At 39.8% G+C, this 576,716-nt stretch overlaps 5 protein-coding genes and 1 long non-coding RNA gene across 26 annotated transcripts; 4 read left to right on the top strand and 2 right to left on the bottom strand.

The window, feature by feature from the left end:
* Positions 1-152,265: 152,265 nt before the first annotated feature.
* Positions 152,266-212,365, top strand: NWD2 (NACHT and WD repeat domain containing 2). 2 transcript variants are annotated; one of them, XM_057407602.1, is made up of 7 exons: positions 152,266-152,554; positions 175,355-175,443; positions 181,602-181,718; positions 202,145-202,348; positions 204,106-204,250; positions 204,550-205,139; positions 206,712-212,365. In XM_057407602.1, exons 1-7 carry the CDS (start codon positions 152,404-152,406, stop codon positions 210,645-210,647), a joined length of 5,232 nt encoding a protein of 1,743 aa, XP_057263585.1. In that variant the 5' UTR covers positions 152,266-152,403; the 3' UTR covers positions 210,648-212,365. The 2 variants fall into 2 exon arrangements, with proteins under 2 accessions (XP_057263585.1, XP_057263586.1); XM_057407603.1 differs by lacking the exons at positions 152,266-152,554; positions 175,355-175,443 and having other exon boundaries at positions 181,596-181,704.
* A 5,669-nt stretch (positions 212,366-218,034) lies between these two features.
* Positions 218,035-485,475, top strand: CUNH4orf19 (chromosome unknown C4orf19 homolog). 12 transcript variants are annotated; one of them, XM_057407615.1, is made up of 7 exons: positions 218,053-218,309; positions 238,120-238,169; positions 240,031-240,121; positions 242,841-242,895; positions 257,510-257,557; positions 258,753-260,104; positions 485,466-485,475. In XM_057407615.1, exons 5-6 carry the CDS (start codon positions 257,526-257,528, stop codon positions 259,681-259,683), a joined length of 963 nt encoding a protein of 320 aa, XP_057263598.1. In that variant the 5' UTR covers positions 218,053-218,309; positions 238,120-238,169; positions 240,031-240,121; positions 242,841-242,895; positions 257,510-257,525; the 3' UTR covers positions 259,684-260,104; positions 485,466-485,475. The 12 variants fall into 12 exon arrangements, 7 of the variants coding, with proteins under 7 accessions (XP_057263601.1, XP_057263603.1, XP_057263598.1 ...); XM_057407616.1 differs by lacking the exon at positions 218,053-218,309 and adding an exon at positions 234,029-234,092; XM_057407618.1 differs by lacking the exon at positions 242,841-242,895 and having other exon boundaries at positions 218,052-218,309.
* RELL1 (RELT like 1) lies at positions 272,028-295,016 on the bottom strand. Of its 2 annotated transcripts, none has more exons than XM_057407621.1 (7): positions 294,841-295,016; positions 283,636-283,878; positions 281,789-281,860; positions 280,427-280,484; positions 277,632-277,871; positions 276,758-276,945; positions 272,028-273,273 (listed from the first exon to the last, which is right to left on the bottom strand). In XM_057407621.1, exons 1-6 carry the CDS (start codon positions 294,926-294,928, stop codon positions 276,765-276,767), a joined length of 882 nt encoding a protein of 293 aa, XP_057263604.1. In that variant the 5' UTR covers positions 294,929-295,016; the 3' UTR covers positions 272,028-273,273; positions 276,758-276,764. The 2 variants fall into 2 exon arrangements, with proteins under 2 accessions (XP_057263604.1, XP_057263605.1); XM_057407622.1 differs by lacking the exon at positions 272,028-273,273 and adding an exon at positions 276,193-276,271.
* Positions 318,041-337,502, top strand: PGM2 (phosphoglucomutase 2). Its single transcript, XM_057407613.1, has 14 exons — positions 318,041-318,139; positions 323,134-323,301; positions 324,127-324,233; positions 324,599-324,683; positions 325,915-325,998; positions 327,469-327,662; positions 328,587-328,776; positions 329,469-329,566; positions 331,988-332,168; positions 332,290-332,383; positions 333,153-333,282; positions 335,539-335,728; positions 336,364-336,497; positions 337,200-337,502. Exons 1-14 carry the CDS (start codon positions 318,068-318,070, stop codon positions 337,300-337,302), a joined length of 1,830 nt encoding a protein of 609 aa, XP_057263596.1. The 5' UTR covers positions 318,041-318,067; the 3' UTR covers positions 337,303-337,502.
* On the top strand, positions 355,592-447,803 carry TBC1D1 (TBC1 domain family member 1). Of its 8 annotated transcripts, none has more exons than XM_057407605.1 (21): positions 355,593-356,127; positions 395,056-395,589; positions 398,654-398,743; positions 399,464-399,568; positions 400,243-400,375; positions 401,767-401,858; positions 403,401-403,511; positions 405,972-406,100; positions 407,346-407,432; positions 409,128-409,369; positions 411,127-411,255; positions 416,509-416,625; positions 417,661-417,800; positions 426,591-426,776; positions 428,693-428,854; positions 430,793-430,951; positions 436,743-436,987; positions 437,415-437,574; positions 441,664-441,833; positions 444,509-444,679; positions 446,010-447,803. In XM_057407605.1, the coding sequence occupies exons 1-21, from the start codon at positions 355,711-355,713 to the stop codon at positions 446,208-446,210; spliced, it is 3,780 nt and encodes a 1,259-aa protein (XP_057263588.1). In that variant the 5' UTR covers positions 355,593-355,710; the 3' UTR covers positions 446,211-447,803. The 8 variants fall into 8 exon arrangements, with proteins under 8 accessions (XP_057263591.1, XP_057263588.1, XP_057263587.1 ...); XM_057407604.1 differs by having other exon boundaries at positions 409,128-409,408; XM_057407611.1 differs by lacking the exon at positions 355,593-356,127 and adding an exon at positions 375,193-375,409 and having other exon boundaries at positions 409,128-409,408.
* A 58,201-nt stretch (positions 485,476-543,676) lies between the features above and the next one.
* On the bottom strand, positions 543,677-548,062 carry LOC130598314 (uncharacterized). Its single transcript, XR_008971979.1, has 3 exons — positions 547,892-548,062; positions 544,798-545,016; positions 543,677-543,907 (listed from the first exon to the last, which is right to left on the bottom strand). It is a non-coding gene; the product is annotated as an uncharacterized LOC130598314 (long non-coding RNA).
* Between the last annotated feature and the right edge of the window lie 28,654 nt (positions 548,063-576,716).

The following is a 576,716-nucleotide window of genomic DNA, read 5'->3' as shown; positions in this document are numbered from 1 at the left end:
TTGATGCATTAGTTTAATTACCACATACTTTCTAAATTAAACTTGTGCATGAGAAATAAATGAGGTTTCATTCACATTTTAGTTTTACAACAAGTAACTGCCTGGCAGCTTATTGTCAAATGAAATCCAGAGGACTTGTGCTAGCCACTCGGCTCCCCACAGAGATCACAAGTAGATAAACAGAGATGCTCATGAGCTGATCATTACACATCAGAAAGATAAAATACAAAAGACAGACTCTGAGAAAGGACTGGGTCTTAAGCACCTAATCTGGTGCGCCTGTCTGACAAAGCATCTACACACTCAAGCTACACACTGCTCCCTGTTCAAGATCCTTTCCTTGAGTAAAATTTGTTTCTTATTCAGGAATCTTAATTTGGACGTCCAAATTAAGTGGGGACTGAAACCCGGCTTTTCTGAGCTTCTCCTAGGCAACTTAATCAAAGTACCTAGAAGACAGAGACCTCCAACTTTTTCCCAATGGAGGAGCACCTGGTTTAGAGTATTAGAAATGGTTAACTGATACAGGCACCAGAATGCTTCTGAGCAGTGGTCTTCACAATACAGCTTGTTCCCCTCTGAGACAATGATATTCCACATGAGAGATGGAAACTGCTCTTTTCACTGTCTGAATAAGAAATTTATTGCATCTGGTAAGTCACATACCAACATTAGTCTTGTCATACAGTAACAAAATGAAAATAAGCAACACATCTGTGGACCCTATGACAGAAGCTATGCATCCAGAAGCCAGATTTTAGATAAAAATTATTTTTTCTTAACAGTGTTCCAGAATCTACATAAAATTAGTGTCATGGAAAGAAAATGGCAGTCATGAGCATATCTGTTGTGGTTTCTGACTCACCCATGATGGAACAGAAAAACACAAATATCTCTCATAAATTATACCTGTTAAATCTCTGAAAAGTCATTCTAGAATAAAAAAAAAAAAAAATCACTGTACACTTCATATGTAACTATTGTGTGTTTTGAGGGCAAAATTCAGCACTGCTATATAACGATGAGTGGCACTTAATGTACTTTAGAAAATGTTAATTATGTGGTGCTCTATCAGAGAAGTAGATTTATAAAACAGCCAGTTTTGATAGAAAAGCATGTTTGCAGTGTCTATTTAATATGACATTGTTAATCCCAAAAGAGTGTAAGATATAAAGCAAAAATAACCAACTAAATAAAAATAAATACTTCTTGTGAGGGGAAGTTGCATTAAGCTATTGGACAGCTTGTAAACACCAGACCACACTAATCATCCCTTCAACTAAAGATGAGAAGAAATAGAAGCAGTGGAGTTCTGGGAAGAGGTGCTGGACATATATATGAGAGATGTTAATAATATCACTAGATACCAGCTCATACAGAGAAAGTCTAAGCAGTATTTACCTGAGGATCACTTATCTTGTTACTCTGATGACTGTGTCAAATGGAACATAAAGCATGCCTTCATTTACTACTTTACCACAGCTGTGGTATCTATGCAGCTAGTTTTTGATTTACAATTTTATGAGTTATCATCACAAACATACAATTTTCATCATGTACTCTTGGGTGTGTTTTTCACTCAATTGTTTAGCGTAAAAAGCACAGTAGCTTTGCAAGTTGAGACTCTAATTCCAGTCAGATTTGCGTAACACATGGGTATAGAAATGAGTCCTATAAAAGTATTTGCACTTTAGACAATTAATAATTTGCTTAAAGTACTTAGTCTTTAAGGAAATTTAAATGCTTGAAATACAACTTATTTTATGCATTATTCCCCAGATTCTCACCCTTTTTTGGAATGTTTCAATGGACTAAAGGATTCATTTAAAAGATGTCATTACTGGTTTGGAACTTTAATGTAATTTTGGGATTATGAGTCCTGGGATCCTGCATGGCATTATGCCTTAGGGTATCTATTGAAGGCTGTGCTCAAGACTGTCCAAGAGACTGGGGGAATTCACAGGAGTGTTATTTTCATACTGCCAGCATTTGTCAGTGGTCATAAGACTAGTGTAGCAGTCCACTTCCAAAAGTACCTCTCCCCTATGTTTTACAGAAATCAAATATTTTTTCAATATCTTACATTAAAATATTATCAAGGATACTGTAAAACTAGTTTGGATTTTCCATTCAAAATGTTATAAAGTCCCAGAACAGCAAGTTTGCTAATTCTGCAGTATAATACTGTGAAAGAAGCGAGACTTGTGGAGAATAAATTGGATCACATTTTGTTTCTCTGCTCTGTTGGAATTCTCTGGGGATTCATTAGTAGATAGTTACAGAAAACAGGCACCCCAGAGAATGTACTGGAGAACATCATTTTCCTTAATTATTCCCTAACTAGCCTGCACAGGTTGATCTTGAGGTGAAGGCAGAAGACTTCCACAGCCTGTTTACTTGCTTTCAATTGCACTTATAGAATCATAGAATGGCTTGGGTTGGAAAGGACCTTAAGATCATCTAGTCGTAATACCACTGCCATGGGCAGGGACACCTCACAAGAGACCATGTTCTGTCCTACCTGGCTTTGAACACTGCCAGGGATGAAGAATTTACCACTTCTTTGGGCAACCTGTTCCAGTGCCTCATCACCCTCACAGTAAAGAACTTTGTCCTGCTGGCGCTAATAAGTAAGGTGTATTATTCACAAAATGCATTTTCATTTTGTATTAGATGGCAACTTGCCCTTTCAGGCCCTTCTGAAATGGTCTGGAATTTTCAGATATTCCATTTAAGCTCAGTTCATTTGCATTTCTAGGGTGCAGCAAGTAATAACTTCAGAAAAATACAATAGAAATAAGAAAGGACCTCAAACCTGCCTATCTGTTCTACTGAGAAAGATTTAGGTTTAGCCATTATAAAAGAGCGTGAGTGTTCGCATATCAAATCAAGAGCAATAAAAGCTTTCCTAGGGGGAATGCAAGGAACCCAGGAAAGCTCTTCAAAGAAATAAAATATGTAAGTTTAAGTTTGCAGTTCAAGACCTGAAAAAAACTGTAATGAGAAAACAATACAAGACCAAAATAATTTTTTATGACTTTTTTTTTGTTTAATGGTGAAATTTTATTGCATAGGAATTGTTTTGAATATCAAAATCTTCTGAGAAAGGACCTTAGTGATAAACAGGTGGTTCCTATGAAATGGAAAAGTTATTTAAGACTTATAAATTAAATATGGAACTGCTTTCTTTTTTCACTGATGATGCTGTTCTTTTCAGCAATTATGAATGAGGATGAAACAGAGACCATTCTTTTGCTGCAACAACATCTAATTCCATAATGTCTCTTATGCCAAACCAAGGGCAGCAGTATTCACTTGCATGCTCAACATATGTCAGTGAACATGTTACAAACAGTTCTTACAGAGGCAACAGAGGGAATCATGGAATCAACATCATTAATCAAAATATCATTAAATCCAGCCATTACCCCAGGACTGCCAAGAGCACCACTAAACTGTATCAAAGAGGCCTCATCTACACAGTTTTTGAACACCCAGGGACGGTGATTCCACCACTTCCCTGGGCAGCCTGTTCCAATGCCTGGCCACCCACTCAGTGAAGAGTTTTTTCCTAATATCCAACCTAAGCCTCCCCTGGTGCAGCTTGAGGCCATTACATCTTGTCCTATCTCTTGTTACTTGGGAGAACAGACCGACCACCACCTTACTATAACCTCCTTTCCAGTAGTTATAGAGATTGATAAGGTCCCTCCTGAGCCTTCTTTTCTCCAGACTGAACACCCCAGTTCCCCAGCCATTCCTCTTAAGACTTGTGCTCCAGATCCTTCATCAGTTCTGTTGCTCTTCTCTGGACCCACTCCAGCCCCTCAATCTTTTTCTTGCAGTGAGGGGCCCAGAACTGAGCACAGGATTTGAGGTGCAGCCTCAGCAGTGCCCGCTACAGGGGGATGATCACTGCCCTGGCCCTGCTGGCTGCACTATTTCCAACACAGGCCAGGATGCCATTGGCCTTCTTGCCTGCCTGGGCACAAGCTGGCTCATGTTCAGTGGCCTTCAATCAGCACTGCCAGGTTTCCTGCTGAGCAGCTTTCCAGCCACTCTTTGCCAAGCCTATAGCGTTGTGCGGCGTTGTTGTGGCCCAAGTGCAGGACCCAGAACTTTGCCTTGTTGAACCTCATACCACTGGCCACAACCCATTGATAGTTCCTTACAGTTCATCTGCCTCATCTTTTTTGTCCATGAACTTACAGTTTTGAATGTGTTACCTGATAGTATAGCTGTTTGAAATTCACCTACTTGGCACTGATGGTTAAAGTCTGAAAAAATTTTCATTCAGATGCAGTTAAGTATCTATTATAGGAAAATAATTTTACTTATCTTGGTGTTACCATGAAGGTAATTTTCTGAAGTTTAGATCTTATAGGGCAGCATCTTAATAGTGTGACCATAGAATTATATTTTAATAGTAAGTTCCACTAGAAGATGTAGCTCTGTGAGAGACCGTCTCAATAAGACACGGACTATACAAGCCTTCTCCATAAGCTCTGGGTGCTGCATCCAGGTAGGAATTAATTGTGCTTTGCTGCAGACTCACGAGTTGGTTCCACTGAAAGCCATCCTGCATCTCGAAATGAAGTAATGTATATCATGTATAATCCTGTGCTAAATCAAAGTGACTAAGACAAAGTTGACTCTAGAGCCCTTGTGCTACTTTCTTGAACTCCAGGGAACATAGTGACTACCAGCACAGGGCCAATTCAGCATGGCTGGTACCCAGCTTAACATATAAAACCCAGCTAAAACTAATTTCAACTGTAATTAAAACACTCAGTGGCCTTAGGAATGAAAAGAGCTACTAAAGAAGATTATTCTTGAGCATCCTGGATTAAATCCTCCCTTTTTCAAAGCTGCTCTGATAGGTTAAACTCTGTACAAGTTACCTCAATCTTAAATAAGTGCAGTTCCGAAGTACAGTCAATCAAAATCACATAAGGATCAGTTCAGAGAACAGCTGAAAAATTGACTCATCTGGATCCTTACAAAACATTGGCACAAGTGCTTAAAGCAGAGCCTGTAAGACAAGCAAAAGCAGACTTTTGCTGGAAGAGGGAGGGCTGTGAGGTTGCATGTGAAACTGCAATCCAAATTTCACGCACCTGTTTTTTTCATGTCCTGAAGCACAAGAAATAGCGCTAGTGTTTTCCTTTAGCAGACCCTGTGCTAGGGTGGGCTATGCTGAGTATCCCGTTGCAAGAGAAGAAATAAATGTATTGCAGAAAGATTGCTGAGAGTACCCTGGCTGTTATATAGCTGCTGTATCACTAGCATAGGAGCTTGTCCTCATATAGGTCAACAGTGGAAAGTCCAGTATTTAACATCTACTCTGGCAATTTTACGGACAAAAGCTATTGAGCTTATAAGAGTGCCCTGGGGCTGCAAAGCTTCACATTATGATGCAGCAGCTAATCTCCCCTGCTCAGAGCATTCAAAATGAATATCTGAAAAATATAAGAGAGGCACAGAACAAATCAGATTCCAGGTCTCTTCTGCTGATAAAGGAAGACAAGGAAAGGATGCCTTTGGTCTCCTCAGCATTGCCTCCCTGTTCTTCACCAGTCTCAAGCCTCCTATTCAAAACACATAGGTGGAATAGCAGAACAGAAAAAGGCTTACAGAGATGAAATGATAAATGAGAACTAAAATAGTTTTATGCTTTGCACATAGCTATTAAGCAAATTACTGCTCATAATTTTGTTCAAAAGCTCAAAGGAATATGTGACAAAATACCAACACTGTTATATTATGTTTAAACTTCAACATTTTAGCTCTCATACCTTTGTAGGCACAATAGTTGAAGACAAAGATGAAAGACCATACTGTATGCCTGACAATTAAATTGTCTTACTCCTATCAAGTTACAATGATCTATTTAAACTAACAGTTAAGAAGCCCATCTATGACAGAGAGAGAAATCAGTTTCCTGAACATAGATTTGTGAAGCTTCCTCCTCTCTGCAACCTCCCATTCATGATCAGTCAGCCAAGGTACTTGCTTTGCTGGACCTTGGTGGCAGCACCCACTCCTGCAATTATGCACAAGAGAGACACAATTTAGGGCCTATCCATTTTCTTCTACAAAGATCACTTTGTTTTCTGTTCTGTCTCTGTAAACGGTGGCATATCTGGACAGTTATGCAGATACTGGAAATAACAGATTAATTTATTGATCAGTGTTCACTGTAAAAGCAGGCAAAGAATGCCTGAAGCATTAACTGTGAAATCATTTATTGTGAGTTAACAAAACATCTAATTACAAAAAACAATAATTTTGGCATGAAATATGATCTAATGGGCAAAGCAAAACTAATAATAAATAATGAGACTCACTTTCAACAGTTTTATCAATTATCAAACACCCTCAAAAGAAAACCACAAAGAATAAATATGGAAGAAAAAGATAAAATGTGTTTGGTAGCAAGTAAGTATATACCCTTATTAAAAAAAAATAATAAAAAAAAAAAAAACACAAAAACCAACAAACCAAAAAAAAAACCAGCCAAAACAAAAAAAAAAAAAAACAAACAAAACAAAATCCCCCACAAAAAACCCAGACAACAAACAAAAACCAAACAATCAATCAAACAACAAATAATAATAAAAAAAAAATACAAAAAACAAGCTGTTTTTTATGTATTTAAAGAAAAAGTATGTCCACAGAACAGAAACTGGAGAACTGGTATTTAGAAAAGGATCAACAGCATTTCTCAGGAACCAGGCTGTTAGGATGTTACCGTAACTCTTTCCACAATTTACAATGTGACACTCTACTCAGTGCTGTGTCCATCCTAAACATTCCCTTCCCAGATCTCAGCCAAGAATGTAATATACAGTGCTCTCCTTAGAGATGCCATTACTTTTTCATTTCCTCTTTCATTGCCCTGCCATGCCCCTACCCCAGACAGTGATTCCTGCATCACAGGATCATAGAACAGTTAGGGTTGGAAAGGACCTTAAGATCATCTACTTCCAACCCCCCTGCCATGGGCAGGGACACCTCACACTAAACCATATCACCCAAGGCCTCGTCCAACCTGGTCTTGAACACTGCCAGGGATGGAGCATTCACAACCTCCCTGGGCAACCCATTCCAGTGCCTCACCACCCTAACAGGAAAGAATTTCCTTCTTATATCCAATCTAAACTTCCCTGTTTAAGTTTTAACCTGTTACCCTTTGTCCTGTCACTACAGCCCCTAATGAAGAGTCCCTTCCCAGCATCCCTATAGGCCCCCTTCAGATACTGGAAGGCTGCTAGGAGGTCTCCAAGCAGCCTTCTCTTCTCCAGGCTGAACAGCCCAAACTTTCTCAGTTCTGTCTTCATAAGGGAGGTGCTCCAGTCCCCTGATCATCCTCGTGGCCATTCTCTGGACTTGTTCCAACAGTTCCATGTCCTTTTTATGTTGAGGACACCAGAACTGCACACAATACTCCAGGTGAGGTCTCACAAGAGCAGAGTAAAGGGGCAGGATCACCTCGCTCTCTCTGCAAAGGCAGAGCTGTTTTATTACCATCAGCAAGGAAGACACAATACACCCAGAATTAAAATGTACAAAACCAAACTGAACAAACAAATTGAAAACTTCTAGAAAAAAGAATATCCAGAAAACATGAACCTTAGGCCTCCAGCAACCCACTCTTTCTTTATCCCTTTCTTTCCTTTCTTTTATCCTGTCTTTCAGTCTAGCTGTCCTTCCCCATTAACAGGCCTAGTTTGAAAGACCATAATATAAATAAAACAAGATGATGTTCTAATATTGAGAGCCATTTGTCTGTGTGTAGGAAGCCTGAGAAGTTTTCTCCTACTGTTGGCCAAAATGTATTACAATCTGCAGACAGCTCTCATCTCTAACACATGGTCTTCAGGGCAAGAGTGTTCTCTTAATTTTTTTGCCACCTCTACCCTCCTGCATCAGATAGCACCAGGTTTGAAAACCCCACAAGCTGAGCATTTACATGGCAGATAGGGGAAAACAACACAGAACAGCACAGACATAATGCTCTGGTTTTCTTTAATCTCTGAGTAACCCAAATGAAGGACCTGCCCACTTCACAGAGCAATTAATAGGTGAGCTTCAGTCTATTTAGGATAGTCACCAGCTCTATATGCCTTTCTTTTTTTTCCCTTCTAACGATATCAGAGTGTTATTAAGGTGCTTATTACCAGTTTCTACTATTCTAAAGTAGACTCCATTTGAGGCAATATTATATCTTTCTTCAGGACTACTTGTCTTATGAAAAGTATGCTTGAATTTGCTCTTTAGTATTAAAGCTATTACATTCATCAGCTTGAAACAATACCCAAAGTCCCGAAGTTGGTGTTAACAAACCATGATTTTGGGTAGATAAGGATGTAAAAAATGTGCCCCTTGATTAATTCGTAAATGAAGATATATAGCTGAAGAGAAGTTGACATTAAACACAATCTTCAGGGAACATCTGAGCTCTTGTCTGCTCTACTGGGAAATATTCTTCAGGACTCAAGAAAGCTTGTTTATCAAGGTAAATATGTCAAGAAGGAGTTATTCACACAGAGCCTGAAAACAATACAGCTTTTAAAAACAACCCACGTAGGATACTGTGAGGACTCTTCCCCAGAGAAAACCACTCAGGATGACATACTAACAACAAATAGAAGTAGTCAAGTTGTTAAATGATAAAACAAACAACGCAAAAGAAAAAAGTAAACAAAAGAAAAAAGACAAAGATGAATACACAATTGTGTTTAGAAACAAAAGCACCAGTAAAGACTGGGTCCAGCTGACCTACCCTGAGACTTTCCTGCTTACCTTTCTGTGTTGGCAAGTCCATCTCTACCTCTAGCATCATTTTGCAACTCCAGTCTCTCCCTCTCTCCATCCCCACACATGACGGGTCTTTCTTTTCCTTGCATCAGTCTTACATCTTATCTTATACCACAGCTGCTGTCATCTGAGTGAGGAAGGACAGGAGGAGCAACCTGACAACAGAAATAGTCTAGAAAGTCAGGGAGTGATCTAGAAGGCTTTGGAAAGCTATGCTTGCTTCTGCGAGGCTAAAGGCTGGTGGGGATAAAAGACCTGATACTGGCAGCAGTCAGCTTCACCTATATCTCCATGACAGAAGTGTTTGATCTTGCCTACCCTGAGCCTACTGTGTCATAGGTAGTAAGGCCTCTCAGGCACTGTCTGACTCAATGAGCCTAAACCAGAGGTCACACTCAGCAATTTCCAGCAACATCTCTTAGACTCTAAGTAGTGGCCTATTTCACCTATTAGCTAAAGCTACAAGCTTTATCTGGATGTTGTAAATTCTTCGATTTGTAAGATCGACACCCACAGCCTCATACTTGTTACCTTACCATGAAATCACAGCATAGAAGATACTATTTTTGAAAAAAAAAAAAAATTAGAAGATGTAATTTTTAATTTTATGTCAACAACTGTATAAAGTTGGAAACACAACAGTCAAGAGTGAATAGGCACAATGTACAAGCACATGCAGAGATTCTGGCATCTGATTTTATATGCTACAAGTCTATAAAATCAAAACACTAGTATCTGATTCAGTAGCAAGAGTAAAAAAAAAAAAACCAAACCAACTTCCAATTCAATATTAATTTGCCCAGTTTTAACGCAAACTGAAACAAACATTGGTCTTGCCAGAGCCTTAAATTGAAAATAATAGCCTTTTACTCAAACTTATGTTAATTATCATATTACTTTCCTTAGTCAAACCAGCAGCTACAGCTTTCCCAAAGCAGATTTTTACCTAGTCAGAGCTGAGTGGTTTGTTAAATACTTGCTGCATAAGGCTTTCATCTTCTTCACTCTAGATTGCCCAATTAGGACAGCTCATAAGTTTGAGGAAAGTAATGCAGGGTAATCAGACATAGAATCAGAGCATTACAGAATGATTAGGGTCAGAAAGGACCTTAAGATCAGCTAGTTCCAACCCCACCTCCCATGGGCAGGAACACCTCACACTAGACCATGTTGCCCAAGGCTCTGTCCAACCTAGCCTTGAACACTGCCAGGGATGGAGCATTTACCACTTGTCTGGGCAATCTGTTCCAGTGACTTACCACTCTCACAGTAAAGAACATATTCCTCACATCTAACCTGAACTTCCCCTGTTTAAGTTTAAACCCATTACCCCTTGGACTATTGCTGCAGTCCCTGATGAAGAGTCCCTCTCCAGCACCCTTGTTGGCCCCTATGAGGTCTCCACACAGCCTTCCCTTCTGCAGACTGAACAGCTTCTACTTTCTCAGCCTGTCTTCATACGAGAAGTGCTCAAGTCCCCTTATCATCCTCAGGACCCTCCTCTGGACTTGTTCTAACATGTTGATCCCTGTCCTTCTTATGTTGAGGACACTTAAACTGCACACAGTACTCCAAGTGAGGTCTCACAAGAGCAGAGTAGAGGGGCAGGATCACCTCTTTTGACCTCCTGATCGCACTCATTTTGATGCCGCCCAGGATACAGTTGGCTTTCTGCGCTGTGAGCATCTACTGAAGCCAGTTCATGTTCATTTTCTCATCAACCAATACCCCCAAGTCCTTCTCTGCAGGGCTGCTCTGAATCTCTTCTCTGCCCAACCTGTAGCTGTGCCTGGGATTGCTCTGACCTAGGTGAAGGACCTTGCACTTGTCCTTGTTGTACTTCATGAGGCTGGTGCTGACCCATCTTCTCAAGCATGTCAAGGTCCCTCTGGATGGCATTCCTTCCCTCCAGCGTATCAACCAAACCACACAGCTTCAGCAAATTTTCTGAGGACACACTCAATCCCACTGTCCATGTTGTCGACAAAGATGTTGAACAGGACTGGTCTTTACACCAATCCCTGACAGACACTGCTCGTTACTGGTCTCCACTTGGACATTAAAACATCAACTGTGACTCTCTGTGTGGCCATCCAGCCAATTTTTTATCCAGGGAGTTACACATTCATCAAATTCGTGTACCTCAAATTTAGAGACCTGGATGTCATATGGAAAAATGACATACATGACATACATAGAGCAAGCACTTCTATCAGTGATTGCTTTCATCATTCAAATGCTGATAAAAGCTTTGAATACACCCCCTCAGAAATCATTATTTTTAACTCCAGCAATAAGAGAGCATGTCATGCACACCCCTAGATTTAATACGATAGGTTCATCCTCCAGGAAAATCTTTACAAAAAGTTTACTGCTGTAGAAAGCTTTGTAGAAAGCTTTATAGAATGCTTGAGTGCTAATTGACTGTAACCAGGGTAATGCAACATGCCCCACTACTTTCTCAGAGAATGGACAGCAGTCAGGACAACTAAGAGTACAATCTGAATCAGAATGGCTATGAATTACAAAGTTGCCAAAAGGACACACCTGTGCAGTGGTTATTAAACCTTTTTACATTGATACTGAAAAGATTCTGGATTGGCTAGAAAGGAGTGTGGGAGTCTTTTTAACACAAGGCTTCTCCAACTAGTTTTCCCAAATAAAATGATCATTAGGGTTACAAGGGCAATTCTTATTTTTAAACCGCAGAACAATTCTTACTTCTGCTACTTGAGCTATAATATAGGTATAAAAATGGCTTCCTTTCATCACGTAAGTAGTGGTTCTTCTTCTGTTGTTCAGATTTAGGCTTGTAAGAATGATCTTCACGTGTGTTTCTTTGCCTTTGAGTTTTCCCCTTCTTCCTCTCAGACTTTGCATTTTAGAAGCAGTCTCAACGTCTCAAACTTAGTCTTTCCAAATGTGACCTTTTCCAGCTTAACAGTTCCTCTTTTCTGTCTACCTTTCCAAAACACTGACAACTCCATTGCTCTGTCTCTCAAGATTTCCCAGAAAAACAAGCAATCACAACTTATACTACAAATTCTAAAGAAAATTTCTTGGAAACTTTGACAAAACAGATTTAATTTTGGGTTTCCATAATTATCAGAATAATGACAGAAAATGTGTCATACTGTACTGCAGCCCCATATGTCGTTCAGTGATCTAATTTCGAATTTTGAAAGGTTTACACCAAGAAACTAATATTAAGGTGTTATCAATCACAGTTACCCTAAATTTAGCAAGACAAAAAAGATTGGATCATTTAGAAACTTTACTATTCCTCTGACAAAAAAAAAAAGAAGAAAGAAAAGAAAGCAAAACTCATCTAATCTATTCTAATTAAAAAGTATCTAGCTGCCATTGGAAATTTCTAAGAATTGCAGCTACCAGTAGTATCAAATGGATATTATTTTTGCTATTATACATTAGAAAGTAAGATGCTGGCCTAGTCACTAAGGACTTCTTTCAGTTTGTTTCTGTTATTTTTCCTACAATTCCTAGGTTCTAAATGAAATTGCCAGTTTATGAAGATACTGGTTCCTTTCAAGTTACCGTCTCTTCTTAGGCCTCTTCTCTAGGATTTGTTTTATAAGTTTTATTTCCTCTACAAACAAGTTTCATTTTTAAACAGCATGTCTTTCCCTTCCTATTATGGAACTGGGACTTTGGGGGCATCTAATTAAATGTTCTTAAACTGCTCCCAATTAATGTCACCCTGTTTCTGTTTAAATTGTCTTCCATTTGAATGGGCTTATAATTGCTTTCTACTTGCTAAGTTAGTCCATTCAAAATACAGAGTAGATACCCATTAATGATCTGAACTACAGTGTAACTCAAGTTAAAGCATTGCCTTTGTAATTTATTTTGCATGTTTAATAGGTTATATGGAGCTGATTAATGAATTTTCTAGTTTGCCTCAGTGGTTTGCTGCAGAAATCAGTTTTTACACTGCATTCATTGTACTATAGTTTTTATTTACATTAATGTTCATTGTTCAATATTACAAACATAGTGAGTGTTATTTTGCTACTTATTTTAAATTCTTGTGGGTTTAATAGCAATATAGTCTGTGTTAATAAGAAAGGAGAAATTCTAGTCATTACCAGTTTGTCTTCCAACTACTTTAGAAGGAGAAAGGAAATTTAATAGCATATTGTGACACTAGAATAACATAATTTTAAGGCCATTCAACATCTGTTCTCATATTTTAATTTCAGAATAGATGTTGCCTTTTCAAATCCTCACTTTATTAATAAAATCACATTTTTGTGTGACTTTGAAATTGAATGACACACAAAATCACATCATGCATTTTGAAAAATATAACTGGAATACTTACTGCCTGGATTGATTTTGGTTACTTTTTTCATGCAGAAGAGGACTGTATTTGAAACACTCTTTAGAATCAAGAGCAAGAAGTTACCCTGTATCTAATTTTTCTTTGCTTCTATGACCATATTCTAATGGAGAGGTATGAAAAGCTAGCGCAGAAGGATTCTTCCGCCTTCCTCCACTTAAGAAGCTTAGTAAGAGATCAAATTATTTAATACACTCATTAGTAATTATTAAATCTGAAATCATTTGTTATTTGGACTAATATTAGAAATGGCCACTCTTCAAAGGAATAGAAGATTAGTTCAGATAAGCACACAAAATCTGAAAGCTCAAGTAGCCATCTTAGTACTGGGAAACCCTCAAATATGTTGCCTGACACTGAAAGGCAGGTGTTACAGAGATACTGAAGAGCCTCAGAAGGATAAGGTATCACTCTTGTAAGAGAATGCAGGTTGTAACAAAGGACAGTCCTGGTCCACAGACTCTTAAAGCCCAATAGATGGGAAATTTCAAGGAAAAAAAAATAAATGAGTTAAAGGAAGAAAATGCATAGCTGAAATGCAAGTTAGCAACTCGAGCTGAGCTTACTATTGCTCCGTCTAATTTTCTTCCAACACCACAGGTACCTCAGGTACTTAATTCCTCATTGTATGTGTATCCACTGATTTATTTTGTATCATGGTCTTAGCTGCCTAGTAGCAATAAATTTAGTTAATAGCTAGGCTTTTACCTGGTAGCAGTTTGCAAGGAGCACTGTGACCAAACTTGATCATGAAGGAGGGTATCTGTGTATGTACAGTGAAAAACATACAAGTTCAAGATATGAAGCTACTGGAGAAAGTCTAGCAAATGGTCAGCTAAGAAGATGAAGGTATTGGAGCATCTCACACATGAGAGAACATGCAAGGTTCAGCTTTAATATCAATTCTGCAGCTAACTTCAGTGCTGACAGATGCGTTTTCAAAGGCTGAAACCTTCAGAACTCTCAAACGATGCTGCTGTACTTGTCACTGGGGCTGGTGTAGCTGCTGTGCTTGCCGGCTCCCCCACCGCCAGCTTCTCTTTTCCTGAGTCCAGCTCTTCCTCCTCTGCCTTGCTGGGAAATGCTGCGTGGTCTCCTGCATCCTCCTGGGGCTCGGCGGGCGGCTTCCGGGGAATGCTCTCGGCCGTCGCGGGGCTGGGCTCGGCCGCGAGGCTCGGCTCTTCCGCGGGGCTCGGCTCCTCCGCCGCCTTCTCCCGCTGCTCAGCAGCCGCCTCCTTCCTCTCCTCGACCGCCCCGACCTCCTCCACCCGCAGCCGTCCCCTCGCGGCCTCCGGCCCCGCTCCCGCCGCCGTTCGGTCCCCGGGGCCGCTCTCCCGGGCCGCTTCAGCAGCCGCCGCCGCCCGGGGCCGCTCCCCCTCGGCTCCCCGCGAACTCACGAAGATGGAGAGTAGGGCGAGGACCAGGGCGGTGAAGAGCAGCCGGACGGCCAGGTACAAGTCCACGGCCACGTCCGTCCCACCCTGCTGCTGGAGCCCGCCCGTATTACAAGCCATTGCCATAAAGCACAGTGAGACAAGAACCTTAGCCCAGGCCCCACACTTGATAAACACTAACACAGCGAATACCGGCTCTAAGTAATGTACTACATTCAGAAACTGTGAGATCAAGAGGAATAACTCTGAGAGCCAATAAATCAGCATTGTGATGAGTAACTATTAATCCAGTCAGATCTGTCGTTATCTCAACCCTTCGTGCCCCACGTTGGGCGCCAAAAAGAACTGTCGAGGTTTAAACCCAGTCATGCAACTCGTTCACTCACTCCCCCCCTTCCTTCCCTCCCCCTACTCCTGGAGGAACGGAGAGGAGAATCGAAAAGAATGCAACTCCCACAGGTTGAGATAAGAACAGTTTAGTAACTAAGGTATAACACAAATCACTACTGCTACCACCAATAATAATAATGATAAAGGAAATAACAAGGGAAGAGAATACAACATCTCACCACCAGCCGACCAATAACTTGTCCCCCAAATCCTGACCAAGCACTGACCGATACCTCCTCCAACCCCACAGTCCCCCAGCCCTTCCAGCTAACTCCCAGTTACATCCTGGGCATGATGTGCTGTGGTATGGAATACCTCTTTGGTCAGTTTGGGTCAGGTGTCCTGTCTCTGCTTCCTCCTGGCTTCCCCTCCTCCCTGGCAGAGCATGAGTCTCACAAAGTCCTTGGCCAAACCAAAACATCATTGTTATCAGCTCTGTTCCCAAGCCGAAAGTCAAAACACAGCACTGCGCCAGCTACCAAGAAGGAGAAAAATGACTGCTACTGGTGAACCCAGGACAAAGATGACCTCCAAAGGTCTGTCCCTTCCAACCCTCAACCACTCTGTGTTTCTGTAAAAGCATCTAAATCCACAGGTGGGAGAGAGTCAGGTGAAAGGGAAAGTTAGGGATAAGTAAAGGAACACAAGTAGATTTCAAATCCAAAGCATAGCTTCTGCCATCTTAAAACAAGCTGTTTGAAAAACTGTGAGCATTTTTATGACTACGTGGTTACTTCAGATTTTCTAACATGCATCCTGCATACTCCATTCATGTGCACTTCATAATTTGGAAACAGGAATCTATAATCCAAGAGAAAATTAAACTTCTTGTTCCTAATTTAATATACTAATACTGTCAGTGTAGAAGACATGTTTACAAAAAGGGCTAAACTAGACTTTATTTTCTTAAAAAACAAAACAACAACAAAAAGAAAAAATACAACCCAAAACCACAAAAACCAAAACAAACCTAAAAAAAAAAAAATAAAATTCCTCTCAAAATTAAGTTTCTTAGTCCGGACTTCTAATCTAAAGAGGTAGTTTTATTTTCAGCAATAAGACCTGCATTTCTAACACTAAGCATGTGCCTGTGAGCTTTGCAGAACTACATAGTTTCTGCATTATTATTAGGCAAAAGGTTCCAAATTTCAGTCTGTAACTCTTTCCTGATAACCGCACTAATTCCTGAACCACCAAGAAATTCTTGATGCTCTCAGCCTTTGAAAACGCATCTGTCAGCACTGAAGTTAGCTGCAGAATTGATATTAAAGCTGAACCTTGCATGTTGTTGAACAAGGCCACATAAATCTAACCTGGCATTTCACAATTTCTTTAACCTTCTCTCTGACAAGACAGACATAAAAAGAATAACTATTATAGCTAAAGAGATGAAGGCAGAATTGCACTCCCGAAGTTCAGCAGAAATCTAGTTGGTTACTCACCTCCGTGGAAGGTATTATCCCAAGACTCATCTACTGAGAAATGTTTCTTTAATTGCACTCACTTCACACAATATGGCAGCTGATGTTTTTCTCCATTCTCCTTTGTAATGGGTTTCTTTGCTATTATTTTGTATCACTAGGTGTTAGAAGGCAGCAAAGATTTCCGCTGGCCACATGTAGCAGGTTGCAGGATATTCTTGGAAAGGAAGATGCAGGCAGGAATGTCTTGGTGTTCCCAGCTCCATTCCACTGCTGTCTGCTACTACCCTGAAGACAGAGGCTCCTCACCAAGAGTAAGTGGGAGAGATAAGCCCTTGCTCTATTCTATTGACAGTACTCCCAGAAGCAAAATATACCAGTCAGGCTAACTGGATTCATAAGCCTCATTTCTGAGGAGGAAAGAAGGAGATTAGTGCTATACTGCTGACTTGGGATGGCAAGGAATGGCTCTTTCCAATAAAGGAAGATATTTGAGTCAAGAAGACTGCAGTGGTGGATTCAAACGCAACTGTAAGTACAGTATTTCTCCAGCACAATTCCCTTCTTGCTACTCACAGAGCCAAACTGACACTGTCTCCTACATTGCATTCAATTGCAGGGAATATTCAACACATAGACATCAAATGTTAAGAAATTGGCATAAAGAATTGTCCCAGGAAGAAGAAACCAACCCATGCACTGACTGGTGAGTCCATGCCAAGAGCTAAGTTTTCAGATACTGGATATTAACAACAAGTATTTTACATATAATTTGCATCCTGGAATGATTGACAATTCAGGAAACAACTTGGGATAGCAGATCTATTTGTAAACAAAATAAAACAAACAGTGGTCTCATAGACAAATAAAATGACAATATGAAAAAGTGTGAATTTTATGTCCAGACCCTTCAAGGACATACTTCGGCCATCAACTGGTTTACTTTTAAGAAGATTTATTTTATCTTATTACATATTGTCTCGTAATTTCCAATGAAAAATATTCATATGCACTAGATATAAAAACCCTATGAAGTATATTTAATATCACAAATAACTGTGCCTTTAAAGTGGATCCATTAGAAAAGCTTATGAGTATTTCTTTAATTAAATGTACTTTAAAATATTAACTATGACAGTCACAATAATGCAAAATCATGGGAAGGGAAATTAATTGTGCATAGGGCACTTGATAATTAAACATTTAATAACTATTTGCAAAGATTCCGACAGCGGCATGCCAAATTTGTCAACTCCAGCAATTAATTGCAAATTGCTCCTTAACCCACGAGATGCTGAGAGCCATCTGTGTGGGACTGTTTAAGTTATACTTCGAGATCCTAAGCCTGATGGCCTCGGGTTTGAACATCAGTATGAAGCTGGGGCTCAAGGATGGAATGGGTCTGGACTTACTGACTCTGGCCTCCTCTGTTTGATGGTATTATACCTTGAGTTTCAATGAAAATCTGTTCTTTGTGATATACAGAATATTCATTCCCGCTGTTTTAAAATTAACTGAGTTATACATATTTATGTAGGAAGGAAACTTTTTAACATGTTTCATGTCCAATTCAGAAGAGCAATATGTTAACAGACTTTAAACACATCAAATGTCCTCATTCAGGTCTATGAAATAATTTCAAAACCAGATGAAAGACATCCCAAAGATATTTCTAGCAACAACTTTTATCTGTGGATGGTGAATAATGAGAGAAAAAAAAACAGTAAACCAGAACTGCAACAATTTCTGCATATAGAGAATTATGAAGTTTTTCTATTATGAAGTAGACAGTTATGAAGTATACAAAATTTCTGTTATATCAAGGTTTCAACATACTTGGACATTTCTGACAAGTGTATGTGCAATATCATGAATGTTGGTGTTATTTTTTCTTTTGCATTATAAATATGTATACACACAGATGCACAAGACTAAAGAACTCCAAGAATCACAAGGCTAGTTCTAGTGCATTTCTCCCTTATGGCTTTGAAGGATAAATAGAAAATCTCAGTCAAGAAATGCCATAAACTAGGAGGTGAGTAACTGCAATATCTGCAAATGGTGAGATTGCTATTTATTCCTTACTTTTTGTCAACAGCCTAGCCTGACATGCAAATTCCATGGTAAACTCTAGTTCTTGCTGATGACCACCGTAGATAATACCAAAAAATTATTTTGAAATAAGGTGGATCTCTAAGCCTGCCTGCTTGCTTTTGAGGTAACCACTTTGGATAAATGTTGGGGCTTAGAATCCAGAATGTGATAAGAAATTGTATTGCTTGGACACATTTCAAAATTTTCTAGACAGTCAGCAGCAGATGAAAATCTATTTTTAACTGATACATGGAACACAGTATACATGAATACTGCATGATGCATTCTAGTAAGGCACACTTTTGCTTCAATAATCAAAATATATTTGGTATAGATGAATGAAGGCAATAATCTTTGCCTCCTGACAAAGGGCACTGTGTAATAACTTGAACTTCCACCTTCCCTCTAAAACCAGTGATGCTTAGTGGGTGTTTCTGAGGGCCTTCACATGAAGACCCTAGAAAGAGATGATTCCCTCCCTCATTTTTTCTCTCCAACTCACTAAATTATCCATAATTTTCTTCTTTCTTCAAGAAGATGAAGAAATAGGTATTTTCACCACATGGAAATGTTGATCTTTTGCCTGACCATGTAAAGGACAAAAAACTTTTCCTCCAATAACAAAAACACAAGGTCCAGGAGCAAACCTGCCAGAAGAATGAGGTCACAAGTGCCAAGTATCAGTTAAGGCCCACACGTGGAGCACTCTTCCTAAACTCAAACTGGTATACTGCCAGATACAAAGTCTTGAGATCAAATGGAAAGTAAGCCGGAACAAGCCCACTGTACTAGCTAGAGCACACAGGAAACATAACTAATTTCAGAGCTAGCGAGCATGTTTAGACACATTACTGAAAACTCTACTAGTATTGAAAGTCAAAAAAGGTATTGTCTAATTTTTTTCATTGAAAGACATTTGAATTTTACTATCTATGTTAGATGCTGGGTTTCAGAATCTTACTAAACTGCAGAATAGACTTGCTTTTATTCATTTTTCTGAGGAATTGATTTCTCCTGTTTAGTTGTTTTGAGAAACCATTAATAACTTTGGTTATTTGAGAGACTACATAGTTTGGATTTTCTTGACTATATTTCTTCTACTGTTTCTTAAGCTATAGATGCTAAAAGTAGGTGCTACCTACATGTGAGCCCACCTGACATGTACACTCGTGTTAGGTGGCTTTTCACACAAATATGCTTTATATCAGACATCTAAAGATGTAGCGGTCACCACACTCCTGAACTGAAGTTAAACATTTCTATTTAACTGAGTGTTCTTCAATGTTAGATGAATGTGGTTGGTTGGTTGGTTTGTTTTATTCTGCCTCACCACAATCATTTTGCATAATGACATCTGACACTACTAAAAGCTCAAACCCCATCTTATGGACAGCATGAAAGAAATTGTCACTTGTAATCATTATCAGTAAGGGGGGGGTGGCTATGTACTATGTGTAGTGATAGTATTTTATTTGCCTGCTTTTATTCTTCACAGAGCTGGTAAATTAAGGTTGTGACAGTGCAATTTATGATAATGCCTAGAGAGATTTAGAGAATTCTATTCAAGGAAAACTCCATGACTATTTATTTGTCATTAATTCATTCATGTACAGAGGCAAAGAGCATGCTCAAAAAGAAAAAGAATAATTGCCCTTCCCTCCCCTCCCCAGATTGTAATGTCTCTTACATCAAATACTATCCTCATAACTATCTAGAAAGCTTTATATTGCTAACTAAACTATAACTCGAGATCATTAGGATATTGGGGGCATAATAAAAAGAAGAAATGTACAGTATTCAGCTCATCATGAAGTTTCTCAATATCCTGTCTTTGTTTAGGACAATTACTTGAATATGCATTTGGGACTGGCAGAAAATCAACTATTTGTTCCTTAAGCAGAATATGTACTTTGGCAAACTCCACCCCTCGCAACAAATTAGTTTTCAGAAATAACCATTCTCCTTGGAACAGACTAACTGGACCATTGTCAAACTTAACCCTAAAAGAGGCTGAGAGAGGGAAATAAGAAAAATGCAGAGAGGAGAAAACCATCAAGAAAGTTATATCAAGGAAAGCCATCATTAAAAAAAGTCTTCAGAGAAAGTCAGAGAACAATATGCAAGATGAAGGAAGCAGCAAGATTGATGAATAGCATAGCGTAGTACAAAAAATGCTCAGTTTCTATGTTGTCTACCAGGTAGAGTGCTTGTATCACAATGCCTAACTAATCTCACTTTAAGATTGGGTTTGCAGTTTCCTGTACCTCTGGTAACATTTTGCTTTTCAGACTTAAACACTCCAACCTCTTGTTTTTGAGTTTGCATCCACACTTCCACTGGGCCTCTTTCTTCTATCATGTTGAATATCAAAAAAATAGTAGGAAAACAATATGACAGTGTGAGCCTTATTAAAATCAGAAACTGGATAAAATTAGGCTATAAATAAAATGAGCTTCTAACTTCTTTGCTATGAAGATTTTAGCCTTCTACGAAGTGAATAAAAAGACAGACATTTTGCAAGTAACAAATGGAGACATATTTATGTCTTTATCCCTCCTGTAAACCTGTAAGGCAACCTGTAAGGTGGCTCACACTCACTCACATGTGCACAGCTCACACTTTTTAAAATTAAGAAATCTCTGATTTTATTCCCTCAGATTATGGCCCAGTTCCTCTGCATATTACCACAGTATGCCCACTCCATCTTAGAATGTTCCAACCAGGGGTTCTCGGGGTTGTGGAAACCAGGGATGCCCTTGTCAATGGTTGCCTCAGCTCAATGGAGACCCTCATCAGTGGTCTTTGATGATGCCAAGCACTGAACTCTAGCACTGGACATCAGAAAAAAGATGCACTTTCCATAGTTGCTTTTGTGATGCTCAGGCTGCACGCAAGAGGAGTCTGTGTATAAAGGGTGAGGCAGAAGAGTGCAGAAGGATTAATCATTGCAAGTATTGAAGAACAAGGACTATAGAAAAAGCAAATAGTGAACTAAGAGAGAAGAGGGAAAATGAGGGAAATATAAAAGGTGGAAAATGAGACAAACAAATGCACAATAGTAAAGCCATCTGTAGCTATATACTTGGTACCAATTTTGAACAGAGTTTGAATTGAAAGTTCCTGAAAAAGTCTATTTGTCAACTGATAGTAAACAGTAGAAGAATATGCTACATCTCCTCTAGGGGCTTACTGCTTTTTTTTTTTCTAATAGAAAGTAACATCTGTGTGCCATGGGCATAATTTCTGAACTTGTTATACATTATGTATTTCTTCTTTTAATTCTCCCTATTTTTTTTCTACCACCTCATACATTATTTTTAAAGCAGCCTAGACATGAAATACTAAAACCTATGTCTGGCAGGAAAAATACTGCATCATTTATTAGCTTTTGCAAACACATTGCAATGAATTTTATTTGGCCCATCTTAGCAACTAGACCAAAAGAAGTTTGCATAAACAAATTTTCTGTTGTCATTTTCCAAAGTTTGGCTGCTTAGGTTTTTGATCCTAACAATTTGCATATGTCATTTCTTAGGCTATGAAGGTGAACTGAGTGATTTGGCTACAGATTCCTTTTTTCTGTTCCTAAACTTTCTGTTTAATGTCCACAAAACACAATGTCTTTGGCTCATAGTCAAACAGGCAGTCTGGAAATTGCATTAAATACCCAGCTTTCTGAAATCTGGGTTCATCTAAATTCAATTTCTGAAATCTAATATGCTTTTGCCTCCCAGTTTCTTGAAAAAAAAAACAAAACAAAACACACACACAAAAAAAAAAACAAACAAAAACCAAAACAAAAAAATAAAACTCTAATGAAACCTTACAGAGAAGCAGCAGACTGCTGTAGAATGAAGTCATTACAATATTCAGGCAAAGATGCAGACTGAAAAGATTCATTCACAAAGTCCGTTAAATCCCTACCTTATTTTCATACTACACAAAGATCATTACACACACACAAATTATATATTAAACTGCTGGTGTTTGGGTTTTTGTTTCTTTTTGGGTTTGTTTTTTTTCCTTAGGGCATAGAGGAAGTGGGGCTGTACTTGATGACAAATCCTGTACATTTTTACTGTTGGATCAATATTCTTACTTGGCTTTCACACCCCTCTTTCTTCCTTCACTAGCAAGACAAATCTTAAAGTTGGCCAATACTTAAGCAAATTATTTGGTGTAGAATGAAGGAAGCATGAAAAAACTACCTAATTCACATTGCTGGAATAGTGAAATAGGGTTACCAATCTCAAGAGAAAAACGGTAGCAGAAAGGAAGTAAGGAGGTCTTGATCATTGCTGGTCCATGGCAGAGTGGACACTATGTACACTTCACTGTGCTGCAGCAAAACAGGACCCAACCCTGGGAGATATTATTTGCAGAATGAGGAATTAAACTACACATTTTCAAAGTCAGAGAATTGGAGGGTGAAGCTGATGGCCATACCTTACCTTTCCACATGGCTGTGCTTAGACCTCAGCATTTTTCCTCTATGATAAAACACACAAAATTCCCAGAGAGCTGTGCTGGGGCTTAAACACATGATCAAAAGTCTTATGGATGGCCCTCTGAAAGGTAGGGAAGAAACCCTCTGGATGACTGAAACAGATAATTAAGTTATGCACAGCACTGAGGCTAAGCAGGAGAGAAGCTCAAGGCGACAGGTCAGTTGAGTATGATAAAACAATCATGGTTTTTACTGGCTTACATCTGTCAATCACAGTCATGGTTTCTAGGCAGCAAAATCTGATCACATGTAATAGCCATTTCCCTAGCATCTAGTCAGCCAGAATATGTAGGTAACAGGTATGGGCAGAGATTTGCTTATGCAAGATAACTTCAGCTGCAATAGAGAGCTGGTCTAGTTTATAGTTCTAAAGCTGTGTCTGTTCAGGGTGGTGATCTCTTTGCCAGTTTTTTGTACAGCATCCTTTATTTTGTTCCATTACTGTTAGGATGTTCTTTCAAAATGTTCTAAACAATCATTTAACAACAATAAGGTGTATTTATCTGCCTACCAGCTTACCTGCAGAGTATCTCCCAAAGCTATTTGTAGATGAATTTCATGTCACTGAATTGTCAGAATAACTAATAATAACATGCCATAACTAGTAATAACATGACAATCTACAGGGTAGCCAAAAAAAAAAAGTCACTGAAATTACATGTTATAAATATACTTTCTAATAAAAAAAAAGTGGAACATAAAATAGCTAAAGACATAAAGAAAAGACTAAAATGTGACTGGCAGCACAGTTCAAATATTAGAAGAAATGCAGTAAAATAAAAGTAAAATAAGAAGTACTCTAATGGCAGAAAATGAAATATATGTCATAATAAAATTAACATTCAAACCGAGCATGAGAATTTCAAATTTCTTGTAGAATATTGCACAAGAGGTGCTCTTCAGGCTCCTGCTTTTTCTGGTACCATGGGGCAAAGATCTCTGTAGTCAGCAGCTGTGATCAGGGACAAATCAGGAGAACAAAGTTGTGCTTTCAGCTAGTAACAAGGCTTACTAAGTAAGCATGCCTGGTTAATTCTAATCTAAAACATGCCATTCCTCAGAGTGCCAGAGAAAAGTATAGAATTTAACAATGATGACTCAGGCAGAGAGACAGTAATGGTGGTGGTTCAGGTGCAAGGATTGTTGAGAGCCCTGCTACTGCCAGTGAATGTGCTCCATCTTTAGAAAACAACAAACATAGCAGCAGGGACAGAGGTGCTCAGCAAGCAATCAAACCGTTATAGAGACTAACTCTTCTGCAAGGTGTTGTGGGGAAAGTCTGAATTCAGCAGTCAATTATACTTTTTACACTGCAGAAAGCCAAATCCAGAAGCAGTGAGAGGGCTTAGACTGCAATTTCATTGCTGTTTTGTCATTTCTGTCAGTGTATTCAGAGTTCTTTCCCCAAGAAAAAGGAAAGAAGTTTTTCATCTACTGTCAAGAGCCCTGGCTACTAGTAACAGCCTCAAATGAGTGAAAATCAAGCTTAATTTCTGTACAAAGGATGAAACAGCTTTACAGATCCTATACCTTTTTTTTTTTAAAATCAGGATTAAAAAAAATAAAATAATAGTACATGAGATTGGATCTGAGATTGAAAGAAACTGTCTTCCCTTAGAAAGAAGCTGATGACTTATGCAGCCTTAATACCAGCTTTTTGTAGCATAAACGATGCTAAGTGCTACTCTGCTGACTTCATTTGTCAAATCAAAGTTTGTAAGGGAAATAGCCAAAACTGCAAGCCTTGCTCATCAGCCTTTTCTTGAAAAAAGGAGAAACAGAAAAACTTCAGGAGTATAATATCATTGTTTCAGTTGAACCACACTGAAACAAATTACTTAAACACTTTTTTTCTATACATATCCTCATTAAATTGAAAGCATTAATTCTGCACAGTTTAGCTCGTAATACCAATCATTTCATTGGCAGGCTTTTTCATTCTTACAGAAAGTGAAGTCATCCCCAGGTGTTAGTTGTATTCATAAGTTAAAATGCAGTAATTTAAAAGGTAATCTTTTGCACCTTATCAGTACTCCACAATAGACACTTAATAACATGCCTGATCAGATATGGATTTTAACCTCAGAATTACTAAGGCTCTAAAATTCTTCAATGAATAATTTAGGATTTTCAATTCCCTTCTTACAGCATAACAGCTATTCATTAAATAGTTGCATTTTTAACAGACAGACGTATATCATGGGCTTACGGACTCAGGGAGAAAGCAAGAAAAACATTTGGGAGTCTAAATCTCACTGAACTCATTCTTGAAACCAGAACTGCAGTCGTCCACTATCTCAGTTGTTTCCTAACACCATAGACATTTTATATTTCAGCATGAAATTTCCACCAATGCTTATGGTTTTCCAGGTGGGAAAGCCCAGAATCATCTCCATCTTGCAAGCACCAAGCAGACAAGTATTCAGCTGCTGGGTCAGCTCTGTCAGGACCCAGAAGCATAGTGAGAGTATCATACAATGGTTTGGGTTGAAAAGGACCTTAAGGATCATAAAGCTCCAACCCCATTGCCACAGGCAGGGACATCTTCCACTAGACCAGGCTGCTCGAAGTCCAATCCAACCTGGTCCTGAACACTGCCAGGGATGGGGCACCCACAACTTCTCTGGGTAACCTGTGCCAGTGTCTCACCACCCTCGTAGTGAAGTATTTCTTTCTAACATCTAATCTAAATCTACCCTCGTCCAGTTTACAGCCGTCCCCCCTTGTCCTATCACTACATGTCCTTCTAAAACGTCCCTCTCCAGTGTTCTTGTAGGCCACCTTTAAGTAGTGGAAGGCAGCTCCAAGGTCTCCCTGGAGCCTTCATTTCTCCAGACTGAACAACCCATACACAAGGGCCCAGAAAAGATTCCAAACCTTAAACAAAAAACTGCAATTCTTAAACTGCTGCCAAGCTTGTTGACACATGTTTTTTCTTGCCATCTGAATGGCACTTCAGAGCAAGTCCACAGGTGTGGCCACAGAGGAAAGCAAAACAACCTGGTTCCTGTCTCAGACCAAGGACTAAAAGCCACTATTCACTGTTGCCCACCCTGTATCTCCTGAGAGGTCTGGTCTGAGAAGGACAGTCTTTAATCATGTTGTGCAGAGTACATTCAGCACAAAAATACAGGGATGTTCACAGAAACTCAAGCTCAGCATTTAAAGCCTCTCTTCCAGCCTTTCAGAATAGCACCATAACCACCATTAGCTCCTTGGTAAAGACAAACAAACCTCATCTCCTTGCACCACCATACAGCAGAGACATCTCCTTTGCCCTGACTTACTGGCTGTGCTCAGGTCTGTGCTACTCGCTGTCATTTTCACAGGGCTCTGGTAGCTCAGGACATGGTCACAGCAGTTCTTCCTGCTGTGAAATACTGACACATGTAATGGTTTTAAAGACCTGTGCTTCTGGTCTGTCACCAAATACTAAACTGTGTTTAATGTACAGTCTGAGCAACTGTGTACATTGCTCTTGTTTATTCTCTGCCAAGTTATTAATATATGTAATAAATGTCACTAACAGGATTAGTTAAGTTGGAAGGTGTCATTGTTTTATCTGTAACAAGTATTCAAAAGCACCATGTAGTTACATGATTACATATAATTAAAGTATATAAGAACAACTTTCCACTGAATATATCTTTGGGTTATACACAATGAGTATTCCTATCACTTGCAGAGCATGAAAAGCCATACACTTCAATCTCTTGAAAATTCTCTTGAAAATTCTCTGTTCCAACATCCATATTCTGTAAGGGCAGACAACAATATTTGACTCTAAATTGCATGGTTTGGAATCCTACAACATTGTTTCCTATTGACAATAGCAAAGCCACAACTGCAAATTGGTGCTGTAACTTCAAATAATGCCTTATCTTTAAGTTTTGAAAGCCATTTAGTTTAATGTTTTGTTTATAGTAGGATCACATTCTCACAATTCACAGAAGACAAAAATTTTTTAAACAGGAATCTTTAAATGCTTTCTGGAAAGTCATACTCACTATGGATTAAAGCTGACCTCTGGAGCTACCCTTTGCATGATTTAGGTTTCTGAAACAAAATCCTTGTGACAGAATGACATCTGAAAAAAGAAAAACACAAAAAATGCTGGAAAGTTCAGTTATGCTCATAAATAAACATAACAATCATTTTTGGATGACTGTCCAAACAGGCCTAAATCTGAGATTCCAAAGTAATGTTACATCCAACTTTGCACAAGTAACTTTCAGCTCCCAAACAGGTTTCCACCTGAGGATACAATAGCATGTGCTGTTTTCCATCTATTATTAATCGCATAGTTTCATCTCACTCTCATAAATAAAATTCTGGGATAACTGGAAGATGGTTTAAATGACTAGGATTTATTCTTTTGGAGTGAGGGTGCATGGATTAGAGAGGTGGGAGCTGTCTGCTTATAGTTTTTATATACTGAAAAAGATTGTCAGAGATATCTAGAACTGTAAGTTATTTTAGACTGTATACTAAAATAAGGTCAATAGCAGAGGCAGAATGAAAAATCTGCCTTGTATCACATACTCTAAGGTCTACTGAGGTGCAACAACACGCTCATTTACTGTAGCCAATGTTGTTAGACTACCTCTAGCAAAGTCATCTGGTGATTCCCAGTATCGCTATCCAAAAATAAAAGAAAAGCAGCATTAAAAGAGAAGTTTTCATAATTTCATTCCTATAAGAAATCTTTACTGTGAATCATGCAATGTTGGGAAATTTTCCACTAAAGAAATTCCTGAACTCTATTAATTCCCAATGTACTCACTGGGCTATCTGCTATAACTGCAGTGAAGCTTACAAATTCTGTGTACAAATGCAATATTCTAAACACATTTATATAAAATCATAGAATCATGGAACAGTTAGGGTTGGAAAGGACCTTAAGATCATCTAGTTCCAACTCCCCTGCCATGGGCAGGGATACCTCACATTAAACCATGTCACCCAAGGCTCTGTCTAACCTGGCCTTGAACACTGCCAGGGATGGAGCATTCACAACCTCCTTGGGCAACCCATTCCAGTGCCTCACCACCCTAACAGGAAAGAATTTCCTTCTTATATCCAATCTAAACTTCCCTGTTTAACCCATTACCCCTTGTCCTATCACTACAGTCTCTAATGAAGAGTCCCTCTCCAGCATCCCTATAGACCCCCTTCAGATACTGGAAGGCTGCTAGGAGGTCTCCACACACCCTTCTCTTCTCCAGGCTGAACAGCCCCAACTTTCTCAGCCTATCTTCATAAGGGAGGTGATCCAGTCCCCTGATCATCCTCGTGGCTGTTCTCTGGATTTATTCCAACAGTTCCATGTCCTTTTTATGTTGAGGAACCTGTACTGCACACAATACTCCAGGTGAGGTCTCACAAGAGCAGAGTAAAGGGGCAGGATCACCTCCTTCAACCTGCTGGTCACGCTTCTCTTGATGCACTCTAATTATTTCCTTGCAGACTGAAATACACTGGGAAAACTTACAGCATTCTTGAAACTGATAGACAACAAGCAGCAGGTAAGAAACAAAGGAGTCATATGACAGCTAAAGCACCTGATTAAAAAAGGTTTCTGCCACTCTAAAGAGCCAGGTATAAAGCAGGAGAGTAATTTTCTAAATATTTAAGTCACATATTATAGTAACCATACAATGGATACTAAATAAGAGCAAATAATCCTCCTTCCAGCTAAATTTTCCAGCAGTTATTTAACTGTGTGACAGCTGAGACACTAAAAAAACCACACACATAATTATCCTTTGTATCATGAAACAAAATGCCAACAAGGAAGTTTGGACTTGTTGACTACCAAGAGATTTATTATAATAAAAGTAAATACAGAAAAAAAGTTGTTACTCCATGTGTTTTATACATGACATTTCAGCCCTTTTATTTGGTGGAGGCATTATTATAACCATGCAACAGAAATATTTAATTGCATACAGTGTCAACTAAATTATCACAGACTAACAGGTATCGTAATTGAAGTTGTAATCTGAGCAAGTCTAACTTAAAATGAGACTCTTTTTGAAAGGTGATGCACACTGAAGATTCAGAGGCCAAGAAAGAAGGGCAATGTATCACTTCAGTTGCTTCTCATTCTATAAAGGACCTCAAAATCACTTCAAGGGTGATAAAAACAAAGCATAAAAGTTAAAGAATTTGTGGTCATAGAATCATAGAATAGTGCTCTTCCTCCTGATGCAGTCCAGGAGGCTGTTGGCCACCTTTGCCACTGGAACACATTGTTGATTCACATTCAGTTTGTTGACAAGACCCACAGGTCCTTTTATGCAAAGGTGCTTTCCATCCATTTGGTGCCAACATGTATTGGTGCCTGGGATTATTCCTCCCCACATGCAGGGCTTGCATCTCCTTTTCTTGAACTTCTTGAGGTTCCCACTGTCCCATTTTTTCCAGCCTGCTGAGATCCATCTGAATGAGAGAACATCCATCTGATCTACCAAACACTCCTCCTAGTTCTGTGCCAAACTTATCCAGGTCATTAATGGTGATATTAAACAGTACGGGACCCAGTATCTACCTTTCAGGTATATCACGAGTGACTAGTCTTCAGCTAGACTTCAGGCTGCTGGTCACAACCTCTTGAAACTTGTAGTCCAGCCGCTTTTCAATCCATTTCAGTGTCTGCTTACCTAGCCCAGACTTCTTCAGCTTGTCTGTGGGGATCTAAAGTATTAGAAAGCCTTGTTAATGCCAATACAAACAATATCTACTACACTGTCTTCATCCACCAAACTAGTCATCTCACCATAGAAGGCTGTCATTTGCTTTCTTCCACCCCTCAGAATCCTCTCCCAGTAACTACAACCTTTCAAATTTAATCAAGAGTGGCCTCTTGATGACATTGTCCAGCTACCTCAGCACTAGTGAATCCATCGGACTGATACAAACTCAATCTGTTTAGATGTTCTCTAACCTGAAAGCCCCTCCACTCAGGGACTTTCTTGCTCTCAACTTCCCCACTGATCTCAGGGACATGGGATAACACTGCGTACCTCATAGGCCTTTCCATATCCTTGTTCACTATGCCACTAGATACCTTCAGCAGCAGGCCCACATTTTCTCTGATATTCCTTCTGCTGATGATAAACCTGTAGAAGCCTTTCTTATTGCCTTTCCTGTTCCCTGCCAGATTCAACTCCAGGCGAGCTTTGGCTTTCCTAACCATGTCTTTATCCATGCTTGGACAGTGTCTTCATATTTTTCCAAGATCACTTATCCCTGCTTCTACGTCCTGTATGCTTCCCTTTTATGTCTTCATTTTTAAAAGCCTCCTTATAAATATATAGGTACAATGGAATTAAATTATTCAGAATTGTGTGTGTTTATAGCTTCAGTGCAACAAAGAATTCCGAGTGCTAATCAACCCGGAAGTCATAACCCATGTATTAAATGCTTCTGTGGCAGTAATCAACCAGTAACATCAAATTAATCATATTCTGTGGTAAAGCGATTATGCAGTTCCCTATTTAATCAATAATCAGTGCAATCATTTACAACCGTAGCTTCTGAGGTAGTTCTGATTTATCTAGCAGAAAAGTCTGCACTGGAAAAACTAACCTGACTAGAGCAACTTTAGAACTGGCAACTTTAGAGCTGCTGGTTGTCTCACTGAAGTGATATGGTTGCGTTAATGTTTGAGTATGTACAGAAAGAACACTAGAACATCCGAAAGGTCTAAATCCAGCTGTCTTTAGAGAAGAATCACAGGGTTCAGCTCTTGTGTTGATTTGTCCTTACTTATTTAGGTAATATCTACTTAGCACTATTCAGAAATGTATACAAATGTTATCCTGTCAAAGCAGCTATTGCCTCTTTTTCTTAGACAATAGTTGTAATAACTCTGTTCATAGAATCATGGCTAGGTCCCAGAAGGATGCTCTGGAGAGTGTATACGCCAATCCTTAATTCATATCAATTCCAACTGGATCAGTTTCTTGAAAGAATTGTCCATTTGAGTTTTCAGGAAATTCAACATGGGAGATTCCACATGGAGACTGTCTGGGAAACATTTTCCTATTTAACCACTTTCATGGTGACAAAATATTTTTTGATCCCCGTAATGGTAAAAATATATTTTAAATCCAACTGGATTTTCTGTTGTTGGACCTTGTGTCCTTTTTCTTCTGTTAATGGTGCACCTCCAGGAAAGGTCCAGCGCCATCTTCTCTGCAGTTTTCCATTAGGTGGCTGACAACAGTAGTAATATCTTTTAGTTTGCTTATGACTGAACAAACCCATCTCTCTCTCTTTTCCCTTGTATGTTATATACTCCATTAATTTTAGCACCATCTGGTAGACTTGCTCCACTGCATTAACATCTTCCTTGCACTCGGAATCCAAAAGCACTTGCACATAGTACTGCAGCCTCACAACTGATGAATAAAGAGGATAAAGAACTTTCTTACCCTGCTAGTTGTACTCATGTTACATTCTAGTTACTCACTTTTGCCTGCTTGGCACTGGACAAGGTCATGTCACAATCTGGACTACTTTCCAGTTCTAAACATTTAAATTATCAACTCTCTTTGTCTTAATTTATTTTTATTACATAATATTTTCCACTCCTAGCAAAAAGCTGCAAGAGGTTTAAGATCAGTTTGATGGCAGACACCCTGTAAAACATAAGTCATGTGTACTGCCAAAAGATGAAATTGTAAATTAGTTTGGTTTTGTTGGCAGGTAGCTGAAGACTAACTAATGCCACTGTTTTGATCACAAGAGCTGTAGAAGAATAATAATTTATTATAAAAGTCTGTGTTTAGTAGCTGTAGTCAGAAGCCTCAATTTGGCAGAAAACCCACACAGTAGAAGGGGCTAGAACAAGCATGCCCAATTCTACATATAGTCCAGTATGGGACTGTCATGGTTTAAGCCCAGCTAGTAACTCAGAACCACACAGCTGCTCACTCACTCTGCTCCTTCTTCCCTCCTTGCTTCCAGGGAGATGGGGAGGAGAACTGAAAGAATGTAAATCCCATGGGTTGAGATAAGAACAGTCCAGTAACTAAGGTATAACACAAAACTACTACTATCACCACCAATAATAACAATGATCAGGGAAATAACAAGGGGAGAGAATATGAACTAAAAGGGGAAAAAGACAACAATAAACACAAGTGATGCACAATACAATTGTTCACCACCTGCCGACCGATAACCAGCCTGACTCAAGCAGTGATCTGGGCCGTCTGGGTAACTACCCCCAGTTTATATACTGGGCATGACATGCTGTGGTATGGAATACCGCTTTGGAAAGTTTGGGTCAGCTGTCCTGTCTCTGCTCTCTCCCAGCTTCTTGTGCCCCTCCTCAGTGGCAGAGCATGAGAGACTGAAAAGTCCTTGATCAGGGTAAGCGCTTCCTAGCAACAACTAAAACAGTGTGTTATCAGCAGTGTTCTCAGACTAAAGTGTAAAACACAACACTGCACCAGCTACTATAGGACAAAAATAACTGTTACAGCTGAACCCAGGACAGGGATGGAGCAACCCGAGACATAAAGTATGTGCCACACAACCAACCTAATTTACCTTTGCTTAAATTAATGTTGAAGGATTCTTTGAATGGTTTGGTGTTTTAATTTTAAAACTTCCATTAGTTTTTCACAGACTTTCTGAACAATCTCTGAGGTCTCAGACCCAGATAGAGGAAGATCTTGTGCAAGAGTTTCAAGACAGACCTCCTGGAAAACCACTATTAGTAGTACCATGTGGATTAAGAAATTTTTTGTGTATTGCCTCAGTGCATCCACCGCACTCAACTTTTTTTAAAGTCTTGGTGAAACATTATATGATTTAAACAGAAAAGCAGCAGTCAACAGAAATAGACAAAAAAAAATATAGTGTTTTAGAATACAGACTGGATGCTAGCAATAGAACTCAAAAGCTCACAAGCACTGTTTCACACTTCTGAAGTGCCCTACTTCAGTAAACATTGGTGACAGAAAGCAGCAGTATTCTCTGTTAGTAAGTACAACAGGATACAAGGGAGCATTTAAATAACTCTCACACAGTAGCCACTTACTATTTTGCAGTTGAAAGAAATTAACTTTTCAACTAGTTTTTACCCCACAGAAATAAAAGCTACTTAAGGAAGACCCATTCTGGCTTAGGACCAGCACAGACTTTGGTGAGGCACTGGAGAGAATCATAGCACTATATCTGCAAGCGGGCAGGACAAAGTGCTGAAGGCCAGGAGCATGAACCTGGACATTACCCCCTTTCCTACCCCTCAATGAATTACTGCCTTGCCATAAAGAAATTCAAGAACTGCTCTGATGTCCGAAAGGCGTAGACAGTTGAAGTGATGGACCAGGTCGGATATTCCCCCGTCAGACATGACTACATGTTTATCACTCCCCTGTACAACAGCACCTCTCACATCCACAAACCTAGGCTTTTCATCATCTCCAGCTCCATGGACCAGAGCTCTAGAGGACCTCCACACCACGCAAATTACATTGCTGGTGACCACTTTCTTGTAAAAAGTAGATGCCAACAGCAAACTCCATTTTGTCCAAAATGTACTGCTCTGGGACTTGACCCTTCCCTGCCCCCTGCAGCCTGAGAGAGTCCAGCCTCCTCTCCACTGTACAGGACTCAAATAACTACCTAAATGGCTGTTTACAGGAGGCTGATGCTTTCCTGCAGCCAGGGCAGAAGGCAGTCCGTGCTTGCACGTACTATATAACCTGGAGGAAAGAGGAAATGTAGGGTACCCTGCCTCCTCACTCTGGCTCATGGTTCATCTCCATAACACAGCCAGTGCTGCCTAATATTAAAATACAACACTTGGGAGGAAGAAAGGAGTAGAAATCCCCTCTGGTGAAGGAACTTCTACAGTCACTACTGTACTAGGTATAAAAAGGCACCTCTTTCACACAGTTTAATAAATAAATAAATAAATAAAAATCAACTCCACATTGATTTGGGGGGGGGGGGGGGGTATGAGAGGGATGCACTCTTGAGTTTGACTCCAGTTTTCACAAGTCTTGATAATACCTTGGTTACTCCAGCCCAGTGACTGAGCAAAGGCTAACTGGATGCTGACTGCACTCATCTGTCTCAGCTCCCTGGCTCATCATGGTGGTAATTTTGGACTCCGTTCCCTTTGCTGCGTCACCACTTACTGAAACTGTGTCAGAAGATTAGTTTCTGCATACTTCTACATTGCAGTCCTGGAAGGTCAGTGATTCTGCACCAAATATACAAGAACCAACTTGTCTGTCTCTACTCCATATGCTTAATGCAAACCTTCCATACTAGGATAAATCCTTGTTTGCTTAGGAACAGCAGTCAGCAAAACATTTATTCTTATTTAAATTTCAGCAAAACTTCAGAGGAAAGTCCTCACCTTTCCTTTTCTAAGATTCCTGTTCTATATTGTCTATCAATGTGCATATCAACAGCTATTCAGAAATCTTTGCAACTAAGTCAGGTTACCAAAATTCTCAATATTATAATGGAAGTGCTAATAGAAATGGATTTATCATTTCCAGCAGTGCTGTGTGGGAGTGGCTTCTACAGTGTATGGCAAAAAGCCCTGAAATATTAAACATTATCTTAATGCTTAAGTAACATGGTCTCAGAAGCCTTTGTTATATGACGGAAATGACCGCAAGTTGAGTTCAGCTATTCAGCAAAATGAGTATAAGAATATCTTTTTTGTTCTTGCTATTTTGACCCATCTGCCAGATAAAATCTTTGTTCTTTTAAATATTTTGTACAGAGAGAAACATTACAATAAGAATAACGTATTGGAAACTAGCAATATCTGCTAGTTAGTGTGGAAGGGTATCAGGCACAACATGAACCAGCGTGGGGAGTTTGAGCATTCTGTAAGTCAGGTAATGAGTAATTTCGTGCTGTCAATGGTATAAATATTTTTGTTCTGTGTAATTTGTGTCTGTATCTTTCTGTACAACTCATGGTTTTAGAGTAGTAAGTTGGTGAATTTGACAGTCTCTACTTATATTCAATTCTTGTTACTAGAAATTGCTATTTTTGTCACAAAATGCATTAGTATTTTCGCTTACATCCTTTATGAATCATTACACTGACAGATGGACAGCCATAGTATTCTAGCTCTGACAACCTCTAAATATTCTGTATATCTTTCTCAAAATGTTGAAGTGTTCACATGTATTTACTAAAAAATGCTTCACAGGAGAACCTTTTGCTACACTAACAGTCAGTAGATATGCCAGCTGTCAGGTTCACCCTTCGGCGCCTGCTTCAATTAACCCAGCAAGTCTATCCTAGCCAAGGGATTCAAAATAGTAACAATATCTCTTATTAATTCAAAGCACAAATATGTGCTTTGATTCCACAAGTAAAGGTAACTATATTATAGGCATGGCAATCTGACTAAACATATCTGATTGAAATGCTTTCTTCTAAAAATTCAGAGAGGAAAATAAAGTAAAAATTGGTATCAGAAAATCAAATGAGTCCCAGTTTTTGAAAACAGAGAAACAGATTTAGGTACAAAAATCCATGTGTAGAGATCATATTCCTACAGGTTGCTATGCACAGTATAAATGCAGCTTTTATCACAGACTTGATAGTTTTCAAGTTTCACAGAATCCTTCCCGAAAGCAGAAGTTTCTTGGTGGTTTGCCCCAGAAACACATACACTGAAAATTCTGCAGAATTTAAATAATAAATACATTTTTAATTTTTTTTCCCTCCAGTATTCCTACACCAACTCAAAAGCATGAAATAAAATATTCTTACCCCCTGCAAGGAAGCACAGATTACGGAAGCACGCAGGAAAAAAAAGAAAAAAGTCCTTAAAAACATTCTAAAGTTTTACTTGTTGCATAACATTAAGTTCCAGCTGATAGAAAAAGAAGAATTAGCAGGAGGAAAAATAATCTGAGCACTTATCAGTTGCCAGCCAGAATTCTAGAATTCAGCATTGACTACTATTTCTGAAAACACCTGGCAATTATGAGAACTTGCACAGCAAAGTTATAGCACTCCCCACACTGTAATCCTGCCTCACCAGATACACAATTTGAGTTATAATAGCCATTTCTTAATTATTCTGTAACTCAGTTTCTATTTAGAGCACTCTGACGGGCTTTGCTTGTGCTATGAGAAACATTCTTCAGCCACCTCATCACATTTAGAGAGCTGGTATTGCCAAGAACTAAGAGCGTAAAGCTCTTTCCTATACAGCCAAGAAGAGTTATCTGCATTTTTAGGACTTGTGTATCCTAGGCTGCCTGAAGCTATGGAAAAAGGAAATGAGGAAATACAACACTAGCCAAAGGTGAGAAATTGAATGTATCAAGATAATGACAGCTAAAACAGCAACAACTGCTCAGAAACTCTGTGATTTCCTAAATCTTAGAGAGGAAAAAAAAATAAATATATATATATGAAAAAAATTAAACAGTTTCTGAGAAGGTGGTGATTCAGTCCTCACAGTGCCTCTCACACAGAGCGGTTGAAAGCCTGAGGGATACATCTGGGAAAGCAAGACAAATCCAACATTTGAAAGAATGAAAGGGACTAGGTGAATAGACTGGGCATTGTTTCCCTGGGATGTAATACCTCTGAGTGAATAAGGGGAGGGGAGGGAGTTGTTAAGCTGTTTTGAATTAGCCGTTGGTCCCAGAAACCTAGAGAGGCTTCTGTCAGATACCTAAATGTTTACAGGCTCCACCACAAAGGCAAGTCTGGGGCTGCAAATTTCAAGTGCAGGATAGTACAGGATTTAGGTATAAAACTGCAGTTTGCAGGTAGGATGAAAGGCTGCTTATTTACGTAGAATGTTTGCAGCCAAAGATAAAGGTCATCACTGTGTTACACAATTAGGAGCCTTAAAGGTACAGCAAAGACAAGAGGCAGAGTCTGATGGAGTTGATGTCATGATTTGTCATTACAAGGGCAAGAAGTAGAGAGAAAGATCAACAAGGGAAATTGCAACGGATGTTTTTCAGGAATACAAGATATTATGCATCTATGTATATCGGCATGAGGAAGAAGCTCAAAGGGAAAAGAGAAAGCTATAAGCTCAAAAGGGGGGTTGGAGAGAAATGTGATGGAGTAAAAAAAAAGATAAATAATCATGAAATCAGAAAACCTAAGCAATGAAGAAATAGATTAAAATAATATATATCCCTATATGTACATATATAGGGTATGCATAAATTGATCAGCAGAAATCCTACTGGAAGTGAAGTTTGCACATAACTTAAGATCACTCATGAAAGATTTGGAAGTAGATGTCAAAGATGGAAACAGCACAGCAAGTCCCTGGGGGGTTTGTAAGGTGATGTAAGAGGTCAGAACTGACTGTCTTCCCCATGTTAGCATTTATCAGTGTAGGAAAAATTAAAAAGAAATGCATAATTTGAGAGAAAAAAAAACAAACAAAAAAACCCACCAGACAACAAACCAAATAAATCAGAAGAAATCCAAAATAAGACTGGAATTTAATCAAAAAAAATGAAATAAACTAAAATAGAAAAATAAATATGAAACCAAATATACTGTCTTATCTAATATGTTAGTAATATATTTCTATCAGAAAAAGAAATATTTTTAACTGTATATATATACATTTATAAACATATACATATATATGATCACTTCGAAATAGAAACATTGTTTCATATATTTGAAATATGATACCATAAAAGTAGAAGAATTTGTAAGAATGACTTAATGTTTACTGTTAGCTGTTACTTAAGATACTTGTGCAAGACTTCAGCACTTAATTTTGCTACACAGAGAAACTGCAGAAATCCAGGCATTTTGATCAGAACTCATTTCTTTAACAGAAGACAGTGAAAAAATACTTCGAGATTGGTAGTGCTTTCTGCAACAAGGTTTGCTTCATGAACATATGAATTTAACAAATCTGTAATAATTTACAAGCATGGTCCTGGATTCAGCAGTTCATAATCATGCTCTAAGAAGCAGACTCTTGTAAGATTGCCGGTACCACTCCTCATAGTGGTTTTAAAATGTAGGAGCTTTCATATTGCCCTCCATGAGATAAAGAGCTCAGACATTCTAATAAGAAAAACCTTAAGAGATTAGAGAACAAAGGAGGAAAAAAAAAAAACAACAACCCTAAATAAAAAAAAAAAATAAACCAAAAAAAAAAGTCTGCACAGAGTGACAAAGTCAGCCTGACAAAACACCTGAAATTGAGCGCTGTTCAGAAACATTTGTCTGCAGTGGTGCATCCCAGCCCAGATGGATCAGTATGGATCTTACTGATCACCACAGAGAAATTTGTTGTAAGGTATTTAATGCCTTTAAAATATGTGGAGCAAGAAAGAGCACTACTGCCCTTGGGGATTCTTCCCTTCACGGGTACAATAAGAAAGAATATTTGCAGTACATCTCTGATAAAATCAATTTACACCTCTTGTATAGCCAACAGAGAAAAAGGGTAATTACAGCAACATACTATCCTCTTCCTAAAGTCAACAACTGAAACAGATTAAAAGAATCTTGCCCTAAAATTAAAAATGCCTCTAAAAAGATGACATGGTTACATATTCCTGCATTGCAAACATCCATATTCAAATAGAAATGAAGATATGCATGGCTGTTTCTTTACACCTTCACTATGCTGTAGAAAGCCCCACAGACTAATCACCTACACTAAGTAGTTCAATTAATCACTTAATTACTTTTTCTAGAACACATATCACATGAAATGTAGCTGACTCCTATTTCCCTGATGTCCAGTTTGTCCTCTAAAAACAAGCAGGCCTAAATTTTCTCTCCATCTCCTTTTTATGTGAAAGTCTTTTCATGTTTTTCATGCATCCTATTATTTTTCCTATTCAATTCAGATTTGTATTACAGGCCATTTGCCTTTACATTTCACCTACGTGATTAATTCCCTACACTAAATCTAAGCTCTAAGCAGAGATAAACAGGTGAGTATAAGGCACTTCTGTTGGTTTGCCAAGAAAAATATCCCTTTTGCATACATATCTATGTGTGAGTAGATTAAAATATGTTGTTTTGGTAAATTTATTGATTTACATTTCCAACAACCCATACTTTAAAATGCAACTAGTAATTTTCAAGGTCTAACTTCAGGCTTCACAAATAGCCAAAATTTCAGCCTGTATGTTTTCCCCCAATAAAACAATTAAAATATTTTTGGGTTTCCTAGGCAAAGTATTCAGAATGCGCATTACAACTTAAATTACAGAAACATAGGTTGCAGCAATCTTGATAACTCATTGTAGGATAAGGTTCATAACAAATCAGCAAGCACAAGTAATACAAACCATATCAAGAGTAGATACTGAGGCAATCAGGGAGCTTAGGCAAGTTGTTCATTTTCAGTTTGTTCCTTCTTCTCCCACAGCATCTTCCCTGTTCTCAGTCATATGCTTTTACACATAGTTTTATAAAAGACAGATAAAATCTATATTTTTGAGAAGGATTTTCCTGTTCAAGTAAAGCAGCACAGAAATGAAAGTAAAAAATTACCCTACAAAGAAATGAGAAGTGCTTGTCTTTGGAAAAGGCAAGGGAGGTATATCACGGAGCATTTGTAGGTGAAAAACATGCAGGGGGCAGAGAGGAAGAATGAGTGGCAGAAATGTCTGCAGGTAACAAAAATTCTCCAGGGCAGTTTGCTATAAGGTAAAATATCACTTAAAAATCTTCTCTTTCCAAATGCTACAACTGCCCCAGTTATTCTTGCAAGCCTAGATTATGTTTCTCATTATGTAAAATCTTCCAGCCCCATCTTTCTCTCATGTTTTCAGTAGTAATATAGAAAGACACATTGAATTGTCACCATGAGTCACTCACAAGCCCTTCGAGTCATTCTTTTATTAACATAACTTTTTCACCTCATAAAGCACACAAAAAAGGCAACATGCAGGCTGCAAGAAGATTCTTATTTTTTCAGTGTTCCACATATTTTGGGGGGTCACAGTTTAATGACTCTTTCTTAAGAAACATCCAGCTGAAAAAATATTTTTTCCCCTTTAGCTTTGAAGGCTGCTTTCTTTTACTTTATTTGCCTTAATTTCAGCACTTCCCAATGGCCAAAATCAAGTTTGGCTGAGCATGTTTCCTGCAGTCATCTTCTGGCTTTGGAAACTGTTTTCTGACAGATGTGAGAATCCTTTGACCTTTTGGCTTTAGAATATTTCATGATGAATGATTCAAACATTCCTTTCTAGCCTTCCTTATACAAACACATCAAAGTTACTGTTTTTTAGAGTTTTATCTGCAATGAAAATAAATCATTTACTGTATTTATTGCTATTATGAGTTTGCTACACTATTCTTGATGGGAAAAAATAAAAGATCAGCTATGACCTGATTGCCAGTAGCTACCTATCCACAATGCACCTGTACAAAAGCTCTAGCTTCTCCTGACAAGCAGGGTAGCAGGGTTTGCAAAAGTTTTTGTAAAAAGGAAGATGAAAAAAAAAAAAAAAGGAAACCCCAAAAAACACCCACAAAAGCCTCACACTTCAGGAAGCCAATTCTGTTCTGATTTATCCCAGAGGCAGATTTACCATAATATGTAATGCTGGAAGATAAGGATGTAGGGGTCCCTCAAGACCAATGACCCAAGCTGAACAGTATCTTTTAGCAATTCACAGGTAAATTTAGAAGGCTTCATTGAGGCCAGATAGCAATTTCTTGATGAGGCAGCAACTCTACCACAGTGATTCTCCAATGGTGTTCTCTGTAGGGTCATGTTCTGCGTTAGAATAAATCACTGGCCTTCTTGTAATATATTTAGAACTTGTTTTGGTTTGGACTTCACAGTTTTAAGTTAAAGAAGCAATTGATTCAAGGAAACACCACAGACAGGCTGAAGATAAGAAGACTGAATTTACTGTCTTTATTTTTGTACACTGCCTCAGAGGAAATCTTACGTTAGTCAGAGTTCTTTTTTTCCCCTCTTCATCCATATCATTCTCCTGAAGAGAATAATTTTTCAGATTCTTCATCTGCAGTCTTCTCACACAGAGCTTCATCTTGCAATTCGCAGATGAACCTCCATTTCCAGAAACATCATTCTGTGGCCTGTGTGACAGCAAAATACTGAAACAGAGACAGTGCTCGCTTTATTTCTTCATGGGCTGCTAGGAATCAGTTTTATTCTTTGCCAAGACTTAGAGAAACAAGAATTGTCCTAACTCCATCTTTCATTAACAACAGTTCCTGAGCAGCCTGTTCCAATACTTGACAACCATCTTGGTGAATAAAATTTTCCTAATATCTAATTTCAACCTCCCCTGACACATCTTGAGGCTGTTACCTCTTGTCCTGTCACTTGTTACTTGGGAAAAAAAAAACAGGCAGCTCCTCTCTCCATCCTCCTTCCAGGTAGTTGTAGAGAACGCCTCCCCTGAGCTTCCTTTTCTCTGGACTAAACAGCCTCAGTTCCCTCAGCTGCTCCTCATAAGACTTGTTTTCTAGACCCTTCACCAGCTTCCTTGCCCTTCTTTAGGCACACTCCAACACCTTTCTTGTAATGAAGGGACCAAAACTAACACCGCTAACAATCAAAATGCTATATACCACATGACTAGTATGCAGGGCCAAAATTGTTGTGCTAACATGCTCTTACATTTGACTGACAATGGAACATATGCACCACACAAATGCCAGCAGAACTGCTCGTTGGCCACTTTGTGGTGAGAAAGCACCAGGCAGATAACTTGAAATCTCCTGAAGGAAAAAAACTTTGATCATATGGGAAACATTATCAGTGGGAACCTCCCGTATGGATGATCATTCTTTTCTCAAATGATTTGGGGCTGAGGGAAGTCTTACTCATTCCCATTCTTTCATCTTACAGACAGAAGATATGAGCAAGACAGATATGTCCAGCATCTAGTGCTACATTCCCCTTTGTATTCCATTTTCTTCCAACTATTCCTTAATAATTTACACCCTTTGACTCTCTCATAGTTATTTTACTGAGGAAAGTACCCCCAGGATCAGATCTTTAGCAATCATAAATGATTTGTGAAAGACTGTGAGTAATTTTCTTAAGAAATTTTGCAAATAATAAAATATATTTTAACGCTATGTCTGGAAAGAGCTGCAACAGCATCTGGCAGTCCTGAGTATAGCATAAGAAATGGAAAAGAGAGAGAGAAAGAAATACCTCTAACACATTTGGGGTTTTTATCCTCCTCAAAAAGGAGACATAGAAACATTGGTAATAATTTTCTGAAAGCATTAGCTCCAAATTCAGCAATAGTTAATAAATACACTTCTAATACACTAATTACTTAAGTATGGGAAAATGTGTTAAGAATTATTATCTTACACTTTTTTTTCTTTTTTTTTTTCCTGTATACATGCATTATCAACCACTGCTAGAGGCAAGATAGTTTCTTATTGGGTTTTGGCCTGGTGCAGTTGTCAGGGGAAGATGCAAACCCAGATTAGATGTGATGTGCAAGTGTAGAGGAAGTGGGGCTATTTGACTAGGCAAGGGATGACAAGAGCACCTACCCATATTATTGGGGAAAGACAGCATCTTTATATCCTCAGCAGAAACACTGCAGTGCTCTCTGCTTCCTCAAGAAATCCCTTACCAACCATCCCAATAATTTCTGCCATACCTCTTCTAAGATAAGTAAAATAAGAAAAAGGTAGCTGCCCGTCTTTTCCTCCATACCTCTCAACCTCAACCTTTACCTATAACAGTCTTTCAAAAGGTGGCAATATGATCCAAGCAAGGCAGGCAACCCTGGGTAGGTCACGGGCAGGTTGCAAAAGTTACACTACATGATTAGTACAGTCTGCAGCAAGCTCCACAGTCTGTTCTTTCCAAGAGCAGAGACTGTACTCGGTCTCTGTACTTCTTCCCTGTCTGTGTAACTTCACTGCCTTTGCACAGAGTAGCCCAAGAGGCTGTGATAGCATAGAAAGAAGTCAAAACTCCATTACGATCTTCTTGAGATTAGACCAAAACAGGACAAGTGAAAACCATGCAGGTGACATTGTTGCCAATAAAGTCAATGGCTAAATCATTACAGCCTTTAGGCAAAAAGGACCTAAGGCAACCAATTTGGCTTCCTGGCCTTCATTTTCTACCTGAAAAAGTATGTGAGCAAATTTTCCTGTGAGAGAAATAGTCTTTGACAAGCTGACAACTGAAGTGGGAACCCACCCTATTCACATTCCTTTAATTTTCCATGCTCCTTTTAATTACCTCATGTCCCATTTATGTCCATGTTAAAGGCCACATAACTGAACAGGAAGCTGAAGAAATAAAATAGAAATCTGGGACACTAAATAAGTGTGGCTGAATTTAAACTAGAGAAAAATCCTATCTTGTGTTGGTGAAAAAGAAAAAAAAACAAACAGAAGGCTTCCTGCCTCTTATAACCTTTATATTGGAAATTGCTCTGAGGCTTCAGCTGCATACAGGTTATTGACAATTCTTCCACTGGCAATATTAAAAAAGAGTTAAACCTCAGACTCTCGGCTGTAACTGCCACTTTATGCCTTTGTTGCTTTTAGTCTATTTTAAGTGCATTACACAATGTGTGACACAAGGGACTCCACAAAATGTATCTGGAATTTAATTTTTATTGTTTTGTGTCATCTAAAAGTTGAAAAAATTAAATGCTTGCAGCTCATATTCAGAACCAAAACTCCTTTATTGTAAAATGTTTAATTAAATTGCTGCCCTTATTTCCTTTGTATTCATTTGATACTATTTTTCTACAGCACAATACATCAAGTAACACCACTATTCTTTTTCAGTGAATTTTCTGCTACATTAGAGCTGTTGCGATATCTTTTTCTTGGTATATTTCTTATATGTACAGTGCACAGCTTTGTTTCACTATGCTGAAATACTAAAGAGAATAAACAAGTGCACAATAAACATGTTAGATCTTATTAGGTCCTGACTTCTAGCTGTTTTAAATTAACACAGTTCTGTGGCAATTCACATAACCATAATGATTTAAATTAGCTACTAAGTTTCACAAATATTTTCTTAAACATCCAAAATATTTTACAGCCTAATATAAAGGCTAAAATTCCAGTCTCCTACCAGAATTACACTTGTCAAGTCTCATCAGACTCTTGCAGAAGTGCTCAGAGCACAATTCTGACAAGCAGAGCAGGGTATATCTTACAGATGATGAGCCATGCTGCACTTTTCAGCCAGTTTTCTCGTTTCCTTGCAAGCATGAGTTTTTTCTTCCACTAAGTCCCAGGCTAAATGTCTGTGAAGGTCACCTTCAAAATTAGGACACTGGAAAGTTGGAGAGGAATCTTGTAAACAGGGCTGCAGAGACTTTTGAACATTGGTTTTGGTATGAATGGGTTCATTTGACCACAATTTTTGTTTGTTTTATTTAATGAAAGCACATGAGTGCCCAAGGAAATGAAACTGGACCAACGGCCAAAATCCTGACAACACAAATTAGTAATCAGATGAAAAGTATTTAAACTGTGGCAATCACATCAAATTGGGTGGCTGCAGATACACCTAATTTCTCAAAGTTGTGAAAAGGGAAGTGAGATTATTATATTATTCATAAATCTCAGAGTTCACTCTGATTTACAGAAGCAATTTTCTCCTGAGCACTAGTAATTTTTGAGGAAGTGCTATTAAGTAATTAGTCAAAGATATTTTAGGAAAATAAAATACACTGATGTAACTTAGGGGTTTTTTGGTTTTAGGGTTTTTTTGTTAATAAAGCTAGAATATTCTCAAGGAAGCATGATCTAACAGTTCTAAATGTTATGCAAAATAAGTCAACTACTTTGAATACTGTTCTTGTACTAATTTCTACGGAAGAAAATAAGATGCAGTGAGTTTTGAATACATATTAAAATAAGAGGGAAAGAATTACAATTATTCATTAAGCATTTCTATACTAGGGAAGCCCTGGCTTTAATTATAATCAGCAAAGAACATAGATCTATAGGCTTGATTCAACAGAACTTGCAGGTCTTCTATCAGTGTATGGATATAAGTGCAAATTAAAACTAATGCACTGCACAATTCTGTGAGCAAGGAGAGTTCTATAAGCTTTGAATCATACTTTGTAGAATCATAGCTACTAAGAGTCATCCTGTGAGCATGTGCAGCTAAAAATATTCTTTATTGAAAGCTGAGACAAGGAAAAGGCTGATTAATGACAAAAGCTTCCAGAACTGTTCAGCATGCAAGTTATACCCAAGATACTATTACTTCCTCTATACTTATGTGAGTACAAATTCAGATCATAAATCCTAGGCACAAGGCAATATTACATTTTACACAAGAGGCAGTGGATGATTCTGCCAATGTATAATCAGTGTAGCTAGGCTAAAAATAAGCAAACATTGTAACAGCATACAGCTATAGCCAAACATAAAGTCCATCCACATTTCACTCGTATGCTTCAAAAGTCAATCTAGTGAGTCCAGTATCTTTTATTTACAGAAATACATACTCCTTATCTGCTTGGTTGGTTGGTTTTTTAATTCACCACCACCTTATGCTGGACTACCGATATAAATAAAGCAAAGCAAGAGCTTTCTGCAGAGTCACAGGGGGGAAGTAATCAGATCGTCCACTACACAGTGCATCTTTGTTTACTTCAGAGGCATGAAAATGTACAACAATTCATGCTTGAAGTATGTCAAAGAAGGATGAAGCTGGCGCAAACAGCTGTGAATCTCCTATGGGTTTCTCTGTAAAAACGGGCACTACAGCCATAATTAGGGCAGATCTGTTATTTAACTCTGAGCTTTCTTGCCACAGAATTTTAAGCGAAATAAACACAAAATATCAGGATCAGATGATCTTGATAGGAATCAGTCACGTTTGCAACTGCTGTTACATTGACATCTTTACAAAGCCATGTGTTCTTTTGGTGGAGGACCGCCTATCAAAAAACCACGCATGGCAGCCGCTAACAATGCCAATTCACTCATACAAAATGACAGAACCAAATGACTATTGTTATAAAATTTATAGGGCAGTATCCAAGATGTAGGTTCTTACATGACTTTGAGATTGCCCTACTCAACTACTTTGTCCCAAAAAAAATCATCTTCCACTGATAAAGGAGGATTTTCTTCAGAAAGCTTATTTAAACACACCAGAAGTGACTGTAACATCTCTTGATGCCCCCCACATTCCCCTTTCTTGCACAACTATACTATCATATCTACCATAAACCATTTTCTCAAAGACAGGCCTTATCTGCTTCTTGCCAAGGGAGAAAACAAAAAAGATTGCAACTGTATTACTTCCCCACCACAGTTCTTCCAGCCTCCCAGAAGACCCTGAATAGATCATCCTTTTCATCCAACTTGTTAAAATATGCTGCTGTCATTTTTCCAGGTGGTTTACTAAATAACCAAAAGCACATCTTAAAATATGTTTGTTTCCCATCTATGTTAAAAGAAAACAGAATGTGTCTAAGAGTCAGCACCTAAATAATTTAGATGAGAATATTCCTTCACAAAACAGTGGGGTGACTACCCTCTCTTCTTTTCCCTTTTTTGTCTACCAAGAAGCTCCACAGATGCCACTGAAAACATGAAGTGATCCATTTCTATCAGAACTGGGTGGAGCAGTGTACATAGATGACTACTCATGCTGTCTACCTGAATCATCCCGTTACTTCACCCAGCAGGTAACAGCAGCCATGACAGATGTCAAGAAACAAGAGGAGAAGGGAAGAAACAGGATTCACACACACACAGCTGACTTGAGATACGAGTTGGAGACCTCTGAATGTAACATGTTGCTGCTGGTGTTGTAACTTGTTCTTCCATTTCTGCACTTCAACAGACAGATGGTTAATGGGGAAGCTACCTAGTCTGACTCATACATCCAGAGATCACAGTAATTTTCTTTCTGTGTTTCCTTATTCTTACAAACGAAAGAAACATTCCACAGTGGGAGCAGAAAGTACCATTTGTATATCTAGATTTATCCATTAAAAAAAGCTTCAATATAATAGCTTATGAAACATTCCGGGGCTGGGGAATTGAACTGAAATGCCTATGAAAGCACTTCAGTTATAGAGACACCCTTTATTACTATGCATAATTTAGTTCCTTACAGCAAAGCTCTTTTTCATACATGAAATAATTTAGATGTTGTTCTGCATGTGTGAGTTGTGCACAGATCTGTCCCTTACTGGTTCAAGCATTCCTGATTCAAGGAAAAGAAAAAAAAAAAGGAGCCTAAAATTCCATAACTGAACAATATTGGTAACACACAAAACTGAAAAGATAAAACAATAAAGAAATTTCTGTAGGTAGAAGTCTAACATTAGGTGAGAACACCTGTATTTTCAGACACAAGAATAGGAAGCATGGCAAGAGTGTGGATTTTGTTGAGAAATGGTATTTCCAACATTTCTATCCCTAAAGAAAACTACAATATCATCAGTATTAGGATGTAATACCATCTAAAAGACATTAATCCCTTTGAAAGAATAGGGGAATACAGAACATGTACTAAAAGTTTCTCTGAGACTAAAACACACACTGGTGTGGTAATCTCCAGAGAAACGTGGCTTTTTTAAATTAATAACTTCACATGGAGCCCTCGGGAAGTCGTTTGCAGAGTGTAGTTCTCTGCCCAGCTGAGAGCAGAACAGAGATAAGCAAGGTAACAGTTCACAGAATGCAGCATGGCGCAAGATTTGAAGCTTGGTTCTGGATGCAGCTTAATCATGTTAATTCAGCTTTGCAACACACATCTAATGGGTTATAACTAGCCATGGTTTGTTAACTCAGACAGGATCAGGGGAATGCAGGTAGACTGCACATGGTCCTGGACTGGCTCGCACCCACTTTAGCTCCAACAGCTCTGCATCCGCTGCATGGAGGCTTCATGTGCTCCTTAGAGCAAATGATTTTGTGTTACATGAAAGCAGAGACTGATGCAATGAGGTTCTTTGAAAGGTAATTTAATGCAGACAAAATACTGCAATCTCCCTGAACACCCTATCTAAGTTTATCATTGCCTTCCTCTTCACTTCTTCAGTTTGTCTCATGGGTCTGAAAGCTTAAATTTGCCACTGCAAAGAAGCTGCTAAGTAAAACTAGCTGTATAAGATGCCTAGTCAAGAGAGTAACAGAACAGGAAAAAAAACACTTCCTTTGAATGTGGAAAAAGAGGTAATAAAATCAAAGAATGGGTTGGAAGGAACCTTTAAAATTCAAGTCCAAACCCCTCTGCCATAGACCTCTCCAACTACATCAGATTGCTCAGAGCCCCATCCAACCTGACACCAAATATTTCCAGTGATGGTGCATCTAACACCTCTCTGGGCAACCTGTTCCAGTGTTTCAGCACCCTCACCATAAAGAATTTCTTCCTTATATAAAATCTAAATCTTCCCTCTTTTAGTTTAAAACTGTTGCCTCTTGTCCTGTCACTACAGGCCCTGATAAAAAATCTTGCTCCATCTTTTTTATAAACGCCCTTTATATATTGAAAAGATGCAATAAGGCCTCTTCACCAGACTAAACAAATCCCAGGTGCTTGAGCCCTCTCATCATTTTCATGGCCCTCCTCTGTACCCACTCTAACAGATCCATGTCTGTCTTGTACTGGAGGCCCAAGAGCTGGATGCAGTACTCTAGGTAGAGTCTCACAAGAGCAGACTAGAGAGGGAGAATTATCTCCCTTGACCTGCTGGCCATGCTTCTTTGGATGCAGCCCAGGATATGATTTGCTTTCTGGGCTGCAAAAGCACATTTCCAACTCACGTCCAATTTTTCATCCACTAGTATCCACAAAGTCCTTCTCCTCAGGGCTGCACTCTATCCATTCATCACCCAGTTTATGCTGACACTGGGAATTGCCCCAACCCATGTGCAGGACGTTGCATGTGACCTTGTTGAACTTCATGAGTTTTTTACATGGGTCCACTTCTCCAGCCTGTGAAGGTCCCTCTGGATGTCATCCCATTCCTTCAGCCTATCAGCTGAACCACTCAACTTGCGTATTCATGTTCTGCAAAGCACATAAGTTACACTAAACATTGCTTTTGTACCTGTGAGGTTCCAAATTGGTCTGACTAGGTCTTCAGCAGGTCTAAGCAGGCTATTTTATAAGCTTACAAGTATAGATGCAATTAAGGGGATTGTGGACTAAGCCTAGTCATCAGGCCTCAGCAGCAGTTATGCATTGTCAACCTTAATTTAATGTCCTACGGAAATAAGAGAAGGCTGATTGCTCTCCCACATAAACAGCCCAGGTAGCTCATTAATAGAGCTGCACTGCCTGTTTTGTCACTCTGCTCACAGTGCCTTAGGCAATAGTGAGAAGAATAAAACTTAAGAAAAATGAACAATTCAGAGAACCTGGCAAAAAACATTAGTGTGACTTGTACATGGCTGGATCCATCACTATCAACTATCAGAGTTCACACCTGACATAAAGAAGGCCAGTACGTTGGCCTGTATCCCAGACTGGTGAGCAATCAAGGATATCAAAAAAAAAAAAAAAAATCTTTCTGGCGTCTCACAACATAGGTCTCCCTGAGAGGAAAAAAAGAGAAATTGGATAACTAATGGTAAAGGAATAAGTCTTAAAACAAAAATAGATGTAAAACAGTGGGTGAAACTGAGGGGATACTTCTCCAATCCTAATTGTTCTGTTTCCCACACTGTCACATTTATTAGAAAATCCCTGAGACCACACTGCTAGCAGCTACTGTTCAGCTGCTGCAGCTAATCTATAATCATAATCCATCAAATAATATAAGGTAATTTATTGTACACTCTGTGCTTAGTGTTGCTACTTTTACCTCTAGAAATAGCTTTGGCTCACTTGGGCAACATATTCTGCTTTTGACTAAAGTAAGTGCTTGGGACCTGATTGATGTGGGAGTTTGAACAGATAGCAATTGCCAACCTGGGACGTTCATCAAAAGCTATCATTTAGAAAAAAAGTTCATTCATTGTATAAGAAGCTTTTTTGCTCTGTGAAGAGCTGTGGTACATAACACTCTGACTAGCCACAACCATCATTCAGCAAAGACACACTGTGCTAAGACAGAAGAATTTTAATTACACTGGACTCAGCTATTCTTATATTTTCATCCAGGAAAGGGAGAAAGAGCAAGTACTGTAAATAATGACAAAACTCTCCTAATAAAAACTTCTCAGGAACTTTGAAGGCCAACATTTTGTAAATTATGGCTACTCTGAAGCAGGCCACCCCCTGACACTAATTACTTTATTTTTCACTGATACACTTGGAGGATGATTAGACCTTCTAATCGCTTTGGTAATCAATAGAATTAATTTCTCTCGTGCCCCATGAACTGCTTTTATAAAAATATTAATGACTGCCTGTGGTGGAGCCCTTCTGCTCTCATATTAAAAACAGGTTATAGCGTAGCTGCTGAGGTAGACTAGTACAGCTACATGCAATTTCATAAGAATTAGAGATTGTAACACTATTATCGCACTGTTCTATACATTTCTACATAGCTAAATGCGATTGCAGATTACACTACAATCTCTGTAGGTTTGCCCATGGAAATAACTTTACTTATTCAGGTATTTCAATGGCAGCAATTCAAGAACTTAAAAACTGGTTTTAAGTCTTTGCAGGATTGACACCCAAGAGCCTCATGCTATACCTACTATGAATTTGGAAAAGAATTTTTTCCAGAGCTTAGGGAACAACAATAAGTCAGTCAATAATAAATAGACTGCCCTTTTTTAAAGTGTAAATACAACAATTATAAGCCAAAAGAGAAAAGAATGAGAGAAATTAACTTCTAAATATGCTGTGGCATAAGCTACTTCATCATTTTACTTCTATGTCTTCTGACCTGAGTACATTTGTGTTACATATGCATAAGTTAGAAAAAGACAATACTATAAGTATGTACTGCAACTAAATTAAAGTAAGAATTCAAATTTCACCAGGATTTACACAAAAAATCTAGCACATCAAGGAAGTCACCTGAGTTATGGGGTTCATTACTGGACTTTAGTTTGCATCTCTTCTCAGAAGGGAGACTAACTTGCTCAGTATCCTCTGTACAATACTCTGATCTCAGGTACCTGTGTTAATCCCATTAAGTGAAACCTGCTAACTTCATCAGTTAGGATATGGTTTTACAAAGGTTTAAATCTACTAAGTGTTTACTGAAAAGGGGGTTATGTGTATTTACAGAAAGATAATGGCTGAAACAAGTCCTTATGTCAGGAAGGTAACAGATGCTCTCTTGTAAGAGGAATCTTTCAGCAAGGAGCAATTGCAAATTACTGAAAAATACATAAAAAGGAAGCTCAATGTCACGTTGCTATCCTTACAATAGCTGCAAATATAGCCAATGGAAACAGGCATGGCTCAGCCTACCTGGAAGACAGCATTTGCTTTGCAACCTATTAACAAAAGAGCTAGAATAGTAACAAAAGAGAAACCATTTTCTGGCTTACTGCCATGTATGCCAGTGATTTTACAGAAACCAGAAGCTGCAAGAAAAGAATCCCATAGCCAAATTATCAGAAGGAAGAAAAGCAAAAAAGCAGAATACATTTTAAAAGACTCGCTTGACCAGCATCATGTTTTAAATAAAGAAAATAAGAGAGACCATAGCAACACACAGCACTCGTAAGTAACATGTAGCTCAGAAGAATTACTGAATGTACAAATCAATACCTGTCTGCCTTCACAGAACAATGCAGGTGGTTTGACAGAGAGTTTAAGTGCTTTCTGTAATGAGCACAACAGAGCCACTGATGCTTTACTTTGAGAGTTAAAGCTGTTTCAAGAGTTCTGACCAGAAACTTTGCAGCACTGAAGAACAAAATAAATGAGTTGTTCATCTCTCCAATAAGGATGAGATGGAAAATTTTCCTTATCAGCTCTAGAACCTCCCAGCCTCCCCAGAAAAGTCTGGAAGCAGAACTAACCCTATCCTGAATACATGCTTCAGTTTTCCATACCCATCTCTGGAAACCTGACACAGCCAAAATGCATTGGATTACAGAGCAAAATCTGTTACTCATATGCTACGGCCCCAGTTCATCTATGGATCTGTGCTGATCCACCAGCTACATGCCTTGAGCATTCACAACACACCCAACCCCTTCCAGACCATCTGGATTCATTGCCCAGTCACACACTGCTCATCTTTAGTGCTCTGTTGCAGAGGTGGTTGTATCAGATTATCAGACAAACACACTATACTAAATCACATTAAAAGGCAATAGATAGGGTGCCGAATCTCCCTGTAAAAGTATTTGACCCCTGAACTCAGAGCTTATGTGTGAGTTCCTGAGAATTTAGACTGTATTTCTGAAGTAATCTGCCTCTATGTGTTTGAGGTTACTATGGTAAACAGGGCATACCCTCCTATATTACAGTGTTTAGAAAAAGCAAGTAAGCTAGGAAACCGCTGCCCTCAAAATTGAAAATAATTTCCATTTTCCACAAGAGGTAACAGTGGAAACTGGGAGAACTATGTGATAAATGAATGCAATGGAGAGGGTAGGTTTTATTTCTCAGACCCTTGCTTATGACAAAGACTAATATTTTAGCAAATGCTAATACATGACACTTGGATTCATAATTCTTTTCCTTGAAGCCTTTTCTTATAGCCCCTCTCCCCCTTGTATTTTTGATTTAACAAACAAGGAGGTCTAGTGCAAATCCAAGCAACCTATAGATTAATTATTTCAATTAAAAAAAATACTGTGACTGTCTAGAACTGAGAGTAGGAAAAACAAATTATGTCCCCAGCAGCAATCGTGACTATTCAGCTGTCTGCAGAATATTGTCAAGATCTACCACCTTTAAATCTCAATGACAGTCTCCACAGGGAGACTGCAGAAAGACTGATATCCTCTTTCTGTCCAGTCCTTGAGCCCATCAGGTACAAGTCAGCTCTAATCCAGAAACTATGTAACCATGCCAACACAGTGCTAAGGTGAAGACAGCATGCCATACTTCTTAATCAGGAGCATTATTTTTACCTCTGTCTTTTCCTCATGTCAATATAGCCTTTGGCTGCCTGGTTTGTCTTTTTTTCCTTCTTCAGGAGAGGAGGACACATAACTGCTGCTCCCAGATTGACATGCTCTGAGGTATTTCTTGTTCCTTAGTAGTTTCTTCCAGTCAGTGACTACCCTAGAACCACAGCCTGCAGACTTTTGTTGTTTATGGTATCTACCAATTTTATTGTCAGCACCTTCAGGAACAAGTTTCAAACATTCACCGGGTATGTAAACAATTTCCTGACAAGACAAGAGATATCCATTTAAAGAGAGAAAATGGACATAACTGTTTATAATGTCACCAAGATCATATTCCTTAGAAAACTTGCATAAGCAATATTTTAATAGAGAAAACCCCATACAATTTCGCAATTTCATTTAATTCCTGAAATTTAGGATTGTCAAAATATAGGTGGTTGTATGTGGATAGAAGCTAGCTGATCATTATCAGGTTAAAATTGGAAAAGCCCTTTGATTTCATTTTCATATATCAATGCTCAAAGCTTCAGAAAAATCTTGCGCAAAAGCCCTTCTACATTATGCATGCAATGCATGCCTAAAAGGCCAATTTTTTTTATTAATTATTTAAGCATTGCAACTGTAAGAAAAGGTCTTTTGAAAATAGTGGAAAGTAATTTCACACACCTGGAAAAACTAATGTAAAAGCTTGGAAAATAATTCTTTTTCATACATTCTTAATAGTAATATAAAATATTGCTCCATCCAGTACATAGAAATGTCATATATCACATTGCTAACTATGAAGATACAAAATGAAAAAATATTAACAAAACAAACCCACAAAAATAGAAAGCTAATGTTTAATGCCTTGCTGTTGAAATTAAGTATTATAATTTTGCTGCAGATTAGTTTCTCTTTACTAATTAGACTAAACTCAAATGGGGAGGCAAATTAAAGCAAATTAAAGGGGTTCAAAAGTAACCCCTCAAGTAAGTATTAGTATAAATCTCAATTCTGAAGGAAGCAAATTGTCCCTACAAGTGGGAAGAAGGAAAAGATGGCTTCAATAGAATAAGGAAAAGAATTAGAAACTACAGACACTGCCTTTAAAGAAAAGTTGTTCAGTTTAAAAAACTCACTATTTTCCATAGCAAAAGGCACATTCCTTCGGGTATACCTTTAAGCCTACAGGCCACAGAGAGTATAAAACAATGTAACAAATTTAAGTAAAAAACTATTTTTTTCCTCTGCAAAAGAAGAATAAAAAAAGTTATCTGGCCCAAACACCCTGCTCAAGCAGAGCCACCTACAGCTTGTTGCTCAGAACCATGGCCAGATGGTGCTCAAGTATATCCAAGAAGGGTCACTCCACAACCTCCCTGGGCAACCTGTGCCAGCAGTCACTCACCCTCACAGTACACAAGGGACCAGCACCCTCACAGACAAACTATACTTCCTTGCCCCACCATTTACAGCTGCGGTTGACAAGTGAAAAAAATAGCACCCCCATAAAATGTATTATGTCCTTGAAATATTCCATATTACCACAAGATCCTGTTCATCCCATTTACTCATGTTACAAAAATGGAGAAAATCTAATCCTTTGGGATGCATAAGTGGCCATGCATTTGATACTGTCACTGACCTGTGCACCTCCATTTCTTTTGGTCCTTTACACCCTTTAAATTTTCCTTGTGAGCTGCTTGCATGCACTGAGGTTTTAAGGATACCAGTCCAATCTTTGACATGAAGGTACAATTCATCTTGCAAAATTCAGTCTTGTTCAGATACCAGCATTTTATAATTTCTTTAATGGCTCGTTAGTTATTAGCTAAAAAGTTTTGGTCCTTCTTATTTCCTCCATTAGTATCTGTTTGTTCAGTTTCTGTATCAGTATGTTTATCTCTTCCCTGTTTGTTATTCCTAACTTAATGAAGCAGATACTCTCACGTTCCAAATACAACAGATTTCATCAGAAACACACACAGCTTAAGAACAATTTCCTTAACTTTCTGTCTGTCGTGACCCAAGAGACATGAGAATCGGAGCCAAAACAGAACAAAAAAAAACCCCAAGATATAAAAAAAGTAACCAAACCCAGAGAGTAAAATACTTTAAACCTAACAAACAGAATGGAAAGGAGGGTGAAAGATTTGAAACCTGAGGTAACTTTAAATATTACTTCAGTTAGACTGCTCTTTAAAACACTGTTTTATTGCTGAATTATAACTAAATTATATTTTGACAAATAAAAGAAAAAAGTGCTAGACATCTCTAAAATCAGGAAATAAATCTGTCATCATGAATTCTAATCAGTGCTAAAATAATGTGATAAGCAATGAAAAACCAACACACTCATTTTTGCAGAAGGAAGAGATAGTAGTTCAGCATTTACCATGCAAGAACCTGAATGGAATTTGGGTTACTAGGGAATGTAGTTGTTAAAAATGCAATCAACCTCTCGTTTTCCCAAAACAGATGAACAAAATTTGCCTGAATTTTATACATGGCTGTTTTAGATGAGATCTCAAAAGCATTTTATCCGTTACCCTTTTATGATAAAATGAAACTTTTGCTTCAATAAGATACATCTATTTCTAACACACTATTGCTCTGATTAACATTTGATTATGAAGAATTTGAGAGACATAATTTTCTGCCATCTTCTTTTACATGACCAAAACCCACCTTCTCTTAAACACATGGAGTGTTCTTCTCCATCTAGAAAAAAAACAGTACTGCTTTTCTGTGAATACTCTTAATCACATGAATTAATTTAGAAGTTAATTTACAGCCTCTAACATGGGAGCTGCCACCATGTTAATGTACCAGTTCACATGTTAGCCTGGATTTAACAAATGTGTAGAATTCTAGGCATATGGGCTTCCTCAGCTACTTGGAGATTTAATAAGGTAAAAGCCTCTTTTATGTCTACCTAATCACTTTTAAACACTATAACTATTCTATTTCAGTAAATTCATCAAGGAAAAAAAAAAAAAAAGCTTAAAAAATCCAAAGGACATCCAATCTACTGTTACTCTGCCTTAGATAACAACAATTTTGAAGTTAATTTACATTCCAACAATTTTCTCTTGGTACCAGAAGAGCTGGGTTTACAAAAGCATGCTCTTATTACTCCCCTCTTTCACTGATTTGTAACCTTCCATCATCAAATAGCAATTGCCAGATATGATCATTTCCAAGAGTCTATGATGGCCAGCAGTCCATAATGTACAAATTGAGAAAGACAACCTAGTTTACAAGCCAACTCCACCTAGTAAAATCCTTCCAGATATTTGCATAATTTGTAGAAAATGATTCCAAATATTCCTCCAAATTTAAGTCAGCTAATCATTTCTCTACTAGGATAGGAATGACTGTGATGGCCAAAAGGCCTTATGCCAAAGAAAAGCTCGGACTCAAACAGAGAAAATCACAACTCTTTAAAAGGTAATTACCAGCTACGCTGCAGTGCTAAAGCACTTCTATTAATAACCAGAAAAGCTTCACTCCCCCAGAAATCTCACACAATCACATCTTCTATATGCTCAGTATTGATTTCAGCTGTTCTGAAATCAAACAATAGTTTCAATACATTGTAAGTATGAAACAGATCAAAACAGAAGAACATGATAGTACTAATAAAGATGAGAAAAATACATGAGTGCTATTATTCTTGTCCTTCCCCCCCCCCCCCCCCCCAATATCATGTTAACTGTTTAAAGTTCTTAAAATAGTAAACCCCCTTCATAAACAGACGAGAGAGAAGCTGTTCCAAACAAAGCAGAACATGAAGGTAAAAATGCAGCTTCTGTGGCTATTGCTCACTGGATTTTCATTATTTGAATCATTTGGGATTTTGAATTTTCACCACTACTTAACATATAGAAAAATAAGTTTGTATTTTGTACTTGGAAAATACCAAAGCCAAATTATATGTTCCTGTATGTTGCTGTGATTAATTCCTAATCCCACGTGCAAATCACTAGCCTCTTTTTTCTTTCATTTTAATAACAATTTCCATTCAAACTAGAAGACTTCTGGAGTTCCTGATCTTCTCTCTCTATTTATTTATTTCCTGATATCCCTTAGTGATCTTCACTAAAATTTAAAAACAATAAACAGCAAGCTTGTAGTAGCAAATGTCCCCTTCCCTCTCACTCTCTTTCTCCTTCCCCCCCTCCTCCCCAAGCAGATAAATAGCATTTCAGGGTGAAAGAGCAACTTTTAGAAGAGCAAGCAGGTGTTTGATGAGACTCTGAGATGGACCTTCATTCATAAATTGCTTAATTTCCTTCATGAACCCAAAAATACCAAAAGGTCTGGCTTCAGATCTGCTGATGCTGCATGCTGCCCTTAGGTTTCTCTGACCAGGCTGCACTGACTGTATGCCTGTTTGCTGGCAGTAAAAAACTCCTCCTCTGTTTTTAGAAGTTTCATTTCATGCAGCATGCAATAATCAGGGCAAGATAGTAAAAGAAATTACTATTGCAGTGGTTAAATTAAAAAAAAATAAATAAATTTGCCCTATGGTAATATATTTTTTTAATCTTTTAGTACCAATACCTCTTTGCATGTCAAATAAAAGTCAAAAACAGTTCTCTTGCAAGCTACTTCTGTAGAAATTTAAAAAATCAAACATGACTCCTGCAATTATTCTTAAAAACCAAAGAGAACTCTACTCTTGTGATCAATGCCTACCATCACCTAGTCTAAATTGCAAGCTTACAGCCTAATCAGACTTACAGGCATGTCGACTTGTCTGCCCTTCCTGATTACGAAATACTATTTTCTTACTGAATTACAACATTTCTCTTCTCCTAAAGGAAGTTTAAATTGATAAATATTTTTACTGGCTTTTTCCTTTAAGGCAGCAACATTTGATATTTTTCTTTTTTTTTCATTATTGTAATTGTATGGGGACCATGTTAGGTCTTTTGTCTAGATCTTTTGAGGAAACAGAGTTATTATCTGGCATTCTGATTTACCTGAAAAACTTGGACATATTTGATCTTTACTAAAGTGAGTTGACTTCATACACCACTGTTTTCTCTAAGATTTTCCAGATTACAGTAACTAAAATCCCTACTTTTAAAACTAGCCCAGGAAAACATATCATAAAATTTCATGCTCTCATGTTATCTATTGTGTAGCATTCACTATTATTATTTGTTGGTCTGTAACATTTAGAAGCTCCAAACAGAGATGACAGCTGTGCATGAAAGACAATCCATTTTCCAAGGAGCTTAAAACTTAAATTTAATCAAATTCAGTATTTCAAACTTTTGGTACAGACCACTAAGAGTGTCACAAAAGCCAGAAATAAAACACATCCCAGCAGGAAAATCAAAGTCAACAAAACGGAAGAAGCAAGGGAGCCTGAAGAAGTATTCATTAAAAAGCTAATAGACTAGCCTGTTAGAAGAAGATAAAGAAATAAGATACAACAGAGAAGGAGAAATGCACAAAGCAGTGACAACTTATTTAACTTTGAGAAGCATTCAAGCTCAATACATCTGCTATTATTACAAGAGAACAGACAAGAAGGTAAAACTTGAATAGAAGGTTTTTTACATATCAGGATTTTCAGTCATTTTCACCTGCTTACCTGGACTGTGAGACCCATCAAAATATGGTTTGGCTCCCTTCTTCCCACACCATATTTTAAAAGAAACAGTTGAAGTGAAAGGAGAATAAGACTGCTGAAATGTGAGCAGACAGCTACAGTTTGTCCTGAAATCTATCAGGCTCCTAAATTCCCTAATATATACTGCTAAGTTCAAACAGGGCTTTACTCTTAAAGATTTAAATGGTCTCATCTAATGAGTATCTGTCAATTTATGATGGCTTCTGTGTTTTTGCAAGATCAGCAACAATGGAGTTGTTAATGACAGATAACTACTCAGATGACCTGCACACTTTATAGAGCCTGTGGTCTTGAGGATGGAAGAATTGAGACATGCACCCACACATCACCATGCTGTCTTAAGTACTGGACCACAGCACAGCCTAGGTGAGATAATACTGTTAACTGGCTCACTGTGCATGGGTTTCTGAGACACTCTCATGTGATGAGCAGTCATTGCAAAGTTCTCCAACAATACCTCAAAGATCAGTGTATTTTTTTTTAATGAACATAACCCCCTAGTTAAATGCTAATTTAGTTATGTATGTATGACTTGACTTTTATTCTCAAAGTTACTTCTATGAAACAGAGTATGACCTCAAGTAAGGAGCAGAGATTTGACATTGTACAAGCCCCAGCAGTAGACATGTTAATATGCCTCCCACAATAGCATAAATAATTGAAATTGCCCTATGACACATCATGTGCCACTTTTCAAGCAACCAGTTCCTTGATTATCAAATCATGATAATCAGTGCAAGGCTCATCCTTTTGTCTGGTAGAGTTTTACATCTTAGTCTTTTACAGTTGCATAAAAAGACCAGAGTTACAAAGACGAAATACACTTTTGAGACTTGGCCACTATGGGCTTTGGCACTGCTATGTAACAAACGTGACTCATTTGAAAGGAATGTTTCATCAGAAAGTAATGATAAATGTATGGTACCTAAAAGAAAAACTCAATGCAATCTTTTCCAAAAGTTATACACATACAAAAACTTTCCAATACTTTAAAAAGAAAATACTACACCAGAAACATTTCATATGTATACGTATGTGTGTGTTTGCGTCTAAAGAAAAGGTTTTAAAGTCTAAATTCCACCTCTGTTATCATGAGACTACAAAATAATCACAGAAAGCAGAATTTCTCCATCTCCCCACATCCCTTCACCCCTCCTTTCTTTTTTTTCTGTTCTTACTACTTGCCTTTTCTTCCTACATCACCTTGAAAGGGAATGGAAAGAAAGGCCCTATGAATCATATTCAAGTAACCCTCAGGCGTTCAAAGCCTTGATAAGGTTAGCATAGTATATATTGCCCACTCCACAAAAAAGGCAAATTTGCCACAACCTGAAAGGCATTTGAGGAAACAAAAGGAAAAAAAAGAAAAAACAAACACAAAGATAACTTCAAATTCAAACATAGTTTTCAGTCTGTCTGGGCACCCTGCTTATTTCACATATTACACATAGAATGGAAAAAACCTTCTACACAAACATCTGTGAAAGACAGAAAACCTTTAGAAAACACCGCTACCAAAATTAATTTTGAGTTAGTAACAACAGAATTTTCAAATTTATGATCCTTAATATAGTTAATATAGTTCCAGTAATATAGTCTCTAGGCTGAGTATAGTTTACTTTACTAAAAACATAGGACACATTCTCAGAAATCTAAAACCTCTGCTTAACTACTATTCACCTATTCTTCTGGCTGAACACCAAAGAGTAAGGATACCTTACTTGCCAAGAGCTTCTGAAATTGCTCAACTTATGTAGCACAAGTCTACAAGGTCTTAAAGGATAACTTCAAGCATTATAATAAAATTCTGAAAACTATCATATACTCATGAATTAATAGAAATTATGTATAAGATTTTTATTAAGAAATATTTTGGTCTCCTTGTAGGCCTGGTGGCCCAATCAGCTTTGGGAGAAAACACATACAGTGTGTATTTGCAAAGAGAGAGTAACACATGCTCCACATTCAAGCAAAAAGTAGGTGTAAAACACTCAGCCTATACAGGCTTGCTTTAGTGCATGCACCATTTTCTACCCTCTTCTCTTCCTCAGTGTCAAAGGACACTGTAATTCCTTCTCCATTCACCTTCTTCTACACACAGACACACACACACACATCAACTTTCCTCTTGTGACCAAAACAATCAAAAAAGTTCTTCTGCTCCAGTGAAATTTCAATATTACCTTAAAATGAACTACCAACCTAAGTTTCACTACAATACAGCAGATCAAAAACTAGACTTCCAAGATAACTGTTCCCTCCATGATGCGTCTTCATGAAGGCAGTTTCCACAGGAAGATTGCACTGCAGTTATTTTATTCTTCCAAAAATAACAAAACTACTCTTGAATTCTGGTCTAATTATTATAAAGACGATAAAAAAGGCCATATAAGAAGATGAAAAGTCTTTCCTTTACCAATATACCTTCTTTGATGCTGACCAAAGTAGCTGCTTATAGAAAATAGCAGCTCAAGAAGTGAATTTTAATTTTGGAAATGGATTTACCCTTATATCGGTAGTGTGTATTTTCCATCATTCTAATGAGCTCATATAACAATAAAAGGCTAATATTTATCCAAGCAGAATTAACTTTTTTAAACATAATTATTATTAGATCTTAACTTCTGAAGGCATATTTATCAGCTGTATCTTCTGATATTATTTACTTTAGCATAGGCAATTAATAGTGAATATACTCCATCCTCTGCCAAGAAGAATGTTGTAATAGATTAGCAATTAGCTAAGAAATTGGGAACAATTCAACATGCAAGGAATGATGACAGTTCAGAGGACCATTTTAGCAATTTCCTGGAAAAGGGCTTTGAAAAAGTTGATTGTGTGACATGCTAAACTGTACCATTTACAAACACCTTAGGAATAATAAATATTGAAAATAGAAACCAAGATCATTCACAGATTCGTCAGACTTTGAAATACTTTCATTCTCTGTAGAGATGTCCTACTGGGTGGGAAACACAAAGAATGAAAATTTAACACATCTAATAATCCATGTCAACATAAAATAATCCTTTCATTTTTACTCCATGTTTTATTATGATCAGCAGATGGAAAGCTATAAGCATGATACAATACAAAACATTTAAGACTGATCCTTACTTCCAAGATTTCAGCCTAACCCCTGTGACATTACTCTTTAGAGATTCCCAAAGTCTCAGGTAATTTAGAGATACACTGATGGAAGCAATGCTAAACCTCACCCAAGTTATTATTTATAAGGCAATATTTACAAGTCAACCTTGTTTTCTTCAGAACACAGAGAGTTAGGAAGTTATTAGTGACAAGTGTTCTCTGGTAGCCACCTTTTTGTAACCTTTGCCTGTAACTACAGCAACAGCAGTAATATCCTTAGCAATAAACGAAGCAATGAGCTCTAAGTTTGGGGTTGTTTAAATCATATAAAACCAGTGGCTTATCAGGGCCCTGCAAGCACCTGCTTTCCTATCTTCTACAGCTCAGCTATTACACAGTTATAATTCTTCCCTGGAAGCACTGGAAGTTTCCCTGCTCAGATTAAGAACTCATTAAACAGAAGAAACAAGAGGAAACCCTGCATTTTTTAACAGTATTTTTTATAACAAATTATTGGTGTGAAGTCTTTTTAATCTGATATAAAAACGTTTCCCCTTATCAATTTTGCACTTAAGTAGACAGCCACAAACCATTTTTAAGGCTTTATAGTGAGAATGAAGTAGACTTTGCAGAATCTAAAAATCTACAGAAGCTTTAGCATATTTCACAAACTTCATTTAGTACCCATTTTGACTAAACCTCCATGTAAAATGGAGGTTATTTTTAGGTTAAACAGGCAAACCTGTTTCTGTTCCTCAAAGTAAGACAAATGCATAATTCTCCTTACATTTAGATGGGATAAGCAAACAAGCAAGAACAGAAGGAACTGAACAAGCCTTTAAAACATAAGTTCTTCAGTTCCACCTAAGTCTGGCTGCATGCATCAAAGTTTGAATTCATTAGGACCAAATCTGTGGAGTTCTTGTGATCCACTTTTTGCCATTAACTTCTGTAGCTCCATACTTTAAATTCAGTTCCCTGTTGACATAACTACCTGACACAAGATCTGCCATGCTGGAGGCATACTTACTTTTTCTTACTTTAATCTTATCTTTACTAGAATTTTCTAGCTCTCCTTAAAGAATGTAGGAAGTTTTAAACCAGCAATAGGTACATTTTAAAAAATACCTTCCTTCTATGAGACAAGAACATAGAACCAACATACATATGTGTAAGTGCATATATACACATATTTTGCACTGTGTATGTGCATATATACATATAAACTATAATGTAAATTATAAGCCTTTTGATTATGAACACAAGTTGCAAGAAAATCTCAGATTGCTGAGGGAAGAGTAAGTTGTCCATAGAATGAGAATGTACAATACTTGTGTCCATCCTAATAGTCAGTACTTTTTAACCAGAACACAGAAGTTAATGATTTCTCACATTCGTATCTCATTTGCATTATGATCTGATACTTCACCTGCTAAGAAGCTGAACTGAACCGAATTTGAGTTATGGAAAACGGACACATGGACTACAGAAAATTAACCTTTTTATCTCCCATGGTTCTTCAGTACTACATGGGCCATAAGTAGTTTGAATAACTCTTAGAAAGTAGGACATATTCAGGTAACTTCTCTGCAGTTGTTACACTGTTAAACAACTTGCTTACTAATGTAATTTCTCACATCAACAACGGGAAAATTGATGGGATTTCTTTCTGAAGGTAGGAGAAATAGCCACTAAAAAGTTGATTAAAAGTTTAGAAGAGGGTTCATACAAATAGTTCCAACCCTTGATACAAAAGAAGGCTACATGAATGATACAATATTTAGGTTGCTTTGTTGGTTGTTTTGGTGTTTTTGTGGTTTGAGAGTTTTGGGGAGGGGTTGTGGTTTGTTTCTTTCTTTTTTGGGGCGGGGGTGGGTTTTGGGGGGGGTTTGTCTGTTTGGTTTTGTTTTTTAACTAAGGACTTTCCATTTTAGTTCAAGCCATGGTTACTGTTATGAAAAGAAAACTGATTTGGTAAAGTAAAACTGATCAGTAAAGTGAACTGGTTTGGGTTGTTTTCATGAAAATCATCAATTTAATAAATAGCTTTTGTTCATTTAAGGTTACAAATTAGATATCTAAGGCAGCACTTTATCCACCACTGAAGCGCAGCCATCTGCTTTATAGTAGGCATTTATACAGAACAGTTGAGAAATGAAGAAAAATATTATAGCAAACTGAGAAGAAAAATACAGACGTCTTGAACAGAATGCTGAGAACAGCTTCCCTCAAGCAGTCAAGAACTGCACTTGCCGCAGCCTGAAGGCCAATAGCTATGAACTTTGGACACTAAAAATTGAGCACATAAATCCATACTGAGACAACTAAACACATCACTGTATCTTTAGCTGTTGAACATCATTGCTTTCAAGAGGAGGCTGTATATGTAAGCTGTTAAATATTGACTTAAACCAGTTAGCGTTTTCCCCCTCATACTCTTTAAAGCTACAACCCTGGTCTGCACTGACTTCCACTGGGAATATGTGTGTCTATGGTATGATGCATTTTGTTCTACCATTTAGTAACCCAAAAATTTTGTTGCTTGTAGGGAATAACACTTCCAAGTGGTCTGTCATGGATCTGTATGTGTTATCTAAAATTCTGTCAGGCATTAGAGCAGACACAGAGACATCTTTTTTCAATATAATTTTCCATCTGAAAAGGGATTTTGCTTGCTTTCTTTAGCAGTATTAAATAACTTCTGAGCAGCTTGTTTCAGAAACAGATGCTTAGTGTAAAGCCTGATTGAAAATACTCCAGAATATACCAAATATTTTTATGAGTAGCTAGAATATGTTTTAGTAGCATATTAAAAATTATAACCCAAAAGGAATACAGTAGGAGTCTAATTATGGACTTGCTAATAAGCAATGTAGTCTCCATACTTTATTTCTCTATAATTTACACCTTCCATCTGTTGGATATTACTGTGACATATCAACATGCCTTAGGATAAGGCAACATCCACCAGGCTTTTAAAATAAGAATCAACTATCCTCTCTCAGCAGCTGAAGGAAATAATTTAACAAAGTAATGGTTTGGCTTTCCTCCATCAAGAGATACATAGGTTTTTCCAGAGAGCAAGTTATCCTTTTAAAATAACTTGATAAATGCCTCGATGGTCATCAAGAGATTTTGCTGTTTAGCTACTAGGAAGAAACACACAGTCCGGTAAAAATAATTAAGGACCAGGTATGATGCATGGTATACTTGCTGTATTTTCAATAATAGCATATGTATTGGGTTAACATACTGAGTAATAGTGAGACTTGTGCGTTTCTCCAAATCAGGTCTCAAAGAAAATTTAGAAAGAACCTTCAAAAAGACTGTATTAAGCCTGAACATATGGTTAGCTGTTAGAAATACCTTGTTAGACAGTCTCCACATTTTCCTGCAAGTACGCTATTTAACCTTTATATATCACTCTATTTCTTTTGGCATGACGACTTGGGTTCATAGATGTAAGTGTACTGCACATATGTCAAACCAATTCTTTCAATGTCTCATCTAATATTAAATATTTTCAGATAGTAACCTTACGTCAGGTCAAACACATTTACACACAAATATATTACGTTAAGTCTCAAAGATTGCAATCATAAATGCCTAGTCTAGATTCACCTAGGAAATTACTGCATGTTTGAACAAAAAAAGTTTACCACCTTAATTGTTGTCTGTGTAGTGAGGAATCCAAGATTTATTGATAAATGTTGAACTTTAAAGGTGTTTTAAGTGACCTGAACAAGGTAAACCATATTTTTCTCTCTTTTAAAACAGAGAACTAAGGATTATAAAAATCTACAATGCATACATCTTTTAGCTGTGTCTTTTTTGCTCAGGACTACAAGTTTATTCAGCTTTCATGACACTGACAGCATTGTTTTGCCTTTACTGGTTACACATGAATATTGTCTGAAGCTTAATATTATGAATCCAGCCTGTTTCCCAGGGTCCGAGATCAGGACTCAACTCAAATCTTCAGCTGTGTTAAAGAAAATCATCAAGGTTAAGCAAGTCACATAAGTTTCACCAGGACAATCTGATTTTATCATACATTCTAAATATTTATTTTAAACCTGTATTAGGATCAATTCAGTCCATCTGAAACAAGAAAACACCAGAGGGCAAGCATTTCACATAGGTGTTCCACTGACTTGAAGAAGCTTAAATAGTTTTCATCCAACCTTTATGGATGAAAAGTCTACCCTCAGGAACTTATAAGAGAGCCATATAAAGTTTTCATCATATCAGTATCATAGTTGATCCAATTTCAACTCTAATTCCCAATACCCTAGTAGATATTCTAAGAGCAGTTACAAAACGTTGCATGCAATGACTATAAAATGTACTGTGAAATACGAAATACAGTCAGCCACCCAAGAAAAAAAAATCTGTAATTTTAATTGCAGACATCAACTTCTTTGATTACAGTTTTCTAATAAAGTTACTGGTATAGAAGCTATTATTGCTCCCAGTTCAGTTTCAGAGTATAATGAAGCTTATAGGCAAGTTCGGTTTAAGCTCTGCATAGCAAGACCTATATAATATCATCTTGGTATAGATAACTTTGGAATAATCTTTGACTGTTCTCATAAGTCTAAAATACTAGAAAATGTCTAAAAAGAAAGTTAATATTAGCTATGTGAAATAACCCAAACAAGGAAGGCACTTCCATCCCAACCATTTGATTGATTGATGGCTTGACTTCACAAACGAAGATTTGGGAAGGGCTTTACCCACGCTTACTACAAGTGTGCTGATGACTAAAAAGGCCAATGTGGGATAGGCAAATCCGGTTGCAAAAAGCACAGGAAAAGGTCTCCTTTGGTGGTATAGAAGAGGCACGATTCTGTCTACATTGTCTTTTCTCCTCGAGACTAATTCTGTGTGTGTTCTCAAAGGAGACAACAGCGTTATGTGTGGTGTGTCTCCAAGTCTCCCAATTGGAGGCCAAGGTGGACCACTGGTGGTAGTCAATATGGCCAAGGCTGAGGTATTGTTTCAGGGAGTCCTTAAATCTCCTCTTTGGGGCACTTCTCTTGCAGCAGCTGGTGGCGAGTTCACCATGAAGCACAATCTGAGGGAGGAAGTGATCCTCCATCCTGGAGATGTGCCCTGCCCAGCACAGCTGCTATTTCAGCAATATGGCCTCGATACTGGTGACCCCTGCCTGTTCAAGGACAGTAACATTTGACACATAATCAGTCCACGTAAGCTCTTTTCCCACAACAACGGGGTGTCCATGAAAGAGCCCAATCAATAGTAACATGCAAAAATACAGCAAATTATACTCATCTAAATCTACAGAATTCTGCCAAGACAGAAGATTGGCTATTGTTGCTTTGTTTTGGTTTGTAACTGATGTGTGACTGTTGGTTTCATCTACCAATTAAAAACTAGCTTTTCATGTTTTTCTTAAATTTTATAAATTAACTACAAAACAATATAGTCAAATAGTCATTGTATCCAAAAAAAATTCATATTAACATCTTGCTATGTTAAGGCCATAGATGCTGGAAGGATGTGGTCAATTCCCCCGTTCTTTGGCAAGCTTACTTTGGGCAATCTTCTATTATTAGAATGCTGGCTTAATTCAAAAGAACCTCCTGTGTGGCTCCTTGCACTTTGCTTCCTGCAGCTGTCTAAGATGAATAGACTTTAGTTACTGGATGAGTATGATTTGACTTACTGCAGATGTTATAATAGCTTTTGGCCCCCGTTAGATTTATCTTAAAAACAGTTATTGTGCATATATTTTTTTTTTCATTATCAAAATTTCAGTGGACATAGACATAGAAAGAGTGAACTTTTAACAAAATATAAAAGTATGCTTTGAAGGGAACAGATGTTCTAAGAACTTCATGCTGTAAAAAAAAAAAACAAACCACCACCTAACCAACAAAAAAAAAAAAAAAAGCCAAAAACAAAACAACAAAAAACCTCAAGCATATCCATCATGAAAACCTCTGCTCAACCCAAAAGTTCAATGAAAATTCAGGTATGTCTTTTATACCATTAAATCTTAGATTTAGAAATTCAAGCCAATTTCTGAACCAAAAATCTATTAACCGAGCACGGTGAGGTACTAACCAATTGACCTTTATGAAAAATTGATGCTAAAAAAAAAAAACAAAAAAAAAAACCCACAAACACAAAAAAAAAAAAACAAAGAAAAAACCCCAAACCACTGAATAACCAAACTAACAAAATTACAGCTCAGGTAACCACAACTGTCAATATAGATGTATATATGCTTTTATGTATATATAAAGGACAACAATCCTCTACTTGTTCTTAGAGGTTCTAAGCTTCAACTAGAAATTAATATATAGAAAAATTACTAAATTTTAAAATAATGGTTGCATTTTATAGGATTGAAATTATCAAACTCAGACTCCAAAATTCAGTGCTATCATCAATTTCTGAATGATAACAGAGCACTACGCTGCAGAGAAGGTCTTGTGATGGACAATGTAACATTAAGCGATTCAAGCCTAATGGAACATACAGAATAGAAACCTGACAGCCAAGCATACTGGCGTACAGTAAATGGAACTGAATCAACAGAGATAACCACAGACCAAGAAATCCCATGATTTTTAAGCCCTAAGTCATCTTTACAGTGTTTTGCAGATATATCCACACTCATCCTGGCTGCAAACCATCTTGTCACTGGCAACCACTTCCAGGAAAGGAGTCATGTAACCATATGGTTTTGATATCATGCTTGACTGAATAAGCTCACTGTCAAAAGGGTAGATTGGCTCAGCCAATTATTTTAACGTAGCAAATTATTCTAACATGCCTATGATATTCCTTACCAGAAGTAAAGCATGACTCAACTTGACCTGCCTGAACATGACCAGTTGTAAATTTAAGTCTGTCTACAAAAGAAAGGTAGGGATATAGCACCAGAAACATAGGTTAGTTCACTCTAGATATATCTGTCCTGTTTGGGGAATTACCCGTTGTCCACACCGATTGAAAGTATTGTAGCCCCCACTAACAAAGTGGCAATGTTGCTATTTGAGAATCTTATTATTTAAGGAATTAAAAAGGCTTTATCATGTAGCATAGCTGGTGGATTTTAGTTGGTCTCTCCTGCTGGTTTAAGTCATTGAAAGAGCTTCTGATTGTGCATGCATATCAATAATGTTTCCTTTTTAGCAATAACTGAAAGGAACTACACAAGTTTAGACCTATGGAAAAATCAAAGTTACAGTCTAAGTTTGGTCAGGTTTTATTTAAGCTAATTCAAATAGGCAGAAAACTGTAAACTTGACTTTCTCTGTTGCACCTTGTGGTCTTGAGACGAATTCCAGCACCACGGAGAGCTCACCATCACAAGGCACTCGGGGCTTGGTCCCCCACGGGCCCCGATAAAGATAGATCTACTCTTCTTGACCAGGAGTTGATGCCATTCTAATCGTGTCCTCACTTTGCAATCTAGGCAATATTTGAGATAGGGAAGAGTGTTTCTGGCTATGCATTATATCATCAAACATAATTCACCCTGATAACTGGTACATGATCAGCATACAGAAAAAGGAGAAGCACATTCAGAAACATAGTTTAGGATTTGGATTGGGTTTCGCTTGGGTTTTTGGGGGAGGGATTTTCGGATTTTTTTCTTGGGGGGTGTTGGTTTGGGTTTTGTTTTTTTTTTGTGTGTTGTTGTTTCGTTTTTTTCTATTTTTTTATTTAGGCAGGTTTTTTTTTTTTAAGATAAACACATTTCAAAATGAAAAAGTGATTCACAGTTTTTCTCAGAGTTTGTCCAAAACCAATTATCTATTTGTTTTTCTGGAGTTACAAAAGAGGGGATTCTAGATAGAGACATAATTTGCAATAAACAAAAAAAAAAAAATTCTTGTATCAAAATTCTTATGGCTAAATTAAGGAAAACACTCACAAAATGAATAAATACTAGCAGTAACTGGAGTAAATATAATTAGAGAATTTTCTTCTGAATAGTAGCTCACATTTCACTTTTTTGCCTGTACACTGCACTATGATTTCATCACAACAGCAAAATTTTAAGAATTCAGTACTTTCTCTTTTCATCCCTTAACCATTTTGATGATTGCTATAATTTTACATAAAGCAAAGATGTGATATTAAAGTACTAACATATTTTTATTAAAATGATTAGATAGCAAGAAGACACAACATCAAAAAACATACAGGCCACAAAGAGTCACCTTCACATAGGAGGAATTCCCCGCAGTGAAATTGGCAAAGCTCAGCCTGGTCATGAGTCATGCTAAAGATTCATTTAAACTACTGGAGGGCATCCAACCTACTTAAAAATCTGGCTATAGGGAGCCACATGTTGCGTTTCTGTCTTAGTCCTGCTGCATTTCAGCATAACTAGATCATCTCTTCATTTCTTTTCTATTCCCCCTTCCTCCCCCCCCAAATTATGCTCAAGCCATATTCCACTTACATACCATTTCCTCTCCTTGACTCACTGTTTTATCTTTCCATCCATTTAATACACATTGCCCTGAAGACATTTCTGCTTGGAAGACTAACAACCCTAATCATTTTCTATCAGGCTTTCTGAAGTAGGCACAGATTTATGAAGATAACAGCCACTTTCAGGGAAATTCTGCCTTTCCTGGGCACGTGTTTGAAAGACACAAGAACAACAACAAAACCCAACCAACTCCTTCTCAATGAGGCTGTTATCACAACTCAGCAGTACAAAAAAAATCTTTTGGACAAGAGTGTCAGGAAAGAGATTATCTGCTGACCCCTTTGCGATGTAAAAGGGATTGTCCTGGAGGAAAACAGACATGTTATGAGCTACAATATCAAGACTACACAGCCCGTTATCGTTATAGTATATCTCTGGAAAGACACACAGGTGCTTTGGCTTGATATTAGCTTGTCATAGCTATTAATTCACGTGTGTCTCAAAGCTAAAAGAAACAAAGCCTTGTTTGCATGCCCATGATTTCTCACAGCTGAAAAAAGATGGAGCTTCAGAGCTGAATAGAATTTCAACAACTCTATTCAATAGCTATAGTTTAACAAAGTTTTTTCCCCATGCCTCAAAAAATTCAGCCTAGCCATTATGTCCCCCACAACAAACAAACAACAGAAAGAGAGCTGTTGAAAGACTGAAGCAGCATACTCTGTTCCCAGAACATGAAACTGTCACCAGCAACTCGGTTTCTAGAAATTATTTTCCCTGAGTTACGGAATTACTGTTCTTGAGAAGCAAAAGAAAATAATTATAGTAGAATCCTCCTTACCTAAGTTTAAACATCTGACAGTTAGGTGCCTAGACTCTAGCATCTAGCCTTATCAGTGAATAGAAAACTATAGATTCACCCCCATTGATTCATCCCCTTGCCTCCAGCAGAAATACCTGTGTTTAATCTAGCTACATTAGACACCCAGGTTAAATTTGATGGGATAAATCACAAACAAAGCTTTATCAAATTTTAAAAATTTGGGGCAGGAAAACTGGCCCCTTATCTAGAATCCTGCTCTCTTGAAAGTCTTGATTCACATCAATATTGTGGGGGTAAAAGCAATATTCAGAATAGTTATTAAAATAATACTATTAAGCTAGGGAAGCATCTTTTAATAACTTAAATAACTGATCATTTTTTATGTTCTGACTCTGTATTCTTGTATTTTACCCATGCATTATGTTCAAATAACAAAAAGTTTTGTTATAATATAGCAACACCATACGCTATTCTGACTAGGTCAACACAACGATGTGCCCAACTCTGAACACGGAAAAAACCATCACTGAAAAGTCACTTGACATCTGACTAATAAAAGACTAGCAATATCCTTACATAACCAATAATCCCTTGTGTAGTCAATTGCACAATCTTACCAGTTCATTGAATAGATTTATAATATTTGTACCTGAATCCTCTATTAATGAAGTAAAATAATTTTGCAGCTACAGCAAGTTGGACAACTAAGCCTCTTGTGGTATTCTATTTATTATGGCCTATACTCTGAAGTATAACATCTCAGCACTTTTTGAGAAATACTCTCAAAACTGTCCAAGCTTTTGTTATATACACATATATATGTGTACAGTACCATATATCTGAAACCTGAATTTTTTTTTTTTTGCACATGTGCAAAGGCACACAAAGATTGAGAAATTTTTTCCTTCAATAAAAGTTTAGGCTATAGTCAAAAAATGGGTCATTCTAGACAAGTTACAGAATTCTAATTTTCTTGACTGCTCAGTATTTAATAATTATTCCAGTGCTAATAGAATTAGTCATAAATCCTAGTAATTCCTTGGGACTTATTAATACAGCCTCTCCACCCATACAGCCTGTATTGTTCGTTTGATTGCCTACTTGATCAAAGACATACAACAGACAATGCAATATAAATACATACCCTAAGAGAGAGAAAATTAAAAGCAAGAGATAAGAGAGCAAAGAAGTAGAATGGATAAAGACTAAGCCACTAAGGATTGAAAGCAGCCCTGAGAAGGACTTGGGGCATTGGCTGATGAGAAGCTCAACATGAGCAGGCTTCAGTGTGTGCTCACAGCCCAGAAAGCCAACTGTGTGCTGGGCTGCATCAAAAGAAACATGACCAGCAGGTCAAGGGAGGCAATTCTCCCCCTCTACTCTGCTCTGCCAAGAGCCCCACCTGCAATACTGCTCTGAGCTGTGGAGGCCCCAACACAGAAGAAACGTGGACCTGGCTTGAGTGAGTCCGGGAGGGCCACAAAGATGATCAGAGGGCTGGAGCACATCTCCTGTCAAGACAGGCTGAGAGTTGGGCTTGTTCAGCCTGGAGAAGAAAAAGCTCTGCGAAGACCTTAGGGCAGCTTCCAGTGCCTAAAGGGTACAAGAACACTGGATAGGGACTTTTACAAGGGCCTGTAGTGATAGGACAAGGGGGAATGGCTTTAAACAGAGTAGGTTTAGATTAGATGTTAGGAAAAAAATCATTATGAAAGTGGTGAGACACTTAAAGAAGCTGTCCAGAGAAGTTGTGGCTGCCCCTGGCAGTGATGAAGGCCAGGCTGGATGGGGTTTGGAGCAACCTGGTCTAGTGAAAGGTGCTCCTGCCCATGGTGGAGGGGTTGGAACTAGGTGATCTTAAAGGTCCCTTCCAACCCAAACCATTCTATGATTCTATAAAATGTATTAAGACCACAGGGACAAAGGCAAAAGCCCATCTAAGTAGGCCACCCACACAGCTACTGTGGATAAATGAATGATTTTAAGGAGCAGCATAAATGTTAGCATGTTTGTTTTACAAACTGGTAAATGCTCCAGTTACAGCTTCCCAAAATAGCAAGAAAGTGGCACATCTCTCCTCATGAGATCTCAGCATCACACTCTGAGCTATGAAGTAAACTAGGTTACACAGGTTTATTGGAAAGTCTGCTTATTGCCATTGGGAAAAGAGTATTTAATGGACTTGGCTAATAAAGAGGCTGTCAGCTGATCGGAGCTAGCCTAGCTAGAGCCACAGCCGGCACGCTTCAGCGACGCGAGGGTCAACGGAGATTAGGAAAATCAGAGGGGATAGCGCAGAGACATCGCGATTCCCGACATCTCCCGATCCCCGAAGCCCCAGCAGCCCTTGCGAGAGAGAGGCTGACGTGGCGGGGGGCGTTCCCACGGTGACGGCGACCACTCCCCTGCTGCTTGCCTTGAAAAAGCCTTTGAGAGGGCAGCGACGGGTCGGTGCCCACCGGGCACAGGGAGGAACAAGCAGGTCGTGTTGCTGGTGCTGGTGTCCCAGACTGCGCACCAATATGGTTGCCTCCAGAAAGAGAGCTTGCAGTAAGGTGACTACAGCAACTCAGACAGAGACCCCGTCCCAGACCGTGGCTGTTCAGGTCTCTGGGTGCAGGGAGTGCCAGAGCCTGCTGCTGGTGGGGGAGGGAGGACAGCATTCCACCTGCGTGAGGTGTGAGCAGGTAGAAGATCTGCTTAGCCTGGTGGCAAGACTTAAGGAGGAGGTTGAGACACTGAGGACCATCAGGGAGTGTGAAAGGGAGATCGACTGGTGGAGTAACTCCCTGGCGGGCCAGTCGAAACGGTTCCAGGGAGATACCCCCCAAAAGGGGAAGGACCCCCTGCCTTCTCACACAGAGGGGGATGGCCCGAGGCAGCCCCTGCCCTGTAGCTGTTGCGCAGAGGTAGGGGACCAAAAAGACGACGAGGGTTGGAAGCGAGTTCCAGTTCGACGTCGTGGGAAACCCTCCCCCTTCCTGCCCTGCTTCCCCAGGTGTCCCTCCGTAATAGGTTCGAGGCCCTGGATCTTGAAGGAGAGGTAGGTGAGAATGTGGGGCAAGGCCAGCCCACAAGGCCACATAGGAAAAGGGAGTCGACTTTGCACCTCAAGACTGCCTCTGTTAAGAAAGAAAGAAGGGTCATTGTAGTAGGGGATTCCCTTCTGAGAGGAACAGAGGGCCCGATATGCAGAGTTGACCCTCATCATAGGGAAGTGTGTAGTCTGCCTGGAGCCCGGATCAGGGATATCACCAGGGCGCTCCCCAACCTGGTGCACCCAACAGACTATTACCCGCTGCTGGTCTTCCAGACAGGTGGGGAGGAAGCTGCTTCCCGCAGTCTGAGGGGGATGAAGAAAGACTACAGGGCCTTGGGGCGGATGGTGAAAGAGTCTGGGGCTCAAGTGATCTTCTCCTCTCTCCTTCCATCTTCCACTGATGTGGGAAGGAATGGGAAGATTCAGTTCATGAACAATTGGCTTCGAGACTGGTGCTACAGGCAGGGCTTTGGATTCTTTGATAACGGCTGGTTTTATAGGGCACCAGTCTGGACAATGACAAGTGAGAAAGGTTTGTCTCACAGAGGGAAAAGGATGCTGGGGCACGAATTAGCAGGGCTCATTTGGAGAGCTTTAAACTAGATTCGAAGGGGGATGGGCTTGTAGCTGGGCTTGCCCCAGTGGGGCAGCGCTCCAGAATTAATGAAGACTGGGAGGCCTCCTACAATCCTAGGGTGAAATCGGTGTGCTCAGCTCGCTCCCTGAAATGCCTGTACACCAATGCGCGCAGCATGGGAAATAAGCAGGAGGAGTTGGAAACCTGTGTTAAGTCAGGAGATTATGATCTGGTGGCAATTACAGAGACGTGGTGGGACAGCTCACATGACTGGAATATAGTCATGGAAGGCTATGTCCTTTTCAGGAAAGACAGGCCAGCCAGGCGGGGTGGTGGGGTTGCTCTTTATGTGCGGGAGGAACTACAGTGCACCGAGTTCTGTCCAGGGACAGATGATGAGCGAGTTGAGAGTCTGTGGGTGAGAATTAAGGGGCAGGCTGGCAGGGGGGATACTGTTGTGGGTGTCTGTTACAGACCACCGGATCAGGGTGAGGAAGTTGACGAGACCTTCTACAGGCAGCTGAGAGCGGCCTCACAGTCACAGGCCGTGGTCGTCGTGGGGGATTTTAACTTCCCTGATGTTTGCTGGAAGGACCACTCGGCAACCCAGCCACAGTCCAGGAGGTTCCTCCAGTGTATGGATGATAACTTCCTCCTGCAAATGGTGGATGAGCCGACCAGGAGAGGAGCGCTGCTGGATCTCATCCTCACTAACAAGGAGGATCTGGTCGAAGCAGTAAGGGTTGAGGGCTGCCTTGGTTGCAGCGACCACGAGATGGTGGAGTTCAGGATCTTGTGTGGCAGGACTAGTAGAATACCAAGTAGAATTGCAACCCTGGACTTTAGCAGGGCAAACTTTGGCCTTTTCAAGCAATTGCTAGGGGAAATCCCATGGGCAGGGCTGCTTGAAGGTAAAGGGGCCCAAGATAGTTGGTTGACATTCAAGGACTGCTTTTTCCGTGCTCAAGATCGGAGCATCCCGACACGTAGGAAGTCAAGGAAGAGGGCCAAGAGACCTGCGTGGCTAAATAGGGAATTGCTGGGTATGCTCAAGTGGAAGAGGAGAGTTTACAGGTCATGGAAGGAGGGGCTGGCCACTTGGGAGGAATATAAGGCTGCTGCTAGAAGATGTAGGAAGGCAGCTAGGAGGACTAAGGCATCCTTAGAATTAAACCTGGCAAGAAGGGTCAAGGACAGCAAAAAGAGCTTTTTTAAATACATGGCAGACAAAACTAACACCAGAGGCAATGTAGGCCCACTGATGAACGGGATGGGTGCCCTGGTGACAGAAGATAAAGAGATGGCAGAGTTACTGAATGCCTTCTTTGTCTCTGTCTACTCTGCTGCGGGCAGTCCTGAAGAGCCCTGTACCCCTGAGACCTTAGATGAAGTCAGGTCGATGGAGCGGTTTGCCTTAGTCGATGAGGAATGGGTTAGAGACCAGTTGAGCAATCTGGACATCCATAAATCCATGGGTCCAGATGGGATGCACCCGCGGGTGCTGAGGGAACTGGCGGAAGTCATTGCTAGACCACTCTCCATCATCTTTACCAAGTCTTGGGAAACGGGAGAGGTGCCTGAGGACTGGAGGAAAGCAAATGTCACTCCAGTCTTCAAAAAGGGCAAGAAGGAGGACCCGGGTAACTACAGACCGGTCAGCCTCACCTCCATCCCTGGGAAAGTGATGGAACACCTTATCCTTGGTACCATCTTAAGGCATATCAAGGATAAGAAGGTTATGAGGGGCAGTCAACATGGCTTCACCAGGGGGAAATCATGTTTGACCAATCTCTTAGCCTTTTATGAGGAAATAACACAGTGGATGGATGATGGCAGAGCGGTGGATGTGGTCTACCTTGACCTCAGCAAAGCATTTGACACAGTCTCCCACAGCATCCTCACGGCTAAAATGAGGAAGTGTGGACTGGATGATCAGGTAGTGAGGTGGACTGCGAACTGGCTGAAGGAGAGAAGCCAGAGAGTTGTAGTCTATGGGGCTGAGTCTAGTTGGAGGCCTGTGACTAGTGGAGTGCCTCAAGGGTCAGTACTGGGACCGGTATTATTTAATATATTCATCAATGATTTAGATGAGGGAATTGAGTGTACTATCAGCAAGTTTGCTGATGACACTAAGCTGGGAGGAGTGGCTGATACGCCAGAAGGCTGTGCTGCCATCCAGCGAGACCTGGACAGGCTGGAGAGTTGGGCAGGGAATAACTTGATGAAATATAACAAGGGAAAGTGTAGAGTCCTGCATCTGGGCAGGAACAACCCCAGGTTCCAGTATAGGTTGGGGAACGACCTATTAGAAAGCAGTGTAGGGGAGAGGGACCTGGGGGTCCTAGTGGACAACAGGATGACCATGAGCCAACACTGTGCCCTTGTGGCTAAGAAGGCCAATGGCATCCTGGGGTGTATTAGAAGGGCGGTGGTTAGTAGGTCGAGAGAGGTCCTCCTTCCCCTCTACTCTGCCCTGGTGAGACCGCATCTGGAGTATTGTGTCCAGTTCTGGGCCCCTCAGTTCAAGAAGGACAGGGAGCTGCTGGAGAGAGTCCAGCGCAGGGCAACAAAGATGATTAAGGGAGTGGAACATCTCCCTTATGAGGAAAGACTGAGGGAGCTGGGTCTCTATAGTTTGGAGAAGAGGAGACTGAGGGGTGACCTTATCAGTGTCTATAAATATATAAAGGGGGAGTGTCACGAGGACGGAGCCAGGCTCTACTCGGTGGCAAACAATGATAGGACAAGGGGTAATGGGTACAAACTGGAACACAAGAGGTTCCACTTAAACTTGAGAAGAAACTTCTTCTCAGTGAGGGTGACGGAACACTGGAACAGGCTGCCCAGGGAGGTTGTGGAGTCTCCTTCCCTGGAGACATTCAAAACCCGCCTGGACACATTCCTGTGTAACATTATCTAGGTGTTCCTGCTCTGGCAGGGGGATTGGACTAGATGATCTTTCAAGGTCCCTTCCAATCTCTAACATACTGTGATACTGTGATAATACTGAAAGAGGTTATGCGAATACACGTAAAACATACCTCTCAGTGTATTTCCACCTTTAGTATGATTAAAAGGGTAAAAATTCTTAGAGCTTCCACCATGACATTTCAGGGATGATCAACAAAAATTATAGGAAATGAGTTTTTCAGATATTTGTTTTAAGTGTAATAATGTACATCAAGAACAACTCCATCTGGCAATTTAAGGTATTGCACTCTACTGTCCCAGGCAGAAATATTTTGAAGCTTTGCTAGTGTAGAACAGATGAGTACATCTGTATTTTGAGTTTTGCACAACCCATTTATTAAGAATGCAACAACCTCTTTTATTCAGGGCTCATTTTATGAGCATAAATTGTTTGGGTGTTCTGAGAAAAACTAAGACAAAATCAAACAACAGGTTTTTGTCTTCAATGGACACCCTCACTATACAGCTATAACTTCATTTGTATCCTCAATTTACACACCTTCAACAAAAATAGGTCTTCTCTGGCTCTTTCAGCACTTGCTTCACATCCTTTGTTGTAGTCAGATGGACTAATGCTCTCCTTGAAAAAGAGAGCCTACTGCTTAAAGACAGATGATCACTTGAAGGCTAATTGGATTCCCAGAATTCCTTAAGCCTTCCTCTAATAAGTTGTAATTATTCTCTTCCTTTCCTAGTGTAACACAGAACCCTGTATTCTCCATTTCCATTGAAAAGGGGTCAAAGTTGTCATTATCTAACACTTATAAGCTGCTCACTGAAGACAGAAATGCAGGGTGACTCTTCAGAGCAAAAACCTGAGCCTAGCTACTGTGCTTATTTATTTAAGATAGAAGAGAATGAAATCTTTGTGTCTTGATTTTTGGGTCATTTAATTTCTGTTACTTTTGTCTTCTGACCTTCAGTAATCTTTCTTGTCCCTTACTTTATAAAAAGTTGAACAAAATTTATCTGAGTCAGTATATTCTAGCACATGTTCAGGAAAACTCCTATGTTATTCAGATACAGTAAATTCCCTGACACTACTGTTCAAGGTCATAAAAACATTCAAAAAATATTTTTTTCTGCCTTCTCCATGCTACATTAATCTGATGAAACTAACAAGTTGTGAAGAACAAAAACTGGTAGTTACGTCAGATTAATATCACTGTTTGAAACTATTGCAGGCCAATCAAAACTATTCAATATCTAGGCCCATTTTATAACTATTAGGGTAATCAGTCTAGTATGAGGCTGATCATCCTCAATTTCTCCCAGGTCAAATGTCAGAATATTTCTGCTATTAAGTTGATTAATCTATGTCATTGTCTTCCAAATAAGGTGTTTATAGTAGAAATGTCTAACTCTACACAATTCAAACATAACCCTGAAAATACAGAATATGGATTTACAAGCACAAAGCTCAGTTCTCTCTCATTCATTTTGCAGCACTGTTGCAATTGAGCTGAATGTAACTGAGAGGAATCCCAAGGTCTGTATATTTGTTCTAAAAATGGTCTTGAAATGTTAGAGAGCAACTAAAAGTCAGTTCTTTCAGCAGCTGTCAGATCTCTTCAGGGGGATGCTACTGAGTACTATAACATGGATGATTTGCCTGAACACTTTGATGAAAGACACTTTGTATTCTTAAATCAGAACCTGAGCAGACTTAGTTGCAACTCTAAACTGAAATGATAAAGTTTCATTAGAAGTGTGCCCTGCTAATTTTTTAAATAATGCCAAAACCCAGAGGGGATTATGTACCCAGATATAATTTGCACTTCGGTTTTGTACATAACATGCATCCTCTGTTCCAGAGACTATACAAACACCACCTGTTTACACTGAAACCGTTCATGGAACAGCAAATAATCAGCATAATTTTACTGACTTTTAAGTAGTCATATTGACATTTATTGTGTTATTATATCCAAGAGTGCACAGTTTGGGAGAGGTTGATTTATTTTTTTCCTCTCCTCCCTTATAGACTATACTAAAACATTCACCATGGTGCCCAAGACTGTTTATGTTCCTACAGCTGGCAGTACAACAAAAGCCAAACTCAGACGTCTGCAATCTCTAATTAAAAAAAAAAAAAGAAAAAAAAAGAACATGGTATTTAAATAACACTAGTTTTAAACACAGTTCTGTTTTCCAGCAGAATGAAAACAAAGGTTAGTGTGAAGCAAGTGCACTTCCACAGATGCACCAGGATGAAGCTTTAAGAAACAAGTATGGTCTCATCTAACTATTTTAACCTATTACAGAAGTCTTAAGCTATGCAAAAAGAACATATGGAAAGTAAAGTCAGTCTTTCACAAAAATATTTTTTAATGAACACAGAGATATGTGTAAAGAGCTAAAACCTGAAAAATGAAAGCACCATAATTAAAATCACACAAGACTATTGAGAAGAAACTCAAAACCAACAAATCTTGTACCATCAAGACAAAATACTAGTTGACAGACAAGAGGAATACTTGGAAGAAAACACTGGTGAGACCATACCTCCAATACTGTGTTCAGTTCTGGGCCCCTCACTACAAGACAGATATTGAGGTGCTGGAGCCCATCCAGAAGAGGGCAGCAAAGCTGGTGAAGGGTCTGGAGAGTAGGTCTCTGAGGAACAGCTGAGGGAACTTGGGTTGTTTAGTCTGGAGAAGAGAAGCCTTAAGGGGAACTTTATCACCCTCTACAACTACCATGAAGCAGAAAAGAGGGTGGTGCCATGAGATCTTCCATCATTCTTTACACAGCTTTATACATACACTGAAACAGGCACTATTTAGATATCCTGGAGCAAAACTTTACATCAAAACTTTACATATGCTATGCTAACTCAGGCATAATAGGATAAAGGAACAAGTAGTCTCACAGATACTGTATATGTTGTGAATAAGAGAATACACCCTGCTGGATCAAATAGAACTATCTTGTTCTATTTAGGAGGACAATCTTTTTGACCTGCTCTATACATAGAAAGATTTCCTGGAAATCTGGGGTAGGGGGAAGGAACAGAATAAGGTTAAGAAAATCCTACCTAGCTAATCACTTCTGAGGCAGCAAGCAGGAAACTCACCCTGACACAACGTTGAAGCAGTAACAGAACTTGTAGTATTCCTGGGTATCTGCCTATTTCTACTCCCCCAACTAAAAGTGACAGTTCAGTAATAGAAAATGTATAACCCAAGGCTGTTGCAAGTTAGAGACAAGGGAAGATTATAGTCTGCAATAATAAACCAGTAAGGTACTACATTTTCAACACCGGTGAGGTATAGCTCTGCAACTGCAGTGGGAACCGCAAAATTCTCACTACTTCAAAAATTTTGCAAGTATTCTCTACTACTATGAATAGCTATATGATTACAGGCAATATATTAATATAACAAAGCTTAAGGGGAAAAAGCACATCACTTCATCCCCAAAGCCCTTTCCCATACCATTTAAAAGGCAACTTCAAGCATCAGCTTCTTAAGCAGGATCTGAAATACAGTATGAAATAGCTTCTGACATGGAAACTTCAGCGGAGAAAATGCATACCCTGCAAATTACAGATGAATGCACAGACATATAGATGGAAACTAATGAACATTTTTATTGGCCCTGTCATTTGTCAACCACTAACTGATAAAATCAGCATCAGAAAGATTACAGATTACTACATTCCTTGGTGCTGTAAAAGTGTCTAAGGGCTTCTGAAGAAATATCTTTGTTCCTTGTCTAGAGTGTTTCTTCTCTGGCATTTTTCCCTTAAAAGCACTCTAAAAAGTTGTCAGATAAGTTTCTCATCTTCTGCATTTATTAACCTGAGAAAATAGCCTTGTACTTAGAAGTATCAATTCCCTCAGAAACCTAAAGTGAATCAATATGCAAACAGCGCAAGCCCAGACCTCGTAAAACAAACTTTGCTTTACATAAATTTCAGAAAAATCATGTGACCCAATTCCCCAAATGCAAAAAATCATTCCTGCCAATATACTAAATAAGTTGCTGCACAGATATATCACTGAGTTGCTGCACAAAAAAGCTGCCTTCATGAACCAAAGGGCCTCCTACACATATCTTCAGCTTAAAGTAACTGCACACATCCAGCGGAAAGCAAGCTTTCCAATTACAATATGTACATAAGAAACTAACCTAAAACAAGTAGAGAAAGAGGATTTACCTATTTATTCTTATGCTGCTTGTTTCTACTTGCTGAATAGAATGTTCCAGATTGTGAAATATCCTAATGACAAACAATCTAAAAATAAGTGTGGGTACTATTGCAGGATCACTAGAGCAGAAAGCAGCAATTCTTGAGAAGAGTAAACTTAATTTTATTTAATACTAATTTCATCTAGGCTATTGCCAGTATTGATAGCCCTGTCATTAGCTCAGCTCTTGTGGCACTAACAATTACATTTGCAAAGCATGGCCAGTCTGTTACATTGCCCTGTCAGCTATTTGTACCTATCGCAGCTACCTAAGGCACACATCTGCCTGTCACCCTCTTAGTCTTTCCTCAGGTAGCATTTGCAGAAGCAAGAAGAGAGGTTTACACCCTCCATCATCAATATATTTTATTTGCTTTTTACTTCAGGATAAATCTGTCTGAGGGACCTTCCTCTGGGTTTTGCCATAAAGATTCCTTCTTTCAACACACTTCCTTAAAGAAAGTTAGAAAAGTGATGTAGTTGACAATATTAGAACTACTTCAGACACCAGAAGCTTCTGCAACCTCTCAGACTCCTTCAGGTTCAGCTTTTGCTACTGTTAATTTAAAAGCTAAGAAAGAGTAGGTGTTTTTAAACAGTGAAGAAACCAGGTGCATAAAAAAACTCTGACTGCAGAGAATATTTTGGCTGCTATGCAGAAGCTGCTACAATTATTTAATTCTTTTAGCCCCAGCGAGGATTCAGCATTTTGAAAGAAAAACTGGCACAGTGGGAAGAAACATGAAGTGCTGGAATCCCAAAACTCAGATCCAAATTACAGAAGGAGAATATGTCTCCAATAAAATAAAAAAGTTTTACATCTAATTTCAATAAAGCAGGGGTTTCACTAGCCTAAAACTCTTGCACTACTTGAAAAATTTTCCAGTACCTAAGCCATTAGGATTCAATAGATCATAAAGCAGAATTAAATTCTAGATACACATTCCTTAAGGTTATAATTTACTTTTCATAGTTTGAATTTTTCTGGATTATATTTCTTATGGTTTATATAAATGTAAATCACAACATGAACATGTGTTACATATAAATGCTGTAGCTAAGCTTCTGTATCTACAAAATAAAACATAAACCCTCACTGTCTTATTCTGAAGTACACAATTTCAAGTACTAGAAGAAATAATGAAAGGCAATACTAAACATTAGAGAGAGTATGTGGGTATAGAATACACACTGCTGGTCATACATTAGTGGATTATGTCTTCTTGGGGACAACCTTTCCCTCATGCTGCTTATATATCTATTAAAAGATCAGATGTTCCAAACAGGTAGACTCGAACCCATATCTGTACCACAACATATGTGACCATTTACATCTGTCAATACAAGTACAAGGAACCAAAGCCAATGAGATTTTTTTTTTAATACAAAGCAAGCAGCCATGCCATTATTTCCAACTAATCTCATTCTGAAATAGGTAGAAGTAATAAACTTGTAAAACCAAACAGCAAGATTACAGTATTTACTAGAGTAAATGAAAGTCAGAAAACAGTTCCAATTGTTATACATATTGTGATTTTTAAAAAAATAAAATAAAGAATACATTCATGCATCTGGAAATATCAGAACACTCTCCACCCTAAAGCAAAGTTTAAGAGAAGCGAAGGCACCACAGAATAGCCATATAGATTAAGATACTAAACTCACTTCCAGACAACTTCTAATTCTTAACATGATAGCTATATCAGATTGTGGTTTCCCATGGAAAAGAAAAATGAATTTTTAAATTATAATAATGAGAAAAATACTAAAACCCAATATCTTATTGATACAGAATTTTATTCCTTTCACTAATAAAATTTGCAACATTTTCTTATACTTTTCTGTTGAGCACTACGTTTATAGTCACACACAACTTTCTTAAACTGTAAGCATTTCACCTGAAAAGGTATTTCAAAACTTTTCAAGCTTTTGGTTCACTGTGTTGTCTACCTTTGCAGTTCTAGATGAAAGATGAATGAGATCAGAAAATTCATAAACATCAAAAGAAAAAAAGCAGAATCAAATATATGTGTTTATATATTACACACAAGGTGGCTCTCCGCTTTCACATGTTTAACATCTGCAGTCAACATCAGTTATTTGCTAAATACTTAAAGCATCTATGTTGCTTGGAACAGCTTGACCCACTGTCAAACTGTGATTTGGGGCTGTGGGTGGCAGTAGGAGATTAGCAAGGCTCTTTTCACCTGCACGGAGGAGCCTATGTACATAAAACAAGTTACAGATATTCCTCCCGGGTACTTTCATTCTGAAGGTTTTTCTTTTTTTAAAAATGAAAGGTCAAGTTCATGCAAAGCATTTGCAAGATCCTGGTCATGCAACATATATAACTGGAATAATCAAATGATATTTCTGCACCATCTGAAGCAACTTGATAAAACAGCATTCTTTTGCATTATTCTTAATGCCTATTTTAGTGCAATTAAATTTATTGGAAAGAAAAATATTTTTACATGGCTTCAAAAATAGAAGCATATCTAGTTGGATAAGATGAAGTCATTACAAGCCTTCATTTTTGCTCCTGCTCATGGCAAAATGCCGGCAAAAGGCTCCCAGCAACGCTTTTGAAAACAAGTGTTATTTGTGGGACTAATTCTTGAATGTGTAAGTAGAAAATCTGGAATCACATCCAGCCTAAGCAGAAGAAAATCACTGCCCTTTCTGCATCTTTATGGAAAATACCAAGCTTTCTTGCTATGCTTAAAATACTGAAGAGTGCTGGCATCACACACACATCTTTCAAATGTCATGTTCACTCTGGGAGAGGAAAGTCCTCAGGCGCTCATTACTACTAAAAAGAGTTCCCACAGAAACCAAACCCCAGGCTTTCTCTACATGATCAGCTTTTAAAGGTTAATTAACAATAGTAAGTGATAAAAATTTATAACCTACTGCTTATAATTTATTAATGGTGCAATTTCCAATCTTTTATCATTTGGCTTATGTTTGATTTCAAAGTCCCACCTGCTCACATATCAGAAAAATGGGGGGGGGGGGGGGGGGGGGAAGAAATACCTAATATTCTAAACCTTTTGCCCCATGCTGGGGATACAGAACTCATTAATTTTCCATCCCTATTCCCCAAGACAGATTTTAAGCAACTTCAAAGTTGCTTCAAAATAAACATCTTCGAAAGCATTCCATCATATGTGTTCTACAACACTTTACAAAGCAAATAAACAAAAAATCTGAAACTAATCATTCAGAGAACATCTATTACTAGCTTGTTCTTGTAACTTGAGGTAGATTTTCTGTAGAATTTGTTCTACTAGAAGAACCTTCTAAACTCACCTTTCTGCCATAAACTGAAGGTAAACTAAAGCATTAGCGTTTTTTAGTAACCAAGAACTCAGTACTTGAGGGCTTTCATTTATGTTACCTTCAAGGCAAGTACATTGTCTCAGTAGTTCCTGACTTGAAAATTTCTCAGTGAAATTTTCTAGAATCTTATAAAAACCACAGTGTGGTTATCCTATTGTCTTGCATTCTTAAATGTATGTATATATTCTCTCACCATGGACATTCTATCTACCACATAAAGAAATGGTAGACAGGCAAACTTCAGAAAATATTTCCAGTTAGCCATACTCAAGGAAAATGTGCAACCTAGATGAAAAATAATTGTATATCTGGACCTCTGCAGCAGCCTTAGTACTCAGATCTATTTAAGAGACATTTGTCAAGGAAAAGACAAAACCATGGGAAGATGAGGAGAAACATTTACAGGAAGATCCACAGCCTTCCTCAGTCTTCCCTGCATAACTTAGATGAAGTTGTGATGACGTTAAGAAAGACTGTGAAACACTGTGCAGGTTGATTGAGGGTGCATGTTCTCCAGTTTTTAGATTTCAAATTCACTTACAGGTAGCCATGATTGTGAAGGCAGTATTTCTCAGTAGCTGATCAGTCATGGCTTAAAAAAGTAAAAAAAAAAAAAAAAAAAAAAAAAAGAAAGGAAAAAAAAACCACAAACCCAAACCCCCCCACACCAGTTTCCTTGTTCAGTTTTGAAGAATTAAATGAATAATAGTTTTTGATGCAGTCATATGAGGCTGAATCAGGAGTCACTAAAACGGTAATAAAAAAGTAAGGTTAAAACTTTCTATTTAGAAAATTGATGCTGGGGCTTAAAGAAAAAATACTTTGCTGATACGAAAAATTCAAGACTACCTAGGATTTTAAGAATTTAGACTTCTCATTCAGCACAGAGCAAGATCAAGTTCCCTAGTGTTCCAACATCTACTTTTTGCAGATTAACTGCCAGCTTATCATACCCACATTGGTCCTATAGAACCCTGGGCATTTCCTGTTCACATTTCATAATATTACTGACAGAAAAAAAAGAAATGCTGAGCTGTCCATCAAGCAATTATAAACTGCACTGGATTGGCTTGCAGCTGAACAAGACAGTAAGAGCCATACTAGTCAATAGAAAATACATGCCGAAGAGATAGACACAAATCATTTATTCTACCAATCCACTAAAACAAGATGCAACATTATCAATGTACATGCAACTATGACACTGAGTTATTACTCCTGCATTTTGAAAGTCTTGCCACCTGTTATTCTATCTGCATCTATCTCCATCGCTACTTCCAAAACAATTTCAGGAAGTGGTTTGGGGGGGCACACAATTACACACATCAGCAATAAAACAGCTGGCCATTAACTTGAAATGGTACAACTACAGCTATAGGCAAGGATCTGCCTTTTTGGTCTCAAGGCCCATATCACAATGCTTTAATATAAACTACTTGGACTTTTTAAACATTCTTTTTTAATATAGATAGAAAAGACTAAAAAACTAACTACCTGTTCACTCTGTTCAATTCTAACTAATGGTCAGTTAACTCATCAATGTCAAGTCAGTTAATACCATAATATCATTATTTTCATAGTGATACAAGTGACAATAGTAGCATGATCATTATTTTCTGGTTTATTATGCTTTTTTTCCCTTTAGCTTTCATTTACATTTATTGAAATTGAAGTCCTTTTAACACAACAAAGCAGATTAGACACCTTAGTGTGAACTTATGTTTATGATGGGAGAATGAGGTCAGGGAAAGGACAGGAGAGAGATTTTCAAAGAAGCCATTGTATCATAAATCACACACAGAATAATGGCTTTACTATACCAACAGGAAAAGTTGCTTTAAGCTAGTGGGCTCAGCACTGGCTACTCTATCTTTCAAAATTGAACCTCCAAATTAAGCTAATGAATGTTCCCAGGGCACTAAACAACAGACTCACAACTCCATCATACAAATAAACTCTTACATTAATGATCCAATATTCTGAACTTTAACCTTAACAGTTGGAACTGCACTTAGCTTCTTTAGGAAACCTACTTTGAATCAATCTGGATATAAAATCTTGTTTCAGAATATATATACTTGTATTGCACAAATATGCATGCACATTTAAGACATTGCAAGTGTAAGCAACAAAAAAGTATCCAGAATTCTGGGTCTATTCTTCTAGTTCACTGTATCTGCTCATGGCTTGAAAAATTTCATCTCCATTATAACATCTGCAAAATGACATCATTTGCATGCTAATTCTCAACCTGAAAAAAATGTTATGGCCACAATGCTGTCATAATGCACTGATAGTGTTTTAGCATTCACCACAGGAGAGCAACCCCGACAGAACAGGAAGGTGTTACCTGTGTGGGCTCTCATACCCATGCTCTCCCCACTCTCAACTGACTGGATGCATTTTGCATATTGGAGCCGTGTCTGTATTATCAACATGCTGATCATGAAAAAGAGTGTTTTTTAATTGAGGATCACTATTATAGCAGAATTATCTTTGGATTCCAGACTTGTTTCTAGACAGTTCAGGGCATGGACAGAAAAAGTACTTCTGGAAGCATTGGTGCTGGTTCAGCAAGTGTCAGTTCAAGCTGTATACATCATTGGCCAAAGACATTGAAAACTATCCATATGGCCAAGTTAAAGTAGATGTTTTCAAAGGTTCAGTAGCAGAACATTCTTGATATCAATCCAAAGAGCAATTAGAATATTGCCATAGGGTTAACAATCGGGAAAAAAAAAACAACAAAGGAATCCAAAACTCTACATTCTTTTTCTAATTCTACTGGATTTGTGAATACTAAACTGTTTATTCACCCATTTCAAAAACACGTACAGACGTATCTATATTAAAGACTGAATACTTCTTCTACATTAAGAGTACTTCTTAAACTACTTTGAGATGCAAGTTACTCAGTGATTACCCCATTTTAAGTCCAGATGTTTTCATAATCACTAGTAACTTATCCCAAGAGTAGTGCCAGTAATTTCTTCAGCTCACAGCTCAGTTTCTCTATCAGCAATAGAGATTTTTGAAAGGTTCCAACTCATGAAGAAAACATCTCTTCATAAATCTAAGTGAAGGAATTTACTCCTTAACTGTATTCTGAAGGGTTCATGGACTTAATAAAATAATTGCATGCTATTTACTTATGCTTGTTCAACCAAATAAGCCTTGCATGCATCTTGTCTCAAAGAAGATACCCGAGTGAAACAGCTGATGTTATGGTTTTTTTTCCTAAAGGACACAAGCATTCTATTGTGAAATCACAGATATCCATTAGATTTTTGCCATGCAAAACAGTTCATATATACTTCAGCTGAGACTTTCCTAGCCTCAAAACAACATGACTTCATGCTGCCAGAAGTGATTTTCAATAAGGAGAGTCTGGAATGTATATTTAAAAAAAATACTATAAAACTTGGATCTCCAAAAAGCAAAAGATAGAGCATTAGATTGTATACCTAGTCAGTTTGAGAGCTCTGACCCAAGCACACCACCTTCTTGTGAAGATGTGCCAAAAAAAAAAAAAAACAAACCCAAACCAACCAGAAAACCCCAGCAAGACACATCATAAATTCCACCACAAATTCCACCACTTGATCATGTCATAGAAATATTACAGTGATAAGAAGAAATATTTTAAAGCTCTTATTTGTGTTGGTTTTATAACATACTGGAAACAGAAACCCCACCTGTGATTAACAGCAGTATCCTGGTGCTTGCTGATCTCACACCCACTGTAGTCTGACACTGCATATCTTAGGCAGAGCTGCTATTACTTGTTTTCATTTGACTAGAATGTTATTTAGGAATTAGAAGCTTACTGCTTTTACATTACTCCAACATGGCTAATCAGCAGAATGGTTTTGTACGGCTTGTATCTACATAATTTTCTTCACATTACTGGAATTCAGAAAAATATTTTTAAATGCTTGCTTTTAAGAGTACGTATATGCACACAAATACATATCCATTAACAAACTTGCTGCTCATACAGAAGCAGAGCAAGCATACGCAACAAAAATTTTGCTTTGAGGTACTTCTCTGGTGCATAAACACCAGTTCCAGTGCAAGTTGTCAGAAAAATGCAGTGAAAAGTATCCTGTTTGTGGGTGCTACATAAAAGGTCACCTTTTAGGATTTATGATTGTTATTGCCTAAGGTTTTTCCTCACCCTTCTCCCTTTTCAGAATGGTACTAAATCACTCAAAATGACTCTCCTGTATATTACAGAGTTTATAATGCAGCAAGGGAATGGTTCCATTTCAAATAGGCATATGTATACATGACATTGGGAAAATTTCTCCTGTATTAATTTTGTGAACATGCTCAATTATAGTATTTTGATTCCTCTTGTATTTAGCCTTTTTCTAATTTATACCTGTCTTTTCTCTTCAAGCTTTCATGTCAGAGCTCTAAATGAACACAGACAGATTTTACACATTGTCATGGGGATGAATCAGTCATTGAGCATAAATTGATTAACCCTAGCACCTCAGCTAATGTAAAAAATCCAAGGAATGTAACTTTAGAGACAACACTGGCGCTACAGGTTGTACAAGCAATTCTTCAGTGCAAAAGGAAAGAATATTTCTTACATAGAGCTCCATTAAAGAAATGGCAACAGGAAAGTACCAAATATCAAACTGGCTAAGTTTGCAGAAGCATGGGAGAGAAAGTTCAGCACCATTCAATGTTTCATCTAATTATAGAATTATGCATTAAGTCTTTTAAACCTAATGCTGTGGGATTTTTCTAGTTTAGCATTGTTTTCTGCACATTCTTTTGCTGGTGGGATGGAAGTCAAGAGACACTAAAAATCTAAATACCACATTCTGAACTTCATCACAATAGCCAACACACTTCCATACCAAAAGGGAAATCTGCAACAAATAGCATATAAAACCAATAGAGGATATAGTTTTCTTCCTTCTTTATCACTCTTGACATCTGATCTGCAACCTCCCAAAAGTTTAATCTTGAGAGGCTGAGATGGTATGTTCACCTTAAGGACAATGATGTTTCACACATAACATTATGCTTTTCTGCCTCACAGAAGGCAAGTCATGCCTGACCAACTTAATAACCCTTCTACAATGCCTGGCTTACTAGATGAGGCTTCTCTCCCCACTACCAAAGACATTGTCTACCTTGACTTCAGTAAGGCTTTTGACATTGCCTGCCATAGTGTCCTCAGAGAAGCTGGTGAAGTATGGGCTGGATGAGCAGAGAGTGGACTGAATACTGGCTGAACCACTAGTCCCAGAGGATGGTGATCAACTCTGAAGAGAGGGTGCAAAAAGGATGGAGCCAGGCTTTTTTTTCAGTGGTGCTCAGTAACAGAACAAGAGGCAATGAACACCAGCTGAAACACAGAAAGCTCCAGATGAATATCAGGAAACACTTTTTCACTGTAAGGCTGGCTGAACACTGGCACAGGTTGCTGAGGGAGGTTGTGAAATCTCCCTCCTGGAGATATTCACAAAAAAAATCTGGACACCATTCTGAGCAACTGGATCTATCTTACCCTGCTTTAAGAGAGGGCTGGATCAGATGACCTCCAGAGGTTCCTTCCAACCTCAACCACTCTGTGATTAGAAGTAGAATCAAGATGCAGTACCAACAAAATATTATATTCAGATATAATTCAAAGTTTGTTATCCTCAAGTCAAACAGGAATAATTCTGGAAGTGCAGCAGTGGTGTTTTCTGTCATCTTGGCAGAAAGAGCATGTTTATATTAACTAACTGGGGGGGGGGGGGGGGGGTTAGACTCATGCTTATGCTTACTAGGAAATTTAGATATTGGCAAATATCTGTCCAAGTACCTGCAAGTAGCTGGAAAGTTTAATTAAATGTAAATCAGAGCCACTCTTCAAAATTCACAAGAAAGAATCCTCAATCCTTCCCATTCAGCTCTTCCCTAACGACAAGATGAGTAGATTAATGATGTGATCACTCATCTGAAAATCCAGACTCGGGGAAAACAGTGAAATGAATGAATTCTAACATCTTCAGCACAGTGGAGTGAAAGGAATAAGCAAAATCTCCATGGTTTAAATATAGCAGTGGCTGTTTGTACTGTCCATTGTGATGACTGAGAGATCCCCAATGTTCCCATTTATGGCTAGCCAGATATTTTGCCAGCAGCTGCACCATTTCCTTTGTTTGGCACGTTCCATTCATTCTCCCTGAGTTAGAGATACAGGAGATTTACAGCCTAAATTTTACATGTAAGAATTCTTTAAACTAGAGGAATTAAGCTCATAGCAATTTTGGAGTGCACACACGCATGTTTATATTAGGCATTCAATAAACATACAGGGGTGAAGTAGTGACCACTAGTACAGGATATTTCCATTACACAAAGGTGTTTTCTGAACTGGAAAACAACGATGAATTACCCCAAAGGAAAAAAAAAAAAAAAGAAGCATATTTAAAAATACAGTAGAAAGCTATATTGATTTTCAGTATTCCTGCACATCTCCTAAGGGGAGGTTTGTCAAGTTGCACACTTCATGCAGTTCATCTACCTACAGTTTGCATTAATGACAATAACCAACCTCTATTCCTAATACTGACATCCTGGAAATAGACATGGTCTCTTTAACAGTTCTCCTTGCAGAACAATAAATACATATTTGAATGATATTTTTTCCAGTAATCCAAAAATGATCAACACAATTATACACAAAACCAAGAGAAGGAAATAGAATGATCTGAATCTTCCCTTGGGTTTCATTTTCTCAACTGGCAAAAAATGATGAGGCAAAAGAGAACAGTGACATACAAATAGTTTTGCTTCTACCACATGTCTGATAGCAATAGCTGATAGCTGTCAGGTCAGATGTGATATCCTCCAGCCTGAACACCCAGGGGGAGGGGGGGAAGGGGGATGGGGAGATTATAGAAGTTGTAACAGTAAAGGCAAATAGAACCACTGATTTGTCTTATACAAGTTTATAGTCTAAAAGACTATTCTGTGTTGAACTGAAGCAATAGGTTAGTCCTCTCAACCCTAGAACTAGATTAAGAATGATTTTGCACATCAACCAGTAGCCTCCTGAGGGAGGTAAGGCCACAGCTGCCCACGACCTGCCAGTGAGAACTGCCATGTCACCAAGGCTGAAATAATTCCTGCCAACAGCCTATTTTCAAAACCAAAAGATACAGAAAACAGAGCAGCACAATACACAGTATGTGCACGTAAAGGAAGACCGACCACGCTGAAAATGAGCCAGAAATGTGCCCTTGTAGCAGGAAATTAACAGTATCCTGGGCTACACTAGGAGTGTTGCCAACAGGTCGAGGGAGGCAAGCCTGCCCCTCTGCTCAGCATTGATGAGACCACATCTGGAGTGATGTGTCCAGTTCTGGGCTTCCTCATGCAAGAGACATGGCCATACTGGAGAGACTCTTTCAAAGGTCCATGAAAATGAAGAAGGGACTGGAGCATCTCTTTTATGAGCAAAGTCTGAGAGCTGCACTACGGAGCGTAGAGAAGGCTTAGGGGGCATCTTATTAACACATAGATAGTTATAATAATTTGTATTATTAACATACAAACATATATATGGCTGAAGAGAGGTTATGTAAAGGACAGAGCCAGTTTTTTTTCAGTGGAACCCTGTGACAGGACTAAACATAACAGGAACAGACTGAAATGCAGGAAGTTCCCTCTTAACATCAGGAAACACTTTTTCACTGTGAGGGTGACTGAGCACTGGCACAGGTTCCCCAGGCAGACTGTGAAGTCTCCATCCTTGGAGACATTCAAAAGCCATCTGGACACATCTGGCAAACAGACTCTAGGTTGCACTGCTTGAGCGAGGGCACTGGACAAAATGACTTCCAGAGGTTCCTTCCAACCTCAACCATTCTCTGGCTGTGATTCTGTAACACTCTCAGTTTACATGTAAGACAGACTAACATTTTGCTTCAAAACCACTGATTTTGGTCAGATTTGCAGTGGGAAATGGTGGAATCAGCCAACAGACTTATCACAGCTGGGAAAGGGAGGACTGCCACACATGTCCAGCTACAGGGTCTTACACCTGGCAGTATCACCCAAAGAGAAATGAAGACAGTAAGGCCTGCTTCCAAAGAAATCCACTCAAAAAGGACAAAAGTTACCTAGAGTACAGTTTAAACACTAAGAACCAGTACATTAAAATTAGATACCTGAATTACGCAGGCAGATACTGGTATTGGAAAGAATGAAGCATGCTGAACAGCTGCACTGTACGTTCTAAGAAACAGCAGTTATTTTTATGTGAAAAACATCCAAAATTATTTGGTTTAAATCTTGTCTTCTGAATATATACAGTGCATTTTTCTTTGGGGCTTGGGTTATGTTGTGGGTTTTGGTTATTTTTGAAGGGACTGTTATAAGTACGTAGATTGCATCTCTGAAAACTAACTGCAGAACTGACCGAAATGTTCAAAACAACTCCTGTCATCTGCATAAACAGTATTTTCAAGAAATATTTAAAAAAAAAATCTTTGCCAGTCACATGTATACCTAAGAACCTAGTCCATCTTTAAAAAGCACTTTTGTTTCTTGGCTCAACCAAAAAGCTTTCCTTCTTTAATTGTCTAACTACTCAAGTGGTGACAACTGCAACTGAAACCCTTACATCCAGGTTTAGGTTCTTTTTTTAAATGAAATAGAAAAATTTAAAAAAATCTATTATTGAAATAGACCTTGCCAATTGTAATGGAAGTAAAATGCAAATCATTTCAGTAATGGGGAATGTTTAAACTTCTCTAATATAGTCTACTGATACCTTCTACTAATTTAACATCCTAACTTTACCTCATGAGATTGTTAGGTCCTTAAAAACTCCTGTTGCTCTCTTCCTCCTACACTTAGAGTACTAATGATAATTTCACTAATGATAATTTCACAGCATTTATAAATTCCCCATTTCCTAAGACCTGGAGGCAGAAATAAGTTCTGAAAGATGTAGAAACTTGCACATCTAGATCCCTTCTTAACTAGTTTTAATTGAAATCATCAACATCTAACAGTCTGATGGACCAGGTGCACTTCTTTAGGCGCTTATTTCTAAACCTACCCTCACATTAATTTGAGCCTAATTTGAGGACTCTACAAGGAGATCATGGAAATTTGTTCAGCATCTTCCCAGACTAATTCATGTTGGAAAATCAATACTATCAAATAGGCTGTGTCTGCTTTGGATTCAAGTAATATTTAGCTTTAAGGACCATCAATCTGAATCCATAACAGGACAGCAGGAAGCTCTGTGCTTTCTGCAGAAGTGGTCATTTCAAATCATTCTCAGTTAATCTACAAAGAAAAGTAGTATTTATTTACTTAACTTAAATGGGCACTCAATAGATTGTACATGCTATGAAAGCATACTTCTGAAACCATAAGCACAATAGTTTTCAGGAAGACACTATAACTGGAGAATGTGACACTGAGCTCTGCACACAATACTCAGAGAAATTAAGCAAGCAAGAAAATGCTACCAATTTTACTTGCTCCTAGAATCTCATCTGAAACCACCTTGGGAAACAGCTTATATCCACCTGTTTGACCTGTCGGAATAAAACACAGCAGTTGTAGCAGGTGCAAGTCAAGGAAAATATCACTCACAGTGACATCTTTGTCAGGAAGGATAACCTTCCTGCTGAGAGAGTTATGCTAATTACCTGGAAATTCAGAGCTGTTGAATATCAACCTCAAGCTGTAAAAGCAAAACCTGATATTTTAAGAATGAAAATAAAAAAAAAAAGATTCCTTTATACCAGTAAATCTGACTTCAAAGCAAAAACATCACCAGCTCCACTTGAACTCACTTTAACTCCAGCCAGACTTTTACATTCACCTACAGTACAGCTGATAGTGTTGAAACCAGCACTAAATCGAGGTCCTATACCTACAGTTTAGAAAGGTAGGTACAACTGGAATGGGCAATGGCATCACAAGTCTTCTTCCCTTGACTGAAAAGCAATGGATATTTGCATACTCAAAATAAGGGAATCACATACTGTCTCCATTCTAGCTGTAGCAGCGGACCCTCAGCCCTGGTCTCAATTCAAAAGTGACCAGGCAGCTTTGAACTCACGCTCCGCAATAAGACTCAATTTTCTCCAGGGAAGAATTACAGCTGCCTGTCACAGGCAACATGTAGCTTAAGTTGTGAATGCAGACACAAGAAGATAAATGAGGAGCTGTGTAAGGCAGGAGTGAACATTCAAAACAACTTTCGAAGTCTGAAGCAGAAACCTAGTTGCTAGCTGCAATCAGTAGGGGCTGATTGCATATTTTGATAACATCTAAACAAATGCAGCACATCCTGAATTCTCCAATTCATTAAAAAAAAAAAAAATAAACCACATATTAGAGACATAAACCACAGGTTAGAAAGCTGATCATACATTGAGCTCCTGCATATATATTGCTTGGATAGGAAAAACCAAGCAGTTTGGTTTTGTAAAAAACCAATCAGTGAGGTTCTGTAAAGAGCAGCTAATGCAAAAAGGAAGAGTTCCCAAAAAGTTTGTCTAGAAAACAAGAGGAGAGCTAGGAGAAAATGCTCTGTGCTACAGAAAAAAAAATGGAGATGAAGAAGGGTGCATGGAGACAACATGTGAGAGGTAGCCAGTGACCTTAGTCAGCAATCCCAGAGACTAACTGCAGCCGCAGAGCAGGAAACAAAACAACATTCTGCCCAACCTCCCTGGACGAGCAATAAGGAACATAGTACTGCATGAAAGCAAGCAAGCTTATGCGGGAGCTAGTCAAGCAGGATAAAACCTCTCATCGGCTCTTAGATAAACCCTGATGTTTAGATCCACTGTAAGTTTACTCTGCCTAACCCATGAAAAGCCACATTCCAGCCCAGCCCAGCCTTATTCATTTTTCCCTTCTCAACACCAAACCTTGCCTGAGTATCAATCTCCAGTTCCCACTATTCACAGCCAAAGGAGCATTTCAGCACCAGCCCTCAGGTCACCCCAGAAATTGCTTTCAAGCTCCCCTACAACTGTCACTCTGGGTTTCCTTTCTCACAGTCCACAGGCTAGACAAGGAAACCCAACCCTTCCCAAAACAAAAAAGTCCTCAGAGATGGATTCTTTCTGCAGCCATCAGCTTGTTTTGGCAGTCCCTTTCCAATCTCAACAACAGTTGTAGCTCTGGGCTTACTCTCTTAACCTTAACCTGAGGTTTAGTCATACACAAGCCACTCCATGTTATCCGAGAACCAAGTCAATAGCAACTCTGACTTCTTAAGCTAGTGGTGTTTTCAGCACAAAGTTTTGCACACACACAAGAAATTTAAGCAAAGATTACAATACAAAACAACAAGATTGACTATTCATTATTAATACTAACAGGACAAAACTATGTAATTGTTTTATAGTCAAAACCAGAAAATTCTCCATTACATTGCAAAAACTTCTGTAATTTTCTTCCATGAACCTCTTTTCACGTTCAAACCAAGCTGTTGTATACCTATCTCTGTGAGCTTGAAGGTAGTCAGGGGAAACTTCAACACTGTAATGGCACATCAGCACATGAGACCTCTAATGCAATTAATAGTAACTGCACCCATTTATACCCCTGTATGTATATATACAGAACTTTCTTCAGGTTTTACCAAGTTTTTGTGTGTTATCACTTGTGAAAACTTATTTTCACAGCATCATGCCAATACAGAGACAGAAAAATATTCAGCAAAATTTCAGATGCTCTGTGGGTGGTGGTTAAGCTCCCTCAACATAAGAACCATCACAGTAATTTCTTTTCAGACTTGCACAAAGGTGATGTATCCAATTTTTTACCTATTTATACACACATATAAAACCCTGCTTTTCATACTAGAAAGAAACTGAGTACTTATAAAAACAGTACATTTTTATAGATGAGGAATGGGCATACCTATGAGACTAAAAATTCTCAAGATGACCAAAGTTGGGAACAGAGTAGAAAAAATGACTAAAATCTAATCCCTATTGATATTATTTGTTATTTCCTCTTTTCATCTTCTATTGTTCCTTTGTGTGAGAACCACTTTTCTGCCTAATGTAAAAGCAAAATGCTCTGGTGAGCTCATAATCCTCACAGTTTCCAATACAAATTAATATTTCTCAAGGTAAAGAGATCTTACCATTTGTTTTTCTATGTGTTTTGAAAACTGATTGAAGACTTCTTTATTCTAAGCCTTTTTTTTCTTGACACCTATTCTAAAGCATTGTGCAGGTACTTCAATTTTCAGTTGTTTCTGCAGTGATGCAGGGTTATATGTAGTAATCTAATTCCAGTCCCAGTAAATTGCAGGTGTTCTGCAATAAAAGGGTAAAGAAAGGTTTGCAAAAGGCAGAATTCAGGTGTCAGTAGCATTGTTCTTTTCATATTGCAGCAAAAGAAGATACTTTGCTAGTAGGGACCAAATTCCTCATGTGACATTCTTGGATTCAGCTTTTTAAATTTGTTTGTTTTGTAAAAATAAGCTATAAGAGTTTCTATGGCCACAAGTCTGAAGTACAATTTGCAGCAGCACAGGAAAAAAAGAATCAACATGTGCTAAACAAGTTATTATAAAATCGCAATAATTTCTCTATCCAACAATTTAAGTAATATGAAAAATTTGCACTGTGAATATTAATAAGTTTAAAAAAGTTGTGTTACTGAAATGCACACTGTCAGAATAGCTGGTACATTTGCACATGCAAGTTTTCCTCCTTCATAACATTAGTGATATCCAAACTAAGTGTATTAATGAATTATTAATATACCTACATTGCTAAAATTAAGACATCTACATATCTGGCTACAGAATAGATTTTTTTTTATTAAAAACAGCACAAATATTCAGGTAAATATCAGCACAACATTCTAGAAACCATGATAAAATGATCCAGACATGTTTACTTTTTAGAGTAGTGGAATTTTGTATGGCCTCTGTTGTGGTTTAAGCCCAGGACAGCCTCCCATCAGCTTTCCAAAAGCTTTCTGCTTTTAGCAGGACCTCTCTAGACAAGATCAGAATTTAGATCATGTATCACAGAATAATTAATATGTACTCAGAATAATGAGTATATATTCACCACCTAAGGTTATTTTCTCTAAGTCCTCATTACAGCTGTAGGCAAAGAAAACTTGTATAGGAGCTAGGAAGAAATATAATAATGCTTTAAAAGCACCTTTATGTCTTCAAACAAAATGCTTTTCTAAAACAGAGTTCAGAGAAATGTAATAGACTATCAATATTTTAGAAAAAAAGGTTTGTATCATAAAAGCCTTTTCTCTTTCAATAATTCAAATGAAAGTGCAGAAGAAGATGAGAGCTTGGAAAACATAAAGGCTTAAAGGAATACACCCAGACAGACTTGACTTTAAGTCACTTCTAACCAGCTTTCACAGTCTTTCCTACCTACTGCAAAAAGTGTTTTAGCAAAAAAAAACAAAACAAGGCAGTGAGTTAGAGATTTTCCATCAAGTACCATTTTTGTATTACCAACTAAAGCTAAAAAATAAGTTGCACTACTCAGCAACATACTCAATCATTCCTCATCACCTCTGTCCCAGCCCATGGAAGGAGGGATTGGACTAGATGATCTTGGAAGGTCCCTTCCAAACAAAACACCATATGACTCTATGGTTTCTTCCTTTAGCTGAATAATCTAAACATTTTATACTACTTTACCATATCTCCTATTCATTAATCAAGGTCCTTTGTACAATACTTTATGCTTCTTCACAGAGGTCTTTACGTTCCCTTCTGTATCAAATATGCCTCTCCATGTGCAAATATTTTTAAACATACTGAAGTATATGTAAAAATATCCTTATGTGGTCTGCAAAAACACGTTAATTCTATTCATCAGCACTGACATTTATGTTTATTTTTATTCATGTTTCCCTTGTAATAGGTCACTGCATGGCACCACAGCCCACTCAACACCTCCAGCAGCGTCTCACAACAGCTGTTGTGCTAATGCCTGAGAGAGCTGATGTTCCAGACAGGAAAAACTCCTGCCTTTCCAAGTTTTTCCTTCATTCTGGTATGTAATTTTTTAAGAAATGCAGATAACTTAAGCATCTGCCATGCCACTGCCAGGTTCTTAATTTTCTTACCATACATTCATGATTCAATATCTGATAGAAGTTGTATGCACAATATGGGGTGGTGTGTTAAAACTGGGACCATTTATCTTATACCACCTTAGCTATTATCTCAAAAGTCACATTCAGTCTCTAATCCAAACTTATTAACATTTGGACAGTGGCTGAATATAGAACAAAACATAAATGTTTACACTGTGTTTTGGAATGAATCAGTAACTATATAGTAGTATTAGTAGAAATAGTTGACAGCTTCTGGCTTTTAACTACAAATTTTTGAACCACAGCAAAGTCTCAAAAATCATCCTGTATTCAGGGTTATATAAGGTCATGTCTCCTGTTCCTAGTTACCCTACAGCATCCAGATGCTGTCTCCCACAATTGCCTTGATATTCTCAGATGTCTCATTGCTTTTTCATAAGACAATGACAGTGGATTATGAAAAAAGTAGGAAACATACCTAACTTCCCAACTTGTGTGTTTCACACAGGCACTTAAAACACAAACAAAAAACACTAGCTCTCTATAGTCCAGCAATTATTACATAAGTAAGCTATTGAATATGGCAAGCAGTAATGATACAAAACAAGAAATCATATAACATAAGAGGAAGGACTTCCATCAAGCAGATAGAATAGTCTCCTTCCTGTCTGATAACAGACACTTACAATATGTACTTCTAATCTCCATGAAAATTGATGTGCTTCTGTTTGGAAAAACAAAATAAAATACATGCTCCATCCCTGGCAGTGTTCAAGGCCAGGTTGGACGAAGCCTTGGGTGAGATGGTTTAGTGTGAGGTGTCCCTGCCCATGGCAGGGGGGTTGGAACTAGATGATCTTAAGGTCCTTTCCAACCCTAACTATTCTGTGATTCTATGATTCTACATTTTACCTGTCTCAAGTGTCACACCAGAACAAGTACAGAAATGAAAATTACAAAATATTTCAACTAATTAGTTCATTCTGATCATAGCCCAGGCAAACTTCCGGAGCTGTTTTTTGTGTTGGTCACCTCAGAGCTAACACAAGTTCTGCCCAGAAACTGCAAACTGTGCTACAATGAAATATGAATTCAGACTTGGTAACTGACAACTTTATTATTTATTTTATTTATTTATTTAACATTCAGGTCAGTGACTTAAAGCCATCCCACCTTGTAAGGGGGCAGAAGTTGTTTTAATTTCCCATCTGTTGAGAGGCTTTTCTGAAGCATCTATGAAATTCAAAGCCAATTTTTCTGTGCCACAGCACTCTCCAAGCCATTTGACAAAGCATCTCATTGCCAGACTCAGACAGAACAAATAGTTTAGATTTTTCTTTTCCATCAGTAACTCTTATAAATAAGATAGGGCATACATGAGCGAAGTATGTGTACAATGCTGTTACTGAGGACATCCAGTTTTCATTGATTTCAAAGGAATATATAGCACAAGGCACAGATCTACCACCATTATCTGTGCAGTGTCCAAGAATTCAAAGGCTATGTGCATTGTCACAGCCATTATTCATATGTTATCACAGGACACAGCAGCTGGCCTTTCCTGGCCCTCATCTGATGTCAAGTGTCCCTGTGGTACAAAACTAACAGGGTACCACCAAAACATTGTGCTGCCTTACGAAACTTTTGCCAGTCTAAGTTCACTCTAGAAACCCATATACACAAAAGTCCAAACAAAAACTGTCTAATAAGATTTAATGGTTTCCTAGTACTATTTTAAGATGTTTTAATAAAATATTAAAGTACATAATCTTATAACAGGCATCTCTTAAGGTTTGCTAAAAGCCTTTGGTAAGCTTGATGTTTTCCCAGAAAATGGAGATAGATATGCTTTTCAAGTTTGACTGCCTTCAGTTCCTTTCCATTTAAACCATATTTATTTAAGATTGCATCAGCTTTCCGTTAAGGAATTGAATGAGATAAACAAAGCTTTTTGTATTCAAATTAAATGGCAGAAATGCCTGGCTCAAGGAAACAAATACAGGCTGTTGTTAACTTCAAAGATCTTTGGGGGGGAGGGAGGGGAAATAATCAAACAAACAAAAAAAAATACAGAACAAAAAAGGAAAAGTATGTAAAACCCAAATTGTGAAATATAGATAATCAGGTATAACAAAAAAGGAAGCAACAGAGTTAGCTGCATCAAGAACTGCCTCAATTGCAGTGTGCTCAGGTTCATCCATCTTCACCTACAATTTTTCTTCCAAGAACCCTTCATTTTTTATTGATATTGAAGATAGATCTTCTGGAAGAGTCAGAGCCAGATCTGCTTTAAGCAAGTACTGTGTAACCACTGATACCACGCAGGGATGTGCCTGGTCACAAGCACCACAAAAAGTCACGACAGCACAGTTCTGGTGCAGTTAGATATTGTAGGAAGAACTAGACTCCTACATAGGTCTTCTGTGCAATTACAGTGGATCAAAGGTGTCTACAAACCTCTCCATAGAAAGGACTAATCTTGTAAAAAAAAAAAACAAAAAAAAACCCAAAAAACTAGGTCAGAGAATTTTCCTATACCATAGATAAATATGAGCCTATGATGCTTAAAGTTACCTACAGATTTTGAAGGTAATACAATGCATGTAACAATGAATGTAATAAAATGCAATACATTTTTCGCATCTTCACTGTTCTAACAGCTACAGCAGTTCAGTTTTAGATGATTCCATTGAAATTGCATTTGAAGCACAGTATTTAACTTAATATAACACAAGACAGATTCATCTCCTATACATGAGAATGACTGAATGGTTTCAGTTGGAAGGGACATTAAAGATCCCCCCAGTTCCAATCCGCTTGCCACAGGTAGGAACACCTTTCACTAGACTAGGTTGCTCAAAGCACCATCCAGCCTTGAATGCTTCCAGGAACAGGAAGTAATCTATAATTTCTCTGGCAACCTGTTCCAGTGTCTCACACCACCCTTACAGTAAAGAATTTCTTCCTAATATCTAATCTAAACCTATCCTCTTTCAGCTTAAAGCCATTATCCCTTGTCCTATTCCTCCATGCCCTTGTAAAAAGTCCCTCTCCAGCTTTCTTGTAGACCTCCTTTAGGTACTCGAAGGCTGCCCACTAAGGTCTCCCCAGGACCTGTGGGTGGCATCCTTTCCCTTCAGCATGTAGACCACAAACTTCCTGAGGGTGCACCCAATCTCACTGACCATGTCATCAACAAAGATGTTAAAAAGCATCAGCCCCTGAGGAATGACACTTGTCAAATGAGGGATTCACAATATCATATATAGGACAAGGAAAGAACAACCTGAACTGTGACATAAAGAGGTAGGTGACAATGGCTACTGAGTAGCAGAACATTTGAGATTTAACTTTTGCTATATCTCTGTACCAAGAGCTTTCACATTTGCTGTTTCACACCTATTGTATTCCATCTGCTTTACTCCTCAGATTTTTGATGCTTTCACCTATTAGTTCATCTGTTCTCTCCTTTATCAGCTAGCACTCTTGAACGAGTGATGGCAGGCTAAATTAGATGGTAGGCTATTAGTACAGACAATACAGAACTCTTGTTCCTCTTGCATCAGTCCCTTCTGCATTTTTTTCATTTCTTTTGGCAAACCCTCTATTTTCCCCACTGTTTACTCCTGCAGCACAACAAAGTCTTATACTTCTATTCATATCTCATTCACAAAACTTTCACCAGCAGAATGGATATCTAGTGCTCTATACATTAAAACTTCATCCCAGTACTTATAATTGCTTTCTGGTAAATGTCATAAACCTCTGCTCAATCATGCTCTTAATTCATGTTGCATCTTTCCTTCAGATCTTTACAGTACTGTCCTCCACATCACCGGATCAGATTAGGTCTGATCTTAAAGGCTTACAATCCCAAATTATTTCTTGGACCTTGCCTCCTGTCATAACAACTTAGTCAGAAATATCTATTTGTCTCCTCCTGCTACTTTTTCACACTTCCTCCATTCTGCCCACTCTAAAAAGAAAAAGCCTTCTCACTCCAAAATGCCACCCCTCTCCCACACACGCATTCTCATTCAAATTCCTCCTGAGACTTATTTTTGGTGAATCTTAAGTAAAAGTCACATTTCATCAACCCTAATATTTAGCTGCAAGGGTAATGAAGATCTTAAGGCAAAACTTAGCTACAGATACGCTCCTATTTCCATTCTGCCGCAGTTTCTCTTTGTAGTCAGCTTCTCAAATTTACTGCTCCATCCTCATGTCCTCTGCAAATGATGCAATTCTCACCTCTTCTGTGCAGTCACTACTTTGCCAATATGTAAATCTCTCTAGAAGATATACTTATGTCATGCTGCTTATTCTGTCTCAAAACCGATTTGTAAGCTCATTAAATTGTTATAGAGCTCACTCCCACTACTAGTACTGAAAGTTCTCAAAACCAGAGACAATTCTCTACTTGTGTAGGGATTAAGGAGATAGAACATGCATTCGAATTCAAACATGTCTTCCTTTTTCCTCTCCATTTTTGCAGTGTATAGTTAAACTTTCTTTTGCAATAGCCAAATACCTATTACATAATCAATAAGAAACAATTCAAGAGACAAATCAAATTAGGTTCCCACCTGTGGAGGCAGATGCTTTTTAGAAATTAGGCCCAGGAGTATTCCAGAAAGATTAACAGAAACAAGCAAATGTTTCTTCAATAAAAGGTAGGCAGTGTGTTTAGATTAAGTAATTGTATGTTTAGTTTTTTATAGGAACAAAATATTTTAGTAAACAGTGAGCTGATCAGTGAGAAGTAAGATACACCACTGGACTGCAACATTTAGGCTGTTAGCTTTTTCAGTTTTCCAGTGTAAAAGCTGCTTACATCTACTAAGAGCAAAGTGAAAGAAGTCCTTTCTCATTTGCATTGTAAACGCACACAGCCTACTCCCACAGCCAACACCAAGAGCAAACCTGATATAGCAATTCAGAACAGATTTCCTTGCTGCAGCAAATTCAGTGCCTGCTGTCACTGCAATGCTTCAGAGAAGCAAGTCTGAAGTGTTACTCAAGTGACAACTTAGAACCAGTTTTAAAACAGGAAGTCTTATTACATGTTACAACTAAAATCCAGCAGTTAAGTCCACTGTTTCTGGAAGATCTTTCTATAAATTTCTTAATTAAAACTTGTTAGAAACTACTTTTCTGCTTAACCTCAGCAAGAAAAATTAGCGTGAATTACTTCAGTCCTCCAACAAGCTCCCTAGAGAGGTATAGATAGGGCTTCCCCATGAGCACACTCTACTTCTCCCTCTTGGATGGACACCCCACTAGAGTTTAATACAGACCAGACTGCGTTCCAAAGGATTTCCCCAATTTCACATGCTGACTTCAGAAAAGCTTTGTCTATATTTTTCTTTGATGTTCACTAAAAATAAATGCTATTAGTTCAGTACTCCTGGTTTTTAGCTCAGAAGAGCTGATGAGAAGAATTTAGGGGAATTGTTCACATGTATCACTAAAATTTTGCAATGAAGACAAGTGTAACAGAACTGAATCAACAGCATTGGATATCACCTTTCAAAAATGGCTTCTGAATGTTTTCCTTCACTTCTAAAACTGTCATTTGAACAGCATCTCACAATACAGCTAAAAAAATGTGTTTATACTCAGAAAACATCTCATCACAGCTATTAAGCTGATATTCCCTGTGAGTAGAGTTAATACAAAGGAAAACATTTCCATTTTCTACAGCCAATGGACTGCTTTTAAGAGATCATTATGAAGAACACATGGATTCAATCCACATATTAACCATTTCCACTAAAAAAATAAAAAAACCCATACAGAAGCAACAAAGCTATTCTAAAAACTGATACAAGATGGGATTTGGCTTCATTTCATTTTCATATATAGTCCTTATACATATATACCTTATACATATTAGGTATGTATAAGCATTTGACTGATGTATATAATTTCTTATGGAGATATGCAAAACACATTTTCCCTGTTGGTCTTTAAGCATCAAAATGAAAGTGCCTGCCGCTTCTAAGATACCCACCTCATAAATCCCCTCAAAGTGGTGTGATAAAACTACAAGATGCTTGCAAAATAGAAGTGTCAGGAAAACTGTCAGAATGATTCATTTACACCTATTGACCCTCTTCCTGAGCAGGTCTGAGACACCTCTGAAAATCATGGGAAATGTCCATAATCCTGATTAGATATTCCAGTAAAATAAGTTATCTGCAGAGGGAGACAGTACAGCTCCATGACCAGGACCACCATAAAGGTATAACTAAGACAGCAGGAACTTCAAGAGTCTGTTACAAAAATTGCACATTGCTGCTTACATGAGCTTACAGTGAACAGGCACTTCTTATGCTTTTTAATTTAAAAAGTGCAAGCAGCTGTTTGCTATTTATTTTAAAGACTCAGCATGGAGTTTTCCATGAGGCTGACAGGCTCTGAACAGGACCTGAAAGCAGCACACAGTGGAGTCAAAATGACCTGATGATCTTCCTCCTCCCAACATGCAGTAATGCTAAATGAAAAAACACTGTGATTTTGAACCTAAGACATTAGAACAACAAATCTATTATTGCGATCAAAGCCAGACAACTTAAACCCAGAGAGGCTGTATAGCTACTCAGGTACTTCAACTTCAGTGCTATTAGGGAAGAGACAAAGGAAGGTAGAGCTACAGCCCTGTTTCCACCATTATTCCTTGGAGATTATGATTACATGCAGGGCAGCAGGTTCAGACAGAAAATACAGTATAAACCATTTAGAACACTGATTATCAATGTCTCTGGGGAGGGTTAGGACTTGTGGCGATTCACCATGGGCTAAAGAAATTACTTCACGCTGCCTGACCCACATGACATGATTTGTTTGCCTTTAGCTCCAGGGTGGGGACATCAGAACATACCCATGAACTCTTAGTGGACATCTCTCTAGCCAAAGTAATTTGATCTTGAGAAGAGTTCATTAACAAAGATGGACCAGGCTTCCACAGGAGCTGGCACTTGAAATAATGAAGTTTATTAATAAAATTAATTGTACTGTTGTTTACTCTTCTCTACAATGATTTAGGCCATTAGCTATGCGCACGCTGGAGGACAGCAGTCAGCAGCAGTGACATACCACGGTTACACTGCCGATGTTACAGATTGCCGTTTATACAAAGGCATTGTATAACATTGCTCTTGGCAACAAAGACAGCAAAATCTATCACATGCCTACAGTCACATCCTGTAACTGCTGGAATATGAGTAAAAGCAAAAACCAAGTTGTCAGACAACTGCCACAGCTCACATCACACAAACAAATGCTGCATGATGTTGCAGTGGGTCTCTTCTGTCAGAAGGATTATCCATACAGTTTAAACTTAAATGACTTTGATCCATTCCTTCAAGCCCAATACACAGCTGTAAAAAGAATCTTGCCTTCAGCTTCATTTTGTATAAATGAATTATAACCATGACTTCATAAATCTTTTAACTGGCCTTTCACCACTGCAGCAAGAGTACCCGGCATCAACATTACCAATACAGCTTCTCTATTACCTCATGTATGCTGCAAATCATTTCAAAGTGATACATGATACAGGTTTTCCTACCAGGGAACTTCCCTGTTCCAATTTCACAGCTATTCCCATGCTAACAATGCACTTTGCATTGCACGAGTTTATTAAAGAGCACATGCAAGACTAGCTCCCTAGCTGATGTAAACCATGGAGGTTTATATCCTATGAAGGAGAGAAATTATGAGCTACAGAAGTGCACACATAACAGAATGTGCACCAAGTTCACAGGGAGCACTGTCTCTAGCATACTAGTATATGTTGGTAGCTAAATTGCACTGAAAAATTTTATAATCTCTGAAAACAAAAGAGGAAGAACATTTTATCATTACCTTCTGCTCATGCTGAGAACGAGAATTCAATTGGCAGAGCACAACACAGTATGGTTACTGTTAGCAACAGGTAACTCCAAGAAGTTGCTTGGGTTTCAGTTAATCTGAAACTCAGAAATTCTTAATGCACTCACTCTAACAAAAGTTTTCACCACTTTCCAATACTAAACATTATATCCCATTCAAAAACTAACACATTGGGAAAAAAAAAAGTTACAGAAACATTTTCTCAGCATTCTGTGAAGAAATATTTTGGAAGTTGAATGAATTTAAGAGACAAAGCACTGTTACTGAACTACTCCACACGCACAATTTTACTTCCAAGTCCCTTCTAATATTTTTCACAGAACTGCAACCAGAGCTGTTCAAGAGTCAACATTTTGAGCCAGGTTCTTTCATATTGCCATAGAAATGGAGCTTGTGAGCAAGCTAGCTCTCCCCTCACTGGCTTTTGCTGCAACAGTATTGTTAACACAGCCAGTTGGCTCTAAGTTAAAGCCAGACCAAAGGTCCATGTGCAGACAACACAAGCTTGATGCAATGCATGACCAGTGAACTCAAGCTAAGAGTACAAGGCACGTGCAGCAGTAATTACAGAGATGACTGCTTCAATTTAAGGCAATAAACAGATATATACATAGGTACTTCTTCTCAAGTCTTGCGCATAAAGAGCAATTTCTTGAGTAACTGGAGATCCACTTTTCTGTCTTACCTCCTGGACCACCTACAAGTTCATTTTTCTTCTGGAGTATTCTGGTTGTGCTGGATTTTTTGTCTCTTCCCTTTATTTTAATATCACTAATTGCAAATCTGCACAAAGCCAAAAAGTATTTTGCATTACCAACTTCTGGAACATTAACAGAAAACATTTAGATAGATTAAATGTTCAAATATAAAATGAATTTACTGTAACTGACTCGGGCATGCACTTCTGAAAGCTCTGGTAATATGTTAACTCATTTCTCATTTTGAGGTGAATGCTTTTTTGCTTTTCAAATAATAATTCTGTATGTATAATGCTGATGATAAAGAACCTAATCTTGGGGGGAGTGAGAGGGTGGGGTAGGAGGGAGGGCCAGAGTATTTCAAGTACCTCCAAATTTGAGTACCTTGAAATCTTTAGACCATAAAACAGGAATCACTAATTTCAGCCTATATTTAGGCTCAGGGTTTTAAATTGTTCCCTCACTTTCTGTTAATTCCACAAGAAAAAGTTCTAAGGCAACCTGCATCTAACAACACTGTCTGATTTCAGCAGTTTATATGTTTTTAAATCATAATATCACCTAAGCAAACAAGCCTAAAAACATATCCTAAGGGAGAATAAAGTATGTCTTTTTACAGAGGAAAGTGTTACAACAAACACTTTGATTTTCATTTTGCAGATATTTAACTTAAAGACATGGACCAGAATCAAACGTTCTAAATCACTTTAGAAACTCCATTAGATCATGATTTTCTATCAAATGAGCACATGAAGTAAATTCTACCACATGCTACTCTCATTGCCATTATGTTAAAGACTGGACTTTAGTATATACCTAACAAGTAAAGTAGACTTTTAAGCCTTTGAATTAAAATCTGTACAAAATTATTTGGATGCAGTTATCTATGAAGAGCTTTTCACTGAAGTTGCCAGGGTACAGTGGTCTTCTTACACTAAACACATTGTCATTTACCCATCCAAAATATTTGTTTCTATTTTGAGAAGCAGTAGTCTGCTGGCTTATAAACATTAATCTGTCTAAATACACATTTGAATTCTAAATTCAAAAGAAATTTACAGCCACCCACAGTATATTACAGTCCTCCAGCTTTGTGTTGGACAAAGACTGTCCGAGTAGTCCCAGACTCACATGGATTTAACCACAGCTGTCAGATTCCAGACAGGAACATTCAAGACTTGCAGAATAAAGACAAGCCCTGAATGAACACACCCAAAATTATTTGTAAATAAAACAAAGCTTAACCAACATTACTCTTTGGTTACCAATAAAACCAAATAAAACCAAAATATCCATGCTCGTGTGATGCATGAAAAAATTTAAAGTCTACTTCATTACCAGTAACAAGAGAAATGGGTTTTAGAGTTGACATTTTCCTACACAAGAGTCAAGTTGAAGGCTCTTCTCCTTGAAAGGGACAAGCATTCATTTTGTGACTTCTTTTAAACTTGAAGTCAAACCAAGTTTGAAAAATAATATTGTTTATTATTGTAAGAGCATATTGTTTATGAATTTCTAAAGCTATGAAGCAGCATACTCTGAGGAGTAGATGTGTATTTCACCTTAACATTAGATTATCCAAAGTTCATTTTCAGTCTTAACACTGCATTAAGGAGTTCTGCATTAATATTGAACATCTATGTTTATATAACCTAGTTTAGGTAAAGCCAGCAGAGCTCTAGTTACAGGAATCCATTTAAATGTTAAAAATCAAACCTTGTTGAAAGAATTTATTTGCAGCCCTCAGAAATGCCCGATTTTTTTTATTTTCACATTGCAACCAACACCATTTCCAGAACACTGCTACCAATAACATAACATCTTGAAGGTAATGAACTTTCCTTACAATTTTGCTAAGATTTGTTTAATTCAAAATGTATTTTAGATCTATATGCATCTGAGGACAGCAGAGAGAAGTGACCCTTGTAAGCCCCATTTGCACATAAAACTAATCCATTCACTGTATTTAATGCAAGTACAAGCAAAGTTTTACTACTTTACTATTGCATCTCATAATATCAAGTAATTGCACAGAATAAAACCAAGTGAGGATTTAATCACCAAGAGAAAGAACCTCCCTGGTCCATATATTCTCACCACCTTTCTCAAAAAGAACAGAAAAGTTCTCAGCTCTGAAAAAGCAGAAGAGGGCCTTTATTCATATATAAACAGTTGCCAGTTTTTTCTTATTTAAAAGTGACACCAAAGCAACTCATGAAGTTGGTGTTCTCCTGGGCTAAGCTGGACTCAAGCATTCTTCTGTTGGAACAGAATTTCATTGTAAGATTCAGGGAAATTGCCAGAAAAATGAGTGAAAAAGAAATCTATTTTAAATATTATTCAGAAGAAAGAAGAGTTTAGGGAATATCTGCAGAACAAGAAACCAAAATTGGCACAGCACTCCTCTGAATAATACCTTCTGCTTCTCAACAGGGCTATTTATCTCAAATGTTATGCTGCTGTGATGCATCTGTAACAGTTTGATAATCTAAGCACCCTCATTCAAAGCTCTACAGGGGCAGTGCATTATGTTATGTAGATACAGCCTAAATGTTAGCATCTAGAACAAGATAACACATTACAGGCATTTGTAAAATGGCAGAAAAGCAGCTTCATCCACTGGGTTTCTTTTGTTAAACGAATACAAGTGGGTTTAGGCTGGAATCTGCTGCTTTTCAGGAAAGTTGCAAGGATTAAACAGGGCTACAGTCTCTATTCTTCACAATAGCCACAGTAATTAGCAAATTTTATTATTATCTGTACAGCAAATACAAATATACAGAAAATAACTAATGATTTTTCCTAGCCATAAAATTACAGAAACTGTAAGGTCCTTAGTGATGAACTATTCAAAAGCAGAACAGCTGCCAAAATCCAGAAGCTAAGATACTACGCATAGCATTCCATAAACAGCAAGAAAATAAGGAGTACATTCAAATATAATATTTTTATCTATATATATAATATACAAACAGTGTATTTAAGATATCACTGTTATTGACAGTCATGCTACATTGTATTTCCTTACAGGCTCCTTTGGCCAAGCTCATGCGACAACCTACCTAACATCTGTCCCTGTCTGTAAATTAGCTCAAAACCATTGAACTGAGCTTGATAACACAGAATGATCCAAAAATCAAGAAATTTAGCAATGCTTACATGGTGCAAGACTCCTGTAATAGGGAAAAGCTCACTTCAACTCCAGCAACTTCAGTGAATAGCAAATTTAATACATACCTTCTGAAACCATAATATATGATAGATAGAAAACATTTTCTAACTGAGACAAGAGGCTGTTTCATGATTTGATATTCACACTTGGTGTGAGCATCTGAAACAAGCAGCTGGAAGCATCTTTCAGTTCCAGTGTGCATCATTACAAGCCTGGCTAAGAAAACCAAACCAAACAACATATTTTGTAAGCAAACAGTTCACTGGATGCAACTCACATAGATCACTTGGATCATTTGTCAGCTTCTGAAGGATCAGTCTGGACATTAGACACAGCTTCATGATTAACATTGCTGAAGCACTAGAACAGGTTACCCAGAAATATCATAGAATTTTCAGCTGCGAAGGCTCTCAAGATTTGGGTAGACAAACCACAACTGAGTTGACCTAACACTGCCAACAGCCCTGCACTGAGCACAAGCTTGGACTAGATGGTGTACCCAGGTCCCTTTAAACAAGCCTTCCATGATTCCATGAAAGGTACACTTCTGGCTTGGTAAAAATTCTAAGTACAGCATCCTCACACACTAGTTCTGAGCTTCCTGAGCAGCTTTTTTTCTCTTTGACTAATGCAGTGGTTATAGTAGTAAACCGTCAATCTCCAAGACATTTAGAGTGCAAATCCCAGTAGTTTCAAGTGCACTTGATATCATATATCTTTCTTAGCAGAAAATTAGTCAAGTGCATGCTATTTTGACTGTAAGCATGCCTTCTAGCACTTTTGTCTGGGCAGCTGACTTTCAAATTTGACTTCAAGAGCTTGAAAGAAACTTCCCAACAAACCATCTTCAAAAACTTTTTATCCTCTTTGAAACAGGTGTCATGAATTCCTTTCAAAACTCAGCTTTGGTCACTCTAGCCTCTACAATTAATAGAGCATGCTGTAGAGAACAGTTTGAATCCAGAAACAGATTCTGAAGTATACATGCACTCAGGTTTTAAATGTAAAGAAATCCTGAAATGCAATGACTCCAGTGAAGTACTAGCACATTTCAAATCATTTTAGGTTTCTTGATCTCTAAATTAAGTCTTACTTGGTCTACATTTAAGACTAGATTATACTTAAAGCAGGATTCATTCAAGTCTTTGGATCAATGCAATCATTCATTAAGGGAGTCAAATGAAACGGAAGTCAATAATTCTGGGTTAATTACATGGAAGAAATCCACTCTCTGTATTTCTCTAGTCAGCTTCTACTGCTATAGAGTAGCTCTAACACACAGAACACCTTACAACACACACATCCAGAGCACCAGTGCTCTAGGAAACAGTGCAATTCTGACTGCCAGAAACTTGAAAGCTGCTGCTCTCCAAAAATGTTCTTAAGGCTAGATTACCCTTATTGACAGTTGCAAAAGTAAAATTTTCAGCCAAACCTCACTAATAGTCTGAAGAAGAGTGATACAAGAGAGACTTGGGGAATGAGAATGATACTCCGGTGTCAATTGTGTACCTATTTCCTCTTATAAGAAAGCCTGCTGATGTGAAGTTAAAAGTCTGCAACATGCTCAGAGGCCGGACTGACATTTTTAGTTTAACTTTTTCCTTTGGGTCTGCTGGTTCCTGTTAGTTTGGATACTGTAGGTGACATGAATTACGGTAGAATAGACTTCCAGGCCCAGCTGACAATCCTGGAAAGACGAATTAACATGTCAGCATCTAAAGAGTGCAAATTTACAACAGGCTGGAATGAATTGCAGCATTCAAGGTTAGTTACACAAACAACTCAGACCCTGCGCATCTTTGACCAAAGGTCTCTTTCTTTATTAAGAACAGACTTTCAGAGAAGCAAGTCCTTACTTGGCAAGTATAGAGTTCTTACCACCACTGCAAATTGAAAGGAATTTGAAGCTTAACCTAACAGCCCAGATACTCTCACAGTTAAGACCTGCATATGCTTATATTTGAACTGGACTTGCATTGCTTTTGATCAACTTGAACTATTTCCCTCAACTCCAGGTGATTTCTTGTTTATTAATCTAAAGAGGGTTGATAAATACAGCACCATCACTCATTGCCTGATCTTAAATTATTGAGACAGGCAGGAAAGTAGTAAATGTCATCAGGAACCCTGGAGTGCATTCGTGCAACAAAATGTCACCTTTTTCCCTTGCAGGAAATACTATCTTTCCCTCATTAACAAAGTTATCTACTTTGCCAAGATGTCTCTCGCTTTGCAATGCAACTACTACTAGCCTCTTGCTCCGTATTTACTTTCAAAATATTACTTTGAGTCAACCTACTGTTTGAGAGCAATGGCAAATTAAGAAATGTAATTTACAAAAAAAAAAATAGTTACTCAATCTATAAACACTGTGGGCTTTGCATTTCAGTTTTTAGGTTGGTTTTTTTTTTCTCTCAGCTCAGTATAAAATTCTGTAGAGAACAGGAAACATCAAACCAAACAGGCTGTTTAAGTGAACTTGAAATTATGGTTTATGTTATTACTCGGTTCTTTAATACAAACTGTGCACCATATTTCTTCTGAGACAATTTTCTAATTGAATATTAATAAAGAATCTGAGCACCCATAAAAGGTGGTGGACTTCCAGGACTGCATAGTAACTCTTGAGGTAAAAACACTAAACTTCATCCCACAGCCACAAAGCAGCTTCTGATAAAGCTTTGTGAGCTCTGGCTGGAAAAGGACTAATGAAAGGAGATGCATGTCATTTTCTCAGTATCAAGACAGTAATAAACTGTCAAATTTCTATGTTAAGAGATTTTATGAAGTTTGTATAATTGCACTTACCCCTTAAAAAAAAAAATTACTAGTGCAGACAATTACAGTTCTGAGCCTGATTCTGACTTCCTTGAAAAAAAATATTAAGAATTAATTCTATCTTTAAAGGCAATATTATACTATTAGAAAAAGGCCAAAGCAGAGGTCAGAAGTACAGAATAAAGAGAATTCCAGTTGTATTCACATTGACAGATTTGTCAATAAGTAAAATATTACAGTTACAATACATAATTGTTTTTAAAATGTGGTACCCAGACAAAACCAACTCAAAGAACAACAAGATTTTTTTATATATATAATGTTTTCAGCTTTTGAGATTCAGCATGCAGTCTGGAGTTATAATCCTGTCACACTTCAAAGGCTCAGATGCCAATTAGATTCTCAGGTACCGGTGCCTCCCATTAGTCAGAACTGGTTTTCCATCTGCGCCTCATGATGAGCCTGCAACATGTTTTGATACCAACTTCACTACAGTTATTTGTGTCACCTCACAGCAAGTTGTTGCAATGCAGTCAGTGACAGGTTACAAACTAAATATTTTAAAACGTTCCATTGATGCCTCCTTTGACATTTCAGTTAAACTGATGGCACAACTCCAGTGTTTCAAAATAATGTCTGTTTACCTTCAGGCTAGAACAGTTATAAGGGCTTTAACAGGACCCACAGCCTGCGTGGTTTTCAACAGTCAAGGAGCTTTTATCCTAAATATATCAAGGAGGTTTTATTCCTAAAGTCCTTAAACACTTGAACCTCCTAATTCCCCACCCTCCCCCCAGTGTTTTTTAATACTCTTTAAACACAACAAATCAAGAAGTTATGCTACCAAAGCATGAAGTTCCCTGCAAAATTCATTTAATACAGATGAAAAACCTTGTGAACATGCACAATGAGAAAAATTCAGAAGCAATGGAATGAGAAAATGGATTTGCTATCTTTGCTTCCAGATCTTATAGCAATAATTCCAACCCCTTTGGAGGTCCTCTAATTTTACTGACCCTACAGGAAAGGGAGGCAGGTAGAAGGCAGATATAGCAGGAACTACAGTTACCACATCCTATGCATACACCAGCTAGGAGACTGAGCTGGCCAGTAGCTGCTACCTCACACGTGGCCTGACTTGCTTTTTTTCTAGAATGCAGGGTGAAATAACTTCTAGGGAATTTCATGGATTTTTACACCTTTTAAAAAGGCTAACACGAAAGATTTAAAAATAAATAAATTATGGAACACAAACTTTATGACTTTTTTCCATGGCACACCCTCCCATTTCTGCCCCCAGCCCCAGCCATTCCAAGGGGGGAACTACTCGCAGAAGGTAAAAAAGCACTTTGGGTACAAAAAGGTTTTGTGAATTTTTGTTTTGTCATCTTCAAATTGTTTGGTTTTATTTTGTTTGCTGGTTGTTTTGAGAGTTAATAAAAACTAAAAAAGTGCAAAACTCCTACAAATACACAGGTCATGAGAAAAGACAGATTGTTTCACCCTCTCACCACCTTTACTCATGCATTTATGGAGACTTAAAGCAGTGTATCTTAAAAACAGCTGAAAACAGACAAGTTTCCTCTTGCTTAAACTCTTACAATAATACCCCTTTGCTAGACTAAAAGTTGAACCTATAAGCAACTCAAACTCCTGACTCAAGCACAGCAGCAATGTTTTTTCTACAGTAAAAAGAATAACAGGAAAGTCAAGGCTACTGCTTTTGGGTAATTCAGTATTTTATTGCTTCTAAAAATCTGTTCATCCATCTGGCTCCACTTTCACACAGCTAAGGTTTGTACCTTCATCCACTTCTATGTCAAGCCACATACGCAACTACGTTTGAGACAACCCTGCCCTGATATCATTAGGTTAAAAAGTACCTTGACACTGGGATTTTGCTCCCAAGTTTCTGAACAGCAGGATGGTGTTCTTGTTGCCTGATACTAATGGGGATACTTACTTCACACCCCTTTATTAGTATCAGGTGCATGAAAACCTGCATTCAAATGGGAACTTTGCTATTTACATTTTCTGCAAATTCAGCTTCCTTACAGGCATCAATTACACTTACTTTGAAAAATATTTTCCCATTTTGAGATCTCAAATACCACAAATAGGACATACATTGACCAATATTTGACAGTTCTGACTACATTTTTTATACTACTGATCCTTATCCCACTTTCCGTTTTCTCCAGGGCTCTTACAGCACACTGCCGTTGATCTACCAAATATTCTAACCATTTTTTAAAATGCCTCCAAGTCTGCTGTCATTGAATTAACTGGATTTTTTTACCACTTAATTTACTCAAAGCAAATGCAGTTAGGTTATCTGGAAGCACATTTGAGAATTCTGATTGTTTTCCAAACATACACATACTCATATGGTCTTCTAGCCCTCTAAAGCCATAACCTCCCAAGAACACAGTGTATCCAGCAGCAACAAAGCTGCTTCAAGAACTTACACAAATATCATTAGTATAACTGCAGCTGCTATTGTTATAAAGAGCTAACCATATCTAAAATTAGGTCATGAGCTCACCACAGCTGAGTCAGAAATAAGTTCTTAGAAAAACGTTGCACAATGCCACAGATACAGTACAGGCAAAGAGAACTAATGCCTCATTCTGAAGGAGCTAGTCATCGCTACTTAATTAGTCCTCACCATGATTCAGGACATAGCCGTGCTGGGTACTGTACAGACACAAAATTAAATAAATTCACCACAGCAGGGAACCTACAGTGAAGAGAGTTTCTAGCTAAGAGGAACTTAGCAGTACTTGTGGGGGTATGTTGTCACTCAGTTTTGACTACAGACACTCCCGAATTGTCATGACAAAACTTGATTTAGATTTACTTACATGCAGTGTAAACCACTTTACATGAACACATGTACTACTACTGCCTCTGCAGACTGCAAACTTACCAAATCAAGGCAGCAGTGACAAATACCTACTTTAACTCCTTTGCACGTGGTAGTCATTTACCTAGTAATAAAGGATCAGGCTCGTGATCTCTAGTCATACGCTTCTTAGTAATACTACAGAATTGTAGTTCTTCCTTTCCTTTATAGGGATAAACCTAGATGTTCACATCAGCAGATAACGTGATCTGTGAAAAACAAATTCTTAGGTTAAAGTTGTCAATAAATCCAATAAGAAAATAATTTCCTGATCCAGTTTAAGAGCATAAACAACCATAAATATCTATAGTGTGAGTACAATTCTTCACAGGTCTATGAGGAGGATGATTTATTTTACAGAAAAAAAAAATAGAGGGAAAACAATCCAAACACTCTTTAAATGCCTTTCCTGGGGATTGATTCAGAAGCTACTGAGGACAGTCCAGAACTGCCTTCATTCCATAGAATTAAGGTGTCATTGTTTTAAACTAATTCTTATATCATTTCAACAACTGCAGAAAGTACCAGGAAGAGATTAAATTGCTTAGATGCTATTTTCATAGAATCTTCATAGAATGGTTTGTTTTGGAAGGGACATTAAAGATCATCCAGTTCCAAATCCCCTGCCATGGGCAGGGACATCTTCCACTAGACCAGGCTGCTCAAAGCCCCACCCAACTTGCCTCAGACACTTCCATTTTAAATACAGAATTCAAGTCCTGACCTCAGACAGCCTAAAGATTAAGCTTGCATGTTATTCAGATGTTACTGTGATTAAAAAAAGTTCCAGTACAAGAAACGCTGCATTTTTCCACACCTCCTGTTTCATGTCTACAAGTCTATTTTCTATTGCAAGATGAAAAAGTAATACAGAAGTTTTACTGTAACTTTAGTTGCATGTTGGCAGGGACAAGAGACTAGCCTGCCAACTGATCCCTCATCTGCTTGTAAGCATAATACAAATTTAGTTGTGATCTTAATTAGCTCAGATTATATTTTTAATTATTATTTGCTTTTAAGATACATCTCTTTCCACTTAATCTATTAAGTTTTACTGCTATTTAAAAAAAAAAAAGAGCTTTCTGACTATGCTTGACTACAGTGATACAGCAACTGCCAATTGGACAAACACAAGACAAAAATGTGCATTTCACTGTAAGAGTATAAGTACTTATCACCAGTTTAATTATAACATACTGGAAGTGATAAGTGATTGCTTTTCATGAGGAGGAACTGAAATGCTAATTAGCACTTTTTTAACAAGTATTTCAGTTTATACAAGTGTTTACTGCCAACAAAAAGAGACTAATATAGCTCTCCTTTTGTGCAGTTGCATTTAAGTTTGCTGCTATATTGTCTTTATGTAGAGCTTGTATCTTCTTGGAAAGCCAGTGTACGTATCAATAATTCTCCTAGCTTCTTAACACTTGAACAAAAAAAAGTCAGTGAAATTACAACTCATGCAATACAGCTTTAACACTTTCATTCCTACTGATCTCCAGGGTTAAGATTTCCAGTTCTATATGCTTTCTTGTCCAATTTATTGATTTTTTTTAATCAGTTAAATAAGCGCAACATTCATCTTCACAGAATCTGCATTTATTTTAAATGCTATGAAGTTCTCTGTATGACTACATCCATAGCTTGCTTCTTTACACCTCTTTCATGGGCAGACTTACCCACAAACAATTCAACACAAATGACTTCTTGATTGATATCCTGTTCAAAAATAGGAATCCTTGTCCAGATGTGCTCTGTCCCAAAGTACATAAACCACCTATTTCTTACTTCTATTCCTGCTCAGCTCTCTAGGTCACTATATACTGACCTAGCATTTGATGCGCACATAAGCCTTGCGCAAGACCAATCGCTTTTCAGACAGAGGCAGACAAAACAATATAGGTATGCGCCTAATAAAATGCAATCAGTATGGTAGACAGCTTTGAACTAGCTACTAGCAACACAGAGCTCAGCATGGCTTCCAAAGCCTACCCTTGTACTACAAGTCAGCTTACCAGAGTTGTGTGTGACAGAACTGGGCTGCTATTTGTCTCCCACTTCCAATGTGCTGAATGATGAATCCCCATTGCAGTTCCAGCTCTCCTAGACCACACATTCAGGTACTTTGGAAGGAATCCAGGGTCAGAGAGGACTACTATTCAGCTTCTGATTAAGAAAATCTAAGACTTCTCAAATCCTACCTCCCAAGATCTCCCTTGACTTATCTGGAAGCCTGGTAGCATTTTGCATACAAGACTAATTCTGTCAAGTCTGTTCTTGTTTCCAATTAATTTCTCACATAGATGTGTCAGTTCACAACTGCTAAACCATACATGCTTTGGTATTCACCTCTCTTCAGTATTAATCCTAAAAGTGAATCAAATACAGCAGCCCTTCAGCTCAAAAGCTGTCTCATTTAAGCTCATGGGCTCCCTACAGACAGGAGTATCTTCTATTAATCTTCTAGGGACTTCAGGACATCAAAGAAAACAATCTGCCTGCATACCTGTCAGACAGCATTATCAGCTGCTGACATTCAAGTCAGAATCTGTCACATATACAACCGGCCTTACATGCACAGCTTTAAGACTCAGGATCAGCTCACCCTACAGGTATTGGACTATCATGTATAACATGAAGCTGTTTTTTTCATTCATAACACATTCTTGACTAAAACCAACATATCTCCCAAGAGGAAGAAAAACTATTTTGCTCTCAACACTTGTTGCAAGGGCTTAGAAGATAGAAAAGGTATGCTTTAGTGCCCCAACCAATTTCGATATGAAAGGGAGAGCTGCCTCAGGAAACTGAAGTTTCTTCAGGTTTCAGAAAAGTCAGCAGAAAGGTAAAAATCTAATTCTCTGCTCACCCTTCAGATAACAGGCTGGCAGACAACTTGAGGCACAGGTAGTTCCACTTCTCAGAGGATTTACATAAACTATCTCTTTATAAGAAAATAGAAAGTTTGATTGCCTTGGAGGGAATTCCACTAGTACCATAAGGAAAGAACACACCTGTATAAAAAATTGACAGTTCCATTGTTCCTTACCAACAACAGAAAATACATCTCTTGCAATACAAACTCTGGATTTGCAGCATAGGACACAGCATACTAAGTCACAGCAAGGGCAAATGGTTTTGTTTTAATGTATTAGTGAAAAATCAAGAAACAGAGCACAGAATTTACATGGACACACAAAAGAATACACAAGTGTGAGGATCGTCCAAAATGCATGTTATCTTCTTGCAAGCTTCAATAGTTTACCATAAAAAACTAAGTAAAAAATCAAATAAAACATACAAATTTTCCAGCTGTTTGAGTCCATTTTATAGAACATGTCGATTTCACTCTTGATTTACATCTCAAATTAACAATAAATGTTCATTTATCTACCCAGAAGCTAAGTCTTACCTGCTAAAAATCTAACGCATGCAAAACTATTCAAAAAATCAGTAAATTCCCATCACTGAACTTGGCACACCACCAGGTACACAAAGTCAGGATTCTAACTGCTAGAAGTACACACACACCTGCTTTACTCCAGCAAGCACAAAATCACCTTTTTAAAGACAAGGAGTAGCTTGTGAATTAGCCTTAGCTAATTCACCATTTAGCAAACAAGGTAGTATGTTGGAACCAGCATAATTACACCCATCAGCACTATGGTTATTCCAGATTTATTTGCAAATTTTTATCAAGACTAATACAGCCCTTAAATTTTCATGATTAGCTGCTTATGGTAAGGGCCTGTTTTCTCCCTAGCTATGCTACATTTCATAGGCTACCATCTTGGCCCTCTAAAAGCAGCCTTACAGAAACAAAAAATAAAGCAAACTTTCCTAGCTTAGGCCCATAGCAAAAATAAAAGTCAAAACTGCTTATTCTACTCCCAAAGCTATGTTTAAAACTACCTATCCCAACATGTACATTACTTACCATTTATATGATGCTAAACAAGCATTATGCTAAAATGAGATTTTTACCCTGTATTAAGTGCAAAATGCTTGCTAGCTACCAAAAAGTGTTTGCTATTCTGTTCTGAACACCTGACTCAGTAACTAACATCAGGAGCATTTATTTCAACATTAATATGTAAGCATGTGAAAATCTGTGTTCAAAACAAGACAGTCTATGATGAAAGGTCAAGTTCGATGGACTGGAAAAAAACCTGAAGGCTTCCCTTCAAATCAAATTTGAGTTTTCTTCAAAGGTCAATGTTACTGAAATTCCTCTTTCAATTTTCTCCATTATTAGGCCTCAGGAATGTTTTGGAATATTATTTTTCTAAGCATTTGTGGAAAGCCTTCAAACTGATAAAAATTTCTCACTGCATAACCAGCACAATGCAGCTCCCACAGCACATCAGTGATTAAAGAGGCTTCTCTATTATACATCTTTGCATCAAAATTTAGAAACAGTTTGCTTGAGCGTTCCAAAAAATTCTCTATCAAGATGCTCACAGTCTAAAGAGTACTTCCCCGCATAGAACGTAAATCTTTTTCACACAGCAATCCAAGTAACCAGATTCTTTGTTTTGGGATGAGCCAATGATTTCTGTACTCCTACTGCATACCAGTCAGTGGTCATTAGAGCACTTACATGAGAGAAATCAAGATGATACTAACTCATGTATTTTTCCACAGGCGGCTTCTTCAAGCCTACTGCAAAGATGATATATCCTGCTTGTTCAAGTCTAATACAACTACTGCATCAACTGCCATCACAGACAAGATCCAAATTTATCAACTAAAGATCACACAGTATCACACACAGTATGCTAGAGATTGGAAGGGACCTCGAAAGATCATCTAGTCCAATCCCCCTGCCAGAGCAGGAACACCTAGATAATGTTACACAGGAATGTGTCCAGGCGGGTTTTGAATGTCTCCAGGGAAGGAGACTCCACAACCTCCCTGGGCAGCCTGTTCCAGTGTTCCGTCACCCTCACTGAGAAGAAGTTTCTTCTCAAGTTTAAGTGGAACCTCTTGTGTTCCAGTTTGTACCCATTACCCCTTGTCCTATCATTGTTTGCCACCGAGTAGAGCCTGGCTCCATCCTCGTGACACTCCCCCTTTATATATTTATAGACACTTATAAGGTCACCTCTCAGTCTCCTCTTCTCCAAACTATAGAGACCCAGCTCCCTCAGTCTTTCCTCATAAGGGAGATGTTCCACTCCCTTAATCATCTTTGTTGCCCTGCGCTGGACTCTCTCCATCAGCTCCCTGTCCTTCTTGAACTGAGGGGCCCAGAACTGGACACAATATTCCAGATGGGGTCTCACCAGGGCAGAGTAGAGGGGAAGGAGGACCTCTCTCGACCTACTAACCACCGCCCTTCTAATACACCCCAGGATGCCATTGGCCTTCTTAGCCACAAGGGCACAGTGTTGGCTCATGGTCATCCTGTGGTCCACTAGGACCCCCAGGTCCCTCTCCCCTACACTGCTCTCTAACAGGTCGTTCCCCAACCTATACTGGAACCTGGGGTTGTTCCTGCCCAGATGCAGGACTCTACACTTTCCCTTGTTATATTTCATCAAGTTACTCCCTGCCCAACTCTCCAGCCTGTCCAGGTCTCGCTGGATAGCAGCACAGCCTTCTGGCGTATCAGCCACTCCTCCCAGCTTAGTGTCATCAGCAAACTTGCTGATAGTACACTCAATTCCCTCATCTAAATCATTGATGAATATATTAAATAATACTGGTCCCAGTACTGACCCTTGAGGCACTCCACTAGTTACAGGCCTCCAACTAGACTCAGCCCCATAGACTACAACTCTCTGGCTTCTCTCCTTCAGCCAGTTTGCAGTCCACCTCACTACCTGATCATCCAGTCCACACTTCCTCATTTTAGCCGTGAGGATGCTGTGGGAGACTGTGTCAAATGCTTTGCTGAAGTCAAGGTAGACCACATCCACGGCTCTGCCATCATCCATCCACCGTGTTATTTCCTCATAAAAGGCTAAGAGATTGGTCAAACATGATTTCCCCCTGGTGAAGCCATATTGACTGCCCCTCATAACCTTCTTATCCTGGATATGCCTTAAGATGGCACCAAGGATAAGGTGTTCCATCACTTTCCCAGGGATGGAGGTGAGGCTGACTGGTCTATAGTTACCCGGGTCCTCCTTCTTGCCCTTTTTGAAGACTGGAGTGACATTTGCTTTCCTCCAGTCCTCAGGCACCTCTCCCGTTTCCCAAGACTTGGTAAAGATGATGGAGAGTGGTCTAGCAATGACTTCCGCCAGTTCCCTCAGCACCCGCGGGTGCATCCCATCTGGACCCATGGATTTATGGATGTCCAGATTGCTCAACTGATCTCTAACCCATTCCTCATCGACTAAGGCAAACCGCTCCGTCGACCTGACTTCATCTAAGGTCTCAGGGGTACAGGGCTCTTCAGGACTGCCTGCAGCAGAGTAGACAGAGACAAAGAAGGCATTCAGTAACTGCCATCTCTGTATCTTCTGTCACCAGGGATACTAAATAAGAGCTACTTATAAAACTACTAAATAAAGTTACTAAATAATTTCCTATGAATAATGAGATACGCAGTTATGGAAGACTTGTTTAGCTTTACTCAAATTTGCATCAGTTTAGGAAGAACTACACAAACTGACAGTATGAAGCTCATTTCATTTCTCATTTCTCTTTCTAGACCAGGCAGCATTTCTTTCCAGTTATGTATCTTAGAAGTACAATAAGTCACAGGAGTAGCTACAGCAGGATACTAGTTAGAGAGTTTTCACTTCACCTGCCTTAATAAATCAATCTAAATAAACTAGCTACGTAAATTTGGGGTGTTTTTTTCTTGGTCAGGGTAGACCAACATGCCTAACATTTTCTACTTAATTCTGAAGTTTAAAAATAATACGAGATTTCAATGACAGGATGGGGACAGGGCAAATGAGAGAGGGGTAGGACAGGACACAACACATTATTAAATACTTTTTTTATATATTAATTACCTTCCAAAAGTGTACAGTTTCCCCTGAAAACTCACATATAAAGTTCTTTATCCTTAATATCAATATACATCACAATTAAAGGTCCTGATCAGTATATTCCCTGATGTAGCAAGTATGGTTCACCCTTTATTTTAAGGAGGCTGTTCATACTATTTGTACCACAAGAAGCTTTCATAAGTGGCATTTCAGTGCTTTGCAAATTCAGGGAAAGAATTGCATTTGCTTTCTTGGTAATTTAGCAAAATGCAATTTAACACAAAGCAGCTCTGGCATAATCTAATCCTTATAGACAGGGTGACACCTAAACAATGACATCTCTCATTGGGAAATTGTTCTGTCTTCCACTCAGGTACATTCAGAGCATTTGGGAACAGCACCTTTTTGCATCAGCACCTGGCTAATATCAATGCACTTCATAACATTAAACATCCTGTTACAGCAAGAGCAGATGTCAGACACCTGAAAGTCATTATAGCAAGAAAGCAAGCACTCAGCTCCAAGACCTGTACGCCACATGAAGCAATTCTGCAGATATAGAGGAGGCATGGGAAAGGGATGGGCATTCATACACAATGTAAGCAGCTAAGGGACTTGCTGGAGCTGGAAGTTCTCCTTGCAACGCCTGAAATTCTATATTGCTGCCACAAATGCTAGTGTTTCCATTACACTTTCATAGATGGCTTCCAGGGTTTGCTAAACCCCCAGTTATCCTTCCATCAAGGAGCAGTTTAAAGAGACTTCTCTGCACAGATTTGGAGCAACTATTTCCTCCGAGCTCACATGTACCTCACAGGCAAGCATCTCCTTCACAAGTGGGGGTTTTCTTTTTTTTTTTTTTTTGGCCACAATTCCCCATTGCAAAACTGCAATCACTACCTCTGCTCATTCACCCTGAACCAGATATAAGCTTCAGACCGATGTACGGCTGAGCAAACAGGACAACAGCACACACACTAAGAAGGGGTTCACCATGCCTACTTCAGAGGAAAACTAGGCTTCAGTACAAAGTAAACACACGTCAAAGACAATACACAACCTTTTCATTTCTACAGTGATGTGGGATAACTAGCCACTCAACACAACTCAGTGGTCATTGATTGGCTTAAAAACAAACAAAGCAGGTCTTCTCCACTCTCCCTCTCCTTCTGCTGCTGCCCAAGGATCCATTTGTTCTCCTTCCACATGCAAAGAGGCTGTGAGCATAATACAGAGCCAAATTCACTTACACACAAAGCCTTCTTACAGAAAGGAATAGTGACATCCAAGATCATCTCACCATGCTAGCAAAACCATGTCCATGGGGTGTACATATAGAGGAGATTGTTCTCTACCCCACAATTTACACACATTCCCAATCATTAAAGAAGAGTATTATGCACATTAGCAAAAAGCATCTCCACAGGAGAGCCTGTTCAAATATGACTACAGTATTAGGGCTCCAGCTGTCATAAGGGAAAAACCACAAATACTTCTCAGACTGAACTGCACACTTCCACATAGATTCCTTTTTTCTGCATCACAGCAACTCTAGCACTGCCACTTGACAAAGGTATCAGAAATGCTGTTGTGTGACCTTTTTTAATAATAATAGCCACTTTACAAAAGCTAAAATACAGGAAAGCACTTCCTCAGTCTTTGCCTGTTCCCTTTTTAGGGCAGCCTTGCAATATTCCTGTACAAGATGGGCATTATGGACTGAGCTCATGTCAAGTGGGAAATTATGAAAACTTTACCCAGGAACCTATTCACTGTCCTCCATCCTCTTATTTCCATGAGAAATGCCTCGTCACAGGCCAGTAGACCTCACTTACTTTATTACATTATTACAGATTATCTGTAGCTTTTCTTGTGTAGCTGTACACAAGTACATGATGCCCCAACTTCCCTTAATGGAGTCATGCATTCCCTCTTAATTTATACAGGGGTAGGAACATTCATGGGATATCTTTTCTATGTCCAGCACTAAAAAATCAGAATATGCTGAAGCACACTAAAACAACACAAATACTTCCACGCCTTCAGGATCCCCCATCCTTTAAATTATTTTTCCTAGCCCTACCTCCTAGAGCTTTTATTGATAAGAAACCCACAGCCGCCTTAGAGGGACTTCTGTCTCCCTCTTTTTTTCCCTAGCACCTGGAAAAAAAGGGCCTTTACCCTTTTTTCCTTCAACATTCAGGTAACAAGCAGACAGAAACTTATGTCTCACTGCATTTCCCTTCAATAAAACAGAGCCAACAAACCAATCCTTCAGTTACCTTTGTTACAGCAGGAGAGTCAAAGAGCACAAGACAACCCCCAGGAAGCCACACAAACAGTAGCACGGCTTTCTTCTCTGATTTTCTAGGTGCAGGTGCCTCCTCACCTGCCACTTGTCAGGGCCAGCTGGGGAACACATGGTCCATGGGGCAGCAGGGAGAGCTGACTTTATTGTTCTTTATATGCAATGAGTTCAGAGCCATTTCAGTTGGCTTTGAGAGCTTACAAAGAGCTGGAATCTCAGTAACTTTGCTAATTCTAGTGAAACCCTGCCAGATTTCCAGAGGTGTTTCATTTAGAGAAAGCTTATGGCATTGCTTTTAAAAAAAATGCTTGGTTTGAATAGTTGACTTTTATGAAGTGGAAGTTTGGAGAGATTATAGGCTGCTCTTAATTTATCTGTGAATACTGTAGTTCTGTGCAATCCGGAACATATTTTCTTTAATCAAATTGTATCTCACATTCTTTTTTGCAGATAAAAAAAAAATCCTAATTATCTCTTCTAGGCCTAACAAAAACAGAGCAGTTATTCTGTGACATTTAAACGTGCCAGGAGTTGCTGGATAGTCTTCTTTTACTGATTTAGGCCTTTTGCAGATCCTGAAGTCAAAGACTGGCTGATAGCTTATGAATCTTGAGATACCAGAAAGGAATTGACTAAGTCTTAACCACAAAACAAGGATGTGCTAGCACCAGGGCAGGTTAATCCAACCAAGATTAATCTTCTAAAATAGATCACCTGAGCCAGATTTTACTCTAGTTACATCTGTACATTATGGTTTCAGCTGACTTATTACTTTGTAGTGTCTCTTTTTTACCCAAAGCAAGGCACTTAGAGGGTCCCTTTTCATTTTGTAACCCTCTCAAAAAAAAAAAAGAACCAACCAAAACCAAAGCTCAATCAGTAAAAGAATAACAGCCTTATGTCTAAAAAAAATAAAGTCATACTGCTGTTATGTAAGTTTTTTAGTTCTCCTTGATGTAAATACATAATTCTTATGCAGCCTGGCTTGTTTCCCCTTACCCAAAGGAGAAGGGAAGCAGCCCACTCAGTGACCTCAGCCCAAACAGTGCCTCCTCCTGGTTTTGCACCAGCCATGGTTTGCCACAGGGGTCCATGGGGCTGCTGCTGCAGACGGGAAGCCACAAGCATTGCCCCATCCACAACCCAGCTCTTTGTGTCAGGCAACAGCTGTTCCCCCCCTACCATCAATGAGAACAAAACTCAGCCCATGACTGATCCTAAAACCCAGATATGTCCCATGCAGCTGACATAGCTGGACCACCCTACAGCTAGGAAATGAACACACTCCTTAACTAAGTGTAGGATCTCTTTTTGTTAGATAACATATCTGATGTTGGGATTGTTGGGAAATGTTGCTTCTTGACTTTCTTGCAAGAAGCCTAGTTACTGTATGTGCATCAAAGTTACCTCATTGCCAGCAGCTGAAAAAGTGTGGGTGCCAGTGTGTGAATACCAAATAATGAAGGAATCCCCAGGAGACATCTGATTCAATTTCCTCTGTAGTACGAGACAAACATGAAAATTCATTGTCTTGATTAGCCTTAGTGCAGGGAAACATCTTTCACAGCTGATTGTAAATCTTCTGAATGATCTCATTTCGCTTTTAACCTTCCTCTCTTCTTCATCCCTGCACAGATTATTCCAGCCCAGACATTCATTTATTTAAATAGCTAAGACATGCATATGTTGTCTCCAGTCAGAACAAGAAGCCTCTGAAGTGCACAAATAAGACTAAGAGCATTATAGACATCCTTCAGAGCTTTTTAGTACAAACATATACTGCAGATCTTATTCCTGGAAATAAGAAAAATACAAGTATCCTCATCACATAAAAGACATCTGCTTTCCTCAAAACTGCTAGTATTAAAACCAGGGAATGGTGGAACAGTTTAAAAACCGGAGACTGTACCCTGTGTTTTAAATTACCTTTCTAAGGACCTCCACAGTGACATGAAAGCTAGCAATGTGCAAAAGCACAGTGCCAGTCTAGGTCACAGAAACGGGGGATGAGTTCTGTGATCTAATGAGACACTGGCAGCATGCTCACAGAGCTGCATTATTCTTACAGCCTCTGCTTCTGGGTTATCTGTGCTGACTCCTTTGCCCTTCCATTGCTTCATCTGTGATGTTTCCATTACAGTAACTGAAGGGATTGTTCAAACATCAAGAACTTTTATAACCAAGAGAGAAATCACTCTCTAATGTGTTTTTCAGGAATTTTATTAATGCAAACAATGATGGAAATTACTGATCTGCTTTCAAAAGGCATGGAAGATTAAATCTCAAACAGAGCATTGTATCTCAATTGTATCTCAATCTGGTTTCTCTCAGAATTCCTCATAGTTCAGAAAAACTAAAATCAAAGCTGTTACATGCTTCACCAGGCAAAATATAAGGAATCAAAATCTCACAAGATACAGTCCTACCTCATATGCTTTTTGGTCTTAATCATGTTTTAGAAACTTCAGTTAGCTATAAATTTTAGAGAATCTTCATGAAATAATTAAACGCCATCTTCTCAAAGGTGCAAAATATTCCAGAAAAAGGGGTGTGCTTTTTCTCACCATCTCTTTGTAATGTAAATAGGAAGCAACAAAGATGAGCAGGAATATGTTGATTATGTGTCCTTTATTCACACACATGTCCACAAGGACTTAGAAGAATTATGAAAACAAATGTCTACCTTCAGATAGAATTTAAAGGCACAAAGATTGAGGACATCTCACTTTAATTCTTCAAATTCAGATCCAATCTAAACTAGCTACTTAGGCTTCCTCCACAGTCTGCAGGGAGAGATGGGCAGGTTTAGCCAGCTGTTCAGTTCATATATTCTAAAGCCTCTCAGGATGCAAGGTAGAGTGTATTGAGATATTTTCTCCCATCTTGAATGATGACAGCCCAAATGACCAGTTTGAGTCAGATATCTGACTCAGAAAACTAACCTACAAAAATCCTTCCGAAACTCTTTATATTAGATTTTCCATACTACCTACCAAGAGAGAAGAAATAATTAAGAATCATTATCACCAACATATTATCAGTATCTTATTAATGAATGGCATATTTGGACTGTTTTGATAGCTGTCTGGCATGCAGATACCTGACACATCGATTACAACTGCACAGAGTAGCCATCACACTTCTTCCTCCAGAGGAGAGGAAATCATAATGTGATGTGTTTTCTGATAACTTTAATTGCATTAAAAACAATGAATATGTAACAAAACAAAGGCACATGAATCTGGTTTTAATACTATTTTGTATGCATTTTCTTACGAATGCATCAAGTACCTATACTGTCCATAACTTCCAGTGTGAACCAGATGAACATTTCTTCCTGAAAGTAGGGTAGAATAGAAAAAACTTTCCTATCCTGATTTCATCAGGGACTGGGAATGGCAGCAAAGGTGAAGTAGTGCCCAGTCTTTGTCAAAACTAACTTAATTTCCTATACAGTTTGACTTTTTCTGGTTATTTTCTTTTCAAATCAATAATACAGAATACCAACAGTGTTCAGACAGTCTGAGGATTTATCTCTAGCTATCCACCAACCATTGCATATGTGTGTAAACGCCAGACACACATTGGTCAATCTGCATCAGAGGACAAGTCCAGAGGGAATTGGGTGAAGGCTGCCACCTCTTGGTGGCATTTAAATATTTAAATAGCACAAAATTTGTCTTACCTGCCGGAAAATGGCACACCATATGTACTGAGTTCACATTCATTCATTTGAAAGTATACAGTCAGTAACAGATCCTTCATGTCATACCCGTATAAGTTTTAAAGTACACTGGTGTCATAAAAATAACACCTGAAGTTGCAGTCTTTCACAAAGTCTAAGATTGCAGCTTCCAAAAGAAATGAGCTTCATGAGCTTTCATTCAGAAATATACCGAAACTGTCAAACAGTTACACTGGTTGAAGTGATGTCTTGTATTCTATACAGATGATATACAGTGAGTAACTTTAAAACACACGCACCCCATAAAATTTATAGACAAAGTGTGCCAAATAGATCAGATAAAGGGAGTGTTTCAGACTTCACTAACCTCTAATGTGAAGACATGGTAAATTCCCCTTCATTTTGCTCTACTACTAACCTTTAATGGATGACAAGTTAAAATGACTTCTACATAGCATGCTTAGCACTGATACATGTTAGCTCTTTTGTTTTCCCCAGCTGAAATATAAGACCGCTTTGTAAGAAGTTGACAATTTCTATTTATTTTCTTTTGGTTCAATGCCACAATTTGAGTGCTCCAGCTTTGTCTCTTCCTTGGCAATAGTTCTGGAGATTTCATAATTTTTTTAATAATATTGATAAAATCCCCAAAGCAGCAATAGCAGCACTGCAAGCATTGCAGTTTCTATCAAAGACCTTTATATCAAATTAAATTTAATGATGACTCTGCAAGGTCTCAATAAATATCAGCATGCATTTGAAATAACATTTGTCTTGTATTTTACATACATTACCTTGATACAGCTTGTCCTCATGCCTTAGGTAGAACAGCATCTGACAGTTATACTGTCCATAGATCTTTTTCTTCAGCTAAAATCCTATGAGATAAATACAAAGTCAGAGCATTCAAATGCCATTTACCTTTGTTCCTGTTGCACTTCTGCTTGATGAAGAACTGACACCTTTATTTCTCTGACCAATATTCAGAAGATTAATTAAATGAGAAGATCAGATAAAAATGCAACTTCTATTTCAATGTGAAGCAAGTGCACAATGCATTTATTAGCATGTAAATACAATTACCACAATGATGCTACTTTTACTGACACTCCATATTTTATCTTAAGAAGCCTGAGACATAAGTAGCTTCTCCTGGTCAGACAAAACCTATCCCAGGAAACATCAAGGAGGCCAGTTTGCCCATCTGCACTACTTACCCTGATTTTGGGGTGTTGGGACAGGGAGGGAAGAAAAAGACTTGGTCCAGGTCGGGGAGGAAAAAGAGATGAGGTACTTTAAGACTTTGAACCAACATGCACTGAAATTAGTGAGATTCTCTCGAAAGAAGGTTCCACCATTTCTATTCAGAATAGCCATGGTTAAGTGGACACTAGTTCCTTATTCGTCTTTAATTCCCTTCAGGTAACCAACCCTAAAGGCCCAGTCCTTGCAGAGCTCAGTGCAGCCGAGATTTGGGTCAAGACAGAAATACTGAATGGATAAATGCTGAGAGAAGTGCTGAGAGAAATGCTGAGAGAAGTGCTTGTACTACACAGCACTATATTCATTGTTCTGCTGGGATCAGCACTGCTAATAGTTTCTGAAACAAAATTTTAAAAATTAGCCATTATACCCGTTAAAGTCAACTGCAGCAATGAAAAACTTACACCAGACATAGCAATACTGACAGGTCTTTTTATAGGCCTACAGAATGTGCTATAGAAAGTTTTATTAAAGTAATTGCTTTGAAAAAGGCACACTTCAACATTGCTCATTAGCTCCACGCTCATAGCTTGCTATGTCAGGAGAGGCAGTATATCTCACTTCTTTTCAGTTTAAAACAAGCGGTACCAGATATTTATGGCATAAAGAAAAATGTTTTAGTGTCAAAGAAGTATTTAAGCCTTTAATGGATGGATTACTAGCTCTATCTCAGAAGAGGTGTACAGACTGATATAAATATTGTTGCCAAACTGACACTGAAGAATTACTCCCACTATGGGCATGTCCCACAGAATAGGAAATTAATTAATCTGCTCACAGTGCAAATAATTTTGCTTCTTACTGCAGGCCTCATTTAAGCAGCACAGTAAGTTCTGGAGCTAATTTTTCACAGAAGGTCTTTTGCACAGTGTGATTTAGCTTAACAATATCTAACTTGCCAATGACGTTTTTTCCTATCTTCTGCAGAGCTTTCTGACTTCTAAACAAAATCCTCACTCAAAATTGCATTTAGAGTACAGAATCACAAAAGAAACTTGAGTGTCAACATGAAGAGTTTGATTTTACAGCAGCAAAGACATTGCTAGGAGTATGAAACATTCTTGTAGCCTCTTAAATTCTGCTTCCTGGACTTATGAGTATGAATTACTTCTACATTCTGAATATCTCCCCAGCAGGCATGTTCCATGCTATTTATAGATTACTTGGTCTGGCCTACTACATGCAGATCTTATTCCAGTGTAAGCTCAAGAAATACACTTTCATTAGTCTAGGCTGCATTAGTCTAGGTTTTATATGCTCTTCCCTGTAACTGGCCTCTGAGCACTATCTATATCACAACTCCATATTCACATGGACCTGCCAGAGGACACAGCTTTACCACGTACTAGACCTGGAGTCTCTCAAGCACACAATAAAAAATATGACACATAGTGTAAAAACCAAGTTGAACTCAAGCCAGATGGTTTTTCACCTAGCATTTGGCCTCCATCATACTTGTGACTTGCTTTTTGGATACTAAATAAACCTTTTCCATCCTGTTCTATAGCCTCTTAATAGGGCTAACATACTTCTCATAAAAGATTGAATACATTTTGTTTCCCACAGGTGGGCTACAACTACTCTGTAAGTATCTGTTCTAAGCAGATTGATGTGTTGGGAGCAATTTGAAAGAGTGACAAACAGGGCATGTATGTAGTTTTAGTCCAATCACCTCCTCAAAAACTTGCTCCAATGCATGGACCTCTTCCATCTGGAACCAGCTGATTTGAGTTTGGGAGGAACAGATTGCTTCTGAGGGGTCAAATAGGTTCCTGGGTGGAAATGAGGGTGTTCAGGGATTTGGCAGGAGTAACTATTTTATCTTTGGAGCAAAATGAGTTTTCAGTGTAGAGATATCGAAAGTAAATGTATCACTCATATCTGAACAGGTGTTTAAAATCTTATCCTTCTAGCAATGCAGTTAAGTAGCTATGCTATTATGTCAGGCTATGCTCCCAAGGCAGAATCACATGTCTAGACAGTAATTCTGAAACATCGCTATCTCTGTTTTAAAATAATCTAGCACAGAATCAGAGCAGGAGCTATAGATGTTGTCACCAACAATTTGTGGTGCCTAGGTGGGTGAGGCAACGATAATCCATATGGCAGCAATAACACAATTTGGAATTTGAGATTAATTCCTTAGAAAACCTACAGCTATCTACCATAAAAGTATTTAAGGAAACCTGATTTCAGGTTTCTCAAGGAAACATGATTATTGCCCACATCACTTATTATTAATTTAATAGAGAATCATCCTTGTTCATAAGCTGTATTCTGGATACTTGCACATTCTGAATAACTTTTGTTGGACATTTCAAGGTTTTTTTTTTTCATAAAATTTGTTTTTAATGCTGACTAGACAAAGGCAACTAAATCAGTCCAAAGTCATAGTACAATGGCTTTATATATATATATGTAAAAAATATAACTTGAATTCAGTAGCAGCAGTGCCTCTTCAAGTGTCAAGATAATTAGAAGACACACTACCACTTCTCTGGCTGTTTTAGCCACTGCTCAGTAATTTTTAATATCATCTTCTGTTGTGTTTGGACTAACAATAGAAGAGAGGATATTAATTTGGTACTGAAGATGCATGCTGTAGTTTGACCCAAACATATCCCATTGTTATAGGATTGCTTATGGCTCCTGTTACACAGGAATTAAACTTGCTGGAAATTTTCTGATGAATGCTTGTCAGAAAATGCCAACGTGTGGAGCACAAACTGTTTTATTAAAAACATCTCAGGCTTGAAAAGCTTCTGCCAAATGTTCACTGAGTGTTCTAGGATATGGAACACAGTGGAATGAAGAGCCCTTGATGGTCCAGATGTGCAAGTCCCCAGGACCTTCCCAAAGTCAGAAGCAAGCAGTGAAGCTGAGAATCAAAATCCCTACCTCTATCCAAAGCACAAACCCTGGTATTTTAGACCAAAGCTCAGTGAATTCAACATTGTTTTTACTGGCCAACGTAAATTAGGCAAATGTTCCAGGTTCACAGAATAGCTCCAAGGCACAGCAAGTACATTTCATTTTGAAAATATATGAATGTTTAAAAAAAAAAAATTACTTGGAAAGTTTCAAAACCAAAATGGTTCCAGTCCACTTCTTAACTGAAAAAAAAAAAATCCCATTGTCATATCCTCACAGAGGGTAAGGACACAGCCTTCATGAGTGACCTTGCTTATTAACAACTAATCCACACTTGCACACCTGGTCATGAGAAGCTGATCTTTAGAAAAGCCTACAGCTAAGCCTACTTGTCTGAATCCTGAAATGAAAGCTTGAAAGATGCTTCCAATAAACAGAGAAAAAGACTCTCCTTTTCTTCTGAGAAATACTGATAATGTTCTTGCTAGTAGATAAAGTACATGTCTTTACACCATGGATATGGATATGGATATGGATATGGATATGGATATGGATATGGATATGGATATGGATATGGATATGGATATGGAAAGGAAACGTTGACAGTTCCCTTATGATTTTATTGACCTTTCTGTAAGTAGGTGAACTCTTTAGCAGGAGATACTCTTCAGTGACTAAAAGTTGATTAAATTCCTTTGCAAGCCTACTCAGAAATGAAAGTATAAGCACCTTTCCTACCTCAAAAAACACAAGACAATAGAGTGAGTTAAGAATATAGATTCACTGAAAATATTACTTTAGTCAGCTTGATGTGATGAATTCAAATTGAAATTACTATGATGATCCAGCCAAGCAACTACTTGTTTAAAATGTGGGTTTAAAATATTGGTATGGGATTTGAAATCTGGTAGCACCTACTTCTAACACAGACTTTCTCATCAGCTTAAGCAAGCCGGTTGGTGCATCAATTTCTCATGTGCTAAAATGAGAATAGAATTCCAGAACTCACAGGAGCTCAGGAGAATATCCATTGAGAATTGCTTGAGACATAACAAACCAGTTTCTGAGTATTTTGTAAGTATGGTGGGGTTTTAATGAAAACTACCCTCACTAAGTGCAGCCACTTCTTGTAGTTTTCATCATTTCTATGCTTAGAAATAATTTATCAAACTCAAAGACATTAAAATAATGGAAAGAAAAATCTGGATTAAAGGAGAAACGTGACAGATGTAGCAATCAAAACAGGTCACACACATTTTTTTATTTTTTATTTTTCCCCAGTCTCACTCAGAATCACTGCAGACTTAGAATGTGTTATTTGATGAATAAAAATTAAGCCTCTATTCTGAAATTCAGCTCTATGAGGAGTAGTAGCATTAGAATTGCTGTCAACAGCTTAAAAACACAAACTGTCCACATAAAAATTGTTGGTCAAAAGAAATAATTATATTACACTTCCTCTAAAAGATCACACTAAATGTGTGACTTTTGCTTTAGAAAACTCAATGCAACAGAAGTGTCCACCTCACCCTCCACCAGGACCACATGTGCCTGCTCTTTGTCAGATTAAGCCTTCAGGTTCTACTCGCTCCTTCAGCCTCCAAGTGGGGCCCTGCTCCTGTCGTGCGTCTTCCTGAAATGCTTCTCTGAGACCCTTCCCTTAAGCACCACTCTAGTATCTGACTGCAGCTGCCTTTTGCTGCAGAGTTGTCAAGTAGGGAAGGAAAAAATCATCTCAGTGTTACCAGATGGGAAGTAGTGATGGGATCAAGACACGGCCTCTCACAGTTTTCTACACTGACTGTCACTGTGGGAAGGTAGCTGCTACATCCCAACTCTCTGCAGGCAAAATGCCTCCAGGAAATGCTATTATAGATGTTTCATATTTAAATAAACAACAGAACATATCACTCACTTTCATTCATGCATAGGAGCTGTCTGTAATGTCACTAGATGCTTCCGAGTCTGGGTCAGGGAGCTTTTCCTACTCCTGTGCATTCAACCATCTTACTCCTGCCACAGCTACAGTCTCTTTCCTCTTCCATGAGCATCTCTTCCTTGACTTTGCTTGCTACTTTACTATTCTCTCTTTTGGCATCTTTCTTCTCATTGACATCCAAGAAATCACTAGTATTTTCTGTTCTCAAAGTCCCTTAACTCCAGTTTCTCTCTTCAGCCTTTGTTCCTAGTATTATTGAGTGTAACTCCTCTGGGAAAAGAATTCAAAATACATTTGTGGTTGCCCTTCATTTAAAAACTCCTTGAAAAGGGCATTAACCTCCCTTACATTGTTTCTGTCCCTTTCTGGAATACTTCAAGTGGACACACAACTTCACTTTTGTACAGCTACTTAACATTACACAAAGTCACATACTTCTCCTTTGATGAAAGCATAGTGAACATGCTAAATAGTTAAATGCCAGTGTAGAAATAAGTTGTGCAATAACAGTCTTTACTGGGATATTAAGTACAAGCTTATGTTTGGCCAATCTCCTGGTATTTTTATAGACTTTTTAAAAAAACTTTCAGGAGTTACTGGATGAAAAGTGTTCAAAATTAATTCTGGTTCTTACTCTCCACATGCATCAGGATCTTAATTAAATGGTCCAAGAGTGAGAATCTCAACATGAAAAGGTGTTAGCTCATTGTCACCTGCAAGTGATAGGCACAATGTAAAATGTTAGAGGAAAAAGATTTTCTTATGGAGGCTCCCTTGAATTATGGTAAAGTTTATGCATACCTCAAACTTCTTCTGAAATCTCTGCAGTGTCTAAAGTCATCCCCATGACCAGGGTGTTATGTAGTCCCCTGCCTGGCTAGCACAGGTGTACTGAGTATATCTAATCTAGGTAGACTCTATACATTCCTTCAGGAGCTATAAGCCACAAGAAGCAATACTGTCCTCTTCTTAGGAAAGTTATACAGGAGCGAGACAACCAGTTAATGAAAGCAGCATCCTAGAACTAGCACCAAGGCCTTATCAGAGGGAAGGCAAATTCTGTAAGAAATCCTGCCACAGTCAAGGATCTCAAATCTACTTTGCTGAATGATTCTCCTTATACATGCTACCATGGCTTTCTCCCAGAATGCCATAGCTGACTGGAAGCTCAGGGAGAGGCATCAGCATGCCTTTCTTCCATTGCACAGGCCATGGCAGCTACTGTAATCACCTCACAGGTCAGGATAGCTCTGTCAAGGGAGCAATGCTGTCAAGGACTAGATGTAACTACTGCTTCCACCCTCTCATTTTATATCACCAGTTAAATGAACACATTTAACAACTGCCTTAATGTTACTGCTTGTGCAAAAAAAAAGACTAATTATGTTCCAGAGAATTTTCTGTAGAAGATAGGACAGTCCGTGATATGGAACTTGTTATGGCTAGATATTAAAGGGAACTAAATTATGCAAAATGTCAGATGAAGCAGTAATCTACAGTTTCTTTAAAAAATGCTGCAAAAGATCCTCTTATTCTCCTGACAAAAATCTGAAATATTATTATCCACTTACATCCATGACACAGATCTCTAGAATGGACAGTTCAGCAAACAAACCAAAGCTTGCTATTTGGAAAGTGTTTGTTTCTTTTGGCTACTTCTGTTTTTCATCTCTCAGTTTGGGAAGACTAAAGCTAGTGTTCTGCTCAACATTTGCCTGATTTGCTCAGCCATAAAAATTACTGATGTTCTTTGCAAGTATACAGGGTCTCCTCTGACAGCCAGGATGTCTGTGGAGAGAAATCACTCTGTGAAGGCAAGTGCCTCATGCGACGTCATTCTTTCTGCTACAGGGTGCTCAGGTGTTTTTTCTGAACGCTGCCCAGTTATTTCTGACAAGCTGGTTATGTTGCAAGCCTGATAATGCATTGTAACACAATTACAAATGGGAGGGTGGGAGGGTGGGTGGGGTGTGTTTGTATCAGTTTCTACCAATTTAGAAACACTGAGTCCTGACTTTGGTTTTGTCCCCAAGTGATGTCATCTACATCACGTGTCTACATCATGAAGTCTACAGATTGTGCTACTCAGATGGTAGTTTTTCCCTTTTATTTGGGCAAATAGGCAGGCAATGAAGACTTTCTTACCCAGAAGAACTAATGGCTGCCTCTGTCACATTTTCCCTTCAATTATTTAGACTTCCCCGCACTTAGGCTGGCTTCCTGCTGGCAGCACCAAGGACAGTGTCTACTAATCATTAACTGTCATTGTGCTTTAAAAGGAGGAAAGTGAAAAGATTGCTCAAGAACAAAAATAGGCCTGCCTCTTTTTTCCCCTGACAAATAGGTGACAGCTATGCGCTACCTGGATTTACAGTGTCTTCAGGTATGTTTTCCCTTTTTTCCAAGGAATCATGAATATTCTAGACAGGCAGAGCAAATTGGCTGCTCACAGAAAGTCCATATTCCAGGGCTCCCTTTTTCCTATCATATCAAGTTTTGGCAGCCATTGTTAAAGCTTACAAGTCCTTCTCTGCCACTACTTCCAGACAAGTATCAGGGGAACAGGATTCTGCTCTGCATGTACTACTGGAGACTTAACCTACTAAATCAGTAGGAAGTGGTCAGCCTGACCTGCTTCATTATTTCACAGGAAAGCTCTGGCAGTACATACTCTTAGGCCTTCTCTGCTATCCTTGCCCAGACGGACCTCTTGTAGACCACAACCAGGATCCTCCTCTGCAAATCCTCCCATGTGGCCTACTCACCGAGGAATCTACAAGGAGGTTCAAGGTCCAGACCCTTGTTCCCTGAACACTTGGACTTTCCCACAGGTAATTTTCCTAGCAGGTCTTCCTCTTCCTCAGCTCTGTGCTCCTCCTCCAGACACTGCAGGCACAGCTGAATGCTTGGCTGTACCGAGACAGACACCGCAGAAGAGGAGTGTTTCCAAGCTTTGTGCTTTAAAGACACATAAAGATCATGCCAGCTCAGAAAATGGGAATGCACTCCAGATTCCACTTCAATATATATGCTCAAGTCTGGTTCTTAGAGACTGAAAAGCCACTGTGAGCAGAAAATCACACCAAATTGCTTCTATTCCGCTCACTGTTTTGCACTTAGAAAACTGTTGCCACATCCCTGACCCAGTCACTCCAATAAATAATTCATGGTATGCCTCACTCTGATGCGTTCCTGCAGGGTCCAAGAAAAGAGGATTTCATATGAAGAAATGGCCATTTGAGTGAGCATAATGAAAATCCTCGTTGAGTTGCAGTACATCCTGCCAGGGACAGAAATCAGACCAAGCTGATGAAAGTGAGGCAGATGCAAGGACTCATAAGAGCTCAATCTATATGCCAAAACCCTTATTAGCAACAGCTGGAATGCTAATCAGTTTGTCTTTGCCCTCTGTGTGTGTATAAGTGTATGTATGTGCTGGTGTATCATGCAGTTATTATAGTAGGTTTATCATAGCTGTAAGACAATGCACATAGCTGGGCTAATCTGAAGCATCTTTATTTTTCATTACAACTGATTTTATTTTTTAAGAACAGTGGAACAGGGGAAACATAATTAAAAGGTGCTGACTATAAAGGAGACAACACAATGGCCACCTCTTCCATCAAAAACTGATTATCCAGCAGTGCAGTGAAACTGGAGCAGCAGATTAAACTATTTCCTGGTATCCATATTTCTAATCTTTCAATTGCACAGGCATTCAAATGGTGCAACTTAAATAATCTATAATAATGAACAAGAATGTGATTTCTTTTCTGACTACTGAAAAAACTACAAATCCTGAGATTTGTCTTTCTATAAATAAGGGATACTTTCTGTTTCCTGTTTTCTGGAAATAATCATCAGAAACTAAGTCTCTAGTTTGTGCTACCTTTTAGATAGTCTGCATTAGCAAGTAGTGTGGACCACTCCATAGGTAGAACTGTTGATGCAGAGGTTTTGACACTAAGAGCACACACATTTTAGGCTTTGATATTTTACTTCATATTATCCCCAGTCTTGCCTTATAGGCTGAATGCCACAGCTTGTCTTTCAATTTAGTATCACCTGAAAAGAATCCAGTTCATGCACTCCAAGACTACTGTTTAATGCCAGCCAAAACCAAGTAAGTGGGGACAGCTTGGAGAGACATCTCAAAAGTGCACTTCAACCCAAACTGAATATGGATGTACTGCCCTGTAACTCAGTGGTGCCTGCCCTTCAACGGCTGTCACTTCAGAGTTTCAAAATCAATCTGCACCACAGAAGAAAAGGTAATTCTGTTCTTCAGCGTCCACTAATTTGCTAACTATAACATGAATGTTTATTTGCAAGGGAAAGCAGGGCAGACGGGATCAAAAAAATATTAAGTATCCATTAAGACATTGATTAAATTATAGAATAAGTATGATAGCAAATTAATTCACACTTTTTAAAAGTACAGTTTATTAAACCTAATCCCATTTCTCTGGAATACATATAAAATCAAAGCTTTGCAACTAAGAGAAAAAATATCTCCGTTGGCCATCTTAGCGCTTCCTGAAAACACGGGAAGCCTCTGAAACGTAATAGCTGTAAGGTGCCACCTATTTCTATATTTTTGCAAAATGTCACAAAAGCCCTTTGGAGTACAGAATTAAACAGCTTTATGCATTTCACTGTAATACATAATTAAGTTTCTGAGTAATATGCTTGGGAGATTAACGTATGTAAGACTTTACCTTTGTCAGACATCTTCAGTGCTGTTTTCTCTGAATAGTCATGGTATCATTGCACTTTGAAGGCACAGTCAGTTATTTGCTCAACAGATTTGGCAGCGAGCTTTTATCTTCAGAACAGCTCAGCTGCCCATCTCCTCTGGAGAGCAGCAAGAAACCTTTGTGATACCCTTAACATGAAGAATGAAACTTTAATTCATTCCTAAATACAGGCCACCCCCATGTCAAGAAGCCTCCGTGCTGTGCTGCAGGCTCCCCAAAATACCTCTAAGCTATCACCACATTACTTGCCAAGCAGCTCTGCAAAGGTGGACAGACCCAGCAATCAAAGAGTCTCAGCACCTGGTTTAAGCTTGTAACATTTCACACACAAACTTTGTGTTATCCAAGAAAAGGGTTTGAGCTGAAAAGCTCAGTTTTCGGAGTTATAGCTGAAAACATAAAATAGAAAAAGAAACACATAATACAAACACACTGTCCCAGGAAGCAGTGTTGTGAAAAGTTCAGTACTTGCATAAAAGAAGACACTGCTCCTCAAGGAAACCATGAAGTGGAAATGACTGCGGAGATACCATGGCAACTTGTAACACCTATCTGCTCCCACTGATTTGATACCAAGGGATGAATTTAGCACAGGATGTGAATTGAAATGCTGTTTTCCAGGTGAAAAGCTAAACTTATATGCACTTGTGTTACAAGAGTACCAGAAGTAATCCTCTCAAGAGCAGTAGATTTAAGTCTGTTGTCCTGGCCAAACTCCAACTTGGTAAGATAGATATAAATTTTTTAAATTAAATTCTTCCTTTTTAAGGACATCCAGTGTAGTAGCTGAAGGATCTCATGCTTATGTTTGTCTCATGATCTCTAATGCTTCCAGCATCCCTGTGAGATTAGGAAATACTACAGTTTGTATCTTAGCCCCCGCACATCTTACAGATGACGAAATGATATACATAAACTTACTGCTAAAGCCATTCAGTCATCAATCCCGGGTTTGACTCCCTGGCTCCTGAATGTCCATGGGAAGAATTATTTTCTGAGGAAAGAGGCTCTCAGAAGCCACAAGGCTGCATGACCTAAATTAGCAATTATGGAACTAAGGATTCAGTGGCAGCCGAAGAAGGATCATGATCCCCTGAAGTTATATCCCTAAACTTCTCAGTAGATTTAATCCTAATTGACTCGCTTAGTCATTGTACAGGAAACTTTGACAGACCTGGGAGTTAAATACAAGTCTCCTGATACTCTGACCATGCCTCATTCAGTAGACAATTCTCTCAGTGAGTTGAAGAGAATACACCACATATACTTAGGCCAAAGAAAACCTAATAGAAAATCCATTTTAATTCATTACATATTATTACGGAACATGTCATGGTCTAGTGTGAGGCATCCCTGCCCGTGGCAGGGGGTTGGAACTAGATGAACTTAAGGTCCTTTCCAACCCTATCTGTTCTATGATTCTGTAATTCTGTAACACATTTTTCAAAACCCAGTAACAAAATGAAGCCTGCATACTTTGTACAATACTGCAAAGCCATAAAATTTCTGTAGACATGTTAATTTGTGGAGCGAATATGCTCAATGACTGCTTGAAGAAGATCAGGCCACCCACACGAGTGGGTAGCAAAACCAGCTGACAATCCTAGGACACCTCACTGTAGGGAATTGTCTTCCTGACTCAGATTTAGCCACTTGTTAAGTGAGTACACACAAGCAAGATACAACCTAGCAGGAAGCAGAGGGCTTCATCCCAGCTCTAGCTGTGCTCTGTCTCCTATGGAAATCAACAGTACTAAGATCTTTGCAGGAAGGCACTCTTCCTCAGCCCTCAGCTTGCATGTTTTTTAATGTGCTTTCATGAACAAATTAATTGGGGGCAGGGGGAGAGAGGATGATAAAATACCTTCAATTGCTTTTTTTTTTCCTTTTTAGCAGAAAAAGAGTAAGAACTGGCCTTGCATTCCAGTAACTTCAATTGAGACTCAAGAATTTGGGTTTTGACCCCCAAACATGCCTGGACTGTCACTTGGCATCTCCAGGCCTCACTTCTTTCAATAGAAGAGGGCCACAAAAAAGCCTGTTAGGCAAGTTCATGCACTCCTAGTGGGAGAACAGCTATTTCTGAACAAGAGAGAACTTATTATTTTTAGGGGGTTTGTGGGTAGTTAGACACCTTAAAGCAAAGCTTTTACTTAGAGAGCTATTTTATAGAAGATTTAAAGTTGTCCAACTGACTTCAGTTGGCATACAGACAAGGAAGAGAAAACCATGTCTCTTGGAAGAACAGCTTCCAACTCTCTTACGCAAGAAAATAAAAAAAAAAGAGTGACTGCACCGACCAGGCAGCTCACCCAATAGGAAATATTAAACCACATGGTCAGCACACTTACCTGCTTACAGAATATTTGGCAAAGACAGCGTCAGAGGCTGGTGCCTGGAGTAAGCAGCTGGTGAGCGCTGGGGCACTTGTCTCCCTGTCTGGTGCCTGCTACTGATCCCGTCTGGCCCAAACACCCAGATTTACTTCACGAGAAAAATAATGCACAAGAGGAGCTGGTACATGAGCTCAGTGACAGTGACCTTCAACACAACTGTATAGCTGGGAGCTCTGAACTGCTTTTTGGGTCTGCTGGTTTATACCTGCCTACATTATTAGATTATTTACATGGCTTACCAAATATGATAAACCGCCAATAGTAGATCTAAACTGTTCTTGCTTCTGTTAAAAAAATAAATAAAAAACAGTAAACATTTCATAGAAGCAATGACCCAAATGACAGATTTTATTTGGGGATAAAGATTATTTCAAATCAAAATTCACCCTTGGATGATGACAGATGTCTTCATGATTCTTCAGCGATTTTTTTTTTACATTCATGCTGCCGAAGGGCCTTCATAACACTTCAGATCACAATGCTGTATAACTGTGGCACAGCAACAGTTGCAAAAGATGTCTATGATGGCACTTGGTAATAAGGTACTCCATGCTTCACTGACTTACAGAAATCAATTTTAGCAGCAGTAGACTAAAGACAGAAATCCACCACCATAATCTCTGTGTCAGAACAACCAGAGAAACTCCCTTTTGCTCTCAGTGCTTGTCTCCAAGATGAAGTACTTTGTTCTGGACTTGGAGCAGGTGGAGAGCTTCCTTTTCCCCCCAGCATAGCTGCAGTATCAGTTCAGGAGCCAGATGAAAAATGGCATGTACTAAATAAGACTGAAAAAAGTGAGAGCTGCTTTTCAGAACACCTGCAGGTAAAACAAAGCTTAGCAGTTTGGTTGCTTGTTGTTTATTTTTTTGTTGGCACTAAGAAGACATATTAAAGTTGCTATTATATTCCCACTCCCCTGGGTCTTCATACGTCTAAACTAAACTTGCCATGTCAGTATGTCCCATAAAATCACATAAACAACAGCATGTAAATGGCTTCGCTTTCTATTAGCACAAACACATCAGAGTGGCAATTTTGTGTTCCATGAAATGTGCACAAAATACTAAATACACACATGCAGACGTGTATAGTCAGATTGTCAAACTTTTATTCATCAGCAATCTTGCAGCATGAGGATTTCAAGTTACCTGTTTAAAATTCACTTACCACATCTGCAGCAGGTAAGCAACCAGTAGTAAGCAGGTTCATTTAGAATAAGAAAACATTCATAAAATCCTGCACAGCAAATGGCTCTCTCTTAAATCTTCCGCTGACACATACATACCCACTAGGCTCAGCCTCTACCTAATTGCTGTTTTCAAAACCATTCCAAGATTACTTGACATAACAATCTATGCAAAAACAGCAGCACAGAAACCTGGGCAGACTGAGAAACATCTCAGCCTTTTGTCCCTCGTCCTCCTTTACTTTCTAGTTTGTATTTGGATTGCATTTCCACAGAGGGAGTGCAATGTGTATCCGTCTTCTTTCCTGCCTTAAGCAACCTCCAGATCCAAAAGCTCCATCAGAAGGATGCAAGGACCCAGAAGGTCCATCTCAGATGTTCTCACCATATGTCACCACTACCACTATATACCTTTAATAACTAAAGCTCCTTTTTATTGTCCTAGGATGAGTCTGTTGCAGAGCTGCAGGGACCATCCCACCATCCCTGGGAGGAGAAGGAACAGAGAAGGCAGAGGGGAAAGGGAGGAATGAAGATGGAGAACAGGGGAGAAGGGGAGATCAAAACAGCTCTGCATCATGTCATGATTACTAGAAAGCACAGGGACAGAATATTTAAGAGTGATTGGCCAAAGAGATGAGGACAAGGTGAGGGCAATCACTGAGATTGCACACAAAGAGCATATTCGGAAACTGGGACCAGTAGCTAAAAGAAGTAAAAAACAGATGGTTGGTGATGGAGACAGACACGTTGGACAAGAAACTAAGAACAGGATAAGAGGACTGGGTGAGACAAGATGAATGGGATAAAAAATGGAGAGTGAAGTAGGGGAAAGTCCTTAGGGAAGCAGACTGAGCATGTGAGAAGACTGTTACGGTGAGATAAGGGGGGAAATTGCAGCTCACTGAGTAAGTTAAAAACACATGGAAGCATATTTTGCCTATGTTGTAAGTATGGATAACCTTTAAGAATGATGCAGGATCATAAAACCAAGCAGATTGTTGATTTATTTTTAGCTGAGGTTAGGAGGTGCAGGAATGAGGCAAGAAATTACAGGAAAATAAAAGATGATTTCATGGCTAAGAAAGTGAATGTTGATCCAGGCAGGGAAGGACCTACATTCCACCCCGGCTTCCACTACAGATTTCCTAGAATGATAACTAAGTCATTTAAGTTTTTCAGGGGTGGCCATTAATTCTAGGTTCTTAATTTTCTGGGCACCTGACATAGAAGTCTGAAGGTTAAAAGACAAACACACTGAACACTGTCAGCTGCAATCGAAGCCAATAAAACTTGTGTCTTGTAAGTAATATCTAATAGCAGTTACTTTGAAAAAACACAGTCCTTGGTATCTCAGAGAGGGCATCCAAAATTAACAGATACTTTAGGTGTTAATTTTCCTGTGCTTCAGTGGAACAAGTATGCTTCAGTAATGAAACTTTCTGTCTTGGGTGTTATTCAGATTTTGGAAGTGCTTATATACTTACTAGCTTGGGAAATTATACGGAAGAGCTCAGGAAAGACTGCTTCTGTCTTCCAACAGAGTCTGAATGGTGAGCTGCAAGTATACCACCAAATGCAGACTGATCAACAGCTGAATTCTGTTAAGTGAACAGCCCTCTTTTCAGCATTGAGTTATGTCAAAGGATGGTAAAACAGAGTATTGGGCCAGTTAATTAAAGATTGCTATAATGTATATGTGCAACAGGGTAAAATTTAAAGCTGTACGGGCAAATTTGAACAAGTAACTTGGAAATCTTACTATTGCATACTTCCTGTGTGAATATAGCAATCCAGTACCTTTTGACTGTGCATGTACTCGTGTGTCTATCCTTAGGGAGTGTACATCTGTTTATGTGTGCAAGAGAACACTTATTCTCTATGAAGAAACAGATCTCTTTAAAGCTTCCAGTAAAAATTACAACAAAAATAATTTCCATGCCTTCATCACATTATTTTAGCTGGGAAGAATCTTTCAATCAAGTGTGATATGAGATAAAGATGTGGTATAGCCACTTACAACATTTTAAGAGAAAAGGCTATGTTTGCTTTGTTAGGTTTCAAAGAAAATGGAAAATTTCTAAAGCTTAAAAAGAAGAAAGAAATGAAAAAACCTCATGCAGCCCTCTTTCATTTCCTGACCGTTGTCATTCCAGAGGTTAAGGGTGATTCCTGGTGGTGCACTGTTTTTAGGGTAAAATGAAATTCCTTGTGCCGACACCCACTGGCAAATAAGACTGGGACTTGGAGGCAAGAATGAAGCACCATTGCTACAAAGGTACAAACCTAACCATCTTAGAGGTATTAACCTCCCTGTTTTCCTTTTAATATAAATTAATCTGTATATTGTACAAGTGCATAATCACATTGCTTGGCAGCTCCTGAATATCAGGATCTTTCTTATGTCTCTATATTTGGAACGGTTATTCCAGGTTGGAGTCCCCTCCTTAGCACTTGTGAAAATGATTTGGTTTGAAGACTTAACACAGTGTATATTCAAAAGCAATATAAGAAAATACAAAAAGAAAACTTTTTTTATTATTAAATTGTGCAGAGGACACAGAGAAGTTACCAGAATTTCATTACAGCTCACCCACAGGAAAAATGTATCCCTGGACTAAAAAAACCAGAAACTCAAACTTGTCCTTCTTTTATGAGACCAAAGTTTAGCATCCTTTTTTGGATGTAGTAATGTAGGTGTTTCAGAGAAAGTTTAAGAACATTCAGCGGGCAAATATACAATAATCTGCCTCCCATAAATTTCCTCCTGATGTGACCCAGTGACTGAATAAAGTTGCAAGGTCTAATGAAATGTAATATGCTTTCCAAATTCTTATTTCTTATTATAAGACTGGATGGTCTTTTTTTTTTTTTGTAATTCATACACATTTCCTACCCTGCTATGAAGGATCTTGATGTGTGGTGGATGCCAACTTACCAATGCTTTCAGTGTATGCCTTTGGATGACACGCAAAACCTAACTGAACCTGATATGAACCAAGACAGCGTCGCCTCTCAAACCTTGCAGTCAGCTCACAAAACGCTGCTGCTCAAGTAGTTCCTCTGAAGAGAGGTATGTTGAAATGACTATCACTCCAGACAGGTTCTCCATTACAGCTTATAACCATGCTGTCAGTGAGACTGAAAGTCTACTGGCAAAGCCTGATCCAGCAACCTATTCACAGTATGGAAGAGATTCATCCTATAGGTGTCAGAGTACAAGAGCGAGGGAAGAAGGGAAGGAAACAAACATTTTTATCACTTGTAACTAGATGGAAAAATAGAAGTCTACATCAAGTAGAGCTAACAACCAACCCTGAAATGGCTGTAAAGGGTCCTTACAGGAACCCAGCACCCATGTATGATTTCCTAAGACATCTCTTATTTCTTGCAATCAGTTTCTTGATATAAATATAAACTCAGTAAGTCTCAGCAGCCTGTCATTCCTAATTTGCAAGGATAATAATAACAGGGTTTTTTTTAGTGAAGCATGAATTCTGTGAGCTATCTAGTCTCAGCACATCTGCCCCTGCACTCCTGCCAATCCAACCACCCCAGCAAAAGTAATACAGCACTGTCAAGAAAAAGGAGCAGAGAAGGAGCACAGAAAGTTTCTCACCACATTTCAGCAGTAGGAAGCTGAAGCAAAGACAAGAACAAACAGATGGGATATTCAAACAACAGGACTGCAGCCATGGTTCTGGTGGTGAAGAGCTTGCTCAGTCTCAGCACCTCAGCAACTTGAGGAGACTGACGCCTGGGAAACACACCGAGTCCTCATTAAACAGGCAGAAACAGGCACAGGGTCTCTTGCTTGCTTAAAATGGGATTTTATTGCCTCCTTTTGTCTGTCGTTCTAGGCAACTGCCTGATTTGCCTGCTCCTAAAAATGGGCCAGCTTGCTAGGGAGTGGCAAAAAACCACTTAGCTTTAAGTTAATATTCAATCAGAAGACATAACTCCAGAGTCTTTTAGCTTCTACATGAAAAGTGGAAATGCTGGTCAATTTGCTGACCCTTAAACTTTGATTTTTGACCTGATCTTAAAACTTTGCATTCCCAGTCCCTGCAAATAGGTACCATTTTGGAAAGAAAACAATAGCAAGGCTCAACACGCAGCCCCTGGCAGAACCAGGCTCCAAACACCTGAGAACTGATGGGCATTTTAAGTACCTAGGTCATACTCCAGTGACTGCATTTTAGTCCAGGGAAAACACTTTATCTGAAAGGTATTAAAAAAAACCTTCCACTATTATGAGCCTGTCACATACTTGATACCCGATTTCCAAAAGAGCACATATGAACAAAAACATAAATTGACCTTGCAGGCAGAATACATTTATTTCTCACAGTTTGATTCACAACACTGCCTGTATCACTCATGTTACTTCCCAAGATCTTCAGGCTATGTAATATAATGCTCATTTTTACACAAAACTCAACTCAAAATGACATGTCTCAGATAGCTGTTTGTAAACTGCAAACCCTTATTCATGGTGGGTTTAAGCCAAACAACTTTTAGTGACTGATCTCCATGGATTTGGATCAGGACTACTGAGCATATCATACTTCTTTCTACCTCCAGAGTCTTACCATTTCCTGTGGGACTGCTCTGTCTAAATTACAGCAGGATCAGGCCATCAGGAATAACTTGGATAATTTACGTGTTTTACGAAGAGATGCACTCTGTAGCTTCATTTAAATATATCTGAACTTGGAGCAAATAGCAAGAAGCATTCAGATAAAAGGAAAAAAAAATATATACTGAGTGCATTTGAGTAAAGATTCCCTGCTACTTTATTGATCTGTGTTTTTTTCAGGATCAAACTACCAGCCATGTTTATATGAAGCCACTTGCATAATTACAGCTTTGTTTTTATTCCTGTTCAGCACAAGGATACTTCTTGCATTAACTTTAATGACATACACCGAAGATCTGCCCCAAGTACAGTAAAGTCAGTGCAAAAGTTTGGAGATCATGCCTTCAGGCAGTGCTCTGCAATCTTTTCTACAGGATGAGAATCTCTGCTCAGGCAGTTTCTATGTAACTAGTTTGGAAATCAAATATAGACACCAATTCTAAAATATTATTCCTAAAGCAGTACATTTTCCTACGTGAAAAAACTACAAAATCTGTTATTCAATATGAAACAGGATAATTTTGATGTGTGTTTTCTAATGAACACAGGAGTATGATTTGTATTTGGGTTTACATACCATTTATATTATTTTCATTTTCATTGAATTAAAAAAAATATTTTTAATTTAAGAAAAGCTACCAACTAATCTCCAAACTGAGTTAACCCAGAGTGCTTTCATATGGACTAAGTCTCAGGTAACACAACAGATTAATTTCTCTGTAATCACTTCTTTATCCTCTCCATTTCAGCTTTACTGTACTTCATTCCCAGCATTTTATATTCACAGGTGCTGAATCTGAGGATGTTGAGCCCCAGATGCAGACAGATTGAAGCTGGGCAGCTGAAGAGATTACCACTCTGAGGCATCTGTCCAGTTCAGCTTCCACAAAGGTGGCAGATACCGTGGCAGGAAGCTGAGTCATGCATAAACGCAATCCAGTTTACAGATCAAAATAGTAATATAGATCAGCACAAATTCTGACCTGCATAGCGGGAGCCTGCAAGCTGCGTGGACCACCTGCTTCACATGCAACACAACTCTGCCTGCCACAGAGCCGTAAACCCCAGGCAACAAACAGACAGGGTGAACAGTTGGAAATGAGAGGCCTGGCCCCACTTCCTTCAGCATGGGCTCATGAGACAATATATTCAGCTAAAAGCTGATGCTGTTGTCAACGCTGTCAAAGGCAAAATTCCAAAAGAATTCAAATTATGCAAGCTCAAGTTTTCAACTTGTTAAAGATGACTGACTGCCAAAAACAGCCTTAAAAAACACTGCGTTATGACTGGTACGGTAAAGGGGTAGGTCAATGAGCCTCATCTGCCAAAGAAGCTGTCTGAGAAATTTATTGATGGTAACACTAAGGCAGCAGCAATATGAAGTGAAAATCTCTGCATCCTTACCAGGAGCTGCTTCCATGAGCACATTTGTATTTAAGAACTGCCTGGTACTTCATGCTGGAGAAGGAAAGGAGATAGCCCAGCTGAGGGCTGGTCCCAGCAAAGAACGCAAGACATAATTCAACCTACATTAAATCATTTCCTCTGTGCATTCATTAACTGTCTGCAGCCTTGAGGAGCTGCTTTTCAGCTCTGTATTGCAGAAATTACCTGTGCATGACACAAGCCAGAAAAAGGTATGTCTAAGCACATTGGCTATGCAAAGGGTAAGCGAACTGCAGATAAGACCAATAGTTTTGTAAGCAGTGACATATATGAAGCCTGATTTCCTAGGGAATTGCATCTCATGACTGTCAGATTTTTTAACCAAATTATACCAAGCTTCAGGCTTGTCTTAAACAGAGCATCGGAGAATCCACAGAGAAGAGAAGAGAAGAGAAATATGCTTATCTACCGTGAAAGGCTTTAACTGAGATTTAATCCTTATTGGACACCACTGAATCCTACAGGAATACACATTTTGAAAGCTGGGTTTTCCAATTCCTAGGCATTCCGTTCCACAATGGCACAATCCCTCTGTCCAATGTTGACATTTCAATATTAATGACTGAAATGTACACTGCATATTTTTTCTCTTTGCAGATAAGCCCACTCACTCCTGCCCAGCTATGGTTACAGAACTTACAGGAATGTTAACTCTGAGAATTACTATTCTCAAATCTGCCCTTCTGAGTTGGTTGAAATCAGCTTAAAATGTACAGGATGCAGGACCAATAAAGCAACAGTAAGCAAACATCAACAGAATTACTCCCTTATACCCACATGCAACTACGCATGGGATGCCTTGCATCTTTAAGAAATCAGATTTAAAAAAAAAAAAAAAATTGCTTAGCAATACTTAAGGACCCCATCTGGCTGTCACCTTTGTTACTGAAGAGCTGAGCAGTTTGCTTTTGCCTGCTTTAGTAGCATCACCTCCTTGAACCAGCTCAGCCTCCCCTATTGCCGACGCTGCCTGCCACAGCGGGCAGAGGGGGACAGCAGATGAGTGCAGACAGCACGGTGGGGGCGACGACACCCCACGTCTTAAATACTGTGTATAAATACACAATAAGGTTGGTTGATATACATTACATAGCGTGCATTATATGTATGTAATATGTGTAAATACACAAACCAGCTTTGTATGAGACACAGAACGTGAAATAGACTATATAGACACTACCCATACGAGACACTTCTCTACAGCTTTTAAGCACGCCAAAATAGCTGCAAACCCCTCTGCCGGAGTCTGCATCTCTCTCCCGAGGAGGTATTACCACGGCCCCAGATCCATCAGGCTGATGGGCCACCCCGTGCCCACCCCTGCCCTGCCCCCTCAGCCCCTCCTCCCGGCTTCGCTGCCAGGTCCCTGCCTGCCGGCCCCTCCCCAGGTTTCTAAACTCTGCGGCTCGCCCAAGGCCGCCCGCCCGCTGGGGCTAGGGCCGCTCCGCACCCCGCCGCTCCGCACCCCGCCGCTCCGCACCCCACCGCTCCGCAAGGTTCCGCGCCACCGCCCTCCCGCGGGGACCGGCCCCGGTGCACGGCAGAGCTGCGGCCCGACCCCGCCACCCTTCTGAATATTTCATCGGCGCTGCCCGACGGGATGCCCCGCCACTGACTGCTGCAAAGGGACCGCATCCCGCCGGCGGTTGGCCTCGCCGCTTCCTTCCTCTTTCATTCTTCAAACCGGGGCTTTTCATTTATTCCGATAAATAAATAACTGATTAAAAAAGGGAGATAAAGAAAAAAGAATCAAGAGCATCCCTCTTTTGTAACTGAGCAGGTGGCACTCCCGTGCAGGAGATGACAGAACAAAACATAAGAAGGGCTCTGAACTCCTCAGAGCCCAGAGGATGAGCCGGCAGCAGTTTCCCTATAAAAATCCGATGCCGGGGCTGTGACACACTCGGAGGAGGGAAGGCGCCCTCAGCCTTGCCGGTGACGTCCCTGCTTTGGACACCGCAAACCCGAGACACTCGTCGGCCCGACCGCGCAGCGAGCGCCTCTCCCACCGCCCAGCCTCCCGCTGCTCTCCCCGGCGACCGCAGGCGGGGCGGGCGGTGCCGCGGTCCAGGCTGCCTCCGTCCCGCCGCCGCCGCAAACTTTCTTCCCGCGCCCTGACCGCCGCCGAACGCCGCCGGGGAGCGGCTCGGCCGTCAGCCGGCGCCTCGCCTCCCCTTGCCTCCTCGCTGCCCCCTCGCCCCGGTGCCGGACGGCGGCTCCTGCCCCAGCCGCGCCGCCACCGAGAAGGTGGGCGGTGGCCCCCGGGCAGGCGGAGGGTCCGCATGGCCGCTGCCAAGCCGGTGGGGAGCGCTGCTGCTGCCGCGCCGGTCCAGGGGCTGCCCTGAGCCGGGGCCCGGCGGCCGCCCGCGAGGATCGCCCTTCAGCGCGGCGCGATGTGGCCGGCCGGTGCTGGCGGCAGGGTGCCCTGCCCGCGGGACGCGGCGCTGCGGCGGGCGGCTTTCTCCGGGAACCTCTCGGCGCTGCCGTCCCACCTGGTGCCGAGCAGCAGGAGCGTCCGCGTCTTCATCAGCGCCAACCCCGAAGGTAACCCGGGCCCGGCGGGCCCCGCCGCTCCCCTCCGCCCGCCCCGCAGCTCCCCCTGCCGCCAGCAGCGGCCGCGCCGCTCCCCGGGCCGGGCCGGGCCGCCGTGGCTTTTGCCGCTGCTCCCGGGCAGCGCAGGGCATCCCCGCTCAGGTCGTCCTCGGCGGGGCCGAGATCGGCTCCTTGTGCCCCTCCGCAGCCGGCCCCGAGGGTGCGAGCGCGGGGAGCGGGGCAGCTCCTCCTCGCCGCCGGGCACCTTGTGGGGCGGCGGGGCGGGGCGGGCTGTGTGGGGTACGGGGCGAGGCGGCAGTAGGGGGTGTGGAACAGGGTGGCAGCGCTTTGGGCGGCTCGATTTATTGGGTGTCGGATGGAACGGGATTTGGAGGCGCCGATGTACTCCGCTCCTGAAGTTTTATGACCCTAAAGGACAGGTCTAAAAGGCACCGGGTCGGGGGAGAGAAGGTGGGAGGGTGGTGTCTTTTTTGCGGCGTCGGAACAGCAGGGCACACGGGACACGGGGGGTCGGAACAATGGAAACGATCTGCCTTTTAGCGAAGGGGAAGCTTTTCTGGGGGGACGTTTTGTGGAGCTCTCCTGGGGAGGCCGGTTAATAGAGTTCCCGATTGATTTCACAGCACAGTGAAAGCAGGTCTTAGCCGCTGAGGCTACAGCAAATATAATCCTTTGATCCCGTTCATACTCGGCTTCCAAGGAAGCCGGCACTGAAACCTGCAGTTTTAGCTTAATAAAGTCGGGATCGCATACTCGGTATCTGAACTAATTAGGCATCCTGCTACTTAAAGCTATTTTTAAAATTACCCTTTGATACGAGGAATTTGCATACATTCAGGAGGTGTCATTCCCACTCGTAACATTGAAGCTGCTGAAGCATATTCCCACTCGAAGCACGGAAACAATAAATTAAGCGTTCACACCTATGACATTTCTTGTCTGTAAAAATGAGCCCACGGTATTCACAATTCTCTTTCACACCACCACCCACTGCCTTCCCCCCCAAACACTTCTAATTCAACAGTACTGCCACCTTCTATGCAAACATCAGAGGTCTGAAAACCATGCCTGAAATCACAGAAGACTTTACATTTTGAAGTGAAAATTGTCTTGGCACTATTACTTATGGGAGTATGAGAAATAGTGTTCACATGCACAAAAATGGGCAAAGCACTCCCTTAAAGAATTTCCACACCTCCAGGTCTTCCAGGTTCCTCTCAGCGCAAGGAAACCCTCAGTTCTCACATCTGACAGCCCTGTGTGTTTAAAAAGATGCCATTCTTTAGAGAGAGCGTGAGAATGCTTATGATTTATTGTTGCAATCTAAGGAAACGTATATAAATAGTGATAATCAGGAAAAAATGTTTATTTGGCTTTGGATTTCTGCCAGCATTGCCTTAACTGAAGTGCTCCATATTTGATGTGAACTGCATTTAAGATAGCTTGGTATGTTAGCTAGATATTTGCTAAAATATTAATAGCCAAAAAACTAAATTTATTCTAAAAGTTGAGGTTTGAAGCCCTATATAATCTATTTGCAAGGTTTTACCCTTGCATTGTTACTTGAAAAATTCAGCTTAAAAAAAAAACACGAACACTGAGAGAAAGAAAAGAATTTTAAGGTTATTTACATTAGCTTCCTTGCAGACTCACATGGTCACAACAGTTAATACTTCTCATGTCCAAAATTTTATCTGCAGCATGGCTCCTGCTTTATAAAGTGACAGTATGGGACAGACATTTCAGAGTGGATACAGATTTTTATTATGAGCATCTAGGGACTGTAAATGATGAGAAACCATCATGACTATCAGTGATACTGGTAAAACAGAAGTATTGCTAACTGCATGTGACCTTAAAGAAAGTCTGTATGGATAAACAAGTAGCCTACAATGGCGCTTAGGTATCATCTGGTGGAGTACTTAGAAATAGAAATGCCGTTGGCAAAATGCCTAGAAGAGTTCACAATGCAAGAGTTCTGGAAAGAGAGGTTAAACTCTTCCTACTTAGTAAACCATTCCAGCATATTTAAACCCTCAACTACTATGTATATTTGCATGACCAAGGCCTTTTTTGGTATTTCTCAGCATTTCAGTACAGTTTATACCCATTTTTCTTTATGTAGAGCATTCCTGAAAGTGATGGGGAGTCCTCAGACTCACAGAAGTAGAACAGAATATTCCTGGCTGCACCCTGTACCTGTAGGAGCTGGGGTGACACTGAAGCCAAGGAATTAATCCTGCTACCAGTCACAAGAAAATTTTACCTGCAACTTGAAGTGTGCAAACTTGAAAGTAGTTTCCTTGAGTTATGTCAGTTTAATAAGTGTGTATTGGAGACCTCTGGCGAAACAGTGTTTGGTCTGTTCTTTACAAACATAGACTCATGGAATCATAGAATGGTTTGGATTGGAAGGGACCTTAATGATTGTCTAGTTCCAACCCCATGGCCGGGGACACCTTCCACTAGACCAGGTTGCTCAAAGCCCCATCCAGCCTGGCCTTGAACACTTCCAGGGATGGGGCGTCCACAGACTTTAGTATGATTGAAATGTATTATGCTTTTATTATGCAAGTAGGAAAATGTTTTTTTATAAAACTTTTTACACAGACATCCCTGAAAAGAACAGTAAGTGACATCAGTGAGCATGGGTAATAGGCACAAAATTGCTTCATTTTAAAGGCTCTTGTTTTCTAGAGGAAATTTTGTAGATAAGTGAAACTGTATTTTCCCCTGACAATTATCAGTATCGTCTTGCTCAATTGGTATCAATTAATCAATCTTCGTATCATTGAAGATGATTTGATCTTTAGAAACATTGAACTTGCTTTATTATTTGACTATAAATAAGTCTGTTTTCTCATTTTAGTAGGTATAAGCATGCATATTTTAAATACGTATTTTGGCTGAGAGAGGTTGAGGATTTTGCTTTAAATAATTAATTGGTTTTCTCAAAGTATTTGTGTTGCTTCAGAGTGATAAGGAAAGTAAGTTATATTCACCTGATTGTAATAAGTGCTTTTGCTGTTGCATGTAGAAATCTGTGGACTGTAACAGCAGTCAGTTAATGACAGTTTCTCTGCTGCTCAGCAGTGCCTGAATAGGTGCCTGTTATTAATATACATTTCATATCAAATACAACAGGTACCAACTTCCATACAGTCCCATTACATGGAGCTGTGACATCAGCCCTATATAGGTTCAGAACATTCCAATGATTCCCATCACTACTTCAAACAGAAATTTATTTGAAATAGCAAAGTTTGCTATTTCAAGAAGTTATGTGGTGATATAAGGGCAATATTACAAGCCCTGCTTGAAACTGATGCCTTAATGAGAATTAGGAATTTGTCTTTAAAATGAGAACCTGTGAATTAGATCATACAGTCAGAATTCTGATAATTTTAAATTCTCTTGGCTTTTCTGATAGTGGGGAAGTTAGCTCTTTGCTAGTTCAACTTCAGGTCTCGTTATTGTTTTGATTAGTTAAGGCATTGATAATTTTGCTTTTGGTTATGAAGGTGTCTTTCATATCTGTCATACAGTAGAGGCAAACAAATGTATTGACGTGGGATATGTATAAAGCCAAATCCTATGCACAGGTGGTTCTATTGAAGACAGGATAATACCTTTATATAGCATATGAGCATGTTCTGACATAGATGGTGTTAGCCAGTCTTATCTCAAAGTGTAAGCAGGGTTGCATTTAGCACTTCACATGGTAAGGATGCTCCCCTTTCCATCCATTATTTCAGCTGCATACTGCTTACTGTTTACTGTCTTCTGTGCAGCGCCTCTTCATACTTCCTGAGTTCCAACGCAGGACTGCTTTTATGGGATCTTGATAGTTAACACTTTTTAGTCATTTCTCTGTGCAGCACCTCTACATACTTCCTAAGTTCCAACACAAGACTGCTTTTATGGGATGTTGACAGTTAATAGTTTTTAGCCACATTTTTAGCCATTCAAGACATTTCTGTTATACAAACAGAAATAGTTGTGATGAGATCATGAGCAAGCTTTGTTTTAACAGCCATTATTAATACAGAAAGGCTATGTTCCTCACAGGTTTTATGTCTCCAGTACCCATTTTATTAAACTGTAAGCCCAGCTACATATAAAAAACCTAACTAATCCTAGTTTTGACGTGATTAACAATCTTAAGTATGAAAAGCTATATATACATGTAGGAATGTAAAATTAAGATCTTATTCTAATAGAAGATAGTGCCACTACTTTAATGCCTCTGTTGTACAAGCACTGTATAAACCTAACCTGGATGTCTGGAACTTCACCAGCTTCTCCAGAGATTGCCTGAGTGAGATTTCCTTATCTTACACTATGGAATGAATTTCAGTTTTCTTCAGTGATTATCCAGTTATTCAACTTAGTTTATTTCCATTGACATACATCATCCCCAACATTGTATTAATTTGAAAAACACTCAATTCTAATAAAGTACTAATGTCTGATGTCAAATTTATGTATTTTCTCATGATACAGAGAGCAAAATTCTCACCTGCAATTAGTTTTGCTGAATAGAAAAGGATTATTCCTATAAATAGTGATTGCAGAAATTGGTCTTAATGATGTTTTTGTTTGGACCTATTGTTGCAGGCTGCTTGCAGGAATTACATGCATTTTTATGCATGTTGATGTACATGTGAAAGAAAAAGTTATGTGCATTTGTAGTGTGGTGCTACTGAACATGAGGGTGGATAACTTAACAGATGAAGAATTATGACTGCTTTAATTCTAAAGTTATTGCCATATGCAATAACAGAAAGCTAGAATCTTACATTTGTAGCATGTTCCAGGTGTATTGTATTATTTTGATCTGAAATGTTGTTTCCATTAAGAAAAATATAATTGAGGAAATGTTAATGTACAAAAATACTCAGAAGCCAGAATAATGCTTAGTTAATGACAGTCCATTTTGGTCACCCCCAAAATACCATATGGTGTCCCTACTTGGATACATTGCATGAAGATCTTTTTATAAAGACAATTTTACATAATCTGGGTGGAATTTATTCCTTAGCTAAAGGGAAACACAGATGTTCAAGTGTATGAAATTGCAAGGGAGGTGTTGCGGAGATGTGGAGACAAATAACTCCAAGACTTTTTTTATGCTAAGTGTTAGTTCTGGTTACCTAACTTTATACCTATTTATGGTTTTACGTGACGCACATCACTGTAGTGTTTAAGATCTACAAACTAAGCTACGCTTGGGGAAAAAAATAAGTTAAATAATTTTAGAAATAAAGCTGAGTATCTTAGAGTCTGGGAGAGCAACATGGTTCAAGTACATGAGTTTGGTGTGGGCCTTGGTTTGAAATATGTCTTATTTCAGGAGGCCCAGAGATCAGAGATACCTACAGTTCATCACGCTGGACAGAAGCCTGCCATTTTCAGTATTTCTGCCTCTATGCAAAGTTTTCTCTCTTCATCTTGTGCCACAGAACAACTCTGTTGTTAGTGTTGTAGAGCAGAAGGCAAGATCTGACTCTCCATGAAACTGTAGGACCAAGTCTTATGTAGGCTTTAACTTTCTTTGAAAGGCAGGGCTGGTACGTCTCAAGCAGAACCAGTACAAGATGAGCTTTTGTCAAGCAGATCCTGAAGCCTTTGTTCTTGTTAGAAGAAACGACTGATTTGGGCTAGGATGGAGACTGAATAGAAATTTATTCTGCCAGGCAGATAAACTTGAGAAACTGTTGATAAACTGCAATAGAAGAACTGCTCTTTATGTCCCTTGTTCTTTTTGTGGGTTCTTTGCTTAGGTAGTCTGGGGGCTGGGCTAAGGATTTGCTCACATACTGAAAAGATGTATTTGGGGAGTAAGACTAAGATCAAGAGATGTGGGATTCTTTTTTAGTAAAACAGTAATCTATTTAAGTTTGTTGGTTTTGTTCTTTTGTCTTGTTATTAAAAAATAAGAAAAATTACCTGAAACCCAGTCACCTTCCTGCTAAGCAGCATCTGAAATTATCAGCTCCAAAAGTTTGGATTAGTTATTTATCCTATCTACTTAAAAAGCAGCACTTGAAATTTTTAACCACATGACTATTCTTTTTTAATAAAAAAAAATAAATTAGAAATATGTATGTACACACACATGCTCATACACACCCAAGTTATGTAAAATAGTACAAACTGTATAAAATGTTATAAATGGATTTATAAAACTCATAGGCTGTTTCCAAACTTGCTGTTCAGACACCTTGTGAGAACTGAGTGTTCATGTTCAAAGGGCATCACAGAAGGTTGTAATTCTAGCATTACTGAAGAACGGCCTAGGTTTTGTTAAATTCTTTTGTAAAAGTAAAAGCTTTACAGAGGAGTTGAGATTTTATCCACAAGTATACTTGTAAACATTCAGGGTTGTATGCACCTGCAGCTTAGGTTCTGTGACTTTTTCCTTAGTATTGGAGAAATACTGTTAAAACAGAGCAGAACCTACAAGTTCTTTTCTTCCTTTGTAACTTTGCAAATATCTCATTGTTTCTTCAGATGTGTTTGCACACTAGACTGGTTCCTTATATTGTAGTTTAGGTGTATATACATAAGTATAAATGTATGTATCTTTTTATTAAAATAGAAATACAGAGCAGTCAGGATGTACATGGGACACTGGAGCATGGATTGTTCTTGTCCAGACTGGCCACGCTTTCAATGACAAAGAGGAGCTGGAGGCCCCTGTACACTTGACACAGTTTCTTAGTACAGTGAGGGACAATGAAACACTTGTGCAAATTCCATGTGATACTAATTTCTCAAATAATATGATAGATGATGGACAGCAGTAGTATTGAGTTGAGGCCTTATTGTGAATTATTCCTTCAGCAAGGTGTGAGACCATGTTTGAGAGACAGCACAGTGCAAGGCAGCTTTACAATCAGTGCATCAACACAGAAGGGCTACTTTCTTGCCCGATCAAGGACAGCGGGATGACCTCTCAGCTGAACCACATTCTACTGCACAGCAAACTAAAGAGGATTTCTGAGGCTGTGTTTCAAGGAGACCATGCGTATTTGGTGGTGGGATTTCTGTAATCACATTAAGAACAGTGTAGTACAAAGGGTACATAACTTGGCATCCTGTCTCTAAGCTTATTGCAAAGAAATAACTCCTTTTAAGAAACTTACACTATGTGGGCATATGCATGTGTCCACAGATGTGTAAATACCTAAGAGAAAATCCTACATTAGACTTTCAGGTTTTGGGGAATTTTGAAATACTGGTTACAGAAAGAGAACTTTTGATCAAGGAATTCCTAAGAACTTCTAATTCAAGATATGAGGGCAGTGCCTGAGCTGCGGTTTTTTGTCAGCTGAAATTTTGTTGCATTTTCTTCTGCTGAAAGACTGTTTCATAATAAGATGTCCTTTCAGGCAACAGTAATAATACATTAGTAATACTTAGCTAGCAGTAATTTGGGGTTTTAATGTATTGAAGGTGGTAGATATAAATATAATGTAGTCATAGATAGTTGTGTGTATGGAATACAAAGAAATGTGGCAGTTTTTAATATAGGCAGTGCTGTTCAAGAAAATTGCTTTATCCCCTTACTGGAATTTTAATTACAGAAAGATAATAATAGATGGAATTAGAAAAACAAATTTAATCATAGTTTTGCAAGTGCAGCTCTAAAGTAACTCCACTGGCCTGATGCTACTCTTACTAATATAGATGTTGTATTATAGAGAGGCTTTTACTTACAAAATTTTTAGTCAAAAGCAGAATAGTGTAAAATCACAGGTAGCCAAAGACAAGGAGTGTAACAAGGTAAAGAGGAAAGAGCCCCAAGTCTGCCCCGAGGTGCAGGGTGCCATGTGCAGGCTCCTGTGTTGAGCAAGATGTACCGCATGCACCTCTTGTAAGCCACCTGATCACTACTATAATTACATGCTTTCCTCTACCTTTGACCTGGTCTTAAGCTTCCATATAAGCGTCTGCTATTGCCCATTGTTGAAGACAAGACAGTATACTGGACAGACTTTATGCCTGAGCAGCTACAGTCACTCTTGTACAGGATCTGGATGCAGAGAAAAAAAAGTCACCTCTACAGACTATATTTAGCAGGATGTCCAAAATACACTTAGTGCCAGAAACTGGAAAGACTAGCAAATGGCAGGACTTCCACACTGGACTTAATCCAGAGACATTCCGTTTTTAAGTATCAGTCATTGGGACTGATCAGATAGCTGAACAGATCAAACTGTCAGAGCCTGACAGGTACTCTTGTACCACCTACTCCTAGTGTTTGCTTGGGGTGGCATGGCTACAATCTTCAGTGTAGTAACATGCCTCTGTGGTATGAGTAAAAACTCAAAAATGTTTATTAATAGAGTACTTTCACCATCTCATCCATGCCTTACAGATCTCCAGCTTTGTCCTCCAACTTTTTGTTACCTGAATCAGGTGTTGAGACATACAGTTATTATAGCACATGTATGATACATAGCAGTGTCATTTGTAAAATTATTATTTAGAGTCTTTATTTAGTAACCTTTTACCAAACACTAAGATTAAATGAGCATTAATGACTAAGAGCCGTATCTGGACAGCTTCAGTTTCAGAGAGCTCCCCTACTATTTTTTTTGCTATTTGTGTTTGCTATTGGCGGGCATTTCTGAAGCCTAGGCCCTTTGATATGTTCATATAATTAAACCGTATTTGCATTTCTTAGAAGCTGCAGCACTTGATAAAAGTACAAAACAGCCATTCAGAGGCATATAGAAGTTTAAAGTTAAAAATCATTGGCAAAATAAATGGCTTTTCCAAACCTCCAAAAATCTCTTTTAGCATAGTAGTTTCAATGTACATTATCTGTTAGTATTGTTTGTGTTGTACAGGGTTGATGCAATGCAATTGACCATGCAATGTAGGAAAAAATGACTGGTACTTCAGAGTATATGTAACAGAAGTCCTGATGCTGCCTGAGCTTACACTCAATGTTTATTCACAGATGATCTCACTGACTGGATTTTATTAGATTAAGGTTACTTTTAAATGATTGAAAACCATTGAGTAACCATGTGGGTTTAATACTTTTAGATGAGAGGAGTTATCTGTATTTGCAGAGTTGTGCACATCAGCTCTTATATGCAAGATAAATGAGAATCAAATGCAGTAAGATCGGAGTTAGTGAGTTAGAGCAAAGTAGCTCAGTACTCCTCTGACCTTGGCAGTTTCATATGTGTGATGAAAGAATAAGAGATCACAATAGGGGAAGAATGATAATGATATATGTATTTCATAATCTATGGGGTCCTTTGCTTCCATGAATTTGTCTAGTTGCTTTACTAGTTAATCAATAGTCTTTGTACTGTAACAACCTCTCCAAGTCCTGAGATAGATTACTGCCCAGTGAAATGCCTAATCCTGCTAACTTCAGAAGGAATTTCGTATGAACAAGACCATGTGCATTCACACAAAGAAGAGATCTCAAAAAACAGAAGTGAAAATATCTGTGGAGTAGCAGTACCTAAAAGCAGATCTACCTAAAAGAGTAACTTTATCCAAAGCCATTATCGTAATGATCAAATTTTGTCTATCACTATATAGAAAGAGAGGCTAACTGTGAAGATCTAGTTATCTAAATGTCCTTATTTCTATGGGGTTGTTAAAACTGAGCCATACTAAGAAATAAAGACATTACAGTATTCAGTAATCTAAGGAGCCCAACGTATGGAGTCTAAAGGACTCCAGTGTGTCATACAGGACTCTAATCTGAGGTTTATGTTATTACCAAGAAGTTTCCACACCTAATTATGCCAGCATGATGCATCTAGAGAATCTTCCTTTACTGTCACAATCAAACATAACATAAATCATGTATGACTGCTTGATAAGTGATTTTTTCAAAAGGAAAGACTTAATCTTTTTTTTTCTTTTCATATCTACTGATGTTTAATAAAGGCCCCACAAATTCTAGAAAAGATATCAAAACAAAAATATTTTCTTACTTGGTAATAGTCCTGGTGGCTGGATTCATAGTCTGTACTGTTCTGGCAAGAAAGAGTAATTTATTCTGAAGAAAATGCCTATTTTTCATCTTCCACCATATAGTATTCCTGATAGCTCAGACACTGAGAGGAGTGAGCAGTGTGTCTTGATTCTCTATTCCTGTGGTTACTGAAAAACACTAGGAAAATTATAAAATCATATTATTGTTTGATAATGGCCTTGATTTACTTACATACTTATTGGATTACATTTAACTGTGATCAAGAATTACGCAATGCTCTTGAAGCAAGTTATTGAAGCATTCCTGTTTACATGATCCCTAATTTGATGTATCAAGACACTAGCAAAGTTCATATGATGATTTACTTTGAAAAGCAAGTAGTTTACAACATGGGATTATAAAGAATTAACTAATCTATGGTTAGCAAAAAGAATGTCATTGAGTTACAATTTAAACCACAGCCACAAATTTATGTGGCTGTAACAGAGCGCTATGGGACCTCAGGCAGTTATTTCATTAATCTGTTGTTTATATTAGTGCAAATCACAGACTGGAAGGCTGGAAGGGACCTCTTTGAGGCCTCTGCGTCTGTCCTCCTTTCTGAAGCAGGATCAAACGTGTGTGCCACTCCTGACATAAGATTGTCTAGCTCTTGATGAGCTGTGTCCAAACCAGTTAAGAAAATACACAGGAAAGCAGACTGTACAGCATACTGCTAGGGCTTACAGCAACATACACAGACACAAAATAAGTTCATTGATCAATAAAAATTACCAAAGGCAAAAATTTCCCTGAAAATTTCCCTGCTTAGAATGAATTTCATTGACTATCACTAATGTATGTCATTATTCATAAATGTCTCAAATCCCGTTAATGCCTCTTCATCCTTTTACTATGATAGGAAACTGATATATCCATCCATGCAAAAGACAGATAATATAAAGCAGTAAACTCCCATAAAGAATATTTTACCATGGATATTTGTCCTGCAATGGCCTGTGTGTTTCAGGATAAGCTTTCCTGCTAATGAGGCATTCATAAAGTGTCTAATAGCTTATGTTACAGCTTTTCCTTTGGGGCTTTATTTATGACTGGTATGAGTAATCCCAGGAGGGAAATCATGTAAATATTACAGGATTTCTCTTAGTTATCTGCTAATTTACTCTCATGTAGGGTATTCATTATATTTGAGATTAATATCATTTGGTCAAATTTGTTTAATGTCAGTCAGTGAATTACAAAATATTTTTCAAAAGAGAACAGAAGACATGTAGAAGACACAGATGATCATTCATTCCTCCTTTCTTTAGCAAACAGAGTTAAATGCAAATTATATCCTTACATTCCACCTGTTTCAATTCTGAATGTTCTATTTTATACTTTCTGTAATCAACCATAGAATCATAGAAGCAACTAGATTGTGAAAGACCTTTAAGATCATCAAGTCCAACCATTACCCCAGGACTACCAAGGCCACCACTAAATCATAACACTGAGGGCCTCATCTACACAGTTTTTGAACATTTTCAGACAGTGATTCCACCACTTCCCTGAGCAGCCTGTTCCAATACCAGACCACCCTCTCTGTGAAGAAATTTTTCCTAATATCCAACCTAAACCTCCCCTGGTGCAGTTTGAGGCTGTTACCTCTTGTCCTATCGCTTGTGACTTGGGAGAAGAGACTGACTTCCACCTCACTACAATCTCCTTTCAGGTAGTTGTAGGGAGCAGTACGGTCCCCCTTGAGCCTTCTCTTCTCCAGACTAAACAATCAAACCATGTAAAATAAACAACTGAGAAACTAAACCACTAAGCAATCAAACCATATATAATAAACAACTGAAAAACTAAGCCAAGTATAATACTATATGTTAAGCAATTCCATTGCTGGTGTATTGTTCCAGTGTTAATACCACAGTCATCTCCACATAGTCATTATGTAAATTGAAAATCATTTCAAATAAGAAAATTTAGATCCCCAGTTGGGGATTCAGTTGTAGGTCTGGAAGATAAAAGATGGCTTGCACATCTTTTCATCTATTCTGTGGCCAAGGGACAAATATCTTCACAGGCACTGAGACAGACTGATAGTGTCTGGCAGTGCAAGAAATGGAAATGCAGCTAGACATTTTCTACACTGCTACTGAGAGTAATACTGTCATAGAAGATCTTTATCCTCCTTTAAAGGTAATTGTAAATCATTGGGTAACACTATTGTGAAAATAAGAGGAAAGAGTTGTGGAAGATAGCTAAAGTCATTTGCAAGTACTAAGTTGGAAGACAGTCTGTAGTTCAGTCACTGACTGATTAAATTCGTCTGCCAGTTCTGGCAGTTCTTCAAATACTATTTGTATTTGAATATCTTTGTAATATTTGTAATTTGTAATATCTCACAAAGATATTTGTGAGAAACTGAAAGTAGTTGTTTCAATTACATCAGCTTCTCGAATGGAGCAAGTTACTAGAACGTGTCCTTTTTCGATTACTAACTCCTCAAGATGGTTAAACTGCAAATTTACTATTACCTTGATATATATAATCAAGCAAATGTGGTTAGCAAACAGAAAAATGAAACCTGGAACAAGAAAACAATATCTAATAATATCAAGGCATCAGAAGAATATTTGACTCATAAAAGCAGATACATTCTAGAATTTATTAAAAATGGCCTTTTCAACTGTATTATATAATCTTCACTAAAAATAATGCTTAGATGAATCATTGGAATTGGAAAGGGTAAGGGAAAACGGAGGTAAGATAAATCACTTCCTTTCCATGTCAATCACTGTTTTCCTTTCAGACGTTACATAATCCATCAAAATGAGCCAGTTTTATGAATTATGTGGTTATGTTCAGTGACTTCTAGTGCAGACCCCACCTGGAATTATCAATTTTAACATTGTTGTACTGCAGTGCCTGTAAGTGGGTGGTTGTAGCTAGGTAGAAGTTGTCTGGTGGTATGTGAAATAGTCCTCTTGCAGCTGCTCTCCTTCGCTGAGATTGTCACGTACTTTCTTCATCTTTGATAGCTGTTTCTACAGCAGCCAAAAACTATTCTGACTGTGCAGTGGTGTTATTTAATAGTCCTCTCCATTTAGCATCAAGAAAAAAAGAAGTCTGTTGCAAAGAAAAACTATTGATGCAGACTTACTGCACTGAAGCAAGCAGCACCTTTCACTTCTTCTGTGGGTGTCTCTGCACACCCACAAATGTCATGTTTAACACTTTTTCATCTGCTGGCATTAAAGTCCTCTACATCTTTCACCTGAAGCCCATACAGTAAGATGCATTTATCAGTCATGCTTTCCAGCTGGCCTAACTGACTTCAGCAGTTTTATAGTGTTGCAAACCGTGGCCATGTTCCATCAGACTTAAGGAAGAATACGACCTGGACTAAAACTTTGTGACTTGTGAACTTAAACAGAACATTTAGAGGAGAGAAGGACAACCTTACCAGAGAGCCAACAGTGCTTGCAGAGCTCTTCCATAGCTTTGCAGCACTGCCAGATGTAAAGTCACATAGGAGTGTTTATTGGAGTTTCTTCAGAACACGGTGTATTTAATGGGCCTGTGCCGGCCTGTACTGTGAAATACATGTGCTTTTATGAGCCCTGCTTTCTCATGTTTTTTTATGACCTACCTCTGCTTATGCCTTCTCAAAACCTATAATATACTACTTTGCTGGCTTCCAGCACTTGAATCTGCAGTTCAGTTGGAGGCAGAATGTCTGTGACATCCCATTTCTTTATTGATTGCCACTGCCTCATTACCTCAAGTGCTTTAGTAACATGCTCTGATTTTTTTCTCTTTGGTCTAGTGATGTCAGAAAAAAAAAAGTAAAGCTACTGCAGTATATACAACTTAATTGTTAAAACATTTTCTAGTGTTGTACAGCTTTTTTTTCTGCTTTCTAGATAATTCCACAAGTTTTTGAAATGTGAGTTGACACCTCTAGATGAACTACTAGAATCTTGGCACATGTCTTTTGTACTGCAGTGGCCCTTTTTATGTCTTCTGTTACACATTTTTTTCACAGCTCAGTCAGGAGTCCTCTTTTAGATTTCACAAGAAGTTTTTCTTTCATATTAGTTTTGATTATTAGTTGCAAATTCTTGTCTTTGTGGGCTTTGCTGTTTTCCAGTTCTTAGTTGTAATAAGCTCTGGTGTTGTGCAGAGATAATTTTCAGATTTAATTTTGGTGTCTCTAAATGTGCTGCGTCTTCAGTTTCTCCTGTCACATCATTTAATTGTGTAACAATAATTGTTTGTGAATTGTCATGTTTTCAAGAGCTTTTCCTAGGTTGCTTTATTAAATGAAAGAATTAGATTTTGTTGAATTCTTCCACTTATGCAGTTTGCAGAATGCAAAATTCTCTGCCTGTAGAGATTTTGCCTTCAACCCATGGTGCTGCCAAAGCTCCCACTGTGCACTGGCATTTGCATTTGCAGTGATTGCCACATATCATAGTCAAGGGACGCAAGGATGCATAGGTCCCAGTCTGCAATCTAGGGACCATTTGCGGGATTGGCAAAGGATTCTGAGTCAACTCAACTCTTCCTTTTTTCTTCAGCAACTTCTGCATGTAATGGTGCTGTGCTCCCAAGGGATAATGTGAGGTTATTTATTAGGATACATTATGAGATAAAATTCTGCATCAGAGTCCTCACCCGGACCATACCCACTAGATTCAGTGAGTATGTAGTGTTTGTTTATTAATTTATTTATGGATTGAAGGATTTCATCCAAACTGTGGAAGACAGTAAGCCATCAAAAGTTTTTTGGGTTTCAATACGAGCCACAAATGTAGACCTTCAATCTGCTGAGATTAACAGATCTTTCCATTTTAACATCACCAACCTTTGGATCAGACTTGAAATTTGTTTCATGTAAGGATAGTGTACACATAATGAAACTCAGATCTCTCAGAAACCAAGATTTGTTTTAAATTGTAAACACAATCATGAGTGAATAATGAAAATTTGAATCTCAGTATTTGCTTTTCCCTCTGTCAAGTCAGTTCCATACTGATATTTCCCCTAAATTCTGTATTTTAACCTGGGTCTTGTCCCCTTTGATTTTACTAGTCGCCTCATTGATAACTGGGTGTTATTGGTAAGCCAATAGGTGGCACTGGTTAATCATATTAACAGTCAAGATGCAGAATATTGTTTAAGCATGATATCACTGTGAAATGTGGCCAGTTATTAAACATTATAATTAAAAAAATAAGAAATACATATCCTGTATGTATTGTTTTAAATCTGTCATCTTATAGAACTGAGAGTAGGGAAAATTTCAGAGAAATCAGTTTTAAAACTACATCTCTTTAAATTGGATATTGCTTGATTTGGCGCTAATATAGAATTATTGCTGCAACTAGAACTTTTAGGCTTATAATTATGTCCTACATTTTGAATCCTGGCTCAGGTAGCTGGGTCTTTTACTTTGCTAATGTGTTTGTTTAAATGTTCTAGTGTAGACCACAAAGTCACATCCTGTCATTCCTTCACAACTGAGAGACACAGCATTACTTACTATTTAATGTTATTTTTCATTATTACTTCTGGCTTTCATGCCAAGCGTGAAAGCCCATTGCTTTGGGCTCAAATGCTCAGCCCACTGTTGTTGGGTTGTTGGTTTTTTTAAGCACTGAGAAGGTTGAGGAGAGGGAGATGTCACCAATGTTGTTACTCAATAGTCTGGTGGCTATAGCACTAACATCTGAGCTGAAGAACTGCAGTCTACATCTTCCCTAGTCCAGCAGAGTCAAGCACACTTTGTGCACATCTCATGATCACCGTAGGCTGGGAGAGGACACAGCTGTATACATCACAGTAATCTTGCACTATTTTGCTAGTCAGAATTTATTTGGGGGGTTACTAGACTTTATAGGGTTTAATTTAATTAATGAATGGCCTTCAGTCTGTCCAGTTTCTCGCTTGCCTTCCATAGAGAGCTGGTAGAGACTGCAATGTTGGCAGTGCTGTTTGGGGAGGGGACACTGGAAGAAGTGAGCCAAACCTACGTGTTACCATTCCTAGTCTACCTAAGTAGAGTCTTGGGAAGCTCTGGATGCTTATTCTAATGCTCTCTACTCACAGAAACTCCAAAGGAAGGAAATGACAAGTCTATGGATTTAATTTTCTAGGAAGGCAAGGGTACTAGGTAGCTCAAGTCATTTCTGTTTTCATTACCAGCTACATAGAATCATAGAATGGTTTGGGTTGGAAAGGGACTAAAGATCATCTAATTCCAACCCCCCTGCCATGGGCAGGGACACCTCACGCTAGACCATGTCACCCAAGGCTCTGTCCAGCCTTGCCTTGAGCACTGCCAGAGATGGAGCATTTACCACTTCTTTGGGCAGCCTGTTCCAGTGCCTCACCACCCTCACAGTCAAGGACTTCTTTCTTATATCTAACCCTTCCCCCTGCTTAAGTTTAAACTCATTACCCCTTGTCCTATCAACTGTCGTCCCTGATGAAGAGTCCCTCTCTGGCATCCTTGTAGGGCCCCCTTTAGATACTGGAGGGCTGCTATGATTCAGACTCATTGCTTGCAAAGTGCTCTGAGACTCTCAGATGAAAAGCACTATAGAAGTGCAAATTGCTTATTATTATGGTATTATTTTCAGACACAAGGTTTCCATAATATTTAGGGACATTTGTTACCTTCTAGTATTCAAAGTTTTTAGTAGCAGGGGTAATAGACAATACTACTGTGTATTACTAGTAAAAAGGGCAGTTTAAAAGGAATAATTTCGTTGAATAGTTGTTATGTGACAAGAAAGTACTATCACTGAGGGGCTGGCAGCCAGTTCCTTACTTGCTTTCGCTGCTAAGTAATTACTTATTTGCCTCATATCCTCAGATAATTCAAGCGCAGAGATCCCCACGGCAGTTAATAGACAATGGACAATGGTTAGAAAATACCAGTATTTTTTAATATTGTAATGCATTTAAAAACATCCTGTGGCAGGAGTCTGTCCTGCCCATCCCTGAATTGTGAGCATTTGGAATACTTAAAGCAAATAGCTGGGTGTCTTAGTGGATTCAGGACTAGATTAGAAATGCTCTGCTCATTCAGGGCTTCTGTATGCATAAGAGACTCCAACATTATGTGTTAATAAACATTACCTATGTGCATTTGTACAGGAGACTAAGGCTAAGCTAGCAGAGAAGTAGGTTGTGAAAGAGGTGAGGTCAAGACCCCCAGGAAGCTTCTGTCCTGACCCACTGTAAAGCACAGGAACATCAAGAACAGGGGAAGATACAGAAATAGTTCTGTGCATACAAGGAGCTGCTCTTTCCTGGGTGATGGGCTGGAGCTGAAACCTGCAGGCAGCTCTCTGGCCCCATATCGCATTTATTTCTGTGATGCCTCGAACAGCTACAAGGGTAGCTTTTCTTTTGGTGTTCTTCTATTTCTGCCTTCGTTCTTCCAGGTTCAGCTGCCTGCCTCAACCTGTTACGTCAGTCAAGTTTTCCTGCCAGCTCCTGTGAGCTGGGTACTGCAGTGTTCCTCTGTCAGTCAAAGAGGGGCAGTGCAAACACCCTTCCTGTTTAGGATTTTCCCTGCTAGAGGGCCTTAGCTTGCATCATGCATGGGTAAGGTTACTTGCGGGTTGCATTTCTGTGAACAGACTGTCAAATTGAATGTGCTGCTTATTTGAGATTGTTGAGTGGGGCTTACTATCCACACACTGGCACCCCCTGCACAACACACAGTAGCAGGATGGGGCTGAGCAACTGCCTTATTCAGCTACGTCAAGCCATAGTTGAACAAGACTCCGTGTGACTGCAGCCTAAATGCATGGAAGAGCCATTCGCATCACTGCCACCAGTATGGCCAGACCAGTATGACCACCAGCACGAAGAGGAACTATTTGGTCTTAGGGCAGAATAACTGATGTTTAAAAATGGGCAGTTTCCATTGAGCTTCCATGTTAACTCTTTCTGTTCACTTGAATATGTGCTTTGAAATGTTCTTTATCTAGGCTATTTTCCATAAGTTATTTTATCCTGGAGATTAATGTTTGGCAACTGTTTGTAAATACACATCATCAGTTTAATAACACAGGAATGTAAAATGTGCTTTCCCTATTAAAATAAGTGACTTCAATAGCAGAACAGCTTGTATTTGAAGGTCAGATTCTGGCGTGGAAATAGTTCATGCTGAGAAGCAGCACCTTGGAGTACTCTAATGAAAACTGGCAGTGATTTGACTGAGCTACAAGCCTTCAGAAATCACACCTCACCCAAACAGTTGTGTTTAAACAGTGATTGCCTATTACTTGGCAGAAAGGCTATAAATGCCGATGTGGCTATTTCATTTCAGTCCTCAGCATTACGCTAGGAATGCCTGGGGAGGAGATCTGCATTCTAGTCAGTTCAAAGTGTAGGGCTGGGCAGGACAGTGTGGTTATGGAACACGCTTAGGAAGTAAATATCCACAAGAGCTGCCACTGGAAGATGTGTGTTCAGCAAGTCACTGCCTTGCTCAAGGCTGGCTGGTTTTGGTTTCACTTAAATATTGGACACATGTTTATGATTGGGTTTGTGGGGTTTTTTTGTCCTAATGTTTTTGCAGATGTAGTTTCATTCTCACAGTTTATTGTAGGCTGTCATTTGGATTTCAGAGTATCAGAATTAAGGAGCTGTATGAAGCTCATCTCATAGCTACTCTCTCATTTTGTCTGCTAGAAAAATGTCATTTAGTTAATCCATTCATCTGCAGCAGCAGCCTGGAAGGTCGACTTTGCCTGTGTGACACAGTTGTTGTTAGGATCTGCCAGCTTCACAGATTTGCTGTCACTGTAAATCAGGTTAAATTCATTTAATTAAACCAGCTTATCTGCCATCCATACTAATTACTGTAGTTATTCTTAACTACATGCACTTCTGTTTCCTTGAAGTTTCATAACTTGTTACAAATACAGGAATTCTTAAAATTCATTAATATAAGCACCAGACTCAAATTCGAATTAGGTAAGAACATTCTATTAGCTTTGGAGGTAGGAATAAAAGTACAGGGTGGGTATGCTGAGCGTCTTATCCAGAACACAGTTGTAGTTCAAGGAATGTTTTATCTATTTCATTTATAAGCTGTTAGGAATGTAGCACTACTCTTGCAGTGTGTTGTTTAATTTTCTGAACAAGACTCTACAAGTTATGCTGCAGGGAACAGAATAGTGTTCTAAAACTAGAGCCAGTGGAGGTCTGCAGTGTAAATCCTATGGGCATAAATGGAAAGAAGCAGAATATCTATTGTATGCCTCAGAAAATATATTTCCCATTTCTCATTTAATTGTGTTTAATCTTATCTTATGCCCTTTTCCAATATTCTTTTTTTCGTTCCTGAAACTTAGCCTATATAATTCCCTCATAAGACTGTTCTGTCTGCTGTCACATTGATCATGTAAGTAACTGCTAACAGTATATGTGAAAGGTTGCTTCCTTAATAACAAAGCTATAGTTGTGATTAATTTCCATTTTTCTAAATTTTTAGTTTAGGTTTAGTTCAGTAACTCAGTAGTAAGTTGGTTTTCAACAGAGTTTATTCTGCTCAGTCGTGAAGGTAGGATGCTTTGTGTTTTCATACTTTCATGCCAAAATTAACCTGTATTAAGGCAAAAAGGCAGAATATATAGATTGATCTAAGGGCCTCAGGTACTGTGAAGGAGTAAAAAAAAAAGGTGAAGTATTTCAAGTGAAGCAAAGTATTCAGGTAGCTTTTATCTAAAGGTACAGCAACACTGTGCAGAAAATGAATCCAAGCTAGCAAAGAGAAAAGTTGCTTTGGAGCCAGAATAATACTGCTGCGTAAGCACAGTGCAACCCTCTGGCTAATTAGTTTTGTTAGCTGTGTACTGCATTCTATAAGAAAAGCTTGACTTAGGCACTAAAGCATAAGAGAAAATTAATGACTGTGGATCCTAAGAAGAGAGCAACTCATCCGTCCCTTACGTACTAACTCAGGCAGCTCTAGGCTGGGAGCTCTGTTTTTGTGCTCCATACCTAAATATTTGTACGATATGTCTGTATTCATTCAGATCTGGAGTACACTTCTGAGGTGAATCTCTTGATTGTCACTATCTAATATACTTTGACTCAAATCATAGAGCGGTCATGGTGTACATGTACAGGGCTCCTTTTGGATGAAAAATGGGAAGAGAACTCCAGGTGGTAAAGTACTGGAACAGGTTGCCAAGAGAGGTGGTGGATGCACCATCCCTGGAGATGTTCAAGGCCAGGCTCAATGTGGTTTTGGGCAACCTGATCTAGTTTTAAATGTCCCTGCTTGCTTGCATGGGGTTGGACTAGATGACTTTTGAAGGTCTCTTCCAATTCAAACTATTTTATGATTCTGTGATTCTATGATCTCACCTAATGCACTCCAAATGTTTGAGGGGGTTGAGCCTAATCCAGAGTAAAATCCCTTAAACACATACGGCATGGACATTGGGTCCTTGGCACCAGCTATTTTACTCTACAGTTTTGCTCCTACTGGCCCAACAGGAGCAAAAGTCTTTCCAGGCATTGTATAAGGAGCCTGGATGAGTAAGCCAAACCTACAGGTTCTTATGAGAGACAGGGTCACTGCTGGTTGCAAGGAGGCTTAGGAGGTCATCTAGGCTAATGTCCTCTAAGTGGGAGGGAGTATTAGTGCTGCCAACAGTAACTTGGTCAACTGTGAACTTGTCTAGTTGAGTCTTGAATAGCTCCAAGGTCAGAGGAGCCTCTCCTAGGCCCAGCCATAACTTCCCACGCTGTAGTACGTTGTCACTGCCTTTGTTGCACTGTTTGTTACTGCCCCAAAAAGCTTGACTCTGTAATCTCTGTTAAGTGCCTTACAAGTGTTTGCAGGCTGTGACTAGGTCCCGCTTCTGTTCTTCACTACAACTAAACAAACCCAGATTCCTCAATCTCTTCTTGTAGGCCATGTGCTCTTGTCCCCTGACCGTCTCGGTAGCTTCTCCAGTTTCCTCCTCATCCTCCTGATTTGGGGTGCCCAGAGCTGGGTACAGCACTCCTAATGCAGCCTCCTCAGTGCAAGGGAGAGGAAGGTAGTAACTTCCTGAGAGGTGAGGAGAGAGAGCATGAGGCCACACTCTTCTGAATGTAGCCCAGGACAGGGTCTGTCTTATTTGCAGTCTTCAAACTGGGTATATAAAAGCTGTGCACTTCGCATTTAGGATCTTGCCTTGAGTGGTGCGCTCACAGTCAATAGAAAGCTTGTGATGGAGCAAGAACCTCATGCTTTTGTACTGTTGTTTTCAGAACACATTAGCATAGTTAATATGTTTTAAAATATTAAATCATAAATACATAATATTGTTTCACTTAGGAACTACTTAGGAAACTACTATGCCTTGTCTTTTTTTCCCCATCAAATAGTTTATGAAAGAACTGTGGTAATTCATATATACTCAATTAAGCTCATGCCTGTACTTTTAAGCCTTTGTGGTATAGCCTTTTTACCTTGATGAAGATTTCACAAGAAATAATTCTGTGGAGGTGTTCTGGATTGCTTTCTATTTATAAACATAAACGGTAATTATACCGTACATTTGTGTAATATTTCAAAGGTATATTTAAATATTAAGAAGAGTATTACGAATTTGGTGTGATTAATTAAATTATGGACTCTTCTAGAATTGCCAAAATAAAAAATATTATAAATCTGTGACCATGATTCTATGAACAGATCTCTGACTTAAATCTATCAGCACTGATACACAAAACACTGATACACTATGGCTCTGATACACAAAACATTGTTAGATTTGCATACGTATATCTAGTATACAACAACATGGGGATTGTTAAATCAGTTTTAACCTATGCTTTGTTTTAGTGCAGTGATACAAATATTGCTTTAACTGCAGCAGATGTTCTCCATGATTCATAAGTTAACGCTTTTATTTTTCATCACATGATGCTCAGATCTATTGTTCTACAACAGTTGTGTTTTATTTTCAAAAATAACTTAGCAAAGGTGTCATCCCTCATCCGTCTGTGTCTGAACTCAGTCAACACTGGTCAGAATCTAGACCAAGTAAAATCCATCAGATATCTTAGTCTTATTGGGAAAGACAATAGAATTTCTCATGTGTACAAGATTTCATTACTAACCAAATTTAATTCACATTTGACAGTATGTGATATCTTTTATATAAATGTGTCTGGATTACTCTGGACAGACAGAACTTAACCATTTTGGTGTCATTGCCATTTTGTACTTTGTTATCAAAACATATGTCATTTTTGTATGGTAAGAATATATAATGTCAGAAATGTGAGTTTATTATGATAGCAGAAATCACCTGGACCAAAATTTACCATAAATAATACTATTAACAGTTATCTGTTGTTTAAGATAGTATCAGACTAAAGATGATGAAGAAAGTGATAGTGTTTGACACAATGTTCTTAATTCATGTTATTGATTTATTCCTGAAGTACAAAGATCTCATTCATCTTTGGTATATCTCTTTGTCCTGTGATGTCTCTAATTCATAAAATTCAGCTTCTTGAAAGTTAAATCGAAGTCAAACCGATAAAGAAATTCTGACTGCTGAATTGCAAAATTAGTTCAGACAGAGTGTATTGAAATATGCTGCAATATTAAGATGTGTATAAAGCCTAATGTTGCACAACATACTGTTTGGGGATCAAATCCCAGTGCTTGATCATGGGGCAGGGGGGAGATGGGTGCATGTTAAGGGCTCTTTTTTTATGTCATAAATCTGTATTTCTGAATAAAAGAACCCAAGTTTATATAAATATTGTTAATAACATCTCTTTCGCCAACACAGATACAATGGCAGAAAGAAGTGCCCTAAGAGAACATGTGTATCCCAAGCTGAGAGAATTCTGCAGGGAAAACTATGGATTGGAATTTCAGGTAGGTTTTTGTTGTGTTGAATCTTGCATTATTTTTTCTTGAAATTAACCCTATCTAGAACAAATAACATTTTTAGGGGTAACTGGTAAAATAGAAAATTGCAACATATGTATTTCACTTTAATTGTACTGAGTTGATGTACTTAAATTATTTTACAGGCAGATTTGAGGTAAATTCTGAATAGATGAAAACCACAGTTTTACAATGCAAGATCGCATTGATAGTACAAGCAATATGGCAACAAACCGACATCTTTCACATTAGAAACTTAATGAGAACAACTCTATTTTATATATTCAAAGAATTATAAAGAAGAAATAATGTTACATCTAAATTACCAAGTTATACTTCTAAATACTTCAGGGACTGTAGCAATCGGACAATGGGTTCAAACTTAAACAGGGGAGGTTTAGGTTAGATATAAGGAAGATGTTCTTTACTGTGAGGGTGGTGAGACACTGGAACAGGTTGCCCCAAAAAGCTGTGGTTGCCCCATCCCTGGCAGCGTTCAAGGCCAGGATGGATGAGGCCTTGAGCAACCTGGTCTAGGGTGAAGCATCCCTGCCCATAGCAGGGGGGCTGGAACTAGGTGCTCTTAAGGTCCTTTCCAACCCTGACTATTCTATGATTCTATGGTTCCGTGATTCTATGAAACCATACTTAAGTTAAAGCAACCTATTTTTAATTTTGTGTTGTCAACATTGAAGTAGCGCCATCTATATATTCACATAATTGTTATATCTACTCTACCTGTGGGTTTGTTTTCCACTGTAATGTGGAAAATAATTTAACCAGTTGAATATTGAAACTGATTACCAAAATGAATTGAATATGGAACATTTCTGTTGTGATTGTATACTATGGAATTGGCTCACTTTAATGCCAATTGTAAAATTCCCATTGCTTCATTCAGTTCAAATTTTCCTTTGTGTCATGGAAGACGCATACCCATCCACATCTTTAGTAAGAGCTAGTTGGTAATAAATTGCATTATAAGTTGCATTTAACTTAAAACACATGAGTTTGGCATCACAGTTAAAATCCCTGGTGCTTTTAAGTCAGCTATGTCCAAATTCACAGTCCTGTAAAGTCATCAAGTCCCATATATATCAGCAGGCCTGGAACTGACTCTCTGCAAAGAGAAATACATACAGCATGCTATGGTGTAAAAATGGTTTTGGGTTTTGGTTTAGTTTTTTTTTTTTCAAAAATTCTGGTTCTACGTCCTCAAGCCTTCCTCACATACTAGTATTAACCTCCTGTCTTAGTGACCGCAAAAACTCAGGTCTCCAGAGTGAAGCTTATTTAGAAACAGCGAATGCCTTTTATGCAACATCCTGTTCCTCCCCGTGTATTATTCTTGGTACACATGCAGCTGGTTTTTAATCAAAATAACAAGTTCTTAAATGATGATACTTGGTTTTAATTCCCTGAGTCACAGTGGAGTTGCTGAATCTGCATGGTGGCAAATTCCAGATTGATTTTTGATTATGGCTATAAAAGAATTTTCATCTGAAGGTCCTAGCTCATCAGCTGATTGGGAAGTCCCAGCTGCAGTGGCAGATGAAAGGAATAGCAAAAGATATTTAAATAATAAAGGTTTTTTCTCCTGTTGCTACCATATGATATTAAGGGAAAATATAAACTTTATTTCTCAGTCATCTTTGAGGAGACATTTCAGTGACAGAAGGGAAATGTCTCTTCCAAGTAATCCACTGCTGAATTCTTTGTGAGACAAAACATGTCTTTCTTCAAATGGATTGTAATTTAGTCTCTGGGGGAGGAATAATTAAGTTTATTCTGGTTGATACTCATGGAAGCAAATTATTTTTTTATATAGTTTCAGCACCAAGAGCATCTTTATGTGATACGAGGTCTGAGAGACAGCTCCACTGACACATTTCTGAAAACAGCTAGGAAGCTATCACATTTCTGTGGAAGCAAAGTAGAAAAGCTTGTAAAAAAGATTACCAAGGGAAAGTAGTAAAGCATTTTGGAGGAGGCTCTGAGGTAGACTTTATCAAAACATTTCTTTTTTATTTATCCATTTTATTTATCCAACACTGCCAAGGATGGAGCATTCACAACTTCCCTGGGCAACCCATTCCAGTGCCTCACCATCCTTACAGTAAAGAACTTCTTCCTTATATCCAATCTAAACTTCCCCTGTTCAAGTTTTAACCCATTACCCCTTGTCCTATCGCTACAGTCCCTAATGAAGAGTCCCTGCCCAGCATCCTTATAGCCCCCCTTCAGATACTGGAAGGCTGCTATGAGGTCTCCACACAGCCTTCTCTTCTCCAGGCTGAACAGCCCCAACTTTCTCAGCCTGTCCTCATACGGGAGGTGCTCCAGTCCCCTGATCATCCTCGTGGCCCTCCTCTGGACTTGTTCCAACAGTTCCGTGTCCTTTTGATGTTGAGGACACCAGAACTCCGCACAATACTGCAGGGGAGGTCTCACGAGAGCAGAGTAGCAGGGCAGGATCACCTCCTTCGACCTGCTGGTCACACTCCTTTTGATGCAGCCCAGGATACGGTTGGCTTTCTGGGCTGCAAGGGCACACTGCTGGCTCATGTTAAATTTCTCGTTCACCAACACCCCCAAGTCCTTCTCTGCAGGGCTGCTCTGAATCTCTTCTCTACCCAACCTGTAGCTGTGCCTGGGATTGTTCCGACCCAGGTGTAGGACCTTGCACTTGTCATGTTTAAACTTCATGAGGTTGGCATCAGCCCACCATACAAGTGTGTCAAGGTCCCTCTGGATGGCATTCCTTCCCTCTAGGGTATCAACCAAACCACACAGCTTGGAGTCAACGGCAAACTTGCTGAGGGCGCACTCAATCCCACTGTCCATGTCAACAACAAAGATGTTGAACAAGACCGGTCCAACACCGATCCCCGAGGGACACCACTCGTTACTGCTCTCCAGCCGGACATTGAGCCATTGACCACAACTCTTTGCATGCAGCCATCCAGCCAGCTCCTTACCCACCGAGTGGTCCATCCATCAAATTGATGTCTCTCCAATTTAGAGACAAGGATTTCATGTGGGACAGTGTCAAATGCTTTGCACAAGTCCAGGTAGATGACATCAACTGCTCTACCCCTGTCCATCAGTTCTGTAGCCCCATCATAGAAGACCACCAAATTGGTCAGGCAGGATTTCCCCTTAGTGAAGCCATGCTGGCTGTCACCAAGCACCTTGTTGATTTTCATGTGCCTTAGCATGCCTTCCAGGAGAATCTGCTCCAAGGTTTTGCCAGGCACAGAGGTGAGACTGACTGGTCTGTAATTCCCCAGGTCATCCATTTTCCCCTTCTTGAAAATGGGGGTTATATTTCCCTTTTTCCAGTTGTTGTGAACTTCACCTGACTGCCATGATCTTTTAAATATGATGGCCAGCGTCTTAGCAACTTCATTCACCAGCTCCTTCAGGACCCGCGGATGGATTTCATCAGGACCCATGGACTTGTGTACGTTCAGGTTCTTAAGATGGTCTCGAACCAGATCCTCTCCTACAGTGGGTCTAGGGTCTTCATTCTCACAGTCACTGCGTCTGCCTTCCAAGACTTGGATGGTGTGGTCAGAGCCTTTGGCAGTGAAGACTGAGGCAAAGAAGTCATTCAGAACCTCAACCTTCTCCAAATCCTGTGTAGCCAGTTCTCCCGATAGCTTCCTGAGGGGGCCTACGTTGTCCCTAGTCTGTTTTTTATTTGCTATGTACCTATGGAATCCCTTCCTGTTATCTTTCACATCCCTAGCCAAGTTTAATTCTAACTGGGCCTTAGCTTTCCTAACCTGGTCCCTAGCTTCCCAGACAACATCCCTGTATTCTTCCCAGGCCACCTGTCCTTGCTTCCACCTTTTATAAGCCTTGTTTTTCCCTCTAAGTTTCCTCAGGAGCTCCTTATCCATCCAAGGAGGTCTCCTGGCCCTCCTGCTGCACTTCCTTCTAGTTGGGATGCAACACTCCTCAGCTTGTAGCAGGTGATCCTTGAATATCAACCAACAGACTTGGGCCCCTCTGCCCTCTAGAGCTATGTCCCATGGAACCTTACTAAGCAGGTTCCTGAAGAGGCCAAAGTCTGCTGTCTTGAAGTCCAGGGCAGTGAGCTTGCTGCACGCTCTTCTCGCTCTCCTGAGGATCTCAAATTCGAGCATCTCATGATCGCTGCAACCAAGGCTGCCCTGGAGAGTCACATTTCCAACGAGCCCTTCCCTGTTGGTGAGCACGAGGTCAAGCATGGCACCTCTCCTTGTTGGCTCCTCTGTTACTTGCAGAAGGAAGTTGTCTTCTACACAATTGAGTAACCTCCTGGATTGCTTGTGCCGGGCCGTACCATCCTTCCAACAGATGTCAGGGTGGTTGAAGTCACCCATGAGAACAAGGGGCTGTGAGCGTGAGGCTTTTCCTATCTGTCTGTGGAGTGCTTCATCTGCAGGTTCTCCTTGATCAGGCGGTCTGTAACAGATCCCCACAGTAATGTCTCCCATAGCTATACTCCCTTTAACCCTGACCCACAAACTCTCTGTGGACTGCTCACCTGTCCCCAGACAGAGTTCCATACTCTCCAGCCTACCCTAACATAAATAGCAACTCCCCCTCCCCAGCTACCGGGCCTGTCTAAAGAGCCTGTAACCTTCCATTCCAATACTCCAGTCATAGGAGCCATCCCACCATGTTTCTGTGATATCTATAACATTATAACACACAGAAAGCAGCTGCCTAGCCACTACACTATCTGCTATTCCAGGGAATTTCCTCTTAATAAAAAAAATTACAGAATTAACATGATTTTTGAACATTTAATTAAAATAGAAATTGCTTTTATGTTTCAGATGAACTTGAGCTGCACAATAAATTCATTCAATCAGTAATTCAAATATTTTTTACTGTATGCTAAGATGCTTTAATTTTATGACTAGAATGCTTAAGCTTTATCATGCATCATTCAAGTAATCGGACAGCTGAATGCGATGTGAAGTTCAGTAATGAAGTCATAGTGATAAATAACAGAAGGGAGGGAGGAAGGCAGAACACTTTTTTCCTAATCAGACTGAAAGAAAAGAACAGTGAATTTTACTTTTACATCAACCCATTATTAGTTGTTACGTTAGGTCTTCAGGCTGATTCTGTTTCTCATGGAAAGAGCAGAGTGCTTCCACTGTACAAGTAATATTACAGCAAATTATACAAATTGTAAAAATTATATTACAAATAACAATATTGTAATATATTCATGTCACATTAATTTATTTTCTTTTTAACTATCCGTTTGGACTTTCTTTTTTGTTCAAGTTACATAGATGATGTTAACAATCAATAGTAGCTTAAATGAGAGAGTAGTAGCATGTACCCTAAGTTTTATTTCAAAAGAAATGTGTACCTATGATTTCTACTCTTTTAAACTTAATTTTCCACAGTAAGAATTCAGCCTGTTAGTTAAAATGTGTAGTGAAATCACACTTCATTGCTTAATTTCTTCAAATAAGTTTAACATCCATAGTCCAGTTTCTTCCAGTTTGTTTGCAGCTAATTACCATCACAAAACCGAGTCTGTAGCTACAGATGAAAAGCTGAGCAGCAAGCTGTCTGCCATTGCATATCTATACAATCTCCGATTCTAAAGTAACAAAGACCAGCTAACAAAAGAAGTATGATAGTACAGAGTTGCACATATTATTTCTTTTGAGCCATGAACACAGGATGAGTTTATATCCTGTGGATACAAGTGACACAAGGTGTCAAGTCATGGTCTTGACTGTGATCCACAGCAAAACTTCCGTTCATTTCCATGGAGCCAGGATTTTATCAATGCTTTTGTCATTATTCTTACCTATCCATTATATGCAATTTAGTAGCAAGTAAAGCCTGCATCAAATCAAGATCTTGTCATGCTAATGTCTGCAAAGAAATATTAATATAAAATGAGAGACTGTCCCAGGAGGGACTACCTGGGAGGGAAAATAAGAGACTTGAATTGTCATTCACCTAAGGAAACCCTGCCAGTCTGTGTAAAGACTGGATATAGACCTCATTGCCTTTTACTGCACTGCAGAACTGTGCTTAGCAGTACACAAAATGTTGGCAAAGTTAATTTTCAATAGGTAGAAAGGGCACATGATAAAGTAACGATGTTGCATACTGTTTTCCAGGTCATAGACCTATACTGGGGAGTTGAAGCAGATGAATGGGACAGTCCTGAGCTACAAAAGAGTCGTATGAAGCTGTTAGAAGATTGCTTGAAAAGTTCTGCAGGTCCATGTTTTGTTGTGGGTATACAAATAATGTTTTACTTTACAACAAAAATACAATGTCAGCTATCCTAACATGCATGATTCAGTAACAAATATGTTCTTTTCTTCTTTCTAAAATATTTTATATTCCTCACTGTACATTAGTTATACTGCATCCAGATGTTTCCCTATACAGCAGATTAACAGTGATTACTCAGTGTTAATGGAGAAGAAAGAAGGATCATTCATGATCAGTCCCCATAGTGAGGTGGGTTTAGAAACCACAAGGTATGACTGTAATACTAGAACAACGGAAGTATGGACTACTTGTTTAAGGAGGCCACTGTTAATTAATTCTTGGCACTTCTTACACATGCTGGCCTAGAAGGACGTACTTACAAAAGCACAGCAGCAGCAAAGAACTATCTGATGTGACCTGCATTTTGCTGTTTTGTATCATAAACCTAGGGTAAAATGCCTGGTATTAGAGTGTGAAAAGACTGGAGGTCAGTGACAACCTGAGGAGGCTCTGAGACTTTTTTTTTTTTTCTTACTCTGTCTTCTCTTTACTGTTGCCAGAACAACAGTTGCTTTTAGGATTCTTCCGTAGTCAGTAAAGCCAGCAAAACAGATAAATTTTTACTGGCTTTTCCTATTAGACCCAAAGGAGAGACTGAACCACTTCACATCAGTGGTTTAGAAAGCTTTATATATTTATTTCAGTGTAAGAGAGATCTTTTTGTGTAGATGATCCTGTTGGTTTTCATCAAGCTCGTATTCAGCTGCTCCTTACAGCTTTTACAGCTGAAGCAGCATGAATTTATGAAGTCATGCCAAACATTGTGTATGGTTCTAGTAGTTCAAAGGCACTGGGAGTAGGCAGTGTCCTGACAGTGTCCTGCCAGGTATGCTTTACCACCTTCCAGTTAATCACATACAATAGATTTTGCTGTCACTGATTTTGTATTAAATACACAATTCAGAGTAGTGATTTTTTTTCTCTTTCTTCTGTGCTTAGAAAGAGATATACCATGTTTTAATATGAGCAGAGTTAACTTGAAAAATATTTAAAGACCAGATCAGCTCATGGTATGCTGACTGTGTTAGTTTTCACTGCACAGACCAAAAATATATGACTCTTGATATACGCATTTTCCCAGCTGCTTAAAGAATAGCATACCTGTTTTATCTGTGAAGGGTAAGGCTGTGCTTTAACTTACTGGGCCGATCGAGATAGAGAATCTCTCTAATGAGATTCACTGTTCAGTTGTATATACTGCATATTTACAGTATCGATGCATCAAAACTAAAGAGAAGATGATTTGGGAAGAATGTGAGTTTATTTTGTGTATGAGAAGTTCTGTGTGCAAGGGAGACTTCAGCGAAAGTACAAAACCGGCCACAATGAGTAGGATTTGCTATGATCAAGGATACTTCTCTGAAAGTATATTTACATTATTCCAAAACATATTTAATTCCTTATGAGCTGCCTTGAGGCTCCATTCTTTGTGAGAAATAAATCGGGGATATACAATTATTTTTCTATGCATAGTTGTAGGAGAGTAGAAATATTAGGATAAATCTCAAGTTAAATTAACTTCTGTAAAACTCTTCACTTGTGTTTAGGAGAATAACCAACATTATTTTAAGACAAAGTGCTTGCAGAGAAAAAAATAGACATCCTGCCAACATTAGATAAATACAGTTCCAGTTTCATTATAGTGCTGCAGACATACCAGAGCATACAGAGCAAGACAGACTCATTCAGTATCTGTCCATCAAGCCGAATATTTTCAAGTAGACATACCTAATCCTACTTCACTAGTTTTGTCAATTATTATACTGTTAGTATAAGTTTTACTAAATTACAAGCATTTTGATATTACATGTCTTTATTACAAGTTTTCTTGTAATAAAGTCTGAAAGCAAAAAAAAATACATTGCTTCTGTTTACTGCTGGTATACTACTGATTGTCCTCTCCATGGTCACTTGTTTATTGCAACTGGAAGGGTACTGGAAATGCTTGTGGTTTAGACACCAAAGGACATCTGCAACTCTCCTTTGACAGTTTAATTCAATGGAAAACAATTTTAAGACTATACCTTTGCTCTTCTAGATTTTATTTTCTGTATTTGCTAAGAAAATAATTTAGAAAAGCTAGATTTCTCCTCTATACTTGAAAGTAGATAATTGAACTCTAATTCTTAGAGTTGTCAGATAAGGCAGAGAAGAGTTCTGAAAAAAATCAAGTCCTTGATTTATTTTTTTTTAAATGAAGAATTTTAAAGATGCAAGGAACTGAAACCACAGAATCCCATGGGGATAGAAGGTCTACAAAAGACTGCCTGCTGTGAAGGCTGGAGATCACTTCCCTCCGTACCAAAGATTAGATAAAGAGCAAGCTGCAGCATGTGTTGTTCCATGTTTTTACCACACCCTTACAACCATCTCACTAGCTGTTTCATTCACCAGTTTGCCTCACTCTGTTATTTACCTTCAGAGTCCTGGGGACTGAAGGCCGTCCTCAGCACTTGACCATAAAAAGCCCAGAGCTTGGAGTGCTGAGTCTGCACTGGGTTTGATGCCATCATGACACTGTTTTTCACAAGCACACACTGGCCCAGATCTTTAGAGGGTTTGGGTAGCTTCCATCTGATGTGACTAAATTTAGTTTTCTGGGTTTATTTTTCTTCTTTCTGTCTTCCCTTTGATGAAAATCCAGTGTTGGAATAGAAGGGCATGGCGTTTTTCCTTGAGCAACACCCAGTGTCCTTAGACATGGATGTTCTAAAATCTCTGTGAAGAAGTGAAGGAAACCTCGTTGTGTTTATGCATATGTTTATGCATATTTTAGCAGCTCAGAATTTTGAAGCTGTTAAGAATTGCCTGGTGATACTGTTACTAAGGAAATCATAAATTTGAAACAGAACAAAACAGCTAACAAAGAGGTTGCAGTAAACCAATGTCTCCAATATTTCAGGTTTTCCAAATGTGGGCCAGAGTGATACCTCTCCCAATGACTATACCAGCAAAACTACAGAAATCTCTTCACGTACATTTATTTTTTGCTCTGTTGTACCTTAGGGTGATGGAGTTTATTTCATTTAAAACATAAATTGAAGATGATTCTACTCCAACAACCATAATCAGTTTTAATTTATAGTAACATAATTAAAAATGGACTTTGGCACAGCAGGCTTTGGGAAACTTCCCATTTCTTGAGAAAGTTGTATAAAATGTGCCACTTCCATTCAGCTGGCATTTTTTTAACTTTTCAATTACTGCTTTCTTAATTCAGACACAGATCTTGGATTAAATTGGACTATTCAGAATTAACTAGCAGATACGGGTTGATTTTTATAAAGTGTTTCTTTATGGCACTTTGTACCTGCATTGTGATATCAGATGGAGAGAAATTAAAATGAGTTCTTAAATTAGTGCAGTGAATAAATTGGAAGTCCTAAGCTTTTCTTCAGATACGAAAGAACAAAATCCAAATGAACACATATTCATAAACACAAAGGAAGAAGCACTTCTGAAAAAATGAGTAATTAATTTTCCTGTGACACTGTTTTGGGAATGTATAGTCCCCCTCTTAGCTACTGCCTGAGCTCTGTCAACACTTGATCCAATTAAGGGAGAGGGGAGCTGGGGTTTTTTTGGTTGGGTTCGGTTTTTGCTGTGTAAAATCAGTGCCTACTATATGTGACCATTTAAAAACTTATAGCCTTTACTGTAGGTAAAAACATACCATGCTATTTTTGATCTGCAGAATAATTTATGAAGATTTGTTTATGAGGGAAACAGTACTAGTTCTGCAGGAAAAATACTTTCCGTAAAATTTTATGCAGAAATCATACTGGTTGTCTCTGGAATCTACACGGGGAGACTGAAATGCAGTGTATTTATTAAGCTGTGAACTGCTTAAACTCTTCATTGCATAACAATACCAAAGACAAAATACATTCAGTATATCACTGTAACCTTTACATTTTGTTGACTTGTGTTTCCTAGTAAATTCATAAGAGAAGGGAATATAAACAGGATGGTAGAGTGGCAATAAAGGTTATATTATCATCCCACAGCTGATTATGAACAGGATTTATCTGCTGTGGACCTAGTCTCAATATCTTTAACAACTAACAGAAAGATATAGGTACCTCCAACAATATCTGAGTCATCTTCTGGGTGACTCTTTTTCCATTAACAGCAAGGAAACGCCAGAGAGTTAGGCTGCTAATTTAGGAACCCAATTACAGTGTTTGGTACCAATTAAGACCTTGACCTATTTAGGGTATCTTTAGTCTACAGTGGTTATTTTACTGCCGTTTTATCAGGGTTCCTTAACTAATACTCCAGTACTAACCTGATGCTGATTATGCCTTAGTAGAGATAAGAGAATTGCCAGGCTTCTCTGTGTTTCTCTTCAAACACAAGAAGTTACAACACATGGGTGCTCTCCTCCATCTGTGTGGCACCTCACAGTCTCTGCCTGAATGGCAGTTCTTGTGTGACTATGTTCTGAAAAATTGTAAAATGAAAGGGAGAAATGGAAATGAAATGTTAGCTTGTCGCCTGTAATGGTTTGCTCAATTAAATATGTCTGGGTTTGTACAAACCTAAGATTCTTTTCACCCATCATTCAGATACCTGGTTCAAAGAACAGTAAAGATATTTTCTACCTACTCTGAACAGCTAGTGTAATTTATATTTATCATTTTAAAATACATTTACATTGTAATTTACATTGTCCCTCAAATTATTGACAGCTTGTTGTTAATTTCAGCATTAATGAACCATTAACAAAGACCTAGCATTATGAAACTGGAATTCCAGTAGGATTTTAAGAGAATATTGGCAATTTACAATATTGGCAAATTCTTAAATCACCCTGAAATTGATGATGAAATATGGCAAATTAGAGTGAAATGTTTTTTTACATTTTTGGATCTTTTTGTTCCTACAGTGCAATGAATGCTTTAATCATTCCATGAAGTACCCTACTACTTAGTTCTCTTTGCTGAGTACAAATGGTTGATAAGTTATTCTGAGCACATTCCGTCTCAGAGAAAATTCCAAATTATATTCCCCCCAGCTCTACTGAATCTCCTCAACTCCCATTTCAGTTCTGGTGTTACTTTAGGGTTTATCCCTAATAGGAAAATGGTTCTGGAACACCTGAGTCACATTTTCTTTTGCTCTTCTGGGAAAATTGCTATACATTTTAAGTTAGGGACACTAAACTCAGTCAAATGTGCCTATATTTAAACAGCCAGCTTATGAGGAATCCTACGCACCTAGTGCTCCTTGGGAACTCAGCAGAAGTTACAAGTGCTCGATACATTTCAGAGTCTAATTTTCCTCCAGGAAGCAGGTCTATATATAGTTTTTATGTGAATGAGGAGAAACAGCTGGAACCAGACATGGCGTAACAGCCTATCTCTCCCAGTGAAGTTTATTCCAAGAAACAAATATTGAATTATGAATTTTCTTCATACTCCACACCTGATGCAAAACCCATCCAAACGAGAACTCCCTCTAACAAAGGAGGGTTTGGAGTCATAAAGCATATCAGAAATGGCTCCATAAGCCTCGTTGGCATGAATCTGAAGTAAAGTATACGTCTGCAGACACTAATCCTGTTTTAGATGGACTTTGGCAACAGGAAAGATTTTTCTCAAAGCAGAGCTTTGTATATTTTTTGAAGGCCTTCAAAACAGATAAAGTGGTTAAGCTTTAAATACATAGTATGCAACTTTCCTGTCAGCAAGCCTTGGTCTTTCACAGCCTCCAGACTGACAGGGAAAGGGTGTATATCCCTTTCCATGTTGTCTATCTCTGAACAACAGATATACACAGAGTAGAATCAAGGACAGGGTATTATTATATGATTAAGCTATTGTGAGTTCCTTGATCTGCTTTAGGGCTGGGAATTTATTTTCCTGTGAATTTCCCTAAATCTTAAATCTAGAGTCTAAAAATGCTTACCCATTCTTTAAACATACCCATTGAAAATAGCATCATCAGGCAGCTTTTCCATGGAACATAGAAACTGCATGGGTTTTGATGTAGTCTTAAAATAGCTTGCATTTTCAGCCTGCAGTCAGAAAACTCTACATATTTTCTGCTAATTCACTGTGTTTGTTTTTCTTGACATAAGTAGAATTTTTGGTGCTTCCTTCCAGGAAGGTTAAGTATTACATTTAATAATGTGATATTAATGAGAACAAGATTAGCATGAACTCAAATTTCCGTCATTGTATGTAATGTGTAAAGAGAAAAAATAGGCTGCATGAGATTTATTTTCTGTTTACCCTCAGAAGCTTTACCAAACCATCCTCTGAGGTAGTATTGTAATCAGCTAGATACAATGGTCTGCTCTACAAATGAAACAGTAGATCAGAAAACCAACATCAGCTGTTCTGCAGAAGTGAGGGGGGGAAATCCTGAACCTTGCAGTGATAATTCTGTGTAAAGATACATACATACAGCATACTTCACTATTTTTTAGCAGGCAGTTGATAAGTTCAGAGAGAGATCTTAATGCTGTTACTTGCACCTAGTGTATGTGACTTCCCTTTTCTCAAATAGAGTAAACAAACACCTACCCGTAAAGTAACTAGTTTTACAGTGTTCTTCATAGTGGTAGATTTTAGAAGAACTCAGAATAGTGGTGCTACTCATGACTGGAAAAACAGCTCGTTCCCTGGACACATAATTTTGCAGAGCATATACTGCCTCTCAATCATGCCATTGCATGGCATAGGCAAGACAGTGCTTTTATAGAAAGAAGTGTCATGACCTGATGTTCTTTTCTTTGCTATATTTCATTTGTTTTCATGGGGAATTTACTACAGAATTTTTAAATATTTGACTAATGACTTAACCTATTACCTGCAGGCAGTATTTAGTGCTGAGTGCTTGTATGCTTGCCATGAAGTCTGATTACCTTTTAGTTAAAAAGTGCTAGAAAACCCATGAAGATATCCCAATGGAAAGCTACTATAGGTAAAGTTTTATTTAGATCTATTCCATTGTTGAAGAACTATGGAAGTGGAAGCTAAGAGGATTTGTAAGGGTGATATTTTTTCATCTATATTATAAATGTAAAATTAATGTTGGGGAAATTTGAAAAATAATAGGTTTTTTAAGGTGGCTTTATGAAAGGATTGATTTATATTTAATATAAAATGAACTATAAGGGTTAACATTCTCATTGTAATATTTGGTGATATGAATGGGCTGCAAAGATTGTTGACACTCTGAATATTTCAAGTATCCAGGGAATTACAGACCAGTCAGTCTCACCTCCGTGCCTGGCAAAATCTTGGAGCAGATTCTCCTGGAAGGCATGCTAAGGAACATGAAAAACAACAAGGTGCTTGGTGACAGCCAGCATGGCTTCACTAAGGGGAAATCCTGCCTGACCAATTTGGTGGCCTTCTATGATGGGGCTACGGAACTGATGGACAGGGGTAGAGAGTTGATGTCATCTACCTGGACTCGTGCAAAGCGTTCGACACTGTCCCACACGACATCCTTGTCTCTAAATTGGAGAGATACCAATTTGATGGATGGACCACTCGGTGGATAAAGAACTGGCTGGATGGCTGCATGCAGAGTTGTGGTCAATGGCTCAATGTCCGGCTGGAGAGCAGTAACGAGTGGTGTCCCTCAGGGATCGGTGTTGGAACCGGTCTTGTTCGGCATCTTCGTCGGTGACGTGGACAGTAGGATTGAGTGCGCCCTCAGCAAGTTTGCTGATGACACCAAGCTGTGTGGTTCGGTTGATACACTGGAGGGAAGGAATGCCATCCAGTGGGACCTTGACACACTTGTGAGGTGGGGTGATACCAACCTCATGAAGTTTAAACATGACAAGTGCAAGGTCCTACACCTGGGTCGGAGCAATCCCAGGCACAGCTACAGGTTGGGTAGAGAAGAGATTCAGAGCAGCCCTGCAGAGAAGGACTTGGGGGTGTTGGTCAATGAGAAATTTAACATGAGCCAGCAGTGTGTGCTTGCAGCCCAGAAAGCCAACCGTATCCTGGGCTGCATCAAAAGGAGCGTGACCATCAGGTCAAAGGAGGTGACCCTGCCCTGCTACTCTGCTCTCGTGAGACCTCACTTGGAGTATTGTGTGCAGTTCTGGTGTCCTCAACATAAAAAGGACATGGAACTGTTGGAACAAGTCCAGAGGAGGGCCACGAGGATGATCAGGGGACTGGAGCACCTCCCAAATGAAGATAGCCTGAGAAAGTTGGGGCTGTTCAGCCTGGAGAAGAGAAGGCTGCTTGAAGACCTCATAGCAGCCTTCCAGTCTCTGAAGGGGAGCTATAGGGATGCTGGGGAGGGACTCTTCATTAAGGACTGTAGTGATAGGACAAGGGGTAATGGATTAAAACTTAAACAGGGGAAGTTTAGATTGGATATAAGGAAGGAGTTCTTTACTGTAAGGATGGTGAGGCACTGGAATGGGTTGCCCAGGGAAGTTGTGAATACTCCATCCCTGGTGGTGTTCAAGGCCAGGTTAGACAGAACCTTGGGTGATATCGTTTAGTGTGAGGTGTCCCTGCCCATGGCAGGGGGGTTGGAACTAGATGATCTTAAGGTCCTTTCCAACCCTAACTATTCTATGATTCTTTGATTCTAATACTGTTCTTCATAAGTTGAAACCTTTGTCCAGTACACAAGGGCTGTGATTTATAAAGCCAAGGAAAGCTTTAATCTTTATTATCACAGTGCTTATCTTAGTATTTTCTATGAGTCAGTTTAGCTTCTTCGAAGGCCCGATCCACATTTTGCTTTCTCTCCTTAACTGTTATTACAGTTTAGATTATTAGTTTCTTGTCAAAGGAATTAGTTCATTCCATCCTGCAATTATGCTACTGTCCTTTCTAGCCTCCTCCAAATTTATAGTAATTTAAAAAACTGAAAAAATGGTTCTTCCCCTCCAACCACATAAAAAGTAGGGAATGCATGCAAATCATTTAAGAACACACAGAAGGGACTGATACTTCTACATCAGTCTTAGGTTTACTGGGCCATCATCTTGCTAGCATTATTGGGGAAGGAAAACTATACTATTCTTGTGCAAGGAATTATCTAATAATTTCTTTTCATCTTTGAAGGATTAGATTGATAGTATCTTCAGAAAGTACCAGCACCAACTGTCCCAGATAACAAGCCCTAAAACCAATGCCAGTTGGCTTGGAGGAAAGATTATTTTGTTACAGTTGGCACAAAAGGACTCAAAAATCATAAATAAAAATTATCAAAATTCAGGAACTATTCAAAATGCATTGTATAGGCCACTCAACATGTACTTGCAAAGCAGATTTGATGTTATATTATGCTACTTGTTCTGCATTCTGTGATAAATGCTAAATTCTGGGCACTGTAGAGAGGTGGCATTACAATCTGCTAGAGCTAATGTCCCTTACATTAAAAAAATGCTTTTGGGCCTTCATTTATTTCATATGCCTGTAAACAATGTTTATTAATGGTGTTTTAGGTGTTTCTGTACATGCTACACAGTCATAGGTCATATCAGGCACATGGTGACTATATTATTCTATGCAGTTTGTGAGATCATTTTCTTGGCATTTAATTACAAGATCAGGTTTTCATTTGTAGGCTCAACGAATACCAATCTGTTTAGCTCTAATAAGAAGGAAAAAAGAAAAAAAAAAAATAAGTTCACAGTGAAATGTCATATCATATTAGAATATTTAGTAAAAAATAAAGTTGGGAGGACTGTTAACAATTCTGTTATACCATCAGTGATCTCTGCCTCTGATAATGGTTATTAACTAACACTTTCCAATACCTTCATAGTGACTGTGTATGTTACTGAGTAACACAGCTTAGTTGTATTACAGAAGAACATAAATAATATAGGTCCATTTCCACTAAAGAAATACAGTGTGCTTACAGTAGGATTTGGATAGGTTTTGCAGCCCTGAAAACCCATCCTTAATTGCTGCAGTTTTGGAGGTTACTGCAGAATGGATGTCTGTCTGTCAATCCCATAAATGCCTGATTCATCTCTCCTTGCCATGCTCAACTTTGCCTGAACCTAAGCTCTTTGGCTCATCATTTATCAAATAATGGGAATTTAGAAACTAAGCAGCCCTTCTGATAAAAGACTAGCAAGATCATATTTCTCAGAAAAGAAAGATACGGCCCCTTCTTTTTAGAGGGTACCTGAGTGCAGCAGGGTGCAGCACCCTTGCTTATACACGAAGCGTATCAAAGAAGGCAGTAAGAATGCAGAAGACTCCTAGCTTTTAACTCCAGGTTTTGGTGTCCAGAAGCCAGTGCCCTGTCCTCACAGCTGACTATACTGGTAGGTCAGAGTGTCATCTTTCTGACTCCATGATGCCTCTATCTCTGGATGCTCAGTAAGGCACATGAAACAGCAACAGTAGGAGGAACTTTTCTTCATTAGCCGTATTTTACCTATGAGATGCAGGATTTCAAACCCTTTCAGAGTTCCTTCCTGCTTGGGTGACTGTTGTGGTTATTTTACAAAGCAGGGGAGATTACACCACCATGACCTACTCTAAAAGACAAGATTGATCTCCTTGCTGTTTCCAGGACAGCTATTTTTTCTAGTCTCTGTAGGAACGGTGGTGATTTCCACAGACAAGATTATTGACTCCAGTCTGGGCTGTGTGCTAAAGCCCTTTATTAAAACTACCCTTGTAGCTTGCTTTTCTACCCAGCTTCACTGTTATGAAGTGTTATAGGACCTGTCAGAAAGTTGACAGGAATCTGGACTGCAGTAGGAGTTACCTGTAAGGTCCTGGGCTTTATATGAGAGGGAAAATTCCTGTCAAGAAATATCCCACCCTATTTAAAGAAAAAAAAAAAAGAAAATTAAAAAAAAGGAAAGTGAGAATGCTGCATTTGCTCAGAGGAGGATCAGTGAGTGAGCAGATCACATCTGTAGCCACAGGTAGGCAGTGTGCCTGTAGAGTGGTACAGGAACACACTGTGGCTGGAGGAAGGACTTTTTGAGTCCTTCCTCTAGCCTAACTTTATTCCCAGACCTCTTTCCTAATTTTATTCTTTTTGACTGATTTTGTCACCTGCACCCATGCTCAGGGAGATCAGTGACCTAGCAATGACAAACGGTGAAGGAAAAGGCAACAAAATGAACTAAACTGGTGCTTGACAATCATGTAGAACACAGGAGAAGGAATGTGGAAGGAAGAATACCTTTGATACTTTCCCAGTCAGGAGAAAGGAGTGAGTTCTGATGAAGCAAAGTGTATCAGGGAAGTAGGCAATGAATTTCTTGTAGGGAAGTGCATTCACTCTGTATGATGGACTGTTAGCTCCTACCCACTATGTCCTGAGAAATGATTTATCATTATTTCATATCTCCCTAGCACTAAGGAAAAGCTTTGAGATTTAGAAATACTGCACTGTGGGTGAAGTTCTGAGTTCAGGGAATTGGTTCATTTACAGCTGGATTCGGCTGCTCTCTTTAATTTTCTCAAAGATGGGTTAAGCATCAAGTAACTCCACCATAATTTTCTTCTTACACCTTATGTCAAAAAGATCTCTCACAGAAAAAGACTTCATCAATTGCCCCTCATCCTTCCAGTCCTAATTCCAGTCAGTTTTCTTACAAGGTAGTCCAACAACCCTTTTTTGTCTTTCATGGAACTGAAACCAATACCTATTTCAAGTTTCTCAAATACATATAGCCCTACCCCCACTGTACTTCTGCAGTGCCTCTAGGGCAATAAGAGAGAATCTAGGGCATGACTCTGAAACAACGCACAGCAATGTTTCTCAAGCCAAGGAATATAAATGCATATCCAGGCAGATGGGGAAAAAAAAATCTCTTTCTCAGCACAGAAGTGTCTTTATTATGCCATCAGTTTTCTATTCACTTCAGTAATTTCAATTAAAAATTGTATTTCTTATTTTAAGTTTTGTACAGTCAGCTGAAGTTCTAACACTAAATCTGTTTAACTCATAAGCTTCAACCAAAGGCCTGAGGTATGGACACTATTATTATCACATAGCTATGGAGAAAAATCAAATTAAAATGTTTGATACCACTCTATGGTTACATTTTTCCCTTAAAAACTAAATAGAACAAATAACATAAAGCAACAGTCCCATCCCTACTTGTACATAAATACACAAGCTTCTTTGCATATTGGCACTCAGAATAGAAATGCTGATTTTACAAGCTATCATTAGCCTCATTTTATAGATAGGCAATCTGAGGCAGTGGCAAAAGCACCAGGAAGTTACTAGTTTCCATACTGAAATGAATAGAAAGTGGAAAGAAGATTTAAGAGGTCTGCAGCAGCTCTGATGTTCTGTCTGCTAAGTTCAGTTCAGTTGCCCTGCAACTGCTGGCAATAGAAGCACACTGCTGTTCTGAAGGCACTTTGAGCTTTACATCCTAGAAATCACAGATTACATTTGTAGCTTTTTTTTTCATATTTTTGATTTCTAATGGAGGTATTTTTGGGAGACTTAATCCCAATGTAACATCACTTTTCCCCTTTGTTCACCACCATGGAAAGGCAAGAAAAGCAGTCAGATGTATTTAACTGAAGAATATTCTCTCTGCACTTGTATCAGGAGGTCCTGACACTGTACCACATTGCAGCTAGAAGGAAAAGGAGTAGAAGTAGCTATTTTGGGGACATCTCTTGGGCACCAGCCACCCTGGAACTCTAGCTTCCTAAAATTTGGCTTCAATTAAAATGCATTATTACAGCCTTCTCCATCTTGGTTTCACTTGTTCAGTTCAGTTAAATTTAATGTCTTGGAGCTTGTTCCATTGAGCAATTAACATATATATTCCATTGAGATTTTCAGTTAATTCATTTATTTGTTTTTCTTCTTACTGAAATCATTAGTGCATTGGAAATAAATTTAAGTAAATATTCTTTTCTGGATTCAGTTCAGATGATTCACTGTTGTTTAGCCATTAGCATTTTTGCTTTGAGTTTGAAACAAATTGGCTCTTGTTCCCTTAAAGAAAGAAGGAAAAGAAAATGTACATTCTTTTCTGTTTGTTTCTGGTAGTAAATTCTCAGTTTCAATTCAAATCCTATTTATTTCTCAGAAACAAGGTTCCAGCTAAGCCAGTTATTTTGGGTTTTGTTTTGTTTTTTATTTTTCAAAAAAAAAAAGTATCTCTGGCTGTGCCTGAACATCTCATATCACATAAATAATTTCTACAGACTACTGCTAGAATAAAGTTACAATGTACTGCCAACAAACCAAAAAGAGCTATAGTTTTACTAAATTTCTTTGAATGGGATGTTAAATAAAAGGCCCTTTTGGACTGTTTGTTCCAGATTTTTAAGACATGATTTTCCTCTCTACTTGGTTATGTCAGTTCAGCCACATTTCCGTAGACGAGGAGGGTAAACACACCTACACATCACACATCCTGCATGGCTGCCCTGACTTGTATGTGACATCTAGGCAAGTTCACACAGGCAAGTGCACTGTGTTACCACCTCCAAATTTAATATGAAAGACAGGACATAGAATGTAGCCACTATACATATCAAAAGGAAGGTTTGAAAATGTTGGAACATTTCTTGTAGTTATGCTGAAGTGATTCTGTCTTCAATTCGCATGTACCTACATACCAATTGGAAGAAATTGAAGGACACCTCTGGGACATCAGCGAGAACAGCCTTTGCCAACACCCTGCAATATGTGAACATACTATCCCAAGGCATCCTAAAAGCACTTCAGTCCCTAAAAGTTAAGCAGTTGGTGAAGAACCACTTGGTGCATCTCATTGGCCCCTGAATACTGATGTTGGGTGCCATTCTCACCGTAGAGCGTGAAGCATTCACTGCATCTTCAATAATGTGAGATAACTCTTTCTCCTAATGGAGCTGTCCAAATTTGGATAAGTGATCTCAGTTTAAGTTTTCATTAATTTGAAGGCTGAAATGTGAGTCACTCAGGACCTCATTCACAAGTGGGCAAGGCTTTCCTCCTTCAGTAATGAGCAGTTTCTGTAAGAAGAACAAGGCTGAGAATGAGGGACAGCTGCCACTACATACATAACTAACTGCTGCATGCCTGTCACAGCTCTGAATTCCTGCCCAGGTTTAATTCCCTGCATCATATTACTAAGTCAGATGGGGAAAATAATATTTCCTAATCTCCCATGCATCTTGCAAAACCAAGTTGTTTAAGGGCTGCTTAAATCTGGACACACAGAGGTATCTTAGGCTAAAAAATGAATTGTGGTTAGAATTAATTCCTTCAAAGATTATTTCTTGAATGCTTATTCTTCAGAAAGTTGGCAATTCAGGACTGCCGTGAGAAGAGGAAGAGAGGACATATGTATGCGCTTCAGTGTCACATGTAGAACTTCATAAAGACCAAGAAGTAAAACTTCTTGGTAGGACTGATTCCATGGAGCCCAGCAAAAGCTCATTGGATCAGATCATTCACCAACTACAAAACTGTATATTCAATTAATTTCTAACTTTCTGTCTTGGCAAAAGAGAAAAAAAAATGTTGCTTTTAAGTTGGCAAGACTCTTCATTAGGGGCTGTAGTGATAGGACAAGAGGTAATGGGTTAAAACTTAAACAGGGGAAGTTTAGATTGGATATAAGGAGGAAATTCTTTCCTGTTAGGGTGGTGAGGCACTGGAATGGGTTGCCCAGGGAGGTTGTGAATGCTCCATCCCTGGCAGTGTTCAAGCCCAGGTTGGACGAGGCCTTGGGTGATATCGTTTAGTGTGAGGTGTCCCTGCCCATGGCAGGGGGGTTGGAACTAGATGATCTTAAGGTCCTTTCCAACCCTAACTATTCTATGATTCTATGATTCTAAGTATCTGAAATCACTTCACAAAACATTACAAATCTGACTTAGCAAATTACTTGGTTTGCAGATGTTAATATCTAATTTCTTCAAAAAAAAAACAGGTTAATGAAACCAATCAGTAACGAATATAACTTGCTGTTATTTGAGCGCTTGTGTTTTATTAAAATATCCACTAAATATCCTAGCTGAAATTAAATGTATCTAAAATTTTAACTTTTCTTGTATTAATATAAGGTATGCTATTAGGGTTCATGAACATTTTAGTGATGATATCTGAACTAATTACATGGCATGCATTATTCATCCAGCATATCTCAAGATCAAATCCAAATGTGGTTAGTTTCCTCCTTTTGGTCATTATGGTGACTGTGCCTATAAATTTAATATCTTTCCATACCACAAATACTAGAAGGAAAATATTTCCCATCTTGATCTAAACAGTAACTTTTTAATCTTGAGTTACTAGTAATTTCAGCCTCGGGCTCAACAAAGCTAACAAGACTACAAGCTGAGGTTGCTTTTTGTTAATTCTATAAAGTTCTGCTAGATATAAATGGTTGCTGAGTGTTCTATACATGTTGTCAGCCTGGTAGCTTTAAACAGTTCAATCACCTTCAATCTAATGAATCTTTAATTTGTTGGTTTACTATTAAAGGAAAATGACTCATCAGGTGGGAGATTTTGATTCACAAGTCTGCATTTAAAATTGTCTCTTGGTACTGAACAGAGTGTAAACATTACTGTTCCCTTTAAAAATACTTTCTTATAATAATCATCAAAATGCTGCAATGTTGTTACCACAAATTGAAGTTTCAGGTTATTACTGTAGAGTACTATGATATTTTTCATTGAGGTCTGAAATAATGATAATTCTTACTTGCAGATTTAGGGTGAAATAAAACAAAGATTGTAGGAAACCATATTTTCTTTCAATTCTGTTACTTCATTTTTCTATGAAGAAAGCTGCATTTATTTGAATGCATTGGGAATATGGAGAAAGGGCAGATATCCATGCCAGAGGCTGCGAGCATGGATGGAGGCAGTCCAGACACTGAAGCTTCTGGAAAAAACTGCAGCTCAGAGCATCTCATTTAGGCCTCTACAACTACCTTGAGTGGTTTTGTGGTACACTTATACAGCCAGATATAAATTTAACCATAATGACACCAAAGGAATGGAGGGGAGGTGGTTATTCCCTGCTGCTGGCTAGAAGGAGATACTTACAAGCCTCACCTCCATCTCTAAACATGGGAAGGTGTCGTTTTCACAGCCTGTGCATGCAAATGTTGTCCTAAGGCTGTCATGTAGCCTTACAAACAGGTTCTTAAAATTCTAGCAAACACATATAGTCTGTTTATAGTCCTCAGCCTTTTTTTTTTTTTACTAGTCACCACTGTTAATGGAAAGCATGCAGTACATCTGGAGGAAGGTGTGTTTAGATGAGGAACTGTTCCCCAGGAACCTGGTGTGTTTATGTGACATAACCCAGCATTCAAGTATCAGTCTCTCTGTAGAAAACAGCTGCAGTTACTCTGCATGCCTCCTGCTTCCAACACTGGGAGGTGATATTGCAGTCCTTTAGACAAACATTGTCAGTTACTTTTGTCCTCTCCAGAAAAATGACAAGGAGCTGTGTTTCAATACCTCAGTTAAATGGGCAGTGAAACCAGGCAGTAAATTGAAGCTAGTCTGGAGCTATCAGAAAGCACAGGAATGAGTCCATGAAGAGTTTTCTACCTCATAAATTTTTTACCACAATATTTTTCAAATGTTGTTGAATCAAAGTCATAGACAGAATCAGGTACTAATAATACCAGAACTTCAGCTTGTGTAATCAATTCCCTTCTTCATTCTAGTGCTAGAATATTATTTTTTTATTTATTTTTTATTAAAAATTTAATTATTTTTATTATCTTTCATTCCCTATCATGTTATTATTTCTATTCCTCTTTGTTTACTTGTCCATTCCACTGTATTAGAACATCAAAATCACCAAGTCACGTAATTGCCTTTCTAAATCCACATAGTCATCAAGTAGGTGCCAAAAGTGTCATAAGAATCTCTGTTCAGCTGCTTGTTAACCTTTCCTTAATTTTTTGGCTAAAACATGGAGTCCTTGCTCACACCAGCCCCATGATTCCTGAGTTTAACACAAATTTCAGAAGTGTCCTCTGAGCCTGGCTAACTCATGCACCTTACATGAAGAGTTGCCACCACAATCCCTACAGTAGTTTTCTGGTGTGCAGTGGACACAGCTACAGAAGTCTGGTCAGTATCCTCCTGCCTGCTGTTCCCTGAGCAGTTCTCAGGGGAAATAATACATGGCAGTGGGGTGCTGGCATAGCCTCTGCAACTTGTGTTTGCCATGTTCCACTTTTTAAGTTCTAAAAATAAATGTTTTACCAGACATGGATCCTTACATGATGTTCAACTCATGTGTTCCTTTCTTGGTATTGTTGGTAGCTCTTCCAAACACTAGACACCAACAATAACAAGCTAGATTAAGTTTTCACCTTGCAGTGCAATCAATAGATATTCATTCTGACTTCTCTTTCCTCCACATTTCCTTGTTCCTTTGCTTCCTAAGCACTATACATGAGTCATCTTTTAAGATTAATCTTAAAACCTTTTCATAAACCACAGCGAAACAAGAAGAGACAAATACCTCAAAGCAAAATAGTACAAGGCTTATCTTGTTGTTTATTAAGCTTTATGGACACTCACTGCCATCATCCCAAATGGAGGACACTTCTGTCTGTGTGAGTTGTCTTCTATGTATGTCTGTTCTTCCCTCAAATAATGCTAGACTTCGAGCGAAATATTAGCGATGCCATCTATAGCACAGAGATACACCATGATAAATGTATGCCTTCTGCTCTTTAACATTTGATTTGAGAAACAGTGAAGGCTTTCAAGTAATATTTGCATGAGCCTCCATTTTAAGTAAAAGCTTGTGACAGAGCCATCCACAGTGGTTCTAGTATTCTGATCATGTCAACCTTCCTTTTTATTGTGTATTGCTCAAGTAGCCAAGAGGATGTTTCTTAATACAGGATTATTTACAAAATGTCTGTTGCAATGACAGATAAGTTACAAGAAAAAAGAAATCCATCTCTTCATTTCAAAGTACTGCTCTTTGTTATTTACCTATAAGAGTGGAGAGGGAACAGCACAAACTGTACCAGAGAAGCAGAAAAGTACGCAGAATAATTCCAAAACAAATTTAGTTGATTAAATGCAGTACATTAAAACCAGAAATTTTAATCCTGACATTTTATTATTGTTAATGAAGAGCCCAGCTATTGATCTTTCCTCCAGCAACTGTCTACTGAATCCACTGGACTTAAATTTAGAAAAAGTGTAGACTAATGAATTTTTGTAATAATTGCTATACAAGGTAACTGCAAAATTTGCATGGTGAAGCTCCTCTGAGAGAAATTTATTAGATTTCTACATCAATCTGAAAGTGCAAAGGCTTGCAATTCAGCATGATACAAGTTATTAACCTCTCTTGAATAAAGAAGGAAAATAATATTATATTTTGTTTAACCTCTGTGGATTCAGAATTCCAAAATTACAGGGCTCTGTGAATAGATCAGAACAGTAAAAGCTTAGAAATTTTCCCCAGCTATCTCATTATCTGAAGCAACATAGCTCTGTCTACGAAGGGAGCTACTAGTTAGAATGATCACAAAAAAGTATAAATCCACATTACAAAAATACTGGATCATTTCATTAAAATTATTTTTACTTAATTCTAGTTTCTAAACACATTTATTCTTTTCTCCTGACTCCTTGATGTGCACCCTGAATGAAGCTACTGTGGGATCTTGAGTGGGCAGCGAGGCAAACCCATCTTTCCCCTACTGCCTCTCCATTGGAGCAGCTGCTTGAAGGACTTGGGTGCAGAGACTTGTCAGAGCCTGGAACCTGGACTTCAGGAACTAGCACAGCTTCTGCATTTCTTCATTTCTCCTAAGCAGTGGACAGACTTTGACTTTTTCCTGTCCACCAGCACTTTGCCACTACTCCTCTGCTAGAGAAGCCATCAGAGCCAGCCCTCTAGTTCATGTGAGCTCTTCCTTGTCTGCTCCAGGCAAAAATCACTGATCATTACACAATGTGAACTATGGTCTGAGCTAACCGAGGTGGTTTTGCCTGAAAGAGGTTAAGAAGTGTTCACATGCACTGCTCTGATGTCTCTGCTCTGAGGGTACAGGAACTAGCAAGATGAGCCACTTGAGTACCTTCTGCCAACACAACTGGATTCGGAAAGCTGTCTGTGGCTCCATGCTTTTATAATCACTGAAGCAGGCTTCATCATCATCAGTTATTGATTTTCAGGGTTTAGTTACAGCTGGAAGAGTTTAAAACAGCTTCTCATTATGATGAGTGGCTTAAAAATAATGAATATTTAGGATTTATTATTTACAAACAAGGTCATTTACATTTTTAGGGTACTACTGTATTTGCATCAGCATTACTTTACTGAGATCTTTCTGATTCAAATCAAGATGCTGATATTGTTGGTTCCTCTCCACATCAAGTACTCCTCATTAACTCAAAATCTTTACTGAATAGATTTAAATGAGGAAAGAAATAGAAAAAAAATCACATTTTAAATGAAGTGAGAATTCTCACTAACTTCTGTGGACCAAGATTTGAGTGCAGAAATAATCTGACGATCACAAATTTGAAAAAAAAAATCAAAAGAATGCAATAATTTCCTACTACTCTTATCTTCTGTAAAGATGTAGGGCATTACAATCGTATTTTTATAAAACACTTATGGACAGCAAGCTACAGAAGTAAATTCAAAAATGTGTATTCAGAGCATTGCAAGCAATATTACAAACTTACCTTTATAGAACAAAATATGCATTTAAGTACTAAAACGGGGTTTGATCCATATCTACTTGATATTTGGTCAAAACTGTTTTCCATGGCCCCACTGTTCATTGGGTGGGGTATTGCCCCAGTATGAACTGGGGCAAAGACATTGAACGCATTTTGCAAAAAGGAAATATAAAGCCAGCAAAGCAGCTTGTGGTTCGGCAGCATTGATCCTTGGTACTGCTGGTATAAGCTACATATTTAATAATACTAATATGAACTATACATAACATCATGTGAACTTACATCAAACAAAATATGAAATCTTATGTTCCATTACTGTGAACTAAGAATGAAGCCAAGAGGTAAAGAATCCAGAGTTACATCCTTATCCTGAGTCCAGAGAAAAGGATTTCCACATTCACTTTTGCATGTGAAATTAATCTCAACCTGTGACTAATGGGAATCAATAATAAATGAGTCAATACTGTGCTAAGTATTTGGGATTTTGTTTAATTACTTCTTTTGAATGCCTTTGTATTTTTATTGCCAGTTAATATTATGAAAGACAATGCATCTACTTGAAATTTTGCCAAGCCATCATAATAGGATACAGGTCAGTACTGTACCTTTAACAGTAATCATTTTACACTGTATCTGTTTCCCTTTCTAATAATTTCAAATTCATTAGGCTACTACCACACTGATTTTTTATGAAATTCAGATCCTGAGGAGGGGTTTGGCATAACTAAGAAGAAAAATGTAATCTCTACTTTCCTGCAAATACACAGGGCCTACTGGGAGAGAAGTACGGGAACATCCGAATACCAGGGGAAGTTGAGTCAGCAGAATTTGAAATGATCCTCGATGCTGCTATAGAAGCCAAGCTAGAGACAAGGATTTTAGAAGAGTGGTACTGCAGGGATGAGAATGCAGTGCCACCAGCATATTACCTCAGACCAAAATCTGAAATGCTGAAGAGCTACCAGAATACAGTAAGTCATAGTCACCTACTTACAAAATTATTCTCTCAGTACAGTGGCAGGCAGTCCCTAGGGTCAGCACTTGCTTCTGTCTCTGAAGTAGCTTCTACAGCCCTGTCCACACCAAAGCAACCGGTGCTGTTAACACTCCTTTCCCATATATGGTGCAGCTCCCAAGAAACATGATGGGTCATGGCTCTGGTAACAGCCAGAACAAGTGCATTGTAGTCAACCTGTTGGGGCTAGTGGGGCAGTTTCACAGATTTCTCTTATTTTCTGTGATATTGGAATAGGGAATGCTCAGGCTCTCCTGCTCTGGTATTGTGCCTTTGCTAGATTTCAGGGAACAGGATTTGCAGAGGAAATACACACTTTCCCTTCAGTTCCTGTATAAGAAAACTCTCTAACAGTCAAAAAAGTGCTTAATGCTATCCCAAGTCAGATCTCATACTTTTAATTTACTAACTGTATTATAGCAGAAGAGTTTTGAATACTGTTAATTATAATTTTTAAAACAGGCATTTGTCTTTAATTGATGGCAATAAAAACTGTGTTTCACCCAGGGCTCAGTTCTATACTCCTCTACATCCAATATACCCAGGGACAGATTTCAGTGTACAAAAATGAAGTCCCTAACAGAGTATTCACTTCTCTTTGTGCGCATACTGTATTCTGCAAGAAAATGAAATTAAACCATTATATTGCATTCACTTATTGTGTAGCAGACTATTTTTCTCTATTGCATGAAAAAACATTGAAAACATGAAAAAAAAGACATGGAAAGAGTTTTAGTGAGTTGAAGACAGTATAATGTGGCTAATTTTGAAGTACTGATCACAAGGGAGAAATCAAGCTCTGTAACTTCGCACTGTTTGCTAATGGCCACAATATGAATAAAGCTTGGCTTTTTTGTTGTTTAAACTTAGTACCTTTCCTCAAGCTATTGATACACAAGAGTAAGTAAAAAGATGCTCATAACCTAAAGCTAGCATAGAGTTATATCTGAGAAATGTACAAAAGTAATAAAAGATACACAGCTCTGAACATGTCAAGATGGAATTGCTGGGGAGCTTATTTTGGAAGCTGGTCTTTTTCCTCCAGGAAAACTGGAGACCCCTTAAACACTTCACTTGCAGTAAGTAAAGCAGCAGTGACCACCAGCTGCCTTAGGGAAAACCTCCATCACAGCATCTGTGAGATAGCATCTGAAAGGATTAGTGAATTTATATTAGAGTCCATCTCTGAAGACAGTAAGATTGCCGTTGCTATAGCAATGAATGAAACTAATGTCACACATAATCCTGCATTTTTCAAATATGGTAGTTGAAATGAGGTGCTTAATTACAGGTACGAGGAACCTCATTTCAGTTTTGAGATCCAAGTTTTTAGGTTTTGAGATCCAGGTATTCTTGCTTCTCATTGAAGGATCAATAATTTTAGCAGGATTACTGCTGCTTCATTATCTTTATTTCAGGCTTGATTCTCAAAACCCTCTTTCTATAAAGGTGTTATTGGTCTTATTCTTGAAAAATATTGCATTAGCTGCCCACAGTAGGAATTCAGAAAATACTCAAAGTAGCTAACTTTCATACCTCTAAAATGGAATGCATTATTATTATCTGCAGTATAAAAAGTTGAACTCATTCATTTATTTTATTGTATGCATTTCTGTGTTACAATGTTATTTATGACCTTGAATAGACTTTTACTTTCTGAAGCTGTAGACGTGTGTATTCCAGCTACTGTTTAACTATGGATATTTTTAAAAGATGGAATCTTCTTCAAGCTGTATGAATGAGAACAAATGGCAAGATATATCAGAAGAGATCAAGAAGATTTTTAAGACTGCTGTGAAACTGCTGTATGAGAAAGGAAAAATGAAACACAGCCAAGCAAAGAGATATCTTTCCTCTGGTAAATTTCAGACTAAATATTTATATATATTCATTTATTATATTTTCTATCAACCTTTCCACAAACATGAAAATATATTTCTGTTCGCATTTCCCATATAATTGAAGAGGGAAAAAAATGTTCACTGTGCTTGCTTGAGATCAAAACCTCTGTGAAAGTACTCAGCAATTTTTCTGTGCTTTTTCTGTTTTTCACAGAAAACAGATGCAATCGTTTAAGAATCTTCATGTTGAGTCAGGGGGATGTTCTTGAACTGTTTATAAAGAAAGGTTAACAGACTGTTTTCTTTTCATCCTCAGCTGTTGAAGATGAACTTGATTTTGCTTTGGGTAAACAAACACCAGCTTTCCTGAAGAAGTGTGTTTGCTACATTCGGAAAATTGCCAACATTGAGCGTTTCGTTAAAATTCCAGAGATGGGAAAATACATGGATGTGATACATACGGCCGGGAAGTACCTACGAGATCCAGAAGCCCATGAGAAACTGATCAAGCTCAGGGATGAATTCATTCCTACCATTGTCGCATCATCCAATCTGAGAGTGTACACATCTGTCACTCACTGTGACATGAAACTGGGTTACTCCCAAGAAGTGGAGAACCATTACATCGAAGGACTTGGTAAACAGTTCTATGAAGATATGATTGACATAATCCAGGCAACAGTGCAGCAGAATTTTGACACCGAGACTGACTTGCTGTACGATGAAGTTCTTCAACACTCATCGCTATGTAAAACATACTCCACTTTTTATGAATACAGATGTGAAGCATTAAACATAGTTCATAGGTATATTCTACCCAGCAAAATAGGACACATTAACCCTCTTATCATATACGGTGGACCATGCACAGGGAAGACTCTTTTATTAGCCGAAGCAGCAAAGAAGGTAAAAAAATACATAATATGGTGAATTTAGGAGTGCATGAAGGCCAACTTATTTTTTTTACTTCCTTTTGTCAATAGATTTGATATCAGCCTTCAATATATAAAATTAAAACAATAAAAATTATATTCCACATATTATTGTACACATACTAAGTAAAACTTAACCTTTCAGTAACATGTTGTCTGTATCATGCTTAGCCAGACCAAAAATACTTTGTCAGAGCTCTTAAAAACCTAATAGGAATCAATATATTTTTGAATTTACAACATGTAATTTAGAAGGATCTCTTTCCCTCTTTTTCCACCGAGGTTCTGCAAACCTGGAACCATCTAAACATCATATGCTGGTTTTAGTCTTAATCACAAATGGAATATGTCTTTCCAAGTCGTGCCATCTTATGTTCTCATTAGAAATTATTCTGGAATTAGGCTGATACACTTGCTACAAATCTGTCTGTAATAACTTGCAAAAATACCTGTACTTACTTATCTGACATACGCTGTTTAAGTCATTGAGCAGAGTACTACAGGGAGATGAGTGAAACAGTTTGTGCAAGGCAGGACCAGATGCAGAAAAAGACCAAGCTGGCATCAATATGCCTAATTCTCTAGCTGGGAGTCACCACATTGAGTGTCCTGCAGGGTGCTTAGAGAATTTAGCACAGTAGCTGGGAAACAGCTGTATCAGCAAGAAGGAAATAGAGAAGGGAACAGTTATGTTTTAAATTCCATATCTTTCACAAATGTGACTTCCTGTAGATTCACATTAGTTGCATAAGTGAAACTGGGTTTTGCACCTGAGATCTGAGTACAAAAGATAACCTAGAGACTCCCATTATGCTTTTCTTTTAAAATATTCTGTAATAACTTGAGGTAAAAAGACTTAGCAAGTAAAAGAACTGAGTGTGTTAGCCTGTGTAGACTGAGGGCTTAAAGCCACATTCCTCACTTGCTTAGAGTATGCCAGCCAAAAAAAACAGCAAGAAATACTTTTTACCCCTTGCAGCAGCGTCTAAGAGCAAAAGTCATAGGCACACCAAGACAGAGCATACTTCTGTGATCCAGAATTTCAGGTAACCAGCTAGTAAAGGGCAATCTGTACTCTCCTCCAAATCTAATCCCTGCCTTCCAAAATCATCAGAGCATACATTTATACTCAGCTGGGAATCAATGTTAAACAAGTTTAGGTGGCAAGCTGGTCTGCCTGGCTGAGAATGACGTTCCTTAGTGTCTAAGAAAATTTATTTGTAAGAGAATCTAGCTACTGACTTTCAGAAGTAGACACAGATTTGGCAAAGAGTACCCTGGGATTTATGGATTACATTCTGCTCAAGCCTTTTTGTGGATCTGGATCTTAGTGTGTTGTGAGGTACTACCTGTGCTAAACAAAGATGACATTATATGAATTTCATTCAGTGCACATAAATCAAACACCCCTTGAACTCTGCCAATGAAAGCATTTCCATTCAGCAGTAACATTTTAAAATGTTTATTTACTATAGGCAATCACTATTTATAAACTCTGTTACTGTGCTTCATTTGGATATTATCTAAATTATGCTCTATATTCTAGGCCTATTCCTGGTTGCAAGAAGAGATGGGACCAGATTCTGACCCTGTGGTAATTATAAGATTTTTGGGATCCACCGAAACAAGTACAGATCTGAAGAATATACTTCAAAGCATTTGTGAACAATTAGCAGTCAACTATCGTTGCCTCGTACAAAGTTACCCAAAAAAGATTCATGACCTTCGGGACTTGTTCATAAATCTCCTGAATGAGTCTTCATTCCACAGGCCGCTGGTGATAATATTCGATGCCCTAGAACAGCTAACAGATAGTGATGATGGTAGGAAGCTCTGGTGGCTTCCCATTCACCTTCCCCGTTCAGTACGGATCATTTTGTCAACACTGCCAAACAAGCATGGGATCCTGCAAAAACTGAGGTGCCTTATTCATGAAGATAACAACTACATTGAATTGACTGCAAGGGACAGAAAGATGTGTAGCCAAGTACTGAAACATCAGCTGCTGCGAGTTAAAAGAAAAGTAACATCGGGGCAACAAATTTACGTTAATGAAGCATTCTCCAAGTGCACTCTGCCTATGTTTGTGAATTTAACCTTCAGAGAGGTCAGGAACTGGAGATCTCACAAAGATGTGGATGAGTCCTCCCTCTGTGTCACTGTACATGAAAGCATAGAGCAATTGTTTTGGTCACTGGAAAGCAAGTGTGGATCAAGATTATTGTCAAGAGCACTTGGCTACATCACTATGTCCAAATCTGGCCTGAGTGAAATGGAACTGGAAGATATTTTAGCCCTGGACAATAGTGTCATGTACGAGCTGAGTGAGAGGGTCAGACAGAGTAACCCACTGAGAATTCCATATATATACATAGCAAGGCTTAAGGAGGGTTTACAGGGGTACTTAATAGAGCGACAGGTGAAAAACGTAACACTGCTTCTTTGGGCAAATAGGCACTTGCAACTAATTGCCCAGAAATTGTACCTGCACAATGAAGAAGAGTTGCGTGAAATGCACACAATCATGGCAGAGTATTTCCTTGGTGTTTGGTCAGGTGGACGAAGAAAACCTTTTTGCAGCAATGGCCAATATCTGAACAGTTGTCCTGACCGTGACAGTAGAGGCCTGAACAAGGATGAAAAGCACTGCATGGATCAGACTGCTTTTGACAGGCAGGCACCTGATCAGCCATGGGTCTTTCAGTGTAATCCATTAGAGCCTGATATCTTTTTTATCAATCACAGAAAAATGACAGAGCTTATTCATCACTTGACAAGATGTGGAAGAACAGATGATCTTCTGTACGGAGTCATTATGAACTTCAGCTGGCTGTACACCATGATTAGAATAGGGCAGTTTGATAAAGCACTTTCTGACATAGAACTGGCTTACACCTATTCTCAGGAAAAGGAGCTGAAATTTCTGGCCAGTACCCTCCGCAGTATTAAGTTCAAAGTAGTAAAACACCCAGGTTCACTCTCTGCTGAATTGCAGCAGCGGCTTCTCCCAGTAGTAAGTTCATTGCCCAAACTCAGACATCTCCTCTTAGAATGTGACAAGGATGGACCCAAGTACTGCTCTATTGTCCCTTTACATTCCTCCATGGATGTGACTTACAGCCCTGAGCGCCTGCCGCTGTCTTCCAGCTGCATGCATGTCACTGAGATTTTGCCTACTTTTAATCCCAGCACAATTATCGCTGCTTTAGAAAATGGCTCCATCAGTACTTGGGATGTAGAGACCCGCCAGTTACTAAGGCAGATTACAACAGCTCCATCTGTTATCTTGGGGATGAAGCTTACTAGCGATGAAAAGTATCTTGTAGTGGCTACAACAAAAAACACTCTTTTGGTATACGATAATGTAAATTCCTGTCTTCTGTCTGAGGTGGAAATTAAGGGGTCAAAGCATTGTGGAATTATGGGGAGCTCCAGTTTTATAAATGGATTTACCTTATCAGTCAACCATGCACTTGCTTGGCTGGAGGCCAGCAAAGATGTTACTGTAATAGATCTGCTTTACGGTTGGCCTCTCTATCACTTCCACTGCTGGTACGAAGTGACCTGTGTGCAGTGTTCTCCGGATGGAGTCTATGCATTCTGCGGACAGTCTTTGAACACTGCGACCATTTTTCACTTGGGCAGTGGAGAGAAACTGGCCACCGTGACGTCTGAATTTTCTAGTGGATTTGTGAAATTCCTTCTCATTCTAGACACAGCCCAAGAAATGGTGATGGTAGACAGTGAGGGTAGCCTCTCTGTTTGGAATACGGAGGAAATCGTGAATCCCCAGCTTACAGATGACTTTGACTGCAGGAGAGAAGACAGTGAAGTTGTCAGCATAGAGCTTTCTGAAGACCAAAGTGCAGTTTTGATTTGTAAGGCTCTCAGCATTGAACTTCTTGACACTCATGTGTGGAAGGTGGCTGAAAAGTTTAGAGCTAAACACAATGAGCGCTTTATATCTGCCGTGTTGTCCAAAAATGGCAACTGTATAATTGCTTCAATGGAAAATACCTCAGCCATTTTTGTTTGGAGAAGAGATACAGGACAGTGTATGGCAAGCTTACAAGAAATCTCAGGAACTATAGTCAGGCTAATTAAATCAAATCATCATAACATGCTGCTATCCTTATCCACCAGTGGTGTCCTTTCTATTTGGGATATAGACATCATAACTGCTATGTCCAATATTGACAAATCTGGCAAGCCTATCCAAAGGCTGGTGTTGCCAGCTAGAGGTGAATTAATATACACATTGGATGGATCAGATTCTGTCCATAAGTGGAACTTCAGCACTGGATTTATTGAAGCTGTATTCAAGCATGAAGGTATCGTTGAAAACTGTGTGCTAACCTCTTCTGGAGAGATAATGGTGACATCAGATGACAAATGCAGCCAGTATGTATGGCACACAGTTAGTGGTGAAAATATCTTTCGTATTAATGGACAAAAAATCTCAGAGCTAATGATTACTCATAATGATCAATTTGTAGTCTCTCTTTGTGAGCAAAATGCATCCAGAGTTTGGCGACTGGCTACAGGACATAGGGTTTGCAATATTTTAGTTGCCTTACAGAATGCATTTATAACAACTGCAAACACATTTGTAGTTGGAATGGCAAAGAATAAAGTGTTGGCAGTGAGTCTCTGGACAGGCAGTATAACCAAGAAGTTTTGCTGTGATGATGGTGCAAGCATTGTGGATATTAAGCTAATACCAGATTGCCCAGATATTATAGTATTTATAACATCTACTGAAACTGTGAACATCTGGAGCCTAACAGAAGAAGTCATCTGCAGACGCGTACAGTTGCCTTCCAATTTCTTAAAAAATTTGGAAGACTTTGAAATATCCCCAAATGGGAAGTTAGGAATTATAACCCATGGTGATGAGAATATCAATGTGCTTGATTTATACAGTGGAAAACTTCGTGTGGTTCATGCTCCGGGTGTTATCTGGCGGCAGAGGCTGTCTCGTGATGGCCGCTATCTTGTGTACATCTGTTTTCGCAGTGAAGAAGATGATGATAATGGTGCTGTCTCTAGTTTAATTGTAATGAGGCTAGCGGATGGCAAAAACATTGGTGCCTGTTCTCTTTATAAAACTCCCACTTTTCTTGCCCTCTCACAGAGACATTTAAATATTATTATTGGATTTGATGACGGAAGTATAGGTACTTACACTGTAGTGGATCGAGTTGACGCTGCACTGAAAATCAAAATTGCTACTTCAAACAGCCGTCAGATTTTCAACAACACAACACAAGTGATCAGGCCAAAATGCCACAATTATAGCTTCAAAGTCACTGCAGACTGCATTTGGAGGGAATCAACGGAAGTGTTTGCAAGGGATAGCCCCATTACAGTGACAGAGCCTGAGGTGAGTGAAGCAACACCAACCAAAAAACACAACTATTGCTATGAGAGAGTGTGCTCAGCCATAGATTGCAGAGGGCACAGTTTTGCTTCTGACAATTGAGTAACTGTCTGGATGAGTTTATCTGAATAATAGTACACATGCATAGATTTGTCTTCTGAATTCGTGTAAAAATCAGTGCATTTCTTGGAAGACAGACAGAAACAGCAGGGGGCAGAGCAGCTGTTTTTTCCTCAACAAATATTCTTACATTTATGTAAGCATAAAAGCAAACATAAAGCAAATGGGCTGCAGGGTTTTTTTAAATTTTGGAATACAAGGTTCAGTCCAGGATTTCACCAGGGTCTTGATTAAAAATTTCTAGCAATACTATCAAAATTGTTATGCTATTGCAGAAGTTAGGTGATCATATCTGTGATTGACAAACTGCTTTAACTAGAACTAAAGCGCCACATGACCAGTGAGAAAGTCAGACCACTGTTTTATACACCAAGTCGCCTAGATGGGTCTATAGCTAACAGCCAACTTTATACCCACTTGCAAAAATGTGTTTTTTTGCTTGATGGTGCAATGACAAAATGTCACCTGCCAACCTGGAACACTTGATACATTCCATCATCATTTAAAAAATACCTACTGATTTTTATTGTTTTTTAATTGGGATTACTGTTTGGGTTAAAAGGGGTAGGTGCCAGTCAGTGCAAACATGTCAGCGTGTTAGGTGATAAGTATTTGTTCACCTCAGTGAATGGACTGAAAGATTTTATTTTTTTTTTCTTAATTGCATGCAAGGATTTGTGGCAACAATGACAAAAACGCGGGTCGTAAAAGGAATACAGGATTTGGGGGGGTATTTTTTTGTTTGAGAAATTTTTTCATCTTCACAGTGTGTATTAGTACAGGTCATAACGAAAACTTTTTTAAAGGGAAAGGGTGTTACAGACAAAGAGTTAAACACATTAATTTCTTTGTGTTAAAAAGTTGCTATCCATTTTGTTATAAGAAAGTCTGAAGTTATCTCGTATGTCCCCAAAGTAATCTTAGTAGGAAGTTTTGTGACATGCCATGTATTAATCTTGATAACATTTGCCTTACTATTATTTCTGTTCTTTCCTATGATAACAGATCAGATGACCAAACACTCTGGGACTACTTGTATATGTGCTGAAATACCCCACTATATGTAAAGGCTGTCCAAAGCTCCTTTACTGCTCCGATTTATAATGGGTTTTTCTTACTTACACATACTTACAAGATTCACTTTCTGCTTTAGAACTGTTCTGAGCCTTTTGTACAATTTTACCAGTTTCAAGGCAGAAATTGTGAATAAATGACAAATGCTTTTAAAAAAAGTTACATTTTGCCCAAGTAGACAAAAACACTGAACAGCATCTGAAAGGATAAGATTTTTCCCTCCTTCCATATCCTAAAGATGGCACACCTGGGGAAATATTTTCGAATTATTTAAACAAAACAATTTTATTCTTCAAATCAGAACTCCATGCCACAAATTTCCAAGAAATGAATGCTAAGCTAGAACTTAATGTAGTGTGTGAATGTTCAATGTACAAGCCAATATAGTATATTAAGTGACTTGAATGATTTTTTTCCTAACTTGTTTGCAACTAATAGATCATATTGAATGTTTTTATGTAAACTTTGTATTGTTGGGAAAACCTACCCAAGCAGAGATTTATATTTTCATAAATGTCAAATTTAGTTAAATTTTGTTACAGAGTTGTTAAATTAGAAATCTATTGCAGTCTTCAAATAATATACAGTCTTGTGTATGCCTTGTTTGTACTAATAAACTATGAAAATGGACTTCTGTGATTCCCTTAATTTCAGGGAAATTTCATGCTGGCAGAGGGACAGAGACGTTTGCATCTCCTATTAGTCCATATTTAAATAATTTTAAGGGCTTTATTCATAAGGAAAAACTCCATTATTTTTCCCACTTCAGTTAAATAAATCAAGCATTCAAAAAACAACAAAAAAGCATGCTTGGGTGCTGCTTACGACTAGATTGCATGCTGCCAGTGTGCAAGTCAACAGACATGAAGGTTTGTGTAGCCTACTCAATAGAAAGCCCAGAAAAGACAGAAACACCTGAAATCCCACTCCCCTTCAGACCTGTGGAGCTACAGAAAGGGGCTGTGGGATCCATGCCTCCCAGGATCCTGTCCTGTAGGTAAGTGACTTCCACTTTCTTTAAGCACTGGGTATGACTTGCACATGTGAGCCTTGAACTCCTTGTGCATAATCTGTTCTTTCATTATCTTGGAAGAGTAAAAACACACCTTATATCTGCCAGGAGAGTAGCTAACTTTGGGTAGTAAAGGAGCATAACATAGAAGCAAAGCAAACCCAGATAAATGTTCTTCCTTTTGGGGAAGCAATACTAGAGCCCAGCTAGTACCGGCTCAGCTGAGCAGCTTATCCGTAGAGTACCCAGACCTGTTCCTCTTATTTTCTGGCTCAGTGAACTTTGTGGTCTTCTGCACAATGGCATGGCTTCCTGGGACAGGAGATAGTCCCAGCAAAACACAGGACCTAAACATGAGAACAGTCTTCCCTTCATCTTGGGCCAAAGAGAATTGATTTTAGGCCTTGTCTAGTTGGTCAAAGGAATAGGCTGACACATGAAAGCAGTGAGTCTGTATATAAAAAGGCATGTTCCTGTCCTGCTTTAAACTTTAGTTTTTATGTTCTAAGCAAGGATGGCAAGAGTGGGGCAGCAGTACTGTTTTTCTTAATTGTAGAATAACAAGATAGACAAACATGAACATGACTCCTAATTCATTTAAGCCCTTCAGACAGGTATTGAGTTCTTAATCGCACTAAAGGATGCTGTTTACGTCCTGTCCCTCCTTATAATTTACCTATGTCTTAATAGATAAACTATCTCGTTCAGCTTTTCAGCTTTCTGAATCTATTTCTCACAGGTCAGATTCCTCACACTGGACATAAATAGAAGATGCAGGTTTCTGAATTGCAGTAGGCTGCTCAGTGTCCAAATACTTGGTGCTGGCAGAGCAAGCACTCTGTAGCCCCTCACAAATCTGTCCCTGAGTACATCTATGCAGTGGTACAGGGACAGCGTAGTTTCTCTGCTAATGAGCCATGCAAATGCCAAGTGCTGTTCTATCCCTACCTAGGAATAAAGCAATTTCTTATCTTTTAAGGAGCATTATCAGTGTATCTAGAACAAAGCTTTCATTTATTATCTAAAGTGCATCAATAAACAGGCTCAGACGGGGTCCATATTTTCTAACATGGAAGATTCTAGGAATAGGCTGTAGCTGCAAGAAAGCTTTGAAGGGGAGTTAGCCAGAAATTCTTTGGCAGACAAAGGTAAGCCGGAGGTCAGCTAGAAAAAATGTTTTCATCAGTCATTTCCTTTGCACCACAGCTGGGGAATGCATGGCCCGTGACTTCATTTCATACAGCCTGTGGCCATTCAACATATTGTCAGATAACATCAAAATGGGAGTTAACATGTAGCCTGCAAAAAGCATTCAGAAGGCATTCAGGTTTCAGTGGTTCCCCAGCCCTCCTTTCTCTATGCTGCACACTCAAGCCCTGTATGTAAACCTATAGAAACAGAAGTTTTAGCCATCTAGCAAAGCAAATTTAAAGCAAAAAATCATCACTAAAATGGTGTTCACATGTGTGAGGACCATTTCAACCCCAGATCAGCTTAAAATCCTGAGATTTTGCCTTTTGTCAAAAACTCCTTATGTATGTCTGTATGGGTCCTTTGGCTAATTGCCATTAGACTTTTAGCAGCTATCTGCTACTACAGATCATTGCTACAATTGTTCTATTTTGTTGATTAAGGATTAAAAAATACATAAATATTAAGATTGTAAAAGGGCAATTATGAAATCTATTCTAATTCTAAGAAGGCAGTATAAAACCAAAGACATCTTACCTTTTTACACATATTTTATGTAACCATTAAACTGATTATGTAATCACCTACATGTGGACTACAGCCTTTGGACAGTTTTCTCTTTTTTTTTCTTTTTTTACTAAGAATCATTATCAAGTGTTTATGCTACGGACATACCCTACTTCAAAGTTCTTTCACCCCCTTGAGGATGCTACTCAATATCTGTTCCTGAAACACCACCTTGCTGCAGGGAGAGTAATGAGCTACACTTTTTTCCCTGGTTTACATTTCCAGCCTGGTCACTGAAGACCATTCCTTGCATTTTGGAGGCAGTCTTCTCAGTTTCATGACATGAAGTGGTGCTCTCAGTGTGGGTCTAAATCATAGTCTCAATTCTCGATTTCAGCAGAGAGGTCAAAGGTTGAAGGAACAGTCATCATGATCCTTCCCAGGATGGGATAAGGCATTTTATCATGTGCTTCTCCAGAAGGGGCAGTTTGCACCACTGTACTTCTGTGAAAAAGGGACATTCACTGTCGAGAACCAGCTATGCAGGGCTACATTCACTTAAAAACACAGGCCAATAACCAGGAGAGTGAGAGGGATTGTTACCACAAGGTGTCTAGTCCAGTAGAAAATGCTGTTAAGATCACAAGAGTTTCCCAAAGTGACTGTTGAGATCTGCCCCTAGCAAGCTCTTCTCCCTGCCCCTAATGCCCCATCACCCCAGTCCCATGCTGCTGCTGCTTACCAGGGTGAGGGGGGGCTCCCATCCGAACTCAGCAAAGCCCCTCACATGTTCCCAGCCATGGTACGCTCTCCACCCACAGCACCTGCCCTCTCAGCAGCACACCAGTCTCCTCTCCCGCAGGGAATATACAGAAGATACATATTTAAGGCACACCCATGCTCCTGCTGTTGCAGCTTTCACCACACAATCTGCACACCAGCACAGGTCTTACTTTTACATCGTATAAACTAATCTCTCTGCTTTCATGCCACAGCTCTGATTTCACACATATTTCAGTGCATGTGAGAAAGCTTCTAGACTAAAATAGATCTATTCAGAATATTTAAAGGGAAATACACCCACTTGCAAGATGAGAGATGAAGCAAAGCTCTAGATATGCTGTAGCACAAGTGAAAATAGAACATCCCAAAAGCAACAGGATAGTTTGCTGCCATTTGTCTCCGTTATTCTGTTGCCTGTTAGTAAATTGCCCAGCAGTCCCCACTGTAATATCATGTTGACAACAGTATCTGAAGTTACAAAATTAACCTTTGGGGCTGTAATTTTTCGAGGCAGACTTCTATCTCAGCAGGAAGGTTCTCCAGAAAACCTCAGCCAAAGCAGTCGATTAAGGCACAAGAATGTGATTAAAGCAGAAAGGATTTCTGCAGGCTGAATGTCTCAAGTATTTTGAAAAAAAAAATAAATGTTGTCATGCCTGTGTTTCTGAACAAAGACTATAGATTGGTGAGACAAGTGATCTTTTCCTCCAGAACACATCTATGAAAACCTGACCAAACAAGCAGCCAGAATAGATCCATCAGTTTGCACATATCCATAGGAAACATTAGGTTGCAGAAACAGTACTACAGCAGCTTAGCATGCTTGGGACTGCTGGGGTCGGACAGAATTTCTCTACTGGTGTAGAAATACTGGGTGCAGGTTCAAGAAACCACAAAAATGAAGTCTGTGAAACATCAAAAATTGCAGTAGCCATGAAAAGGGTCTGACAAGGAGGCCAGGCATCAGGAGCAAGGGGAAGGCAACCTCCCCAAGGTCATCTCCGGTCCTACTGCACAGCTTTGGGACTGGGCCATTTCTCAGCCTCTTAGCCCAGCCTATTAGCCCAACCACAACCAGGAGGGTAATGGCAAAATACCAGCGGGTGCAGAGCTGGCACTTGGGGACTGGCTCCCTCTGGGCAGGGCTGTAAGCCAGGCATAACAGTACAAGGGCTGTGCTCAGGTCTACACACAGCACCATGCTGTATGAGCAGGAGCAGCCCCCAGCTGCTTGCATCTACTGCCTTCCTCAACTCCCTAACAACTTAAGGACAATTCTTTACTTACTGGCCAGAGAGCCTTTGGGCGAGTTTAGTGAAGGTTCTGTAATAAGACTTTTCCTGGCTCTCAAAATCCATTTTCAGCTAACACTGAAAGCTTGGCAGGAGAAAAAACAAAAAAAAACAAAAAAAAAAAAAACAAAAAAAAACCACAAACATAAAATCTGCCAAAGAGCTGCTGCAGAGTGTTGCAGTTCGTGAGCCCACAGACTGTAAATGATACTTGGCCCTTACATTATGACATAACTCTCTGCTTAAAATAAGCACATCCAAAGCAGCTTTTATTAATTTGCTTGCTGGCATGCAATGCATGAGCCTCCGATGCAGGGCCTGGCAGCACTGGGGATGGGGGGGCGTGTCCCTGATGTCCCTGAGTCCCTGCCCCCCAGCCCTCCTCAGCCACCACTGAACTGAGTTTGACAGTCTCACCACAGAATCACAGTATGGTTTGGGTTGGAAGGGGCCTCTAGAGATCATCCAGTCCACGCAAGCCCCTGCCAGGGCAAGGCCACCCAGAGCAGGCTACACAGGAATGCATCTAGGCAGGTTTCGAATGTCTCCTGGAGAGGGAGACTCCACAACCTCCCTGGGCAGCCTGTTACAGTGCTCACTACAGCGCATACTAGGGGAAGTGTAACAGGGCAAACCGAGACCGCTGCTTTAGAGGGATTTTAGGCGGATACTTTGCACTAGAAAGACAAGCAGGGCTCCAACACGTTCCTTCCACTAGGAAAGCAGGGATGCAATCCGCCCCCCAGGCAAGGAGGCAACCCTAAACCCAGCATTATTCAGGGCGAGAACAGCACACCTACTCATACAGCAGCTGAACCTCCTATATCTGCTGCTATGAAGCTTAACACCACAAAGAAAGAAGGGATTTAGCAGAACATTTCCAAGGTACTATCAGTAGGCTGCGTCAGCGCTGCTGGGGACCCCGGGCTATGACCCATGCAGTTAGGTGATGCAATGTCAGTGCCAGTTCTTTCCAGGAGGCTGGGGTTTTAACACAGTTTCCAGGTACATCGATATATGTTAAAGATTAAAGCTGGGAACACCTCACCCACCTGCTTGCAGAGACTGGCTAAATTAAATCTCGCATCCTGCACAGGGAACACTCTCCTAACTGGATTGTGGCAGCAGAACTTCTTTTTTAGCACACTTTGAAACAGCACACCCAAACCAAAATAATTCCAGGAAAGTCAGCAACTTTCACAGGTAAACCTGTTGCAATGCTTGCAAATATACCTTAGAGCCAAGTTCCCTTACGGAGCACTACCCAGAACAGTGGGGATTAAACATCAGTGCTAAATAAAATGTAACAGAGGAGCTTTCTGCCAAATCCCTCCAGCACCGATTGTGATACAGGTAGATTTAGTTTTAAGAACATGCAAGTGAGAGCACTCATACGCTGACGGGCTCAGACTTTGCTGTGGTTGTTGTAAGTGACTGTCCCGGCAGAAAAGGAAATATTTGGCACATGTTCTTCCTCTTCTTTTACTAACCCTGCCCAGACGGTGGTGAGTTCTGTCAGGTTTTCATCCAGCTTGCAGGTAAAGGGTTACACATTCTAGGAAGTATTAAATGCAAACTTTAAAGGATTTTATTTTCATCTACAGTCACATGACACCTTAATACCCAATGACACCAACTACAGTGTCTCATTAAGAGGTCATGCAAACTCCCAAGCTAAACAAGGCATTCTTACATATTTAACATTCAAATGCAGAAGCCAAGCTAAGCCATGGAAGATTGTAATCAGAAAAAAGCTACACTTCCTGATCCACACAAAAGCTGCAGGTAGGAAATCTTCTTCTTCCTTTAAACTTGTAACATTGGGCTTTCAAGAGAAAATATTTAGAGAGCATATTTTGTACTCCTTTTTTAGCTTTCAAAATAATCTAATAGTTTTATCCTGAAAATATCTGATCTCTCTTGTTCCACCTGTTGTAGATTCAGTGTTGTTTTTATTCTCAGAAACACACTCGGCTCAGCAGAAATCAAAACAAAAGATATTTTTAAGCCAAATTTACATAAAAAGTAGTATTTTTAGAGATTTCTTAGTTTTTGAAGTGGTTGTGTTAGAGTTTGTGGGGTAAAGGGGGAGTTAACATATCTTTGATGTCTGCAATGAAGGGATTTAGAACTCTTCTGACCTTACTTATATCATGAATTGCACATTGTTTCAGTTACTTCAACCCAAGGGTATTTTAATGGATGTGGCTTCCTCACTGAAAAAAAGGATTTCTGATTTCCCCACCTAGAATTTGGTGAATTTAAAACAAAAAAAATCTTACAAAAGCAAATGAAAGGCAGATGGGGAGTATTGCTGTGCTCCATAAAAGGAGAAAAAATTACAAAATAGGGAGTAAGAGTAAAGTCAGTTAAAACCCAGTTAATCAAGAATTTAAATTGCATTCAAGCATATCCATTTTCACATGCAGTGATAAATTTTCACTAAGAATTGCTGCCAATATTGCAGGAGTTCATGGTTTTCTCTTTGTGTGGAAGGATTTTTCCAGGATACAGCATTAGCATTTTTATCACAAAGACCTTTTTTACATCAGTTTTTTTTAAACTGTAATTGTTTTCAGTGTTCTAAATACTCAGCATTTTAATCCCTTTAGAGGAATGCAGTTAGAGACTACATTCTATAGAGCTACAGAATCTATATTGACTGAAAGATACTTAAGATGTCCACCCCCTGAGGATTCCCACTGCACAAAACCAGCAAGCAGTGTTGATTATTTTACTCCTGCAATGGTCGGGTGGTGATTGTAAGCAATGTATTTTTTCCTCAGTTTATTGTATAAACCCCATTTTTATTTTTTCCTCATACAGGAGATACTAAGGAGCAGTGAACAGTAATAGCTACAGCAACTAGCTTCAGATAAGCTCCCATTTTTGTTTGAAAAAAAAAAACCAAAACAAAAAACCAGGGTTTGGTTATTACCAGCACATAAAAATAAATTTGAAAAAAATTGAGCCTAAACGCAAATCTGGCCTAGCATGTTCAGCCTGAGTCATCAAACATCTTTTTCTCAAATTGACCATATCCTTGACTGCCCCCCCCCCCCCCCCCCAGCAGAGTCACTCACAACCACACTGGTGGGAACACAGCAAGAAGCCACTACACTTTAAAAGAGTTGTTCCGAATTTACTATAACTGACCTCTGAACTTAAATTCTTTACAAAAATCTGTTTAGAAACACTTGTATATAAGGGGCTTATTTGCTAAGCTAAATTTAAATCTCAGGGGAGTGAGAGGAACACACCCGCTCCCAAATCAACAGCCAACCTTTTAGAGAGGCTTTGCCTGAGGAGGAACGTTGCACCTGACATGCTAGGAGCAGCCTGCCGTGGCCAACCCCTTTTCAGAAATGTTTGTGCAAATTGGGTGTGTCATGGTAAACCAGCACTTAGTAACTCAGTAGTTAGATCTGTTGAATGTTAATTACACAAAGAATTGTTGTAGGGTAGAAGGTAGAATGGACACTAAAGTTACTCTGTTACCAGACTGGACACTGAATGAGAGGGAGCCGCAACTCCTTTCCTAAATGAATACAAATGAAGCATCTGCTGCCTAGCACTCTAGGAGTTCAGATGGTTTATTATACCCATGATTTTACTGATTCCTTACAAAAGGAATTTGTACTCTTCTAATTATTACCTTTTCTAATTAAATGAGCCAACCTATTCTCCTGCTTTTTCACATGAATCTGGAGTCAAACGTACTGTTGTTTCATGGGGAAGACAAAAATTAAACACTTCCTGCTCATAAACAAGGAAAGAGAGAGGTTCTTGGAAACTGAGATTATTGTAAACTTAAGAAATGTTTTTTCACTTGGATTTTGGAGGAAGTCCAGCAAACGTAAAAATCAAAACACTACCAGAACTTTGGAACGGTTTTCTCTTTACCCCAAAACCAGAGCTAAACCAAGCGTTGATCAAAAGCCAATCCAGATCTTTCAAAAGCCTTGCAAAGTTCAGGAAACTTGTACGAGATTGAAGGCTAATACTGAAAATCACCCACCCAGTGATTTTTGCATAGCTCTAGGTAGGAGGGCAGATTGCAAAACCTGCAAGTGAAGGGAACTATGGCTTGAAGGGAACAACCAGGAATGCCTGTTTGAAAGTGGTCACTGTGCAAGGTTAACGTGTGAGTGCTGAGGCCCTTCTTAACCACACCATTGTTTCTATCTGATCTCAAGGAAACAAACTTACTTAAACTATTTGCTCTTAGGCTTTACTGAATGAAAGCCAAGGAAAGGCTTTCTTCATGTCTTTCAGGAAGGGATGGTCTTTTGCTAAGTTTGCACAGTATCTAGTTAAACATGGCCTCAGCATTGTCTACATTTTCCACTGATACTGTTTCACAAAAGACTTGGGGTGGTGGAGGCTCAACACAGGCAACACACTGAAATGTAGTTAATCAATAAATGTTTGGAACTTAAAATTCGTCCTTCAGACTCTGTTTATCTGAGGATTATATATGGTCATCTATCAGCAGAGTATGCCCATGATTTCCATGTAACACAGTTGTTGTGGGGAGGGCACAGCTAACACCAAGCAGGAGGCCAAATCCCCATTGTTCCTTAGCCAGGACTAAGCCTCATTTAGCACCTGATCATGCCAGAGAAGTAATGACAAAACTTCACCCCCAAGCAGTGATGCATGGAAATCACTGATTTTTGCTGAGCTACAGAAGAGTGCTGGCAAGCAGGATGTATTGCTAAGGAGAACAGGTAGAAAACATGATGTAGTTTTACTTACTGAAAGTTTGATATCAAAATGAACAAAAGAAATAAGCTTTTGTAGAAAGGTCAAAAGGGATCATTGGAAAGGGGGAAAAAAAGGCAGCAATTTTCCTGTGAGCTCTCCTCTGAGTCACTTTCACTTAGACATTTGGAGGAACTTTAAGATTTTCCTGAGATGAGTACATTGTTTGGAAACTAAACATTTAATCACTTACAGCAGGAAGCAGGGAAGAAAAAGGCCCAAGTTTTCTTTTTTGTGTGACATTTTTGTGTCTGCAGTTTTTATACAAGTTTGTTTAACTTCCTTTTTTTCACTTCAACCACAGATGTTTGCTGCAAAGCCACAGATGCTTTCTGGTTAGAAAAATATTTCTGGTTGACTATTCTATTATTAATTCACATAAGTCGCTTTTCCATTTGGGAGAGCAAAGAGTAAGCCATCTCCTTGGGGCTTATTTTTTTAGTGTTACCAACTGGGCCTGGCTCAACTTTGCATCATTTCCCAGCTATTCAATATAGTTGTGTATTTCTATTTAAGGGCAGTTACTTGTCTGATTTTATGTAAACAAGGTCCAAAGGCTTGCTATAGCAGGAAAGCTGCTTTTCTGAAAGAGCTGAGTAACAAAGACAAGAGTATCCTATGTCAAGGATACCACACATCCAGTGACTTGAAAACCTCTTCAATCTGAAGTCCACTCTGGCAACTTTTCATACTGGCTTCGGTGGGAACAGTATCAAATCCTCACGCTGTCAACAGAGACCAGGAGAAAAAGAAATAGCCCAATGCAAGCTGTGCTGATGCTACCCTGCTGCCAGCAGAAACCACAGCCGTTCAAACAGTTTCACCTATACTGGACAGAAGCTCTCCAGACTATTTCAAAATAGATTATTTCACTTCCACCCCATCTCTCAAGCTCAGGACAGGGACATCTGGATGCTAAGGCACTTTCCCTAGGCAAGTTGGCATTAATGTCCTCTTATGATACACTGATGCAGATTCACCTGAAAGCAGCTTCCAGGCAGGAGAGGCAGGGAGTGTTCCAAATGAGCCATACACGGACACGTTCGCACAGTCCTGAGGACTTGCCAGGCTGTAGGTCTGTTCATCCTCTGCCTACCTTGCCCACTGTACTTATTACAATGACCGTATTTATTGATTGGGCTGTTATTTATTACACTCACTTCCCCCTTTTTCCCACTGTTTCATCAGCAGTAGGTTTAGGAGTGCCCAGCTTTATCTACCTTAGTAAGCACACGAGCTTTGTGCAGCAGCCTAGGATGCAGAAAATACCACCTATGCCCTGAGACAGCCGCCCAACAATTTCCTCCTGTCCCATCTGGGCTGTGTGCTCTCTCATGCAGCCATGCTGGTATAGTGGGGGCCCTCAATAAACTCGAGGTCCCCCCTCATGCCAGGGTAGCTCCCAGATCCAGAGTAGCTCTCAGGTCAGCAGCCTGAGCCAGCCCTCCAGCTCCTTTGCTTTTTGCTCCTCTTGCCCAGCTAGCAAATCCACACTGCTCCACTCTACAGGCAGTTTCTTGCTGCCCACCCCCACCCCCAGAAAAATGTTATCAACTCTTACTCCCTTATGGAATGCAAGCTTGTTATCTACTGCATTTGCATGACTACAAATGTCCACAGAGCTATTCTTCTCATCTGCTTCTGATCTACTCATAGCAAAAGAAATGTAAGTCTCGGGCAAATTCAGGCTTTTGAAATAAGCTGGTAGTCTTGTTCAGTTATAGCTCAGTGGAAAACAAGCAGTTACTGTCAGCTGTCAGGAACCTGAATAAAGCTTTGTTAAGGGCCCCTCTGTCTCTATTTTTGGTTTGGGTGTGGCATGGAAAAAACAATATTTACCATCTCAGTGGCTGTGCCCTTTGTGTATTTGTTTTCATATTCCCTTTCCCCATGTGAGTTTAGCAGATGTTGCAAGGCTTGATATCAGCCCTCCATTTCTGTTGTCAGTATGTGTATGTCTCCGCTGAAAATTAGTAATGAATAGTCAGTGTCTGCAGCAAAGATACAGAGTCAACCATTTCAGAGGAAAACGTGGATAAAGACCAGAAATACCATAAGATTTCATTTGCAATGTAAATGAAACAAAAGCAACAGTCATCAGGCCTGAACTGAAGACCTCCAGGGGCCTGAGAAGCTACAGCCATGTACGATGTCCAATTGCTGTCCTTAACATCTCTTTTTAATTTAAAATCACTTGGGAATATTTTCCGTTGCTTTGGATGTATGCACACAGGTTGCTAAAAGGCTAGTCCATATTTACCAGTATACACTAAAAACTAATGCAGAGTGAAATTATCCGAGTTCAATTATCCAATTAATTACCTTCCATAAAAACATGTGCATTCACTTCATGTTTATATAGAAAACAAATATGCAGCTTTGATAATGTGCAGCTGATCCATAAAAAAAAAACCCAAAGACAGTTTAAGAAAACAGAGCAAAGCCAAGGACAAAGAACTAGATGCTAGGGGAAGGCCAGCTTGCTGCTTTCACAGCCAATATCAGCACCCAGTATTCATAAAACTACACCCTTAGCTTTATTTCATTTCTCTGCCATCCTTCCATGATAAAGCTCTACACTGAAGTCAGTGTGGCTGGACTTTCCTCTGGAAAGAGTGAGAGCAGACCTAATTAGCTCAGAGCACACATTGCTACCCACAGTTTGCCGGCGGGAGAAGCACTGAGCTAAATCAACCCTATGGCTCTGTGCAGGAGGAATAATCTGAATCTAGGTCTCCCAAATGCTCTAAGAGCCAAATCTGCCTCTAGAGACTTAACACCCTTTAAAAATCCAGCTCACTGTCAGCAACTCTCTTGTCCTGGGACAATATGTCAGCCTGGCCAATATATAAAGGTCTAACACACAGGCAGCAGGTATTTGCTGTATAACAGAAGTAACTGAGACACACCATTTATAGCCAGGGCATAAACTCTTTGGAAAAGGAGCTCTGCTGGAAATGTCAGCCTGTTTTTAGCATACAGCATCATGAGCAACTCCACTGCTGAAACACAGTCCAGCAAGTCAGACTTAATATTGAAATATTCATTGATAATTTTGGTGAATGCAGTCCATTCTTTTCCACAGGACTAAAAGAAAAAGAAGGGGAAAAAATAAAAAAAATCCCAAAACAAAATACAAAAACCCACAAAACAACAAGGATTTCTAAACAGGCTCAATGCCAGACAACACTAAGTCTTTTAAGGCAATGAATATTTTTCAATAGCATTCAAGTATTGTACTGAGAGACTGAAAAAGCTTGCAAATACAATCAAGATAAGCAATTCAATAATACTACAGAAATGCAGCTGTATTTCACTGCTATCTCACCATTACCATATCTTAGCCACATTTGGACCTTTTTAATGCAGTGGTCAATACTCCGGATCTGCCTTGTTCTAAGCAATAATTATTGTAATTATAACATAAGAACTCTTTGCTCTTGTTCATGAAATCGTTGCATCTAATCATTCCCTTAGCCACCCATCATTACTCAATGTCTGTGAAGGAAATTTGCTTTAAATAACCAAATGGAAAAGCTCACCCGCATTCTAAACAGCTCTAGATTAAATTATCTCTTATGCTTTACACATTAAGTGCTGCATTTAAAAGAAAAACCCTTTGAATAAAAAGGAACTAATGTAAGAGAAAAAGTCACATCACATAAAAGGGTCGTTATTAAGGTATTGTATCCGAGTCTTCAAGATTTTTGAGTGTGACTTTTAATGTTTTCTGTGCTTTTCTGTTTTAAAAAGTTTCTTTATCTGTTTTCACAGTACTTTGTAACTATGGACAAAATAATCCTCTGCTTTTCTACTCTTCACTGACCATTCTTTGTTTGAAATGTTCAGGAACAATGACGTAAAAAAGATGTTTGTTTCCTGCACTTGTTATGTAGGAACAATATAGTGTAGGGGGAGCATCTTGAGCATTAAAACTGGGGGAGAAGACACACACACACAAACAAACAAAAATGAGCGGAGGAAAAATAAATGTATCAAGCATATTAATATCTTGCAGGCTATGCCTTATCTGAAAGCTGATACAGATATAAGCTGATAAGAAAATTACTTATATGGCTTACACAGTTTTAGATGGATTCTTAGGTTCAGTGTATGTATTTGATCATTCTCAAACATCCCAATACTTAACTGAGTCTAAGCAGTTCTACTTATAGCTAAAAGATCATCTCGGAAATAACTCCTTGAGCCAGGCACACCACAACCTTACCGTTCAGAGAAATACCAGATCTAAGCTTTTGGTGCCCCTACATGCTAGGCATTCATCCGAACTGTGAACCACCAATATCTGACCTAACAAACAATATTACCCTTTGGTCACAAAACACACCAACTCTGCCCCCAAATTCTTCTGCCAAGGAAAGGATCTTCTTCAGGTGACACAACACAAGCCATATTATTTATTTGGATTTCATGTCATGATCCAATTAAAAAGCAACAAGGATAAAGAATAATGATGAGAGTGAGAAAATTGATTTCTATACAGGACAACTGGGTAAGGAAAGTTTGAGTTTGAGGTTTATTTTTTTTAAGATGAGCAAAGTCAGGTTTTTCTTTCAAACCAACTCACCTGCACCAAGTATATTGTTCTGCAAGCTTTACATGTAGTTCTCCAACTCCATTCTTCTGTATATGCCTTAGCCCTAACACTGTCTGTCTTATGCACAACCTTCTATTTCTTAGACCTGCAGGAAGCCATAAATTTGGGCAGGAGGCTGAGTGTTCTGATTCATGGTGTTCTCTTTCAGTCTTGCCAGGAACATAAAAGTTTTGGCTGAACAATGAATTTATAGCACGCATTTTGTGGGTTACACTTACATCTCTGTGGAGGATTCACTTTGGGCTAGCAGTAACAAACCAGAGATGCAACTCTTGCAAACTTAAGCTATTAGCAAACAGGCTTCAGTATCTTTTCCTTCTGTTTACATTCCAGTTTGAAGATCCAGTTATGACCTGAAATCTTGTTAAACATACACAAAATACATTTTTCCTGCATCTGCCTCAATTTCCTGTGAAACAGTGAAACCCATATCGGCTCTTTTCCCTGTGGGTTCTGTTTGCCCTTCAACGAGCTAAATTTTCATGTTTTCGCCAACAAACCTCAACAAAATGTTGAGTTGCCTTAACCTGTTAAGCTTCCACATGTTAATTTGCCTTTGTCACACAATTTTCAAGTCTGTGAAGCACTGATTCTTCCAATCTTATGAAAGTATTTTCCATTGTCTGTATCAATGCAGCTTGATGCAAAACAAAGAATCTGCAAAAAAATTGTTTCATAAGGCCAGTGCTTGAGATGAGCCTCAGAAGCACGGCTTATTGCAAAGCTATGGGCTGTACTGTTGTAACAGCTGCATTAAATGAGTATTTGTTAGGATAAAGTAAACCTGAATAAATTTCTCTAAAGTACATTTAGGACAGATAATCAAGCAGCAGTATGCTTTCTGTGCTACAGGGCTTATATTGTTCAGTATCATGCCATGAAAGAACCTAGATTTGTATGTTCTACTCTTGACATGAAATAATCATAGACTAAGATTTCTTTGTTCAGCAAAACAGATTTTTTCTGGCCTGCCTCAGTTCTACTTTATCTCACATTCCTACAGCCTGCAATATTCTTCTGTCGGCAGAACTCACTCTGCAGTGCAGTGCTAATGCAGTTGAACAGCTCACCTAGATACTGGCATAGATTCTCTAACCCAAGGACTGAGTCCATCAAGAGCCACCTGTTTTCTAGGTTTGGCCTTCTGTTTCCCAATATGTGCAAGTCTCTATTGTCACCCTGCAGGATTTATACTTTATTCAGGCTGCTTTGGTTTTCCTCATCTCCATGGCATCCCCGGTAAGGAGCATAATATACAAAGATATCATAAAAAAAGCATTTTGTACTCCAGGAGATATACAGGTTTTTTTTGAACAAGGCTCTGGAAACTTTGGAAAGGGACTACACAAGTAAATATGCTACCGCCCAGGAAAAGCCACACTCCCTCTCCCAGGCAAATAGAAAAGTTAACTCAGTCAAGTCCTGCAGATTCCAGAGTCCTTCATCCTCAAAACTTCCTCATCACACAGCTCTAGCAACTCATTTGACAGAAGGAAAATTAAGCTTAAGTTGGCAAAACCCCCATTCATTTATGCCAAGAAAATCCCACACAATTTGAAATTAATCAATAGCACAGAAATCCCCTCCCACCTACCACATGGACCCCAGTCTCCAAATATCTGCAATCTCTCTCTCTAGGGTGTTATTTCAAACAAGCCTGTTTGCTGAACTTGCTTCACCTTCCTCCCATGCTACCTTCCCACGTGGAGAGATCTTTTGCTACTCTCCTCCCATGGAATAAACAACACACCTATGTGGCAGATGAAGGGTAAAGCATTATAAAGCCTTGAAATGCCTGACTGGAGAAAATCTCCTCGTGGAGCCAATACTCTTTTCTCCCACTAAGAAACACTGTATTTCTAGTCCAGCAGAAAGCAACACAAACAACACTTAGCACTTGGGTCAATGAGCCCTTTTAAAAGGCCAAAGATATGACTGAAACAGAGCCTGCGCTTCACTTTTTTACTTTGTCCAGGCATTTCTTTTGCTTTCCATGAGGCCTGAAGAGATCTCTATGAAAGCAAAGATCACAATTGATTGCCACAAAGCTTTCCTTGAATGGCTTTTTTGAAGCATCCTGGTGAGATGGCTGAAAAATTCAGAGGTGTTTGTTATTCAGTGTGCAATTACCCAGCTCCCATTATACTTCAGGGCTTTTGCCCCCTCCCTGCAGGATTTCCCTGTATAAAAACGCTGTAGGTGCTTTGCCTCTGAGTTACCTTCAGGTTTTTGCAGTATTTCCTTGTTTGTTTTACAGCAGCATCTACAGGCACCAGAAGTGATAAAAGCCTCATTTCTCTGCCTGTCACCAAGACACCTAATAAGACACACCCTAGCCAAACATCCATTACCAGACTGGATCTAGACTACTGGCATCTGCTCAGTTTAGGGAGAATAAGAAATCATAACCCAATCCCATCTTGCTTATTAGTAAAGAGTGTACTATCCCTGAGAAATCAGTGCTCTGGGTTTTAATCCTTTTGGATTTAGGAGGCACTTAACAACAGATACCTGAAATCCCAACTGATAGGTGGCATCAGGAGGTTATTGCACAATGTCTAGTGGCCACTGCCTTGTGTGGCTTTGACAGCAGTGTATTCTGGTGTCTGCCCTGTGCATGAGGTGGGCTCAGAGTAAACCCAGAGCAGCAGACACTCTTAAAGGTCAATAAAACACCAGGTTTGTGAACCTTAAGTTGCTTTGGACAACGTGGCTGTCAAGCTGTCTTGCTCAGACAGAATAGACCTGCCATGACCGTGCTGCTGCCAAGCCCATACTACTGCCAAGCCCATACTACTGCCAAGCCCAGGACTTCAGACAGCTACATAGATTCTGCAGAGCAAAATCCTGTACATAATAAGCACTAATATCCCACACAGATAGGCAGGACTTTTGTGAATTGTTCTGTGTGATGGGGCACATTGCCGCTGGAGCAATGAATAACTCCTGCAGCCCACCCACCACTGGGCAACAGAGAGCACAAGCAGGCAACACCAACAGGAAAACACAGGCTGCTGGGTGTTAGTCAGGACTCTTAATAACAGAGCTGTCCTCCTCATTCATTACCCCACCCAAGCGATGCAGCTAATTGCCCTAATATTAATGTTTGCCACCTGTTTCCCTCTTCTTAGGGTTTGCGTATGGAGACATCCTTTCCCTAAGCCCAAGTTCCAAGCTTTCACACTTCTACCATGCATGTAAAACTTTCTATCATCTGAAAAAGAAATGAAAAAAAAAAATCTGTATCAGGGACTCTGTCAAAAGAGCTTGAGGTAGCCAACCTTTTTATCTTTGGTACACATTATGCACAATGTATTCCTTTCCAGAGGCAACAACAGTGATGGGTTTCCACTCACCTTTCCCCACAAAGGTTGTAGCAGAGCCTGGTTTTTTAAGACAATGTCACACCAGTGCAAGCACTGCAATTTAAACAGCAGGCTTGTTTTGCAAACTCCCTTGTTGGTTTCTCACTATTAAATACCACCTTTGTTAGAGGAAGAAAGGAGGATATCAGCAGAGAGCTGCTTCTCTATCCTCTCACCTTTGGGGAAAACCTTGCCCCCCATTGCTGGGGGCCACCAGATGCTGCACTTGGTAGCAGTGGCCAAAAAGACACCTTCAAGACACCCTCAGCTCCACCTGTCTTAGGACAATGCAATGGTTTCAGCGGGTCTCAAGGTCTCTAGTTCACAGGCTCTCTCTCACCTTATAGGCTTGGATTAAGCTTTAGCCACAGCAGACTGGGTAGGTTTTTTCATTACTTTTGGTCATTGTGAATGTTCAAATTAACTTTTTCCTTTTGAATACATACACAGAGAATAGGTGAGAGAAGGGCCATCTCTAAGCAGTAGCTCAGCATCACAGGAATTTAGTTGTTACAGGAATGTACAGTGCAAATCACTCATAAGTCACTTTGGCTGGAAAAAAGTTTTGTTACAGAGAAAATAAAGATGTAAGCTTGATACATTTAAAAGATTTCAAGAGGTAATATGCCAGATAGCACAGTGTGAAAAAGCCTTCTTTTCTGTAAAGGAGAAAAATATCTTATTCCTTCAGACTTCTTCCTCATTTCATCACAATGAGCCCTGTAGACTGAAACTTGATCAGATAGCACAAGGTTTAGAAAAGCACCAACTACAATTTTATGCAGATTTGCCCAGCCATCCTAGCTGAAATGAATTCTGGTGTCTTTTTTACACAAACAAGGCAGAATTTAATAGAATCTAGCAGCTTTCTGGGTCTCCATCAGCAACAAAACCACTTTCCTGTCACTTCGGCATCTCATCTTACCAGCACTGTGATCCAAACCAGTAAAGAAGCTCAGTTCTTTCAATGTCAAACTGGTAACCTAACAAGGAGCACAAAACCTAAGCCCCGATGTTTTTTCCCAGGGGTACAAGAACCTCACAGCACTCTCAAATAGGGAAAGACCATCACAAAGATCATCTTATAAAGTTAAGGGAGAAATTGTCTTTTCACAGAGAATTTTAAAAAGCAACTACAAACAAAAATGTGTGTTTTCTCAACCAGCACAAAGCTACATTTTCTGTGGCTTCTGAAAACCAGACTTACCATTCCATACTCAGCCTCATTACAACGTACCGTTTGAAAAAAATGCATACAATAAATGTGAATGTCTTCAGATGTCAAAATGTTGGGCAAGTGTGGTGTAAATCACAACAAAAGACCTAGAACACTGCCATGCAAAGGACAGGACAGACCCTTATGGGCTCCGGTGTCTCCAGTCTGTATACATGTTCTGCCACTATGAACTGAGAAACAAACAGCTGAGGGGGAAAAAGTCCTTACCATTAGGGATAATACTCATTTTTAGTTCCCACAGATCACTTAAGCCCTTAATTAGAGGTGATTTGTAAAAGATAATTATTGCATCAATACTGGCTTTCGGATGGGTAATGAAGGTCCAGGATTTTAAGTGTAACTGATCTAAACATAAAAATAAATAAAAAAAAAAAAAATCATTTCAAAACCGGGGAACCATCCAACCAGGGAACCATCCATTGTGAGAATCAAATCAAATTACTGAAGGACTTACTTAGGTTAATCATATCTGATTGTACTACAGATAAAGGAAGCCTTTGTTATAGACTTAACCATCCTCAGCAACTCCAAATTTAAGGAAAGCTCATTCAAGATGTGATACATAGCATTTGTTAGTATAAAATCAAAGGGAATACTAATTAACTATAACCTTTGCATTGACTCTTTAAAATCCCAGGAATACATACAAATTACACCAGTTAGTTAATTTAAACCCACAACAGAAAATAAATACCTGAATTTGAGGCCTTCTTTGCAGATGAAGTGTTCAAAGACTGCAAACAGTAAGGAAGTCTCTTATTATTTAAAACTATCCCTTTGGTTTCATTTCCTGCATTTGCGGATTGCAAGTAAATACCAACACCTGGCAAACCCCAAGGAAGCCAGTCTCACACCAGGGCTCTGCAGGGGTCTCTCAGCTAAGGAGATGTGAGAATCCAACCCGGATAAAATACTGCAGTGGCACAGCTTCAGCTGCAAAACCATTGCTCAGAGCAGCTTGTGGAAAGACAAATGTGTACTACACACACAGCTCTAAAAAAGAAATGTGTTGCACTGGTGTAGTTAAACCGAAGCAATTTTGTACATAAGAATGAGGCACTGATTTAAAATTGGTTTATCTTGATTAGTTTACTCTTGCTTCATAAGAGTGCCATTTCTGTGGGCAAACAAGGTTTCAGTTTTAAATAGATGCTTGGACTGTCAGATTCACAGGATTAGCAATCTTAAAGAATAGGTTGCAAGAAAAAGTAATTTCATGCTTTGAAAATAATTTTTATTTATTTCAAATGCTTGGAAACTAGACCATCACTCCATAGTCTTACCCAAATGTTGATGTCGTCAATGCATTTTAAAGTAGTTTTTAGTTCAGTTAAATAAAGAGAACAGATGCTGCTGAAAAAAATGCCCAGTAAGAATTTCTATTTCTAGATAAAACTGCTTTAAATGCATAACCAGTTCTTCTAACTGTGGGATGTGATGCACACGACTGAGTTTATAGGTGTTTAGTGAGAGTTTCATGCCATTTATTATGTCACTGTGAGCAGTCAGCACAAAGATAATGATACAAATATAGAAGAGTGGGCCTATAACCTTCACTTCATCTAATTAACAAAGTATATAAATAGCATAAGTCATACTCAGTAACATTTGCTCTGGGCTGTAACAGCGTTTACTTTCCTTCTAAAAAGTTTTGTCTGCCCAAATCACAAAAAGTCCTATTTCAGTTTTCTTAGCTCAGATGAGCATACACACAAGGCAGCCATTCAGGGGATATTTTCTATATTTAAACTCTGTCAACAAAAGGTTCTGTAACCTAAGTCCCATCCAGGCCATAACATGATCTTAAGAAAGTTAAATTTGATCAGAGTGGAAAACTGTGGCAGAAAGAGAAGAGCTAAAAATTAGGTCAGTCTGATTGAACTGTAGTAGCTTGTCTGAAAAACACCTTTGCAACTCACTTTGAAAGGGCACCAGAGACACTAGGGAAATGTTTTCATTTTTAAAATCACCTTCTTCATTTCTGCCTGCTTTGCTTAGAAGACTTCCAGAATCTTCATCTTTGCTACTGCCTGCTTTGCTCAGAGAAATCACTGCTGATATATCCTCCTTTATTTTGCTGGAGGATGAAAACATTGCTACCATTAAAGCTAGAACTTTCAAATGGACCAGGAGAAGCTAGCTTCAGCAGGATTTTATGTGCCTTTTAAGCCCTTATGGGCACATTAAAGTTTATCAAAAACGTCTTTGCTTCTTACCCAAAGGAGCTACCCTACTGAAGTCAGGTCTTGGTGTGGTTTACACAGTGTGCTAGCTGCACAGGAAGCAGGAGAAAAGGGTAGACCTGTTGACTACTTTGGCAATGCAGCTTTCTGACCTTTGTGGACAGCTCTATGCCTCCCTCACACTTTTAGTAACTTCAGGAAAACCAATAAGCCTCCAGTAAGCATCATTAACACTTCACCTCACTGACACCAGCTCCAGCCTTGGCTCTCCAGCACTAGGTGCTCTGAGAGATGCAGATAACCAGGAATCTGTCAGCCGAGCTCCCTTGGACTGCAAACCTCCACCCCCTAGATGTCACAGGGGTGTTCAAACTGTGGGTACAAGTATTGTTTAACAAATTGCAGAACAAATATATGTGGCAGAGCATATATTGTTTACACTGATTACTGATATAAAATAAGCTACATAAATGTAGGCCAACTATAAAATAAGGATCCATTCATTTGTTCCACTCAATACCATACTTCCTAAGAAAGAGGAATCCTGGCTTCACCCTCTCAAAAAAAACTCGTTTTCAAAAGGAGGATGTACCCTGCCAAAAGCAGGAAAAAGAGGCAACAGCCACTGTGACTCACTTCTCTTTCTAATTAGAGGAATGCACACCATTAAAAATGAACTTGTATAGTTCACAGCTTTCCATACACCAACCACTGCAAGTGGGAATATATATATATATGCACATAACAGAAGTGATGGGGAAAACCTGCTCCCAAGCCAGTATTTGCTAGCACTGAATATTCAAAATGTCATCTGAAGCACCTCTATTCCTCATTGGTTCATTCTTTGTCTCAGTGGAATATTCACACAATTATGTACTCTAACCATAGAATGATACGGGTTGAAAAGGACCTTAAAGCTCATCCAGTTCCAATCCCACTGCCATGCGAAGTGACACCTTCCACTAGACCAGGTTGTTCCAAGCCCCATCCAAACTGGCCTTGAACACTGCCAGAGATGGGGCAGCCACAGCTTTACTGGGCAATCTGCTCCAGTGTCTCCCACCCTCATAGTAAAGAATTTTTCCCTTGTAACTGACATAAATCTACCCTCTTTCAGTTTAAAGCCATTACCCTTTGTTCTTTCCCTACATGCCCCTGTAAAAAGTCCCTCACCAGCTTCCTTGTAGCCCCCTGTAGTCCCCTTTAGGTACTGGAAGGCTACTCTAAGGTCTCCCCTGAACTTTCTCTTCTCCAGGCTGAACAACCCCAACTCTCTCAGCCTGTTTTCAGAGATGGGCTCAAGCCCTCTGATAACTTTCGTCTGGTGATCCTCTGGACTCACTCCAACAGGTCCATGTCCTTATTGCATTGGGGGTCCCGGAGCTGGATGCAGGACTGCAGGTGGGGCCTGACGAGAGCACAGCTTCAGAAGGGGAGAATCACCTGCTGGTCACTCTTCTTTTGATGCAGCCCAGCATATGTTTGGCTTTCTGGGCTGCAAGCCCACACAGCCAGCTCATGTTGAGCTTCTCATCAACCAACACCCCCAAGTCTTTCTTCTCAGGACTTCTCTCAATACATTCTCTATCCAGCCTGTTAGTTGTGCTTGGGATTGCCACAACCCACACTGGGGCACTTGGAACTATAATGAACAAGTCCCACCCTGAAGCTGGGGCTGGAAGTGTTTTCCAATTTTATAAGCAAATACTAAGCAGATTGGGATTCTTTCAACCACACATCTGTGTAATGAAAATTATTTCAAATGCTGCAATAGAAGAGTCATATTCAACTAATTATAGCTCAGAACATTTTGCTACTGCATCTACTGGGAAAGAAATTCCAGTCCTCAAAGTAAGTTCCTCAATTTTTATAGCTTTCAGCAAAATACATTTCTTACCTTTACTCGCACAATCTTTACTATTTAGCCATTTATAAAAGTTAGTTTTTGAGCAAATCTCTAATCTTCTGACTGGTAGAATTGTAGCTGCAATGTGTTTCCTCAAGGGATTTTTCTACTTACAGAATCAGTCTGCAATCTTCTCACTGTCTGAATTATAGCCTGTGATTCAATGTCACCCATATCCACATCTTCAAAAACATGAATGGAGGGAAATCCCAGTTCTGCAGGTGGCTCCCCATGGCTCTTTGCCATCAGAAGAGCTTATGAGAGTGAGTTACACTCTTCAGAAACCTTCATATTTTTTGTAGCTAAATTAGATGTTGTTTTGTCACCACTGCCTGAAAATAGCCAGAGACTGGGAGATGGCTGGGTGTCTGTGAATACTGCTTACAGAGTTGGGTCATAAGAGACATATCTGCAACCCAGATAAAAGCTGGCAAGACTGGCTCATCACAGTTGCATCAGGTAGTGCATGCCACAAGTTTTAATGAATAAGATAGTGGAAGGAGAAGACATCCACAGTACAGTACACACATCTTCCCTTCCCCTTCACCAGCAAATACATGACTTGTTGTAAGAATATGGACAACACAAGCTGCCTGGTAACTGAAAGCAAGGAAAAGATCCATGGCAGACCTGCAGAGAGGGACTGCAGAAGGCAGAGCATCCACGAAACTGTGTGAGGTCATTGCTTTCAGCATGCCCTTGGCTCTACCCAGCTGTAAGTCCCATCCTACTGTTAGGTGACACCATAGCATTACAGCCAAGCACTGAGCCTCAGTGTTTTTCAGTACAGCACAAAGAGCCTGAAAACAAGCCTTCCTCACAGTGCATCCCCATGACACTCCTCGCATAATGGCGAGATGGGTTGATCAACTAAAGGCAGGGCATGACTTGCAGGTAAGTCCCTCCCTTTAATTTGTCAGATGCTTCAGTAACTAAGCAATAAAATATCACAGAGCTAAGTCTAGCACTCAAATACCAGTGGTTTACAGTCCAGCTTTTACCATGCTTAAGAACCTCACAAGTTTCTTCCCCTAGGAGGAAGGCCCACTGCTGTGGAGAAGGCATGGTAGACCATACAGCAATGAAGGCTGTAAACTGCAGTAAATTTTAGTTCACATTAACACATGCTGTGAATCCCAGTAAATAGGAGTATAAGAAAGGCAAACTCTTCCACTGTCCCTACACTGAAAATGGCCTTATCCAGTACTGATATGAGGCCAGCACCTGGGGATGATGATTTATTTTTTCAGCCATCTCAAGGTCAAAGCCCAGGGTGTGCAACACAGCATTTACACAAAGTCATGCTAATGAAATCAGGCTGATGAATTCATTTTTACCTGATAAAATGCTGCCAAGTATAGCTTTAATAATAATTTTTAGAAATTATTAAAGTCTTTTGATTAAAGCTGTTATATATAGATGAGAAAGCTAAAATATTTATTCTACAGTTAAATGAAAAAATGCTCTCTTACAACAAACACAAAGACCCAGCGCACCAGTTGCCTGGTGTCTGGCACTCCTTGTGAACATTTCCCAGCACTACCAATGTCAGTGCTGGGCAGGACAGCTATAAGTATGTTCAAATATTTAAAATCAGAAGAAGCATTTTTTTTGACTGAAATTTGTTAACAGATGGTTTTGTTTTGGCATGAGTGTTTAAAAGCAAGGATCCTGGACCTTGTCAGTATATGAGCACTACAGGGAAAGGAACAGAAGTGTGAAGATTTTGCCTAATTAAAATGTGCATTGGTTTGACTTGCACTCTTAACACTCAGTCAATCTGAAGTTCCAGATAAGTATTCATCAATGCACTTACCACAGGTCTGGTAACGTTATCCTGAAACTTAGATGCCCAATTCTCCTTGGATGTCAGATAGGTCATCCACACTAACGAAAAAGACTCATCCATATAGAAAAGCTCAAAGAATGCTCTGAATAACTCTTTCTTCTATAAAAAAGCTGCATTTCTCAGTATACATTTTTCAAAGTCTTCTAGCTGCCTGGGCAACTAAATCCTACATTTCATCGTAAACTAAAAGGGAAGTGTAACCAATTTGATTTATAACATAAATACCAGGGAATATTTCATCGGATCAAAAAAGGGACTAGCTCAGAATGGAGGAAATCAAGATTCTTCCCCCAGTATAACTAGTTCTGTTACTAAGGGAAAGAATATAATGAGGTTTTCCTAGAAAACATCAAACACTACCCAGCACCACAACAGTGAAAAGGACAAAATCAAGTATAAGTTTAAAAAGTTAAAAGTTTTAGGGGAATGTAAGTCTTCAAACTCAGAGCCTTAAGCAATGTTTGTTGTGATGCAAAAGCTGCATAATACCGGCTCCCCAAGGGGTGTTTGCACAGCTTCTTCAGAGGTACCTGACTACAGCACTGAACTGGGATCTGACCCCGTCTGACAGTTTGTGTATCTGTTTATACATAATAAAGTAGAATTAAAACAACAAGAAAAATCAAACAACAGAGACATATTGCTGGTGATCCATATTGCAGGGACAGTTTTGAAAATATAAGCTGTTCTGTTTTTTAAACAGAGAGACAGGATAGATCTACTAGATGTATTTTATTTTTTTTTTCCATATTATAATTAAATCCCATATCATGGAAAACAGAAAAAAAAAACTTTCAGTTTCCCCCACAAGTTTTCTGTAGCAGCCATTATTAATGCCTTTGTTAAGCAGAACTCGGGTAGAACCAAGTAAACAGGAGCTAACCTGCTTCTCCTTTGTGGCTCTGATCTGGGTGTCCAAAGAAGGATTTGTTGCAGTCATTGGCTTGCCACCTGCCTGAGGCATTCGACTGTATCTAGCACAACGATGTGGAAAGCATTCATGAGTAAATACACAATAACATTCATATGTTTACAGCTTCTGTGAAAGGTGTGGGTAGGGCGATTTCTCTACTGTGTTTCCAGAGCAAGTCAAACCCATTAATTAAATTAATGCTCTTGTCCTGCATCAAAAGGAAAACCAGAGCCTGCTTGATGGGCACTGACAGCTGCAGGAACCATGAGCTGGTTTTGTTCACTCCCTCCCCTTATTTGTTTTTGAAGCATCTGGGTAGGTTGATTTCTCAGATTCTGATCATATGAAAATCTGCATGTCTTCAATTTCTATAAAGAAAGTAAAGGAAGCTGCTCCATGCAGAGTGCGATATGGCAGAACGTCATGGTTTCTCAGTGCTGGCTGAATAGTGACTACAGGAATTTCGTACCTGAACATCTCTGTGCCCAAGAAACTTGCAGGATGAAGCTGTAAAAGGTTCTGCTCATAAGACATTTCTTATCTAGTGATTATTTTACTTGTCCTGACAACAAAAACTTTAGCATGAGAAAGCAGTACCTGAGGAACAGTGTAATCTACTGCAACAAAGAAATTTTTTTTAACAGGCTCAGAGAAATTGCCACAAATACCTTCTTCTAAAGGGAATATAAATGTGTCTGTATTGCCATAGACATAGTGATATATGCAAATAGCAATACACCAGTATGTTCTTTTCTTCTAGGTTCTTCAAACAGGAGATAGATTGCTGTCATTTTGGGCTGAAATCTGGAGGTAAGCAATCAGAACACATTCAACACCCAAGCTAAGAACAGGAAACTTATACAGAAGTGGAAAATTTTGGATGCTGAACTTTCACCCTTGGCTTCTGGGAGACTTTTACTAATAAAGAACTATATAAACTATATAAACATAGACAGAGTATATTGACACTGTATCACCTGCCCAGCAGAGCCATATGCTGCTGCTACAGACACTGCCAATAAAGATCAAAGCTTCCCTTGCATTAATGAGCTAAACATGGGTGGTTTATGTTTCATACCATGCTGTAGATATATATTGACCTCTATGAAGTGTAAGAGCTGTTAAACAGTGCTCACTCGAATGTTAACTGGTGCATGGTGTCCCAGTCACATGCTTATGTTCTTCATGTTGTTAGTGACAAGTTTCAGATTTACATGGAGCATAATGACAGAATTCAAGAATTAGGGTACTGATAAATACAGAAAAAGTCACAGAAAAACTTGCTGTATTCAAGAGATTGATAGAATAACTAACCTCAACATGATTATATTTCCTAGGTACTCTTCATAAAGAAAGCTGACCATTTTTTTTTCTCCTCAACTTCCCCAGTAAAGCAGAACAGCTATAGTTACCTACATCTTCACTTCTGCTCATCCCTATAGATCCTAGAGGAGAAGTGTGTAGTTTTACAGTTGACAGATTATTTCTTCACTCCAAGCATTCACAGAAACAATTTATGATTTTCAAAATCAGCTTTGATTTCACAAAACTTCTCCCTCTCATGACCTTGCAACAGAATCTTAAGGGCTTTGATTCTACTCTTAGCAAGATCAATCAATTTTTACCTCAACATGCAGCAGGCCTACATTTTATACAGTATCCCTCATACAAAATGTATCTCAGCTTGCCTTGTGCAAAGAGCACATTAATACATCCATATGTAAACAATTACAGTGAAACACATGGGCAGAAACACAAAGAATGCATGGAAATCAGAGGCTTATTCCACTGAAACCTGAATTGAGATGAAGAATTAAACTGATCAAAAAAGCCCCCCCAAAAAATAGTCAACAGAGTTTGCAGCAGAGAAAGTATTTGTACAATACCACAAAAGCACACATAGGGCATAGCCAAGGCTTTAGGGAAGGGAAGGAAACTGTGAGGGGAATGCAAACCTCAGGACATAAATTAAAACCACTGTTGAAAGCTAAACGTTTTCTGAAACTGTCAGAGGCAGCATGGAGTTCTAATACTTTAGACGAACAAAGGAAAACAAGTAATGGCTACAACCAGCTTGGAAGACCAAGTTATGAATTTTGGAAAGAAAAACTTAAATCTCTGGATTTATTGAGTAAAACATATTAGTTTTCTTTAATCCTTGGGGGAGGGAAGTTCTTTTGTGATGAAAAGTGCTGGTCAACTTCACACAATATATACAACAGAGAAACTGCATGGGCGCTTGAAAACTTCAGCGTGAGAGCTCGTAACAAAGCATGGACCAGAGCAACCGCTGTCCAGCCTAAGCGGAGAAAGCAAGGCCCCAGTCACACTTCAAGCTGAGGACTAATACAACTTAAAAAAAAAAAAAACAAACCAAAACAACAACAAAACAAACAAAAACGACAAATCCCCCATCCAACTAGGAGATTCAACAGCAGCACTAGAAGATAAACATGGAAATAATTGCTCAGTGCCCAAGAGGTTAATATTGTCCAGCACAAAATACACTCAGGATCTGAAGCGTACCCATGGTCTATGGCAAAGTAGGCTTAGGATACTGCAGTTAGATTTTGATATCCTTCTTTGATATAGCATGTTTTTCAACAACTAAATGAAATAGAAAATGCAAATAGGAGCTTCTATGGGCCTAATGACTTTGTTTAAATTACAGGTTATTTTGGAATGTGAAAACTACTTGTTGCTGGCATCCATGACAACCATGTAGATACTGTTCACTTACTTTAACATTCTACACCAGCATGGTAAGCCATATTTCAAAGATCGGGTTTCAGGGCACTTGTGTCATGAAGTAAGCTGGAATGATTGGGTGTGTAAAGGCTTCGTGTTTCTGTCTCAAAAAGAGTAATATAGAAAGTATTAAACAACTTAAGCAAGCAGGATGTGGCAACAACCCTTGATTTATGAACACTGTTTTACACACCAGACAAGTATTAAGTTTCCCAGAATATCTCAAAAGGGATGTTGCTAAGCAAAGATGATGGCAAAAAGAGTATTTAATTAAGATGTCTGAATGTGATTTGCAGGACTAACAGCCACATTCCAAACTATCACCAAGCAGAAAAGGAAAAAGCTCCAAATACAATGAAAAGGGGATATTTTTAACTCAAGTTAAAGTACAAATATAGAATGGTTTATGCCTGATCCTGCCTGCCATGGAGAAAATGAACTACTGGTTCAATTGAAAGCCAGCTTCTACATATATTCTTCTGTTAAATATCCAGCATTTGAGACTGAGTTTTTGGCACTTATTTTAACATTACAGGCAAACTGTTTCACTAATGCATTGCTTTTCCTTTTCCTTAAAGAAAACACACACTCCACTTTCGGGTCAAAAGCCAGTCACATGCATCAGACAGACAGAAGTTCACAGTGAAACCAGTTATCACTTGACATGATGTAATGGGTAAGCTTACAACTTACCAACAGCTATGACTCCCACCAGCTCTCCTTTTTGGCATTTTCAGTTTAAATTTACAGAGAATTACAGAAAGGTATTTCCAAGAAGACTAAAAGTAAACAAGCCAAACCCAACTATAAAAAAAAAAAACTATAGCTAACCTCAAAATCTTTTAAACAGAAAAAAGCAATTCACAGCAGATAAGAACGTACTGTAAAGTTTAGTTAAACTGGCTCCCTCTTTTGCATTTGTTAAATAAAATTGCATCCTTCCAAAAAGGGGCAAGAGGCCATGGACTTTGTTAGTAATTTTACTTTCATTGCACACATAAATGTTTAGGCCATGTCTTACACAAAACAAATATGGACATCAAGACAGAATTACACTGTGAGATTAATTAGAGACTGGACCAAAAATTACATGGAAGATTCTACTTGGTAATTAATAATGACAGCTATATCAAACACAAACAGAACTGAGGTCAAGAGAGACATGACACCAGTAAAGAGGTTGCATAAAAATAGGAACATACAGTGACTCATTCTTGAAGCTTTATTATTGACTCCATCTAAAGTACTGACAGCACCTTTAACAGATGCACAGAAATATTCTCAACCCTTTTTAACACTATGATAAGATCAAATAGGGCTATAAATCTCCAAAGTGCTGCACAAACACTAAGCTCCAAGAAGGATATGAAAAGGTAGTATACAAGACAAGGACTTGCTCCAGGGCAACAGAGAAATGCAATGAATCAAGGGTTCCCAGGTTCTCCTTAGCACCTAATTTTGCATTTAGGTTTCAGCCATATTTCAGGCATTTAATATAAAATCTTTAAATATCACCCATGGGTCAGACACTATACATTATTGTCTTCTTGACTTTGTAGGCCATCAGCAATCATGAAGCTACTTATACAGCCAAGGGTACTTTCAAATCTGAAAGCTACCAGTGAAATTTATGAGAACTTTTCAGAGGTTATCCATAAATGCTGAAAAGTATAATTGCAAGGACTATGTATGCAAAGACAGTATAGCATAAACAGCAGCATCAGCAACAGCCCTGAAATTGCCTTGTTCTGTTCCACCCCAGCCACATTACCTACAGATGCGGAATTCAGGAATGAACTGCCTTGGTTTAGATCCTAGGACAGTTCTGCTGAAAGGGATCTCAAGGCCAGTAAAAACCCTCTCTCTCAGAAGGAAAGTCTTGCAGATTTCAAGAACGGTGCTTGTAATGTAAGCTGCACTGAGATTTTTAAAGTTCTTGTCACTCAAGCAGAGAGATGCTGAGAAAGAAAGCACATGGCCCAAATTCTAAAATTCACAACAAAATACACTGCCCATTTCACAGACGTGAACTCAACTTGGTAATATAACAGGTTTGTGTGCACATACAGATCCACATGAGCAAACACTCACATTCCACTCACTACAAGAAATACAGAAGATACTAATATTTTTAATATCTGCATTGTTTCATTCTAATTCTGTCATTATCTCATTAACTCATCTGTCTCTCTGTAAATTCTTAATAGAAAACATTTTTCTGAATTTTCCATTTAGCCTGGAGTGCACATATCTGAAAGAACAGCTTTCCCAATAATGATATTAAGAAATGCCTCTGGCATTGCAATAAGTTCCAAAGTTTGTGAAAATCTGAAGGATATGCTGTGACAAGCATACAGTGAAGTTCTAGCTGATACTGTAACTATCCGGGTTCCCAGCAAAGAAGAAAATAAATCCCATAATACTGCATATTTGAAAGTTTTCTAATTTTATTGTTGTTTAAAGTATAAATACTTCACATGAATCCTAATCCACTGTAGCAGGCAAGCTCATGCTCACTTTAAGCAGGTTAGCATTCCAGTTCAGCTCAAGGGGATGAGCATGCTACTCCAGTGATTTGTTTGATCATTGTCTAAATTAAAAATTCACAACGGCACAAAGAGAAGTTGTTATATTTCCACATTGTTTGCAATAGTCAGCCTATCCCTCAAGGGTATCCTTCTTACATGTGTGGGCATATGAAGAAACCACTTGCCAAGTGTTTTACTATTGCAGGATGAAGACATTTAAACCAAACCTTTCAAGCAGTCGATGGAACACAATCTGAAAGGTAGGGTTATTTATTTTTATTCTCCTTATGTATGTTTAAAACTTACTGGCCATTCACTATTGTAACTTCAGCACTCCACAACAAAAAACATCACTGGATTATTTTTCTCTCTGCAGTACTCCACCATATTTTCTATTGATGATACTCTGCTGCTACAAGCACTGCTGACAGAACAGCTTCTGAACTAGGACTCTTTCCAACCCCTAATATTTCTAATGTAACAAATAAAAGCTTCCACTCTGAAGTTTTGAAAAGATACTGGAAAGAACCACTACAGGAATACAAAGTTGACTCATTCTAAATCAGTTAACACAGGTGGAAAAGGCAGAAGAAAATGTGGGAATGTAGGCAAATGAGGGAGAGTACGCTGACTTCTGACAGTTCCCTTACAAAGATCTGCAGGTTATTCCATTAAAGGGTCAAACACAATATCCTGACACTTTTAAGAAAATTCCTTTTGTTACTTACTTGGGTTTTTTTTACAGAAGAGAATCATTGACTCATACTAACTGCTTACAGCTTTATCCAATTTTCTTTATGTTAAGAGAGGCTGATGTTCTGAGCAGTACACCACCAACACCACAATGCCTGTCACTAGCAGTATTTCGGATCATATGAATAAATGAGAAGCATTTGAAATATTCAGGGCAAGATGATTTTTGGGGACACAAAGCTACAACTGAATGCCACAACTAAGGTCACATATCCTGCCTGGCCTCAGTCCTGCCTAGAGGCACATACACAAAAACCTCCAATACCTGCTTGAAGCAATCTCCATAGACATCCAGGCCTACTTTCAGAATATTGCTCCCTGAAGTAAAAATGTATGTCATACCTGAAGGATAAAGGCCTGGAAAACTCCAGCAATGTCTCTTCATGCACACTGCCAAAAACTCAACAGGGCCAAAAAAACATACAAAAACCCACGAATCAAAACCGCTCACGAGGTATCTCCCAGATGACCTAAAGATTTCAATTCTTTCAATTGCATTTTTTTAAGGTTCTGCTATCTATAGCTCTCAAATTGCTGCAGAAGGCCAATAAATTGTTTCTGGGTTATCACTGCTGCACAGAACTCATAGGCAAATACAAGAGGCAACAGCTTCCAGCAGGTGAAGGATCAATGAAGAGCTTGATATCATAGCATCATACAGCATGCTGCTATGCTGCAAGCTAGTGGCAGCTACATACATAATCACATAACATAGCCGGGAAGCAGTCTGGCTTGCCAAGATTTTCTCACAGACTAAACCTGTGGCAGCATACTGTAGTTTTCATGCTCATTGTCTGCTATTTTCAACTTTTCTGACATCCTAAGTAGAATTTCTCATTGACATCAGCATCCATAGAACTGATACAATAAAAAGTATATTATTTCAGAAGGCTAAAAGAAAAAAAGGACACCTTTTATATATATATATTCACATATATATATATCTTCCATTGAAAAACAACCCACATCTGGAAAATATTTCTGTGTTTAAGCAGACTTAGTCTTCAGCTGCAAATGGCAATCTAAGGAAAAGTTACTTCTGAGCCAAAAGACAGAATACAAACAGCTCCACAACCAGTTGTGCTCACATGCAAGATTCAAGTTGAAGGATTTGTTTGCTTTCCTGTCAGTACTGCCGCAAAAGTCAAACTGCAGTTTCTGGCTTGTTCAGCCCCAGAGTAACAGACATTCTGAAAGGCAGATTCTGTCCTTAATTTGGATTCTCTCAGTCCCCTCTGGTGAGGGTGCAGGAAACTCAAGCCACAGCAAGGCCAAAAGAGAATCTGCTTCGTATTCACACTGCCCTGTGGATCCTGCATTGCTACAGGATCTTAGGGACCACCATAACAGTTCAAAAAAGTGACCTGAGTGACAAGCAGTAACCAGATTTTCAGCTCAGTACTTAACTTTGGTACTACTTCATGTTTAAGTCACACATAAGTATTGAGGTACCCCAGTTATGCCCCAGTAGGCACTCTAATTCATCAGTTTGCTCAGCAGCATCTCACATGCAGTCAAAAAGGGATATAGTCAATAGTAAACCTGTCAAAGGCTGAATGCAGCTGCAGACCCTGACATATTGTTTTCTTCAAACATACCTTTCTGACCTCAGCATTTGCCCTTCTTCAAATTCAGCTAAAATTCCAATCTGATCTTTCAGCAGCAGCAGCAATGCATTTCAACTATTGCTGTCTTTAGCGTATCTTTGCCCTCTGCAACTGCTGAATTTTCTCAGTCCTCAAAATTTACCAAAGCTGTTAATATATCAATGGATCAAACATCATGCTTATGTTCTCTTTCTCCACACTTTGAGACCTAAGTTTATTGAGCCCTGTAAAGTTATTAAGTCCTTCTTTGTTACCTCATCATTAATCCAAAGGTTAAAATCTCACTTCAGCTAGCCCTGTAGACAGAAGTAGAAGCATCTGTAAGAAAGCTATCACAAGACCTTTAATTTTTCTGATTTCCTTTATATTTTAAAGATGTCTGAGACACCTACTGGAGGAAACTAAAAAATCACCAGATTTGGATTTGTACGTAGTTTCTATGCCAGGAGAAATGGTTCAATCATTAGGAAAAAAAGAAAGTGTAAAGAACAATAGCATACATATAAGACCCTCAGTGTTTCCAATGAAACAGACAACTAGTCAGAAATCAGTCAGTGGAGGGACTCGATTTATTTTAAGTAATCTGAAATGCCTCCACTGGTTTCAGTGTATGATTGTCTCTCAAGTAGGCACACAGAATACGAATGCACCCCATATTAAAGGCTCGTGGTCTTCAGGATGCTCAGACCAGTCTACTAAGCAGTGTTGGAATTGCAGAATATTAGTGAAGCAGGATAGAGAACTCTGAATGTAGGTTTGATTCTCCAGCTAATATAACAAGGGGAAATACCTAGGACAGGCGTTAGTTAACAACTCAAAGTACAGATACTTTTAGCAAGAATCAGGAAGCAGGCTCTTGTGAAAGTACAGAACAGGAACTACGTGAGAAGACAAAGAACTGAGCAGTATTTTGGAGTATTCAAATATTTCAGAAATTATTAGGAGCAAATAACAGCTTTCAACAGCTACGCTAAATTGATGTGCACATGGAAGAGAACTTCAAAATTATAGCTTTTATTTTCACTGCAACATCTTTGTAAGATATCTCATATTCTAAAACATTAAAATACAGAACTTGAACATATGGCATGCATCAGTCATCATGCACTTCTCTTTCAGCAACCTCATGCAAGCAAGTCAAACAAGTTCTCTGTATGGCATCTTCCTACTGTTACTTTGAGAAGTGCCTGACACATAAGAATAATGACCCTTTAACATCCATAACCAGGACATCAGTAGTTGTGTTTCCAAAGCTGAGAAGCAATTAATGAGACAATTTTACTAACAGGAAGAGAAAACTTCTTGGACTACCATGGATGGATTTCCCACACATAGAAGAGGTACTATAAACACCTAAGGATAGGTACATGAATATAGAAGTACAGCCTTAAAACCTAACTTGACCTGCCTTATTTTTAATCACAAAGATTATGGCATAAAAATGACAAGCTGTTTACTCTAGCTAAATCTAAGTTGTCTTGCAAGGCTGGACAAATGAGTCATGTTTTTCTCTTTAGAAGATTCACTGCATCACGGAACATGAAGTCTCCGCTGTTCTCAGGAGGAATGTCACAAATCAGCAGCCAGTGCTCAGTTTTTACCAGTACCACTGCTATGCCAGTGGGAACCAGATTCTCTGCAGCATGATTCCCAGCTAGCAGAAGTTATCCATATGACCTGTCCTCAGAGGCCTATTCAAGATTCCATTTCACTAAGCCTAGGCCAATCTATTGTATATTACACAGGTATCATCCAGTCAGGATGAAAAATAGGCATTTTAAAGGACTCTTTTTTATTCCAACTCCATTATTAATTGTGTTCATTCTAATACTTTTAGCGTCTTAGTAACACTTTGGTGAATTTCAAGAACAAAGCCCCAAACTGAAATTTACAGCATACTCTGGAAGTCAATATACTCCACATTTCCACCCAGATGTCCAGCTAACTAAAGCTAGATGTCAAACACCTGGGTGCCCATTTTGATGGACATACCAGAGCTTCTATCTTCTTGACAGGTCTCAGCAAAACATCTCCTGCGAGCTTATCCAGGAATTGTAAAACAAGCAGAGTATACGTATTAGAAATCAGGAAAAGCTGTTCACCCAAAGACATCATAGAACAGGGAATCCAAGTTAAGAGCAGGAATTCATAAGTTAATATCCACATGTGTCTATGCCAGGAGGGACAAGTCTGGATACCCAGCCAAGTCTGCTGAGAGTTTATGAACCCCCTGCCCTAACGCGTGACTACAGCAGATTTCCTGTGGCCTAAAACCAAGTGGTATTGCTGAGGCTTCAAAGGCTGGCATCTCACAAAGACTAACAGCAAGTGTTCAACCTAAAACAAAGCAGCCATAACAACTCTCAGTTAAAACCACAAAGGAGACAGTGATTATTTTATATAATATTCAAAGGGGTAGAGAATTCTCTCATATATCAGTTTGACCCTCAGCCTCAAAGCCGTGTCTCACAGCTACCAAAGTCATGTCCTTGATGGTACACCGTGAAGAAGGCTGCTAAAGCCTGCCGCTGGGAAGGGTGCTGTTCCAGGCAAAGCTTAAGCAAAAGGTCCTGAAACTAGCTGTGTCTAGTTTTAACAAGACATTGGATGAAATCAAGGTTTTTCACACCAAGGGTTGGAACCCTTTCAGACCAAGGGTTGTAACTCAAGAATCCATTCTGCAAGATGCAAAGTTGCACAGGATTGCAAAGGGACACTTTAACCTCCCAAGAGAGGTAAGATTTCAGATATAGTCCTCTTTGTGACATGAAAATTGGCTATAACTATTTTGAGGCTCCAGCTGTGTTCCCAAACATAGATCCTCACTTGGGCCCAGCCTAACGCAATTACTGAATCAAATATAGTTTCTCTGCTGATTGCTTCTTTCATACATACATGACCATCTGCTTATCATATCCTTTTTTCGCCTTGTCGTACGTTTAGACCATGCATCCCTTGGGAAGAAGTGCATTCCTATGTTTGCTTCTGCACAATATGGCCCTAACCATGATTTGGGGTTTTAGGATCCCATAGGGTAGAAGCTATTATATTTTATGGGGTTAACAATTTTAAAAGACAGGAAATATAAATTTTAGTAACTTAAACACCACATAATGATGTAAGTTTAGGAAGACCAGATGTAAGGAATGAGCTTGGCTGAGGAGAAAATGAGTGAGTTTATGCTACAAGCTATATTTGTTTTTCCTTTGCTCAAACTGGCTAATGATTGCGAGAGTTTTACCCTTTGTCCTACTCTTACTCATCAAAAATAAAACAAACAGTTTGTATGGTAAATAATGGGGGTAAGGAAATGTTCTGTGACCTAATGTTATGAGAGAACACTAGAGGAACTAGTCAGGGAAAATGCATTTCATTGTAAGTATCTTATAAATATTTAAAATCAATTGCAAAAAGCGTAACAGGAAAAAGGACACATTCAGATCACCTCCAAGTTGTAGCCCAGGTGCCCTCTAGGGCATACTCTTCCAGTTACAAGGGCCTCACAAAAAGGCTCACCTTCCCTGCGAGCTGGCATTACTTTCCCAGAAGCGTTTATAAAAAAAGCCTATGGCTGCCAGAGAGATTACTCAGTGAATGAAATATTGCATGAATGACTTTAGAAGAAAAAGAAGTTGGCAGAGTGGAAATAGAAAACTCTGATGAGGTTAAAACATGGGAATTTGTATACTGACTAATACTGTCAGGAAGCCACTAGGGGTAACTGTACAATCTGGCTAACCTTACTGGTTTGCTAAGGACATTTTAACAAGAGAAGCTAGCAGGACTTACATAGATATACATATTATTACTTTTTTTTTGGAAGATCAGCTTAGGCAATAAACCAACAGTTACAACTTAATACAAAATATCTTTTGTAAAACTGACAGCATCTACTTTTCATTACCTTTCCCCTCCACCAGCACACCTACAAACAGCAAGTGCAGGTGTGCTCCAGCTGCATCAGGAACATTCAAGCTTCCCTGCCTTGAGACCTGCCCAGCATTAGATCTCAGTTTGATGCCAAACAGCTGCATGAAAAAGCAAGAAGGTGAAGTGGCAAGGTGGGAGTATAAACACCATCAGGATTGGATAACAACATTGGTAGATGCCTGGGGGCATGGGGAAGAGAGCAGCTGTAAAGAAGTGGAACAGTTTGTCATATTGTATTTGCATTCATTCAGATGATCCCCATTCCAGCTAAAGTATTTACAATGGCATGTAACAACTGGCAGGTACTGCTATTGCCAGTATATTGGTGCTGGTACAGTTTCTCGGTAGTACAACTACCCCTATGTAAGATAATTAGTGTGTACTTTTCTCACATCAGCAGAATCAGGCTAGATCTGGCCTTTTCTCAGCTCTTCCAGTGAGAATACAAATGTAAGCTGATATTTCCATTACTCTGAGCATCCTGACTGCGAGAGTCACTTCTAATCAGATTGTAGTTGGATGTCACACTGGCAGGATACTTTTCCCCAGTGCTGAGAGGTGCCACAGCACACACCCACAGTTAGAGGACATAATTGACTGCTGCACAGCAGACACAACTCTCGGCTGCGAGACTGCACTCTCCCTTGGATGGTGCTATGAATAACCCAAAGATATAATATGCAGTTTGTACTATTTCATGTACACAGTAATTAGTGCTGACTGCTAACATTGTGATCCTTGGACAAAGAGCACAAGAGCAGCAAATTTTTGTCAATTACTATTATTGAAAGCTTCCTGGGAAAAAGCCCACTTAATATGTACATACATTTCCAGATGATGCCATGCAGATAGAAGTTAAATTAATGTAACATTACTCCCACTGGTTATAAGTAGGCCATAGTTTAGTGATTAGCTGATTCTGTATGATGGTTTATCAGGCAAGCAGAGTGTTTGTTATTTGAGTCTTCGATATTAGATCACTTTGCTCTGTAATTTCTTGAGAACTGTGAGATTCAGCTAATTAGAAACAGTTCTGTTTAAGTGTCACTTGGTTTGTTTTCCCCCTTGAGACTGCTCCATACCTTTCTCATTTAAGGTTCTGTTATCCTGCCATGTATTACCTTGATGAAGCAAAACCATAATGTAATATCAGAGCTACTTCCTCAGAACAAAAGAACTACTCTATTTCAGAATACAAAGCATCAAAATGTATGAAGTCATAACTAAGTGAGTCCTATAAATTCCCAGATAACAAGCAACACATGCTTCTGATGCATGAGAACTTTCAGGTTTTGACACCTGCCCCAGTTAAAGCCATTTTTCTCCCTTGAAGAAAATACAAGTCTAGATCAGTATCATGGCTTCATTGGAACGAAACGTAAATTATACCCTTAGTATAACACATAAAACGAACCCTAAATTTCATACGTTGAATAACATAGAGAATATATCAAATTCTTGCCTCATTGAAACAAACAGCTGTTGATTGTATGTAGTATTAGTGTGCAATATCACTCAGAAGTCTGACACTTCAGTCATGAAAACTCATAAAGAATCAGGCCAATGCCTGAACAATGTACAGGCCATGATCTCAGTCAGTTCAGCCTGGCCAGGGAGAAAAGAGGGAAAGAATCATGTTCAGAAAAAACAAACCATAAATATTGTTCTCAAGAATGGAAGATAGTGTAAGGATTATTTGCATTTATGCAATGATTATATTTATCTGTTACAGATAAACAGGGAATCCAATTAGAACAGCAAGCAAGCAGAGGGTACCAATAGGAGTCAAACATTCAAAGCTGACTGCTATAAGTCACCACTGTATTTAGGCTATGGCTAAAGAAGTTTTATATGAGTCTTTGATGGGTCCCTCTGTGTCAACGTCTCTTATCTTCATGCTGTACTTATCTGCTAGCTGTACTAGAGATGCATGCAAACAGCCTAGTGGCCAATGGAGACCTGCTTTATTAAAAGTGGTTGGTACACCTGTGCAGCTCCCCAGCTTTGTAAAGTAAATGTCAATAAATGAACAGGCACAGAAACAACACTTCAATGCTGCACTTTAAGAAAATGTCAACAAAGAGACTGAAGCCAATTTTGCTACAGAAAAACAGACAAAAAGTGCCCACGAGGTGGGATCTGCTTCCTATAAGGGAGCATATTACAATAATTCCTCAGGTTAATTCATTTATTTATGTCAGTTATTCCCTGAAGCACTTTTAAAATAAATCTCAGACTAAGATTCAGTTACGAAAAATGAAAGTAGATAGACTTCAGTGGAGCTTTAAGTATTAACCTCAACGCAGAGTTAAGCACAGATTTGTTAGCAAATCATTGCCTCTGTAACAACCGTGCTAAGGTAAGTTGCCAAAGACTCTAGAGACTTGATGGAAAAGATCAGGTATTCTATGCTTTGATTTTCCCTTTTTTTTGGGGGGGGGATCTCACCTATATCCTAAATGTGACTGTTCCAGCCAAACTGGGCTGCAGCTTTCAGGTACATGAGTAGAACTGATGTGAAGCTTTGCAGGAAAGTAATTTGTTTTCAGAAGGCATTTATCTATCAGCTCAAGGTTTTGTCAGTGGTTAGTCTCCAGAGACCATTACAGAATCATAGAATAGTTTGGGTTTGAAGAGACCTTCAAAGGTCATCTAATCCAAGCCCTTCACAATAAGCAGGGACATTTTCAGCTGGATCAGATTGCTCAGACAACACTGGGCCCAGGTTTGGTCTCCCTCCAGCTGCCCCCAAAGTCCCTCTGGCCTCAGCATAGTGACTGTCAGGAAAAATACCCACAGGATTTGCAGTGTCCTCTGTATTTTAAGCAAAGTGAGACAGTTCTTACAGGTCATATTCATCCAGTAGCACTGAATAGCCTACACATGCTACTGTATGTTTACTAGTTTTCTGAATTTCTAAGTGTAGTTCTTCTCAGCTCTACCATCTGTCCACAATCTTTCTATGCTTCTGATATATTATCTGTCATCCAGATTTCTCTGCCTCCACTCCTCAGTAACACATAGAATCATGGAATCATAGAATGGTTTAAGTTGGAAGAAACCTTTAAAAGTCAACTAGTCCAACTCCCCTGCAATGAGCAGGGACATCACACTTCCCTCCTCCAACCTAGACATGCCTGACCCTTTCTCAGAGCTTGGCACATGCTGAGGATGCTCCAAAATCTTCCAAGAGATGTCAGTGCCTACTCAGCACAGAAGGCAAACCACACCTCCCATTAGGAAAAGCTTGCTAAGTGCTAGAGCTCTCTGTTATTCCCATCCCAAATTTTTTATTCCCTCTGCACAGATTTGATTCCAAACACTTTCTCTTCCCACATTTACTTCTGTGAGTATAGCTCTTAACTGGTTAGCATTTGGCACCTATATGAAACCTAGCTAGCAAAAAAAAAAAAAAAGCTTAATTTTGATGAGCAAGGGTTTCTGTCCATTGCAAAGAGACTGGTAGCTCAGAATGGTACCCTAAAAATAGACAGGTTTCACTGAGGAATGCAAAGCACAGCAATGAGGAAGACACCAGCAGGGTCCAGTCTGAATGGTGCCCCTACTGGAAATAGTCACCAGAAAGAGGTGCCCCAGGCCCCTGGAAGGTGTGTCATTCAGGCTCAGCAGCCCAGATAATGCACATGTAGGAAAAAACACCTTGCTTTGTAATCTAGAGCAGGAAAGGATGGAGGAGAAGCCTAAAAAACAGCAGAAGCTGATAAAGCACTGGTGTGTGTATGTGAACCCAAACAACAAAACCCACATCTGGCTTAAAAAGAATGACTCAGATCAAAAGTCACCAAGCCAGAGTTTATCAATTTGAGACCTACTAGAAGAGCTATTTTAATATACTCTCCCCTCAGCTTTCTGCCTCTGCTCCCGGATGGGGCTTAAAAAATAAAATAAAATAAAATAAAATAAAATAAAATAAAATAAAATAAAATAAAATAAAATAAAATAAAATAAAATAAAATAAAATAAAATAAAATAAAATAAAATAAAATAAAATAAAATAAAATAAAATAAAATAAAATAAATAAAGACAGAAGAAAAAACACTCCATGAATAAAAATAAGATTGGACTTTTTCTGTTTCCATGTAAACTTCCAAGAATATTGAGAAAGGTTGTCAACCCATTTATTTCTCAAAAATATTTCTCCTTCACTGTTCATGGCACCACCTTCCATTTGTCTTTTGTTTATTCGTAACACAGCTACAGTTTAAAAACACAATAGAAGCTATGCTATTGCATAATTTAAAATCAGATACATTGTGCTTCTCAAGTCTGATAAAGCAAAGCATACATCTCTTAAAGCACTCTGTGGCTTGAAACACAAAGTTATCTTCCTGGAGTCAGACACTAGTTTTGTTTTCCCCAGCAAGGTCTCACACTTCAGAGAAGTCCAATTTCACTCTTAGCAGGTGGCAGTGTAAAAATATTTAATAACCCCCCAGTTTTTCAGAATGTTTTACTAAGGGAGTTGGTGTTCTGCTTTCCTCTAATTAAGTCTAATTACTTCCTCCTTCCATAGTAGGGTTTTCCCCAACTGATTTTGAAATAGTTGCTCTTCTGCATCACTTTCCTTTAAAGGAAGAAAGTCACTCTTTCATAACATCAGGTCTCCCTGGTCTCTCTGTGAACACTCGTTTAATTCATGGCAAGGACTATCTTTTATATTTTTTATAGCATGAAAAGACATGCTTTAATCCTTCTCATCTTGTTTTGGATACCTTGCTCTAAAGACTTGTGATATCTAAAAGATACCTAGACTATCTTTTGCATGATCAGCTAAAGGTCTGCTGGAGCAGCTGGGGCAAACACACACAGATTTGGGCCTCTTCCACATTTTTTACTGAAGAAAGCTATCATTAACTGAAATGGCACTGACACTGAATATGCAAATCACAAGGCTGTCCTACTCTTTAATGTGGCAAGAATCTCATTATTTTATAGATACTGGTACACGCTCAACCTCAGACGCACTCTTCAGAAATTCAGCAGCAACTCAAAGCTAGGAAGTAACAGTTTACAATTTAGCAGAGTATAAAAAATAGTTCTAGGTCTCCTTCAATTCTTCTCACCTTGAGCAGCTCTGTCCCCTTCCTGTGAATGTTTCAAGTGTTCCAGTGTGTGTCTAAAAAAATATGAAAATCTGTACTTAACATTTTAGTAGACCTTCAATGACAGATAATGTGTTAACATTCAGGATTAAATGACTGCATAATACCAGTGACAAATTTACAAGCCTTCGGGAATTTCATGATCTAGAAAGAATGATATCCAGGATTAATGGCAGTTTGATCTGAATTGTGAAGCTCTAAATGTTAAAGCACCAAGGATTTAGGCACTTTAGACACAGGCAGCCTTTCTTGGGGGGGAAACTAGCCCCCAGAGCATTCTGAAAGGAGCATTCTACACCATGTCATGTTCATCTGAAATTATCTAATCAATTCAGCAGCAAAGAATATCTAACTTATAAATACACATTTTATAAAAAGGCAAAAGAGGTTAGAGCATAAAAGGATGCAATGTTTCTAAACTGAGTACTGTATAACATATCACCTGTTGCTTGAGCTCTCTAACCCTTTTTTATTGCAAGTCTGTAGCATGTGCTTGGCTCAAACTGCTCCAGACAGGAGCTTTTTAAACCTACTTATCCATTAACGGAACTATGAACATCACACAATACACAAGTCTTTAGAGCAAGGTATCCAAAACAAGTACAATTAAAGCATGCCTTTTCATGCTATAAAGCTATTTTATATATATATAAAGAATTATTTTGCAACTTGACTTGATTGTTATAAATATGGAAGAAAAGGGCAAAGGAAAAAAAACAAACCAATGTTCAGAAAACAACATTGTAAAACCATGTTCAATTTCTGAGATGTGAAATAATTTATAAGATAATACACCATAAAGCATTTTCCATATATAATAGTTTATTCATGCCAAAGGACAGATCCAGTTGTAACTAATCAGTGGAAAAGCTTAAAGCTTAATGCAGTAGCTGCAGAGAGGATTCAAACAGGGACTGTAATTAAACTAAAAGCAAAGTACCACCAACAATTAGGAAAGTGCTTCCTATGAAAAACAACAGTAATTTCCATTTCTAATTGCCTTCTATGATTATCACAAGTGTCTTTACAACAGAAGAAAGGACAGGAATTAGCATTTCCCAATGGTTAAAACCAATGAGCAAGATATCATGCTTAAAAAAAAAAAAAAAAATCACACATAAAAGCACTGAGTAGGAAATCTGTCACGTAAAAGGATAAACAGAAGCAGTACCCACACCCAGCTAGAAGCAGTATCTGTTCTCAGAAAATACAAACTGGGACTGGTTTCATCAAACCTATGAACTTTAAAGCCAAGCCACAGGCCATGTGGGCATTTCAGTGGGCTTTTATGGCAACTGACAGCAACTGAAGTTATGATAGTGGTAACCCATCAGCTACTGAGAATTGTTAGACTCAATCTTCAACAGCTGCTCAACTTTATACAGGTTTTATTCTTTCAGTTTATAAGTAGGTTTAAGCTAAAACCGAACGTGTTAGTCAAAGCAATACAAGTGTCCACATAGGGCTTAGCTCTAGTGAATTAGCTTCAAATCAGTCTTAACCTAAAGAAGGCCTACAGCTAATTCAGCCTTTAACATTATCAAGCAAATAGCATGAAGAATTCCCCTTTGGCTGGAAAAGATGGCTATCAGCCAACTCAAATGCAGCCTGTACCTGAACAAACCCGTCCAAATGCCCTTGTACTGTAAAGCAACTGCACATAAGGCTGGTCAGTACAAATGACCACCTTACCAGTTATTGCATTCTCTTCAGATGAAAAACCCTGTATAAGTATTCCTAATATGATGTTGTTGAGGGGTGGAGGTTGACAACCTGCAGCACAAGATCAGCAGAGATGCAGAAGGGAGCTAAACCCAGCTGCTAAATGATTGTAGGTCCTTAGAGGCTCCAGGAATGATGGGCTTGACATCAGGCATTTTGTTTAGTGCTAACACCAGATACAGGAGGGAGAGAGGAGGGAGGAAGTGAAACAGTAAGCCCACACAACAAACTTTTAATTTAATTTCTGCTAGCATATCACTAGCATGCAGTTCAGGCTATGCCTGGTAAGAATAAATCAATACTATTTTCCTTCAGTGTTTTGTGAATAAATCACTCTAGAAAATACTCTGACCTTGTATCATCCATTTCTGTTTTATGAGAAGTAAACTACTGTCCTTAGGCAATGGCAAAAGTATAAAGGGTGGTAGAACATCTCAAGAGGAAATGAAAGGGCCTGAATAACAATGGACAAAACATTAAAACCCCGCCCCAACTTGATCAACTTGAAATAAGATAGCCCCAACCCAAAGATAGTAACTTTTTTTCTAGGATTTTGGGATGTTCAGACCTGTATCTTCACTTTAGGTTCAGAACATGAAAGTTCTCAAGGATCCAAATTGGCAAACCATTTCTTTCCATAATAAAAGACTTTAGTATTTGAACCATGTAATAGCTAACTCTTAGCATCTCACAGGGTCAGGCAATGACACACATGCACAAAAAGTTCTCAGAGATGTAACAGAATGCAAATTCTCTGCAGTTCTAGTCAAACTCAGAAGTTTACTTTAGTGAAATGCAGGTGCAACACACACATCACATAATAAGGTGCCAATCACAGCGATATGTCTGTGTCTAAGAGACATTTCCACAAAAATGTCACCTCTACTCAGTAGCTGTCACAAAGCCAACTGAGGAAAGAATAAATCTGTGGTTTCCCACACCTTGTGAACTCTGCTTTTGTGGTTCCCACACCTCATTTAAGAAGGATGTTGAAATGCAGAAGACCCAGAGAATCATCACAAGAACCATCTACAGGCATGAAACAATGTCAGAATGGGGAACATTTAGAAAGATGAGGATTCTTCAGACTGCATATCAGAACTGAAGGGGCAGTACTGGACCTGTACTATAGTGACAACAGGACATGATGCTCTCCATCTGTTCCAATACAAGAACTAGAAGGCATCAAATACTGCTAGGAAGAACTAGGTTCAAGCCAAACAAAAGCAGGTGCTTCTTCACACAGATAAGGCTGGGCTGTGAAACAGGATGCTGTAGACACTAGCAGTTTACTGGAGTTCAGAATACAGATGGACACATTAATGGAAGAAAAGTCCATCAATAGCTGCCAAAAAAAAGAAAAAACCCAACACATCAGCAAACACCCAAATACACAAAAAATCCAACCCCACAAGCAAAACACAGAAACCAACTATTTTGACTCTGACTTAGAAGTCTCTTAAGTCATAAAGACGCTTAGGGAACTATCCTAGGATAACACCACTGCTTAAGAACTGTTAAATTCTTCCCCAGGTTTTCCCCAAATGAAAGCTGCTGTCAATTCAAGATAGAAACCTAGAAAGTCCTTGAACTGTACTGTATCCATTCTTGTGTAGGCATCTTTGTTTTTAGATAATAGACCCCTTCTAAACATAAGCATCATTTTCAATGCAATTGCCCATAAATTAATTTCATAATGCTTCACTCACCCTCTTGCCTCCCCTCTCTCTCTTTTCAGATTAAAGAAAATCCAGATGGGGTGCAGATGCTGCAAAATGATACAAAGGTACAATCAAACAAGATTTGCTTAGACCCAATAAAAGAAATGCATTAAAAGATGTGTCTGTGCTCCTCTATACCTGCTGCTTAAATTAAGCCTATTTACAAAGTTGGGGTTTTCCTCCAGATTTACAGTATCTTTACAGTCTTGCCAGAGCATAGGCATACTGATGTCCTTTGAATGTCCTTTTGATTTACTGTAATTCAGGTCCTTTTGCTATCATTCCTATCCCACAGAAAATCTGTGTGGCATCGAAAATTCATCTCTAGCACCCTTCACTTCAGTAGAACAGGGAGCACAGACTTTGTCAGATCTGTTTCCTAAACAATGGAAATTAAATACAGATCCTTACTTCCATCATAGCTTTTAAATGTAGTTAATTGTGTGAACAATTCCCACATTAAAAGTATCTCTTGAGAGGAAGACTAGCTATTTTTTAGAAGAACAATGCTTCAGCCCCACTTGGAGGTTACTTCTTCCCTTCACCACATCTCTGTGGGAAAAGTGATAATGGGAAAATAAACTGGTGCTATGCAACACAGAGCGGGGACAAAGAAAAGAGGCTACGGAAGAAATAAGTTAAGGAAAATATGGAGCAAGAGAAAAACTTAAGTAAGAAAAGGCCAGGTTGGACGAAGCCTTGGGTGAGATGGTTTAGTGTGAGGTGTCTCTGCCCATGGCAGGGGGGTTGGAACTAGATGATCTTAAGGTCCTTTCCAACCCTAACTATTCTATGATTCTAAAAGAAAGAGGAGGGAAAAACGGGGGGGGGGGGGAAGCCTAGAAAAGGGCAAAATGGTAACACTTAAGAACACCAGGGAAAAAATGGGGCATATTTTAGCAACAACATGAAGACATATCAATGAACAATCTATGACTACTACTCATTTGCTAATCAACAAATCAACAGCACCCCCCTTGAGAAAATAAAAACATAAAGCTGAAAACACACAACCACCAGCGCATAGCTCTCAGTCAGCCTCCTCATGCTCCTGGCCAATCCAGGGGTTAGTTATAATCAGTCCCAGGATAGAGCAGCACAGTTCAGCATTTCCATTTGGTCTAATTCATGCTCAGAATCTCAGGTAAAGTTTAGTGACAGCAGTTACTCAAGGTCTCCAGCTTAAAAATTAAGCTTAATTCTTTTTCTAATCAGATTTATAAACACCATAATTAACATTTTCTTCGTAAATTTCTCCAGCTACATTTTTGATCCAGAAGAAGTACAATCACCTGGATGCGTTCATGAAGTAAGCAGCTATAAACACAATGAGCAAGGCAGCAATAAATCCAAAGAGAACAGTGAAATTCAAGAACATAAAAATGAACTCCAGAAGGATGAGCTGAATGGAACAGAAAATAAAAGTCAGATAAATAGCAGAAAAGAAACTCTCTGGAACCATGGAGGCAATGATTTTCAAGAGGAAGGCCTTTTGAAGTGTGTTGCAAAGCTTGATGTTGCAGTCAATGGTGGCACCTCCTGTGCTGGAGTGCACCCTGTGCTCAACCCCAACACAAACCCAGTGAAAGAGGCCAGTGAACAGGAAACCTCTAGCCAGTCAGAGGCTTCTTCAGCCAGTAGAGACTTTTACACCGGATCAAATAGGTCTGGACAAGAACTTGACCTAGAGGTGGGCTGGCAGAGGAAGGCAACATGCAATGAGCCAAACAGTATTCAAGATGAGAACTCCCAGTCTGCAGAGGACATCATCTTTCTTAAAGGAAGTGCAATACTGGAGACACAAAACAATGCCATACAACTGCCAGATATTAATTACCCCCAAACCAGGAACTATGTTGAAAAAGACAGCTTTTTAGTCAATTATGCACACTCAGACCAAAACACTGGGCCTTCAGCAGTGCAGGACCAGGACCTTTGTGTGACCCCACCTCCACCTATGAAGGAGAGCAGTATTGGACCTTTTAAAACTGACTCTAGAAGTTTGAGTGCGGGCATTATGGGTGGTATCACTGCCGTGGCTGTTACCAGAGTAGCACAGGAACCCACACACCCCAACCATAAAGACATCAATGGAGAAATGGAGGAGGAAGATGCAGAAGTTGCAGCAGCTCTGGCTGCACTGGAAGCTGCAACTGCAGGGGAAGACCTGCATGATGACGACGAGTACTAGATGAAGGTTTATTTCTCATACACTGGGTAAGATCCAGATTTTATTTCTGGATCTATGTATTACATGTTTAGCACATGTGGACAGTTGTTATGAACAGGACATATAAAAGGAGTTTGGACTAAACCTCTGTCCCTTCAGCTGTTTTGTACAGCTTTTAATTTGTACTGCCTGCGGTACAGAAGCACTCCCTTGGCTAATGGCAGTACTAACACTTTTATATGGTACCAGCTGGGGGGCAGAGTGGCATTTCTTTCGCACAGGATATTCTGCTGTATACCCACCTCACCTGGACTCATGCAAAACCCTTTGGTTTTGACCTTCAGGAGGGTCTGTGCATACTGCATGTTCCAGGTTCAGAAGAATTCCATTATTTAAAACAGAATTATAGAAGACATGGAGTTAGAAACCACAGATTTTCATCGTTAGCACCAAAAAAAAAACAAACAAACCAAAAAACAAACCCCCAAAAAACAACCCAAACCTGACCCAGAATTTCATGATCTAATGATGTATGAAATAGAGAAGGACAGTTCCAGTCCAGATCTAGCCTAAATCTGTGCCTGTACAGCTGGCATTATGATAAACTCATCTCTTCCCTTGCACATCTCCTGGACTTAGTTTGATACCCAAGTGACCAGCTTCAGTTCACTAAAACAGCAGAAGCCTAGCCAAATCCAAGAGAGTGGGTAACTCTGTGTTGGTTTAATGAGCTGAAGTAGCTCAAATAAAAACTGAGGTGCTGGAGAGGGATCAAAACTCAGTCTTAACTGTATGGATAGGTTAAAACTGCTGTAAAACTACAGCCCGAGACTTCTCAATTGTGCTAAATTTTCCAGGCACACATACTTGCCTTAACAACACAGTTTGCAAACAGGTTGTGTCTCATAAACATCCCCAGCAAGATGTGTTTTGTTTATATACAAACAGTGTGGACCCCTCCCTGGCTCTGCTGTAGTCCTTAAAAATTACAGCAGGAGAGGGATTGAGCTTCCAAGCTGAATTAAGCATAAGACCTGAAAATACCAGCTGCGTTCCTGGAGCGTTTACCCTCCCTCTGATGTCAGATTACTACATTGATCTTCTGTGTGAGCAGGGAGGAAAAAATTAGAGACCAGTTAGGTGCTGATTCATCAAAAGTTGGATCTTAATGGTTAAAAGTGCTTGACATTTTATACTGAAATGTGGTTTCTGTTTTAAATTCTTAATAAATTGGCTTTTATCATATAAAAAAATTATCTGGCAACTTTTGTGCTTTATGTGTTTTCTGATCATATAACAGTTACATAAAAGAAGTACTATTACATATAGCCCTCATTAGATACATGGAAAGCACCGTGTATTTACCAACAGTATATGTTGAATTCTAGTCAACCATTAACATACACACAAAGATCAGAATATTAGAGGTGGAGTTTAAGAAATGTATAGATATTGAAATTATTTCTGTTTAAATGCAGATTCTGTTTAAACTGATCAAATGAAGATTTCAATTTCTCAAAACATTAATGATGCCTCTATGAGCAATTAAAAAAAAAGTCTTAGCTTCAAGAGACTATCTTGAAGCTCTTGTGTCTCTATTCAGTTACAGATGAAAGTCACAACATCGTATCTGTAGAATAAAACAGCTTTATATACTTGTGAAGTACTGTAGTACTGTTGATTTCTCTACCACTTTCCTCCTTTAAAAGGCCCTTGTAAGCATTAGGAAAATGTACATGAATGTTCTTTGTGCACATTCATGTATCAAAACTTACTATAATACTGAATGACAGTGAAAGACCACTTGCACACTGCATATTATCAGTTATGGTTATGACAGCACATGGCATATGTCTGCTTTTATGCTGTGAGGGCACCTGAGAGCATCACCAGGCCTGGCTGTTCCTGCCCACATCCTCAGGACCCCATGTCAATAGCCTCTGGGAAGCATCTGATCTTGCCCCAGCTCCCCACAGCCTGGTCACAGGTGCTGCTGAGCTGGGGCTACCTGCAGGCTGACAGCCTGGCCAAGCCTCAGCCTGGCCCCACTGCAGACGCCTTACACCCGGAGCTGGGTTGCCCCAGTGTCCCCCCAGGGCCCTGCTCCCCACTGGGGTGGCAAGACAGGTCTGGCTGTGAGGTCCAGCCCAGCTGCTCCTGAGGGAGCCTGCACTGCTCCCCACATCCCAGGCCCAGAGATCTGCCAGCCCCTGCTGCACCATGATATGAATCATGAGAAAGGATTTAAGTGAAAAAAAAAAAAAATTAAAGAATGCAAAAACACTCAAGGAAACTTACCCAATTTTTCAATATCGACTGAACTACAACCTGCACTTTGAGCACAAATCACAGCAAGTTTTCATCTTGCTCCCCAGGAATTAAGGCACACTAGAGGTGAGCAGCTTGTCAAACCCAACAAGTGTATGGACACTCCAAACCAAGCATCTCTTCTACAGGCAACTGCCTGCAATTGTGGACCACCAGACTTAAATCCCCCACAAGAGATCAGCTGGGCCACAAACACAGCACTTCTTGCAGCCCAAGTTTTCATTGTTTTAAATACAAGAAAGGCAAACTACTATAAAGCAAGTATATCCGCTGTGTTGGAAATAACTGGTCAATGCTTCACTTAACCAAAGAAAAAGTTAATCAATCAGGCATATACATACCTCAAACCTGCAGGATAAGGAAACCTTCCATAAAATAAACCTATGAGGTATCCCCAGCATTCAGGTGTCACTTACCTGTTATCTAAAAGTGCCTTGTGCAGGGTTTGGTTTGGTTTTTTTCCCTTCTAAACCTATATATATAGTTTTTATATTTATGTATGTGTTTCTATCCCTTCAACTCTACCATGCCACAGTTGAGTGTCAGGAATGATTTCTTAGCCATTTCTGAGACTGCAGTACACTTTTCACAGTAAGTGTAAAAATCAGTTATTTCAGACAGAATTTTTAAATACTGAAAATCAGTTTTTAAATAATTATGTGAGAACCAGATCTTACTCAGTGTCCTCAGATCTGATCCAAAGAAACACACACACTGCTAGCTTGAACAATCATTTTGCTCAGAAAATTGTGAGAGTAAAATTTAATATCTTGAGAAAACAGAGAAGGCCACAGGAAAAGGTCACAGGAATCAAAGTAAACTATGTATTTTAAGACTTCTCTCAAAAACTACACAGTTTGATTGATACCTCTTTCTCTTCACCCCAATCACCCTAACTTCAGATATCAATCGTGTTTACTATATTCAGAGGCCTTATGAAGTAGAGTTGAAATGTTTCAGTTTCCTTCAATACAAAAGGAAATAACAAGTGAGTTGGTTGGCCAATATTTCTGTATTTGATGTAATTCTATACAGGTGAGTGTGAAGACATATGCAGCACTAAATAAAAGGCAACAGGATGGGAAACTATTATAAGAGCTGGTATTTCTAGGAAAGATTTTGCATCTTGGCACCTCACGTTTTACTCATTATTCTCCAAAACTAGTAACACAGCTTAAAAGGAAATGGTAAATTTTCCACATATAAGCAAAGAGCTATTGAGTAAGCTTAGCGCTTTCACATTTAACAGTGGGTCACCTCCAGATCATGAAAAGTATTTCAGATCACAGCAGGGATTTTGGATATGACAACAGGGGTAGAAGACAGTCCACCCAACTCAAGGAAGATAATTATTTCCTAGAAAAAACATTATGGGGGATGTTTGTTTACAGAGTAACAGTAGAACCTGAAATTTGACCCTGCAGAAATTTTAAGTTCAGTGAATAAAACCCAGACAAGAAAGCAGGAACCTGGAAATAGATAAATTCCACAAAATTTTTTTTCTTCCCTTTAAAGAATAAAGGCGATCGCCTTGGCAAGTGTTGCTATGGAGACTTCCCATTAAAAATTGAAATCCAGAAATAGAAAGTCTATTATATTCCTAAATACTTCAGACTTGATTGCTTTAATTAAGAAATACCATTTTTATCATTTAAATGATGAAACAAGTAACAGTTATTAAAAAAAAATCTTGACCTTACACTGCATTTGTAGTTTCAACATCCTAAATGTGATTTAATTTTCCAGAAGATTAATTCTTGCCAATGTAGCATATTTTGCTAAGTGAGAATAAAGTATCTCAACATTTAAGGCCTGTGCATGTGATATTTCATATATTTATCCCAACACTTATATTGCATCTGTTAATTACACTGAAACAATGAATTCTAATAGATTATCTTTAATTGTGGTATCTCTCCTTGCATGTAGATGGAAACTGGAATCCATCTAAACTGCACAAGAGCATCATTTCAAAATTAAACCTCTTAGAACCTCTTTAACATGCTGAATGCAGAAACAAATTTATCAAAGTCATTCTACATTAAAAAAGAAAATTAAAAGAAGTTCCATCAACAGAATTTTTTCAGACATTGTGTATTTCTAGGTTTTAGAATACCTGTTTAAGAGTAATTGTTAGAACAGATACAGGCTTTTTCATTGGTCTTTCCAACACAAACAGCCCTTACCACCTTTAAAATCAAAGCAGAAACTCCTCAGGTCCTTCCCTGGCCTGGCTTTCCAAATTTCATGCATTTACATACACAGAGACCTCAGTCTCAGGACTCCCTTCTCCATTAACAATTTCACTTGACATCTCAGGAAGGCTTGGTTTTAAACTTTCCTTTATTTTGAACCTTCACAAGCATTTTCTGAACTTCAAATCAGGTAATCCTGGAATTGAACTAGTTGGATAAACACAGAACAGGAAATACTGTCCACACCTACAAATAAGAGCACTACTGACTGATCACTTCTGCAAATTCTGTCCTGCCTGCTTTGGGCCATTTTCATTTCAAACCATGAGCTGTTGACATTCTGGATGAAGCAAAATGTGCATCCTGGATTCCATCAGAGATTGAAATAGATTATAGTATTTTATGCCTTAACATAGTCATGACTTTAAAATTTATAGTTAAATAAAATTTTAACGTTAACATGGTTAAATCCAATTCTGTGACAGAACTTTACTACACAGATTTACTCCTCACCTCTGCCTCCTTTACTCAGAGAAAAAACAATATTCCCTTGTACAACTTAATTCAGAAAACAGGATTCTGACAATGAAGCAGGAAAGACAATGGCTATCTTGATTTTGTTCTTAATCAGTTGTTTAAGTACAGATCCCAAGCAGTCATCTCACTACCACCATATAAAAAACTATGGGAGTTACACCATTTCCTCCTCTGTATCTTGACTGAAATTATTATAGATTAAACAGCATTTATCAGGTTTTTGCTGTACTTCGTACTTCAGCGACTGTACATAACCAACCAAAAAAAAAAAAAAAAATTACATTCTGTAGCGAAACAGAAAAAAAACCCTCCAAGTTTTTCAGGAAATACAGCATCCCAATATTCCATCAGGTGGCAGATGACTTAAGTACTGAACCAATCCCACAATAAAACCATGTCACATGAAAACTGCAGTTTCATTTGTTTGCTCACTGAGCTTCCTTTTATTTACACTGAGCTACAGATTAGCTTGATTTTTATGAGGGTGCAGAAGCAGAAAGGAGCAAGGCAACACCCTCGACTATTCACCTTAACCCCAAGCATGGCCAGATTTTCAATAATCTGTGATCACATATGCTATCCCCTGCTTTTAATGCTTGGAATTGCACCAAATGATAGCAAGTAACTTATGCAAAAGGAAAGGAAGGTAAGCAACAAAGGCAAGATGACTTGTATAAATGAGATTAAAATACTGTTTAAGTATTCAAGGACAAACTGTAGGGATCTGGACAAGAATGAATAACTAGGTTGTTTCCATTTCGTGTCTAAAGGTTGTTATCTAAATAAAACTTTCCTTTGCATTTGAGAACCTCTTCCAGAAAAAAAAGACAATAGCAAATAAATTCAGGGACATTCTTCAGATTAGTTTTTCCATACAATCTTCAGAGAAAAAAAAGAAATAATAAGATCCATGCAAAAATTTCCACATTTCCAGTAAGGTGTGTTATATGAAGAGACTTTGGCCATGGCTAAAAGTGGTATGAGTTTCTCCAGCATCTATTTCCAGAACTGAGGAAACATTTTTAACTCCATGGTATTAAAGACTTTTAACCCCATGAATTTCAGTTTGATATATAGGAGCAACACAGGAGCAAATCTAACAAGTATACAGCTTACTTTGCAAGAATAATGTCTGATTTTGATTATTGTAAATTTGTCATCATTAATCCCCTGTTTATGCAGACTTGCATACAAAACACACCCACAGTAAGCATCTGCAAAAAAAGAACTGTACTAAAAGACCCAACACCAATCAAAATCGACAAATTATCGAAAGCCTTACAAAATAATACCCATACTCCACCCTGACTGGGAATTACTTTTCCAGAGCCACGCATGAGTGTTGATCACCAGCTGACACACACCGCTATTGTTTCGACATATGCCAAACAGATCCCGTTCTTCCGCACTGCTTTGATTAAAAATTTGGCTTACGGAGAAGTTTACGTCTTTCCTTTTAACAACTGCAACGGTTACTTCCAGGCCGCCGGCCAGCCACGGGGCGGGATAGTGGCAGAGGTGAGGCAGCCACCCCCTTCCCTTCCCGAGGCACAGGAGCCCTGGCCACTCAAAGTGCTAATGCAGAGAGACATTGAGACACCCTTGATCGATTAAATTAGGGCTTTTAAATTTATCTATATTGTATTTTTACGCCGGCACACGCCAAATGCGAATGAGAGATAAAAGCTTCCAGAGCTCCCTCTGCTGCCAGCAAATACATATTTCAGCTGCTCTGTGCAAAACCTGCTAGTAGCTGACAGAAAACATCACCTTCCTGTCTCTCCCTCTAAGTATATGTATCTGTGTGTGTGTGTGTGTGTGTGTAAACACATCGGTATGTGGAAACCTTCAAAAATAAGATTTGGGAAATGCTACGAATATTTTAATTTAACACGCTAAGACTGCTGCTTTTAAAGGATAATTATTTTGACTGTAAAATATAAACCACAGCCCAGAAGAAACAAGACCAGGCTGACTAACTGAAAATAGGCAAGGAAAGGACCGTTAATGGGGGACAGAGGAGGAGGGATGGGGGATAAGGGGACCAGAGGTTTTACACCTATAAAAATGAGGGGTTACTTTGATAGGAAAATAGATTCATCAATATATTCTCCTTTGCACAAGACACACACACTGCAGCTATACCATTGCACCTCTACAGCACTAGGGACTGCACACATATAATTTAAGAGATGTTTCAATTACGATACAAGAGGCCTGCTCTACAAAGACCTTAGACAAACCCAAGGCAGAGCAAGCCTAACTGCATGTCCAGGCAGATGGCCTGGTACCCACCATGGCTCTGCACTAAGGCGCACCTGTGCCACAGGTGACTTAGCATCTCTTCTTACCTAAGCTTACTAGCAAATCACACCACCAATCCACTCACCACCCCCTCAGTCACAAAAAAACTCAGAGGTTTCTTACTTTAACAGTACAGATAGCTGTTTCAGACCTTGCTGCGAGGGAAGTCTCCTCACAGGATTCCACCATCTGCATGGTTCCGGCCCCATAGGCCTAGCATCTACTTTCTTTTCTGATTGCTTAAAGGAACAGACTCCACTTTCCCAAACTGCTCAGCTTTTTCCTCTTCTTGTGCCAACTCTACATACTCCTTTATTGGTTTTGGCTCACAAACTGATCTTAACCTGCTAGGAAGAGACCTCCAAGGCTGACTGGGAGCCTTGCAGCTCTGTGCTGTGGCAGTTCGACCAGCCAGCCCTGCTATGGGTGGTGCACAGAGGAGGCGAAATGCTGCATCCAGAACAAGAGACACAAAGTATGGCAAGGTGAATAGACCAGCAGCACCTTACTGCACACCCCCTACAACTGAAGGGGGAAAAAAAATTAAGAAAAAGCAAGGATACAGAAAACAAGAGAAATGGAAATTGCATCTGCCAGCACTTTGCAGAACTCCCTCAACAAAGTTATGGAATACACAACTTCACAAAACACTGAGAAAAAAAAAATCCAAATCCATCTTTATGGATATCATATATAGACAGCCAAGGCTTAACCACTCTGTTTTCTTATTTATTCATTAGCAGCAGTATTACACACCTAGCAGCAAAAACGAAAGAACAGGCCTGAAGCAGCAGGGGGCTGGAACTAGATCCTTTCAACCCAACTTCTGAAAGTGCACAGAAACCCTAGTTTAATAGATACAAATTGATTCACACTTCAAACTACATCTGGGACACAGGTGTGAGTGAGTACTCAAAATCCATTAAATATTCAGGAAACTGAATTCCTTAGGAGATACAGCCTCATGTTCCAACGCAGTAGGCACTTTCAGTATTACCAGAACAGGCTGTAAGCTCTCCTCTCATCAAGAGATGAACAATCTCATAAACAGGTATGTTTTAACCCACATCATTTTGTATTAGTATGGAGTAAGTACAAACTCAATTCACTTTTAGGGAAAAAAAAAAAAAAACAAACAAAAATACCAGAAACACAAAACCAAAAACCATACAACCAAAAACCAAATTTATGTGACACCCTTTTCTCATGTCTTTCCCTACTGTGTTTTTAGTGCCTATCTTCCCCCTTCTATGTCTTTCAGTTTGGCTCTGGTATGGGGCACCACAAGCAGTCACATCTCCCAGAAGGCTCAGGTGCCCCCTGTTCCATGCTGTATATAGACACACTTCAGGAATCCTGGAACTTGGCTTCACTTCTACAGAAAGTGCATTGATGCAACATCTATCCACATACCCAAAGTACACAAAGTGAAAAACACTTGTGCTTTAGGTTTGGTTTTTTTTTTTTAAATTAGACCATCTGGCTAAAATAACAGTGTCTTTCTACAACTGACACACAAAACACTTGCAAGTACAGGGATCATTGAAGATACCAATTTTGTCAAGGTTTCTGTGACTGTGAAAAACAGAGGACTGTTCAGAAAGAAAATAACAATGAGCTATGAAGTACATTAGAGCATGTTTTCCAGCTGAGGTTGTTTATAAAGAGATTTAGTAATAATAGAAAAGAAATGCTTTAATGCTTACCATGTTTCAAAAATACAGAGCACATGTGCTTTGTGTACTTTACAAGTAAAATCAGATTTTACTAGTAGCTCCCTCATCTGTTTTACTCCAACAGCACGAGTTAGGATCCTGAATTTTGGCATAATACTGTACTAAAAAAAAAAAAAAACAAAGTGCCTGTGGTGGTGAAAAAATAACAGAAGTATTATCCAGGTAAAAATAAAATCCATCTGGAAGAAATTCTTCACGTTTCTTTTGACAACTATGTCAGTCCATTTATAATAGAATTTTTCGAACTTTAATACAGCAAGCCTCTTGTATTTCAATACATACACATTATCTAATAAAAATTGTGTATTACATGAAATTATAATCTTCTATATGTATCTTCTGTCAAAGCTTGTTGATACGGTTATACTGCATTTAGTTTTAAACTTCAACATGAACTGAAATTGTCACTGAAAGCATTAGAAAGTGAAGGAAAAGGGGGCAAGGGGAACACAGGCTAAGGGAAAAAGAAGATAGCGTATTACTCTCAGGTTATTGTTTTATGCAGAAAAGGAAAAAAAAAAACAAAAAATCCCCCCAAAAGGGGATCAAAAAGTGTTCAATTTCCAGAAGCTTCACAATCAGTATCTTAATTCTCTTTGAAAATTAAGGCCTGGAGGAATTTTCGTTTGTTTGTTTAATTCTGAATATAAACCACAGCTGTGTATAAACCTCTAAAATTCAAATACAGATCTCAAAATAGACCTTTTGTGATGCAGCTAGGAACACTGAAATAAACAAAAAAACCACCCCTGCAAACAGGATGGTACACTGATAATCACGTTTCAACTAGCCACAACTTGCTTTGAGACTCCTTGACATCACTGATATACAAAACCTCAATTTTAATGCAATTTACAGATCTTAGTTATCTGTAAGAACGTAATGCAACAAATTAAGCATTGTAGTATCACAGAGGGACACAGGCCAAGAGGAAGCAACTGCCAAGAGCTTCTTGTCATTTGTAATTTTTTGTTCCATACCTTATGAAAACAATTAAGAATAAAGATAGTATTGTGTACTTTTTAAAAGCTCAATGTCAAATATAGCAAGTTATTTTTTAATTAAAGTTTTTTAGAAAGATTGTAATTTAAAGTTATTAAAGTCTTGATCCTTTAAAGGTAAAAGGCTTTAAGATAATCAGATACCAGCATGGATTAAAGCACAAATTTTCTTCTTTCCCATATAAAATATGGAAATAAAGTAATATTTGCATTTGTCTTTTCTCAAGAATATAGAACTGCTCTGAAGTATATCATCACGCCACAACCTAATATTCTCACTACCTCCATAAACAAAAACTTAAGATGCAAATTATACAAACTGCATTATACATTAAGACTGTGCAAAGGCGAAGTTCCACAGAATGGATGCAGGCTTAAAGAAGTCACAAGCCAACTTAAGAATCAATACTTTTTATTTACTGCTTGGTAGTACAAAAGTTGTATATAAACTATTTTGTTAAAAATACATCTGATATGCAAATTTAACAAAGGCAGACTAATATGGCAATATCCATACCCCTACAAAATAGCAGAGTGTAGTGTTAAATGCACTTCAACAGGCACAGTTTCTAAATCCTCTTATTGAAGTAACAATGCACAAATTCAATTCTTGCACATATCAGGTCATGTAATACCTTATGTATTTTATAAAGGTAAATAATGCGTTACATATCCAACCCATTTTCATTTCCTTTATTCTACATATCTCCAATGGAATCGAAATAGAAACTACTTTTAAATTAAGTAAAAAAATACATATTTCTGTTTCAGCTTTCTTCCATCTTTTTGGCAAATTTACTTGCAGTACTAACCCATCATGTATCAAAGCATGACAAACAATGTTATCAAAATAACCCCCGTTTTTGTATTTAAAGCTTTTGGAACAGTCTATAACTGTGTATTTCCTTTGTGAGAGTTACTCAAATAGCTTGGTTTTGCCAGTATTCTCTTTTTCCAGTAACATTTTATACTCATAGCTCTCAGTCTTTTGGAAACTGAAGCTAATTAATATAACCAATACTAACTAAGTTCTTCTAGAAATATTAGCTCTTCATATAAATAATTAAGTGAAGCTTGGAGGAAAAAAAAAAAAAAAAAAAAAAAAAAAAAAATCAACAATATTAAATGTATTCCTTTAAGGCGAGCTTGGTGTTTACCTGAAAGAGATTTCCTAAGTAAGATTTAAATTAATGGGAGCAGGGTTACTAAAATACTCAAGTTCCAGTCCTGGCTGAACAGTTATTTTGGGTTCTCAAGGACAAACAGTATCTCTAAAAAATACAAATTTTAAAAGGAAAAATAAACCATTTCATCTTTTCAGAACTTTGCTTGATTATGGGTTGCTTTGGGGTTTGCTTGTTGTTTTCCCCAAAATACAGCACTGGTGAAACGTATATATTGTTAAGTGTATATATTGATAAGTGTGGCCAGCAGGTCAAGAGGTCTCCCCCTCTACTCAGGTCTCATGAGTACTATGTTCAGTTCTGGGGCCCCCAGCACAAGAGGGATATGGACCTGTTGGAGTGAGTCCAGAGGAGGCCATGAAGATGATCAGGGGGCTGAAGCACCTCTGCTATGAAGACAGGCTGAGAGAGTTGGTCTTGCCCAGACTGGAGGAGAGAAGGCTTCAGAGAGACCTTACTGCAAACTTTTAGTACCTAAAGGGGCCTGTAAAAAGCTGGAGAGGGACTTTTTACAAGGGCATGTAGTATCTGAACAAAGGAGAATGGTTTTAAGCTGACAGAGGAAGTTTAGATTAGATATTGGGAAGAAATTCTTTACCGTGAGGGTGCTGAGGCATTGAAACAGGTTGCCCATCACTGGAAGTGTTCCAGGCCATGTTGGACAGGCCTTTGAGCAACCTGGTCTGGTAAAGGATGTCCCTGCTCATTGCAGGGAATTTGGAACTAGATGATCTTTAGGGTCTCTTCCAACCCAAATCATTCTATGATTCTATGAAGTCCAGATAGTATCTCATGGATACAAGTAGAAGAAAGACCATCTGCAACACATACTTTCAGCAAGAGTGAAAATAAACTTCATGTTTCCTGGGAAGACATGCGAGTATCTAATATATAAGCATCGAGACTAAAATTTATCTTTTTACACACTTGATTGTTAACACTGTGTAAACTGATGAAGAAACCAAATTCTCAGATATGAAGGAGAAACAGTTTAGAGCAACTGGACTGAAAGGATTGAAAGTATGAATTTAAGATAAATCTATTTCAATGCAAACACTGATTTTCACTGAGGAAATACAATAGATTAAATTACTTTATAGTTCTTAGAATATACTGCAATCTCCACTAAAATGCATTACATTAGAACTTATATTCTTAGGCACTCAGAGCAAATGATATTTTTCAGTTTCTATTACACAGCAAAGTTTGCTGAAGTATTGCAAAGATTTGCCTCCCCATAACGAGTAACAGGACAAAGCAGAAATCATGATAAGCTGACACAAAGAATTAATATCACAGAACCATCACTGGTATTTTTAGCAGTAAGTCATACTTCAAACATGGAGGGAGTGACTCAAGATTTCAGTGCCAATGAAAAAAAAACTACCCTCAGTCCAATAAAGCCACTCTGAAGTACTTTAGCATATACCCCAGAAAACTTTTTATGTCAGATATTCCATATCCTTATCTAATGTTTGAAATGTGTTGCCTTAGCTTAATTAGGAGCCTGTGGATAAAAACAAAAAAAAGGCAGAACTATTAGACATTCTTCAAACACAAGCGAGTAGGTACAAGAAAACGTGAAACAAGTGGCCTTGAGGAAAGTAAATTCCCAATAGCTTACACAGCTACATAGAAAAAAATGCTGTTCAGCCTATGTCAAGTAGTAAGGGGGAGTAAGGAGAAGGAAGAAAACAATTTGACTTCTGCATATAACTAAGCCACTCTAACGTGAAGCAACCTTTAGAGTCCAAGGGCTTACGTACTAAAGGCACACATGCAGATTTTGGCTGACATAATGATCTCCCTGTATGTTTTGCTTAGCTACTAGTGGTTAGATTAAAAGAGTATTTTCATCTTCCAAAGGCTTGCTTTTATCTTCAACAAACACTTGTCAACTCTGGAAGGGCAAAACAAAGGAGAAAAATCCAGATGGACTAGAGGGGTGAACACAGTTTATCCATAGGGTAATCATATTACATGTAATACTGAGCTCACTAAAAATGCTTGTCTAAGTTTAAAAAAAAAAAAAAAAAATTAAGATTTGGTAAGTCTTTTAACTTTCCTGTCCTAAACCTTAGGTTTTCTCTCACAGATGAAGCCCAACATTTGATACGAGGCCCACAAAAGTCAACAACATTTAAGTGTCTAAATCTTCATGGCTTTGCACCAGTAAAAATCAGTGTTTACCCTTGCATGAATGCCATCACAGAACTTGTAAAATGCAACAATGCCATAAATACATTTCCTTAAATAGTATACTTCTCTTGGGAGTTTTCAGTTTTTTCCAAAGTGCTAGCGAACAAGTTTCTTCTAAAAGTTCCACCTGCAAGAGAAGAACAAAAATAAGCCTAAATAACAGAACTAGTTTTAGACTGAACATACCACAATTAAAAAGTTAGCAGATGCTCCGAAATGGGGAAAAATGCCACAATCACAGGAAGTGGTTGCCGTGCATTGCAAGTTTAGCATGTGAAATCCTAAAGGAAAGAAACTGAAAATTTACCTGGCACTTATGAAAATGATGGACAAACACATGGACAAACTAACAAATCACATCACAGTGCAAAGCACACATAACTTTGAAAGGATACTAGGAACGAAAGATGTTACATAGCTTCACTGCACCAGTACTTTAAGTTTTTGTTTACCCGTAGCTTACAACAGATGTGCAAGAGCTCAACTCAAAATTCTGACTTCAACCATCAGTCTGTCTACTACTTTATGTGCCACTAAGCATATTCTAAATAAACTTAAGTGATGAAATGGAGTCTGCTGAGAACACGGACCTTGGAGACATGGAGGAGACATGCTACAGCTTCAAATGACACAGCCAGCAAGAACTAGGATAAGCTGAAATACCATAGAGGTCACTTTAAGAAAATACTTGAGAACATGCCAGTTTAGAAGAAAAAAAAAAAAACCTGAACTCAAAAGCAGCAGTGAAAACAAGCAACCAGCAATATTATGTCATTCAGGTACTGCCCAACTCGGGAATACCATTTCACACAGGAACTCTCAAGTAACATCAGTTAAAGTCAGGTCACAAAGCACAAATCTACTGCCTCAAAACGCTGGAACAAACCTTTTCTGTCAACAGTTAAATACACATTTGTGTCTGCCTTCTTCCTCTGCATCTGAAGATCTGAGCCAAATTCTCCAAAACCATTTGCTTTCTATAGTAAATTTATTGGCTGAGGGTGCAGAAATCTTAAATGACACTTATCTGTTCGGTTTCTGTAAATGAAACTATAATGATTTATTACAAGTCTGAAGTAGTTGAGTAAAGGTCTAACTACTACCTTTTTACATGTGAACAGCTTTTCACAGCAGCGGACAAAAACTAATCTAGAGCCATGCTAAGGAGCACTGTCATAGTCTTTCAAGAAAGATCTGTTTATTTTTTTGTAGTGCACATCAAACAAGCCTGGAAAGTTTCCCAGATGATTTACAAAACAGCTCTGTTGGACTGGAGAGACCTTTACAAGAGATTCTGCTATTAGAACATTTGTTTTCAGAAAGGGCAATACTTTAATCCTAAGGGAGGCTCTACAATGAAAAGCTGCCATAGTATAGCTATAAAAAAAAAATTAAATGTCTATCTATCGTATCTCCCTAGAGAACTGCTTACTTTTAGATTAAAGTAGTCATGGTTTAAATTTAGAGAACAACTTTTAGGTAATTACAGGGAATATATTTTTTATTTATGAGAGAACAAACTAGAAAGAAAACTGGACTACAAAACATCTTTAGAGTCACTTTAAAATACGATTTTTTCCTTTTTTCTATATCAAAGTGCACTGGAATTAGCTTTATTTTCATATATGCCTTTTTCTATTTCAAATGTTTACAGAGACTAACTAGTCTAAGTAAAAACAAATATTACGAACAGTCTGATCATGCTAAATTTAGAGATACAGGAAAGAAAGAATAGTCACAGGAGTAACAAAACAATTAGCTGGCTATGAAAATGTCAATGCAGCCAGTGAAGGAAGAGGTTATTTCTTCTTACATTTAGCTAATATTGATTTTTTAAAGGAAAGAACACCAACAAAATAACTGCTGAGTATCAGGACATAATTCTGAATCAGAAAGTAAGAGTGGTTTGTCTTTCACTGACATCTGCAGATCCTTTGCAGATTAAAGAGCAGCAGTAAGTCAGCAGCCACTAGAAAGCTACAATTTGCCAAAAATTGTCATAGAACAAAATACAGAAACAAAATACTTAGTCGTCTTTACAGCTATCTGTAAGGATGCTGTATACACCTGCAAGGCAGCTGTATTTACACTGGCTTTGACCAGCATTTGTCCAGTTTGGTCTTACAGATGCCCAGCAATAAAGATAGGACAGCTTATTTCAACTTCTTAATTTTTGAAACCTCAACTCCACCTCCTTGCAAATTAGCTCACTGTTTACTTTCTAACCCACTGAGCAAGAAGAATTTACTTCATTACACTCCACAGCCTTTTAAACATTTGGTAACATACCACATCTCCAAGTCTTTCTTTTTCTGTGACAGTGGTTCCAAATAAATTGGGTATAATTTAATGATAAGGCACAGAGTCCAGACAAACACACACTCCTTAGGTCAACAGTCCTAACTGTGCTGCCAATAGCAGTTGGTAGGAAGTATCCCAATGCATACCAGTTCTCTACTTTGTCTTCCTTTCCTGATACAATTACAGAATGTCTTAATGAATAAAAAACAGATATAAAGAAAAGGCCACATCTCAAACCTTGGCTTTTCAAATTTAACCTCAAGACACTCAAGGGGGTTTGGGTCTTGTTATGCTGTTAAACATACACAATTTCCACTGGTGCATTTCCCTTATATCTGAAGTTCCTAAGAGTTTGAAATGGACTGAGCTGCCACAACATGACTTTATCTGTTCTCTCAGCATACAGAGATTTTGGCACTGTGCACTTTGTTCAATGTCTTCAAATCTAGTGCCCTTATCACCCCAGAACCCCTTTTTTCCTAAAGGGAAAGCTCTGTATTTGAAATGCATTTATGTAAAATCACCTTTCCCCTTCAGATGATCAGTCAGTGTGTCATCAGTTAGAAGCAAATCACATTGACTTACAGGGGCTTTTCACCCCAGCTGTTACCAAAAAAACAAACCCAAAACAAAACCAAAAACAGTCAGGGGTGCATTCCAAAGCCATGCTGGACACATTGACATGCTTCATGGGGTACCTCAAGCAATTCACTGAACTTTGATGACGCACAAGAAAACCCCAACCTCCTTAGTAACCTACCTAGATCCCTGTGATATGAGCATTTTCATGTGTCTCCATTCTTATTAGCCAAAGATCCACTGATCTATCAGAGAAGTACCTTGTAAGCAGTCACTTACATAAAAGCACACAGTACAAGGCAGCAAGCATAAGGAAGAAGCACTTAAGTTATTCCAGTGATGCAGCTGTCAGCAGCATTTGCTTCTTCTGGGTAATAAACACATTGCCACTAAATCTGAAGCACCACTTATTGCAAAAATTAATATGCAGATGTTTAATTTTTTGGACCTCTAATGCCACCCTCCACAAAGAGTTTATTTCAACATCTACTCTCATTACAAAGCCTAAATAAACAATTAGATAAGAATTTGGTGGATAATTTAGCCTTTACAAATTTCTCATTAGCTGAGTGAGCAAATACAATTTTTGCAAACTTCTGTAGAAACTTTTTAAATTAAAAGATGAATTTTCATGCAGAACTGATACATTTTCAACTTCATTTCTCGTTATCAATTACCTTCACTTATTTGACAACATACAACTTTCAACACGAGTTCCCACTGTTTGTTACCTGCAGTTTACTCGGAGCTTCTTCTCTCTCGCACCTCCTGTTTCACAGGTGTGGCAGGCACTTCAGTGTCCTCCTGTTTTGCAGGTGTGGCAGGCATATCACCATTGATACTCTCCACACCGGTAACAGACATCAAGCTTTTCCGTTCTTTGGAATTAGATTTGTGCTCCACTTTTGTGACTCTAAATCTGAGGTAAGCAAAAGAAAAGATTCATTTGTATTTCCTCAGATTAGTTAGATTGCACTCAGTACCCATTGTAAGGACAGGAACATGTTTTCAGTTCCTCAAGACCCTCAGAGCTGACATCCACATGGGACCAGCTTCACTTCAAAGCAGTCTTCCTTCCCATTACCTACATGCACTTATAATACTCACTATTGCTAAAATCACACTTTCTCTGGGAATTATGTTTTCATGCAAAATCCACAGGTAGCATACTACTTCTCAGAGGAGTAATTTTCTAAGACAACTACAACATAAGCTAGGAATTAAAAATAACAAAACAGAATGCTTTCTATAGCTCACACTTACTTGAAAAATACCAAATTCAGAAAGAGGAATTTATTAGTGTGCAACCCTTGTTTCTTTTTAGCCAGTATCAATAGAGCAATAGCTATGGATTTATACCCACAGTAAATCCCCATCTATTAAAATAATAATAAAATAAAAAAATAATAAAAAACAACAAACACAAAACCCAAACAACCAACCCATGTTTATTTCTTCCAGAAATAACCTCAGTCTAATAGTAATAGGGTTACAAAAAACAATCACTGATGCTATAAACAGCGTAGAATCAATAGATACCTGATCCAAAATGGGTCACTGTATCTTCCCTAAGAAAACCATACAATAAAATGACCCAAGCCTTACCTTCCCACAGAAAGGACTGTAACTTCTCCAATACGACTTCTTCTGTGCTCTTTAGATTTATGAGCTGGCTTTATGAGGTGCCATCGTTTGTGGCTACAACGAGTACAAACATCCTGTTCTATTGCTCCTCCAACAGTATGGAAGTGATGGCCTTTACAGCTGTGTTTAAATGGAATAACACCAGGTGACAAAGGAGATCCTGGACTTGCTGGACTCCCAGGAGAGGTAGGAGATAAAGGGCTGTAGGAAAAAGAATAAAGGAAATTTAGTGTTTACTATAACGTCCTGATTCTTAAGAAGGAAAAGAAGAGTAAGATATAACCTTCAGTTATGCCTGTGAATAACTAACTTTTTCAGGGACCGTTTATTTGTAAGGATGTCTGGTTTAGGTCTCCCTCCAATATCCTATTTTTGCAGTTAAAATCACTTCCATAAATTAATTCAGCTGCAGTCATGTGGTTAAGATAATTAACACAAAGGAAAAGGAAATGTAAAAAAAAAAAAAAAAAAAAAATCAGGCTAAAAGAAAACAGTTTACCTGAAATTATACTGATGAAGACATGTAATCAGCTCGTTAAATTCACACTTGGAGAACTATGGAAACTATTTTAGTGTTGTTACAGTATCCCCAAGAAATCACAAAAGAGCATTGTCCTACAACACTGCAAAGAGACAAAACTATCTACCATGAAGAGAAAAAGACTCAAAAGCCAGATAATCTGGCTTAAGCTTCAGAAACACTTACTTTTTTCTTAAAGTACTTTGAAAGAAAGAAAAAGCAGTATAACCACCAAGAAGTACCTATTGAGAACATCTGATTGATTCAATCTGATTTTCTTCTAAAGCAGAAAAGCAGGCAGCATATAGAGAAACCAGAAGATGTACTTTTTTGGACTTCAGCATCAATATTGATACCATGTTGCAACACATTCTCCTAAATCAAGCCTCTCAGTGCATTAAACGTGAAATTTCTGCAGCTTAAGGTAGCACACCTTGTTTGAAAAAAAAAAAAAAGGAAATACCAGGAAATTACATATTAGTAGCTCACTATGAAACTGGAAAGGCACACTAATGTGGTTATTCTGTGATGATATTCAGTGTTTTAATAGTTCCTTGCATAATGGAATAGAAGAATAACTAAAGTACCCATAAACTTTGGGTCACCCATAGTAACTGTAGAGGACAAGATGAGAAATGAGGATGATCAGAAGACAGCATGTGTATAAAATACACAGTCACACATACACACACACATAAACCTTATTAAAAATACTGGCTGTATTGCAGGAAGGACAAAACAAGTTTCAGTGCTTTAGCAGAAAAGCTTTATAAACCCAGATTACAAAGAAACTAGCCAGAGGATCATTCTGCAGAAAAAGGTGAAGATCACAAGCTAAACATGAATCATTATGATGTTGTTGCTAAGAAGGACAATTTTCACAGTGGAAATAACAGGAGTATAACCTGCTAACCTAGGGTTACATTACTCAGCATTAATCATGCCTCAGCTGATCATTCCATCCAGTTTTGGAACTGTTATTTCAAGAAAAATACTATCAAACTGAAGAGACTCCAAAGGAGAACAGACAAACAAAAGAAATAAAATATGCCATAAAAGACGGGAGTTACTTGGATGCTTATTTTCAAAACAAAAATATCGACAAGAGACATTTAATGGTCTTCAAATACACAAGAGAATGCTATTAAGGGAAATCTGTTCAACCTCTGAAGCAAAGACAGGAACTAATGGCTTTAAGTGGCAGAAGTGAAGATTTTGCTTAGCCATTACTTTTCATATCATTAGGAAATGTTTCATAGTGCATCAAACTTAGAAAAAAATACAGTGGATTTGCACTTAAGTTAATAAAGCTTTGGGAGTATCTATCAGAAATTATATAATTATTTTCCCCTTCCCTTTACCTTTTGTATTTTAATTCACCACTGAAACAATAGTTAAAATTCCCAAAATAACATCACATATACCTACGCAAAAAGACTGAGTTAAATTCAAATATTTCTGCTGCACCATAAATTTAAAAATAAGTCCTGTACTTGAGAGTAACTCCTTAAATTCATTTTTTTTCTACAATAACCAAGCCTCTTAGCGTTAAACAGGGGGTTTAACAGTTTAAACGGTTGCATACTCAACCTTTTGTTTTGCTAAAGCTACACACTCCTACTTATTTTATTAGTGATACAGTACTATTTGAACCTTCATCTTCTCTACCTTGAACATGAACAGAGGGTTACATATGAAAAGTAGAACAGTACAGGTATTAATTAAAGGTACTTACGTATAGATATACATAAATAATGCATCTGCAATTCAAGGGATGAACTACATTCTCTATGTAATTCTCTAAATGTGTAGTGAAAAAAGTAAGAGGTGGGTCAGCCAACGTATATTACCATGATTATAAAGAAAAAAGTAAACCAGGAGACAGAGAAAGAAATGTCTATTTCAAGTTAGCATCCATACAAAAGAACCAAGTGCTGCTTATGTTTTTTCAAATCAGAGGAACTTTGGACTAAGCCAAATTGTAACTTCACAGTGAAGTAAACAAGTATTGCAGCCTCTGTAAATACTTAACCCAAAAAGCAATGAACCCGTATCACACACCTAGAACACATAACCAGAAGAGCCAGTTACTAACCCAGGGCACACATTAAAACCGAGTGACTCAGAGACACCATAATCAACATAAATCAGTGGAAATCGACATACTGTCATCTTAGCTGGCAAATCAAGGAACTGATGTACTCAGGAAATATGCATTAAGAAGATGAGTAATTACCTTTCAGGTTCAAAGACACTGCTATCTGCCACCATGGCCTTTAACACATCAGCATTTGCTGAAATGAGAATAAACAGAATTCTTCAGAAGTGCACAACTCTAACCTCAGAAAAAGCAAACAGCAAAATTAAAAGTCCTCAAAGAAACTTCACTTAGAAGAAAGATGACTGCATCATGCATATCTCCAAAAAGGCACAAGAGAAAATTATGCAAAAAAAAAAAATTTTAATATAATTCTGTGTGATTTTCTTAACATGAGCTACCAAAAGTACAGTTCATATTGCACTCAAAAGCACCCAATTAAGCCATGTAACACAGCCATCTACACAGCACTCCCAGACAAGGTCTCTGAAAAATTTAAAACATCCACTTGACCACAGGATTATCATCACCTCATAGATATATAAAGCAACTGCAGATGAAAAACACTGGTTTAATTGAGCCCTACAAAATGCAAATTATCCATCAAAAACAACCAATTGCTCACATATTCTAAAACACATACGGGCTACACTTAATCCCAGCCTCCATGAAAAATACACAAACTCAAAGCCCTGACAGTTAAGTAAAAAATTCAAACTAAAACAACAACAACAAAAAAACAACAACAAAAAAAAAGAAAAACCAAGAGAAAAACAAGAAAAAAAAAACACAAACCAACCCAAAAAATACAGCTTTTCCAGAGGACTAGTCTTCATTCAAAAATAACACTCAGAGCTAGCTCAACACTTCAGAGAACTTCAGCTTACACAAATGTAAAATTAAAAGGCTGCAGGTTCTTGTGCTATAAAAACATGCAGTCTCCTAAATGTTTCTTCTACTAGGCAAGTAAGTTCTGAACTAACCAAGCATTCCATAGGCTGCTTAACTTTGATTTTATTTTTGCAGTCATATCATCTTCTTTATCCTTCATTCTACATGCACAGCACATAAAATTAGTGCTCGTCTACCCTTTAGTCTCAGTTATGCACAAACCTTTCAGAGAAGAGCTGCAAAAATCATTTCAAGACAAAAAGTTTAATATGGTCAAAAAAAAACATTTCCACATGCTTTAAACATTGCCACTAAGAAAGCAACCTTGGGTTTTTCTTTCACAAACAAAAAAAAAAAACAAAACAAAAAAATCAAACACCCAAATAGTTACAGTATCAAGAAATTCATGAACCAAACTTACCATACAAAATAATTCTCAGGTAAACAAAACCTTCCCTACTTTGTTTGAAGTTATTGCCTTCTAAAGGCAATCTCAGAGCTCAGCATGTACAAAATGGTTAATAAAAACATATGAACATAACATACTTCAGAATATGTGAAAAAAAACTTGTTATGGAACACCATGTCTTGAACAACACAATACTATACCTTCATTTTTCATAATGTAGTTAACAATTTGTCCCACAGTGTCGCTATTCTCATGTATTGTTTCATTCATTTCTGTGCAAGGAAATAAATATGTTATGAATATCTTGGGCTTTCAAATCAAGAAGTGAGTTATTTTAAAACAAAGTAAAAACAAGACCCCATGCTAAAACCAAAGCAAACACCAGAAGAAATTACTTCAAAAGACAGACAACATCTATTGCCACTTCAGAGTGAAAGCTGAGAGAAGACTTTCTAGTCTTCAGAAAAAATACGAACATAAGTTTGTGGAGTCTAGACATCAGCTCTAACATACTAATTTAAGACTTGACTAACTTGAATTAAAGTTGAATTTTCAAAAGCATATGTCAAAACTCCTGCTATATTTAGTAAGGAAGAAACAAGACAGCAGTATTTGTCATCCTAACAATAGGGAGGGAAAACAAACAAAATCATTAGTCTGCCCAAGTCAGTATTTTAAAATAGATATTATCATCTTCCAGAATAAGAGGGATTCAATTTCAGCTTTTCACCACATTTGATTTTTTGCAGGAGCAAGCAATTTAAGAAAGACACCTTACGACTAAATACTTCTGGAATCAATTGCACCTATTAACAATACTGGAAGCTTCCCCAGAAAAACTTCAGAAGGCAGAGAAAGATGGGAGAGAAAAATGGAACTATGAGGAGGCACAGCTCTGCTGTTTCCAATCATTATGACTAGGTTTAAAAATAAAAAAAAATCAAAATAAAAGTAGTATCACAGGATTGAGGCAAGTTTGATAGGTGAGATCCTAAATCTGCCTCAGTACTAGTAAATTAGGGGCTTCAACATCTCTGTACCCATGCTCCATCTTCATTCTAATACAGGCAACTTTGCAATGCAACTTTGAGCTACCTCCCCAAGACCTAGAAGTTATCCCCCTATCATGACTGCTCACCTTTCTGTTACCAAGCAGGTGAACTAACAGATCAGCCTGTTCCATTCCCTACATGCATGCCCCAGGCAGTAACTGCTTAAGAACATGCTAACACATCATTACTATACCACACTGCTCTACCCTTACCACACAGCCAAAAAGTGCGAAGTATAATTTGCACTTATTATAAACCTACTGACAGTAATTAACTAGGAGAAAGGAAGAAGCCCAAAGTATTTACAAGTGACTTGACACTTATATTTACTTAGCCAAATGCTATAGTGACTTACTACAGCCCTTCCCAAGGGATAGCATTCTTTTCTTGTTTTGTTTTCAAGTAAGAGTAGATGGAAATAAGGAACCATAAAAATAAAAGCACAAACAAACATTAGAACAAAAAGAAGTATCTTTAGGAAAAAAATAAAAGCAGTACACATTACATACAACAGAAAGTAGACAGTAAGTCCAAAGGCTGTTTTATAATGAGATGGGAGATGAGAATGACAGCACAACAGGAGCAAAGACTGCTAACACAAAACTAAGATTTTAGGCTTCATGTGGCAGGGCTTTTTATCTCTCCTCAGATGAAATCATGCATAATAATATTTTGTTGCTAAAAGCAGGTGGAATGCAGAAAAGCAATCTGGCGACTGTGACTGCAGTGTACAGCTGCAAACAAACATACTGGACACTTTGATCCCTCTGTAAGCTCTTAACTGATGTTAGAGGACTTGCATGGGAAATTGGAACACTCCTAGTTTTGACTGGCAAAGATCAAAACCCAACGGACATATAATGGTAACAAAAATATTTTCCTTAATATTGTTTTGATGTCAAATATAGACAGAGAAATGACAGAAGTCTCACAATAAATTATTCCATAGTAGCTGTAATGTAGAGAAATAGGAAGTTATTAGACTTCTTGATTACCTATTTTTTCATCAAACTTTTCTTCCTCTACTTGTTCTGCCTCCGTTGTACAACGATATCCTTTTTTCTTCAGGACATGACAGATCAGGATCCCCAGGAGACCCATGATGAAGAAAACAGGAACCAATGCAAAAGCAATATATTCTAGGTGTTCAGGCTTGCCATCATTGCCATCAGTCTTAGTTGTCAGAGTAGTTGTCTGTAAGTCACTGCTTGACAAAAACTGGAAAAACTCTCCATTACCTATGCAAATGAATAAACACAGGTATTACTATACTCTGTAAATCAATTCAAAGCATTTAGAAAATTGCAAGCATGAATAAATCCCCTAGCATCAATGTGATGTACCTTATGTGATGACTTGAATGGGCAACACATACTTCACTGGCTGCGAAGCCACACCTGTAACGGTAGACATTCCCTCTTCATAAATGATTACAAGACATCTAAGGTCCAAAACCCTCACATGATATTTCTCTAACATAAGAGTGAAGAACAATATTCTAGCCTAACAGGCTTGTGAGCTCAATAAAAGGGCTCACATATTTCACAGAAGTGTACCACCACCATTGCTCCTTGTCCCCACCACTGAGGAAAATGTGATACCATTTCTCCAGTATTAAATTCATGCCAAATTGCTAAAAAAAAAAAAAGAACATGGATTCCTCCCTAATATGTAAGCACAGGATTCTGAACTGACCCTTGCAAAGCAGTATCATCAGGTGTGAGAGAAATACCATGATGTTTTTCTTAATAGTGGGATTTCACAATACGAAAGAAAAAAAAAAAATTACTCATCAGCATAAGATAAACTCACTTCCCTTGTTTAAGATTCAGAACCCATTTTGTATTTAAACTTGAAACAGGATGAGAAAAAGGCTTTATGTTTTGTTTCCAAAGAATCTAAGTTGCAGCATACACACTAACTTTAGACTCACAATTACGCATTTTTGTTTCAATTAAACTCCGAATTTAACAGATGTATATATTCCATTCTATAGACTGGGCTTTTGAACTACCAGAAGTACAGAATACTCACATTAGAAGGGACCTTTGAAGTTCATTAATCCAAATGCTGCTAGAAGTGGATCTGATTAGATCAGGTTGCTCAGGTAAGCTCCATCTGAATGATGGACATTTCACCACATTTCTGGGCAACCTGTTCTAATATTTGCCCACTTTCATGGCTAATATACCCAGATAAATTGAATTCTCAGTACCTTCTCATATATAAAATAAAAAGCTGTTCAATTTGTCCCTGTTTCAGCTGGGATAGAGTTAATTTTCTTCCTAGAAATCCAAAAATACACATTTGCATACCCAAAATTCCTTCTGAGCCTCTAGGGTTTATACACACTCCCCACCCACATAAAAAGATTTAAATATCACTCTTCCAACATACAAGAATATTGCTGTATTTCTACCCTCTATTATTACTCTCCACTTCAACTGAAAATACGTTTTTTTTGAGTAAGAAAAAAAAATGACAATAAAGACAACCGATAGAAAAAATTTCTAACACTATTTCAAGATATTTTCCATCTTGTATTAAAATGGTCAGGGAAATTCACAGTCATTCCATGAATGAAACTGGTTAAAGAAACAAAGATCCATCAAAAAAACATTTATGACAGTGATGCTTTCAGAACATAAATGTCTAGAACAATCAAATCACTCCCTTACACAAAAAAAAAAAAACTAATTGAAGCCTCCAGAAAATTACTGAAAGACTCTTATTTCACAAACACCTCTACTGCATTAGCTGTAGAACTAAGCTGTATTTAAAAATACCAGTAAGGTGACAGACTGAAAAGAAAATTCGTTTAAACCTGTAGTTAGGTATTTAGCCTAGCTCTTTTCATATCAAAACACTAAGTCGTTTATTTTTAAAGTATTCCTGAATTTTTCAGGACAGTCGTGAATTGTCACTTCAGTAGTACATAGTACACAAGACTTGCTCAAAGTGAAAAAAGCACTGGAAGGAACTTCATTGAAATAACAGTGGATAAAACCACAATCAGCAGCAAGAAGAAAAGGTGTGCTAAAAGCATTTCTCTAAACTAGTTTTCTAAACAATAGCAGAAATGCAGACAAATTGTAAGAAATGCAAACAAACCACTGAACAGATCACAAGGCTAAATGTTAAAATCTCAGGATGTTTGCTTTGGACAAAGCCAGATGGTCTAGCTTACTCCCAAACACAAAAGAGAAAGCTGTTCACTTATAAGAGAGGCCAGCATTCCCACAGATAACTGTATACAGAATTTACTAGACAAATTAAAGCATCTAAAGGTTACTTATGCCTGAGTAGGACAACTGACCAACATATACAATTTAACACTTTCAGGCTGCAACTGTTTTACACTACAAAGAAACAAGAGACAGGAATGGCTTACGGCCATAATCATATAACTAAGGAAGTTGATCTTACATACACTTAATTTCCTTTCTAAGAGTTTATAATTTACATTTTAATATACCAAAATATTTTTTTTTGTTGTTTGTTTGGGGGGGTTTTCGTGTGTCGTTCCACACCCCCAACTCATCAGGTAGAAACAGGCACAAAATCTCCCATTTAAGCAAAGCACCTTAATTTATTTCCCAAGCAGGAGAAAAGCCATCATACCAAAGTAGTACTATTTTGATTACCACAACATCTCTGAATCTAAGAAATCCAACTTAAACAGTATACATCACAAACTCAGAGATGTATTAATAGATAAGCACCCTTCAGGTTCAAACAGAAGACAAAAATAGGCAGGTGCTTTGGGCTTTGCTTGCACATTAGTCATTTTAAGAACAAATGGGAAAGACCTACAACACTAAGATCAACCACCACTCGCTACTCAAATTAATGGGTAGAAGGGCCATGAGATCAATCTGACTTGACTTTCTCAGTTTTCTACCTCTCTCTGTGGAAAGAGAGGCATTCATTCCCCAAACAAATAACACATTTCAGCGTTTTCTCCATAACCACAGTAGGTTAAATACCCACTACAAACCTAAAGCAAGTGGGTCTTACAGACTAATACACCTAAAACATACTTTCCTAAAGTAATTGTGGTAATATGGAGGCATAGTCTCAGAGTATGTTCCAAAAATAAGGCCAGGATGATTATTTGTTTAAAGAAGCATAATGTCCTATACAATTATTTTTAAATCACCAACTTGAAACCCCATCAGCTTGATGCAGCCACTGAAAACATATATACAATTTACAATACAAAGCTGATTCAAAGCTGCATACAATCAGAAGACAAATTATACAAAGAAAATTGGAAAATGAAACCCAAATGCTATTAAATGTTCACAGCAAACAAAAAAAAATTCTATAGAAATCTGAACCAATCTCAAATTCACAAACAACTCCAGTGACTGAGATGCATCACATTTTCAGAAACACAGATCACTGCTGAATGTTGCAAATCAGTGATCACTGCAATTGCTAAATACCATCCCCACCCTGCAAAAAAAAAGCACACCATCAGAAACTCCTCAGGTTCATATTCCCAGCACACCTAATATATAGCACCTGTAAATGCTTGCATGGTTTGAGTTCCTTTGGTTTCAGTTTTCTTTCTCTAGCTACACAATCTGTTTCAAGATTTAGCACTTCCTCTCGGACTGCCACTTGAAACACCAATGAGAAAATCTCATCAGATACAATCTAATCTGCAATCTAGACAAATTCTCAAATGACAGATGCAACACATACAAGGTAAAATAAAACAAAAAAAAAATAATTTAAAAAAAAACTGTGCCTACACTCTTTTGTGTGTTTTTTTCCTGACAGAAGCATGTTGGTAAAAACTTAGTTTATCAAGTGCATACTCTGTAGCATAGTTTAGCCCACTACTTGGATTAAGATTTAAAGACTTTCTGAACTAGGCAGGGAGACATACTCATAAGTATTTTTCCGATTTAAAAATTCATTAGCAGAGATACTCCAACATACCAGACCAGGTAGATAAGACTGTGTGATTTTTCTTCAGTTGTAGATACCTAAAAATCTAGCTCTCCCATTAAAATTCAACAAGATAAACAACTTTATTTGCAAGGTATTATACTAGTAAAACCTGAAATCAGTAATATTAATAATATACATAACTTGCAGAAAGTCCATAAACTGCTTGATGACATTCATTTTATGTTCAGAGATGTAAAAATTCAACAAAAGCAAACACAAAAGTACCCCAGAAGTATTTAGCTGTATCAAATACTTGGTAACCTTATAAGCAGAGTGCAGCACCCAGCTTTCATTATCATACACAGCAAGATGTCTGCCCTCAAAGACCTCAACAGTTACAACATAATGCAAAACCAAGGCATGTCTAGCTAATGAGCAATATATTTTATTCCCCAAGTCACAGCTACATCATTCATTGTATGCTCCCTATTCTTCTTCCCCAGAGGCATATTATGCTTATTAACAGACTTGATAGTCTACCTCATTCTCATGATGTCTGGTGTTGCTTCACAACGGTTTTTAATGACAACTTCTGCACATAGCAATCTTCCTTGACTCAAGTCAATTCCTATAGAAATTAATCTGCTTTGGTGATTTGCTGTCCTGGCATTTTTATATACCTGTCACTGTATACCAGTTTACACATTAATATTACTTGAAGATGTGATATAAATAAAAAGGTTTAGGAGCAATATTCAGCATATTTAAAGTGACACTTAAAGCTACACTTTGCCACAAATTGCTATTAATTCAGATCCTATGTACTCTTGTTTGCTTAAAAATGAGTATGTGTTAGGTATTGAACTTGAGAATTGCCTGCCCTTACTTAATCTTAACCTAAAAAGTAGATATAAGGACAGTCAAACTCAGCCAAGTCTTTTATACTGGCTCTAATCAGTCCTAGTCTGACATAGTGTTCTTTCAGCAATGGCTCAAAGGATTTTTTACAGCACCTTTATGAAACAGAATATACGAGGAAAACGTTCGCATATGAAAGAATATTTCATCCTGCATTAAAATGCAATTTTTACGTGGCCTTGACATATCTATTAACATTTTTCTTAAGTGCTGTATTCCCTCCATATCAGTAAAATAATGGCTGACCACAAAAATATTCCAAGACTAGTGTCTTGAAGCCTGTGAGAAGAAAGGAGCAGACCACATAAGCGAAGGTATTGCTCTATAACAAACTTAAAGGGTAAAGAAAGTTTTATAAACTCACAGAAAAGAGAGAAGGGAGCAGTTTAGAAAGGTCATCTCACTTCATCCCACTGTCAAAAAGCAGGATTAACTGTACCTAGACAACCCTCTGCCAAGTACGGCTACAGATCCTGCAAAGACAACAGCTTGCACTCCACGCCTATTTTCTTTTTCACTACAAACAGAGGGTGAGAACAATTCCTCCTTTAGTATCTACTACCACAATATCTGATTTTGCTTGTACTGGTATCTGCAGTTACAGAATTACTCTTTCCTTGGTTTTAGCTGCAGGTACTCAAAAAGATTTCATACTTGGCACAATCACCAGAATCTCCCCAATGTCAGCCTCAGTTACCTCAAAGCTTTGCCTTTAGTATTGATCTAAATAGGCAATTCTCAAGCTTTTCATAAAGCACATGAGACACCTCTAGAAATATTTAAGACTGGATTCTTGAAAAAATAAATCATTTTTATAACAAAGATCAAACCTGTTTAGTTGTTATATAAGCAATATAACTCAACATTAAAATAATGCACTCTATTTATTTTTCTAACTCTCCTGTACTAAACTCAAGCATAATCTACATCTAGCTGACTACTTCAAGCACATTCCAGCTGGTTTTGTATTGTTTAATTTACAGAAAGCAACCCATAAACAATGATGTAAGCTCTTTGCTCTACTGATAAAGAATCCTATTTGGTTAGTCTGGATTTTGTCCATTAAACCCACGCCATTTATTTCTTATGGCATGCCTTCTATAGAACTTTGTTTATGTTTTAAGAGTTTGATTGTTCTAGCAATCTACCTGCTAAAATAAGTACACTCATTCACCATCTCCTCTGCTATAACGTTCAAGAAGTTACAGGACCGCATTTCCTGCTTTCAGGCACAAAAGCAAAATGCAGCTATCAATCTCAGAGTATACAGAACAAACTATTGTTGGCCTTAATGAATATTTAAAGAAATTAAATGTGGTCAACATACAACCTATTTAAGTACAAAACAAACATTCAGATATGGCATATGATATGCTTTAACATCTCAGCTAAGCGTAGCTGGAAAACATGTCTCAGTAGCAATATCGGCTTATGTGTTTATCTCCCTCCCCACCACTAATGTGCCAGTTCACCACCCACTTGTGGAAAAAGACCAATCACTCAATGTTCGAAGTAATTTAGACAGAATACGATTTGCTTGGGTGTGTTTTCTTTTTCTTTCTTCCATACCTGGATCACTTCTAGTTCAATTCACCATGGGGACCTACACACTGTTTAAAGGGCACAACCAAAGGACTGCTTAAGCTGGCAAGGCCACAAGGAGGAATAGTCAGGCATCTGCAACTTCAGCTCACCCTGCAAGGAAGAAGCACCTGATGATCATACCTAGTGCTTCATCTTCTCCTGGATCTAGGGGAAGCAGACTGAACTGCATTAAACTCTAAAGACACTTCTTACCTCCAAGCTGAACATCTAAGGTGGATAGAAGCACACTTGGATTTAAAGCATTCATGTTAAGTAAAATAAAAAATTTGTTTAAATGATAAATTACACACTTTTAAACTCAGGCATAAAAATAAAGCTTGTTGATTAGCTAAACTTCCTACATACATACTAAATACCTCACTCTCAAGAATTTAAGAAAACTTTATTTTTAAAAACTTGCTAAGGTAATGAATTTTTAATGAAACTAATTAAATGCCAGAAATGGCCACCTTATGTCCCTTGGCATTTCAGAAGTGGTGGATATTTTCTTAAAATAAAGCAGGTCTAAACTATCTATTTATTTTAATTCAGTACATTCAACTTATTTAGATATAAAATAAAGCATTCTACTAGAGCTGCAGTAGAGCTGTTATCAAAGTCTAGTTCATTTTGTCAGACTCTAAATTCATGTGCTTAGCAGTGAATTTACCTAGAGCCCCGCTGGTAATTACGTACTGATTTAATACTGGATTTTAGTCAGTTTAAGGATAGTAAATTTAGCCAGAATGGTTAGCTGCAACTTGGAATTAAATGTACCTTTAAAAAGTTATCCAATGTAAACAGTATTTATCTGTTCTGGACACTACAGTAAAATTGCCTATGCATACCTAAGCAGATGAAATAACAAGCAGTTTCAATCAGAAGTCAAAATATATCACTGCCCAAAACAAGCACAAAGACATTTAGAAAATGTTTGGGCTTCCCTGTCTTACTAGTAAGGTGGTAGCTACAGAAGAGACCAGGCAAACTAGACAAGGCCGCAAAGAACAAGTTAAAAAAAAAAAAAAAAGTTAATTTCCTAGAGGAGAAACCTCTTAAGTGAAGAAAACCTGTTGCCTACCATTTGCTGGCCTATTGTTCAAGGAAATTGTACTTCAGGGAATATGCACCAACTGAATAACAAAGGAAAAACACCTATCATTGAAGAGGAACATTCAACAAGTTTGTGAATTCCGCTGAACTTCTAGCTTCTTTGTAGTAATCAGAACGTACAGCCAGAAGTGAAATAAGCAGGAAGTCTGATGAGAAAAAGGAAGCCACATGATGAAAGAACATACTGACAACTTAACAGTACTGCCAATTGCCTTAGAGGTTAAGCAAGGTTAAGATTTGCTATTAAGAACAGACCTCAAAACCTTCATTAGATTTGTCAAGAGCAGTATCTCAACAAAGCAAGCAGAAGGATCAACCCTGGTTCTTTAAAGCTCTTCCTAACTGCACTTAGAGAACCCTCGCAGCAAGATACACGCAGCAAGTCTCAGGGATGGGTTACCCGAATGTAATACCCAACAACCTCCTTGCCACCCAGCATTGTGTTCATAACCATAAAACTGCAAATGTTTCACAGCACCTCAAGCTGAAGCCTGCTTACAGTCCTTAAAGGAGAAGTCTTTGACCCACTGAAGTGACCACAAAAATTGTGATTGTCAGCAATTTTTGCAGTAGGTCTTGGAAAGAGAGCTTTCTACTCTGAACTGAGAGATAAGTCTCCACCTTGACAAGTTCTTTCTTAATCCTTATTTAGTTCTGAACTACATGCCCTACCAACACTTTGAGTAAGTTGTCTGCACAAAGTTTTAGGTGGGTTTTCTTAAAAGCTTGAGGGTGGGGTGGGGATTTAGGGAGGAGACATCCCACATGTAAGGGTAGGTCCTACTGACAGCAAACTATAGCTGAAAGCATTACTGTATATTGCACATAAACCTCAGCAATTTTAAACCATGGCAATTTCTACACTCCCAGACAGAGCCTGTTAGGAACCAACAAGGAAGACCAAACCTAGTAAATCATCTCATCGGTCACCTAATCAGTCCGAACAATCACACCATGAATGCATCTGACATTAAGAATTCAATGAGAAAACAAGAAGAGTATGTAGAGTTTTATCATGTTCAGAATGGGAAAAATTGCAATACGAAGGGTATGACAGAGGCTCAGTCCATTCCTTGCGAGTGACACAATACAAGGTTGATAATGCTGCAGAAACACAGACAGAGACAAAAAAACCTGCGTTTCCCTATTTAACAGTGTTAAAATTGGAGTGCTTGTGGTGTAATTGCTTTGGTCACTACTTGCACAGCACACAGCTCCTACTGCAAAAAAAAATACACAGACACTGATGTTTTGCATCTGTGCTGGAAAATTTCCCCTCAAATTTCAGTTTTCAAATAAAACATGCACATAAAACATGCACTGGATGCAGCTACCACACACATTTAGTAAAGCAAACTTCACCTGTTTGGCTGTTTAAAAAAATAACCAACCTTCCTTCACACCAGATACAATTCTATATAACGGGTAAATTTACAAGTAGAAGCAGCATCTAGTGAGCAGCAATGAAACCACACACATCATATCACATTTATGCAAACTAACAGCCACACTAGTTTAAATGAGTTAAAACCCAATTTTAACCCAAACCAGTATATCTGCCGTATCTTCACACAGGAAATAAACTGACAGAAAGCATCTGGCAAACTCACAGCAATAAGAAAATTCTTTCATAGCTTTACACACTTCCTGCTAGACTTCCCAACTTCTGGATTTAAAATTATGATCCTCTTCATCTACATGAAGAGCCATAGAATGGTTAAGGTTGGAAAGGACCTTAAGATCACCTAGTTCCAACCTTCCTGCTAGGGGCAGGGGCGCCTCACACTAAACCACGTCACCCAAGACTCCTTCCAACCTGGCCTTGAACACTGCAAGGACCAGACTTAATTACTGCTATTGGTATTAAATCCTACCAATGCACCAAATCCTACCAATGGCACACTAACAATCCTCCAGCAAAACTGCCTTCAAGCTCAATAAAGAAATCCTGAGTATAAATATTTGTTAAAAGCCAGTATAAGCCTATGTGTACACATCCTTTGGTTTACTAAAACACGTTTACACTCTCTTCAACATGCCAGCAGTAGGTAAACTGTACACTCATCTCAACATGTGCCAAAATACCAAATAACTATCAAAGAGCAAATTAATTTTTTCTATATTAAAAAATATTTTACACTAAAGCAACCGAGAAGGAAAAAAAAAATATGGTAATGATCAAGGACAGAAGAAAACTCCATAATTCCTCTCCTCTAACCTCTGCATAGAAAAACTGAAAAAAAAAAAAAAAAAAAAAAAAAAAAAAAAACATTAAAAAAAAAAGCCAAAAAAAAACCAAACTAAGGCCTCAGAGAGCACTGGACACCAGTCAGCATAAATTTTAAATTCAAGGAGCTTAAAATCCTTCAGTGAAATCAATTAGCTGGGGGGGGGGGGGGGAGGAGGAGAGGTCTGATAACGCTAGCATCTTTCCCACCATTTTACTCTTCCCACTTGTGCCTAGTGGTATTCATTTCTTTCCAGTGCCCCAAAGAGAAGGATGACAAGCCTTCCATTCCTCTTGGTTTCAGAAAACAAATAGCAGGTGGCAGATTCCTCAGTCCTTTCGGACAGAGCCAACCTGCATCAATGATTACATTACGAAAGTAAGTATAGGAAGACTAGAAACATTTATTGCTTAGTTTTATGCTAAAAAGCCCATGTTAACTGTTTCCACTAAGTTTACTCTCAAACAAGCAGGTACCCTCTTGTCAATGTCATACCATTCGGAGGCAATTAAGCTGCTTAAGTTGAAAATCACGCCAGGTAAAAACGAGCATCAACTTAAAAAGAAACGTTTAAGCATAGACAGCACACAAAAAAACCACTTCAGACTACACAGGCAACAAAATCTGCTTCGCTTTGAGATTATTAGTACCATAACATTTGTGGTTATCTATAAACAAAGAAAATGTCACTTGAGACTAACTTCCCCTGGCGCTTGTCTGCGTGCGACTGCTCTTCAGAGATCTTAGGGATTACTGCCAACTGGATTTCCAAAACCTAAACGCTAAAAGCCAAGTTTACTCTCACAATAGAGGGTGAAACAGAACCAATTCTCCCATGCATTTCTACCTTGCGAGACATCTGATCCCAGCTTGAAGTGAAATCAACTACGGAGGAGCTACCAGACTCCCTCTGTGCAGCTCATTAGGAGGTTTTTTGTCTTTTCCTCGCAACTCCAGGCTATTCCCGACTGAGCTAACAGTCCGCGCGGGGACTGCCGCGACACCAGAGCCGCTCGGCATTCGGGCGAACGCAGCCGGCCTCACCGGGAGAGACCGGCCGCTACCACCGAGAGCGCCGACCTCCTCTCAGCGATCCGTTCCCGCCGGGCTCCGCGGGCCAGGCCGGAGAAGGGACACGCTCCAGTCCTGATACCCTGCGGCGGGCCGCGGCACGTGGCTCAAAGGACAGGTACCCCAGAGGCACCCGCCTCGGCCCCGCGGCGGTGAGGAGAGGCTCCCGGGGGAGAGGCAGCGGGGCCAGCCGAAGCACCCGAGCGACGGGAGATGTCGGCAGGGCCCGGACACTTGCACCCCCCGACGAGGTCACAGCCGGTGGCGGGAGCCCGCGGAGAGGCTCAGGGGCCGTCGGCGGGGAGCGAGGGGGCTCCCGGCTTGAAGCTTCCCCTCCGACAGAGCTCCCACCCGCGGCGAAGGACCGAGGCCGCAGCGACCCACCGAGAGCAGAGCGGTTGCCCAGCCAGGCACCTGCCGGGCCCAGTGAGGGAGCAGTCGGCGAGATCCCGGCCGTCGCTGCCGGAGCCATACCCAGCGCCTCTCCCGCGCTGTCTCCGCGTTGGCAGCCGCGCTGCCACGGCCCGGCCCGGTCAGGCCCAGCCCACCGGCGGCGGGGCGCGCCCTGCCCGCACGACGCCTGCGCGAGGTCGCCGAGTCGGGGCGGTGCTGGGACGCCAGGGTTTGGCGTTCGTGAGGTGGGCGGGTTTGGCTGGTGTGGGGCAGCTGCTATGGCCGTGGCGGGGACGTCCGAGGCTGCGGCTGCTCTGTCTGACCCCTGGTCTGATCTTGCGGTGGGCATAAGGCGTTTCTTAGGCACTCCTGCGGGGGTAGTTCCGCGGTGTCCCCCGGCCCCAGAAGCAGTTCAGTATCGTAGCTGGTAGAGGAGGGTTTATGAGCCCGGCCCCTTCAGCCTGGGAAAGGCAATGCTGGGATGCAGCAGGGAGGCAAGATAGAGATGGGGCATCATTTCCTAACGGACACGGGGCAGGCTGAGCTGACTTCTTGCCCCACTTAACTCAGCCATGTGCTGCAATGGCTCACAAGCACCCGGAGTGCTGTGCCACCATCGTGAAGTTGGCCGGGGTCTCTCTTCCACCCCGGTTTAGGGGTGTCCTTGAGACCGGTTCCTCTCAGCTGTGGCCACAGAAGGCTAGTCTGCCATTCTGGTGGCCATGCTCACCATGCCGGGAGCACCGTTCCTGCCAGGGTGTGGCATTGCACAAAGGCTGAGGAGCTTACAGCAAAGACAGTTCTGCGTCAGGGGCCCTGCTCCCCAGCACCTGCAGGGAGCTTGTTTGTTGTAAGAGCTGCACTGGAGCTACATGGTGTACATGCAGGGCAGTCTGCTATGCCGGGGGGCTTCAGGGCCTTGTGAAGTTACTGCCACCACTACAGCATTCAAAATGGACATGCAAGTGTTCAGAAACTAGTTATGACCCTGCACTAGCTGTCCCTTAGTGCATGGGGACATAGCTAACACTCACCCTCTTACCTCTTCCCATCCACGAGGCCTCAAATTCATCCTTTATTGCTTAGTTTTTCACAAAGTTTTTACATTCTGGTAAACTAATTCCCATGCTTAAGCCTTGGCCCACATTGTATTTCAGCATCTGCAACTAGACTTTCCTACTGAAATGGCATGAAACCAAGTCGTAGAATCATGTAATGGTTTGGGTTGGAAGGGACCTTAAAGATCATCTATATCTAGTTCCACAACCTGTGCCACGGGCAGGGGCCCTTCCACTAGACCAGGCTGCTCAAAGCCCCATGCAGCCTGGCCTTGAACACTGCCAGGGATGGGGCAGCCACATCTTTTCTAAGCAACCTGTTCCCACGCCTCACCACCTTCATAGTAAAGAATTTTTTGCTAATATCTAAACTAAATCTCCCCTCTTTCAGTCATATTCTTGTATCAAGGCGGAGGCAGCTGTAGCTTCCGTGTAGTTCCACATATATTACTCTAAATTATTCTGATCTAAATAGTGTATTTCCTTGCTTTTACTCATTTTAAATACCTAAGCAAAAATCGCCATTCATTTAAGAAGCCATATTGCAGTAATTATAAAGGCAGATAAATCCTTGAATGATATTTTTCATCTAGTGCCAATGATGTGTATAGATATATCCTTGCCAGCCACTAACTAGAGTTTATCCACAGCTAGATTCAGTACACTAGACTGCACCTTCTTGTTTGGGACAATCAGCCCACCTGAAACCTTTCCCCTACACCCCTCCTGGCTTCCTTTCTGGTGAAGAAAATCCACAGAAAATTATGTCCTCAAAAATAGTACATTGGGTACAATATGTGCACTTGAGAACATAAAGCACTCTGGAAATAACCAAAGTTTTAACCCTTTCCCTCTGTGCTTGACTGTCAGCTCTATTCATGTTAGACTGTGGCCACTATTTTTTTATGCAATTATTTTCTTCCAAAGATACATGTATGAAGATACAAGGATGTATCTGAGATAAACATGCTGACAAGCAAAAAATAAAAAAGGTCTCCTTTATCCATTTGGGCACAAGGGTAAAAGGCCTTTCCAGAGAAGCAGCATTTTCTGAGTGTAGTGACGGGGCACTATTGATTGTTTACGTACTTGTTTACATTTCCATTTTTAGCATCTATTAGTACCATGATCTTACAGTTCTTTCACAGTTTAAAGCTGAGTCCTGGTAGAAGCAAATTCTGAAATAATTTAGCTGACTTTGACTGCTGTTTGCTCATCAGAAGTGTCCAAATTGAAAAGGCAGTACAGCAGTCCTGAGAGTAGATGATGTAAGTTTCAGAAACAGTTATAACATGGATAATCAAGATAATATATTAAATCCCAATTAAAAAAACAAACAGACAAACAAAAAACCAAACAACTAAAGTTACAGAATAGAGTACATAAGCAGAATAAGTAGGAATTGCTGATTTTTTTTTTCCCATGTTTAATTTGTATATCAAGTGCTCAATGTGAAGAAGTTAAGGAATTTAATGAATATGTTTGTAATTGGAAATGCCTCTTCTCAGTCAAATAGATAACCAAGAGCTTCTCAGATATGAAGAACTGGGAGGAAACTTCACATATTTATTAACAAAGAAAACTAACTGTCCTTTTCAACAGGAGAGGAAGTCAAGCAGGAGGATGGGGTTCTTTGCACTTACAAGAACAAATCTTTCTTCCTCTTGGGTCTCCTACAGAAAGTACTGCTGCTTACCCTTGATGGGTCTGCTCTGTCTCTTAAATTTTGATTTATTCTTTTTTAATTTTTGAGGGTGTGTTTCTGTGTCAGCTGCACTCTGCCCTAAAGGAGATGGACTCAGGGCAAGGGGGAATCCTTCTTTTCTCTTTGGTGAAGTGTGGCACTGTAGTGCCCAACTCACAGGTAACTGCAGAACTCAGTAGGATTTCCGAACCAAATTGACTCTATGAAACAAACTCCTCAGAGGTCCCCTTTATTTCAGAGCCTCCCTCTGACTTCAGAAGGGTTGTAGTTAAAAAACAACCAAGAAAAAAAAAAACCACCCACAAAGAAACCCAATTAGAGAACTAACCTGGGTTTACAACACAGCCCACAAGCAGTGAATTGGCACAGCTTCTGAGCCAGCATCTTCCTGTCCTTCTTCACCCACTGGAACAAACACCCCTGGGCACAGGGGAATTCTTAAATCAGCTTTGCCAGAAGGTCTGTGAGACCACCTGCCAGCTTTTAGAGAGAATAATAAACCTCACTCAAAACATTACAAAGGTTCCTTTAGGGTAAGTACTACTCAGCAGCAACTAAAACATCAGTGTGTTATTTAACATTATTCTCATCCTTAGCACTGTACCAGCTAAGAAGTAAATTGACTGTCCCAGATGAAACCAGGACACTTGCGTGTTTGTGTATTTGTATGGCAAATTATATATTATAAAATAATACATGGACCCAGACAGTATAACCTCCCTTGGTGTACTGGTTTTGGCTGTGTGGTGCTTAGCTGCCTACTGGAGTTAAACCATGACACTTGGAAGTGATACCTCTAACTCAAAGCAGCTATATTCACCGAATTTTTAGTCAGCAAAATGTCCTAGTTATTGCTTCCCACTTTGCCCAGTATGTAGCTGTTTCTGGTGATGAAAGTAAACGTATTTCTGAAAGGTACTGCCTTACACAGAAAAGTAAATCTCTCTAGCCTAACAGAGCTGTAAAGAAAACAGTTTTGCTCTAAAATTCTAAACTTTATACCTGAAAAATTGCCAATTTTTACAATATTTCATCCTGTCAGCTTGAGAATATATGAGTAAAGAAGCTGTAAAGGTAGTGTTTTTCTAGAAGCAATCTCTCTCTTGCTCCATGTCTTTCTCTTCCTGTCTCTTTCATGATACTGTCCCTCTAATGCAATAACCAGTTAGGCTGCAGGACTTACTTTTTAAGTAAGAATTCAGTTTTGGTTTTACTTGTACCTATGTAAGGTCAGGGTTGTGGCTGCCACCTTTCAAGAAATAATTTAACCACTAGATTTTTGGTTTGGTCAGGACTGTGGCTTCTCTGTGATGGGTCCCTCTGATAAGGATAAAATCTGTTTCCTTGGACCAGAGAGAGTAAAGACACCTGGACTTGATTCTGGAGCTAAGTAGTTATTCTACCTGCCTGAGAAGAGACTAGCGTTACAGCTGCTGTCCTAAGAACAGAGCACATACTTTACAAACATTGACATGTGGATTGGAAAAATAATTGAAACCAATTACTGGAGCCTAGCACATCCCTCCAGGATGCTAGCCCTTAACATTATAGCAATTGTGGTAGGGAATAAAGGGGGAAGTGATGCAATTAGCTTTAATTGTTAGTACTGTTATGGTTGCCATTACATTTCCTGAGATGCCAGATCCTGTTGATACTCGATAGGTGTTCCCCAAGAATGCCTGGTAAACAGAGCTCTCCTCAGGGAGAGGAATGTTCATGCTCTGATATTAGCTAGGTCCTAAGCATCAAAGCACACATGGCTTCGGTGCCTGGGAAACTTTAAAGGCTATGGTATGGCTCTTAGGTGCCTCCTAAGTTAATCAACAGCTTTGGGCTTCAGTGGAATATAAAGAGTTGCATGTTATTAGTTTAGCTTCTTGGAATATAAGGAAAAGAGAGGACCATAAGCAAGTACTAGAGTAGCTTCAGAGCTTGACAAGAGGACTTACTGGGAAACAACAAAGTCCATCCTACACTGAAAGGAGTTACAAAAGAAGACTAGGGGATTTGAAAGTTGTGGAGAACTGTATTACAAACATACAATGTATAGGCTAGCTTACTTGGTGTGTGGTAGAGGCAGAAACTGAAGTAGCACAAAGTAGACCAAGTCCCTACAGATGACAGCTTTTTCCTGGGTTTTATGCTGTCACCACACAAGAGTTAAATTGGTAAGTTAAAATCAGCATGTAAATACTGTATTAAAGTTTTATATTATAATGCTTATTTTCAGTAAATTGAAAGTGAAGCAAAGGTCTAAGGTAATGAAACCCAAATCCACTGTTTCCCATTCCCCATTCATGCATTATTACGAATTAATCTGATGGATGTTGAACTTGTCACAGCCAGGCAAGTACTCATTGGGGAATCAATGATAGTGATGGTGAGCAGAAAACTAAGAAATCCCAGTAGTATTGTGTGAAGTCGCTAAGCATGAAAGAATTGGCTTCATTAATGGCATTATTACAAATAGCACATTCACAGCTGTGTGTGGCTAAAGCTGTATATGCACATACAAAATGATATTTAGAAGTATGAACATTATAGTAAATGTTTTATTAATCTCTAATCATTTTGGAAGCATCCATAAATGAAAGTAACAAAGTAACTGAAAAAGGTCGCTTCTGCATTTCAGCAACCAGGAAAGCTGGAAGGATGCATGGAGACAGGTGCATGGAAACCTGGAGCTGCGTGTTGGTTCTGCAAGGACCTTGGCTACCTGTATAAAGGGGCAGAAAGTACTTCTGAGTGGTGTCTTCCCCATCTTCTTCCTGGGGCAGATTTGCAGTGTGTGTTGTGTTGCAGATGTTTTCCAATTCCCAGAGCTAGTAAGAAGATCAGTACAAATTAAAAAACCACATTATTCTAATTAACCAAATCCTATTGATTTGTTTTATCCATCCAGTTTAAAGATACTTCTTAATCCTCACCTTCCCTAACCCTGCTATTTCCTATTAGGAAAACAGAATAATTGAAAGATGGATTTCTTTCAAGTTAAATAATTTATAATGTTCCAAACTTCAGATAAGATTTGAAGTAAATCTTCCTAGCTTCTGAGATTTGATCATCAATAACAAATTACCTGTCCTGTAATATGATAGTTCTACATTTATTTGAAAAGGAGAGTAACAAAGTATTTTGTAGAGTATAAATATTAATCAAGTTTCCATACAATAATTCAGGAGTGACTTTGCCCAAATGCCCAAATTGCTCTTCTGTAGAAGTGGACTTCTTGCTTCTCCCCATTTTCTGGCTTTTTTTATAGACCAAATCCTTACTCTATCTCCAGAGCTGTATGAGAGATTAGCAGTTAAATCCTATAAAAAGTGATTAGTAATGGCAAATAGGCTACCATGGACTCTTCAGAAAGTAGCTTTGTACTGCATTTGCTCCCTTATGATTTCATGAAAGTTTGGTTGTTGCTTTCTTTTTGTGAAATACATTGTCGTGGTTTAAGCCCAGGCCGTAAATCAGAACCACACAGTCTACTCCCCACCCCAGCCCTTTCTTCCTACCGCTCCCGGAGGGATGAGAAGGAGAAGCAAAAAGAATGTAACTCCCACAGGTTGAGATAAGAACAGTTTAGTAACTAAAGCATAACACAAATCACTACTGCTACCACTAAAAGTAATAATAATAATAATAAAGGAAATAACAAGGGAGGAGAATACAAAACCCCACCACATGCAGACCGATGCTTCACCCCACCCAGAAGTGAACTAGCCCTTCCGGATAACTGCCCCCAGTTTATATACTGGGCATGACGTGCTGTGGTATGGAATACCTCTTTGGCTAGTCTGGGTCAGGTGTCCTGTCTCTGCTTCCTCCCTGCTTCCCATCCTCCCTGCAGAGCATGAGACTCACAAAGTCCTTGGTCAGACTAAACATTTGAGAAGTAACTAAAAACATTGGTGTTATCAGCTCTGTTCCCAGACCGAAAGTCAAAACCACAGCTCTGTACCAGCTACTAAGAAGGAGAAAAAAATGACTGCTACTGCTGAACCCAGGACATACATAAAAAGCTAATGTGAACCCAATTGCCTTTTGGTTGTTTTTTTCCATACTGGTCTGATGTAAGAGTGAAAAAGGTAGCCAAAAAGCAGTAATTTGTACAGGTTATGTCACATGCAGGTTTATTGTGGAGCACACACAAAAAATAATGACTCGCTGAAGATTGTATTCATAACAAAAACTAGGCTATGAGAATATAGTGACAGTAAACTAGAAAGGAAATACAGCATAAAAGTATCTAGTTAACCTTCACATCTCAAGATTTATGGTCCTGGCCTGTTGGCAGCATTTACACTTAGCTGTATGCTGCCTAGCAGCTTTTGGGGATTTCTCAGTCTTTGGCTCAGAAGCTGCTTTCTCAGCTCCTAGTCATGCATAAGTAATATTTTCCAGAGACTTTAGAATTTAATTCTAGGATTTATGAACTTAATTTCCTGAAAGATAAAAGGATGTAGACCTCCAAGAGACATCTAGAAAAGCACTCCAGTGCTTCAATTGTTAGCTTAGATGTTTGTTTACTCATAGGAAGTGTTGCTTTCATTTAATCATGCTGGCTGTGCAAAGTGGAATAGTACATTCCTTCAAAATACTACTGAGGCTGGAACTATTACTGAAAAATATAGGTCAGACTACTATGATAAGAGTTCCTGTCGTGGTTTAAACCCAGTCAGGTAACTTGTTCACTCACTCCCAGTGAGTGGTGCCGAGCTGACAACAATCAAGGTCTGTGTCCGTCTCCTCCCCCTGCACTGGGGCTCTCCCCTTCCCCGCTCCCGGAGGAACGGGGAGGAGGATCGCGAGAGTGCAACTCCTACGGGTTGAGACAGGAACAGTCCAGCAACAAATCACAGCCGCTACTATCAGCTAAAACAATTATAAGGGAAAATAACAAGAGAAGAGAATACGATACCACCGGCCAAGAAAACGAGTTCCACCCGGAAGCTCCTGTCCTTCCGGGTAACTCCCAGTTACCCCCCACCCCGGGCATGACGTGCTGTGGTATGGAATACCTCCCCGGCTAGCCCGGGTCAGGCGCCCCGTCTCTGCTTCCTCACAGCCTCCCCTCCTCCCTGGCAGAGCATGAGCCTCACAGAGTCCTTGGTCAGGGTAAACATCACTTAGCAACAACTGAAAACATCGGCTTCACCAACACTGTTCTCAAACTAGAAGTCAAAACACAGCACTGCACCAGTTAACACAAAGGAAAAAAAAAAACATGACTGCTACTGCTGAACCCAGGACAGTTCCTCATACATTTTCATAGGATGGAAATCTGGGAAGTGATCTGTTAGCCGGATATGGTTAGGCTTCTTGTGTTGGTTGACCAAAGTACTAGCTACCACATTTAATCTCTTATGCATGAATATATGATGTGGGTAAAAGCCAAGAGCCAAGTGGGTAATCACTGAATCACAGTTTAAAGTCTTAATTTGTAGAGGACAGCCTTTATTTCCTCCAAGATTTCAGAAGCACACTCTGGTTTATGCAAATATGACTCGCCGAGTCTGTGCACAAGGAGTTCAGTTTTAAAGTCAGTCAGGAACAGATCTCTTGAGATAAACTTCAAATCTTGTTAGACCTGTTTATTCCCACAGCTTTTATACTAAACTCTTTAGATAAGAAGCCACAAACACACTGAAAAGCTGTAGGGGAAGGGAAAAGATTTTATTTGAATTCCAGTCCATTGTATTCACAACAGTATTTCTATTTATTTGCATAATGCCTCATAAGTCACCAATCATTTTAGAGCCAGAGAACACTTAAAAGCAATTATACACAAATAAAGTTAGAAAAATATAAAAGCTAGGATACAGTAAGATACACAGCAGATGTGGTTTTATGGATGTTTATTTAATGTAACATGCTAGGTATTATTTGTTTGTTTTTTTTCTGGCAGAAAATGTTTGGATTTCTGGAAATAATATGAGTATTGGGAATTTCTTCAGCTCCTTCTCTTGCCTTTGCTAAGCTGAGCTGTGCAGTATCTTCAGACAAGGAGGCATTTGCAGTAACTCTTTTTTCTCTGGAAGATGTGGAGTAGTTTATTGACGGGTTGAAATGAGAAGGGTGAGTGAAATCCTGTCTGATTACTGATGCCCAGAGTTTCCATTGTACTGACAAGGCCTTGTTGGATCAGCTACCTGAGAATGTGGAACTGAAGCCCTGTTGATTCAGTTTTAAGGACTGAAAGGGAATCAAGGGATAGATGGGGTAGGAGAGGCAGGTGGCTGAGAGTCTAGGAAAGCATCTCAATTGGAAGGGGCAGCTTCCTAGAGCTGTTTAGGAAATAATGCCCCATGACTGTGAGGACTTGACAAGGTTTTGACAGATTTTTGTCTTTCCTATCAGGACAAAGCTGGGATCTGAATCACGGTTAAGACATAAATTTTTTTTTTGTTTAACAGCTCATGGACAAACTGTGTTTGTGACAGCTTCAGAAGGGTAAGATATGTAATTCTCAGAAGTCAGATTTCCCCCTCCCCCAGATTAATCTTCTGTTTGCTTTAAAATAATTGGAGTTTTCACTGGGGATAGAAAAAAGTATACTCAGAAAACAAATAGTGCCGTAGTGCCAAAGGCCAGCAGGAGTGCTGGGAGTCACTCAGGAAAAAGAGAAAGCCCAGCAAGCAAATGGACTCTGGCACTGTGTTTTTGAAGAGGATCGTGTGGCATTAAGAAAGATCCTGGTGCTTTTCACTGAATGCCACAAACTGGGACCTGCCCTGCTTAAACTAAGACTGTTGCAGAGCTCGCCTCTCTTTAGTGTCACACTTCCAAAACCTGTACTGGTAACTCCAATACAAGTTCATTTTAAGCAATAATTATGTTACCAGAAGGCACTGTGTTGTGTTTAATTTTTTTAAAGTAACAAGTAGGTTGTGTTCTCAAGCAGTAGCAGATAAAGGAGCTGCTCATCTCCCATGTTTTATGCAGAGCCCATGGTCTTAATTGTCCTGCTTACTCTCCTGTATCACCCACTCTTGCCACAGGATTTGAAGATTTTAGTAGGTGTGTGATAATTAAATTAACATGAAAATCATCTTGTACTTGAATAGGATTTTGGTTAGGACATGCCCATACATATTAAGTCTTAGCAAGTTACGTGTTTTGGCTATAGTGGTGGTGAGGCAGGGCAGAAGTGAATAGTACATTCATTAAAGCATATGATTTCAGATATTCCCAAACTGTTTCTTAAATAGGAGTCAAACTTGTTGCAGTATGATGACAGAGAAAACTGACTACAAAAGATGGGATCAAGTTCACATGTGTGCAGAGGGAGAAGACACTTTTTAATCAAAAAGTCTGGTATGTTAGCCTTCCCTTCAGGTATGGGCAAGTTGTTTGATTTCCTTCTGGAACTGAAATGACTGAAATTCATAGGTCTTGCTTTGCTAAACAGAGCCTTAATCAAAGGGTTGTGGAAGCCGAGGCTGGCTGCTCTTTTTTCTCAACTGTGGATGCTGTTCTGCTTCATACAGCCAGCCAGATCTTCAGAGCAGCAGAAACTAGTCAACAGTATCGTGTGTCCTAATCACAAAGGTATTGAGTAATTGTCTTTCTTTTTCTTGCTACCTCAGTGATTATTTCAAGGGGGTTTTATACTTAAAACAGTGTCTAAGTCTCAAAACATTGTGTAGTTTGATGATTTAACACAGTGCCAAAACAAAAATGTACAAGCCTAGACTTGCAAAGCATTATTTCAGAATAGTGTAAATAATACTTTAAGGTGAGGACAGACATACGAAAGGTATTTTTAGGGTGGACTACTATGTATGAACTACTATGCACACAAAACACTAATCTGAAATAATCATGTCCTTAATTATCATTATTGCAGGAGCAATACCTAACCCAGCCTTCCTCAGGAGAGTCATTGCCTAGAGTTATATTAATGCCTAGATAGATATATGTCTCTAGAATTTATTGTATCTATAGTAGCTGTATGATATATGTACACATCTCTCATATGTATAATGTATAACATATTATAAAGAAATATTATCTATCACCTGGAATTACGTTAGGTAAAAATCTAGACTCTTAAACCCTTGCAACATACAAGCAGTATATGGTACTAGGGCCTTTTTCCGAAGGATTCATTTGACAGTTACTCAGCCTCCTAAAATAAACACCTAAATTATTCCATAACATCCCTCAAGACTGTTAAGTCAACCAAAAGCCTTGCATCTCCAAATATTTGCTTCTGGTGATAGCACATTACAAACCCTAGCCATAATCAGGACTTCCACCTGGTGTTTATAAAATGTAATCTTGTCTTAGCTATTGAAGTCCCAAGGTAAAGGTAAGAACGTCTTGCTGAATATTTTCACATTACTTCAGTTCAAAATATTTTGACTGAAGAAAAGCAAAGACTTTTTTTTCCAATGGTGTTTGTCTGTACACCATACTAGCAACAAAGTGCAAGCCAAATCAAAACAGTACTGCTGTATAAGGTGAGATCCTTCACTTCATTCTCCACTGCAAGGAACTCTGACAAGAGGATTTTTTCCCCTTTAAAATACGAAATACACATTTTTGAAACAAAAGATCAAACTCAAATTGTAACTTCTGTTGAGAGAAAATATCATCAGGTAGTAACAGTCTCTAAACTTGGTGTTAATACTTTACGGTGCTTCCCTCTCAGCTCTTCCTCCTGCCTTTCTGCCAGACTGGTTTTCAGGGGTTGCAGGAGGGCTTGGATGCAGGAGGAGGACCAGTCCCTCTGGTAGCTCAAGGGTAACTGGAGCATCAGTGAGAGACTAAGAGATGCTAGTGAAGTTGGTGTTTGTTATAGACTCATATTTGTGGTTTAAAGCAGCACAGCTTTTTACTCTGCCTTTCATGCGATTTGTAGCTGAAAAGCAGCAGAAGTCTAGAAGAGCAAATAATAGTTTGAATTACATTTTGCTGTTAGGAAACAAATTCTGCAGATAATTTTTTCTGATTCTTTTGGGGCCACAGGTAGTATCAGAGCTGGAAAAAAAATAAAGATGTGATCAGAGTAAAAGGAAGGGGAACAAGAGCTGATTAATCGGCACACTGTCAGTGGTCATCATTGCTAAACCTGATGTGGAAACAACATTATGGTAGTTTCATGAACCCATGAGAACGGATGAGAACAAAATTTGGGAGTGGTTAGGTGAAATCAGGGAGTTTTGATTTCAGAACATTCTGATTCAACAAGGGAGGGGAGATGTTGACTGCATGTTTAGTCTCTTAATGAAATCACTAACCAGTTTAGGTTTGTGACTTTTGAAAGAGCCTGACAAAGCTTTGACTCTTGCAGAGGACATCTGACTTTGATGCACTTTGCAGTCACAAAGTCCACAGATGCTTTCTAAGGAAGGCAGCACAAAAATAAGGCTGGGTATCAAGATCAGTTCAGCTGAACATTGCACAGCAAGTTGCTCTGCACCTTAAAATAGAAACACAGATTTATTTTAGCAAGCTAAAAGGTTACCAGCTCCAGTGTAGCCACGTCAAGAGCTTGTGGTTTAATCAGATGAGGAAACTTTGGTATGTGATCCTTGCCTGTCACACAGACAGCTGCTTGTATGCCATTTCAAGCAGTGGATAGTAGTGTTTTCAAGTTAACTTAGGGTGATGAATACAGTGGGGATTATTTTTGCCCCCTTGTGCAGTCTTGAATTTTCCCCACCTGATGTACAGATAAGTAAAGTTTATAGTGCTGATTGTTTCTGTGTTCAAATGGCTGTAGTATTTCCAGTGGATAATTAACAGAAACCCCATCTATTGTAAATAATTCTGTGGAGAACTGTCCTGTTGACACCTGGGATTCTGTCTCATTGAGTCCTTCTGTCTTTCTTCCAACCCTTTTTTTTATTTTCTGAGTTTTGTAGGTTTGCATTTGTCTGGTCAAGTGGCTTTACCTGTAAGTATTCCAAATCATGAGGGAGGGGCTTTACTTGTTTGCGCTATGGTAATCTTCTTTCTTTGACAATTAACACTTCTCCAGGTGTGTTAACAGTGATGTTGATGTTGTATTTGGTGCCTCAGTGCCAAATACTGACCTACTGGGAACCTCTAGGTCATCACAGCAACCCAGAAGGATCCTAAATAGCTCATAAGTCTTACAATAAATGTGAAATGGAAATTGTGGCTCATTGTTTCTCTTCTGAGGTTATGTTAGCTAAAAAACAATCATTCATTTTAATTTAGCTGGTAAACCTAGTTTCCTGGCAATGTAGGCTACATAAGGCAAAATTTAACATCAAGTCACTTCTGAGCAAGGCAGGAAAGAAGGCATGTTATGTCTGAAGGCCTCTCTTTTATCCACTGCCTCCCTGCAAACTCGGTGGATTTTCATTGTCATTCTCACAGCACTTCAAATACACATGCTTTGCTATCTTCAGTATCAGCATCACAACAGCATAAACTCCTAAGCCACAATAATCAGAGATTCCACATTAAATTAGCTTGTCTAGAGCTCCAGTTAAAAAGCAATAAAATTAAGGTATTTCAGGTATCTTCAGGAGCGTGATGGCTGTCACCAAATGTAAGATTGAATTTTGTCTTCAGTGTAAGTTGTTACCTTACCTAGAAGACAAACCAAACAAGAAAAATCTACACTGTTATGGGGTTTAGTTGGGTTTTTTTTTAAATCACAAAAGCATTAATGGGAGCTGTGGAATGACTGAAAATCTTCACACTATTCCAATATTTTTTATATGAGATGGTTTTTGCTTTTGAGAATGAAAAGAGCCAAGTTTTTTCTGTGAGATATAAATTGTTTTAATTGTCAGTGGTTGTTAGCCTATTCTCATGAGAAAAATAGCTTTTTTTGTTAATGAAGTGCTTAGTAATTGAAGGAGCTCTTTTAAGTCACTCCATGACAAAGTGCTCAGAATCAGATTTTCTGAAAGGGCTGGGGGGAGCTTCACCTTTTAAAAAAGTTTTGATAACTTGTGCAAATTTTTCTTAAAGATTAATTCCCACAGGAAGAAAATGCTTCTTACCCTATTTGTATTTCTTCAGTCATGTTACTGGTATCAAGACCGGTTATGGAAGGCTTTTATTATAGCTAACTTGATGCAAGTTTTATGAAATGCGAAATATGTTGACCTGCAATGTTATACTAAAATTTAAAATTGCTCAGAATTCCTGGAAGTCAAAACACTCATTACACCCTGTAGTGCTGTAGATGGAACTTGTAGGTAGTGGTGACTCTTTATAATCTATTTATCTACATTACTACAAACTGTTATCTGTGCTGCAAACTTAATACGCTGCTTTATGCTCCTTGTCGGTCCTGTCCTGCAGCACCTTATAAAAAAAAACTACACCTTTGTACTCAACAGTGGGTTATGCGGTGTTTCTTTAACCTTTTCAGGACTGTGTTGTCCTCTCTATAACCTGATGGTGTGTTATCTTTATTGTTGGTAACAAGGTAGTGTACGAGCATGTCTTGGGAAAGGGGAGAGGCAGGGTGCAATTTGCTTTTTAAAATAAAATAACATGAAAAATAGAAAGGAGTGAGGAAGTAGTAATACTCATAATAACAAGAGGGTTTTTCTAGAACTGCACCCTGAAGAATGTAATGAATGTGAATGATACTTCTGCTGCTGGCTGGGTAGAAGAGAGAAAGGTCTCACTGAGAAGCATCCTGAGACACAACAAATAGAAATATTTGCATCTGATCTGCTAATATTTAGATTTCTGAAAGAAAATGAGCATTATGAGGGAGATCTTTACCTCAGAATTGGGATCTGCTTTAAAGTGTTGTATTTTACACAGTAACTATTTCTTTAATATGTTGTCTTTAAGAGATAAGAGGCAGCAAAATGAATCTGAGGATAGAGATCTCTAAGGAAGGAAGAAGTGGTTGGCAGGAAAAGCAATGTTAGTCATGCTATAGTTAGAACAGCTGCTATCCAGCATGTAATTATGTTACTTTTTTGAAGGGACAAACTTTGCTTCTATGTGCATAAACAATTTTTTCCCTTAAATACATTTCTGTCTACAAAATGATTGGCAGCTGAGGCCTGTAGGTGTTTAGCCAGACCAAACAAACTATGGGACATAGCTAGTTGATCTAACTGCCTGAACAGCCTCAAACATGAGCTGAATGCTGTGTTTAATCATTTCAACTAAGAATTTAGAGTAGTGCATTCAGTAAGTCTTCTTGCAGACAATTTATCTGGTATGTGACTGGGCTCACATACTGCTGCTTCATGAAAAGAAAGCTGTGAACAGATGTCTATGCCTGCATAGCGTGCGTGTTCACACTGATGATGAGTCAGTATGTATTGACTATATATGGGATTTATTCTTCTGGTTTACTTCATTCTCACTAATATTTCAATTTATAAGAGATTATTGCTTTAAAGCAATGAATACAAAAGCATTATCTCATCATATTGACACTGAGCTGCTTGAGAACTCTTTAATGGTGCTTTTGTCAGGAAGACTTTGTTCCAGCAAATGTTTACGTCTATAGAGGAAATTGTAGGGTTTCCTCTACAGTCAGATTGCATTGCAATACACCAGCAGTATGTACAATAAAGTAATAGTAAAGTGCTGTAATAAAGAACAAGTTTCAGAATGTAGTGTTAAAACTGTATCATTCAGTGTGGTCCTTTCATCAGCTGGCACCTACAGCAACTTTGTTCTCCCTCTGTCATCAGTGCACAATACCTATAGTTCGTTCACCAAAGAGGGTTTCAATAGCAGTTGTAGCCTGTCTACATGTCACTAGATTTAGGCTCTTCCATGTCAACAGTGTGAATATGCTGTAGAGCCACCAAACCGTCCTCACCCCTTTCCTGACTTCCAAAGTGGCAATAAATACTTCCTCAGGTAGAGCTGTCTTGGGTTCTCTGGGGCTTGTTTGTAGACAAATGGAAGCTTCAGATTTGTGCCCATGAGTTTAAACTGTATATTACTTAACTTATTTTTATGTTACTTTATACTGTGATTCTGTCTCTTCCCTACTAACAACTTTTTCACTTTAATAAAACTCCCTTTTTTCAGCGTGATACATTTGCTAACTGGAAAGTTATTGCTGCTTCAGACCAGACAGATATTCTAAGGATAAATCTGATTTTAACACAACTAGGAATGGAAAGATAGTCCTTCAGAACTGAAAATATTTCTCCCTTTGAAAAGCTTGTACAGAAGGGTTTCTGCAGTGCTGGTTTTGTACCACATCATATATTTCTATGAAGTTTCAAACAAACTTCAGGCTTCCCAAGAATTTGACTCAGGCCTCTTCTTTTCCAGTTATCCATCTTTATCTGCAAGTACAGTTTTGTGTATGGAACGCTTCCCTTCCTCAAGAGTAAAGCTTTTGTAAATTTTTTTTTTGCTAGTTTTCTTCTAAGGTTTGGTTACCATATGATTCAAAACACTGCACTATGAGCTAAAAATTCCTATTATAGATATAATTATATTGTGGTCATATATATGAATAATATAAAAATATTATATGAATATATAAGAATATATAAGAAATGTCTCTTACTGGTATCAGGTAATTATGCTGGAGGGGGAAATATTCTGAATCAGTTACAGCATGTTTGCAAGGAGTTAATTACTTATTGTGATGTTATGAAGCTGCTGTTGTATATAAGAAACTACAGTTTAAATCAAACATGTTCAAACCTTTCCAGTGCATTTCCATTCTAGGACATCACATAGAATTGCAAGACATTATCTACTACTTCTTTTGATCCTGTAATCACAGCAGTCTTGCTGTGAAAAACAAGCATCCTATGACCAGACTATCACCTACAAAACATGAACAAGCAGGAAGTAGCTTTGAGTCTGAGTATCTGGCAAGTAAACCAAGAATAAAAATGAGCATAATTATGCTAATCATAAAGCCAATCTCCAAACAATTTCTCAAGCAATGCAGGCATTGAGCCAAATACCTAGGGAGATACTTGCATTTACCAAGCAAGCACATAACACCAGAAAATTCTATTAATGCAGGAATGGTTAGAGACACAAATTGTTCTCAGAGATGGCGACATTAATTCCTTTCAACAATTAGGTCATGGAAAGAAGAAAGCAAAACAACACCCTTAGGCCCATAGTGACATTTCAGAGTCTTTATTAAAGCATATTACTATGATAATTTACTAAAGTTTTCTACAGATAGATTAACCGTAGGATTTCAGACAGTACACTTTAGTTGATACAACTTCAACTTAAAGTTTTATGCAAAATGAGATATGGGAAATATGGTTATTTTCCAAATGTGTGGTGCTCCTGTTATGTTCTCATTATTTCTTTCATTCCTTGATAATGAAACCTCATGGAAACAGTGTGAGGGAACAGTGCAGATATTTCTTACTCACTGGCAGTTGTTTTCTATTGCACAATTCTAAAGACAAGCAGAGGAAACTCTGCCCTCAAGTTACAGGAAGACTAGCACTAAATTATCAAACTATTACTATCTGGAAGAAACATGGGGATTTTTTACAAGGCAGGACACTAGGAGTACAGTTCTATCTCAAGTATTTGCATTAGATCATCCCAGTAATTATTTCTGCTATGACCGAGAGAGGGCATCCTTTTCCTATTAAATCGTGACACGAATACTGAAATAATCAAAGCTTGTCAAGAACCTAGCGCAGATTTCTTACTATTCCTACATTTTAACTAAAACTTTTTGAAGTTTAAAAATGTAACTATTTAAAAAACAGATGTACTTCAATCTTCCAAGTTGTTTGAGGCCATTTTAAGACCTGCTATACAAACTTCTCAATGTAGCCTTTAATTTAGTGCTTATATGGTTTCAGTAGAATTTGCTTTATCTCCTCTACCAAGAGTAAATACACTGCATTAGTAAGAGGCTACTTCTTTTAAATCAGATCGTTAATTGCAGACTTTTTTTATTCATTTAGGAAAAGCAAGGTAGGGCATTTATTGTTATGTTTACCTTCTTCTTAGAGCAGCTTTGTGGCACAAATATGAATCTACTACCTTTCCATATTTTAGATACTATTTCCTCCATCAGTGGGACATTAGATAAATCTTTTGCATATAAGCTCAGTTTTGCTGGCACTAAAATATTTGACTTGGTGTATGAAGTGTGAGGTGTAGCTGTATATTAGAAAAGCATACTGTGCTGGTGGTTTTTAAAGCAACCGCCTTTCCGCTTGGATACTGCCATTGTGCCTCTCAGTCATGCATTTACAAGCCTAAGCATTCAGTGGGAACTGCTGCAGGTTCAGCACTTTCGAGAAACAGCTTACTTAGAAGTCTAATGTTGGATTTAGAAGCTTAACATTTTTGAGAAGTTTGTCTATGATCCCCATAACTTACTGTTGTTGAGGCAAATACCTATCCGGTATATTGATGCTGCAACCACTTCAGATTTTTTTACTTCCATTCTGAATAACTAATTCTGGTAAAGGAAAACTTTTTGTAATTTAGGGCAAGAGAACTGTCAGAATCACTCTCAACCCCATTTCTGTGACAAAACTGTGTTGTCTTAATCAAGTTGTAGGCTTAGTAAGTCTACCTAGGTATCAAGAAATCTAACTAACAAGGGAAGAAAGTTTAATTACAACAGAACTGAAGAACATATATAAAAAAAGTCTACTCCACTCACTATTTTCATAAAGGAATTGGGCCAAAATAATCTGTGCATATTACTCTTAATTCTGTGAAACCAAAACATTAAATATGTCATTTTTGTCACAGTGTAATTTTTGAATCATTTACATAAGGGTGAGTTCAAGATCATGTATTTATTAGTCAGGCTAATTTTATTTTTCATTAAAACTTGCATTTTGGGGCTTTAAAAGTGAAGCAACATCTAAGAGAAGGGCAGCAATCCAAAATACGCTTGAAAAGAACTGGCATTAACTCTAACTTTGTTCTGTCTGTTGAGCGAATGCAAATAAATTCATCTTTGAACCTGGAAACTAGGTGCTGTCTAGAACAAGACAGAAAAAGCATGTTTTAGTTGTTCAGCTGCCACAGGATTTGGGAACTGCCAGAGGTCAGGAGTTTAGGCTAAACAGTGGAAATTGGAAAAGACTTCTAGTTGTGAACAAGGGGCTTACAATAAACAATGGAGAAAAATTTCCAAAAGGAAATGTAAAATAACATGACGCATTCTTGTGTTAGCTGGTAGATGACAGAAGTAGAGAACAAATACTAAAATTCAAGCCAGGAATACAATATCCAGTACATCCTTCCTTCTCTTCCCCTGCTTCCCCCTCGCCTCTCATCAGGTTACAAGAACAGTGCTTTATTTAAGGCAACATCCTCTTCTGAGGGCTGTATGTGCTTTTTGAACTGTGCAATGTGCGCCACTGTTTGCCAGTCAATCTGTGCTATGCAATCAAAACTTCCTTCTCTCCTGCCTCCCACTGGTATTTCAAGCTAGTGATGCAAGTGGAAACTAGTAACATCCCCTGAAATTTTCAGACTGCATTGTATGTGTATGTGTACTGCAAGTGTACGTACATTAGGTTTGGAGAACCAAGGGCTAGCTTTAGCTTGATAACAGTAATATCCTATAATCGTTAATTCTTTTCTTTATGTCTGTAGGTACCACATGTATTAATTGCTATGTCCCAATTGGCAGTAAGTGGAGAATGATTATGCACTGAAGGCATACTGAAAATGGGGGAACTGGGCAGAAGAGTTTAAATGTAATATCTGCATATATAACAAGAAAACATTATGGACTGTGATACTCACTTTCTGTTAGCATTTCACAGATTTTCTGTGTAGCTGTACCACAGTAATGCAGAAGTCAGCTATGTCCTCCTTGCCAGAATATACATCTCACCCATGACAGAATCACAGATTGACTGAGGTTGGAGGAGACCTCTGGAGTATGCTGTAGTATGCCACATGGAAAGGTTCTTTAGGAAGTGTCTTTTTATGATGCCTATGAAATTTCAAGATAATAGTTAAGGCCAAGTAGTCTGTCACTTAAACAGCTTCTGATTTTTGTTAGCTCTTTGGAGGAATTCATCAGCTTACACCAGCTTTCTAAATAAATGTGCCTTTTATTCTGCCACACACCAAACTCATCTATTACCTGAAGAACCACACGTAATATTTAATTATTTGTGCTGAACCTATGTGACGCATTGAAAATGCAAGACATTGCTGGCACTTCTAACCTGCCAATGCTATCTGTATTTCAGGTGTTAACTGAAACACTGAATCTGACAAATTGGTATGTGGGCCCTGACAAAAAGGGAGAAAATATGTCTACATCAAACCATTAACAGATTGTCTCATCTCTTGCCTTTGCAGTGCCCTTATTCCTCTGGCATGCATAGGAATGCAAAGCCTTGCTCACACCTTGTTGAGCACCACCAGAAGAAGACAAAACAACTATCTGCCAGTATCTCATACTTGTTTCTCTTTTCTTCCTTCTATTTTCTGTCTTTGATTTTCTTCCAGTGATGAATGACACCCTTCAGTGTGAAAGCTGGGACAAAGAAGTACCTTACAAAGTGCAACACATAGCCTTCCTTGGCAGCTTACAGCCAAGCGACAACCAAAAAAATATGTATATACACAGATACATGAAAGCTTTTTCATATAAATATAGATAGATAGGCATATAAATAGATAGCAATACAGATATATTAAACCTCTCATCAGCCAGAAAAGTAGCATCAAATATATAACTTATTAAAATGATACGATTACTGACAATTACAGAAATCACATGCTGTTTGGACTTGGGAATGATTTGTGTCTTTAGATTGAGTTGAAATTTAAACTTTAAATCTCTTTCAGGATTCCTCTTTTGTTGTAGTTATACTGCTCCTAGAGAGCAATCTGTAGTAGTAACATTTACTGCACCAGCAGGAGACCCATGGGTTTAAAAATCCTCCAAAGGATTGCAGACTGATTCCTAGTCTTCTGACTAGTCAACCTGAGGCACTCAGGAGATGTTCTATGGATGTGTTCCTGTCCGCTGCCCCTCCTTTAGTTGAGTCAATAGTGGTACTTTGGCAGGATGCTTTGCAAAGTCAGTGTCTTAGTGGCTTATATTATTATTCACTTACACAAATGCTGGGCTTTTTTTTGTGTGATTACATCTGTCCAGCATTTGAGAAGCATGGCAGAAGTTCATTGACATAGTCCCCAAGGGCAGCCCCTTCCTCATTTGCCTCATCCTTTAAACATGGGGCAAAAGGGATGCTCAGGTTGTTCCCATTGAATCACTGTTTGAAAGAGCCTGGATAGCTATATCCCTTGTGAGAGTTTGAGTCAGGACTTGGCAGCACTGGCAGGTTACTCTCCTGGCTCCAGAGTGTCTGCTCCTCTGGTACTGCACCTTCCCAGTGATCTCACCCAGGGATTTCCCCCCACCTTGGCCTGTCCTGCAGAGTCGGGCAGGGAAATCCCAGTCGCTCCCATAGCTCTCTGCATTTATGCAGCCCTGGTCTAGCTCAGCTTCAGACAGATGCTAGCAAAGCTCTGGGACAGTGAGCACCTTGCCCATGAAGCTCCAGAGCAATTAGACTGCTGTTTCCCTTAGTATTTTACGAGGTTGATGCCAGATATCTTGTTGTGCAAGAGAGAGAGTTCAGTGTTCTCTGCATTGTACTTCTGCCAGAAAAGCTGTAAGAAGTCAAAATGGTCAAAGGGGCATCCTCAGGGGACTGCAGCCAAAACCTGAGCTAAGTTATTGAACTGTTTAAAGAGCAACAGCTTGGCAGCTCACACTTCTCTCAAAGACACTATGCTATAAGCCAGAGCAATTACTCAATCAATGCAGCTTTAGCTGCTCCTTAGCCCTGGCAGGAGGAGCACAATCAGCTTCCTGGAGTGAAACTTAGCTACTTTTTTATTTTCTTACTTTTTTCAGTTTTGCAGCTGATGGCAGATCTGTGTCAAGGCAGGGAGATGCAGAGCCAGAGGTTCTGCTGCTGAAGAGTCAGTACCCTCCTGCACCAGAGGGGAGAAGGCAAATTATCCCAAAAGTGGCCAAACATCATAATTCTGTGTCTGATTTTTTCCTCTTCAGTTCCACTGATCTTTCATCTTAAAGCTTTTCCAGAGGGATACCTTAATAGTTATTTTTACTCATCAGTAGTGCAGGAGGAGATTCATTAACAATGATCTTCGCAAGCAATGTGTACCATTTCTCCTTTACATACATTCTGGTAACATATTAATGAACTTCTGAAGGTTTTAAAATACCCTACAAGTCATTATTTCTATGAAAATTTACCCAATTAGTACTCATTATTCTACTCAGTCATACATGCCAATAATAGATGGTTTAGTGTATAAATGAAAACATGTAGAAATAACATGTTTCATCTGATAACAGTGAGCAGTTCTGACTTGAAAGGGTGTGGTATATAGGATGTTTGTTGACAAACAAAAAGCATCCTTCAACACAAATCACATTCACAATACTGAACAAGTTCTTCTTAGGAATGGGATTTTTAGCCCCCCAAAGTGGGAATGGAGTCAGCCAACTTCTCACAGCACCAAATAGGAATCATCCAGGATTTGTCCCGGTATTCCCTCTGCAGGGGCTGGCATGTGAGGCCAGGCTGCAGCCACTCACTCGGGATTAGCAGAAGTAGAGTGCTCTGACTGTGACTTCCATAATGAACTTCCTATAGTTGGATGGTTGGCAACTGAAGGAGAAACAGAAGTCACATCATGTTCTAAAGTTTGAGATTAAACACTAAAAAACATCCCAGCTACAGGTCAGTACACTGATACATGCCCCCTTTCACACTGCTTGCTTGTGCAGAATTCCGGCTTGTTCTGGGACATACAGGACAGAGCAACTGAGAAGGAAAGATGGAAACTGATTTTTTCCAGGCTGTTTCTCTCTTTGCCTCCAGGTGAATGCAGTTTGTTCATATTTTTATCATGGGAAGGATTGGCTACACTGTTAGCATGTCAAACAGACAGACACGGCTGAAAACTTTGCCTGGGTCTTGGCTTTTCCATACTATCACACTACAAGCAGTAAAGAGTAAATAAGGATGCCACATGCGCATCTTACGTTTAAAGATTGAGTAGGTGACTATGTCTGTGTTTTGCTTACAGTCTTTATCACAAATTAAGATTCTTCTGAGGTCATCCCTGATTTACATTGACCTTAGAAAGGAATCCAAGGAGCCTTAGCCATGAAAAGTTACACTTTCAAACTACAACAGCGTTAGATCTATCCTGTCACTCACGTCGAGCAGGAGGCAGCCGCTTGGTGCGTGTAGACAAGCGGCGCTGCTCATCCCGCTTCTGCCGTTACCCGGCTCCCCGGCTGTGGCCACGGCGGGCGGCGCGGAGCTGTCCCGGCTCTGCTCCTGACCCCGACCCCGACCCCGACCTCGACCCCGGTGGGGCCGGGGCAGGCGGGCGGGGCGGAGGTGGCGAGGCCCGGCACGGCCCGGCGGGCGGAGCGGAGCAGCGGCGCTCCGGAAGAGGGAAGGAGCGGGGCGGTGGCGGTGGCGGCGGCGGTGGCGGCAGCAGCAGCATGGCAGCGCGAGGCTCCGCCGGGGACGCTGCGCTGCGCCGCGCGGCCCAGCAGTGGCTGCTCTGGGATAAGGTGAGGGGCGGAGGGAGCTCCGGTCGCGCTGGGACTTGGCGGGGCAGGCGGTGGGGGCTCAGGCGTGGCAAGCATCAGGAGGTGCGGGGCGAGCCCCGGGTTTCAAGCCGTGTCAGTGCCTGGGGGGACGAAGGCACTTGCTGGCTCTTTCCGCTCTTCTCCGAGGCCCCTGGCAAACGGGCTGCTCCCCTTACCCCGTCCTCCCCTCCCGCAGTGGGGCTGCGGTTCCCGCCGCTGCTGCCGGGTCAAGTTCTCGAGGCAGCCCTCTCTTCAATCTAGAGACGCGTCCAGCTGGTCTGATAAGTATCGGCGCTGTATTGAATTCCTTATTTAAAAGGGTCTGTATTGTTCCTGACCGCTTCTGTTGTAGGGACGTTTGGTAGGCTTAAATTATTAAAGGGAAGAACACATCGCTGTGCTGTCTGTCTCCCGGTGTTAAAAACCTCCAGGTACCTCCGTGGTTTTGTTTACTATAATACCGTTTCCAAAAGACAAGCAGGCTTGCTTCAAAACCACTGGTTAAGTGCAGAATCCATCCTCTTCTTTCTGGTGGTGTTGCCCAGTGCTTAGTGGGCCTCACTGTTTGTGAGATAACTTCCGAATCTTCAATATTGTTCTGTTTCATGGTTCTTCCCCCTTTTTCTGCCATTGTCTGGGAACACTTTAGCATGCATTATTTCCCATCGTGTTAAGGTGCTTAAACATTGTAGGACTTCGTCTTCAGTGTTGGTCTTGACAGCACTACACGCAGCAGTATTTTTCTATATTCCACATATCTAAAGAACCATCTTGCCATAGTGGTGTTCTGGATAATGCTAATGTAGTTGCTTCCTGCTGCAGTTCGCACTTGGATGTAGGCCTGTATTCAGGATATCGGGTTTCTAGCTTTTTGTCCTTATACGTGAAATATGTTTGTTTGGGTGTATTGGGGCACACATGTCCCCCTTTGCTCCCTTCAGTGTCTGCCCTGGGCTCAGCGCCATACAGTCTGCTCTGGGTTTTCTGCAGCACAGAGGCTTGTTTGGTACAGGCTCTTCTGCTTATTTCAAGATTATCAATGAAAACAGAATAATTCTTTTGTGCTTTTAGTACTCTTTCCAGGTTCTAAAGGACATCATTAGAAGTACCTCAAGTTCGCTGTGATTCTTTATTAAGGATCATTTGAGTGGTTAACTGCTCAGTTAGCCAGCTCTGGTTTTATTAATGATAATGCACTGCCAAACCAGCCCTTCTTTCAGAACTGCTGGTGTGTCACATCCAGTGACAATACGCTTATTGTCGTCATCTGGTTTTTTTTCCCAGTATAATTGATTTTGAGAAAACAGTCTGGTTTTAAAGGGTCTCTTATTTCCATAACTTCATAGAATCATAGAACGGTTTGGGTTGGGAAGGACTTTATGATCATATCGTTCCAAGCCCCCTGCCATGGGCAAGGACACTTCCCACTAGACCAGGTCGCTCAAAGCCCCATCCAACCTGGCCTTGAACACTGCCAGGAATGGAACATTCACAGCTGCTTTGGGCAGCCTGTTCCAGTGCCTCAGCACTCTCACAAAGATTTCTTCCTTATATCTCACCTAAATCTTTCCTGTTTAAGTTTGAACCCATTACCCCTTGTCCTATCACTAGCGTCCCTGATGAAGAGTCAGTTTCTCATCGACCAGCACCCCCAAGTTCTTCCTCTCAGGGCTGCTCTGAATCTCTTCTCTGCCCAGCCTGTAGCTGTGCCTGGGATTGCTCCGACCCAGGTACAGGACCTTGCACTTCGCTTGGTTAAACTTCATGAGGTTTGTGTTGGCCCACCTTTCCTGTCTTCTGTGTGACCATTTCATTTTCAGCTGGTTACTCTGATTGTTTTGTGAAACCCTCTGGAAACCTCTTGCGGCATCCCTTATAGCCTCTCTACTTTTGAAAGATTAGCTCTTTGTAATGACTGTGCCTTTGACTCAGTAATAATTGACCAGTATGCAATACCCATTGCTGATTGCTCAAAACTGATGAGGTATTTCCATCTTTCAGGCACTCTTACATGTTCGTAAGAAGAATCCAATATAACCCTTGCCCATTTACTCTGACACTTAAAAAAAAAAGGTTCCTTTTTGTTGTGTGGAGCCAAGTCAATATTTAATGATGATACGCTGTGCACTTCTTACAAAATAATAGTTTGCAAGAGTCAGCCTTTATGGCTAAAGACAGTCCTGCTGACTTAACAGGAAGTTTGTACCTGGATGGCAATTACTGAGCTTGTTACAGAGCTGTTTTCGTCACTGTATTCATTGCAGTGGTGTCATGTTCTTCATTCTTTCTCTTATCGGTCATAAAAGTATGGATAAGAGGTAGCTTCTGCTTTTGTCAAAAGTAAAACCTGTGTAGTGAATAGCTGTCCCTCTACTCTGAAACCCTGTGGGGCCTCCTGCACTGATGAAACCTCTCTGGAACCTTCCCGCACTGTAGATTGAGGTAAATAACTCAAGTGTTCCCAACGGATGTTTAAGCACTGCTGGAAATTAACCCTGTATTAAATCACCTGCCCTGTATTCACAGGAATCCATGTTATCATATTTGCATCCAGTTTTATTTAAGAGTACAAAAAGTGGAACCTGAGAGAACCAGCAAGGAAGTTAAAACACAGCACTTCATCCTTCAGATACAATTGGGTCCTTCTTCAGTAGAGATGCTGTGAAGATTTGGGTCTGGCTTCTTTTTTCTGCTTAGGAAGGTTAATGTTTCTTTTTTCCTTAGCTGCATAGATCGGTATTGTAACATTCACACAATATTGTAACATATTGAAACATTTGTTTCAATTTTAAATTAAACAACATGGGAACAGTTGTCCGTACAGTAAATAAAGAAAATGCAGATTCTTGGAAGAATTTAGCCATAAACAATAGTAACAGTAATTCTGGAAAAATCCCTCTGCGCTGTTAAACAGAAGGCCTGGTTTTTACCATTACTTTGGTTTGGAGGTGGGAGCAGCAAGGAGCAACCCAAACAACTAAGTCAATGCAGTGAAGTTTTCTGTAGCAAACAATGTGGACCTAAACTCTAAGACTTAGGCAGCCACCTGGGTAAGTACCACCATTTAACCAGACGTAAAACACTGGAGGATCCCTGCAGCTTCACAGTCAATACCAAACCTGGATAATCCCTCTAACAACAGTAACAAAGATTTCCCTGGTGAGAGCTATAGGAGGTTGCCTTGCCCAGCTGCCTTTCTGTACTGGCATTACAGCTTCTACTCTGTCCATCTGTACAAACGTGTGCAGCACCTACCTAAAGAGATGCCTGTTTCAATGGTAAGAGGAAACTCTTGTGCAGAACGCTCACAGAGAGGAAAAAAGGTGACCAGACAGCGTACAAAGCCTGATGCAAAAGATGTCATTCAGGCTTCACCTACAAGATGCGGGCCTGATACTGCAGCAAAAAGTTCAGGTCAACTTTTAAACAACCTAAACTCAGAATAGTTACACTGACCTATATTATTCTGTAATAACATAGAATTATATTTATTATTATAGAATATAATTACTCTATAATAACACAGAATTATGTTGAGCCTCCTACAAGGAAGTATCAGGTACCATGTTCTTGGACTGGTAGTTCTTAAACTGGAAATCAGTAGTTATGGAGTACCTCATTGCTTATTGTATCTGGGAAACTGCCTTTTTCAATTATTTAGTTTATTCTGTGTTACACAGTTTGCTCATTAGCACCAAAGGCTCTTTAGCTTTTGAGAATTTATTTAAACGATGGTGTTTGTCCAGCAGCAGGTGCACAGGTCAGTGATTAGGGCACCCTGATTTTAGTTTGGTGTGCAGAATGCTTACACCTTTGTGTGCAGGCTGACTCACATGCCTACTGCTGTGCATATTCTGCAGCATTTTCTGGAGCTGAAGAAAGTACCTTTTTTTGTTTGTTTGTTTGTTTGTTTGCACTGTATGTATACCTGAATCATCCAATAAATAGTATAGTCTATGACCTTCATTTGAAATCAAAGCTTGAGTCTGTTTGGATATGGTAGTCTTTGTACTCCAGTGTAAAGAGTGCGCAAACATGTAACGAGTAACTTGCAGGGATGCTGCCTCTCCACATAACCCTGTTGCCTAGTGCCTGGAGTGTGCCATCTGTCCTCTTGGCTCATCAGTTTTCAAAGATCAAGCACTAAACTTCACAGGTCCCATGATACTGAGTTGTTGCAGTGTAGGTATTACAGGACTTTACTAATTAAAAAGTTTGAAAAACAGTGGGTTGATAATGACAAAGAGTTGAAACAAGCAATATATCAAGAAAAACTGTGACACTTGGAAACTCCTCACTCTTTGCAAGCAGTCCAATGTGGCCTTTCCCTCGCCACTCTGCACAGTCATTCTGTTTAAGAATTCAGCTGCAGTTGCTGAGCTTTGATCCTGAGAGTTGTGCTTATTTTTACAAGCATTACCCACAAATATATTGCAAATTATCATCTTTATCTTCTGATGCGTCTGCTTTAGTTCCCCTGGTGTTAGTCAGTCTTTGGGCAAGGTGGTGATTTTATTTTTTAAACTCTACTTTACTGCTTTGGAACTACCAAATATTTCTTAATCATCAACTTAACTTACTTTCTTATATGTTTAGAGTAGTTCTTCTGTTATGATGACACTTCTCTGAACTGTAAATGTGCTTTTTTTGTTTGGTTTTGTTTTGGTTTTAAAACCAGAAAATATTAAAATAGACATCTTGGAAATCTTTTCAGTTCCCAGAATGTGATATCTATTCTGCTGTCAAGGCAGTTCAAGAGCTAAATCTAAAATAAGTAATACTTGAGATCGTACTGACTTCAAATTAGGAAGATGTAGTAGGAGTTCTGGTGCTCCTGAAGTGGTGTGTGATGCTTTGATACTGAAATAACCCACTACAAAGAGCGGGAAAGAAAGTCAGTTCTGTTAAGAAGCTTTAGGGTGTTAAAAACAACCAAAGCAAATCTTTTCTGGAATATCTGAATTTTGTATCTACAGAATCCCAAAACTTCTGCAATAGTGAAGCAACTGCTTGCTGAAGGAAATGCCGGAGAGCTGCAGAAATACTTTGGCTCACGGATGGAGTTTGGCACAGCTGGGCTCAGAGCTGCCATGGGAGCAGGGATTTCCCACATGAATGACTTAACTATTATCCAGACAACCCAGGTACTGTGTTCAGCACTTTAGCTCACTTAACTGGTTGTATATACAAATGGGAGAGCCTCATTTAGGACAAGCAAATGGGTATTATATGGAAGTACAAGTTTTTTCTATTCCTCCATTTTTTTTTAAATGTTAATTAGTAGCTAAGTAAGTGCTGATCTCTGAAAACAAGTAGGGATAAGCTTTAAACCATTAGAAGAAGTTATTTTCCATATTTGATTTGTAATTGAATTTGTACACAGGTACAGTTAAGATCAAGTGGATCAGTTAGTCCTGTTGGACTACAGATAGCCCCAAAGGTAGCCAGCATTTGGCTAAGCTTTGTGTACGTTGGATGTATGAAGTTACATAAATGCAGAGAAGCTATATGTGTATACGTAAGTCCTAAAGTAGATCTGCTTGGAGAGAGCTTAAAAAAAATCCCGAAACCTTAAATTACTGCAGCCCAGAGTGGTGGTGTATCATGTCCTAGACATGTGTCATTATTGAGGGTGAGGTTCAGTTTAAAACTGATGGATTTGAGCTGAAAAACTGAAATACTGGCCAGTTGTCCTCTTCCTCATCTGACATCTATCACAGCTAATCACGTCATTTGTTTCTGGAGTTGGTTCTGGACTTAAATGCTGTCCTGCTTCACTACACTGATTTGAAGGTTTTTGGTATTTCTTGGTGTTTCTTGATCCTAGACAAACTGAATCCCAATCGAGTTCAGTAAGATGTTATGCATGCTCACATTTTAAGATATCAACATCTTAGCAATCATTTTAATGCAGTGATAAATTAAATGTTCAGATTGGGTTGATGAGGTGGATTTGTTATTGTCTCCAGGGATTTTGCAGATACCTTGAGAAGAATTTCAGTGACCTGAAAAAAAGAGGAGTTGTGATTGGTTTTGATGCTCGGGCTCATCTTTCCAGCGGAGGGAGTAGCAAAAGGTACCTTTTAGTTTTTAAGTATTTTGCAGATGTCTTGTGTGATCCATTATGCCTTTATATCTGCTTCAACAGTATTTTCTCTTTCTGGAGAGTGAATTAAGGTGAGGGATTTATAGTACTTTTATATTCTGTTAATGCCAAAGCAGCTCTTGGGAGTTACGCTTTGTCTGTTGGGAATAGTGAGGGAACACATTTTAAATTGGGTATGTATAATAGTTATTTATGTAGGGTTTTGTTTGTTTGGGGTTGCTTTTGGTTGTTGTGTTTTGTTTTTTTAATTGGGGGGGGGGGGGGGAAGCGGTGAATTCTAGAAATCCAGTTGGTGAGAAAATGAATCTAGTTCTCTGGCATCTTTACTTCTTTAGGTTTGCAAGACTTGCTGCTAATACCTTCATCAGCCAAGGAGTTCCAGTTTATCTCTTCTCAGATATAATACCAACTCCTTTTGTGGTAGGTTCCCCTAATATATCTTTTTATATACCAAAAGTTCTGTCAGGTATCTTGCATTACTTACATTTAAAAAAAAACCAGACATACCACTTTACTTTTTAAGATCTCTCTGCAGTTAGTCTTGTTTATTTAGCTGTATTTAGTTTACAATATCCACAGCAAGAGCAGGAAGAAGCTTAGTGGAATGTCAGTGACACTGGGATGTGTTCCTCTTCATTCCTGCTTTCACGCAGATTTCTTGTAAAAGACATCTCATTATTTCTAGATTGCTGTGGAGTCTGAAGTCTGTAACATGTAGGCACATTACAGTTTGGTTGGTTCTTTATTTTTGTCATTTGGGGGGGGGGGGGGTATCGAATCCAAAGTAGCCTTTTTAAATAGCTACTACAGGTAGTTGGAGTGCAGTGATACGCCGGGAGGGTTGTTGAATGTGTCCGCATTTTCACCATCACATCACTAGGTGTCAGTCCTCTAAAGCAATAAAAAAAACCTCTACCTTTGCACTAAAGAAAGTTTCTCCTATTTATTACCAGTTATTCCAGCGAGTGCTGCAAAGAGAACACAGCAGGATGAAGGCTTTGTATGCAGCAGTCCTGTACTGCTACAAATTTTGGTAGATTTAGGGTCAGATTCTTCATAGTGCAGATGAAAGCATTGTTGCAAGAACTGCAGTTGATTGTATTTGCTATCAAAGATCCAGGACTTGAACTGGACCTGTTGTCACAAATAATGCTTTACTTTTAAGTCACACCATCTGTTTTGGATTAATTTATAAGAGCTCTGTCCTGAACAGTTCTCCTCTCAACCACAATGGAGTAATTGCTCCATGGACTGCTCTCAAAATATAGCATGCATGAGACTGCTTCAGCTGTAATTCTCCACTCTATACAGACTTCTGTCACTATCCCAACAGAATTTACATTCTACAGTAGGCAACACATGCACCTGGTTTCCTTCTATAAAAACACTACTCTAAAGATCCACAAAGTGTCTGAAACAGCACTGAGAATGTGCAAATAGGAAGTTGCACACAAAAAAGCAAGGGCTAAAGTTGTGCCACATAGGGGCTGGTGGAGCAAGTTCTACTTAGCATCTGCTTTAGAGAGTCAGTCTGTAGGAATCGCACACTGGCTTTCTCTTCACTTAGCAGTATGGAAGTATTGCATATGGATGAGAATAAATAATACAGTATTTTAAACATTTCAGTTCAGAAAACTTTCTCTTGTTACAGCCATACACAGTAACTCATCTGAACCTTTGTGCTGGAATTATGGTTACGGCTTCCCATAATCCAAAACAGGATAATGGTTACAAGGTATTCCTATATGATCTATTTTCTGGTTTATTTCAAACATTTTTTTCCCATGTAGAGACACCAGTACTATTATGTATAGTTTCTATCACGGTATAGACCAAATTAGTTGACCATTTGATCTCTTCTAGATGTATGTATTTAAAGCTAGTAGTATGTTTTACTAATAATTAAAATCTTAGCTCTAAAAAGCAGGAAGGTGAGCATACTTTGGAACACTTTAAAATATTAACTGACCTCTTTTCAAAAGCGCTAATAATTGCTCCAATTCATGATTTAAAAGTATCTCTTTCATTTGACAAACCCAGAGAATTAAAAATACATGAAACCTGATAAGTTGCTTGCACAAAATGTTTTGAATAAATTCCATTGATTTCTTGTACATTTTTCTTTTGCTAAGTGACACGGTTATTACTGTCACTTTTTTTTCTATAACAGAAACCTGCTTTCCACTGAAAAAAAACATTTCTGAGTTGCCTCAATGCCAGTCACCCCATAGCTTGACTGGTCATATACGGACTATTTCCAAAATTAAAAAAATGGAATTTGGGAGATCTTTTTTGTCTTCTTAATAGAAAAACAAGGCATTAGCAGGGATGATTTCTTGCTGTCCCTCCTTCCAGAACTTCGTGTCTTTTTAAAATTGATTTTTTTGTTAATATTTCATGTATCGATCATGATAACTTCTTTGGGTGTTTTATCAAATGCTTTTTTAATCAACTTAGTTTTTTCTTAATGCTTTTTTATTTGGGCTACATATGTGCATGGCCCAGATGCTGTTAGGTATCTCTCCTTAAATTTGTGGTCTGTAAACCATCAGTAGGAGGAAGTGTGCAAACAACTGTCAAAAAGTAAAACTTAATAAGTACATCTCTTCCTGGATGTGTAAACAGTCAACAAAAAACAAAAGACTACAAGGACTGAAGGTCCTGAAACTTAATTGTATTTGTGCTTGCTGTTGCGGCAACACTGCTGCTGTACGCAGCTGCAAAGTTTTTGTGCCTTTCTCCTTGTCGTGGTTTAAGCCCAGCCGGTAACTCAGAACCATGCAGCTGAACCCAGGACACTCCTTAATTCTTTACTTTTGTACACTTTCTCTTCTTAAGAATTCTTCTGTATCTAGTGATACTACCTCAAAATCTGGGAGAAAGTATACGGCATAGCCTGGGCAAGTTATCAATTCCAAGGCAAGCAGACAGGTTGATAATTGAGTCTTCTCAGTAAATGAGCTGGGTCTTGTTTTGTGTTTCATTTTGGATTTGGATATCTTCTGATAAAATTAAGGAGCTTTTTTTATAGAACAAAAATGGGATGTGAGAGGGAACACTGAGAATATGAGCAGGGGAATATTCTGGCTATACTTAAGCCTAATTTACTGCAATACTTTACCAAATGCAGTGCACCTTAGAAAAAAAAATTACCAAATTATCCTACAATGTCAATGACCAAATACTCACCCTATTTATTATTTAGGTTTACTGGGAAAATGGTGCTCAGATCATTTCTCCTCATGACAAAGGAATTTCTCAGGCTATTGAGGAGAACCAAGAGCCATGGCCTCAGGCTTGGGATGACAAACTGATTGACAGCAGCCCACTACTTCATGATCCATATGCCATGGTCAATAAGGAGTATTTCAAAGACATACAGAAACAGTGCTTTCACAGGTAACTGGTTTTAACTCCATTAAGAATACTGGATTTTCCATCTTGTACTTCAGTGAGGCAGTTTAAATTGATGGAAGTCAGGGCAGCTGTGACCCTGACATTCTTTCTTTGCTTCACAGCACTGTCAGCTGTGGGATGATGTAATAAGCCATTTCATAAAGCTGGTCTGGCAGAAGTCGAACCCAGCAACGTGATAAATTAGTTTCTGATTATATCATCTCTCTGTATTCACATGGCCAGGCATCAACCAAACGCCACAGCAAGACTGCAGCTGTCTTGTGCAGCTGGGCTTGAGCTGACAGTAATGGTCCAGCAACCTTAAAATGGGTTTTTAAGGTAGATGGTGAACTAGGCTGTTAAGCCAGTTCTGGCAGGAGGTCTTGCTCTGTTGTTCTAGCTTTGCATGTGCTCCTGGTGGTCTTGGGCACCTTGCACAAGCCTTTTCCTGTCACTTCCTCCATAAAGTCAAATGGTTGTTGCTTTTTGTGATTAACATGTAGAATTGGTTTATGGATTAGATAACCTGCAACCTGTTAGACCTGTTTACTTACCAAACTTTTAACCATCAGTAACCATATTCTTACAATTGCTAAAAACAAAGTAAGAATTACTAGAAAGTTAGGAATATGAGAAAAATTATGCTGCTTTTTCAGAATAGGAGTTAAATGTCTCCTTACGAGTTTGCATGCCAGAGATGGAGATGAAAAGTCTTATTGGTCAGTTGAGAATAGAGTGTACAACATAACTTATCCCAGAGATTTTCACATACGAGGATATTAGATATCAAGAATGACTTATTGCTGAAAAATGAGGCTAATCCAATTTTGAGAGACGGTATACCGAGTCATCTGTGTCTGAACATAGTGAATTTTGTGCATAATATCCTTCCATATCCATGTTTACTGTTAATCTATTTCATTTCAGGAATATAAACAAGGAAACAAACCTGAAATTTGTTCATACTTCTGTACATGGTGTAGGTCATAAATTTGTGCAGTTGGCCTTCAAGGCATTTGACCTTAGCCCACCTTTTGCTGTTCCGGAGCAGAAGGATCCTGATCCAGAATTTCCCACAGTGAAGTATCCAAATCCAGAAGAAGGCAAAGGTGTTCTGGTAAATAAATACCTTCTTTTTTTTTAAAAAAAAAAAAAAAGTTTCAATGTCTTTCAAGCAGTGTTTCCTTTCTTCCAGAAGTCATGGCTATAAATATTCATGGAAGGACTATTTTGTTTCTGTTTTCATAGCCTTATGTTTAATGACCACTTAGCTGGAACCCTTTCATTGAAATGAGTAACTCTTTTGAACCACCAGCCAGGTAGTAATCAGCTATAACTTTAAACTACTTTGTCCTGTGCTGTATCAAAATGGGCAGCATCTGCACAGAGAACGAAGTGATACAATTCCTTTTAAAAAAAAAAAAATAAAAAACCTCTTCAGAGTTGGTTTTGGAAGGCTTTTACAGTTTACATTTGAAATACAAAGACTAAACTTCTATGATACAATACCGGCAGCAGGAGAAGTTTTCACAGGGGGTTAGAAATCCTGCTACCAAGTATTTCTGCTACACTTTGTTATTAAAGGATCGGGTTGAATTGAAACAATGTTTGGCTCAGGCTGCAGAAGTGGAATGATGTACCTGAAGTTAAATACCCTGACTGTTCTCTACTGCTGCCAGGCTCAGAGTTTATTTTTTTGTACAGACAGATCATGATTTGGGGTTCTTGAGATTAAATAAATTGGGAAATTACTTAAAACCTATAAAGAAAGTATCTGGGAGTATTAACACTTGCTTACTACTTTTCCAGACATTGTCTTTTGCTTTGGCTGAAAAAGATGGGGCAAAAATCATTTTAGCAAATGATCCTGATGCTGATCGACTTGCAGTGGCAGAGAAACAAGAGAGGTATGGTAATTAAAAAAACATTTACATTTTTAACTTAAAGGCTAGGCTCATTTGGGGGATTCTCGTTACCTGTGTTCCAAAGGAAGATGGAATAGTCACAGTCGTTGTTTTTGGACTAAAACCACACAGAAATGTGAGAGGACTGTATGAAGCAGACCACAGTGGGAGCACTAAATGAAATAATGGTTAATATTAGACACTGTACAAATAAATAATGAATAATTGATATGCTGTAATTGAGGCATGCACAGAAGCATGTGAATTGCTGTGACTGTGCTAGACATTACTAAAGGTGGGTTTTCAGTTAGATATTTTTCTCGTAAGACTGATAAATATTCGTTCATACTATGTTTATTAAAGAATAACTTGAATATTCAGGAGAACCTTTATAAAACAGGGAACATCTCTGTTATTCATCTGAGCTGCTTCTTTCCCGAATGTTGGACCAAACATTTTACTAATTATTAGGTGATTTGGGCCCCTTTTGCTCAGTTGTCCACTTTTATACATGATGTTATGTACTGCATTTCACCTTAAGCTTTATCAGTGTTTGGCACTTCTCAGTGCCAAATGAGTATAGTACCCTTGCTTTTAAGGACCAGCTATACATGAATTGTTTATCTATGTATAACCTGTCAAAGAATGGGATCACAGAAGGTAAACTTGCTCAAACAAGTGATTTTCATATATTTTTCAGATGAATGGAATGCGTAACCTGTAGTTCTTGACCTAATATTGCCATCCCCTTGTGTATCCCAGTATCTTCTACAATTGTTTGCATTTCTGTTTTGTGGTTAATTTGATGAATGAAAATAAGCCGAAGTATGCACTTGGTATCATATCTACAAATAGTGGTGTTTCTCTTTTCTCTTCCTTGGTAAAGCAGAAACTAATCTGAGCAGTTGGAAATTGTAAGTCTTTAATAAACGGAAACTTCAAGATTTTTAGCTCAGAGAGGAGCAGAACAAAAATCTGCTGCTGGGCCTGGAGCAGAAATAGTGTAAATGAGTTCCCTGTGCATGAGAGCCAGAAAAGAGATATAAAGTCATGACAACAGTCCTGAGTAGCCAAGGGATGAGATGGGTGCCTGCTCACCTCAGTGATTGCAGATGATGCAAATATTTGAACCCGTGCTAGTTATACAAATTCCAAAAACCCAGTAAAAGGAGACAGTGTAAATGTCAGTTTTGCTCACAAGATAATCTCTTTTGGTCTTGTAGCAGCTTCAAAGGTGGCGGTGCTTTCTTTGGGGCTTTGGAGAGCTTTTTTTCAACTCATTAGCCTCACAGCATGAACTAAGTAGGCTTCTCTGCCTTTAGGAGAAGGGCTAATTGGTAGTCTGCTGCATCTTGGGCAGTGTTAGCTGGAATTTTTTGTGGTTTAATGTTTTTGACCTCTGCCAGCCTCAGTTAGCAATTCAGCATTGTGGAAAAGGCATAAAAAGCTTCAGTTTGTGCTAGTTATGATAGGTTAAAGCAAGAATGCAAAATTATTCTGCTTTTTGTCTAAAAAGGTAGAGCTATCTGACACCTGAAGAGGGGGTGCTAGTTTATGTATCACCATTTAGAGCACAGTGCTCTCACTCTGCTACCTCTTTGCTGTTTAGCTAGTCTTAGTTGTCTCCTGTCAGTCCTGTGTCTTCACATTCCTGCTGTAGCTGTTCATACACTAACTGAATATTAGTATAGGCTTCTACAGTATCTGTATACTTCTTCTTTGACAGAAACTCCTGCTAGAGCACACTATCTCAGCACTCTTACACTAACTTGTCACTGTGCAATGCTTTGTACCTGTTGGCATCAATAAATGCAGGAGACTGAGTCTGCTCCTCTTTCACAACAGGTGCTGTTTCTGTAGGTCTTGGTTTTTGTCAATTTGGCAGTGTCTTTGTCCCCTTTTGTGACTGGGAATTTCTGGGCAATTTTGACAGCTGTATTTCCCTTTTACTTCCAGTTTTTCTTGTTTCTAGCAACATGTCAATGTTAATCTTTTTCACACATTTGAGATTTTTTCCAATCTTCTCAATGACAAATTGATGTGTTTGTGATTAAATAGGAAGTATTTGTCACTGATTCAACTAAAAATATTGATCGCTTGAGAATTCTGCTTTCGTGTCTCTGTGCTTTGTCTTACCAATTTTATAATTTGCTGCATATTTTTGTTTTACTTAAAACCTGATGGAAATACCATTTCATCTTTGGATAAACTCAAAAGCTGGTACGTATGATGGAGAATTTTGGGGGGAGGAATTTTTTTGATTGTTCATAATGAACACAATATATCTTGTTACTGTAACTTGGAATTCACATGCAGTGGTTTATTTGTTACTATTTGTGTATGAAAGAACCAATAGCTTTTTTTCCCCCCACCTCCAGAGTCATCCTTTAAATCCATGTACTTTCTATTCTTTTTCCCCTTCAGTGGTGAATGGAAAGTGTTTTCTGGAAATGAGCTGGGAGCTCTTCTAGGCTGGTGGATCTTCACCTGCTGGAAAAATAACAACAGGGATACCCGTGCCATTAAAGATGTCTACATGTTATCCAGTACTGTTTCTTCAAAAATCCTGAGAGCAATCGCACTGAAGGAAGGTTTTCACTTTGAGGTAAGCAACAGTTACACATTATTCCATGTTCTTTTATTTGCTTTCCTACACAGTGTCACATCTTTGTAAAAATTTGTTTTTATTTTTAATGCCTTTTTTTCTTTTCTCCTTACTGCCATAGGAAACCCTGACAGGTTTCAAGTGGATGGGCAACCGTGCCAAACAGCTAATGGACCAGGGAAAAGCTGTTCTTTTTGCATTTGAGGAAGCTATAGGTAAGAAACAAAATATTATGTTCTGGTATCTTGTAAAATAGTGAAAGTAGGACTACTGCAAAAAATGGCAGTGTAAAGGTGTCCTCAACACAATGGGTGTATTTCCAGTGAGTAAATGATAATCATCCATTTGTCTGATTAATATTACTAGTTTTAATCCTTTGTGTCTCTGTTAAGCACCGAGTATGATGATGTGGGCTAGATGTATGTATTTTCAGTAGCATAGTTATGTAGACTTGGGCTGCAAATTCTGCACAAGCTATTTAAAAAAACCCAAACAAAACACATTTTTCGGACTTCGAGTATATTTACCTGACAGTTTGAAGCTAAGCTTAAATGAGAATAAACTAAAGTAAAATCTCCTCCAAGTTGTACTTGTAAACGGGAAAGCCATGAATAAAAGCTATGAATTCATGAAAATGAAATTATAAAGCTATAAAGCTATTTCTTGAGTATCTCAGTACCTGAAAACCAGGGAAAATGTGACTGATTTCTCAGATCATTATCAGTGTTACCATATGTTACCATGTAAGGGCAATCACAATTGAGACCAAGTGCTCTGCTTGCTTTTTACTTGCAGTGTGGCATTTCTCCTTCCTGAGAGCTCCAAAAGCACTCAGGAGCATCTGGCACTGATAAGATAAAAATCCACCTCTGTCATGAAATTCCATTAAATATCTTGCCTATCAAAATTAACACTGATTAGAAAATAAATTTTTTCCACTTTTGGCTTAACTCTGTATTTAACTCTCTATTTTCTTTTGTTTAGGGTATATGTGCTGTCCTGCTGTTCTGGACAAAGATGGTGTCAGCGCAGCTGTGATAACGGCAGAGATGGCTAGCTTTTTGGCAACCAGAAATCTGTCTTTGTCTCAGCAGCTGAAAGCTGTCTATGATGAGTGAGTTCAATTAGAATTGTTTGATTTTCAGATTTTCTCCATTCCACATACTGTGGTTAATAGGGACTCAATGGCACCTATAGTATATGAAAAAAATAAAAATTGGGTTATTGTACCATAGTACCCATCTAAAAAGCAGTCCTCCCTCCTGGGCATGAATACATTCATGACTTCATTTTGTGTCATTTTAAGGCATTTTAAAACTAATAACATTACCTTACTAATGAGATTTTTGAGGTATTTATGTTTGCCTATCTGGGAAGTTCTACTCTTGAATCCTCTTACAGAAGATTGGCCTGGGTTTTGGCTAGCAGTATTGCTATGTGGTAGAAAGCATAGTGCTTCTTGCTGCTAAAATGTGCCAGATGCACAAAAATGTTGATGGCAGAATGGGTCTAAGCAGCTCTGGCATATTTATGATACTCATAGAAGCCAGCTTGCTCTGTCCTGCTTGCAGGGCAACTTCTGATTAAATTAATTCTAGTTGTCTCTAAGGTTAGGCTTTTTATGATATTATTCCAGTTTTTGGTTTTATTTTGTGTATGTTTCTTGGTTTTGGTTTGGTTGTTTTGGTGGTGTTTTTTTTTTTATTGTTATTAATAGTATACATTGGTTGCTGGTGGTTCTTTCTGCTCCTGAATACTGGAATTTGAGCTGATTGCTCCAAAGTGCCGTGACTGGCCATAACTATTGGCTATATGCAGCTGGATGTCCCTCTGAGAGGTTTTAATCTGGGGCACTACTTTTCTTTTGTTTTCTTTCATGTGTTCAAAGGCCTACAGAAATAAATTGTGGGATTTATCAACTATTGTACATGGCAGTTTAGGTGGGTTCCAGAAGCAGTGGTATAAGTGCATGGAAGAGGAATTCATGCCTAGAGCTGCACATATAGCATCTGAAGTTACAATTCTCTCAATTAGTAGTAGCTGGAAGTGTATTTTCAAAGGATTATCCTTCTCTGGCCCACGCCTACTTTTTACTTTCTCTTTTTTTAAAATACTAATTCAATAAACACCTGCTTCAGGTTGCCCTCAGAAGATTTCCCTGAGTGGAACTTAGCTGTGTTGCTGTGTATGTAACCACTGGAGAGGATTCTCAAAGTCAGAACATATTTAGCATGAAAGCAGTCTGTAGATGCACCTCAGAGTAAGATGTCACTGTGCATAGTCACTCTTTGCTTATGCTAAAGATATAGGGAAGGATACAAATCTTCCTTATTAAATTGATGTTTGATAACTAGAACTGGAGGGGGGATTCTTGTTTTGTTTGGGGGAGGCTTTGTTTTATGTGTGCTTGATTTTCGTTTGTGGGTAGTATAATGTTGCAGTTTTCTGCTCCTTGTTACTTGTTATTTGTCAGATTTGTTTTGTGAGTTCCTGTTGAAGAGGAAGAAACTGCTCTGTATTTTGGAATTATAGAAAGGAGATCTCAAAGAAGAAAATGCAGATCACGGAAAGGGGACAGTCCTAGCAGACTCATCACTTCTTTAAATTATAGGACAGGTTTTGTTAATTCCCTTGCTGGATTCTCAAGACTGACTTACCAACTACAGACCATCCATTTTGCTATAAACATGACCCCATTTAAGGAATCTTTCAGGTTTCTAAAAGGAACATCCTAGTATTAATGAAAAGATTTTGTCCTTCAGACATTTCCTGGCACCTTGTAAACAAATGAAGTGCTGATCTTTAGCTCACTTAAACAACCAGTCCAGGCTTGTATGCCTTTCAACAGTGTGCTGTTTTGAAAAGTCTGTATGAGCAGGTCATTTGTGTTTGATGCTGATTCTGCATCATACTACCTGGCAGCAAACAGATAAGGTAAAAAAAACAATGTTCAGAACAATTTGGTTAAGTAGAGATGCTTTAATGAGAGAGCAGCTTCTGAGGTGTGACTAGAGAAAACAGTCTGGAATTTGTTTTACTCAGAAAAGGTCAACTGAAGTCCCTTCAAAGAGGCTGTTCAGATGTAGTGTTCTCCTATGGTGATTATATCTTTCCAAGGCAATAATGACTTTTTTTTTTCTGATTTGTAATCATTGAAAGGAAAAGATGTCTGCACAGAAGTTTCTTTGAAGTATGCAAATTAGGACAATTAAGCTGGCAAGGCCTTTTTAAGATTGAAAGTGGGGGAACTCACACTAGAGTTGGGTAAACATGAGAAGAGATTCTTGCTTTATAGAAAGTTGTATAATGTGTATGGTGTACAACTCTATGAACACTGTTTCTTCCATTCATTTGTATTGTGTCTTCACAGATATGGCTTCCATATTACCAAAGCTTCATATTTCATCTGCCATGATCCAAAAGTTATTCAACAGCTTTTTGACAATCTTAGAAATTTTGATGGAAAAAATACATACCCAAAATCTTGTGGTAGATTTAAAGTTTCTGGAATAAGGGATCTAACTACTGGGTATGACAGCAGTCAGCCAGATCAAAAGGCTGTAGGTATATTTTTTTAATTATATATAAATCATAGAAGTATGTATATACACATAGATAAAAATTTCTATGGAGAAACACTCTAAACATTATGTGACATCCTGAGTCTTAAAATGAGTTAGACTGGGGGTGATTGCTTTGCCCTGGTGAAAGGAAATGAAGGTTAGGGTGGAGGGAGGGACGATTTTTTTGTTTGGTTTTGCGGTATTTTTTGTCTCCAGAATTACAGACTGTCAAGGGAGGTAGGAGAATCTTGCTGTCTTGCTACAGCAATCTTGCATTATTTTCTTCAGTTAAACTATCTACTGAGATGTGGCTTTGGGTTCTTTAGTTTTACAGTTTATGTTTCTTTTCCTCCTGGAAAATGCCATCACAGAGCAATTTCTATCTGCAGTAAAAATATTGACTAGATTTGAAATGAGCTACCTAGCAGCATTGTACTGCAACCACATTCTAGGCTGAGGGTAAGGCTGTCATTTGCCTGTTGTGGATTCAAGACCATAATGATGAAAACAAAGCTTAACTTTACATGATCCTTTAGCTGTATTATACAACATCAAGTCATGGGTTTTGTCTTGAATTCATTATTTATAGCCACTTTCCAAGCTTCTAAAACAATTATTCTTACTATTTCTAGATACTTCCCACTAGTAAAAGTAGCCAAATGATAACTTTCACTTTTGCTAATGGAGGAGTAGCCACAATGAGAACCAGTGGGACGGAGCCAAAGATCAAATACTATTCGGAACTTTGTGCACCTCCTGGAAACAGGTATTGTCAGTCAATATCAGTCAAATCTGTGCAATAGGGGCTGTGTGGCTTTTGGTATTATTTTGGTAGGGAAAGGGCTCACCATGATCAAATAATATTAGTACAGTCATTAATTTAGCAAAGGTATTTGCATAAAGCTTCAATTGTACAAAATTTGTTGATGCATTCTTGTTACTGAAATTCCTTTGAACCTAGTTTTGCATTCAGTGAAAACTTATATAACTATACATAAAGTGTCCTAATATATTTTAAACCCTTCTGTGGTTAGCAATTATATCCTTGAGTGACACCCTTGGAAATTATATAGTCTTAAAAATAAGCAATTATTAACTTCTATAATGAAAATAATGCTGTTTCACACATGAAAATTCATCTGCAGATACTATTGCAAGTATAAAAGTTACATTTCTAATCACATATGTTTAGTAAAAAAAGATTTGAACTCAAACTGGCTGTTTGTTTTTAGATTATGTTGTAGTTTTATGTTTCTCCATAGTCTTAAGTACCTTTATGCATGTGCATCACTTGGAAGTGAACATCAGTGCATTAACATAAGAAATCAAGTGTACATATTAGTATCAATAGCAAATGTTTGTCTAAAAAATGCAACAGACTTAAAAATTCCTCAGAATGAAAATATGCTTTTTTGTTTCTCCACTGTGACACTGTGTTTCTATATTTGTGTGGATTTTGTTTTCTCAGTGACGCTGAGCAGCTGAAGAAGGAACTAGATGAATTGGTCAATGCTCTTGAAAAACACTTCTTTCAACCAGAAAAAAATAATCTTCAACGAAAGACTGAGTAAAATAGCAAAATTACTGCCTTAATTGGCTTCTGTAGCATTAGAAGTGCGTTATTTAAGTAGTGAGGATTTTTAGGACCAAACATCTCAGAACCCAACTAAAAAGACTTCTGCTTTTATTGAGAGTTATTTTGGGTACTCTTGGATCTGGTATTTTATTTTGGAAGGAAAGTACCTTTACTTTTGAAGGACCAAAAAATCCCAATAAAAGTTGCAAATGTATTTCAATCAAAACTTGTTTTAATTAAATAAGTAATATCCTGATTTTTGAAATGCAGCCTGTTTTGTGGGGACTTTTATTTCTTTTCTGTGTGAGTAATCTGTTCACACTATCCAACTTTATCTAGGTTTAGATTTGCAAAGCAAATTCTGTTCACAAGAAGCACTGTAAACCTGTGGTGAGTCTTTGACAAACTTGGGAGAGATGTTTCAGAAATAGTGATCTTTCTTGGAGATTTAGGTCCAAATGAACAAGAAATTCATAGTGAATTTGCTGAAGACCTATTTGCTGTGGGACTATAAATATTATTCCAAGTTAGAGATACTAAGTGTACTAAATTGCCTTTCAATACCATGAACATATTAAGATAATGTATGTACATACAACACCTTTCTGTTGCTTCGCTGAACTGAGCATAGTTAGTTCAGTGCATACTGCAGCCTCGGAGCCTGTCACACTGTACGCTACCATGATTTAGTGCAGAACTCTGCATGTCTAATTTAGAGCAGAAGCTTCCATTTTATTGCATGCTGTTGTCTGCACTTGCAGAGTCCAAGAAGGTTATTTGGAGGTTACCAGTTGACTTTAATACAAGGGTTTCCTGCATTTTCAATACTTGTTTTAGATATCAGTGCAGGTCTAACAGCCCTAGTATTTCTTGGGTAAAGAAATCTCTTTGCCAGAACTATTTCTGCTATTCCATGGAGAATGACTAATTGCCAGACCAAGTGTATATCAAATTTAGCAAATTATTCATAAAATAACAAATCTTGCTGTTCCGTCCACAGTAAATACTAACTTACCTTGCTAGCTGAGGGTAAAGAAACACCGGATGCCTACTTTCACCTTGCAGACTTTAGTGTATTCATTGGAGGACACAAGAAAGGAGTAGTCCCTGTATTCTGGGGCTGTCATGTCAGTTTTTCTTGGCTGTGCAGAGTCAAAGACAATGTTTGCATCATTCATATCAAGCTCCATCTGCGTGGCATACAAAATTAACTTAAAGTAATAACAAGGATACTGAAGAAAGAGTATGCTGTTAATAAAATCCTAGTCCTTTCAAGTAAAAAGCTAAAAAGATTGGCTGTTAGTTTGTGCAGAAAGTGCTTGTTCAGACCCTCAGCTTTTCTGTTTCCATTTCTTTTGTACTAACCAAAGATGAGATGGGTTTTTATTGATACATGTTTATTTGGTGCCTTGAATAATACAGTCTGTACTCCAAAATAGGACCCTAGGGCCTAATGAATATGGTAATAACTGACAAAGGAATCTCAGTATTGACTACAGTGCAATCAGCTTTGCCACGCTGCATGAAATTTCTGCATATATGAACTCCTGCTGTCCTTTCCTTCTGAAAATAAAGGCTTAAAATAGCTACGCAGTATGTCAGACATTTTTCATGCATGTTACATGTGCTAAAACAGTGCATTTGGCATGTTGTAAATCTGAACTGATTCTCAAAAGGAAAGTAGAACTTCCTTAGACACTGAAAAAAAAATAATCAATCACCAGTCCCTTTCCACCTGACCTTGTGCCAGAAAGTCTATTAATCTGTTGGACTTTTTTCTGATTAAACAATCTTTGTATGAAATCTGAAGGCAACAATACCAGACTTTTAAAATGTTGGGGTTTGTCATCTTTTTTTTGAAATTAATATTAATTAAGAGAAATTAAGCAGGAAACTTACGCACTGCTCCCTACCCTTGCTATTGCAAGGGTTCCTTTTTTCCTCTTTCCTGCCCCTCAGCACATGAGGTCATGCATGCCTTTTTTCATTTACGAAAAGGCAGGAGGGAGGCATGAAAAGAAGAAGGTAAGGGGAAAACTTAAATTGAGATAGAGTGTGGAGACTGGGTACTCCAGTACTCAAGTAGGAGAACAAAGCTTAAAGGAATAGCTCCAACATGCTATTGATATTTCTTTTGCACATTGATTAGAAGAAAAAAGCAGGAGGATGACAAACAGAATGGAAGATTGGGACATCTGATTCTCCTAATTTGTCCTTAATTTGCTTTATCTGCCATTCCTGTAAAAGCTTGTTTATGTTTGTGGAACATCCTCTTGAAGGAGTGCTGTCTTTTGTGTGTGCAGGATAGCAGTTGATGTAGGGTGTTATGTTCCAGCTGCACAATCAGTTCTGGAAAACAAGTAGACTACTGAATGTCCATGCCTTTCTCTAGCCAATGTCAGGCTGGGGGGAGGAGAGAGAGACACAGGCATATGGTCCCCAGAACAGAGTAAGGCACCTTATTTCGAGGTACTGGCTATGTGAGAAGTGGAAGGATAAATGTTGGACCTATACCTGAATTTCTGGTATAGGTAGAGTTCAACTCTAGTAGAGTTGAACTCTGGTAGAGTTGAACATGTGTCTTCTGACTCAACCACAGGCCACTCTTGCAAAACATGGTTTCCTGCACTGCACTGCAGTCTGAACTTCAAAGCAAATAGCTCTTTACAACCTTCCAAACCAGACTGCTCACTGGCTGGTCAGATGATGTTGGTCAATGCTTCTGACATTGATTTGTTTACGGTATTCAGTCTCTCACAGTGTGATCACTGTGGACTGAGTATCAAGACTGAGACAGGGCAGCACCTTTGCCAGAAGATACAGCAATAGGGGGCGTATCATGGTGGGGTGTGCATCATTTTCCAGATTGCTAAAGACAAAAGCTTCTTGAAAGAAAAATCAAAGAATCATAGAATAGTTAGGGTTGGAAAGGACCTTAAGATAATCTAGTTCTAACCCCCCTGCCATGGGCAGGGACATCACACATATCTTGCTGAAGCAAGAGTTGTAGTACACATATGATAAACATAAAACACTCTCTAAGCAGCCTAGATATGCTACAAACCTAGGGCATATGGGGTGGGTAGACTGTGGAGCCTCCACCTGTGGAGGCTGTATTTGACTTTAAACCACAGTGTGGATGGATGTACCACAGGTGTAGTACTCACCAGTGACATCTCTGTGTGTATGGGGTCCCATGCTGAAGAGCACAGCCAGAGGAACAGTTCTGGAGGAGGCAGGTTGGGGCAGGGCCTTCAGTCTGGGCACTGATGAGCTATACCCAGGGCAAGGGGGACTTTGTGCACCTATACAAGCCTGCAGCCCTGGGCTTTGTCAGGGGAGATGATTCTCCTTCTCCACCCTGCTCTTGTGAGACCCCCACTTGGAGTACTGCCATCCAACTCTAGAGATCCCAGCACAAGAAAGACTGTTAGAGCAGGTCCAGAGGAGAGCCACAGAAACAGGCAGAGGGCTGGAGCACCTCTCCTATGAAGACAGGTGAGTTGAAGAGAGAGAGAGTTGAAGCCCAGAGAAGAGAGGGCTCCAGGTACGCTTCATTGCCTCCTTTCAGTATATATGGGGGACTTTTAGGAAAGACATTTTTTACCAGGGCCTGTAGTGACAGGACAAGGAGTAACAGTTTAAAACCGAAAGAGGGTAGATTTAGATTGAATATAAGGCAAAACAATTTTATGATGAGGGTGGTGAGGCAGTGGAACAGGTTGCCCATAGAAGCTGTGGCTGGTTCATGCGTGGAAGTGTTCAAAGCTGGGTTGGATGGGGCTTTGAGCAACCTGTCTAGTGAAAGATGTCCCTACCTATTGCAAGGGAATTGGGCTAGATGATATTTAAACAGCCCCTTCCGACCCAAAACGGCTAACATGCTGATAATAGAGCTATGATGGTGTTGCTGCCCCTACTACCATTGCCCTCATAATTCTCCTTGTTTAGACCTTTAAAGGGAACCTTCTCATCCCTCTCCATCTTCCACCTAACTGATCCCCTAAACTGGTTACCTCTACCAGGTATTGGGATGGCATGACTGTGATTTATTGTTATCAGGCTGAGAACCCCTTTTTTAGGTTATATAGAAGGTCTTATGGAGGTGAATACAGTATAAGGCAAGACCAAAGGGCCTTTACAGCCATCCCACAAAGGCCTATGAGATTTTGTGCTGTACACTGAGCGGATGCACTTGGAGAACTCTGCAAATGTGTTAGAAGTCTGGCAGTGGGGACAGCAATGAGCTGACACATACTGAGACATCCTTAAGATGGCTTTAGAGCATCCTCAGAAACAGTACAGATATGGTCAAGATGATGACCCAATCTGTATCATTCTGTCTTCCCAGGGACAGGGGATTTACTTCTCCATTTCCTACTCTGTTCCAAACAGAATTTTGCAACTTCATGTAGGGGGAACAAAAAAAAACACCTCACAGTAATTTATGAAGCTCATTGAACAACTATGACAAACTACAGAATTACAAGATTAAACTTCTCATTGCTAGAGTATTTACTAACCTTGTCTTGCATCAGAGAAAGAGGATCTAGAACTGAAATACAGAACTGAAACAAAGGCAGTAAAAGTATACCATAGAAAGAACTTAATATTGCAAGTTGGAATGGGTGTGCAGCTACAGCTTCTTCACAGCTGGTCTAATTCCTCCATCAAAATGTTGTGTAAGATAAGGCAGCCAATTTAGAGATGATTAGTCCCAGGGCAGATATTAAATAATTTGTGAATAAACAGCCTTGAACTGGGAGCAGAAGCACTAACATTTTATCCAGAAATGGGAACTGCCATGACTAGAATAAAGAATGCTTGCAGCCCAGACTGAACTCAAGTATCAGGGAATCCCTAACTATTGCTAGAGTAAGACACACCCCTAAGTTACCAAAACCATGAAAAATGAGCCACATTAAGACACATAATTCCAATGAATGCTGTACAAGTTTGATCCTATACGGAATCATGCCTATGGGGCTAGGGGGAAAGTGCCTCTAGATGGAGAAGAAATTAGCATAGTACTAAAAACTTGTCCCAAAATACCCAGAACATTGTAATGCTTTAAGAGTAGACTGACGGACTTCATTTGAAACTTATTAGTTTGTTTACTAGCCACAACTTAAATTCACCCTTTTTTTTTTTTTTCCCCCCAGTAAACTTCTTGACCAACTTGGCTAAATGGAAGTAACTGCATTTCATCTTCCTTACAGGCTGTGAACCTCGTCCACAGCATATTATGAAAAACACAAGTATTGTACTTGAGTTGCAGAAGGATTTATTTGAGACTTTTGCTATATAATGACAAATTGTACAACTGGAATTCACTATAAAAGAATATTTAATATATAAACAATTATTTTAATGTTGTATGTGCTTAAATCTGTAACTAATTCACCTACAAAGTTTCTGTAAATTACGTTTCCTGCTTGCTATTGCTTTTCAAAGTTCCAGTGGTTGTGGGATTTATTTTGACACCCCAACAATAAGCAAACCTGATGTCCTTGTTTAACAGTCACTGCAAATAGCAACATTAAAATGGTACCAAGCTAACATATTTAAGCACCAGCCTAGGTCTTTACCAGACTGGAGACTTTCAGAATTCTGTGGCTGAAGGCACCTGGATGCCGTATATAAAACTTAATTGTAAACAAAAATAATAGCCAACAAAACTCTCCTCTGCCCATAAGTACAAAAGTAATAAAAAGTAAAGTAATTAAATGAAGTTGAACTGCCTTCCTGCATGGTATTTCTTTGCACTACATAAGCACTCAAATTCATCAAGGACAGTGCTTTTGCATGGAAGCCAACATTTCTCTTTTGTATAGCAATCGCCAGGTAATGAGGTCATGCACTATCAGAACACTGCACATAATGGGATGAACCTGTTAAACTGTCCAATCATATCCTAACACCCACCTAAATAAATTGTAATATAAATGATGGCATAGCAACAGCAGCTTCCAAACAAAAGGAAAAGCTTAAAATAAACCATCACTGGTAAGTAATTTTCAAATGTATTTATGGGAATGAAGGGCAGGGAGGATTAATGATGACATCTGAAATGTGCAAAACCACAGAGAGAGCAGCAGGCAGGATCTGTAACAGTAGCTCAACTCTTTCTTGATACTTTACTCATGATCAGTGATAACAGAAAGCCTCTTGTCTACAAAGATAATCCTTAACTAATGTTGCTGGCATGCATTCCTACAGCATATGAAGTAGGCAAATGTGCTATAATAACAGTTATAATTCAAATTTTGTTTATGAAATGTCTGGAACTATATAAAAATAGCATCTGGAGATACAACATCATTGGATAAGAATGTAGTACTTCATCCAGAGCTCACTTAAGTGAAAGGACTGCAAAACAGTTAGTATCATGCCCTTAATAAGGTACTAAACAGATTTACATGAAACAAATGACAAATAAAGACTTAGACTGTTTTACATAATAGCAATAGAAATCCATCATTATGTACAATTCATCCAGAGGGAGAAGCACAGAGGCTTTATAATGCAACTGAAGCATAATGTAGGTGCCTGCATTCAAATTCATAATCCAAAGTGTTAGTGCTTTCAACTGCTGCCCAACTATAGAGAGACTTGAACTTTGAAAGCATCTTCGGTGGAAACTTAAAACTTCGCATTTGCCTTGTGGTACTTCAAAGGGTGAACCCACAGTCACCCTTGGGCAGCCCCAAGCTGTGCCCTCACCCATGGCTAGGCACATGCAGCCTAAATCTGGACTGATATGTAATCCTACCCCAACTGGGATCCAGTGAGTAGATGCTTCTCCTTAGCCTACAAGTGAGGCTCCATTCCCCACATGTTGCCATAGCATGCCTCATACAAGCCTGTTTATCCAGGTTCTGTACAAAAGGCAATGGTGGCTTTTTCTCTGCATTTTTTGGAAGTGTGACTGAACAAAGAGCTAATGGTTAAACTGGTGTCCTTTTACATTTGCAGGATGTGGAAACCCCAGGCTGATTTCCCTCCTCAGTCTGAAGAAGTTAATGTGATGGTATGTTTTAGTTAATAGTCTACTGCCAAGAAAAACTAGCCTGTGAAGGAAAAATGAACAGAGATTTACTGAATCAGAAAAGCAAAAATTATTAGTAAGTTTGGTGCTCAGGGCTTTCACCTGAATACAGGGATTCCAGTCCCTGGAATATAGGGAAATGTTTACTTTTTACAGGCTGGAACTTATGCCCCCCTTCTGGTCCTCTTCTTGTATTCACAAATGAAACTGGGGTTTTCCCCCTGTGTAACACTTTCATCAGGAAGCAGAGAGAAGGAATGCAGTTCAATCGTCAGACCAGAAGGCTGATCGATGATTTCATGGAAGGCAGGCTGAACACTCTCAGCCATACTCAAGCTAACTAAGAAACAAACTTATCTTCCTGTATTCTGGATAAACAGATGTAACAAGACAGAGCATTTAAATACCTATCTTCAGGAAAGCGTGGATGCTGAATTGTGAGAATGCAGGACTACATCTTTTAGACCTAATAGGTGCTAAAAACACAAAGAGAAGGTGACTTTATGCACAATCCCATCTTTTGCATATCCGTATCACCTTATGCAGCTCATGAGCTATGGAACATTGAAATACCCTCCTACTGCAAGGACAGACCATATAGTTCAGTTGCAGCTTTACCACATGACTATTCAGAAGCACTCTTTTATCCATGAGAGCTGTTTTTTTCCTTGCTATCACCAGTCACACCAAAGTGTGTTCATACCTAAATGCTCTTTGTTTCACCTGGTTCATCTTAAAACTTTTTCTTGTGCATTGTTTCTAAACCTCTCCACAAACAATTTGATTTCTGTCATAGCACTGTTTTAAGTCTCTATTACCAGCACTGAAATGAATGGTCACTTACATGTACACAGCTGAACATGGTGGAGTTTACTCCAGATGCTTACTGTGACCTGTGTGTTTCTCCGCTCTATCTCAGTAGTCCTATGTTGTTCTTACTATGGCTGTTTTCATCTATTGTTGAGCTGGTGGCAGACATCAGTCTAATACTTTCTAAAACCATTGACAGATGTTGTATTTTTATTACTTGGAAAATTTTAGGTAGATAAAATTATCACAAAATGTTATACCAAAATTTACTTTCATTTTGAAGCACTCAGATAATATATTTTTACCACACCTTACTAAGTATTATAGGAATTGGTGGGATTAAACAGATAATTGGCTGTTCCTGAACAGCTTTTCAAGGTGTTTGCCAAATATAAATACTCCAGGTTTGTTTCATCTCCTATCAACTGTAAGGAAATATCTCATGCATATTTGAATGAAAAAGTCTGCTAGGCAAAGAATTAAAATATATGAGCCAGAGATAATGAGAAAAATAAGAGGGCCCTGTCAGCAAGCTCAAGCACAGTCTTATTTCTTTCCCAGCTATCAAAGAGGAGGAGGAAGAAAGGATTTGTATTTGTGATGCTCTAGCGTTGACTTCTGTTGTGGTTCAAGGATCTCCCAACCAGCAAGAAATAGTATTGTAGGATCCTTTTCTGTTTCATTACCACCTTCTGAAAGTCACCCAGTGAAGCAGCAAAAAGATCTGGTAATGTATAAGCCTTGTCTGAAGTGCTGGAGCTGTCCGAGTGGGACTGCAGTTCACTGTCTCCTAGAACATGACTAGAGTCATGTAATGCAAAGGCAGCAGGGATTGCAATGAGCAAAAGGACACACTTGTCTCAGATACTGAGGCTGGCGGGTGATAACTACAGTAAAAGCCTTGTCCTTAGCTGCAATGGTTTAAAAACTAAGACAGACATGGTTTGCAGAGAGGTGGCATTCCCATTCCTAAGGAATGTAAAGGATGTCACTAAAAGAGGCATTCATACCTATTCCCATGTATGAAGAAGCAGCAAACCATGAACTGAGTGAAGATTGGGAACAAGTGCTCGGAGGGAACTGCTGCTTCACACTTCAATTCATGTATCAACAATCAACAAGCAAGCAAAAGCCATGTAGATACAGCCACCACACACTTTGCAAGTAGGGACGTGTTTACATACCAAAATGTGACTTTTCATAATCTGGGGAAACATTGTGCTTGTGTTTGACAGCTTACTTGACTGTTTCCCTCACAGAACAGGACACATGCAGCAGCAGAGCAAATTTCCCTGAGAAAGCTCTGATTCTAGAAATATGCACAGGCTTAAAAGTAAGTACATCAGAAGTCCTACTGCCAAGATGACTTGAAATTAATTGAGTGTAAAAGTGGTTTGCAGAATGGGAATGTGAGGTACCTTGATCATCTGGAAAGAGCACTCACAGGGGAGTATTCAATTAGGTTTCCAGATACTCTTTGGCAACTTATAGACCAACTAGTGCCAACTACAGTGATTTTATATAAATATATGTATGCATGTGTGGAAGAGGTGGGAGGAAGGTGTGAGGCGATTCAGAGAAGCTGAGCCTGTGGAAGGCTGCTCCATGGGCAAGACTGGGCCCAGACCGAGTGGGACTTGACCACCTCAGGTTCCAGGTGTGGGGCTAGTTCCAGCTTTGTGAGGAAACTTCCCCCTGAGAGCGGTTCCCGCCTTACCTTCCGCGCCCGCACCTTCAGCCAACCTCCCGGGCTCACCAGGCAAGACGATAACGACATGTTTTCTGTGGGAGTTGACAGGCTCCGAGGTTGTGACAGGCACACGGGGCCGCGTCGCCGAAATGCTCCTTGAGAGGGATGAAACGGGCCGGGATAAGGGGCCTCACCTGCCCGCTGTCGCGATATGGGTACCCCCCGGTCCCCGGCAGCCCCTGTCGCGAGCTTGTCCCTCTCCACGCGGCCTGGCGGGGGACCCGCCGCCTGTTGCTATTTTCGCCCGCGCTGGCTGGGCGGGAGCGGGGAGGCGGCTACTGGCAACTGCCGGTCGTGCGGCTCGACCTCCCCCGCCCGGACCGCCGGCAGGTAGAGGCGGGGCTGCCCGTTCGGCCCCGTCCCGACCGGGGCGGACAGCAACAGGAGGCGGAGAGCAGCCCCCTGGCCGGGCCGGGCCGCCCGCGCTGCCGGTGCGCTGAGGCGCTGGTGTGGCCTCCCCTCCCCCGGCTCGTTGGCGGCTCTCTGCCCCTCGCCCCTCAGCGGGAGGTGGGCCGGCGGCGCCTGACAGCCCGCGGCTGCTGCCCGCCAAAGGCACTTCCTTGCAGCGAGCACATCCTGCGGCGGTAAGAGGCGGCCGGTCAGCCCCAGCTCCAGCTCCAGGCCTGGCGGGATGTGGCTGGGGCGGCAGTGGGGGACACAGGCTGAGGGCCGGCCCGGGGAAGCGGCGCTGGCGGGGCCGAGCCGCGTTTGGGGGGGGGGTGAGGAGAGGGAGAGCGGCTTTTAGCTTTGAGGAAGTGAAGGAGTTGAGGCGAGAAGTGAGGCACCCCGCCAAGGGGCGGCTGCGGGCTGGCGGGGCCGGGCCGGGCCGGGCCGGGCTCTGTACCCGGACCCTGAGGTGGCAGAAGGAGGCAGACCCGGCCGAAAGGAAACGGCTGCGAGGCGGGTGGAGGTCGGGGCCCCACTCCGTGCCGGCGGCGGGGATAGCGAGGGCGGACGCTCTTCCCCCTTTCCTCTCCGATGGTTCGTAACGGGCCCCCGGTGGAGTCGCAGCCTGGGAACAGTACTTGCCTGGGGCAGGACGGAGCGGGCGGGAGCGGAGCCGGGACGTTGGGGTACCGGTGCCGCGCTTCTCAGCTCACAGAGAGCTGGGAGAGCAGGTCTCTAGTCGGAGTGACCGAAAGACCTGCTTGAATTTAACGTGCCGTTCACCTGATGAGCTACCGTCTGCTTTTAGTTCTTTTTCTCACTCTTGCCTGCATCTGCCATCAATGCACAGTCGCTTAGTGTAAGTCCTCCCAGAACCTGCTCCTTATCAGAGCAACACAGCGACTCTTTCCGTAGGGGTGAAACTAACCTCTCCTACAGCAGCACGGTTGAGATTAACCTTAAAATCTCACACGCTGGCGCACTATTTTGGTGGCCCTTTAAATTCGCATACGAAATTAACACGAGAATGATCTCTTCAAACTGTGCTCACGAGAGGTATGAAACAAGTGTGGTTATTTATAGTGCAGTTTGAAAAGACTGGGAGCTTCGAACCTGTGTTTGTGCTTGGGAGAGAGGCTAATACAGCGGATCTGAACCTTTAGGAGTGCAGATGGTGGAATTTGTGTCTGCTGTTAAGCCCAGAGATTGAATGGAACATCGTGGGTAAAAATTAATAAATATATACGTCTCCCTAACAGCAAATACCTCGGAGCCAATAACTGTGATTATCCTCTTAACACTTGTAAATGCCAAAATGGAAATTCGTCACAGCTTGTTTCGTGTAAATGCTGATGGTCATAGGTAAAACGGAAAAGTAGAAATGCTGCAGGTAAGAAAAATGACAAGCTGGAAGGAATGTGAAACACATTGAGTGGTACGTGGGTGACTCAACACTTTTTTTTTCTTTATAATTTGATTAACCGAAAAGTTGGATGCAAGTATTTGGCTGTGGATATGCAATTGAATTAAAAAAAAGGTATGGCATTCAGAATGCTGTTTACCTAACAAGCTTTCTTTTACAGTGCATTGCAATGGTAGAACAGCCCAATATTGTGTCCAGGTCCATCTGAGGCTGACTCAGAAGACCTCAGTCATAAGTATATTAAGTTCTGTGGACTCTATTAGGGACATAGTTGTCAAGGGTGGGAACAGTGAGCTATTTTCTTAACTTGATAGTTGATCATAAACTTGTATGTGATTCCTACCACAAAGCCAAATGGCTTGCTCAGAGTATGTGGTAAAACATTTTTCAGGGTCGTGTCTGAAGTTGCTGAAGGCATTGAAAAGAATCTGTCATAAGTCAGCATTTAATGCATGTGTATGAAAAAAAAAAGAGGAAATTAAAAGTAATTTCTGGGGTGAATTGTTCTCTGGACTTGCACCGGCTCTTGCACACAGCAAGCCATAGCTCCAGAAGGAAACAGCAGATAATAAGTAGCTATGAGATAAAAAGAACATCTTGCAACAGAAGGCTGTGTCGTGATTCCAACTATCAGTTTCAGTTAAATAAGAACTATTTGAAAATGGAGAGCAACCTGTGTTATGGTATCTAAACTATCTTATCTAACTGTAGAAAACAGGCCAAAAAAGTTGCTTGAAACACCCCCCCCCCCAAAAAAAAAAAAAAAAAAGACGTAAAGCTTACAACTAGATGCCCCATACAACAGTGTAATGAATGATGTTGTGATAGTAGATAAGAGAGTAATTTCATACATATTGATGGAAACATAAAAGGACCACTTCTCAGCAGTGACGTATCTTGACATACCTAATACATATTCTCATTTGTGTTTTTTTATATATGTCCTGCTAGGTGGATAGAGAAGTCTGTCAGCATGAGTGAAGACAATGTAAATCTTTGTCAGGGTCAGAGAGAAGAGAGAAGTGGTATTTAGCTCTGGCTTGCATTCCAGAGCTCTGGCTGCAGGCCAGGGCTCCTCATAATCCTTAAGTAGTATGATATTTCTGCTAAAATAATCAGTGGTGGGGTGCAGTTGGTACCAGTGCCTCCAGTTCCATTTGCGAGCAGGTTTCAGCACTAAAGTTGTGCAGAGAAGAGCTGAACAAATTCGTGCTTTTTAAGACTACCTGTTTTTCACAAGACCTTGCTATATGGTTGGAAGTTTTGCTTAGCTTCTTAGAGAAGAGAAATAAAAACTGTCTTACAGAAAAAACCTGCTGTCATGTTAGCAGTCTGAGGGAGTAAGTCACAGTTGTCTCAGATGAACTGCATCTTCCTCAGATAAACTGAGGAAGCTGGGATCTTTCTGTTCAACAGTTCATAGGTCAAGTTCATTTAATCATTGAAGTGTGGAAGCTCTGACTGCTTCCTTGCTTGACACATCTTATAAACTCATCAGTTCTCCTGTGGATCCCAGCACTCCAGCTCCAGATGAATGCTACCAAATCAGGAGACAAGCTGGAGGAGAGTGAAAGATTGCTTAGCTCAGTAGTTACCTACATTCTGAACATGAGTCTGAACTTTTGGCTGCATATCTGTACTATATTTTGTCCAGAAGAAACAGCAGAAGGGTAACTCTTTACCACTGATGTAGTTTCTACTTTTTTTTCCTTTAATTTGTGTCTGTTCTTTCGGTTTAGATCAACCTCTCTCCCTTCTTTGCCTTTTTTCTGTATTTGTTTGAGTCTATCCCAAATCTACATCGTTTTTCCCCAGCTGCCAAAACCTGATTTCCAGTGCCCCACCCTCCCAGGTTAATAACACAGTCTGTTCTCTGTACCCCACAAGATTCTCCTTCCTAAACTCAAAGCTTACCTGTCCCTATCTAGCTGAATGGCACCCAGAGCCTGTATCTTGTCCTCAGTCCTTGTGATAGTCTTAAGCTGAGTTTTGAGGAGTGCCATCTTGCATGATGCACAGCTTCTTAGACAAGTACCTGGGGTTCAGAATGGCAGAAGTACTAATTTTTGTATCTGTCCCGCCATCACCTTGACTTCTCTCTGAAGGCATTCCTCTCAGTTTCTGGTGACATTAAATATGAGAATACAACTTAATTTGGGAGAAGAAGAGCCTGATGAAAAACACTATCAGATTTTGCTACAGGGCTGTCAGTGTAGTGTTGCGTGCTTTCTAAGACTGCTCCCTGTTTATGGGAAGTGGCTGGGTTAATCACAGTGAAAGAGAAGTTGGGGACAAAGAGCACACGTATGTTCCTATGTATATTTTTCACATTAGTGAGTCGGTCTGGTGTCTCCTAGTATAGAAGGTGGGGTAAAATTTATTAGCATGCTTTATGTAAATATCACATGTGCTACAGTTTGCCTGGCTGTTTTTATGCTGATGGAGCAAATATAGATAAATTGAAGCAGGCTAAACAGTGGCAAAATTAAGATACAGTTTGGAGAATATTAGCATTTCTCAGACAGCAGCAAAGCTGTTAGCTGAGGAGTGCCCTTCAAGCTCTTCTCAGCTCCGAGTGCAAGAGCAAGGGAAATAGAATCATAGAATAGGGTTAGAAGGGACCTTAAGATCATCTAGTTCCAACCCCCCTGCCATGGGCAGGGACACCTCACACTAAACCATGTCAATCAAGGCTCTGTCTGACCTGGCCTTGAACACAGACAGGGATGGAGCATTCACAACTTCCCTGGGCAGCCCATTCCAGTGCCTCACCAACCTTACAGTAAAGAATTTCTTCCTTATATCCAATCTAAACTTCCCCTGTTTAAGTTTTAACCCGTTACCCTTTTCTTGTATCACTACAGGCCCTAATGAAGAGTCCCTCCCCAGCATCCCTATAGCCCCCCTTCAGATACTGGAAAGCTGCTATGAGGTTCCCACGCAGCCTTCTCTTCTCCAAGCTGAACAGCCCCAACTTTCTCAGCCTATCTTCATATGGGAGGTGCTCCAGTCCCCGATCATCCTCGTGGCCCTTCTCTGGACTTGTTCCAACAGCTCCATGTCCTTTTTATGTTGAGAACACCAGAACTGTATTCAATACTCCAAGTGAGGTCTCACAGGAGCAGAGTAGACGGGCAGGATCACCTCCTTTGACCTGCTGGTCACGCTCCTTTTGATGCAGCCCAGGACGGTTGGCTTTCTGGGCTGTGAGCACACATTGCCTGCTCATGTTCATTTTCCCATCGACCAACACCCCCAAGTCCTTCTCTGCAGGGCTGCTCTGAATCTCTTCTCTGCCCAACCTGTATCTGTGCCTGGAATTGATCTGACCCAGGTGTAGGACCTTACACTTGTCATGGTTAAACTTCGTAAGGTTGGCATCAGCCGACCTCACATCCCTCAGAAGATGCTGATGGAAGGGAGAAAGAGGAGCTGTCCCAGTTAGTCTGTGAGAACTGGGAGAACAACGGAAGTCATTCAGCCTGTGTGCAAAGCCAAGTCTGGCAATCTTCTCCCAGCCCAGAATAACTGAGCTGAATGGCAATTAAAGTTGTCAACAGAAGATCAAAGTTTAGGTGGAAATAAACAAGTGGGTGGCTTTATTTTTATTCTTTTTCTATTCTCTCTTGGATTAAAGGCAAAATAAGCATTTGCTTTAAAGAAGCTGTGAATTAATCAGTGAGACACTTGGAAGCCTACTGTACTAATATGGGTAGTAAACAGGTACAGCACCTGCAGCCAAGTTTTAAAGAGGATGAACTGAGTGGTGGCAACCAGACATGGGCGAAGGTGCCAAAATTCCAAGTGGTGGAGTTGGGGGAGACGTGAACGGGTCAGAGCACAGACACTCTTCAGTCATAATGTGTGCTTAATTTTATGGCTGGGAATAGGCCTGTTAAGATGTACAGAACTATTTTTAGGTCTATATTAGTCATGTACATAAATACTTCATGGTCTGGAAGTAAAACCTAGTCCTTGGTGTAAACTTAAAGGACATTAACTCTGGCAGCATGAAATTGGTGTAATCTCTGATGGCCTTTGCATGTAAATTAGGATAAGGATGACAGGAGGAGTAAACAAGGAAAGAATGGCTGGAGAAGGGAGAAGAAACATGCAGAACAGTAGCGTACAGAACGATATGGGTTAGATAATGAGACCTTTTGATACTGCTAAATTAGTGCCCTGAGAAACTGCACTTTTAGCCTCTCTTAATGTTGGGAAAGAAAATAAAACACTAGCATTCTGACTTCTAGTTAGTTGCTTTGATTTAGTATGAACTGCTTTTCTTTAGAAATAATACATACAGACATAGGAGTATTTATGCTGTTGACTTTGTAAGGTGTTTATTTTGTTTGAGAGGTGAATGCCAAGAAGTTTTGCATTTATGTTAAATACATTCCAGCAGCACAGTGTTTGTTTAAGTATGACAGAGTATCAAACTAATTTTCTTACATACTGGTCAGTCCTTAGAGTCAGCACGCAAAGTAATATATTGTGATATTTATTAATATTTGAGGCTGCAGTGCCTTGCAGGTCTGGAGTAAAAGAGCATGGTAGATGGTGGTAATCCAAATGAAACTTCTCTTCCTTGAAAAGTTGATTTAAAAAACAGGATGACTGTTGTATTTTTACTTGCATTTTATTTAATGGCATTTTTTACAAAAGAGTTCTGAGAAATATGGTTACAAAAGGTACGTGGCTAATAGGTTATCACCCATGTAGGAGCTCGCTTCTCCTGGTTTTAGCTAAGAATGAAGGGTTTTTATGTTTTCTTACCCTGAGTTTATTGTATATGCCACTAAATACCGAGAACACTAAAAGCTACAAACCTTGTGTTTTGGACTACACACCATTGTAGCTAAGAATGATCATGATCTTCCCTGCAGTTGCAGAGCTATTTTTCATTGTTACAGTTAAGAAGAAAATAATTTGTAATATTTTGTCAAAGAAGAAGAGACCACTTTGGTTCCTGACAGATGCAAAACTATAATGAGAATTGTGTTTAGCAGTCTATGTTGATCAGGTATTAAAAATGCTTTGTGAAGCTGCTATCCCATATGCTTTGATGCATTTATATTCATCTTAAAGATGGTTATTTTCTTGCTTGCTTGTGAAACAAAAAAGAAAAAGAGTTGTCGTATAATTGAAACGCGGCATCCAAATTCTGGATTTTCATTGCCTTTTTCCCCCACACCTCCCTCATCTCTCTCTCCCCTTCCCCTCCAGGTTCATAAAAAGGCTTTTGAAGAAATTTTTCTACACACCTAGAAAGCTACTTACAATAATTTCTTCAAATAGTGTCTTTAAAACCTGCATTATTGTATTCTCTTGCTAAATTTGTCATCCTTGGGAGTGGTAATGTTGCCACAGAGTTCATTTGTCAAAAGATGCAGAAGTTCCAAACCAGTAAATGTACCCAACCCCAGGGTTTCTGCAGTTCTCTTGCTTTTACAGTTTGCCATTTACTATAGAAACACTTTCCCCCATGTGGACATTTGTAAATTGGTTGTATTTTAAAACCTTGTTTAGTTCAAAATGAATTTCCATCTTAAATTTCCTTTCATTTTCAACAAGGTGAAACACTGTTAAAAACTCAGCTTGAAAATATTTTATAAGGACAAATAAAGGACACAGTTTGATGAAAACTCACGAGAAAAATACTGCTATTTTTGATCATGCTTGTAGATGAAGACACGAAATATTGTTGCCACAGTAAACAGATGCCATTTATTAAATACTTGTTCAAATATAATTGAAAGTGTTTCATAAGGAGTTCTTCAGACTGCTCATGTTGTTTTTAATAGGTCTTTTCATGGGAAATTCTCAGAAGGCCGAGGGTAAACTAGTGTCATGGAATTTAAACACAGGCAATTACAGGCCTGTCAGCTTCTCATCAGTCTCACACAAAAATAATGTAACAGCTGAAAGCCAGGTTCAATTAATGAGGACTTAAAACACATGCCAATCTACATTTTCATAGACTATATTTTGCAAAATGAAATTGACAGATAAATGCAGTTATTGGATTTTGTTACTAAACCAACTAATATGTAGTAACAGCAGTGGTGGTACTATATGTTGGGTATAACAGGGTTGTATGTAACTTGGTTCCATTTGGTATTTTATGAAATGAAAATGATACAACATCAATGTGACACACATTAAGTATTCCTGGCTGGCTGACAGGCCTCAAAATGTAATCATGAGTTGTGAATCATCATGTTTTTTTAGTGAGATGCTGTAAAGATTGTTGCTTATCTCTGCTATCTGGTAGCTTTATCAGCAGTCAGTCAGTTGACTGCTACTAGCTTTTCCAGATGAAGATTTCTGGGGTGTTATTTAATGAAAAAGTCTGTTTGGTAACAGCCCATGATCACTTGGCAAAGTACCCAAGGAAACAACCCCATGTTAGTAGCCAAAGTCAAAATTGTCTACCTATGAACAAGGAAGATGACCTTCCTCCCTCCCCAAATGTGAATGTGTCTTAGCAAGCACTGACTTCAACTGTCCTGAAGGTCAGAAAAGCTCAGCTGAGTTTTTTCTGTGATAATAGGATTGAAACAGGCCAGTGTGATCCATGTACCTCTGCCATGAGACAGACACAGGTTAGAAAGAATGTGTGGTTTTGAGTCTGGTTACTTACTAGGTGGTTTAGCAAGAGTTGTAAAGCAACTTTTAAATTAGGACTGACTTTTTTTTTTAAGCAATGAATTTATTACTGTTATGTTTGTTGGATCTGAAATGATAAGGTCCAATGTAGGGGAAATGTGCTGAATAGGTCATGGTAGAGGATCAGTATGTCTCTTCTGATGTTATCAAATATTTGTGTTACTACCAGTTCATTTGTAATAGGGTTCCACCACCTACATAACTATTTCTTTTCCTTACAGAAATCTTCTGTTCCTTAATCAAAGAACCATACAGAAGTCATTCCATGGAACTGAAATATTGATGAATTAGTCCAGGTTCCGTAAAGGACTGTAAAATGGAGCCAATTACATTCAAAGTAAAGAAGCACCACATATCAAATGATTTCTCAGCAAGTTTCAGACTCCAGCTTGTTGGTTCTCTGCCAGTGCATTCCCTAACCACCATGTCAATGCTGCCTTGGATTGTGGCAGAGATCCGGATGCTCAGTGCAAAGGCTTCCAAAGAAGAACCTAGTGTCAGCCAAATCCGACTGTATGTTTCACCAGAGAGTTTGCGATGTGAACCAGACACTGGGAAAATCCAGCAGTGGGACCCTTTGAATTATTCAGATTTGTTTGAATACAAGCCACAGCATGTCCACAAACTGATACACAACAGCCATGATCCAAGCTACTTTGCTTGTCTGATAAAGGATGGAGCAGCAAGTCATCAAAGTATCTGCTATGTATTTAAAGCTGACGATCAGACAAAAGTAAGTAAAAAGAAAAAAAACACCAGAGCAAGCAGCACTGGAGTTGCTTTTGTGCTGTTTGAAACTTTTCACTACAGTGTAAGATCTTAAGCTTGTATTTACAATTAGAGATTGGATCTCACTAAAATGTACTGACAAGCGTCACTTTACTTGATGTTACTGGTTCCATTGAGTTTGAACTGTACAATATGTGAAGTGAAAGGTGTATAAATATCTTCTACAGAATCAGAGCCTGAATTTCATCAGCTTAAAAAACACTCACATTTGGGATATGGGCTGAAATCTTTTCCCTCGTGTCAGTGAGAGTTTTTCTGTTGATGTCACTAGGGCTAGGATTTCACCCTTGAGTCACTGTGAACTTTATCTAATCCTACAGTCAGACCTCTCAAATTTCTGTTTTCCTGAGTTGAGACCTACGTGACTGGGAAATAGAGATAGCTCCTTTCTCAGAAGGAGGAATGGGTAAGGTGGATCTTTGGTATGTAGGATACCTCCAACCACAGGACACTGTGGAAACCTCTTCCTAGCTCTGTAATCCAGAGCCTCGTGAGAGGTGTTGGAGGATGAGAGACCGACCACACTGCAGTGTTGTGACTGTGACATGCAGGCTTGCTGCTGCATGGTGTGAGACAGGAGTTTGGTGTGCATGTTGCATGCTGTGGGTGAGATTTGTCTCAGTCTGCATTTCTTAGGAACAAGTTGTGTCCTTGCTGAAAAGGTGGAAAAATAGTCTCTTCTTTTGTTTGAGGCCACTGTGAGACAGTAACTCTCATAACGTGAGTAGGATTTGGCAAAAAGCTGCTGTGACCTATTGGGGACAAACCAGTGACATATCCTTCACCTCTTGAGTGCAGACTGTAGTTATAATGTTGGAAAACAGCCTATTACTACATGCTGCTTGCTTTACTCATAGGAGATGTCCTGCTGAAGCACCGTGAAGGTATTATGTGTATATACACCACACATGGGATTTATGCCAACCTGCGCAATCGAAAAACATTGTACGGTTCCAAATCCTACGGTCTCGAGCTTAGAGCTCAAAACATATGGAAACAGGTTTAGTTAAATCCACCCCAGATAAAAAGTCAGTTCCGGTAAATTAGAAGGCAAATATGTTGTAGATCGATCATAAGCATTCAAGTGAGAAATCCTGTCAAGTTAATACCAAATTTGTATATGTAAGGGAGCAGAAATAAGGAATAGATGTTTCAGAACTTGGCATTGAATAAATACATTGGTAAATGCATTTTGCCGTTTTCTCATGCACTTATTTTTGCTCTTGATTTTGCAGGATTATGGTGAGTACACAGCACTGATCATCCCTGGTGCATTTTCTTTTGCAACAAAGGATTGAAGTACTGTTCCCTAGACATGTTTGAAATTAGAGATAACAAAATAAGTCTCCTGTTAAATTTGCAGCTGTGTCTACATCTTTTTGGAGAAAACACCCAGAATTTTTGAGGCCTATTTTAACTACTTAGTCATAGGTTCGCACAGCTCTGTGTCCTTTCAAAAACTACCCTCCACCTGGGCTCTTAACTTGCCTTGATTGCAAGGGTTGTTTCTCCTGACTTTTTTGCAGGCTAGGTTCCTCATTAGGAGGTAGACATCTAATTGGCATTTGTGGATCTATGTTTTAACAAAATGATAACGGGCATGTCAAGTGTTCTTCTCATCTTCTAAAATGAAGCCCTGCCAGTTTTACTTAAATTCAGTGTGATTTCTGATTAATCTTACCTTTAAGTAAATCAGTTATGCTTTATAGGGTGTTGTTACTGTGCCCTGAGTTGTTGTTGTGTAATGCGTTTTAGCTAATCGGTACTTCTATATTTATCAAGAGAGATGAAATGATGTTACCTGTTTTGCAGATACCCAATTTGCAAGCATAGGAGTGCACTGTATACCTTTGTTACAAACTGAGCTGTTTGTTAAAAGTGAGTGAGTTAGGATGAAGAATTTAACACTATGTTGCTGCAGCTTATGTTTAGTTTCAGAAGAAACAAATTTTAGAAATTGGACCTTTGCCACCTATGTGACACAGCAGACTCTCATGAACTCTTTACCCAGTAGTCTTAGACATCCAAACTTAGGTGACAATTGCACTTAGTCTATTTCTCTCTTTTTTTTTTTTTTTTCTGGGGGGGGGGAAGGGGGAAGGAGCATGGGCATGACAACCCAGCAAAACAACAGCAGCCAAACAAACCCCAAACAACTGGTTTTACAATTAAAATAATTCTGTAGACTACAGGAGTTACAGTTCTTTGTATCTGCATAGATAAATCTGTAGTAGGGCTGTATTTGGTAGAGTTCTCACGTTAGGGCAGGTCTGACTCAGAATTTGGAGTGAAAGATACTTTGTGGCTTTACAAATTCTGAATATATTCCCACCTTAGGGTAAATAGAATTAAAGAGGACAGAGGGGTGTCTGTTGGAGGAGTGGGAAGATTAGTATGTTAAGACGAAAGTAGGTGAGTAGAAGACTAAACAGCTAAGGCCTTTGAAGAGGAGTACGAGAGACTTGAAGTTCCTTCAGACAGATGAATAGCACTGGAGGTGGTAGAAAGGTAGAAATCCAGGATTGCTCAGGCTTTTAGCATCAGCACTGCAGATAGACAGGAGTTCATTAACTATAGTCCATTACCTGTGGTTTTATTGAGAACATATTGAGCAAGAACATACACTTGATTAATGAGGGGTTAGCTTGCTGTTTAATATGAAAGCATTTTGTTAACGGGAAATGATTTCTTTTCCTGGGTAATATTTAGCTAAAAAATGATAGGGTGTGGGAACATGTAATGTTTTTTCTAGATATGAATACAGGACTGCGGACTGTTAGGTTCATTGTTGCTCCATTACCAGTATGTTCACTTTAGAAAAGAAATCAGTAGACAGGTAATTAACACTAAATAATGTCAGGATTCTTTGTAAGAAATTCTTTGTTCTATTCCTCCTCAGAAATGAAAGAAAAGGCAGAGCACCACTGTGGTCTTTGTCTTCATTCTGTAGTATCTTGTATAATTATTTCCATTGGATCATCATGTCAGTGTACGGCTCACTTTCCCTGCTGGTGCAGCAGTAAATAGGAGAGGATGTAAGAAGTTTCCTGTCAGACTGCTCCTTTGCACATTACTTGAAAACAAGCACGTGGATATAGAGATCATTCCACTCCACTTAGTACTAGAAGGATGGTTTTACACTGCATAGGGAGAGCTTTTATGGGTTAAAGTTACCTTTCTAAGCAGATCTGTTGGATATGGGATATGGAGCTTTCCTTCCTTCTCTATGCATAACTTCAGTAAGTTACAGATAGTGGAGTGTTTTATCCCTTCACCCTCATTTTGTGGAAGTTTTGATGACTGAGTAATTTCTGCCTGAGGGTGGGGCTGAAGCATTAATACCCTGCTGTTGAGCTGTTTGATTACAACAGTAATCTCACCTTTTGTTAGAGGTCTTCATTTTCTGGGTCTAATTGCTTTAACAGTTACTATGTTTTTTAAACAACCTTCACCTACTTTTGTGAGGGACTTACACACTTAAGTAGATCATGCTGTATTACCTGGAATGCAGTACTTCTTATTACATGTTGTGATCTGATTATGTGCTGGAGAAGCTGGTTTCAGATAATCAACACGTAGCTCCCTGTGAGCTGCACAGAACTGATGTGAGTGAACTTCACATTATTTATCTATAAAAGGAATGGCAGGGCCCAGTGAACTCCAGAGCAGTTGTTGTGAGGCTTAGCTTCATGACTGAGGATTGTTACACAACTTGTTTTTACATTAGGCTCTAAGATGTGGCCTCACTAAGTATCTCATTTTTAATAGTACCATTTCCCTTTCAGAAAAGAATTCAGGCAATTAAAGATAATTTTAAAGATAGAGGTAATCTTTTCCTACTGTATTTTACTGCTTGATGAGTCTAAGAAGATTAAAACTGTCTGTTCTTTTGCAAAAAAGCATAAAACGCTGAAACAAAATGAGGAAACTGGACTTATTTCAGTGCAGCTGAGAGCTTAATTTGGCTGGTTTCTGCCTCCTGTTTGTATTCACCTTTGTTTTTTTCTGATGAAATCTACATAAATGCAAACTGCTAATACTGCAGTCTCGCCTGTCTCCCAAGTGCTAACTGCAGAAATTAATGTTAAAAAAAAACAAGAAAACACCGCACCCCACTCACCCACCAAAAAAAAAAAAAAAAAAAAAGAAACAAAACCCAAACAATAAAAAACAGAAGAAAAAAAAAATTAGCAGAAAAAATGAAACATCAAATACACAATTGTGCACATACATAGCCTGGTATATAAAGTAGGTCAAAGTTTAGCTGTGTAAGTCTTAATAGCATGTCCTATGTAATTCGAACAGCCAGCTGTGCTTTGGACACTCTCACAATTAATCAGGATTTATACTTCTCCTGAGCCTAGAGCATAACTGTGACTAGACCAGCTCTATCCTGGGATCTATTCAAAGGATTCATGTATGTGAACTCTTCTTTCAGGGTGCTTTAGTGGACAACGAACCTGTCCCTAGCAGCATTGTCCCAAGCCTTTATGGGGCTCTTGTCAGACCGTAGAGCGACTTTGTGCCACCCTGGCTCAGCTAAGTGCTCCTGTTTCACCCTTATTTTACAAGAAATAGTGTGTGATTTCCCTCAACCTCATCTATGATTGCTACACGGAGGAAGTCATTTGTGCAATACCAATGCTGTTTCCTGACTTAGAGATAAAGTCTTACCAAGGAAGATGAAATTAATGGTTTGTAAGGAGATGCCTATTCCCATTCTTACAGTGGCAGCAACATGAAATTATATTTTCTTGTGATTTCTTCCATTTTCTAAATCATGCAGAAATTTCTGCTACAGAATGACTGATTAGTATAAGATTCTGTATCAGATGACACTGTTAGCGAATTTTTCAACTTAAATAATAGTGAAAGTATCTATGTGTTACTTATGCTGCCATGGGCACTTCATTTTAGAGCCAGAGTTCACACCAAGATTATTTATTGTTCCTTCACTTTTTCTGTTAGGGATTGTACCAGATATACAAAACAGTGGAACTGAGGCAAAAATCTCAGTAGCGGATTTGTGACCAAGCTTCTGACCTGACTGGTAACCATTCCTTTTGTCTGACAAGGTCTGATAGTTACAGCCTATGAAGTCCAGTACAGGCAATTGGAGCCATAATATTAAAGCATTCTCCAAAGTCAGTTTCCTTCCGAAACTTCCTCTTCACATAGCGAAGAGCTTCCTTGCATATCTCCAAAGAGAAGCTCACTCTTAACATCTTCTTCACCCAGTCTGAGTGCAGCTTTTCCTCTAGTTTCATGTTGCACTGTGGTATCACTCAATGGGGCAGTTCAGAGCAATTTAAATATTCCAAAATATTGTGACCATCTTCCTAAACTTTGCAAGAGTTTGGTGATGCTGTAGTCTTCCAATTTGATTGAAAAGCTTGAAGATAACTTACTGTGGAAAACTGATGTGAAAATTTGGGTATTCTTTCAGTCCACACAGTTCTCAAAGTACACTGTTGGTCTTGAGATGAGAGGCTATGTCTATCAACACATTACCCCAGCACTAAACATATTAAATTCCTTCTCTTCACAAGTGGTAACAATAACAAAATAGGTTACAGCAAAGTTATTCAGCTCACCTTACTGTAGTGCAGTAAAGTCTGCCTTCTGCAAAGGTGTCAAATGCAATACACACAAAGTAAGTGAATGGGTCTCCTCACCACCTTGGAGCCTAAGCCTAGTCAGACCTGCATCTTCAAGCCGACTCACAGCCACAGAAATTTCTGGGCAAGTAAAAAAGAAAGTGGGAGTTGCACCTGTGAGAAAGTTCTGAGTGAGAAAGAAAATGAGTCTAGAAACCCAGGTTGCATATACATAATGAAGAGTATAAAAAGTACTGTTTGATCTATAGTAACACTGGATATTAAGCTGAATTTATGATACTACAAAGAGCAGTAATTAATGATAAAGGAACTCCAGTGTATTTCCAGCAGTTACCCACTGCTGTGGTTTGCTGAAATTAAATTAAGACTAGGGGTTTGAAAGAATGCTGCGTTATTGACTTCCAAGCGCAAGTCAGCCTAATCTTGATTTAGTAGATGGTTTTTATTTTGATTAATGATTTTAAGGAATATAATGTATGCACGCTTATGATGTTTTTAAATTAATTTTGTGGGTACATGGCACAATGATATTTGTATGCAATTTAAAGCCAGAAAGCACATTTTTCTGGGGAGGAGGGGAGAGGAGGGAGTGGAACTGCTTTGAAAAAGAACAGTTTTAATAAAATATCAGTCTTACTTAATACAGTGTTAGTTTTCATGGCACACAGTACAATAACATATTGAGGACAGTGTAACTTAGCTCATGAAAGAGAGCATTCAGAGTGTGTACAATCTGTTTTTAGACATGTGGGAAGATAGCTTTTGTCAAATATATGAATAAACAAAGGTTATATCTGTCATGTATGTTAGTACAATCTCTCCAGACAGACTCAGGAGTGGTTCTGGCATGAATCAGATTATAGGACTGGGTCCTACATCACTGATTTTCCTGAAGACTAGTAAAACCAAAACCTTCCTATTTTCCCTGCTTCACAAGTTTCTCTGAAAAGCTTGGTCTTTAGCTCACTTGGATCTATTTAAACGTTCATATTCAGGCAGTTGTATTTTTTTTTTTTCCAGATTCTAAAATGGCCCTAATTTGTCAAATTCAAGCCGTCCACATTGAAATATGAAGATATCAATTCATAAATTATGATACTGAGTAATCACCTTCCTGAAATAGCTCATTATTTTTCCATACAATTGGCTTTTTATTTAGAGTTTTGCCTACATTGGGCTGATATTTATCTGTGCCCTCAAGGTCATCAGATGTGGGTTCTCTGGCTGTAGTGGAGCAGAAAACCAAAGCAGAGGAGGCATATATAACTGCTTATTTACTTTAGCCGCACAATCTCCCATCCTGTTATATGTCAAAGTGAATTAACAGTAACAAATCACTGTTGTAAAACCAGTGCTTTCCCTTGCCCAGTGCAGGCACTGTTGTTATATATTTCTGGGGTTTTTTACCCTCTCTGTGGACATCAAGTGATGGTAAGGACTGTGGGAAATATTTGCCTAAAGAATGATTTGTGTGACTGGACAAATACAGGCTTAAATGGATATGTGTGTCTGCCCTAAAGGTTGATAATCAAGGATCCGATACAAGGATTGAGTGGATAATGCTGGTTTATACTTGGTTTGTCCTTTGTATGAAACTGCTGGTTGATGTGGACTTTCTTATTTCCCACCCTCCCCCCACTTTTCCCAGAGTGACAGTAATTGAGATCTATTGCTGGTCATAAAAACAGCTTCGCTGCCAGTGATTCCTCTTGCATTGGGTTAAATTTGATCCTTCTACATGAGTGATTAAATGCTTTGCATTTGCAAGCTTCTCGTTTCAGCCTTTAAAAGAACCCCACAAAGCTAGTTTCACACGTGCAGAATGTGCTTAAAAATTGCATTCTTAGTAACCATGATCCACTGTGGCTTGTTGAGTTGTTTTGTTGCTGGTATGCTGTGCTTCTAAATAATAATGTAAAGAACTTTCACAGGAAGAGAGAACAAAAGATAAAATTCATAACTCTTAATTTGAGATTTATGGAGGCCACATTCAGGACAAAGGTGAACACCAGCTTGCAACTAAAACCTGGTGATGTATTTTACATCTAAAACCATGGCTAACTGAAACTGCAATATTTTTTTTTTTTTGAGAGTCTAAAAAGCGAATTGTTCATGTCTTACTTCTGAGTCTTTGATGCTGAAAACCTGTATGCACTTTTAAGTTCAGACTAGTTTGATTGAAGACAACAGAAATACTTCCAATAATGACAATGAACATGCTTGTAGATACTTGCCTGCCTAGCACCTAAAATACCTAATATATTATTCTTCTTGGGTTTATCTTAAGGTTTTTTCCAGTGACAGTTTCCAATGAACTTCATATAAGAAAAAATGGTTTCCAATTTCTGTAATTATTTAAAAAGATTTTTAATGAAGCAAAAGGATTTTTAAAACCTGATAAAAAGAAAAATGATAACTATAATGCATTAACATATTGAGGATGATTAACACCACTATTAGGAAAATTAGGTTTCTTTCTTTGATTAAAAAAACAAATGAAAGTATAACATATGTCTAGGAAGCAATAATGTACTGATGTCTTAGGAAGAGCAAAACTCCATCACTTTTTATTCTCTGATGACTACTCAAACCCCTGATGTGCATCTGCAGGTACAAATAGCATTTGGTCCCTGCAGAGATCTCTAATTGAAACTGAATTCAGAGGCATTGCTAGCAGATACTAGGCTGCCTTAGCTTCACCTGCAGTCCAGTGGCGATGAGACACTTTCATTTTCATGGTTTAAGTGCATATTTCAAATGGCACAACAGAAGCTAATGATCTGCTGGAACGAGGCACTTGGATTCCCAAAGCAGGAGTGGGACTTAGGAGGCAAAGCAGCTGCTTCTGCGGAGCTCTGCTCCCGCAAAGCATTGTACAGCATTTTCATACATAGTCAGGCCCTTTGAAAGTTTCTCTAATTGCAGGAAGTGAACTTCATTGTTCTTAAAAGGGATTAGTCTCCAGAGCGCATAACTCCTTTTTACGCTCACCCCCTCCCTTCCCTCCGCTCCCTCCACACAGGTTTGCAGATTCACCGTGGTTTAAGATGAGGTGTTTAAGTGCCACTTAGTGGCTGTCCAGAGCAAATGTAAGCTGCTCCGATGGCTGTAGCAGTTTTCACCTCTCCCCCTGTTGCTTCCAGCAGCAGACTTCCTCACCTTATCTTAGAGATGCTGAAGGCTTAATCTAAGACTGGTTGAAATCAATTAAAAGACCCTGGTGGGCTTTAGATAAGAATTTCAGTACTGTCATTCCCATTTTAAGTCAGGTTTGTTTGGTTTTTTTTTTTGTTTTGTTTTGTTTTTGTTTGGTTTGGTGTGGTTTGTGTGTTTTTGTTTTTTTTTTGGGGGGGGTGTGTTTGTTTGTTTTGGAGTTTTTTTCTCCCCAAAAATATTGTCCTTATTAAATTCTTTGGGTTCTCCTTGTGGTTTTGGTGTGGTTTGTTTGTTTGTTTGTTTGTTTGGGGGGGGTTTATTGTTGGGTTTGTTTTGTTTGGGTACTAAATGCCTGTAAAAGTATGATATTTTACTATGGCACAAGCTAGTACAAGAACCAACAGTAACTAAAGATGCTGTCTCTAGAACTGAAATATTGGTATTCCTGGAGTTTATTCTTAGGTATGAAATTCACAAAACAAGACACATGCTGAACTGGGGTTAGTATTTGGCATCAGCTAATGTTCTGGGATGTCTCAGTTGCCCTCAGCAGAATATCTGATAGATGTGAAAACATCAGCTCTCAGTCATGTTCTGACTTTGATATAATGTGCTTGTAGCTGGATAAGGACCAAAGCTGACCTTCTAGAAACTTCAGAATATTCTTTAGATGTATGTTGTTAACTCCTTAATGAACTAGATCCATCCAGGGAACAATAAACCTCAGAGTGCGTGCATTGCTCATGTTCAGGCTTTCTTTCTACTGGGAGGAGGTTTTCAATGGGCATTCTGCAGGCCAGTTGTGAACTGCAGAAGGCATGCTTCAAGTGTTTCTTTAAAATTAATTCTTTTTTCCTTCCTTTTCCTTGCCCCTTCTTATTTCAGTTTTTGTGTTTTAATAGAATGTCCTTAAGCAAGCACAGACTGGAAAAGTCAGAAAAATTCCCAGGAACCTCAAACAAACAAAACATAGGTTTCTGAGATATAGATACATTTCTTGTTAATTCAAACCGTCAAGGTCCTGGAATAAATCCTTTCACACAAGTTGAGACTGTGCACTTCCAACAAGCCATATAAAAACTGTGTATGTGACAAATTTTCCTTGCCTGGATAACCCTCAGTGACCTGACTTTTGCACACACACATATGCACAGGCATGTCAGTCTGTTCTGGAAGCCCTGATGCCAGCTTGAGACATCAGGTGAATTAGACTTGCAGGCCTTAGTCTTAACTGGAGCTCAGTCCCAGCTGGGTTGTGAGTGAAATAAAAACATGTGCATGAGGATGACATTATGGATCTATTTGCATCTTAGAAACAACTGGGAAAACAAATTAAAGCTGGCCTACATGCCACTCCTAAATTATGATTGAAATCAACAGGAGACCTGGAATTTCTTACGTCACGGCGTAAAAGACCCTGCTCAGCTAACTTCTGAGGTTCACTTATTCATTTGGGTCTTTGTGCCTGTGAACACATTCAAATATGTGACCTCAGACTCACAAGTTGCAGAGATATCTGAACTTACTGCTTCAGTGAAGAGCTCTGCTGTCCAGACCATCCTTCCAGCTGTGTGCAGGTTTCTTCTGGAATGCTAGAATTCCCTATTGATACTGGGAATACCGAGGAAGGAGGAAAGGGCTTTATTCCTGAAAATATGTACACATTTCCTAAATTTCACCTACTCCAGGAGTCTTACATGAGATGACATAGCTGTCTGACATTCTCAGTGATAAAACATGGTTAAAAACCCATGTAGTGAGGGAATGCTTTCAGTCTGCGTGGATCCAGGATCCGTGGTTGTGGAATAGCTGACTCAGCATATGGAGGCTTCCATTGTTCTGGCAGGGGAGTGGAAGCACAGTCAGCACATGTGGCCAGAATGTGCAGTGATGTCTTACAGTAATACGTTCTGAGACCTTTGAAGTGATGCAGCTTTATCAAAACCACAAAAAAGCCATAAGGACAAGTCCTGTTACTGTATTTTGAAAGTCTCTGTATTGTATCTTGTATTTCACAAGTGTTTTCCAGCATGTTTTTAGGAGTTAAAACAGTGTTGGCTTACAATAACTGAACGTGGAACATTGTAATGAAACCAGGAGCTGCAAATTTCTGAATAGAAAACCTAACTGTATGGTGGGGAAGGTGTTTTTTCCAGATCAATAAGAGACAGTACTTGAATCTCGTGTTTTAAAGATGGTTTATTGCCATTTTGTGGCTTTTGCTGTAACTGAAAGATAGTGTGACTTAGACGAAAATATATAAAATCAATCACAAGAGCACAAGAATCCACATCATTGCCAAAGGAACACTAGATGGGTTAATAAGCCTTGAGAGGAAAGTAGGAAGGGGAGAGATAAGAAACAGTAAGTTAAAAGCATGTGCAAGGGAACATTGCTGATAAAACTTTCCACTTTCAAGACAGCTGGGACAGAATATAATCTACAGCACAACACGGTGAAATAAAAATCACAGATAATTCAATAAAAAGGTAGATTTTTATGCACCATACAAATTACTATACTATTATTTTAGTGGGTTCCAGTGGTATTCTCAATTCCATATTACACAGGAAATATCTAGGGAAGGACTGTGGTGAAGCTTGTAACCAAATGGTGATGGGAAACGGTGTGGAGCAAGGGCTGGGTGAGTTGTTGAGGGCACTTGTTGATCAGCTGTGAGGAGCTGCTGTAGGGCTCAGCAGGCTGCTGCAGTTCTCCCACTGGGGTTTTGTCCAAGAGCACTAGAGCAGTGTGGCTTGTGATATGAAAGCAATGTTACAGAAATTGAAATTTCTTCAGCTTGATTCTGGAAAAGAAAAGGACCATCTGGTATTTGTTTCCTCTTTTTGTTACCTGTGCTTAGGCTGCATAAGGATGTAGTAGCAACTTGGTGTGTGATTTTAGTGAGGGCAGGATCGGATCCTTCTCAAATGAATGGCTTTTACACCCAGGTGCTCATCATATGTGAATTGCAATAATGCTTCATTGACTGTAGGTAAGTTATGGACCCTGTGCATGCTGAGAGATAAACCTGAACTGATATTTTTATTATTAAGCTCTTTCCATCAAACCCAAGAATATTATGGGTTGGACGTGGAATAGTTTAACAAAGTTTTATACTAACTGTTTTTTTCAGTGTACTGAAATGGATGTTTCTTTAGAGTATCCTGTACTACAAAAGGTCCAGCAGAATCTGTGTACTGTCTATGGGGATTGTGGTTGAATTCAGTTATGAGAAATCAATACTGTTACAAGTAGATTTATCAAGTTACTAAATAAATTGTGGAGAATTGAGAAGACTGGTTAGTTTTCATGGCTCTCAATACTGTAGAACTCTAGTTTCCTAGTCTCCTGCTGTTGCAACTGAATTACACAAAATAATATGCTTAGGTGGGGGTATTTTATAGTTAGTTATGTGAACCAAGAGCTAAGCTACAACTGTAAAGTTGTGCACACAAAATTGCATGATTTATATTATTCATTACTAGAGTGTTCTAGTAGGATAAAGTGAATATGGACATCTTCACTAACTTGAAGTCCTATGTAATGGAAATAGGCATTCATAGAATGTCTCTCTCCCATAGCACCTGGGGAACTGGTAAATTTTATAATTATGTTTTTAACCAGTAAAGTGAGAGTTGTCATGTTTTGGTCATAGTCTTGTCTTCCTGAGCACTTTCTAGACCTTTTTTGCTATATAACTTAGCCATTATGGTAAGTAGAAGTGCTTAATGTTTAACTTTTTTTGAGTTGTGAGAGTCCTTCTCCACAAAGGAAATGGGTTGTATTTTCAAATGAAGTGTCTGTCTTCCCATCTGGGTAACCTGGGTTAACCATACACGTTTCAAGATCTTTAATTATAACCTTTAGTTAATTGCATTTTACAAAATACTTCTTAAACTTTGAGAGGTTCGTGGTTTCTTTTTCCTTTCTCCTGGTATAATTCAGTGCTTGCCACAAAGAATCCACAGGAAGCTGGAGGAAAAGGGTGGGAAGTCCTTCCATGGACATATATCTAGTGCCAGGGGACATTAATTTCAATTTAATTCTCACATCCTTCATGCCTTATTGTCAGAGGGATTTGTAAAGTGAGCACTCCTACATCATTAGTATTTTATGGTTGTGTCAGGGTGAGTGTGCAGGTGTGTCTCATCTCTGTGACGGCTGATGCTCTTTCTCCTAGAGCCATCTCAGCAGCCTGGAGACTTCAGCTTGAGAAAAATGTGAGGTTTCCAACTATTTCAACCACAGTCAATACCTAGTTGATGATCTCAAGGATTCAACTTGTACCTTTGTCACTAAACACTGGGAACATCCCCATTTGATCTGAGCTCTCTAATCTGCTCCTGCAGATTAGTTTTCCAGTTTGCCTGTGTTCTACTCTTCCTGGTCCAGTTTCACAGCTGCCCAAACCCCCCCCCCCCCCCCCCCCATTGCAACACTATAAATGTGTGGAACTCCTGATGTCTCTGCGTGGCAGTTTCCCACTGTGCGGTGAGTTTTCTCCGTAGCTCATTTGCCACACCGTCCATGTGGGTTTTTTTGCATACAACTATTCACATCTAATCGATCTCTTTACAAGTCTCCTGGACTTATCTGCAGATTCAGGCTGTGGGTTTTTTTCACCCATTTACAGGGATCTGATAAGTTGATCACAATCGAATTATTCAGCAGTGCACATTTGATCTTGGTCAAAGGCAGATACACAATTATGCTTAAGCAGAATTAGTCAGAAACCATGGCAAAGTTCCTGACAGCTTTAGATTTTTATTTTGGTTTTTGTGGGTTTTTTTTTGGCTGTGTGTGGGAGGACAGAAAATACTCAATCCAGCATAAAGCTTGCCAATCCAAAGTTTACTCATCAGTGTTTCTGGAAATGTTTGAAGCGGTAGGATTATTTCAGACCAGATGAGCATTTTGAATTAGTTGACCTTAATGTTTGTGAATGGGCACTTGCGAACAGTGAAGGAGGACTTCACTGTCTGCTGAGCAACATGGTTGTTGGCCTTTTGTGCTTCTCTCCTACGTGTTGTAGGATCACCTTTCCCTTCACAGATCCCTTCTTCCCTCAGTCTTCTTGCTGAGACGAAGGATCCCAAATGAGCCTCAGCACATTGTAACACTCATGTTCTGACACTCTGCTGGAGAGAAGATGGGTACTGCTGGTAGGGAAGAAGACACATAACTCATCACCAATGCTACTATTCATTCATGAGCAGGAAATGCTATTGTCACTCGAATTAAAGCATTTGAGCAGTTACAGATTTTGTGGCTGGAAGACAGTCATATATAAGCTAAAACCTACAGGAGAGGGCAGAAAGGATGCCACTGCTGAGTCGGTGCCCACCGCTCTGGTGAGGAATTGTTCTCTTCTGTCTGCCACATGGGGAGCATGTTATCTCTGGGCACTGGCCCAGTGTCTAGGGTTTTTCGTATTTGCTACTGGTTAGCAGATAGCCAAAACTTCAGTCTGCACTCTTAACTCACTAACAGTACAAAGGTTACCCAAAACATTGCCATTTCTGTTTCCACTGAGCATCTGGAAACCACCAAGAAAGTAATCCCATTTTCTCTGGTGAGAGTTGTATTTCATCTTAGTGTAGATGCGCAGTCCAGGGTGGTGGGCACCTATGCACTTTGTGTTAAGGGCACAGCCACTACTAAGCAGTAATTAGCTGTCAAGTCTTGCTGTTCTCTCTCATCAGGGAGCTGATGCAGATCTTGTTTGGTAAGGTAGTTTGGTTTTGTGATTAATCTTTTATTTAATTTTGTATTGAGAAAAAAGGAAGTTGCTTATAATTTGGCAAAAAAAGATGTATCAAAACTCACTCTTCTTCACCACAGTATCTTTTCAGAAGCTAGCTGGTCAGGTTTGATTGAGCCTTTGGATAGGATGAAATCAAAGAGGATTCATTATTCTTTTTGTTCAGTGGATCCAGATGAGTAATTTGTTGCATCTTGCGTCATATAAAAGCCCGAGATTTCCTTAAATAGACACCTTTGTTTTGGTATCTTTTAATACAGCTGTATCTGAGAACCAAACCTGATTACATTTGAAATTCACATGACAAACAGTACTCTCACAGTAGTTTCTTTCTTTCTGTCTTTTCCTCTGTAAAATATGGTTCTATAAAATAGAAACCATCTAGCCTACTACTTGAAATGGTAAGGGATGAGACGAAACTCGAGGAAATCCTAATTAATGGTGACAACTAAGTAATAAAGGATAAAAATTGTGGGTGTTTTAAACAAAGACCAGGTAATGGATACTGGTAATTACTGGCAGGCATATTCTTTTACTGCATTTTTTCAGCTGAATTTACAAAGGCCTTTTTGTGTTAAGAGAAACAAAAGAGATAAATGAAACTTGGGTCAGTGAATGTGGGCATAGGGGATAATTAATGAAAAGAATAGCTGCCAAAACATAATTAAGTACAATTCAAAGGAAAAAAGCTTCAAAAGGGAATGGGGTGTGCTGTAAAACCACCACCAAAGTTAACAGAAAATCAACAGGAGAGGCCAGTTCTCAGGTGGCTATGCTCTTAATGCAACTTCTTGTGAGACATTGTTCAGTGGTGACATACTGTGAAGACTAAAAAATATTAACAGCCATTAAATCTAAAGAAAGCTGAAATCAGAGAATGAGTCAGAAAATACTCTTGTGTTGAAAGGCTGACTTCAGCCTCCTTTCTTGTTAATATTTCCTCATATCTCACATCTCTTATCTCCAGTTTCTTTTAATGGAGAGAGTTTTCTTGGAGAAGAAATAATGGGGGTAGTTGTATATGTGTAAATTTCTGAAGGATATCTGTAAAACTGAAAGATCATCTTTCTGACAATGTAACTAGTTTGTGGCATTGAGGTATTTTAATTGCTACTATTTTAAAACAGCCACAAATATCCTGATAATATTTTCCATGATAACATGGAACAGTTCATAGGAATGAGGATTTTGTTTTGTTATTTAAAAGATCATACATTTAGATAAGGTGGTGTCAAGTGCTACTTACTGTTTATGAAATACACATGTTATTCCCTGGCCCTGAATTTTTCCATTTACCTAAAATGGATATATAGTATTTTTGGAGAGACAGTTATTTGCACAAGCCAAACTTAAAATAGAGAAATAAAGAGGTTCTGTTTTTAGAAAGTTGAACATCCTGAAAAATGAATGCACTTATTGTTCCTACTGCATTACTAAATCTATCTTTTTGGAAAGTGAGTGACCTCTTCATTTACACTGAAGAATTTCATGTATTACCAGAAGTTTTTATGTCTGAACATTTAAGCCTAGGTGCTAGCTATTTCCTAATGCCAAATGTGCCCACTCCTTCTGCCTTCAAGGTTGGCAGATATCATCTCATTTAACAGATAAACTAAAGCAGAGAGAGCAGTGATGTAGCATGCCTGAAAATCATGTTAGCAGAAACTGGAATACATTCACTGTTACTCTATCTCCTAATTCATTGTTTTCACCACAACAACACTCTTCCTCCTAGTTTTATAGAAGCATGTAGGTTTCAGAGTGCATTTAAAATCACACAAACAACACTATAATAACAATTGCACACAATAGAAACTAAGTAGTATGAGGTGATTGGGGTCACTCTGACACTCTTGGAGCCAGTTGCAGCCAGGATGAGAAGCCAGATCTTCTGACTAACATCAGAGTTTAATGTGGACTCAGAGAAGATGTGTGTACTGTTAGTTTAAAACTGTGGAAGGGTGCCAGTCAGGAAGGGGGAGCTGGAAAAACTCCCAAGCAGGCAAGATCTCCTCAAAGGGGAAGAAATAATTATTTAGAAATAATATTGTTCATACTCAGAGAAATGCAACTCTAATTCTACCACCAAATGGTGAATATACTGTACAGCTGTAAGCAGCACATAATGAGGAACATTCTGCCTTGCTCCTGCTCTCAGTTGCTCTATGACATAAAAGCAGACCCAGTTCTGTACTTCAGATGGTAATACTTCTAGTGTTCTTGGAAGGTATCTCACTTAAAGCCCTGAGAACAGATGTCACTTATTCATGTGTGTGCTCTATATATCATGAACAATAGCAGCAGTCAAAATTTCTCCTTCTGTCATGCTAAGAAACCTTTAGAGACCGCCATCAGAATAAGTGTTGATCATATTTAGTCATTAATTGGGCTTATGGCTAAGAATATCTGTGCAATCAAACTGCCCATGGCCATTATTGTACTCACAGAATGAGCTGTTGGCTTGTGAATCACCTCTACTTTAACCTGTAGAAGTGTTAGAAAATGGAACTCTATTCTCCTTTATGAAAATGTCAAATATATTTGTTATGGTTTTAGTTCAAGAAACTATAGCGTAGATTGTCAGTTGATTAAAAATAGGTCTAGGCAGGACCTTTGGGCTCTCCAACTATGAGAAGGTCACTGTGAGTAACTTGCATGCTGATTTATTAGCTCATATTGGTTAGTATTTTGTGGCTCCTTGGCAAATGTAGCTCAGGAAGAGGATTTCAAATTCCTGCATCAGATTTCTTCTCCTGATTAACTGTGTGTCTTTGAGCAAGCCAATGAAACTGGTCAAGACTTAATTTTACAGATTAAAATTGTTTCTCTAGATTAAAAACTGTACATATACAAATACAGATTAAAACCTGTTTCTCTAGAGAGTGCTAATATCCAGTGGCAACAGATTTCCCCAGTCCTATCAGCATCAGCTCAGCTGGGCTGCAGAGCCAGGGCATGGCTGGGAATGCACTGCCATGCACTGGCTCGTGCATCCACTGCAGCTGGATACCTCCATTCTCAGCCTATCACCACTTTATTTGCCATGATGGAGATACCACTCTTCACAGATGCAGTCCTTTGTTTTGTGGCACCTTTTCTGGGTAGGTGTTACTGTTCTGCATCAGCATTCTGGTTTGTTCTTTTGTGATTCTCTATTCCTTCAGAGGAAGTGGATGGAATTGTCATGCTTAGGACTGTTTGCTGCAGGAATGACCTGGGAACTGTTTTTGTGCTGCCCTCTCAGCCCACCTGTGGCTCATTAGACACAGCGCTACAGCACTCACTAGTGCAGCATGAGTAGGTGTTACACCTCTCAGTTGCAGGATTATGCAGTCTGGGGCAGGGGCTGAAACTGCTCCTTTTATGTCTCACTGAGCTGTGAGGTTGGCTCTGCTGCTCCCCAGCCCCTGTGCATTTGTGTCACTCTTGCTTCTGTGGTCCTCTAATATCTTAGATTTAAGTGGAACAGTGTCAGCTCTAAACCCGGAGGTTATTCCATTTGCCCTAAGCAAAGGACATGCAGGATACTTCCACCAGGTGACTGTCCTTTGCTCTTTGGGCAAAGCAAAGAGATGAATTTGGCACTTCAACGTCTAATTTTGAGCAGTTGAATTTTATTGGACACAAGTGCAGAACAGACCACTGTGCTTTCCTGTTACGATTTTGCAAATCTAGTTCTGCATTTTGTTTCTGTGAGGTGATGGAAAATAAAGGGCTTTTTGTTACGCGGAGCCCAGTGGATTATTTCCTGTGAAATCCAGGTCTTTTTTTTTTTTTTTTCGTATTTCTGTGCCCTTCCTCCAAACGGAGGAAAATGAGTTGTTTTCAGGCAGCCCTACCCTAATAAGCAGGGGGTGTGTTCACAGGCAGTCCAGCCAGAGCAACAACAGGGCTGAGCACCTTTCCTGTCTGGGTGGCAGGTAGCTTCCCTTGACCTGCGAGGAATGTATGTACTATTGACTTCTGCTGTGCTGGTTTTATAGCTCTCTTCTTCGGCCGCTTATTTCTGGAAGCAGAGCTGCTAGTGCGTGATGTCAGATGCCGCTAGCTAACATGATCGGCGACCCTGACTGGAAGCGTAACGTTTTGCAGTGATTTCCAACAGATGAGCTTTGATGTTGGTGTTAAATCAGACTTCACTGCCAGCGTATTCCCAGAAAGTTATGTGAACCACGTGAGATTTTTGTTTCTAACAGTCGCGAATGCTGTCGTTCGCGCCGAATTTCATAGAAAGACATCGCGATGAGGTAGCAGGCGCTTGCTTGCGCTCTCGGGGGTTTTGCGGGGGGAAGCCCGCTCCCTCCCCTCCTTCCCGGGGACCGGCGGCCGCAGCCCGGGGCGCCGCGGCGGAGGCGGAGCGCGGCGGAGGCGGGACGCGGTCCCGGCCCCCCGCCTGGCCCTTCCCTTCCTTTCCTTTCCCTTCGCTTCCCTTCCTGCCCCGCAGCAGCAGTCGGCTCCGCCGCGGGGACTCTCCCGGCCCCGCCAGCTCACGGCCCTGCCGGCTGGAGCCCGGCCCCCGGAGTCGGCGGCAGCAGAGAAAGTTTCGGGCTGGCTCCTGTCCCAGCGAGTGAGGCGGCAGCCGGGAGGCAACGGGGAGAAGCAGAGGGGAGCCGCCAGAGGCGGGGATCGCGGCCGGCCGCCGAGCCGGAGCTCGTAGGATGTCACCATTGTTCAGCTGGGTGTCTAAGGTAGGCGGCACCGCGCTCGCCGTACTCCGCTCTCGAGAAATAAAGTCCAGCCTGAGTTTGCAGATGTTCGCGCTTAATTTCAAGGCAAGTCAACGGTCGCTGGGAAGGGAGCAGAGCTCTGCTGTATTGTTCAGCCAGGGAACAGGAGAAGCGCTTAAACTGAGCAGTAGAAGCAAACTGATAACACTCGTGGCTTGGGCCGAGAGATTAACACCCCAGCTGCAGTCCTGGCGGGCTATGCTTACCTTGCTGCTGGTCTGTAGAAGAGGAAAACTGTAATTAAAACGGCACAGAAAGTGGGGTCTCGCTGCCTGCTGAAGTCTTAAGGCTTCTTAGTGCTCTGGAGAATGTGTAACAGCACTCCTACTGTTTGTTTTGACCTTTTTTTTTCCGGGGTTCTGTCATACTCTGAATTTATGAAGAGCAATAAGTTAGCTTTTAATGGAAGACGTACTTGTGTTAAGTTTGATCATGCATGTGTCATGCTGGCTTTTTACATCTGTGTGCCTGGGGCTTCAGTAGGATTTTCCACTGTAACTGTGAAACATGCAGATGCAAAGCAATACAGATGGTTAAAGAAATCTAGAATATAATTTTGAGCTATTTTCAATTTTTTTTTCTTCAAAGAAACAGTCATTCTGAATATAAAATGAGCTGTATATGATACTCTGTTGTGAGGCACAGTATAACATGTAGAAACAGACAAGCAGGAGAAACAGCTGTATGACAGCCAAGAACTGGGGGTTCTTTGGAGGAATTACCTGGGGTGGGGGGGTGGAATAAGACTTTATCTTGAAATTTAACAGGCAGCCTAGCCTAGCAGGCAGACCACATAAAACCTGGTTCTCCCTTCTGTTATGCCAGGTGTAAATGGTCTGTTGCTTAATTACTGTTATACATCCTTCTCCCTGAATGTAACAGGTGAAATGCCTACCCGGGAAGACAGTAAGAGGGAGGTGTTTCATGTGTGACTGTGTTGCCTTTGTTCAGATTCTGAGATAGAAGGATTTGTTCTGTCTTAACAAAAATCTACGTTAGCCATGCCCTGAGAGATAGAAACATATCATTTCCTCTTTCCACTTGGCATTTTTTCATCTGCTTAAAAGAGCTGCCTGGTGGGGTGCTTGTTAAAGTAGTTCCCTTTCCTGTCATCGCTGTGGCTCTGTCTCCTGGGTGATGTGAGAGGCCTGATTTGCCATGTTATCCATGGGAATGATCCTGGCTGATTTCCATGCCAACTCTTACAAACATGACAGTGGCTGCTGACAAAAAATGAGTGATACTGTTGAGTAAGTACTGCGGGGATGCCACCAAACGGCGGGCTGTTTCCCCTTCTTGGTGTTCACCTGTCACCTGAACAAAGCAGCTAGTCAGAGGAGTTAGTCTTGGAAGAAGTACATGGCAGAACATGTAGCTCACAGAATTGGCTGTGTTTTAGAGAGAGGAACAGAAGCTCTTGCAGAAACACACTTCTAACTGCTTTAAGGAATGCTTTCTGGGCTTTCAAAACTAATTATTGCAGCGTTGGTTCCTTGCAAGTGTTTAGTTTTTTTCTTTTAATGTCCGTTAATCATCAGCGATAATTTGGGAGGGAAAGCAAAGCAGTCTATTTAGAAATATAAAATGAGACTTATTAGTGAAGAAAGCTTTCCTCCCTACCAAAATCTGATCCGTAAAAATGTAGGAACTACTGCTGTAGGCTTTCAACACAAATGCAAGCTTTTCCAGTTTTTATAAGAGGGTAACCTGTTCCAAAACAGGGAGCGACTGCATGACATGGGCGGGGGAAACTGCCCTCCTCAAAGCAACACCGACCCCCAGCATCTATTACTTAAAAATGAGTAATCCCTACATCCAGTAATATGAGTGCTTAGTGTCACCTCAGGCCTGCAGATACTTACAAGTGAAGTAATTTACTCCCATATACTATAAAATTGGTCCCTAGTGTTTGTATAAACATTACCTTTTAATATGTCTTCATTACAGGTTTTTACGTTCTGTTTTACCCAGCTTGTCTTCTACCTACTTGCAGGCTCCTTGGGGATGAGTTCTGAGGTACTGCCAGGACAAGACGTAGGGCCCATTTTGGGCTGGAGGATAAAGCCCTGCTCGAGTCTTATGTGGGTTGATGTTGCCCACATTGGCCATGTGGATGCTGGCTGAACCACTTACATGATGACTCGGTAGATAATGAATTCTTAAGTACTGACTTGTTTTAGTCTCCTAAAATTATTTAAATAAAACAGAACAGTTATACCTGTTTTTCCTGCACAGTTTTATACAAAGTCAGACAGTTCACTTCAGGGAAACCTTTGACTAAGCACCTTAAAAGACAGTTTGTTGAAAGTGTAAACTAGCTTTGCATTGTTGCAGGTAGATAATACAGTCACTTTTGTAGACACACATATTTTAATCTATAATCAGTTTAGTTCACTGCAATAGCTGTTACTAAAAGTAAGGAAATAATTTTGGAGTTGAAAAACATCAAAGCTCTCGGCAAATAAAAAAATCATAGAAATGAAGATTTTTACTGATTTGTGGTGCATTTGCACAGCATTAGTTCATTAGTAGGAGGTAATAGTACAGTGATAGTTGTTAAGAGAAATTTCATGTCTGTTTCTGTAATAAATTGTATATAAAGAGAATTTGAGTAAATGTGTCCTCGGATTCTCAGTTAGGTAAGCAATTTATATATAGTGTGTCTTTCTAGTTCCATATATAATATAAAAGCTGAGTTTAGCTTATTTTGTCTAAAGGATTATAAACCAACAAGGAATGAATAAAGAAAACAGCTAAGGGAAAATGCAAAGCAAGGTCACATTATTTAAACCAAAGTGTCTCTATAATGATGTTGCTGGTGTGGATCAATCAGCCCTGGTCAGCTCCCTCCAACCTGCAAGACAGCAGGTGGGAAAGGGATGCTCCTGGTTCCCTCCTGAGCAGAAGATCCCATCAGGTTTCTGGCTGCAGCCTGAGGAAACTCTTGAGAATGGGCCACCAGCACTGGCAGAAAAGGGCAGGTTTGCAACATAGCTGTCCCCTCAGCTGGCCTGGCTATCTTGGGCTATGGACTGAGAAGCTGATTATTTGAGTTTATTCTGTTCTGAAAAATAGATTTTAGGGTATATTCACAGTAGATGCTCTGAAATTCCCAATAGCAAAGCAAGAAGTATTGTGGGTTTGTTTTCTAAGAACTGCTGGATCAAAATTGCCTGCTTCAATTACGAAGCTCTCAAGCCACCAAAAAAGAAAGTTTCTATGCTATTCAGTGGAGCAAGGCTTGGTTTCTCAGCTTGTGCCATGAAACATTACTGGAGTAGTAATTATAGTAATATTGGAAATGCCACTTACTTTTCTTAAGAGTCCTGATATGCTGTGTTAGAATTGATCTTGCTGGTGTTTTGCCACTATTTCTAGTATTCTCTAAGTGAGAATAGTAGAATAGAGTGCCTAGTAGGCCTCTGAGGGAGAAAGAATGCATGGGAGTAGCAACCTACTTAGTTTAGGTCAGAAGCTAAAAATGAAATTGATTTGCCTTCTGGAGCAGAATGAGAAGGAATGAGAGACTGGAAATCAGGAAGCCCAAGAAATTGCCCTCTCCTCTTTTTCCTTTTTAAGTGTTCTGAAAGGGTGATCTTGGCATTTTTACTGTTCAGTTTTAGGGTATATCACACTCATTTAGGAGGATGTTTTGTTCCAGCCGACATGTCTCTTTGCCTTTTTTCACCACAGCTTCCAGAAAGTTGAGCACCTTTGTGTGTCTTTAATCCCTCAGTGAATGACTTGCATTGTAGCCAGACAAATCGAGGTTTGGTCTCTTAAGGAGCCCACATAACCAGGCATTTTAACACTGTCTGAAGCCAAATAAATTTAGGAGTTATATTAAGCCCACCTTACTTTTTAAGCCCACCTTACTACTAAGATGGTAAATTATTTTGGGAGGTGAATAAATGTTGGTGGTATCCTATGGGGTACAACCCTTGTTTGTGCTAGTGCATTTACCCCTGATAGCCCTTTTTGTAAAGGAGTTTGTCTACTTGGATACTATATCAAGAATCAGAGAGTTAATAGAGAGCTAGTGTTGGGGAAGAATTAGGAGTCACTGGGGAAGAAAGGCTCAAATGCCACAGTTTCACTTGTGGAAAAATCTCCTTGAAGCCATAGATACTGTGGGTAAGGCTGGAAGGACAGACCCTCACTTGTCTCCCAGGCCAGATGCCAGCAATGCAGCAAAGAGAATGTTCGGATTTCTGCCGGAGCTGGGTTTTAGTGTCTGAGTTCGCACAATGCCCCCGTCAGAGAACACTACGTTGCTGCTCCCCAAGTCAGTTTATGCTGGGGAAAAAATGTTGTTACCAATTGACAGGTTTTCAGACAAATGCAGATTGTCACTGAGTGCCAAGAGGTTGTAATGTGCTGTTTTCTGTATGCCAGTCACTCCCCACCATCCCCGTGGGGGTCTGAGCGATGACTGAGGAATATGCACTCAGCATTTGAAATTAATTCAGTCCTTTGGTTAAACCCCTGTTACTCAGCAGTTATGTTCCCTTTGGAGCTATTAGCTTTTATTCTTCATCCTTCTATTTCCTTTTTTGCATGCCAGGCCTGAATTGCACCCACTCTGTTTAGACATCCCCAGTTCGATAGGAGAAAGACAGAATACAGTCTGGCTCGCATGGCTTTTACGTGGCTGGGCAGATGGAGTAGGGCAGTGTCCTCTGCATTTGTAAAGTACATTATGGGTGCTTAGTAAGAAGTGGGGCTTCCGTTGTGAAATTCCTGACCATGTAGATTGCAGCTTACCAAGGTTTTTCTACTGAATCATTTATGCGTTTCTGAATGAATTTCTTATGAGTGTCTACTTTTGGGTTCATGTTGACCTTCAGATTTAATAACAAGCCAAGCCTACAAGGTAGCTGAGCTTGCTGTTTTGTACAGGTCCTGCCCCCTGCAATTCAAAACAGATCTTTTAGGTTCCAGTCAAAGGCTGATTGCTTTCCTTTGCTGAGCTCTCTGGAAATCGGTGCTATTAGCTCTCTTAATGTGATTGACATGGTTTGGGCCAAACCAGCAACAAAAGTGTTAGTAAATCTTGCAGGACCAGGGAAAGCTCCAGGTCCCATCAGAGATGGACAGTACAACTAAGTGTTTGTTTAACTTTATTTGCTTTACATTTGACGATCTAAAATACTGTTTCACATCATAGCCTGCTTTTCTGGAATGCTGCTATATTGAAACAGTCTTTTATGTGCACTAGAGGTGTTTCTGAGAACACAAAAGCAGCAGTTTTGCTCTTGGTTCCACAAGTAGAAAGTCAGGCAAAACACCTCTTCACAGATCAGATCATAGAGCTTCAAGATAATTCCAGTTTGTAATTTCCCATCATCCTGAACATAGAAGCTGCAGCACTTGTGAGAAACCTCTGCTTTAAGGGATGTTGGAATGTTTTTTTCTGTGCCAACTAACAAATAAGGTTTTAAAATAAAATGGTTTAAAAGACTTACTGAAGTTGAAGGAGCTAGGGTTGTGTATAGTATGCGGAGGTTGACTAGTGGCTTAACAAGTAAATCTTCAATAGAAACACTGTTAATTAAATTAAAACTATATATATATATATATATATATATATATATATATGTAAAGAAGTTGTGAATGCTCCATCCCTGGCAGTGTTCAAGGCAAGGTTGGACAGAGCCTTGGGCAGGATGGTTTAGTGGGAGGTGTCCCTGCCCATGGCAGGGAGGTTGGAACTAGATGATCGTAAGGTCCTTTCCAACCCTAACTATTCTATGATTCTATTTTATTATTAGAAGCCTTTACAGCTCAACTGTTCAAGCTGAAATTCTCATGGATGGCAGTGATTGAGGAAAAAAAAAAAATCTTAGCCTTGGTTTTGTTAGTATTTTGAATATCAGTAAAGATACACAAAATATGTCAAGAGATGTGCCCAAATATGAGCTTGTTTACTAATTTATATGGGGAGGTAAGGCAGCAGAGCTGGAAAAAGCAGCAGGAACTGAGAGAGCAGAAGCTGAGGCAAGGAATTGCATTAACCACTGTGTATCGGTTTTATCACTGAGTTATTTGTGTACTGGATCGTATCTGCATTGGTTTTGGTTATGCTTAATTTTTAAACAAGTTACAGTAACAAATCCTGGATGAATTAATGCATAAATATGAAATTTTAATAGGAGAGATTTAAAGTAAAATCTTCGTGAAAACACGGCTCCTGAGGAACAAGAGGGGAGGTTCAGGCACCTTTATCCTGTTGAAGTGGACTAGAGTGTTAACAACTGGGTTTCTGCTACCTGTTTTCTCTTGTGCCTGCAGATTTCCAAAAGGCCAAGCCAATATTTGCTGGCCAGATGTGTGAAAGCTGCACAGTGACCTAGATGAAGTCACCTGTAGGTTGCATCTACTTTAGCAAGTAGCATATAGTAACAGATTATTCAAGGGAAACTGCTGGTGCTGAGGATAGGTAGTGTACCTCATTTAAGGAAGTTGGTTTTACTTTCAGTTAGCCCTAACTTAGTGCTGTGACGCTTGTTTGCAGTGAAATGATCGCAAAGTGAAGGCTTAGTTCTGTTTAAATGGACATTGTGGAGCTGTTCAGTCACTTTGTGACAGCTCCACAATGCTGTCACACAAGAAGCAGATTGGGAGATTCCATTGTCAAACATATTCCTGGTCCAAATTAAAATAGTGTAGTCATAGCTATATAATACTTGAGAATCCAGTTAGAGAACCTGGACAAACGGCATATACACAGCTTTCCAGTAGATGGCCCTGATTCAAGGAATGGGGGACCATCAGAGAGGTTTTGTTTTGCTTTTGGCTCCTGCTTTGCAAGGATTTCAGGCCTGAAGAGGTTGTCCAGAGTTCCTGTGAGCTATTCTGCCTGCCATTAACTGAACCAGTGTGAAGAGAGTAAAAACATGTACTGCTTTCCATTTTCAGGGCAGCGTGCTTGGAAGTGCATGTGTTGATGGTTGCATTTAAGAAACAAAACTTCATCTTGGCTGAATATCTGGAAGCTTCTTCCCAGCTCAAAAGTTGCTGGCTTTGGATGTGGATGCTTCTCTTTGTGCCTTTACAGCATCATCACTGTAATCAAAAACATATGTTTTTTCCAAGGGGAACCTTTGATACGCAGTAACCAAACAGGATTTTCAGGTAGATATGTTGTGAAATTGCAGGTTTGGGGAGAAGAGACTACTTGCATGTAATTGCACAGGCACACTCCCAGCTACTGAAAATGGCACAGCTGAGCTGAACTAAACAGCCCCTTTTTCAGTCAAACATTTTGGGGAGTTTGTATGTTTATTTCAAAGAGCTCTGTAACCAAATATCTTACTTTTATTAGATCTTAGTATTTGCCTCTACATTTACTGGACCATTGGTCTGCTGCTATAGTACCAATAAGGTGAGCTCACTGCAGCGGTTGCCATGGAAATTTGGATGGTTAACACTAAATGTTTCATGCTTGTTTTATTCCTTTGAATGTTTTTATACCTTCCAATTTCCTCAGGTGCAAGCCATGCAGAAGGAGATTTGTAGAAGTGCTTTGGCGTTTTAGACAATTATGTACAAGAGGCCTGCCTTTAAAACTCTGATCACAGTTATCTAGAACATGAACCAAAAATATGTGTTGGAATTTCAGATTTTGGCTAAGTCCCACTTGGATCTGTAGGATTTAGCTTCTGTGGAAGCAATTGCCATTTCCATGTGACATGCAGTTATTGGAGGCTGACTTTTGTACACTTAAGAAAAATGTTCTTTTATATGGAAACACAGTTTATGGAGCTGATGGTATGTTTTGTTTATAAAGTGCAGAATTATACACAAAATTATTGTAGGTTGCTATAATTGTTACAGTTCAGGCAGTATTCTCTGTTACTTCTAAAGATTTGATAATGCTTTCATGTATGTTTAAAGAACAGCACCAAGACTTGTCTGTTAGGTGTGGCTGAAATATCAGCAGTCCTTAGTGCTGATAGAGTCTGTTGGAGGGGATAGAAGTTGGCATTGAAAGGAGTCTTGCCTCAAAATCTTTTTTTCCTTCCTTTCTTCCTGCTTCCCTTCAGCTAGTCTGTGTGCTTCATAGAACATCATCCTTGTATCGCCCTCCAGTTCTTGTGGAGATGCTGTAAGTCTGTGACATATGTGCTTTAGAAATGTTGTATACTCACCACACCCTTTTGGGCTTCCTCAGCAAGTAAGTGTTTAAGTATAGAATACTTTGGAAATATTGTGAAGGTCAGGATTCAGTCACTCTGGAAGGGGTGTAACAGCATAGTGTCCAGCTTAGCTGCAGTTCAGTGTTTGGTGCTTGTCTGTCTGATTTACCATTTTTCTAAAGGAATCCAGCCTTAAACTGAGGGAGAGAGTGAAAGAACAAAAAGGAATAGTGGAAAACTTATTGTTGGAAGAGACAGGGTAGGCTTAAAATAGCAATTTCATAAGAGACCAGATTCTGGCTTTTTTATGTGGGTATTGTTGTAAGTTGTGGCCAAATAAAGTACGTTGTGGATCAAATTTGGTATTTATTAAGTGGCAATACAAATGTATGGTAGGAGCTCCAGAAACACACATGATCTTGAGAATATCTTCCATTTTCAATCAGTCTGGCACTGTCTTCCATACTGTGGTTTTACTTTTTTTTCTTCCTTTTTCTCCTGTATTGCTTTCTTACATAGGAATGAAAAGAATATTGAGACTGAAACTCAAATTAATGAAGTTCTCTGAAGTTCACCTCTTGTTCATCAACTACATCATTAATATTTCCAAACTCCTTTCAGGCATTATGTAGGACTTTGTTACTAGTTGCTGTTACTGTGTTTATTTAAATGAACCAGATTATGCAGGTAAATGATCTGATTGCAGCTTTAGATAAATATTAGTAAGACTGTACTATGACTAATGGAGAAGGTACAGAAGGATGAATTTCAGCTGTTACTCTTTAGTTACTAAGGTTTTCCTAGATAAGCACTGCTTCTGAGACCAAGTAGCAGCACCTTCACAGGCCAGGTAATAGTGCTGAACTGAGCTATGGTTGAGATGTTGGCTATATGCTGAACAGAGATGACCAAAACAGTTGTTGGCACAGGCTGCAGATCTAGAGAGCTACCACTGTGGGTTTGTAGTGAGTTTGGCATGGGACATAAACGTGAGTATTCTTGTCAGCAGGGAGAACCGTCATGGCATTTTCATCATTTGGAGGCACTGCTAAAACTTCTCTTCTGGCTTCTTGTTCTTAGGTATTTCTGGGATGGCTTAGCTCTGGGGTGACTTCCAGGAGTGATCCCATAGCTCTATTTGTCTTGATGATGCCTTTTATCAATGTTTTGACAACTCTTCTCCATTTAGGCCTTAAAACAGTGTGCAGCTTTATCTAAAAAGGATATTGACATCTTGGGGTTTATGTTGGGACATGCAAATTCACTATTGACTGTCAACACAAGGAGCATGCTTGGGTGCCCTATAACAGTTAAAGTGGTAAGAGAACAGCCAGTGAAGATGCTAACATTCAAATGAAGATATGGGATCTGGTTAAGATGACCAAAAGCATGGACAAGTGCAGTAGTGCTACGTAGGATGGTATTGCAGGACTGCCAGACATAGGGTAGGTAGTCTGTAACCCTGCACTGCAGCTGATGTATTCCTATCATCCATGATGGCCTTTGCAGTGAAATGCAGTCCTGCAGGCAGTCTGTTAAGTGAACAGCACATTTTTCACATTGGTTGTCTTCTCTGAATACATTGTTAAATAACTTCTTAAGGTCTCTAGTATCCCATTGGTTTTCCTTTCTCTCCTCGCTTTTCTACCATGTTTATGTACTTAGTGCAGACATTCTGGGTTTCTTACAGTGACTTTCACAAGCACCTGATGTAAAGACTTACAGAACAACCATTCTATAAAAGCATTTTTTTCCAAGCTCTTTCTTTTTTCTCGCAAGATTTTTGTCAAATCTGGGTCTGAGAGGAAGAGTAGAATACAGAAAACTTGAACTTCTTAGCTACTGTAAAATTTTAAGAGGTTTGTCTTTTAACAAAAGGGAAGTAGAGTCTTGTTTGTCTATCATCAGCAGGAATTAGGAGGACTGACATTTTAGGACAATGATCCTTGACTCTTTGGAGTCCTTTCCTCCCTCTGGAGGCAGAATTGGTAGTTTCCCTAATGTGATCTGGCTGTATCGTAATAGAGGGGACCTTGAATAAACAGATTGCCCTTTTTTTTTCTGCCCAAAAACATTGCACTGATAGCTTCCAGTAAATGCAACATAACCTAAGGAAAACAATGTGTTTTCCACTGTCCTCAGTAACAATTTAGCAACTGTTTCCAAGAGAGTTAAAACGTGACCTATCCTGTTGTAGCTAAATCTCTTCACATAAAGCTGAATAGTTTTAATTCAAATTACATGATGAGTGTTTTAGTGTAAATAGTCCTTAGGAATCATAGGAAGTCAGTAAGCTTTCTGTGAGTTGTTTGTTTCAAAATACAGTTTAATTCTGTAGGTTAACAATTTCGTTATATGCTTCATATGTAGCAAAGGTCTTGCTAACAGTCTGAGAGCTCTTTAGGTGTATTATTCTTCTTCTTCCATTTGATTGAATGCATAGTACATTAGGGATGCCTAATGTACAGTAGCATTAAACTTCAACTTTATAAAACTTTAACCTATGTCAGTACCATAAAAGGTGTAGATGTTCTTAAGATGACTATTCATGTAGGAACCAAAGGCTGGCAAACACCTTATGTTCAAAGGAAGTTAATTTTCAGAAATACATACATTGTTATTTTGTGTGGTTTGCAAGGTATTTTAGGAAAAAAAATTACAAATTAGTATCAACTGCACTTGTGAATTTCATGAAGTAGGTAGTTAATTGACAAGTTTTAAAATCCCATTAAACCTTTTGATGATAGAGCATCACTAGAAGGCATAACTTAGAAAAAACCCACCAAAGCTCAAAAAATCCCTAGACATGAGAAACCATTTGCTTTACATCCGAAAAGGACTAAAACTAGTGAACTAAATAACTGCTTTTCTTAAGTGGAAGTTTTGGTAGTTTTCATGGGATGTTTAACCATAACTTTCCCATCCTGCTCTTCTGCGAGGTGACCTGTGGCAGCTGAAATGTACTACTACACACCAAAGCAGCAAATATCCATGAGCAAATCAGTTCACTGGCATTTTATACCAGTCAGGCAGAATTCTGGAAAAGGCTCATCAGCTTCTACACTCCAGTTCCATTGAGGCCTTTATGAGTGTAATGTTCCAAAAAGAGTCTTCCCATGAAAATCTTCTGCCCCCTGCCTCCCCCCGCAGTTCTAGGGAGAAGGACCCTCGGCTGACCCTTTCCTCCCGAAGTTTTACTGAGTTGTCAAAGAGATGATGTTTTACTCTATTGCAGGTAGAGCTAACTTACATGTCATGTCAAGCAAAAGTATTCATAGGATAATCCTCCTTATCCCTTGTGTAAACCTCAAGAATATATTTTGAGGGGAGGGGGGATTTTGACACACATTTGGATCATTTCTTGTTTGCAGTTGGATATTGCTAAAAGGACAGAGCAATTTCAGGCTTTGTATCATTTGGAAAGAAGTTGCATTCACTTCTGTCTGTTTTGTAGCTCTTCTTTTGCCAGTTGTACCAATTTTGGTAACTGTGACAGAAGCCTGAGAGCAAAGGAGACTGGGAGAGAGCCTGTCTCATATTGTACAAGTGGAGTTTAATCTGATAAATAGATGCCTTTTTTTTTTTTTTCCCCCAGAATGTTCTCAGTAACTCATTTCCTGTTTTAAATCCTGTTACTGCCTTTCAGTTAAAAAAACCACCAAACTACGAAGAATCTCCCCCTCCCCCAAGAAAAAACAAAACAAAACCCACCAAGAAAAAAGTCCTTGTCCCAAAAACTTTCAAATGTCATTGCTGTGTTTTTATAACTAAGAATAGGCTTCCTTCTGTTTCCCACCCCATAGCCTCCAACTCAGCCCCTAGGCCTGTCTCAACCCTGTGAAAGGAGCTGAATTCTACTCCCACACCCTTAAAAAAGGGATTTAATCTCTGTTGATAATGCATGAGCACAGAGGTTTCTAGCTATTACTTTACAACAGGTATTACCTCCTTGTAAAATGTGAGCCAGGAATCCTGCAGGTTTGACCAACTTTGAAGACGTTAATGTCTTCAGGTGCTGTTTTCATTTGTGAAATTATGTGAAAACTGAAACTAAAGATGGAGAAGATAACACTATGAAGATGTTAATGGGCTATTTGAAATATCTGTTGACTTGCTTTATTTCACAGTTCAGTTTATGGTCCTGAATGGAGGAACTGATGAAACAGGACAAGATAAAAAGAGTTTGTATTGTAAAGACAGGAGTGGGCTGGGGAAAATGAATTAATGAATGCCATCTGATAAATCTTCCAGGTATAGGGCAGAATATACAAATAGGTTTCCCAAAAGTAGATTTTGTAGGAATACCCCCTTCAGAGCCAGTCAGGTGCTGTTGCATTTGGAGGTATACTAAAACCCCATGGAGGACTTCCGTCAGCTGCAGTTTAGTTTTGGTTTATCCATTTTCATGGGGAGGTGTCTAAAAGTAAGCAGCAGTCTGGGACATGGTGGTTTATTTATGGGAAGTAGTCAGGTTTTGATGTATTTTGAGTTTCAAGGAAGGTATGTCTTGAGAGCGTGAGAAAGAAAACCTTAAAGTGTATCAGCAGCATGGTGCATCTCGGGGAGGAAGTACCACCACAAAACAGAGCAGTCCAGCTTCACTAGAACACTGGGTACAATTATGTTCTATTTCTGAGCTTGTTTACAATAACCTATAAACAGATTCTGCAAATATTGTTCTTTCAGAAAGAAAAGAAAACCTTTTTGTGCAACTTCAGATTGCCTGGAGTGCTCTCCAACTCACATGACTTGCAAAAAGTGTAACCTTTTCCATCTGGCTGAGGAGTCATGAGGAAGGTTCTTGAGCTGAGATTTGTCTATAATATTAAAAGGAATGTGATACCATGAAAGTTACAAACAGTACTCACAGAATCAGTCTGCATTACTTAGCAGTCTTTTGGAAGCAGCACCTGACTACCTGATGTTTGTAGGAAGTCTAGTCAACTTTATGGCTTTTTATGATGATGTGTAAACTGTAAGAGTACGTGTTGGCTACATGGAGCTCCATTCTTGGTGCTTACTATGTCAGAGTCATCTCAGAGGACATGAGTGTCACTCACCTACCATGCTCAAAGTCAAAAGAACTAGATTTAAACACATGACTCTTTTCTGCCACTTCGGGGTTTTAGTGAACTTTTGCTCATCAGCTTCTTACATACATACCTACAAAACTTGAGTCTTAGCCCCATCACCTTCGCTTATCCCATTCTCTGTATAGCACCTGTTTAAACCTAACCAAGTAAACTGCCCCTGAAAGTAGACACATGTATAATTTTTTTTTCCTTTCATAGGTCCATGGTGATATTATTCAGGCTTTGAGCTTTCCCTTATCAAAGTTGGAATGACATCCCTGCCTTGCCTTTGCAGGTCTGGTTTCAGGGTCCTTCCTGAGCAGCATGCCTGTGGTGTGGTTTGCCTGGTTGGCTGCTAGCCTGGCTGCCGTTCCCAGCCCTCTGATTGTGTTCTGACCTGTTCTCCTTTCTCCAAAGATCCACAGGTTCCCTGGTTAAATGAGACACTTAGTGCATTTTAGGTACTATAAAGAGAAATGAGTTGGACCAACATGCATGACTGGTGAAGCTGCAGAGAGTGGCACAGTTTATAGCTGTTTTATGAGTAGTGAGGATACAGCAGCAAAGTTTTGGATCATTTGTGCTGAGGTATGAAATCATGGAGCAAAGGTGAGCTGTCTCCCAATCCAACCACTGATCTTAAATACTTAAGGAAGTGTTGGTATTATTCTCACTTTTGCTTTATCCATCATGTATTTGTTATGCAAAGAAAAACTGATGGGAGTTTACTATGGATGGTCATCATCCAGGAGCTGAAGAAACTAATCTTTCTGCCTTTGTCTGGATTAAATCTGGTTTGAAAGTGGCTTTGTGGGAGGAATAAATGTCAACAAATAGCAAAGGAAGAAAGCTAATAATTAAAGTGTATCATGGAACTGCTGATTACAAGTAAAGGGGTGAAACTTCGGACAATGAGAATTGAGCTTAATGGCTGGAAAAAGTCTGCAAGGTGTAGGAGGCTGTAGAGCAGTCTCTAAGCAAGATAATAGAAGAAAAAAAACCTGTGAGGACTGTTGAGATAAGACATGAGTACAAAAGGTCTTTCACTAAACTGTAAATGGGAAAGTTTATAATTCTTTTCTACCTTGAATTTCTACTAATCCCAAGGAAGAGGGAAATTCTGTCACCTTTAGAACTTTTTTTTTCTTCAGTAGAAGAGCAAAACAATAAAGACTGTAGGTTTGTCTGGAAACTTTTAGTTCATTCTTTGTTTAAACTAGTAGGCAAGATTCAGTCTCAGCTGATAGTGTCTTGCTCTTATTTTTTCTGGCAGCTGTAGGTTTCCCATGGGGAAGAGGAGGTTCTGGGGTCCCCATTGTTGGAGTTACTTAGAATTCAGGTGGATGTGACCCCCAGTGTCTCGTCGAAGTTTGAAGTTGGATCTAACTTGAGAGTTTGTCTTGCTTTATGTGGGGGGCTGTGCTCTCAGAGGTTACACCCAAAGATTTTATGCAGTCTTTTAAAAATGCAAATAAATACTTTGCTGTTTCATCTTTTTATAAATGTTTAATATCTCTCAAAAATGATTTTCCTTTCTTGTGTTCCACTACTTTTACAAAGTATTCCATGGTTATAAATACCTTATGGGTGACAGAAGTACTGCTGTCTGTCCTGTTAGAACTAGATGTCTTCTCCCAAGATACATAGTTGTAGACCCTGTTTTTCCTGTAGCAGCACTCTAGTAAAATGGAGGCAGAAAGGTATTAACAGCAAACATCATATTGACTTCTTGACATATTTTATTGAGCCTGCTATGGTCAGGAAAAAAGGCACGTAAAGCCACTTAAAAATAATTCAGATGTCTTCTCATTCTTGAGTAGGCAGGCAAAACTCAATCAAAAACATCTACTTGTTTCAAGAGCTTTGTGAAAGATTTTTGAGGCTCTGTTCTTGTGAGGCCTTCTCTGAGGTTCAGCTCAAGATCTGACCCTAATGGTTTTCAGTCTCCCAAGAATTCATGGAGTTTATTGTGTAAGACTAATTCCTGATAACTCTCAGATCTGTTTTATATTAAATAAAGCCACCTGCTCCTTTAAAATAATTCAGTCTGTGCTTGAGACCTTCACTGCCTTATGGAGAGACTTGTAGGTATAAACCCTGCACAGCATCTAATGTTTGGTTGGTTGTTTTTTTTTTTCCTGAGCCCTGGCTAGTTGATGTGTTAACAGTTCTTTTTCTGTGGCATGCTTTGCTTTCTTATCTAGTGTGTATTAAAGAAACGGGCAATCATGTTTTTTTAGTCTGCCCTTATTTACCAAAAGGCAGCTGTTGCACTCAGCTGTTCCTGAGCTTTTTTCGTTAGAATAGTTTCTCACGCTTTCTCAAATACACTGAGAGGCTAAAGGCATTGATATCTTACTATATGTTTGTATGTATACTTTCAGGGTGACTCCTGGTTTCATGTAACTGTTTCTGTGAAGGGAAAGAGCTATTCTTTCTTCTTCAGGTGCAGCAAATCTGTGCCTGTTTAAAAATTACTGCCTTCTCTCATGATTTGGTTCATGGCATAGAAGCTGTTTGTCTTGTAGCAGACTAATGTGAATTAGGAAGTTCTAGATATTGGTTTCTGTTTTGCTTGATTACCCAAGAATCAAGTCACAAGAATACTCAGCATTTCATTTCCGTGCTTTGTCTCTGCAAAATAAATATTCTCATTGTAGCAGAAATAGCATGGCATACTTAAAAAAAAAAAATAAATCACAGCAGTCCACTGTTAGTTTTAAGGGTTATAGACACATTTTTTTCTGTATCTAATTCAGACATTCTAAATGCAGAAACATTTCCTAATATATTTCAGTTGTGTCTTCTGTTCACCAGTCCTCTTGGGCCCAGACTGAGTGATGAGAAGGTAATGTTCTGTGTTTAGTAAAGTTTCATTGTTGCTTACACTGTTGTTCTATACTTAGTTTTGTGGGCTTAGAGAAATAATTTTAGGTCATCAGCAGTTGTTTTTCTGATTACAGAAATAATCTTTATCCACTAATTACATATTTATACTGAGAATCAAGTCTAAAAACAGTTAAGAATAGAAGTAGGCGAGAAAAGAGAATTTGTGTGGCAGGAAGAAATTGTATGCATGTGCAGCAGTCCTTCCCCACTGTCTTAGCAAGTTCAAATTGGTAGACACCAACCTCCTGTATGTCTGTACAGGAGATGTTGGTATCTACGTCACCAGGCTGAGATGGGATGAGGCCTCTGGAAGTCACCTCATTCAGCCCCCTGATCAAAGCAGAGTCAGCTAGAGCACATTGCTTAGGGTCATTTCCAGTCAGAATCTGCATACCTACAAGGGTGGAGACTGCAATCTCTGGGTAACCTGTGCCAGCACGTGGCCACCCTTACTATAAAAAAAGACTTTCTTATGGTCAGGAAGAACCCCACAACCATTAAGTTAATTCAGGAACAATTTGATTCTTGCTCCTTCTTGATACAAATTGAAGAGCCATAAACCTGATTCAGTTTACATCTTAATTAATTCCCGGAGGTTTGCAGAGATGTGGTTACTGTTTGCCCAGTGGCGTGCTGTTTAACCTGGAAAAATTCCAGTTGCGGTTAATAAACATTTGCCAGGATAGAGCCTATATTGTTTATATTAATAATTTGACAGAATTATAAAATATTTATGTATTTATTTACATTTCACAGGTGTCCTCTTTATGTCTCACCCTCTTTATTTAAACTAGTGTTTACTTTATCTTCACATACTGAGCATCCAAGTTTGCTGAGAGTGCCAGATTCAGAGGATGCAGAAGAGCCTGTGGATTCTTAGTTTTTAGATGCTTGCATAAAAGACCTGTAAATGTACAGGTAAATTAAAAAAGCACAAATCCTGATCAGGCCAAGAACAGTTCCAGGGAAATATCTATCTCATTCATCGTAGCTTTTTTATACTAATGGAGATTAAAGTTTAACATGCTTAAGGGTCAGAGGAAAGTGAGGTGACGATTTGCTGCTTCTGCTGTAGCAGTAGTACTGCATCAGAATGTAATAAAATTATAATCAGAAGTAATAAAATTATAGTAACAGGCTGTGGGTTTGGTTGTTCTAGGGGGGTTTTGTTGGTTTTTGTTAACAAGCAGGAACAGAGGAGGCAGTGTTTTTCAGTACGTGTAGCACGAAAGCCAGCTGTTACTTCCAAATGACGTAATTCAAGCCTTAGCATATGTGAAAATAAATAATTAAATACTCCCTTTGGTTTTCATCAACAGGCCTCCTAGGTCTTTTCAGACCTGAAGCATATTAACTACTGCAGTCATTCTCTGTGATATAGCGTCTTTCTCTTACTCTGTCTATGAAGTCTAGCCACTGCTGAATAGCAATTTTGTCAATGTCCAAGGTGTTTGATAACAAAAGACATTAAAGAAATCAAATTCAATAACTACACATCTGTGATGGATCCCTAATGCCTTGTCTGGGCTTTTAGCTCAGCTATAAGCCTTGTAGCACCTGTGCTGCTGGAAACTATATAGTTGTCCGCATGGGTTGTGCTAGCTAAGATAGTGGCACCCTTTGCCTGGGTGAGAGGTGCTGTTCCTGGCTTTAGGAAAGTGAGTGTTTTCCAGAAAATACCTCACTCCTTTGCTGTCACTTCTGCAGCCTTGGCAAAAGCAGAGGTGGGATTGCAGGTCTCTCTGTATTCCAGGCAACTTGGAAATAAAATTGCCTGTGGCTGGTGAGACAGGACACCCCCACAAGAGTAAAATGTGTTTATTAGAAAATGTTAAAGCAGTTGCACTTGAAATATGGGTAGAATAAAGTTTTATGTTTCACTGTCATCCTGATACATTACGCAACTAAAAATTGGGTCTTTGAAGGAGTACAAGGTAGGTAAAACTGAGATGAGCCTTGAGCTCACAGTGGCTTTCTAAAAGGTTCATGACATAGCTGAGACTTCTGAAGTCATGACCCTGTTTTCTTACCTCTGTCTTTGGTGAGTGATAAGCTCATGACTCATTCCTTGCACTCAGGGGTGAAGTAATGTTTCCTGTGTTGTCTGTCTGTCTTATTTTATAATCTGTTACTTATTCTCTTGAATCCACTAGCTCTATGTGTGTGTATGCTTATCTATTTATCCATATCTATATATCTGTGCTTCCTTGTCTCTAAAAAAGTCCTACTGAGGTCTTTCTGAGCACCCAGAATATAACCATTCAGTTTTCACTGTTCAGCCTTTTTTTTTCCCCTTGGAGTCCTTTGCTGTTTCTGCCATTGGTTTATGTACATTACTGCATTATGCTTAAGGCATGGATAACCATAGAAATGTCTGGGAAAGACAGAGATCATGTCTCCGAAGCATTGTTTTTTTTTAATGTTTGGGGATGCTTTTTCTCATAGAGGATGTGGTTCTTTTGGGTTTCTGTTTTAGTCTGCTGCTCTCAGACTTCTTTCTGTATTATCTGCAACCAGCTACTTGTAAGCAAGCAAGCTCCAACTGATGCTTGACAGAGGATATTTGTTTTGTCAGGAAACTGGCACACTTAACATGGATGATTTTTTTTTTTCCTCAGAGTAATTTGGGGAAATTAAAAATTTGGCAGAATTATATGTTGTAAACATAGATGGTAGCCCTGCATTTGTCATTACAGAAGCAGCACAGGCTGCAGAAGAACTGTAATATCCTTTGGCTAGTCAAAACCAAAAACCAAGCATCAGCCCCACAGCAGTTTAACAGATAACATATGCATGTTCCCATCTTACAACCACATCAGAAACTGTGACTGTTTAATTTTATTTAATATACTTGTAATTATGCATTGGATATATTTTAACATCTGTGGCTGCAGCAGACAGATTTTAGAGTATCATCTAGGATGGTAGAATAAAAATGAAACCTAAATTAAGGAATGTTTCCTTGGAAAACACACCTATTTACAGTTAAAAAAAATAAAATCCCAAACACCAAACTGCAATAACAAGGTAATATGCTATTATGATGATGAAAGCAAATTTACAAGAGACTCAGTAACATGAATGCTTGAATAAGAGAAAGGAGTGAAAAATAACAGATTGCATAACTTTCCCAAGTAATTAGTCAGTAGCTTCTCTCATACTTTCTGAAGTATTTTTCATTTTGAGTTTGAATTTGTCACATTATACTGGTTCCTTCAGGTGCAAAAGTTTTACTGAAAACATAGTGTATTGGAGATGAAGCTCTTTTGACAAAGCACTGGTGATGGTGAATTCCTGGCAGGGAGACAAATGGTCAAATAGTCAGTGTTTTAACTTTTATAATGTGCATGTTGGACAAATACAAATCACTTCAACTGGTCTTTCAGAAAGCAAACCCAAATTAGCCATCCCAGAAAAATAACAGCAGGAAGCACCTCTTAATATTGTGACTTGTTTGTCATAAACAACCAGATGCTAATGTTGTGTATTTTTTTTTCCTCTCTTCTAGGTGCCTGAGATCATAAGTTCTATTCGACAAGCTGGAAAAATTGCTCGTCAGGAAGAGTTTCAGAGTAATCTCTCAGATGTCGAAGACCCTTTTGCCAAAAAGTTTGAGGTGCTGTTCTGTGGACGGGTGACAGTAGCACATAAAAATGCACCTCCAGCACTCATAGATGAATGCATTGAGAAATTTAATCGTGCAAGTTGTACAAAACAATCAGATTGCAACTCATCATCTCAACAACATGAAACTGCCACTAACTTTGGAGGCTTCTCTTTCAGCGACAGATTTCGGTCTGTTTTCCAGCCCTTGGTCAGTGAAGAGGAGGAGAAAAGGCCAATTAGGAAATCCTTTTCCCAGCCTGGGCTGCGTTCCTTTGCTTTTAAGAAGGATTTGCAAGAGGGAAGCCAAAGGAGTAGCAGCTTTGTCAGGTCTTTCGAAGAAGACGCCATTTCACTGAACCTAAAAAGTCAACTCGTCTATGGACACAGTGTTGTGCAGCCAACAGACATTGCAGAAAACCGGACAATGTTGTTTACGGTAAAGCAAAATTTGCAGCTTTTGGTGCTTTCTCATCTCGGAGTTTGGAGTGGCAAACACCAAAGCAGATGTTCTGACAGATGGCTGTTACTTCTTTTAATAACTTAATTGCAATTACCACAGCTTAACTTAAACGTGCCTATTTCTCTAGAAAGCATTGCTAGTCAGTGTAAATTGTTTTACATAGTCAAAATCAGTTTATATTGAATAGTTTAAAACAGCACTACCTGTAATATTTGGCTTCTAAGAACAGCTTTTAGAAAGCTGCAGCAAGTTAGTAGGTAGCTATACAATTGCAAAATGGTATGTACAGTTACACTAACTAGTAACAGCAGAAATAAATTTCCAGGTGAATGAGTTAACTGTAACTAGAGCAGAAGGGCCAAACCATGCCCGGGGGCTAGTAAACTCTATGTCCTGTGATAGGCAGCATAATTCATGGAGGTGTTCTGCTGCCAACATGCCTGGGTAATGGTGGAGTAGTGTAGTAAGTTCCTAGACTACTCCACACCTGCCTCTACTGCAGGCCTACTTTTGTGTGGCTAGCAATGCCTTGCCTTGATAGGTGAGCAGCAAAATAATTTTTTAAGACCTGAGAAGTAAAGAATGTTATTTGCTTCTCTTACAATCCTCTTGATATATAAGTTATGTAACATTTTATATATATATCTTGTATCATGTGAACAGAATGCAAGCCTGGAGCTGGTATTGTGATCGCTGGCTAAGATCATCTTGGATCTGTCAGCTGCTGTTGGGGCTGGGAGGTTTTAAGGACAGCAGCAGAGTGGAGTGGGTGCAGTTACAGCAGGTTTTTTGGAGGAGGGGAAGAGAAGCATTGCTTTTAAGTGTTATGTCTGTAAAAGGTAACACACAAAAAAAGAGGCATAGTTAGCTATACCTGTTTTAAAACTTCTGGTTAGTTGTGGCAGGCTGGCATTAGAGAGAGAAGTGGAAGAAAGTGGAGAGAAATTTTATGCCACAGTAAAAACAATTCCATGTTTACTTTCCCTGAGCATGTATCTCACACAGAAAATATAGACAACCTTTATAATAATGCCTAATTTTTAAACAATTCCTGACTTCATTATTCATTTGTGGCACATGCTATAGGGATAGGGACATTATTATAGATGGACTGCTCAAAGTCCAGATCTTCTTAATCCAGTGAGTGCATTTTTAATTTGTATTAAATAGATGCAACAGCTCTCAAAGACACATGCAGCTTCAGCCTGAATATAATGTCAGTCACCTGCTGACAGGCTCATTTCCCAGTTGTGAGGTTCTGCTGATCTGCTTTCTATCTTGGGTTGCTTTTTGCCTGGGAAAATATTGTTTAGAATGCACAGTTGTATTCTTTTGCTATTCAGTTGGTGTAAATTTAGCTGAATATAAGGAAGTGAAGTAACTGTGGTTTGTACCTCTGGTATCCACAAGTTCATGGCAGAGCTGAGTTTGTTGGTTAGCCATCCCCCATGGTCAGCAGGTTCTAAGTAATGGTATGCATGCAGTGTGCACAGGTCAATCAATTGCTCATCAGTTTGCGTATGGCTACGTATTAAGCTCTAACTCCATCAGGAGTTCATCAGGAGGGAAAAATTTGTTTGTATTTTCACAGTTAAAGTTCTTCCTTGGATCTTATCCAGGACTGCAGCAGAGGTTAGTTGGTGTATGAGGTGTGAAAAACATTACCTGCTGACTCTCCCCACCGTGTCCAGACAGTCCAGATTTGGTGTCTCCTCCTGAAGAACTGCTTTCCTACCCAATTTCTTAGGATTTTTTAAATTCATTTTAGGCTTTTCACCTGGCTGTGCCCTTTTTTTTTTTTGGGGGGGGGGGGGAGCATGGGCGGGGAGAAGGGGTGTGTTGTTGGGCTCTGTTTTATTTTTTTTTTCCTTTGTTCTGTTGGCTTCAAATGATCCCTGCTGCCCTGGGACCAAGTGTGAAAGGAGTATGTGGGGCTGAGCTAAGGGAGGGGAAGGCAGCAGCAAGCAGGAGGGGGCTGCTGAGTAAGTGTTGGAAGGAATAACCCATGAGCACACACGAGGTCAGCCTGGGGACAATACAAGGAAACCAACAGGGGGTTGGGGAAAATCATTGTGACTGGTTGAAGTCAAAGAAGAGGTGGAAGGTGACCATTTTTAGACACACACAGGTGTGGCACATCTCACTTTATTCATACACAGGATTTCCACCTTCCTTAAGAAATTATGGATATATTGGTGCTTCTGATGTTTTTATGTGCATCTTTTGGGATTTGGTAGTGGTTGAAGCTTCAGCAGGTTTGTTATTAAGTCACACTCCTGAATGTATTGCGATTCCACCCATCTTCCCTAAAAGATGATATAAGACTTGTCCTTTGCAGAATTTTTGATGTGCTAGAAAATATGAGGAATTTAAATTCTATCTGTTAAAATGGTACAAAGAAGCTGAAAAATTGAAAACAGCAGTTTCACCTTAAAAATGCCCTTCTGCCATCAAAAGTTAGCATGAGCTTTTGGGTCACTGCTGTACAAACAGCCCACAGATTAAATTAAAAGTTAGAAAATGGGCTCCAGTAAGCTCATTTTGTATAGTTCAAGTTAAAGCCTTTAAATTAAATGGTATTTATATCTTAAAAAAATAAATGAAAGCCTAAAAAAAAAAAAATAATCAGGTGGAATATAGGTAGAGGCACGCACTTGGACTTAAAGTTTAGGACCATCTTCACTAATTAGCTTTTTGGAAATGTGGTATGTGCCAAGACTGCAGAAAATAAGAAAAGGGAGTGTGAGTGTATTTTCTCAGTGCAAACTAAGTTATTTATGGTATAATATTACTCTCATCTAATTAAAATCTCAGTCTCTTGTCTTGTGAAAGTAAATCTTAATTCAGTAATGTGGAGAGCTCTGAATGCCAAATCAGTGTTGTTTCAGTATTTTTGCTTTCTCTGGTAAGAATACGCTGATTGGTCTAAATATGCAGGTAGAAAAAATAGAGACTTATATCCAGGAAACATTTTATAGCGAGACAAAAGGAAGTGTAATGGTATTTATTATCATCTTGATTTTTACTTTGCTCTTTTTAGATTGGCCAGTCTGAAGTTTACCTTATCAGTCCTGACACAAAAAAAGTAGCAATTGAGAAAAGCTTTAAAGAAATATCCTTTTGTTCTCAGGTAAGAGTGCAGTGTATTCTCTCTGTTTTTCTTTTTTTCTTTTTTTTTTTTATTTTTTTTTATTTTTATATTCTCCACTTGTAAATGTTCACATACTCCTTCCAGCAATTAAAAAACCTTCTTAGCATTTTGCCAGGATGTAATGTTTATCTACTGTTGCGGGTTGCTTGTACCTGAATTTGCATGCCTTTAGGGAAAATAAATGCTTCCATGTGTGATCTTTAAGTCATATATTAAATAATTTTCTTTTTTTTTTTTACTAGCCAAGCTTTTTTTTTTTTGATTAAAAAAATGTTTATCCATTTTTCACTATTGCTTTCATTTGCTCTTAGAAATGTAAAGCAATTGTTGACCACTTAAGCAAAAGAGAAGAAAAACAGAGTGAACTTTTTGCCCCCCTGGTAAAATACTTCTTGAATAGCATTTATTCATCTCTGTAAGTGTTTTCCAATGGATCTATTAAAAAAAAAAAAAGGAAAAAAATCAACAAGAAAACCCCACCAAAACCAACAAACAACCTTAGGCTTAAGTGAAGTTTAAGATTCATGAAGTAATAGAATAGATTTTTAATGGCCAGATGACTTTAATGTAGCTGTAACAGTGATATGGGACCTACCTGTAATGCTGTTGGGCCTTTCATGCTTCTGTTACTTGAAGAAATACAGCCACAAAACATTGAAAGTACATGTGACTGCTTCATTACTGTTATTTTTGAACTAGGGAATTAGACATGTGGATCACTTTGGGTTTATCTGCAGAGAGTCTTCAGAAAATGGAGGCTTCCACTTTGTTTGCTACGTGTTTCAGTGTACAGATGAAGCACTGGTAAGTGCCTAATGGAACAGTAGGCCCTAAAAGTCTTCTGTTGCTCTATGCTCTTTGTTTTGCTGAATGTCTTTAAATCCCGCTCTGCTTGGAAATATAATTATTTCAAAAATGTAACTAACATAGCAGTCTAACATAAATGTACTTTATAGTACATAGTACTAACATAAAAGTATTAGCATGTATGTTAGTACATAATACTAACATAAAAGTTACTAAAATGCAACTGACATAGCAAAGGAATTTTAATTTGCTTTCAAGGCAGAAGCTTAAATCCCCTTTAAAATCCAGTAAAGCTTCCTTTAATTGCACAAAGTTAAGACTGTATTCCTCTTTTTGGGAAGAGGATTTCTTCATAGTGCACCCATTCAGAAAATCAGGACTACACTGTGCTCTAGGTCAGGCTAGTGCATCACAACTGCAGTAAGCTTTTTTTATCACAGACAACAGTCATAAAATTAGGTGGCCTGGAGAGATATCACTTCACAGTAAGTTTTGTCTTCCCTTTGTGTTTGTGTGTGGAAATGACAGGGGAACAGCTTTTCTTTTTAATCATAACCACATTCCCAAACAAGCATCAGTATCATTCTAAAAGACTGTTGTGTTTGTGTTAAGGAAAACAGAAGCTCAGTGGAAGAGTGAAATTCTGTTCTTTTGCACTCTACTCTTTTCAGGTTGATGAAATCATGATGACATTGAAACAGGCTTTCACCGTAGCTGCTGTGCAACAGACTTCCAAGGCACAGCCCCAGCTCTGTGAAGGATGTCCTATGCAAAGCTTGCATAAACTCTGTGAAAAGATAGAAGGTGAGGTTTAAAAACTTCCTAGTTGAATATTTCTTCAAGTAATTTTACTGGGGGACAGTCTCACATGTTAAACTCTATGGGAATGAATGCTTAAAAAGAGCCTGAAACTTGGGATGGAGGGTTGAAAGCCAGTCTTTTTATTTAGCAGACTGCAATGTCAAGTTATCTGTAAGGTAATAAGAATTTTCTAAAGAAAAGTTAAACTCCTTTCTTATATTTTAGTTGAATTTTTGAAAACTCATCGAGTCTAAATATTACTGAATTGCAGCTAGCATGGCTCTATTAGCTGCATAAATGCTGAAAATTGCAGGTAAGAAACTCCTTAAGAATATATCCTGCAATAGCTTTGACCCCCTGTCCTATGGAATCCACTTAAATACCAGCATTACACTACCATAAACATGAACCAAGCAGTATGCCCCTTCATGAAAATGCAGCAGTTAAGAGTTGTAGGTGTTACAAGAAAACAAGTTGAAAGGAAAAAAAAAAAAACAAACAAAATCTCTTTGCATTTCAGCAAATTTCACAGTTGGATTTTATTTGTTTAAGTAATATCTTGAGTGAATAAAGGGCAACAGCAGCTTGTCAGATCACATGACCGTAGCTTGTTGGACTAAAACCTATCTAGTATTAATTTGATGAAACTGGAGAACTTCCAAAAGTACTTTTCACTCTATTTTTGTATCAACTACTATGATTTTTGAGTAATTTCTTAAAGGCAAAGGATTCTTAATGCCTTTAATCATGCCATCTGGTTAAATATATCATCTGCTTCTGAAGGAGAAACGCCATGATCAGAAACTGAAGTACAAAATACTGTTGATGGTCTGTTCTTTTTCCACAGAAAATAGAGGAAGGGGAATTAATCCAGGATGAGAGCAGTAAAAATAATCTGAATGAGAGAGCAGTCTGCTTTAGACTGTCCCTCAGTAAATGTTGTCAGCGAGAGGCACAGCAAGAAGTTTACTAGTATGCAATAAATTTACTCTTTTTCAGAAGAGGCTAGGGTATACAAATTGGAGAAAATCAATGGAAATCATATTTATACCGTTAGCAAAATCTAAGTAGTACTGAAGAAACCACCAGCAAAGCAATCTGCTAAAATGCAGTCAATTGTGGGTTTATTTTATCTTGTGTGATAATGGAATCTTCAGCTAAGAGTATAATCCTGGTCTGTGCTCAGTAAATCTCCTTGTTACAGGGTTCATGTCCCTCATTTTAAAGACATGAGTTCACTAACAGCTTTAAATTAACCAAGAGTTCTTTCTAATGCCCCATTATGAAATCACTGCAACGGGTCAGCTCAAATAACTGACAAGCATATTTATGTTGATTGATTAATTCTGACAAATATGACCCTGTGATTTGTTCCTTTTTATTCTTATTGGCAGGGTTACACCCTTCTAAGACTAAATTGGAACTACAAAAGCATCTAACAACACTAAATAACGAGGAGCAGGCCTCTGTTTTTGAAGAGGTTAAGGTAAACTCTGTGTTTTCTACAAGATTTTAAAGCAATTGATGTTTTTGCTAACATCAGCATTAAGCACTGAAGTTGTGGGTGTTTTTGTGAATTATCTTCATTTAATAAACTGTTAATCACCTTGTGCTTTAATTTCAATATCATTATTTTTTAGAGCTGTTAAAAACTTGTCCTTTTATAACCATGTCTCATTTTACTCGTTTTTCTTCTGCTTTCAATGAAAAGAGTTGACTTCTTGCTGAGTAAAAATGCACACATTTTTTGTGGGTGAAAGCAAAATAACTTACATTGTGAGAACTTTCAACTGTTAACTTGACCAAACAAAATTACTGTAACATTCCCAGATCAAAAGAATTCCTGCTTAAAATTTATCCTTGATCTTAATACTTGTCAAACTAACTAAAAAAGTTTAACTTTCTATCTTCTGAATCAAATCCATTTTAGCACAGAGGAAAGCATAGTGGGTGTAAGACAGATGAACATTGTAGGAAATGTCTTTGGGATTGGCACACTATTGAAGAACAGGGAATTTCAGACTCTTTAAAAATAATATTTCCTTCCTCTCTTGAGTCATTTCAGTCTCTTTGTGTGTTTCCTTGTGGCAGTTTATCATCCAATACCAAATTTGGAAGTTAACTCTGTGGGACTGATTCCATGACCTAAGTAATTTCTTAGTATATAGTAGCTAGCTGGCACTGTTGCCTTTTAGTATTCTGTGCACATATTAAAGCTCTGAAGCTTCTAGTAGTCACAGGAAACTGTTAATTGATTCTGATGAGAGTCTGCAAATGTTTAACTTGGTCAAACCAAGGGTATGTCTCTCCTGTCTGCCTTTTTCAGCTGATTTTTTTGAGTTGGACTGCCTGAAATTTTAGTTGTAGCATTCTCAGAGTTCCGTATGTTGTAACCATGATTTGCATTTTTCGATAACTGTCTTTCTAAAGATATTTTTATTAATCTGATGTGCTTTCTTGGCATTACCTAATTCATAAGTTATCCGCTGCATTACATCAGTAGTGTTAGAACAGCATATACTTTTCAAAAGTTAGGTTTCTGGGATTAAATTCTATAATAACTTGTTCTAAAAATATTTTCATTTACAGTAGTTCAGATCTAAATAGAATGCAGCAGGGAAACATATGTTCACCCTGTGCACTGATTTTTAAAATACCTGTGTCATTTCCTAAAACTGAAACGTCCAGTGAGGTTTTCTAGCAGAAGGGTTTTGCAGCAGAACCACAGTATTTTGGTTTTCTTTACATCAAAAACAGATTGGAAAAATATTTTTTATGTCTTAATATGCTTCTGACAATTTAACACCTCCAGAGCTGTCCATGTAAATTATGCTGTGTATGAAATGAGGTCAAGTGTTCTTTGGCTGGGACACTGGTGTCCTCTGGTGGACTGGAGTAGTAGCATTAACAAAGTTAAACTGGTTCTTACCTTAGTGATGTATTGACAGTGGCAAGATGAAAAGAATAAATATTTGCTAACTGTTATAAAAATGTATAATTACTGTGCTTGTGGTGTTTTCAATTAAAGAAATTAAGACCAAGGAATGATCAAAAAGAGAATGAGTTGGTTATCTCTGTTTTGAGAAACATGTATGAAGAAAAACAGAAGGACCATGTCCATGTTGGAGAAGCAAAACAGGTAAGTAAGTAATCACTAAGTTTTAGCTTGTGTAAGGAGGATCCATCTTTAAAAAAAAAACAACTCCATTCCATTTTTATATCTTTCCAAAGGCAAATTTCCATTACTTGCATTTTGGAACTTCAGACTGTCGGGAGCGGTGAACACTGGCTTTGCTTATGATTATTGTTCTGTGCCACAACAGGCATATCTGATTTTGAGGTACTTAGTACAGTCTGATTTCAGGCCTAGGAGATAAGTATGCAAACAAGGTAGACCACTGATCTGATTGTTGCTTTCTTATCACTGCAATGAAAATTCATTGTGTGTGAGAGAACGAATTTGTAATTGTTCTCAGATAGTCTGTGTCATTTGCCATCCCACTGTCTGTATGAGTCGGTGTCCTGACAAACAGAAGGGATTTGATTCTTGATAAAGATTTACATTTACTTAATAGCTGGAAGTTACTTCTTGTGTACAAACCACCGTTTGAAGTGGCCTCAAGGAGGAGTAGCTGAGTAGGATTGCTGCAGAAACCACATCTGCAAGTCATCCGTTTCTGCAGAGCTGTGTTACCTTTCATTCTGTATCAGGTTGTATCAGTGCTGTTTAATTAGCTATTTATACAGCACAGTTAAGATTTTTCAGAAGGGATTAGTGATTTTGGATGCCTTGTTTTGTGACTAACTAACTAACTTGAGACACATCAAGGATGTCTGTGTTTAAAAGAGGATCAGCACCAGTTCTCTGAAAACTTTCGGTTCCAGTTATTTGACCCTTTTAAAAATCTCGGCTGTCCCACCACTGCTGGCTGATAATTTCAACATGATGACTGCTGTTGTCCATTTGTGATATAAACTAGCAAGTAAATATATGGAGTATAATGAGACCCAGAAGAAATTTGGGACATAGCAGCAAGTCTTTATTTACTGTTTGTTCACTTTGCTAATCTCTTCTTTATGGCTTACTGGCTAACTATTGACCTCCCTGAGGAAGTAGTAAGAACCTTTGCATGTTTTGTTCTGATTTTTTGCCTTGGGCATCTCACCAGAAATATGCTTTTAAGAAAGGAGCATTGTAGTTGTGGTATGACAGGAAGAAACATTGCCTGAGTTCCTCTATCATTGTACCTGAAATATTTTTATTTGGTCTAATGCCAGCCAATTATCAAATAGTTGTCAGTCATGAATGGCTTGGAAATAGGGATATAGGAAGCAAGATAATATCTTGATATGTCTTCTGTGTGATTTGAAAATCCCTAAGGCCTGTTGCAGTCTGTTTACTCAGTTTCTGGAACCAAAATTGGTTAATCTCACATTTGCAAAGATGCCAGTGCTTTAACAACAGAGTTGACTTGCCCTTAGCCCATCATTTGTCTTAGCACAACATTTTATATTTACTCTGATCATTTATCTCCAGCACTGTGTAATAGCAGATACCTTTGAACATGTGTACACTGGCAGTGTTATTTGTCTCAGCAATTATTAACCTATAACACCCTGATGTCCTTGTTCCCTTCTTTTCTGCAAAGGTTTTCACTTTACTCCTTTTCATAATTTTTTTTTTCCTAATATTTAAATCAGGGGAGGGAAAAATGTAAAAACAAAACCAACCCTAAAACCTGATACTAGTACATAGGTTTTATCTAACAAAAATGACCTTCAAATTAAGTGTCTTTTTCATAAGAATGTAACAGCAAGCAGCATCCAATTTGTCCTTTGTGGATAAAATGAGTGAAAGTAAAAAGAAAATAAGCATTCGGAGCTCTGAAGTTAGAGCTAAAAAGGTAGAGCAGCCTCAAGGTAAACCCCCAAAACAACACTGAAAATTGTACTCTGGTATCAACTGCAGGTATTAGGTTTGAATGGGAATATTTGCATCATAGAGTCACTTTTGTATTTGCTACACTGGTCTTTGCAAGCACTAAAAATGAACTGAAATATTTATTTAAAAAGCAAAACTCTCAGTAGACTGTTAGCTTTAAGATGGAAGTATTTCAACTGGTGAAATATATAGAAAAATTAGATTGTTTTACATCTTCCTGACCTTTAAGAAGCCCTGTTTTAATATAGTGGAGACACTTGAGAGTTTTTGTTAATTATGAGCTTCACCATTTTTGATTAATTTCTTGGCAAGAAAAGTAAATCCGTTCAGCAATCTCTAATCTGTTACACTTAAACATTTGGAATTTGTACAATTGTACTTTGTTGTTAAAGAAAATTTTCCAACACAGCCCCTTATTGAAGGGGCACTTCTTCTGAAGCTGCTACACTCAATACATTTCCCTTAGGAGAATTTCCTGGTCTTATGTTAGGATAGTTTGTTAAATTTTAGTATAAGTATCAAAAGATCAAAAGGCATGAAATGCCAAGGACACCAGGAGAAAGTATTGATCCAGGTCATGGAAGTCTTCAGACTGTTCACTGAGATCCTGCTCCATGCTGTTGAGTATTTCACATTTATATTTTTAAACACTTTCAGACTTCACAACCCCCTACTGAGAATGCTGTAAATGAAGTGCCCAGCAGTACTTCAAGATTCAGATTAGATATGTTAAAGAACAAAGCAAAAAGATCTCTGACAGAATCATTTGAAAGCATTTTGTCACGTGTAAGTATCATTGTGGTTATTGCCTCTGAACAGAATTTCATTGTTTTATTTATTTGAATGATAGAAAAGTAATATTTATTATCTTTCCAGGTTGAATGCCAAACAACAAATATTAAAGGAACAAAAATTTGGCAGTCTCATTCTCATCAGCAGTAAAATTGAACTAAGACCTAGTACAGTTTATTGGCTCATAGACATACAACTAGTAGTGACAAAACAAGGCTTTCAAAGTTTATTTCAGACATTGTATCTAACCTGCTCCCATGAAACAAATGATGGCAAAAGCATGTTCTCCCTGTTATTATTATGCACATAGAGAAGATTTTTAGTTTAATATCTCCCCTCATTACTTACCAGCCAGCATTTGTAGAGTTCACCCCTGTAAAATTCTGCTGTGAGCATGTTCAGTGTATGAAACATAACATTACTCGTGCTACACAAAGTATAGTAGCTACTGTTCTAATTTTTGTCAGTTTGTCCTGACTGGCATAGGGTGTCTTCGCATAAGCACAGCTGTATATTGATTGCATTTTCATTGTCATGGCTGTTTTGATGGAAATTCTTTATTTTTATTAGATCTGAGGCATTTTGCCTGATCTTCAAGGAGAGTATAGTCATTATTGTGAATAATGATAACATTTTGTAATGTTAAATAAAAATTATACCATTTAAGGTGAGGAAGATAGAAATTCCATAGTTGTGTCAACATATAAGAACCCAATAGTATGTTTCTTGATATTTCTCTTGGCTACATAAAAACATTACAGAAAAATACTGTTGAACAGATTATGCAAAAATATTTATGCTTTCTGATTTGTAGCCATTGAAATGATAATACCAGAAATGATGTTCTGTTGGGTATTAAATTTATATGGTTTTAAGAGCTTTATAAGCTTTCTTTTTTCTTTTTATCTTGGCAAGAACTACCTAGTGTCAAAATTTCCCATTTGGAATTCAGAAGGTACTTTAACAGTAGTTACAGTGCATGTATTCAATATGTGATTATGTATGTATCATGGAAGGCACATCATTTCCCATGAGAATTCCTCAATTCCACCAGATCCTTTAGAATGTCCTGAATGAAGCCTTTGTTTCTCACAAGGGCAAAAGTTGTTCTTAGACGTTTCAGGAAATTTAATTGGATACTGTCTTTGAAAATTAAAGATCCTGACTATGCTACACAAATCTTTTTTTGGTATTCCTATACATCATAATCCTAACTGCTGATGCATAATCCTGCTGCAGGGCAGTAAAGCCAGAGGTCCACTGGACAGTACTGGTGCTGTGGATTTGGACAGTTCTATATCCAGTTCCTTGAACAGCACACGTAAAGTAAGTAGTCTGGGGTGAATGTATATACTTGGAAACTTCAGATAATATTCCCTGAAACAACTAGTCAGATGTGAAATGTGGTTACCAACCACTCATATAACTGTTCTGTTCTAAGATCTTGCATTTTGTTTTGATTATTTTTTGGGAGTAAGCAAGCTAACTGATTGTATGTGAAAGGAAATAAACCCTAGAGGAATCAAACAATATGATAAAAACAGTATCACAGAATAGGGAGGTTAGGTATATCCTTTTCTTCCTACCTGCAAGAGTCCTTTTGCCACATGCTTATCCATAGGGTCCATCTTTATTCCTGTACCAAGTCCCTCTGAGGGTGACAGGGCTGCATTCATTGCAGGCAGCCACTCGGATCAGTGACTGCCTTTCCCTTTACCCCATGTCATCCCTTCCTCACACTCTCCTGGCCTCCAGCTTGAAGCAGTATTTAAATTTTTTAGAATTTGCTCATTTATCATCCAAATCATTTTTCATGTATGGAATTTGTCAGAATGTGTGCAAGTCCTGTGAGGGGTAGCTTGAGCAAATTAATTTCCTGGTTTACTCTGGTAACAGACTTTCAGGCTAAGAAATAGCAGTCGTGTCAATACAATGGTGACATGTAAGATGCTGTTATCTGTAGAGCTTCACTGGAGATTTCCGTACTGTTTGGCATGATGGGACTCTTAGTAAATCTGTGTTTCTGTTCTCCAGAAGTTTCAAGTTGCTTTCAGACTTTTCATTCTGTTCCCTATGCTATAAAAATAGAGCAGTGCAACTGGGTCTCTATTTGAAATAGAAAAGCCATATTACTATAAATAAACATATTTTTTTTATATATATCTTACTGTGTGAGTCTATATATGTGAAATAAAATATTATATAAATCATCTGAATCTTGCAAGAATGTGCAGTAAAATAAATGCAATAATTACCATGCTGCTGATCCTAATCTGGTTGGTTTCAGCCCTGGAAGTGCATAGTGTGAATGCAGCATTGCATTAATCAGAAACATAAAACTCAAATAAAAGGTCAAGCAATTTCCCCTTTTTGCATAGTCAGAAAGCTTTTAGTCCAAATAAAACAATATAAACAAGCAGCATAGAAGAAGACAGTCTTCTTCCATGGGGACAGCCTAGTACTCTGCAGGTTTGGATACAGCTTTTGATTTTTCTCTAGTGCCTCATCACCTATGGACTCCTGACTTCAGGCAGTCAAGAATCTATTCTTACTGCTTATGTTTTTGAAAGAACGGCCAGCTCTGCAAGAAACACATGAGGTGGTGAATGAAGAAAAATGCATGGTTTTGGACTGAAACAGGCATCTGGTCATAGGACTGTTATATTCTCAGATGGGGTGCAATCTATATAGTACTCTGAAACATCACCCTTTTCATTGCTGTCACTGTTACCCAAATCTGACTCTTCTGTACTGTTCTGACCCCATTTCTTGAGCTGTATTTGACATACTGTAAAACGCACTCTCAAAATAACTTTTCCTCTGTAAAATGGAGACTGTGATTTTTAACCTAAATAATTAATGACAAAGACATAAACCATCAAAGATTCTTTCTTTAGGCTATCATGATAAAACATGCAAGTTTAAAGCAGATCTCTGGGATGTGAATAATGATATGAGACTGCAACCTCAAAGATTGATAACTCTTGATAAGATTGATAACCTTAAGTCTTGCACTGCTAGGAAGCACCATTGTGTGAAAAGGAGAAAGACAGACTTCCTGCGCTTCCTACAGAAAACACTGTCAAGACCAGCGGATCAGTGGGTGATCTCTCCAGCGATGCAGATGATTCCCCAATTGAGCAGTTACCTCAGCAAAGCTTTCGGAGGCGGGCAAACACGCTGAGTCATTTGCCAACAGAAAGCCAGGAATCTCTGGTACCTGTTGAAACATCACCGTCTGTTCCCCAGAGGAAACTTATGAGGTATCACTCAGTGAGCACAGAGACTCCTCACAAAAGAAAGTAAGACTTACTAAAAGCAGGCTATGATTTTATTTGTTGAGGACATATTTTGGGATGATAATTGCATACCAGATATGTCCTCTTAATGGATAAGAAATATATCACAGCAGTGTGTCACTCACTGGAGGTTTGTAGGTATTCTCTTTAAAAACACTTTTAGCCCTGTGTACTCCTCAGGGGAGAGAAAACATAAGATGTAGTTCCACAGTATAAGTGTAAGCACAACATAGGATTGCTCCTATGGGGTTTTATTATATTTTTTTCAAGCAATATTCCTTAATGTTGGTTGTTTAGCTCTGCAAGCAGCATAAAGAAATGCTACTTCTTATTGTCTGTAGAGAAAACTCTGGTAGCATTTGTGATCCTGAAAACCTTACTAATTGGTGAATTCATGTGTGACTTCACAATAACACAAAAACTGACATAAATTACCTAATTCTTGATGGAGGTGAGGCTCCTGTCTAACTTTTCAACAAGCCTATATAGACTTTAGTCATAAAACCAAGTTACTGCTTGCCTTCATGCTAATATTCTTCAAACTGTCCTCCTTCAAAAGTCTGCCTCCACATCTCTAAAGTCTCCTCTTAACTTCATGGCAGTTTTCTTTGCTCCCTGTATCTGGCTTTTCCCAATTACTATGGAAACACTCGGTCTGTAGGCTTCTGTTTGGCTGCCAAGTTGCTTGTTTACACAAGTTAGACGGTAGGAAATCTGTATGTATTCCAGCTCATTTTTTCTCTGCAGGAGGTGGGGCAGTAAAAAAACATGCCTCCAATAGGTGATGACAGTGAAAAAAGGAGAATTATAGTATTTGACATGAAACATGACCTGGGCTGCCTTTTTGTCCCTTCTTTGAACCTTTTTAATTCTAAAATACTTGAAGTTTTTTGTAGTGCAATTTAAGACCTGTAGTGTTTGTTGAGAGTTGCCCTGATGTTTGTAGCTGCTTGCTCAATCAATTCTTATTGTACTGTAGGAATGCAGCTAGAAATTAAGTACATTTTTAATTTCCTTGGTTACTTTTATTTGGGTTTGATCGTGTAATTTTTAGTAACACAGAGTGTACATGCTCCCTCACATAAAGCAAAAAGAAATCACCACTGCTTTCCTTTCTAGCAAATGTATAGAACCAGAGGAAATGGAAAACTTAGAAGAAAAGTATACTTAAAGTTCTCAAAAATCACTGGAATTACAGACTTCTAACGAGTCTTGTACATTTTATAAGTGTTTTTGAACAGCTTACCTCAATTCTTAAATTGTTTCCAAAGTGTAAGTGAATTCACTTCTTCATGTAGCATTTCACTTCTCATCCATTAGAGCTCTTGATCATATGCCTGGCTTTATCATAGAAACCAAGAGGAAGTGCATATGAGGGAGAAGAAAGGGGTGTGTCAGTGACAGGTTTTGGGGAGTTTAAATACAGTCATATGCTGAAATGCCTTGCTGAAGCCTGTAAGTGTGTATGTGGGACTTTGCTGATTCGGTTAAAATGTTCAGCCTCTTACTGCATTAACTATGAAAAACATAGGAACTGGCTCATTTGTATATGCCAGGTCTCTTTCAAAGATTAGAGAAGTGATTTCCCTTTTTATTTTTTTTTCTTCCCTTTTCCCCCTTTTTCCTCTCTTTCTTTGTTTTGTTCTTTGTGCTACCTCAACTCCATCACTGGTTGGAATCCCACTATACAGTTTGAACGCATCTGTTGGTGAATCTAAAAGTTCTTCTGGTCAACTTGCACGTTCTCCTACTCTAACTCGTCTTAATCCTTCGGCCTCTTCACCCAACTTCTTTAAATATCTAAGGCATAATTCAAGCGGAGAGCAAAGTGGGCATTTTGCGCAAAAGAGGTGAGCTAGCTAGCATAGTCTGGGGAAGTGTTTGTTGTACCATGTCATAAATGTGAAGCTATAGTGTAAATAATTTAATATAGACCAAAGGTCGTAGGTTTTTATGAGAGAGGGGGCTAACTGCTCCACTACTGAATGTAGAGCTGCTACCCATGTAATTTTTTTGTTTAATAAATGAAATTCTTTCAGACACATGGACACATAACTTGCTTTGGAAAAACTGGCTCTAAAGAAACTTGTTATGCAGCAGACAGCAGCACTACTTAAATTGTGTGAGGAATAAGTTGCCAAGAACCTGTGATTCAGCTCACTTTGTCCTTCCTGAATCATTTGGTTCTGTTCTGTTCTGTTTTGTTCATGATAACACACAAACATATTACTACTCTTTTGTGCCTGACATTAAGGACATATTGGCAAAGTTAAATAACTGGGGCAAGAAGTAGGACTGTGGAGAACTGATACAAAGAAAACCCACAACCAAAAATCACAAACAGAAAAACACTTCCCCCAAAACCCAAACCCAAGAATAACCAATCAAAAAACCCCAACAACCAGCTTATGTATTTGTTTTGGTTACTTTGAGCAATATCAAATAATACTTTTCTGTGTCTCCTTTCTTAGAAATTCTTTACGTACAGAGAATGTTGAGCAAAGGACATTAACCCATCATTTCCCTGAAAATCTGGAGCAAGTAGCTCCCTGAAAATCTTAAGCATGCAACTCTTTCTTAAATCCCTTGAGCTAAAACTGTTTATTTTAGCTCAAAAGGCTAATGAGACCAAATGTCCTTGGAAGTGCTGTTAACAGTCATTGACCATTGGCAGACAATTTTTATTGCTGTTGCTATTTATTGTTTGGTTTTGTTCTCTCAGGTGAAGGTTTCCTGTTTTCCCAAAGTGTTGATTCTTCTGACCCTGAGAAAATACTGAATTGAGAACCTTGTTTCCCTAGTTCCTTCAGGTATATTTGTGAACTAGCATCTCTTTAATTTAGCTTCACCTCAGAAGTATGGTGTAGGAAATGAGTTTACTTTACTCTTCATTTTAATAAGACTTACTTGAATCCTGAAGATTAAACTCTCAAAAGCAGATTTTTCCAAGTAGATTTGGTAATGATTCTGCATGCAGAGTAGCAACTTCTTCCCTTTCCCTGTCATTTAAGGGTATACCATATCAAACCTTTAAGAAACAAGACTGAAAATGGACATTTATAGGGATTATCAAATGGGTTAATGAGTTTAAGTCAATAAAGTCAAACTACCTAAGTTGATTGTATTCTGTAAGTGAAATTACCGTGTAATTGTGATGGATTTACAATATGATTTTAAGCAAAACCTCTTTGCAGGGCACACTGTGCTACAACCTTATCTCCTTCATGCTCAATACCATCTGCTAAAGAACAGCTTCACTTCATAGTGCTTATCTCAGGGATCTCCATCCCCCTCACATCTTCAGGAGACAGTGCTAAATGCCATCCAGATACATAATTTGTGGATTATCAGAAGCAGTTCTTTTTTAAACTTAGTTTTTCAGGAGTAAATTTTCCTACTCACATAGAATCATAGAATAGTTAGGGTTGGAAAGGACCTTAAGATCATCTAGTTCCGACCCCCCTGCCATGAACAGGGACATCTCACACTAAACCATGTCACCCAAGGCTCTGTCCAACCTGGCTTTGAACACTGCCAGGGATGGAGCATTCACAACTTCCTTGGGCAACTCTTCTGAGAAAAGGTCTTGTAGTATCATTAGCCAAATAATATTATATCTTTTAATTCCCTGCAAAGCCTGTTCATTATCTGAATTGCTCTCACTTCCATCTGTTGGCATTCTCTGAGCATGCTGGGGGCTTGTTCATAGAATCATAGAATAGTTAGGGTTGGAAAGGACCTTAAGATCATCTAGTTCCAACCCCCCTGTCATGGGCAGGGACACCTCACACTAAACCATATCACCCAAAGCCTCGTCCAACCTGGTCTTGAACACTGCCAGGGATGGAGCATTCACAACCTCCCTGGGCAACGTATTCCAGTGCCTCACCACCCGAACAGGAAAGAATTTCCTCCTTATATCCAATCTAAACTTCCCCTGTTTAAGTTTTAACCCATTACCCCTTGTCCTATCACTACAGTCCCTAATGAAGAGTCCCTCCACAGCATCCTTATAGCCCCCCTTCAGATACTGGAAGGCTGCTAGGAGGTCTCCACACAGCCTTCTCTTCCCCAGGCTGAACAGCCCCAACTTTCTCAGCCTGTCTTCATATGGGAGGTGCTCCAGTCCCCTGATCATCCTCATGGCCCTTCTCTGGACTTGTTCCAACACTTCCATGTCCTTTTTATGTTGAGGACACCAGAACTGCATACAATACTCCAGGTGAGGTCTCACGAGAGCAGAGTAGCGGGGCAGGATCACCTCCTTCGACCTGCTGGTCACACTCCTTTTGATGCAGCCCAGGATACGGTTGGCTTTCTGGGCTGCAAGCGCACACTGCTGGCTCATGTTCATTTCCTCCTCAATCAACACCCCCAAGTCCTTCTCCGCAGGGCTGCTCTGAATCTCTTCTCTGCCCAACCTGTAGCTGTGCCTGGGATTGCTCCGACCCAGGTGGAGGACCTTGCACTTGGCATGGTTAAACTTCATGAGGTTGGCATCAGCCCACCTCACAAGCGTGTCAAGGTCCCTCTGGATGGCATTCCTTCCCTCCAGGGTATCAACCGAACCACACAGCTTGGTGTCATTGGCAAACTTGCTGAGGGCACACTCAATCCCACTGTCCATGTCAGTGACGAAGATGTTAAACAAGACCAGTCCCAACACCGATCCCTGAGGGACACCGCTCGTTACTGGTCTCCAGATGGACATTGAGCCATTGACCACACTTTGTGTGTGGCCATCCAGCCAGTTCTTTATCCACCGAGTAGTCCATCTATCAGATTGATGTCTCCAATTTAGAGACAAGGATGTCATGTGGGACAGTGTCGAACACCTTGCACAAGTCCAGGTAGATGACATCAACTGCTCTACCCCTGTCCATCAGTTCTGTAGCCCCATCATAGAAGACCACCAAATTGGTCAGGCAGGATTTCCCCTTAGTGAAGCCATGCTGGCTGTCACCAAGCACCTTGTTGATTTTCATGTGCCCTAGCATGCCTTCCAGGAGAATCTGCTCCAAGGTTTTGCCAGGCACAGAGGTGAGACTGACTGGTCTGTAATTCCCCAGGTCATCCATTTTCCCCTTCTTGAAAATGGGGGTTATATTTCTGTTTTTTCGGTTGTTGGGCACTTCACCTGACTGCCATGATTTTTCAAATATGATGGCCAGCATCTTGGCAACTTCATTCACCAGCTCCTTCAGGACCCGAGGATGGATTTCATCAGGACCCATGGACTTGTGCACGTTCAGATTTTTAAGATGGTCTCGAACCAGTTCCTCTCCTACAGTGGTCCCAAGGTCTTCATTCTCACAGTCCCTGCATCTGCCTTCCAAGACTTGGGTGGTGCAGTCAGAGCCTTTGCCAGTGAAAACCGAGGCAAAGAAGTCATTCAGAACCTCAGCCTTCTCCAAATCCTGTGTAGCCAGTTCTCCTGAGAGCTTCCTGAGGGGGCCTACGTTCTCCCTAGTCTGATTTTTATTTGCTATGTACCTGTAGAATCCCTTCCTGTTATCCTTAATACCCCTAGCCAAGTTTAATTCTAACTGGGCCTTAGCTTTCCTAACCTGGTCCCTGGCTTCCCAGACAACATCCCTGTATTCTTCCCAGGCTGCCTGTCCTTGCTTCCACCTTTTATAAGCCTCTTTTTTCATTTGAATTTTTCTCAGCAGTTCCTTATCCATCCAAGGAGGTCTCCTGGCCCTCCTGCTGCACTTCCTTCTGGTTGGGATGCAACACTCCTGAGCTTGTAGCAGGTGATCCTTGAATATTAACCAAGAGTCTTGGGCCCCCCTGCCCTCTAGGGCTATATCCCATGGAAGCTTCCTAAGCAGGTTCCTGAAGAGGCCAAAGTCTGCTCTTTTGAAGTCCAGGGCAGTGAGCTTGCTGCACGCTCTTCTTGCTCTCCTGAGGATCTCAAATTCGAGCATCTCATGATCACTGCAACCAAGGCTGCCCTGGAGAGTCACATTTCCAACGAGCCCTTCCCTGTTGGTGAGCACGAGCTCAAGCATGGCACCTCTCCTTGTTGGCTCCTCTGTTACTTGCAGAAGGAAGTTGTCTTCTACACAATTGAGTAACCTCCTGGATTGCTTGTGCCGGGCCGTACCGTCCTTCCAACAGATGTCAGGGTGGTTGAAGTCACCCATGAGAACAAGGGGCTGTGAGCGTGAGGCTTTTCCTATCTGTCTGTGGAGTGCTTCATCTGCAGGTTCTCCTTGATCAGGCGGTCTGTAACAGATCCCCACAGTAATGTCTCCCATAGCTATATTCCCTTTAACCCTGACCCACAGACTCTGTGGACTGCTCACCTGTCCCCAGACAGAGTTCCATACTCTCCAGCCTATCCCTAACATAAAGAGCAACTCCCCCTCTCCTCCTGCCAGGCCTGTCTTTTCTAAAAAGCCTGTAACCTTCCATTCCAACACTCCATTCATAGGAGCCATATATCATACCCCTGTAGACATGCACACATCTCTAATTCCTCGTTTGTTCTTGTTTGTTATTTTAAAAGAGAGCAACATTATGTTGGCCAGAAGACTGCTGATGAAATTTGATTAGTGCTCCTGTCTGTTGCATAAATACAGCCACAGTCCTAAATGGTCAGTCAGAAGGCTCAACTTTTAACTTAAAAGTTCCAAGCTTGTCTGTTAACGCTTCACAGAATGTTTTTTGCCAAAGTCTTAGTTTTCATTTGCCACTACAATGTTTATCAGTGTCAGCTTTTCCTAACCTTTTCCCCCCAGCTTAGTCATTGAAACTGGTATCTAAGTAAATGTGCAATGATAAAGTTGGCATCAGTTCTGATTAGATTAAAGGAATTTACTTAAGCATGCACTAAATATCTTAGAATACAGCAAAAATAATAACTTTACTTGAAGTACATTTATTTATATTGGAACATTTTAGTTTGCTCAAACAAATATGTATTTCAAAGTAGCACATTATTAGCAGTTTCAGTTTTGGCTTTGGTTTCCTTGATATTCAGGCCTTCAGGATTAAGGTGCTCTTTGTTTGAAACTTAGAAGTATGTATTATTATTTTTATTCTGTGGATTTATACTTCTTTATTCTAAACTATACTTTTCCCAACTGCACTCTCAGCATCTCCTACCGTACTGCCTTAAGGAAAAAGCTTCATTCTTCTTCTTCTGTGCCAAATTTCTTAAAATTTCTGGCTCCTGTAGATGAAAATAACACCTCTGACTTTAGGAGCACAAGGTAGGGTTCTCTCTTAAAGCCTGCAGGTAAAACTGTTTTCAGAAGTTTCTTTCAACTATTTCAAATGCTTCTTGCACTTGCAAAATGTGATTTGTGCAACAGTTCCCTTGCACATATTCTGCATGTGATTGCTGTCAAAAGGATGGAGCTGTACCAGACTCCTTTCCCATTATGGTTGCACAACTTAGCCATTTTGATGTTATAATGATCCTGCAACTTCCACTTATGCACTTCAGTGATTATTCCTGCCAAAGCATTGTACTAGCAGTTTTCAGTTAAGAGAATATACATGGTTCATCCTAAGTAGGATGGAATAAGCAATGAATAGTTTAAAGGTGTAACAACTGGAAGTTACTAATGGGATTTTTAATAGGGAAACAGCATTGCTGTTCACTATTTTGTTTAATATTCTGAATACAAAGCTTTGTATGTAGTTTGTAGATTACACCAAATGAGTAACATACAAGGTTCCTAAACATTATTCCAAAGGTTGTTGTCTATTTCAAATGGTGACTTGTGAACACAAAGGGCAAAAGTTTTGCTCCAAGTCTGTGTTGTGGATATTACATACCCAGTTCACAGAAGGTTGCAAGTTTGGTTGGTGTTTATAAAGCTCCTTGATATATGCTGATAAAAGGTATCAACAGTTCTTTGTGCCTCCTATGAATAATTACTAGATTTTCTTGATGGCATTTAAATAGAGTGGTAAAAATACATTATATGTGTATATATATATATATATGTGTGTCTTTAATGCATTGGGTTTGCTGCAAAGAAAGCTGAGAATTGATTAAAACTAGAGAAGAGCTGCCAGGCCCTTTTGGTGAACCTGTGTGATGTTTGTAGCCTTGTATAAATCTGCTGCCACAAAGCAAGCTTCACTTAGCTAACATAAAGAGCTTGACCCAGCATGTGCACAGCACACTGCACTCTGTAGTTGATGGTCACTGTTGTTACATTCACTGAAGACTGTGTCACTGTTGATAGCAGATTCAGGCAAACTACTCACAAGCCATTCTGTGTTCACTGTTTTAGTGACTATGAATCTAAACACAGCCAGCAGGCCATTGGTGAGGACAGCCCTGTAAGGACACGGCGGCATTCATGGAGGCAACAGATATTCCTGCGAGTGGCAACCCCTCAGAAAGCATGTGATTCTCCCAGTCGATATGATGGTAAAGTCTGTGTTTATTTGCTTCCATGAATGTTGTCAGTGGAGATAGTGTGGATCATTTTGTCTACTGAGCAGAAAAATTTCCCTGATGCTTTGTGCTGTCTTTGCACTTTCCCACCTACTCTTTGGTCAAGCCAAGCTCATCAGCTGTTGAGGCTTTTAGTTTTCAGCTTTGTATGTAACGTAGTTTCAAAGTTGTGTCAAATTAACTAACTGGAGGAGAAATTATTTTTGTTTGTACTGTTTTAATGAGTTCTGGGTTTAAAAAAAAGCATCACCAAGTATTGCTCTGAAGAAAAGGTGAGGCTTCTGTTTCATCTCGCCATGCTGCAATATAGAACTCTGGACTAGAAAAGTCCTGGCCTAGCAGAAGGAATTAAATTTCTTTTACGACCTCAGTTGAGTTCTGTAAAGTGTACTTCATACCAGACTGAATTTGACCACATGTATGCTGCTCCACTCTGTGACTTTTGCCACTTGAGCAATAGTTATCCACTGTTCTCATATTTATCTCCTGAAATTCTGTAAAGCTTAAGAACCACAGACTAGACAAAAATCGCTTCACATGAAAGTGCAGGTGTGACATTTTATGCTTCTCACTGAGCCAGGTACTACAGCACATGCTTAGGCCAAGAATACCTCAGAGAAGCTTGTGTCTGTAGATAATGGTCTCTGGCTCATTAAAGCTTGAATTTCACAGCTTGAGCTCTGCAAGCTTTACCTCCTTATTGCATCTTAAAGAGAGACTTTGATTAACTGGACACAGCATATAACACAAGTTTTGTTAATGTAATGCTTGCAATGTAATTTGACTGATGTTGGGAAAGCTGTGTATGGGCATAGATGCCTCTTAAATTTAGTGTATTTCAGAATGAAGTGATCTCCAGAGCATGTTGTGTAAATACACTTTAAATGCTCCCCTATACTGCAAGGCATGTGAGGGATCAACCTCAAGCCATTCTGTGAAGCTAGTGATTTTGCAGATTTGATGCATCTTTTTGTGACTGGAAATAGTCTCACTTGTTTTTGAAAGCCACAAAACTTTCCCATATTAAATAGGAAAAAAAAAATACCAAAAATTGCCTATCAAAGCATTTCCTCTGAGACATAATAGCTGCAAGATACAATCTTAACAACCTACAGCTGGATCAGCAGAATAGTTGGAGAAACAAGTGTGGCCAAAAAGAAAACAGGACGTACTATTAATAGAAGGAGCAATTTAAATATCTGGCCTTTTTCTTTACTGTTGTTTTCTTTTTCTGTTTTTGTTCCAATGTATATATTCAATTTATGAACCTGGAGAGAAAACTCAGAGTTAGGTTTTCTTTATTACTTTATTATTATTTATAACAAGTATGGGGTTTTCTGTTTGGGTTTTCATGCATCCTGGAACATTTCTGGCAGTAAAGAACGCTTACTCATGTTCCAGCCTCTGTAGCCTTTAAGAGAGCTGCTATACAGATGATCTTACTTTGGACTCACCACCACAGTTAACTTAGTGACCTCTGTAGTTCCAAATTAAATGTAGCTATCATTCATCGTCTTGTTCCTCTTTCTTTGGTACTCTCTCCAAGGAGAAGCAGCACATACATTGGAGTTTATTGATTTTATAAGTTACCTGTACTTTTAGTCTTTCTCGCTCTTCTTATCTTGATTTCCTTTGGAAACAGAAATTATGCAAACAGCTGATGTATCACCAAAAGACCGATTTCAGACCAGTTGAATAGAGGGCAAAGAAGGTTTTCAAGATGATGTTATATAACATGTTCTGCAAAAGTATAAAGAATAAAGAGAGGGAAACAAGGGAACATTATGAGTTTCCCTTTATAGACTGACTCCAGTGACCAATTTCTCCATTGAGGTGCAGTAGTCCATACACCCATCCAACTTTTAATTTTGTACACACAGGAAGATCTAGATCCCCGTATTTGTGATTTGTATAGGCAAGTGGTGAGATAGATCTCAAAATGGATTGTGTTTGTTGCCACTCTGTGTAGTTAACGCAGCAGGATAAGGTGTATTCACTAAAATTTTGGGTTTTTTTTAAAGCAAAACCCAGACAACTGGTACATAGCTTTGGCTGAAATTTTGAGGTTAATCTTATGAGGTTCTGAACTTCGGAAATGTCTGGTGTCCTTAGGTCTCACATGAAGCTGACAACACTTTGAGTCCCACTGTCCTGCACTTCTGGATCCTTTACTTGTTTAGGATCCAGATATTTGAGCTAAAACTTATTTCCTATAGCTCAGCTGGAAAGAAATGATTGCTGGCAGTGCTTTGGTGGTTGCATTGTGTATACTAGGCAGAGGTCATGCTGGTTTTTTTGCAGACACCATTATTTAAAAGGAGAGGTTTATTGTACATGGAAGAAGGTGTTCAGGAAAGTAGTAAAATGAAAACCAGTTCTAAATCAGTAGGATATTAAAAAAAAAAAAGTATTGCTAATAGATACACTAGAAAGCCATTTTTCTCTTGACAGTTGAGATTCCTGCCTTACTTGAAGACTGGACTCAATCCAGCTGCACTTGGGCAAGATGAGCAAGCACTCTGAGACAACAGAAAGCCTCAGATTTAGGAGACTGTTACTTTTGGTTGTTATGGACCCAAGTGCAGGTCCTCCTTCAGCCACCTCCTGCTTGTGGATGCTACCAGTTTCCCCTTTCCCTGCTATTTTTCCTTGCTTCTGTACATAACTTTACAATGAAACACATGATTTTGCATTTTTTGCATTATGCAATTTGCTGCCTGGCAGGACAGCCAGGTGATGTCTCGTGAACCTGAAGAGGAGGCTGATCTCCAGTTTGGAGATCTGGAAAGGATTTTCTGCATAGGTGAAATGTTCAGTGGAGATTTTTATTTTTTTTCCAGCTGGCAGCTGGATGTTTGCAGGGTTGAATTATGGTAGCTCTATTGTAGCAAGCTACAGTTCAAATGTCCAACCTCACCTCCTGCTGTTTGCCACTTCCCATGGAATGGTTGTGCTGCTGCGGGTGGTGTGGAACTCAGCGGGGAAGCATTTCTCTCACGGCCACACCACCGCCTTGAGACATACTCAGTGTCTTGTCCTCTGGTATTTTTCTTTTTTGTTTATTTGTGGGGTAGAATTAGTGTTGTATCCTGCAAAGTGGAAAGACAAAGAGGAGCACAGGTCACTTGCAAAATGGATCACATTTGATGTGTTACAGTTCTATATTTCTTTTGAAAGAAGGTTTTTGTTAATCTCTTTATCTGAAGTTTTTTTTACCTGTTTTCTGTATGAGTGCACAAAAGTCACTCTGGATGTCCCACTCACTGTCTAAAACATTCAAAGTAATAAAAGTGTTTCGTCAGTTCTTTGATTTTTACCTTTATACCTGCCCATCCTACTTGCAGCCGGATCATCATACCTCTAGAGTCTTTCTAACAAGATCCACATTTTGTGGCTATGCAAATGGTTTAGGACATCCTAGTTGTCTGTCTTCATTGTTAAAATGGGAAAGGAGCAGCTTGGTGGTTATTTTAAGCCAGCTGAAGTATGAGCTTACTCAGAAATGGTAGTTAGTTTTCTGTTGGATCAGTTTTCTAGTCCCACTCCTGGTATTACACAAACACCAGAGCAGGCACAGGGAGGCAAAGAGGGACACGTTCAGGGAAGCTGAAGGTGAGTGCTCTTACCCTGCTCAGAAGCAGGACACACTTAGATCACTGCAGAGTGATCACGAAACTTCACCTTGCGCTGCAATGCAGCATACTTCTATTCAGCATCTACAAATCTCTGTGCAGTGGACTATTTTCACTACAGTTTTCACATATTGACTGTTCAGAATTTGTCATAGTGGGAGAACTGTTTTGCAGGTTGTCAGAAACTCCCAGCAGGGTAAAGTCAAGTACTAGATTTAAAGAGGGTGTGAACAGGTTCCTGAAGTAAGTGGTGGGAAAGCGATGATGTTTGTCATGAGCTGCAGGATGTTGGTGGCGTAGACAGCAAGATTTTTAAAACAGCAGTGTCAGTTCTAGAATGGATGATTTGTTTCAAAGGTGGACAGTGGGTTGGAGTTACATGTTGGACAGTGAAAAATTGCAATTCAGAGGAATGAGATGCTGTTACATGACTGGAGATTCACTTGTTTGTTTGCCAAGTTGAATTTTGTAACGTTTAAAATGCAACAAAGAAAAATAGTGTAAAGCAGAAAACAAAATGCTTAACGGAATTCTTCTATCCACATTCTTGCCATATCTTGCTTGATTTCTTAACCTTGGAGAGCAGTTGTGACTGGTAAACACTGCATTTAGAGAGCCATCTATAAACAACTTGTAGTTGGGATGGCAATAGTGCATTATATTTGAGCCTCCTCCCCTTTAGCTTCCTATAAAAATAAAACAAGCCCTTTTTTTCTGCATGAAGTGTTGCATTTTCTAGTCAAAGATGAATCTTGTTATCTTCCTATGAATCTTGTTAGCTTCCTATAAAAATAAAACAAGCCCCTTTTTTCTGCATGAAGTGTTGCATTTTCTAGTCAAAGATGAATCTTGTTATCTTGGTTTTGGTATTTGAGGTTGGTTAGACTGAGTGCTTCTGGAAGAATGTTTTTAAAATTTAGGCCTTTAGGTGGGTTTGTCACGTCTTTGTTTTTTACTTTGCATGTGTGGTTTCTCTTAGTGGGTTTCCTTTTCTTGTTTTTTGGAAAGCCTTGTTTAATACTGAGGTTGTTTGAATAGTGAATTACAAATGAAATTTTCTAAAAAATAAGGTTTAAGGTAACATTTTAATAACTCACTGTTGGAATGTCTTCCCACAAGTCTCAGCAAGTGCTCTATATTCATTGTAGTTGCTTCCGGAGCTAATGAAATTTCCTGTTCGTATCATTACCAGTCAAATATTGTGTAATGAGTACTGCAGTCATTCACCAAGCTTTATTTAGTGTGGTGCCTGGTAATATACTGTGATACTTTCTTCATAATCTTTGTATTTTGTGTGTTGTCTTTGCATGTGAGAATTTTGTGTAATACAAAAATTCTGTAGCTTGCAGATGTATCATATATGAGGTAGAATTTTATATGGAAGCTGCAGGGAAAGGAGCAACATATTTGAAAGGAGTACAGGTCAAATGTGGAACAGGAGTCAACAAAAGTTGACGAGGTTGGCAGATGAACAGGGAAGCAGTCTTTCCATGTGTGCTGAAGTGTTCAGGTCCTGCTGAAGTACGCTTACTAATCTCATTAAAGTTTTGAAGGCTGAGCATTACTTGGATTTAAATGCATGGCAGTGTGAGTCAGTGGGATGTGAACTCCCAGTTATGTTCAGTTGAATGGCTCTACTATTTATCTTTGCTTTCTCTGCTACCTTCCAGATCATTTGTGCATAATAATGAAATATTCAGTTTCTTGTTACAGTATTTCTACTCTTATCTCGATCTGGAAGCTGGGTGGCATGTCTGTCCATCACTTTGTTGTATACCCATGAAACATGGGCTTGTGTCTGGAGTTTTACTTTGCTTTGAGGGTTTACCTCCACATTCCACCTCCCCCACTCCTTTACCAGTGAAACAGCTGATGCAACTCTGCAAACTTTAGACAGGCCACCTGAGCAGTTAAACAGGTTCATTTTGGTTTCTATACATCCTGCCACATGCCAGCATGGAGATGGGAGGGAAGGAAAGTTGTAAATGTGTTGCAGTTTATCAAAGTAGACTTTAGACTTTCTGTCAAATGTCCATGTGTGGTAAGACGGAAAGAAAAGATAGAAAAGGAGCTGCAATTTGGAAGGCAAGATCAAGTCTAGGACTCTTCTACAGAGGAATCAGAGGTAGGGTTGATAATCATAATTGCTCAGCCTATAGAATTTTGTAATCTTTCTGCTTTCTTTTATAGCCTTAAGCATCGTGGGTTAAATTTCTTTTAGTGAATAGTGATCTTATCAGGTTAGTCAGTAATGGACAAGAAATTTTCAGCCTAAGTGGAAGCAGGACCATGGTCTTAAGTAATTAATGCTTTGCAGTGGTTCAGGTGTTGCCACAGTCAGTGGAGGACGATAAGTGAGTAATATCTCTGATAAATTCAAAGGTGATCTTTTGTCAAGTTGATACAAGAAAAGCAATCCACAAAATTTGCACTGGGAAAGTAGAATGTGTATGTTAAAACCAGGAACATTCTAGGAATGCAATGTGTTTAATTCATTTGCTTGCGTCTGTTTTGCCAGCCTGTTGGGTTTTGGTTTGGTTTGGTTCTTTTGCTAGTAGGTAACCCTAAACTGTCTCTGTAGGTAGTCTAATATTTTCTAACACATGTGTATATATACATACCTAAAACCAGAATACAGTCTGACTCTGAAAGAGATCCATAAACCACTGAGGCCATGTTTATGTTGAGAAGAGATTTGTTTCTCCCAAGATATACGTGCATTCTGTATTGGATGCTTTGAGAATGCAACAAGAACTGAATAGACTTAGTGTACAGTAGACAAAGTGATCCAAATAAGAATACCTTTTACTTTTTGCACTGATGTTTGGTGACCGTTTTCATTAATTCCTCTTTTCTTATGGCAATGTTATTTTGTGCATGTAATGCAGCCTTAGAGGAATTCTCTTGATGATGGTGGTCTTATTTTTTTAACTTTAATGTTTTATTCAAGCAAACGAAGCTGGTTCTAAGAGCATTTTCCTTATAATGGTATGTAAAATTCACTAAGGAGAATTGGGATGAAAGAGACTATATGTAGTCATTCTACATAAACATATGTAGAACATTATTGACAGTATAGTGTATGCCTCAAAAACAATCAAAATAATTTTCCTTTTGCTGTCAACACAAGTTGAGAATTATCAAGTGTGTGTTCCTTCTTTATTTGATGACATTTACCTAAACCTCTTTCATAATTGTAGATCTTAGCTCACAGAAGTCTTTCCATTTACCTGTAAAGAAAAAGAAAAATAAATTAATGCATCCCAGTTTCTTATAAGGGATATAATATAGTTTCTTCATTGTATGGATATTTCTCATAACCAGCTGTGGTTTTTAATGCATTTGTCAGAGTTTCCTACTTCTCTTTGCAGCAAATGGTGATGGCCATTAAAGTGTCAAATGTTTGTCCTTGACCTAATTCTTCTTCCCGTCCAGTTTGCTGTTCTCTGAAATGCAGTAAATACCCAAAGTGTGGGTATCTGCACTTATATCCAGAGTCCACATTTTTAAAGGTTTAATTTGTTTTGCTAGCTGAAAATGTTGCATTTTTATATGCATATTTTAGCTCTTGAATTAAACTGTGGTAATAAGCAAATAAATGTTGTATAAGGAAATAGGTGGTATTTGGAGCCACCCTATTTATCTATGACCCCTTGAGAGGAAAAGATTGAAAGTGGCAAAACTGAGAAAAACAGAAGCCAACAGCTGTGAACGTTTCCATTCTTATTTAGTCATCTGAGCTCAGTTGTGTGAGTGCCTTTGAAGAAACAAGAAAAGAATAGCTCCATATGAACCTTGTGACTTAATATATGGCATAGCATTCTGAGCAGAATTTGAAGGGGTGAAAACCTTCCTATTTTGTTAATTTCCAGAAATGAGATAATGTGTGTGTTTAATTCAAAATCTTTATCACTGTGCAAGGCAATGATAAAGAAATGGACCTCTGAGCTACCATCAGAATAGTTGTTTAAGGAACGCTCCTTCTCCAGGAGCTATTTGACATTGCATGCACAGATGTACTTGTCCTTGGCTGGAGAATCTGGGGAATGGTTTTTGTTGCATTAATTTTAAAGCATTTTCTTGTATGGATAACTGGTCAGCTTGTCTTTGGAAGATGTTTCACAGCCATTCTGTTGGGCTGAAGGAGAACTGCTGTTGTGGTGGCTTTCCACTGGGATTTGATAGGAAGAGATGGGTGGTTTTGACCATTCATTTTGAAGGTGGTGCATCAGGTAATTTTTCTTCTAGATACAAGTTACATCAAAGATTAGTGAGCAGTCAGAGTTTTATAAATCAGTAAAATTAAGTGGTACTACAGCAGGCATTAAGAACACAAAGTATAAGAACTTATGCTTTGTGTTGAAAACTTGATTGAAAACTATGTCGTTTCCCTTTCCCTAAAGATTTTTAAATTTGCTTGAAATTTACTTAATGTTTACTTTCTTTTGTACTGTTTTCAGTCTTAGAATTACCCTACGTACATGACAAAAAGATATATTTTGTGGTATACCAGCTGAAGCCAAAAGAAAAAGTGCAAAAGGTTAGGATATGATTAAAAATTAGAAGTGAGAGCAAACATGTCTTAGGTGCCTGTCTCCTTTTCTGCATGTTTGCTTTAAGATCTATTAATCATCCCAGTGAATGGCCTTAGGTGGTGGTGTGTTTGTGCAGCTAAGGGTGTGTGTTTTCTTTGTTAAGCAGTTCAGAAATGATTCTTTAAATTATGTGGTTGCTCTATTTGATTTGAATCATGCCAGATTTCAGCTGTAGGTTTTATTTTTGCAGTTTCTCAAACTTGCCTTTTCCATTTAGTTCTGCCCTTGTAAAGTTGTAATAAGTAAGCCATGGTTCGTGTATGGTATAGTGTTTTTATCAGGTTCCAGAAAAAAAAATGTTCCAGGCTTTGGCCAATATGATTTTTACCCAAAAGAAGCTTCTAAATCTGCTTGAAACGGTCATTTGGTAAACCTTGCTTAGACTTGCTACCTCTTAGATATGTATGTGTATATGTGTGTGTATAAGTAGATACATGCATACATACATTTATGTATAGATATGCCGTCTTTCAAAATGTGTCCCTTCACCTGATCATGAAATCTAAGTAGTTCACAACAGTTTCTCCCTTTTAAAGATTACTCCGAACTGGGAGAACTTCCACCCAGATCCCCATTGGAACCAGTGTGTGAAGATGGCCCCTTTGGGCCAGTGAAAGAAGAAAGGAAACGGACACCCCGTGAGCTTCGCGAGTTGTGGAAGAAAGCTATTATTCAGCAGATACTTCTTCTTAGAATGGAGAAAGAAAACCAGAAGTTACAAGGTTGGTGCACCCTACTGCAATAGAGGTTAACCTTTTCATTTGCTCTGTGGCCTTGGCAGTGGATTGGACCATGCCTTAATGAAATGTTTTAGGAACGTACAGTTTAACAGCATCTCCCTCAGTTCCCATTAGTGTAGGTGACGATTTACACTCATTTTTTCATCTCTACATCTTATTATTTGTTTACTTGATCTGAATTGGTACTCTTAGTTTTACCACAGCTGAGGTTTTTTTAGGCTGGTGTCAAGAAGCTTTGGCAAGGAATTCAGCACAGTAAAGTTCTGCATTTGCATCCATAGTCATTGTCTGAGTATTGGTCATGGCAGTGTTCTGTTTAGCTTTCGTCTTGAAGTTCTCAAGGAGCTGGTTGTGGACTTGAAACTATGGGTGCCTGCTGTAGTGTACACATTGTGCAAGCAAGGTTTGCATGGAGTAGTAATGGTTTAGATCAGTCATAAAGATGATAAGGAGCTTGAGAAACTATAACTTGGAGGTTTTTTTGAACACAAATCTGTTGTGACTATTTTTGCATATAAAATGTAGCTGATTAAGAATACATGTTTTATTGTGGCGGCTGCATACAGAATCACAAGTGATTGTGCTGGAGAGCTGCTCTTTTGAGGATGTGAAGGATAGGGAGAGAAATGTTTATCTGGCTCATTTTAGATGTCCAGGAAGGGAGTAAGCACCTGGATCCTCAAGGGGGTGAGGTACCTGGCCTGAAAATGGCAATTCTTCTTTGCCTTTGTGAAAACTTGAGAAAGGATTGTCTTCCAGGAAGAGCAACTGTGTACACAAAGGGCCCAGCCATGTGAAAATATCAGTATACCAAACGTGAAGTCCTTCTTTCAACTTAGGCTAAGAGTCCTGGCTGGAAGGAGAGAACACCTCTCTCAAACAGTGGATGTGGCCTCCCAGAACACTTAGCCCATTTGTAGGCTCCTGGCAGTGTAGCTTTTCTGTTTCAACCCTGATATCTAAACACCTTATATCTGAGTTTCCTGAGAACCCCACAGGTGACAGGCATGTTCCCAGCAAATGCTGGAACTGCTAATCCAGTAAAATAAAGTATGGCAATGGATACCACATACACAGTGCCTTTGGCTAAGGGGTCATCTAGAGAAAGAGGTTCTGAAAGCAAAGATATATACAATCAGATCAGCTTAGAGCTGTGAAGAAATTTTTCCTAATATCCAATCTAATCTAAACTAACTTCTAAAATTTGGAATCAACACTGAACTACAGAGTTAATTTTTATTTTTGCCGTGATTCTTTGATGCTTTCTCAGCTGTTGCTCTTTTTTTTTTTTTTTAAATCCCTTATACGTAACATGTGAAAATACAATGCAGTGTTCTTATAAATTGTAATCTGACAAGATCACCAACACTACAGTGCATCTCTGCTCCAGGAGCTCTGATGATCTAAAATGTCTTATTTAAGACTGATTTATGCATTGACCTTTCTGCTGATTTCTTCATTGGAGATATTAAGAGGCTCTCATGAATACATTGTGTTCAGGGTTCTGAAGTTTTCTGTACTTGAACTTTGCTTTTGATGTAGTCTGTAAAAATGGATGTATGAATGATCACCTTTAAATTTTTTTTTTTTTTTTTTTTTTTTTTAGTTTGCCATTACTGTTATGGAGCTGCATGCATAAGAAATAGACGACTGTATTGGTTCTGTATTTTTATGTGGTGTAGGTCTTCTGCACTAGTTTTTTCTTTTAACAGCTGGGAAATTGAAAAATCCTGTTGGGAAAATCTTGCATTTATTTTATTATTTTGTCCTATCACTACAGTCCCTGATGAAGAGTCCCTCTCTGGCACCCTTCTAGGCCTCCAATGTCCAAGTTAAATTAATACATGTTAAAAATAGTAAACAATATTAACTGGTGCGTTCAATTTATCACTTCCTAGCTTCAGAAAACAATTTGCAGAACAGACGTCTGAAACTTGATTATGAAGAAATCACACCATGCTTAAAAGAGGTAACTTTGATTTGGGAAAAAATGCTGAGTACACCTGGAAGGTCAAAGATTAAATTTGATGTGGAAAAAATACACTCTGCTGTGGGGCAAGGTAAGCACAGTTTGCTATTCTGAGTTGTGTAAATGCACTTAAATTGTGTTAGAAAATGAATAGCGTGACCTCTTAACCACTCCTTATAACCAGATTCTCCCTAAAGCTGTTCTTCAGGCTGCTGACTAAACAAGTAACAATGTTGGATATCTTCATGGTTATGCGTATGCAAGTAACAACCCCTTTCAGCGGTAGCTGCAATTCTGTTACTGGAGTTACTAGACTTGGTATTCAGTTTTGAATTAAATTTGATTTTATAAATTAAAAGTTATCATTAAAGAAGAAAGCCTGGATAATGCCAAAGAAATGACTGTGTAAATAACTGAAGAAACTGCACTACTATATGGAAATTCTCTGTTCCAGCCTGGGTAGTGTGCATGTATACAAACAGTATACATGGATATCTCTGTAGAACTGCCTTTCTTCCTTCAAATTCAGCAACGCATTGTACCTGCAAGCACCACCTACAGTCTTCCTCACAGCTGCAGGGCTGAGGAACCATCCTCTTTCCACTGCGTCAAAAATAATGTAACCTACAGATAGTTTTAAATATGCTATGAAATTAGAACATTTGAGTAATAACATTATTACTCAATGTTATTTATGCCATGGTTGGATCCAAAGGCATTATGCTGAGTGCTGTATGTAGCCAATGGGGAAGATGGCTACTCCAAGGAGTTTTTCATAGTTCTAAACAAAGCTTTCCAACATGCAATGGAAGTGTCAAGAATGCACCTGCCTATATAGTTATTCATCAAGTTAAATCAAATTGTCCATTTAAAATAGTTAGCACATCTAGATTTCCAACAGTACTAAACGCCCTAAGCACAAACCGCTGCAGAGTGAGGGAAACTCATCACAGGTTTCTCCCATTAATGTAGGTAAAGGGCTCTGTTGAGTCAGTGTGTGAGAGTGAGAAAAACTTGGTTTCTGTTAATAGTCCAGTGATGCTGGCCTATGTTACAGTTAAAAATAAAACTTAAAAAACTCAGAATGATGCAAAATAAATAGATAAATAAAGCACTGCATAGTGGATTGCTAATAAGATGCACATACAAGTAGCCAGTTGGTTATCCCTAGCTCTTACATAGCTATTACTATGCTCTGCTCTCTAAAGCCCAGTTATGTCAGAGTTCTTAGAGTGATGTCAAATTTCATACATATGCAGAAATGAAAAATGCATTTAAATTGAGTTTAGGAAGTTCTCGTTTAGACCAAAACCATTCAAAGTAACGTGAGTAATCAAGGCAAACAGGTAAGAATTGCAGGTTTCAGTTAGCATGGGGCTTAAATTAGGGTAACAATATATAGAGAAAGAAATTCAATCTTTAAAACATTTTTACATGTAGAAGTCATTCAGCAAACCACTACAAATATACAAAAAAACTACAAATATAATACTTGCTTTCTGATTATCTGCTTTCTGTTGTAGTCTGGATCACATCTCATTTGTACTTGTTTATGCTTCTGGTATGTGTGCATTCTACCGTCCTAAAACTTACTCCTAACAACACTGTCAGTGCTGTATTAGTGAAAAAAATTAGTTCTATTGTAGTGCTCTATTGTGTACTTTACATGGAAAAAAAATGGGAGATAAGCATATAACTTTACTGAGACAAGTATTGCAATTTTTGCTGCTTCTTCTAGTACTTCTTAGACTACATGCAAGGGTAACCTTAGACTTAGGCAGCTCACCTTGTTTCTACTTCTAATCTCTCCTGTTAAGATAATGTCTTTTATTGGTTGAGGAAGTATAAGCACTGTAGTTTAATCTGCTTCTGTGGTCTACTGGAAATAGCAGATACTAATCTAGTTGACCGGGATCTGCTTGCATATCTAGCAGATATGGATCTTCAGTTCCTCAATCCTGTTAGCTCAACTATAGCTGAACCCTGGGTAGAAGTGCAAATTAAGATTTTAATGACTTTCTTCTCTCAGGAGTACCACGTCACCACCGTGGTGAGATCTGGAAGTTTCTAGCAGAGCAATACCATCTTAAACATCAGTTTCCCAGTAAACAACAACCGAAGGACACACCTTATAAAGAGCTCCTAAAACAACTAACTTCCCAACAACATGCAATACTTATTGACCTAGGTAAGTACAGTAGTGGTTTGAAATTAAAATAAGGGGTTTATGATCTCTGGAAAACAATTAAAGTAACACACAAAAAGCCTCTCACCATTTAGGAATAGGTTGTTGGTAAGAACTGCTTTTAATCTGGTGTGAGAACCATTACTTGACACCATTAGGAAAATCAAAATTTGCATTTCAAGCACAGAGGTCCTTTGAAACATGTGGTAATAAGAGTCTGCTAGATATAACTGTGATGCATTTCATATATTGACAGTGAACTCCACAGGCCCGTGGAATACAAACTGTCAAGAAAGGAAGTCAGTATTTAAGTGCAGACTGTTGAATTATATGCTGTTTATTCCTGATGTCCAGTGTTTGCTGTCTCTGTTCAACACTTTTACTGGAAATAATGCAGAAGTTTTGCTTTTTGCTTTTTTTTTTCCTATTTCAATGGGTAGGTGCTAGCAGTTGGTATTTTTACTTGTACTAAAATAATTATGAAAATACATTTATATATATATATTTTATTTTTTTTAAAGAAGGCTCTTTTAAAGGCAGGTTATTCACATTGCTGAATTTTAAGCAGTAGCTGGCTCCTGACTTAGGGAGAATGAATTGATCTGTTGAAGCACATGTAGTTCATTGAGTTTAGCAGAGAGAGGTTAGGAATCAAGGCTTTTAAATGTGAAATTTAGGTGGGCTTCAGACAGGCTTTTGGTCTTCTTGAGTATTTTTCCATTTTCCCTCACATTTATTGGTCAAAGCTTAAAAAGTATTTTCTAGTGTTAGAAGGAAGCATGAGAGAGGAAATCTAAATGGAATTGAATGATTGTTTTAGGGTTGGAGCAGAAGAGTTTGCTTCCAATAATTGTAAAAGACCAATCTACATATACATCAAAAATATTCTGCCCTTCTTGCCCCTTCCTATTATTTTTCCTGGTCCTTTTCCTTCATCCGTTTAGTTCCGTTGTATGAGATTGTCTTTCATAGATTGACTCTCACCACTGCTAGATTAAGACAATAATAAGACCCAGGAACATTCAGTAAGACTAAGTCAGTACCCTCTGTAAGATGTGGATCATTACTGTCTTTGGTTGCTGCTGCTCCCAGTTGGTTTTGTTAATGTCTCTATTAGTACCAGCGACCTCCTCATCTCAGAAGCTCCCACAAGACAGCCATTTGTTTTGTAGACCTCTCAGAGGCACTTTTTGGCATCCTCTCCATCTTCCCTCATGAAGGCGCTTCCCTTTTCTCCCCCAAGCAGCGCATGGCTGCTCCTCAGCTGGGTTAAGTATTCTGTGGAATCTACTGCAATCATTAAAATATGTCTAACATGACAGTAATTACTCAAATATATGTGATGGTTGGTTGGATGTTCACATGTCTAACCTTTCCCCTGGCCAAAGCATTTGTGTTGAATGCAAGCCATCTGATGCAAGTTTATAACACCTCACTGCTTTATGGCTGAATTGGAAGTTTTTACAGATAATATACAGGTTAGCCTCATGAATATATAGTTGTGGATATTTTAAAAGATATTGTTTTTTCCTCCCTTAGATATTTTAATTCAGTATATTGTCTGAGAAACCAGGAGCTGATGTTTTTCCAAGAAGATTCCAGCTTTTGTGTGTGGGATAATCTCACACTGAACTCAGTGTTCATTCTGCTCTTTCCTCATAAAGGAGAAAAATTAATAATGTCTTCCAGAGCATGGTAGATCTTACAGCAAGCTTTTGTTGTAGGGTTTGTGGTTTGGGTCTGAGGAGTTGTGTGGAACAATTTAAGAGGTTCCATAATCACTATGTTTGATTAAAGGGGGAAGTTATGTCCTGCACATAAGCAAATGTCATGATAGAATGATAAAAAATATGGGGAAATCTGTACTTGGTTTGACCTCAGTGATTAAAACCTCTTGTATTATTTTCACTTACATCTTTTCTGTGAAGCAATAATATGGAACAGTCCTATCATGCTTCTGCTCTTTATAATTACTCATATAGTATTTGAGTATTTTTCACTGCAAATGGAAGGCTATACCATCTTTCTTCCACATGGAAGAATTGCTCAAGGAGGGAGGGATCACCTAGACCCAGAACTGTCGGGGGCACCTATTTCTTAAGAACCCAGTGTGCAGGCAATCTTCTGCAGGTACTGAACTGTGAGATTTGTCAAGTTTAGATAGTGACCTAAGCTTTATATGGTAAATAAGAATATTTTCTCTTTTTTTTTTTTTTTTCAACACTTGGTAAAGTGAGTCAAAATACCAAGGTAGTGCATGCAAAACAAGAATCTAGTGGGACAGGCACGTTTCTAACAGAAACTGGTGGGTAGTTGAGGTAGGGAGGTTGATGGTCAATGACGCTTTCACTTTCCCATACTTGAAAGGCCTGTCAGGTTTCAGCTTGGCACTACGAAGGTAACGCTCTAAGAAATCTTGTTGCCAACTAGGAATAGGCAGCTGCGATGTAAGTAAGTTATTGCCCTACAGACTTTGTCACACCAATTCTAGGAATTCCCCTGATCACACAGCAACAGAAGCAGTCTTCAGTTTTTGAGAGAGACATTTGTGTGCAACCAGAGATCATTCTCTAGCAAGTACCTGTTGATCAAGTCAGCATACCTGGTGTTGATACCACTGGCAGGGAACATTGTGATTCTGTCACACTGGAGTGCCTCAGTAAGGGGTAAACACTTTTGTGCTGGGTTAGTGAATTGAAAAACTTCATCAGAGGAGAGAGGTGTGGGACAGCTCCTGGCCAGGAGGGAGCACTGTCAGAGTTTGGTTGGCTCACACCACAGACTGGGGCTTGCTGGCTCAGCAAGCTGTTTGTATTTTCTGCCTTGTTCTGCACTCAAATACTTTCTTACCTTAGCCATGTGCTCTGCTTGTAGAAACAAATGACTGCATGTGTTCGCAAATTGGTAACTTCGTGGTGGTTTTCATGCAAAGTGTTTTTGCGAGGAAGCTATTTGCCAGCCCATTAGCTCAGGGAAGGATTGGGCCCTATTATTTTAGTAAGATGAAACCAGGAAGCTGAAGACTTCCTAGTTTCCTAATGGTTCACATTGAAATAGAGTAGTGCTGAACAGTGACAGACAGCATAACTGGATAGGCAGCTAGAAGGAATTTGCATGTTCTGACTTGTGTTCTTTCAGGCTATCAGAAGTGCTTTCTCTTAAATCTTTAAGAATCATTCTGAAAGCATGCACTTCTGCCTTGAAAGAAAATCCTATGTTCTAGCAACATGTGGTTATAATATTTAAAAAAGCTTTCCCAAATTCAGCTAAAGAGATCTAGCTAATGCAGTATGAACCAAAGCTGTAATACCTTTCTTTCACTTAGTTGAATCAATGCATCTTCAGTTGTAAATAGTGCTTCCTGGGAATGAGGACAGCGGTGTGCATCTGGATGCAAAGTAAGGTACAAAAGCCACTTTCCTGGCCCAGTTTACATGTCACAGTGCTATTTCATTATGTGGACAACAGCAAAGCCACAATTCCCTGAAGACTTTTTTGTGTATTTCCTTAGTGGCCCCACCTGCACAACTGCGGCAGTCACTGGGAATTTCAGGTCTTGAAAACCAAAGTCATATTCAATGAATTATTTAATTTCTCAGTAAGGTAAACTGACTTCCAGATGCTGTTGGTGTATGAAACGCACCACTGAGTGCAGAACATAGAAAATTATGGTGGGTTTTATTACATTTCAAAAATAAAGCAGTTACTCTCTCATTCTGGCGCTCTTGGTGTATCACAATTCATTTAGAGTCCTTAGAGTTGTTTACTCCTAAGTGAAAGCTAAAATTCTTAAGTCGTCACCAGGGCACTCAGAAACAAAACAGCTTCTGAGTTTAGCAGTTCTGCTTCTCCTTGATTTGCTGTCTTTTAGAACTTCTTTGCATTTTTATTCTTGCTCGGTTTGTAACTTTTCTTCATGACTTACATGAAGGGAGCCTTGCTGTGAGTGATGCAGTTACGGGTCTGCCATCAGACCCTGCTGTAATAACTTGTCATTCAGGCAGAGGCTTCCTTTGCAAAGGAACACAAGCTCCTTCTCATTTGGAAGATAGAAATACTTCTGTAACATTCAACTCTTGTGACAGCCTGGCCAGGGGAGACCTGCTTAGGAACTGAATGCCAGTGTCCCATGTGACAGGTTAGAGTAGCTACCAAATGGCAGAAGGACTCTGCCCCAGGCTTTGTCTTCCTGAAGCAGGAGCTCTGATATTATCTAGCAGCACAACAGCATTCCTGGAGGTAAAGGGTGGGGTGATATTTAACAAGTGTGCAACTGAAAACCAAGCTTCCCTTAATACTAGAACAAAAGAAGTAGTCAAATTTCTTCTCCACTGAGGTATTTCAGAGGGGAAATCTGAAGGGGGAGATTTTTTTCCTAAAATTTCAAATGCTGCCTTTTGAAAAATTTTTTGGGAAAAAAAAAATCTGTAAAAGTTAAGCCTTTAATGTCTCCGTTCACAGAATCACAGGGTGGTTGAGGCTGGAAGGGAGCACTTGGTATCATCTAGTTCCTGCTCAAAGTGAGGTCATCTAAAACAGGTCGCCCAGGGCCATGGTCTCTCAGGTTTTGAATATGTCCATAGGTGGAGATTTTTTTCTTATGTTAGGTGAATTTCCTGTATTTTGCTTTGTGCCCAGTGCCTCTTGTCCTGTCAGCAGGCACTACTGAGAAGAGCCTGGCTCCCTCGTCTTCATTCCCCCATGTTGATTATTTGTGCCCATTGAAAGATCCCGCTGAGCCTTTTATTTTCCAGGTTGAACAGTCCCAGGTGTCTCAGCCTTTCTTCATAGGAGAGATGCTCCGGTTGCTTCATCATCTTAGTAACTCTTTGCTGGATTTTCTCCAGTATGTCCATATCTGTCTTGCACTAGGGAGCCCAGAAATGGATACAGCACTCCAGGTGTAGCTTCACAGTGCTGAGTAGAGAGGAATGATCACCTCCCTCGAGCTGCTGGTAGTGCTCCTCCTAATGCAGCCCAGGATACCATTAGCCTTCTTTGCTGCAAGGGCTCACATTCAACTTGGTGACCACCAAGTTAATTTTCTGAAAAGCTGCTTTCCAGCTGAGTGGCTAATAGCATGTACTGGCAGCTAACCCCATGTAAAAGGGGATTTTTCTTCCAGGTTAGTGAACTGGATGAGCTCATGGAAGACTCTGAGCTTCATGCTGTAGGAAAGAAGGAAGGACCCATAAGACTAGGAGGGACACAGGCAAGGAGTGTGGGGGCAAGAGACACATTTACTAGGGAAAAAAGAAAGGGAAGAGGCCCCAGCCTAGAGAGCTCAGGTCTTCTAAGTCTGTACCTGGATCCTAAGTTGTTTAAAAGGTAACACTTTAATCAAGAGGACTGGGTGACTCATCAAGCCACTGAAGACTAGAGTCTCTCGCTATTGTAAGCAACCCTATAAGCCCTTTAACAAATTGATCAAGGGCCAGTCTTAAGAACCAGTTACTCAGCTGTTCCAGACAAAATACTGTCCCCACCCCTGGCAGCAATTTTTAAGTTAATTTTGCAGCTACTTTAACAAAACAGTAGTAGAGCATAAGAGTCAATTGTTTTGTATTGTTAACTTTTTTACAGTCTTCCTGGGGATGATTTCAGAATTGACCTTTCAAGAGGATCTACCTTTTTGAAAGACTGTTTAATTTGATAACATGGCAAGGGTTTTTTGATGTTTTTTGTTAAGGGTTGGTTGTTTGGTTTTTTTTGGTGGTGGTGGTGAGGGTGGGTGGGTTTATTACTATTATTTTTATTTTTTAATTTAAGTCACCACCTTTGGTTGTTTTCACAGGACGCACATTTCCAACACATCCGTACTTCTCAGCACAGCTGGGAGCTGGGCAGCTGTCACTCTACAATATTTTGAAGGCCTATTCACTTCTGGACCAGGAAGTAGGATATTGCCAGGGCCTTAGTTTTGTAGCAGGAGTCCTGTTACTTCATATGAGTGAAGAAGATGCTTTTAAAATGCTGAAGTTTCTCATGTTTGATGTGGGCCTGAGAAAACAATATCGTCCTGACATGACAATTTTACAGGTATGATTTAAATTTTTCTAATGAAAGGATGCTAATGTTAAACCATAGTAATGCAGTACAGATAGGATTGTCAAAATCTGGACTTGAACTTCAATTCAGCTCTCAGAAATGAAGAAGGATAATCTGTGAACAGAATACATCATGTTAAATGCATTAGTTTCAATAAAAAGACTACTAGGCAAACTGTGAAAATCATAAATAGGAAGAATTCTTTTACGTGCTGTATGAGGTTCAAATGAGCATGTCCTAGGGTCACAGGTGACCCATCCTGGGTCTTTTAAATGGCTTCTATTTCTTTTCTTCAATCCATCCAAACACTAATTGACAGATACCTTTCACTGCTTCTAGTAAGTGTGAAACACAGATGTTGCTACCCCGAGTGTTAAAATGTATTTATCTTTATTCTCTTTGTTCTTATTCCCTGCAGATCCAGATGTATCAACTGTCTCGACTTCTTCATGACTACCATCGAGATCTCTATAACCACCTAGAGGAACATGAGATTGGCCCCAGCCTCTATGCTGCTCCCTGGTTTCTCACCATGTTTGCCTCCCAGTTTCCCCTTGGATTTGTAGCCAGAGTGTTTGGTAAATCTTCATAAACCCCTTTTATATTTGGAATCCTGTTATTTGGAACAGCATTATTACCCAACCTGATTCAGAAATCCAGGAGAATTATTTTACTTACTATTGATGAATAGAAGAGCAACAGAGGTCATCTTTTGGAACATGTAGTTTTTATAGTAAAATGGAAAAAGAAAGGAAGAAAGCATATGTCAGTCCTGTTCTGTCTTTCCATCCTCACTGTTACCTTTTCCCACCCTGTAACCACTTGCACAGGGGATGTGAACTTTGATGCCATGAAGGCATGGTGTTACAACAGTGGCACTTCAACAGCACAATTAGTTTTAAGCTGAAAAGAGATGTAACAAAGGTATCATCTGAGAACTATATTAATCTACTTCATTATCTTTGTCTCTAACAGTGTCAGTGGAAAATTATATTGAGGGTTATGTTTTTAAACACACACAGAGGTGGCCCTTGCAGTTTAATCACGGATTTACGCTACAGAAACATAGTCTTTTAAACTAGTGTTTCTTATCCTTACAATTTTAGCCTGACTGATAATCTCACTTCCAAAAATGTTTGAAAGCATAAGCTTAGGCTCTAATATGTAGGATCCTAACAAATTTAGGCCCTAAAGTCACTTCTGTTACTTATTTTTTAAATCTACAAAAGTAAAGTTCTCTTTTTTTTTTTGTTTTGTTTTGTTTTGTGTTAATTAGATTACAATTAAGAATTTACCTTGATGCTATGTTATGGATTTAGATTTATAGATTGTTTGGTATTTGAAAAGATCCTAAATATAGTCTTGTCTACCACAATAACAAATAATGAATTATAGATTCCACGAACCACCAACAAGAATCTTTTCGTCTTTCGGGTAAAGGATATGCCAAAAGTAGTACTGTAAGAGATCACAGTGAAAAGGATGGTGTATAGCTAAGCAGATCTATGTGTCTGTGATTAGCATCTTAACTCCAGGGGAAACAGCACTTTTTTTTTTTTCCTGGAACAGTTCAAAGGACATCAATATCTCGTTGACAGTAATAATTGTTAGGAATTAAATCAAGTGCTGTATGCAGGTGTCATATACTGAGTTTATAATCAGTTCATCTTTCAATTCTTCTTATTCATAGTATTGTACATGATAAGAATAGTCTTTGACTTGGACAGTTGACTGCAGTGGAGGTATTAAAGTGCCTTGTGTCTCCAGTATATTTGGATTTCTGCCTTAATACATGGATTAGTATTTTATCTGTCAGTGGAGGATTGTAAGGCTTTAGAAAGCAAAGATTTTACACTGGAATAGAAAGGATAGACACATGATCTTCACAGGACTGATTTTAGGTCAGAAACAGAAAAGCATGTGTGACTGAAACTGTAATCTCTTAAAAATACCTGATTTTTTTATTTTTTTATTTTTTGAGACAGTCCATCGCAACCAACACCTGCAGTTTTTAATGTGTCAAAGTGTTTAGTAATTTCCTTAAAACAGTGTTTACTGGAACAATGTAAGGCAAGAACATTGGACTTTTTTTACATTAGAAAGCAAAATCTCCTCTTCACCTATGATGAAGACTGAAACACAAATACAAACCTGAAAAAGGCTAGAGCTGTCAGTTTGATAGCAGCTGTCGTTAGCAGCATGGCAAGTTACGATCCAACCAGTTATGACCCATGTGTTCACACACTTTTGCAGAACATACATACGTTTTTGTTGCTCACATATTAGAACCCTTGGGATGAAAGAATGTTGCCTTTTAATGTTGAAGTAACTCATCTGTAGTTTACTAAGGCTGTAAAATTGTTCTGCCATTTTCTAACATGGATCTCTAAACCCTTCATATTGGAAGCCCCACTGCTGTTTAATAAGATAATTGTTATAGACCACTTCCTTTAGATTTCCATAGAGTATAGTTTCTGCAAACATCTTACAAAGCAATATATGAAAGAAATGGGCCAGAAGGAGGTTGACCCAAAGACTGTTTAATGAGTCCAATAGTAAAACTTCTTTTAAATTTTTAATCATCTATCCAAGCTTTCAAGACTTCTCCTAAGTGGTATCTAATGAGAGCGCAGCATTAGCAAAGGTGTGTTCTTTATTAATCAGATTTACTTATTAATGGAGGAGCCTTGGTGGAATAGTGTTTATGTTATTTCAAGATTGTAGATAAAACTTTTTTTTTTTAATGCCGGAGGCTGCTAGTCATGCTGACATTGATTTGGGTACCTTCACTGTACTGCTGTTGGCTGGCAGCCCGCTTAACGGGAAGTGTGGGGAGTGGATAACAAATAGGTCTTTGTTAAGTCTTTGCTATTTTAAATGAGAGAGATATTTCAGCTCTGTATTACCAGCTCAGCTCATTAACAACTTGTAGATCAACTCAAGGTGACCTATGTGACTTTCTGGGTGAGGTGCTGAATAAAAAATGTGTTATTTTCAGCTCTGTTTTTTTCACTTTGTGTTTCTTAGATGTTCTTCAGCATTTCCTGTCATAATATAAAGCTTTCTCTATAAAGCTTTTTCCCATAGCTTTCAGTTTCAGTAGAGAATTGAGGCTCTGTTACCACTTTTCAATCATTCTTGACTTTGGACTTGTCATTGAATCAGAATTGAAAAATTTTACACCACTTTTAGGACAAATGGTGGCAAAGTGCAAGATTTATGGTTAGCTATTACTTTTGCTTTTCTTTCTCAGAGAGAAAGAGAGAGAAGTGAAATGAGTTATGGCTTCAACATTACAACCAAAAGAGCACAAGGGGAAATTTCATTCTGATACAAACTTGAGAGTTGATTTTACTCTTTTTCCAGTAAGAAGGCAGTTAGCCAGTGTTTTCAGATGTTCTTTACTACATCAGATACACCTGTAGTTTTGCTAGCAGTTGTTTTTCTTACTGTGTGGCAGGGTTTGTTTCTCTTTTTTCAGTCTTCATTATTCTTTCTTTTTTTTTTATCATGAAGACAAACTGTTTATTTGGTGTCTTTGTTTTACTTCATAAGTAGCTGTGATTTCATTCACAGCTTTAAATACAAAGAAGGGAAAGAGCAAGAGAGAAGCCCTTTAAAAATAAAAATCTATTTAGGAAATACAGAATAAACCCATAGTATCTTCTCTTCCTTTTTCCACCTCCATTAGTATTGTTTTGTATGTTAGATGCTTTTGCCTGCAGTGAGTCCATCAGAAAAAAAAAAACCTGAGCAGATTCTGAGTTATAATAGCAGGAAAGTAAATGCAGGGCAATGCTGTCTGTCCTCTGGACAGATGGGTTTGTGAAGATGGGTTTCTTGTCTGATGCTTTCATTACAGTCTTCTGTTTCTTTCCTCTATGAAGACACAGGCCACTTGTAAAGGAAAAGAAAAGAAAGGATGTTGCATTGAAAGGTCACTATATACTGTAGTTTCAGCGTGCTTGTACATATGTCAGGTGCTGTCATTCCAGGGCCACAGGCAATATTGACACTTAAGCTGTATTACTAAGATTTCAGGATACTTCTTAATGTAATTTTTAGAATATTAATGTAAGCGGTTGAGACACATACTAAAAATAAGCACATGCACATGAAACCTGAGGCTGCTGGAAGGTGTGCATTTAGCCTTATCTGCTCAGTGTTGTATTAACTGTCCTGGTTTGGGCTCGGATTAAACCACAACACTGAGATTTTGTAGTTTTCTCCACCAGAAAACAGAATTTCAGATCTTTGGTTGTGTCTTCAGGTGTATTTTTTGCCTGTTTTATTAGGGTTTTTAAATGGCATTGGGATCTGAATCTATTCAAATTCAGATTCCTGTGAACATCTCTAAAGAAATTACATGCACAAAAAATGGTGACACTGGCAAACCTGGTTTATTGTGTACTTAGCTTAAATTTGAATTGGATTTTTTGGAAAAAACTTGCTAAACAAATTGAAATTTGCTATTCCTGGTAATAATCTTGACCCTGCAAAACTTCTAACGCCATAGCCACAGTAATTAAAGCACGTGTCTGGCACAGTATTTTAGCCTCCAGGTCAGTCCTATGAGAAGTTGTTGTCTTTGGACATTTTACTAGTTTAATATTCTTGTCAAAACATGTGTTTGCTTTATGTACTCTCTTTTTTCTTTGTTTTTACAGATATGCTCTTTCTTCAAGGATCAGAGGCTATATTTAAAGTGGCTTTAAGCCTTTTGGGAAGCCACAAGCCATTGATTCTGCAGCATGAGAACCTAGAAACTATTGTTGATTTTATTAAAAGCACTCTCCCCAACTTGGGTTTGGTACAGATGGAAAAGACCATTAGTCAGGTATGAAAAGTTATGAACATATAAGAAGTATGCAAAGGAATGCTCTTTTTCACAAGTTCTTGACAGAAAAACTGCAAGCGTCTTGTGTTACTTCGAGCTGAGAATCCTATTATTGTAGTTCTGAAGACTGAAAACTTTTGGAAGCATATGGCTCGTGTAATACTTCTGTATTCATACATCTGCATGTTGGTTATGGTCACTTTATGAAGCTTTTAATGAAAATGAGGTATTTTTAAGTGTGCGACTCTGTTATTGGCAGGAGTATTACAGCCCATACACTGTGCATTCCACAAAACAGTGGGCTAAAAGCCTTCTGAGTTTTCCTGTCTCCAGTCTTGCTCTCCAAGTCTCATTTCAGAAGCAAAAGCTTACTTACAAGAGCTTCACAGATGTTGACCTTACTTGATGAAATTGGGAGTCCCTCCCTACACTGACTTTGTCTATACTGGCTTTTATGGTGTTGGCTCAGTATGTTACAACAGTGCCTTTCTAATCCTGCCAGGAGTACATGGGGTACTGCAGTCTCTTGCAGTCACCAGTGAGTCTAGACAGCAAAGACTGGGAATCCTTGCTATACTATTTTTAAATGGCAGACAAGGAAGATGATGCAGTATTGCTAACCTGTCAGAAGAATCCAGGAGATAACTGTGGAATTTGAGAAAATCACAGATTATTGCAATTAAGGTTTGCCTTTTTAGAAACCTTAACTGTTACACTTGACATCTAATTTGCAGCAGACAAAGAGATGATGGGGTTTGTTTTTCTGAAGGCCTTTTGTGGTCTAAAACATGGAGGGGCAGGGGGTACTGTGCAGAACTACAAATGCCTGCGACTCACCACGGGCAGCAGGAGATGTGCAAAGCCTGTGGCTTGATAAAGAAAGCAGGCAGCTTGCGAGGGGTTCCTTTCTGATCCCTGGCAGCAAAGCTTCTGGAGGACATTAATTAGACATGAATTAGGATCAGGAAAATTGCTTCTAGTGCTCATTGTCAGAGGAAGGAGTGAAGAGCTAGGAAGCCTGTGCAAGGGGAAGGAAAGCAAGTGATATTTAGGGAGCGAAGGGCATTGTGTGTTGTCTGCTAGGCTGAAAGTGTGGAGTGTACAACTCTGCAGAGACTTGCAGTACTTAGGCAGGCGATATGCAGAAAACCATTGGCTTTGAGCAGAAGGATACTCTGTTTAGGCAGCTCTGTAAATTTAAGTGGGCAGTGAGTTGAAGGGAGAGCAGTTCCTCCTCTGATCAGAAGAAAGCCCATTGTCTGACCAGCCCTGCAGTCGTTACACAGCTCCTGGGCTAATCCCCATTCTCCTCATGCCTTCTGCAGGGTGGCCTCTGGTTTACATGCCCTAACATGCCTTCAGTTAGCTAGTTTTCATGTCAAGCTTTTGATTTGCATCATGTTTCCCCCGCTTCAGATGTGATACTTTGGGTATGACAGCAGGGATTTCCCTCACTTCTCAAGAGCACAGGGGCTAGAAGTGGCAGAGGTCAGACAAAAAGAACTGGCATTCTACCCTGCTGAATTGCACTGTTTGCTTTACTGAAATGTCAGCAGTGTGTTCTCCAGAGATGCGCAGACCTACAGAAAACAAAAGATCCATATGTTTAACCAAACTCAAAATTGTGTTATAGCCTTCTGTACTTAGATGCTCAGTATGTGTGTTTCTGCTGGGATAAAACTATGAGGTAATTTTTTATAGCACATGTAACAGGTGTCAGAAACAGTTCATAAACTGGTATTTTCTTTAGCCAAGAAAGCTTTGTAGACAAAGCAGATAAAATAGATAATAACTATTATTACTTCAAGAGGTATTTAAAATGGGATTTGGTATTTGACTTATTTCCAAAACGAGTAAAGTACAAGAGGTTTAAAAATAATGAATAACCCTTGAACTTGTATTTTGGGGCTATTTTCCAGATGTGTTTTAAAATCAACTTTAGTTTCCATTATGTTCTTTGATTAGCACACTTGGCCTTTTAATTTACCACCTTCTTCAATGCTTTCAGAGGAGATAGCTAGCACAGGGGCAGCAGAGACATATTTTCTTATAATTTGAAGGCAGATGTTTGCCAAAACCTAGAAAAAAGAAAATACAATAGCAGTGGTTTTTATTTGGATCACTCAATTTATTCATCTCCTTTTATAATAAAAGGTTTTCTTAATATTCATGTGTAAGACTGAGCGCTCATTTTGGTGAGTCTTATTTAAAAATAATAGAAATCTACTTTGACATTACATAATGTGTCCATTACGTGTATTAGTGTAAGGACAGATTAGTTCATTTTCAGTCTCTATGAATACTGTAAAATCATAAATAAACCTAGCAGTGTTTACTGTTTCTCCTTTAAAGCTTTCATTCTACTTAGCCTTACACTTCTCCACGTGGCACATGGGTGTGGAGCAGAGTTTTCTAAAATTACATCTAATTCTGAGTATGTGTAGGAAGGTTTATGCCACACTCAGATGTTATTAAATGACATTTTTGGTGAAGTTTTTAAGTAGATCTAATTCCAGTGTATTGCACTCTACTGCCTCAATATTGCCATGTGAATGACAAAAATAGTCTTTTTTTTTGTACACAGGGATTAGATATCTAAGTCTAGATCCATGGATTTCAAAGCATTGAATGATTTTGATCTGCACAGCACCTAATATTATTTTTGTATACAACAGGTGTTTGAAATGGATATTGCCAAGCAGTTGCAAGCTTATGAAGTTGAATATCATGTGCTTCAGGATGAGCTTATAGATTCTTCTTTGAATGACAATCAGAGACTGGATAAATTAGAAAAGGCAAACAGTAGCTTGCGCAAACAAAACTTTGATCTTCTGGAAGAACTGCAGGTACAATTTATATTTCATAATTATCTGATTTTTCTACCTTTACAGAAGGGATTGTCCTACACCAGGGCACAGGAGAGATTGGCGTTTGGTCTATTGACTTCAAAAGCATAGCCACTAGCAGTTTTATTTAATTTTGTTTTTAAAATTTAAATGCAGAAGAAGTCGAGAGGGGTAGATAGAACATGTGCTTACAATTAGTGAAAAGTTGATTCACCACACTGTCTCTTTGGGCAAGGAAATTGTTGAATGTAGCATGGGGGAGAGGGATTTCTGGGATGAGATTCCAGATGGAATATCCTATAGATAGCTACACCAGGGGATCTTCTACTCCCTTCTGTCCCTAAAGACTTTGCAGCCCTAAGCAGTTTTTTACAAAGCTCATCTCCACCTGTGTGCTGCCAAGTCAGCACCCAACATTATAGCAGGGAACTTAACCCTAGTGTTGGAACAGTCCCTTTGTCTTGCATATGGGGCTTCATTCAGCCTTCATTTCCTATAGTGAAAGGTCCTCCATTGATGATGGGAGGAAAGTGCATAACCAAACAATGGGCGCCATGGTTTGTCGATGTTTTTTCCCCAAAGGCTGAACTTGCAAACCCAACACAATTACATGAAGAGCAGTGAGCTCATCAGAAGGGCAAATACTTCCCTGAAAGTCAGGACCACCATATTGTCTCCAAATGTTATTCAGTGCTGAAACTTTGAAACAGATCTCTGCTTTTGTCGAAGTAGCTCAGCTACAAATCTCACATGATGAGATTGGATGATCTAATACTTTGATTTGCCATCAAAGAGCAGCCTTTTGAAGGAGAATTTTTGGAATTTTTCAGTATGTGTTTTCTGTTTCCATATTGCTCTAAATCCACTCTTTCCCCTTCACCTCCAAAGCTGAACTAAATGTTGACACGAAGATGGGTTGTCTTTGCTTTGCAAAGCATGTGCAATTCAACAAACATGGTTGACTGAGATGGTCTCCTAACAGACCCATACAGAAGCTTATCTTAGCCTGCAGGTTTTTAGTATATAATTTGCAGACTTAGTAACATTCTGATTTCATTACTTTGCATTGTATTCTGAGTCTGATTGTGAGCTAAACAAAGCAATCAAGTTGAGAGAGGGAAGTTTCTTGTTACAGCCAACAGTAGTTTCTTATTGTAGTCTAAAGTACACAGATCTAATAACGTTCATACCTCCATTTACCTTTGCAATTTTTCATTTGGAAATTACTTTATATGTGTTAATGTATCTCAAAAAATATTTTAAAGTTGGTTTCAGTTATTAATAAATTTCCCCTTTCTTCCTCTCTCTTCCTTTCTTTTTACTCTGAAAGGTGGCCAATGGAAAGATCCAAAACCTTGAAGCCACAGTAGAGCTTTTATTGACCAATGAAGGCAAACTGAAGCAGTCCATTCTCACGCTTGAGCAGGAGCGAGCAGCTTTGTTGAAAACAGTGGAAGAGATGCAGAAAAAGATTGGTGATGCAGATGGGAAGCCTCTGCTTACTAGACAAGGACATATGGTTGCTGACTGACATTCACAGTAGTAATGGAGCAGAGAAGCTGAGCAAGAAACAAAGGGAAGAACTGGGTCTTTCTGTCATGATCCGTGGGGATTTGACATTATCATTTTCATTGTACATGCCTTACTCTGTAGCAAAGCAAGGTATAGGCATGGTGGCTTCCTGTATCAGAGAAGCTGGTTTCTCATGGAGAAGGCTCGCTCTTAATATGCAGAAATATAGTAAGATACCACATAATAATAAGCAGGAAAAGCTTAATAGCACGTGCAGTCATACACAATATGCTGTAAAGATGTTATGGATTTTTCCGTAAGTGCTTTTAAACCTAAGTGCTTTGTGTTTGTCACAGATTTTGTTTGTGTGTAGATCACCACCGTTGTTAAATGCACATCCTTTAGAAGGCCTGTTGAAGAAATATGGCAATGTAAAGCCTTAGAATGAATGACTGCCCCATTGCAGCTATGCAGCGATAACATTTACAGTTTTGTGATTGGACTGGAGATACTTTCGACAGTGTAATCCCCCTACAGCTTGACTGGGTTCTGTTAATTATGTTGTTTGTGCTTCAGAAAACTGCTTCCTAATGCTTGAAGGTGCCAATCCATTGGACTTCAGAGAGTTGGACTTCATCATATGTAACTATGCATAACTGGGGGGCTGCCATCTGTTTTTACATTGGTTTAGTATATTTTTTGTTTATCAACCATTAATTCAGTATGTTGTTAGTTGGAATTATCTGATAAACATACTGTATATAGTAACTGTATTATGCATAAAAAAATACACTGACATTGGTTTGGTGAAGCCTGTGACTTTTGCGACATCATCCAAGGATTTATATTCATACTCTTCAAATTTCATCTTATTTATTTCTGATCTGCAATGTGATGTAGGACAACCTTTTCCTGGGAAACTAATGCCCACTGTCATGGTTTTTTTTTTCCTTTATTCAGGCATTTCAAGATCTTCATGTTGTGCCAGATGTGCTTAAACTGTTTTATAAAGAGTATGGCATTCTTTTTACAATGCATCTTTCGAGTAAGATTACACATGTAGAAACAAATATTTCTCACTTTCCTTAATACAATGAAAGTAGTTTTCAGGCCAGTTAAAGTACCACTGCTACAAGTGCAATAATATCCATGAATATCCATTTGTTTGGGTTTGCTTCAGAATCAGGAATAGTGTCATAGTTTTGTCCAGTCCCCAGGCACAGAGGTAATAGGCATCAGTGTTTTGTTATGGTGGAGATTGATTCAGGAGATGGGGGGGGGGGGGGTATTTCTGTCTTTATTTTTAAATTTTCAAAGCACACAGTGTTTTCTCTGACTGGCAGTGTAGAAAAGGTTTTGGTTTACTTTTTCCTTTTCTCATGCAAACCCACCTGACACACTGTGGTTGTAGTTTAATAGCAGACCTGTAACATTCATCTACAGTGCAGGACAAATACCTCTATGTAGGTCAAAAAGAAAAAAGATCATTTACTCTTCAATTTCTAGAAGCTTTGTTTGACTCTGTTGTGTCTTAAATATGTCTGGTTCTTGCAAATCCACTCTGTATTCACTTAGTATGGAAATTCCAGATAAATCAGTTATTATTAATCTATTTACCCCTTAGGTTTGGCTTTTTATTTGGAAATCATATTGAAGCTCATGCTTCATGTTTAAAACCTGTCATAATGGACCTTATACTTTTAGAGCACTCAGTAGTGTTGCATTTTTACAGCGTAGTGCCATAATTCATACACTGACTTTTTAACAAGAATAATAAATATAATAATAATCTATGCCTACATCTATGTCTGCACATTTTTTGACATTTAAGAACAAAAAACATAATTGGTGGGGTGACAGTTCAGAATGGTGTCAGATGAGAATTTCCCTAAAAGTACAGTACCATCTACAGTGGTTATTAATGGAAACTCTTAGTCCTCAGACTCTTCCAAACATGCTAAGAATCCAGCTGTGATCTTGGGACCTGCATCTGTGCATGTTGACCAAGGCGAAGTACGTTCCACATGACTCCAGGAGTGCATTCCTTGTGATGTTTTGCTTCTCTGCTAGTGTAAGTGGAGGACTACTTCTAGTCCAGACCCTTTTATTCAGAATTTGAGTAATGCCAGCGCATTTAGGTGAGGACTAAAGTCACTGTTCTTAGAATGTGGCAAAAAGATAATGAGCAACATTTAGCTTTTGTGACTGCATAGGTGTAACTGTTTCATTGTATCAGGGAGTAGAATTTTCTGCAGCTAAAAATGCATTTTCTATTTGTACATATGCAATTAATACAGTTCTGTTAAATATGTAAATGCCTGGCAAAGTGAGGGATCATGCCATCCACTGGGCATGTCTGAACACGAACAAAATAGCTGATTTAAGTCTTTCTGCTGCTTATACTGAAGCAGATATATGGTACGTTTCTTCAGGATGTCTCTCGCAATCCTGTGCCTCTCCAGTTCAAGAGGCCAAAGTGGAAAAAAAGTGGAGGAAGGTAATGACGGTTACCCTATTCCCAACTTTGGAATATCTGTGGGCTTCTCCCTTCAGAAGTATGGGAAGGAAGTAACAGAGTCCAGAGCTAGTACCAGATACTTGCATCCTTCTCGAACTACATTCCGTAGCTAACCATCCATAAGGATGTGTATAATTAGATCTCTTGTTGTCTGACTACCAGCAATTGTCATTCATCACATACTGTCTTCCATAGAACAGCAATTTCAGATTCGGAGAATGTTCTAAAAAAAACCCCTACTAATCCATACACTAGTCGTCAGCAGGAATCCCGAATGAACCACTCCTGGAAAATCCGAGTTGAAATAATCAACATCGTCTCCATCTCACTTTTACAGATGAAAATCCTCAGGAGTGATGCTTAGTTTTTGAAGAAAAGAAAAAACAGTGAAGAAGAAAGGAAGGAAGGAAGGAGTTCACTTGTATGCACAGCCTAGGCTTCCAGAGGTGCACAACAAAGGCAGCAAGGTGTGGAGTCCGAATGTGCTAGTGAATGACATTGATGCAGTTGTCTGGAGAGAGGTTAGCCTGAAATGTGGAAAAGTTGGCATGCATAGCAAGGAAAAGGTAGCTCCGCTAAACCATAGAACTGAACAGTACTGAATAGCTGGAGGACTTGCTGTGGTGTGGTTCTGGTTTGGTTTTTCCAACCAGTGCAAGCAATAGCTCATGGTAGGTACTTGTGATTCCCTGTACTTCTGGCTGTTTGATGTACTTTATATTTTGCCATGTTGTCTACCCAGAGATCGTTACTTAATACAAAATCTGAGAATGATGGCATTGCCCATCATGTGAGAAGGTCAAAGCAGATTAATAAAAGCATGTATTATAGGTCTTCCCTTATCCAGAGTAAGAACTGAGGCACAAAGTTCAAAGACTTGCGCCAAATATTTGGTTTTTCACTGGTTACTTGCACTGAAATCTAGATCTTCCGAATCATGGTCAAACTCTTGCTGGTTGTCTGACAGATTGTTCCACAAGGTCTGTAATGTGTACTCATTAGTTACACAATGCTCTGCTGAAGCAATGTAAAATGGGAAGTGCAGTCACTGGAACTTTGTCCTTTCCCGATAGCTATGCCTCCCTCCCAACAGCAACTCTCAGTTCTGCTAAAACATGCTGTACCAGGTACCTCTTCTGCAGGCATTTTTACACTCTCCAGCTCTTGCTTCATATGCTAGAGTAGGTGAATTGCCAGCAATCCTGAGCAGCATGGATGGTAGTATAGAGTTGCCAGTCAACCAGTATTCTTGGGATTTTTTTCAAACATAGTAATCTTTGATAAGAGTTGACATTACGTAGGGCAAAAATCATGGAACTGCACCTAGTAGGACTCTGAACAAAGGATGGTAACCTACACAGAAGAGAGGACAGTGTAGCTAGTGCTTTTTCTCTTTTGGGATCTTCCTCTGTCATTCAGTGGGGCAGGAGCTAAATCAATTTTTTGGTGACTTTGAAGTCCACCATGATAGCTGCTGCAATTCCACCATAATAAAACGTCCTGATATATCAATATGGCAGAGCACACCATCACTTCTTAGCCAAGTCAGGTGGGATAGTGTCAGTGCCCACAGTGCATTCCCCTCTCTCCTGGAGGTTTGGCTGCTTAATTAGATAATGTACCTTAACTAATTAAGACACCTGCCCTTGAGGCACTTCTGGCCTCCAGCAGCTTCTGGCCTCAATGCCTGCGGATCTTGCAGCCATTCAACAAAAAGATGGAGGAAGCCAGGTGCTTCAACCCTGCCATCACCTCTTAGGAGCTACATTTAAGCTGAGGCTCTTGTGCTTGGTCCCTGAGACATGTTGCAACCACACTTGTGTCTGGTTGTACCTTGTTGATCCTTACCTACAGACTTGGCTTCCTGGCCTGACTTTAGACATGCCTCACCACCACAGCCTTGTCTGGTGACCTGGACTGGTGACCTGCCTTGATTGTCCTTTTTTGGGTGTTGTGGGACAGCCCCCTTGTCAGTAAGTTGCTCCCCTCAGCTCATGGCTCATTTTCTCCTTCAGAGCAGTGCCTGCCCTTGCTGCTCCCCAACACACAGCCCCATAGCACAGCTCAGGTTACATGTCTACACTGCTTCTGATTCCAGTGGTGGGCTGGCCAGAGCTTGTTTAGGTGTTGCTACATGACACTGCTTCATTGAGCAAGCAAGCTAGCTCTTCTTAGAGCTTGTTATAGGGACCTCCAGTGCAATGGTCATGCTGTGTGAAAGGGCCCTTACTAGTATCCTACCTCTTTCAAAATACTGTGATCACATTCTTTTCCACTTCAAACAGTGCACCATATTTGCATGCTATGTTGATGACACAAAAAGAGTGCCTCAATGGAAAAGACTACATTTTTACTCCAGCTGGATGAATGCCATGATTGCTTGAGGCATCTTAGATCATTGCACAGTATTTATACAGTGCCACACCCTGTGATGTGAAGTAATTTTTCTTCAACAGATCTTTACTAGAACAGGCCTATGGGAGGGAGAAGAGCACCAGCAGCCAGGCTAACCATTGGGATGCAACCTAGGCATTGCTTTTGGAAGGTACATGTGTGGCTTACACCCACTAAGTTTTACATAACCTAAATTAGGGTACTCATTTGCTCATGCAGCTGCCAGAAAGTGTTCCTTTCATCTAAACAAACCTGAGGGTGCAAGAATTCAATGCCTCAAAGTAAGCAAATCAGGAAGTACTTCATTATGTAGAAGACTAGTTACTCTTTTGCATAAAGGGATTTTTTTCTTCTAATTGCATCATATATTTTCATGGTGTTAGAAAAGCTTTGGGGCTATAGATACTAAAAGATGATGAAGGTGCTCTTGCAGAGAGAACAGAGATGATTAAAATAGGGGCTCTGGGGAAGCTTGTACTAGCTCCATGTCCTTGACTGTTCTCATGCAACATGTCAGAACCCCAGAGAGATTTTAGGAGATTTTCCTGACATTTCTAAAGTGTTATATTTTGCAAGTAGAAATTCCTGCTACAGAAAGAAATGGAATCTGCTTTTGATTAGGAGTAAAATGACCAACAAAGATGTTCTGGCAGCAGTCATACTGGTCCTAGGTTCAACTGCATGCCTGTTTCCTTCTGTCGCTGTCTGGCACTCTTCTGTAATACTTTTTTTTTTTTTAACATTTCACACTAGATTTCATGTTTACAGAGGAGATGTAAATAACTTCGTTTTTGAGCTAAGAGCAGAACATGCTAATTACCTTTTGTATCTGTCCTTTGTTACTAATGAGATGGTGAGTTTCCATTTTGCATTAGTTATTTGCAAATCATTCTAATCAAAATAGTCCTCAGAAAGAAGTCTTCTTGCTACAACTTGATTTGTCCTACTTCTCTTGAACGTGTTTTGGGTGGGTTTTTTTGACTGTTAAGTAGTATTTAAGAAGTTTCCAAGTTCTGTTTTCTCAGGATTTTTTTTTCATAAGCTGTTACAGGATGATCAAACACAGCACTCCTATGGAGAGTCTTTTTCGATGTTTCCAACATCTGGTGCTTAGGATGTTGGCTCTGTAGATAATGAAAAGTCTTGCAGTGTCAAAGATTTGGAATTGACAAGGCAAGAACTGACTCAGAGTATGTCTCTTGCATGTATTAGTTAAGATGAGCTGAATAGCTTGAAGAGTCAGCCACTGATTGGGTCTTTGAGTTCATGAAGCCATAGATGCTTGATGGGATTAGTGGTACATGCATGTCTCTCCAGCTTGTTATTTGGAGTTTCATATCACAATATGTGCATATCACAAAAAATCTGATTCCAAAACAACCTAAACATAACCTGAAATGCAATTGCCATTTAGTATTTAATGGCCTGCTGCACCAATTGTGTCTTGTATTTTTTGGTAAGGAATTTCAAACGGTGGTTTGAGTGGTTAGAGACTGAGGTAACAGGCAGATACTGAGAAGCAGTGAACCTTGCAATTGGCAAAGTAGCAATATAATTTACAGTATGTAAGCAAGGAATAATTATACAGCCTTTGAAGTGCATTCCGTACAGTAAACTTGTAAAGAAAGTTATTAATAAACATTATTTTGAAAGAAGGAAAAAGAACCTTATTAAAATTGGACAGAGGTGGACTGTTGAGAGCAGATAGGACCAGCCATGATAAAGCCATGACATCTTCAAGACCTGCAGTAGGATTTCTAACATACCATAAAGAGGTCTGAGTGCAAATATCCGTTGAACTGAGAGGCAATAAAAGTCTGAGCATAGTGAAATAATCTGGATAAGCCTCAGAAAACCTTCAGGTTTTTTTTGCAGTTCCTGATGGACTTCACAGAGGCAGGCCTCAGTGCACGGGTCCTCTGAGGAAGAAAATGTGTTGTTCTTTTCAAACACTGGAGAAAGTCATATAAGACCTGATCACATAACTTAGTCATGTGGTCAGGAAAGGTTGCTTCCTGGTAAAATGGAAAGTAAAGGAAGAATTTTTAACACAAAAATATCTTCTGACAGCCTCTGGTTAATCTCTGTGATACACTGATGTCTTCATAGCACTGAGAACAAGTGTCAGTTTCAATAGTACCTGGAAATGACAATCAAATTGCAATTTAAGTAGCTGCTTCCAGCCACGGACACTTTTACAATATGTAACCTTGTTGGAGCTGAAATGAAAATAGTTAATGATGCTAGCCTATTATCTTAAGGGCAGATGTTTGCAAGGCATTACTAAATAGGTTCAGATTAAGGCAACAATTGCTTAATATTGTGGGCAAATTAAGGAATGTATTTTTGGACATCTGAGTGGATCTGCACTGATTATTTTTAGCTGTGTGTCTGTCCCAAGTACAGTATATTCTTGTTTCCCCTTTTCTAAAACTTCATGCCTCAACAAAGGATAAAAACTTCCATTGTCAGCTTTTGCTTAAAAAGAAGTAGGAAGTTCTATCATTAAAGGAACATAAGTGTATGTGAGAGGAGGAAATGAGAGTTTCAGATGGTAACTATCTTCTTAATTACAAATTTTAAGCACTTTCTGTCTCTCAGATCTAGCATGTTCTATCTGTGTAAGAGAAGAAACACAAACATCGTGAAGTATTGCCCTGCTGCATCTTACCAGGAAGGGAAGAAACTGGATTTTTAAAAGAAAACCCACAAAACTTTTGGCAGAGATTTATACTACTTTTGTTATTATTGTTTCATTTTACTTTTCTTCTAGTGCCTGATATTAAAGGACCCAAATTTATCCACAGGGTGGAGGAATTTAATCATTAATTCCAACAGGAACAGAATGGTACCCTTATTATTCCTATCTCAGATAACAAACTGCCCCTGGGGGAGGGGTTCTTTTGTTGTTGCTGGGTTATGTTTTTTAATGTGTTTATTATCCTTGGAGTATACAACCTAAGCCTCTAATCTCAAAGCAAAGCAGCGATTGTGACCCTAAGCGCAGGAAGTGCTCTAATGCTGCTGCTCAGTATTATGCAATCTGCTGAGTGTTGTGCTGTGCAGAATGCTTCCGTCTCCTCCAGACATCAACTTCCACAAGAGCTGTTTTTTTTCTAAACCATTCTAGGTGTTGTACAGAAAGAACAGCAGAGGAGCTGAACCAAGTTCTTGGTATGGCTTTTTACACATGTACACATGGCTCTAGGCAGACACTTTCTACAGGTGAAAATATGGCCCTCATCATGAATAGGTTTAAAAGCATCCATTGGCCTTGAATTTTTTTTATTTTTTTTTTCCTATCAAACTTCATACTTTGGCATTTGAGTGCTGTATAAGGTTAGTGTCTCCAGAGGATGGTGTGTTTTCTTAACAGTTAACTTTTGCCTAAATCAGAGGTTTCTCAACCACAGGGGATTGATGAGCTGGCCAAGTACAGAACTGCAAACTGTTTTCAGCTACGATGCTGAAGTACATGTAGCAAGCAGGGAAAAAAAGCATGGAAGGGCAAGGGCAACAGAGATGAGACCAGACAGCTTTAAGAGGGTTGCTATGTGTCCCGCACACTCCTAGTGCTGTGCTTCACTGAGGAGGACCCACTGAAATTCTGGCTCTTGTGCCAAAGGCTGTGCAGGAGAAGCAACTGGTGGGACATGTTAGGGAAACATAATAAACAAATTGATCATCAGAGGGAAACTGTAGAAAGGGCAGGCTGGAGGGTGCACTGTCCTGCCGCCATTACCCAACTAATCATCAACATCTGTCCTGCACACTTGAAAGTGCTGTACAGTGCTTGGTGCCAGAGACATCAAACCTCCTGCAACAAAAGGATGAACATGTGAAAGACAACTGGTAGGGCCTAATGAAGTTTCCAGAAGAAGCCATGTGGCTGAGTGTGCCTCAAGATTGCCATTTACATCAACCTGAAAGATGAGAGTTTGGGTTTGATCTGTGTTGGTTAAATCCAGACTCTAATTTTTACATAATTTGTATATAGAGAGTAATTGGGGTTTGTTATCTCTTTTCCACATGCAAATTTAGGTGCTTTGCCAGAGTGAATATCAAACAATGTTTCTTTCTGAAAATCATAAGGGGAATGAAAACCCTGATCTAGAGACTCTCATATTGATTTCCTGCATTTCCTGTGGTTTTAATATTACTGATCTGCAGTACAACTCAAAGATTCTTTTACTCTTCAGTGAAAGCAGTCAGATGATTTCAAACACTGATTTTCAAAAGTAATACTTAATTGACTTCCTAGTTCTGCGTTTGTGCAACAGAGTCACAAAGTGTGCATGTCTGCATTAAGGAATTCCCATCAGTGGTGAATCAAATTCTCCACTAGATGGTAATGTTGTTTCAGATGATTTGTGTTGGAAGAAGTTTCTCTGCCAACAGCTCCAAAAGGAAGTGGAAGCCATGAGACTTGTCCAAGAAATGATCTTTGGATGATTTGAGTAAGAAAAAGTTTCCGTTTATTAGAAAATATTTTTTGTTTTGAAAAGGTTTTAATGAAAACCTTGTACTGTAATTATAAAGATTAGAGAAGTCTTAGTTCATGAAACAACTTTTAAAATGTCTAAAAACAATGAATTAATTGACAGAGAATGCAAAAGACAAGCAGAATGATCTCTGCTTCATGCTCTTATCTGATACCCATCTTTGTTGCTGAGTGACTCAAAATCCTTCAGTTGTTTCTAGCTGCAGTTTTGCTGGGAAGTAGAAAAATAATCTTCTCCTCCTTTTATGGCAATGGAAATAGAGAAGCAAAACACTGTTGCTGCGCTGGTACAAGAAAACCTCACTAGCTCTATCGGTGCAATCCTGGGGGTAAAATAGCAGCTGTGCCCCTTTTCCATTGCCTCCTGGGACTTGATTCGGCCAGGCTGGCATGTTCAGATAAAGTACAAACCATGGTGTACAGGCAGCACAGGCTCTGGGCAAGCCCTGCAGCCAGTTCACACCAGCACTTGCTCTATGGACTCTCTACAGTGCTGGTGTGCAGCAACAGTGGAGCTCAGTGATGAGCCAGGAGAGCATGCTTTGTACCACTTCCATGTGGTGTCACTCTACTAATTTTAGTCCACTGTGCTAAAAATCAGATCAGGGGACAAGTACCTTACCATTCACAGTGAATGTGGGCTGCAGTTGGGACCAAAGGGTGGCCTTTATCACAGAAACATGATTTATGTTGTTTGCATTCAGCAAAACGCAACCACTATGAAGTGAAAAAATGCCAACATATTCCACAAGGAGAAGGAGAGTTCCTGCATGTGCTACAAGCAAACAGCTGCAGGCTTGCTCCTAGGCAAATGTCTCAGGCCAGTGGAGCTCTGGAAAATGTTTTAATAAGTCTTTAAATAGCACATAGCATTAAAGCTAAATATTATTTCCACCTTCAATCTTGACCTAAGGTTTCTAGCTTCTATACTAGGATTTACCATGAAATTCAATTGACTCCTTTACATTGAATTCTACCTTAGTATGCTGATAGATCTCAACTGCAGCATTACAAATAGTAACCTAAAAATAGCTCAATTTGTTTCTTAGAGGCCATCCACCGATGTTACAAATTAAAAGCAGAATTATGGTATTTGCAAACAACATGCTCTCTGCTAGTGCTGGCTGAGAGCATCATCACTTGCATCGAGTGAAAGAGTCCCTGTCAACAGTGGATCCTCTGATCACGTGAGACTCAGTTACATATACTTTAAAGTTCATCTGTGCTAGTTTTATTTTAATAATAAAGTTTAAAAAAAGCTTTTCGCCTTCCACTTGGAACAGAGAGTAAGAAAGACACCACCAGGAAAAATTCAGTTGAGGCTTGATTTAAAGTAAGGATTCCATGTGCCTCTGTTAATTGTTGTTAAATGATTATTTGGGCCTTGGCTACAGAGATGATTATGGCTGTAGATACAGTTACAATTTGAATATAATATAGGGAGGAAAATGTAAAGCTTCTGCTTCAGGTTTGGATTAGTATTCCATATTCTGTAATCAGGCACACTTCAGCCTGATGGAAACATGGATAACTTTTTTGCTTGAAATCAGAGAAAACAGGTTTATCCCACTCTAAAAGACATGGGATGAATCTCACACTCGGGGAAGTCTCTGCAGGTCCTTCAAAGGGCACTCTCCCATTTCTGTTTGATGCTCCCCTGCCTTACCTAGACAGGCAAAATTTACAGTGAGAGGTAATAGTTTTAATCAGAGCTACCATATCGGATGACTTTTTGAGTGCTGATAATATTCAACTGTCTGGATAAGAAGCTGCAAAATCAGAACCAAATGAAGGTTAGGCACACTTGCTCTTACTTCATGCATATCACACTGAATGTTTTTTCTCACCTACGCACCAAAGACACCTTCTCATGGCTGTATCTATTTCAGTCCCCAACTGACCAGCAAGCACACCAGCCAGAACAATCTTAGTTAAAAAAATCAAAGGTGTAGTTAATTCTAAAAATGCTAAATGGTGCTGTATCAGCCATAACTGCCAGTGGTTTCCACTGGGATATGGCTTCAGGAAGAGCTTAAGTACAGGACTGAAGGTTAAAGACCAGATTTTCCTGAGAAGAAGGATGAGTTCATCCTGGTTATCCAGCCTTCTGTCACCACACTAAGACTTGGGGACTGCAGCATATATTTTGATTTGAGCACAGTCTTCTTTCACAAACAGCTGCCCTGATACTTAATAAGATAATTTCAGATTCATATATTATAATGACCTTTACAACCATCATGAGCCTGTAGCTACATGGAGAAGTAGTGTCTTCACCTTGCACATCATCTGAACACAAAGAGAGTAGTCTTTCTGCTACTCTGCAGAACAAATCTTTGGGGAAATCTCTGGTCAGCCCATCTCCTACACACAAAACAAGTTTCTGACCATACTCAGTGACAGCCCATTAACCCGTGAGACCCACTCAACATTACACAATGCAAGTGGCTGCCAGCCTATTAGCAGAACAACCTAAATGTGCTACTTCCACAGAAAACATGCAAGAGACCTGTAAAACCTCTGTTTTTCTTCCTTTTTTCCTAATTTACATCTGCTTTCATACCTCATTCTGAGATGCTAGAACATGCTGGGTATCAGACTCCCAGAGGCGAGGACAGTACTTGACCCCACAATTTTTTCTGACCAAGTTTGAGGGGCAGAACCTCTTTCATATCACTGATGTATGGCACTGCTGCTGGGTCGCTGGCAAGTTCATAAATACACACAAAGATCTGAAAATGAAGATGGTTTTATTTAAGTTGAAATGTGTCAGATATTTGTGTCATGTTGCGCACAAATTCTCATAATCTTCAATATTATAAAATCTAATTTAATACGGGGTGTTGTAATTTGGTGATTAAGAAGAATCTCATTTAGAAATAATGTCACAATTTCCACTTATCACCCCAAATTAAAATCCCAGGAATCGTACAGCTCTCTGTTAGAAAAGAGCTAGTTAGAAAGCTAGAAAGCTCTTCTATAAAGCTTTTCATCTACAGATTTTCAAGTGCTGTAGAGACGGCAATCCCATTTTCTTTCTCACAGTAGTGGAAACATAATGAGTTTAAATGTTCCTGTTTGGGCTCGTCCTGCTCTGCAAAAGCAGAGACCCAATGGAGATGAATGCTGGAGAGCCCTTAGCTCTCCTAAGCCCTTCTAACCCCTAAATCACCCTGCCTTTCCTGGGTATAAACTCCTACTCAAAGTGCAGAGCATGGTGGCACTGAGCCAGGGAGAGAAGCAGAAAGCGCTGCAAGTTATTATGGGGAGGGATGTGGGGGAGGTGTTAGGACATATGAATAACCAGCAACCCACATGCAACTGAAGTCTTAAGAGTATTTTTCACTTTTGGCTATACATTAGATGTCTGAACTGTATGTTGTAAATGGAGCACAGTTAAACATGTATGTTAACCTTTAGAAAGCTGGAATATTTAATTGTTAGGGGGACACTGGGGAAAGCATCAACATGTGAGAGCTGATGGGCACCACTGAGACATGACTTAATTGATTTAAACAGTCTGGTCTCCTTTATTTGTCCTGTGTTGCTGCCTGTGCATCCCGGAGGCACACCACCTCAAAGCCCAGCACGCACAGGCTCAACAAGTGACAGGATTCGTCCTGTCCATACCTTTCTGTGCAGAGCAAAACACATGGTGGAGTGAGCAGAAAACACCTCTGTGAAAGGCAAATTACTAGAGCTGAGCTTGCTGTGCTGAGAGCAAGTGGGGCAAGATCCTGTGCTGTGTCCGTACAAGGAGCCATGCAGAGTCCAGGGAGAGGATAACACAACCAAACTTTCTTGGGCTGGTCACGGGATTGGAGAAGGAACTGTGGCCTAACATAACCTTGTGGCTTGACTTCCCACTAACCAGCTTTTTTTGGAGCACTTCACAGCTGGAGTAGAGCTCTGTGCTCCTGCTCTGCATTGCTGTCCATACATGAACCAGCATGGGGGTGTCTGCTCCAGCTCCCGTTGTTAATGTGTGAGACAGACAGACACATCCCAAGCCTCCACAGGTCACTGGAGCAGCATGGCTAGCCAGCTGCAGGCTATGCCTTTGCGCAGCCCATTTCTACAAAAGATACTGAAAAACTGCTCCCTCAGCTCTAATCCCCAGTGCATCCTTGCTTCACCTGATTTCAGTCTCTTCAGCAAGGTGATCCCCTACACAGTAGGAAAAGAGAAGAAGATGAGTAGAATACCTCACCTGTAGCAGCTTTGTGCTGTGAAATGGGAGCAGGACTGAGGGAAGAAAGCTTGTACAGGTACAAGGTGGGCTGATGAAGTAGGACAGCGCCACTGAAATAGTACAGGCGACTGGGGCAAACCTCCTACAAAAAGATCAGGAAGCGGTAGTGCCATGCAAGTGATTTGCTGTGACTTTTTGATGTCATGTCATAGTAAATATGGCTATGTGTAAATACTAAAGCTGATTCGGAAAATAAATGTGTAAATTTGATGTCCCGAGATTTTAAGCAAAAATATACTGACAATGGAACAGGTACTATCCCTGGTCTTTTTGAACCTAATACCCAGAACAAGCAGGAAGCATTAGAGCATAAGCAGGATTTCCTCCTAGTAAACCTAATTTCCCCCATTGAGTCTAATTACATTGTACTAAATGCCCTTTTTTTAGCTGACAGGTAAGTTAAATAAAAGAAAGAATAGACAGAAAAGCAAAAAAAAAGAAAAGCAAGAGAGCATGTAATTGCATTGCCTTTGGCATGGGAAAAGCTGCAGCCAGAAGTGGTTCATGGATAGACTGTGTCTTAGGGCTGTGTACAACTTGTACCAGTGCCTGAGCTGTCCTTACTGCACTCCCTCATGACAGCTGGTGCACAATGAGTTTGGATTACTTTCCATGCATACTTGTTTGTACTTACTAATGAAAAATCAAACCTAAAATATTGTGCTTCTTCAGCCATTTGCCAGCCACCTGATCCCACTGGATTTCACCTCACTCTACTTGTCTGATTTCACTGCACACTAATTTTCCCTCTTATCTTTTCCTCGTCAGAGCCTCGTGTTCATCCAGATAAATCTTAATTGCTGATGATCTTTCTCCACTATTTTAGCTGCAGGCTTTACAAAGGTTTTTATTATCAAGAATCTGCAAATTATGTAGAATGTCTTCTTTTGCGTTCGATCTGCTGTCCCCTTCACCTTTAGAGCAGTGACAACACAGCCTTTAAAATTACTCTTCTGGAGGATTTTTCCCTAACTACTGGCTTGTGCAAGATGCCACGAGAAAAGCGGCAGAGAGACATGGGGCTGAAACAGAAGAGGCTCAATTATGCTCCCGGAAGAGAGCAGCACGCAGGACACCCCATCCAGCTGCAGAAGGTGCAGTAGTGCAGATTGAAGTTTGGGAGGTTTGTGCTGTGAATGGGGCCGCTGTGGCCCTCCGGCAGGTGTGGCTGGTGCCTGTGGGAGCAGCGCCTTCCTATTGGGAGCACCAGCAGAATGCAAATGTGGAAACCTTGGCAGGAGGGTGCGCTGGGGGCAACGCCAAGAAATCGCATCCGCCGGAGCTGCGCGCCGCGGGCCAAGCGTCAGGCGTTCTCCCGGAGGGTCAGACAGCCCCAGCCGCTCCGCATTGCTTCATGAGATAGGCAGTCACTTGGCAACAGCCCGCATCCCGTTCACAGCGGCGACGGGTTCCGTGTCCTCCCCTACGGCCAGGGTGAGGGTCGGGGGCAGACGGGCAGCCTCTGAGGGGAGGGAGACTGTGGCTTGCCCCAGTCTGCGGCAGGTACTGCAATCGGACTGTAAAGGTCACCGTGTTGCTTCCTGAACACGTCACAGAAACAAGGCTGGCAAAGGGCACGCACGCAGCAGCAGAAGACCTTGAACCCTTGTGCAAATATACCAGGGGACATGGCAAAGCAAACACGGAGGAGCCGAGCGAGAGCTGTGGTGGTTAAAGCTTCCTCTGAATAGCAGTTTTTAACCAGAGTTGGTCACGAATTTTGCAACCAAATACTTTCTATCAGGTAGTCCCCGCTCTGGTCAGGCTTGAGAATTTTTCACTAGGACGTACATGTATTGAACAAATCCTTTCCCTCCTTTTCTCTTTTCTTTTCTTTCTTTTCTTTTCTTTTCTTTTCTTTCTTTTCTTTTTCTTTTCCTTTTTTCTCTTTTCCTCTTCTCTTCTCTTCTCTTCTCTTCTCTCTTCCCTTCCTTCCTTTCCCTCTTCATTTTTCTTTAAAGAAAGAGGAGTGCTCCTGAGGACAAAACAGGCTATTGGGTCATAACATCCCTTAAGTCCCTTTCCCACAAGCAGCCAGCAGTGGGGTGATTAAAGCCCTCCTCTGGGATGAGGAAGGAGCCCCAGTCTGGATACACCCCTTGCCAGCTCCAGGCCAAAGGAACAACACTCGCTGTTTTCCTTTCCCAGTTTTCTCTGTTGGGGAGTGATAAGGTGTATGGTTTTCAGTGGTTTCTGTGAAAACTCCAATGCTTATTGTAGAAAATTGTTCACTTTACAGAAGTAATTGTTTCCTTTTTGGTTAATAGGTGCTCCCACCTTGGGGCAGGTGGAACAAATGGCTGGCTTGCTAGCCCAGGTTGAGGGTCAATCAGTGCTGAATGCCTCAGATCAGGCTCTTGGATGGTGGGGCATCTATTGGTTTTTGCAAAACCTTTGGGCTCTTTCCAGCTCGGGATAGGAAAGGCTTTGAAATTTTGTAGTTTTGTGGGATGAGGAAACTATTTTCCACCAGACACTGTTCCTTAGAAAATATGTGATGAAGCAGCCAAGGAAACAGGGAGAACAGCTAAATCTTCATCATCTGTCAAGCTCACTTCAAGCAGGGGCAAGGAATGGTTGGGTTCACTTCAGGGCTTTTAATGTTCTGCCGGCCTTACTATGGGAGTTTATAACAAGGTGAGAGTTCCCTGAAACATTTTCAGCTGAAAATTATGATACCAGAAAATAAGCTGAAGGATATTTCTTTTTGAGACTGGGTTGGGAATCACTGGGACCTTGAGCTTGGAACAGCAGATAGCCTATCTGTGTGCAACTCTGAGGTAAGAAAACCATACATTTTATGGAAACACGTTTTAATGATGGTATGTTTAAAGGCAAAAAAGTCTGCGCGAACAAGTATTTGTGTCAGTGCTACTCTGTTGCAACCAATTTACTGGCAAAGCTTCTTGAGGCAGGCACTGCCAATAAGTCATGAGTGAAGTCACTGGCAATTAAAGACGAGTGAATGTTAGGATAACAGGGAGTTGTATTTGGAGGTGACATTGGAGGTATTTTTGTTCTTTTCCATGTATGTTAAGAGCTTTGTGCAGTATTTTGATACATCATTACTCCATAGATACCACCTTTTTTTGCTGGTATTTTGGTGAACCCAGAGTTCAGCAAAAATGTTCTTTATGATTTATTTTTACTTCTCTGTTTCCATACGCACTTCCGAATAGCTTCAGTTAACTGTTACTTTTACTGAGATGAGTTTACATTTTCTGAAAGGGTAGGAAGTAAAATTTTGTTTATGACATCACTGAATAATTAATAATTCAAGGTGCACATTACTTATTTTGTACACTACAATAATTTCCTTGGCTTAGATATTCCCCATTTGTCAGCTGATGCCTGTCTTTGAAAATGAGTTTCTAAATGTCAATAATTCCAAATCTGTCTAGTTCCAATAGCCTGATAAAAGACTGTGTTCTGGTTAGATGGATAATTTACTCCTCAACTGATAAGCACTAGATGTGGTGCAATCACTCTGCAAGGTTCTTGTGGTGAAAGCTGTTGGGTTCTCTGCATATTGCTTTTGATGGTTTGGTTAGCTTTCCCCAACATTGCTAGGTAATTTTGTGCCAATGTGGAACACAAAATATTCCTCTGGCTTCTCTGAGAGCCATTTCTGCTGTAGGTTTCTAGGAGGGAAGCTTGGTCCTTCCATAAAGGACCATGACTTCTATTTTGCTCATACTTTTCATGAAGCATGTGTGAAGATACAGCTCTTTGTGTCTGTTCCTTTCCTTCAGATCACTTGAAGTCAAACTTGTGGTCCCTGCTTCTTTGTCACAATAAAATTAATGCAAAGGCAGTGGGGGAAGCCAGTGGCTAAGGTGAAGGGAAAATGAGTGGCTGAGAAAAAGACATGTTTTGGGTGGTGTGAAACAAAGTGAGAAGGAGGAATGATCTGCAGTCAGTGAGAGGAGGAGAGCAGAGCGAGGTCGGTATCGTTGCAGGGTAAGAAGCTGCTGAAGTCTTTGTCCCAGCAATTGCTCTGTTGGACATCAGCAGTGTAGTAGTACAGAGCAAGAAAAGAAAAGTGCTGTTTTTTAATGGCACATATTACAGTTGGCATATATTACAAGCAGATAATGTTTAAGTAGGCAGTGTATCATTGATGCACAGTTAAACATCACCCTTGCAAGAACACATGTAAGCCTATTTAACAGAGCTCCATTTTCCAGTGTAATTCACAGAGACTTATCTATGTAAAGACGTACTGGAGCAAGCCTCCTGCTAATATTGCTTAGCTAGGAGACACTTTGGGCCTCTGAGATGATCATTAACTCATATTTTTCATAGAGTGCTGTTTGATGGCTTTCCAAGCCACATGTATCTTCTTTAGCACAAACTTCCATGGTCTTCCTTTTTCCTCTGTTCCCTGCAGACTCCACTCCAGTTCTTGCCTGTTAGCTCTGATACCTGATTTCCTCAGACAGTGGCTAATCCATTTCCAGTTTCTTTAATAGTAGCTTTGATTCATCTCTCTTGTACTATACTGTGCTCTCATGTGTTATCCATCCTACTATCCATTAGTCAAAAAAGTGGAGGGATAGCAATGTTTTGAAGTAATCTCATCAGCTTCTTTGTGGTCCCCAGTGTTTGACCTTTCAGTAAAATTCTCTTTACATTGGTGTTCAGAATTGAAGCTTATTTCTCCGTCAATCTTAATTTCTACACCACTTTGAAACTAAAAGCTACTGGTTCTCCTCCAGTCCAAGTACTATTATCTCCTTCTATCACAGGACTAACTCACAAAGTTTCCAGCCTGAATGACTCTGCTTTTGACAGTGTGTTTTGCTACATTATTCAGTATCCTTTTTATCTTCACTTTATCAGCCTTTATCAACTTCCTGCTTTGCAAGGTTGCTTGTTTCAGCTTCCTCCCGTTGTCGGTCTTTGGAGTCACACACCATCACGTCTGGTCAACAAATCAGATATCATCTGTGAACTCTAGGTCTTCCAGCATTTTGACTGATGTTCACCACATCCCTGTCAGTGGTATTCCTCAGTCAATAAATGGAAGAAGTAGCAAGAGTGTTAAGAAACCTGGTTATCTCACGGTAGTCTCTGCTTTGAATGACTGGGAAAAACCTGCTTTCTCAATTGCAGCCATTAACAAACCTTTCAATGGCCCAACTCTCCATAGATCAAATGTGTTCTCAGGGTTTATAAAATGTGTTGATTTGACTGCTACAAGATGCTCTGTACAGTAGATGCCCCTAACATAATTTTACAATCCTATTACTCTTTTTTGTATTCCGAGTTTGAAATGATAATTTCAAAATTAGGAATCCAGTGCCTCAGATTCTCTAGAGTGTTCTTGACAAGAACATACATAATATAAAAATAAGCTTTATCCTCCAAGCATTTAATCAAGATGCCTCTTTCTACTCATGGGCAACATTTTTTTTGTCTGACTTACACCAAGAAGTTCATTTGTGGCAGCAGTAGAGGTTGGGCCTCCTGTATTTAACAGCTCAGCCATGATTCACCCGTTCCACAGACTGCAGTTTCATTATGCAGGGCTAGAATGGCATTCCACAATCCGGCACGTTTTTAAAACCAGTGGAAGAGAGGCAAGAAAATGAGACTTACACATTGATAAACAGAGCTGTTGATTTTACAAAGTCTTTTAGTCCTGGATTCCCTTTTCTTTTTTTTTTTTTTTTTTTTTTTTTGCATCTAAATGTTTAACATGATCTATGAGGAACATTTTGGCCCTCAAAGCCTCTCATCCTGCCAAAGATACTTGTCATGCAGATATGACTTTCCTTATCTTCATCTGAAAGGGACAGAAGATGGGAATGCTCAGCAGCTGGCAGGAGTGAGCTCTTAATTATTAAAGAAACTGAATGTCTCGCAGCGCTCCTTGCCAGCAGCCGGTACCAGCTGCTTCAATGGCAGCTTCTGGGGCGATGCTGGCTGGCGCAGATCACGTACCTTGTTGAAATTTCTTTGTAATATTGTGCAAAAGGAGGCCTTCCCATGTTCCAGTGTCATGTAATTGTGCTAACTTCCTTGTATCCCATCCGTTTGCTAATACACCTCCCCACTGTCGTTTTTTTTTTTTTCTCTTTAATTTTGAGGCAATTTCAAACGGAATTGCCTTGCGTATTTTCCACTGACAAACTGGACCTGTAGGCATGTCTGTGGACCATTGGCAGAGCTAATCTAGGCCAGTAACTTGTGTCACAGCTCTTATTTGTGTGAAACCTGACAGGTTTAAGTGTATGATTTTCTGCATTAAGCTCTCCTCTCAGGACCTGGTTTCACACCAGATCGCAGCCTGCACCTGCATGAGAATGCCTTGCTGGGGGAGCCACCACATTCACCACCCTGTGCCATGTCTCAGCGTGGGTAAGAGCAGCACAAACACCTGGGCAGGAGTTTCTCAGAAACATGGGGCTATATCTGCAGGGATGACCACACGGGACCATTGCATGTGGAGGTCAGATTTCATGGGAAATACTGCTACAGCTTCAGCTCAAGCTCAGCTTGCCCTGCAGAGAGACTTCCAGCCTGGGATGTCTGCACCAAACCACAGCTCCTCCCTCGCAGTTGCATAAGGGGAATGGAGGCCCTTTGCAATGGGTGTGAGATCTGGCCTAAAGACAAGGGGAGAGGGTGAGGATTCAAGTAAGTGTGGAAGCAGAGGAGGCAGCCAGAGAGGCTTCTCCAGGGCATGAGAAAGGTGAGGGGAAGAAGGACAGGAGATCCTGGCCTGCCCTGAAACAAATGCAGGGCAGGGCTGGAGTGTGTCTTTATCCCAACAACTATTTCCATCCTGAGCAGCCCAAGGTAGCTCTAGTGATAGTACTTGGCTTTTTACCTGTGCAATGTGAGAAAATACATGGAAACTCACCACTGGATCCAACTGTCCACTCAATATTTTGATTTAAAGGAGGTGAATTGACTCTCTGCAGGGAAAATGCAAGGGGATGCTACACAGGAAAAAGGCTCTGCTTAGTGTTTGTGTTTAGTCAGGAAATACATCAAAATGGTTTTCAATTGCTGGTGAAAATGAACTTCCCTGGTATGAAGAGAGACAGATGAATCTTCCCCTTATTTTTCAAAGTGGTCAGGTCCTGAACTTCTAAAGCATTTCTTCCTTGGGAATCTCCCAGGAAGAGTCTCCTCCCATCGGAGGCAGTGTGGCCAGGCTGTTAGCACCTCTTAGAAGCTCCTGTAGGAGGTTGCTTTCCCACAGCACCAAGTTCCGCAGATCCCTGACTGGTTTGTTCCTCAGCTTCGTGTCTGGTTTGGAGGCAGAGACCTGCTGAACCCGCAGGCTGACGGTGATCCCTATGTTGCTGTCTCCACACATCATCACCTGATGGATGTGTACTTGCCAGGGCGCCCTGCTTCACCACCTACAAGGATGGATGAATGCCTCTTAGAAGTGCTAAACATGACCTAAGACTGCACCTGGTGACGTCAGTAGGGATTTTGGTGTAGACATAGGAAGCAGGTTTTCTGAAATGCCACATTTGTGTTTGCTTTGCTGCCTCGTGTGAAACAGGACATGTGGGGACCAGCAGCCTTTCTCCAGCTTGCTTTGACCCTGTGCCATGGGGAGCCCGGAGGAATACTAAGCCTCACCAATGGACAAGCCAGGTGGGATGCAGGGTGGGGTGGGATGCTGGAATCGTTGGGACCTGGTGAACCAGATCATCTGGATGCATTTCAGCAGGGCATATCCTTGCAGGTTGCTGCTCAATCCCAAGGCAAGTGCCTGGAGCCATGCAGGTTATCATTCAGTTTCTGACCTGGGGTCAGACACCTTCAGGGAGCTAATCCCTCTCAAACACATCCCTGCTTGATTTATTTAACATCGGACTGGGTGAGCGTAGTCAGGGTAGGTATTGTTACAGTGCCGTCATGTTTGCATTTGGTGGATCCAGTTTGCTTTATTCACATGTCGTTTTCTGCCATTGTAATTATATTGTTTGTTTTGGAGGGGGCTGTTTTCTTAATCTTTGTCATCTCCCAGAAAACGGTACAGATTTTCTGTTAGGATTGTTTCAAAATTAAACTTAAAGCACAGGATCAGATTCTTCCTTATGGGAAACCTTTCTACGAAACCTAAAGTCACAGTCCTGGTCCTAAGAGATTGCAAAGAAAACTGGATCAAGCTCAGGTTTCAATTCCTATACATATTTGAAGAGTCAAATCCTATTTATGCAGAAACCAACAGCTAAACTTGCCAATGGTCTTCAAAATGGAGAAGACTGAAAATAACAGTGAAATATATATCAAGTATATAGAATTTGTGTTAGAAGCAGTTAGTAGGTGTTCTCGTGAAGTGTCCCTCTCTTGTTTGTTCTGCTCGTGAAGCTTTGAGAAACAACCCAGTCAACCTTTCTGTACTGACCTGGAGACTGGAGGCCTCAGGAACTTCCTCTGTAGCTGTACTTCACCAGTAATCCCAAGAGGCATGTTTTACTTTATTCAGACCATTAGTTTTCTATCACGGTATGTATCTTTTTTGAGATTAGCCTCCTTTAGTGCTAGATGCTGTATAAACACAGTGCCTGATCTTTCGCCATCCAGCAGCAGACTGAGAGCAATGGCACAACCATCTGATATTTTCTTTTGTAACTAAGTAAAGTGATAGGTTTCTTCTTGGGTTAAATTAATCCTGTTTCTTCATTCAAACCCTCTGACCTGTCATGGAATGCTTTCTTATTACAGAGCAGGAAAATGGCTGATTGTTTTCATAGGTTTTAAGGACAAAAGGGACCATGTTGACATTTTCTTCAAAATACAGACCACAGAATTTCTCCAAGTAGTTTCTGTGTGAAGTCCCGGAATCTCAAGAGGAAACAGCAAAATGTTTTCATTTTCATTTCATTTGAAGGATATTCCATCTTGATATCAAGACTTCAGGTCATTGGCAATCCATCACAGCGCTCCCTGAGGTCTTCCAGTTTTTAGTCATCTTCACAACTAAGATTTCAAACCTAAGATGTTATGGTTCTTTTTGGGGGGTTCTTTCCAATGCCCCTTAAACAGCAAACTAAATACTGGCTTTTGTCACTTAGGAAACATAAATAAGATTATCTGGGGCCTCTCCAATTATCCTCTTCAGAGAATTTTCATACCAAAGAGCCTCCTTAAGGCAGCTAATTCCTATATGTGGAAGCTTAAATAATAGCTCTGCCTATTTATAGCTACGTTAAGTTTTCCATTTATTTCCATCTTGGTCTTGTGTGTAAGCCTCTGCCATGCCTGCCATTTCTGAGCCATGAGCACACTGGGAACTCATGTGACTGTGCACTGAGAGGAGAACATGAACACCTCTCCCACCACCTTCCAGGTTTTGTATAGGCATAGAAAAAGAAAAAGGAATAAAGAAGAAAAGACAAATTCAAACGAACAATTCTTCTGTTAAACAACGTTTGTTTTGAAATTCTGATCCTGACTTGACATTTAGCAAACTTTTAAGCTAAGTATTTTATATATTAATGACCACTGGGATGCAAGCCATGAGCTGACATGTCAGCTATAAAAAAAAAAACACCTTAGTAATGTGCTTTGTTATCAACATAGAGGTCTCAGTTCAGCTGCTTCTGTACAGTTGTCCGGTATTACCTGAGAATACTAGATGGTCCCCACCTTGTCCCCAGCTATAGATTTCTCATATATTCATAACTCATGACAGATTTCCCATGTGTCATATCTGTCAGCTGCATGTGGGTGTCTCATGCACCCTGGGACCTCTTAAGTGGCACTACATGCAAAGATGTGGACAAGGAGGCAAGCCATGCATTTGTTTCCTACTGAATTTAAATGCTGAACAGGTTAGAAATTACTGTCTGGTTTGGATTTCTTTCATCCAGCAAATCTGACTTGCTTGCCACATCCTTACAGAGGCACTGTTATGGTTTTCTGGAGTATGCTGGTGTACAGTTTGTGAATTTTTTGCAATTTATTATATCATCTGTGAGTTGAGTTTTGTAACCAGTTACAGCAAAGCTGCCTTTTGTTGAATTATCATTTTTTCTGCAGAAAAGACTGTGAAGAAAATGGAAAATATATGTCCTTTTTAGCTGTGAGGGAGCATAGGATAAAATTGAGTGACACCACATACAAAGCTGCAGAGAAGGAATCAAAGAATCATAGAATAGTTAGGGTTGGAAAGGACCTTAAGATCATCAAGTTCCAACCCCCCTGCCATGGGCAGGGACACCTCACACTAAACCATCTCACCCAAGGCCTCATCCAACCTGGTCTTGAACACCGCCAGGGATGGAGCATTCACAGCCTCCCTGGGCAACCCATTCCAGTGCCTCACCACCCTAACAGGAAAGAATTTCCTTCTTGTATCCAATCTAAACTTCCCTGTTTAAGTTTTAACCTGTTACCCCTTGTCCTGTCACTACAGTCTCTAATGAAGAGTCCCTCTCCAGCATCCCTATAGGCCCCCTTCAGATACTGGAAGGCTGCTATGAGGTCTCCACGCAGCCTTCTCTTCTCCACGTTGAACAGCCCCAACTTTCTCAGCCTATCATCTTCATATGGGAGGTGCTGAAGAGCAGGCTGGGTCTCTGAGCAGATATGAGTTAGAGATGGTTTTCTTCATCTTAGTGTCTCTGGTCATGGTAAGGTACTGTGTAACAGAGGTGTTGAGTTTATTTTTAAATGTTAATTTGTAAAATCATATGCCTGATAAAAGTTATGTGGCATTGGACAGGGCATAAAGTAAGAAGCTTTACCTGTGCATTCATGAACTGGCATGGAGAGTGGATTAAAGGGGATTTGGAACTACTGTGTAATCCATTAGTGTTTTGTGAGAGAAGAAAAAAGGAGCAAAAAGGAGAGACTCTTGAGCCGTTAATCACACATCCATTCTTGGCATTACAACTACACTTATATTTTGTTGTGTCATACCTTACAGAGGTTGTTATGGCTGTACCCAAGGACAAATGGACCCTTCAGACAATGTACCTGATCCCTCAGCAGCTGCCTGGGGTGTTTAGGCATGCCAGCTCAAGCACAGGAGGTATGTATATTCCTGTGTCCCATGATGTGCCCAGGAACTGAGAGCTCCAGAGGTCTGAGTTTGGCTGTAACATCAACTGAATTTCTGAAGGCCTTGAATTCCAATCAGGAATAGCAATAACAGAGCTCATAAGGACAGCGGAAACAAACAGGGCCAGTTTGCCAAGGGCGTCAAGCCTACGTGTAGAATTTACATCATTGGCTTAGACAGAATACTGAAGAACCTGCCAATGTCTTGATATCTGATTAACATCAAGGTAAGTATAGGAGGAGGTATCTTCAGTTTCTGCTGTATCTGAAACAGCCACCCCTATGCCTGAGGCTTTGAGTTTTCAATTTGCTGCCCTATCCATACCCAGAAGGGTGGGACTGGGAAAGGTTTTCCTCAGGTAGATCATCAGCAGATACAGCTGAGCTTGCTCTTGGAGGAGCCCCGCAAGGCAGGCACAAATAGGATGCCGATGCTTTTGCATGTCAGATGTGTGATATATCACCACTTCAAATGGTAAAGGAAGGAATTTCAGAAACATATGTAGAATAAATGATGGGAATGAAACCAAACAGTTTTTACAACTCTGGAGCTAAACCTGGAAGGAAGGAGGCCCATAGCTCTTACCCCTTGAGCTCACAGGGCTCAGCTGAATCTGTCTATACCCTGACAATTCCCATCCACCAACATCCACTGGTTTGACCCCTTTCTCTCTTGGTCTCAACCCAATCAAGCTAATTCATGGTCTTGCTAGTTTGAACCTCATCACATATTCTTGCTGCTCTTCAATTACATCCACACTTGTTCAGCCCGTATATGCATGATCCAGTGGTACAGTCACAAGTAACATTACTCATATTTTGATCAAGTCAAAAGTGAGAAAAAAATATTTACAAGATGTACCATTGTAACTATTCACTTCAGGAAAAATGTGTCAGAATGACAGGGCTTTGAGGAAAAATACCAGAATACCAACATGATTGAAAACCATGTTGAAAATCTCACATTCTTAAAAGCAGTATGTGCCTGCACAGTGCAACATCAGGACCAGCTGCCTGATCTATTCTCAACATATCGGTCAGTCATCCCTAATGCAGGCTACTGGACAACTGAAAATAAACTGGTGAAGAGCCAAAGCTGAGAAATGCATGTCTACTGCTGGTATCATACCTACCATGAACTTGTTTATACAGGCAAATATCTCATTATTTACCTGCAGGTCATTTAAGGATAGGACAATAAAGAATTGCATCAAGAAGGACTAGGTTCCATTTGGGGTTACAAAAAAATTCTGTATTACCACAAATCATCAGGACTTTGTCTACACACTTACTTGATTTAGGCTGAGACTCATAGTGCTAATAGGTGACATATTTATTCATTACTGGTTATCTTACAGGAAGCCTGAAATAGGAAAATTTAAGAAGGACATTAGAGACAAGAAGTGGATGGGGCTGATGCTTTAGTTAAAAACAAACAAGCAAAAAAAACAAAAAACAAAGGAAATGAGAAATTGATTAATTTAATTTCCTAGAATATTGCAGATAGTAATCCAGCACAGGGTGATTTAAATTCTGGGGATACGTTATAAGAAAATCTGCCACAAGTCAATAAAAGATCAGATTAATTACTGACTTGAGACCAGACAGTGTTTGTGTCACTTTGCCTCCAGAGGGTTTGAAAATGTATAGATCAATTTATAGACTGCTTATCAGGAAAATTTTCATTTTACTTTGTAACCAAAGGGATCGCAGTACTTGCCTGGTGACTTCTTTTCCAAATGGCTGCATATTTCTCAGGAGATAATCTTATTTAGAAGTGAGATGGATAGCCCACAGCATCCATAGCCCTTCCACAATTAAGTGTTACTGCTTGAAAGTTCATTTCTAGCCTGTGTTTGCCCCACTACAACTCGCAGCCTTTGAACTTTATGTTACTTTTGCCATATTGAACTCACTTTCATTTTTGAAATGCAGAGTACTCTCCTTGGGACAGCTAGAAGGTCACAGTGGACTGATGGCAGCTCAATACACAGGGCTGCCAGAGGCCTCTGCTCTTTCTCAGCTCTGCCATCAGCCACTGGCTGGTTCAGTCAACTCCCCCGTGACTAAATTAAGGATAAAAATCTCTGTGAAATGCAACCAAGGAGAGTGTTTAAATAAAACACCACTACCCCTGCCAATTATTTTCATCTAAGTAGATTGATACATTGGGTAAGTTCCCCTAAACATGTACTTCCTAGATACGCACATAAATACAGCTGCTTCCTGTGATCCTGGATGTACAGGAGCTTGCACTGGCACGTTTTATCACAGCTCACCAAGGGTCCCAGGGAGCAACGGGTTGGTATCCCATGCTCTTCCTTGCTCGTCTGCCTGCTGGTCTCCCCGAGACTGCAGAGCTGCAGGTTTCACACAGCCAGACATGCCCCAGCCTCTGGGAACCCGAGTGCCAGTAAGGAGCCACTCTACAGCAGAAACGGATGTAGAGTCATTGGAGAAATGGCCTCGTCATTGACTGGCAATCTGGCTGGATGAAGTTGAATTAGAAAGATATGCCAGCAATATCTCGCCCAGGCTCTTATTTTTCCATCTTGCTCAATTAAAATAGTATTATAACAATAATATCTGATTCTGGCAGTACTCAGACTGCAGGGGAGTAGTGCACAGCGAAGCTCAGACAGAGTTGATTTTAAATTTAAAATAACTTTTTTCAAGATAATGACATTTCAGTAGCGGGCTTTGGGATATTTGAGGGGTTCATTTTTTTAATAAAGAAAATAAAGCCCATTAATTCTAGATTTGATTACCAGACAGCACTTGTGCTGGTTTTAGCTGGAATAGTTGACTTTCTTCACAGCAGCTGGTATGGGCTATGTTTGTGATTTCTGCTGCAAACAGTGCTGATAACACAGGGATGTTTTTGCTACTGCTGAGCAGTGCTTACACAGCTTCAAGGCCTTTTCTGCTCCTCACACACACCCTACCAGCAAGTAGGCTGGGGATGCACAAGGAGTTGGGAGAACACAGCTGGAATGTGTTCTGACCCCAATTGACCAAAGATATTCCAGACCATATGGCATCATGCTCGTCAATAAAACGAGGAGGGAGATTGGTGGAGGTCACTGGTCAGGGACTGGCTGGGCATCGGTCTGTTGGTGGTAAGCAGTTGTCTCGTTTGCATCAGTTGTCTTTCTTGGGTTTTATTTTTATCTCTCTTTGCTATCCCCACCTTTTCCTTACAATTTATTGTTGCATTATTATAATCATCATCATAAGGAATGCTTGCTGCAATGAGATGTATAGCCTTACTACCTGTGAGCAGAAAACTTTAGGGCTTTTGCAACCATGTAGCTGTGTAATGTGGCCCTGGCAGTGCTAGAGCATAATTTCTATAGTAATTGGATCTATAATAATAGTCAGTCGAGAATTAGGCTGCTAAATTTTTCATTATACTAACAGATTTTGGATTTACTTATCCATGAGGATATCCATGAGGAAATCAATTTACTTATCAATTAGGAAGGTGTGCTTCCTACTTATTAATTGCTTATGGCCTTCAAAGGCACTGCTGGAGATTCCTTTAGTGCATAATGTCAGCAAAAAGTTTATGAATTATTTAAAAACTTCAAAATCTTAAAAAAAAAAAAAGGTTAAATACACCTATTAAATCTTGTGTTTGCTTTTTCTGATGGGAGTGAGTTCCACCACGAGTGAGAAATCCAGAAAGTGATTTTTTTTGTTGTTCTTTGCTTTCAGTCTTTACTTGTCTGGTAAATACTTCTATTCCTGAATAGGAATTGATTAAACACAACAAAAGCAAGGCATTGCAAACCCTCTCTACACATTTACCACAAGCGAATTCAAACCTCCGTAAAATCACTAACCACCCTTCTTTGCTGTTGAAGTGTAGGTGGGGGTCTATGCCTGTGTTATCAAGAGGCCCCTATGAGCCGGATCAGATTGTCAGACTGAGGTGGGAAAGAGAAGCACTGAGAGATGACCCAAAGAACAGGACACAGCAGCAGCGTGTGACAGCAGTGCAGGGGATTTGTAATCCAGGCCTCCTAATTTCACACCTAGTGCTCTTTCTACTGGTTGATACGATGTCCCTCCCAAACCAGCTACATCTCTCAGACTTGTGTAGAACACCCTTCTTAGTCCCCCCTCTCTTCATTCCCCTGAACCCCAGCACCTGAGACTTCCCCTCCTCATGGCTTTCTCTGTTGTCAGAGCTGAATGTGCTTTGGCAACATAGCACCAGAGAGATTATTTCTTCCGTTATGGAACCACTTGACAGCACAAAATAAGTTCCAAATGAATACAGAGCCCTTCTGCAGGGATTATACAAAATCCCTACTTGTAGCTACCTCTCAGTAGTTGTTGCATGTATCTCAGCATCTATCAGCTCAGGATGCCACCAGAAGGACGCTCTTCTGGCAGCATTGCCTTCATTTTACTTTGTGTTTTTCTCTAATACTTCTGTGTACCCCGAACTGTGAACATCACATTCACAGTGACAGCACTGACAGGACTCCTGCATTGAGAAGTCTGGATTATCAGGAAGATGTGACAACTGCACTTGTGACATCTGACCACAGGTAGGAATAAATGCATAATTATGATATTGCTTTTGCTTTATGATAGACAGTGCATGTGAGCTTTGGCTGGCTTCAAGAAGGTTTGCTATCACATTAATGTAATGAGATTAAGCAATGGTAAAAGGCCATTAAGAAGGGAAGAGCGAAGCTCCAAAACTTTGCTTAATAAATTAACAAAAGGCCTAAACATCTTTAATTCAGCCCCTTTGGCATACCTCCTGTGATAATACTTTCACTACCTGACCATACGCTACTTTCTCAAGAGGCTTTATTCTTCATTCAAATCACAGCTGATTCTCTTCAACACTGGTATTTCATGATATTACTGGAGGAGAGGAATGTGAAAGGTAGGATGTATGGGAGTATTTCACCTAACGTACAGGCAAGGGGTATTTATTTTAGGTGTAAAAACAGAGGTGAGGCCTTGAAATCCAAACATCTTCAGAAACAGAAAGAATGGAAGTTCTTCTTTTATAATACTTATTAATATATAAAATCAGATTAATGACAAATGAGGTTTAGGCCTATAAGGTTCAAGAGAGGTGAATTTTTAAACTGGCAGGCAAGCATTCATTTTGCTAGATTCAAATTCAGGTCACTAGCTATTGCTGGAATGCAGCTTTCATTCTCCCTCCTGACTATAAACAAATAAATTAACCCAAATCTTATTCTGGCCGTCATGGATGTCTTTTGGCCTGATGTTGCTTTAGAAAACAAATAGACCTACAAAAAAAAGAAACCTTTTGTGCTGAAGTTGCAAGAAAATGTAAGAAGCTAAGAGAAGCATCCAAGTGCAGACAGATACCTCAGGTTGTCTTACCTGCAGTGCTGAGATCCCTGCATAACCAGTCCAGTTTTCGTATAATTGCGTATTACCATAGAATCATAGAACAGTTTGGGTTGGAAAGGCCCCTAAGATCATTTAGTTCCAACCCCCCCTGCCATGGGGATTGGTGCCTCACACTAGACCAGGTCACCCAAGGCTCTGTCCAACCTGGCCTTGAACATTGCCAGGGATGGAGTTATTATGAAGTTATGATGGAGTTATTATGAAGTTCTTTGTGTAATGATAGAGAAATCATATGCAGCAATCACTTGTTATAGCTATTTGCTTCCTGTAATTTTGTTCTGGGGGAGGCTGACCCCATTAGAAGCAAAACAAGGCAACTTACTACATTTGATTTATAGCACTTTGCTTTGCAGATATTGGAGGCAGCCACCTGTAGCTTCATTACCCAGCAGTGGATGAAATAAAAACCCAGTTTTCAAAACAGCCTTTTCAAATAGTTTTTTTTCCTGCTGAAATCTAAGAAGATGCAAAGGCACAGACACAGCCGTAAAAGGACTACAGAGCTGCAGTGATTACATGTCCCTGGAGAGGGCAAGAAAACAGGAAAGGGAGCCAGCCAAGAGGCATAGTTAAGGGAAGGTTCACAAACTTCCCTATTACTTTTGGGATTGTTTCCAAGCTCTAAAGCTAAGAAAGAAAAACCTGGACTTGGCAAAATAAATCATCTGCACTGTACAATACGTGATGTTTCAGGATGAGTTGTGACATTTAGTAATACCGTATGTCGTGAATGGCACCGAGGGAATAATCCACAGAAATGCAGCTGCTTGGAAATTGCTTCCAAGACCATTTCTAAATGAACAATTAAATCAAAATTTTGCCCATTTCATAAGCACTGTAACACAAAAATATTGTTTTCTGTTCACAAAAGAGCTATTGCAAAAGGGAAATCTTCTCAAAAGTATTCTTACTGGAAATTACTTGGCTGAGATCATTTTGATATTTTTCATAATTTTTTTTGAGATGGTTGTGACTAGAAGAAATCAATCCTATGATACTGTTCTTTATCAGTAATTAAACTTAGAGTGTTTTTTTTTGTCACAAATATGCAAGAAAAGCAAGTTCAGTTTATTACTTCCTCCAAATGGTCATATACAGATGGTACTTACAATTAATTTCTTACAGATAACCTGATTGTACCCAGTTTAAACTTGATCTGCAAGGAAAGGCATGTGCATTAATCAAGGGAGTTCAGGTATATTTACATTGTTTCTGCTCAGTGCTAGTCATGTGTGTGGGACATTATCCATAAACAGTAACGGAAAAATGGCTTTTATCACGCATTCTTCACTGTTTGTAATTTTTTAAAGAGACCTAGTGGAAAAAAAGACTTTTTCTCTATTGGAAGTTTCCTTTGCCAAAGTGTTTAAAAACGTCATTCCTGAATCATCTCAAAAGGTTTATAATGTCCAGCAGAAGTAAAATTAATTGCTGTAAATCTGTAGCTCTGTCATGTATCTTTTTATTGGTGACACTTGCCAGGACAAAATACTGTCTGTGATACCTGAGCCATGTATTAGCCTTTTAAGTAACTGTAGTTGATGTCATACCATGAAAGGTGATGTAACTAAAAAGCATTTATGGACTATGGTTGAAGGAGAAATGGACTTCTGCAATGCTACTTTTTCTCACTAGAATGAAAGAGGAAGCAGAAATTTGCTTCCAATGAAGATTTTATGTCTTTATGATAAGCTTGAGGTACAGCACACTTCAGCCAAGTTTGAGGAACTGTTGCTGTGTGATCAGAGCAATGTCTATGGTGAACTGAGGAACTACCTGCTGGTTTCTGGTCCTTTTGATGCCATAATTTACTTTCTATCATAGGTTACATGCTTGCTGCTACTGTGCTACTGTTTTACCATAAATTATGCAATCTGATTAACATGCCAGAAGCGCAATTGCAATAAACCCTGATAATTCTTGCATTCAAACCTGCAGGCTCATTGTGGATAATGACCATATACATTCCAGCGTTAGCTGAGACCTAAATTTTCATGTATTTTCATCCTACCTCTCACTAATGCTATCCCTGTTAGAGACCAAATAGTGTGTTCTGCATGTGTACACTTCCTGGGAACTGAAAACAGGCAAGAGTAAAAATGGCCCAGAGCCCAGGGAATCTCGTGAGTCTTTGTGTTTGTGTAAAAGAGATTCCTGGTCTATCTATAGGAGCTCTTAGATACTACCTAAATAAAATACAGTGCAGCAAATGGAAACTGCAGTGCATGAAACCAGAATAAGATTCATTTGAAAACTATCACTTGATTTTCCATGACATGCTTTCCCATTCTAATGCAGATTACATCTTTAGTAACGACATGTATGCATAGAACTATAATATCAGCATTTGACCACAGAGACACCTACCTGGCCAAGGAGAAAAAAAGGTAATCCCACCATCAGCTGTATTCTCACAAGGTCACCATTACACTCAGTTGCAATGAGTTAAACTTGGATTCTCCTCTCCCCAGACCACTGTCTTTCTAGTGTGCACCAGTGGCCAGTGCTGGTACATCTGTGCTGGTACATGGGTACTAGCACACACCTCCAAAAGCAGTAAAGGTATCCTTCTCTGGTGTATCCAACCAATCACCCCATGTCTGCAGATGAAAAGCATCTCAGAGACAGTATAGATATGATACGACCAGACTTTCAAGAAACTACATTCACCTGCATTGCTGTTGGTGCAGTTAAATGGAGAAATTAAAGCTTAATATGATAGTACAGTGGTGATAGACCATGGTCCACATGCTGTCCTGTCTCAGTGGAGTAATGAACTGCTCCATGATTGGAGATGTGTCTGTGCATGTGTGTGTATGGCAGAATAACATTTTCTGCACAAAAGCAGGATTTCTCCCAACCTTACATAAAGCAGCCTCCCTGTGCTGACTATAAAATTTGCCAGTGTTGCTGGAGAAATTAAAATCTCCTCTCTAGGCTGTGTCCTGCAATGTCTCTGGCTAAGATGAATCCTTCCATGGTGTGTCCAGAGAAGCAGCACGCCGGGGAGCTCTGAGGAGGCGAGCTTCATGCCATCCACTTTGTGAAACCATATTTAGATCCCACTTGTGATGGGCTCACCCTGCAGCTTTTGCCTCATAACCAAAGGCTTTAAAAAGGCTTTACACTTCCATTTTGAAATAAACCATTTAAATTCCAGTTCTTCCTGTGCTTTTCTGGCAAGATCTGAACTCTTGCAAACACAGGGGAGGACTCCAGGACAGCAGAGCATTTCCTCTTAGCACACTGTGTGCCAGGCACTATGTCAGAAGGCTGTTTTGGCAATATCTCTAGAGTTGATGAAGAAAGACTTATGCCTCCCTCTTTGCACCTGCTCAGGGGAGATCCAGCCACCAACATCATCCTGATATGGAATTCCTAGGAAAAACAGGAAGAAATATTCTTTGTTAGAGATTAATTTGGTTTATGGTGGCTCTCTACCATTGGGGTGAGGGGAGAGGCACACAAGAGCCTTTGTACTCTGCCCTTGCACTCATAAATAGAAATAACAGCCCCTGCAAGAGCCATGCCCAAGTCTTCTCCGCAGATACCCTGAGGTGTCTCCACATGTTCTAGGCATAACCTTCACTCTCTGGAATTTTTCTGCCTCTCCCATTTTGGGGCCTCTTTTGACAGTGCTGGCTACAGCCTCCTTCCCAGGCAGCCCTTATCTCCGGCATGGGTGCCTTGGCAAGGCACTGCTCCCATCCTGGCCCTGCCAGCAGCAAGAACTTGCCCAGGGGTAGTGATTCCTGACTTGTGAGGGTGCCAGGAGGGTGGGAAAAGCCACTCTCAGCACCCTTAGGGGTGAAGCACCCTGTTTCTGCCCTTCACCCTCACCCAGACCTGCTTACAGAGAGGACCTCTCCTTCAGAGCTGCTGAAGTGTCCCCTTTCTAAAGGGACAGCAGGCTGACCCCTGAAGATGGTGGTGGTGCCTCCTCCACAAACAGCCCTTTCTAGGCTACTTTTGAGGGATTTCTTTGCTACGTGGGGAGATGCTGATGTATGGACGTAGGTCAGGGCTGCACATCCTTATGTATTCACAAACCTCTTTACTCCTTCTTAAACCATCTAGAGGAGGTTAGAAGCTTATAACTGAGGTTTAAAAGGAACAGGAGAAATCCATATAAAAATACACACAGAAGTATTTTACCAGGACATAGAGCTGTTGGAGCAAATCCAAAGGAGGGCTACAAGGACGATCAGGGGCTGGAGCAGGCTGAGAAAGTTGAGGCTGTCCAGCCTGGAGAAGAGAAGGCTGCGTGGAGACCTCATAGCAGCCTTCCAGTATCTGAAGGGGGGCTATGGGGATGCTGGGGAGGGACTCTTCATTAGGGGCTGTAGTGACAGGACAAGGGTTAAACAGGTTAAAACTTAAACAGGGGAAGTTTAGATTGGATATTAGGAAGAAATTCTTTACTGTGAGTGTGATGAAGCACTGGAATGGATTGCCCAGGGAAGTTGTGAATGCTCCATCCCTGGCAGTGTTCAAGGTCAGGCTGGACAGAGCCTTGGGTGACATGGTCTAGTGTGAGGTGTCCCTGCCCATGGCAGGAGGGTTGGAACTAGATGATCTTAAGGTCCTTTCCAACCCAAACCATTCCAACCCGTGCTGTTCTGTGATACTATGATCAGAACTTTATACAGAAAGTTGCTTAAAAGAATATCCTAAGATTTGTGAAAAGAATGAATATTTTCCCCCTCAGAGTAGGTGGATATATACCTGGAAGTCTATGTTAAAAATATTCTACATACATTAAATCATAGTGGTTTCAGCTTTAATGTAGAGTTTATGTTATAGTAGAATAAACACCTCTCTTGCAATGATTTTCCTTCAGGGCACATTTTATTCTCCTAGTAGCTAATCAGAAAGGCTTTTTAATACTTTGGTGTTAGGCTGTGGCTCCCCCATCAGAGGATTGTTAGGCAGAAGACAACAAAGGTGTTTCCTTTCCCTCCTAACTACATTTTTTTTTCACAGGCAAGCGATAACGTGACTGTCTACATGATTTGAGTGTCAGAACAAGGTGTTTGCAAGGTCCATAGTGGCCATGGCTTAGTGGGATGGGTTGTTTTGGTGGCCTCATTTATGGAACTGTGCCATAGACTTGCAATGGGCATGTCAGAGGAGTCTGCCAGGCCACGTCATCTCACCTTACAGCTAACTTAGAAATGCTGTGTCCAGTCTTGCCTTATGCAAGCCCACAGTACACCCATCACTGCAACTTGCTGCAGTACTCAGTGAGAGTAAGAGTATTAATTTAGCTCTCAGAAGTGAGGAATATTTGTGCTCTCATGCCAGTGATATTCAGGCACATCTCCAGTAAAATAATATTCTTCTTTAAAAGGATATTCTCTAATATCAGGGCTTGAGATTTGCAAAGTGATAGCAGCATAGCCCAAATGAACAATTAAACTTTGGCAGACTACTTTTCAGTTCCCATTTAGAATAACAAGAATTATGTCAGAGTTTTATTTGATTAACATTCACTATCTGTGCTGATCAAAGGGCTATGTGTAAAAAATTAGCATTTTAGGAGAAGGCCTTTGATAGCCAGCAGTAAAATTCTCACATTCAGCTTGGAATCATTCCCATCTGAATTCTTTATTGGCTTATAATTTATGAAGTCTCATTAGTGAAATCAAACAGATACTAAGCACACCTAAAACTTCATCTTAACACAAAGTAGGCTCCACGTAGTTAAGTAATAGCTATTATTTCACTTCTTCACTCTTCCCCTCCTGCAGTTAGAATGATTGGTAGTTCAAGAGGGAAAGAGTCAAAGACTTCTCACAAGATGCTGCTTTAATCTCACCTCATGTTTTGTATGTGCCTTCTGAAAAACCAGGTTCTGACTCTCTTCATCAGGAGCTGACCCATTAATGGCTTGATTAAGTGGATCATGTACAGGAAGAAAAAACAGTAAATAGAATTGATCTCTTTAGCTGGAATTTTGCCTGCTAAAGCACTTAAACTGTGTTTTCCCTGTACTATCGATAGAATTCAAAGAGCACGGCTCATACAGCAGATGCTTTTTCAACATGTACAGTGCCACTGGGCACAGTACATGAGGGAATCTGACTATTTATTGACAATCAGTATACTGCAGAAATCAGGGAACACAAAGGGTAAGGAAAGATTACTGTAGCGGGACTTAGCTTGAGCTTGGGCTGTTTTTCAACACTGAGACTATGCAGTATAGAACATCCTTTTACAAATATGACCTTTAGAATATATTGCATTAGCCTAGTAATGCCACAAGGAATGTTTTATTTGGGTTTATGCAGTTTTAACAAAGGCTGGTAAGGAAGCATCCATCATTTATTACTTCTGATGGAAAATTGTATTTCAACAAATCAAACTTTTAATAGAAAAATGTCTAGAAAAAACTATCAGTATTTCACGGAAAAAAAAATGTTATAAAAGAAGTGCAAAGTTCATTGCTTTCAGGTGGGGAGTAAATGTTTTCCATTTGGAATTACAGAGCAGCTTGCATCTGGGAACGACGACGCGTTTGCCTGTGGTTCCCAGGCTTCTGTGATTCTGGCTCTCTAGGTGTAAGCACACCTATTGCACCTGCAGGGATGGTGCTGAAGAAGCCGCCTCAGCTTGCCATGGCAGGGAGCCTGCTTCCCATCACCCATGGAAATGCAGCAAGAACTGAGCACTGAGCTCATAGGATGCCATGCCACAAGCAGGTGACTGACTATTGTTTGCCCTGTTTGTCCCCGCAGCTGCAGTGAAGCTCTGTGATACATGTGTGTGCTGCCTGGTGCATAGGTGGCCCATGGAAACGCATGGCTGCTCCTTCACCAGGGACCATGAAACCGCAGCTGCAGTCGGGGGGAATGGTGGCCCCTTCAACAGTGCCTCAAGATGTCACTGGAAGAGAGGAGTCTCCCAACCCCAGGAGTAAGGTACTGGCCATCCTTATGCATTTGCTTCCACCATTTCAAACCAGGAGAGGCCAACACTTCATGGTAGCAAATGATTTCTTGTCCTCTGCAGTGCTCAAAGTGACTGGTTTACTGGTTTACATAGAAGCTGAGAGCTACAGATGGTGATAACAACAGAGCTTGCACTTACGCTGAGCAGCATTAGGTGATTACCTTGATGCGTCTACCAGGGTGTTGTTTCCTATCTAGTCAGTAATTATCCAGCCAATATGATCAGAGTTCTGGCATGAGAAGCTAATAGTACTGTTTCCTTTTACTGGCTTTTGGAGCAGGCTGATGAAAAGCAGAGTGACTGCGAATGCTTCATTGTTTTAAACTGCGTAAACCTGGCTGCATGGCGTGGAGGTTTTGTCACAAAGTTATATCAGAAATGTATTCTGTACGTTCACCCCACAGCTGAAAGGCTGCAGCAGTATCTGCTGGAGACTCAAGTGTCCCACAGCAGTAGTCATAAGGGAAGAAATGTGCCCACAGCCTCAGTCACGCACAAGAGGCAGATGGAAAAAATTTGAAACTTGATATTGAAGTCAAGATTCCAAAATTTTGTGGCAATTTAAGAAAAACATGTTTTCAGAAGTCAGATTTTCAAAGCACCTCACATAAAGCGTGAAAGCTGACAATCACTCCACGGTTTGCAAGAATCATATCAGACAACCTGGCCATTTTGCATTGGCAGAAGCGGCTGTATTTCTCTTCCAATCTTAATAAATTCTAATGCGGGAAGCGATATTTATAATACATTTTAAGCCATATTGAAGTAAATCTAATGTTTGACAGATTGTGTGTGAGCAGAAAGGAAGCAAAATCGTCCTACCATCACCTGATACAGTACTGGTTTGCAAGACAGTAGCTGAAACTGAAGTTGCGACCATGGTGGTTTTGGATTTAGATCAACAGCAAAGGTGCTCTGCAAGCATTCTGCAGGTTCTCTGCAACACGTTGGATCCTGAAGTTTTAACAGAAATTAATGCAACATAGCTGCATGCCAGCTGTCTACAGTAGTACATGGAATGTAGAAAGAGTGCAAGAGGTGACGAGGATAACAGACCTGAATGTGGCTCTGTGGAATTGCACCTGTCACAGGCACATTGCCTGTGAGCGATACCGTACATGAGGTGACAGGGGTTTGTCTCATGCACTGGAAATTACACAAGATACCTGCCCTGTGCAAGCCCATGGGAACACTACAAATAGTGGGAACTTACTGCAGCATTATGGACAAGTTTGAAGCTTCTTGGCACCAGCTGCACAGTCACTGCTGCTAAGGAACAACTGCCTTAGCACTTAATCCGACAATATATTGTTCGGGATCGGTGTAATAGTCATATGTGATACCGGATGTCGTCTGACGGTCCCTTGTACTCCAAAAATGGCTTGTAGCATTAACAGAAGTATTGAGTATTATAGTTTATGATAAACATTCCTGAATTTTTCTTGAAGTATTCCAAGAGGCTTTGAAAGCATTAACATTTTAGGGTGATTGACTTGGAATTCCAAAGTAAAAGAGAAAATTGTAGCTGAGGAAAGGGTGCTTCATGAAAAGTTTAAGGACTAAGACTTCCCATTATATCAAAGTTGTAGCTCAAGACGTGCACTGGCAGTGAGAAAGCTGTGAATTGCTCCACTGCTAAGGAAGTATTAGCTCCTGCAAAGTGTGTACCACTAGTCCTCAGAAACCTGGGTCAAAGATTTAAAGTATAATTATAACAATAATAGCCACAACATTCCCACACAGAAATCCCAAAATTAGTTAGGCAGATGAAAAGGGCAGACTGTACCTTTTTAACTCAAGCCTTCACAGCCTGTTGTTCAAAACCATCCTTATCTCAGCAGCTGAATGTGCTGTGGGTGATGCTATCACACCAAATAGCTACCCACCATTATTTACAAGCTTACTGTTTCAACTTTATATATGTAGAAACATAGAATGGTATATACAAAATCAGGCTACTGAGGATGCAGTGCATATAGCACAATCCACACATCATAAGGCAAGAGGACTGTAATTCGCTGGTCTCCAGTACAAAATAGCAAATTTACCTAATTTTGTATTGTAAGAGACCATTTAGCCCACGTGTTTGTTAGCCTAACACATGAAACCCTTTTTTCCTTGGCTGAGGGCCTGCACCCTGACCAGAACTATCTGTGCTGCTGTGGGTGGCCAGCCCTAGCCCTAGTAAGCAGCTGTATCCCTCCGGTGGCAGTTGTTAGCGCAGGTCTGTAGATTAGTGTGTGCAGCGACTGACAAGGAACTAAGAGTAAGCCATCATCTGCTGGTTAAGCCCACCACTGTCAATAGTTATATGAGGAGGATATGTACTAACTGGGTATGCATCAACTGAAGTGCAGGATCTCTCCCAGCCTTTGTGGAAAAGCCTTCTGATGAAAAAGAATAGCCTTTTATGTCACCAGCTCACCAAATAGCCATCTCATTCGAACCATCAGCACTGCTCTCCTAAATTCCTGCATTATTTTCCATGCTTAAAGAGCACGTGTTGAGTGGCAGCAGCTGAGACATACTAAAAGCCATCCAAGAAGCATGAAAAGTGACATCAGACTGTGTGAGCCTGCAATAATCCAATAATCGTTTTGAACACATTCTTTTATTTAGGCAGACTTTGGTTATTAGATTTGACACATATTGCACATATTGCAACAGTGATCATTATTGTGTAGCTGGCTAATCCTCAGTTTGAGGAAGGATTGATTTTTGCACTCTTTTTAAAAAGGCTGTCAATATAAGCGCTAAAGCTCTAAGTGTATGATATGCTTTGTTTTAACAGCATTATCAGAGAATTTATACAAATGATACGTAGATTTACATAGAGAGGAAAATATATACTGTGAACACAAAACCACATCACGGCCAATGATCAAAGTAGAAATGAGTTTGGTTCTCTGTGTACCATGTACTTGGAGTTAGATGACGGGTCTATTTTAGTAGGCAGTTAAGCATTTCTGTAAAGGCTGATGTAGAATCATAGAACCATTTAGGTTAGGAAGAACACCCTTAAGATCATCAAGTCCAACCTTTAATATAACACTGCCTAGTTCACCACTAAATCATGTCCCTAAGCACCACATCTATGTAATGAAGTCAGGAATAACGATGGGAGAAATATTAATTTAGGTCTATTTTGATGCATTTTTTGCCTAAGTGTAAAATTTAAAAAAAAAAAAAAAGTTAAAATCAGAAGTAAGGATGTATTTTTAATGTAAGTATTCACAGAACAGCCTACTTTTGCCTAACTACATAGTACCCAAGACATTCAAGACCAGGCTGGATGTGATTGTTAGCAGCCTGATCTGAGTGAAGATGTCCCTGTCCATGGCAGGGGGGTTGGACTAGATGACCTTTGTAGGTCTCTTCCAACCCAAACTATTCTATGATTTTCCTTACAATGTTTCTCACTAACTTGAAAAAACAATGCTCACTAGATCTTGCAGAATTAATCGGGTTTTTTTTACAGGTATCCAGACTATTAGAAAGTAGGTTAGAATAAAGTCACTGAAACGTAGTTATTAACACTGGAGTTTGACGAGCATCCCTTAACTAGGTCTTTGAGTATATTTTTCTTTTTAGGTTCTCAGAATGCAGGTTCACTATTTCTTTCTAATGTCTGTGTTTTAATCACTGTTCAGGTCACTGAAAGACTTTCAATTTCCATTCCTAGGGCACAGTGATGCTTCAGCCCAGACCACATGGTAGGATCCCATTCCTTTTCTAATATTCCCTTTTCACCTATGAATGAATGTTGAAAGTCTAGAGGCAACTTTCCCATCTAAACAGGGATCTGTGAGAGATTTTGAGGAACACATTTTGAGGAACACATTCAATATCAGTTTCTGCATCTAAGATCAGGCCTTTCTAATTTGCTGGTTTAAATATGCACTTAGATATTTAGTTTTGAAGTGCAAACATTCCTTCTTGCTAATGGGATGCACAGAAGTCACTGGTAAATTCGAATGATGATAATTTAAAAGTGAACACACACCCTTATATTTGTGACAAGCTTCTATGGCTGCAGGCTTCATACAAAACTAAAATAAGTCTTAGTAAGTTACTATCTAGGTAGTGAGCCTGAAAAACATTTTTACTGCTTCTTTGGTGTAACCATTTTATAATCAGATTTGTTTTGCTCTTGCACACCATATATTAAAATAGCCACCTTCTCAGCTTTTGAAAGAATGTGATGATGAATGCAGTCCAACTCCTAGGATATGTTAAGACTTTTCCTCAGTAAATCAGACCTAGATGAGAACCATGGCAAACCCTGAGACTTGATGTATTGTCGAGATGATGAGATTTCAGGACAGGACACTTAAATGAGAGTTCTTTGTCCTGAAAGTGATGTTGAATTTCCATGCTAAAATGCAATTCTCATGAAAATAACAGTAGACAAAAAACCCCTGTGTGGTTGATCAGCACAAAGTTTATACCACACTTAGGTCATATTTTAAAACTTAGTGAAGGACTTTACTTATGTGCAGATCTGTGGTTCTGCTTTGCAATATAATGATTTCCCACTGGGAATGGGAATTTGCACACAATATCCTATTATCATGCATCTCTCCAAGCTTTATTAGCTTGAGTGCAATACTACATGAACATATCTGGGCTGCCTTCAGACATGAATTGACTCATGCATAGCCAGTACAAAAATCATTGCTTTTCACAGCTCTGTAGGTTGTTCCCATGCATATTTTTCTGTATTGGTCCTTGTACGTTTTTATTACAGTCTATGTCCACTAATACTATATTTAGCCCTTTACTTCAGGAGAATCTCATCAACGTATTATATATTAATCAGAATTATTCATCAGTAACTTGTCCTGCATCAGTACATGGCAGCACTTGCACACGGAAAAATGAAAATTAATTTATTAACTCCGTATGGAAGATCATTATGAGGGTAGTCAAAACTGAGCAGAGTAGCAGAAATGAAAAGCTGGTTTAGCATTTCTTCCTTTATTTAAGTGAAATTGGTCACTGTTTTATACTGACTGGAAGGGAGTGGTGAGAGAATGTGAAATTTGGTTGATGACAAAAAGTGGAAATCTATTCATCCAAATACTGCTCAGGTAAGGGCTAGCATAAGTTTCTCATGAATTGACTGTCTTCAGAGGTGTCAAACTAACAATCTCACCCCTTTAGCCCCAGGCTTCTCTGACAGTTAAGATGCCAACAACATCAAATATGGTGTTACAAGTACTTGCTCACTGGAAGCCTCACTGATCTTTTGTGTCCCCTGCAAAGGGGGTTCCTGAACTGGACCCCAGAGATACGGTCACAGTGCAAAAGATGCCAGTCCGTCATCATCCGCTCCAATGGGAGCTGTTGTGCAGAGGTGGCAATGCCCCACTGGTGCCTCTGGCAGGAGGGAAGCAGTTTCTTACCAACATTTTTGTCACTGAACACCTAGAATCACTGATTCTCGTTGCAAGGTGTTGTCTATAAGATTAGTTTGTTGTTTGTTGTTTTATTGCAATCTATTAGTGCAATGCAGAGCACCCTACAGGCACAAATTACAGTCCTCACTGTAGTCATGAAACATTGCAATCAAAATTTCAAAAGATATTGGGCAGCCATCCAGTGTTAGATCCACCCTTCCTTAGGAAGATTCTCTCTCCACCAGCATGCCCTACCCCAATTCACTGTGAGCTAAGCTCTCCCCACCCTGAATAACAGCACTAATTAAGAAGGTTTTGGGCTAATTACATTTCATACTGCTGCTTAGGTTGACCTAATTTGTGCTTGGCAGGCACTGTAAGGAAAGTTAGTCAGTGAAGAATAAGACACTGTTGCAGTAAACAACTCAATGAAGGCAATATGTGGGCAATCTTAAACAGACATTTGTATCTCTTCAAAGGCGAAAACAAGAAATGGTGTTTCTTTGTTGTTAATTTTATAAGCACTTTCTAGGGCAAAATTAAATAGTATATTTATTGTAACACAAATATTGCCTGAGATGTGTGCAGAAAACTGGTGAATCATTTCCTGTTTGCTGCATTATCACTCCACAGCTTTCCCCCAGCAAGGAGAATGATGTTTCCCAAAACAAGCTACAAAGCACATCTGGGTGCTGTGTTTCATTTACTCTCCCAGATTCCTCTTGGCTGTGGAGGTCTGAAAGCAGTGGTGTATGTGGCATGCTGGGTGCTGGTGCAGACGCAGGGACCAGGGAGGGGAGTGGAAGGAGGCAGGAATCGATGCTCCACCCAGCCTTGCCCTTTCCTGCAAACCGGCACAATGGGAGATGGCACTGACTCGATGATGCAAATGCCTTGATGAAACTCACTTTCTCTTTGATGCTGCAGATAATAAACTGTTAGGGGGAAGAGGGAGCCTTAAGCTCCTTTCCTGGCTTACCTGGCACGTGGATTCCCATTGCAGTCCGGTGCAGGGACCTTCAGCAGTCCTGGCGAACACACAGAGTGCTACTAAAGTCCAGACAGGAATGACACAATTGCATTAGAAGGGCCTAAGTCTGAACAAGAGTCATGACACGTGTGGCTGCACTATGTCACATGAATGAATGAAGGTATTGTGCTTGGAGTAGCTCACTGCTCCCTTTGCTGAAGCACTGCTTGAAGGTCAGTGGCAAACACATAACCACAGAAATGTTGGACAAAGAGGGCTGTGAAGGTCATCAACTCGAAACTCTCTCTGGAAGCAGGACAGATGCCAGCGCTGGTTGAACAGGTCAGCTGTTACTTTGGTCAAGTCTGGAAACATCCACATCCTTCTTGGGCAACCTTTTCCACTGCTGCACTACCCTCCTATGATAATGTCTTTTGTTATGTCCAACCTGAACCTCCAGTTTGTGGCTATAGCTGCTTGTTATATCATCTACCACCTCTGAGAGCAGTCTGGTTTTCTCATCTGCTTTTGACATGTCAAAACACACACTGAAGCCAACTCTATCCAGCACTCTCCAGCACATGTAGGCAGGTATTTCATCACAGACTGAATTCAAGTTTGTCAAGAAAGATTTGCTCTTGGTTTACCTTTCTGTCCATACATGATTGGAAATGATTTCCAAGAGAACATGCTCCATGATCTTTCCAGGGACTGAGATGAGCCCCACTTGTTTACAGTTCCTCCTCCCAAGCCTTACTTCTTGCCTTGCCTAAAGATGGATATAACATTAGCCTTTTCCTAATAAGAACCAGAGATCCTGCTGCCCCAGCACCACCACGGTTTCCAGCTCAGCAGCTGTTTAGTAAACTTTTTTTTAATTTATTTATTTATTTATGTGCTTGTTTATTTATTTTTAATAGAATCACAGAATAGTTAGGGTTGGAAAGGTTCTTAAGATCATCTGGTTTCAACTTTCTGCTGTGGGCAGAGATGTCTCACACTAGACCATGTCACCCAAGGTGCTGTCCAACCTGGCCTTGAACACTGCCAGGGATGGAGCATCCACAGCTTCTCTGGGCAACCCATTCCAGTGCTTTACCATTGAAATGCAGTACAGGCTGCCACTTCTTGTAAATCTCAGAGATTTATACTCACAAGGGATGCAAAAGCAAGTTTCTAGTCATAAAGAGACATCATATCAGTAGCTTTACACAGTGAACTGAACTTTCTTCTAAACGGGAGTGACTAAAAAGCTGTAAAGTAATAGAGCTGTGTTGCCTTTTTACAGCCAGGAGACTAACACTCCTTAATCAATTCTCAAGAAGTGAACTTCAGTCAGTAAGGGGAAACCTTCAATAAAATCTTCTAAAAATCAATACTTCTGTTGGCTTAAAGTTTTATGAACATGTGAAACAAAGACCTGAAGTCAGCAGCAGATCTATAGTTAGAAATGTAGAATCGTAGAATCATGGAATGGTTTGTGTTGGAAGGGACCCTAAGGATTAAGAATCATCTACTTCGAACCCCTCTGCCATTGGCAAGGGACACCTTCCGCTAGACCAGGTTGGACAAAGCCCCATTCAACCTGGCCTTGAACACTTTTAGCGATGGGGTATCCACAGCTTCTCTGGGCAACATGTGCCAGTGCCTCATCACCCTGTGAAGAATTTCTTCCTAATATCTAATCTACAAAGAATACTAGCAAAAGCGTCCACAATCAAGCACATATAGATTAACTGAAATGCCTGGTGGGCAAAGGTGTAGCTACTGGTAAGGCTCCTCCGTTCTGTGTCATCCACAAAGAATTCTTGCAGTTAGGATATTTAGGATAAAAAATTCAGTGCCTCATTATACTATCTGAAATTATCAACCAGTGGTTACCTGTAGCACATTGACTGATCTTTATTTCAAGCCAGATGGAGAATTATTAGTGCTCTGCAGAAGAGACAGCTTTTTACTTTTAACAGAGAAGAGGTGCTAGAGACAGTGGGGAGACTGACAGGGTCCAAGCACCTCATCCTTCTCACAAATTTAGTGACTGTTGTCTGACTGTTCTGTAGCCTGTCCTCTTCTTGCAGCAAAGAGAAGGCTATGTGATACTGTTTTTTATTCAGTCCCTCTCTGCTTTCTGTCTGAGTTAATGGTAAGACCTGGGGGAGCATCTTTCCAAAGAGCAGATGTTCTGTGATCTTCTCTGAGTAAAAGTCAGTGAAGACTGACTGTGAATCAACACGTGATTCAAGATACCAGTTTGCCCTTGTAGAACATACCATCTGTGTCCTTTATTTCCTTCACTTAGACAGGGCTGCCCAATTGGAACATGAGTAGAGAGCCACTGAAAGGGGGATAGCTGTGCAGACAGAAGATTCACACAGAGTGATGACAAACAGTGATTATCTTCTTTTCACTGAATAAAGCTTGAGATTTTCAGCCCTTAAGATATATTTCAAAACTTGGATATTTTTTCCTGTTATTTCACTATAGAAGCCCTGCACTATTTCTTTTTTTTTGGGGGGGGGGGGGGGGGGGGCAGGGAGGGTTTAGTGCTTTTTGCCACCAACTTACCATAATGTAATTTACAATTCCTTTTTGGGTACTAGCAACAGAGTTGTACGATAGGAGCATTTTCTAAATTCCAGTGAATTAACTTAATGGTTATTATGCTTTAGTCAAGTTAAATTCTCCCTCCCAAAATATAGAGTTTACTTAATATAATTTAATTAATGTTTTGAGCATGCAGAATGCATATATACATTATATAGTTGAGTGTAAAAAACCCAGGATACACTCCTTATATGACTTCACATTGCCATTCATATATCACTTAATAATAAGGATGCTAAATAGCAGCTGGCATAAGGGAATTTACATCACATGAGGAGTTTTTATATAACAAGTGTTTCCTTAGTTTCTTAAGTCCCAAATGTTCTAATTGCTTAGTCAATGATTTAAAGGTTAGTCAAACGGTCACTTCTTTCCCATATTCCTTCTATCCCTTCTGATATCTGAAATCCATTTCTGAAATGACAGCATTAAATAATGCAATTGCAGAAGCTGAAAAGGACAATCAATCATATTTACCTAGGTTGTTTTAGCAAATAGACTTCCCTCTGACAAATGACCATTAAATCAGTTAATGGAATTAAATAAATTGTATGTGGAAAGTCTGCTCTATGCTTTGTATATCACCTCAGCTTTTGCCTATTGAATCATTTTGGTAACACGCATGCTTAGGTGCTGTGGGAGTGTAATGCTATGCCAGTCACCAAAAATTAGCTGCCAGTTTCCCACTGTTCATTCTTCAGAGCCAGTTTAATCCAATTTCATAGTGTTCTCCTCCCTGAGCTCCCAGTGAGCTGTCCTGCTCTATGCATGCTCTTTTTCCAAGTCACGATTATCATGAGATGATGACAGAAGAAAAGCTGCATTTAAAACATAATATGAGGAGAGCAAACTATTTCTGCTGTAGAAGTTGCACATGCAGTCTGTGTTGCATGGTTATATGCAAATTAGTTATGTGGAATTGAAGCATCCTCCTGGTTTGTCCCTGTTCAGCACCTCTACATGTATACAACCAACAGTTTGTGCTCTGACTTGATAGTTACAGCTCACTAGAGTATAAACAGTAATTGTACAAGAAAAAATGAGAAACCAGAGAGACTGAGCAGTGAACGGGAATTTCCAACAATCAGTACTGGGTGTGTTAGAAGGAAAGAGCATGAGCAAGACAGAGCCTCTCAAAGTCAGAACATACTAGCCCAGTTTTTCAAAGAGGCATAGCTCATTGGCTGCATCCATGCATCAACCCTATTCTTCCCTGTAATTCTGTCAACTGTAATAAAAGGAGAAATTAAACATTTTGCTATCCCCAGCCACTGTGTTAAGATAGTTTTTGCTAGGTTTTTACTCTGATGGCTTCTTGCAGGGTTCACAATTTTACTTTTTCTTTTCCTTAAAGGAATAATACCGTATTGTTATCCTGCTCCTGAACACCTTCCAAGATGATGTCAGCTGAGTGCACAGCATTCCCCATGCCACAAGTCTTCCTTCGTTGCATTATGTAGGGTTCATTGTCAAGACACAGGCAATTAATTTATCTGATACTTGTCAGCATGCAGTCATACTGGAATTTTTTACCTCCAAAACTGCCTGATCAGCACCAGCCTCTGCTGACTTTGCCCTCTTTTCAGCCTGTCTGGAAGGAACAAATGGGGTGGAAAGGAGACAAGAAGCTCAGTTTCAAGCCTTTGTTCTCAGGGTTGGCCTGGGAAGTTCTCTGGAAAGATATCTTGCACTTGCTGGACCTCTGAACCCTCAAAGAGCAACTCTGAGAGTCCAGCGCTAAGGCAAGCAGGTGGCTGGAGAAAAGGTACTTGAGAGCCTTTGTATTTCCTTCGCAGCCGTGAAAGGAGTAAAGCCCCCAGAGAAACCCACCAACCCACCAGGGTACAGCCACCAGCTTGCAGGACATGCTCCATGTCCATTTTAGGCAGCCACTCTGACAGTGTCGTGACAGGTCCATCACCTATGTCACCAGTCAGCCCCAGGCAACAGCAAAATGACCGAAGTGCAGAAATTACACCCCCAAAATGTGAATTGTGCTACACATTCTAGGTCATCCCTACACCCGTGCGAGCAAATGGGAAAAACTTGGTGCTTTACTTTTTATTCTTGCAGTATTTTTATATCACCTAAAACAAAGTCAGCTGATTTGTGTTAATTCCATCTTAGATAAAATAAACTTACAGGTAATGTCCTGCCTTTGATATAACAGCATGTGAATTAGCTAAGCATTCAGTGATGATCTGCCACATCCGTAATGGTGAAGTTAGTGGATCTATTTTCAGTGTGGTATATTACTCAATTTAAGGGCAGAAGGGCAGGGATGGAGGCTATGCAAAATCTGACTGATTTACCTATAAATCACCTTATGGTCAGGAAGATATTTATTTACTGATAGTTGGCCACAATCAGTAAGAGAAGCAACAAAAACAAGTGATAACAAGACTGCTGTAGTCTCAGGAAAGGTTAAGGTTTGATGTTGATACTTTGCCACACAGGAAAGAGTAAATTTGTTTTCAACAGCTTTTACTCCAGGTGATTAGATGGGGTGAGACAAGTTTGTTACTAGTAAACCATTTATCTCCCTTTTCAAAACCAGTACACAACTTCTATGAAACATAACTGATCAGACACACCCTATAGGAGATAACACACTTCCTACCCTGTAAGCCAGCAAAATCTACATTTTCATCTCAAATAGTGTGAACCACACTGGATGCTCAGAGCCAGTATCTCACCACATGTAAACCAAAGTAGCTCTTCTCAAGGCAGTGGAGTAGTGCCAGCTGTGCCGTTTCAGATTAGACCTTCAAACCTGTGTCAATCTGCCTATAAGAGCAATCTGAAGTTATTTGCAGTTATTGCAGAAGTAGGCCTTCAAAATGCATAGAAAACAAGTTGTGCAAAAACTTTGCTCTTGGCAGGAGTCATGAATCTAGGGGTCTTTTACTCAGTCCTCTTGCTTAACATAGGCCAGAAAGTCAGTCATTAGCACTTCCTCAATCAGGTGCAAGGCATTGTATTTGAACCTGGATTTGCTTACCTAGATTTTGGATATTTACTCTAATATCTACTATTACTATTTTATGTATTATGATGTCTTACAAGCAGCTGCACATAGAACTATGAAACACAGACTATGCTGTCTGTAAAACAGCTTCTCATCCAAAAAAAAATGGCCTCTATGCACTCTAAACCTTTTAAAATATGAAGTAATATTATTTTATTGAAACGTAAATTGTTTTAGTGTTGACCTGTCCTTCCAATCAAATATAACCAACAGACACATCGTTCAAAAGATCCGTCCTTGTTTGTTAATAACTAGGGGCTCCCCAGAACAGTGGCAGTTTATCAGAGAATACCCAGTCTGTGCTCCTTGGGCACAGATTTGGAGGAAGGGAGAATTAAGCTTCGTATTACTTCTCCACAAGTAAAAGCCCCATTCTCAGAGGAGAGCAGTACAGTACTGTATCTCCCAAAAGGGACATGGACCATGGGAGAGCACATTAAGAAAGAGTTCAGTCCCACCTCTGCACCTAGTTTAATGCTGCAGTTGCATCCACTAACCTGTAACAGTTCCTCAGAGGATGAGATGCCCATCTGCTATAAACCACCAGGGTTTGCTGATCTAGCATCAAAAAAACAACATGAATTGATTAAGGATGGTGTTGTGCTTAATGTCTAAAAACTTTGAACAAAGACAAGTGTATGTGCCTACAGACAGTGTCTCCCCAAAACAAGCAAAGTAAAATAAGGCTGAAATTCTCAGCTTTAGCTGTTAAACTTTCTGATCTGTCTTCAGCTTGTTTTCTGTTATCATTGGTCTCTTAACAACTCAGTTAACCAGCACATTCTGATAGTTTGGTAAATGCAGACAAATTGATATGAGGACTATTGTGCATATACCTTTTTCAGAGGCTGTCCTTGACTTCTTTACTTCCCCTGGTTCACTGCAGATCTTCAAGCACTGTCATCATGAGAAAATGTGGCTGCCTCTTCCTCCAGGTTCAGTCACGTATCTGATAGTTGAAAGGTCTACGATGGAAGGGGGAAGTGATGGATATCAGTTTATTTAGTTTTCACTACTCGACATACCTGGTAGTCAGACTGTTGATCAGTCCCCCCTGCCAAAATTTAACAATGTACTTAAAGTTTGAAAGTACATATTATGTAACAAACCACATGGTTTATTGTGACGCATCAGACAGACCATATACCATTTACCTGGCAGACCATAAGGACTAGAACATAAATCTTGATAAATGGCTGATGCAACTTGTGTGAGGTTGATGGCTGTGCATGGGCACAAAACCTCAGTTCTCCCACTCAAACAGTGTGCAGGAAATATTCTGTCCCACAAGCTGCTGCTCTAAGATGGAGGGTACAGGCAGCAGCAACCTTCCTGCCTGCATCTCCCTGCTGAGGATTTGTCCCCACTGGACAGCAGCAAAATTCAGTGCAGGCTGCAACTTCTTATAAATCCCAGAGATTTATACTCACAAGGGATGCAAAAGCAAGTTTCTAGTCATAAAGAGACATCATATCAGTAGCTTTACACAGTGAATGGAACTTTCTTCTAAACAGGAGTGACTATAAGGCACTAAAGTAATGCCTGATAGAGCTATGTTGCCTTTTTACAGCCAGGAGACTGACAATGCTTCTTAAAACAGTTCTCAAGAAGTGAACTTCAGTCAGTAAGGGGAAACCTTCAATAAAATCTTCTGAAAATCAATACTTCTGTTGGCTTAAAGTTTTATGAACATGTGAAACAAAGACCTGAAGTCAGCGGCAGTTCAAAAGCCTCATACAACCTGGCCTTGAACACTGACAGGGATGGGTCCACATATGCTGCAATAATAGTAATAACCACAGCTCCTCTGGGCAATCTGATCAAGTGTCTCACCACCCTCATAGTGAAGAATTTCTTCCTAATACCTAATCTAAATCTACCCTCTTTCAGCTTTGTCCTACATATCCTTGTAAGCAGTCCCTCTGTAGATTTCTTGTAGCCCCTTTAGGTACTGGAAGCTGTTCTAAGGCCTCCCCCGAGCCTTCCCTTCTCCAGGGTGAACAAGCCCAACTCTCTCAGCCTATCTTCACAGGAGATGTGCTCTAGCCCTCTGATCATTTTTGTGCCCCCGCCCCATCTGGACTCACTCCAACAGGTCCAACGTGTCCCTCTTGTACTGGGGGGGGGGGGGCAGAGCTGAACACAGCACTGCAGCTGGAGGTTTCATGAGAGCTGAGTGGGAGAATCACCTCCCTTGACCTTGGTTATGCTTCTTTGGATGCAGTTAAGGATACAGTTAGAAACTATCCTATATAAATACTATGATCTTTCTTTGTGGTGGATATATCAGGCAGCCACCTTCATGAGGACTATGATGACAAAGCATGAAAACAGCTTAGCATCTTGCAGAAAATCTTAGAAGCACAGCTCTTAACAAATGCCAGTTTGTGAGATGAAGGCATTTTGAATATTTTCATAACCCGTACACAAGTGAGGGAACACACAGCAAGAACGTCATGCCAGAGCTGCTCAGGGTACGAATCTCATTTCAGTGCTTCCATTCGGGACCAGCCCAATACTGGTATGTTCCTCACCTCTCAACTGTGGTGTGCAAGAACAGGAGAAGCAGCTCTGGGTTGGGGCTTTGTGAGCCAGTAAAGGACAAAAGACATCATCAGTTCTGCGAAAAACTAAATTTGACCAGAGATAAGTAGGGTAAATGAAAAAAAAACACCATTAAACCTGGTTAGAGCATATGATTCTTAATTACTATTTCCAGAACACTTTGATGTTCTTAGGGAGAGAGTATACGAAGTTCAAAATGACTAGTTAATAGGTGAGATTTTCAAGTATTTAAATAGTGAAGGAGTTCCAGACACCGCTAAGTTACATAAGTAGCTTTGAAATTTCCCCCTCAAGATAATAAATGTATGTCCCACTATTTCTACAAAGCCTTTCTTCTTCAGTGGCGTGGTATTGCTTGCACACATTTTGTAGTCATGTTTTTGTTCTCTGACTAACTGAAAGCATAGCCTCAGTGTATCTCTATGTACATTGTGCAATAGCAGATTCAGAATTTGCATTTTTTAGATTACCAGACAATAAAAAAAAATAGAGATTGCACAGATATGCACCACCCTTCATTAGAGGCAGTGATATTCTCTCCCACCCGGTCCTGCCCAACCAAGACAATATTGCACATACGCCTCCAGACAATGAGATTGCCACACCTTTTGCCTCTAATTAAAATTATTAAGTCGAGAAGGAAAGAAATGCATTTCAGTCTGTGCTTGTCAGCCAAATGTCTTGATAAAAGTGAACATGTTCTGCTGTTGCCCACCATCTGTTCTTATAAATACTTCTTCAAAATACTGAACAGGAAAACAGATTTTTCATCACTGTTTTTCACCATTTTATACCAACTCTGCCCTTGGGTTTTTCTTTATGCAGACCCATAGACATTCATAGAATAGGATAGATTTTTCTCCTGTTGAAACATTTCTTCATTTGACACCTTTCAGTAGAAAAGATTCAAACCTAATGCACATAGAAAGCTACATAGAGCAATGAGGATGTCTTTATTGAGGACAGTATTTTAAATAGAGCAATCTTGCCTCTCCTGTCTTGACCCATTCCTTACATTTTCTCAGTCCTTTCACAATTAGACAAATCATCATAGAACCAGTGACTACCTCTCTTTGACAAAGAGGTAACTTCGTAACACTGCAGCCTTTGAGGCATCAAAACATCATGCATCTTCTCTGCTTTCCTTTGCTGGTGAGAATTCAATCACCTGCAAGAAAAGAGACCTTTTAAATCAGTGAGTTAAAAAAAGTCACCCAGACTTAACCATAGCATCCAGTCCTGTCATGATTCCCAGTATCTTGCACCTGATAAAATGGAGAAATCCCAGCTGATGCAATACAGCAGCCCAGCTGTTGATAAGAAGGTCACTGCTGTTTGTTATGCAAACTCCTCATTGAATTTTAGGTCCAGTCACCATCCCCAGGCTTTCAGAAGGCTATTTTATTTATTCTTCTTTCCTTAAAATAGTGCCTTAACTGGTGCCTTCCTTAAAATCTTCACCTCAGGTACAATGTTATAGTTGACGGTGTTTCTTTGGTAAGACCAAGGAAAATGGACTTTGCCTGAGGCTGTTGATCATCTCTGGAAACATTATTCTTTATTGCTTAAAAACAGATATCCTACTGCATGCAGAACCAAATGTGAGCTCCCTTTTCATAGATAATTGCAATTAATTCTTACTTTTTCTAACTACTCTTCTTTTTTCTCATCGAACTCCTCCCAATAGACAAATGGGAATCATCCCAGGTACTTATAAAACTCAGCTTCACAAAAGGGGTGAAAAAATGGCACCGTATATCAGCATTATCCCATCACAAGAAGGTCAGAAGTGGCTCACACAGGTGGAAGTACTAAATTCCTTAGGGCTTGACTTCAGGCATTACAGAGGCCACTCTTGTGTTCGGCTTTTTTTTGTGAGATAAAGGCTGAGTGTGAAGATTTCCAGAATACTGGGACTATTTAAGAAAAAGCTTCTCAGCTGATATTAAATCAGTTTGTGGGAGTGGTGGTGGTACTAATCCTGTCAAAGACCTGTGGCATTCCAGGTCGTGTGAGGCCAGGGCTGCTTGTAGGGAGCAGTTGTACCTCCTCCTCAGGAGCAAATACCTGCTCACTGCCAGAAGGGACCAACTAGAAGAAGAGTGTGATTGTTTTGAACTGCAGAAGTACAGGGAGGTCAAAAGGAACAGCAGAAGGAAGTCTTAAAATAACAGGCATGTCTAAATGACTTCTAGCATAGTGCATGCACAAAAACAAAAGGCCTTTTCCAGTCTTGTATGCATTAAACTTCGCCATTCACAAATTCTCCCTAGAATTCCTAGTGGCAGGCTTTCCTCTGCAACTTCTGGTACCATCCATTTCATTCAGGTTAGACCACAAATACTGTGAAAGAGGCTCCTGACTCTAACATTCCAGGCTCTCTCAGGCTCTTGACTCCTTCATATTCAAATCCACAAACTTTTCAGGAAGTACAGATATATATGAAACAGATTATGTTATCTCATAAGACTGAGGACATTAGACTGGCTTCAAAAGTCAGAAACAAAACTGCACCATTTCCAAGGCTGTTTCTGTGCCAGCCAGGTGAGAAAAAAGAGGAAAGGTGAGGATGAAAATAGGCATTTGATTGCAACTGGGATTTGTTCCTTTTATTTCTCCACATGTTGAAGTTTTGGGTTTCTTTCCCTCCCTTCCTTGTTTGCAGTTGCATGCAAATTACATAGTAAAGTGAATATTTTAAGCTATCCAAAGTTCTCTGAAGGCAAGGGGAAGGAATCACACTGACTGCAAGTATGAACTGGGTTAATATGACATTTTTGGAAATGTAAGTGCATGAGATGTTCCAAATACAACTTCATATACTGCAGCTGCTTCTCACTATATCTTGTTATAGCAGCATAACTCAGATGGTATTTAGAGTTCACAGTTTCCCCCTGAAAATCTCAATAAGTCAACACAGAACTTTGTTTCAAAATTCTGGAAAAAAAAAGCCCAAAGCAAACTCAAGCCCTCACCTTCTCAAATCTCTGAAGTTCTTGACTTCTCCTAGATTGCATCCTAGAACCACACAGCAAGAAGCTGAAAGGCAGAAAAAGAACATAAAGATTGACACCTGTTTTTCTTTCACAGGTTGTAGCTTTGGACATTAATTTCTAATTTAGTTCATAAATCTTTTATACGTATGTATACACAAACGTATGTACAAATACACAGATATGTGTATGGAGATATATTTGTATGTGTGTGTGTGTATATGTGTGTATCACTGTATATATATATATCAGTACATAACAGTTGGAATCAAATAATATATAAACAGTACATTTTGGGCCCAATGCACTACACATCATTGTCAATGACATCCAGAAAATATCTTAAGACAAGCACCGGTGTCTTCTAGCATAATTATATACGTTTCTAACTCTAAAACACTTGGATAAGTATGAGCAGAACAAGAATGATTCTGATCCATGTTTATTATTAGGACCATAAATTTTCAGTTGTGCTCATAAAAATTTTACTCAAAGTCTCCTTTCAAAACCAATAGTTTTGAAAAAGCTTTTAATAATCAGATGAGATGTTTTTCTGTTTCAGATTTTCCAAATGTCAGGAGGAAGTTCTTTCCTCAGTGTCCATTAGACTACGACAGAAGGAAAACTAGTGCTAAAAGAAGCTTTTTCTTGGTTGTTTTTTTTTTGTGTGTGTGTTTGGGGTTTTTTCCTCCACACACCCCCCCCCCCCCCTTTTCTTTCTCCCTCTTCTCACCCTGCTTTGTTATTCTGCAGCCTCTCAAAGCTTTCACATCCTTGGAAGCATTACTATAGGAACAGGAGGAGCTCTGAGAAACGGCAGAATAACACCTCTTAATTTCATTTCCCTTTCTGCCACTTACATTTTTACAATTATATTTTTAATTTTAGAAAAGTTACAGAAGAATGAAAGAAAAATATATCATTTGCTTATTGTGAAAGGAAAGAAAAACCTTAACCTGCCTGCAGTTACCTTCATGTACTTACTGGAAAAAAAAAAAAGGAAGCAATTAAAAGAGAAACTAACATTTTGAGTGTCAAAAATTTTTCTCAAGTTGAAAAAGAAGATAAACACCCTAAACAGTTTTTTGGGTCTTAAAAAAAACAATTAAACCCCGCCCTTCATCCATTTCTAACTGGAGCTGTGGTTCCAGCTTGAGCATGAACGAGCAATAGTGTAACTCTCTTTCCTGAACTTTTGCATGATAAATTTTCAGTCTTATTGCTTCTGAGCATCCAGCATATTTTTTTTAAATGAGCATCATTAAACACATGTGACTCATTAGCAATGATGGCTTAGCTTGGGACAACATTGGTGGTTTCCTCTCTCAGCTTTCTATCCTGGGTTTCTCTTGGCAGTTCTTCATCTTGCTCCAAGGGTAGCTCAGCAGCATATGAAGCTCCTTCACCACTCAAGTTTAGAGGAAACCAGGATCCATTTCAATTTCCCTTAATACACCTGCCTTTAATTTATGGGAGCTCAGCAATTGCTCCTGAGCAGCTACGACACCTCTGCAGTGGATGTAAAAGCCTCTGAGACAAAAGCAGGGCAGATTTCCTGGCTGAAATCTAAGGCACTGGCTAGGTACATCAGCACATGCCACGTGTCTCATTAAGGAAATCTGAGGAATAATGCACTCAGTGAAAGCAGAATAGAGCTTGGCAGCATTCTTAATGTTTGGGGGGTTGGGGGGAGGGAGGAAGAAGGTGCTACAGAGCCATTAATAGTAGTCAGATCATCATTCAGATCTGGGAAAAAATGCTTAGGAGGAGGCCCCAGGGAGATACAAAATTAACCCTTGACAATATATCCAGAATTTGCCACTGGTTTTAATAAATCCCAGGTAAAAGAGCACACATTACTGCTTTAACAGGCACCCCAGCCCTTTGGCTCAAGGTATACAATCTTCAAAATAGCAGGGGTCAGTACACAGCAAAAGCATTTGGGGATGTTTCACTATAACTTTCAACACAAATGACTTGGAATCGATCCTGTGACTTAAAGATCATGCTCAGAAAAGTTTTCCTTGTCCTGTAGCAAAGTATAAAACAAAGCCATGGCCCCCTAACTTTGTGAACTGAAAGACGAAGTGAAAGAAATAAAATTGCTCATCTGGTCTTCTAAAGAATTAAATTCTGTATTTACATGTAGGTCCCAAAGAATTAAACAAATGCAGAAGAAGGGAACATTCTTTGGAGATGTCGCTGATTATTTTCTTAACCTGGTGTGCCATCAGCAGCCCAGATGCTACCCTTAGAAAGAATGTGGCCTTACAACATGTATCTTTGTACATCCAGTTCCTTTTTTAAGGAACTTTGTTTTCTCAATCAGATATTTGAATTGTATTCAGCACCAACATATTTCCTGAGAAAACAACTGTGTGTTGGTACAGGAAGCTGCACAGGTGACAGTTTAATTTAGACAAGAATGGCAGAAGAACCCATGCAAATACCACATTAAAAACTGATTCTCTGAAGCTAAGAAGGCATAGCTTTGTTCTTATTGCCAAAAAGGTATTTGGTTATCCTATATTTTATTCTCATTTTCCTGAGACAGTTTTCCTAGGAGGTTCTCCAGGTCAGCAGATGAGTCTGCTGAGCCAGTCCTATGGGGCTCCTGAGAATGTTGGCAACAGGCTTCTGGTTCATCAGCACAAGTTTAAGCCGTCAGGGCTGGGAGGGGCATGGCAGTAAAAGAGGATTGTAGGTTCTGTTGTCAGATCTTCTACCAGGGCATCGCTGTCTCTGACAGCAGGGTTGATGTCTTTAGGGAACCACACAGGTCCAAGCAACAGCTCACAGCGCCACATTTAACATTATGAATGCATTCAGCACAGTATGTGAGGTAAGAGCATTTGTAATTGTATATTATATTAATACGGGGTAAGGTTTCTTTGAGGAGTTATAAAGTTTTGGCTCAAGAAGAAAAATGCAGTATTAGAGACTGCATCTTTCAGTGCTGAATCATCTGAGACAGAAAGTCTGAAGAAAAGATTGCTGTTAAGTGCTTGTAAATATTGTTAGTTAGACCTGGTCTTGCAAACATCTTAACTATAGAGCAGGCACTGGATACCACAAGAAGCAAACCAATACTGCATTCCCTATAATCTAGTCTTTAATCCACTGTTGATAAATCCTGTAGAAAACAATTAAAGCAAACATTAGCAAGTTAACCCATGTAAGAGAGAGGAAAAAAACAAACAGGCAGAAGCACTTTATGTTACTGGTGGATTTGCTGTCATGAAGACTGTATTGTCTTGCTTTCACCACTAGCGTGTAACTCTCAGCCATGTGTATACAAGGGATTTTTGGCCCAGTCGTTTTTACATTCCTGGTAATCTCTGGGCCTTTGTGATTTTTCACTTTGATATCACACCAAATACATCTTATTCTTCAAAGTATCAGAAACCAGCGATAATCATCTGGGAGTGAGTGTTGGCAGCCTCACCCGGCAGAGAAACTGGCTTTTAACCTTGCAGTGAAGGGGAGGAGAAGGTCTGGTCGAGCACTCTGCAGTAGGTGAGGCACTGCACAGATGTGGGGCAGCTGGAAAACTTCAGTAGCAGAGATGTGAGATATAGCAGCTTCTGTTTGGAGCTCCACAAGGATGGATAATCATGAATTATTTTAAATAGGAAGTTTAATGGAAAAGGATTAAATTTAACTGAAGTTTAACGGAAAGGGATTTTAGCTCAAAAGTAACAGTGTGTAAATGCATGAGCTGACAGGTCCAAGACAGCCAAATGGCTGCAGGTTTCCCCAGCCCAGGGGCAGGGGCTGAGGCATCCTAACACAGCAAGTCCTGGTTAGTAGTCAGCCCTTGACAGACCTAAGATGCCCCTGCATAACACCACTTTTGTACACACAAAGAGCAGACATGAGTTCACTGGGGCTCATTTGCTCAGGCTCAGTCAGCACCTCTCTGGACCTACTCCAGCCCTACATGGAGCGAGCTCAGGGACTCCTGAACCATAATCCTTTTACCAAATAAACAGGTAACCCAATTAGAGGAAATGGAACTGACTAGTCCCATTTACACCACATTTGATGAGTGTCTCTGCATGGGTCATAGAGGGACAATGTCCAGCACATCTTTTGCACCTTTGCTCAATAGGAGGACCTTCTTTTCCACATTGCAGCATGTGTGTTCCCCCGTAATTTTTATAGAGGCAACTACACACACAGCTGGTGTACAGCTGCTACGTACAAATGACCTGTAGCTCAGTGCAAACAAAGCAGTAAATGGTTTAGCTATATAAGGTGACAACACAATAAACAGATTCTCTTTTCCTGTACATTCTTTCCTGAGTATCTGCTTATATTTGGAAACATTTGTGGTGTAGAATAGTATTTGTAATTGTTCAACACTACCTGCTTTAAAGCATCTCTTTCTTCAACAAAAAATACTAGCTGGCCACTCTGTATGGTTCTTTACTCAGGCAATGTTGCAGATTTAAATGGGAATTGGTGAAACTGCAAGGGAACAGACACCAAGAGTGAAAATTCATCGTGATATGATATAGTTAGCTCACCACAAAGCGAATCCAACACACAGTTGTAGGGTTGCCCCCCCAGACCATCTGCAGGCTGCCATGCTAGCTGCTAAACTAGTGTGCAGGGAGGATTAGGCACCTCTGAACGGCAGTGCTGAGCAGGGAGCTGCGCCAGTGCCAAACCCTGGCAACAGGGCACCTAATTCCTGCCATCAGCTGCCTAAGGTAGGACAGTGCCAGGCTTTCCTCAGAGGTGCACAGTGAAAGGACAACGGCAATTATCACAAGATGTATCCAAGAAAATTCTGGCTAGATGCAAAGCCAAAAATGTTCACAGTGTGGCTGATTCATCATATTTGTCCATCATATTTGAAAAGCCAAGGCAGTCAGGTGAAGTTCCCGACGACTGGAAAAAGGGAAATATAACCCCCATTTTCAAGAAGGGGAAAATGGATGACCCGGGGAATTACAGACCAGTCAGTCTCACCTCTGTGCCTGGCAAAACCTTGGAGCAGATTCTCCTGGAAGGCATGCTAAGGCACACGAAAATCAACAAGGTGCTTGGTGACAGCCAGCATGGCTTCACTAAGGGGAAATCCTGCCTGACCAATTTGGTGGCCTTCTATGATGGGGCTACAGAACTGATGGACAGGGGTAGAGCAGTTGATGTCATCTACATGGACTTGTGCAAAGCATTCAACCCTGTCCCACACGAAATCCTTGTCTCTAAATTGGAGACACCAATTTGATGGATGGACCACTCGGTGGATAAAGAACTGGCTGGATGGAGGCACACAGTGTTGTGGTCAATAGCTCAATGTCCAGCTGGAGACCAGTAACGAGTGGTGTCCCTCAGGGTTCAGTGTTGGGACCGGTCTTGTTCAACATCTTTGTCACTGACATGGACAGTGGGATTGAGTGTGCCCTCAGCAAGTTTGCCGATGACACCAAGCTGTGTGGTTCAGTTGATACGCTGGAGGGAAGGAATGCCATCCAGAGGGACCTCAACACACTTGTGAGGTGGGCTGATGCCAGCCTCATGAGGTTTAACCATGCCAAGTGCAAGGTCCTCCACCTGGGTCAGAGCAATCCCAGGCACAGCTACAGGTTGGGCAGAGAAGAGATTCAGAGCAGCCCTGCAGAGAAGGACTTGGAAAATCTCTCCTGGAAAGTCTCTCCTGAAGAAAAGTCCTGTAACCATTTCCTCAAAATGCAGTTTCTTTTAAAACTCAGGACAGTGGTGATGCCACTACCCAAGTCCTGTGTGATATCCTGCTGGCTAGAGCACTTGCCCAAGCAATAGCTGTCCTTAGAGCCATCCTTAATCTGAGCAGGTTCAAACATATTGAAAATATTGAAGCCACCAAGAAATAACAATTCTGAAGTAAGGTTGAGGGACATGAAGGAGCCCAGCACTGTGGTGAAATGTCTCCTTCTAAGAAAGGCAATCTTCACATCTGGTGCTGGAGTGTCTTTTGCATGGGTCTCAGATGGAGAAACAGCCATTGAGACGGGGATGTGCCAAGTTTATTCCCTTCCTAGCTCTGCTGTAGCCCCTGCAGGCTGCAGTCCCCTGGATGCTCCCTTCATGGACCTTTGAGTCATGTATAATTTATTCTGCCAAGACCCAGCTTCAACAACAGAGTTTCTTCCCCTCCCACAGCTGGCCTGCTTATTAGGCTGCTTGGGAAATGTATGTTTGAGCTTCTACAGGCTGAGGAAGATGTGATATTGAGGTTTCCCTTGGCAGGCACCCTACCCACCACGCCATTAACTAAAAACCCCACACAGTAGTGCCATCCCCATTGCCTCCTCCATCATATCTGAGTCATGTTTTCAAGGAGCTCAGTCCTGCTGAGCTCCATGGGCAGCTGAACGCTGCCTGTAGGTGTTAGGTGTGCTCTGGGAACAGGCAGTGAGACAGGTCTCCAGGGAGCGGGGCGGGGAGCTGCAGCTTCCTGCATCCAGCCCTACTTGGCACCCAGACACGGAGCCACGCAGGCTGCGCACTGCTGGCTGAGCAGTGAGGCTTATGCGTGAGTTCACCAGGGCATGCCAGGACCTCCCTGTGAGCACAGGCAGCCTGGAGCTTCAGGAGCAGCTGCACAGGGCCTTCTTGGATCACTGCCCCAGAGACAGGTGCCCACACAAAGTGCCTTTCTGACCCTCAGGCCCTGTGGCACACACAGCCAGCCTGCACACCTACAGCCTCTTGAGGCTTTTGTGCCCACATCCTGTGCTCTGCTTGAAACACATTTAGGGCACCATGCCACAGTCTTCTCTCTCCTGCTAAACCCTCTCTCCTGCCATGGTGCCCTTCAGCCCAGGCTGTCCATGCAGCTTTTACAGCTGGCATTTTCTCTCCATACAGTTCCCCAGCAGAGCTGATCTGCATGTATGAGGCAGGACTGGTACTTCCCAGGCCCTCTGTGGTTGTGTGGCCAGAGGCAGTCCTGGCACCCCAGCTGCTAAAGTAGTCCACAAGATCCATAGACTGCTTCAGAGTGACTCCAAGGAGCTAACAGATCTCTCAAACTAATAGAAATAACTTCAGGTCTAGACTGAGCAAAACCCTATCCTCCTCTAAGTCACCATCTTAAGTCCTCAACATAAAAAGGACATGGAACTGTTGGAACAAGTCCAGAGAAGGGCCACGAGGATGATCAGGGGGCTGGAGCACCTCCCATATGAAGACAGGCTGAGAAGGTTGGGGCTGTTCAGCATGGAGAAGAGAAGGCTGTGTGGAGACCTCATAGCAGCTTTCCAGTATCTGAAGGGGGCCTACAGGGATGCTGGGGAGAGACTCTTCATTAGGGACTGTAGTGACAGGACAAGGGGTAACGGGTTAAAACTTAAACAGGGGAAGTTTAGACTGGGTATAAGGAGGAAATTCTTTCCTGTTAGGGTGGTGAGGCACTGGAATGGGTTGCCCAGGGAAGTTGTGAATGCTCCATCCCTGGCGGTGTTCAAGACCAGGTTGAACAAAGCCTTGGGTGAGATGATTTAGCATGAGGTGTCCCTGCCCATGGCAGGGGGTTGGAACTAAATGATCTTAACGTCCTTTCCAACCCTAACTATTCTATGATTCTATAAGTCCACCAGCTTCTGACCCCACTTTCTCTACCTTAGCTTAGCCTTTGCCTTCTCCCATACACACCATGTGCTATCACTTACTTTTTTACTGTCTCCAGACTTGTTCCAATGAAGCATTACTGCAATCCCATGACAAGACTAGCATGGACCAAAAGTGCCACCTAACTTGTTTGTGCCCATGTATAAGTACTGAAATCTGACCTTTGCTTTTGCTCTTCAGAAATGAAAATAATGCCTTTCAAATAACTCTTCTGTGAAAAGTGTACTGAGACAGCAATTTACAGACTAAGCCTCTTGCTTTTCACTTTGGAAAGCACATGTGGATTGGCAGTAGAACACTGGTCTTCCAGTATCACCTATTCAAGTTTCTTTTATGCTGCTCATTCACAAATCCTGCCATCCTTGGACACTTGTATTACAACAAAGCAGGGAATGAGTCAGGATATTAGTCTAAGAGATTACCTAATCATCTTGTCACAGAGCATAATATACTTGTCAATTACTTTGTCACTCTTCTTGGCAGAATTGATACGGCTTTGGAAATATTTTGACTTGAAAAAAATAAAATTTCAGAAAAACAATCATTTAATTGAAAATCAGCTGCAGTCTTTTCTCATGGCCAGGCTCCTATTTCACAGTTTCCTCTTTCAGTATCCTATTTTTAAAAATACCCTTAATCTCCATGTGCTTCTCTCCTGTTCTTTTTTCAATGATGAGGTACCATGAATAGTTATCCTTTACTATTGAAGGCCAGGACATGACAATCTACTGTACTCTAACCTGTCAGACTCCAACTAGAAGTTACAAGGACAGAGTAAAAACTGATTTGTCCTGCTTTGAGTGGCACAGTATGCATTGAAGAAAGCTGGTACAATTCAAAGAAGTTGCTGGATGAAACAGAAGGGCTGGAACACCCCAGACAATGGCAGGAACAGTATAATACAGGTACTGAAGCTGGTGGCAGAGGGACATAGATAGTGTTATCCAGAGACAACACAGCACTAACAACACTGGCACATGGACAGAGGTAGCGACCTACTTATCTCACTAAAGAGCAAGGCAAGTTTTTCTGAAGCATGCTCTTCTCTTCGGTGCTCAGCAATCTGGTTGGATTTACTATCTGAGGCTTAATGCCCGCAATGCCAGAGTATTCCTGATCTGAAGTTCTGGTACTGGGAAAGCAGCAGAGGGACCTGAGGTGGTTCTGCAGGTACACAGCTGGAGTCCAGCATGGCTCCTTTAGGTAAAGGCTTTACTAGTATCAGGGTGGAAAACAAGAGGGTAGACAAGATGGGGAGAGTGAGGGAGGAAGAAGGAGGGAGGAATGAAGCTGTCCCATTTAAAGCTGCTGAGCTCAGTTTAGCTGTGCTGCTCGATTTCATCCTCAGACTCCACAACAAAACTGCAGTGAACCTGCTGCCAGGCTGGAGCTGGTGCTGCAAACAGGAGAGCTGCACCTGAGTGACATTCCTTCTAAACCAGTAAGTGCAGCTGGTCCCCAGCTAACTCTGCCATCCAGTAGAATGACACCAGCAGGTAACTGAATGTTAACTGGCCTGGCAATTTACATTGCACAGTTGGTGGTATAACCATCTAGCACAAAAAAGTCAGGGTCATCTTTCAATGGGATCCTTTTGAAAACCTCTGATAACACAGGCTCAAGTGCCTTCCTATGAAACCAGGAATGTACATTATATTTTCTGGGTGCTTATGATGGGTGCTATTATCCACTCATTGGACTTCCTCTGGCTTTTACACGGCATGCAGACACGTTGGTTTAATATGTGTGGGTACTCATACCTGGCCTTGATCACTAGTGGATTAGTGGGAGGCTTCCCTCTAGGCCTCACAAGGGACCTGGCCTACTCTTTCCCTTGTGCACAAAGAATGTAGTCTCCCCATCTGTCCAGTGTCAGGCCATGGGGATTAGTCTTGAAAACTACCCTGAGGCTGCAGGTGCCTGCACAACCCATCCCGCAGGAGTAATTTGAGAAACACCCTTATGCAAGCTACATCTCAGCCCTAACTGCACCACATGGTAAAGCATTTTCCTGCCTCAAAACAATTCCACTCAGGTGGCATGAACAACACAGGGATCTGAAGAAACTGCAATATTTTGCTCAAAGTACAGTTGTCCTGTCCCTCTTCTCATATCGATCCTCAAACTGTACACAAAGCAGGAGACTGGGCAAGCCATCACAGAACCCCACAGAAGAGAGACTATCTATCTGATAGAAGAGCCGTTAAAATCTGCCTCATACACTACTGAGATACTCATAACCTCTTAGAACAAATGTCAGACTAAGATGGAAGAGTATCTTTTTTTACTATAGCTTAGCAAAATCCGCTGGAAGAGTGTACGCTGTGAATTCTAGTTACATGATACTGTTACATCTCTGCTCTGCCCACCACTTACACTTGAAACTAATTTATGTCAAAATACACTAATATTCTCACTTTAATTCTGATACATTTTCGATTGACGCAAATGGAGCTTTTCCATTGCTTGAAGTCTCTAAAACACCTTCTGAAAAAAAAACCACACAGCTGTTATAACTACTTAATAGGTAACTACAGTATACAGTTTTATAACTATATTTTATATAGTTATACAGTAATAACTAGATACACAGTATAGTTAACTAAAATTTAAATAGCTGTTACAGCTCATTTGAGCAGGAAAAGGAACATTAAAATTTTACTGGAATGATTTAACATTTGCTAGTGAATTTACTAGAATGATTTAAGTGCACTGCCTGTCTTCTCTCCTGCATGTGCTCAGAAATCAAGTGCAGGCTAAGAAACTTTGGCTGAATAACATGGATGTTGACACATAGGACTGAACCGATTTGCAAATCTTCTGGCCTGTCTTGAGCAGGAAGCAAGGAGCCAAAGGTGTTTTGCTAATCTCATTAGTAATGATTACTAATTAGTAATTAGTTTCAGTAATGAAGTCCATTTCTTTGTGCAGTGCAATCACTGAAGAGAGCTCCAGAGCACATCCAGTTCAGTCCCTCCACCATAGCTGAATCCATCCACATGTGACAGACGTTGGTTTAATCTGTTCTTACAAACCTCCAAGTGGAGGAACATAACCTGACTGGTGCTTAGCCACTAATTTATTTTTTTTTTTCCCCTGTATAATTTACATTTTTTTCTGCAAACCAGATTCTTGTTTTATTCACTTCCAGTGAGTGTGTTAAACATTAGTTACTCACTGATCTCTTTAAAACAACCTTTAAGTAGTACCAGTGTTTACCCACCTCACAATGTCCCATGCTGATTTAAACTAGCAAAGCAGCTGGTCCACAGTTTTAAAAGAGCTGTTCTGCCAATGCCAGGCACTTCTGGAGACTGATGATGGTAAATCGAGATTTATGTTTTTACATTCAAATGTTCCGTGGCTCTAATGCACTTAGTTTGATAGTGATGGTAAGTCACTGTGAGCTTAGAGCTGTGATGGTGACCTGTAGAAAGCAGTTCTTTGAGGATGGATTGTGCCCACCAACCATGTACAGCAAGACGGGTTTTGCACTCTCAGAAAAAGCACTGGGTCATTCTCTCATCATGTTCTCATTTTGTTCCTTCTAACACAATTAAATTCACCTTAAAAACTGGGGAGTGGGGTGGGGGTGAGGGGGGGGAGAAAGAGGATTAAAACTTCGTTTTCTTCTAAACAACTTTCAGCAGAAGGTTGTTGAAGTTTTTCAGCATCATACAACAGGATTTTTAATTTCTTACGGATGCCTGATGCAAGTATTTTATATGAATGGTTCCTCTGTAGGAAATTCTTGCAACCGTTCCTGGTTTGTCATGGAAAGTGAATGCTCTAGTCTATGAGACAATATTAAAACAGACCAACAACAACTATCAGCCTGGAAATCAATGCTCCTAGGAATTTTTCACAGAGAAAACAACACAGCAGTAACTGATACCGTCTTTTTAATGGCTTGGAGATTTATCTTAAACTCATTACCTAAAATAAATCAGGACTGGATGGCCTAGATACATGAGTGAAAGTTGCATGACCCAGATTAGCCTCCACCACAGCTCTTGGCAAACTGGTAATGTCTTTGGACTTCATAGGGAAGGAGAAGATGGGAAAAACTATGGGGAGAGCAGAAATACAAACGAACAGAAAATAGCATCAGTATAAGATCGTTATTAACCTAAGGTAACAGGTGGACTTGATGATCTTAAAGGATTTTTCCAATTATTCTATGTTTCTTTTGATATACTAAGAATTTCAAAGGTTGAAACAAAATGTGCTGCACTCTTCTGGCCTGGCGCAGCTTGTCCTGAAAAGAACAAGCCTCTATGCCTTTCTAGGGACAGCTTTTGAGACAATGGTGACAAAAGAGGAAGCACAAGGAGTAGTTTGTTAGAGAGCAGTTTTTAAACTTCAACAGAGTGCAAAGAAGTGAGATCTAAGAAGCTGGTCCCTGGGTTGGTGCTAATCTATGGGGGGTTAATAGGGAGGTAGGGGGTGAGGAATTTTTCTTAGGCTGCTTGGGCAGATTTTTTGCCCAAGGAATCAAAGAGTGAGCAGAAGAATCAATGTAGTAGGTGTACTTGCTAAGTATTTTAAGGGAAAAGGCAGGAATATTTGCTTAGGGATAGAACTGAAATAACATGTAGGAGATTTGAAAGTAGACAACTGGTACTTGATTTTTCTCTGAAACAGATGTGCCAGCAGGAGAGTGAAAATTGTCCCTAAAACCAGGGTGAACTCCTACAAAAGTTCAGGGCTTCTTCATGTGGCAACATTGTTCCTCAGATCATGATCAGGGTTATAGTGAGCACTCAGGATTCCAAGTGCAACACAGAAGCTCAGAGAGAAGCATTGAAGAGGTAGATCAAGAGCAAAGAAGGCTTTGAGGGAATTCATGGCCTGGGAGTAATGGAAGAATCAAATAATAAAGCAAAGGATAAGGACAGTGCTGAAAGAGACTTAAACAAGAGGCAGAGAAATGTGCTTGATGAATATCAGGTTGATAACCAGGGATTTTGTTAAAAGTGTTGAGCCAGAGTTGAAGGCCACATCAGGCGGGAGGGGAAGCAGAGAAGCCTAATTAATGAGCTAGGGTCTCTGGGTGAAAATACAAGTCATTGAGTGTGAGAAGGCAAGGAGAGCCAGATGTTAAGGCAAGAGGGTGCTAAGACTGGCTAGTATCAGGTGTGGTGTACATCACAGCAACATGCACTAGGAAGAAAAGTCAGAGGGAGGATATGAAATGAACTGACAAAAGGGAGAAGAGGACAGCTAGAAGGGGAGGAATCAGTTTTCATTCAGCTTCCCTCCTGTGTAGAGGCTATCACAGGAATTTACCCTCTGTGTTTCATGTATCTGTAGCTCAATTCATGGCATTTCTTCACAACCAACTTTGGTAAATGCTCCCTAACATTACTCTCTGTGCTGCCGCTGCTGAGGACCTTCACAACATGAAGAGTGGTAAATTCTTTCCTGTTAGGGTGGTGAGGCACTGGAATGGGTTGCCCAGGGAGGTTGTGAATGCTCCATCCCTGGTAGTGCTCAAGGCCAGGTTGGACAAAGCCTTGGGTAGCATGGTTTAATGTGAGGTGTCCCTGCCCATAGCAGGGGGTTGGAACTAGATGATCTTAAGGTCCTTTCCAACCCTAACTATTCTATGATTGTATGAAAAGCCATCTAATTGCTGTGCATGCAGGGTGGAGTCACCAAGCAGTGTTGTTATTGAGTGGACAACACACAGACAGTGTGGGAGCTACTGAAAATTAGTCATATTTTAGTAGTGTAACTATGCTACTTTTCCTGATATTAAATGCCCTCTGACATGCCAAATTTACCAGGAACTATAAACAGAACTTTGTGGGAAATTTCTAAACTGCCACAAACCCCAAGAATTTCAAAATCCAAGCCTATAAACTTTGTCATTATAATTGTGTAAATTACATTCCTGATCTCTCAGATGCCCCTTCTGCTGGTGCCAGGTCCCCAGCTTACATGTGTCCTGCTGCAGAGCCCCATGATTCTCCCAGGCTCCAGTTCCCTGTGGTCAGCCAGGATGACTTCATGGTCCTGACTCATCTTCAGTTCTTCTGCCTCCAGGAGTAGAGCGGTGTCCACCACCAAACAGCCTTGCTAAAGCTGAGCCTGATCTGCTTAGAACAAAGGCAAGGCAAAGAAAATGGACCCACAACAAAAGACCTATCTGTATGAGCTTGTCTGTGTGCCTCCCACGAAAGCTGACTGTGGTGGCTGCTTTTCTGGACTCCAGAGCCTTTCCCCACCTCATCCAGTGGCAGCTTCTGACAGCTGACTGCCTCTTCTTGGGAACAAGTTCTTAACTGTCTGCTGATCTCTGGAATTGCAAGCCTCTAAACCAGCAAAGTAGAGCCTGAAGCTTTTTACTGAACAGAATATAGGATGCTCAAAGGGATCAGCTTTTCAGTGCCTGCTGGGATATTATTGTCTGGAAAGTCACTATACAGACTCACATGTTTTGTTCTTCCCACAGTTACACTTAATTAGAGCAATGCTGGCTAGCCAGGAAGCATTCTCCTACCCCTCTAGAAGTCAAACAGATTAGCTTTATTTCCAAGGGTACATTTACATTGCAGAGAACATGATGCAGAGATTCCCAGGCTAGCACTGAGCTGATTTGGCAAGTCCACACAGCACAGTAAAGTACTGTGCAGATATGCCAAGAGGGACTGAAAGGCTGAATACTTGTGTTCAGCTGGCACAGTGTTCAGGGCTACATCGCGTCTGGTTCAGTGCTGGCTTGCATGGAGCCTCTGCACAGTATTTCCCAGCTCCTCAAGCAGTGGGAGTAAATTGTACTGCACCAGTTTAGACGTCTATGTGCACACCCTAAATTGCTGATCAGATTCTTAGATTATTACATGGCAACTTCATCCCATCACAACTTCTGTCTTTTAATCGGTGACAAAAAGTCCCTTAGTATGATCCATTTTACCTTCATTTTGTTACATTTCTGGTCTGAGACACTTAAAACATCTCTTCACCTTTTTTTTCATGCATTGATTTTTTTTAAGTTTATCCTTGAGAAAGTTATATAACACTAACCCTCAGATGTCTGCACTTATTCTGATCCCCTCCTTCCCTCCAATCTATCCTAAAGACTTCGTAAGAAATAGTAACCAAAAAAAAAAAAGAAACCAAAATATTTTACTCAGATAAAATTATCATCTGGTACTAGATATGATTAACAGTTTTGGCATCAACCTAGATCAGTTACCTTAAATTCAAGAAACCATTCCTATTAGCAGGTCCTAGCAATGCAAGAACAGGAAGCATGAGAAAATTTGCCATCTTGCAAAGTTTTTGTAGCACTCACTCTGTGTTCTTGAAAAGCAGCCAGCACTCCATCCCATCCACTTGTAAATGTTCTGCAGTTATTCTTTTAATAACTCAAGGTTGATGGATGAGCGTAAGGTTGGGCAGCTTTGTTTGATAGCCTAGGGGGGAGAGAGAGGGAGGGAAAGAAACAAGTATCAGCAAATAGATTGTGCAACAGACAAATAAAAAGAATTACACAATGCACTCTATACTTTAAATAAGCCTTCTGGAATGCTGTCATTGCCACCAGTTGATGTTGCTTAGAAGAATTCACCAGCTAATGCTAGCACAATCCTACCAATAATTTAATTTAAAGAGAACCAAATGGATCCAAATCATTGCCCCCTGCTAGTGCTTAAAAGAGTGTCAACAATGCAGAGCAGTATTTTCAGCAGGTTGTATTTTCTAAAGAGACATAATCCCTTCATCTCAGTCTCCCTCTGAACTTTCCCTCAGGAGAATGGGCTCAAACATGAGATCAAGAGGAGACTTGAGATTTTTCCACACCTCAGCATCACTTTGGAGTCACTTCTGTTAACTGCTTATTTCAGTGATTCTTCAAACCCCCTAGGAAACACAGAGCAAAAAGGCTTGTGCCCAGAATTTTCACAACAGGTAGGTGAGAAATGTACTAACTACTGCCAGTAGGCTTAAATTTGGTAGAAATGGGGACTACCCCTTCACTTGGCGAATACTGCTATTGTCAAGATTGTGATAATTCATTTAAAATCTGTTATTAGTTCTTCTAATAAATAACAATGAATTGTCTTCTGCTGGAAAACAAAGACATAGAAGTCCTTTCTTTTCCTTCTACTTTTGCCACCTCTAATCCATGCTTCTTTCCATTCCCTCTCCTTGAAGTTCAAAACGTTCTAATGAAAACATCTCTAGTATGAATTAAATTTTTTTAACTGAAGCATGAATTTTGCAATTACAAATGTGTGGAACTGTCATGAGAATTGTAATTATTTCAGATCTATCGCATATATGCAAACCAGCAGAAGTTAAGGACAAAGAACATGGTCATCCATAGCATGGCACAGATCACTGTGCTCATCACGCAAACCTCCAGTGGGAAGGTGAGCACTTACAAGCCCTTTTGATGTTTGAGCTGGGCTCAGTGTTTCACATAATTAACACACTTTTTTCAAACCCAGCAAGCATTGTGTTCAAGCCTTGATGAAGAAAAAGCACAATAGCATATGCAAAGGGTACTCAAACGTACGCTTACTAAAATCAATATCAAAATGCCTATTGACCTTAGCTGTAATCAGCAGCCTCTGTGTGTATGAGAACAGGCATCTGGGGCTGACTTGCACTAAAAGAGAAGTCTCTGATAAATGGGGGAAAACCTTTTTGTTTTTGAAGTTTGTAGCAACTGTGCAGCCAATGGTAAAAGCAATGGCACAAGCTCACTATTGGATAAATCAGTCTGTAATCTGGTAATGTCTCAACTCTCAACTGACAATAATCACACAGAGCAGCTTCTGCCCTCAGTGTTCGCCACACTCCCTCCCTATTGAGAAATCTCCACCCAACACCCCCCATGATGGGGACTTGGGAGGTGATCTTCTTCACCCCTCATGTCACGATACCAAGCTCCAGACATTACATAAGAGAACACAGGTTGCTATGAATGAATCTGACCTGTCCCCTACTCTCTGCCCTGGCCATCCATGACATCTCAAGCATAGCTGAGGCACTTTGAGAACCTTCATGGCCACAGAAGTTTGTAGAGTGAAGAGTACGATCAGCTTCATTGCTTTCAGCCACAGTTCTCTGGGATATAGAAATCACTATGGTAAGACGTTTTGGGCAGAAGTTAGAGCATTTTAGAGCTCTGAATCTGCAGAATGAACTTTCCATGGAGCTAAAGACCACCACAAACCAAATAACTGCCTGCTTCAACTGTACTTGACCTTGTTTTTCTAACAATAATAAAAAGAAATGTGCCAGCTGGTATCCCACCAAAAGTGACTGCTGCAAAAGGCCCACCCCCAAGGGGCTGCTGGCAGACCACATCACAGCATGCATGCCCACCACTGCTACAAAGCATGGTTATCATATCTGTGTCTGTGGAGGCTGTGTAGAACTGAATACACTGCCCATATCAACTATGGGAAAATCAGGGTGCATGTGTGAACAGCAAATATTCTGAACAGGCCAATGACTATGGAAATATCCTTTAAACCAATAAAGTTTTGAAAGAAAAAAGTGGAGTGGTGCCCTCACTAGAGACTTCCAGCTAACATGTTCCTTCTGCTGCTCGCCATCTTCAGCTATCCAAGAGAGAAATCAGTGTTGTCTAAGGAGTGACTGAAAAAGTTATCACCACATTTGTCCTGCTTGAAGAACAGTTTTTAAAACACTGACAGATCAAAACAATTTATATTACAGTCACGCAATTTATATTTGGTCACACCAAAATGACAACTGTTTTTTCTCATATTTTTTCCATCTATGCAGTTCAGAAGTAGAGGGCAAGACTCACATCTACTTCTTTGGGTATGGAAGCAGAAAAGATTAGACAAAATGTTGTCAGACTACTTCCCTGAGTACTCTAATATGTATCCAACTGCCTTCTGCTAAATACCCAATTAAAGTCTCTGTGAAGTAGAGTCTAGAAGGCAGGGTTCCTCAATCCAATAGCATCTTTAATACATCCCTCATTACCATAATATTGAATATTATAGCACCATGTAATCCAGTAATTACAGTTTTCCTTTTCAAATCTACTGGATTGCATTGACGCAGTTGTCATTAAAACAATCCTGAGATTTCTCAAAAGCAAACCAACTTGCCTTTATGTCTTTATTTGCAAATGCATTTACTCATATAAACAAGCTAAAGCTAATTTCTGAAAAACATCGTGTGAACTCTATTTTGTAAGATCCTGACAGAGCTTTGACTACCTCAGCAATAAAAACAAGGAATCCTACTTGGGCAATGATAGTATCATCTGTTTCTTTCTAAGGAAGCCTGTTTGACTTGACAAAACATGTATTGTCAAATACATGACAGGCACAGATGATTCGGAAGATAACATAGTACAAGCATAAGGTATGAAACTCAGGTAACTACCAGAAATTCCCACACAGCTTTAATTTTTATTTATATTTCTTGTGAATTTGTTCTTTTAACATATGAATAGTTATAGAAATAGTTTAATGACAAAAATCATGAGAATAACCTGACAACTGTAAACTCTCAATATTTTTTTCTGCTTGTACATCATGTCCTTTCACACAGTTTACTTTGACAGTTGTAGCTAGTCTGGGACAAACATGATTGTAAGTATATGAGCATACAGTGGCTGTTGTTGATCTTGTTGGAGACTTTTAACATTATCAAGATACAAGGAATAATAATTAACATCTACCTGTCAGATATGGCCTCTTCAGTGAAGAAGTGAAATCAAAATTACAACTCTTGTGGGAGTTTTCCAAAACTGAAGGAAAAGCTAGAAAGGCACTATTCTGTAATCAGGTCAGCTTACCTCATAGCGCTTGTAACAGCATGAATCACATCATGTTCCCTTGGCATTTCTGTGGTTGCCATCTTTTTATATACAGACATTGTAAAGAGCCTTGCAAACAATTAAGATGAATCCATAGCTCCCGGTAAGACTGACTATACCCCACAGGGCAGGTCTGTGCTGTGTCAAACCCCTCCATGTCAGTCCTGTGGGGACACCTGACTGCACCCCCATGGGGGTCACCATCTCTCTCAGTGCCTGGTTTACTGCTGGAAATCCACAAAAGAGTCAGAAAGGGAGATGCAGCAAGTCACTGCGGAGCACAGCAATCTGCAGTGAACTACACAGGGCTACACAGCAGCTAAATCCACAGGAGCAGGATGAAACAAATTTGCAGTTCAGGACAATGCCATGATTTGGGTTTATCAAGGAAAGTGCCAATGACAGAGATATAATGGAGGAATCCATCATAGTTCAAATAATGAAGAATTATTTTTTTACTTTTCATTTTATTTTGGTTTGGGTTTTTTTTTTTTAATACATCAATATGTACATGGAAAGGCTGGATTGTTTGAAAATGGTTTATTTTCTCTAAAGGGATGGAGAGCCCAGAAGTTTTTATTTCTTCAGGTGATGCTGACACACAACCTTGGATGGTCAATACCTTTGAAAACCAGGTCACACACATAAGATATGTACATTAGTGTCTAATTTTCAGTTATATTTTAAAAGGATCTGGGTTACAGTCTTGAGAAGTAGAATAATTGTGAAAAGCTTATATTGTCTTTCCATTCTGTACAATAGAGTGGCATCTGGTATTTTCTGTGGGTGAACACATTTGTTTTACAGCCAATCTGAAAACAATACATTCAGATCATACAACATTCAAGGATGTTGCTGCCCTCTCTGAATGGATTTAGGGAGTTGCCCAGGCCCGTGAGTGTATTTAGGTACTTGATGACCAATACAGTTAATAAGAGCTAGGTGTTTAAATCTTCATACACCTGGGACCTGCACCCATCCCTGGGCAGAATGGTAGAAAAAAGCCAGCATTCTACCTTTATCAAGGTGCCCAAACCAGTGACTGCTGTCAACAGCAAGGCTGGGACCTGCCTCAGCACTGCTGCAAGGCGCAGGGCGGATATCACTAGGCTGAAAGGGCACCCAACACCTGCTGGGATCCCCTCCTACAAGCCAGTGCAGCCATGGCTCTCAGCCTCCACAGGACATGCACAAAGGAAAACCTGCACCAGCATGTGCCCAAACATGCAGGAGCAGCTGCACACTCTGCCCAGGTGTAGCTCGTCCTCTGTTACTGCATGGTACCAGGCCCTGCTTCTGCTTGAATCTGCCTGTGTGCTTGTATGGACCTGTACTTCACCAGTGCTCAGAGCCAAACATGTGCATGAGTTATTCACAGGTATCTGTAAAATTAGATTTGAAAACCATAAAATAACACTCTGATGACAGGCTGGTCATATCTCCCATGGTTTCATTACCTCAAACAAAGCAGAAGAATCAGCAAATGCTTTTAGTTTCTCACTGAACCACTGAAGAAGAAATCTGTTCTTCCTGGTGCTTCAACTGTGAGCAGCCAGGTCTCCAGGCAGCACTTCAGCCACCTTTGGACTACAGAAGGGCAGACACCAGCCAAGAGGGGCAACTTCAGGGTACTGCCCATGATACTGTCAACGGCTGCCCTCTGGCATCTGCATTTGCATCAACCCGGGTGCCTTTCTCACTTGGGGCCCAAACAAGAATTTGTTATGGGGCATGTTCAGGCTTCCAATGCATTAGTAATAAGAATAATGATATTGTATGTTTTGCCTGCATTACAGTCTGGTGTTTAGAAAATAAACATTCTGGCTTTGCCTCAGTGTTTATCTTTGCCTCAACAATTCTCTCTCCACAGCAGACCATTATCCTGTAGCAACATACAATGCCATTAACAGTATCATTTAAAATACATCATCTTTGTGCTTCAGAGAGAATTGCGTGTGGGAAATGTCAGGGGGCTCATGTGTTTTCTGGAATTAAAACAGAAATTAAATCATTTGAGCTATTTTTTCATCCTTGGTTTTGTTTATCTATTTCTTGTTTTGCACAATACAAGCTCTCTCTGGCTCATGAAGAGACTGCAATGGTAAAAATCTGGAAGGTGTCCAGGGAAAGCATATTTTTAGGGCAATCCTGTGCCAGGGGCTGCTGCAGGTGATAATAACTGATAAAAATCCAGCATATCACCTGAATCTGCTTCAAACTGATGATAGAGCTTTAGGAATAGGTAGGCATCGGGCTTCTTTGTATCTTCTAAAGAAGAGGTGTGAGAAGCTCCTGGTGATAATTGTTAAATATTAACATCATGTTGACATTTAAATCTGATTACATGCAAGTCAGCAAGACACCTAGAGGTTAGCAAGGTGTTTACAGAAAATGTTCTCTCAGTAATTTTGGTGCTCAGATAGGAGCACCATGGGAGGAGCCAGCCACTGCCAAGACTACAGCAGTGTGTGAACGGCCCAGGCAGCAGCATCTGGGAGGTAACAGCTCTCTATTATGCATTAGTTGTTTTGTCCTTTGCGTTCTGTACTGAGCCAACTATGCAGTTAGCACTTAGCAAATAGGCAGTAGGGCAAATTAAATGGGAGAGGATCTGTTCTCATGTGCATCAGTATAAGTCAGAGAAACTCTATTAAGGTCACAGAAGTAAATGAGATCAGAACCTGGTTCATTGTGTTTATGACCAGTTAAACTTTGTCAAATAGTAGGACCGCTTTGAGGAAAAGCTTGCTTTGATGAGAAGTGGCTGAAGAGGACTAGACAGTGACAGAACTGAGCAAGTAGAGCCCCTGTGTGGATGGAAACAATACATGTGGTTTGCAGTCAAAATCACCATGGCTAGGTCCAGTAAAGAATACAAGTGTCTAGTGGGAGGCAAAATAAAAGGGAGTGCTCAAGCTGTATGAGACACTCTCAAACCAAGTCTGGTATTTCTCAACCTCAGGTGGTACCTCACTATCAGACCTCAGTGCTGCTGGGCTCCTGTGCAGCCCAGATTCACCACCATCTCACGCATGCTGAGCTCTCAGCACTTGTCCACAACTTCATGGCAGCTTCATGCCCACAGGTGAATGGCATTCCAGAATAGGCATCCCATCACCAAGGTCTTCTGAAGGGCTCAGCCAAGCAGCTGCACTCTGAACACACCTCAGCATTGAGTTTCATGCAGAACACCACAGACAGGATCATATGCTTTGTGGGGGAGCCCAGTATTTTCTAAAGTAACCAGCAGTTCACTTTTATCAGTTTTGGGACCTAATTCTACTGACACAACACACAGGAGCAGGAAGTGTCCCCTGACACAGCAAATAGCTGCCTCCGGCTTATCCATCATCAGCCATCAAATAAGGTTTTTGCACTGCTGTGGTGAAGGGCTGGGGAGATGGTGGTGGAGGCTGCTCTCTAGTCTATGGTGGGATGAGGTTTCATGTGGTAATTTAGAAAGGCTCCCTACAGAAACAGCTCTAGTGATACTCCCCATCTCCTCCAGGAACAATGAGACAGATGACAATGTCACCAGGGCTGACATTAGCCTACAGGCCATTGCTAGGCAGGCCTAGGCAAATTTAGCGTTTGCTCATTAAGTAGGAGAGTTGAGCTAGAGCTCCTCCGCAGCTCTGTTGTATCTACTAGGCAGCCCAAATTCACATAAGTCTAAGAAATGTGATTTGGCACTGTGATTCATGAGCACAGGTGGGACAGGAGGGCCTTTGACCCTAGTCCTCCTACATACTTTATCTGATGTGAAATGCATGTGAGCAGGGGCAGACCAGGAGTCACATGAAATGATGGAGTGGTCAGTAATGAAGACATCAGTTCCCTGAGAAGGAGCAATGTGATATGCTTGGCAAGCTGCACACAAGCAACCAATTTTTGATATGAACTTCAGCACAGCCAAAAGTAAACTCATTCATCAGAGGACAAATCTTGTAGGGCATCCCCATAGGTTAATGAAACAGCGAGTTATTAGAAACAGCGAGTCTGCAGGGGGGTTGAGGCAGATAAGCCAACAGGAGGAAATGTTTACTTCAACAAAACAACTAGAGGAATCCTCGTGCATATGAACCTGGGAACTCTGGATACTATGGACAAAGTCTGTAACTGGTCTTGGTTTAAAAGTGTCCTGGCCTCATTTGTGCCATTCAAGAAGATGTTTATAGATAAAGAGGTTTCAGAAAAGAGTTCACTGAAAGACTGAGGAGTGGAAAATGTGTCTTACAGCAAGAGCTTCTAAAAGCTGAAGCTCTTCACTAGAGCAAAGGGACCGGCTCATACAGCTGTAATCTAGGAGTACCTGTATTTGGAGCAGAACTTTGGAAGTGGGCTCTCACACACATCTGTCTAGACAATCTGCCTTAGAAATAAGGCATGTGCTTTCAGCAGAGATTAGATTCTTTGTCACGGCACAGTTTAATTAAATTGGCTGGTTTACTCAAAGAAAAGTGATAGTTCAAACAGGAACCAATGCAGGGAAGCCCTTTGATCCATGTTATACAAAAGGCACCACAACATTTTTTTCTGGGTATTGGTCAATGAAAAGTGGGGATCCTGCACATCCCCTTCACCCTCTATCCCTTAGCATCAGGTCTGTAGGGAGTGGCTGTGAAGTGAAGTATCTCCAGCATTGCCTTCCTCCATCCTGGTATGGAGAACCCAGGAACAGCAGGAAGGGGAAAGAGAGATGGGTAAGAAGTCTTCAGTGCAAGAACTGAGCTCCGAAATTCAGGAATTAATAGCACTTTTCCCTCAGGTTGCATAACTACTTGTTGAGCAAGAGAGCAGAGCAGATGTGGGCTGGTAAGATCTAGCATGAGTTTATTAGAAATTAAGAGTTTGACAGCCAGCTGGAAACTTTCTACTCTCAGGTGTCCAGAGAGCTCTTACAGAAGACGGTATCACTCTCTGTCCATCTAAAAGAACTGGTACCACTCTCTGTCTGCCTTTCTCTCTTGCACACACAGGGAGGGCAGAGAAACATAGCTTTTTTAAAAATAACTCTTGATATTAAGGTCATTCCCACGATTAGGAGAGTACTGAGGTTTCTTCACTTCTGCGGTTTAGAGTCCTGAGTGAGATCCAACCCTATGAGCAGGCAGTGGCCCCCTCGGACTACTGTTCTGAGTGCGTTGTCTCATGCCTTTGTGAATGTATCCACTGAAGATGCCGCAGTGATCTCTCTTGGCAAGCTACGGGTGTGTCAAATTGCAGGCATGTCTTTCTTCTCCAGCTACTCTTTGCATGATGTCTGCCAGGATATGCAAAAGCAAAATCAACTCAAAAGCAGTGCTAATTGCCTGGAAGTTAGTCAGAATATTACCTATTCCTCACAAATCCCCAAAAATCCTCTGCCCATTTTTATAGTGTTAACACAGCACTAGCATAACAGTTGAGCCAACAAAATTTGTCAAAGAGCCAGTCGAGATTAAACATAAAATATTTGATCTCTGAGCACTCCCATTTCCTATTCGTTTAAAAAATAGCACTTCATTAGAGTCATCTTCAGTGCATTAGCCTCCCTTGACAACAGTAGTACAAATCCCAGCACAAAATTAAGATATAATCCTACAACACTTACACAACTGTGAAAGCTCATGCCTGCATTTACTTATTTCTCTGTTTTCTTGGTTGTTAACCTGGGCAGAAAATATATTTCAGCCATCTGAATTTGCACTCCAAGCTTTATTGAAGTATGCTTCTCACCATCCCCACCCTGACCCAAATGAAGTACTGTCATTAGGACACTGCAAGTCACCAGCAGTGTTGCAACATGCCACTCTGCATTTATATGGCTGGGTAGATAAGGAACCCAGCCCATGCTCCCATTGGGATAAAGAAAACTTTCCAATGGGAAGGATAAGAAAGCACTGGAACAGGTTGCCCAGGGCACTGGTGGAGTCTCCATCTAGTCTTTAAGAACTGGTTAGACTGGCATCTGTCAGGAGGGATATAGGCACAGTTCATTCTGCCTTCCGAACCTATATTTCTGTATTTAAGGTGAAATTCTGTTCCTGATGAACAGTCACAAATATTTCCTGTTCCTTGCATCATGGGAAACTGAGGAGACACAGTTTGGCAACTGGCATTAAAGTAAGTGATTTGTGGGTCACATTAACCATCTTAGAAGACTATTTGGCCTTTCTCTGCTATTGTCCAGCTCCTGGAGTCATTGTTATTGACTGACATTTGAATCTTTAAATCCCCAAATGAGTGACAGCTTCCAGACTTTCATAACCTGCATTATTTTTAGCCTATTACAGAGTCCTCATGATTGATCTCCCTGGAGTGGCTCTGCTGTAAGGCCCGAGGGAGGGGAGAGGAAGGGGTTCACAAAGACATAAATTTCCATGGGTGATAAGCCCGCATCTGTTTTGAACTGTAAAATGGCAGCTCGTTGTGAAATCCTCTCCGAGCATACCTTTTAAATGCCAAACAAGCACAGCACCAACAGCATATAAAGAAATAATTGAAAGGCTCTGGAAGGAAGCCAAGAGGACGTGGCTAATGTTTCACCTAATCTCACCCTCTTGCTCGCTCTGCCCCGGCAGTCCTGCCTCGGTGACGTGAACCCCAGAGCTCCGGCAGGCAGCTGCTCCTTGACTGCCTGCACTGTCTGCCCCGCTGGCAGCACGACAAGGAAAACAAAGAACTGAAAACATAAAGCAGTGAGAGATTAGGCACACTGAGGCCAGGAGGATAGCACGCTCCGCCTTCATGGTGGGGCCGGGGCTAAAGTCCCTCCCGAGGCCCTGCCTGAGCGGCGCCTGGAAGGCCCAGCCTGGACCTCTACTGGCCGGCATCCACCCACAGAGCGCCCCACGCATGGGCTGTGCCTCAGCTCTCCCTTCAGGGAAGGTCCAGCACCGAGCAGACCTGAAATAATGGTTCTTTCACATCAGGCTGGCATTAACGGAGGGAGCAGTGTGGGAAAAACTCATCAGGCTGTACCTCTCCTTTGCCTAAACCCACTTGGACTCCCCAGCCTCCAGTCGCTTAGCGTCTTTTGCACACACACCGTCATTAACCTCCTCTCTCATGCCCCCAAATACCTTTCATTTGGCACAGAACAGCTTACTTTTAAATAATCTATTAAAAGTAATTAGCCAGAGGCCCTTCCCAGCAGTCCTGCTCTGAAACTCCTGCTTTTTCTGAGTTACTTCCTGTTGTGTCTGTATTTCATAAAATTAAACCCATGAACAAACAATACACATGATATAAAAAACTGCAGAATGTCTGTTATTATTTTAAAAAACTGCAGAATGCCTGCTATTATTTTGTTGCTATCACTTGCTGCAGGTCAAACTGAAAAGGAAGCTGATGAGCCTGACATGCCAAGAGAAGAGTTCTGTATACAGGAATTTGGATTTACTAGCAGTGAACACTTAATTATTGATTGACAGCATTTGCCTCTGTTCAAGTGAAGTTTTTAGGGCTGACCTTTTACCTGCCTTAAAATTTAAACTGTGGTTAATGGGGCAGAAGAGCCACAAAGCGTTTCAGTGGGTTTAGAAAAAAAAAACCTCTTCATACTAGCATCAACCTAAGCAACAAAAGTATTCCAGATCCTAAATGAAAAGAAACAAGTCATAATTTTTTACTAGGTGCTGACCAAAATCTTGGAATTTAAATCATTAATCACTAGGGATTTGGTCTCACAACGTAAGCAGTAGCACAGCAGCCAAGCAATTGCTGAACAGCAGTAAAACAGAAGTACAGATCAGAGGCTGGTAAGGGACTGAAAACAAATGGGATTCTTTTTGCGAAGAACCTATGAACTGACAGGGAATAAAAGAACTAATAGTGAATGCACATCTTGGCCAAAACCAGATGCAGAATTAAAAACAACTGAGTTTCTAGAGGTTTGCCCTTTTTTGTTTGTTTGTTTACTAGATTTCTTTTTGATCCAGCTGTTTTTCATTTTGGTTAGTTTCATTTTGAGGCCAAAGTGATGAAACACTACAAGAAAGGAAGTTCTTGTGGTTTTTTGGGGCCATCCAGAAGCAGAGTAATGGAAAACCAACAACATGCAGGAAGGACGGGAAAGTGTGTGAGAGCTTTCCCAACCAAACTCTGTCAGTCTGCAGACTGATGGTGTATCATGACATACAGACTCTTTCTTGGGGTGTGTAACTCTGTACAGACCTAGTGCAGGCACAGGGCGATGTAGTGATGAAAGCCTAGAGAGTACAAAAGACGGTTCACTTTCAGAGGCACAGTGATCCACCTCTTTGCGACCACTTCCTTTGCGTTCCATCCAAGGTCTGTAGTCTTAGCTCTCCATCAGCCATAAGACTCACCTTGCATTAAACCAGCAAGGGCTGGAGACATGTTTCTATGCTCTCTTCCCTGCTTAAGCACCCAAGAACTTCCTGGCCTTAACAGAGGTCAGAGGTTGCATTGGCATTGCGCAAGCTCCAAAACACTGTAGAACTTCCATTTTCATAAATTTCTCTTCTCAATAAAAACTTGTGAGTGCTGAAGAAAGTGCATGGCATTGCTCTAGATGGTGTCTTACTTAAACTGTGCCTCTTTTCATAGTCACAGGTACTTCCTGTGGCAAAAATATGCATATGTGAGTCTATCAATCCATCTGTCTAGTGATGATACGTTGAGTTTGTTTTACAGGCTAGTTAACACACACTTTTGAACATGGTCAAAATTGTTCTCATCAAACGACTCTGCACAAGGAAAAAGAAAACAGAATGAGCTCTGAGCATTGCACTGGCCATGCCCGATCAGGTCCACTCAGTGTACTCAGTGTCCTATCTGCAGGTAGGTACAGAACAGGCAGGACATCAGGAAAAAGCAATGCCTAGAGACTGGTTTATACTCTGAGAAGAAAGTTCTACGTTTTTCCCATTTAACTTGTGGAAGTGTTTTGAGGAAAGAAAGAAATTTACTCCCCCACCCCAAATTGCAGCTGAACCCTCTATTTCATTGAGTATGCGTGTTCCTTCTGCCTGTGAGGCTTATACAGATGCTATAGCTCAGGTATGCCGGTGCTTTGTGTTCCATAATGCATGCCTCTTCACTATCTCCTGTGAGCAGAGAGGAAAGCAAAGCTCCTGCCTACACTTTGCAGAAGGGGGACTGATTTGGCTGAACCTATCAAGCAGTGGCTAAAATTTTAACAATCATTTATTTCTATTTAATGTTTATTAAGTAGCTACTGACAAGATCTTCAGCCGGCTAATGTCACTTTACCTTCAGATCTTTGAGGGGATGTTAGCCATTTTGGCCTGTCTCAGGGTTTAACCCTATAAATGTCAAATTAGTTTCTGGAGTTGTGCAGAGTCTTTAAGGAACTTCTATCCTTGCTTGTTCCCCAGCAAGCAGCAGCAGACATGCGGGCACATGTCCACCACAGGAAGGACGTGCACAGGGTGAGTGCTGACTGGAGTGGATTCAGAGGCCAGAGGGATGCCATAGGGGGCTCAGAAGATCCGTTGGAGACACTAGGGAGGTCTCTTGTGCCATCACCTACACAGCGCTGCTAAATACAGTGGTGGCATGCTTGTGGGTTGCATCAAAACTCCCTTTCCAGCTGCTGTATGCCAGAAAACCTCTTTTTTTATACCACTCTCATACAAATAAAACAATAGCACAGGATAAATCCTACTTCCCTTTGTACTCACATGAATTTGGATGACACTGTTGGTTTCAGGAAGGGAGCTTACATTCCTGCATCTTCCCATTCCCAGAATAACATTATTTTCTCTTCTTTAATTAGGGAGCAGAGAATCCAAGATGTGACTGGAGCTGTGTGATTAATCAGTAACTGATGTACAATACCATGAGAGGACAATTTGGGTAAGAGCTAAAAAGTAAGAAAATCATTTGGGGCGAGACAAAGATCGTATTTTATTTCATTCCATAAATAGTGTGAAAAATAAATATAACTACATGCAGCCCTCAATGGCTTCCTTTGGAAAGGCCCCAAATACATAATTTTGAAAAGTAAGAGTTATTTTAACATTTTCTAAAATATTTCATATGGCTGTTCACTAAATTCAGTACAACTTCCCCAATATCTTCAGTCAAATCAGGACTGTAGTTCAGTCTTCATACACGAATCTGACAAAAAAAAAAAAATCTGAATAAAGAAATCCATTTTTGTATTGGGATCAAAAAGCAGAAGTGTTTTACCTCTATGAATATCCTCAGGTTATATACTACTTTACTGTTCATACATCAAAGGACTGAAAGATTTAATTTTATTCCCTTTTTTTACACCTTCTGTGTCCTAATTTATTTCCCACTTTACGAATTGGACCCCAAATGATCTGTGAGTGACTTCACATTATTTCTCAAAAATATGATGATGACATTACTGGTAATTTTTAATCAATGCAGCTGAATATGTTTTGCCTTTTAAACGGTTGTTTGTTTCTTAGACCACTTGTTCAACTCAAATACTCAGCAAGCATGTTTAAGGGGAACAATTGTTTCTTAAAGATTTAACACCCTGTTCCATCTGCTATGGGTGGGAAAACTCACAAACATAATTTCTGAGACCACCCAAAAAGTCATGGAGAAAAAGGAAGGGAAGCCTAGCCTTGTGAACCTTCCTGTGATTCTTGTGTTGGCAAGTTTTAGTGGTAAAGCTCAGAACCCGACCATCTGAGGAGTTCACTGTGCTGTCTTGGAAAAAAGAAAAAGTGTGCTACAGAGCAGTGTGTTTCCAGCTTTCTAAGTTTAAGAATGTGTTTCTTCCTTTTCTGTGGATTTAAGGGTCTGCCAGAAGAAGTAAGGATACACCTATTTTTTTTTTCCCCTAAAAAAAATTATGTATTCAGTTGATTTTTTAGCTTTTGGTACACAGAGGAATTTGTTTCAACCATTTTTTTTCCAAGTCAATGTTTTAAAAATGTTCTGCACAGAATATAAACTAACAGTCTCTTAAAAGACATAATTATCTTCAGTACAATTGTTGGTTTTCCTATCTGGTACCAAGTGACACTGGACATTTTACTCTATGAAAGACTTTCCTATACCTAACAAGTCAAATTCCAGTTACAGTTTTCAGGAGAACAGATAAATAGGAATTAGAGGGAGGACCCTGTGCAAAGGAGCCACAATTTACCAGTGTAAAACCTACAATAAATTAAAACAGCTTTCTCTGGGGCATTTTAGATATCAGAGGAGCTTCCATGCCATTTTGTTGTGCTAACATATGTATATTCTTCATTAATCACTGCACGCACATTGCTTCGCACTTGGTCAAATGAATGTTTCTGGACAGCTACATCCTTAAGCACCCTTTGCTCCCTGAGCTTATAAGCCCTTCATGGGATGTTTGGACAGGAGGAAGGAGAGCAGGGTGCACACGTGAGAGTCCTTATGACAGTCTGAGGGTTACACAGTTCTGCTTTTTGAAAGGTTGGATATTTCTCATTATTATATCCACTGGTTTTCGCAACAGTTGTGACAGAAAAGAAGAAAGCCCAGACAGAGAGAAAGACACAAGAGACAGAGGTGTCTGCAAAGTAGTCCCAAGTAAATCAAAAAAACCCAAGGTGAGAGCTGCCTCCCATTCTTCTCCAGGGAAAGGAGGTAGTATGAAGAGTGACTCTACCCTTTTGGAGACTTTGTCCTTTCTGTAACTTTACAGGTGCTAGAGGAAATCTAAATAAGCAGAGATCCTTCCGGCCTCAGTCCTAGTCCCATTAAATTAAAGGTTGTCAGGTTGTTTGGCCAATGGACATTTTAGGTAGAAAAGCAAGAAACACACTGAATATAGATATGAGCAGGACAAGAGCTGCACATGTTACACCATTTTAGGATTATATTATTTTGCAATAAATCCACAGGAAACTCTCAAAGGCCTTGAACCACAAAGGTACACAGCCCTGCTGCTTAGTTGGGTGGTGCCTTTTCACTGCTGTAGAAATGAAACTGTGGTTGTCTGGGAAATCATCGCCAAAAAATAGCTGCTTTGCCTTGAATTTGAGCCCTGTGTGTGTTGCAGTTCTCCCTTACTTCCACTGCTTGTTCTGTTCACTGCAAAATGCATTCACATCCACAGTTCCTTCTTCTAAGGATATGTACTCCAAAGTACTGTAAAGTCTTTGTGTTTTGAAATATCCCTGTGGCCTGCTCTGGTTCATTCACCATACAAAAGATCATCTGCTCTATAATCCAAAGACATTAATGATATGGTGAGCCACTATACTTTTGCTGTTGATTTGGTCTCACTCTGTATCTGCAGCTACAAAACTAATGCACTGTATGTGTCCTGATTGCTGCAGTCCTGGCTGACATCTTGAGTGGGGACCAAGAGGCCAGGATGACCAGGCACCTGAGAAGCATCCTGGCCAAGTGACACAAATGTGGGACATGCAGCCAGTAGTTATGGGATGGGAATAAAATATTTAAATCCTGTCTCTATGCATAGCAATGAGCAGGGATGATGGCTCCCTTATTCTAAGGTTCAATATGGGTATGTATCACCTGCAGAAATGAGCTACAGGGGAAAAGGGGTGCAGGCTGGAAAGCAGCATTGCCAGAGTCGGGGTTCTGGGCCCTGCCATCTGGAATGCCTTCAGCTGGTCTCAGTGCAAGTGGTCATCCCTGCCCTTCCACTGACATTGGTACCTTTCCACCAGCGGGGTCCAAAGATGCACCTCCCCGGACTTCAGGAACTTCAGCGACACCAAGCATCAGCTTGAGAAGTAAATTTCCCAAGTCACAGAGTCATTGGCATCTCACTGCCAAAGTCATTTCCAGGAGCCCATCAGTTCACATAACTTTTACTATAAACATCCCTCTGAAGAATAAAAGAAACAAAGAACTCTCTTTTTCTCTCATTTGTGACTTAAGATTGTGTAAGTTTGAAAAACCTATTTTAAGGCAAATTGAGAATACAATCAACCACCAAAAGTCTGCCAGGATGTTTTGTTATGACAAAATGCTTTTGGCTAATGGAAACATTTTGGCTGGAGTCTGACTGCCTCAAATATTTTAAATGTTTTAAATACCATTAAAGGTAATTCTGAAATGAAATAATGATGAACCAGAAGTACCAACAAAATCAAAGTAAAAATTTAGTATTTAACAAACTATTAAACACTTCTATAGTGCACAAACAGCTCTGAAAAATTTTCATGAATATGTGAACTGTCTCAGTGTTGCTACAGCAGCTTTCTCCATTTAAACAGTTTGTTTCCTCATTTTTGTGAAGTCCTGCCTTATCTTATTCAGCCACATAGAATTGAAATGACACAGAGTGAAAGAGGAAAGTCTGAGAATATAATCACTGAAAGATTGAAAAGTAGGTTTGGATGACCTTGTTCTTTCTCTTTCTCTGTCCATTTTGCTCCATGGGAAAATACTTTTGTGAGAGCAACTCTTAGATGTGCTGGTTCAGAGGAGTTCAGTGATCATTTGTGTTTTCAGTTTGCTGAGCATTACAACTTCTTATTATTCTAGTCTGAAATGAATTGAACAGCTCAAAGTGATTCTTGTAACACTGAATTTGAGGCTGAAATTATGTGACTTGTAATAACGTCAACCTTTTCTTACACTAAAGCTGTCTTTCCTAGCCTGGAAACAGGCAGTATCTTGGGGAAAAAGGAATCAATCCCAATGGACTTTATTCTGATTTCACAGATAACAATGTAAATCATAAGCAGGAAAAACACTGGAGATGTTTGTGTTCAGCTACTGTAAGAGCAAGACTATTTCCTACATTTTCAGATAAATAAATATGCACATTAAGAACCGTATTGAGCTAAGAGTATTATACTGAAAGTAGCCATCTTACTTTTAAGACAATAAGACATTACAGAATAAGGACAGGGGCTGGAATTTTACAGCTCTTCTTGTACCTTCTGCAGCCTTTCTTTCTAGCAGATGCTGTTTGGTGTCTAATTGCCTTGACTATAAATGCAGAAGAAAGTTAAAAGCAAACAGAGAAAAGTAATTAAATGCATATTAATGATTCAGGAGTTGAATAAAAATAAAGTTCAAATTTCCTAAAGCTGGGCAGGACAGGATAAGGCTGTTAATGAATCCACACAACATCAAAATGGGAAGGGCCATTCTGAGCTGTGATGTTGCTTCTGTAAAGAATCCCTGCTGATTTTACTTTTCATTTGGAAGAAAAATACCCTAAACAAAGACATTACAACTTAAAGTATACCCTGCTAAATGCACCAGGTGTGTAATTTTGCACAAAGTATAAAAAATTAGTGTATCTTCTGAGCCTCATAGTGCTTCTAGGCTTCTAGGAACCAGTCTCCCCACTGAATCAGGACAACTGTGGGTTTGTACACCTTTACGAAGTTGGATAGAAATCACCACACATGAAGAGAGTAAGAGTCTTTCGGGTTAATGGGAGTGCTACCAAAAAGTAGAAGAAATCATCCTCACAACACAGTTCCAATTTTTTGTCTTTTCCAGCATTGTTTCCTCAGATCAATGTTATTAACACATAATAATGAATACATTTTTTAACAGTTTTATATCATACAATATTTTTTCAGAAACTGTTGAATATGTTCTTGGTTCAGTTTGGTTTGGTTTGGTTTGGTTGGGCTTTTTTTGGTAAAGTGATCATTTCATGATGAAAGAAATAAATCCGATCTTGACTTCCTGTTGTCCCACTGGGCTTGATTCCATACTGTGTTAATGGAGGTTTACGCCACTGAGCATTTTGCATTTAGAAATGGTAGTTTTTGAACATGAAGCCATGAAAATGAGCCCAGGAAAGAATGTTTATTACATGTATACATTGAGAAGACGATTTAAAAATGTTTTAGAAAATGAGCTATACCAAGACCAACAAGTGCTTTCTCTCAGTCTCCTCACATTAGTACCTCATGAAAGTACACAATAAGAGTGAAGAAAACTTACTTAAATCACTGACCAGTGGTATGCGTGGTTCTCATTGATCTGACCTGGGTACAGATGTATGTGGGTCAGGATGCCATTTGGTAAAAGTCAAGGAGGAAAAATTCTGGAATCATTATAGCACATTATACTGCCACAATGCCTCTGGAAGCAGTCAAGAGTTGCTGCTTGTGGTATTTTCACAGATTTGCCTCCCTGCATTTGTTGATTTTTGTTTGCTGTTGCTTGAATGTAAATAAGTGTGTGTCAGCTGGATAGTAAAAGCATGCCTTCAAATTTCACACTAGAAGCATATGATTTATTCCTTGTTTTTCACTAAGCCATTTTAGGGCTTAGAGGTTTTTTTGTGAATGTGATTCTCTCCTGAAAATGTCATTGTCAGTAGAAAGCACAGCATCTTATCAAGGATCAAACATCCTAGCCCTTAGATAAACTGCATGCTTCTGATAAACAAGCAGCACAAGTGACTATATGGTAAATACCCCCTATTGTGAAACCTGATCTTATGCCTCTCTCTCTGCTCACATCATGAACAACAAAGGGGAGGACTAGGTCAGAAAAGAAGGTTAAGCTACCCAAAAATAGTTGTTTACCCAAAAATACTGGTTTTCCAGAGGTAGTACTTCAAAAAGCTCTACCCATGACAGCCCAGATACTGGGAAAACGGAAAGATAAGGGTTTCCTCAAATATTATTTGGCTTTTAGAAGGGTGGAAAAGGAGATGACACGAATTTTACCAGCAGCAGGGAACGAGAGGCGCTAAGCAGTCAATTTCTGGTATCCAGGGCTTGCAGGGAGGAACAAATGAAAGCCCCTTCCTGCTGGCAGGGACGGGGAGGAGTGCTTCTGCTGTTTTATCTAAAAGGAGAGGATATGCTGGCATAAAGTTTTGGCAGGTGGAACTGGGCTGGTTTAGCCAGACACCAAGGTAACAATCACAGGATGAAGAAAAGTAGCACGCCTAGAAGTAAGTGAATCTCTATAATGCAGAGCGGTTGTAAAGGAAGTGCCAGATTATTGGATGTGGGAGTGTGTGAGCAAAGGAAATCAGGATGGCATTGGAGATGGTGAGAAAGAAAAGCTGGCCGGGAATATACGTCTTGGAAGCCTTAGTATGGATTTTAAGACTTTTAGAAAAAAAAAACATGTTGAATAGGTGAAATAATGGAAGTGGACGTATGAAGAGTAATGTTACTCTGTCAGTCATATTCCATTTCAAAGCCTGGTTAAATAGGCATTTACTTATATCAAATAGCTGTAGATGGCTGCAGCAGGCATTCCAATAATCCCCAAAGTACTTTCTATGTATAGAAATGCACAATGAAGTCTATTTAATATGGCCTTCATTTCAAATTGAGCAGATGAATTTAATAGACTGCAGCCTTTTGTCTAAGGACAAAGGCAGGGAACTGTGTAAAGCTGAATAATAGAAAATACTCAGGAGTCCGCTTCCGGCTGGTACTTAAAGCTGTGTTTTATAGTCATGAAGTTAGGGGGAAATACTGTACATAAAAAAAAATAAAAAGAGCAGGAGGCGCTTTTCCCATATAGTCTATTACTTCCTGCAATTCATAAGAACTCCTTCCTTGTGCATAAAGGTCACCTTTCATTTATGGACCAGGTCTGTTTGGTTTGCTGAAAAAGAGTGTCCTGAAAACACGTTAAAATAAAACATGAAAGGAAATGTAGAAAGAAGAGGTAAAAGAGGGTGTCTTATAGCAGGACTTCTACAAATAATGACTCTTAAAGGGAGCTGGTCATCGAAACTGCCATGAGCATTGAAACTGCTCCATAGAGAAATAGCCTCATAGCATTATAGATCACAGGCTGGGGAAAAAAAAAAAAAAAAAGGCATTTACTGACTACTGTTACCACGCAGAGACTTTAAAACCACAGGTCAACACTGCTCACTGCTGCTGTGAATGGCCAAAAAAACAGGTGAGGCTGTGAAGTGATACTGAAATTTTGCAGAGCAACTCCATAACAGAGAACCAAAAGGAAAATGGGTAACCTACAAAACAAGGTAGCAAAGAGACTCATTTAAATGACTGGATGCATTCATAAGCAAGTGTTATAGTATGTTTGCCAGTGTCCCCATCACTGCATTGTGCAGACCCAAGATCCCAAGGACCCCCGCAAGTCCCAGCAGATGGCTGGGTGGGATGATGACGGTGTCACTGCAACCCAAATGTATGAGATGCAAGCAAACAGGGAGAGAGGGCATGAGATGGGGTCAAAAAATGCTCATCACATGTGCAGCACGGGGGATTTGGTGTGTCTGCAGTGGGAAGCCTGATTTGTCTGACTGTGGGATACCCACCTCGAGCCCCAGCATCTGGCTGCAGAGCCACAGCCTGAGTTTGAGGGGCCATGGGCAGCACTGCTTTTCTTTTCAAAATGAATGATGGTGTTTTGACTTTGATGGCACCTATTTAGAAACCTTCCCCCACACCCTTGCTCAGCAAGGGGGAAATGTGATTGTAAGCAGTGGTTACTGCAACTCATGAGCCCTTAAACAGCCGAGGTCAAAGAATTATATTTGAAACCACTCCTTAGAAAACTCTGAGCAAACTATGGCTTAAAACTAAATCTAGATCAGCTCATTTCCATCAGTGCTTGACTTGCTATATGCCTCCATGTGTTTCAAGTTGGTCAGCAGTGAGATGCTGCCACTGGAGCTGCAGAGCTCTGACCCCAGCTGTCTTCTCATGCACAACTCATCCATGGTGTGGGAGCTCTGTCCTTGACTTGAGATGTACACAAAACTTCAGGGCTTCCCCAGCTTGCAACCCATGTCCAGAAGGCCCTGAAGGCTCAGAAACTATGTACGTAGAAGTGATCATCTTGGTGACCATCAGGAATTGGAGCAGGGCTGGAGGGATGCTGGTGAGGGACCTGGTGGAGCAAAGAGGACTGTGAAGGAGATGCTGCGGTTGACCAAGATGATGCAGGACATGTCTCCTGGGGATGGAAGGAAGGAGAAAGCATGAGTGGGTGGTGGGTTAGCAGCTCTCCAGCACCTGGAACAGCAAAACCACTCAGGAGACTGGTAGTACACAACATGGATGTGCAAAGGTGAGAGTGCCCAAGTAAAACAAACCAGGAAAAAGTCTAAGCCAGGGACACCATCAAACTCAAGGTTAATGCCAAGCTTTACTGTTGCAAGGGTAGGGAGGGAGTGGACTGCCAGGAAGCTACATGGGAAAGCATTCGGCCCTTCCTCTAGCCAAAAGTGGTAGGCAGCTGAGAGGGATCTGCACAGCAGAAGGATACTGGGGTGTGTCAGCAGTGTGAACAGCGAAGGACAATGCAGAGCTGCAACACCCTTCCGCCCCTGCCCCCTCTGCCAGACATCCGGATTCCAGGCGCAAAAAGGCAAAGCCATTTTTTTTCCCCTTGAATAGCTTTTTGGGACTCTGGGAGGCTTCCCTTGAGACTGCCAAAGCCCTGCTGCCTCCCATACAAGCTGCTAGTGCTAGGCTCAATTAATCATCCTCTCTCAATGGTAACTGTAGTAGTGCTGGAACCAGACATCCCAGTAAAATATCCTGAGCTCGTTTTCTTTCCCCCTGCCTGTTATTTCTGTAACACAGCTGGTGGGGTTTGTCACTTGCAGGTAAAGAAGCCATGACTCTGTTGTCAAGGGGATGTATTTCTAGTGTTAATGATGCACTACAGACTGTTAGAAATACGCTAGCTGTGGTTTTTGGCCTGGTTTTGCTTTTCCTTAATGCTTTTTTACTGAAGTTTCATTTCTGAATCTAAAATATTTTTATATTTATTTTATATTTAGTGGAATTTCAACAAATAAAAAAATCCCTGACACTCAGAGGTTACTGTTTTTTAGGAGATTCCCCAGACAAGAAAAACTCAGCACTGCTCTATGGCACATGTGTATGTCTGAGATTTCCACTTTCCTGGAGACTGGCTCACTGTATGGTATGCAACATCTTCACCTGAGAAGCATAAAATACTACAAATCAAAGCCTTGCAGAGAACATCAGGTCCTGACCTGGTAGCAGGGGAATAAAACCAGGCAGTAGTATCATGCAGGGCTTTTTTTTTCTTTGCTTAATGAAGCATTGGGATAATAAAAAATGTGTACGTCTTTCTATTTACTGCATTTTAAAATAATCATTCAGCACTGCTTTTATTTTTCATTCCATTTGAATAAGCTTTATGAGTTGCTGTTGTGATGTGTACTTTTTATTGTTGATATTTCGTATGTTATTATCTTCAAGGTGCAGAATTCAGTAGGAAAAACCTTCCTAAAGTGGTTTTTGCTTGGCTAGTTCTGGTAGGTACTTAGAGCTGGTAGACAGGTATGTAGACTGCAATAGTACCATGTTTTCCCTGGGCATTCTTTAAGGTCTGCATGCCCATGATGAGTTCACCTTTTCCTTGGCTGAGCAGTCCTGGCTGGAGGAAACTGTGGCCCAGGGTCCTCAGGAGGTGAGTGCATACCTGCATATGCCACAGCAAAAGGGGCACCTTGCAGAGATCCCAAGGAGTCCATTCAGTCCCTTGTTGTGAGAAAAGGCAGTTTTTGTCTGGTTTTCCAACATGGTACAAATGGAAGCAAGTAAAAAGTCACATTTTGGAGCAACCATGACTTCACAGTTATCAGCAACACAAAGCTCTAAGATAACTGGATAAGGCATGGAAGGAAAGCTAGAGAATAATAATAAAAACCTTTAAAACAAAAATTTCCCAAGAGCTGGGACTAGAAGCAAGTCCCAATTTCCACTTAAATCATAAAGTGTTTGATGCAGAGGTAGTTAAGAACCCAGCCTCTTATGTTAGAATAAAGCATTTTTCTTAAGAGAAATCTATTATATTTCATTCCCATTTGTACGGCTGTGGCATGCATCCAAGTCATGGACAAGTTCACAGAAAGGAATTAGAAGGCAGAGTCAAAAACTAAGCGCCAGATTAATTCTTCCATCTCTGTAAGCATGCCACCAGCTACAGCTGGGTGAAAACCGTCAGCACACTGGAAAGATGTTGCAGCATGCAAGCCAGAGGAGATATTAGGTCCATGGGAATCAAATACAGTAAATCAGGGGTTACTATTTAAACAAGGCTTAGAATTAGATTGAGCTCAATCAGACAGTAGGGACCAGGGCTGTGGTGAGACAACTGTGGTCAAGGCACCTGTGTGCTCTCTGAAAGTGCTTCAGTTCGACCATGCCATTTTGCAGGATGCTTGAAGTGCAGTAAGAACAGTGAAGCCAGCAGAGATAAAGGGGAAACGAGTCTCCCTAGCACAGAGTCAGGAGTGTCTCTGCAATTGTCTGTTTATGATTTTATGTTTATAGACCCATATCAGACAAAACACTGAGGTCTTTAATTCTGATTTTAGGCTCCTAATTTATGCCTAATTTCTGAAAATTACATTCTGAAAAACAGACAAGTATTCTGTTCATTTTGACTCGTGGTACCCAAAATTGCTCAAAAAAAAATCTGTTTTATTTTATTTCTCCCCCTGGAAAATTAGCTTTGGGTAATTATCCTATTATTCAGTTTTGGGTTTTGTTGTTGCTTTGTTGTTTTTTTTTCTTAAACCTAGTTGCCTCTGATGGAAGATTTTGCTCCTTCATCAAGACATTCTCACTCAGAAACAAAATATCCCACATTCTGCCACCATGAACAAAAGCAAGGCTGAGCATTGCATCTCCCAACCACCAAGTCCCACATTACCCACATCCATGAGGGAAGCCTGGAGAAGATCTCAGGTTTTGCTGTTCCTCTAATGCACTTCATTTTGCGTTTCGTATCTTCACACATAGCCAATTCCCAAATGGTGAAACGGGTCACACAAAGGAAACTGAGTACTAAAATAAGTTTCCCATCTGACATAGCTGTGCACCTTATGAAAACACATTCCACAGGCAGGCTAGTCACAGCAAAGAGGACAGTGTCCTGTTAAATGTTTTAGAAGCATATCATCTTCCTAGCTTCTAAGTGGGAAATTGTGTCTATAACTTTAATATTATTCCATGTATTGTCATCACCCACTGCTGATTTTTGTCTGCAAAATCTTTCAGAAAACCTCGTGGGTCATGAACAACATCTGTAAATTATTTTTAGGTACAGATGTGCCTGGGTTGATCCTAGCTGGGGGGCCTAGACAGCAGTGGCCTACACAGGCAGAGATGGAGGAGCTCCTGCGAGAGGGCGGCAAGCAGGATGGTAACCCCAAAGTGCTGTTCACCCCAGGGAATTACAAAGAAAGATGGGCATTGCTCCATGGGGAGATGTGCTTGACTCCCTCTGATCTGTGTGCAGCTGCTGGTGAGCAGAGGAATAAATAATGCACCCAAGGAAGACACTCATCTTCTGAGATACTCTAATCAGCCATGGCCACATGTGCTCAGTGTCCTTGGAACTGCTGAGATCAGCGGGGCCCACCACACCACTGGGCATGCCTTGAAATAGAGTGGAAATGAGCTAAAGGGCAGATTCCCCGGGACCAGTCCACCCACCCCTGTCATCCATCCCCGGTAGTATGTCACGTTGATTTTACCTCCTCCAGTGTTCTCCACCTACATCTTTATCTCCACTCAACTTTCATACTGAAATTCCCTTCCCAAATCCCCAAAGGCTGTGCTCCCTGGTATGTATATGGATATGAAGGCACGGAAAAGTTCTGCTGACACGTTCACAGTGTACTGCTCTCTCTTCAGCCCAGAATCCCATTCAAAAGGTGCTTCATGTTTGTCTCCCTTCATAAATTTTCTTGTTACCTTTTCTCACCGGCTTTACTATTTCTCTTCCTGCTCTCTGCTGCCTCAGCTAGGACTTCTGGGATCTCTGAATGCACAGAAAGAGAAAGAGACACATGCTTTTTCTTCATCTCAGCTACAAACTCAAAAACAAATGTTAATGTCTCTGCTTGCCATGATTAAATTTAGTCTTATTTTTAATTGTAGCTTCATATCCTGTCTGGTCTTCATATTTAGAAGCCAGTTAGCAATGACTGGACAGAAGAACCTGTAACCTGTTTCAGCAAAAAGGCTATTAGCTTTACAGCTCTGGTATATATAGGTAACATCTGGGGAGTAAATGACCTGTAGTTGTTAAAATTAATTTCCTTTTTGTTCTTTTCTCTCTTGGTTTCTCTCACCACATTTATTTTCTTCTATACCTTCCTCTTAACTCCCCTCTTACCTTTCTGAGTTTTGTTCTAGATTAATTTTTCTGAAGCTCTTAAAAAAGTCAGTGACTTGCAAGTATTTTTCTCTGTAAAGGTCACAGAGTCTTTCCCACTGGACTGTTCCTTTAAAAAGAGACAACTTGTGTTCATCTGACACCCCAGCAGACAGTAACAGATAAGAACATGCACAATTGGAGCCTGGGCACTCTCCCAGTGGGCTGTGCACACACATCCCTGGGAGCCAGCTGCCATCTCTCACTCCTTGGACATCTGCTCCATTTATGTGCAGAGTTTGTGATAAACTGAAGTCCCCCAAAAGACCAAGCTACGGAGCCAACTCCACAGTTTAGTTTCACTTTAGCCATCTTTCTAGGCAGTCTTTTCTTGTCCTGGACCAGTTCAGTGATATCATCTGCATCCTCTGAGGCTGTCATTTCATCTTCATGGGCTCTGTTTTCCATGCCAAGTTTCCACTTAAAACTCAGCTCTTGACCACCTTTAAGGCTTCCACAGAATTCCACAAGAAGCTGGTCACTGATTTAAGCTCCCACTCACAGAAACCACATTCTCAAACCTATTTAGCATGATGCAATGCCTGTAAACTCTCCAAAGATTTAAAGACAGTAAGAACACCATTACAAGAATAAGGCATACTATATAAGATATACAGGGGTATACAAGATATATAAGGGGTATATAAGATATATAAGGGTATATCAAGGACTCTGTTCATCAGTCCCATTCAAGAGTAATGGCGTGAATATTAACAGCAGAGGCTTCAGGGGCATTTTATGTTTGAATGCTGGTGAAAGAGCAACTCCTCTCTCTTTCTGCCTAATGAATCATAGAATCATAGAATAGTTAGGGTTGGAAAGGACCTTAAAATCATCAAGTTCCAACCCCCCTGCCATGGGCAGGGACACCTTACGCTAAATCATATCACCCAAGGCCTCGTCCAACCTGGTCTTGAACACTGCCAGGGATGGAGCATTCACAACCTCCCTGGGCAACCCATTCCAGTGCCTTACCACCCTAACAGGAAAGAATTTCCTCCTTATATCCAATCTAAACTTCCCCTGTTTAAGTTTTAACCTGTTACCCCTTGTCCTATCACTACAGTCTCTAATGAAAAGTCCCTCTCCAGCATCCCTATAGGCCCCCTTCAGATACTGGAAGGCTGCTATGAGGTCTCCACGCAGCCTTCTTTTCTCCAGGCTCAAAATGGAACTGCTTCTACAGGAGAGACTTAATAGCTTGGTACACTGAATAGTCACCCAGGATACAAATATCACAGGCTTTAATTCCTTCCCTAGGCAAGGAAAAGCCCATGTGTTTGAATGTGCAATACCCAGAAGTTCAGTTCGGACCTCTTCTGTCCCAAAAGATGGCTGCAAACACTAGCATATCATTTTTACAAGAGATTCATGACCTCTGAAAAACAAGCAAAGCAAAAAATCCCAGGCCATTCTGTATTCCATTAGTCTTTGGCAGTTAGGAGATGAGGGGAACTGCAGAAAGACTATATAAATATAGTTATATAAAACAATTGTTCTACAAACTCATAATTTTACTGTTATAGCTACACACATTTTAATTAAAAATACTGGCAACTCCTGCCAGCTCCCAGCTATTTCTGCAGCCAGGCATTAGCAACAGCTGGATCCAGGAAGCATTTCACAGGCAGTTTTTGGATGCTTTGTGCCTCCCCAGTCATACACAGAGCATGAGAATGTACCAGCCTTGTGAGACCTCAGACACTGCTACTCTTGTGCATTTCCCCAAAAGCATTTGAAAGGTACAAGTCTCATTCTGCATCAGACCAAAGCCAGATGTCAAAAACTGCTGACAAAGAGTAATGTTCTCTGCTGCACAACCATAGCTCTGGTACCCTCTCCTGTACAACAATGTTGAATTTTGTTTAGGGAGGTCCATAAAAATTGATAAGTGAAAACATAAAATGGACAGATAAAGCTGTAAAACAAACCACCAAAAAAAAAGCAGAGCCATAAGGAATCAATCACTTTATTCTTTCCATAATTGTGACCACAATAATAAGCAACAATGAAGTACTGGAGCCATTAAATTAATCATGAAATATTTGTGAGGTTCAATTTTACTGACATGTTTAATTTCATTGTAACTTTTCTATACTGAAGTCAAAAATGGGGAGGGGGGGTGGAGGGAAGCTTAGGATTTCTGAATACAGAGCTGAAATCTCTTCCCTCCAGCTTGCAGGAGAGAAAATGCGGTAGACTGATCTCTGCTCTGCTCAACTGCGAAATGTCAATGGTTAGGTACCTGTGTGTAAATGCCTGTGTGAGCAAAACTGTGGGTCCAGTTCCTACAAATAACTGCACACAGGGTCTGGAGAAGCTTGAGCACTTGTGCTGCACCACCCACTATGGGCTGTTTATGTGCATATGAGTTATTCTAGGTTTAAAGAGCTTTAGCCAACCAGTCCAGACCAGCAGAGTAGCTTTTAGCTGCCCAGTTTCGTGTGACAAATCATCAATAGTGAATTCCCAGTGTGAAAAGGCTGTGACCGGTTTTTGGCTTTAAACTCCCTCCTCAGAGATGCCTCAAAATACCGCTGATTAAAACATTGGCAGAAATCCAGTGTTTCAGGAGTGATCTGGAAGCAGAGTAAAAAAAATAAAAATAGAGCAAGTGACTAGTTTGCTTGTGTGATTTCAAACACATTATTAAAGATCATTTAACAATCTCACTGTAGCAAAAGACCTAAAATCTGCAGAAGGGGCTGGTGGTCTGCAGAGAAGGGATAAAACCCCGTCCCGCAGAAATCCAGGACTTGCAGGCAGTTGCACAAGGGAGCTGGGGTTCAAACCTCTTAGCACATTTTTGTTCAGCGAGGCTTTCTCACAGACATAAGCTCCACTGCAACTGCCTTTGAAGTCCTATGCACACCTGCGTAGATTACAAAGAAGGGAAGGCAGGTCCCTCCACACCCAAACTGTAAATTAACAATGCAACATGTCAAGTTAAGATATGCCCTCCAGCACCTTGTTTTAAAGGCAGACAGACCAATGGCTGACAATCTCCTGATACTCTTAACCCTTTCCCTGGAATTCACATCCAGTTTCCAGCCTCCTGAAAGAAGAAACAAATGTAGAGAAGTGACTGTGATTTTAAAAAAGTTATATACCTGTTCAAACCTGGGCCATCTGCTTTAATCCAAGACAGAAATTGAATCATAACCTGTGGGGTTTTTTTCTGCACAAAACAGAAGAAAGTTGCCACTGTACTAATTTGGTTTCTGCAGAGTGCCTTGTACAGCAATAGTTTTGGCCTGCGAATGTCACTGGTTGAAGACAACCAGCCTTTGCATTTCCATTTCACCTGTTACTCCTGGAAGAACTCCCTGCTATGGGTAGATCATGGCAATTACCATGGTTTTTTCTCCAAAACCCTTCAGGAGGCTCTGCTTTTCCACCAGAGAAGTATGTCACCAGTAACTATAGTTTTGAAAGGACTTTTAACTGATCCAAGAACAAGTATACTCACCCAAACTGCAAGACTTCCTAGTCCTATTGCCATCTCTTTCCTTACCTCCTCCACTTTGTCATGGTGGGCCACTACTCACACTCATCATGTTGAATCACTTCATATCCAGTGATGGGTTACAACTAATTCTTGTGCTACCTGTAATGCTAGCGCTCCCCTGATCTAACCTCCTCTTGACTCTATCTCATTGTGTGGCTCCTACAGCTGTAGGGAGCAAACCTGTGAGGAAAGGGAAGGGAAAACACAATGAGTGTATGAAAAAGAATAAGGAAAAGACAGAGCTGATTAATAACAGCAATGTAAAGGAGCACCACTGCAATGCATTATGGCATCTTTACTGGTTTTATGAGAATCTTGAATTCCAAGCTGCTTCTCCACCCAAGGAATTCTGAATTCAGGTGTAGATTTTTTGGTTTTGGGTATTTTTTTTGACTCTTACAATTACACAGCAGACATAACTGGAATAGTCAGTGCAGTACATCATTCTGTAGCACCCTGAAATGTTGTCACTGTTGGGGAGCAGATAATGTAGGGAAATGTGACCAGATTTTATTTTTTGCAATAAAGATGAGTGGGCAGCCCCCTAGGTCAAGTTGGGACTTATCACACACATCCCACCAGCCCAGGAGAAATCAAGTTACAAGAAAGAAACGAGGTCCCACACCCAGGCTGTGAGATCAAAATGAAAAGGGCCCAGATAGGGTCCATTCAGTATCTAGATTAAAAGACATTAAGTCAATTACTTATTGCCTGATAAATTTCTAAAAACAACAAAGCTTCCTCTGAGATGGCAAGATGGGGAATGACATTCCAGATGGTTCCAGTGAATTGAGGCTATCAGTTGCCCTTCACAGAGAGTTAAGTGGATTTTTAGTTCTTTTAATGAGCACATCTTCAATCTGACAACAGATCAGTGCACATAGATTCAAAATAAAATTTAAGATGGATGAATATATGTGTGTTTGAAGAACAGAACAGAATTAATGCTATCAGCAGTGCCCAAATGCACTTGATCAAAAAACTACTTCTAAAAAATATGTCAAATAATGCCAGCACCTGACTTTAATTGACTTATTTTCCCTCATTTCTGCTGTTTTGCTTCTCACCTTTTATCTCAAGAGCCCTCTATCATCAGCATCTAAAGAATCCACATCTCCAAACTCCCTCAATAATAGAATATAGTGTATTAGCCATAATAATCACAACACCAAAATGACTGACTGCCCTGATATTGATTTTCTCCTGTTAGTAGCACAGAGAGTGCAACAAACACATAAAAATGGATTACTTTCATTTCAAAGGAAAGGGCAACTTGATCTAATCCAAAGAGCGAGTGAAAATAGCACTAAGGAGTGTCTCACTTATTGTAATTCACTGAATTCATACCACTTCAGCTTAGCTTGAAGAGAAATAAAGACCCTTCTAATAGTATTGGGGAATTTGAACTTTTGGGAGGAGAGGTAATCAGCCCTCCCCTGAGTTAACCTAAAGGACAAGAGTACCAATACACTCAGTAAAGAGCTATCTCATTAATTCTGTGAAATATTGACATATAAACTGAGCAAAGTGTAATTACTTGCCCTTGAAGGCCATTGCAAGTAAGGGCTTGGAGTTCCTCCTGCCAAGAGTTCATGCTCCCTTCAAGTATATCATGAATCTAATTGACCTGGTATCTCAGATGTATAAAGCTGACTAGTTTTTGTAGAACCACGGCTCAGAGGAGGAAATGATACCCTGACTGTGTCCAGGTGACCGGGCTCCTAAACCTCCTTACTTCCACTTTTGCTCTTCAGCCAAACTTCCACCCCCTCTCATCCTTTCAGATATAAACTCTCCAGTGTTTTAAAAACTTCTCCTATTACAGGGACCCTTAGAAACCAATTCACAGGTGCCCCCATTGTTCTACAAACACCGCCATACTGTGATTTAGTCACTGGTCAAATCTCATTCAGCTGCCTCCAGAAACTGTTCACGCGCACAATGGCCGAGTGGGGGGCACTCACACCCCTTCCTTCATACACAAACAGAATTACCTTCCCACTCATCTTGTTCTTCTGTGAGCGCACCTGACTGTGTAGCCAGCAGTTGCTGTAGAGAGTACTGAATATTTTTCCTGTTATTGCTCATTAGTATTGCACAGGCACCTGCATGCCCTGGCTTACATCTGGACTTACCTGGCCAAGGATAGACAAACAGTGAGGGACAGTGCCTGCCTGCAAAGCCTGAAATCTAAACACACAGCCCAAACAAAGGCTGAGCTCCCATTTCCGTCTGACAGGTGGGAGAAGGTGCCACCTCTCCTATGACGACCACATCCCCTTCCTTCCTGCACTGAGAGTGAGGCTGTTCAGCAGGAAGCCCCATCTCCTCTGGCAAGAAGAAATCCCACTTTCCTTGGGGATCTCCCACGATATACCTAGGAATTTCTTGCTGTGTATCTCCCATACTCACCAAGGGTTGACCCCTGCCACACCATGCACACACACAGCCCCTTCCAAATTATTGGAGCCCATGTAAATCTATGTACTCATCTATACATGCACAAACACGCAGACAAGGCGCTCTACCTACCCCAACACACCTAGAAAGACCTAGGACTGCCCACTTTGCCCTTGGGCAACCTAATTTCATCACATGCTGCACCTCAGCCCGGAACTGCATTCGCATACAGGTCCCCCAGGAGCTGCTTCTCAAAGGCACCCACAGGGGCTTTTCCTCCCACTGCTTCATGATCTGATTCATGCTCTGTGTTGCGTGACATGACACACACCCTTGAATTCACCCATGTTATATTTAATACTGGAAACAGTCCAATTTCCTCAGGCTCACATGTACAATGAGGTGATGAGCTTCCCTGTGTTGTTGTTCATGGTGGCACCACACCATTTGAGGTCACCATGCAAGCTTCGCCTCACAAGTGACTCCCCATTTAGGGCAGGGTCAAGTGTCCACTTCTAGCAGCATCCCACCTAAGTCTGGCTCTGCTAGACTTGTAGACAGCCTGCCAATCAGTCCACTAAATTCAAGAAGAAAACAAAGTGTAGTAGCAGAAGTAGTAGATATGAATGAGGAACAGAACCAGAAAAGCCTTTACCTTTGGGTTCTTGGTGGTACTCCTGAGTCCTGAGAGCAGGCTCATATCAGGTGCTCTGAAGATGGGTCACAGGAGGATGCAAACATAAATTGACAAATAATTAGGGTTAGCTAAGCGTAACTTCAGAATTTCTTTTCAGAGGATAAAACTGTGACTGCTGTTAAATGGAGATGCCCTTAAGGAAAGAAAATTAAATTAATTTAATAGTCAGGCTGCCATAACCCTTTCTCTGGGATTTCCCAGATGGAGATATGTGTAAATGAGCTCTATAGACCATGTGTTACAAACCCAGCATTTCAGGAAGCATCCAGACTGACTCTGCACAGTTCTGTGTATGTTCAGTAGATCTGAGAGTATGTATGCTTGCCTTCATTGAATAACATGAGTGAGCATGGCAAAGCCACAATCCTGGGCACTCCAGACTTACCATACTATCATTTACACAAGCAGAACAAAACTGTCGGAAATCCCCAGGACTTTCAGGCTGGCTGTGCACATGCCAGGTAGCTAATCTGTGCTCAGCAGGGCTACCAACTGGCTAGAAAACCTGGGCCAGCATAAAAAACCTAAGGCTCTGCCTGTAAGACATGTCTGCAAGGAAAACAAGACATCCCTAGGAGTACTCAGATGTGTGGGGCTCTGTGTTAATCACAATGGCAACAAGAGCTTGCTTCGGTCCACCTCATCTCCGACAGACAGAGGCTTAGATGCCTGACAGAAGCAGATTCCAGACAGAGCCCATGCCTGGTGTCATCATTTGGAAGGTTGTGCTTGTTTGTACTAGCCCATCAACAAACAGATGAGGATCCCATGCAATGCTAATTATATACTACAGGTACATGTTAAGCCATTTTATAGACAGTTGTGTGCCTTTATAATTTAAAGGGACAAGTGCAGTGAGTTACATATAAATGAGGTCTGGCTTAGTGTCACAGCATCTATAATACACAAGAAAAGCAAATAAACTAGGGAGCCTTTTCTCCTCTGCATTACTGCACAGGAGGTAGGCAAAGTGCTGAGGCTGGTATTGCCTGCTGGTGGGGAAGCAGTGGCTTGTTAGCACAGCTAGAGGCGCTGGGAACCCTAAGGGAGAACATACCTGCCAGGAATGGGATGTAGCAGAGGCCTCTCCCTGCCAAACCCCAGCCAGGAGGCTGGGATGGGCACTGGAGGGAGTACCTACAGCAGCCCTGGAGGGAGGCAAAGGCTGCACCCAAGCCCTCCTCTCCATAATCCCATAGGCCAGCTTCCCACCCAGCACCAGTGCCTGCTGCTCAGAGCATAAACCCAAAAAGAAATGCACATGAAGGGAAAAACAAGAAAAGTAGGGAAATGGCTAGGGAAATAAAGCTCACTATACCCCTGGCCAAGTTCCCAGAGCTATGCAGTTTTCTAGGATATATCACCTGGGATACTGCAGCATCAATCCATAAACAAAAAATAAACAGGCATTTACCTACTGCAGTGCAACTTCAGCAGCGATGCTCAATCGCTAAGGCAAAAGACTGACAGGATTTTTAAAAGGACCTGAACCTGTCTTGAACAGTGAAGGATCCAGAATTGCATTAGATAAGAGCCTTCTTAGAAACTGGATGGTTGTACACTCACCTCATGTCACAAGACAACCCATTGCTGATAGAGACAAGGAAGGAATTTTTCCAAGAATCATAGAATCATAGAATGGTTTGGGTTGGAAAAGACTTTAAGATCATCTAGTTCCAACACCCCTGCCATGGACAGGGACACCTCACACTAAACCATGTCATTCAAAGCTCTGTCCAACCTGGCCTTGAACACTGCCAGGGATGGAGCATTTACCACTTCTCTGGGCAACCCGTTCCAGTGCCTCACCATCCTAACGGGAAAGAACTTCTTCCTTATATTTATCTTGAACTTCCACTGTTTAAGTTTTAACCCGTTATCCCTTGTCCTGCCACTACAGTCCCTAATGAAGAGTCCATCCCCAGCATCCTTGCCCCCTTTCTCTTCTCCAGGCTGAACAGCCCCAAATTTCTCAGCCTGTCTTCGTACAGGAGGTGCTCCAGGCCCCTGATCATCCACATTGCCTCCTCTGGACATGCTCCAACAGCTCCATGTCCTTATGTTTAGGACACCAGAACTGCACACAATACTCCAAGTGAGGTCTCACAAGAGCAGAGTAGAGGAGCAGTAGAGGTCACGCTCCTTTTGATGCAGCCCAGCACATGGTTGGCTTTCTGGGCTGCGAGCACACACTGAAGCTGGCTCATGTTCATTTTCTCATCAACCAACACCCCCAAGTCCTTCTCCGCAGGGCTGCTCTGAATCTCTTCTCTGCCCAACCTGTAGCTGTGCCTGGGATTGCTCCAACCCAGGTGTAGGACCTTGCACTTGGCATGGTTAAACTTCATAAGGTTGACATCAGCCCACCTCACAAGCGTGTCAAGGTCCCTCTGGATGGCATTCCTTCCCTCCAGGTATCAACCGAACCACACAGCTTGGTGCACACTCAATCCCACTGTCCATGTCAGTGATGAAGATGTTGAATGAGACCGGTCCCAACACCGATCCCTGAGGGACACCACTCGTTACTGGTCTCCAGCCGGACATTGAGCCAGTGACCATAACTCTTTGTGTGCGGCCATCCAGCCAGTTCTTTATCCACCGAGTGGTCCATCCATCAAATTGATGTCTCCAATTTAGAGACAAGGATGTCGTGTGGGACAGTGTTGAACGCTTTACACAAGTCCAGGTAGATGACATCGACTGCTCTACCCCTGTCCATCAGTTCTGTAGCCCCATCATGGAAGGCCACCAAACTGGTCAGGCAGGATTTCCCCTTAGGGAAGCCATGCTGGCTGTCACCAAGCACCTTGTTGTCTTTCATGTGCCCTAGCATGGTTTCCAGTAGAATCTGCTTCGTGATCCTGCCAGGCACAAAGGTGAGACTGACTGGTCTGTAGTTCCCTGGGTCTTCTATTTTCCCCTTCTTGAAAATGGGGGTTATATTTCCCTTTTTCCAGTCGTTGGGAACTTCACCTCACTGCCATGATTTTTAAAATATGATGGAAGAGATGATGCTGGTTTTCTCATGAGTCCATTCTTCCAAATTCTCCCCTCTTTCTACATTCATATTAGTCATATCTGAAAATAGGAAACTGAACCAAAACCTATGTGTTTTCTCTATTAGTTCTGATGCTGATCTGGGGGGGGGTAGGGAAAGTAGAGGGTGTGACATGACAGAGGCCCGAGATTTTTAACTCTGCTGACTTTCACGGAGGTATCCTGATTTGCACCTACAATGTGCTTGATCACCTTTTGGCAAGGTTTTCTTTCCCCCGACACCACCTTGCCACAGCTGGCAGTAACTAGTGAGGCTGAGGACAATTCCTACAATGGCACAGGTGCCTGCTGGAGCAAATCACCAGTTCCCCCTTCAGGTAGTCATTGCTGATCAGCAGTAAACAAATTGGCAGAGCATCAGGAAAACGCCATCTTTGGAAAAGATTAAATTTCAATTTCTAAACTGACCCATCCATAAACCTGAATGAATTTATGTAAAAGGAAGAGACCTCTGGAAATCCAGAAAAAGCAGTGTCAGATGGGGGAGGCATTCACTGCGTGTTAGAACTGCAGGCAGACATGGTACAGGAGGTGTTTCACAAAGCAGACATGGCTGTTAAAAGGACCACACTTCTCCCAGTGCTTTACTCGATAAGAAAGCCCTAAGTTAAGAGCCACTCGCTGGAGAAGCCACCCTTCCTCCCTGCTTTCCTTCAGACCAGAGATACCTCCCGGGATTAGATCATCCCCTTGGTGTCAGGCTGCAGAGCTTGGTTGCCAGCTATGGGTGGGTGTGTTATTAGTCAGATTTACATGTCTAAAACATCATTTGTGCAAACACTCCAGGGCATGGCTATGAATGTGCATGGAACACAAATCTGAAAAAGAAGTTCAATAAGTAGAAAAAGTAGTGTCCAAGTTGAAGCAGCCATACAAGTAGGTCAAATCTACTCACAGCAATTATATTGGCCAATATAATTTCTCACCAAATTTACTGCAGAATGTGTTTTGTGCTTCTTTCAGTCATTTTCATGCTGCTCTGCTCAATGCAGCATGTGCTCAGTATGTATCTCTAAAAAGAAAAAATTAAGTTGTAGAGTCCCACACAAGGGGCACATCTCCAGATTTTGGCCTATAGCCATTAAATCAAAGGAACTTCACAAGCTATGACCATATAGAATGGTTACTAAGCTGCCTAACTTGGGGCTTGCAGGCTGTCACTCTGTCTTTGCTCAAAGCACCTCACTCTGCAGCACTGGGATGCTACTCTCCCCACAGAGTAGCAAAAAACCAGAAGGCACTCCAGACACAGACTTTAAAATATGAAGCCAATCTCAGGAGAATGTAACATTACAAGCAGTTGACAAGGCATAAAAACATACTGCAAGCCTGGTTTCAACACAGGAAAAAAAAAAAAAAAGGAATGTATTTTAAAGGATCCTACTCACCCTTTTCATTACCAAGACAAAATCAATGGCCACAGTCAAATGTTGTTTGGGAAACCACGCACAAGGCTGGTGGAAAGCAATTTGGAGTCATATCAATACCACACTATTGGAAGTGAAGGAGCAAAACAGCTGAACTGAAATGGTGGTTGAAATCTATCCTAATATCTGGCTGGATCCAGATCAGTTGTCAAGAGAGGAGCTGTGTTTCCATCCTCCTGTAGCACTGGGGAGGAATAAGGTGCTAAACTGCAGCTTTCAAGGGGAGAAGGAGAAATACTGTGGAATTCAGAAAATGAGTCCAGAATAAGGAAACTTTCAGAAGGCTTTTGGGACACTGGGCTGGAAATTTCACTTCAGATCTCTGGCTGGTTTGCTGCACCCATTTGCACACGCCTACTTCTTAATGTCTATGTGCTCTACAGCCCCGTCTGCCGCAAGAAACGAGTAACTGAGCTACTCACATGCTGCCCAGGTAACCAGGCCATCACTGTCTTGTAATCCTAGGCTTTTTGCAGCCCGATTTACCTGATTGCATCGCTTTTGTTCACATTAAGTGTTCATTGTGAAACACTCTTAAGACAGGAAAAACTAGATAACAAGGGAAGAGCTCCTCTGTGGAGATTGCCACAGATGATGCTGTTTTAATCATTCAAGAGCTCAGCACAACACCCAAAATGACCAAAAACTTCCCTGAAATGTCCTAAGCATGCCATCATTTTTCACACTAAGGTGTGCAAGGAATAATAAACCAAATTTATTTCAGTATGGATCCATAAAACGTACACAAAGAATCCAAAGCAGGACACACACCCCAACACCCCTGGGAAAATCACAAGTAACAAGAGCCAGATTTTTAAAAACTCCCTTGGAATAAATGGATTTGCATGAAAAAAAAAAAAAAAAAAAAGATTTAAAACAAGTCAGGGGAGTGGTGGGCACACCTGCTAAATTACTCAGATATGGTCAAAATCAGCAAGCCCAAAGATAAATGAAGATCATGTTAAAACTTCTCCAGTTGCTGCCAGAAAAATAAACAGACTCAGCCCACTCTTCGTGTTTCTTTTTAACAACTCTGATCATAACCTGGGGCCATCCCCTGGGGTAATCTCTGTCCTAGACATCATCCATTATCCATCCACATAGCAGTGCAGTTCCAGCCCTGATTCCTTTCTTCTTTATTTCATCCATCCAAACATCCTCCCCTCCTTCCTCCCTGGGTTGCACTGGCAGGTATAGAGTGAAGGGTGGCAACTTGCCTTCCCGCCTGCAGGGAGACAGTATTAATCCCTTCCTGCTCTGTGGAAATGTGGGAGCTGCCTACCAAGCTGCAAGCCAAATCTAAGTTTATTTTTAAATAGCACTGTCTTGATTTTTGGTATTCCAGGTTTAGGAAAGGCCTTGATACGATCTTGTCTCCTGCTGGTTTTTGCAACAACGTCAAAATATGAAGCTGTGATCCAGAAAGAGCATAGTGGTTGGTATCACTGTATAGATTAATATGTGCCAAAATGCTCTCAAACCTACACCCCTGCCCACCCCTAAGGTTAATTAATTAATGAATTAGTCCAAATTGAAACTTCCTAGAAGCAAGTATTTGTTGTCAATTGAAAAAATAAACTACTGAAAATATAGTTACAACCTTTGCCTTTTGCTAATGTTTTAAAAGCCTAAATGTAGTACTAAATACAGGATTATTTGCCTAATAATTTTACTGTAAAATATGCTATTTTATTCTCCTTGTTTCTGTTGGTTTTTAAAAAAAGCAAACTATTAATTTCTAAAAGTGCCTTTATAGACTCACTATAAGAGCCATATATTACAGTCTTTTCTCTGTTGTACTAGTGTTAAATTTACAGATTTACACAGTTAAATTAATCGGAATGTTTAATTTAGGACTCCAACGGTCCACAGATGATTTGCAATTTTAAGTTGTAATTAGCCTCACCAATTCAATGAAATAATGAAATAACTTGTTGTTAAGCACATGCATATAGGATGTGACTTCTGAACTTATGCATAGTAGATAATGGACATTTTATTAAATCACTAAGGATTGACAGTATGTGATGCAGAGTTTTGATATGATTTGTATTAAATGTCTTTTCTGATAGTAGACAGTAATTTTATGTAAGTAGAGTATTTGCCTTGTATCTATGTACAGTAGTAATACAAAACATAACAAAGCAACAAAGCTATGCCAGCAGAATGGACAGTGTTGAAACACATTTCTAATTCCTTGAAGAGTCATGTTTTATTGTTAATTAAGAGGATATATTGGTAGAATTAGGACTGTTTTGAACCACACCTAGCAACAGTTCAAGGAATTAATTTGTTGAGCAAAAACTTCACTTGCAGTAAGTGCATAATTTCTCTAAATTTTCAAGATGAAAAAGTTTTGAAGTAAAATGTAGTTAACTTCGCTATTTAGGTGGTTGAATTTTGCTGCTCTTTATCTTTAGTTACTGCACTGACCTCAGGCAGCCCCAGAAAACGTCACAGAGAATTGCAGCCAACAAACCACTAAAGCTCCATCCTGTCCTGTGAATGTCCCATTGATGTCAGTGGTGCAGGATGCATCTGAAATGCTTTGCTGAAAATGGTCATGTGCAGTTCCACTCTAGAATTCCTCTTTTAAGTATGCCATCCTCAAAAATTGCTAGTGCCAGCAGCAGCATGCCCTGGCCTTCTTTTCCTCCAGCAAGACTAAGGAAAGCCTTTTGCACTTTCATGTGCTTTCCATGCAGAAAATTTAACCTATAAAGGGTATCTTCCTCTGTGGGATCCCAATGCTTAAAAAATTGCAAGCTGCTGCATCCCTCAGTCTAACAGAAGACCTGTTATTGATTCTAATGGGAAATCAGACTGGGACTTCGTTAACACAGTGCAGATGATTTTTAATACTTTTACAGGAAAGGAAATATGTCAGCGTATATGGGACATTATTGTAATTTCTGTGTGTGAAGAGGCAAGTGGGTCTGTTGCAGAGAATCCTTTGATGATTTATGATCTAGATGGATTTCAGAAATACCATTTTCTTAACAAGGACTGAGGCACCTCTTTGATTTGTTTTGTCTTACTAATGACAAGTCTCCCATGAAGTTCATCATTCTCCTGTAATGTTTCTCAAAGTGTGGTCGTGACTCCTTTGAAGACCTGAAAGCACTCAAAAGAGGTCATGTAACATTAGCAAAAGCATCCTTAGTCAGCTCAGTTCTTCCAGGCAAAGAGTTGTGTTTATTGGCTACCAGTGTTTGCACCAGCACAGGAACTGTGATCTTCCCCTCATTGCTTTTAATTGGCTGGCATTAGTTAAGTTCCTTCAGCACATGGGCATGATTGTTTATACTTGCAAGCAGTAATTACCAGCAGAGAATGCATTTTCAGAAACCCTTAATGGCTCATGCCCAAAGGAGAATAGATGGGAAACAGTTCCCTAATTTTTCAAGATTTAAAATACTATATGGTCTTGAAATAGTGGAACAGAGGGAGAAGTGGCTGGGCATTCAGCTGGCCTCCACACCTGCAGAAAAACTTACTTTTGAGGAGACAAGTCTGCTGCAGGAGTTAGGAAGGCAGCAAACTAATAAAAAAAGGAGTGAGTGAAAAGGGAGACCCAAAGAACACTCATCAAAATCAAGATGTTGAGAACAAAATTAGTCATGAAGCCAAAAGACACAAAAAGAAGAAACATATAATTGCCTAATCATCAGAACCAAGAGCTGGATAATAGACGAGAGGGACTGAAGTTACCCAACTATGAGCAACATGACAGTGTTACAGAGTCTGGCATGATGAGTATGTTAAAGCGAATTGCTAGGACCTGTGTATGCACAGGGAATAGGGGAGATGGCCTCACATGTTATGTAAGGTACAACATTACACATATGCAGCTCAGAAATCACTCACAGCTAAAGAGCTTGGCAAAGATCTGCCCATTTGGTCTGTGTGTTCAGCCTGGACACCGCAGGCTCTTTGCAGCCAAGCTGCTTTCTTTGTCTCCTGTTAAAGGTGTACCCCTACAACTAATGTCCAAGTTGCTGGCACTAAGGAAGAAAATTATCTCGAAAGCTTATGAATTTTGTCACTTCTGAAGCTCAAGATGAGTGAGCAGGTGGTCTGTTTTGCAGAGTGTCAAATCAAATCAATTAGCTAGATGACTAGATCCATAATCAGCTATGTGTGGTGCCAGAGTAGAAAGCCACATTATCACCCAGATCTTCAATCTGAATTAAGCATGCTGAATATTTTCTATTGCCACTAAACAAATGCAAAAGTACAGATAATAATTTCATAATTTGAAAATTAATCACATCTGATATAACGTAAATCTATACTAGAATTTGTTTGAAGCTAGTTTGGTCACAGAACTGTATTTTTGGCAAAAGGATTTATGTGCCGTGAGTTACATGTCAGGACAGTGAAGTCCAAACCAGTAATCTATTCACCTTGTGATTTAAAAGGACAAATGCCACTAAGTAGAAAATAGTTATGAGCTAAATCAAATGAGATAAAAACGTAAACAAACGTGTGAATGGTAACTGGGAATTCTTGAGAAACTATACTTTCTATGTTCAACAAGCCACAGTTTCAAAATACCAAGGGTAAACATCCCTTCCCTTAGGAAGCAACTGTAAAGCCAGATACTAAATTAGCTCCTATGAAGGAAAAAAGGAAGCTGTAGTAATTATTACTGTGGTGGGTTGACCCTGACTAGATCACAGGTGCCCACCAAAGCTGCTCTGTCACTCCCCTCCTCAGGTTCACAGGGGAGAGAAAATACAATGAAAGGCTCATGGGTCAAGATAAGCACAGGAAGAGATCCCTCACCAGTTACTGTCATGGGCAAAACAGCCTCAACTCGGGGAGAATTAGTTTAATTCCTTACTAATCAAATCAGAGAAATAAATAATAAGAAATAAACCAAATTTGAACAAAGGGATGGGTAATAGGGCTTGTGGTCAGTTCACATGTTGTCTCTGCCACTCCTTCCTCCTCAGGGGAGTGCTCCTCACACTCTTAGCCTGCTCCAGCATTGGAGTCCCTCCCATAGGAGACAGTCCTCCATAAACCCCTCCAACATGGCCCCTTCCCATGGGCTGCAGTTCTTCACGAACTGCTTCAGTGTGGATCCCTTCCATGGGGTCACAAGTCCTATCAGCAAACCTGCTCCAGCGTGGGCTTCCCACACAGTCACAGCCTCTTTCAGACACCCCCCTGCTCCAGCATGAGGTCCTCCATGGGCTGCAGGTGAATATCTGCTAACCATGGACCTCCATGGGCTGCAGGGGAATCTCTGCTCCTGAGCCTGGAGCACCTCCTACCCCTCCCCCTTCTGCACTGACCTTGGAACTTGCAGAGCTGTTCCTCACACATTCTCAGTCCTCTCCCTGGCTTAAATACGTTATCCCAGAGGCACTACCCCTGTGGCTGATGGGCTCAGCCTTGGCAAGTGGTGCGTCCATCTTAGACCTGGCTGGCATTAGATCTTTAGGACATGGGGGAAGCTTCTAGCAGCTTCTCACAAAAGTCATTCCTGTAGCCCCCTCCCCATCAAAACCTTACCACACAAACCCACTACAATTGCTAACCTGAAGATAGGGATTGATAGAAAAATAAATGGATAAATTACAAAAAAAATGTTACTAAGTATGTTACAAAGAAGAAAAATCTTCTATAATGATTAAATTCTACAGTGCCTCTATAACATACAATGAAATGAGAATGGTAAAATTATCAGTAGCAGTATACAAAAGGCAGAAGTGTTAACTTCTATTCTCTGCTGGGAATCTTCCCAGTCAGTATATAGGTAGTGATGACATGTAAAGCCTTGAAGCTCTATCAGTCCCCTTGTTTGGCAGAACAACAGAATCAAAGTGCCAAACTTTCATACATATCTCAAAATCTCATTAATTAATTCAAAGATTATGAATCCATTGGATTCATCTAAGCTCCCCTCCTACATTGCACAGCCCATAGGAGCTGCATGAATCCCATCTTAAACTACAGAAAGTCTACTAGGAAAACGCCTACTTAAAACACTAGAACTATGAAACTGAGAACTTCCTTCTTGTCAAAGCTTTTTTTGGTTCAGCTCCTGGCCATTAGAGCCTCCTACATACCTGATCGACTGAGGAATTCATTACAATACTCTCAAAGCACTGTTCTCAAGACTACAACCAGGACCCTCCTTTACCTTCTCCCCAGTAAAATATGAACATTATGAAGCATAGCCATTCCTCAGGACTTCAACTGTACCCTTCCTAACATGATAGCATTCTTCTTGCCCTATGAATGCCCAGACTCGACACTGAACACCAGCAATTGTAAACCTGTGCTAAATAAAAAACTAAGAGCATGAGAAAACTAAACGCGGGTGCAAGTATGGACACACATTTGCTCACACTGTATCATGGTTAGTTTCACAGCACATTTTGGGAATATGTGAACCAGCCCTCTACCAGACAATGCCTGAGCATGGTTTGAGGAATAGCATGGAACAAGTTGCTCAAGCAAGCAGTATGGATGGGGCCACTGTGTTTGGGGGAGTCTACGTGTATGGAGGGAAGCTGTGCTACCCCATTTGCCCTCACAGAGAACTGAACCCTTCACCGATTAGTATAGACATAGACTCCATAAGCTTCTCTAATTTCCTCATATTTTTAACTTCAAGGGTCACAAAAGTTTGGTTTTTGCTGACCCACACCAACAACTCATGCTTAGACAGTTATTCACCCTGTTTACCATGTCCCTCAAACATCACTCTTCCCCAGCGTGGATTTGTCCATTCCATCTGAATGACATAAGATTTTTGTTCTCTCTCCAATTACTTTATAAAGTGTTAAAACAAGCAATCCAAGGTCACTAGAATTATAATATTGACACTACCCCTTTGACATTTGCTAGTTTATTCAGCATTAGTGTCCTCTGCAAATTTCATTTGCACTAATTCTGTGCTTTCTCCCATATGTTTGGAAAAAGTATTAAACATCACTGATAGAAGAACCGTTTATCAAATAACTTTGCTAAAACAAACCTGTTTAAGGAAGAGAAACTTTCACACTAAATAAGAGATTGTGGAATCTCCACCTGGGGAGACATCCCAAACTGGACAAGATCCTCAGTAACTTGACTGCCTTTGAAGCTGTTACTGCTTTGAGCAAGGGGCCGGTTTCATGGCCTACAAAGGTGCCTTCCAACCTAAATGACTCTGTGATGATTCTCCATTTGTATTCCAGGACCTGTCAGCTGGCCAGCTTTCAATCAGTGTGCCATGTGCCATGTTAATTTTATATTGTTCAGCTTTCCTAATTGCTGTCTCATGTGATGTTGAGACAAATTTTGTCATTTCCATCCTCCTCATCAAACTAACTTGCCATCTCATCAAAAAAGGTGGCAAACAAGATTTGCAGTATTGATTTCACATACATCAACATTCACTGACATTAATTATATTTTTGTCCTTTAATTTTTCTTTAATCTAGTCCTCATCATCTGCTCATTCTTCTGCTCACGATTCATAATAGGCCTTCCTGTATGTATCATAAATTAATCCCTATTCCCAGATCTTCCATAGCTGCTGGAGCCACCGAACGTCAGCCGTGAGTGATTAGACACTCTTCAGAGCAGTTCCGTTAAAATGTTTGGATGGTCGTTATCTGGAAGGCTTGTTTTGAATGTTTAACTTCTCCTCCAGGTCCCGATGGACCAGAAGCTGTTTCACCCCAAACCGCAGATAAGAAACCGCTCTTGATATCCTTCCAAATGAAATTAATCGAACCGCACTGTCTCCTCCGTGCAGCTCCCGGGGCCGACCCCCGGCACTCAGCGGGCAGTGCCAGGGCAGCGCCGGGGCAGCAGCCGCAGCAGCAGCAGCGCTCCCGCCCGCCCTGCCGGCGGCGGAGGCCTGGGAAGCCGGCCTGAACGCTGCCTGCTGCCGCCACCGCGGGCAGGGCCAGGGTGCGGCCCAGCATTGAGGTTGCTGGCTCAGGCTGCGGGACCCCACCCGGCCGTAGGAGTCACCCTTCCCGCCCTGCTGCTCCTCGGGGAACAGCCTGGCCCTGCTCCGCAGTGCGCCCCCGGGGCTCCCTGTCACTGCTCCTCCCTTTCTCTTGCCTCTGCCTCCGCCAGGCCTGCGGCAGTGCGGCCCTGGCTCTGGCTCCTCCACCTACCGTGGCAAACACAGCTTAGCTTCCTCCTCGGAGGAGCTTCAGAGGGTGAAACAGCGTAATTGGGATAATTCTTGCTCTTCATATAACTAAAAAAAACCTTAATTGCATGCACTTCAGACAGCCACCACTGGGGGTAAGATGCATATCAAGAAGCCCCATTTGTCACACGTAGTCCAAATCTTACCTGTTTTGCCGGCCAATCCAATGCCAATAAATTCCAGGCGATTCTCTTTTTTTATGCCTGCCTACTCTTTTTTCTTTGAGTTCACAAGACACTGGTATTTTTTCACTGTCTCCATACACTTCCACACACTCGATATTTGCCAGTACCTGTGGCACAACCAGAGCCAAATGCCAACATCCCTCTTTCCACTTACAACATCCGCCAGTATAGGCAGTGGACTCACATTCGCAGAATACCACAAACTGACACACTGACTACTGAAAAAGGACAGCTGGTATTTCTGTATTCAGCATTGCAGTAAAGAGAAGATAAATTCTTTTTGGCCTTGTTTTTTCTTCCAAAATGCTGGTTAGTCTTGAAAGAAAGTCAGTAGCCAGCATTTGCATTTTGGTGGTAATTTGCCTTAAAAATTACATTCATCATGCCCATTTCAGGCTTGTGAGAAAACTTCTAACTATGTCTCACTACTAGTTGCAAAATCTGCTTTAAGTTTTCACTGTCAACACTATGGACTTCCCTGTGGCAAGCTTCTGCCTTTAGGTCTCCAGCCAACCAGTGTGTTCTGAATCCCAGTTATCACAGGCAAAACATGAAGTGATTTTGAGTATCAGTGCTCATCATCTGTCACTTCCTGAGAAAGAAAATCTACCCAAACTGATCTTTGTACTCAGATTTTAGTTAGCACTTGGAGTTCAAGACCACCCTCCAAAACACTGTTCACAACAGATGTTAAGGAGGAAGCTGCAGGGAGTTTTCTCTCTCCCCTGCTCTACATACCACCAGAAGTCAGGTGTCTTTAATACTGAGTTCCTTTCTCCTGAGATGTTGCTCACAAACAGTACTGATGAATATGAGGAGCATGCGCAACATTCACAGACCCTGCAGCCATGGCTCACTTAATAAATCACTGCTTGTGGCACTGGGACATTAACCCTCCCCTCTCTGAGACGCCCTACCCTATACGCCTTATCTCCCATCTCATTAGATCTCTCTACCACAGTCAAAATCTTCGGACTGAAATGTAGGCCTTTCATTTGTGAAAGATTGTCTTCAGGAACAGAAATGCCCAAATTTCATGAAAAATCTCAGGTTCATGATGTGAGGAACAATTTTGACAGGTTAACAATAGCTCTGCTTCTGCCAAATTAGTGTATGTGGGATGATTGGGAGATTACAGGATGGGCCTGGTAATCAGCCAACTTCAAGTGAGTTAAGTAGCCACATACACTTATTATCAAAGGTCCTATCCTGCAAGAACTTCAAGAAATCCCGGAAGACTCCATCAGGTCCTGCTGAAATCAGGTTATGTTGATAGTACCATACATGTGGAACAAAAAGGAAGACACAAACCCTACCCAAAGGCTTACAAAGACAAATGGAAACAGAGTCACAATCCAGGCATGGAGAGCTGCTTGTATCAACAAAGAAAACCATCAAAGGTAGAAATGGATTTCCAGAGAGAGAAAAGAGACAGATGGTCCTGGTTCAGACATGAGCATGGGACCTGTGAGAACTTCTGGTAGTTTCCTCCACTTTCAGAGACATCCTGTGTGACTTAGGCAATTCACTAAGGAATAAATATGTAGTATGTAGATTTCATTCTCATTCTTTGGCACGCAGGCTCCCACTGCCTTTCACAAGCTCTTCCTTCATTCACCGCATGATGAGAACGAGATGGTCATGCAGCACAGGTCCAGAGATGCTGAACATGACATAGGAAATGCCAGGAGAGGGATGAGTACTAAGCTAGGCTTCCCCCAGAGTGCTGATGCCTGAGTCCAGGTGTCAAGGAGATGCTTTCTTCCAATCAGTGGCAAGCTAAACCAGGTCAGTAATTGTATGCGGAAAGAGGAGGAGGAGGATGTGGTGGCAGACATGACGCCCAGTAGCCCAGGGGCGAAAGACCTCACCCTGGAAGTGGAAGATTCAGGTTTAGATGCCTTCTCTTCTGCCTGATGTGGAGCAGGGTTTAATCTTAGGTCTTCCATCTCCTGAACAAGCGCTCTGAATGCAAGCCATCTGCCACCAGGCCTTCTTGCTGTCAGCTGCACTGCTTTGCACAGCATGTTTAAATACTCCTTTGGCCAGAGAGAAAAAAACTTTTATACCCTGGTGTTAGAGCAGTGGTCTGAGATGAACACTCTAGCCCTCTTCCAGTGAACACTGAAGCATTTTATACAAAGAGAAGAGCTGAGACCCACTGCAGAATATCCTCTAGTCTATTGAATTGGGTGCTGTTTGGAGGAGAACTGGGTTTAGACCCAGAGGAATCAGGACTTGACTATCTACCATCTCTGTGCAAGATTTTGGGGGGTTTTTGTCAGGTTGTTTTTTTAGGTATTTTTTTCAGGTTTTGGGGCCAAAGAAGTGCTGATTTTACTTCTTGTGCTTTGGGACAAGTGCAATGCAGAAGGTGTGCTCTCTCAGATTGCACATTTCAGGTGAGGTAGAGGAACTTGGAGCTATGAATGCCCGCAGTAAACAGGTATTAGCAGCTCAGAGGCATTGAGGAGAGAGGATTGTGTGTATCCACACAGAAAAAATGTAGGTGCATTATGGCCTTAACTTTTTGTCATTATCAACAAGGGACATCAAGTGCTTCTCAGGCTAAGCAGCCCTCATGCAGGGGTTCTGATGATCTAAAGAACACGGAAGCACCAGGTGAGACAGATAGCAGCCTAAATGTTAATCTAGCCTTTAATCTCTTGAGTGCATCTCCACTGTGGTGCGGCAGAGACACAAAGATGAGGCTCCAGGCCAGACGCACCTCCTATCCATCTTGCTTGCAGAAGCACCTCCAGGGCAGGTTCTGGGGGAGCCCAGCTGATACTTACAGGAATGAACTCTCTGTGCACCCAAGGCATTGAAGTGCACTCAAGGGCATGCTTATTTCTGTCCCATGACTCTGTGAAGCTTCTGCCTAGCCCATTTGTCCTTGCAGAGACATCCTGTGACCTTTATCAGGCAGACACCTGGAGTGGGACAGGAAAGTCTCTTGCCACAAGTGCGGATGGGATTTGTGGGCTACCTGAGCTCAGACCAAGTCCAAGTGAGAGTGTGAGTGTGAACGTGAGATTCTTTGCTGCCAGAGGACCCTTGTTCCAGACCATGTGGGAGGCCACGCTGAGGGGGAAGAGCACTCACAGCCCCTCTGCCATCACTATACTTGCAGTAGCTGTGATCACCCCCTACCAGCAGCACTGTGAGGATGAATTCAGTAATGCATGTTCTCTCACGCAACAGGGCACCACCAAAGCCAGGGTATTTCAGAAGAGGTGAGGAAGCTGCTCGGGTGAAGAAAAAGTGGAAAGGTCGAAGCTCTTTTCTAGAAAAATTCCTGAGCAGCACAGGGTGGAGAATAGGGAGGAAGAAGTCAATGATCACGTAACTGCCAAATCCCAGCACACCCCAGTCATGAGTCAGGCCCCAAAGAATCACAAGATTTCAAAGCAAAATGACATTTTTGTTCTTTCTATTTGCCATCTGATGTTTTGGGTCTCTAGGGTTCAGATGCAAACTTTTTCTTCCTTAGAAAAATAAAGATGAGGTTTTGCCCTAATCACTTCTCTCCAGAAAATATGGTTGAAACAAACACACCAAGAACAAAGATCACAGTGAAACCTCCCAGAGCTATTATACTCCTATTTATCAGATATCTGGAGAAAGAAGGAATATTGGAAGAAAAGAGTAACAGAAAGCTGAACATATAAGCAGAAAAGGCTACATGCACCTGTTTAAGCCTTTCCTTAAGGCAGAAAGGAACTGGTAGACAGGAGATAAATTAGGGAAGATGTTAATGGTCATACGTCTTGGGATAAAATTAAATTCTCCTTAGTTTGCCTTCTACCCCAAAGAGACCGCAGCAAGTATTGAATTTGCTAAGAAACTTAAAACTCAGATGTATAGTATGGATCATTGCTGACATGGCTAATTGGTGACTTCCACAATCTGTTCTGCTGTGAAACATAAGATGTCTCGTCTTTGTGTAGACTGCAAGTCTGAAAGGGATGGAAAAAGAAACATTTGCATATTCACAAACACTGCATTACTTTTTTTATCAATCAGAGTGCTATGAAGAGAAATGCATTTGAATGAATTCACTGAGTTTTTTGTTAATGTGTGATGCACACAGAGGAGGATGTTGAGGGAAAATGCAATTGGACATTCATCTTGTCTTCCCAGCAACATCTGCCACATCCATGGTGTTTTCCTGTTTCTGCGCATTAAAGCTCTCACTCCTGTCTGGAAGAAGGTCTCACAGATCAGAGAGCTAAAGTGTAGATCCAAGAATTTTTATGAATGTGGACAATCCAGATGTAATTAACAGCTTACAGGAAGCAAAGTAAAGAGGGATTTGTGTCTGTGTTTACAGTGTGGCAAACAGCTGAGTTTAGTATCAGGTATTAAATATATCCAGGTAATAAATCACACCAAAATAAATCAAATTCTTACTGTGCTGTGAACAGCCTTTTTTCTAACTCATTCTTCTTTGACATGGAGTCTTTGTTCATATGATGATACTTCATATTTCTCAATGACTTGCTTTATCAATTTGCCAATCAAGTTTCACAGCAATACCAAAGCATCAGAATTTTAATGCAGTTAAAAATTTCTAATGTTAAAAGCATAGATATTTAATAATTAATTACTGACAGCTCAAGTCCCTGTCATTTCAATCAAGATTCTTCATTCAGATCCAAAGGTTGCTTTCTTTTTTTTTATGGTATCCAATACAGACATACTACAATAGTCACAGGGAAGCATAAAAGTCTGTTACATCTACAGGTGAAACCTTTGTGCACTCCCTAAATTAGAGGACCGTGCAGAGAAATGTTTTGGTTCCCTTAAAGATACTGAAATAGCCAGCCTCTCAGAGAGGCAGAAATTATACTTTAATGTATTGTTGCAAGTCTTATCCAGCATGATTGCTGGGGAGTCTTCCCCACAGAGACTGAAGAGAGAGAGCGCTAACAAAGAGGGGTTTATGCATAAGACACATAAACCGTCTAAACCTCTGTGTGTTTTGTGCACCGCAGTGAAGCTAAGGGCACACTGTTGGCAGCATGGCTTAGCATGTCCATGTGCATTTTCAGGGAAATGTGGATGCCTGCCCAGGATGCTGCTGAGGAGCTGTGCAGCAGGACAGTAACACAAAAGTGCTGGTGATCCTCTGCCTCCCTCACAACAGGACTCACAACCACCTTTGTGCCTGTGTCACCCTACGAACAGCTCCTTTGGCTCTGCTCAGCTTGTGGCAAGGCAGAGCTCACGCACACCTGCCTGCAGAAGCTGATACCAACAGCCACTCACCCCAACCATCCACCACTGCAATCCACAAAGTGCCCCTTCTCCTCCTTCACAGCTGGTTTACCCACGAGGGACTTCCACACCTGAAATTGTGCATCTGTGCAAAATTGTGCTTCTGAAGTGCAAGTTCCTTGCAGCATCCTCACCTGAGGGACACTCTTTGCACGGAGGTGACATGCCAACGGTGCCATCAGTCAGGCCAGCAAAGCAAGTATGTAAGAGCTCATCTATATTCACATCAGCTGGAGTTCACTTCCCCACACCCACATCTTCCCTCTGCCTGTGAGGAGTCTTTCAGCTGCAGGGAACCTCTCTGGCTTGCATTTGGCTCGGCTTTTTCCCAGCTAGTGCCCTTCCTGAGTGAACATAAGCATGACTCAGCTTTTCCTTTGAAACAGAAGAAATTTGGTTCTCTTCACAGTTCCACTTTGGTGTGCTATGACAGAACACAGATCTGTCTTTCACTTTGTTTAGAAGACATCACGCCAGTAGCAGTTGTGGATTTAATTATATTTCAGCTGCAAGAGAACCTTAGTTACATTTTTTTATGTCTCTTCTGACCTCAAAAAGCCAGCTTTAAACAGGCAGAGCATTCTTTAATATCACTGATAGTGGCTAGGTTTGATTTAAGTCCTCATAAAAGAAATTACTCCCTTTTGTCTGAAATGTTCATTTTGGCATATAAAAAATGTCTCATTCATGTATATGTGTATGTGTATATATATATTGAATAAAATGTCATTGTATAATTGCATAATGAATTGTACAATTGATATTTGAATTTCATAATTAAACTGCATAACAAATGTCTTGGCACATAAATATATGTCAGTATTCAGAATGTTTTTCATGCATGTACACCAACAGTAAAACTCAGTAATCCTTAGTCAGCACAACTACAACAAACTGGAAAGAAAATACATTTGCAAAGGCTGAACTCTCCTACCCAACACCTCTCAGAAAAAAAACAATTTGTGATAGCCTTCATTTTGTTATATATTTAATAATATTCATTACACCTCATGCATATTTCCTATAGATTATTGCTTAAGGATTCATAACTGTGCAATATCACTGTCTCCTTGGCTTAGATAGCTCCTCTGCTCTAGCTCCCTGGAGATATGTTAGAGATGTTTTATTCGCTTAGTTCAAAAACAGCACCCCTCACTGCTTTGATAAAGTTTCCTCTTCTGGTGGGATTGATTTTTTTATCACAATTTGGTGACAGACCTTTAAAAGCACCTTGGAGCCAGAGAGGCAAGGAGGAGCTGGTGTCACACACAGCAATGGAGTAAGTGGCTCATTAGGATAATGAACAGGGAGGGATATGTAGCTATTAGAAAAAGAGGGTGGCTCAGACTGAGTCCAGCTCCCTGCCACAGCAGTGCCTCACCTGCAATGGGTGCAGATGAGCGCAGGTGGCTGTGTCTGACTTGGCACATCTTGGGGTCTTTGGTCTCCCAACCTCTCCAGCCACCCTCATGAGCCAGTCTGGTTCAGATGTGGGTGCCCCATCCCTGGCAGTGTTCAAGACCGGGTTGGACAGAGCCTTGAGCAACCTGGTCTAGTGGAAGGTGTCCCTGCCTGTGGCAGGGGGGTTGGAACTGGATGATCTTTTAATGTCCTTTCCAACCCAAACCATTCTATGATTTTATGATTCAATGTTCATCACTTTGAGTCTGAACTTCAAATGAAGTCCTGCAGACAAAAGCAGCTTCTGGTCAAACCATTGGGCAAACCTCAGCCCCCAGCTGTCACTAGGGACAGGCTAATTTGCATCCACCACTCCACTTCTTTCCTCTTCTGCTTCTTTCCTGCTCGGCCCATTCCCATGTGTCAGTAGCGTGTCTTTTGTGTGTCACCTGGTTGAACACCAGTGGAATATAATTTACATGAAACAGATAAAAGACATAGGCCACTTTTCCTCTGCTGGAGAATCAACAGCCTCAGGGGGGAGGTTTTGTTTTCCTTCTTTGTTGTGTTGGGAGTGGTAGGGAAGAAAGAGCTGACAAAACAATATTTCAAAGATGTAGTCCCAGTTCATAAAAACGGAATTTAAAACAATAAAAATGAGCAAAGAGGAAGATTTCTTCTTTCTGTATTCTTTGTGATACTTCACTCAGAGCATCCGGCAGGGCTGGGCTGGCCAGTGAGATGCCATGGCAGGACCTGGCAGCACAACTGCCCTCACCCTGAAATCAGGGACCTGAGAAACCAAGCTTCTGCACTTAGGTACTACTGCTAGTATGGCAAAAGCTATGTAAATCCGGAGTTGAAGCTTATTAATTGGGATCACAAACACAAGCATGCCATGTGCAAAGCACAGATCTGGTATAAACTCACTCTGACAACTCAGATTGTACCAAAAAATCCCTGATGGGCTCACTCTGACTGGTACCTGCAGGCTTTATGCCTGACCCATTACCATACCTGCCTGACCTCCTCTAGATTTTCACCAGCCAGGCCAGCACACAGAAGCAACAGAAATGTGCTTTGGATGATTACACAGAAATGTGATCATGCACCACACCTGATCTGAATCCAACATGTGCTTCTGGGAGATCCAGTCATACACAGATCTAACATTAACAGTCATGGATTTACAGCATGAGAAGTTTCCAGAGAAAAAAATACTAGCCCAGGAAACAGTTGGGGATTAAATGGAAATTGAAGGCAAAAGAAACCATTATTGCAAATTGCTTCTTTGCATAACAAAGCCTGTAAAATCTTGTTCTTTGGGAGCTATCAATTAAGCAATTTTTAATTCACTTAATGCAGCAGGATTGTACTGCTTTCCTGTCAGGCATTTTTTCAGTCAATGTATGGGGACAAATGCCTTTCAGTACTCTAATGGCTGGCAGAAGGAGCATTGTTAGCCCGATTTCTAATTTGGAATTGGGGGGGGGGGTGTGGTGTGTGTGTGTGTGCAGAAATTGCTATCAAATTGAAATCTAGCTACCATAAAACTCCATGGCCAAGCATTAATTATGCAACTGCCCTTTCTGCTCGCTATTTGCATGCCACAATAGCCCTGCTAGGATTTTGCCTGAGATCTAAGCAATTTCCCTGTTCAGTTTGCTGCAGTTTGTAAGCACTGGCATAGATCTTTGCAGATTTCTGCAAGACATCTCTGTGGCGGTTCAGATTTGCTCTGCCACTGCCTTTGGTAATGCTCCTGGGAGCCGTTTCAGAAATGTTTAACTTCAACAGTTACTGCTTCGTGCCCTTGTTGGCCGGTTGGTAGGAGCTCTCACCAGGCAGAGACAGCGCAACCGGGTGTGTGCAGCAGACGCCCAAGGGCGTTGTACATCCCTTCCCTCCCTCTGCAACAGCCCCGCTGGCCCCGGGGGGAAGTAACTCCTCCCTGAGCTTCTCCACAGGCAGTGGGCAAAAGGCAGCAAACTTGGCCCTGGGGTATCGAGCTGTTGGTCTCCAGTCCCCACAGCAAGGCGGGACAGACAGAAAGCATACGTTATTGAGCAGCCTGATCTGCTAATCCTCTCTAGGCTCCTGGAAATACTCTTGTCTAAGTGCAGCGCCCTGGCTGCAGGCTTTGGGGAGACTGCTTGCAGTAATCACAGTCTGTCATAACATGAGTTTATTACAATAGCTGTGTTCATGTAATAGACAGAAATGTTTGTTCCCTTATGAAATACACAGATGCTGGAAGATTTATGTGGTTAATGCAAACAATAACGCCATCACAGATTACAAACCACAGCTGATCTGTATATACTGTACTGAAGAAACGAAGACAGCAGTTTATGAAGTCTTCTGCCTAAAGCCAAGATTTCAGTAAATCTTTTACCTTCAAGGAAGTAATGTACCATCTTTCAGTGATGCTTCTGTTTATCAACAATTACAAGTTTTTTGCTGCTACTTGCAAATATAAAATGGGAGGTTTGAGAGAATTTGTCTTCTTGAGGAAAGGATTTCTGTTGGCTTTTCGTGCCTGAACAGGCCCCTCCAGGAACCGGGTACAGCATCAATTTTTCAGGTAACACCACCGTAAGCAGGTTTTAATAGCTGAACTCTATTATTTTAGCTTCTGTGGCAGGAACCCTCTAAACACAGCAGTGGAGGCCTTGTCTGCCACAGAACAGGCAACCAGACCCCTACACGGCAGTTTGCACACAGCAATTACAGGAGCAGAAGATCCTTAACGCTAAAACAGTATTTCCCTACCCTTTGTGATAAAGAACAACTTCATTTGGAGGTGGAAAACAGTAATCCCTGAATCACCATCAGTGGTACAGCCACAAGGCCCTCTATATACAACTACCAAAAATGAAGTTAAGCTGCTGTTTGTTTAGAGCATTTTCTTTTGTGTAGCTCGTTTCCCCAGGATTCCCGCATGGCACTGTGCAGGTATGGCTCTGTGTAGTTCAATTCTTTGGGGCTGTTTCAAGAAGTCTTTCTGAGAAGATGTAGCTCGTCCACCACTTGCTGACAGTGTTTTAAAGGCTGGGGCAGGCAGGCAGCTGCCACAGCGGAGAGTTTGTGCAGCTTCTTCGGACTGCTTATTTGTGTTAGTGTCATCCAAAAGAGCCTCTGTGTCTTCCACCCAAACCACAGCAGGCACCTCAGCAGCAATAATCTGCACCTAGACCTGAGGGAGGAGGAAGTTCAATTTGTGTAAAACCGACCCTTTTCTGTTGAAAGATACAGTTGCATGACAAGGTCGGTAGCTCCACCCTCTCGCTTTTATTAGAGCAAAATTTGCAAAGATACTTATTGCGTTCGTCATCATGGTTCATCTGTTTGTACAAGCCACAGTAACATCTCTTTAAGTCAGTTCCTTGTACCCTGAAATGTCATCAGGAGACGCAGAGATGACAAGCATAGCAGTGACACGACTGTGCCTTCAGACCTGCTGCTGATTCTGCTTAAGGTATTGTTACTTAGGGTGTTTTCCTCCTGAAAAGCAGCCAGGTGCACACCAGTCAAGCACTAGTAGGAAGACCATTCAGTACTGCTTATTGTTTAGAAAGCACCACAAATGTATCACTTTACAGAACATAAATTCAGAAGTGTTGAACAAACATGCAGGACAGACCCTGTTCTGGGCAACTCAATTTAAAAGCATGAGGTGATGCAGTTAATGATAAAAAAAGAGAGAAAAAAAGAATAAACATGCTATTGAAAATGAACTTCCCACCTGATGATTTCATTTGATGACTCCTAATTGTTGTACCTGAAGAAAGGATAAGCAGTTCATACACCACACAACTCTCTTTCCCTCAGTTGCCAGTTTATCTACCTCAGACCTCCCTCCTTGGGCTCAGGGACCTTGGTCTATTTCAGTATTCCTGATATGAAAGCTATTCCACATCTTCAGTTATATTTTTGACCTTCTCTATGCCTTGTGTAATGTTTCTGTACCCTTTCTGAGAACAGCACACAGTATTCAGAATGGTAGGTGTGTATCATGGATTTATACAGTGGCGGAGTTCTAATGCTATGAGCAATTCAGTATCTTCAGATGCTCATTCAATTCTGCTTTGGAAAGATGCAAAATGAGGCCAAAAGTAAATGTAAATCTGTTTGTAACTTCGGTGACCTCCCACTGAATCTGGGACTTGATAGTCAAACTAAAGTTTCTCAAGGTTAACTACTGGTTTGAGGAATCTAATTGCCTTACTGGGCTATATAATGCTAAGGTTTTTTGAGACTCCAAGCAGAGACTTAGGTGCACACATTTTGTTTGATAACTAATTTTTAATTGAAACAAAAATGAATCTCTCTGTTTTCTTCTCCAGATTGCTATGTGAGAATGGGGCAGGAATGAAAACTCCTCATCTTCTAAGTTCAAACACTACAAATCACAAATGTCCTCCCACCTCTTTTTTCCTACTGGTATTTCTCCATTTGCTCCTAGAAGCTAAAGACACAAACTGTTGTTGTTATTGGACAGAAAAAAAAAACTTAAAGGACTCTAATAAGCAAATGCATAATGTGAATGGTCACACAGTGATGAAAGCTTTTCACCTCATGAACTTGATTATAACATATATAGCCTATAAATAAGGGTATATTGTATAGCTAGCACACTTTTTATCACAGAGGATGAGGGTACTTTGAACCGGACCTAAATCAGCATAGGTTCTCTGAACCTCATGGAGATGCGCTGGTTGAAATTAGTTGAAATAGGATGAAGCAACTCTGACCACAGCAGAATCATAACCCTGGTGTCCTTTTCCAAAGGACCTCCCAGGGCTGAAACAGCATGGTTTACCTTCCTATAGGAGGTCCAGTCAATCCTTACACTGCATTCGCAAAGCTTTTCGGTCACAGCCATACTGCTGACAAAGGCATTATTTACACTGACTGGTCTGATAAGAGAATGTAAACACCTTAAAAGTGCCATTCCTCTTGCACAATTGGCTCCCGGCTGCTGAATCAGCGCTTTGGGGACCGCGCTTCCTGCCAGCCACCCAGCCTGTTGTTCAGCCCGCGACTATCTGTGCTTCCACCGCACCATCTCTCTTCTTAGGACTCCGCATGAGCCTCCAAGAGCCTAGCAAAGCCTTTTCCAGTCAGCACAAAGTTGTCGTGCTCCTTTTCTAAACCCAGTATTTCATAAACTAGCAAATCAGAAGATGAGCCGGCAGTGATTAATGCTTGCTCCTTTTACTAGGGCAGGAGTAACTGGTGAGAATCCTTACTGTGCCCACATTTTCTTTCAGGTCAGCTGTGCTGTTTTTGAGTTACCGAAACAACCCCCTCTAGATTAAACTATGAAGAATCCTAGAAATAACTATTGACTGTTATGAAATATTTTTTTGCTTAAGTTTGTAGGTTCTTGCAAAAACTCGTTACTCCAAACAGTAATCCATTGTATTACTGGGGCAGAGATAGACATATTGCATTTGCAAAACACATAACACCACCTAAAATCCTTCATCTATAGTGGGCAAAAATCAATGGATTTGAACCATGGATAAAGTTTTCTCTCTGATTATCTTGTAAGAGATAACAGCAAAGCTGATGAGATGATCTGACAAGTGTTTGCAGCAGTATTATTGTACTCTGTAAGTCGCCACTCCACAAATGTCAGCACATCCTTGAACCATAGCTACTACGCATACTGCAAGGCAGTAATGTACAGTCTGGGCGCTGCTAACTGGTTAAGATGCCTGATAAAAACAGATGCACCTAAACCATTTGGTGAGTGCTCACTGCAGCTGTGCCATGGGAAGGTGCAGAGAGGACAGAGCCAGGCTCTGCTTGGAGATATACAGGGCAGGACAAGACACACATACTGTAACATGGGAAAATGCAATTAGACACAAAGGAAATATTTCCACTGTGAGGGGGACCAAGCACTAGCACAGGTTGCACAGAGAGGCTGTGAGTCTCCATCCTTGGAGATCTTTAAACATGGCCTGTGCAACCTGCTCTGGGCAGGCAACAGCTGGACTAGATGATATCCATATCCAGAGGTCCAACCTCAATTATTCTGTGATGCTGTGAACTTATGGCCACTTACTATGTTTCCTAGTTAACAGGTTATGAGGATTTTCACATCAGTGTAACTATCAAGGGGAAGTAGCAATAAAGAATGAAAATTCAGAGACAAGTAAATAACTATTTTTTACAGAAAAATAAATCAGAAATACAGAGGTTGGAGAGGTTCTCCCCAGCCAAATTATCAGCTGGCAGCACAGCTCCTCAAGAAATGGAGTTCATTTAGACCAGGGCATTTCCAGCACACCAGAGCCTGTTTTCAACCAGATTTGAGAGGAAAAATACAGACAATATATTTTACAGGAAAAGTAAAAAATATTTCAGTTAGTAAAAACTGTTAATACTGGTACAAGATTATCACATAATACACACAGACATGCATGCATATTAAAAAAATAAAATAAAACTGAAAAGGAACAAGAATACCAACACTGAAAATTCAGGAAAAGCAACGGAGGAGAATTAAATTAAAAAAAAAAAAAAAGAGAGTATCCAAATGGGATCTCACATTTCAATTTTGAATTTCTTTGAAATTTTCCCATTCAAAAAGCCAGGTGTTTTCAACATTCTGCTTCATGAAGTACATTTTGCACCCAGTGGAGCAGCATTTTCCAGAGGGAAATTTCCACTTCAGAACATTGATATAATCTCTTCAACTGTTCTTCCAAGAGCTGGTATCTTTGAGTAATATGGGCTTTCCTAACCAATACAACTTAATTTGTCCTGAAACAGGATTTTCCTGTCCTTACAATAAAGCGGTGAATCCTTCACGTTTGTTACACATTCCTGTAGTGTTTTACAAAAAGACATCTACAAATTTTACTGCCCTGTTTATTTCCGGACCACCCTAACAAACAACTTCTGCTTTATTTTTAGAATTAGCCCTTCTTGCTGGCTTTTATTTTCCTGTGCAGCCCTAGCATGATTTACTGTAATTCAAATTTAACCATTAGTTTGCTGCACTGTACACCTGATACTATGGCATAAATAATACCTATTTCTCTCTCTCTGGGTATTTAATGTCCCTCATCACTTGCGCTATTTGAATATTCCAAATATTGACAAACAGAAAGAACATAAATAATGTAACTTTTATTACTTCGAAGTGTGGAGGAGAGGTAACAGAGATTCCCAGTGATCCCAGCAATCAGTCCTTCCTGCATTAAAAGCTGTGACACTGCATTATGTTCCCGGGTGTGAGTGCATAACATTTATGGAGGTGAGTTATGGCCAAGAAAGAAGCTTTGTACTTCTGGTGGTATAATGCCACTAAAGGTCATGTTAGAAGAACCAAAGAACTCTGTATTAGAAAGCTATAAAGAACCCTGATGTCTCAAACTGACGGCAGATTAAAATGAGACTGTTTGAGGCTACCACACAGTCAGTGTATGAGGCAGCTGCAGCTTCACAGTCGGTCAGGAAAAGGTTAAGATTTTCTGGAAGTGGCATATCCACAGATGGCAAATTCCTCTTTCTGTTCAAATGAGACTGTCAAAACCAAAGCAACCTCTTTCCCAGAGAAAGAAAACTAATTTTCCACAAATTCAACCCTTGCTTCTTCCTCCATTTCCTCAGCTGTTGGTTCACTGCCAGCTCACTGCATCCTCAGCTCCCAGCGATTCTCAGAAAAGATCGTGTTTGCTGCTTGCTGCTGTTTCCCAGCCCTGGTTACTCTACTCCAGTAGTGGATATTACATCCCCTTTTCCCCTGTTCTCATCGTTGCTTTTCCCTCTTGCCTTCATGGTTCCATCCCCAGGTTGCAATATCATGCGCTGTTTAAGCAAAAGACGCTGCCCCTCCCTATAAAACCTGACTCATTCACACCTCTGAACTCCTGAAGTTAATTGCCTCAGGGGGTTATTTATCTCCACAGCATCAAGTTAAGCCCATTCTCCTGATGATTAAGCTTCAGATCTATGTATTATCAGCTGCGTTTTCAGATCTTCTCTTGGTTTTCTGTGATAGTCTTCATTTGCTTCACCGGATCTTCTTTAACCTCAGCAGAATTCAGGCTCCAAGGCTCAAAAAGCCCTTAGTTTCTCCCTATTTTTCTTATCATCTAAGAAGAATTAACTGTACCTCACAACTACGGAGCTCAACCATCAGAGTTAAATGTCTTAACTAACCCCTGTATCCTTCTCTGAACTCATCTATGAGAGTGTGGATGTACAAATTTGGCATTTCTATGAACTTGAAACTTTCACAGTAGCAGGCCCATTTCTCTAGTAGGCGTTCTAATTCTGCTCATATTCTTTGGTTCTGGAGCATCAATAACTTATACACTACTGCACTTCCAGTCAAAGTTTCATACTTTCACATAGCTATACAAATAGAGGTTTTATATTCTAATGAATTACGTAAAAATCTGCCCAAGAATATAAATAGCCCTTATTAGGTGAACAAGCCAGCAGGAAAACAAAATTTTGCTTATCTTAACTTAATGTGGAAAAACATATTCACATGAGAAGGCCAAATTTTCCTTGAATTTCCAGGAAATTTCTGAATCTCAGACTCTTCTGTAGGTCTTGGCTGCATGTGCATGCAGATGAGCACTTAGCTCATATCTACATACATGAATCACATGGCAAAACTGTAGCTGCACACTGGTGTGGCAAGGAGGGTCTACTATAGTGTTTTCATCATTTTCAAGCAATACAACCTCAAATAATTGCTTTGTTTTGAACACATACAAAAACTACAGCAGAGCTGATGAAGAAAATCCCCGGCCTCCGAACAGCCAAACAATTTACTTCTGCAAAGGAGACATAGCAGACAGCCACATACACAGCCTTGCAAGCCACCTCATTTCAGTCCTGTGCTAACCCACTGGATATGCCACTTTCAAGCATTTATTCTGCCTGTAATTCCCATGCACTATGCTCACAGTGGCTCCTTTTCTAGTCTCTCTCTCCAGGTAAATACAGCCAAATAACAGAGTCAAGACAACTATACTATAGGAACCATGTAATGGTTATGCACACAAAGGCTTATTATTTGCTTTAGCTCAACATTGTACTTGTTCAGCTGATAAGTAACTTAGGGGTGGACATTTACAGAGACTATGTGTGCTTCAGAGGCCAGTTAAACTGTAGGACCTCTCCAAAAAGTTGTGCTTAGAGTATCAGGAAGCTAGGGCCAGCTCTGGTCTTAGAGCACCTAAGGAACTTGTAATAGAACCTTCTGTGAGAAGATCCTGCACAAGGCACCT

This window comes from Pezoporus wallicus, unplaced genomic scaffold, assembly GCF_028554395.1.
Source record: "Pezoporus wallicus isolate ANWC-B61680 ecotype Strahan unplaced genomic scaffold, APGP_CSIRO_Pwel_v1 contig_2492, whole genome shotgun sequence".
Classification (NCBI taxonomy): Eukaryota; Metazoa; Chordata; class Aves; order Psittaciformes; family Psittacidae; genus Pezoporus; species Pezoporus wallicus.
This window is presented reverse-complemented; position numbering and strand designations above follow the sequence as displayed.

Bases quoted from the DNA above. Each gene is read 5' to 3' on its own strand.
- NWD2 (XM_057407602.1), top strand. From the start codon at position 152,404: ATGTGGCCGGCCGGTGCTGGCGGCAGGGTGCCCTGCCCGCGGGACGCG. The intron at 175,444-181,601 runs GTAGGTTTTTGT...ACTGTTTTCCAG, and splicing joins ACTATGGATTGGAATTTCAG to GTCATAGACCTATACTGGGG. The intron at 204,251-204,549 runs GTAAATTTCAGA...TTTCATCCTCAG, and splicing joins AAAGAGATATCTTTCCTCTG to CTGTTGAAGATGAACTTGAT.
- CUNH4orf19 (XM_057407614.1), top strand. From the start codon at position 247,681: ATGCAAAGTTGCACAGGATTGCAAAGGGACACTTTAACCTCCCAAGAG. The intron at 247,731-257,509 runs GTAAGATTTCAG...CTCTCTTTTCAG, and splicing joins ACTTTAACCTCCCAAGAGAG to ATTAAAGAAAATCCAGATGG. The intron at 257,558-258,752 runs GTACAATCAAAC...AAATTTCTCCAG, and splicing joins TGCTGCAAAATGATACAAAG to CTACATTTTTGATCCAGAAG.
- RELL1 (XM_057407621.1), bottom strand. From the start codon at position 294,928: ATGGCTCCGGCAGCGACGGCCGGGATCTCGCCGACTGCTCCCTCACTG. The intron at 280,485-281,788 runs GTATAGTATTGT...TTCTCATTTCAG, and splicing joins CTACATTATGAAAAATGAAG to CAAATGCTGATGTGTTAAAG. The intron at 276,946-277,631 runs GTAAGGCTTGGG...TGCTTACCTCAG, and splicing joins ACAGTCCTTTCTGTGGGAAG to ATTTAGAGTCACAAAAGTGG.
- PGM2 (XM_057407613.1), top strand. From the start codon at position 318,068: ATGGCAGCGCGAGGCTCCGCCGGGGACGCTGCGCTGCGCCGCGCGGCC. The intron at 324,234-324,598 runs GTACCTTTTAGT...TTACTTCTTTAG, and splicing joins AGCGGAGGGAGTAGCAAAAG to GTTTGCAAGACTTGCTGCTA. The intron at 335,729-336,363 runs GTAGGTATATTT...TACTATTTCTAG, and splicing joins GTCAGCCAGATCAAAAGGCT to ATACTTCCCACTAGTAAAAG.
- TBC1D1 (XM_057407604.1), top strand. From the start codon at position 355,711: ATGGAGCCAATTACATTCAAAGTAAAGAAGCACCACATATCAAATGAT. The intron at 399,569-400,242 runs GTAAGTGCCTAA...TACTCTTTTCAG, and splicing joins AGTGTACAGATGAAGCACTG to GTTGATGAAATCATGATGAC. The intron at 426,777-428,692 runs GTTGGTGCACCC...ATCACTTCCTAG, and splicing joins AGAAAACCAGAAGTTACAAG to CTTCAGAAAACAATTTGCAG.